This window comes from Mauremys reevesii, linkage group 6 (genome assembly GCF_016161935.1).
Source record: "Mauremys reevesii isolate NIE-2019 linkage group 6, ASM1616193v1, whole genome shotgun sequence".
NCBI classification, from domain to species: domain Eukaryota; kingdom Metazoa; phylum Chordata; order Testudines; family Geoemydidae; genus Mauremys; species Mauremys reevesii.
In genome coordinates this window covers 98,116,192-98,692,907 of record NC_052628.1, presented here as the reverse complement: position 1 = coordinate 98,692,907, position 576,716 = coordinate 98,116,192, and the positions used below count along the sequence as shown (strand labels likewise).

Sequence of the window (576,716 nt, the reverse complement as noted above, 5' to 3'; positions counted from 1 at the left end):
TTTTTTTTTTTTTTTTTTTTTTGCCAGCCTAGACACTGACTAGACCAACCCACAAACAACAAGACTCCACCCCCCACCCCAAAAACCCCTTAGTGTCCCTGTGTGTACACACACATTACTTTGTGTGTTGTGAGGATTCTTCCACAGTCCATAGGTCAGAGCTCTGGTAGGTGAGCCATATGGGAATCAAACCTTCATCTACTAATGCCAGGAGTAATGGAGCAGAGTCTGTCCCAAACAGTAGCTGATCATTACATCATTACTGCTAAGGTCCCTTCCATTACAGGGAATTCTTTATACAATGGTAAAAATCCCTAGTACAGTCTGCCTCTCTGGCAAACTAGAATCAGCTTGTTATTCCTAGTCAGTACACAAAGGGATTTAATTACATTTATTATAATCTATTATTAGTAGAAAGAATGAAGTAGATAAATCTAACAACACTTCCCTAAACTTCACTCCAACAGCAGTTAAGGTGCTCTTCTAAGAGTACATTACACGGTATAGGAATTTCACATGTCTAGACACCACTAATATAAGAATTTCACACATGTAGGGCTCCATAATTCAAATATCCATCAACAGTGTAATAACCAGTATAGTCTTTTTTGTCTGAGACTAGAAACTGGGAATGCAGGTAATTTTATGCAGAGACTGATCACAGAGGAAATGTTTAAGTGTTATTAGGACTTTTTTGTCAGGAATGTGTCAGTAATATTGTCGCCCCATACTTTGTGTTTGTTTGAAATAGATTGTGCTCTCTTCTTGGTAGGAGCTATGTTTTATAAAGCACCATCTTCATTTATGGAAGTATAAAAATAACGTGTATATATTTGTAATTGTACATAATGGTAATGATTTTTAGAAATGGGAATGTGAAGTTAGGATCTTATGTCTTTATTTATGCAACTAAATAAGTGACCTGATTTTCAAAAGTGATGGGCACCTAGAAGTTTCAAATTAAGTCAATTATTGGCATATAGAATTTCCAAGGATGTCCAGGATACACAAACATAAAATTACAATCTGCAAGATCCCAAACTGGTATAAACTAGTGTAGCTCAATTTACACCAATGGAGGATTTTCCCCAATATTTAAAGATATTCTGCTTAGTATGTATATATTTAGGGACATATCTTCAGCCCCAGTGTCCATTTTGGCACCCTCACTTTTATCCAGGCAACTGGTGCATCAGCAGAAGTGGATGGTCACCTGATTCCCTTAGGTGCTGAACTGCAGGTGCTCATCAACATCTCTGAATATCAGGCCAATAGAGATTCATATAAATGATATAAGTGCAATTTTATAATGTGTGATTTGAATGTACAAAGTTTGGATGCACAAAATACAGTAGCTGTATGCTTATTTTTTGTATATGCACATAAACAAGAGACTAGCTGAAAGTGTTACCCTTAAATAAAAAAGAAGTGTCTGTAAATCTCTGACACATGGATAAGCAGTCTGCTAAATCAGAAGCAAATCTGATTTAAACTGGTGTTCGATAAGAACAAATGCCAGAGTTACCTTTTCTCTAGTAACAAATGCCTGCTTATGTTCCCAAATGTGGAGTTTGTGTGGAGAATGGGGGCATGTGGAAACTTTGCAGGCATAACTTGGGCATCCACTTTTGGAAATTTAACCTAAAAAAATCAAATAAAACATCCAATTCTGAAGATGTGTTTGGATGGACAGTGGCATAAATATCGTTGGGCCAAATCCTGCATTTTTTACCCACCCAAAACTTCCACTGTGGATAAACAAGGTGTTCAGATCAAATTTCACCACCATAATCACTGATTGGCAGCAACATTTATCCAGCAGCCCATTTTCTAGTGCTGGAATCTAAACAAGGAGGAAAAGAAAAATTAAAGGCAGCTTTGAACCAGAGAATCCCTAGTTCCAAGCCATTGCCCGTAAACCAATGGTTTACATGAGAAAGGAACTGTGTTCACTGCCGTTAGTTCTCTGTCCCTATGTATAGTCACTTAAGCACAGCAAGGCCTTATGGGGAAAAGCGATCCATCCTGTGGAATTTTCCTGTTGAAAATTCCTGACAGCTCTCTCTTATAGGATTATACAGGAAAGCTACAGAAATAAGGAAGTAGGGACACTGTTTGTCTAGCCTATAACTCCAGTGCTTCTTAAAACTCCAAATTTAAACCATCTGCTACTACTATTGCTTCCCCTTCCATTGGATCCTTTATAGCTATTGTGTCTCTAGACATTCTCTTCTCAGAATAGTCATCCTAAGGTTTTGAGGTTTCAGAATTTGTTTTCATTACACACTGAAAGGAAAACAAAACCTTTCAAATTTTTTTTTGTTGAAATGTTTTGAAAGAACCATATTTTTTGAGCAAAAAGGTCACATTCTCAATTCGGGGCTTTATCTCATCAAAAGTGACCAGCCAGTCCATGCTGGACCTCAGAAACCCCGTCAAAAACTTGGTTGAAATCAATACATCTCTGGAAAACATTTAGGCTTTGGTGAAACAGAGCTTGTAGATGAAACTATATTTTGCCCGAAATGTTCCAGCCAGCTCTAACCAGGCACAGAACAAGTGACTTGCCTGAGGTCTCCCAGGAACTACATGGGAGAGTTATACGTTGAACTCAAATCTCTAAAGAATCAATCCAGTACTTTAGCTATAAGACCAACCATCCTATTCACTTTGCCAAAATGATTTGCAGTATGCCAAATTGTATATAGTTATTTAAAACCCACCAACACTTATCTAAAACATTAATTGCTATCAAAGCATTTCAATAGTTTTTTAAAATAAACATATTCTATTATTCATACACTGCAAGGAACATTCACCCCTATTCAGAGGGGCGGGGCGAGGCCTTTGCACCCATGAATGTCACTTAAACAGTAAGTATGTAAACTTTACCCTGTGTATTTTATCAAGGTCACAAGGGTGTAAAAGGCAGAATTTGATCTTGATTATAGGAACTCAGCCTAAGCTTGAAACAAAAATGTTTCCTTCCTGATCAGTCTAATGAAAGGTGCTTCATAGGGGTGTTGTGATTGTAAAGCACTTTGACATCCTTAGATGAAAAATGTGACAAAAGTGCAAAGTATTATTACTGGACTAACTCAGCGTTTACTCCATTGTAGTGCAAAATACTATTGAAGTGAAAGCTTTGCCTGAGAAGGACTAAGTAGGAACTACAGACCTTGTGATATGGCTAATGAGTAGTAACAATAATTAATGTTTTTCTTCTATTACAGAGGCACATTAGGGATTGTTAGTGCTTCCACTGAAATCAATTGCAAAAGTCCTCTTGACATCAGTAGAAGCAGGATGGAGTCCTTAGTTCGGGACTGTACCTTGCTCCTGCACAGATAAGCAAGGAGCCTCTCCCATCCAGAGAGGCCATGCAAAATAGTAGCCCTTGTGCTCAACTGAATCCAAGACCTGTGACCGCTAGCACTGTAAGCCACTCCAAAGTAAGTGGGAAAGTGGTGGAGCTGCCAGCCACAGTCCGAAGCAACTGCTGCCCCCTCAGAAGGAGTTTCATGGAGCTGTACTCCTGATGCCCCAGGGAGCCCACACAACAGCACTGAACTAATTTTTAAGAAAATAGCCAGTGAACTAAGGGAAGTTTAGATGATTTATTCCTCTCTGGATGGTGCTGTAACAGCCCTGGGGCTCATAAAAATACTAATTAGGGCCACATTATTGGCCTTTGGAATGCCCTGTACCAGACTGCACCAAGGGTTAGGCATTTTCAAATATATTCCCATGGATGGATAGCCTCTAGCTTGCTCCTCCAAGATCTCTATCCCCATCCCTCATTCCAAATCAAGCTGGTTTAAAACTGGGCTATATCATAAATATACTTCAGTGAACTTTCAAGCACAAAATACAAACATTCCCAATTAAATCCACTTTGCAGCAGTTTGTTGGCCAAGTAATGTGTCCTCCTTCCTTGGTTATAAGAAAGCAGCTTTGTTTAAACTGGGAAATAAATGAAGAGATTCTCCAATCTATGGCTGCAAGCGCTGTCTGCATCTCCCATCATTAATCATTGAAGGGGAGAATATTTGTGCGAGTCCCTTGTAAAAATACTGGCAGCACATCAATGATTAATACTATGGGATGGTTTGTTTTTCTTAACTATGTATTTTGACAGCTATGTTAAAGGAGGGAGACTCCAATTCTGACAGCTTTAGACTTACTTATTAAATTACTTCCAATTGTCTAAGAGATGTAAGAGTCCTAACTACTTCTACTTTCTTTGCATGTTGTGACTTATCCTGTATCTTATTCTGGTCCATACCACCAGGGATTTGCTGTAAGAAGCATAATTTAATAGAATAGTCCCATCTATTAAACGTTACTTCGCCAGCCCATCAACAGATCAGTGTACAATCTTTCCTTTCTGTATTACATTATATATACACACATAACCTGCTGTCTTTACTCAGTCAAAGCTCTCACTGAAATCAATGGAGGTTTTGATTGAATAAGGACTGTAATGTTTGGCCCACCATCAGTATCATGAATGGATATCTGAGAAATTTGTTTTTTATTTTTTTCCTTTATCTCCATAATTAGATCAATCTGTATGTTTATTTGTGGCATATGTGCCTTTTATTTTTTCTGTGTACTGTGCCTTTAAATTTCTATGGCATCTGTCTGACTGCAGGGGAAGCTGTCATTAATACAGCCAGTTACAAGAGAGATGCTCCCTATGCTCTTTCATAGAGATTTAGTTTAGATTAAGAGAAATCAAAGCAAAAATAAAAAAAAGGCTGTTCAGAGAAAGTATAGGATTGCTCTTTGTTCACAGAAAAACCTAGCCCTATTTAATTACCTTAAAATAAATTTAACATCTGGAGCTTTTATATTCCAGAAATCTCTTCAGAAGAACAAATTTAACATAGTCCAATAGTCTAACATCTAGGTGAGCAGATAAAGCAGCATTTGGAACTCTCAAGCCTACCTGAAAACTGTAAAATCAGCAACATCCAAAGTGAGCTGAGGGGAAGGTTATGCAAAAGTGGGGAATATTGTCTTGCTTACTCTCTCAAAGAAACTCAGTGCAGATTCTAGGTGTTAGATACATTAAAAATGGGTTTAAAAAACAAAACAAATAAAAAAACCAATATAAATCATTTTTTCATTAGAGATGAGGAACCAGTGTTTGCTTCTGGACCCATATTCAGCTTAAATTTGGATTCGGGGCTTGGATTCAAGGCGAAATCAGAACGAGGTGTTTTCGTGAGATCCTAGCCCAAAATGATGGGCCATCTCAGGTGAGATCTTAGGTTGAAATTTCAGAAGAGCAGCTGTTCTTATGATTTTGACAGTATCAAACCAGGAAAAGTGTTTTTTTCCAGTTTGCGATCTGACCCAGAACCAAAGACAGAGGGATGGGTTCAGATCCAGGGAATCAGAATTTGAATTCCCTTCCAAAATATGAAGAATTTGGATCCAAGGCTCACCATTTGTCATCAATTTAGCTATAAAAATTGGCAATAGGGGTGTAGTCTAATTTTCAGCTCCACATGTGTGCTTGATGCTAGTAGCACTTGCTGATGATCACTATTTCACATACTCTCAAGTTTATACCTAGGAAACACATTACCAGGAACTTTCCTCTGTTCAAAAAATAATATTGCTGGGCTGGGGCAATAGTGAAGACAGCTGTAGTCTATCCTTCCAAGCTGATCCTTCCTTTTGACAACACTATACAGTGCTGCAGTCCCGGTCAGCTATTTACAAAGCATTGTGAGAGCTACTGATTAAAAAAGTGCTATATAAGAAATTACTATTATTAATTTCAGACATGAAATAATAATCACCGTTGGACCTGTGTTTGGCCCAATACTTAGGCAACCCAAAACGGAGCCAGAAGCACAATACTTGGGAATAAAAAAACCTGTACACTTCAATGACATTCATTTTTTAACTGAAAAACTAAAGAATCACATGACTTTCCTTGTAGCCTTTAAGAATAGAAACAGATCTGACTTTGCTTGCCAACCATCAAACTACAAAAGGGAGCTCTGAAAACAGGTATATTTTGCGTGCAGGAAGAACGCTGGCACAGTGCCACCGTGTCTTATTTACGTTTGCTCAGCCTCATACCTGATAAGAGCCAGTGTAAAAATAAACAATGGATTTTGAAGAACTAAATGTTATCTTTTGCTATACAGGTTATTTTTTTCTGCTCAGGAGAAAATACTATCTGCTTTTTGAACCACACTAATTAAAACAATTGCTTACAGGCTTGAGGAAACTTGAGTGTCCAAGCTCTATTTGTGAAAAAGCTGCTTGCAACCAGGTTCCCAGTGCTAAAGGTACTAAAATTATTCCAAGATCTCTAAACACACAGGAGAATTTTGATATTAACACAAGTCTGGATCTTGTCAATCAACTTGTCCCCAGTGAAGAGCAATCTGATGCTGTTTGAATAGATTGGGGATGAGGCAAGAGATTACCTAACAATTGTGACACACATGCCTGCTGCCAAAGTAATGGATTCAGCTTCTTTGATGTCAACCAAAGTTTGATAGAGACAAACTAAGATGTTAGAGGATAAAGTCATACAAAAGTACATGAGCTAAAGTGTGAGTTCAAGGTTTGTATGTGCACTCTCATAAACTGACCATTTTCCTGAATAAAAAATAAAGTTCACATTTTTTCTCAAATGTAATATAATATAGTTTTGTCTAGAACCTTTGATATACTTGTATCATCTTTAAGATTGCACTCCTTTTTGTATACCCAGAAAAATTGAGTCATGAAAGTCATTTATAAACAAGATGTTCAGTGACTGGAGCAAGGATTTCTGCAGATCACTACTTCATTCTCTTACTTTTAAGATACTATTTACAAGACTATTAGAAAAAACTACTTGATATTACATTGTACTATCTGAGAAACAATGTGTGATCATGTACTGCACTCTAATGCATATGCATAAACAAACTAGGGAAATACGACCTAGACGGAGCTACTATAAGATGGATGCCTAACTGGTTGAAAAACTGTTCCCAGAGAATAGTTATCAGTGGTTCATAGTCAAACTGGAAGGGCATAACGAGTGGGGTCCCACAGGGATCAGTTCTGGGTCCTGTTCTGTTCAACATCTTCATCAATGATTTAGATAATAGCATACAGACTACACATATAAAGCTTGCTGATGATACCAAGATGGAAAGGGTTGTAAGTGCTTTGGAGGATAGGAATTAAAATTCAAAATGATCTGAACAAATTGGAGCAATTCAATAAGACCAAATGCAAAGAAATCCACTTAGGAAGGAACAATCAGTTGCACATGTACAGAATGGGAAATGACTGCCTAGGAAGAAGCACTATGGAAATGGATCTGGGAGTCATAGTGGATCAAAAGCTAAATATGAGTCAACAGTATAACACTGATGCAAAAAAAAGTTAAACTTAAGGTTTTTGGTGCAACCTTAAATTGGGCATTTCCTTATGGCTTGGCTCTTTGTTAACTTTCTGCCATCCAGCTCTTTGCATTTGTTGAAACAGCAATGGGCTAAAACTTTTGCCCCTTCTAATTATTGATATGATATTATAACCTCAACTTAATTTTAATGAAATGTGTTCTCCCAGGATTGTTATATGTAACGACAAACAGAAGTGTGATGGTGTTGGTGATGGGTTTCCCCTGGGGTGCCACTTGGAATTGGGGTACCACTGAGCCTGCCTAACCCATCAGCCTGGGCTCCCTTTAACTGTACTGCTGTGACAAGCTACAGACCGGTCCCAGTCTCACATTTTCACCAGCATACATACGGTGGGGACATCCATGCATGGGAAGGCTTCAGCTAAGGAACTGCCCAGATACTCAAGTGCACTGCCCCCCCCTCTGGAGTGCAAACCCAAAATTACACTGTCTTGTGCTGCACAGAGAACTGTACAGCGTTAGCTCATGAAATTCGCTCCCTCCCTCAATGTGGAGATATGCAACAGCTTTTTGCCCCCCAGTTATGAATTCCATACACTGGGTTAAGACAAAACAAAACAAGTTTATTAACTACAAAAGGTAGATTTTAAATGATTATAAGGGACAGCAAATAGATCAGAGTAGATTATCCAGCAAATAAAATAAACACGCAAGCTAAGCTCAATATACTAAAGAAACTAGCAAATTCTCACCCTAAATGTTGTTTTAGGCAGATTGCAGAGGTTCTTGAAGGCAAGCTGCTCTTGCTTGTAGCTTAAAACTCCAGGTTTTTCCTTCATAGGCCAGACACTCTCTAGCCTGGGTTCAGTCCTTTCTTCCCCAGTTCAGTCTTAGGTTTTTACAGCAGTCATCTTGGGTGGGGAGACAGTGGAAAACCAACCACAATTATGTCACTCCCCTGTCTTAAATAGGTTTTACCTATGGCGGGAATCCTTTGTCTTCCAGTGTGATTCCCACCCCGGTCAGTGGAAAAGTACTAATTTTATCATGGAGTCCAGTAACAGGTGACATAATTACATGACCCTGCAACCATAACTCAAAGTCTATTTGCAGCATTCACAGGAAGGCTTTCCAGGAAGGTGGGAGATTAGACCTTCAAAGACTTATTGTTCTTTCTAATGGCCCTTTCCAGACAATGATCTAGATTGATTGCATTGTGTCTAGTGGGCGTTCCCCAGGTGTAAACACATTTGTAATAGCTGCACAGACAATATTCCTAACTTCAGATACAAAAATGATACATGCATAGAAATAGGATAATCCTATTCAGTAAATCATAACCTTCCCAATGATTTCTCACGACCCATCTTGCATGAAATACATATTAGTTATGATATAGTCACATCATAACAATATCTCTATGAAGAATATGGGGGCCTAGTGTCAGTGTTCTAGCAAAAAGGGGAAATAATATGCCAAACACAAAAATATATTTTGAAATTGTTCCCTCTTGCTTGGAACTCTTACTGCTGTTGCTTGTTGAGTGTTACAACAATACAGAGAATCTGAAGTATTTCAATGACGTGAGGTGGGAAAGGCACTGAAGTACAGCAGTGAGAACTAAGATAGTCTATTCATATGGTTGACAGAATCAAAAGGTCCCCAGTAATCATGAAAGTACATTGGAGAGCCTCTGATTACATTTCCATTCCAATGTCCAACTTAAAGAACCAATCCCAAATTTTGCTGCTGCTTCTCTCCCACTGACTTAGACATCACAATATTACCGTTTTAGATTAATAGATTTTAATACCAGAAGGGACCACTTCCACCCTCCAACAACTCTGTTCATCTGATTTCCTTCCTACAGACTTTAAGGGGCTTTACTCCATAATGTGACTGTAAAAATGTCCTTGTGGGGTTCCAGAAATGCAGGTCTCCATGAATTCCAGATCAAATATGCTCAGTTCACAAGGAGGATTTTTTTTTTGTCACTGCCACCCTGGCAAACTCAAACTAGGATCTGGAAGTCAGGCTGGGTTCTTTCCATCCCCATCATTGCCACAATGTTTAAGATATGCAGGTCAAATTAAGCCCTTGGTTGCACTTGTATAACTCCAATTTCTTCCAGTTGTGCTCCTGGGAGCCAGATTGTGAGTCTTTAACTTGCACTGACTAGTATTCCCATTGATTTCATTGGAACAATTTGCGTGAATAACTATGTGAGGAAGAGGTTCACATTCTGGGCTGTAGTGCTAGCTCTGCAATTACCCTTGCATAGGTAAGAACATAAGAACGGCCATACTGGGTCAGACCAAAGATCCATCTAGCCCAGTATCCTGTCTTCTGACAGTGGCCAATGCCAGGTGCTCCAGGGGGAATGAACAGAACAGGTAATCATCAAGTGATCCATCCCCTGTTGCCCATTCCCAAGTTCTGGCAAACAGAGGCTAGGGACACCATCCCTGCCCACCCTGGCTAATAGCCATTATTGGACCTATCCTTCATGAATTTATCCAGTTCTTTTTTTAATTGATTGGCTGTATGATTGGAACTTTGTAAATAATTCTATTGATGATTGATGCAGAAGGAATAGAATCTATATCCCTGTCTCTGAGCTGGGTTGCCTCTGCTGTGCTAAAAGGAGTAAAAGATATTTTAGTCACTGAAGTTAGTATGTCTAACTCTAAGTACACCTGAAATAACACTGTCAAGCAAGAAGGTGCGATTTTTATATAGTCGCTTTTCAGTGCAGACTCAGGCCCATATTTTAACAAGGAGAATGGTCAAACTAATCTCTGGTGTTTGTCCAGTAGCATTAAATTACTTCTAATTTCACCAGAATGAATTCATCCTAGAAACTTATTAATTCAGAGATTCAGATCAAATGAAATTGCGTTTTAGACAAGAATGTTTCAGAATGAGATGGACACTGAAAATTAATTTGCAAAAACGTGGGGAAAAACTGTGAAAGCATTGATGCTGATGTAGGCTTTACTATATTCTAGTAACACAAACGTGACTGAGCTCTTAAAAACAGTTGGGGTGGAATTTCAGATTTTTTTTTTCATTAGTGTTATCACACCCTTTTGTCAGCAATGCAAAGCAGAGTCTCTGCTCCTCAAGGGTGAAATCCTGGCCCCACTGAGGTCAATTGGCTTCTTGCCACTGTCTTTAGTAGGGCCAGGATTTCACTACTGTGTTTGTGTTCTATAACAAATAAAATAACGCCCTGTAAAGTCTGTAAAAAGGAAGCATGGAAGGAAGTCAAAATCATATGGGTGTAGCTATTGGAGGCTGATTCTAGATCCATTCTATCTATCAGAACTTGGACAGCCTGTTCCCTTCCTACAAGATTTATTCCATAACATTTATCTGAAGAAGACATTCAGGGACAGATGCTGTATGTTGTTTCTTGCATACTGATCTCTGTCCCTATTCACGACCCATTGGGTCAACCTGTAGGATCAGGATCTCAATTTCTATAGTCAGCCTGAGTCGACACAGAGAATGTAACTTCTCTTTCTATGATAAATGTGACCCAAACAATAATATAGAGCTGCTTGATGGCATCAACATTTAATATTTTTTCCAAGAGACATTTTTATCCTGATTCTCTAGGGTGTTGTAGCCTGTGTGGTCATTTACACCTGTGCAGCATGACTGCTAAGAGGGTGCAACACACTAGAAAATCACAACAGTAACATTTGGCACCCATTGTAAAAGTGTGAAAATGACCATATGTGGAGCAGCAATTTCATCATTTCTTATATTTAAAATAATGCTATGGCATTCTGTATAGTGGTGTTCCACAACACTACATCTAGCAATTGCAATATTGTGATAATTTCAATAATTAGAGCAGAGTGGTAAGGGTTTGGTTTTGGGGTTTTGTTAATAAGGTTAACTTCATTGAGGGCCACATACAATTTGGCTTTACATTCCACTAATGAAAATGCTCAGTAACACCTGGCAGGTGAGAACACACACTTTTGACTGTGCCCTTTATTTAGGATGCACATTATTTTACTTAATTTAGAAGAAGGGTTATCACACTAGCATAGTCATTTGGGCTCAGTGAAGTCAATGACAAAACTCTTATTGTCTCTTTTAAATTACTTCTGCTGCTTAACCACATACTTTTTTCATTTCTTAGTTTGGCAGAACAATTAAACAGATATTTCATGTTTTGGGCTGTCATTCTTCTAATTATGTTTGGCCTTAGCTGGGGAGAAAAATATTTTTTCTTGATGGTGTCTCTGCCTACAGGGTATATCGTATTTGTAGGGCCTCGGATAAGAAAAGCCATGCTGGACTGATTCCAGTTACTTGAGCTAGAGAGGGGATATCCATTCCCAAAATAGCTTTCATGGTTGTTACTTGCTGATTGACAAGTTAAAAACAGTGTTCATTCAGATTTTTTCTCAAAACTTTCATTTGATGTCCCTGCTATATCCCCCCTCCCCTTTTTTTTAAACTGCAGTGTCTTTCAGGTATGTGAATGGATGGCTACCTTGGCGTCCCACTGCTACAGAAAGCAACATTTTTTTTCTCCCTTAATGCTAATCCCTTCAATTAGCCATTAGCCTGATTCCTCAGAATAAAACCTACAAATTCAAACACATCATCTTAAAGTATTTTACATACATTAATGAATTATCACTTGAAAATGAGCAACCAGCTCACTCACTATTGCACATGATGTGTCAAAAATACCCAAGAATAAATGTTAAATGCAATTAATATACCAGGATGATATGGAATATGGTCTAACGAATGGCATCACAGATGGGGTCAAATTCTAGCCCTGAAATGCATATGCTGAATTCAAAAGAAGACAGTGGAAACCAGGTACATGCACCTGAAGGTAGAATTTGCCTCAAAATGTTTAAGGACCAGTCCTACCCATACTGAGGTCATTGGGAAAACTCTCATTGGCCCAAATGGGAGTAGAAGCAGACTCTACAGGTGTACTCCAGTGAGCTGATAGGAAGAAAGTTTCTGGAAGCTGGTTGAAACAAGGTACATAAATAAAATTTGCAACATGAAGTACTTAATGATGAGCTATAGGACAGTGAAACACAGTAGACTCATTTCAGATGATGTAGAATATAAAAAGTAATGCTTAGAGAGTGTGTATAATAAAATAATGGCAAAGGGTCATCATCAATTATATAGAAACTATATCTCATTTTTACTTTATAAAGAAGACAAAAAGTATATGTTACTTGCATGCATTAAATATAGATATAAGAAAATTCAACCTGTATTTCAGGAGCTTTCCTAGCAAAGCCATTCAGAGTGGAATATTGATAATAAGTGGATCAAAAGTGAATTTTGGACCGTCACAGGCCATTAAACTCAACAGCACATATGATAATGTCAAGGACTTGTTAGAGAGACAAGGTGGGTGAGGTAATATCTTTTATTGGATCAACTTCAGTGGTAAGAGAGAAAAGTTTTTGAGCTTACACAGAGCTCTTCTTCAGGTTGTTGTAAAAAAGCGTGCAGTGGCTTAATCACCAGGGCTGGAGACATTTAGTATTTAGGAGACAATCCGTTACAGTTTAATATGACAGGTACACTTTATCTCTAGCCCCACATGCAAATTACGTTGCAACAGTGGTAACCTGTTCCTTTAATTACATGTTCCTTATTACAATTGGTAAGGGAATAAAAGAAGAATTAAAACACGAAAGAACAAGCTACACCTGACTGCAGTTGTTTCACTAAGCTGTGTTGAAATTGTTCACTGGGCTGGTGGATGCCATCTGAGACATTTGACTGATTATCGTCCATTAAGGTAAATTAATCTAGCTGTTTGGTTAGTGAACAAAATGGTATTAGTTTCCACAGAGGGTTGGAGCTCTGAAATGGCAGCTACACTTAAGGATACAGTAACACAACTGAGTAGTAATGATAGTTGTGCCCATGGCTCAAATGCTGATGGGGGCTGGGGAAAGAGGGGACAAGAAGAAGCCACTGTCTATAATGTGGATAACACAAAGGTATTGTTCTCCTCCCCTCCCCCCCGGGAAGATGAGATTATGCCGAAGACAAGATTATGCCACAAAGCTAAAAAAAACAATATTTTAATCCCCCCCACCCCCAAGAAATATTCTTGGAATGTGGCCTTATACAGGCTTATGCTGGAGGGCCCAGTAAGCACCAACACACGTGGCTGTAGAAAGGCAGGATTGCAGTGCAAATAGATTCCTGGTGTGAGATGCCACAGGAAATGGCTCTACTTACAGTCCCTATCCTGTCATGCCATTGACTACAGTGGGACTACTTGCACGTTTTGTAGGAAGAGAGCCTGAGAGCTTGAGCCTTGTATCAGAGGCCTGGTATGAGGCAGGTCCTGCTCACAGAACTTGGCAACAACAGGGCAGATAGTTCAGAAACACACATTCCTAAGAACTGCTAGTCGTAGAGTGCTCACACAAACACATCCTGATATCAAGTGGTACTAGAACATTCTGATATCAAGGATGGTACAAAACCATTCCCCAATAATAACAGGAACCTAAAAGATAAGGTCAGGATGACACTATGTAATAGAGATGTTTTGATTGAACCAACATGTACAAGATGATGGGTGATAACTAGCAATGCCAGGGGGTGGTAACTAACTATGTCAGAGGGGCAGTACTAACTTGTTTGTATCAGGGTATAAAGATGTATCTCAAAGGGAGTATCTTTGTCTGTCCTAGGGAGGAATGGAAAGTCCTGCCATTCACTGATCTGGTCTATTGTTACAGGCATACATATATTAGAAGTCTGGTAAAGTCTGCAGGATACTAGTACCGTGCTTCGTTGACAATAAACCTGGCTGGGTGCCTTCATCCCTTAATGGATCTTGTGGTCATTGGGCGGTTCACTAGAGGTCTGCCATGCCAGCTGTCTAGGGCTGGGTGGCACACAGAGGGAACACACACATGCAGCTAAACATCTATCAACAGCATGAATGAGTGGTTGCAAAATCAGGGCTTATCTTATGGAGGAAGAGATTTGGGCAGCCAAGTCCCATGCTTGTTACTGCTGGAGACAGGATTGGGGAGAAGAGGCGATGTAGCAAGTGGTTAGAGAAATACAAATCAATGCATAAAAAGGTTAAAAGATATGAAATATTACTGGAATAATACCTCAAATATGTTTTCTCTGATATTTATATAACCTATTGGTGAGTGGCACAGAGGGAACCCTGTAATGCACAATCTACAGAGGCTAGTGGTCTGTTACAGCTGTAGTTAGAGAGCTTTAGCTCACGCCATATCAGTTCAAGCCTTAAAGTATGGGAGCTCCATGGTGCAGCAGCCATGATGACAGCAGTAACATTTACTCAAATAAAATTTTGAATTTGCTTTGGTTATGCCCACAATCTGTTTTCAGTTGCTTTATGTGAATAGCCCCCACCCACCCCTACCCCTACTAGTTTCATCTACCTGTTGCAAGCTGTTAGGGACAGGGAGAGCCTTTTTACTCTGTATCTGTACGGAATGTAGCTAAACAATCTATTCCACCTTGCATTTTGCTGTGACACTGGGACTATAGTTACCAGACCTGAAGAGCAGCTTTGTGCAGCTTGAAAGCTTGTCTCTCTCACCAACAGAAGTTGGTCCAATAATTGATATTAACTCACCCACCATGCCTCTCTACAAGCAGAGTCTATCCTTCAATACAAACTACTATCCTAGTGCAAATCCTCTGTGCCTGTGTAGAGTTCCATCAAAGTGATTGGGACTGCATGTGGAATCAGACATCTGTGTTAATATTTGTCATTACAGGATCTAGGGCTGAAATGAGAGAGGAAGGGATTTTATTTTGTTCTATAATATAGTATGATGGTTCTTTTTTTTTTTTTTTTTTTTTAAAAAGGCATCTTTCATGAGAGACCGAACACCACATATGCCCCGTGTTAGCTCCCTCTTCTAAATTGCTTTGTAGATAGAACACTTTTAACTAACACATGTCAAAATCTACCACCAGAAATGTAAACGTTACAATAATTTTTTATGCCCTTTGCCATCTAGAACAGAAACCCTAAACACTGAAGTGTCAAAATAAGACAGATAATGCAATAAATTTCCTTGAGCAGGAACAGGAAAAACAAACACAGCCTTCTGCTCTACGAATGTCACCTAACTAAGTGTGACCGCCTGGCCTGAAAGCTTATCCTCCTGCACATCTTTTCTGTCACTGTTTATTTGTTCTATTTTAAAACCTCTCTGTGTCAATTTTTCTGTTTTTGTTTGCTTTCTTTAAGCTTTTCAAACAGAAGAGCTAGACGTTTTATCCCAAGTGATGAGCTAGTTAATATTGCAGATGAGTGTCATGAACCGCAAGATCTCAGTAAACTGGAGATCTTTGTAGCTCTTTTTCCTCAATCGCAGTCACAGCCTGGCTGGAATGGTATGAAACGTAAGGCCAAAGCAAAGTGTTCTGCCCAGAAAGCACCATATCCTGGCATCTTCAACTTCAAGAGTCCCAGGAGTCTGTGACCCTGACATGATGTGCAACTTTTACCTGAAAAGATGCACTGTGAACAAGTACAGCCTAAGTCATAGCACACCTTCACTGCTTTGTTCACCACACAAGTAACACAACACCACACAAGTTAACTGGGGATGTAGGGACACCGTTGGCTACTTAAGCTGTGTGTGTCACAAATTTAGGGTCAGATTCTCTCCCCCTACCTCCTGCCTTCTTCATGCTGAGCAGTGTTTTACTCTACAAATACTCCCACTGGGGCCTATTCTGCTGTACTCATTCATACTGAGTAGTCGTTTCAGGACTATTCACATAATAAGGTACTACTATTTGTAAAGTTAACCTGATGGATGAAATTTACGCAAATGTAAGTAATTATGGTAAAAATACTTCAACATTTTAACATATGCTGTGTAAATTAATATCACTTCAACAGATTGACTGGCTTCTCTTTCGTCACCCACAACTCAGCCTTTCAGCACTGTCCACAATCTTTAAACTAAACACCTAGAGATTGATCATGGAATTGGGACCAAATACAGCACTCAGTCGGGAAATGCAGAAAGAGTAATGAAGAGCTAGAAGAAGTTTCTATTTCAGCACCCCATAAATACACCCTTTAAATAAAATAAGGATAACCATTTGCCCCCTTGATTCCACAGTGAAGTAAAATAGACTTTTTGCAGTTGGAGATAGGCTGTGAGCTACTACTGATTTCCATGAAAAAGTCCTTCCAATGCGATCTACAGCAATCATGCAACATGGATTAGAAAAGGGTTACTTTAAGTACATTATACACACCTGGATATTAGAAAGTGTCACTTTTGACCTGTAAAAGGACAATTCTAGATTTCAGCTGGAATGTCGATGGTTCATTGTATGCAGCATGAGCCAGGAGGAAGACAAATGTCATTCTTTCACTTCAAAAAGATTACAACTAGGGTTTTCAAATGAGCCAATGGGATCTGGGCACCAAACTTCCTTGGGCTCTTTTGAAAATCCCACTTTATGTGGGTGTGTTTCAGGTGGACCTGGTCCTTATAAGAGGAAAGTAGTCCAGCCCCCTCCCTAACTAATTAATCGCTGCCTCCTCAGACCTATTGTGGGATAGTTCCCCTAAAGGTCAGCGAGGAAGTGAGGTAAAGTCTGAAGTGTTGCTAACTTTCATGATTTTGTCATGAGTCTCATGATCATTATTGTTTTCCATAAAGCCCCAGCTCCTGGAGTCAAGTAGCATTGTGATGATTTCAGCCTTCATTCTTAAAGAAAAAGTAAGTTTCTAGCCCCCGTAGCTGTGAGGAAAGCTTCAAAATATGACCCCATTGAACCCTTAAGGCTCAAAAAGCAGAAGGCAAATAAAAAAGAACACCAAATCTATTCGTTTTTATATAATCTTATGATTTTAAAGCCAATCTCATGATTTTTGGTGAGCCTGACTCATGATTTTTGAATATTTGGGATTGGCAATCTGGTCTCTGGCTGGAGGCTAGAGTGGGCTGGGGAGAAGGAACTTCAGGAAGAGTGAGGATTTTTGCAAAGGTTCACTGGAAGAGGAGCAAGAACAAGGGTGAAAGACTAATTCAGAGTCCTGAATAAACAGTTGTGAGCCCAAGTGGGCAAAAAACTTTTCTGTTTGTTTTGAGGAGGTGGGTTAAGCAATACAAAGCCCTAGTGGTGCAGACAACATTCTCTATCTAAAAATTCAGATGGAGAGCAAAAAAGGCAAACATTCAGGAAGAAAGGGGCCTGAATCATAACTTGGTTGGGAAGGAGCAGGCTGGTAGCCAAGAAGGGGTGCTCAGGAGACGGTGACCCCCTGACAGTTTGCTACTGCATAATAATAATAATTGCATAGAACATCGGGTCTTGACATACAAGGGTTTTGTTGACACAGTACAGCATGCACACAACATGAAAGTTGTATATATATGGCTATTAGCATTTCCCAGTTTAGTTTTATAGTATTGAAGGATCACACATCCCCCTTCCCCATCAATAAATACAAAGACATTCACACTTTAGCCAGAAACATCAACATACAATGATGACAAACATGGCATTTGAGGGTAAAGCTAAGTTAGTAACCCCAGTGAGAGTCAATATTTCTGGCAGAATAATAAAATATTGTGACTACAGTGGATGCTTGTCAGAATGGCAATGCAATCCCCCCCCCCCCCCACACACACACACACAGCCCATGTGAAATACCTTCTGGGAGTTTTGTATTGTTATGAGAACTGCTGTTCAGAAATATCCAACTGATTTCTCTTACAAATCTCCACTGAAGTGAACAGTGCAGGCTGGAAATAAATATAGCCTCACAGGAATCATTTCATGTGGATGTCTTCATCTGTTTCTCCTAAAGGCCCCGCTTAACTTTGGGTGACACTAAAACTTGGGAGGAGGGGAGAATTGAGCACATAGTAGTTCTGGAGGAGCTTTCCTCAGGGATAAGGAGTTTTAGTAGATGGCCTGTGTCCTGCCTTTTTTGCTATGCAAAATTTGGAGAGGGTATTTCAGTTTGGAGGAGACAAACCTCAACTGCACAAGGGGCTTAGGTTGCTTATCATAAACAGCCTCAACCTGGTTTGTCAGCTGATACATTATATATAATAGAACCTTTCATGTGAAAAAAATATTTACATGCAAGTTACTAACAGAGCCAGATTGTCAACTAGTGTAAACTCTATTGACTTCAGGAGAGCTATGATAATTTATACCAGCTAAGATTCTGGCCCGTATACTGCTTCCTCTTACGTGTAAAACATCAGTCAGCCACAGTGCAGAGTATATTGCATAACAGTGAAAAAGGGGAAATTTTGTGAATGGATAGCAAGGCAACCCCTTCATTCCATGATGTCCTCCATATATAGTGCGTAGGACTTTGCAGTGTGCTCACAGTCCATTATTACAATTGCTTAGTTTGCTAGTTGGAATCTGCAAGGGTAAACCAAACAATTTAGAGATTTATAAACACACCTGTTTTGGGGTTTATCTAATTGACCAAGGAATCAATTGAAGAGTAACTTGCATTGTGTCTTACTCCACTGATTCTCTGGATTTTGAATCTCTCTCTAGATTTTGACGGTGTTTCTTATCTCTCTTTTTATTTTAAGTGAAGTAACAGGTTTCTGTGAGCAAAAATACAGTTCACTGTGTAAGCAGTGCACTTTGCATCTGTTGAGACTGCAGCCAGACAGATTGAAACAAATGCACAAAAAGAAGTGTGAATATTCCCCATTTATCTTAATGGAGTGTTAACCTCAAAACTCAGCTCTGACCATTTAAATCCTACAATATTAAACAACTAGGTAAAATACAAACAAGCAGTGAACCACTGAAACCTCATGAGAAGAGACAGCTGTGTGAAGTTTTGATCTGGAATCTGGCTAGGAAAACAAATACACAAAACAAATACACAAAACAAATCTGGATTTAGCTATCAGACACTGTTCAGTGTATTTAAGTATCTCTCTCTTTTCCCTAATTGCTACCTACAACCCTTGCTGTAAGATTATTAATTTGTATATTTCTCCAGCTGATGCACACTTTAATCTGCTCATATGACCTGACTGAGACCATTTTCAACATGGGCTCCCCATTTTTGACCTGTAGATGTGCACACGCAAGTATCTCTGGGTAAAATTAATGCGACAGGCAAGATGGTGTCATAATATCTTTTATTGGACCAACTTCTGTTAGTGGAAGAGACAAGATTTAGAGCTTTACACAGCTCTTCTTCAGGTCTGGGAAAGGTAACCAGAATATCACAGATAAATACAAGATGGAACAGATTGTTAAGCATAATTAAAATTAATGTCATTAAGAGATCTAGTTACATGACTGCGCCTGCAAATTGGGTGCTTAGATGCCTGGCTCCAGTGACATAATTAAACTGCATCTAAAGGTATTTGCACTGGCAATTTGCCAGCATAAAAAACTCAGTCCCAACGTCTTAAAAAACTATCTGTATTAAATAACTTTAACAAGTGAAAAACATGTAAAGAAATGGTCTGCAGGAAGTCCCTCCCCCAGATTACGACTGATAGGGTTCTTGTTCACCTCACACTAGCCAGCATAATTAAATAAATTGTGGGAAACAGAACAAAATCCAGACTTTGGTGGCTCATGTCAACACTATTACACTTGGCAAGCATATTTATTTACAGCACAAAAACTAAAATACACCAGGTTTAGATGAAACCCTAGTGGCTGCTGATGCCCTGTCTACACTAGCACTTCCACTATAGCTACTTTGGTAGAGCTACATCAGCAGTTATTAACACTGAAAATGTTAGGGAAAATAAGTCTACTGAAGAAAAGGTCTAAAAAATTGGAGCTAGTCAAAAGATAAATTTTAGTGAAAATGTTTTACATTAACATATTTGAAGTTATTTTCATTTTGCAATGTTTGAAAAAGAACTATTTTTTGTTTTTTTCAAAACACTGAGAAATTTCTGATTTACTGAAAACCAGGGTTTTGTATGAACCAAACATTTTGATAAGTATTTTGATAACCCTTTCCATAGTATTTTTGATTTTTAAAAAATCAACTTTATTGGAAAAAGGAAAACTTATCAAAATAGTTAATATATTATGAAAAAATTTATTTAAAAATATCAGTTTTCAACAAGATAAAACCCCAACACTCAAACACACAGATTTTTTCATTAGACAAATTTTCACCAGCTCTAATAAAATTAAGTCATGTTTGACACTTGTGTTGCGAAAAAATATAGTTAAATTATCTTGGTTCAGATAAGTAGCAAAAATGATTTTGTCACTAAACTACATTAGTATGATTTGGAAACCTTACAAATAGAGCTGTCTTGGAAATTATTTTCCTCCCGGTGAAAATATTTGGTTTTAAAATTTTTCCAGTTTTTAAACTGAAAAACTGAATTATTAATATTTTGGCAACCAAAACCCAGAAAAGTTTTAGTTGTTGATATCCAAAACCTGAAACTTTTCCATTTAAAACCAAAAGATTTCCATTTTTGGTTGCTGAAATCTGAAGTTTTAGGGTTTTGACAACAGATTTTTTTCTCTTTTCAAAAACTTCTGTTTAATCAAAAAAACCCATTTTCTGTTGTAAAAACAGTTTGAATGGAAACATTTTTAACCAGCTCTGCGCATAACTGACTAGACACATACATGATGAGCATACACAACGTTCCTTCTCAAACAGGACTGAGGGCACTAGTATAGACAGGCCAAACAATGCTCAGTACCTGACACAGCAAGCACAGCATCTGAACAAGGGGCTGCCCATGTTTTCTTTATTAGACATAGAGACTCAGACTTTACATCAGAGGGGACCAGCATGATCATCTAGTCTGACCTCCTGCATATTGCAGGCCACCCACTCCTGAAATAGATCCTTAACCTCTGGCCGAGTTACTGAAGTCCTCAAATCATGGTTTAAAGACTTCAAGTTACAGAGAATTCACCATTTACACTAGTTTAAGCATGCTTTTGCTCTTACTGCTCCATGGATGAAGAGGAACCTGGGGGACAAATGTTTGATATCAGATATCAAGTATAGCTCAATAACCAGGACTCATGAGGTCTCCCAAACTATTACGAAAACAAAGCACTAATGTTTGCCTCTTATCAGCCCAGTTGACACAATGTAACAGTTTCATTGTTTTCATGCACAATCAGCAAATAATGCAACTAAGTTCTGCAGATACCAGAACTTTCACCTTTGGGCTGGCAGTGTGTAGAAGACTGCACTCACTACTGGAGCACCCCTTATGGTTGGGTGTAGCATAGCATGCGCTCCCTGTTTAGTGCCCCCTGCTGACAGGTGCTGCAGCCCTGCAGTGCTCTGCCTCTTCAATAGCCCTCTAGTCAGATTACATTTAGTAGCACCTCTTCTGGGTTAACAAAGTTCGACAGAAGCACAGGCCCAATCCCTTGGGCCACACTGTCACTCTCGATTCTGAGCCCAGTGGTCAGTATACCCTTTCTTCAGGGCTCTCAAACGTCCTTATTTCCTAATGTCAGGGGCTTCACCCCACCTTCACGGGTGGCTGGTAGTGGAACCCAGACCCACCATCTACACTGGTTTCCAGTCCAGGGATCCCAGGACAGCCATCAAGATTCACTCCACCACACTTCTTTCTGACACTTCTCTGGACTTCTTCCTACCAAGTCTTTCCCTGTGCTTTCTCCTTGCCTGCAAGAGCCTTCCTGTTTCCTACTGCTCTCCTTATTCACTACTACCAGAAGAGTAACTGCATAATTTTTCCCTGAAGCTGCCTTTTGCTCCAAACGTCCCACCTGGGTTTCATCATTAATTACGCCTAGTGGGATAGGCACTCTATCACACTGATACATGCATTAGGAAGAATGTAGCTTGAATTTTAGCTATCAGGCTGATGCTACATTGCCACCAGTTGGGAAAAAATTTCATTTTGATATTCAAGTCACAGAGCAAATAAACGCAGAAGAGCAGGATTTCTTTTTCACATAATTCCTTTTCCACTCCTAACAACATTTTAAGATCTCAGCTTTTGATTTGTTTCAGAGTAGCAGCCATGTTAGTCTGTATTTGCAAAAAGAACAGGAGTACTTGTGGCACCTTGGAGACTAACAAATTTATTTGAGCATAAGCTTTCGTGGGCTACAGCCCACTTCTTCAGATGCATAGAATGGAACATATAGTAGGGAGATATATATACATACAGAACATGAAAAAGTGGAAGTAGCCATATCAACTCTAAGAGGCTAATTAATTAAGATGAGCTACTATCAGCAGGAGAAAAAAAACTTTTGTAGTGATAATCAAGATGGCCCATTTCAGATAGTTGACAAGAGGTGTGAGGATACTTAACACGGGGAAATAGATTCAATCTGTGTAATGACTCAGCCATTCCCAGTCTCTATTCAAGCCTAAGTTAATGGTATCTAGTTTGCATATTAATTCAAGTTCATTAGTTTTTTGCTGGAGTCTGTTTTTGAAGATTTTCTGTTGCCATTTTAAAAGCACGTTGCAGTCACTTGCATGTTGGATAGCTGCCCATAATGCACCACTCCCAATGCCGCTCAAGTGCCACAAATGTGGCCATACCAGTGTGCTTGAAGCTGTCAGTGTGGACAGACTGCAGCACTTTCCCTACTGCGCTCTATGAAGGCGAGTTTAACTCACAGCGCTCTACATCTGCAAGTGTAGCCATGCCCTCAGAGTCAATGTGGATAGTTCTCTGAAAACATCCACTCCGTGTGCAGCAGCAGCCAAAAAAGCCGACAGAATGTTAGGAACCATTAGGGAAGGGATAGATAATAAGATAGTAAATATCATAATGCCACAATATAAATCCGTGGTGCACCCACTCCTTGAATATGGCATGCAGTTCTCATCACCCCATCTCAAAAAAAGATATTAGATTTGGAAAAAGTACAGAAAATGGCAACAAACATGATTAGGGGTATGGAACAGCTTCCAAACCAGGAGAGATTAAAAAGACTGGGTCTGTGCAGCTTGGAAAAGGAAAAACTAAGGGGTGATGTGATAGAGGTCTCTAAAATCATGAATGGGGTGGAGAAAGTGAATCAGGGAGTATTTTTTACCCCTTCACATAACACAAAATCAGGGGCACCCAATGAAATTAATAGATAGCAGGTTGGAAACAAACAAAAAGAAGAACTTCACACAACACATATTCAACCTAAGCCTCTGACTGCCAGAAGCTTGAGTGAACAACAGGGAATGGATCATTCAATAATTTCCCTGTTCTATTAATTCTATCTAAAGTATCTGGCATTGGCCACTATCAGAAGACAGGATACTGGGCTTGATGGACCATTGGTTTGACCCAGTACGGCCGTTTTTATGTTCTTAATAAAGGGTTGAACACTACAGTGGAATGCTTCAAGGGGGTCAGGAATTGGGGTGCATTTGGCATAGCCCAGAGGAGATTGTCTGAGTGGCTAGCAGACTGCAGATGTCAAGGAGCTGCCATCCAGCTAAGGACAAGCAAGTCTTTCTCGCGCTCAAGGCAGCAGGGGTAACCAGGTGTCTCAGTCCTGGGCACCCTGAAAACTGTCACATAGATGACTATCAGTCATTCATTGGCTTGATAATAATCAAGATACTGAAATTGCCTGTGCTTACACTTATTGAGCATGTTCTTGACATAATGACTGATGAACACTCTAGGGTCATGGGCCACAATTTCTTTGAACATTTCCTGATTTCAGATAGTTATTGGTTGTTTTTCTGTTGAAATTTCATTCTCATCAAAACTTTCCAACCAGACAGATAAATAATTAGAGCCGGTCATAAAAGGTATAGAGACATGCACATAACACATATAGCGAAAGCTAGTGACTCATGAAACAGTACCATTATGTTCACAGCACACACACAGAGAAATTAGATAAAAAACCAAATACTCTTACTGCAAGTTTGCAGTGTAACACTGCTTATATCTTAGGATTCAGACCACCGAAAAACAGGGAGAGAGAAAACATGGTGCTCCCTAAGGCAATGAGGCACAATTCACCCCTCCTTGCTTTAAGCTAGTTCTTTCCCAGATGACTCTCCTTGCTTTTTTTTTTTTCCCCTTTTCTTTACACTAAAGAGCCCCCTAGCCTGCAAGCAGGACCAGCAAACCTCCCCTCCCATGCCCATCCCAAATGTTCTTAAAGTGATAGCTTGCAATTCCAAAACAGTCCTCAATAGACCACAAATACAAGTTAGAAATGTCAGGTTTGTGGAAGACTAATGCTTAATTACAACATAGCTGTTTTTCATTTGTCCTGCAAGTAGGGCTGAAGCTGTTCTATTAGTTCAGTAACATCTATCTGTTTAGATTTTAATTCCTTTAAACACAGAGATTTGGGGTGAAATCCTAGCCACCACTAAAGTTAAGGGCTAAAACACCCATCAGCTTCAGTGGGACCAGGATTCTCCCCAGCTGGTTAGTGACAGGAAGAAGAGCGAAGGCTAGATGGCTTTTAAACTGAGGCGCATGTGCTGGAGGCATTCATGTTGGAGATTGTGCTGCACACCTCAGACTGGGGAAAAAAAAAACATTGCTGGCTTTCTCCCATCAGAGAAAAACATAAGTTTTAGAACAAGAAGAAAGGAAAAGTGCCCAGGGTGAAATATTATGATGATCCACTAAATAGCTGAAATATTCTTAACTCAAAGAATGGCCATTGAGGAGGTGGGAATTTTTATATTTGTGAGGGATGGTGTGACACTACTAGGGATGGGGCGGTGGTCTGAGATGATATTCAACTTTTTATGCAACTATGAGTATTCACTGGCTACTGCTATTCAGAGATGGGCATTGGCAAGGTAGTTTGATTAGCCAGAGACTATAATCTGCTTTTAATGTATTCAGCTGATGATCAATTTAATCATAAAGGACTCATGATATGTATGGCTACAAGGTGAAGGAGGCAATCAGTCTCATCTTCTGTCAGAAAGTATTTATCTATTGTATCATGAAATCTAATGGACTCTTGAGTTACTCCTTTTCAGTTTTAAAAGTGCCTGTATTGGGAAATTATATGTACACACCTGGAAGAATGAGCTGTTAAGACACTTGTATCCTTCCAGCTAACACTACATATTTTGCTTTCAGATTTCAAACATGGGCATTAGGGCAGATCAAAAAATGCTATGGATTTTCCTCTGAATGACATTTTTGAAAAAGAGTTTCTCAGAAATTGTTTTGTTTCAACAAAAAAACAACAACAAACATTTTTGGATTTCAGGGTGGTTTTTTTTAGGTTCCTACTCCTTTCCTTCCTTTTTTTCTACTGGAAAAGCACGGGTGCAGGGTTGAGGGGGAAATAGAGAAAAAAAGGGATTTTTTTTAAGTGTTTTATTTTTATTCTAATCAAATCCAAGACATTTTTTAATCTTATCAAAATTTTCCATTTCAGGGAAGACCTGAAAAATATAAAAAAAGATATATAATAAAAACAATTCTGTGCAAAAAGGGTCATATAGTTTTAAAGGCATTTATCTAAAATAAATAATAATAATAATAACCACAACAATAACAACACACATTTCAACTAGCTCCAGAGGGCACGGGTTGGTAAAAAGTGAGCAAGCAGAGAGGCGAGGTGTATGCAATATTTACCACAGAAAATGTTTTCTTTTCACCCCAATTCACTATTACTTGTTCAGACAATTCTGATTCTTTACACCTATCCATCATTATGATTCCCTTCATCCCTGGATCCTTGGGTAATAGATTTACAGTCAAGCCTCTGTTGGGCTGCTGGGAAGTACTTCGCTCCAATTAGTACCAGCTGATTTCCAAGGCACCAAAAGGAGACCGTTGTTACCACCCTCTTTCTTGTGTCAGCATATTCTGAGGCAACTGACATCTAATTTCAGCTCCAAGGAGCAGTCTGCTCCCTGTGCAGTGACAGGTTTTTAATGAGACAAATGCTAGCTGTGTGCCAGCAGCAGCCTTTTAATAGCGAACCATTTTTACACTTATCTGTGTTGCTCACCTGTGCGGAGTGACATTGTATTTCCTTTTGTGGGCTAGTGCCTGTAGCGAAAGCTGAATAGGCTGCAGCACAGTGACGATCGGATGCCTTATGATACCAGGGGAGGAGCTCTCACCACTGCTATGATACTGAACCGCTGCCTCTATTGTACTTACATAATGTCTGACATGCTAAATGCCATCTCAAGACAAACTGGAAAGTCTTTTAATCAGTGAGATACAGCTCAACTGAAAACTGATTTATGCTTATGAGACTTAGGAATTTGTGTAACAAATACCCTTTTCGCTGTGCCACAGATTTACATCAGGATTATTGCAGCGAGGAACAACCACGGTTATCAGAACATAGCAATTCTGGCACACCTGCCATAAAACAGTAATGGAAGTAGCAAGGCTGTGCATCACATTGAAAATTTACCACAAAACAAAACATCAACTTGACTGCGGTCTCAAAGTCCAGTTCAGCAAGACACTAAAGCACACACTTACGATTCTTTGCTGAATCAAGGCCTTATTCACCAATATAGAAATAGCTTAAAATAACCCTGTTTTTAAACGGGCACTCACCAAATGGACTGTCATGAGATATCCCACTTTGTTATTGAATCACAATGGATGAGGAGGTCCAAACAAGCATCTGACATCCTGGTGAAGAAAGGGATTCCCTGATAATCATGAACTAAGACAAAAATTTGCTGCTGAAAATAAGACACATTGACAGCTTATGGGACACTTCCTCCAGAATTGCACATGAAGCAACTGGCATTCAAAGAAGAACATAGAATCAGGATCATGAAGACTAACGCTACTGGAACCAGTCTCATACCTGCTTCATGCTCTTTACTGTTCCCATCTTAATATTTTTGAAAAGAAGCAATATCAAATATAAATCAAACCTTTGAATGCTCAATTGATCTCAGATGCCTAACCCTGAGCCTGGAAGCTTTCTAAGTATTATATTGGATCCTTGCTGTTATGCTAAGAGTTAGAATTTTCTTTAATTAGGTATCCTCAAATCTGAACCAAATTTCAATAAAATAAAAAATGTGCAATAAAATAGTCTCTACCCCACAGCTGGAGAACTAGGACAATGTATGACTAACATATGTCTCTTTCTGAAAAGCCACATTTTCACCAATGGTGCCAACAGGGATGTTCATGTTTTCACTTCTTTTCCCCTTCAATAGCAACAACTTCCCCGAGCCCACCCGGCCCCCTCTCTACACCTTCAGGGAGGACATCATGCTCGTCACCCAGCTGGCCGGGGTGCACCGCCTGCCCAGAGCCCCACATAAGGTACAGGGGTGGGTGTGGGGGTGGTGTTAGAAACCATCCCTACCCTGTTGGGTGGGGTACAGAGAAACTTACCCCAGTGTTGCGGGGAGGAAGGGTTTCAACCTCCCAGTGTCCTGGGCTGGGGATTGTGGCAGCCGAGTGACGCTCCTCCCTGTGCCCGCCGGGGGGCGCCTGCTACCTTGCGGCTCCGGCTGCGCTTGGTTGAGGACTAATCCAGTGTGGGTTTCCCACAGGCAGCAATTCAGCAGTGGGTAATTCAGCACGGCGGGTTCTTCAGACTTCTGGAGCAAGACCTGGGTTTCTTTTTTTTTTTTCATCGCTTCTTTGCAGCAGGTTGTGCCTTTTTTTGTGAATTCACTCTCCCTGCTCTTAGAACCTGGCTACACCACTGTGCTTGACTACCAGGATCTGATTTGGATATGGATAGAGACCTCTTTCATGTTTTTAATGAAGTAAATACTAATGGAAATTGTGTGATCATGAGAGACTTTAACTTCCCAGATATAGATTAGAGGACAAGTGCTAGTAATAATAGGGCTCAGATTTTCCTTCATCAAGCAGTTGCTGAATCAGCAAGAGGGGATGCCATTTTAGATTTGGTTTTAGTGGGTAGTGAAGACCTCATAGAAGAAATAGTTGTAGGGGACAACCTTGGTTCAAGCAATCATGAGATAATTCAGTTAAAACTAAATGGAGGGATAAATAAAAATAGATCTGTTACTAGGATTTTTTATTTCAAAAGGGCTAACTTTAAAAAATTAAGGAAATTAGTTAGGGAAGTAGATTGGACTGAAGAACTTGTGGATCTAAAGGTGGAGGAGACCTGGAATTACTTCAAGTCAAAGTTGCAGAAACTATCAGAAGCCTGCATCCAAGAAAGGGAAAAACAATCATAGGCAGGAGTTGTAGACCAAGCTAGGTGATCAAGCATCTCAGAGAGGTGGCTAAGAAAAAGCAGAAAGCCTACAAGGAGTGGAAGATAGGAGGGATCAGCAAGGAAAGCTACTTTATTGTGGTCAGAATATGTAGGGATAAAGTAAGAAAGGCCAAAAGCCATGTAGAGTTGGACCTTGCAAAGGGAATTAAAATCAATAGTAAAAGGTTCTATAGCCATATAAATAAAAAGAAAACAAAGAAGGAAGAAGTGGGACCGCTAACCACTGAGGATGGAGTGGAGGTTAAGGATAATCTAGGCATGGCCCAATATCTAAACAAATACTTTGCCTCAGTCTTTAATTAGGCTAATGAGGAACTTAGGGATAATGGCAAGATAACAAATGTGAATGAGGATATGGAGCTAGATATTACCACATCCGAGATAGAAGCCAAACTCAAACAGCTTAATGGGACTACATCAGGGCCCCAGATAATGTTCATCCAAGAATATTAAAGGAACTGGCACATGAAATTGCAAGCCCATTAGCAAGAATTTTTAATGAATCTGTAAACTTAGGGGTTGTACCGTATGACTGGAGAATTGCTTACATTAGTTTCTATTTTTAAGAAAGGAAAAAAAAGTGATCCAGGTAACTACAGGCCTGTTAGTTTGACATCTGTAGTATGCAAGGTCTTGGAAAAAAATTTGAAGGAGAAAGTAGTTAAGGACATTGAGGTCAATGGTAATTGGGACAAAATACAAAATGGTTTTACAAAAGATAGATCATGCCAAACCAACCTGATCTTCTTTGAGAAGGTAACAGATTTTTTAGACAAAGGAAATGCAGTGGATCTAATTTACCTCGATTTCAGTAAGGCATTTGATACAGTTCCACATGGGGAATTATTAGTTAAATTGGAAAAGATGGTGATCAATATGAAAATTGAAAGGTGGATAAGGAACTGGTCAAAGGGGAGACTACAATGGGTCATACTGAAAGGTGAACTGTCAGGCTGGAGGGAGGTTACTAGTGGAGTTCCTCAGGGATCGGTTTTGGGACCAATCCTATTTAATCTTTTTATTACTGACCTTGGCACAAAAAGTGGGAGTGTGCTAATAAAGTTTGAGGATAACACAAAGCTGGGAGGTATTGCCAATACAGAGAAGGACCGGGATATCATACAGGAAGATCTGGATGACCTTGTAAACTGGAATAATAGTAATAGGATGAAATCTAATAGTGAAAAGTGCAAGGTCATGCATTTAGGGATTAAGAACAAGAATTTTTGTTATAAGCTGGGGACTCATCAGTTGGAAGGAACAGAGGAGGAGAAGGACCTTGGAGTATTGGTTGATCACAGGATGACTATGAACCGCCCATATGATATTGCCGTGAAAAAAGCTAATGCGGTCTTGGGATGCATCAGGCGAGGTATTTCCAGTAGAGATAAGGAGGTGTTAGTACCATTATACAAGGCACTGGTGAGACCACATCTGGAATATGGTGTGCAGTTCTGCACTCCCATGTTTAAAAAGGATGAATTCAAACTGGAAGAGGTACAGAGAAGGGCTACTAGGATGATCCAAGGAATGGAAAACCTGTCATATGAAAGGCGACTCAAAGAGCTTGGCTTGTTTAGCCTAACCAAAAGAAGGCTGAGGGGAGATATGATTGCTCTCTATAAATATATCAGAGAGATAAATACCCAGGAGGGAGAGGAATTATTTAAGCTCAGTACCAATGTGGACACAAGAACAAATGGGTATAAACCGGCCATCAGGAAGTTTAGACTTGAAATTAGACAAAGGTTTCTAACCATCAGAGGAGTGAAGTTCTGGAACAGCCTTCCAAGGGAAGCAGTGGGGGCAAAAGACATATCTGGCTTCAAGACTAAGCTTGATAAGTTTATGGAGGGGATGGTATGATGGGATAGCCTAATTTTGGCAATTAATTGACCTTTGACTATTAGCGGTAAATAAGTCCAATGGCCTGTGAAGGGATGTTAGATGGGGTGGGATCTGAGTTACTACAGAGAATTCTTTCCTGGGTGTCTGGCTGGTGAGTGTTGCCCACATGCTCAGGGTTTAGCTGATCATCATATTTGGGGTCGGGAAGGAATTTTCCTCCAGGGTAGATTAGCAGAGGCCCTGGGGATTTTTCACCTTCCTCTGCAGCATAGGCCACGGGTCACTTGCTGGAGCATTCTCTGCACCTTGAAGTCCTTAAACCATGATATGAAGACTTCAATGGCTCAGACAGAGGTTAGGGGTTTGTTGCAGGAGAGGGTGGGTGAGATTCTGTGGCCTGTGTTGTGCAGGAGGTCAGACTAGACAATCATAATGGTCCCTTCTGACCTTAAAGTCTATGACTATGATTCTACAGGGGGAGAACTCTATTGTAAAGCCACATTTCTCAAATGGTTAATTTCAGTTTGAGAATATACATTTAATGAGAGAACAAAATATTTTCATGTGTGTCACATACTAGTTTTCCTTGCCTCAGACAAACATGTAGACACTAACCCACCTAAAAGAATGAGGGGGAGGACCTATAAAAAGTGAGAATTGAAGTTGTAACAGGGCGGTGACTTACCCCTGAGGTGCCTCCTGTCGGTCGTCTTGGGAATTAGCTCTTTGACCCAGGAATGCCCTCTGCAGGCCAGTGTCCCACTTCCCACGGGGTCCCAAGTCCCTCTTGGACCCCGGTTCACCTTTCCAACTGGGGTGCTGCCCCCTGCAGTATCCCCCAGTCTCACGGGGTCTCCCCTCCCTGGGAAACCCCCACCCCATCCCCACCTCGCCTCAGTTGTAGGCTACTGCCAGTCACCAACTAGCCCCTGCTCCCTGGGGCAGACTGCAGTATTAGCCACTCATCACAGGCAAGGAGGGGTTTGGATCTGCTGCCTCGGCCTAGCCTTGGGCTGTCCCCTGCAGCCCCAGTACCTATTTGGCCTTATACTAGGCTGCAGCCTGGGTGTTTCCAGGCTGGAGGTCCCCAGCTCCCTGGGCCTTCCCCCAGCCCTGCTCCAGCTCAGGTACCTTATCTAGCTCCCCAGCAGCCAGGCCCGTCTCCCTCTACAGCCAGAGAGGAGACTCTCAGCTCCGCGTTTCACTGGTCTATATAGGGCCAGCTGGACTCTGATTGGGCTGTGGCCCCCAGCTGAGGCTGCTTCCCCAATCAGCCCAGCCCTCTCCAAGGGCTGGCTTTTAACCCTTTCAGGCCAAGAACAGTTGACCACCCCACTACAGAAGTATATAGATTCAAAAAAATGATATCATAGATACTTCTACCTTTGAAACATCAAGAACAATCAATGCAGGATAATAAGACCAGTAAAACAATTAGCTGAGCCTCACTTCTTCTCAGCTTTTATGCTATAAGAATGCAAAACTGCAATCAGGAGCATGCTCATTCTGAATTTCAAAGCTTTCTATCTCCCTTCTCCCCATCGCCAAACTGTTTGGTACAAAGACTCATTTTTCAATGGAATCTTTATATTCTCAGACCCTGAGTATTCTATGAAAGCCAAAACTTCCATAGCAACAATAAAGATGTCATCTATTGTTGTTGAGTAAATCAACAGCCACAGGCTTCAGAATCTTGGCAGAGGGCTAGTGAGTCACCACGCTACAGGGAAAAGTTCCTGGAGCAAAAGTGTCTGGAAAAAACAAAACAAAAAAAAACTCCAGTGTTTTCAATTAATAAATCATAAGAACTTCAGAAATTTTCATTAATGTTGGTTTATGGGGACACCTTAAAAAGAAATGTTAGATCTAGCTCTACCATGAAATCCATTTGACATTATGATTCTTATGGATCGTTTGAACTATCCATTTTGAAAGATCTCATCAAAAGGAGAGCTTTTAGAGGCTTTACATTAAGCGTAGCATGATACTTCCTTTGGATAGCTAACAATGAGCTTGACTACACTCCTGAAGAGTCTGAATGCTGCATAGTTTCCTTAGCACCCAAGGCTAAAGCTTCTTTTATCTGCCCACAGAAAGCCTCTGTAGCATTCAGCTTTAGATGCAACTGATGATGCTCCTAAACTAAGTTTTTCTCTATTTTTCCTGTCCAGTTCTTGGGGCAAAACCAGAAAAAGTCGGGTTCTTTAAAATAATATCACAAAGGGCAATCCTGCTCCAACGAGGGCTCTGCGCATCTCGAGCGGGTTAAGGTCAGAAGAGCCACAGTTTAGAATTGGAGATGGTTACAAAAGGAGAAGTATAAAACTATCTGGGAGGAATTACAGCTTAATTACAGGCCCTGCTGTGCAACAGTGATACAGGTTAATTCATTTCATAGCCACATGATTTCCCATGAGATCTTCTGATAGTTCTCAGCGTCGTGAAACCACAAAATACCCAACACAAGATCTCACGCAGGGAAAGAAATTAACTTAGTGCGTCATCAGTCATCACTATGAGCCCAGTTCTGGTCTCATTTACACCGATGACACTGCTTTAACTCCACTGACTTCACCGCAGTTACTCCTGATTTACAACAGGATGGGATCAGAATCCAACCTTATCTCATTTGAAGCAAGCCTTGATTGATAAATTAATACGACAGAACTGTGGGTAAAACCTTTCTGACTCCTTCCTGATTGCTCTCGGTACCACAGCACCTTTCATATTCTTGGTGATGCTTTTAGAGACCATCCACAGAGACATTCAGGGAACTAGTGATTTGGGGAACTGATTTGTCCCAAATTGCATAGGCAAAATAATTGAAGAATGCTATCTTCCTATTTGTTGCTCAGTACAGTACCTAACTATGTATCCATCGATATCTTGCCAGTATTACAAATGAAGAAATCCTCAATTTTAACTGACTAGCAAGTAAAGGGAAAGAGTGGAAGAGGAAACTTTTTATTTCTCTAGTGATTATACAGTAAGTTACCTGGCTTTTCAGGGGTGTATGCATTGGCTTTCGGATGCCCACTTGGGCCCTCCAGCTGCAAGGCCCAAGATTCAGTGTGCTGATTTTTCTTCCCACAACTGTTCTGTTACACCAGCTGGAAGAGATTCAAAAGGGGACGGGGGAATGTGTGACGTGTCCAAAATTGGTGCGTTTGTCGAAAGAGTGGATGCACATTTCCTGTTAGGCAGGAAAAAATTAAGAACTTGTAATATGTCCCAGGCTAGATCCCCAAAAGGTTTAAATATAACATTTTGAGAAACAGAAAGCCATCTGATCGTGTATGATTTTCTGGAAATATTTGAGCTTAAAAGAAACGTCTCCCTTTGCCGCTCAGCCTATAATCCTACTTTATTCTATAATGAACTTAAAAATACATTTTCAAACAGGGAGTGATGTTCAGTCTAATGAACAAGAGTCTATACCACAACTGTTATCACTGCCAGTAGACTCAAGAGACACCAAAGATTGATTATCATGAAACCTTCTTTTCTAGATATCCCTCCAACAGAGGTTGAGGCTTAACAGCTGGGAAAGTATAGAGAAGGTTGCACTGTGATCTGCCCATACTGTACTTTGCAGTGGATAAATAGAATACTCTAGTCTCCAGGACTGTTCACCAGCAGTAAAGTCACAAACATTTCTGTGAAAAACCCACTTTCTTCCTGAGGTAACCTTGAGAAACAAGAATGAGCTATTTGTCAGGAGAGTAATATAGCACATCTGCATCTCATGGGCACCACCTCATCTTTGGTCACAGCATTGCATAAGATTATTGTCTCTAGTCCCCCCCCCTACTGGGGACTCTTCTTCAGACCTTCAATGGCCATTCTCAGCCTGCATCTTCTTTTGACTCCCCCTGCCATGGGTGTTCAGTTGTTACCTTCCAGTGTAGCACAAACAAGTTGAAATTAAAATCCAATCAGATCTTCAAACTATTGCCCCTTCCATTCCGCTCCACTCAGGCTTCTTATTGGCCCTACCTCAGGGCTTCCACTTCGGGAGCCTAACCTGTTCCTGTAGCATTCTTCCTGAGTTGTTTCCTGTTAGTTAAACCCTATCCCAGAGCTTCTTACTGCCAGAGATACCAGTCCCTACAACTGTAGTCATCTCCACAACTGAGCTCCCTGAGTCTACTTATAAGGCCTAGCACTGCTCCTCTAGCCAGGAGGCAATTATTTAATCACCCCTCCCCAGGTGCACAGCATGACTAATTGGGTTTTTTCCTTTGCCCTGCAGGTAAGCTCCATCACAGGAAGTACAGTGCATCATGGCATGGTATTATATATTCCCATCATCTGTTTCTAGAATACCTGCTTGGTGACAATTGTTTCTTTACAGAAAAGGCATTTAAGGACATTTTCTGTACATCTGATTTGCATAGTAGTTATGTTTTATGGTAGTTTCTTTAACAAGCCAGGATGACATAGGGCCACATTTGTCCAGACATGTCATTAGCTAGCAGAGTGGAAAGGAAACTCTGAGGTTCAATTCAAAGAGTTTTCTATTAATGCGCCCGTTGGTGTTAGAATTTATTTTTCTGCCATCCCCCATCAAGGAAAAAATATGGGTTTCTTAATTCTCTTCACCTTAACCCAAAAATTGACCCAGAATGGTGAAGATTTAGGAGGAGAGGGAGATCTAAAGAAAAGCACTTTTCCTTTTCTCTGTTGCTCCTGAAAGGCACAGGCCCTGTAGTATCTATGTCTCCAGGGGTCCTCCAGCATAGGCTCCAAATCAAGGGAGCTGGAAATCTGCTGTGCCACCAGCGAGGAAGTTCCTTGTGGTCCCTGGGAAGAGCAACATTTGAAAGAGGCAGAACTCCTCCATTTCTAAGGTGCAGGGGCATACAATGATGTGCAAATGAGTGAAGTAAGTTCAGTGCAAAAGGCAAGTGCTCCCATCAGTCTTACCATATATACTCAATCATAAGCCAGTTCGTTTATAAGCCGACCCCCACAAGATGGATAAGTAAAAATGGAAATTTTTTATCACCCGTTCATAAACCGACCCTATAATTCAGGGGTCAGCAAACTTTGGCTCCGGGGCCATCAGGATAAGCTGCTGGCGGGCCGAGATGGTTTGTTTACCTCGAGCGCCCGCAGGCACGTAGGTAAACCTAAGTAAACAAACAAAGTGTCCCGGCGCGCCAGCTGCTTACCCTGGTGGGGGAAATGTTTTTTGTGGGAGAAGCTGGGGATCAAGGGAGTAACCTCTGCAACCACCCCCCACATTACCCCACCCCTAGCCTGGGACCCCCCCACACTCTCCCCATCCCATCCCTTCCCATCTTATCTGGGGAGGGCCAGAGCAGGATGTCTTTGACCTGGCTGGAGCTGCTCCAGCAGACTGGGTAGCGCGGCCGCAGCCTGCTCCAGTGGGCCAGACCAGGCAGCGCGGCTGCAGCATGTTCTAGCAGGCCGGGCCAGGCGGCACGGCTGCATCATGCTCCAGCGGGCTGAGCGGCACGGCCACAGCCTGCTCTGGGGGTTGGGCCGAGCAGCACGGCTGCAGCCTGCCAGCCCCAGAGCTGCAGCTGCTTTGGAGGCTGAGGGGAAAGCAGTGGGGCCAGAAGTGGAGAGACTCTGGCCCCGCCTCTTCCCTTCTGGCTCTGCTGGCTGTGCTGCCTCTCCTTGCCCTCTCTGTTGGGGGGAGGAGCTGTGTCCCACCTCTCCCTCTCTATACCCGTTCATAAGCCGACCCCCATCTCTGGTGCTTCTCTTTTTTACTAAAAAAATTTGGCTTATGAACGAGTATATATGGTAATTAATACAATAGCTTTGTAAATTAAAGCTTTTCTTTAATATAAACACTCATTGCTGGTGGAATTTGATCATTTTATCCAGAAAGCCTCAAGCTGAGCTTTTTTGATGGCAAAATTAAGAGTTTCTAAACTGTAGGAGGGGGATCTAGGAATAGTCAATTTTCAAACATCACAGCCAAACTTGTGCATGTGCCATGCTGAATGACAAAAATTAATACATTTTCACACACAAAAATGGGTCATGGTACCTGGTCACTTGAGCACTAATTTGTGTACAAAATCATTTGTTTTGCAAATTAATCCATGCATAGCAAAGGCTCAGATTTTTGAAACTTTGCCACAGAGAGTTCATATTAGTTTTTGACTTGTTCATTAATTACTGCACAATTTTAAGACTACATTGTGATAAAAAATTATCATATATATATATTATTTAAACAGGTGTTGGTTCTCTCTCTACATTGTAGTTTCACTACATCGAGTGAGTACATATTCCCCTGAAGTTATAATATTATCTGAAAATGGAGAGGATTTAAAAACATTGGTTCTAGCCTTGAATTTCTGCCCATGGGCCAGATTCTGCCCGCCAGATACATCCATGCAACCTCACAGACCTCAATATATTTCAATCTCTTCAAAGAAGCTAGTTAAATGGTCTACTATACAGCAGAAAGCACCTCATCAGTTTATAAAGTGAAAACTGTTGATTATGGAGATCAGGTCTAGCTGAAAAAAAATCAGACTCAGATTTCAAACACCCCAAAGTTAAGGGGTGTTCAGTGCTAGGGTTTTAGGCTGGCCTACTGTAGAGATAGAGCAAAATTCAAATGCAGAATAGGATTATGATTCCAAACTCCCGCAATGTTCAGGGGCATTTGGTTCTGAGTGTTTTGTCCAATGAAATCTCTAGTGATTGTTCCAACAGGTGGACCTGGAACAAGCCTGGGGACTAAGATTGTGGTGGCCATGTTCCGCAGTTCCCTTGGAGCAGGTTTCACTGTATACTACAATATAACAGTCTCTAGAGAGAAAAGAAACCAGAATAAATCAAGCTCGCTGTCAAGTTCCTGCTGTCAAATTGAAACCACCTTCTCTATCAAACTTCTGAGGGTCTAGATTGAAAACTTTGTGATTTATTAATCTACTTCCTACTACAGCACTATAGTGTTTCTTCCATTTGTTTTCAGTCCTAATCCTGGTTTACTGTCTATCTGAAATGAATGAAATACATCAAAGGTAAAAGAGGGGAAGTGAGAGCTGATACCCAGTCACACTGGGAAAAATAAGATCAGGGAAGTCAATTGATGCCCCTAACTACACCACCAAGTAAATAATTAAATTTAAAAACTCTTCAAGGGGAAGAATGTTGCAGAGACTGAAAAATGTTCATGATTGTAATGCATCTTCCAAAGCAACATTAGAGAAAATACATCTCTTAAGGGAACCTGCCTACTTTATCTATTCTTGTATCTTCTCAAGTCATCTCTTGCCTTCTCTCTGCCAACAATGCCAGTGTCAGTTTTGTGTTTGTCAACTGCTTCAATCAGCATCACCAAGCTTCATCTTTTTCAAGAAATGCCTCCCCAGTCTGGTCCATATCCACATGCCACTATCCTGCTCTCCTTCAAATCGCTCCTAAAGACCCATTGTGCCCATGCTACCCATCAGAAAAAAAAGCAACTGACATGGGCTAGACAGCCAACCAGTGGGGAGAGCAGATATGTATTTCATTCATTTACATCCTGTATTTTGGGAAAAAAGTAAAAGCCTTTTGACTCAGAACCATCTAGTAGGACACAGAGTGTTCACATGTTCCTATTGCTGCTATCCTCATTCCCTCTCCTAGCCTCCTCTTTGTTTGTTCTTGTTTTACTTTAGGGCAGGCCCTGATTCAGCAAAGAACTGAAGCAGGTGGTTAACTTAAATCATGTGTTTAGGTCCTATTGAAGTCAATTCTGTCTCCCATTTAAGCATGTGCTAAATGTCAGATCAAGGCCTTATATACTGTAAGCTTTTCTGGGCAATGACTGCCTCTTTCCATATGTTTGTGTGGTGCCTAGTACAATGGGTCCCTGACCCTGTTTAGGGCACTACTCAAATGCAAGCAGTAATAAATACTAATAATGGCCACACTATGACTATGTCTACACTTGGAGCTTGGGGTGATTCCCAGCTTGAGGAGACATATTTGCACTAGTTCTCATTGAATTTGCATAGTAAAAGTAGGGTACATTTATATTTGAGCTGAGAGGTGTTGTTCCCAGGTCAAATAGATATAATGACACTAGCTCTTCTTGAGCTACAGCCTATAAGTAGTGTGCCCATGGTGGCATGCGTGGCTGCTCAGGCTAGCCACCCCACCCCTGGGTACATACTGGGGCAGGTAGCCTGTGCCAGCACAGAAACACTGCTGTTTTCAAGGCACTGGCATGAGCAGAGGTCATGTAAGTACATCTATGCATGCTTGGAATCACACCTCCCAGCTCAAATGTAGATATACACTACAGGAGACTTGGCAGTCTTGTATTACAGAATGAAAATGCAATTGTTTCTACCTGTTTTGAGAGGATCATCCTTTCACAGAGGAAATTGCTTGGGGAGAAAGTAGTGCAGTTCAAGGGAAGGTTCAATGGCATATGGCTGTGTTTTACAGAATAATTGGTAGAGCCAGCCTGAAGCTTATCATGTTCCAAGCTGGTGGGGGTGCCATATTTTTAAGTCATTCTCAGTAACACTTCTTTGGTTTATGAATAAGGACACACCACCAGCCGATTTCAGATTTTCACAGGCTGTGCTATTATCCTTGAAAGCACTGTCCTCAAAGGCAGCACATTTCTACACACAATGGAATGGAATGGTACGGTGTTCAGAGTTACCATTGCTGTAAAAATATCCAGACGCACCACCACAAACATCCAACACTCCTTAATTAAAGGGGTACATCAACCAGACACTGGAGGACTATGGGCTTTTCTACACAAGCATTGCTAGTAAGGAAACTCCTCAGTCCTGTGGCTGGACTTGATGTGTGTGAAAGGTCCTCAGAGAAAAAAATGTGCCTCTGGAGGAGCCTGTAGTGTAGTTGCTCTGATATTTCTTCCCAGCTGGATGTCTTTCTCACTCTACATACATCACAAAAAATTGTCACATTTTCATGAACTTGCTGATATGAAAAGGACTTAAGCATACTTTAAAAAGACCTAATTATGTATGTTGGAGATGGTAGGCCCAGATGTTTCCCATCCCAGGTATGAATACACAGACACTACCAGATGTGGTCCACTGGGCAAAGGGAGGCTAAGCTTGAAGTAGACAGCTGTAGTTGATGAGGTCATCAGCACAATTTGGAGATGGAAGGAGTTCACTGGAAAAAATCATGTCACTTTTCTTTTTTCTTGTTTGAAGTCACTAAGCTTCAGGGTTCAGGGAATTGTTGCTTTGACTTTATTCTTGTGTAGGCGGGTGGCTGGCTGCCAGTGGCAGCTGCATATGGGATCATTTGCATTGCATGCAGAGTCTCTAGTTTAAAGTGAAGCTCATCCTTCCCTCAGATCATCTGCTTCTTTAGAGTCAGGACCACTGCTTCACACAGATTGTATTCTTCCTTTAATCTTTTTTTCCTGCTTACTCCATACAGTTTAACAAGTATCCCAGAGTCCAGTCCAGCAGGCTCATCCTGGTAGCTGAGAAAGCCAACGTATGTACAAAGAAGGAATTCTTTGATATCCTTGTGGGCTGGACACATCAGAGTGGATTTTTACAGAACACATAATGCACTTCTTTCCCAGCCATTCTATAGGCAAGAGACTAAAAGCTGCCAGTGGATGCCCAGGATACACAGTGGCTGTTAGACATGACTTGACATCACTATTTTCTATTTGCACCTCACGCAGACAGTAATGTGCCACACATGTAGTCTGACATCAGTCAAGCAGCTTTCATCTCACCGAGCTATGCAATCTCCTTTCTTTTGCACCTGACAAATCAGGGAAATTCACTATTTTAATGGCTTGGGGGAAGCGGGGGAGGAGTAGAAAAAGGGAGTTCCCTAAAATGAACCTTTAAGAACTTTTGGTAGTAGATTAGTAATTTGGCATTTTCTTTGTCTTCAGACCCTGCACTTGGGAGTGCCTGTAAGTAAAATAAGATTAAGTGACTATGATGCATCTCAGCTGCTCAGTCCATTCTTGCTGGACATTTTCCTTTTTCAAAGCAAATGTAATCATTAGAGACTCCTGTTCCTTTTATTCCAACCCTACTCCATGGTTTTGATTTTATTTGTTGTCCCCAATCCAATTCAGTACAAAGGAAGAGACGTTTTCCCTGTTTGCTGGAGAGGTAAATAGGTTTAAACCTTGCTGCAGATGGTCTCTCCAGCTAAAGCCAGCCTCTGAGCCACAACTAACAAGACAATTCAGATGGCAAAGGCTACTGCTGAGCTGGCATCCTTCCCTAGAAAGTAACCTTTACCCCAAGAGAAAAGAGCAGGGGAAACCCCAATTCAACTGCAATGGGATTTTAATACTAGGCCTTTTCACAAAGCAGAGGAGATGTGGTTTTAATAAGTTCTTTCTTATTCTAATATGCTTTATAATATGCTGAGCAGATGGGTAAGGGAGTGAAGAGAAATAAATCTTTTAAAAAAAAATCTTGTTAACGTCCTCTCCTTTCAATCTTTTTTGCCCCCCAAAAAGTGACAAGCAGAACAAGCATGAAAAATATGCTGGACAGTTTGTGAGTTCACTGTTTCTTTGCTGGAGAGCCACACATCACTGACTGAGTAGAAAGGGTAAAAAAAAAAAAATAGGAAGAGGAAACATGGCCAGGCCTCTAATCTTTGGGAAACCAGCCAGAATTCATTTGTAGCCAGCCAATTCAGATTCGCTGGCTGAGATTCTCTCTTTCTCTGTATGTCTCTAAGCTGGTCCAGACATGGTGGGCAGGGAGCACTGTTGTCTCAGTGAATTGCTGAGAATATCAGGAAGAACAAAGTGCTGGGAGCAGCAGCTGTAGCCCAAACGAATATCAAAGAACTACATTTTTTATCATGATTTGTTCTAAAAGCTACTCCTATGTGCCACCAAAAGAAAGAAGAGGGGAGAAAGCCTGATAACTGCTTGTTTTGTAGCTACTGCTGCTTCTGCTTTTTTCTTTTTTCCTTTCTTTTTCTTTTTTTTTTTTGTTAACACTGGCTTTCTTAAAACCCTGGTGTATAGTAACCGTAGATTCCACTTGGTACATTCCCTTTGAAGTCAGTTTGCTTTTGTTCTTTACCTAACTTGATGCCATTTTTCACAAGCTAATTTGTATGCAGTCCTGGTCAGAGCCTGCCACCCAGAATTCTGTATGGAGTTTACCAGCAGGAAGAATGAATTTGCTGTAGGGCTACAGGAGGATTTTGTGTGATTGTGTGGTGGGGGCTGGGGTGCAGAAAGAGGGCAGAGAAGCAGATAATGAAAAAAAACAACAACCCCGAGTTGCTAGTTTTGCCAGGTTATTCCAGACAAGAGTGAGAGAGAGTTGTACATGATTAAGGAGAGTATAACACTGCTGGACTACTGTATATCACAAGTGTGGAAAACAACCCATGAATAAAATTAGCAGCTAAAATCCCCTTTATTGCTAAGCATTTGGTAATTTTCACATTGGGGAATTTATGCTAAATATATCTAGCTATATTTTCAAGACACTTGGATAATAAAACATAGCAAAACTAAACCAAACCAAAACCACACACGCAGGATCACAGCAGCAATGAGTTTGGAGAAGAAATTCAAACATAAACTGGAATTCTGTCTGCAGCAAAGTTTGCACAAAGCTGGCCAGAGCTGTGCTTGGTGGAACTTGGTTGACTTGCCCAGAGATGCATTTGGCCTACTGTCTATAACCTATATGCACTCAAAACTAACTCACAAAGAAGAATGGAGAAAGTGGAAGAAATTAAGGCAATTGTTTATGTAAATCAGTCAAGAGTTCCCTGTGTAGTTTTGTCAAAAAGGTACAAAATGCTGGAAAGAAATTCATACTAAAGGAATCTGCATGGATTTTGGTATAGAGTCACGTAAACCAGTCATATTTATACTTAAAGTGAGGACATTGGGCATTATAACTAAAGTCAGCCCTGATCCAAGCTGTATCACAAAAAGGCTGAGATGGTGCTGATGCGAGAGGGAAGAACATGAACAGCTCCTCACCTCTATAACATGACTCGTCACTGAAAGCATCCACCTTCAGATACTTCAGATAGTCCAGTCTCAGTGTCCACCTGGGCCCCTCACCACTTTGGGTTCTCCAAAGAGCCGCGAAGATGCCCTTGACCATCTACTGCTGTTGAGAGCACTGCACCCGTTCCTGTTGGATTCACACATTAGCGACTTCCATGACTGATTATTACAGGGCTCCATAACTAGTTATTAAATTGATGACTTTTAAGTTCCAATTGGTTCTAAACACAGCAGCCAGCCCACTCAGCAACACAGGCCATTAAGAATACATCACCCCAAGAGCACATCACCTCTCTTCACTGGCTCCCTGGGGAATACTGGGTCAAATTCAAGGTTTGAGTCCCCCTATTCAAATAACTATACGAGATTGGCCTAGTTTATCTGAAAGCACACCTCACCCTGCCTGATCATGGTCTCCCATCAACAACTCTGCTATGCTGGCACAATTGGAGCAGTCAGTCTCAAGCATGAAATGCACATGCAGGAAACAGAGCCTACATTCCCCCAGAGCTGCTGAAATGTGCTATTGACCCTGTAGCGGAATCACTTCTGGCCATCTTTCACCTGGTGTGGAGAACTGGGACCTTGCCAAGGATGGTATTGTGATCTCACTTTATAAGGGGAAGGGACTGCATAGCAAATGTAAGAACTACAGGCTGATCCCCTTGTTATCCGTGCCAGGGACAGCGTTTGCACATGTTCTGCTAGCACATTTGGAGCCCCTGCAGCATTGGAAGCATTGCCCCCCAACAGTCAGGTTTTATGATGGACAGGTCCAAATTAGACACCATTTTGGCCCTCTGCTTGTTGTTGGAAATACACTGTGAGTTCAAGAAGCCCCTGCAAATGGCATATGTCAAGCTTAAGGCTGCAATTGACTCAGTTGATTGAGCTGCACAATGGAAGGCCTTAAAGGGCAGAGTGTCCCAGCCACTCTGCTGGACTTGATTAGTGGAGCTGCATAATGGAACCACTGTCCCTGTACATCTTGGGAATCAGATATCAGCACCTTTTTAATTAGTATCTGGTGTCAGGTAGGGCTGTGTCTTGGCTCCTGCACTCTTTTGTCAGGCAGTGGATTTCATAATGCAACATTCTGCCAGATTCAACTGCATTAAGATTGGTAATCTCTCACTCTCAGACCTTGACTATGTGGATGACATCATTCTTCTAGTACAGAGCCACGACAGGTTTTTCCAAGGCACTCCAGCAAATGGAGGAGTTGGCTAACGTTGGCCTCCATGCTTCGTGGTCAAAGAGAAAGCTGCAAAATCTAGGACAGGGCCACCCAGGACCCCAAGCTCTTTGAATAATGAAACTGTCACCACAGTCTCCACTTTTGCTATTTGGGTTCTATATTCACCAGTTTCTCCAACTCTCACAGGGACTCTCATCTCTTTCCATCTACCAATTAATACTTTGCACGAAATATGGTACTGTCTTTTATAGTGTGTGGTGTGCATCTCAAAGAATGGGGTTAATAAAGAATTCCCATTTTTTTTCATAGAACAACCTATCTCTTAGAAAGAGAAAGAGAGAAGGAGAACCTTTCTCTTTTTATTATTTTAAAATAAAATATAATTAAATCAACATTAATGCAAACAAGTAAAAAAAATACGAAATAACTGGGACTATAAGGGTAAGCCTCAGTCCCACAAATACTTACTCCCAGGAATAACTTTACTCATGTGGCTTGTACCAGTGACTTCAAAGTAAAATTACTCATATGTATGTTTGGAGAATCGGGCACTTCATTTGTGAATCAAAGATATTTAACAAATCTGCTACTCAGCAAGTCTTGTATGAGCCCATGTAAAACCTTAGCCTCTTGAAATGAAGAACAAGAGCAAAGGTGTAATAAAGCCACAATCCCAAAAATAAAGAAAACAAACAGGTAACCAATTTTTCCTTACCTTAAAGAACATAGTTTTATTATTGTAAGTTTGATTTCAAAATGGTAGGTTTACTCTACGGGCCAGGTCTTGCTCAGACTGAAAGAAAAATGTGAATTTTGCCATTAAATTCAATGGGACCAGGCCCTAAACTGGCACTAATGGATTTTAAAGCCCTTAACGATAATTGATGCCTAGTCATTGATCCAGACACACATGAATATCTGTGCCATTTAAGGATTCTATCACATGCCTTGCCTTCCCCATGAAAATCTTCGAAACCTTTCCCACCGTTCCTAACTTCAGTCGAGCTCCACTGGTATTAGCAGCATTGGAAGCCCTAATGAAGATGGGTCACCAACTTCCATTTGCACTTTTAACACCAGGAATCACTGTATTCATGACAATTTCTCCCTGAGCAAGGTTACTTGACCTGGCATTAAAAATGCCTGGAACAACCAGCACTCTCTCTACAATGGGGCTTCAAATGTTGCTAACATCAGGAAAGCTGAATCAGTGTTAGAGAAAGGTGGACAATTTTTATAATTTTTTTTCTGGGGTCAGCAGGTTTTTGCTGTCATGAGACCTATGGTGTGGGACTCAGCTCCCCCTGAAAAATCTCATTTCATCCTTCCCAACATTTAAAACACATCTTTAAATCTAATCTCCTCCTCCTCCTCACTCTACCCCAACAACAATGGTTTAAGGATGACCACTCTGGCCTTTATATTGATTATATTCCCTTTCAATCTCTGTCTCCCTTTTTTAAATTGGACCCTCCTCTGTTTGGTTTTATAGGCAAGCCAGATGGATGAGTGGACCAGATGACTGCCATCTGAAAATGCAACAGGAAGGGGTGTAGAACTCCACCAGGACTCTTCTGAAATGAAGTGGAGTCCAGGCCTGCTGGTAAGAAAGGCACATTTGGCGAGACTGGGGCTCTCTCTAGTTCAGGTGGTCTGCGCACGGGTTGGATGCATCAGTAGAGTGTAATGAAATGTTTACTTGCAATATATTATTCAGCTGCTAGGTATCTAATGCTGTATAGAGTTCCTGGAACTCTATCATTGGTAAACCAGGGTGGTAAAGCTGGGACTCAAGCTGCATAAAGTCTGTCTGTTGTTGTAGTAATTTTCTTTAATAAAATCTTCCGGCTTAAAGAAGGTTAATGAATCCATATATCATGACATAAAGGGGCCTAAATTACTTGAAATGCTTGTTACAAACATGTTCCACTGTTCTTACAGACTAGATCTCGTACTGCCCAGTATTTTCAAAAGAAGTGTGGCATTGGTAACTTAACTTTGGAGACTCAGAACATTGAGGTGTTTCTGCTCTACAGAATTAAGCACTGTACCCTCATGTTACCTCTGTTCTTTCTGGAATGATGCACTATCAGCAATTGAACAAGGTGAATAATTAATAATTAATAATTTATTCAACATATTTAACTGCCTGGATGTTACAATTTTCTCAATGTGTTCTTTGAAATTATTCAAACATTTTCCTAAAAATAATTATTGGGCTGTATCTTATTTGCAAGCAATTTTTTGCAAGCATTCAAACTTTTTGTTCTTTGGACTGGACACATAGGTCATATGGTATGATTATGAGCTTTGATTGGAGTAGTGTAACTGTTAGAATCTGAAAACTCAATTACACATTCAAAAATCACTTCCCATGTTCTTCCATATATACATTGCTATTTCAACAAACATACCTGCCAGCCAACTCATTCACTAGAACACCAGAGCAAAGCAAAAACAAAAGGGGCCTGGACAGATGTCGCACAGATTGTCTCTCTCTCTCTCTCGAGTGGGTCTCTTCAGCCACATTCGCGGCTGCCATAAAAGCAACTGAGTACATTCTTCACCTCTCAGGGACACCTACCCATGGTCTCCCGAGACTGAAGGATGCCTACTACAATGTAGTTACACTGCGGTTCTGCTTCTTCTTTTAATTGCCACTAAGTCATATAGCCAGAAGGTTACCTACAAGGCAGAGCAATTACAGTGTAAATAAAATATAATGAATGCACCTGGATTCTAAAAAGGTAATGGAACCAATGGGGTAATAATAATTCGGTGACCAAGCTAATCTTGAATTACTAATTATATGAATTATCTCAATGGGAGTTAGGGGCCAAGACACTTTTGAAAATCCTATTAGGTGCATATCTGCATTTTATGCACCTAAATACCTTTACAAATCTGGCCCATAATCACTATTTCTTTAATATCACAAGTGTCCCTCTGCCTTCGTGGGTTTTGCGGAGGTAAGAACTATTTAATCTCCAGCTTGATGTAAAAGAAGAAAATGTTTCTTATGGGTCTTTAAAAATTACAGTCTAAGTTAAAGACATTTGAGGTAGTGTGGCCCAGTGCACAAAGAACTGGATTAGGACTCAGGAGACCTGGGTCCTGTTTTCAACTCTGCCAGTTGCCTGATGGGTGACCGTGGGCAAGTCCTGCAAGGTGAAAGGGTCCGAGCGCTCAGGGTGCAACCTGAGCCCAAATATCCAACCACAATTAATAAGAGCTACTTAAGAGCTAGGTGAGTATTAATTATTATTATTATTTTCAACCATTTAGGATGGAGTAGGATTTTCCAGCTACTGAACTGTTTTGAAAACTCAGAAGAATGTGAAAATGTTAGAATGGACAAGGATGATCAAGAGAGGTATAACAGATAAGCCTAGGACACAAGAAATGATTTCCTTTGAGAAACAAAAAGAAAGAAAGTAAAAATCTAGTGCAGAACTAGCAGGTTGCACCTGGAGGAAGGAACAGACAAAAGAAGGTTCCCTCCATGCTTGGTGCACCATAAAGTGTCCACATATGGATCTCGAGTCAAAAGTACTGCTAGCAAATCAACCACACATCAAATAAGGAAAAAGGCTAAATAGAAAATGATTACTTGAATAAAGGAAATGTAGCAGAAAGCGCTGATTGCTGATGAAAAGAGAACCGAACCTTTTAGATAATAGCACATCAATACATTTTATTAAGAGGTGAGAGCTTAAATAGCCGCAGACAGGGTTATTGGATGCATAGAGGGAAAATAAGGTGCACATAAGCACAAAAAAGGAAGGAACTTTTCCAAGGAATAGTGATAAATATACAGTAATTGTTTCATTCTTTTACTCAACGCTGCTCTGCAGAGGAGGCTCAAGGCCATGGAAAATACATACCTAACTGCTATGACCATATTGTCTTGTGCTGCACAGAAAACTGTACAGCGTAAGCTCATGAAATTCCCTCCCTCCCTCATTGTGGAGGAAGTTGTGCACTAATTTCTCACCCTAAATGTTGTTTTAGGCCTTTCTTTCACAGGTCTGACACCTTTTCCAGCCTGGGCTCAGCTCCATAGACCACAGATTGCCATTCCAGCATATCTCACTGACTACAGAAATGTAGGAGCCAATTTCACAAGGAGAGATGTTCTAGAATTACTCTAACATATTAGGAACAAACAAGGTTTGCTTCAGCATAAGGTATATATAGCCTCCTCTAGGCACATCACTTTCCCCTATGATCCGCTTGCAGTGTTCTCGGGGGCCTGATAAAATAGAAGACCTTGTTGCCAGTGACCAGGACATGGGCAGTCATGCCCAGCAATTGGAGCAGGAGTCAGAAATCAGAGTTCAGGGTCAGAGCCAGCGTCAGAGGCAGCTGCCAGAGCCTAGGGCCAGACCTGAAGTCAGGAGTCAGGAATTGGAGCTCAGAGTCAGAGGTGGAGCCAAAGTCCAGGCACCAGAGCCGAAGTCAAAGGCCAGGCGCAGAGGCCAGGGTCAGAGCCAGAGTCAGCTGAAATCAGGAGTCAGAGCTAAGGCTCAAGACCAGGTTACCTGCTGTGAGGCAAGCGAGGAGCAGGGCTGGGAACAAACAGGCACAGATGTGGGCAAATGCTTTGAGCAGCTGCTGAACTGCTGCTGCTACTGGGCTTAGGAGCCAGTCTGCTGATGCCGCCAACCAACCAGGGACTGTAGCCATTCAGGCAACATACTACAGGCCAGCTGCCCTTGTTAGATTGCCTGGAGACTGACTTTGCAGCAGGCCCTGCTTCAACAGGACTTTATTTTTAAAGTGGAAACCTCTTTACCAAGCTGCTGCTGCTGCACCCTCTGTAACTCTCACACTGCCTCCTTAATTCCTCCCCCTCCTTCCTGTTTCCTGTCCTTTCAGACTCCCAACAGCCAGTGCTCCCAGTTCTAGTAATTACAAGCAACATCTAAACACCACTTTTTGCAGCAGGTCAATTCCTGACATTTGTTCTGCACTTGGGTCTTTATGAAAATGATCCTCCTTAAAAACTCTAATCTTAGCCACATGCAAAGTGTGTAGTTTTATAATTGCTAGAGCTAGTGAATTAATGTAAAACATTATTTCATACCTAATGGAAAAATGTGACAATTGCATTATTATTTAATATCCAGAAGATCCCCAATAAAAACAATAATTGTTTTAATTAATATAGGTACAGATGGACCACAGCATGAATGTTTGGGCAAATTGGGAGACAGATCTAAAGTTTGGGGTTGTTTGGGCCTCGCTCTAGTTATTAGTTTCTTTAAAAACAAATTGTCCTTTGTATTGTGAGTCGCAATCTTACTTTCTTCATTTATGTCTAACGAGGCTAACTCAAGGGTGTGAAAAGCATGTCTCAGAGCCACAGTTTGGAATATTCAAAAAGAAATGAGAGACCAACTCAGATGAAAAAAATGAAGCCGACAGTTCCAAGAAAATGAGTGAGTCTGGCACAGTTTAAAAGGCTCTCCAGTTTATTTGAATTTCCGCTAAAACTCATCCCTTTTATTTCATTTTCCCTTTCCTCTCCTCAGATTGTCTCCTTCCATCCTCCACCTTCTGAGAGGCAACAAAAGGTGCCTCAGCAGGGGCAAGACAGAGACTTGCTCTCCTTTCCAGACTTGCTCCCCATTTTTAGGTCTCTCTGTTCATGCTCAAAGGAGCAGAACAATGAACTCCACTAGTAGGGTAAAAAACCTGAAGGGGAGTCAACAGACAGTCCCAGAGAACAGGAAAGCCACCGAGAAAATTCCTTGGCCTCCTGGCAAGACAGTCTGGTGTGAGTGGAGAAAGCAAGGAGTCCAGGGAACCCTTTGGATGCAGCACCTGCTGGGGAAGGAGGAGCGAAGATCCACACAGCAACCCTCTGCTTCGCATCAGACAGCAAGTTAGGGTAGTAATTTTTTTCCATTTTCACCACTGCTCCCTTCTCATATCATTTCACTGAATTTCTTACAAACCTGCTTAAATCTTTCCAAACCTTCTAATAAAACCTTGTGCTGATTATATTGGAGAGTCAGAACAGTATTAAATCTCTCACTGCAGTGAGTGCTGCTCTGCTGGAGTGTGTATGTCCAAGCTTCTAAGAATCTTCTACCTTTCCTCAACCAAGCACAACCTTACACAGTTTAATGGGTATGTAGCTGTCCACTACTGGGAGAAGGGGCCATGTTAAATAGACTACTAGCTTGAGCAGAAAAAACATCAGGGAGTTAAAGTAGTAACTGAGTTTCAAGAGGGCCTTGATAAAAACTTGCCTCCTATCTCTTAATTATTTGGCCATTCTATGTCATTATTCTGTAAGGAGACTGTAACCTTATTGATGCTTTTAACCTGATATAAAGATAGAGTCACTTTGTTATTATTAACCTATATTGTGTCTAGGAGCCACAAATGTGGAGCAGAAGCTTAATGTGGTAGGCACTGTACAACACAGAACAAAAAGACAGACCCTTCCGCAAAGGACTTACAATCTAAGTTGCTTTTGACTGCTACTCTTGAAGTAAGAATTCCTCTCCCTATAAGTGCATTAGCCAGTAACTACCCTACAGCTAATAAGGCAGGGAACCACATTTTTATGGACACTTTTAGAGTGAGAAAGAGAGACAATGTAAAATAAAAGAGAGTTAAACGCGCGCCTGTACACAGATACTACAGAAAATATCATTGAAAGTTTACCTAGACTTATCACAGGGGAGTGATCGTTTGAGTTCTGTCAGAGAACACAGCAATGCAACAGGCTTCTGAGAGGATGTGTCAGCCCCCGGGGAGTGCATATGTAAGATTTGGTCCCTGCTGCTTAGTTTGAATCCTCCCCTCTTTCATGTGGAGATGACTAAGCCATTAGTGTCATATCTATTTGTTAAAAATAAGACAAAACAATTTGGATATCAGTTCCTGCCATGGGTGGCACGTGACCCCGGCATTACGGGGGGCAGGGCGTGAATGTCAGAAGCTCCTAGAAGGGGGGGACCATCGGTGCCTAGATCATGGCCCTGCCCTTCGCTTTGCCTCAAGGCCTGACCCTGCTTAGCCTTCTCTTATAGCCTTCTCTTAGCCCACGTTATAGTAGGGACTGCGTTAAAATGAATTGCAATTAAAGTAATTGAATTTAGCATCCATGGCCACGACTGCGTTCTATGCGAATTTGCGCTATATAGACACGCATTCTAGCTAGGGTCCAGTGTATTTTTGGTATGTATATATTTCTCTCATTTTATGCTAGAACTACCCAACTTTCCAGCACTCCAGTTCTGAAGGCTGCTTTAAGTTACACCTAACTACAATGGGCCCCAGGGACCATTCCAGCAGCAGGGGAATCCAGAATGCAGCGCTCTTTGCTGGGTTAATTCCCCAGCAGACCAGATCCATTGAGGAAACCTATAGAAACACAGTGTACTGATGTGACATACTGTAGATATAGATATGTGCAATAATCCATACATTGCAAGTATGACATACATCCTTTTAGTTTTTATTACTCCATCTTCCCTGCCCTCTCCCTGCCTGCTCGTTTATATCATCCATCTGTTTTGGTTTGTTTTATAGACTAAGCTTTTTAGGCAAGGGTGACCAGGGTCCCAGTAGGGGCCAGCTATGAACACTCAATTAGGGTGAACTGCAAAGAATGGGGCAGACAATCCCTATAAAACTGTGGATATTCCAATATTTAGATTTACCAAGCCAGCATAAAACAGCTTCTTTATTACCTTACTGGTTACTCAGAAGTCCAAACAACACAGTTCCCTTAAAGTGATCCAGCCTTGGGCCTCCATCCAGGTACCCACGTCAAATATGAAAAATTCTGCAAATCTTATTTCATCATATACAATAAAAGGTTCTACTAATCCCAAAGGATTGGACACATTACCTCTTGGGTTAATGAATGGTTCAGAACTTACCCAAATACACACTACAGCCAATTCTTATTAACTAAACTAAAATTTATTAAAAAACAAAAAGAGAGAGTTTCATTAAAAGATCAATATACATACATGAGTGAACCTCAATGGATTGAAGATTCAAAGCAGAGATGGTGAGCTTTGAAATTGCAAAGAGTTCCTTTAGAATTCAGTTCATAGGTTATAGTCCAATGTCCAAATACGTATTCAGGGTGTACCAACATAAATGGGACCTGAGTCTTGCAACTCAAACTTCCCCTGATGAAGTTTAAGCAGATCTGAGATTAACAGGATCAGGACCCAAGGGTCTTTTTATACAGTGTTCTAGCATCCCCTTGACCACACAGTCCTGGTTAAACAATAGGCTTTTGGTGTAACTGTTTGCTTTCTAAACACCATCAGTAATTATTTACACAAATTAACACAGGGCAATTTATCCATTAGGCAATCTATTACAAACGTCAAAGAGACATATAGACAATGACATTATTTTAACCAAGATTCATCTAAATGTTAATATTCCCTTTTGATCTTTGAATCAATAGTTATAGTGACAAACAGAAACTTTCTGTTTATAGGTAGCCTCTAAGATAGAATAATACTAATTGTATGTAACAATATAGGTTTGCATTTCAAAGTTCTAGCCTATTTAGTATGAATGGCCCTAATTATCATTCGCATATCTTTCTAACATGACTTTAAAGGTGGGCTTTGGGTCATTCAGCCTGCAAGCTGTTTAACCCTTTCTAGCCATGCGTCACAGGAAGGCAGTATAATTATCTTTATACAGGGCCTAGCACAATGAAGCCCAGCCTGGCTGAGGCTTCTAGGCTGTTCCACAATATAAATGTTAAATAGTAATATTGAAATAAAAAAGAGAGAGATTGTGTCCTGCTGCCTTTGCAGAGGTCTTTTGTTTAAGTTTCTGTAAAAAATGGAAAATAAAAAAAGATTTAAATGTTTTGTGAAAAATTCCACCAGATCAAATGTCAATGATCTATTTTTTTATGTGAAATATTTCAACCTTGTGACAGGTTACCCCCCCACTCTGGGGTGCCACCTGATGTAATAGGGCACCACTAAATCCACCTGTTCCACCAGCTTGGGCTCCCTTACACTGTCAGGCTGAGTCAGGCTGAGCCAGGTCCTCAAGCCTCCTCCAGCATACACACAGGTAGGGACACACCCAGCTGTAGAAAGACACAGACACTGAAATCAGCTCTGCCTGGGAAGACTCAGCTAAGGAATGGCCCAGCATTCGAGTGCACTCCCCCTCTGAAGAGTAAACCCAACATTGTATTGTCTTGCGCTGCACAGAAAACGGTACAGCATAAGCTCATGAAATTAGCCTCCTCCCTCAATGTGGAGGAAGATGTGCACTAATTTCTCACCCTAAATGTTGTTTTTGGCATTTCTTTCGCAGGCCTGACACCTTTTCCAGCCTGGGCTCAGCTCTTCTCCCCTGCTTTTGTCTTTGTTTCTTAGATGTTTCCAGCAGTCATCCTGGGCAGGGATTCAATGAAGAATGAACCCTGATTAACTCACTTCCCTGCCTTAAATAGGATTTACATTTGGCGGGAATCCTTCATTTCCTAGTTTGATTCCCCCCCCCACCCCAATTAGTGGAAAAATACTAGTCCAAGATAGAGTCCAATACCAAGTGACATGATCACATGACCTTGCAGTGTCAAAGCAGACATGAGTCAAAGGTTATTTGCAGCATCCAAGGAAGCTTCTCAGGAAGGTGGGAGATTAGCATCTTCAAAGTGCTATTGTTCTCCCTAATGGCCCAGGCTCATTGCATTCTCAAGGTGTAAACCCACTTGTAATTGTTACATAGTCAATATTTCTAACTTCAGATACAGAAATGATGCATGCATACAAATAGTATAATCATATCCAGTAAATTATAACCTTTCCAATGATACCTCACCATGTCCCATCTTGCATAGGACACATCTTAGTTATGCATATGCATATCATAACAATATCTCTATGAAGAATATGGGGCATAGTGTCACAAAACCTGTCCTTATGGTAAATGTTTGTAGGAAAGGATCCTATGTGCCCATTCATATTTCTTACATGGAACTATTTGCACAGGCAGAACTCATATTTGCATTCACAAAACAGTCTAGGGTATGCAAGTCAGGGAGATAGACATACTAGTTTGTACAAATAATTGTGGGTCAGTTTTGTGCACGTAACTGCATGGGAAAATTTAAGCTGGGTAAGAGGCTAGTTTTCAGTGACGCCGACCTCCAAATACAATCCAAGTCAATGGTTGCTGCAGAAGCTCAGCACCTCTGAAAAATTAAGCTTTAAATGTCCAAAAGTAGAGACCCACCTACGTTCACAAGCACATCTTTTTGCATGTGTTTGTGCAAATGCAGGTACTTGCATTCATATACAGTCAAGTCCCCACTTGAAAATACTTGGACCTTAATGTTTACCCCATTTAGAAAAGTTCAAGATACATTATGATGGCCAGAATGATTAGAATATACAAAATATGAATAGTAGGAAAATAATTTAAAGGCTTCCAATAAATATAACAAAAGTAGCTTTGAAAAGCCCTAAGTCTTTCACATTACAACCATGCTCATTGCCAACAAGCCACAGGTGTACACCACATAAGCAGGTGGGAAAATGTGACTGGGGGAGGGTAGGATGACAGTTATGTGTCCATAATAATTTGCCCCCCAAGTGTTTTGGGGCATCTGTTACTCCTTTAACTAATGAATTTGCTTCATCCTCATTGAGAGTTTAATTAGATGTGCATTTATTCCTAAATCATTGTAAGGAGAGCTCCAAAGGGCCATGAACATCATAGGGAGCTGATCTATGGTTTGGGAATGACATTAAATGTTAAGAAATACTCTTCATATCTCCTCCCCCATCATATTAGATTTGGATCAAAAAAGGATGGAGTGTAATTATTCACCCTAGTCCAAAGAAGAATAGCCTGAAATGTAGAGTGATCTCATTTTCTGTACACATACAATATCTCAGTTTGCAGTGTTGCTATGCTGCTACCAAAGGAACAGGCATTTGCCTACAGAATTGGATCACAGTAGCACTGTCCCACCAAAACAAAACAAACTCCTCTTAAAAAACCAACAAGTTGGGCTAATAAATCCCCATTTTTAAAAGGATTTTCTCTTCAGCGGGAAGTTCAGATTCAGCTTACACTGCTCAGGTCCCTCTCTATAAAACGGATCTATACTGAAATAAAAGCTTCAATATCTCTGATTATTTGAGGCACCTGAGATGCAGATCTGGTTCTAAACTTTGTGGCTGTGATGTTCCTTCATTTGATATTTCCTAGCCTTCACTCATTTCCCATAGGTAAAAAATTAGCGTAAGCAGATCTTGAGCCTGAGGTTTTTTGCAGTGCAGAATGATTGCTCTGCATCTGTTCAGAATATTTACCAGACTGTCATAAACAAATGTGATTGTGCTGGGTATGAGAAATCCTGCTCTCCTAGGATATTTTCAGATGTTGCAAACATTATGCAGTACTTCTTTTGGTCTCCTTTTTGGCCATATGTTTGGAGATGTCTCAAGCTGTATCTTTGCTCCACAGTGCCAAATACTGACAAGTGAACAGCCACCAGAAGTGCTGTGTTATATCAAAGGAACCATCCCAAAGCTGCACTCCAAATGGCTAGAGAGGAAACATCCTGGTGCTAATTAAAAACAGTATTTAGAAAAAGGAAAAGTAAACATTATCTAATGTCTCTCTCCATCATCTGCCAAAACACTTACTACTTACTCCATTAATTCTGCTAATTAGGCCCCCACTGTTGAGCCACTGCTGTCAACTAGGCCAATTACTATTAAGACATATATGCAGGTCACATATTTTGCTAAGATGTGTAAGTTTTACATATTTTCAGCCACACAGCATAAGGTACTTTTCCCCTTATAGACTAGGAAGACGGAGCTTTGAAATCCTAATGATAACATCCTTTCAGACTTTCCAGCATACAAAATGTTCATTTCTTTTTTGCTTACCATTAGTTTCCTGAAAAAAGGCCAGAATCTCAGCTGGTGTAACATTAGCATAGCTCCACTGACTTCAGGTGGCCCATGACAATTTATACCAACTGAGGAGCTGTCCCTAATACTTTAAACACTCTCCCACAAATAAACCCCTCTTCTATTATAAAAATATCATCACAAAAGCATTTGCAAGCTTCATTCTGGTGTACAAAATCTTTCCTTTCAGTCTTCAGGAAACATGTGACCTAGAATTTTATATGTTTTTATATATTTTTTTAAAATAAAAACAAGGAAGTCAAGTGGTGCACAAGTTCATAAAAAATACAACACACACAAAACAGCAGCAGCATTGGTGAAATATAAACAAGCAGGTCTGGAGTTTTATTACAGGCCCGGAGGATGGCTTCATGTGGCCTTTAATTTATCCTTTAAAAAAAAAGAAAGAAAGAAAGAAAAAGAAATTCTGAACAAATGAGAGTTTTGTTGTTGTTGGTAGTTTAATGACTTCCCTTTTCGGTGCTCTTTGACTGTTTTCCAGTAGCTCCCCTCCTGGGTCCATTTTTGTGGCACATTGGGCTTGGCCTGATGCCAGTGTGACAATCAACGCCTGAGCAGTCTCTTCTGTCAGAGATTATTTCTTGGGTTTCTTTGTTTTATTGGTGGGTGGGTGGGAAGGAATGGGAGTGATTTCTAAACTGAAACAGGATGTCCTGCTGGTGTCCCAGGCTGTGAAAGGCTCCGTTTCATCGCCTGTGCAGGCAGCACAAGATGGCTTAAGTTAATCCAGTGAGACTAGGCTGCAGATTTCTTCTTTGGCTTTTTCTCTTTCTTTAAGACTCAAAAACCTAAGAAGGATGCCGCTCAACTGGCAGCACAGAGGAGGTAGTTCTTAAGGACAATAAACCAAGAAGAAACTATAATGTTAAAATGTGTAGTTTGAAAATATATCAGTCACACATACAGTTTCTTTTATATTAGTAGGCAGTCATACATGCATATATTATACACACAGAGACACACATTTATATACATATACACATACACCATGTATATTCACATGTATTCATCAGGGATTGGTTTAAATAATGGACAAATAAATATCAACTGCATGGCATCTTTAATACTTGTGATTCAGTAATACCTGTACAGCAAATAATGAGATAGCATAATTAAACTAATAATATTTAGCTTAGTAGTTTTTAGTCTGACAGCATTATCTCCTCTTTTTGAAACTCAGCACATAGCCTCCATATAAAAACATATGGCTGCTACATGCATAATACAAATACATGCTAGAAAGAGAGAGACAGCATGTATTTGTATTAAGTATGTGCATACCAGCCATTTGTTTTTATTATAGAAGAGAAATATTGCACTGCATTAAAATAAATCCTACTTAAAGAGTTACCAGATAATACTCTCTATTACTTAGTATTTAAAAAGTCAAATGTTTTTAAAAAATTGTTTAGGGAAACAAGTTACAATTATTTTGTAGATAGAGGTGGCACGGTGGACGTCCAATGAGGTTTTAGGTACATCTGAAAATTGGGGGGTTTGCTTTCTGCTATAAACTGGGTTTCTTGGTTTTCCCCATTAGCGCCATGTCTCACAAGGTTATTCCAATGTATCTGTCTATATATGGTACTTTGATGGCCCCACATTAACATAGTAACCCAACACCTCACAATCTATAATTACTCATCCTCACAATAGCCCTATGAGGTAGGGGAATACTATTATCCCCATTATACAGATGGGGTACTGAGGCACAGAGGCACTTTCCCAGCATCACACAGGAAAAATATTGCAAAGCAGGGAATTGAACTCTGATTTCCTGAACTCCAAGCCAGCACCACATCCTCTTACAAATACAACTTCCAGACAATACCACACCAAAGTACCACCAACTCACTATTTATTTAGTTAAATGGGGGAGGGGGTTTCAGGAGTTAGATGATGTGATACCAATCATTCATTGTTATATGAAACTGCCTGTCCTAGATTTAAGAAATATTTCATTTCCAAGGTTGAAATGTACTTTTACCGTGGATCCCATCCAAAGCCCACTGAAGTGGGCATTGGATTGGATACTATATTGGAGAGATAGAGAGAGACTGCATTTGCAGTAACATCCAGAATTCAGACTCTTATCTCCCAAAACCATTTGTCAGAGATGTTTGATTGCAAGTAAAAACAAACAAGCATTACTATGGAATTTCATAGAGAAGGTTGCAGATAAGGTACCCTGGCAAGGTCTGTTGTGACCCCTCTATACTCAAATTCCTGAAAAGAAAAAGAAAAAGAAAGAAAGAAGAGGAAGAAGGTTAATAGGTCTCTAAAGCTTTCATGGGTCTAAGTCTTCTATAGTCTTTGGTGCAAAGTGGGTCTGGGCTGAATATTACACATCAGTTTGTGCAAACATTCACTCCAATTCTCGAGTGTTGTTCAGTTGAACAAGGTTTGTTGCCCTCCCTTCATTTGCTAAAATTTATAAGAACTTTTTTTTGCCCACACAAACATTTGGGGAACAGCTGTGCTTTATACTAATAACTATGTTTGTATGCAAACAATACTATGTGTGTGTGAAAAAGGATGTTAATTAGTCACGATTCCTCATTCCCATTTACAGCATTTCACCAGTGCACTTGGTGGTGGTCAGTAAAAATCAGCCTCCCTCCATGATGCTTGTTCGCCTTCTTGTTTTCGGTTGCTCCATCATTTTAGAGACAGCTAAAAAGACATTAAATATTTCACCAGTATTGTTTTTCCAAAGGGGTACATCTCCATGGCAACTATAGCAGTTATAATTATGAAAGAGGAAGAAGGTGATCCACTGATCTGTGAATTTGGGGAGGAGGGGGAATAGTCCATGTGACAGTCCCTCTATTAAGGTGCAGGTCATCTTATGAGCAAGTTTGAAAACCATGATGTCCAGGTGTCTGCACATTACAGCAGGCTCAAAGGTTGCTGGCCAACACCACATGCTGTGATAAGGACCTGACACAGAAGAGCATAGGTGAGAAACGAACTTTCTGTCAGCAATCACTGGCATCAGTAGATGCTGTTACATCTATAGTATTTGAATATTAATCTCTCTTGACTTTCAAATAATAGGGAGGGTTCCAGATAGAAGAGCTGAGTTCTTAATGATCTACTCTCAAGCAGGTATCTACATCAGGAGCAAGGAGCTTAATGATATGATCTCAGTAGGTACCTAATATCAGGACCTCAGTGAAAGTCAAGAGCAGAAGTAGCCACTGTACAGCAGTTTCACTGCTCTCCCTCATTGTCTCATCCACTCTGTCACATATTCAGCTGTTCCAATCTGCCCTTTTAAAAAAAAAAAAACAACCCATGCTCTGTCGCCATTAGATGCAAGCACTATTATCAGGCTTTTCCATATGTCAAGTAGTTAACAATTATACAGCTTAAAGAGAACTTATTTGCTATTTCTACTTGTAATGTTGATGGGGAGTTCAGTCAGTGCAGAGAACATTCATGTTATTTCCACAGTAAACATGGCATGCATTGCATGTGGTAGTGGGTAGCTCAAGATGTAAATATCAATTTACCTTATTCCAGTGTAAGAGAGATCCAGGTGTTTAGGAAGTGTAGGTAAGTAGTAGTGTGAACAATGTGCACATTCCAGCACTATGCCCAGTGAACATGAAATAGTTCCTGGGGAAGAAAGAATGGAATAGGAGAAAAAATGCTCAGGAGGCACAGAGGGCAATGTTCACCTTCCCTAGGACGCAGAACATCTCCTATCCACTTCTGGTTATCAACATTTCATAGCTTGGGCGATACCTTTTATTGGCATTGTGTTCATACAATGATTTAGGGTCGTACTAGCAACTCTGGAGGGCAATCTGCTCCCTTGGTTTGGAAGATTGTTTAATTTCATGGCAAATTATGATAACACCAAGGTTTACATTGACACCCGTTTAAAATTATCAGTGGATATTGCAGAGGTTTTAAAATGTGCAGTGGTACACAAATATGACTTTAGGGTTGGAAGATTTTGCACATTTCTAAAAAAATTAGGCTAAATGATCAGCCAAGGTCAAGGCTTGTATGTAAGAAATGACTGCACCCAAGGAAAGAGGAGTAGGTACCTGTTGTGCAAGTCCTTAGTTCCTATTCAATCCATAGCTTTTCCATTATAATTTTTTTTCAGCATCTTCTAGCATTTCTTAGACAACTATATTCCTGTTATGGAATTCTAGAGGAAGATTTTTTTAAAAGCCTTGGGGAAAGTTCTCACTCTCTATTAAATTCAATGGAGTTTTAGAGCAATTTCATTTTTACCTTATTAAATGTGTAGAATCCTATTGGTCTCATGACTATCGTTTTCAGAATGGCAGTCAGTCGTATATGCAAGTCAGGCAGTTGGCCACCCACTCACTCAAATGGAGTGCACACACATTTATATACGTGGAAGAGACAATGGCCAGCTTGAAAATGTGGCCTTCTAAATCCATAAAAGAATTCAGTGTAAGGGTATGCCTACACTGCATTGTAAACCCAGGCCTTGCAGACTCAGTATTTCCAAGCCTGTACTTGAGCATCCACACAGCATTGTAAACCTGAGCTTAAATTGCTAGACCCAGGTCTCAAAGTCACAGTAATGAGTCCCTACTGCATTACACAGCCCTCCTGATTTAGTTCTGTAGTTTGAACTGGATCCACTCAGCAAAATGACAGGGCTTAGCCCACATCACAGTAGCACTCGAGCTCCAACCATCCCCCCAACCCCACCCCTCCCCTCCCCAGCAAGATCCTAGGACCTGGTTCCTGAGTGCTTGATGACACAAATCAGACTGATGTGTGTGTGTGGATGGAAAGGAGGTTTGGGCTCAAACCTGAGTCAGATCCCGGGCATAGTGCACAGTGTAGACATGCCATAAAAAACCTACACATCAGCTACTGCTTCTGCCTGAGACATGTATTTCCTACCTTTTCAAGGCATGCTGACTACTACTAACATAACTCTGCTGGACAGACAGAAGCACCTGATTCTCCTTACATCCACGTACATCAAGAGTAACTCTGCTGAAGTTAAGTGAGTTACACTGGCATATAGTGGGAAGGGACTCAGGCCCTCTATTTAGCTCAAATAAAATGGAGAGACACTAGAGAGAATATCCCTACTTACAGAAATACAGTAACATTGCACAAAGCAAATAAACAGCACGGCCTTCCATCCCTTTCCTTATGAATAGTGACATTAAAAATTACTTCATGCCCTGTTCGAGCTACACAATCAAAGGACAAAGCAGAAGCCTCTCCATGCAGTATATTACAGGTTTTCTTGCTGGAGTGTTTGTGGATAGACCAGGACAAAATGACATTTTCTGTGCAAGTGCAAAGAAAGGCTGCATTGGGTCTGACTGATGTATGCTGACAAATTGAATAGCGGTGGCTGGGCATTTACTTTTTTTCGCCAAGGTCAGTTTGGAATCTTCTAATTGGGCTCTGAAGCAGTTGGAAGCAATTATTGTTAGTTATATGTTGCTATATGCCCTGATTTTTCAAGTTACCTTGGTAATCCTGGGTATCCACATGTCAGCACTTGTTATAATTTTATTGTGTGGCTTACCTGTTTGTGTGTTTGAAGATTGTTGTGAGTACATTGTACCAGAAACTCTGGGGTAGGGGGAATATTTAATCATAATGTTCAGTTTATTATTTGTCTTCTGTTTTATCCAGGGATGAAACATAGCAACCCATCCAGTCCTGCACTCTTAAGTAACAGTCATATTTAATGAATGGCTCACCAATTCTTGAGTCTTCACCCTCTCCTGAACCCCAGGGAATGGCATCTGGAGTCTCTCCCAGCTTTTTGGATAAGGCCTGGACTTATGGGGACTTATCCCTCCTTGTGCCAGAACTGGAACCACTTTAAAAGTTCAACTCTCCATCTCGTTTATTGTGGTTTACAAAGCATTGCTGAGCTTGTGTGTGTGTGTGTGTGTGTGTGTGTGTGTGTGTGTGTGTGTGTGTGTGTGTGTGTGTGTGTGTGTGTGTGTGTGTGTGTGTGTGTGTGTGTGTGTGTGTGTGTGTGTGTGTGTGTGTGTGTGTGTGTGTAAAAAGAAACCAACGGGGATTCTAAATTTGCTTCAGTGTCTGTTCTAGCTCCATTAAATTATTCCCATTCTAGTGCTTTCTGTATTGGTCTCTGTCCCCAATTTATTTGGACTGTCAGATAGGTGGCAGCAGTAGCATGCTACAACCAAGCCAGGCTGCGTATCACCACTAGTTTTTCTTGGGTCAGCTGGCTTCTTAACCAATACTGGTGCTGTAGATTTGGTGGGAGCAAGGGAAGAGACGATTAAGATGATTTTAAGTACCAAAAGGCATTATTTGCTGCTTTGTGTGTCCTTTCTGCATATTGATACCATACAACACAATATTAAAAAGACCAGATAAGACAACTGTTAGGTTGCACTGATATCAACATAATGTAATGAGCTCACCTCACATGGAAGGTTGTGATGAACGATGCTAATAAACAGACCGTTCCTGTGTTGCAGGGAGGAATATGTTGTGCTGTTTTACTCTGTGTAGCTTTCCACAAGCAGAAAAATCCACATTAACTTCTAATTTTAAGCAACAGTAAGACACCTCTGCTCTCTCAGTGCTGGAGTGGGGCTACCCCTAGCAATAGCAGCTGCAGCATTTCTTCCTGCAGCAATCAGAGTACATTGTGATAAAGAACAATTTGACAAAAGTGAGTGCTGCTTTGAACAGTTAACTTTGAGGAGATTTTACCTGTTTGTGTGTGGCACGTGGGGGCATGAGGCTAGTCACAAAATTTCTGCCTTCCATTTTCTAGATATATTATCCATCCAGTCAGGCAGATGGCAAATGTCTCTTCCCTCCTTTATTAATGCCTTTAAATCTTTTTTTATAGTTATTTTTCTTGTATTGAGATTTCTTCTACCTTCTCTACTTTCTGCTGTGCTTCAGCTGGCTGGGGTGCTTTCAATTAGAACGTGGAGAATACAGCATGAGTGTTTAAACGAGGACCTGGTTTTAAAATAGTTTGCTTTCATGTGTTGTTCTCTTTAAATTTACACCTACCTTCCACGGATAATTTGTAGACCTTGAATTTTTTTTTTAAATCTCTGTAAAGATGCACTGAGCACACGCCGTGTTGTTTCTTCAACAGTGTCATAACAGACTGCAGTCAGTCTGTGTAAATATGTTAAAGTTCTGGGCCAAATTATGCTCTCAGTCAACCCTGGTGTAAATCCAGAGTAACTCCATTGATTTATATGGGTGTGACTGAGATGAACGAGTGGCTTGCTAATTATAAGTGCATTTGCAAAAAATTGTAGCATGAAGAAACAATGTCAGCTATAGTGATCAACATTAAAGAGACAACTTTTGCCGAGGTTCCCTAAACAAAGCTACCTAAGAGACTGCGTTAATTTAACTATAATACAAATCACAGGTATCACTGTTTGGGAAACATGGAAAAATATCTTAACTCCGGTGTATCTCATAGTTGACTTGTGTTTGTTATGCTAACTCATAAATGACATTTGTGATGCTTTCTGGGGTATCCAGAAGTGTGAGGGCACCCTGCTACCACCTGTCCTTCCTGTGCCTGCCAGGTAGGGGTCAGCTCCCCAACTCCACTGGGCATGGGTAACACAAGCACACCTCTCTAGGCCTTGCTGGCTGCACTGTTATTCTACAGGTCGGTGATGGAGAACTCGGGGTTTGGAGTGTGCCTAAGTGTCTCCCTTGAGCATCCAGCCCCATTCCACTGGACACTCGTGGTATTCACAGTTTTGCTGTTTCCAAAGAAACAGTAAGCTCTAGCTTACCAGTTCCACCTCAGAACACCTCCCTGTTTAACACACAACACTTAGATATGTTTATTGTGAAATCAAGTATAAGTATTTAACAAAGCACAGAGATTCAAGTACAGTAACTCCTCACTTAAAGTCATCCCGGTTAACGTTGTTTTGTTGTTACATCGCTGATCAATTAGAGAACATGTTCATTTAAAGTTGCGCAATGCTCCCTTATAACGTTGTTTGGCAGCCACCTGCTTTGTCTACTGCTTGCAGAAAGAGCAGCCCGTTGGAGCTAGCTGGTGGGGGCTTAGAACCAGGGTGCACCAGCAGCCCCCTATCAGCTCCCCGCTCCCCTAAGTTCCCTGTGCAGCAGCCGCCCAGCAGGCTATTAATTGCCACAGTTCAGCTGTCCCTCCCCCCCACTGCCATGTGTGGCTCCTGCCTTGGAGCTGCTCCCAGGACCCTCCTGTTTGCTGTACAAGGAGGCTCCCGGGAGCAGCCTTTTGTCTGGTGAAAAATTTTCCCCTGGAACCTAACCCCACCATTTACATTAATTCTTATGGGGAAATTGGATTCACTTAACATTGTTTTGCTTAAAGTCGCATTTTTCAGGAACATAACTACAACGTTAAGCAAGGAGTTACTGTAATAGCAAGAAGTAGTGTTAGAAACAAATGGTTACATATAAAATAAAATCATAATGCACATTCTAGAACCTAGACTGAAGTAAGTAGATGCTCTTGTGTCTTGTATATAGTGTTCACTGAAAGTCTTGCGGTGTTTTACAGCCAGGCTTGGCTGTGATCATACTTTCATAAGACAGACACATTGTCAGCTTGTCTCCTAGGTGAAGGACCCAGTGTGTTCCTTTGCCTCCCAAGATATTTAAGTCTTATTGTTGCTCTTCTTGCATAAACAGAACACCTCCTTGCTGTTTTGTTTCTTCCTATAGATTTTTTCTCTTGTAGATTTTTCAACCTTTTAAATGACACTTGGTTACATCTGGAAAGCAGCCTCCATTGTGAGGCAGACAATATACATATGTCCAGATAGATTAGTATCTTACCTTCTATTTGAAAGGAGGATGTTCAAGGCATGTCACCTCGTGTTGACCTGCCTTAACTCCAAGACCATAAGAACACAACTTTTAGTATAGATATATAACTTCTTAAATATTATCCAAACATACATTTCTCAATGATTATGATGACCAGTGGGCTACTGGATCTTGGCAGAGATCTTACATGCCATCCTTTGTATGCAATCCTATGCATCCCCTGCGCCCTTTGCTAAGAATTACCAAGAGGTCCCTCAGTCACAGCATTTAATGACGATTTCTATATTTCCTTTAACAAACCACTAGTTTCAATCTAAACATGCTCAGTATATATCTACTGATATGCCACTTTTTTCTGACCCTTTCTGCCCATTCTAAAATACTTCCATGTGCACTCTTACAGATCTAGTCACAGGAAATCCCTTTACTATTTCATGTACAATTTTCACTTCTATGCAAGGATCAAATCTGGGAAAATGTACTTATTTGAAGACATAGGGATTTTGTCTTTTCACCAGCAAAAAAAAAATTTATGCTAATTTTATTCCTGTAGCACTGCTGCAAACTTATTCCATGATTCATGTCTTCCTTCCCTCCTTAAGACTCTTTTCTGGCTTGCTACTGGAATAAGAATGCAGCAATCAGCTTGAATATGGCCCACCAGAGACTCACAAATGACCATTATTGCTGTGACAATGGCATTCTGCTCCAGTTTGCAAGAGACTATGGCAGAATGCAGGATCAGCTCAATGCCTCCACCACATACAACTGTAGCACTTTGCTATGAGACAGAGGCAGGACCAGATGTTTGGAGATAGGCAAACAGACACAGGACTAACCCATATGAACGGCTCAAAAGCATCCTCTCTCAAGCATTGAATCAAACAGTCTGACACCAACCTACCGACTCCAAGTATGAGATGTCAAAGTAAAATAGCCTAGCCTAAAGTGTAGGTCAGCAAAAAGAGGATAGCAGGGATTTATTCACAAAGAATTCCAGAGTTTCTATTTGTAAAGCAGTAGAAAATGATAGATAAAAATTGTCCTGTGTCCTGAACACATTGTTTATTAGGATGAATAAAAGTAGTTTGCAGTCACTGTCCCTAAGTTCCTCTATTACACTTTTACTCTGTCACTTTGTCCCTATTTATATAAATTAGTAAAGAAACCATTCTTAATCTAAGAAAGACAGCATGATCAAGTGGATAAGGCCATGGATTGAGAGTCAGGAGACTTGGATTCTGGTCCTTCTCTGCCATTGATCTCCCCTGTGATCCTAGACAAGTCATTTTATCTCTGTGTCCCAGTTTCCCCAGCTGTAGAATGGGGATAATACTGTTGTGGCAGGAGTCACCACATGGTGCGGTTGCACCTGGTCTTACAAGTTCTTTTTCTTAGCATAAGAAAATGGTTAGTCTTTGAAGAAATGCTGTGTTGTCATTAGTGGTGGGGGGTTTTAATGCAGTAATCTTTTGAGAGAAGTAGTAGCATATAGCAGAGCCTTTTATCTGCTTTATTCTTGCTATATGGAGGAAATTCTTGGGACAGAATAACTTCTTGAGAACTGGGCATAGGTGTATGGGCAGAAATTTCTGGAAGAGGGGATTGCCTGTGTGCTGTTTGTGACAGCCTCCACTCCAGGACAGGTATACACATAACTAAAGCAAGTTACACATAGCACATACCCAGACTCCATATCATTGACATCTCCTCCACTGGGAAGCCAATCTACGAGACCCCCAAATTTCTTACCACTCAACAGAGGTACGACATTGGTGCCAATTGGAACATCGGGGTCAGAAAAAGACACAACCATACTTATTCTATTTTGAAAGATTCTTTGAGATATATGGATGAAGATGATTTAAAGCAAATTTAAACATTTTTTTAAAATTACTATTTAATTACAAAGCTGCTTCTCAGTCACCCTGTGAATTTCTTTGATGATCAGTGTTTAGTTGTTTTTGCCACACAACAGATGCTTGGACAATTAAAGGCCTCCTGTGATTTCAAACTCATTTATATTTGGCCTAGTTTTGCTCTTGTTCTCCAATAGTCCTGTGGTCTAGAAGCCCATTGCTATCTTTCACTTAGTCATCTTAGATGATATAGCCTTAGCAAGGAAATGTTTGAAGTTAATAATGTACAAAAAATATGCAACTGTAATAAATTTCCAAAACAGAAGATAGTTAGAGATAAATAATTGAAAGAAAAACTGCTTTAAAAGAGAATCTCTGAGATGGGGAATGCAGTGTTTTCTGGAAGAGCCTGAATAAAATTTGGGGGAAAACCAAAAATTAGATGTGTTTACCAGTCCAGGGAATTTTTAAAAATCAACAGCATATGTTCCAGATTAATATGAAACCAAGTACACAAGGGATAACCTCTGCAAATTGGTCACGATTTCCATTATTTCCTCTGCTATCAAAGCCTGTAATTCACCTACCTTCCTTGCAGGCATTATGGCAACAAGGAAGGCAGTTTTCTGACACATAAAGGAGAAAAACAAAGTTGCCAGAGGCTCTAACAGAGGTCCTATAAGAGCTGCTAAGCCTGCATTAAAGTTCCTTTGTGGGATCGTCTCTTTAACCAGAATGTGAAGATGAGTGGCTTCTTTCAAGAACCTCATTGCAATGGGACTTAAAAACACTGACTTCCCATGAATGGGTGGGTGAAATGCCAAAATCACTGCCAGGTGAACTCTCAGTGAACTAAGTGCAAGACCAGAAGACTGAAGGTGCAACAGGTACTCCAAGATGGGATGGAGAGGAAGGGCTGAACTGATAACACAAGAAAGGTAGAGAACCAATATTATTTTGGTAATGCTGGAAAAATGAGAATGACCTTGGCACAGTCCAATTTCAGCTTGAGAAGGACTTGTGGTATGATTGAAATTGGAGGAAAAGCATACGAGAGTGCCCCCAGCTCCTAACTAAGACCCTTTCAGGAGCAAAGCAGATGGCATTTCTTGCTGTCTCTCATGGAGAAAAGATTGATTATTGAGATGCCCCAAACTGCAAAAATGGGCCACAGGATGATGGGTTTCAGGGAGAAATTTCTGCTAAGGTGATTCTGGATGCCAGGAAAGTTATCAGCCACAGAAGTAACGTTCTTCCTGATGGGAAGGACATAGGTGCAGCCTGGGATATTGGACTTCCTGTGTGCATGCAGTCATATAGCTTAGTAACCTCAGGTTTGCTCCTGCTGTGGTTGAGGGTTTAGAGACAGTAGTTCCAGACCTAGGTGGCAAATCACTTGGAATTGCTGGTCAGCACACACACACTCGAACTTGGAGAGAGTATAGTTGCTAGAGTGACCATATGGAATCTCACGAATCTGATGTATTTGTTGAGATCACAGAGGTTGAGGATAGGTCTCATCCCTCCCTTGGGCTGGGGAACCAGGAATATCAGGAGTAGATTCCCTGTCCCCAGTGATGCAGGGGGGACAGCTGCTACAGCCCCCAAATCCAGTAGAGACGGAACCTGCTTAAGGAGCAGCATCTCATGAGAGGGGTCCCTGAAGAGGGACTGAGCAAGGGGGTGGGGAGGAGGGATGGAGAGGAACTGCATGGCATAACCCAATCTGATGGTGTTTAGAACCCAGTTGTCCATGTAATCGAGTCCCAAAAACCATAAAAACAAGTCAGCCTGTCCCTGAACAGGGGTGAGGGATTGAGAAGAAGAAGTTGCTACTGGATCACTGTCCTGGATATACAAGCCAAATGGGTGCTTGCTGGATGTTAGGTGGGGGGGATGAGCCAGCTAGTTAAACCCAGAACCAGAGGACCTTCTACTCTGCACTCCGTGGACCTTCCAGGATTAGTCCCTTGGACTTATAAGAAAGGGGGGACTGTCTGAAAAAATGCTGCAAGCAGTATTGCTGCTGTTGCTTCTGACTGCTGCAGTGGTGTCTCTTCACAGCTGGAGTATATATTCCCAAAGGATGTAGAGTAACTTGAGGGTCTTTAAATGAGTGCAGGGTTTTGTCTTTGTTTTCTGAAAACAAAACCCATCCATCAATTGGTAAGTCCTCAATGGTGCACTGCACATTCAGTGCAACACCCCAAATTCTGCAGCCAGAAGGCCTACCTCAAGGTCACAGCCAATGTTATGATTCTTGCCATGGCATATGCCACATCCAGAGCTGACTGCAATGAGGTCTTGGCCACCATACAGCGTTCTACAGTGAATTCCATCAACTCTTCACTGGAGAGTTCTGGCAACTTGTCCACAAACTTATACATGGCAGCCCAATTGACAAAGTCATATTTAGAGAGCAACACCTGCTGTTTCATGATGCACATACAGGGAAGAGGAGGTATAAATCTTCTCCCCATTAAGTCTATCTTCTTGATTCTTTGTCCTTAGGGGTGGACTTAAACTTCCCCTGCCATGCCCTGTCATTTGCTGCAGTTATCACCAGCAAGTTAGGGGCTGGGTGAGAGTAGAAACCCTCAAAACCCTGCATAGGGACTAAGTACTGCTTCTCCAAAAGCTTTGCTGTTGAAGGCAACAAAGCTAGAGTATTCCAGAGAGCCTTTGCAGGCTCCAAGAGATCCTCATTTATTGGGAGGACTACTCTCCCCAGAGTTGATGATTGGAGACTATCCAGCAGCTTATGCATATTCTCCTGCAGGAATTCCGCCTGGATACCCAAGGTAGTGGCCATAGGCCTTAGGAGGTCATGATACACCTTAAAGACCTCATGTCCTGAGGGACAGGAGGATTCCAGCACAGTAGAGTCATTTGGGGAGGCAGTTTGCTGTGCTGACAATGGGTCCTGTTCTTGAACCACAGGATCCAGTCGGAATAGCCTCAGAGGTCCAGGGGGAATGGACCCGGCAGTCATGTGCTGCTGAGAAGGTTTGAGAGTGGGAGCAATCATCAAAACCACTGACCTTACGCTGGAGCAGGATTAGGAGTGGGCCTTTGGGCACTGAGCCACATCTCAAAGATTCAAAGGAAGCCTCTGGGCATACAGGTAAGGCACTGGTGGTGAGTAAGATTCAGGCCAAGAGCCCTTGTCCTGACTGCAGGACAGATGCTGACCTGAGTACCAGTGATGATCTGAGTGCGATTTCTGGCACCTAGCTGATGACAAAGGAGATGATGACCTCAACTTGGATCTTGAGGAGTCACAGAGGTTCTCTGATGACAATGGGGCAGCCAATGCCAATGGGGCAAACAGTCAGACTTATCTGAAGCCCAATACAGGAGTGGAATTGGTGCCAAAGAAAAATGGGAGATCGGGATTATTGGTACCAAATGGAACACACTCCCACCTGGTACTGAGAAAGGAATTGGTACTGAGGCTATGGGTGGTACCGTGCTCAACAAAGGGAGCTGCTGCTAAGACAATGAAGGGGCTGAAGGATACCCCAATGTCGAGGGGACCTTCAGTGCCGGTTGCGATGTTGGTCTGAACTTCACAGTTTGAGGCCCAGGCAGCATGAGCTGTGGTGCTGAAGAAGGTGCCAAGGTCACAATGGAGGATGAAGTGGTAGAAGCCAGGGCACCAGCAAACTCTTGAACCAGTGCAGAATCCAGGACTGAGAGGAAAAGTAGGTCTGATGCCACCTGGTATGCTGCTGGCATGGAGACAGTTGGCGCTGGTGCCAATGTCATCAGTACTGGACTCAACAGATGCCCCATGGTCTGAACCAGAGTTGATGGTATAGGCTCTCGCTGCTCTCGGCAGGGTATCAGGGAGTGATTAGACACACCACCTCCATCCTGCATGCCAGAGGGAGTATGGTGTCAGTCAGCAGGTGCTGCTTCACCTGCAAGTCTCTTGCCACCCACGTCTTCTTTGTGAATGATTTGCAGATGGTGCACAGCTCGTTAATGTGCTCCTCAGAGAGAAAAAACGAGCACCTTGTGTGGATCGCTGTTGGGGATTTCCCATTCCCTCTCTCCTGCCCCACGATGGACAACGTTTGAATCCTGTTGAGGGCATCACACAGGGCAACCAACTATTCTAACTTAACCCAAGGTTTTACTATCTACTATATACAAGAACATTTTCTCAGAAATGGAGACCAAAAGCATGAGGTGAAAAGCACCACACTGAACTCTGACTCTAGCCACAGGCTGTGAGAAGGCACTGAGAGGATTGGGGTGGTAGCACCCTTACATAGCCAGATCAGGGGCCAGGCCACAGAGCGTAGGGGCACAGATACTGCTAAGCAAGTTCTCCAGCTCCGTTGTGCAGGGCACGCATGCATTTAAGTAAAATACATGGCTGCATGTACTTGAACTCTAAAGATACGAGAAATGTGGATTTCTTGTGTGCTGTTCTTCTTAATTACTATTGGGATTTAATACTTTCCTACTGTTCTTCATTTGTAATGTACCTTCTCAGAGAATGTCTCTGGCTGCTTGTCTCTGCCCTCCACATGGAGGTGAGAGGTAACAGAATACACACTCTTTCATCTTCCTAGACAATGGAAACTTAGGTTACCAGGACCACTTAGGCTCCACAGCCCTGTCATGTTTACAGCTCAGGATAGCTCAGTGTGGAAATATAAGACAGAGATAAATTTATTTTCTGGTAGTCTTTGAGTGTGGTGCAGTATAAGACTGAACCCTGATGAGTAACATATAAAACCAGAATTAATACTCTGATGGACCCGATTTCATGACAGGCATGCTAAATGTGATTACAACTGTATAACATTCCCAGCATACCCGTCTGCTACTATGAGGCACACAGCTGTTCCAATTACTTATATACAGTCCCTTGTCTGTTATTTCAAACATAGGATTTAACACATTTTATACATTTCCCTCCTCCCCCCAGATGTATTCTGGGGACGGAGGGGAGTTGGTCATAGCAGAGATTTTAAGGATTAGCCCCTGAAATCTGCACTCCTTTCATTTGTTGAACAGTCTTCACAGGCTTATTAACTTTATGCTGCTGGTCCAGATTACAGGATGACGAGAGGAGCTTAACACGTTAGCAATCAAAATGAATGTCAGATTTTCAAAGCTGTCATAACTGTGCCACCTGGGGCTTATCAAGTCTTTTTCACTGGGTAGACAGGGTCGGGGAAAATGTATCAAGGTCAAATCATTTTACCCACTGCAGGATGCTAAGCGTGCAAAAACACTGGCAGCAAAAGGCCAGAAAGTTTTCTAAAGAAATTAACAGATGGGATGTACAATGTTCTTTACAGTGCTCATGCTATGGCGCAAAGATAGGCCTGGTGGTGAGGGTCCTTTTTCTGAAAGATAAATACACTCATTGACACTATCAAAATGTTTTGAGTTTAAATAAGGGACTATGGGGTTCAAATTCATCTCCTCTGTGCAAATACTTTAACAATAAAGTTGCAGTTGTTTCAGATTTCCTCACTGTAGCAAATGGAATCAACGCCAGACAGTGGGTTTACTTGGCTGTCTGAGTCAACTTTACAACCCTTCTAAAGTACTTCCATGGACCACAAGGTCTGATTGGCTTCAGAGAACAGATTTGCATTCTTCAGCCAATCAAAATACAACCATCAAGTAATAGTGCACAGGAAAACTGAGTTTGCTGCCAGAGAGAGAGATTAGATCTTCATCAGTCAACCTCAGTAAGAAATAATGTCACCAGGCTAGAATGTTCTCACAGGATCAGTGGCTCCACCTTAGAAACATTTATTCACTTCATAATATCTATGCTGCCTAACAAGCATCTTTAAATGTACTGTTCTTGCCCACAGTTAGTTACTCACAAAAGTGGGGTGATTTTCAAAGTTGCTGAGTTCCCATATCTCCTATTAACATTAAGGGGAGTTGTGGGAATTTTCTGAAAATCAGGCCAACTTTATTTAGGTGCTTAACTTTGGTTGAAAGTTTTGCCTTAAGCTTGTACTCATACAAAAAAACCCCACTAAAATTAAAAACATCAAGACTTTTAATCTAAGAAAATATGACTCAGACTTGTCTGAGTTAGTTTGTAGTGACTTTCAAGTCTTGATATTGAACTTCCTGGCTCCTTAGGCCTGGTCTACACTAGGACTTTAATTCGAATTTAGCAGCGTTAATTCGAACTAACCGCTCAACCGTCCACACCAGGAAGCCATTTAATTTGAACTAGAGGGCTCTTTAGTTCGAATTTGGTACTCCACCCCGACAGGTGGAGTAACGCTAAATTCGACATGGCTAGCTCGAATTAGGCTAGGTGTGGATGCTAATCGAACTTAGTAGCTCCGGGAGCTATCCCACACTGCACCAGTCTGTTGACGCTCTGGACAGCAGTCCGAGCTTCGATGCTGTGACCAGCCACACAGGAAACGACCCGGGAAAATTTGAATTCCTTTTCCTGTCTGGGCACTTTGAATCTGATGTCCTGGTTGGACATCGGGGCGAGCTCCGCAGCACCTGCAACGATGCAGAGCTCTCCAGCAGAGGAGTCCGGGCAATCCAAGAATAGAAAGAGGTCCCCAGCATGGACTGACCGGGAAGTCATGGATCTGATCGCTGTGTGGGGCGAGGAGTCTGTGCTCTCGGAGCTGCGCTCCAACAAGCGGAATGCAAAGACCTTCAAGAAGGTCTCCAAAGCCATGATAGACAAAGGATACAGCCGGGATGCGATGCAGTGCCGCGTGAAAGTCAAGGACCTGAGACAAGGTTACCAAAAAGTCAGAGCGGCAAGCGGACGCCCGGAGCACAGCCCCAGACATGCCGCTTCTACGAGGCACTGCATGCCATTCTCGGTGGGTCTGCCACCACTGCCCCACCAGTGACCGTGGACTCTGACGATGGCATAGTGTACCTGGACAGTTCCTCGGCGATGTTCGCCGATGGGGAAGATGAGGAAGGGTTTGTGGAGGACGGCGCAGGCGACAGCGAACACAATACCGCTTGCCCTGACAGCCAGGATCTCTTCATCACCCTCACAGAGATCCCCTACCAACCCTCCCCGCCGTTAACCCGGACTCAGAATCAGGGGAAGGATCAGTCGGTAAGTGCTACAAACAGGGAAACATTTATTTTTTAAAAAACAGGTATATAAAAAATAGAAATACTATATACAAAATTTAAAATCTCAAACTATACAAAAAGTAGGTCCATACATATAGGAATAGAGCAATAATCCTCTTGGGACAGTTCAAAAAAGGTCTCAGAGAGCAGCTCAAAAAGCCTCCGCAGGAGGTTCCTGGGGAGAGGTGCCTTGTTGGGTGCTCCGTGGAAGCACACTCTTCCGCGCCAGGACATCCTAATGTACATAGGAACCATCGCCTCCACCAGCATTGCTGCATATGGTCCTGGTCTGTGCAGGGCTTCCCTTAGCATCCGCTCTCTCTGACTCCGAGTGACCCGCCTCAGGGTGATGTCGTTCTGTACAGGCTGCATCTAAGTAGGGCAATTAGTGTATTGTTACTACTGTTAATGGTTTTAAATTAGGTTGCATAACAACGACCCTCGCTTAACAGCCACGTGCTGGAGGCCACAGAGAACAAGCATACATTGATCTTTCCGTGCACTGGCGGGAGGGGCTGGAAAAGGCTCAGCCTTTCTGCTTTACAGATTGCCTTTAGCAGGAGAGCACAGCTATCCACTAAATGATAAGCATTATCTACTTTAAGGCTTACCAGGACTGTCTGCAAGACAGATTCAGCTGTCTCTCCCCGCTTGTCCGCTCTCCTGTGCAATGGCGCCGCCAATGAGAGCGTATTCCGAAATCTCGAACTTGTCCTGAGATCTCGTGGAACTTGGTGCCCTGTATGGTCTTGTTCAGAGAAACTGACTACACTGTGTTCACTGTTCGCAAACATGTATCTGTTCAAGGAAATCACTTACTGTTTCCCATCACACAGCTTCTGCTCTTTCCCGGACTGCCCGCATCCCACGCAGAGGCTGGCTCAGATTAGGCGGCAAAAGAAAAGACTCGGGACGAGATGTTCGCGGAACTGATGGCCTGCTCCAGAGCCGAGGCGGCCCAGCAGAGCCACTGGAGGGAGACCCTCTCTCAGCAGCAGCGCTCACACAGCGAACGGGAGGACAGGTGGCGGCAGGAAGACCAGCAGGCGACTCAAACGCTGCTTGGGCTACTGAGGGAGCAAACAGACACGCTCCGGCGCCTTGTTGATGTTCTGCAGGACCGCAGGCAGGAGGAGAGAGCCCCCCTGCACTGTATCTGCAACCACCCTCCAACGCCAAGAAGTCCTGTCCCCCCCTCACCAAAAATTACAAGACGGAGGGGTGGTAGGGGCCGTGAGAACTGTCACTGCACCACAGCTGAGCGCTAATGTACCACACACCTCTGACGCTATAACTGTGTAGAAGCGCTTCCCTTACAGGATCACCCAGTCCCAAATCCAAGTTTCATCACCCCACTATGTAGTAGATTAATAAAAGCTGTTTGCTGTTGTTCACTCTTTCTGTCACGTCTTTCGTGTCAGAAGACTGTGTGTATGTTGGGGGGGGCAGGGGATTTATAATTGCACGGGATAGCCTACATTAGTAGGGTACAGAGTATCGGGGGCAGGATCAACTGCAGGGCACACACAGACTGCAGTCAGTAGTCACCAGGGTCACTCTGTGTGGTGTATGCTGCCCCAGGTCATTCTGTGATGTGTACGCTTGTCCACGGTCCTAGCGCCTGCCACCCCCTAATGTTAAGGCATGCTGCCCTTACCATGCACTTCCACCGTAGGCGCGATCCTCTCCGCTGCCCTGAGCCCCAACAAGAGCCCTCATCCACGGACAGATACTCACCCTTCCCCCACACCCATCACCCCTTCCTACGCCCAAACCCACAGCCCAGAGCCTGCATCCAAATCCCTATCCAAAGACGGCCCCACTCGCCCCTTCCAGCAAACCCACCCCTACATGCACAACCACTTGAAACCATCCCCCACCCCAGAGACCTATGTAGGAGCAGGAGGCTGTCCGTCCTGTATTGTACAAGCGGTCTGTACATCAGTGCACACCGTACCCAGCACAGTATGTGTCCATGTTTCAAACCCAGAACAGAAATGCAAACTAAAAGAAAGATTTATTAACAATAACTGTTCCGTTTAATTTGTTTTAAAACGTGTTTGGGAAGTGGGGGAAACTTGGAGAACGGGGTATGTAACTGCAGATCTCACTCAACACATAGAGACACAGGCCCAGGATCAGCTTCTCTTAAAATCAAGTGGAGAGTCATAGGTTACCCTGCTCTCCGAGGAAACTTGCTTTCAAAGCCTCCCGGATACACAGCGCTTCCCGCTGGGATATTCTTTCGGCACGGGTGTCTGGCTGAGTGTAAACAGCAGCCAGGTGATTTGCCTCAACCTCCCATCCGGCCAGAAAGGTCTCGCCCTTGCTCTCACAGACATTGTGGAGCACACAGCAAGCAGCAATAACTACGGGGATATTCTTTTCGCTGATGTCCGAGCGAGTCAGTAAGCTCCGCCACCTCCCCTTGAGACGTCCGAAAGCACACTCCACCACCATTCTGCACTTGCTCAGCCGGTAGTTGAAGAGCTCCTTCTCACTGTCCAAGGCGCCTGTATACGGCTTCATGAGCCAGGGCATTAGCGGGTAGGCCGGGTCCCCGAGGATCACTGTAGGCATCTGCACATCCCCAACCGTTATTTTGTGGTCCGGGAAGAAAGTTCCTGCCTGGAGGCGTCTAAACAGACCAGAGTTCCTGAACACACGCGCGTCATGAACCTTGCCCGCCCACCCGACGAAGATGTTGGTAAAACGTCCCCTATGGTCCACCAGTGCTTGCAGCACCATTGAAAAGTAGCCCTTTCAGTTAATATACTGGCTGGCCTGGTGGGCTGGTGCCAGGATAGGGATGTGAGTCCCATCTATAGCCCCACCGCAGTTTGGGAATCCCATCGCGGCGAAGCCATCTATGACGACCTGGACGTTTCCCAGGATCACCACCTTCGAGAGCAGTAGGTCAACGATTGCGTGGGCTACTTGAATCACAGCAACCCCCACGGTAGATTTGCCCACGCCAAAGTGGTTCGCTACTGACCAGTAGCTGTCTGGCGTGGCAAGTTTCCAGAGGGCTATGGCCACTCGCTTCTGCACACTCAGGGCTGCTCGCATCCGGGTGTCGTGCCGCTTCAGGGCAGGGGCCAACAAGTCACAGAGTTCAAGGAAAGTGCCCTTATGCATCCTGAAGTTTCGCAGCCACTGTGATTCATCCCAGACCTGCAGCACTATGCGATCCCACCAGTCCGTGCTTGTTTCCCGGGCCCAGAATCGCCGTTCCACACCATGAACTTGACCCATTGCCACCATGATCTCCACTGCCCGGCGTACCCTGCTTTCTGAGACGTCTGCGCCACTCTCCTCACCGCGCTGCCGGAGCCTCCTCGCCCGATTTCTCAGCAGCTGACCGTGGAAGAGGTGGACGATAAGGTGCGAGGAGTTGACAATGGCCATAAGTGCAGCGATGATCGCAGCGGGCTCCATGATCGCAGTGCTGTGGCGTCCGCGCTGTCACTGACCAGAAAAGTGCGTGAACAGATTTCCCGCCGGCGCTTTCAGGGAGGGAGGGCATGATTGACGGTTCGATGACGACAGTTACCCAAAACCACCCTCGACACATTTTTTCCCCCAGCAGGCATTGGGAGCTCTACCCAGCATTCCAATGGGCAGCGGGGACTGCGGGAACTGTGGGATAGCTTCCCACAGTGCACCGCTTCCAAAGTCGATGCCGGCCCTGTTAATGTGGATTCAGAAATTCGAATTAGTGTCCTTAGTGTGGATACACAAATTCGACTTCATAAGGTCGAATCCACAAATTCGACTTAAGTAGATTCGAAATAGTCTTGTAGTGTAGACAAGGCCTTAGAGTTGTTTTTTAAGCAGGAGGTCAGGCTTTGATCGCAGTTACCCCAGTATATATGCAAAGTAACTTCAGTGGGGTTCCTCCAAAATTTACACTGATGTAACTGACACCAGAAGCCAGGTGTGTTTTAATATAACTCGTTTTCACTTTTCAACTATTTTGAATGTTTAAAAACATTAATGTGTGTTTTTAACTGGTCCTGGTCCACATCTGTATTTATGCCAAACCTCTTTCTACTTCAAGCATTTTAAGTGACAAATCTCAAAGATAAAGATTTTTTTAAAAAATATCAATTATATTATATTGAAAAATAATTAATATTTGCCAAACCCCAAAGTTAAACAGCAAAACCTTCTCTGTACTCTACAGGGTAGCTTTATAATCTAATATTCTCTACTTGCTCTGAACTCCCAACAGATGTGCTTTGGAACCCCCAGGCACTTAAGGGGAACAGAGTTGAGATTTACTCTATGAATCCAATATCTGAATTTTGCACAGAGTGGACTGACAAAGTTGGAGGCATCAACTTAAATAGTACTGCACATTTTGCTGGAGTTCCATGCTAATCTTTTCCATTCATTGCTCTGTCCTTCTGTACACTATCGTCATTTATCAGTTGGTAGAAAGATGTACAATACGATCTAATTATTTTTAAACTGCCTTAAGAACGTCCCCTTTTTCTAAGGCATGGAAGGCTTCCAAGGTAAATACAAATAAAAGGCCTGCATTACTCAGCATCTGAATACTATCACACTTAGCTCAAAGTGATTTAAGGCAGTGAATAATTTCACCTTCCACTTAAATGCAACTATCTCTGGGGTGGAATACTACACCAGGTGAACAGTACACAGCAGCACAGTAGCTGTGAACAGGAAATGTAGAATGCTCTTTCCAACTGAAACTGTGGCAGGAGATTAGGTAAGCAGAACATAATTACCCAAGAAGGAATTTGGCCACAAGAAGTGCCAAATGAAATCTTTACTTATCACAAGTGGTCAGGGCTTCAGTTTTATTTCATGTCTCAAAGAAAGATTGATAATTTATTGAAAACAATGTATTAACCCAAACAAGACAATATGATAAACTGAGCAGTAAGTAAAGCATCACTTACTTTCAGCAACTCCAGTACATAGTAACTAGCATGGAACGTCCAACTTTACATAGTGGATCACACTGCTGTTTCACCTTTGGTAGCCTTCATCTAGCAGGGGACAACTGAAGACTTCAGAAACTGATGGAAAAAAACTCAAGTGAAATGCATTCTTTCACTGACAATGAAATAAGATGTTTTTGAACCTTTGAATCATGAAAGAACACCAGTTAATTCAGTTCAAGAGTTTACACAATTACATCCCAAGTAGTGCCAAAGAAAGCCTGGTGTGTTGCAGTCACATTAAGGAAATTAACACCTGTTACATTCTTTTATGGGATTGCTTACATCCAATAAACATTGCACGTAAATGGTAGGGGTATTTTCACAATTTCAGATTCATGAGACAACTTTAAAAGTGATGATAATTCAAGAGAATCTCCAACCATTAAATTACAGAATGTTTTATGACCACCAAGCATGGGCTTGTTAGAAATGTCTTTTGCTCCCATCACTTTTCTTCCATAATCATTTATTACTGTTCATTTCTTCACACTATTACAATCTTTATAAAAAAATAAGTATGGGGATGGATCTATAAATTGATGCAATTTTCATAGATCCATGTTAACTATTTACACACTGAATATTTTCAGCACTCTCTTTGCCAGCCATTTCTATCTTGTAAACTATAATAAGTACAGTATAAACAAGGAAGACAAGAGTCAGTCATTTTTATTAGTAGATTATACCACTTTCTATATTGGGCTCAATATAGAAGTAATTGGATAAAATTCTATGGCATGTTTCTACAGAAGGTCAGACTAGATGACCTAAAGATCCCTTCTGGCCTTAAAAATCTATGAATGAATCTATGAATCCTAGGCTGACTAACGACGTTATGCTCAGTTCCCAACAGAGATGTCCAACAACTAGAGGGCAATCTAATGCTGATATTTAGACATTTGTAGATATCTGTAGAGTCATCACCTTTAGGAAGCAAGAATTATTTGAACACATGAAAGATCTGTGTCTGTCTTTATTACAGTCACAACATCCCAGCTAGAAAACAGCTTAGTAAGTATGCAGTAGAGGAAGAAGTACAATTCCTTAATAAGGGCAAGGAGTTCTGTCCAAAGCCTTTAATTAATACCTTAACAATGGTCTGTTATTTATTAAACCTGCCTTCAGGCCTACATTTAGGATCAATGTTGCATTATGAATAGCTGATTGCATTGCAGATAAAAGACATGGAATGTGCTCTTTATTAAATTTGTACTTTCTTCTGCAGCTTGCAGAGTCATCTCTGTAAAACACTAGGGATAAAAACAAATATAAGAGAAAGCAGTCTCTCTTTCTTCACTTGTGCAGAGAAACTCAATAAAGCCAAAATAAATGTCTTAAAAGTAATTGGGGAGAGGGAGAAAAAGATGGGTGATTTTTTTCTCTTCTTCACCCCTCCAATTTCTGTCAGAATTTACCAAAGAGCCATACTGTATAATTGAGCAATAATAAAAATCAAAATGTAGCATGCAACTGGACTGTCATATTCATGCTTCTTGTGCTGTGAGGTATAAGGTCAAAGACACTGCTCCTGTACACAAAATATGCCCACACGGCAGTGTAAACAAAACACACACCTGAGGATATCTTTACAGTGATAAAATTACTTAATTTTTGGCTACTGATTTCTGACCTTGGTTTATCTACCTTATAATTCTTACCTTGGAATCCTCACCCATTCAGATTACTCCCTCATTCCAAGATATCATCTTGGTTTGATTTATCATTTGTAGAAAGGAAATGTGTGAAAAAAATATCTCAGAAGGTCATACGTTATGAGTCATGTGTGTAGTCAACTGTACATTTTAGACAGCACAGTCCAGGATTAATTTCTTACTATACCTGCTAACTAACTATGTGACCATGGGCAAGTCACTTGAGTCTATATTTTCAGAATTGTCTACTAATTTCAAGCCTGCTTTTCAGAGATGCTACAATTTAAGTGGGGCATTCAAAATTAGTGAATATTTTTTGAAAAATGTGGTCCGAACCCTCTGTGTCTGTTTGTACCTTTCTAATTGTGGAAAACAGGGCTTATCCCTTTTTGTAAAAGCACTTTGGGCCTGATCCAAAGCCTATTGAAGTCAATGGAAACACTCTCATTAGCTTCAATGGACTTTGCTTCAGGCCCTTGGAAATCCACTATAGCATGGTAAAAGCCCTATCAGCTTAGAAAGTATTTCTATTAATTCTTCACCTGGTTCTGTGCTTTTTAAGTGACTATTTTCTAGTGTTTCTGAAGTGGGCTTTCCCAGAAACAAGGTCCTTCGGTCACACGCTTCTTGTTTTTTCTAAAAGAAGATGGCCAACTGTACAGTAACTCTTCACTTAAAGTTGTCCTGGTTAACGTTCTTTCATTATGTTGCTGATCAATTAGGGAACACGCTCATTTAAAGTTGTGCAATGCACCCTTCTAATGTCGTTTGGCAGCTGCCTGCTTTGTCCACTGCTTGCAGGAAGAGCAGCCCGGTGGAGCTATCTGGTGGGGGCTTGGAACCATGGTGCACTGACACCCCTCCTATCAGCTCTCTGCTCCCCTAAATTCCCTGTGCTGCAGCCGCACAGCAGGCTAGCAATTGCAGCTGTCTATCCCCCCACTGCCATGTGCTGCTTCTGCCCTCTGCCTTGGAGCTGCTCCCCAAGACTCCTGCTTGCTGTGTGGAGGGGAGGAAGAGGGGGGCTAATGTCAGGGTGTCCCCCTCTCCCATGCTCCTGCACCCCGCTGACCCCATCTTCCATAGAGCAGTGGAGACACACAACAGAGGGAGCTTCCAGGCAGCAGCAGCTGCGGTCCAGTCTCAGCTTGCTGATCTAATTAACAAGGCAGCGTACTTCTGACCCCACTCTTCATACTTAAAAGGGGAAATGTGCATCTCTCTCTCTCTCACACACACACACACACACACACACACACACACACAGGGTGTGTGTCTCTGTGTGCACTCCCTCCTTTCCTGCTGCCTTGTAGAGTGTGAGAATTAACCCTTGAGGGCTCAGTCAATTGCTAGTTCTTCATTTAGCAGTAAGGCATTCCCTGGGAAATATCCCACCCTCTGACTCCTCCAACCTCAACCAAGCTTCATAATCATCATCACTGTGTACCAGTATTATAATGTTTGTTTAAAACTTTATATATAGATATAGATATACACACATACACATACACACACACACACAGTATATATAATATAGTCTTTTGTCTGGTAAAAAAAAATTCCCTGGAACCTAAACCCCTCATTTACATTAATTCTTATGGGGAAATTGGATTCGCTTAACATCGTTTTGCTTAAAGTCACATTTTTCAGGAACATAACTACAACGTTAAGTGAGGAGTTACTGTATCAAATTATTCCTATTGTGTAATAATTTCACAAGATGTACCAAAATCCAAAGTCTCAGCTAAATTTTATTATATGCCCATAAAGTAGTTCCATGGATAAATTTGTTAGTCTTGATTTTTCTGCCCAGCAATTCAGACATACCTCACTCAAATGGTTAGCTTTTTTTTCTATGTGCAAAGCTATCCTGACATAACAAGACAAATCACAAAAAGGACTTGTCAGTTAACCATTGCTCGGCTGGGTCTCCACACTGACAGTCTCTGTGATGCATCTGTGATGCCCCCCCCCCCCAGGGTGCCACTTAGAACTGAGATACTACTGAGCCCACCTGTCCCACCAGCCTGGGTTCCCCTTACTCTGTGCTGCTGTGACAGGCTCTCAAACCCCCTTCCAGCGCGTGCGCGCGCACACACACACACACACACACACACACACACACACACACACCTGCAGCTATATTCACACAGATGCTGAGATCAGCTCTGCATGGGAGAGCTCAGCTAAGGAATTGCCCAGCACTCAAGTTCACTCCCCCTCTGGAGAGTAAAGCCAAAATTGTATTGTCCTGTGCTGCACAGAGAACTGTACAGCCTAAGCTCATGAAATTTGCCCTCTCTCTCAATGTGGAGAGAGAGATGCAAGGCTTTTTGCCACCTCTGTCCCCAATTATGAATGACATAAACTGGGTTTAAAACAAAAACAAGTTTATAAAGTACAAGAGGTAGATTTCTAAGTGATTATAAGAGATAGCCAACAGATCAAAGCAGATTACCTTAGTAAATAAAATGCAAAACACAAACTGAGCTTAACACATTAGGTAGGTAGGAAATCACTCAGGGTAAGAATTTGCAAATTTATAAACAGGCTGGCAGATTCTTAAGGCACAAGTTGCCTTGGCTTTCCCAGGTTTTCATACACAGGCTAAAGGTCCTTCTAGCCTGGGAACATTACTCCCACAGTTCAGTCTTTGTTCCTCAGGTGTTTCCAGGTATGGTGTTGTAGGGACTCGGGAGAGTGAGGACGCCCCCATAATGTAATTTTCCCCCTTTTATATCTTCTCCCCACTTGCTGGAAAGCTCTTTTGCAGTGATCTGGGTCAAACAGTTCCCATTGTGTAGTGCTATCTCTGAGGAGTTTCTATTGTACACAGTTCCTGGGGTAATCCTTGTGCTTATGTGAATTTCCTCAATAAGCCAGTAACCTGGTTTGGCCTTTTTACTGTTGTACCTGAAAGGCTGCTTGTGGGTGTTTTCAACTTCACAACATGTTTCAGTAACACACAGAATCACAGAACTGGAAGGAACCTCAAGAGGTCATCTAGTCCAGTCCCCTGCACTCTAGGCAGGACCAAGTATTATTTAAACCATCCCTGACAGGTGTTTGTCTCTTAAAAATCCCCAATGACGGAGATTTCACAACCTCACTAGGCAACTTATTCCAGTGCTTAACCACTCTGACAGTTAGGAAGTTTTTCCTAATGTCCAACTTAAATTGCCCTTGCTGCAATTTAAGCCCATTGCTTCTTGTCCTAGCCTCAGAGGTTAAGAAAAACAATTTTTGTCCCTCCTCCTTGTAACAACCTTTTATGTATTTGAAAACTGATATGTCCCCTCTCAGTTTTCTCTTCTCCAGACTAAACAAACCCAATTTTTTCAATCTTCGCTCATAGGTCATGTTTTCTAAACCTTTAATCATTTTTGTTGCTCTGCTCTGGACTTTCTCCAATTTGACCACATCTTTCATGCAATGTGGTGCCCAGAACTGGACACAATACTTCAGCTGAGGCCTAATCAGCCCGGAGTAGAGCAGAAGAATTCCTTCTTGTGCCTTGCTTACAATACTCCTGCTAATACATCCCAGAATGATATTTGCTTTTTTTGCAACAGCGTTACACAGTTGACTCATATTTAGCTTGTGATCCACTATGACCCCCAGATCCCTTTCTGCAGTACTCCTTCCTAGTCAGTCATTTCCCATTTTGTATGTGTGCAACTGATTGTTCTTTCCTAAAGGGAGTACTTTGCATTTGTCCTTATTGGATTTCATCCTATTTACTTCAGACCATTTCTCCAGTTTGTCCAGATCATTTTGAATTTTAATCCTATCCTCCAAAGCACTTGCAACCCCTCCCAGCTTGGTATCGTCCGCAAACTTTATAAGTGTATTCTCTATGCCATTATCTAAAACATTGATGAAGATATTGAACAGAACCAGACCCAGAACCAATCCCTGCGGGACCCCACTCATTATGCCCTTCCAGCATGACTGTGAACCACCGATAACTACTCTCTGGGAATGATTTTCCAACCAGTTATGCACCCACCTTATAGTAGCTCCATATAGGTTGTATTTCCCTAGTTTGTTTAGGAGAAGGTCATGCAAGACAGCATCAAAAGCCTTACTAAAGTCAAGATATACCACATCTACCACTTCCCCACTATCTACAAGGCCTGTTACCCTGTCAAAGAAAGTTATCAGGTTGGTTTGACATGATTTGTTCTTGACAAATCCATGTTGACTGTGATTTATCACCTTATTATCTTCTAGGTGTTTGCAAATTGATTGCTTAATTATTTGTTCCATTATCTTTCCGGGTACAGAAGTTAAGCTGACTGGTCTGTATTCCCCGGGTTGTCCTTACTTCCCTTTTTATAGATTGGCACTATATTTGCCCTTTTCCCGTCTTCTGGAATGTTCCCTGTCTTCCATGACTTTTCAATGATAATTGGTAATAGCTCAGATATCTCTTCAGTCAGCTCCTTGAGTATTCTAGGACACATTTCATCAGGCCCTGGTGATTTGAAGACATCTATCTTGTCAAAGTAATTTTTGACTTGTTCTTTCCCTATTTTAGACTCTGATCCTACCTGGCATTCACTGGCATTCACTATGTTTGACGTCCAATTGCCACCAACCTTTTTGGTGAAAACCAAAAATAGGACAAAGAAGTCATTAAGCACTTCTGCCATTTCCACATTTTCTGTTATTGTCTTTCCCACCTCATTGAGTAATGGGCCTACTTTGCCCTTGCTTCTAATGTATTGGTAGAATGTTTTCTTGTTTCCTTTTATGTCCCTAGCCAAAATTAGCTTTTCTAATTTTGTCCCTACAAACTTGTGTTATTTGTTTATATTCATCCTTTGTAATTTGACCGAGTTTCCACTTTTTGTGGGACTCTTTTTTTGAGTTTTAGATCATTAAGATCTCCTGATTAGGCCAGGGTGGGCTCTTGCCATACTTCCTGTCTTTCCTATGCAGTGAGATAGTTTGCTTTTGTGCCCTTAACTGTTGTGTATTTGGTTGTCATGGGTTTTGTTACTATGGCAACTGAGTTAGACTATTAAGGGATAGCTCAGCCGGTTTCAACCGGCTGAGTGAGCTCTCTGTCTCTGTAAATAAAATGGAGGTTTTGGTTAGCTGTCTGCTCTCTGGCCTCAAGTGATTGCTTCCTACACCGGCTGCCCCAAGGATACAACACTGGCAACGAGGATGGGATCCTGGTGCTGCTCCAGTAACAGAAGGAAGTAGAAGTCAAGGTAAAGACCAAACAAAAAAAAAAAAGCTGCTTGTTGCACTGACTGTGAAAGTGAAACTAAAAATCATGGCTACTCTGACCAGGCCCCTGGAGCCTTTTGATGAGAATACAGAGCAGTGGCATGTGTATACTGAGCGTTTTGAGCTTTTTGGTATTGCAAATGACATTACAGAAGCGAAGAAGGTGCCAATATTCTTAACTGTTGTAGGGGCTAAAACCTACTCTCTGCTACGCAGCTTACTACACCCTGTTAAGCCTGAGACTAAATCTTACAGTGACATTGTGGAAATCCTGGGGTCTCATTTCTCCCCAAAACCACTGGTAATTGCTGAAAGATATAGGTTCCACAAAAGAGACCAAAAGGAAGATGAAACAGTTGTACAATTTGTAGCCATTTTAAAAAAGCTAGCAGAACACTGAATTTAAAGAGATGTTAAATGATGCCCTGTGTGACAGGTTAGTGTGTGGCCTCTGCAGTGAAGCTATACAGAAGCGCCTACTGACAGAGGCTCAGCTTACATTACAGAAGGCTGTTGATATTGCTGTCTCCATGGAACTGGCTACAAGGGAGGCACAATACATCGGTGCATCCCCTAGGGTGCAAAAAGTGTCACAAGAACTGACCCACAAAACAGTGCAGAGTCAAGAATGTTACCGCTGTGGTAAGCTGGGTCACCTGGCATCAGAATGCTGGTGTAAGGACCTGGTGTGTCGACACTGTGGCAAAAAGGGACACATTGAGTATGCCTGTAAACAAAAGAAAAAGAGGCCTGTGGTCTGGCCAACAAAAAGAGGAACCTTGCATACCCTAGAGCAGACCCAGGATGATCAAGGTGACACCTCCTCACAAGAGGAAGTGCCACTGCATGTTTTGTCTTTGGCAGCGGGCTCACATGAATACTGGGTAACCCCCTTATTGGAGGGCAAACCTATACGCATGGAACTAGACACCGGTGCAGCTGTCTCGCTAGTTCCGGAGACTGTGTATAAGGAAAAGCTACAGCATCTTCCGCTTAAGGCAACAAAAACTGTTCTGAAGACGTATACAGGTGAAGCTGTGCCCATGTTGGGCACTATTGATGTTAAGGTGGAGCTCAATGGACAGGCGGCTAAATTGCCACTGTTTGTGGTGAGAGGTGACTACCCAACCTTAATGGGTAGGTCTTGGCTTGGGAAGATTCAGCTGAACTGGGCAGAAGTGCACCGGATGACTAAAGAAGAAACCAGTCTAACCCCTATACTAAGGAAACATGCTGCTGTTTTTGGAGATGATTTGGGAAGTATGAAGGGAATCACTGTGACATTGAACATTAAACCTGGCAGTCCACCAAAATATCTGAAAGCCCGAACTGTGCCATATGCCATCAGGCCAAAAGTTGAAGCAGACCTGGAGCGCCTGGTCACCAATGGAGTCCTAATACCAGTTACCCATAGCTCATGGGCCACTCCTATCGTTCCAATAGTGAAGAAAGATGGCTCTCTCCGGATTTGCGGTGATTTTAAAGTCACTGTCAACCCAGTGTTGTGTGCAGAGCAATACCCGCTTCCCCGCATCGATGACCTCTTTGCAGGCCTGGCTGGGGGACAAAAGTTCAGTAAGATTGATCTGAGTCAAGCATATTTACAGATGCACGTAGATGAAAAGTCCCAAGAGCTGTTGACTATTGTGACTCATAAGGGGCTTTATCGATACTGTCGCCTACCCTTCGGAATCACATCAGCTCCCGCCCTGTTCCAGAGGGCTATGGACCAGATCTTGTGTGGCTTGTCAGGAGTTCAGTGCTATCTGGATGATATCCTGGTCACTGGAAGAAATGAAGAGGATCACTTAAAGAATTTAGAGGCTACCCTACAAAGACTGGAAGAGTATGGCCTACGAGTTCGCAAAGACAAGTGTGAATTCTTCAAGCCCTCTGTTGAATATTTGGGACACATCATCGATTCTGCAGGTCTTCATAAGGCCCCTGCAAAAGTTAAAGCTATTGTGGAGGCTCCCCCACCTCGAAATTTAAGCCAGCTACGCTCATTTCTAGGACTATTGAACTATTATGGAAAGTTCATCTCACAGTTAGCCACACTGCTAAAACCACTTCATGAGCTCCTTGGGCAGAACAAGGCCTGGAAGTGGACTGAAGCCTGTGATGTTGCATTTAACAAAGCTAAGGATGCATTGTTAAATTCTGAAGTTCTAACGCACTTTGATCCATCCTTACCCCTGCAATTGGCCTGCGATGCTTCCCCTTATGGAGTGGGAGCGGTCGTGTCACACATTATGCCTTCGGGAGAAGAAAGACCTATTGCTTTTGCTTCACGCACTCTAAGCAAAGCAGAAACTAACTACGCCCAAATCGAACGTGAGGCATTAGGAATTGTTTTTGGAATTAAGAAGTTTCATCAGTACCTGTTTGGGCGAAAGTTTACTCTTCTTACAGACCATCGACCTCTGACATCAATTTTTGGACCCTACACAGGCATTCCCCCATTAGCTGCTAGTCGTATGCAACGTTGGGCATTGATACTTTCTGCACACACATATGAAATCAAATATCGGAAATCCACTCTGCACGGCAATGCAGATGGCCTCTCAAGGTTGCCTTTACCGGTCAAACATCAAGATAGTGCCCAAAAGGAAATCTTCTACTTTGAACAGGTAGAGAATACACCCATCACTGCTGCTCAGATAAAGAAGGCAACCCGCGTTGACCCAGTATTATCCCAAGTTATGGACCTGGTGATGCATGGAAAATCTCGACAAACCTCTCCGGTCTCACCCGACCTTGTTCCCTACATGTCCAGGCGGACGGAGTTATCGGTCCAATCTGGTTGTTTGTTGTGGGGGAGGCGTGTCATTATTCCACCACCCCTGAGATCACAGATGTTAGAACAGCTACATTCCGGTCACTGTGGAATAGTGCACATGAAGGAAATTGCACGAAGCTATTTTTGGTGGCCTAGATTGGACAGTGCTATTGAAGAGAAGGCAAAAGCTTGTATGTCATGTCAGGGTGTAAGAAATGCACCCCAGTGGGCACCCCTACACCCATGGGACTGGCCTGAAAACCAGTGGCAACGTATTCACGTTGACTTTGCTGGCCCCCTTGAAGGAAGCATGTTCTTGGTGGCAGTAGATGCCCATTCTAAATGGCCAGAAGTCTCTATAATGCAGTCCACTACTGCAGAGAGTACTATCCAAAAACTACGAGGACTCTTTAGTCGTTTTGGTCTGCCAGAACAACTTGTGAGCGACAATGGACTGCAGTTCGTCTCTCAGGAGTTTCAAAATTTTATGAAGGCAAATGGGATACACCACATCACGTCAGCACCATATCATCCATCCACCAACGGATTAGCTGAAAGATTTGTGCAGACAATGAAAAACGCTTTGAAATCAGCAAAGGGACAACACTCCATTCAAAAGTGTCTGGATACCTTCTTACTTTCTTATAGAAACACACCTCATGCTACGACCCAGGCTTCCCCAGCCTTTCTAATGATGGGATGACAGCTGCGCACTTGCTTTGATCTGCTGAAACCTTCTGAACCCAGACAAACTGTGCAACATCAGCAGCAATATCAAGTCATCAGACGGGCACCCAGAGCAAAAGACCGAACCTTTAGCCCAGGGCAGCCAGTTTTGGCTCGGAATTATACTTCCAGAGCTAAATGGGTCCCGGCCACAGTCATCACTCAAACAGGACCTGTTTCCTATACAGTCCGGACTGCAGAGAATCTTACCTGGCGGCGATCTATGGATGATAGATCAGCTGTTGCCAGGTCATGCCAGTCTTCAGGACCCATCTGCAGTTGAGGGGTCTGACTTCACCCCTCCTGGTGAGACACCGAATCATGAGTCACCTGTTCCTGACTGTTCTCCTCCATTACTGCCGGCAGCTGAGATACCCCTTTGCCCAGCACGAGCTGATACCACCTCCTCACCTATTCGTGCTGCGGACCCTGAGCCCCTAGTACTTTCGGGTGCAACAACACCAGAAGTTCGCCGTAATCCACCTAGAGACAGAAGGCATCCTCATCGGCTGGATCTTTAGTTAGGGCGAACCCATGGTTATGGGGCAAAATAATCCCCAGGGTTTAGCCGGGAATGGAGGCAGTCTACCCTCCTTCTCTAGTTTAGTGTGTGTTTTATTTAGGGGATGTTCTTATTAGGGGGGGAGGAATATGTTGTGTATTTGGTTGTCATGGGTTTTGTTACTATGGCAACTGAGTTAGACTATTAAGGGATAGCTCAGCCGGTTTCAACCGGCTGAGTGAGCTCTCTGTCTCTGTAAATAAAATGGAGGTTTTGGTTAGCTGTTTGCTCTCTGGCCTCAAGTGATTGCTTCCTACACCGGCTGCCCCAAGGATACAACATTAACAATGTCTCTTTGAAAAACTGCCAACTGTCTTCAATTGTTTTTCCCCCTTAGACTTGCTTCCCAGGGGATTTTACCTACCAACTCCCTGAGTTTGCTTAAGTCTGCCTTCTTGAAATTCATTGTCTTTATTGTGCTGTTCTCCCTCCTACCATTCCTTAGAATCATGATCTCTACCATTTCATGATCACTTTCACCCAAGTTGCCTTCCACTTTCAGATTCTCAACCAGTTCCTTCCTATTTGTCAAAATCAAACCTAGAACAGCCTGTACCCTAGTAGCTTTCTCCACCTTCTGAAATAAAAAATTGTCTCCAATACTTTCCAAGAACTTGTTCGATAATCTGTGGCCTGCTGTGTTATTTTCACAACAGATGTCTGGGTAGTTGAAGTCCCTCATCACCACCTAGTCCTGTGCTTTGGAATGATTTTGTTAGTTGTTTAAAAAAAGCCTCATCCAAATTCACCCTCATCTATACATAGCCAAACTTCATAACTTCACATACAACCCAATGTGATATTACCGTCTAGCAGATCAAGACTTTTAGAATGACACCTCATAAGGCATACTATGTATAAGGCATATCCTAATAACATGACAGTGGGGTGAGCATGTCTACATTTTTTTCAAGCTTTACTTTTCCAATGAAAACGTCCTTTTAAAATGTAACTTTTCAGCTAAAACTTCCCCCTAACATTTTTGTTGATTCTCTACAAAATTCATCTAATTGGACAAGGCATAATCAAAGTCAGTATGACAGAAAAGAGCTTTTAAGGGGAAGGAAAGCTAGTCTTCCAGGATTTTAAATGAAAGTAGATTAGGATAGACTGTTAGGATTTGAGGGGTTGGGGATTTTTTGTTTAATTCTAATTAGCTAAGAGAAATTTCCTGTAAATAATTTTCATGTCTGTGTACCTGCAGTTATGGATGAAAAAAAAAGCAGAGTATAAACATGCTGCATGTTACAATATTTGTGCTCAGTACCAGCATGCATGAAAATGAAGCCATGATGACCTCAATGTATATGTAACTAACCTAATCTCCAATCAGTGACTTTCTTTTATTTACCATGTTTTATCAACATACACAGCTCCCACACACTCCAGTGCTACTTAGCAATAGTCAAAGGAGGAATGAACATTTATCTAAATTACAAGAACATTGAGAGAGAAAACAGTTACTATAAACAAGAAGTTTCAGAAGAGTTATAAAATCTAACACTTCAGTATTTAAGCCACTTTCTCACTATAAATGATTAGGATGAGACCTTCATCATGGTTAGGTTATCACACATGTGCCAGTCCACTGAGCTGTGGACAAGTATATATTTTTCCCTACATCCCAATATATTAAAATTCCTGAGCAGATTTTGCTCAAGCCTCACAAAATATTTATCTCTGAGTGAGACCAAGCATAGATAATTTCACCCATAAGAATTTTGGAATGAGTTATGATTGTGTGAAAATAGGGGCTTTGGTAGAAGTCTGCATGTAACCTATAACTCCCACTATCTATGAACAATGTAACACACACAATACATACATATGAGGTAAACTATCTTGCTTTTAAGACTCCTCTAGCATTCAACTGGTTGCCTGGTTTATTACATCAGACACACAGAGCCCGACTGCAAGGCTGAATCCAATTAGCATAACTTTATCTACATGGAGAACAAAAAACACACCAGAAAATGTTTTGAGCATTGCAAAGGCTGGAAGAACAAGTTTAATTGAATGTGGCCACATTGATCCATTAGTTTGAAGAAATGTAAACAAACTACATTGCTCCATATATCTGATTGTACCTTAGGGAATCCACACTATAAACCCACTTGCACTAAAGGAAATAACACAGGATCATAAGACACTTGCGGGCATAGAATTACTCACACTATTCAAACTGTATATGAGCAGATTAATGCATTTGTGCCATTAACTTCAAAAATCCCAATTCTTCACATATCAAAGAGTGATACAGTATCCATAGCAGAACAGCCCAGTAAAACAAAGCTGGACAATAAAAAAACCCTTGTGAACTGAGGTAACCCTCTTTTATGTCATTGCATATTTATGCCTGGTTTGCTTTTTAAACCAGATTTCATTCTAGAGACCACCTGCCTAGTTGCCTACTGTAAATATATTTACAGTTCCTTTGGAAGGGATTAGCTATAATCATTAGCCAGTGTTGAATATCTACATTCTTGCCAGAGTCATTGGCAGAGTACGAGGAAGAAAGAGGTAAAGTGAGAGCTTTTCCCTCGTCCACACCATTTTGTCTCATCATTTAAAACCAGGTGTTTGCAACTCCTTTTAATGAAGAAAGAGACCTAGGAATGATGGAGCACAGCAAGCTAGCTATGAATTCACCATGGAGTATGGCAGCAAAAACAGACAATACGTTTCTTGAGCTGCCTCCATATGATAAAAGGTATGTCACAGAACAGGGAGTTAGCAATCACTCTCTAAACATTTCTTGGGCAACTGCTCCCACAATGCTGTGTTCATAGTTGTGGGCCTCACGCTATCAGATACTAATAAATTAGAGACAGATAAGAGAACAGCCACAAGTTAGGGGCCTTGAAGTGGTGTCAGTGGATGAAACAGCCTCCAAGACACAGTCTTCTTCCCATTAGAAATGATTAGGTCACGTCAGGGCTTAGGCACATCAGCAGAGCTGAATGAGGAAGGCTGCATTCCAAGCTGCCTATTTTTGTTACCTCAAACAATACAGTCTCCCAGGCTGTGAATTCAATCCTTTTCATGAGCATTAACTTCACAGAATTTCAAAGAAACGTACTAAAACCAATAACCTTACTATGCATTATATCTACAGATTTCACTCACTATGAACAAAACATGTTCCGTAAAAGAGAGACAGCATCAGTGGGTGCATTGACAAAAGCTTCCTCTCCTACCCTCCTGCCAAAAGTACAACTCCCTTCTCCTGCGGGCTTCCGCCTTCTTTTGGACCTGAACCTGGACCTGGGCCTGAGCAGAAAGAAAGAAATGAAAGAAGAGGGAAGAGAAAGAACTATGGTGTTTTTTTTTAATGATGGAAAATACAGTACCTCATTGGTGTCCTTTTAAAAGTCAACATATGTTTAATGTCTTAATTCAAGACAAATCTTTGGGAAAACTGCTTAAGATTCCAAATCAGTAACAAATCTCACGTGTGCATGCAGCTATACCAGTTATATACACATTTATTTATAAGTTGTGTGATAGACCCAGGCCAGTTGGGTACAGCAGAATAGCAGAAGGCAGATATACTGGCCACTGGATTAACAGTTTTCTGTTCCCTGACTGACCAGAGCAGGGGCTGCTCCAGACTAATGAGAACACCTGACTCTAATTAACCTGTAAAGAGTCAGGTGAGGCCATTCAGTTAATGTGACCACCTGACTCTAATTAAGGCCCTGCTGTTACTATAAAAAGGGCTCACTCCAGTCAGGCAGAGGAGCCAGGGAACCAGAGGAGAGGAAGTGTGGCTGAAGGGCTGGTTACTGAAGACACCCTCAAACCATCGTTAAAGGAGCCCTAAGGTAAGGGTGAAGAAGGGAGAAGCAGGAGAGCTGTGGGGAAGTGGCCCAGGGAAATGTAGCAACTCTGGCAGTGAAAGGTTGGCTGCCAACAACTGCTACCATTAGGGTCCCTGGGCTGGAACCCGGAGTAGAGGGCGGGTCCGGGTTCCCCCCAACCCACCACTACAGAAACAGCTCCTGGAAGGGGAAGTCAGGTCCCTGTCAGGACAGGAGGCTGAACAGAGACTGTGGGAGTTCTCTCACCAACCTCCTTGCAGCCTATGAAGAAAAGGGCTCAGTAGACTGTAACCCTGGCCCAAGAGAGAGAAGGGCTACGTGGAGGGCCACAGTGAGCCACTGAGGCTAAGCATAAACCGCCTAGAAGCGCAGGACCCACAGGAGCAAGGTCAGAGCTCTGCCACAACTGTTAAAGACATTTAAATATGATTAAAATGGTTTTTAGACTGCCAAAGTCAGCTCCTCCTTTAATTGCTTGCCAAGGCCTGAGCGTGGCACTTGAAAACTGTACCCAAATGATTGGACCATTAGAATAATTAGCACCAGAGTCATCTGATGAATTTGATCAGTATGCTGTACATCTGTCTGGAAAAGAGGACCATTTTCCCAGAGCATGCTCAAAGTTATATCTGCAAAGTTATTTTTGTTCTAAGCCTGCATCATCAGTCAGGTTGCAATCAATCTCTACACAAGTTAAAAAGGACTCCATGTACACAGAACCTACACTGGTATGATTTGTAGTTATTCTTTTCCTTGGACACAAACATTCTCTATATCCAGAAATACACATTTTAAAAATATGTATGTAGTTTCCTGCATTTGACTGCTCATACATCAATCATGAACTATTCTGAAGGCATACTGAACATAAACAAAAATCCAAGAAACAAAATAATTTACTGAATCAGGACCTTGGTCTGTTAAGCAGCTTACACAAATGCTTAACTTTAAGCATATGCTTCAGTCCTATTTACTTCAATGGGATTGAAGCAAGCGCCATAAATGATTTGCTGCATTGGAGTTTAGGGTCCTCTTCTGAAGACCTGTACTCAGACAAAATGCCCGTTAGTTCCAATAGCAATTATTGGGAGTAATTCAGGGTAAGTACTGCAGGATTTTATCCAGTATCTGCAGTCTTTAAAATTACCCATCTTTTAATTTATTTTTTTTTAAAAAGCCTCATTCATTTGCCTGCTAAGTCCTGAGTTTAAGGTGGTTATTTCTGCAACTCAGTGGTGGTATCCCCACAATCCACAGTTCTTCCTCTTCTCTTTCACACCAAGTGGCTGAGCATAAGATTTTTAGGGACTGTAGGGACAACATGAAGTTCCATGTTTCCACTAGGTGGAACAATGATTAACTTTCCCCAAGCATGTTTGGTTTGAAGGCTCATTTTGTCTTATCCATTATCTATGGCACCCCAATAAATGGAGACCACAGACCTTCCTAAGCACTTATTTTATGAATTTGGTCATGTCTAGGCTAATTAGCTCCACTTGTTTTTAGAGGCTCTCTCATCCAGAACATTCAGTCAGCACCTATATGTCATTAAAGTTCAACTCCAAGTTACAGTTTTTCTTAAATGATAACCCAAAACCCACCTCCATCCTCACCACCAGGTTTAAGAGCCCTAGCTCCAGCCCATGCCGCAATATCTACACAGCTATTTTTAGCACACTAACACAAGCCCCAGTGCACAAATATGTCAATCTGGGCTCGGAGGTGTACTCCCAGATGCAGGGTAGACATACCCATAAGGAGCCGAGGTAACTCAGCTGACAATAGAAATCCCAAGAGGTAGGGAAGTTCCCTCTCCATGAGAAGGGCCAGGGCTCTACTGCAGAGAGGGAGCCCTGAGATAAGGTTTAAACTGGCAGGAAGTCAGGAAGGAGGACCCACAGCATACAGCATAGGCTTCTGTAGGGAAAGCCCTGAGCTAGGGCATACAAGGTTCAAGAAGATTACTAGAGGAAGTTGCCAGAGTCCCTGGGAAAGGGAGGAAGTGAGGGAAAACCTGCTAAGACAAGAACTGTGCAGGAGCAGGTTAGGTTCCTGTGGAGGAGGCCTTGAAGTAGGGTCAGTAAACTCACTTCATTGGAGCCCAAAGGGGCAGAAGAGTTATTAGTTCAGCAGAGAAAGAAGAAGTTGAGAGGACCCCAGCCCCGGGGACAAGCCAGCACAAGGGGGCTTAGAAGTAGGAAATGGCCAAGGGAAACCTCAGCATATCTGAAAGAACAGACCTAGCAGCTTAATACGGGGTCCCTGGGCTGAAACCCAGAGTAGGAGGTGGACCTGGACTGTCCTGCCAGCCCCTGAGGAAGGAGCATTCAAGCCCAATGTAAGAAATATTGAGCCCAGGGTGGGGCTGACCCAAAGGACAGGCTGAGGAGTAGCCCAAGATAGGGGAACTGAAGGATCATTTGAGTTGGAATGTTTTGTGAACTTTCCGTTCGACCTTCTGTATACCCCCAAAGTGGTTTCAATGTGATTTGGCCAAAGGGCTGAGGCATGGAAGACCCCATGAAATGCTGACAGACAGCAGGAGATGCTAGAGAGAAATATAATGGTAAGGTTGCTCCCGGATGTAAGGGGGTGCTCCAAGGCTAAGTGCACCCCCATCACACCCTTTAAGCCCCTGCAGCAAACTGTATCAGCAGCGTGTTCGTCAGTGTGTAATCAGCTGCAGGGGACTGTAGAAAGTTACCAACATTAAAAAGAATTTTGCAAGGGATAATTGATCAAATAAGATGAAGCTGCAAGCACCATAAACACTGTAGGGTTCTGTGTTAACACTTATCTAGGTCACTAAGTAACCTGCACACATCCCCTATAAGCTAAGGAAATATTCCCATTTTACAGCTGGTGAAATGAAACAGTGAGGTTAAGGCCATACAGAGTCACTTTCAGAGATAGGACTATGATCCAGAAATCCTTCTTCCTGTCCACTCGAGCAGTGGTTCTCAATATTTTTAGCTCAGGACCTATATTTAAGTATTTATGGCCTGTTGCAACTCAGTAAATAGTCTGTGGGTAGAGGCCCTGGGGTGTTTTCAGGTGGATCCTGCCCCACACGCTGTGGGGCTGGGTCCTGCCTGGCACTCACCCCATAATGGTGACTCCTGCAGCTCCTGTGCTGTGAGGCTAGCTGGGCTTGACTTTCTGCTTCGAACATTGCAACCTCTGGGGTTGCAGCACCACTCAGATTTGGCCCCGGTCCCCAAATGGACCAAATGTGTGTGAATGGAGTTGTGACGTGGCTCATCGGGTTGCAGTGCTACTCACTCAGATTTGGCCTACTCAGCCAAATTTGGCTGGGCCAAACCTGAGTGGTGCTGGGACCCCAGAGTTTACAGTGCCTGGGGCAGGGAAGTGACCCAGCCAGCCCCGTGGGACAGGAGCTGCCATGTGACACTCTGAAACATTCTGGTGACACAAGTTTGAGTCCCAGCCCACAGGTTGAGAAATCCTGCACTAGAGGATGAGCGTCTACTTGTTATCAGTGCTCATATTGTCTGCTGAAAAGGTTTAGCAACTTGGGCAAGCAACTGGCTAGAATGCAACTCCTCATCTACCATCAGTGGTAGCCAGGATGGCACTAATCACCACAACCTCAAACTGGCCTGGGGCCCTCCCAAAATTATAGTTGCCTTGGATTTCACAGTGCCTAAAAGGTCAGTCCAGGTTGGTTGCAAGGAAATGAGTGACCCTCTTTGGGAAGAAATAACCCCTCAAAAACCACATTTTCCAATGTATCAATTCATTTACATTTTCAAGGATACATTTGCTAAGCATTTTCCCCCTTAAATGAAAGCTCAGAGTAGTAATGATATTTCCAGGTTCCTCAAATTAGAGGACCCATAGTCACAGCTCTAGCTGGGTCTCCTACTCAATTCCTTGGCATCATAGCAAATTAAAGGTAAAAATACAAATGGAAGGAGGTTGCACAGCGTATTCCTATCTTGTATTGGCTAGTTACCAAGAGAAGATTGCAGGAAAGACAAAATGAATTTCTTTATACCGAAATAACTACCACCCCTCCAACTTTTGACATATCAAAATTTACTGATGTTAAACATCTACATAGCAGACCCTTGTAATTATTGTGTTTTTATATTAACACTTCAGGGTAATGTTTGTGATGGCATTACACTGTCTGGACTCTGATCTTGCCTGTCTAGTCTAAGAATCATGAACTAATGGAGACTCATTAAAAGAGAAGAGTATTTGATTCCTTTTTGATCGTTTGAACTATTTGTTTTCAGAACTATAGTACAGTTTGAATAAGTAGACCTGCTGATTTCCCTCGATGTAATAGCGTTTTTAGAACTCACATGTTACCTATGAAACAAAAACAAATCACGTGTTTACAGCTGATTTTATACACCACTAACATATCCCTCCTCAGTTGTCTCTTTTCCAGTTTGAACAGTCCCAGTCTTATTCATCTTTCCTCACATGGAAGTTGCTCCATACTTCTAACCATTTTTATTGCCCTTCTGTTTTTTTTCCCCAATCTAACATATATATTTTTGATGGGGCAACCAGAACTACACACAGAGTTCAAGGTGTGGATGTACCATGGACTTCTATAGTGGCATAATGAGATTTACTGTATTATCTATCCTTTTCTAGTGGTTTCTAGAAATGTTAGCTTTTTTTGAATGCCATTTCACATTGAGAAGATGTTTTCAGAGAGCTATCCACAATGACTCCAAGATGTCTCTTTTGAGTGGTAACAGCTCATTTAGAACCCATCATTTTGTATGTATAGTTGGGATTATGTTTTTCAATGTACATTACTTCGCATTTATCAACATTGAATTTCATCTGCCATTTTGTTGCTCAGTCACCCAGTTTTGTGAGATCCCTTGGTGACTCTTTGGAGTCTGCTTTGTACTTAATAGTTATCTCGAGTAATTTAGTATTGTCTGTAAACTTTGCCACCACACTGTTTACCCCTTTTTTCAGATCAGTTTATAAATATGTTGAACAGCACTGGTCCCAGTACACGTCCTTGGGGCCTCCCACTACCTACCTCTCTCCACCGTAAAAACTGACCATTTATTCCTACCTTCTGTTTCTTATCTTTTAACCAGTTACTGATCCAGGAGAGGCCCTTCCCCCTTATCCCATGTCTGCCTACTTTGCTTAAGAGTCTTTTGTGTGGGACCTTGTCAACATCTTTCTGAAAGTCCAAGTACATTCAATCCAATGGATCACCTTTGTCCTCATGTTTGTTGATCCCTTCAAATAATTCTAATAGTCTTACTCATATCACTAGTTCTATGAAATAAGACATTGGGACTAGATTGCTCAGAGCCTCTCACCTGCAAGTAACTGGTATGATGCACTGACTGGGAGTCATTACCTTTTGATGGTAGTTTGAAGGTCAATATGAAGAGAGTTGGTGGTTTTAATCCACCACTTCATTATGATCATTTAATCTGATCTCCAGCATATTTAGTGGGGTCCTACAGGAGTCAGTTTTGGGTCTGGTTCTGTTCAATATCTTCATCAATGATTTAGATAATGGCACAGAAAGTACACTTATAAAGTTTGTAGATGATACCAAGCTGGGAAGTGTTACAAGTGCTTTGGAGGTTAGGATTAAAACTCAAAATGATCTGGACAAACTGGAGAAATGGTCTGAAGTAAATAAGATGAAATTCAGTAAGGACAAATGCAAAGTACTCCACTTAGGAAGGAACTACCGAATGCACACACACAAAATGGGAAATAACTGCCTAGGAAGGAGTACTGCAGAAAGGGATCTGGAAGGTCACAGTGGATTGCAAGCTAAATATGAGCCAACAGTATAACACTGTTGCAAAAAAAAACAAAAAAAAAAAAACCAAAAAAACCCCCACATCATTCTGGGATGTATTAGCAAGAGTGTTGTAAGCAAGACATGAGAAGTAATTCTTCTGCTTTACTCCACACTGATAAGGCCTCAGCTCGAGTATTGTGTCCAGTTCTGGATGCCACATTTCAGGAAAGACGTGGACAAACTGGAGAATGTCCAGAGGAGAGCAACAAAAATGATTAGAGGTCTAGAAAACATGACCAATGAGGGAGGATTGAAAAAAATTGGGGTTGTTTAGTCTGGAGAAGAGAATGGTGGTAGTCTGAGATGGTGACATAGTAACAGTTTTCAAGTACATAAAAGTTATTACAAGGAGGAAGCAGAAAATTGTTCTTGTTAACCTCTCAGGATAAGACAAGAAGCAACGGGCTTAAATTGCAGCAAGGGAGGTTTAGACTGGACATTAGGAAAAAACTTCCTGCCAGGGTAGTTAAGCACTGGAATAAATTGCCTAGGGAGGTTGTGGAATCTCCATCATTGGAGGTTTTTAAGAACAGGTTAGAGACACACCTATCAGGAATAGTCTAGTTATTACGTAGTCCTGCCTTGAGTGCAGGAGACTGGACTAGATGACTTCTCTAGGTCCCTTACAGTCCTACACTTCTGATTCTATAACAGGGGCTATATCATTCCACCCTGTCATTCCTGCATTTAGACCAACTTGTAGTTGAGCTACAGCCTATTTTTAAAAAGGCATCCATCCTTGATTTACAGGCTACAAGTGATGGAGAATATATTATTTACATTTCCTAAAAGGCAAGTATCTACATCACAAAAATCACTTCCACCTACTGGCCCACTGGCATTCTCAGTAGTGAGGACAGGTCTGAATATACTATAGAGACTACGTTTTTCTCCTGCTGGATGATGTGAGCCCTCCAAAACTGGGCTGAGCCTGTTTTTAGAAGCTTGTGCTGTCAATATTTGTACCAGGTCTGTGCTGTTTATAGAGTATTTCAGTCTTGTCAACCCAGCACTTTTCAAGAACACTCTCATATTTTTGTTGTTTTGAAAATCAGACATTTAAAATCTCATGCATGCAATTAGAAAGATATATTTTTTATTTCTTTTAGGAAATCCTCATGAGTACATGGCCCTTTTGTGCTAGATGTGGTGAATACACATAGTGACAATTCCTTCCCTGAACAGCTTACATTCCAAATAGACAAGAGTGACAAAAGATGGGAGAAAAGTAACACTATTCTCATATTACAGATGGGGGATTGAGGCAGCAGAGGTTAAAATTCTTGTCCAAAGTCACACAGGAAGCCTGTGGCAGAGCTAAGAAAAAATGGTTACTATCCCTATGGTCAATGTGATTCTACAGGATGTGTTGTTCACACGGATTTCACTCTTGCAATGCATACACCACATTGTATGTGAGATTGGATTCTTTTGAGTAGCAGGGTGAGCCAGGGCCATACCTGTGTCCTGGCCGCCCTCTCGCTTCCCACAGAAGAGGGTATGGAGATGGGGTAGTTGCAATCCACACTAGTGTGTTTCCCTGACACACTAGGTATACAAATATCAAAGAAAGACATTCCTTAAACAAGAATCCCGTAAGAGCAGGGGTCTGACTAGCAGGGATTGAGAGTGGGTTGGGGAAGCTGTGTAGATGTAGGGTAGGTAACCAGTCTTCCTTCTTTGAGTAATTTCCCATATAGATTCTATTCTAGTTGACTAACAAGCAGTTGTCCATTTGCTTGGAGGAGGGCTACAGATGTCATACCTGAATAGAGATTGCAGGACTGCCCTACCAAAACTAGCATCAGCTATTGAATCAGGGAATAGCGAGCAGTAAATGTATGGATTGAGCTCCATGTTGCTGCTCTACATCTCTCTGATATGGGAATGCTACACAGACAGGCTGCACAGACCAGTTGAACCCTAGTTGAATGAGCCCTCATGTGTCCAGAGGGATCTTAGCCAAATTGTCACAAACAGTCTAGGTTTCACCTGAATGGACAATGCTCTCATGATATGTTGAATGTGAAGTTTCATTTCAGCCAGGATAAAATGTGGATTAGGGAACAAAACCAGGAAGTGAAGTGACTGATTGTGAATGTTGGCCACCACCTTGGTTAGAAACTTTGGATGAGGTCTTGCAATGACTATCCTCCACCCTGGGACATGACCAGACTGCACGGCCTTGGATGGAAGGATGACTAGCAGAGATTACTGCCAGAAGCTCATTGATTTTAGGGACAATCCTGATTGCTTCAGGGACAGTAAATAGTCCAATATTGCCAAAACTGGAGCTGTCAATGGTGAGAGAAGTTGTTGGACTGACCAGACAGAAAACTTCTTCCATTTGGCCTTGTACATCAGTCTAGTCTAATTATTTTCTGCTTTGTGGCTAAATGTCTGCCCCAAAGATGATGCAGTCAATGCCTTGCTTCAGTTTCCTCAGCACGCTAGGTATCGCAGGTATCAGAGGAAAGGCAATCATCAGAACTGGAGTCACAGAAAGAAAAAGGCATCTGTTAAAGCTTGGGCTCATGTCTCCTTTGGAACAAAAGCTCTGGCAGCTGCAGTGGCATGTCAAAAATGGGACCACTTGTGGAAACCCACATCTCTGAAAGATGCTGTGAAAGAATATGGTCTTAAGGGACCATCCGTGGAGTCTCAACTAAGTCTCTGCTGAGCTGGTCCACCAAGGTATTCTGCATTCCAAGAAGAGGAAGGGCCACCAATGTGATCCGATAACAGATACACCAATCCCAGAGATATATGGCTTCCTGGCAGAATGGAGAAGACCTGGCTCTGCTGAGTGCCTGTTGGTGTAATGCATCACAGTGGTGTTGTCTGTAAGCACTTGTGAGAAAGGGAGATGATGTTGATCAGAAGAGTGATAGTCACCATTGTGTTCCTCCAAAAGTTGAGGTTGGGACAAGACAGAGATTGAAATGGCTGAATCTCTGTCTTGGGTGGGAATCTGGCTTGCGATGCTGTCACAGATGTAGGTTTCCTTGCATATGGATTCACCCCCAGTGGGACCAGTACAGTCACAGCTGATAGGGGTGTCACGGAGTGTGGGGGAGTCAGGGCCCTGCACTCCTCTTCCTGAGATTCACTGTGACTCTCAGCCAGCCAGTAAAGCAGAAGGTTTATTAGATGACAGGAACACAGTCCCAAGCAGAGCGGGTAGATACAACCAGAACCCCTCAATCAAGTCCTTCTGGGTTGTTCAGGTTGCTTAGGCCACAGCTTGGGGTTCCCTGCGTTGCACCACCCAGCCCAAACTGACCCTAAAAATCCCTCCAGCAGCTCTCTCCCCGCTCCCCTCTGCTCCTCCTCTCCTTTGTTCAGTCTCCCGGGCAGAAGGTGTCACTTCTCCCCATCCCCCTCCTGGCTCAGGTTACAGCTCAGATAGCTTCCTTCTCATCCCCAATGTAACTCCCAGGCAACATTCCCAGGTCAAATCCGCCCTGCTCCCTGCTCCGTCACAAGGAGATAGTGTGGAGACAAAACATATAGCTGAGTACTATGTGGGGGATTCCCTGATGGTCTTCTGGTATCCCTCAAGGATTCGTCCCTTGACTCTTTGCCACACTCCCACTGTGCCACCCATGGGGGTGAAGTGGTACATTTCAGGAAGGAAATTCTGTTTTGTCCTTCTGAGGAGGAAAATGAATACACTTCTCCCAGCACAGGTATAGTACTGTCAGGCCTGCATTGCTGTGGGATCAGTGCTGCAGGTGGTTTGATAATGACCTTCCGTAGCCTCTCACTGTGAGTATGGTATTGGCTCCAGTGAAAGGTCTCTGGACACCATGCAATGCATGGGTGTCAACGTAAAGATCCTTCAAACTACCTTGGAGTGCAGTCTTGTCCAGTATCAAGGAGGTGGTTGAATACCAAAGTGCTGGTTCTTGCTACTGAGGTAGTTGGTATCGAAGCTCTTAATGCAGAGGTGGAAGGTGTCACGGTACTCTGTGCCAAAGGCTTTGGTGTCTTACTGTCAATCCCAGAGGCAACACAGTCCTTGTTGTGAGTGAGACTGTTAGTGCTGGTTTGGGTTTTGGTGCAGGACACTATGGTGAAACTCCATCTTCAGGCTTTTAGAAGAGTGAAGTTTAGGGGAGCCTTTCCATCCCTGGGTTCTTGGAGTACAGCAGTGTTCCTTTTGTGGCCCCTTTCTGAGGACATCACTGAGATGAGTGATGAGTGAGGCTTGTGAGATGTCACCTGGGAGCTCAGTGTGGTGTCTTGGCTCACCGGAGCACTTGATACATGGAATGGGCCTGATACCTGGAGCATCTTGGAGAGCTTGGCAGGGGCCGATAAGGGTTGAATGGCCATCTCCAGGAGAAACAGCTTAAATTCTGCCTGCCTTGCTTTTTGACTCCTTTTGGAGAAAGAGTTGCTAATTGAATGCTGCTCCTCCCCAATCACAGGTACCAAGTGAGGCTATTATTTACCATCTACAGCATTACAGGAGGGGCAGATCTTTGAACTCCAACGATTTAAGGTTTGCCATTAAAAAGTTCTTGTATGATGGGAGTGAGTGATGAGGTTTGTATGTGAGGAAGCGAAAAATTACTATCCTTGACAATGAGAGAATGGTCAGGGGGCAGACCTAGCCCCCTGCAGATATGTTAGTCAAAAGAATCCAATCTCATATACATTGGCACCAAGAGTGGAATCTGTGCACAGAATTACTCAAAGTACTGAATCTAGATCAGGGGTTCTCAAACTGGGGATTGTGACCCCTCAAGGAGTTGCAAAGTTATTACTTGGCGGGGTTGCGAGTTGTCAGCCTCCACCCCAAACCCCATTTACCTCCATCATTTATAGAGTGAATTTTTTTTAAAGTGTTTTTAATTTAAAAGGGGGATTGCACTCGTAGGCTTGCTGTTTGAAAGGGATCACCAATACAAAAGTTTGAGAACCACTGATCTAGATGGTGTGAATTGCAATCCAGTGCCTCAAGCACAAGACCAACCTTCTGCTTTACAAAAGAGCTCAACCTGTGTGCTAAAGACACATTTTAATGACATACCCTACTAAACGGTATTCAGGAGTCCTCACTTCTGATATTCTGCAGAGGGCTCTACAAATCATCAGGCTGGGCTTGTCACTGCAGACTGGCATTTGGAGTGGTATTCACACTGGTATCATATGTACTTACAAAGAAGTGTAATTGTAATTCTGCTTTTGTTAATGAATTGTGCTAATAAAGTGTGATCCTATAATGAAAATAGTTTTTTTTCCCATGCTACACTTAAAGTTACACAAGTTTAAAAGGAGACACTACAGACTCAAAATACTGCGAAAATGAATCAGACAGAATAAATAGAAACATTTACTACATTCCATGTTACTAGTTCCCCCCCAAACTACCCACCCAAAAAACCAACCAACGCTAAAACCCCTGCCATGTCATTGATACTGTGCAGAATAGAGACTCCAATATTTAAATGAATACGGAAAGTTACGGCTTAGCCTCTGAGAACAAAGCTAACGGAAAGCGGCTTTATCCTGGAGAGCCTTGGATGACACTGGCTGAGCCTGTCTTGAAGGTCTCCCTCCACTGCTCAAAAACTAAGCCATCTTGCTGTATTTAGCACTTTTTTCTAGACCACCCACTCAGACACAGATACACAAACCACATGTGCTAGGAATGTCTGCTCTGCACTGAAATCAATATCACCATTACGACCTTATTACTTGCACAGCCAGGGCTTTTAGCACAACTCATTTGTTTTATCTTTTCATTTCTTTTCTTAATGGTTAGTGCATATTCCCTTTTCTAACCTTTAGAAACTTTTGGAAATTGTTTAAGGGGAGAAATTGTGGGGAAAAAAGTTAAGTACCGGTACATCTTTTTTTCCCCTTTGGTGGAGATTAGCTTTACTTCTAGGTCTTAACAGAAACATGTAATTGACAACTTAACAAGCCTACAATTTCCTGAATTGGACACAGACCTTGAATTCTGTTTGCATCCAGCAGTAATGATGAAAGGCAATCATTTATGCCATACTCTTATAAGAGATGAGGGCAAAGTTTATTAATGGAAGGACCAGCTTTACAGCACACGTTGGGTGATGGAACATAGGGAAATGCATGACCCATTTGAAGTAACATCCAAGAGTGGGAGATTTCCAGCTTGAGCTATCCCCATCATGATGAAAATGCACCTCCTGTTGTATTCACAGATGAACATTTCACTTTGCTCAGTCTTCATGCTGAAAAAAAATGCAAAGGTATTGCTTTATGGCAGAATGAATCAGCCTGGTGTAGAAAAAGCAAATAGATTAGATATAATACTCACCATGAATATTAATCAGGCATTAGTGTCTCAAATCCATGTCATGATAACTCAGATGTTTGTCCCCTACTACAATCCACTTAACCCTCAGATCCTTAGGGTCAACAACAACCCAGTTATACGAATAATGCACTGAAGAGCCTCCACCCTGAATATTGTGTCCTGCTATCTTAAACAAGATCTAAGTGCTGATCAGGAAACAGTATTCTCTCCATTAATGTAAGGAATTATATTTAGCCACCTAATTTTTTTTTAATCAAAACTGAAAGGGCATTGTTCTCATGGTAATATTTCTCCTTCCTGTCTAGTCACTCTGGCACTTCTTGCTGCTCAAGTAAATGCAGGGCCCTTGTATAATTGTGCTTTGATGTAAATTTGTATGCTCTCTCACTCACAGGGCCAGCCTTGTAAACTTACTTGTTCTAACTGCACTAATGCACTGGTTAAGTCACATGCACACACAAAAACACTTCAGAAATAGGAGCTGTAGTCCCATCATCTACCAGAATTTCTTAATCCTTTCATGCCCTAGAGTAATATTTCCAGGTACAGTATCCAGCACTGGGAAACGGGCACCCATGAACAGTCTGTGCTAAGGACTTATTGTTAAAACAGTGTAAAAACCTTCATGAAGTACAATATATCCGGTTTAACAATTAGGGAAACTGTTGAGGTTCAGAAAAACATCTGTTTTGTACTTGTTAATCTTTAGAATAAGTTTTACGTTATTTATTTTTATAGTGCCTTGTAGCTCCTGCCATGGTTAAGTGCCTGTCAGTATTTCCATCATAAGCCTCTATTTCAGTTTATTGTAGTAAGAGTGCCAAAATACATATTTACACTTTAGACAGTAGCACCTTTGTCTTTCTGATTTAAAATCCACTCTCTCAATGTCCCCTAATGACAGACTGGATGGAGCAGCCACAAGCGACTGAGTAAATAACACGATTTTAAGTGGAGTCTAAGTCAACTCCAGCTTAGCATCAAGCTGCAGAAGTCAATGGACCAATATGCACACACAAAAATACAGATTCAAATATAAGCATGCTGAAAGATACGGTACACACAATTAAAATGCAAGCAAGTGATGGAAGATAGAAAAGTAATCCCGATGGAACAAAGAAATATAACATGAGAGCAAATCAAACATTCTCCTCCAGACACTGCTTGGATGAGATAACGCACATGACAACAAAAAAGGACAAGATTCTCTACAGATATCTAGCTACTTTCCCATCAGCTCTGCAAGCTCCAAGTAATAGGGTTTGAAATTTATGAGGTATTTCAAGAGGTCAGAACACTAATGTAGCTTCTAAGAAATCCAAATTATAATTACACTTTTCACTGACCTGAAACAGACTGTCACATACTTAATTTCATTCTGAAAACTAAAATCTCTTATGAAGTCTTAATAAAATATTATGTTGGATCTTGCCAATCACAAGTACTACGTTTGCTTTACTTTTGAATGTATATAGATTTTCTCTAATAAAAAGGGACAAATTCACAGATGGAAATAACTAAAACACCTCTTACACTTCAAAGACTGTTACCGATACAGCACAAATGTAGTTATTTCATGCTTTACCTTTGATTCTCAATTAATTTTACTTATTTTTTGCTCAACCTCTTTACCACAGCTTGTGCCACCAAATACAGGTGTATTTTGTAAGAAGTTTCCTCTTGTGTTAAGGTGGATTAAGACACCTTTTTAAATGTAGGGGAAGTTGAAGTTTTCAAGTGACCCAAACTTCTACTGTTAAAATGTTATCCCACTTGGATAGCCAATTCCTGAGGTGAACATTTAGTTAGTTTCAAGAATAAAGTTTCAGGGGGGTGGCCGTGTTAGTCTGTACCCACAAAAACAATGAGGAGTTCGGTGGCATCTTAAAGACTAACAGATTTATTTGGGCATAAGCTTTCGTGGGTAAAAAACCCATTTCTTCAGATGCATGTATTCATGCATCTGAAGAAGTGGGTTTTTTACCCACGAAAGCTTATGCCCAAATAAATCTTAGTCTTTAAGAATAAACTTGTGCTTTCCATGATATACAATTGTTACTCTCTAATTACAGTGTTCAACTAGTGATGCAAAAGAGGGTTTTAAAATATTGTTTACTGCTAACCTCTGTCTGGTCAACTTAATCCATTATCCAAATCATTCAGTTAATTTTTTTTAAATAGGTCGGCACTAAAGGAAATCCCAAACCTTTTATTCTCTTGTACTTAAAAGCTAATGTAGCAGTTGTAAGGCTGAACGTATGTGAAAACATTTTAACTGGTCCCAAAGATCAATGCTCATAAACGTGGTGGATTTAGGTAGGGTTTTTATGATTTTTCTTTTAAGAGAAATATGACTATTTGAAATTAATTGAAAAAGGATTTATTTTGTTTCTGCATACAAAATTGGATGAAAATAGCTAATGTAAAACGTTTTTGTTTTTTAAAGAGATCAACGCTTAGTGACTCTTATTCTATCAGAATTTTGTGGAAAACTCACTTTACAGTTAACACACACCAAATGCAGCTGCAGTCTGTTTATTTCCCAATCTTATCAAATTAGAGCACTAAGATTTTATTTAAGGACGATCAAGGATTTATATGAAATTCAGAGGTAAAGTTATATTGTTATTGCAATAGTCTCCCTTTTATATGGGCTTCCCTACCCTTCCACCCCCATTGATATGTACAATAGAAGTTGGCTAGTATTTCTATGGGTAACGCGACTTATTTCACCAGTTATTTAAAACAGCAGGATAGTCAATTCATGCTAGAAGAAATCTTGGGCTCCCTTTCCCTCTTGAAGCTCAAGAGTTTTTACCACAAAATTTAGTTAGAAAAGTCAAAATGGACCAGACTCCACATGTATCTGATTTAACTAAAAAGGTAGTAAGTTGAATGTGCACTATTAGTTCAAAGACTTTTTTAAAGATTGCTTTTAGATTTCAAAACATTTTCATATAAAATGTTGACAAAAATTAACCCCACCCTCCAACATGCCTTCCCCACCCTCCCATCATCATCCAATGTCAAAATGATTTTTAAAGACGTTTCCCCCAACAATTGCACATTGAGACGTGGACTTAACAACATAACGCTTCAAGTATGTTTCATGCCAATCGTCAATAAGAGTCATAACATTACTGAAAAAAGTACACTTTTTCTTTTGGAAGCCTGAAAGAGACTTTCCATGGGAGTATGGTTAAACAACATTTTAAATTTAAAAAACTGAAAAAAAAACCAACTCCAAAATAAAATATACCATTTTCTTTGGACTTAAAGAAACAGTGTTAATAATTCCCATTTGAATATGAAGAAATAACCCCAGCAGGAATCTAGTTTCACTGTACTGCACAAAACCATGTACATGAAACAATAAAACATACAGATACTACCGTTGTTCAACTGTGAATGAATATACTACATCTGGCATGTAAGCATATATGGGAAATATACTGGCCTCTCTGCAAACACGTTTTCTTAAGACTGAACAAACCTTCGGATCCAGAAGTATTTCTTAATTGCATTCTCTTTTCATCAGGATCAAGAGTTTAATTTCCCATAAAGAGGTGATGGTTTCATAATGAAACCATCATAATGAGATCACAGAGCACTTATTTCAAACTATCTGTAAATTCTCTGGATTGCACATGTATGCGAAATATTCCTCATTTTAAGGAAATGTACATGGAAGAACATTTGTTTTCACAGACAAGAAATCCTTCTGGAAACGCAAGTAGATTACTCAACAGGTACTGAAATTTGGAACCTATAAACATATATATATTTATATTTTTATATATATATATATATATATATATATATATATATATATATATATTTATATATATTCCAACACGTCACTGTATAACAACGAAGATATTTTTTCCAAAGAAAGGATTTTAATTTATCAGATGTAAAAAAAATAGTCTAATCAGACCATGTACTGTATGAACAAACAAAAATACTATGCCAACAGTTTTTATGGTAAAGGTGAGTCACACACTGGCAGCAGAAGAGTATTGAAACTCGCAGTAATAAATAGCTCCAAATTAAGAATTTTCTACAACATTTCCTTAGAAAACAGGACCAGTATTCCTCCTTTTATGGTGATCCTGTAGAACACCTTCACTTTTATATATATCTAATATTATAACATTAAAACAGACACAAGAATGTTGATGACAAACAATGCTGGATTCAGGACATTACACAGTAACACTTTTTTGTTACAAGTCCTACTGGTTTATTGACTAAGGCTAGACAGCAAGTCATATGATCCTATTTGGTGCATTTTTTACCATGGTCTAAGATCAATAAATGGATAGAGCCAAGGACCTGTGGTCCAACCCCCTGTGGCAGGACTGGAGACAAATATTAGGGCCGCTTTTTGGTCCCCCGCTTGGTATCTTGTTTCCTGGAACTGCAAAAGTGGAAACAAGACTATAGTGTTTTAAGTGACTAGAGAAAGTCAGCAATAAGTGGCATTTTAACATGAGTAAGGTTACTAGGCTTGTGATGGTGCTGCATCAAAGGAGCATACATGGAACCCGAGTACTTGTAACATCTGGTAGTGTCATTCCCTCAATGACTTTAGAATATATGTATGCAATAATAAATAGATCAGTTATGTAATAAGGCAGTGTGTTGAACATGCATTCGTCCTGTGGACTGGAACACCACAGAGAGATACATGATACCATACACATTCATTAAGAACAAGTTTTTTTGTGGGTTTTTTTGTGTTTTTTGTTTTTTTTTCAAGGCTATCCAGGCTAACTCTTCCAGAGCGTTTCCTTGGTGAGAAGAGCGATCCTCTGAGTCTTTTCACTTTTCCCTCCTTTATCAAGAGATGATGACTGGCTTTAAAGAAAAATAAAGCTGAAGAGGGTTGGTTTATTTTTTTCCATTTTGGTTGCATCACTTTGAATGTTTTATTTAAAAAACAGTTTTTGATGCAGCCAGATGCTGTATCCTCAGGATGTTCCAGATGTTTCCAGGTAACTCTGTAGTTTACGGACTGTGGTTTTGTCCAGTGAGCAAAGGTCAAAGTCAAAGGTTGTGTTTGTGATATGAAAGTGTCCAGTTTCTTCTATAAGGTTTACAATCTGGGAGGAGAAAGAGAAAAAGAATATTTTCACCCATTTCATATTTTTACGATTTACTGTATAATGAATATGAACAAGTCCACAAAACCACAATACCAAAACAACAAATGGAACAAAATCAGAACCTTTTATGTTAATTCCCCTTCCATCCTCCCCTGAAGTTCTAGTAGTTTTGACAAAACAGAATCTTAATTCAAACTACACCTGTTTGTTTCTCCAGAACATAACCAATAAGGGTACCCAAAACTAAGGCCAAACTCCAGATTCAGCTAATTTCCAGCTGGAATTAACACCTAACAATAATTATTAGCACCGAGAAGAGGTTGGGGTTTTTTTTAATCTTAAAAGCCTTTTACAAATTGCTAACTAATTATTTTAAAAAGTCTGAGAGGCGTAGCGATAAAATTTTTGTCTAGCGCATTTATCTGGCTCATAGCTAGGAATTCTGTTATTACAGGACATGACTGGTATTAAACCTTTTGCAAGTATAAACATTTGTAATATGTTTACCTTTAAAGAGGAAAACATGGTCAAAGGGTTTTACAAGACAGAAACTAAGTACCACAGGCTAAGACAAAATGGTAAAAGAGAAGGAAAGAGGCACTGTCATAGCTACGGCAATCAATATACTTACATTAAAACTTATTACGCCTCTACCCCGAAATAACACTGTCCTTGGAGCCAAAAAATCTTACCGTGTTATAGGTGAAACCGCGTTATATCAACTTGCTTTGATCTGCTGGAGTGCGCAGCCCCTCCCCCTGGAGCGCTGCTTTACCACGTTATATCCCAATTCATGTTATATCGGGGTAGAGGTGTATATATCTGTGTATATTTAAATCTACTAATAGTAGATTGTAAACTGTTTGGGACAGAGATGGCATTTTTATGTGTTTGTACAGCACCTAGCATAATGGAGTCATGTCCACCTAGGGGGACCAAATACAAAATAATAATATATCTGTTTATAAAATGTCTTATGTATGTTTGGTGTCTGTTTTCCCATACGTGGGTCTGGTTTACTGGACACTTTGATAATGTTATCAAGCTTATTATGTAATACTTGGCCTTTGATGACTGTTGGTCATAAATTCTTGGAGGAGGGGAACAATCCTTACAAAATAGTTACCAGTTTAAAACAAAACTTCACAAAACCACAAGTTCAGTTACAGTGGAAATCTCAACAGATCTTGCATCAATTGTTAATTCCAGGAATATATGCTACATCTTTTGTATTAACAACTCTACATCAAGTATGATATATTTTAAAGCAAAACAGGTGTTTAAAGTTAAACCACAAACTAATCTCATCAGGTAGACAAGGGGAAACTCCTTTACCTGGTGAGACACACATTGCTCAGATTACCTAGTGTTCATACATGTCCCGTCAGAAAAGGGGTGAGGGGGTCTTGCCAGGAATGGTGAAGGACATAAGCGAGCTAGTTCAGTTCACACTAAGGCTAGGTCTATACTACACAGCTTTTAGCGACATGGCTGTGTCATCACAGCTGTGCTGCTAAAAGTCGTGCAGCGTAGCTGCTGTTTGTCGGCTCTCCTGCCAACAATAAACCTCTACTCCCAATGAGTAGCATTTGCATTGTCGGTAGGAAAGCGCTCCTGCTGACAACATGTTGTTCACACTGGCACTTGTCGCAGCAAAACTTTTGCTTTTCAGGTGGGGGAGGTGGACGGAGAGGGGTTAAACAAAGACAAAGACAAAAGTTTTGTCATTCAATTGCCAGCATAGACATAGCCTGCGTAAATGATCATTTATATCTGAAAGGAGCAGTTATGCTGAAAGCTGATTTTCTATATTTTATTTTTATGATATTTATGATATTTCTAATTTAACTCTGAATAATGTATGCTATAAGGCGTGTATCTAGACAAACTAGTCACACTTAGGAGAGCAATATCATTATTTGTTAAATGTTGACAGTGAGGAAGGGACAAGTGATAGCTCATGGAATCAGACTCCACATGCACCTGCTTTCCATTAGGCAGAACCCCAGGGCACCTCTTTCAGCTGGCACACTGAGGAAGATGTGGTACCACGGCAGCTGCAACCCCAGTGAATCTACAGTCATATGGATTATCTGGAATAAAGTCACAGAGGGAGCAGAGAGGACCACTACTTCTCTCCACATTCTTTCCATCTCTAGCTGTCTGGGAATTTAGAACACACTCATTGTCATGTCCATTCCCAACGTTTAGCCACACCCAAGCTATACACAGCTCATTTAGTTGGGGGAGAGAATTCCTTATCCCAGCCCAAGAATCAAATTATATGGAGCGAATCCTTGCTGCATGGGATTTGTTCCATTGTTTAGAAGATAGCCTCTTTTCAAATAGATTGTTCTTCATTCCCTGACTTCAAACATTACAACTCTAGTTTTTCTGAGTTGGATCTTTTAAAAAGTCAATGCCACTAAGTATAAGAAACTTCTATTTGTCTAAAGAAACTTCGTCTTCCACTTTAGAGTTAATTCTCATGACTCAATTCCTAAACAGTGAGATGACTGATTGGTAATTAACTGTGGTTATGAATTTCCTTGAAAAGAACACACACAATTGTCACGCTTACAAAATGAATTTCTATAGCAGCATTACTGAGGTCAGACAACTCTGTCTTGGCCAACTGGATTGTGCTTGGCAACCCAATAGTGTAATAAATAGCGTTTTATGGATTTTATAGAAAAAAGCCTTCACACTCAGTTTTAGGATGAGAGGAAGCAGAAAAGGAACAAGCAGAAACATATATTTCATTTTCTGAGGAATAGGAAAAATAACCTCTTTATTTAGTATATTGAAAGAAAAAGGTTCAGTTCAAATGTCTATTTCCCCAAGAGTTTCAAATGCATGTGAAACTTCTTGGCACAATATCATTTAACTGCTCTGCAAAAGAAATTGTCAAATATTACAGATGTGAGGAGATTTTGGAACCTACAGCATGAGCAAAGAGTATATAGGCGAATTTAGCTCCCCAATTTACAAGAAAAAACAATGAACTTAACTTAAACTATTTTAAAAAAAACTTAGGTACATTTGACACTATAAAAATATTTAAAACATTGCTTATCTTGGAAATGTGGATATTTGTGTAGAATTTTTTTATATGGGCAACTGTTAAGTAGATTTCTTTAAATCCTGGACAGGTCAAGACTGAAGATATTATGTAAACTTTTTCTTAGACTGTAAGCTCTTATGGGCAAGGGACTCTGCTTTTGTATGCATTTGTAAAGCACATAGAACAATGGGGCCATGATCCTCATTAGAAGCTCTGGCTATTGCTGTAATAAACATTTTCTGCACATGTAGTTCTACTTTTCATTTGATGTTGAATTTTACCAATTTAGTATGAGACTCAGTTAAGTTACTCTTTCTGAATTTTAAATTACAGCCTGTTTAAATTTTCTGCAGACAAATGTCCATCAGTTTCACTAAAACTTTGCATCATCCTGTGCACATTATGCTATGATGTATTACAATATACTTGCACACAATTATGATTGACATACAGCCCAAACATCTATACTGCAATTTTATAGCCCTGCAGCCCAAGCCCCTTGAGCTTGAGTCAACTGATATGGGCCAGCTGGGGGTGTTTCACTGCAGTGTAGAAGAGCTCTTCTATTTCAAACCTGCAAACTTTCATGAGGTTGGATATTAGGAAAAAACGTTTTCACTAGGAGAATGGTGAAGCACTGGAATGGGTTACCTAGGGAGATGGTGGAATCTCCTTCCTTAGAGGTTTTTAAGGTCAGGCTTGACAAAGCCCTGGCTGGGATGATTTAGTTGGTGTTGGTCCTGCTTTGAGCAGGGGATTGGACTAGATGACCTCCTGAGGCCCTTCCAACCCTGAGATTCTATGATTGTATAATAGATAATGGATTCTGACCCATCTCTATATGAAACAATCTGTTGTTACAGATGCCTTATTTTGTTTTTGAGCACATTATCTAACCTGTTGTTCCTTTTCCAAAAGTAAAAGAAAAACACTCTGATTACAAATGATGGATAGAATATAGACTAGAATGACAAATCTGATAAAAATGTAATAGTTGTAGTGCAATGTAAATAACTTATTTTAAAAAAATAAAGCTGTGACTAATCCAAAGATAACATTTGTTTAATTTCTCCCTCTCATTTTTACTCTTTGAACAAATGGTTCTTCCTGCCTGTACCAGAGAGGAAGAGGCTTACTATACTAAGCTAAATGAAATAATGTGCAGTGGGGTTCTAAATTGGAGGACTGGACCGCACCATTTGGAAACAAGGTAAAAGTGACAGACAAGAATGCCTCTTTCAGAATTAAAACTGTGCTTTCTAACTACATAAATTCTTTTTCCCCAGGTGGGGAAAAAAGGTTCAAGTTTGGATTTCAATTAGGTCAGAACTCTGAATACCGAAAATCCAAGTTCAGACACTGCTCCTGAAATTGATTCTGGTTTATCTGCACTTCATTTAAAGCTGTGCCTCTCAGGTTTAGTTTTTTTCACTGTGGGACTTTTAATCTAATACATTCTACTTCATCTATCCATTTGATCATTAACAACCCACCCAACCCCAACCTTTTCCATCTCCTCAGGTCCTGCACTGAAATTAAGAGCAAAATGTTAAATGATGAAACAAAATACTAGATACCAGACAGCAAATAACTATGATATGTGGCAACTTCTCTCTTTTAGAGATAGTCCTCAGTCCTCTCTTATAACAGAAACATGGGAAGAAATCCAATCTCCTTTTGTAAAGTTAGGACTGTAATCCACATCACTAGTGCATCATCTCCAAATACAACAACTATTGTACATATCAAGTTTATGTACATTGGAGAAGGTAACAGGTAGCCCTCCTTTGAAGAATTCTATTTAACATGTTTCTCTGTGATAATGTGCCAGAACAGTATCCTTGGCTAACTTCCCTAACAATATACTTGATTTTTTAAACATAAAAATACTTAAGAGTGTTAAAAGATGCATTTTTAAGAAACGTGTACACTTTAAAAACCCAGATAAAAACCTCTTTTATTGAGCAGTATCTACTTCAGGCTTTTTAAACCCCAGACTAAGTAATATAAACATTTTAACCCTATCCCTCATCCTGGTCTCAAGAAATATATCCACTGTGCCAAGGGCACCTGATAAATCAGAGTGAAATGAACCCCAAAAGTTTTAAGGGAAGTACAAAAATACATCAGGATAGACCCTGAGAGTTCTGTGAAAAGCTTCTAAGATTCTCCCTCCCTCGACTGCCTGCCAACGAGAGTAGTGTTTATGACTTATAATATTAGCACACACATCCTTACGCTATTAAAAAATACTAGAAAAAGAATAAAGGTTTAGATTAGTTGCCAGGAAGCCTGACAGTTATAATGTTAGAAACACAACATTAAAATGTTTTATTCTGAGTATCCAGGCAGCAAAGTCCAAAAAGATCCCATTTGTGAGCTTTGCTTTTCTGCTTTAATGTACAATTCTGTTTACATAACGTCGCTCCGGCTCACTTTTATCACCATCCATCATGCCGCAACAATTTATCTGTCTTAAACAAGAAAATGAGCATGTGTGCATGAGGGGACTAGAGTGCAAATGACGACAAACCCACTTTCAATGTATGGAGCGTTTTAAACCATTTGATAGTTCCCAGATTTGCAAGCTTCCCTCAGATGCCCACATTTTCAAAACTTGGGTGCCGCCTGAAGTTACGCACCTAATTCTATATTTAGATACCTAAATGAATGGCTTGTTTCTCAGTGGTGCTGAGCACTTGCGATTTCCATTGGTCACTCCCCATCCCTAGGCTTCAGAGCCCACGCTCCAGCCCGAGCCACATCATCAAAGCGCTGTCTAAACAGCTATTTCTAGAGCTCAAGCCCCATTAGCCTGAGTCTGTTAACCCATGCTGGGAGGCTTGCTCCCATGGACTGCGTAGACATACCCAATGGTGCTCAATGTTTTGGAAAAGCCCTTGACTTTGACAGAACTATGACAGCTTACATGAGTGTAGGATGTGCCCCCTTGTGCCTAAACGTATGAGGCAAAATCCTGGCCCATTGAATTTGATGAAAAATTCCCAGTGACTTCAATGGGGTCAGGATTTCACCCACGGTGACTAAGTATGGATTCAGGCACCTAACTTCAGGGAACCAAGTTTGAACACATTGGTTGAGACGTAAGCTTGAGTATTGGTAAATGGCTAACTTAATCTGCTGCTGTTTCACTTCTAATTGCATAAAAGCTGTTGCATTATTAGAAGAAGTCTCAATCCCTTCTATTTATCATACATATTCCCTAGAAGAGAAAATGGGGAAGATTATTTTTTAAATGTGATTTTTGTTGCAATTTCTATCTGGTAGCACACCCTTCCCCCCACAAATACTAGTAAATAGATTTCTCATGTGGCTCAGTTCTTGGTCATCTGATCTTTTCCCATCTATATTCTCCCTCTTGGCCAATTCATAAGTACCTTTAATCTTAACTACCACCTTTACATTGATATTACTCAAATATGTATCTTTTGACATCTATAATGTTGTATAATAATACTCCTGTCTGCTCTCCTTGCCTCAAACTTGTGGACTCATCTCAGTTTCCTTCAACTAATTATCTCACAGAGAATTGCTTCTCTTGGGCAAGAGCGGCATCCTCAATCAGCCATATCTTTCTTACTTTTTTCTTCAACGGAGAACTCCTGTTTGCTATCACCATTCATAGACTTGGTGACAACTGAGCCTGCAACTTCTCCTCCTTCCATAGTCCTCAATTCTGCAAGGCTACATCTCTCATCAGATATTCACCATAGCCTACGAGTATCACTGCTTCAACTTTAACCCTGCTAAAGACCTCATTTATGCCTTCATTTCTTCTTCCTCTGACTTGCAACCCCTTTATGTCCCTGCTCTTCAGACTATCACATGCAGAATATTGCTGCCTGCTCTTCTGTATACCAAAAGAGACCATAAACTCCTCCCAAAGAATCTCTCTCCATAGTCCTTCAATTACATCCTAGGTTCCACTTCAAAACTGCCCTCATTTTTAAAACCCTACATGGATAGACTCCAGTTTCTCTCTCCCATATTTCCTCCCTCTGCTCCTCTCTAATATGGATGGATCAAAGGCTTCTTTAAAAGTAAAGTCCTGTTACCAACAATCAAGGCATTAAGAGATTTTTCTATATGAAGTTACTACTATAAATAAGTCCTGGTATCAGAGAGTGTTTGCTAACACAGAAAATGGGTAACTATTCCTGCTCTTTTTTCTAGCTTAACTGGATGGCAGAAGCCTTTTGTGGCCAATATTTTACAACTCCTAGCTACATCAGCAAAATAAAATTTTACCACTGTCTTGGCCTGAATAACCTTCCCATAAATTCAGCTTTCATTGGACCTGTACTAACAGCCTGGGGCACGTTCATAGCTCAGGGACAGGATTTGTAGAACAATGATCTCACAAAGTGCTGGACAGTATTGGTACTTAATAAACCTAACTTTTATAACTGGAGTTCATTAGGTACTAAGCTAGGTTGAGACATGTATTATGGTATCATAATCACACTCTTCACATGCACTACAAAGCAAAGGTCAAAGAATGAGTGCTTTCAATCTTCTGAGAAATTCATTTAGCATAAAACAACATTTGCCCTGGAGAGTCTTGAGGTCAATTTATAATTCATGGGTTTTTGTTTCTACATTTCTTTACTCTTCATAGTCAGAAAGAGATGTTGAGGATCCCCATTTAAATTCTGTCACTCTTCAGAAGGTCTCCATCCTCGTTCTCTAACATGGGAGTGAGGAATCAAAGCAAGTAACCTCTCCAACACTAGCAATGCTCCAACATGAGGCACAAAAGCTGCTTCCATGACTTAAACCATCATCTTTCCACCAATGACAGAAAACTCACTTCCATAAGAAACTTCAACGCCATTAGGCCAAGAAGAGAAACAGTAAAATTACTGACACAACTTGGATTATCCTACCCATTTCCCTACTTTTTTTTGGGCTCACTTCCACCTCTGTCTCCTGTTTGTGGATGGTTTAAAGATAATTTTAAAGATGGTTTAAAAAAATTTTCACTTGCCACTTCCAGCCACCTAGATCCTATGCTCTGCTGAGTTATGCAAGCCCTTCTGGAGTTAGTTTTTCCCACCATTTTGCTTGGTGAGAGAAGCTTCTTCAATTGGCAACGAAGAGCAAATGAACTCTAGCGGCAAAGTGTGATTGGAAACAACAATATGTTAAAGACATACTGAACTTGGACAAGAATATACTTAGAGATTAAATATGACACAGTCAGCTGGGGTCCTGTTTAACTAGAAATATCCAAATCTGAAATCTTCTATGTTATACTGAACTTGCGCTACTTTCTGATGATCAGTTACAAAAGAATGTGTGAGCAAATATGCACTCATGGATTCATGCTGAAGGTCTGCAAAGTATTTTGTTTTTATATGTACTTATGCAAGTGTTGAGAAATTACTGAGTGATTGAAATAAATTGGAAGTGGTAAAAAATCTCAAAGTGCCTATCACTGTGGTATCTAATTGCTGTAAACACAATAAAGCCATCTGTACTACAATTACTTCTGCTTTGTTAATAATGTAAATCATTTCATCTCTACCCATTTGTAATCCAACAGTACCTGACAATGCCGAGATCACTGAATGCAGAGAGAATATAATGCAAGTCATTTCTTACCACTATATAATGCTATCAGATCATTTGAAGCTTTTTTAGTTCTGACTAACTAGTTTACACCAAAGTAATCAATTGTCTCCCATGACTGAGGAAGAGTAAGGAATTAATATACTGTTTTACCATAAAAGTGACATTTGTTTTCATGATCACTCTTCGAAACTGTATTTTATTGCTTTTCACCAAAGATTTCATCATGGTTTTCCAAAAAATAAACAGGATTCTTGCCCAATTGTTCAATATTTCTACTCATTTTGCCCTCCCACAAACCATATTTTATTGCCTGTGTCCAATTTTCATGAATCAGCAACTTGAAAAATGTACTGATCAATATAGTAAATTAGTGACAACATTTAGCTCAAATAAACATTATTTTTATATCTGTCAGTAAATCTGGAAAACTCAAGGGAATCGATTCCAACTCAAAAGCGTGCTCATATGTGGCAATGGAATGAAAAATTTGTGTGATATAGTTCTTTAGGTCATATTAACATTCTGAATAGGCAATATATTATGCAGTCTCAGGCCTGAGAGCTATGAAGTCAGATTATAAAGCTTTAGGTTAAAAGAGGAAGAACAGATTTGGTTTCTTGACTTTGTTGAGCACTCTGATACTGCACAAGAGCTCTCCTCACCTGTTGCAGTACATGCCTTTCCCTCAATGTCATTAATCTTCTGTGGAGCTCTACTAGTTCATCGAGATATGCCTGAAAACAATCCCCCCCCACAACAAAGAACCTGTTAAGGAATAGTTGTGTATTTCCACAAAATCCAGATTTTGTACAGAGTATTTACAACATCATTTGTATTCTCATTGGACTTGTTTTCTTTAGTTTGGCAAGGGAACTAAACATTTAACTCCAACCAACTAATCAGTATGTAATCCAGGCAACCACCAGTTAAACTTTTTTACTTCCTAATGTTGAAAAACTTTAAGGGGCCTTTGAAGTAATTTCACTATATCAGATATTCAAAAGAATTTCACAAAATCCTGTTTGTTCTCCAGTATGATAGAAGATTGCATTCTATCACCAAGGGCCATTTTTGAAATTGATGAACCACTGAATCTTGAAGGGCAAGTTGAATAACGGGCAGGAGGTTTTAAGATGCATGAAGGCATGCGTAAGAAAAAGTGATCCACTTATTCAGAGGGGATCAAACTCCCGCCCACCCCCTTGGAACTTAAACACCAATTCACACCAGGGGCAAATCCTTCCACTCCCTACCACAATAAAACTCATCTACTTCTCATCTCATCTATGGCTGCCCACTAGCATTTATGAAGTAACACATGGGTACCAAACATGCAGGTCACAGCCTCCAAGGGAAAATCTGATCTGAAATGAGGGAGGAAGGGGGCAGAGGGTCATGATTATCCTTCTTTTTATGGTTACTTTTTTTTTCCATTGTAACACATGATCATGGATGGAAAAGACTGAAAACTGCTGGTCTAACAAAGCAGTGCTATGTACTAGGTCATAGACAATCTGGGAATGGGAAACCAAATTAGGAGTCTCAGACTCGTGGTAGCACAACGAGGTTACTACTCGTAAATTCTAAACCATTTTGGGGCTTACACTGGGAGATTACATTATGTTAACTAACACAACATTAAAACCCATGTTAGAACTCACTTAACCGTTCCAGCTGACAAATTTAAACATGATAATCCCTCTGTATGCTGAGTGCTAATGAACGCTTAGCATAATGCTAGTTAACGTGTTATATCACATTTTCATTTCCCAGTGAACACCAGCCCTTGGAAAGGATTCTGTAAATATTTTTATTAATTGCCTGCACTGTATACATAAAACAAACAATAGGTGGTAGACCCCCATCCAGTGAACTTTGCCAAAGCTTTGAGGGGACAATGCTTGCAAAGAAAAAAAGAGAAAAGCATAATGCTGTATTTAAGAAACACTTAGAGCCGAGATATACTAACCAGTGAGTTTTCTGTTTTGTAACAAAAATAATACTGTAAACGGGATGTAGAAGAGAAAATATAACAACTTAATGTGGCTTTCTAAATAGTTTATTGCCATCACATTCATATTTACCTTATCGCATTCACCATTCTTTATTTGTTTATCAGATTTACTTTGCTTTATTGGACTTTTCACTTCTAGAATCTGGAAAAGAAACAGAAAATGCTCCAAGTATTAAGTGCATCTTTGGGCTGTATGTATTTTAAAAAAATTAAGAAAACATTTTAAAAATGCTGTTACATAAAAACACAAAGAATATAAAAATGTCTGGAAGAAACCACAACCAAACCTTGCAAATAACCCTTCACAATCTTTGACCTAATAAACCTACTCAGTCTTCTTTTCTTAGAAGTAACTTACATCACAAAATGCTGAATCACGACGAGATGCTTATATAAAAGAGTAATACTGATGCTAAATAACTTGATTCTATATCATTTTAAAGCTTCCTGGACTGTTTTTTGTATGGTCTTCATTTGAACCTTGGCAGGTTAAGAGGTCTAAATTTTTGAATATATGCATAGCGCTGAGCCAAACTCTACCTCCTTGGTAAAGGTTACATGCATTTAATGTACAGTATGATTGATATGTTTTCTTATTATTTTTATTGTTGTCTACCTTTTCTGAAGGATACAGTTTTTGAAATGTAGCTAATCTAGTGTTTGCATGAGCTGCAATTGTGCAAAAAGAGTGTTTAATCAAAGATAATGATCATGCATTTACATAGCACCTTTCATTCAGTATGATTACACACTACTTTACAAACTTGGGCCTACACAGTGTACAAATTATATACCAGTGTCTCTTCATCAAATGCTGAAATTTAGTCACCTCTAGGTAAAGAATGTGTCAAATAGTCAAGAGTACACAATGCACTATATGACAGTTTTAGGACAGAAGTGAGGAATGAGATTTTTTTCCATTTGAAACTGAGTACGTAATCAGAATGTTACTACCCAATTTGGAGTGTGGCCAGTTGCTGTGAAAAGTATCACAGGCTGCTTACTGGTCACAAATGATCAGGCTTTCTGTTTTACACCTCATCACAAAGAATATATCTCCAGTAGCACAGTTTCCCCTAACAACATCATCATAACACAACACCAACTTCAATATGAAAATTACTCAGTCATTACTCAGGCTTGTTAAAAATGAAGATTTTTTGATACCCTCATATCCAAACATGGGTCTTTCATTAGTTTCCACCAACTCCTAGTATCTCCCCCAACTCCTGTAGTCCCCACAGATCGCACCTAGGTGTTACCTTGGGTGACTGACACCTTATAAATGAGAGAGAGAGAGAAAAAAAACTGTGCAGCTATTTGCCAACACAGACAAGACAACTATAGGTCTGTTTTATCCTAACTGTTTATTTTACAAAGGATGGTACGTGCCCAGAATGCAACGCATGAAGCTCACCTGAAAAAAAAAATCTTAGATTTAACAAGCCCTGGGCTATTGCAGTTTGTGGTGGAGGAAGATAAATTTTTTCTTGACAAAATGTGAATGCTTCTGGGCAAAATGCCAGGCTTTTGAGGTTTTTCTTTGTTTTTTTGTTTTTCTTTTATTTGTTTATTTTTAAAGGGAAAATGCTTTTATCAGTTTACCTAGGAGTGATGAAATTTTGATACACAGTAGCCCTAACATCAGAAATGGTTTTCATATAATTTCACTAGCCTGGAACACAGAGAAAGCTTGAAGGAGTTGCTCACTTATAATCTGCCAAATGTGGCTATTGAAATCCAGTAGCATCCCCACATGCCGTAGGTCATTCTCTCCAATACCCAAAGCACCCTAGTTTGGATGAGATGTGTCACTAAACATGTTAGAGAAAGCTTATGCAAAAGCTCATATTAACTCAGTTTTTGTAACTCTCAAACCTGCCTGAAGCTGATTCCTTCAGTCACTAATCTGTAGAGGGCAGTGTTTTCCCTAATCTGTAACAGTATGGTTCTGTAGTGTGAACTTATTTTGTAACACAGGCCTGTTTACACCAGTCAGGAAAATCATGGCAGTACCTTGCTGGCAAGAACTATGTTTAAATATGGTTCTGACTAACACAATTGGAATTCTAGTGCCGGTAGGCCTGATCGTTCCCCAAAGTATACTTTCTACTTCATCTGTTAAGACAGTGTGCGAATGCTTTAAGATAGTGAGCTGTTCACTTCCAACTGGTATCTCTTTAAATACTCCATGATGTTTGGAGAGACCAAATGAGCACATAGGAGTTTATGGTGCTCATTGGAGTAGACAGGCATGGCAGGTGAGACAGTGGCCAAATGGATCATGCCTAGTGAGAGAGAAAGATACAGTTATGATTTCCCTGCACAAAACCAGGTGAGATTTTCAAAAAGCAACCAGCTTTGGTTATCCCTATGTAGAGATCATTCATTTTCCTTGCACTACAGTATCCAAAGAAAGATTGCCCCGAATTAAGTGATAGCTGAAAGGAAATGGAAATGTCACTTTATGAATGTCTGTAAAAGTGATCTTTCTCCAAAGTTCATGTAGAAATCAATTAAAATATCTAGAGAATTTTTGATTGATCCTGTTAATGCTTACTGACTGTGAAATAACATGGATTTCTTTATCATTATTACAGGTGCTCCTGCTAAACACAGAGCATATCTCCTTTTCTGCAGCATATCCTAATCTAATTGATATAAACAAATTATTCATGTATTGCTGTTAGCATCGATACATTTATGTGTTATTAGAAAAGGAATGGATGGTATATTATTTATGTCAGGAAAGAGAATTAATTTTCCTGAAGGAAGGCAGGGAGTGCTGTCTAGGATCACCTGTAACACCCAAGTTAAAAATTTTTATTAAAACAGTGGATCCATTTTATCCATATTGCCACTATAAACATGTTCTTATTCTCATTTAACTTAGCCCGGCTATATGAGAGTTTAGAGTGCGACCAAGTTTCCTCTGCAGTAGATTTACGTTCTATTTTGTCACCAAACACAAATATATAAATTACTTTAGTTATATATCTTTATACATTGTGAATGTCAATTGCTTTAAAGATAATAGCAAATGAATATATTGCAGTATGCTTATGTGTTATTAAAAACTCCATTAATTTAGAAAGATGTTGTGATCTAACAGATTAGGTATGAGGACCTCCTGCATTCTAATCCTTGTTTGCTACTGACTCATTGTGTAGATTTGGGTCAGTTAACTTATCTTTCAGTTTCTACACCTGCCAGATGGGATAACGCTACTTACCTATCTCAACAGTGCTACAAAGACTATCTACTATTTCTACAGTGCTAAGCATTATTTACTATAAATATAACAAAATGCTTTATCTAATATGGCTGATTAAAACTTTGAGATGCAGACCAAATGAAAAAAAAAATCCTGATTACATGTGAACCGAAAGTAACACCAAGAGTAGGACTGCTATTGTAAAGTCAGGTCATAACAAGTTTACCCTTTACAGTATGACTTAATATACACAAAAGTGTTGTTTTCCATAGAATATTGCCATATACATTGCTCATCTGCTTTACAGAGAATATTTGTTCAGCCAAATATATTTAAGTTTAGGGTAAAAGAAAATTAATTAGTCTGAAAATTAAAGCAATCAAGGACACAAGGCTAGCTCCAAAGCTTTTAGTGCAGATACACCAGTCTTATGTGTAGGGAACCTCACTGTACCTGATTGTTGTTGGTTTTCAATAAAGGTGGTGGAGGTTCATGATGTAGAGGTGAGGAAGCTGAACTGCTGTCACTGTCACTACCGTCACTTAGACTAACCCTGAGGAAAGAGAGAGCCACAGAAATCAGATATAAAAACAAAGGCTGAACACACTGCCACTCCTAGATCACACTTGTAGGTGGGATACTGAGAACATTCTTTGCTACACAAGCTGTCATTAGTTATCGGAACTTTGAAAGTGCAGAAGTTCCTCTTCTCTGCACCCCCCGCCAGTGCTTCCCCCACCGCCAAACAGCTGTTTGGCAGCACTTAGGACTTTCTGGGAGGGAGGTAGAGGAACAGGGAAGGGCCCCATCTCCAGTTCTCCCCATCCCTCCCTCCGAGAAAGTCCTAAGCGCCGCCAAACAGCTATTCGGTAGCGCTTAGGACTTGGGGGGGGGGGGGAAAGGTAGAGGAGCGGGTACGTGAAGAGCTCCAGAGAGGAGGTGGAGTGGGGGTGGGAAGAGGTGGGCCTGGAGTGGAACAGGGAGAGGAAGAGGTGGGCCTCTCCGGGGAAGCTGCTGTGGCGAAGGTGCTTCCAAGCGTCCTTGCCTGCCGTGGGCTGTGCCTGTGTGAGGTAAACCCGGGGCACTTCCCAACCACAGTACAGTACTGTACAGTATATAATGCTTTTTCTATGCGCCAAAACAATTTCCTTGGAACCTAACCCCCCGCATTTACATTAAATCTTATGGGAAAATTGGAGTCGTTTAACATTGTTTTAATTAAAGTTGCATTTTTCAGGACCATAACTACAACGTTAAAGTGAGGAGTTACTGTACATTGCCAAAGAGCCACAGAAATCCTTCAGCAGCCCCCCATCAGCTTCCCCTCCCTGGTCCCAGCGACTCCAACCCACTGGCAGCCCCGCTGATCAGCGCCTCTCCCTCCCTCCCCGCACCTCCTGATCAGCTGTTTCATGGCATGCAGGAGGCTCTGGGGGAGAGGGGGGGGAAGAACAAGAGCATGGCAGGCTCAGGGGAGGGGGTGGGAAGGGGTGGAGGGCAAAGCCAAAGGTTGGGCCTGTGTCAAAGCCAAAGGTTGAGCAGTGAGCACCCCCCGCCAGCAAATTGGAAAGTTGGCACCTGTAGCTCCAGACGCAGAGTCGCTGCCTATACAAGGAGCTGCATATTAATTTCTGAAGAGCCGCATGTGGCTCCAGAGCCACAGCTTGGCCACCCCTGGTCTAGGCTGTAAACACTGCATGGAGGGGAATGTTTACTTGTTTTTTTGTTTTTTTTTTTAAAGTTACCCACTGAGTTTAAAAAAAAGTTTTTTTTAGAAACACCAACACCCCCAAACTAACCCTCTACAGCTGGAGACAGATGGGATCAAAAGTGCCTTATAAATTATATTTAACATTAATATTCCAATTCAGAGGTTCTCAAACTGATATCTGTGGAATGGTGGCTGTTCATAGGGCCTGCTTTTCTCCTTGATTCCAGATGACAAACTGCATTAGAGAGACAGCTAAACTACCTTTAATACTTTCCTAATATTACTCTTCCACATAAGCAATTGCTCAAATTGATACTCAAGTGTTACGTGATCATGAAGGATAGGAAAAGAAGTCCAAAAGAACATCTTTAAGATGAGGTATCTACCCACTATGAAAAAGTTTGAGAGCCCCTGTTCCACCTTGTGCAGGATTTTCAATGACATATGGCAACAGCTTTAGAATGTATGATGAATTTCTCATTTGTTATGTCATACTGAAGTCACAGTCGGGATGCAGAACAGATAATAAAAAATCAGGCCAGAAACCTCATCATTTTTGGGACTAGGGCTTGCAATACATCCGCCATGAACTGAACACTATGTAAATTGCTTAGATAAGTCCCTCTAAAACAATGAACTTTGACAGCTTTATATATGTCAATCACAAGATTTGTGGGTTAACTTGTATCTGGGGTACAGAACACCTTGCACATGGAGGACCTGATTCTGCTCTCACTTACGCCAATGTGAAGCAAAAACAACCTAACAGAGTCACAACAGTGTAAAGCCAATGAAAGTTAGGGGAGAATCAGGCGCAAACTGACCAAATGCTTTTGTGTAGAAGCAGCTCATATCTCGGAGCATCTGATTTGACAGTTTAAAAGTGGCATTGCATATGCATGCTCTTTGTAGAAATTGAATAAATCGCCTTTCTGTTTGTTGAGCTTAAGCTATTCAGCTTTTAAAAAAAAATTAATCTGTCGTAACTACTGCTATCATACTACCTCAGGCTTCAAGTTGTTTGCAGTTACAAGATACTCACCTGCGACCTCTACTTCCTCCACGAGTATTTACAGGTCTCTCCATTTCAGAGTCATTCTCATTCTCATCTGCTTCATCTGATTCATCTTCATTATCATCAGAATGCAGATCTTTCATTATAGACCTCAAGGGACCTGACCAACAGAAATGACAAAACAGGCACAAATCAACAACTGGAATTCAAATTCACTTTGCAATATTCTAGACACATCAGCCTATTATGCAGTTTTACAGAGGAAAAAAAATCCAAAGTGTTAGAGGTGGGGGAAGCCTTAAGCATTAAACAAATGAAGTAATGCACTAGAGGCTTATGCTGCAAACACTTGCACATGAATCATTTACTCACGCAAGCAGTCCTATTGATTCCAATGGGCTTACTCATAACAGTAAAATGACCCATGTGTCTAAGTGTTTACATGACTGGGCCCCCTGGAATGTAGCTGAAGCAAAATATTTTCACACCAAATAGTCCCCATTGCATGTTTTAATTTAAGAAAAAATGAATGTTCTATTTTTTATTATTATAAATGAGATACTTATAAGCTGCTAGCCTTCCCCCCTTCCCTCTTTCTCAAAGGTTATTCTCTATCAATAAAGTTCTACAGAAACATATTGGTAATAGTACATTTGTTAGGTTAATCCATGTATTGAAAAGCAGAGTTTAATAAATCATTCTGATTGTAACTGCCAAGGCAGTCTTTGTCTGCCTGTTTTTGATCTATTTAGATAAAGCTGTTCCTTTTATTTCAAGGTCAATTTCAGGTCAAGCAAGCACTTTGCTAGCATTCTGATGTAAGAAGCATGTCAATCCCATGCAACACTGTCCTATCTTTTCTCTTGAATTAATTTGAGGTGCTCAGCCTGGTTCTCCCTAAGACTCTATAAAATGAATTTAGGATTTAGTTCTTTCATTGTACCTTTTATTTATTTTGCTATCAAAGGTGACTAGACAAAGCTGCATGTTTAACATATCTGCGAAATATAAAAGAGGACAGCTGCTTAAAAGGAGCATGGGGTCAGGGTCAGCTTGGGAGGCTGAAGGAAGTGAATCAGACCACAGAGAGTTTGATTCTCCATCACATCATATTCGAGAACATAGAGGGCATCCAGGAATGGCAGGAGTAGTGGTGGCAATAGTTTATTGTTACATTTCTATACTGGCAATAGTTTATTATTATTACATTTTTATGGTGCCTTCAACACAAGACTCTCAAAGTACTTTTTTATCATTAATAAATTAAGCCTCACAATACTCTTGTAACGTAGTTAAAGTTCAGTCACAGTTTCAGGACCATGCTTTAACAATGAGACTATACTTCCCCTAGGTAGGGGACTGTGATGTAAATTATTTCACTTCTGACAGGGTTTACACCAGAGGCACCCAGAGTATCTTTGTCCAGTGTTAACAGTGCTTCCAGTTTTAAGACCTACATTTAAAATGGTTTACAAGTAAGGCTGTGCAAGGTTTGTTTAAGTTGGCATGGTTTGGGCAAATGGAATTCAGTGGGTTCTGTTCTGTATTTGCATACCCTGAAGTCTGCTTGGAGCCAAGCCCAGAACATGGGGTTGATGGGCATATGCCTACTGCATCAGACATGGGCATAGACCACAGGACAGGCAATTCTAATAGCAACAGACTGCCAGCTGACACTGCAGAGGCCAGCAGTGAGCTGAGGCTGCTAATCAGGAGAGGACTCCCATCCTTGGCTTCTAATAAGTGTATGTGGAGGATAGTGGTGAATTCCTTCCCCTGGCCCTAGCTAGGGAAGAAGATCACCTGCAGTACTACCATGGGGACAGGAAACAGATTGATCAGTTCTGGTCTGCTAGAAGAGATTCCTTTGGCCAAATGCGTTCTTGCCTGTTGCTCTGTGTGGGGAATGAATGGCGGAGGGACAGGACAGCAGAAGAGAATGAGTGAAAGAACTAAAGAAGGGAATTAATGAGAAATTATGAGAAAGAGGCTGCATTTGAAGAGAGAGAGAAAGAAGGAAGGAGAGATTAAGGGGGAGGAGGAAGACAAGAGAAAGACTGGGAAACCAAACAAAAGATCGGATAAGTGGTAGAGGAAGAGAGGGGAAAAAAGGGAAGCATCAAAAACAAAGCAATAATAGACAGACATCGGATGGAAGCTGTTGAAAGGTGGATAAGGAACTGGTTAAATGGGACACAACAACAGGTCAGACTGAAAGGGGAACTGTTAGTCTGGAGGAGGGTTACTAGTGGAGTTCCTCAGGGATTGGTTTTGGGATCAAGTTTATTTAACATTTTAATTACTAACCTTGGCACAAAAAGCAAGTGTGCTCTAATAAAATTTGTGGATGACACAAAGTTGGGAGGTATTGCCAATATGAAGGAGGACCGGAATATCATACAAGAAGATCTGGATGGCGTTGTAAAACTGGAGTAATATAAATGGGGATGAAATTTAATAGTGCAAAGTGCAAGGTCATGCACTTAGGGACTAACAACAAGAATTTTTGCTATAAGCTGGGGATTTATCAGTTGGAAGCCACAGAAGAGGAAACAGATCTGGGTGTATTGGTTGATCATAGGATGACTATGAGCCGTCAATGTGATGCAGCTGTAAAAAAGGTCAATGCAGTCCCAGGATACACCAGGTGAGGTATTTCCAGTAGAGACAGGGAAGTGTTAGTACCATTATACAAGGCACTGGTGAGACCTCATCTGAAATACTGTCTGCACTTCGGGTCTCCCGTGTTTAAGAAAGATGAATTCAAACTGGAACAGGTGCAGAGAAGAGCTACTAGGATGATCTGAGGAATGGAAAACCTACCTTATGAGAGGAGACTAAAAGAGCTTGGCTTGTTTAGCTTAACCAAAAGAAGGCTGAGGGGAGGTATGATTGTTCTCTATAAATACATCAAAGAGATAATACCAGGGAGGGAGAGGAGGTGTTTAAGCTAAGTGACAATGTGAACACAAGAACAAATGGATATAAACTGGCCATCAACAAGTTTAGGCTTGAAATCAGGCAAAGGTTTCTAACCATTAGAGGAGTGAAGTTCTGGAACAGCCTTCCAAGGGGAGCAGTGGGGCAAAAATTTAACTAGCTTCAAGATTGAGCTTGATAAGTTTATGGAGAGGATGGTATAATGGCATATGTCCCATCGGCGACGGCCAGTAGTAAAAATTCCCAGTGGCTGGAGACAGGACACTAGATAGGGAGGGCTCTGAGTTACTACAGAGAATTCTTTCTGCCTGGTGGGCCTTGCCCACATACTCAAGGTCTAACTGATCACCATCATTGGGGTCAGAAAGGAATTTCTTCCCTGGTTAGATTGGCAGATGCTCTTGGGGTTGTTCATCCTCCTCTGCAGCATGGGGCACGGGTTACTTGCAGGTTTAAACTAGTGTAAATGGTGAATTATCTCTAAATCATGATTTGAGGACAGTAACTTAGCCAGAGATTAGGGATCTATTTCAGGAGTGGGTGGATGAGGTTCTGTGGCATGCAATGTGCAGGAGGTCAGACTAGATTATCACAATGGCCCTTTCTGACCTTAGAGTCTATAAGGAGGAGGAAAAGAACAAAGAGGAAGAACAAAAATAAGAGGGGCAACAGTAGGTTAAAATATTGTATTCAAATTTAACAATATAATGTACAAATATTTAATCTCACACATAGGGCAGCATTAAAAATCAACATTTACCAGTTAAAATGCTTGGAGGTACCATAATAATCTCTTATTTTGGCAGAGGACTGTAGGCCACTCTAAACATCTTGCCCCTCCTTTAACCTAATTGGCCTCACTAATCCTTCTTAGAGTTTTATGTTAGTTTGAACCAAAAGTGAAGCAAAAAATGAAACCAGTGAGTTCGCCTCACCTGCCCCACACAGTCTGCTTCCCTAACAAGCCCAAGCTACCCCTTTACCTTTAAGTGTCATCTTCTCTGTACATGCAACTATATATACTCAAGTATGCGCAGCATAGGGGCGTCTTATCTGCTACGTCTCCGGATGTCTTCTGGGGGAAATTAGATGGCCCTCTCTTTGGCCCTTCACAGGGCAGCCAGCAGGCTTACTCCTCTCTCCTATGTAGAAAGCCCTCCCACATCAGACACATAGACATGCATCCACCAGAGGCACAAGACATACTGCCACACCATATCCCATCCTCCATCCCCAATACACAGATGCTTACACAATAGCAGACTGGAAGATGCATTCTCTTAAGAGGAAAGTCCCAGAACAGAGGAACATCTATTGGCACTTACTGCTGTGACCACACACTTAGCAATGTTGGTGGTGGGAGGGGGAGAAAGAAGGGCTGCCACCTATTCTGCAAAAGGTTCAGAATTGGAAAATCTGTGCAATGTCTCACATAAAGATCAGGAGATGGAAGGGGCCAAACTGCTCCCTCTAAAGATATTAGGAGGAGAGGAAAGTGATAGACCACCAGGTTTCCTCATTGAAAATATATAAAAAAGGTAAGGAAAACGTCAACTGCTCTTTGGTGGAGTAATGGGGCAGCCCATATATATCACCACTGAGATTTTCGTGAATACTGGTGGGATTCAGTATAAAAGATTTTGCACAGCCTTAGTTACAAGCCAAGTGCCTGAACCTGGGGATGCAACAGCAGCCTATTTTTTTTCCTTGCTTTCTTGGTCTAAAGATAGTTATAACGCACTGGAAACATTGCTGTCAGAATACAGAGCCAATCAGTAATGGTCACCTTCATAAAACCCTGACAGATATGCATTCTGTTTAGATTTGCTTTTTAAACAGAATCCTCTCTCTGGAGTACTAATCTATTCCATTTTAAAGAAAAAAAATAAATCTGAGGAATATAAATGCATACACTGAAACAAATTCAATTTTAATCAGTCAAAAGCTTCCTGCTTTAAAAAAACCCTGATCAAGAACATATCAGTTGTACAATTTGACAAAGTCAAGGAAAAAAGCCAAACAGGAACTAAGTGGTTTAATAGCTCTTACGAATCTCAATTGATTTATATAAAAACTGGTTTGGCAGGCTCTCCTGGCGGAAACTTACATTTCTTTACTGAGTTCTGAGGGAGCCAAAATTATTAGCCAGAAAAATCTTAATGTGTCCTTAAAGACTAACAATAACGTTCTCTATGTCAGATTATTTTTAAAAGTAAATATATCATTTTGGAAGTTTAAGGGCCTAACTCCTTGAGGTGCTAAGTGCTATCCAACTTTTAATAAATTCACTGTGTGTGTGCATGAGCACACAAGGGCGGCAAAGAGTAGACAGAAATGCTCAGCAACTCATTGGATTGGACTCTAGTCTCATGATTCTTCAAAAGGGATCCACAAATACAGACCCTTATTCCCTACATGAAGTCCGATTAACTCCTGTGGGGCTCCATGCAGGAATAAGGATCTACTGATCCTTCTGCAAAATTATGACTGCAAGATCTTTAGGATCTAGCATCTGTAAAGTAGCTAGCACGTTTCTTGGTGCTATGTAACAAATAAATAACCACCTCTTCTGAATGAAAATATACATTTTTCTCTTTCTGCTTCTTAACATGTTATAATCATGTTCACATACACCTTGAAGAAAAAGGATGAAGCAGAACAGAGGCTAAGTCACTATTTCAGACTGTGAAAAAGACAGAAAAGTGGTAATGAGATGCCATCAATCACGTTACTGGTTGGCCCCTTCATTCCACACTTTTCTCAGTTTCTTTTCCTTGTTTGGTACCTTGTTGTCTGCTGTTCTGAGATGGTGTAAAACTGGAGCTGGAACTTGAGCTTGAACTGGCAGGGCTAGGCTGTTCAGACTTAAAAAAAACAAACACAAACACACAGTAGTAAATACATTTGCTCTAAACTTTAACAACAACAAAAGAGCACAGTTTACTGCTTCATGCACTTCTCTGCAAGGAAAAATGCCACTAAACAGGATGATATTCACAACGATAATTATTTCCTGACCATTTCATGGTGTCAGAGAGCCAGAAGGTGTACAAATTACTATGCATACAAAACATACGCACTGTTACAGGTCATATACAAAAGCTTTGTTTCACAAAACCAATACTCTATACAATAAGCTACCCATGCCCTAATTTGAAAAGTTATACAACACATGGGTTTAAATGACTTTATAATGCAACAGACCTAATGATACAATGCAGGTTTGTCCAACTTTAGTTGCAATGTTTTCCAAATAAATCATGACTAGGACTCTAGGAGGCAGAAGGGACCCAAGTAAAGCAGGCTAGATGACAAACAGAAAAAGCCTAGGACAATTTTTTTTTTTTTTTACCATCACCAAAGGATATATTATATATAAATAAAATATATTTTTCTGCTCCCATTTGAGTTTCTCCTGAGCACACTTTTCCCTTATGGAAAAACCCCACCAACTTTAATAAGGATTGAACTAAAAGGGTTTAATTTTTCTAAAGGTATAGATTTCAATATAACACCTTTCTAAAAAACTGTTAAAACCAACTTTTAGCATTCAATAGAGAATCATAACCTTGCAACAGAATTCTATAGAGAGTATATAATTTTCTATTAATTCTATAAATGACTTAGAATATTTTCTGTAGAACCTTATCAGTTTCATCCATATTAAAATCTATACATTTTTTGCCATAATGGTATACGAGTCTTCTATTGAGTCCTCATGCCTGTTTACCACCATTTTGCAACCACCCCGACGTGACCTCTCCCCCACAACTTTCTATGGCTTCTTCTCTCAATGCCTAAAAATATAAGAGCAAGCAAGCATCTGAAACAAATACAAGACAGCGGAGAAAGCTAAAGGAGAGGCTAAAATCCTCCGACATGAAGAGAAAAATGCCCCACTGGAAGTATGATAACTTGGATTTAGAATTGGAATTTAAAACCCTATTATTAAAAACAAAACCTCCCTAGTCTTTATGTAACTGCATCATTATGATGTGTTACCCAGGTTAAAAGAGAAATCTTCCAACTCTTTTTGGCTATAGACTTTCCCCTCTGATTAATACAGCACTAAATCCTTGTCAAAAATAACAGCAATAATATCTAGTTATTGTAAAGCTCAGTGCTAACTTTCATTTTTCTGCATACAGCTTTCATAAGCCCAACAGTTGTCTTTTTGTCATAAATCAATCTATTGTTGCCCTTCATAATGAGAAGGCAGATTTACAGCCTTTTACCGTCTTTTCTCACAATCAAAAAGATGCCTATTTGGGCAACAGAACATTTTTTTTTCCAATAATGCTTGAGAAAAAAGTAACATCTGTTCCTCTCAAATGAATGACAACTAGAGTTCTCAGACAATTGAAATACAAACTTTGGGCCTGATCCTCCACAAACTTTGAGTAAATCAAGTCAGTGCAGAAGTCTTCGAGAACTAAATGGGACTATTCACACAAGTAGAATTACTCATGCATGGGTAAGCGTTCACATAATCAAACCTGTAGATATAGAGCCTCACACCCACTCCCCCAAAAATAAGAACTGTTGAAATAAGCACTCAGTCACAAAATGGCATTAAAATACTATTTTCCCTTTTTCTAAAATGCCTGGCAAGCCATACAAATATTAAAATGAAGGTCTTTAACTACACAGTATGATCTGACAATACAAACCAAACATTTTGGTCCAAGACTACATCAATAAGGAACAAAAATGGTCAATACAAATGGTAAAGATATCAAGTATCAGGGGATAGCCGTGTTAGTCTGTATCCACAAAAACAACAAGTAGTCCAGTGGCACCTTATAGATTAACATTTATTTGGGCATGAGCTTTCATGTAAAAAAACCCACTTCTTCAGATGATAACATTTTCAAAACGAATTTTAGCCTCTTGCCTAGAGTGGCTTCACAAGTTACTCTAAGGGTTTCCTTTATCTTTCAATTTCTGCTTTTTTACTTGCTGACAACTGGTTTCAACAGGTTGCCATATGTGTTGTATATTTTTGTCAGCTACTATAATTTTCACACAGAAATTGTAACTTATCTAAACTCAACTGCAAATTCTAAGCTTCCATTTTAAATCAGATCCCAGTCACATACCAATATTTGATTTATAATATTTTAAAAATCTGTAAACCATGGCAAAAACGTGTCATGTCCCTTTGGGTGTGTTTAAGGATGCTAAAAGTTCACTGTTTTCATTTTCGGCTAATACCACACTAAAGATTACTTAAAGTAAAAGGCTAACCCTACTAACACTACCAGACATAATGCTTACCACTGCCAACAGTTCCATTGACTTTAATGGAACTGCTTGTAGTGGCAAATACTATTCCCATCAGAAAGTGACTAGCGAATCAGGCCTCAGGAGCAAACAGATGTGTGGTTTGTAAATTCACTTTAATACTCTTCTCATGTTAAGAGATACAATATTACGCTGCTACAATCAAAATTATGCCACATCATAAAATAGTTTTGAGAAATCAAACTGTAGGAACAGGGAAAAGCCACTGAGTACAAGATGTCTTAACACACACTTGTCTTTTCCTTTTAAAGGTTTCTTAATGCCACCTTGAGCTCATTAACATTCTTTGCTTCATTTGCCCTCTCTAGTAACTTATTCCATGAGAGAGAGATTGGCATAAATGTTGAATATTAAGTTCTGGAAACTAAAGTTAGCTTTAAGGGTTCTGAAAAATCCCAGAGGGTCGGGGAGAAAGAGTTGCTTTTAACATAAAAATGAATATTATTTGCAGGAAAAGTTTGCATTGTAGACGAAACTGAAAATATGTTTTCCATGCATGAATATGGATTTGTGTCTAGTGGGTTGACACTTTTTGTTACCAGAGTCTCTCTTTTGTCACTTAAGCAACGCTTTTTTACAGTTTTACAGGCTGTTAGCCCAAGGACCTTGGTATTTATGGCCTTTATTCACTTGGGCTCTCTGTTCTTATCCACTGGTTACTAATCACCAAATAGATTTTTTTTTATGGGTCTGAAATTAGCTTAAAGGATGTCCTTCAACAATGGAAGCCCAGGACAGTACCGGCAAACAGGTTCCCTGATAAGTCCTTTTCCTGTTTTACTAGTTTTCTCTTCCTGCAGACAAACTAATGAGGATTCAGACCCAAACTGTTCATTAGTGCAATGACCCAACATGATTTATTACACGCTTAGCCAGTCTTTCCCCTTCCCCCTCAACTTCTCTCATACTGATACACAGGGGACACTGGCTCCATTATTAAAGGCTGAAAAGCAGTTTTTGCAAAAGATTTTATGAAATGTGTCCCTTTCTTCAACAAGCTCTAAACTTTCTATTTCAGTCAGCAAGTTTTCTTTGTTTAAAAGAAGTACAATATCAATTTATTTCTGATCTACAGAGGACATTTCAGGCAAACTCATCTATTAACATTATACAGCACAGGCTTGTGAAATAAACCACCTTTGAGAATTTTCCGTCAAGGTTTCATTGTTGCATTGGATTTGTAGAAATACTAGTTTAAAGAATACACTATAGATATACAATAAAATCTCTGTTTCTTTACAAGATAGGGAACAATTACAGTTAGTGTTGTTGGGTTTGGGGATTTTTTTGCCTTTGTTTTAGTTTTTATAAAAAGTAGTTTTTGGTTTATGCATAATGATCTAAAAAGATTTGTGTTGTCCTTCTATTATGAATGTTAAAACATGTACCTACTTAAAATAGTGTATAGATTAATATTACTTCCTTGATCATTTCTTTCACAGTTAGCTCAGGTGGGCAAACTATGGCCCATGGGACTTTCCTGCCTGGCGCTTGAGCTCCCGGCCTGGAAGGTTAGCCCCAGGCCCCTCCCCCACTGTCTCTCCTCCCCTGCAGCCACGCAAGCCACACTCTGGGCAGTGGGGTTGCGTTCTCCAGCCGAGCAGCACGGAAACATGTCTGGCTCCAGCTGGGCGGCGCGGCTGCCAGACATGCTGCTCTGAGCGGCTTGGTAAGGGGGCCGAGGGGTTGGATAAGGGGCGGGGGATCCCAAGGGGCAGTCAGGGGACAGGAAGTGGTTGGATGGGGCGGAGGTTCTGGGGGGCGGTCAGGGGACAGGGTATTGGATAAGCGTGGGAGTCCCGGGGGGGCTATCAAGGGGCAAGGGTGTGGATAGGGGTCAGAGCAGTCAAAGGACTGGAAGCAGGGGGGTTGGATAGGGGTGGGGGTCCTGGGAGAGGGCGGTTAGGAGACGAGGGGTAAGGGGGGGTTGGATGGGTCGGGGGTTCTGAGGGGGCAGTCAGGGGGTAGGAATTGGGAGGGGTTCGATAGGGGGCAGGGGCCAGGCTGTTTGGGGAGGCACGGCCTTCCCTACCTGGCCCTCCATACAGTTTTGCAACCCCAATGTGGACCTCAGGCCAAAAGGTTTGCCCACCCCTGAGTTAGCTTCTCAGGAAGACAGTACTTCAAGAAATTGTTTCGGACTTGTCATTTTCCCTTCTGCCAGACTCCTTTAACAAAGGATTTGGGGTGGGAGGGGAGGGGATATTGTTTACTACTTCCTATGGTAAATTGCTATAAATCAGCATTTTTATGTATGTTTTTTCATATTTGCTAACAGTCCTGATGTAGACAGGATAGTCCCATCTTTTTGCTTCTGGATCATCATCACGACAGACAGAATTTTTATCTGTTCTTCTCACTTTTGGCTTCTAAATACCACTGCACATGGGTAACCAACTTCAGCTCTCCTGCTCCTATACTGTCTCTCTCACTGCAGAGAGAGGAAGTGGATGCTTTATTACCTTCCCTGCTAGCAACCAGCCTTCCATTTCAGCCTGGCTCAAGGGGGGAAGCACCAAAGTTGCACACGATGAAAAGAGAGTCAACTCAAGGGGAGAAGGAGTTTGCATCCTAAGTGTGTGTGTGCACGTGCAGTAAGAAGGCCTATATATTGTAAAAGCTCAGATTTCCATGTTACCATATGAATATAAATCTAAATTGAGTTGCCTGTAGATTGCCCAAGCTTGATAACCGTATGTTCCCAAGTAGCAATTGCATCAGAAATAAATCTTAAATTAATATAGATGGGACAGAAATTTTACTAGGTAATAATTTAAAAAAATTAGTCTTTAGATGACCACACCACCAGTGTGAGGTGGGAATTGAAACCATTCAGATAGAAATGGAAATATGTAACTATTGTAACAAAATAATGAGGACTGAAGAATGAAAAACATTACTTTTAGAGCAGCAATTAGTTAAAATTAAGAGTTATCAAGTTATCAAATTAAGTCAGAAAAAACCAATGAGGCATGAAAAAAAAAATCAAACTAAAATAGCAGTTAGTATTTTGCTACAGTAGTTCATGCACAACCCCCAGAAGTCTTATATTGTGAACTACACTATTACTTCTGCATGCTATTGCATTATCCACATGAATAAATGATGCATCTTTCCCCATAATCTACACTGGAAAATTTAAAAAAAACATTATTAATAAAGAAAAATACAATGGGAAAGTTAATTTTATTGCTAATCCAGGACCATATTTTTCTGCCAGAGAATATTACAATAGATGCCAAGAGGTCTGAAAGTGGTTTGTATATTCCCAAACTGAAAAATATGCATTTAATTTTAAAATTGTCTACAGCTGCTGGTACAGTGTCAAGCAGAACTAATGTACGTCTCATGCAATATGCCCTCCACCGTTCCTGCGATAAAAAGGCAGACTAACAATGTTGGATAAAAATCCTGATCACAGTACAAGCATGCTCCTCATCAGCATGCTATTCTACCAATGCAACACTAAATTAAGATCCCTCTTGCAAAGTACACCTCTACCCCACTATAACGCTGTCCTCGGGAGCCAAAAAAAATCTTACTGCGTTATATGTGAAACCGTGTTATATTGAACTTGCTTTGATCCACTGGAGCACACAACCCCGCCCTCCCGGAGCGCTACTTTACCATGTTATATCCAAATTTGTGTTATATCGGGCTGCGTTATATCAGGGTAGAGGTGTATTGTATAACTCCTCAGCTGGTGCTGACGCAAACCACGAGCTTGTAACAAGCGCCTCCTTGTGAAGGGGATAGGTATTGGGAGAAGAGTGACACGGTGACTAGAAAAACCCAATTTAGAAGAGCAGCAGAGTCCCATGCATTAAAACATCATGAGTCAGGCCCCCAAAACATAAGAAGTAATAAACTTTGGGTTGTTTTTATTTGCCTTCTGGTTTCTGAGCCTTTAGGGTGCACTTATGTCAAATTTTCAAGCCTCTTTTATCAGGGCTAAACAATTTTTTTTTTAATGAAAGCTGAAATTCTCTTGCAATCATCTGTCTCCAGAACCTGGAGCTTTAATAAAAACATCAACTGTAATGAGACTCGTGATAAGATCATGAGATTTAGCAACACACCAGTCCTACTCCCACTAAAATAAAAGGGAGATTTGTCACTAAGTTAAATGGGAACAGGATTGGACCCAAAATTCTCTCTCTCTCTCATTGAGTTAACTTTTTCTTAAGAGTTAGACTTTTAGGATTGTAAGCTCTTTGAAGCAGAGGAAGATTTTTCACTATATGCCTGTGCAGGCCCTGGCACGGCAGGATCTATCCCCAATCAGGGCCTCTAGATGAGACTGAAATATAAATAATTATTATAGAGCACATGCTTGAATATTTAGCAACTATAATTTTATGCAAATCAAATTACAGGTAATTTCCTATCACACATATGGTAATTGTATAAAACACTAACCAGAGCCTTCACACCAGCATCAGGGTCCTTATCCTGCAAGACGAACTTGCTTCCATCATGATAAAGACATTGTTAATGTAGTAAGCTGTGACTCAGCACGCAAAATTGGCACATTTAGTAAGAGGCTAATGAAAATAAGGTAATTGCTTCGGTAGTTATGATGTAAAAAATCATTTATGTAAGAAGCCTTGAATACATTATTTCTGAATCCTGACAGGTAAATTAGAAGTTATTAAACTAAACTTTTTAGCCCCCTTGGTGTGAACTGTTTAATGAAGCAGTGTTTAAGAACAGAAGCAGTCCTGCAAAACATGCTTTTTCCATCAGCAAGTTAAACAATGAGAATTACTGCCTGCTAAAGTTAGATTTCTCTGTCCCTTTCTCCAGGTGGAGGAAACAGGTAGGAGGAAGAGTGCAGAAAGGGAAAATTTTATTTATTTTTAGTTTAAAGCAGCTGTCAATGACAGCAAATATATAATCTGGCCTCCCCAATCTATCCACGAAGATCACAAACCCATCAAAAGCAAACATCCTCACAGACTGGTAAAAACCTGGGTTCCATATCTGACATTATTATATATGCATTTATAAACTTACTTTCTTTGTAACAAATCAGACACCGAACATATTACTATCCGCAAGCATCACTGAACTTCAATTCAAATTGCTTCAGTACTTTTTTACAAAGAGAAAATTTTATTTAGAACAAGATTATTCTGGATCTTGAGTAGACCTATGATATTTCATCTTACTTCAGGCATTTTTTTCCCTTGAAATATTTGGTAAAGGAACTCACATTTTCAAGACACAGGATTTGTTTGACTAGATACTGTAAATTGATGGGCTTAGACTGGAGAGTTATACCAAATTAGAAATCATATTCCTGACAACCACATAACTGAACATCATCAGTGAGTGTTCAAAGAACAATACTGTGCTAATTCATGCATCCACTGTATGTTATTATACAGGTCAAGTGCCACCCTCACTTAGATTTAGATATGCTATTGGAAATAAAGGGAAAGTATTATGTACGTGTATAATCTTGTTATACAATTACGAAAAAAAAACAAGTTGAAAGAATGTTAAGGTTACAAAGTCAAAGGCACACAAGTTAGGAAATGCCTGAATTAAGTTTGTCTGTGCAACTTTAATTCACCCCCCACCCCTCGTGTGTATACATTATGATACAGTCTATAATTACATGATTATATAGTATCTTTCCCACAGGACCACTGCTTTATTCAGTGCATGGGATGGACAGGGATCAGGGTTGTGCAGGGAAGAAAACTATTGTCTGTAGAACCCCTTCCTCATTTGATGCATAAAGTTAGAAGGCATGTTGTGAAAGGGGTGAGGGATTGCAAGAAGAGAAAGTCTGGTTTTCAAATTAACTTTTGAATGCTGCCCTAGAGATCTTCCACAGAGATCCTATGGGATGCTGGGCAAATCATACTGTCACAGGTTTCACAAGTGGCCACTGTAGGTACGTCTATGACTGTCCTGGGCCAGCTGACTCAGGTTTGTGGTTCTAAAAATTGCTGTGTAGATGTTTGGGCTCAGGCTGAAGTCCGAGATCTGGGATGCTCCACCCTCTCCACCCTGTGTATTCCTCATTATCTGGGTACCCATCTTCAGACACCTGGAGTGTGAGTTGCAGAAATGCAGCTAGGTCACTGCAACTGGGTTCAACAGAAGCTTTGCTCTTAAGATAAATATGTACTATAAAATATGAAGTACTCTGAAAAGTCAGGCTCTAGGTGGCTTGAATTGGGCACTCAAAATTGACACTTCTGATCATTTTGGTTGTAATCTCTGTGCCTCAATTCCCCATGTGTAAAATGGAGATAATTCCACCTCACAGATTGTTGTGAAGATAACTTTATTAATGTTTGTAAAGATCTAAGATACTATGATAAGAGCATCATAGTAAAGCTCATGAGGAAATTAATAGTTCTGTAATCAGTGCAATAAATCTGTATTGTACCGGCGTGCAGTAAATAATCAATCAGGCCACACAATAAATGAGGAGGATAAAAAGAAATATTGAATAAACTACTCAGTCAGTGAGCACAACCAAGCCTGTGCACTGAATGAGGTGGGGGGCTGTGGAAAAATAGTATGTGATCATGTAATTAAAGAGTATCTGTGCCAGTCTGTACTCACATGATTTAAGGATTGGAAACTGGACAGGAGACTGGAAGGTATGTTGCAAAAGAATGTAGTGTGCACTGGTAAGGAGGAATGAGGCAGAAGTTACAGAATAGGACAGAAGGAAACATGTAGAGAAATGTGAGTGAGGTAGGGACAGGGGCAATAAAGGAAATAGACAGAGAGGGAAAGAAAGGCAGCTTCCCCACCTTAGGAACTAGGAAAAGATTAATAGATGATATATCTTGACTTTAGCAAAGCTTTTGATATGGCCTTGCCAAGAAGTTAAAAAAATATGGATTGGATGAATGGACTAAGGTAGATAGAAAGCTGGCTAGATCGTCGGGCTCAACGAGTAGTGATCAATGGCTCGATGTCTAGTTGGCAGCGGTATCAAGCAGAGTGCCCCAGGGGGTCTGTCCTGGGGCTGGCTTTGTTCAAACTCTTTATTAATGATCTGGATGATGGGATGGATTGCACCCTCAGCAAGTTCACGGATGACACTAAGCTTGGGGGGGAGAGGTAGATACGCTGGAGGGTAGGGATTGGGTCCAGAGTGACCTAGACAAATAGGAGGATTGGGCTAAAAGAAATCTGATGAGGTTCAACAAGGACAGTTGCAGAGTCCTGCACTTAGGACGGAAGAATCTCATGCACTGCTACAGGCTGGGGACCAACTGGCTAAGCAGCAGTTCTGCAGAAAAGGACCTGAGGATTACAGTGGATGAGAAGCTGGATATGAGTCAGTGCGTTCTTGTTGCCAAGAAGGCTAATGGCATATTGAGAGGCATTAGTAGGAGCATTGCCAGCAGATCGGGGGAAGTGATTATTCTCCTCTATTTGACATTGGTGAAGCTGAGGGCAACGAAAATGATTAGGAGGCTGGGACATATGACTTAGGAGGAGAGGCTGAGGGAACTGGGCTTGTTTAGTCTGCAGAAGAGAAGAGTGAGTGGGGATTTAATAGCAGCCTTCGACTTCCTGAAGGAGGAGTTCCAAAGAGGATGGAGCTCAACTGTTCTCAGTGGTGGCAGATGACAGAACAAAGAGCAATGGTCTCAAGCTGCAGGGGGAGAGGTCTAGGTTGGATATTAGGAAAAACTATTTCACTAGGAGGGTGGTGAAGCACTGGAAAGGGTTCCCTAGGGAGGTGGTGGAATCTCTATCCTTAGAGGTTTCTAAGGCCTGGCTTGACAAAGCCCTGGCTGGAATGATTTAATTGGGGTTGGTCCTGCCTTGAGCAGGGGGGTTGGACTAGATGAATTCTTGAGGTCTCCTCCAATCCTAAACTTCTATGATTCCTAAGCAGCCAGTGTGCATTTGTCTGTGTGCCTTCAAGGTTAATCTAGAACATGAAATGATCACACACAAATCTGGGGGATAGGAGTGACTCCCCTAAAGGCTAACAAAGCAGAAGGCAAACAAAAACAAATGTTTAATTTACAATTTTTAAGCCAGTCCAACGAATTTTAGCATCTGTCTCATGCTTTTGAACACTGGGGTTTGACGATACTAGAATTCCAGCCTACTTGTCAATTCTTCGACATTTTCTGCTCTCTTCCCTATGGGCAAATAAGGACTAAATAAAAAAGCTAAGGGCTATAGCAGAGAACTGCAGCAAGAGTTCACTGATTGGAAGCCAGAATGACTCTTGCTGGTCCATAGTTGCCTTTTTTCCTCCTCAAGCAAGCTCCCCATAGTGCCACATTCTGTTCATCCATGCAGAGAGAGCGATACAAGGGATACAAGAAAGAAAGAGGCAGCTTCTCTCCCATACACTGATGAAGCATCACACAGCAATACACGAAGAAGTGAATCTACGATTAGAGGGAACATTAGATTTGGTAGGAGGGTAGTCGTCCTAAACTACCTCAGCTTTGAGGTGTTGATACCCGTAATTAGCATAAGAATACTAAAAATACTTCTAAGATCCATCTGAATGCACATAAAGCCATTACTATGGTTTTTGTTCTAGTCCAGGGGTAGGCAACCTATGGCACACATGCCAAAGGCGGCACAAGAGCTGATTTTCAGTGGCATTCACACTGCCTGGGTCCTGGCCACCGGCCCGGGGTTCTCTGCATTTTAATTTAATTTTAAATGAAGCTTCTTAAACATTTTAGAAACCTTATATAATTAAACTATTGTTGTATGTAAAGTAAATATTATAGACTTATGGAAAGAGACCTTCTAAAAACGTTAAAATGTATTATTGGAACGCGAAACCTTAAATTAGCATGAATAAATGAAGACTCAGCACAGCACTTCTGAAAGGTTGCCGACCCCTGTTCTAGCCTAGTGCGCTTTTGCTTTCTCTCAACTGGGCTTTTGGGCCCACTGGATCCATGGAGCCTAGATCTTGTGGCCCTTCTCAGTTCCCTCTATCTGCTCGCTGTATGGTTTACAGTCACAGAAGAGGGCTCTTCAGTGAGCCCAGGACAGACTAACTGCTAGGCTTCTGTTGTGCACATAACTTTGTGGCTGAGATCTACATCAGGTGAATGACATCCTAAGGGAAAAGCTTTAAAACATGACTCAAGTGTACTTTAAAGGCTCAAAAACTAGAAAACAAAAATTAGAATAATTTTTCCAAATTTCATGATTTTTAAGCCACACATGATTTTTGCAGGGGCCTGACTCATGATTTTTGGATGCTTGCAGTTGGCAATAGTGTACTACACACAGTTTTGTCTTTAGGTATTTCTAACACACCTATCACTGTACTATCTAAACACCTAAGTAAGCATGTGTTCTATGTTAGTACTAATATGTATTTGTGTAATGGTTTTCACCAAAGATTTGCACTTTATATACACACAATTATTCATACAATGTGAACTATGCTTAGTCTTCAAGAAAAAACACAAAACAGATGGCTGTCTCTTCACCACAATTCTTTACCATTCATGGCTCAACAGACATTTTTGTGCTGTAATCTTACCTATTTCACATACCAAACTCAGATTCGTTACTATGAAAAATAATCCTTGTTTGAAAGCTCCCTGTCATTCCATTGCAAATTTAGGATTGCAAGGTATATTTCTTACATTATGAGGTCAGTTTTTTGGTAGCAGAACTTCCTGTGTAGTAAATTAAATCCATTATGTGGCCTCTACACCACAACTAGAAAGTTGCTATCACAAGACTATTTAAACCAAAGAAAATAATTTTCTTTAACAACACAATCCCAGTACTTCTGTTTACATTTAAATTAAGTTGGGCCCAACCCACTATAATTTTGTGCAATACAAATCTAATGTAATTACAGATGTCTGAGGTAATCGTGTTATTACTAAACTAGTAAATTAAGATTTCTTTCCATGTATTATATTCCAGTCAATATCAATCTTGTATTTTATTGTATTCAGAGTATCTGGCACTAATAAATCAAGTAGAGACATCAAATCTACAAAGCATATTCTTTGCCTAAAATTATAAAACTTTACTTGCAAAGTTTTATCTACTTGTAATGATTTACTGCCAAAGCAAAAGTGACTCACCACCACCACTTTGGAGTGTCTATTTCCCTTACCATCCCCCTCCTTGAACTTGTAAAACTCCGAGATCCTATTGTTGCTGTCTAGAATCTTCAGACCATGGGTTTTCATTTAATAATCCTAGCCACTGTAGAGATTTCAGTCCTACCATAGAAGGTGCACATGCATAGGGATCATATTATTTTAATCCAGAGTTACACTACATTAACTGAATTTGCATTAAATCAACTCTGGTAATGAAAAGACTATTTATACAATGAAAAGTAAGAAACTAAAATACTTTCAATCTACATTTATCTTTCCTGTCCTGGTTTACACAATATTTCTGCAGTTGATTATACTAATCATTTAAAAATATATTACTATTATTCCTGATAATGACTAAAATGAGTTCACAGAAAGAAGCAGAGATTTGGGATTTACTTTGGTCCTGAAATCCCATTTCCTACAATCAAAAAAGGGTGAAATGGGGATGGAATTTCCATCAGTCAATGGCTTTCTGATAGAGGTAATGAATGCCAGGACCACTGATTCAGTTACTACAATCCCTGGTATCCATTATCCTTAGATATTTGAAGAATCTTCTCAGATGACAGCAAGGTATTAGAAAAGATATCCTTTCACATCAAAAAAAACCTCAGCTCTTTCCATGATAGTGGGATATGTTATCTGTCTCCTTTAATCATCCTTTTCAGTTGTAGCTCAGAGTGAGAGATAAGTTTTGCAGATCTTTCAAAAGAGACTCAGATGAGAAGTGTAAATTACTATATCCATATCTCCCTACCTCCTAACACTACAGTATGAAACTGACTGCTACAACATGGAATCTAATTTCTGTCAATTTGCCAAATGGTTTATGGCTTAATATGGCAAGCAGCCTCTTCATAAAGATTCTAATATATGCCCCCAAAATTAATAGCATGCAAAAAAATCCTTGATGCAATAAATTACATATAATAATTTCCCCCTAAAGGGATAGTGCTGCTCTGCTACACCTCTGTTCAATAGTTGAAACATTGAGGAGTTCAAAAATAAATCAGCATTAGTTGGCAAATACCATGGCCCTCCAGAGTCTCTCACAAGCAAGCTAGATCAGCAAATCTGTATGAATCTAAATAACAGTTTCAGCTCAAAATAATGTTCTGTAGTATGAGATACCATTAGTTAGACGGGGCATTAAAATCCACATTTGCCTGTGGATTGGCCTCACGACAGATCAGGTTAGCTTAGTGCACAAGCAAGTCAGTAATCACTCCCCGTATCCCCCAGGCCTGTCACAGGTTGTTATCCTACCCTCCTCTAGACCCCACCCAAGCAAGGTGGTTGGGGTTAAGTTGGGGTTGGTCCTGCTTTGAGCAGGGGGTTGCACTAGATCAGGAATGGGCAAACTTTTTGGCCCTAGGGCCACATTGGGTACAGAAATTGTATGGAGGGCCAGGTAGGGAAGGCTGGGGGAAGCTATGCCTCCTCAAACAGGGAGGCATGGCCTGCTCCCCACCCCCTATCCAGCCCCCACTGCTCCCCACCTCTGACTGCCTCCCAGGACTCCCGCATCCTATCCAAACACACCTGCTCTCTGCCTGCTGACCATCCCCCTGGGATGCCCGTCCCCTATCCAATCCTCCCTGCTCCCCATGCCCTGACCACCCCCCTGGAGAATCCCCCCCACCCCCTATCCAACCCTCCCTGCTCTTCCCACCCCATGTGGTGGGGGATCAATCCTTTCCCTGTGCATTTCCCCTGCTCATTTGGCTGCTCTCCCTGGCAACTGGGCAGGGCCCACTCCCTATCTCGGCTTGGCTGCTGAGAGTGGAGGGGGGCCCTGGCTTGCTCTGCCCCTGTCCCTGGCAGCAGGGCCCAGGCCCCTTGACCACGCCCCTGCAACCCGCCCTGCTTCTCGCCCCACCCCCCGAAATTCACCCTGCTCCCTGCCCCCCTGACCGCGCCACCCTGGAGCACCAGGTCTGACGGCGCTATAGCCGTGCCACCCAGCCACAGCTGCAGCTACGCTGCCCAGGCGCTGGGGAAACTGTGAGTGTGAGGGAGGCAGGAAGGGAGGGGAGCAGAAGGGGAGGGGCCAGGGGCTAGCCTCCACCCCGCTGACTGCACTGCTAGGGAGTTGGGTTGGCTCCTCTGCAAGCCCGTCCTGACCCTGCACCCTGGCAGGAGTTTGGGGGGCAGAAGCCAGGGAAGGGTCCTGAGGGCCGGATGTGGCCCACAGGCCGTAGTTTGCCCCCCTCTGGACTAGATAACTTCCTGAGGTCTCTTCCAACCCTAATCTTCTATAATTCTATGATCTTTCAGGGAACAAATGAAAGACACCTGCAATCACTCCATTTTTGAAGGCTATTCAAGTCTCCTGGTGGTCAGATTTACAAAATCTGCTTTCTACAGGGTGAGGTGGTTTTGTTTTTTGTTTTTCTTTGTGAGCCAGCTTTAGCCTTGCTCTGATGCTGCGCGAGGGGAACAAGCCCCGTTTTCCCCACCCCTCAAACGTCCCCCCCCCATGTGCACCTTCCTAGCTCCCTAAAAATATCCACCATGCATTCATCTATCCCCACCATCCAATCCTTCAGTTCAAAATTTGGTCACCCTCATAACCATTCCTACTGTAACATTCCGCGAGGAAAATAAAACACTTTTTTTTACCAATTAGAACAGGGTTCCCCAACATTCCTAAGATACCATATCACATTTAAACAGCTACCACAATACAATCCACCCAGAATGCTGCAGGATTTGTAATGGCACTATCTGATCAGCAGGAAATAACTTATAACTAAGTTAACATGCATGATATTTAAGCATTTGTATTGTGCTTGGGTAATCCTTTCTGTATTCTGTCCATTAAAATGCAACTTGAAGTGATTATTCAGTTTTTAAGTAACATTCAATTAAATTATATGTACACTGTGTTGTGGAAAATTCATTTTAATCATCCGGCTAGATTACAAGCTTCTGAATGGGAAATGTTATGAAAATTAATCTTATGAATATTTGGGGGAGTTTGGCAATGAATCTTCAGGAGAACTGTAGATAAAATGTACAAATCTAGCCAAAGAAAACAACAGTAACTTTGACTGTTCTACATAAAGAGTGAAAGTACATAAAAAAAATCTGGAATATATCAGACTATTTTAGATGCAAGAGGTTATTACTAAAAATGACTGTGTGCTGAAGAGTGGAACAATAATAGTTTAATTATACAAAGCCTTCTACCTGGTCTGCAGCAAAGAGAAAATATATACTAATCCAACATATATGGTGAAATCTGAAAATCACAATCTCATGATCACAGAACTCTGTAGTACGCACATCTATAATTATATCAGCCTGACAAAACTATCATGAATTTACCAGCCCAGACACAAAGTACAATTGTCTGTCCTTTGCTCCAACGGAATGACATAATGAAAACACTGACATTGAATGTACTCATGTAAAATATTTACTTGCTGCAGGCTAACGGGTTAATAGAATTTTATAAGGCTGAAATATAAAAAATAAGGCCCCAATCCAGCAATGCCTTTATGCAGGGGCTTGACTTTATGCACAAGTAATCCCATTGATGTGAATACAATTACACTTCTGAATAAATTTAAGCATCTGTATAAAGTGTTTGCAGCATTCAGGCCTAGAACACTAACTTTATATTATATTGTATTATTTGTTTACCAGTATTTTACATTGAGCAATGTTGAGCAATAATGTAACACATGATTTTGCTGTGAGAATGTCACTGAACTTCCTGATTTTCATGTGATTCAACTTTTAAGCTGGTCACACCAATTTTTTTCAGATATTTTTTAATAGTTTTAAGTTTTTTTCAAATTTGTATAAACCAACAAGGGATTACAGAACAACTACTGTAATAACCACCATCTCTTCTTACATGCAAAGTTACTACCACAGTAGAATCATTACCTACTGAGCTTTTCTCACCTTCCTGGTTCAACAACAATTCATCTTACAACCTACAGAACAGTTTAATGCACAACGGTTAAAATTAAAGTTACTGTAATTAAAGACTGCTGATGCGTAAGTGTCTTTTGGCAAGAACACAAAAATTACTAAGACTGCTGTGGACAGTTCAGAAAGAATATCTAGTAAACATGAAATTATTTGTGAGAAGTCCATTCCAGGAAGGAATTGAAGCAAGGCCTTTAGTAACTGAAAGAGAGAGAGTGTGCGCGCGCGCGCGTGCGTGTGTGTCAGAAGCAACATTAATTGAGGCCTGCAAAGAGGAGTTGTTGTCAAAGCCATCAAATACTAAAATCAGTGAGAGCAGTTATTGCTCTTACAAAAAGGCAGCAACACTAGAGTATCGGGTATTCATAGGCGGTCATCCATCCAGGTCCCAAACTACTTAAAATTTTAGTCTTATTCTTATATTATTTTAATTAATGAGTCTGGTATACTACATCTTTAGGGTCCAATCCTGAAAGGATCTGAGCATCTGATGGGAAGTACTCAACATACTCAACTCCCACTGAATCAAGTGATGCTCAGCAACTTTGCAGGATTGGACCCTGCTTTTTTAAGAGATTTCTTATCAAATTAATATTCCAAGCACACAGCATGTACACTGTAAATTACAGAAAACAGTGGCACAAGAGACAGATTGCTTAGTTAAGTGTGAAATTGTGAAGAATTGGGCTTCATGCATGTGCAAACATGAGTTACTAGTGACCCAATGACCACAGTTTGAGAATTGCTGGTATACGTAAGAGTTCACCCTTTCTTCAAGTGGCAGACAATGAGATACATGTTATTTTGTACTCTTGTATGTTTAATTTTTTTCAGTTATTAAAAAAGGCAGTGCCATGCGCTGTAGATGTCTTACTACAGTAAGTAAGGTTGTTGCGTGCAGCCGGTTTTAGTGAGGACAGACAAAACATTTTTCCATTCATAACAGAAGCTAACAAAATACGCTTTGTATAGCCATATGAAAGGTGTCCATCAGCTTAGTATCCAAGTCCTGATTGCTTCACCCATTCCTCTAGAGGAGCCTCGTTGTTCCCCCACAGAAACACTGACCAAACATAGAGGTGATGTGCTTATATTTCACATGTAGGGCCACCATGTCCACCTATTTGAGCCTAGAGTTTAATACCGTCAGCACAGGAGTACAGTGGGCAAATGACTCCACAACAGTGGCTCCCAGGTACTCGTGTACAATATGCAGCTGGAGCCTTTTACTATTTTTTTTTTTAGTTCATGTGTAAATGCAGAAACTGGGAATAAAATATCAAACAGGAAAGAGATTTTCTCAAGTGTAACTGAGCCACTGGTTGTGGAAGCTGGCTTACTCAGGAGCCAGAGTTCACACAGAGAAAGGTCTCATACAAACACAAGGAGTACAAAACCACAAAGCTCATTGGCTTTTCAATATTTTTGTCTGAAAATTAGCCAGAGTAGTAACACAGTCTAACCTGCAGCAACAAATTAAACCTGTGCTTTAAAAATACTCTCCCCCCTTTTAGCCCCCACAGCGTATTTCAAGTTGAAAATTCCATATGGACGTCTACTTCATTATTGTTATTTCAAACTCTCAACGTTATCTGCTAAAAGATCTTACCTTGGCTCTAAGCCCTGGCAGAAGGTAGGATTTTTCAGCTAATAAGAGCCTGGAAATTTTACAAGACCATGGGGGTTTTAAAAATATTCTTGCACATTCTTAATGGCCAAATTAATAGATCTTATGCCAGATGTAAAGTGGCATTTTATGGTTAACTTTTAAAGGGTACTAATGGGGCAAACTTTTAAGACTACTTTAAGATATGCAAACACTTAATTTAATACAAAACCATATTCACTACTGTACATTCATTGTTTGCAATGGACTTCCTGTAAGGCAGTTTACAATTTTTTTTCCTAAAGAGAAATGTAGTTTAAATAGCTCTCAAGTATTCTGTCTTTTAATAACTGAAGTTCTTCACTATCCTACTGTCTAGGGTTGCTACCACACACAATGCAGTGCATTAAGTGTCATTCCTTCACACTTTTATGGATTAATGCACTTCTGCTGAGTTGGCATTTTCATAGGCTTTAGGATGCCAAAAAACTAATAGTAATAATGTTGTATTAATTGCAGGGATATATACAAAGACACAGAAGGCAAAGAGGATACACAGAATGTGTTGCAAAGTCAGGGGAGCACAACAATCATAGATATCTAACAGAGTTATATGCATTTTCGTGAACATTCAGGGTCAAATTCTGCTCTCACTTTTACTGGCATAAGTGAGGTAAATTTCATGCAAGTCAACGGAGCTGGGATTTAAACAAAAGTTGAATTAGGGACGTTGTCAACTGGAACTCCTAAGCATGTGCTTATTTTTCTGATCTTTGTGACTATAATTCATCTATAATAGTTTCTTTAAAGCCAGACACTACTAGTTTTCTCTGTTATACCTAGTAAACTGGTGACAAATCAATAAGAAGTGCCACAACATCCTCTTCTTCGTTGTTACTCCACTCAGAACAGGCAGCTCTAGCCTGAGGAAACATTTCATATAGATCCAAGACTTCATATTTCCCCATTTCACACAACAGTTAGCAGTTCATGTAAATATTATGAGAATGTCACTATATTTCATGATTCCACAGACAGCGAAAACAAGAAGGTCAAGTACTTTGTTATCGTGCTGCTGCACTATCCCATATAGGAAGCAAGCAGGCAGAATTTTCTTCAACTCAAACATCCTGTCATTGAATTTTTTCTCAAAGTTGTTCTTAAACAAAAAACAAAGATAAAAGAGTCGTTGGAGTTTTCAAGTGGACTGTGCTAGTCTCCCTCTGCCTCAATAAAGCTATAAATCTTATATGTCTTCCTTCTCCTCCCTTCCCTTGATGCCTTGCACTCCTCATACCAAAAGCCAGTAAAACAATTCCCTGGTCCACGTGTGGGATTTCCAACTGTCTGAATATACAAGGGCTTCTGGATAGCTTTGTTAGCTCATATAAATGTTACTAGGTCTTTTAAAAGACCTACAGTATAGTGAACAGAAAGTCTGCTGCTAATGCTAATGTTTAACATATTTTAAAACAATGACACATTTGGAAATTGATGCAGCCAAGAGAGGAGCTCAAAGAAAAATATTTGACTCTTGCCAACAAGCAAGAGTAAGCAAATAGAGAAACAGAACAAAAATGCATCAAATGATGCAGTATATATCACAGCTAACAGAAAAGTCACCACATACATGAACAGTCTATAGGTCATGGGCAGAGAAATAATTCAATGTGTGCAGAGTGCTCATCACCAACCAAAGATGTGCTTGGATCTACTACTCTCCCCCACTCGCCCCCACCCCCAACTGTAATTTTATCATGGTATTTGAAGCTCAAAATGGGGGTTGACCACAGAAAATCAGAGTATAACACTATCTAACTTTCTCAGTCACCTACAAGGCATTGGTAAGCTGCCATGGCTCTGTATTCAAAGATGAAGTTTTAAAGACACCTCAGAGGCTGAATTAGATGTCAGCAGACATAAGTAATGTAGAGGAAACTCCATCTCTGCCCCTCAAATAGGCAGTAGGCAAAAGAACTAAATGTTATGTACAGTAGCACATCACAAGGGATAAGAGGTAAAATCTCAAGTTTGGATGCCTAAAGCTAGGTACCTAAATGCATAGTCTGATTTTTAGAGATAAAGAGCACACACAGCTCTTACTCGCTACATTTACACTACACTCCAATATCAGCGGTGTGTGGGGTAGGCATAGCCACATGCTGTAGCGAAAAGCAAGTTGCGTCCACACTGTGGTGCATAACCACTGGTGTCAGGGAAAGGCTCTGGCAGAGAGAACGCAGCAGGGGAAAGCTTCAGCAGTTTCCCACTGCAGGAGCCTTTCCCTGCTGCCTCCCCATTGCCAGAGTCTTTTCCTGCAGTGGGGAAAGTCTCCAGCAGCAGGGAGGCAGCAGGATGGGAAAAACTCTGCTTGGGTTATGGAAAACTGTGTAAGGTACATACCCACAGGCTTCAGGTCTGCCATTACTGTAGTCACTTAAGCAATGCCTGTCTACAATGCTATTTATACCCATGCTAAGAGGGTATGTACTCTACATGCCACCAAAAGGAGTGTGCAGTGTAGACACATCTATTGCCTTATATACTGATAAGAGATACCATGCCATGCCCCATCCCAGTCCACTGAATGCGGGGCATAAGCAGGGAGGAAAAAACAATGCATAGTATGGCAGAGCACCACTGCTCTCCTGCAATTACCTGCCTGCCAAATCAGCCCCTTGGGGCTATGAACAGCCAGACATAACTTACAGCAACATCAGGAAGCTCTAAAATAGGTTGAGAGACTGGGCTGGTGTCAGGATGGTCAAAATTGATTATTCCATCACTGCTACAAGCCCGAACCAAGAACTTTGCAATTACTGTATGTATTTAATTCCTTTAAACAATGTTAATTCTCACCTTTCTTTTTTCCTTTTTATAAATAAAACTTTAGATTTTAGATACTAATAGATTGGCATCAGCGTGATTTTGGGGTAAGATCTGAGTTATATATTGAGTTGGGTGCCTGGCTGGTTCTTTGGGATCAGAAGAACTTTTATTTGATGAGACTGGTTGTAAAGAACCAATCATCCCTAAAGGCTAGTGTTCTGGGGGGTAATACAGGGACTGGAACACCAAAGGAAACTGCTTTTATGATATCTTGTTAGCCAGCGTGGTGAGACCAAAGTTTACTTAAGTTGCTTGTTTGGTATATCTCATGGGAGAATAACCACCAGTTTTGGGTTGTGTTTGCCCTATTTATCAGCAGTTTGTTCTGAATTTGGCGTTTTCAGTCCTGACTCACAAAGGCACAGTTACACCTTCACAAAATTTCTCAGTTGAATAATTAATATATTGATTACTAATAGTTACTGACACTATTTCACATTGTGTGTGATCTGCAATATTTCACTTAAAGCATTAAAAAAGCATCCAAAACTAGAAAAAATATGTCATTTGGTAACTAACAGATTATAGCTTTACTCAAAAATGTTATTGTTGCTTTGGTGGCCTGACATTTGTATTACTGCAGTTGAATTATAGAAATTGATCTGTAATCTGATTCTAATTCAAGTTGTAAAAAAAAGCCACTTAATGAACAAACATTTAAGTGACTATTGAAAATATATAGTCGATCTTTGTCGTAAAACTGTAAATTGTCTGTGCATCAAACCTAACTACACCACAGAGAGTAAATCAGTTAAAGTTACAGAGGAGAGAAAACATTTGACCAAGACATGTAAAACTAAACCTTATAGTCTAACCATGCCCATTGGAGAAGTATCTTCCTAGCTTCAGGAAGTTACGGATTGGTTCATTTCTTGCAGCATGACCAGAACTGAACACACAGTTCAAGATGAGGGCATATAATCCACTTACGTACGGTAATAGTATTATAATATTTTCATTACTGCTGTTGTCTATTCCTTTAGTACAACCTAACATCTTTTGACCATCACTGTAAATAGTACAAATGCTCTTCACTGAGCTTTTCACAAAGATATCTAGTTCTTTTCCTGAGCATCTACAGTTAGTTTAGAACCCATTAACATATTTGAGTGATTCAAATGGTTTCTTCATGCATAGCGTTCCACTTGCCTACACTGAATTTCATCAGCCATCATGTTGCTCACACACTTGCCTCTGTTCGGGTCTTTTAAAGTTCCTTCCACTCTTCACTAGTTTTGACTAATCTGTATGCCACCTGTAGGTTTTACCACCATCCTGCTCACCCCCCTTTTCCAGATCATTATGGGGCTGTATGGATTGCCAAGGATCCTAGGGACAGAATCCTGTCTTGAACAGGCACTCAGAACAGCCAGCTCTGCTTCTGGAGTTCCTCTTTGAAGGGGCACTACTAGCTGCTATGGGCAGTGAACAAAAGCAGCCTATAGACCTCTAAGTCTGAATTTCAGTAGTATTTTAGTTCAATGTCAAGGTATCCCTCAGGTATTCCACTACAATCACTGACAAGTGATAAACAGCACTGCAAATAGCGCTTGCGTCATGGAATCCTACTTTGTATTAAAAATGAAGGCACTTGTGGATTTTAATTGGGATACTGAAAAAAGTCAGATGCAGTAGGATCACAACAGCCAAGTTACAGAACACACATTCAGAATCATTAAGCACCATAAACTCTAAATGCTCATAATAGTGTCAGAAATCCCCAATTCCCATTTTACATAAATTGGGCTATAGAGCTCCCAAAGTAGCACACATTTCCTTGATTTCTGTAGCTTTACAATCCCAACTAGTGTTGCAGTAACCTTCCTTTTTGCCTTAAATGCTTCTCTCAAGGGGAAAGAGGGAAAACTGACTGGCTGAAGAGTCAAATAATAATACTACATGCCTGAAGTAAAGGCTTATGCCTGCAGAATTTGAACTTTTGAAATGATTTTAGTTTATCTGTGAAGCTCTAGGTAACTGCTAAGTCTTAACAATGCTGAATCTTCTCTTAACATGTTAAAATTAATTCAGCTCAAGACTGACAACAAGCATGAGCAATTTCAGCCTTATGGGTAATTTTTTTCAGAAAGTTATAAAGCCACTGGCAACAAGGATTTAGAATGAAAATGCCATCTCAACCATAGCTGTAACATTGCTAGTCCCATCCTATAAAGAGAATTCTGTTCAGCTATGTACCTTGCAAGTTTTACAGCCTTTGCATGCACATGGGGAACAGTCATTAAAAAGCCACTTTAGAAATAAAATAAAGACCTTCTCTGCTTGTGACAAGCTTCCATCATGTGAAAATCAAAAGCTGATGCCTCCACAGTGGGATATTTATTGCCGGTTCCAGACAGTTTAAACAGGGCTATGAATAGGGTAGGGCAGAGGAGGCATACAACAAGCTAGAAGAAGAGTTAAAATAAAAATTCCACTTGGGTGGTTTGAAGAGTTCCTTTCCACACTAACCAGCATCTCCACCCCTACACATAGTGTCGATATCCACTGAGATTCCTCTACTACCTTTAGAGAGTATTTTAATTCCCTTCTCCCTGCCTCTACCCATCTCCCCATAGAAGATGCTATCACAGACCAAGTCTACTAAGAGAAGTGATTAAAACTCTTATCTCGAGAGCCAAGTAGCATTTAAAAACTGATGAATGTGCAGGCTAGGCAAAAGTTTTCAGAAAAATACCCAATTTTTTTATTTTTTTTTTAGTTAGTCTTAGGTCACTTCACTGTTCTAAATTCATTCTGAAGAGGAATGATCCTTGAAAATAATTCAGGATAGGTTAAGGAACCTTTTCTTTTTTCCTTCCTTTTTTTAAAAAATGTTTTCTGCTTGGATTTTGCAATTAACTCTCATTTCTCCTACTCTAATTACAATTTTATTTCTTCAAATATCTATTTGTATAATTTTTTTCTAATATACTAAGTAGAATTACATAAGAACATAAGAAGGGCCATACTAGGTCAGACCAAAGATCCATTGAGCCCCATTATCTTGTCTTCCGACAGTGGCCAATGCCAGGTGCCCAGAGGGAATGAACAGAACAGATAATCATCAAGTAATCCATTCCTTATCGCCCATTCCCAGCTTCTGGCAAACAAAGGCTAGGGACACCATTCCTTACCCATCCTGGCTAATAGCCATTTATGGACTTAACCACCATGAATTTATCCAGTTCTCTTTTAAATGCTGTTATAGTCCTAGCCTTCACAACCTCCTCAGGTAAGGAGTTCCACAAGTTGACTGTGTGCTGCATGAAGAAGAACTTCCTTTTATTTGTTTTAAACCTGCTGCCTACTAATTTCATTTGGTGACTCCTAGTTCTTATTGGATCACTATATTATACATGTTAGAGGCATACAGAAATGCACATAAGCATTTCAGAAGTGTAAAAACAAAAATAATGTAATGAAAGGGAAAACCGCTAGCACTCAGGGGAGACTGGACTATCTCAAAAACCAAAAGGAATAGTGTTAGAGTAAGGGAGAGTAAAGGGGAAGCTCTTCTTTCTCCTCTCTCTTCTCCTTTCCTCCATTTGCAGAGCTTTTCCCTCTCAGATAGTGAGGTGAAGACAATCCACTATTCAGTCAACCAACCACCTTACAGATAAGTTGTGGGACAACCCACCTGCCACCACCACTCCTGCTGCTGTAGAATAACTACCAGGTGGAAGGATTATTTAAGAGCCTCTATACGATGCTACGGAATGGGTTCAAGAATGGTGGATCAAAGGTTGAAGGATGGATGGCTAGGAGTTTGGGTAGTAGTGGGAGAAAGGACTAATGGATTTTGGCCAAGAATGTGGGACTTGGGTCATATTTTGCCCATGGACGGTAATATATAGCAGCAGTTGACATAGACAGTTTTTGAGGTTGCTCTTTTTTTTGGAGTTTTGACAGCACATCACTAATCTGGTATCAGAAACATACAATATTTTATAAATGCTGGCCTAACTATTTACATGCAGAAATATTGTGGCATTATCTCCTTTCATTGGAAGGCACAAAACAAACTGATTGACTCATACACCTCAAAATGCGTCAGACTACTAGACCTCTTCATTCTCAGTTCATCTGAGCAGTGCTCTCCTGCCCACTCCCCATCAAGAAAGCATGGACACTAAATTTTTATGAAGATCATATATATTAATCATGCTATCCTGGCCACGAGCATTACCAATGAACTCAAGTGTACAGAGTTACCAGGAAACTGCCGTACAATACTCTCAGACACAAATAATTACACTTGCCATTCCCGGACTCTCCTTTTTTTTTTTTTTTTTTTTTTTAATATTCCCATTCACCAAAATACAGCCAACAACAAAAAATAGCTCATACTTTGAGCTGGACAGAACTGCTAAAAGTTTGCTATGATTTACCTGTCTTCCTTCCATTTTGGAGTTTCTAAATATGTTAATGTACAATTCTGGGGATGATGTAAGCTATATGATTGCAAACTCTTTGACAAGCTATAAAGATACCCAAATGCCCATAAACTATCAGTATATAAACCAACTGGCATATCATTTTAAAACAAAGTAACTGGCATAATATATGGCTAACTGTAACAAAAAGCACCCCTTGATTGTGGTGAGCATATCAATCCACTTCACATCTAATACAAATGATTCCATGTAAATAAATCCATGAATTACAACAGCAATTCACATTCATCAGCTTTTAAAAAGCTAAAACACAAGTCACTCACAAAGTTGTTTTTTCACTCCCAATCTGTGTCGCTGTCGCCACATCTCAACTATCTCGCCATTACCTGCTGGATGCCTTCCACTCAACTTCAATTTTGCTTGGCCAAAATGGAACTTCCCTATCTTTCCTCCAGAGCCCTCTTCTGGGTCACTGTTGACAACAGTGTCATTCTTCCCATCTGTCAAGACTGTAAGCTTGGGTCATCTTTGATTCTCTCTCTCTTTCTCACCCCATATATCTAGGCTGTTTCCAAATCTTCCTGCTGCTTCTTCCATAATATCCTTCCTATCCCACCTGCCCACAGCTGAAACTTTTATCTCATGCTTTGATTACTGTAACCTCTTCCTCAACACTCACTTCACATTCTGATCCATCTCAAATGGAGCTACTGAAGATCAGGTTTCCTTGCCAGTCTCTCCAACCACTGCCCTCTTTAAATCCCTCCACTGGCTCTGCTTCTTCCACTATATCAAGTTCAAGTTTCTCTACCTGACCTTCAAGACCCTTCAGACTTTGTCTCTCTGATCTTATCCACTTGTTTTTGTTACTCACAGCCATTCTGTTCAGCCAAAGACACCAACCTTGACCACCCACTTGTCTGCTCATTCCCACAAACATCTTCATCCTTACTTCAACACCACCCGTTACGTGTGGATTGTTCTCCTTGATATGTGATCTGATCATTCCTCCTTTTAATCCCTTCTCCAGGCCAACTTCAGCTGTGACAACTACAAGAAAGTAGCCAATGTTAAATGGCAAAACTCAGGGCAGTTGGAAAATATTGCTATTTGTGTAATTAAAAAAAACTAAAAAAAAATGTTGTAAATATAAATATAGAAATATACCACTATACCGCATATATAAAGTGTATATAATTAATTGTCTCACTCCCTATTACTTCTGTTATTACTATGTAAACTCTTTGGGGCAGAGACTTTGTCTATCTCAACATCTGTACAGCAGAGAGCACAACCTCCGATTCTGACTGTGGTCTCTGGGTGCTGCTGGAATATAAATATTTACTACCAACTTAACATCTAAACAGCTCTCTAGTGGCCCAAGTGCTATAACTCAAGTATCATGTAGAAGTGCAAATAAAAGCTAGCAAGAAGCAATGGATCTGCACTTTTGAAAGCGGTAGAAGGTGAGAAGAGGAGCACTAGTAGTTACCATTCCCTCTACCCCAACCCAGAAATGCTTATTGATACTGAAGTGGCTGTCTCTCTAGTACTATTATATAACTTCTTACAGAAATATCCTTTCAGTGAAATCACAACAATCTTCAGTGGCTCATTATAGAGCTTTTTTTCCCCTATACAGAAAAAAAATCTGTGTTACAAAAAGCTATGCTTAAATCAGGACACGAGTGTTCTCAACATTGTTATTAGTAAGAAGGGAATGTGCATAGATTACTGCACCATACACTTGCCCTCTGCAAACAACATATCGGCAGCTATTATACTTTAACATTTCTTTTATTCACATCTCAGTAACTAATAGAAGTAATATTTTATTCACATTTCAGTAACTAATAGAACTAATAGAACCTACCACAGAGTTTTCTTGACTCTTAATACAAATCCTCATCACAGAGCATGAAAAAACCTTTACAACTCAATCTCTCACAAAAGGTGAAATTGGTTTCTTTGGAAGGGGAATAAATTGATGTCATTGTTAATTCCAGACATTTCCCATAAATCAAGTAAACAATCTATAACTGGGGTCCCCAAGGCGGTGCCTGCGGGCGCCATGGCACCCGCCGGGGCGTCTAAGTGCGCCTGCGTACTGGCCGGGGGATGAGCATCCACCAAAATGCTGCTGAAATTCGGAGGCAAACAGCGTCATTCAGAGGCGCCGCCGCCGAAATGCCACCGAAATTATGTCAACAAGTTGATGAGCCAAGTGAGGTTACAACCAAAACATCTAAACATTTAAATAGCCAATAGTTAACATCCATGATTTTGCATAATTTACAAAAGATTTAAAAGCCCATTTAGAATCCACAGATATAACAAAGTTGCCTGAAAGAAATTAAAAAAAAAAAGGAAGAAAAATATGGAACACAACCCAAAACATGGAAACAAAAACAAGGGACACTTACTTCAGATTTGGAGGACATGTTTTCCTCCATGTCAGAATCATTGGGATCCACAATATCGTCAAATGGTGGTAAAGCAGGCTTTTTCTTCTCCAGTGTCTCACTTTCCATTTTGACCTTCCCCATCTTAAGCTGAGATTTATCCCTTATTTGTTTTTTGTCAGAAGAACAAGTAAGTATCAGGGAGGGAGCACTAGAAAAACTTCGAAATAAAGCCTCCGAACTACTTTTTTTCCTTTTTTTGGCAGTAAGTTCCTCAGAATCTGTAGTAGGGGGCCTTTTTGTAGGGGCTTTCTTTTCTTGCTGCTGTCCACCTGTTATAGTAAGAATGCTATTTTCAGATTTTGGCTCCTTGGACATGGGTTTGGGTTCCTTGAAGGCCATCTTAGGAACTATTTTTTCATCTTTCAGTGGTTTGTTTTCTTTGGGTTTCTTAGAGGATTCTTTGGAAGATTTGTTGTGTTCCCTGGAAGGTTCTTTGAAGGCACTTTTATGTTCTTTTGAGTCTTTAGACGGTTTTTCCTTGTGCTCCTTTGTTAATTTATGGGGCTTTGAAAAACTGTTACTACTGCTGCTGCTGTTTGTGTTTATATTCTTATTGGGGTCCTGCAACAAAGATAAGCACAGAGATTTAAAACAACGACAAAAACAGTATGAACACAAGATTTAACCTAAACTGTAGAATTTGTTCACTCTTAGAATACATTCATAGGTTAAAACAATTCTTCTAGGTTCCCCCTTTTAAAACACTGGCAATCTTTGTCCTTTGAAAAAACTGATCTTACATTAAGAAACACATAGCCGATTTATTTTAAAAGATAAATACAGTACCTCAGTGGTTATAAAAGGTGCACTTTTTCAGCGAGTTGTAGTGTGATAAGAGCATCTAAGACACTGCAGAATGCTCCTCTAAATTGTTTGGCAGGTGGTTAGGGCAATTTTAACTTCTGAACAAAGTTGGGTTTAAGTAGTACAAATGAGAAGAGCACATAAAAAGAAAGTTCAGGAATTTCTAATAAAAAATGTCCAGTGTGAAAAGCAAAACAGTTATGACAACAAGGCAGGTAAGGAACCTGTACTTTACAGCACAACTACAACCATGTGAGGGTCAAAACTCACATTGCCCCCATAACATTTCAAGCAAGATCTTATGTTCTCCCCAACTTTTTCCACAGTTCATTTCTCATACAGAATGATATATCAGTGGATAATTCCTAAAACCCATCTGGCTACCCAGTATTTTAATGACGTCTTCTTCGCTTCAAACTCATGGTAGGGGGAAAAAAAGCTGTGAAGTAGACTGTGCTAGGGGAGGAAAACTTTTACCTGGTTCCACTTTCTCATACTGCTGTTTACTTTTTCCTGTGTTTTGTTTATGTTGGGTATTTCCTTATGTTTTTAATTCCATCGTTGATAATGGCATTAAGCTTTTGAGCCGTTCTTATGTTTAAGTAGTCCTACCAAACAAGCAAATGGCAGATATGGTGTGCAAGGTGCGTCTTTGCCCAAGTTTGCCATTGTAAAAATCTTAAAGGCCAAACATATCGCAGAGCCAGCATCTTTCAAGTAAAAAGCGACAAAGAGTCCTGTGGCACCTTATAGACTAACAGAAGTATAGGAGCATAAGCTTTCATGGGTGAATACCCACTTCAGCATGCATCTGACAAAGTGGGTATTCACCCACGAAAGCTTATGCTCCTATACGTCTGTTAGTCTATAAGGTGCCACAGGACTCTGTCGCTTTTTACAGATCCAGACTAACACAGCTACCCCTCTGATAGTACCACTTGAAAGATGTCAAGTAATAGTAAGTGAACCACATTTTGAACCACTAAAAATGCTATTTCTGGGACTTCTCATTACATATGATCTGACCCCATTGTTTCTGGCCTGATTTTCAAAAGGTGCTGACCTCACCAGCAGCTCACATTGATAGAGAGCTAAGAACCTCTGAGAAATCATTCATTCCAGAGATGTTAACACCTAATGTTTACAGTAGTTATCCTCAGAAACAAGTTTATTTTTACTGAACTAGTAATTCTGAAAGAACAAAACCCATTTTTCCAATGAGTAACATATGCTCAAAGTAAGGCTAATTATTTTCCTATAGGTTGATTACACAATATTATCTTAAAGTAAACATTTTATTCAAGTTTTCCTAAATCTTAAACAGATTTTGATGATGAAATGCATACAATTCAATTGACTGCACACAGTTCTCAAACTGCCAGGGAATTTCCTTTCTCCATGGCAAAAATAAAAGTCTAAATGGTATAGAAATTAAAAAGAATTTTAGAACTCCATGGAACCAAGGGGAGTTTTGGGTGTGCAAACAAACAAACAAAAAAATCTACAAAATACTGTAACTTGGGGGTTATAAAATTATGATGTAAAATAGTGCATACACAGATATTTGTACACAAATAGGATTCATTTACTGACAACACGCACAATCATTCCAACATACTATAGTACTCTTTTCTTCTCCTGCTTAGAAAGCAACAATAGAACCCAGATGACAAGCAGTGAATGAAATCAGTAGGATCATCTAGCTCACAAACAGAAGAATTACTGGAACAGCACAATGGCTCAAATATTGTACTTAAATATACGGTATCAAGCAGTGATCTCCACCAATTTTTTCAGTAAAAGAGGAAAAAACAGAGCACCTTAGCCACTGTGCAACACTACAGAGAGAGAGAGAGAGTGTGTGTGTGTGTGTAGGGTTTCTCTAACTGCCATCTGTCCCAAGGAGTTTTCACATTATAGCATGAGAATTGATCATCCTAATTTTTTTCCCACATGACTAACTGCCAGCACTGATCTTACTAAGCATCTAATCCTTCTTTAAATCTTCCTATGCAAGTTACTTCAACAATATCCAGTAATAGTGAATTTCATAGATCAATCTATGGCAAAATTTGTATTGTGTGATTACCTTAGTTGAATTATGCCAACTAAATTTCTGTGCTTAACCTGTGTGGGGAGCTTGCTCCCGATTATGATTGTCAGATATTTAAGCTTATTGCTATAAAAATATATTTGTAATGCTAATTGTGATGCTGGTAAACCAAGTTCCAGCTTTGGCCCAGGCCGTAGGCGTTAGCTAAAAACTGACAAGCTCATAGCTGGAAACTAAACCAGCTCATATATAGGTTAGTTTTGTACAAAATAGGTATTAGTCATAGAAGAATGTATTTAGTGTTTAGACTCTACCAAACGCCTGTAAGTTGCTGCATGCACTCATCTCATTTGTAATGTCTGTATTCCATGCTATTAAGAAATAGGTACATTTTAGTTTGTAGCTTTGAAAACGGTTTGTTCTGAACTTGTGAACCCAGCCATGAGAATCATCCCCCTCCCCTCCCATCCATCCAGGAGGACTATCAGAAACTAAATGAGCAATTATAAAAGACAAAAGCTGTGTTCATTGCCTCATCTACCCATAGAGAAGTATGTGCAGAGGGCCTCGTCCCATCGGTTTTAATGCTGGAAGATGGAAATAAAAATAGTTGACATGAAGATTTTTCATCTCTTTGCTGTGTGAACTCTCACAGGGCTAGAGAGTCTCAACTGAGGCAGAGCCTGGGTCTGCCCTGAAAGACCTCTTGAATTGACAGATTACCACATCTCTGCCACCTTTGGGAACCAGAGATAACTCACTTGTGTGTATATGCTGGCTCTAATCTGTAAATAAATAATTTATTTCCCCATGTAAATAAACTTTAATTAGTTCATTAGAGAAATGGCAACAGGTGTTCTCTTTGGTCTGTGATCTCAGATACAAATTGATCTGGGGTAAGTGACTGGTCTGTTAGGACTGGAAGCAACCTCAGTATTTGTGATTTTTGGTCTAAGCGACCATTTATCACTAAGTCCACTTGCCTGGGTGAAAGATAGTGTGGTTTGTAATATTGGTTTGGTTTGACTCAGGAATGGAGACCAATGTAGCCACTGATATCTCAGTGAACAAAATATTTAAAAGACATTAAAATCTTCTTGAAATTTTGGAAGTCAAGGAGAGCTTGCTAAATAAGAGCTATGTGTAGAGACTGGTGCATATTTGCCAATTAGAACAGCATAAGTGTTGTAAAGAAAATTTTGTTGCTAAGAATGGGAACTACCACAAAGTTAAAGGGAAAGCTCAGGCTTTGGCCTTAATTTGGTTGAATTAGCATTCACTCAAGCCCCATTCAAGTTGCCAAGCCAATGACGTACCTGCTGTAGAGAACTGGGAAATTTCTGGGGGGTTTTAAATGAAAGAATGAGACACTCAGTTTCTCCCCCTCACATTGTATTGTTATTCACCAGGGTGAAGGAGTTGACGTCTCTCTCTTCTAATGGGAAGAAACAAGAGATCTGAGACCCTAAAAGCATGGAAACTTCAAAGACTATTACATTTGGATATGTCAGATGCTGTGGGGGTACATGGAATATTCAAAGACTTTAGTATCAACAAACGCTCTAGGTCTTTGTCTTTGTCTTCCTGGCTCACTGGATGGTTTTGGGGAACCAGGAATCCCTCAGAGTTTATTAATGCAAAGTCACTGTGCTGGTTATACAGCTACCCAGCCCTTTGAAGCATTGCCTGGTTTTATCTGTTTCAGAACGACTGGGGAAAAAAAAGACGCCTAACTTTATAAAGTGTCAGCCTGAACTGATTCTGTGACCCTCACTTGATCCACAAACTGACATGAGACTTTAACCAAGAGGACAAAACCCTGCTATAAGAGTTTGAAGGATTTTTGAAAGCTACCATGGTCTCCATATGGAAGATGGGCAACGCCTGGTAAGTTTAACATGAATGTAGACCATTTATTGTTTTGTTGTAGGTTTTCTCTGTAATGCTTTTGTCCTAAATAAATGAACTGTGCTTCACGAAAGCTGATTGGTCACTGGTAAACACTGTCAAAGCCCTTGAGAGACATCAGAATAGCAGGCACTAAGGTAAGATCAGACCTGCTGGAATAAACACAACCCTAAAACACTATTCTGGAGGGAGAGGAACACGAGTTCCTGCCCCACACAGTGCTCTTGAGGGGACAGAAGTTCAATTAAACCTGGAACTGATACTCCTACAATTCCCTGATCTTTATATCACATATATAAAAATTATGCATTTAACTATATAACTATGTTGTTTTTCGTCAGTTGGTGTTCATTCACCCTTCTGTACTGATAAGCATCTGGTTTTTTGAGGGGGAGGTTTCCCGGGAGTGGGGGTGGGAACCCTCCTGCCTATCTGTAGCTGTGGTTTATTTGGCTGCCTTACACTGCCACATGTTTACAATGAGGAAGAGGGAAACATTTAACTTTTGTGAACTGCTGTTGAAGTAACCGCAATTCAGAATGTGACAGCAGCAGAACATGAGAAATGCAATGAGCAAACTAGGGTCACAGTAACCCACAACCTATATTGAGGTTGACTAAGTTTAAAAATATAGTTTGTAGAACTGCTCTGAAAACAGAGTTGGCCTTTCAAAGAGAACTTGTGTCAGTTAGATGGGATGTTAGAGCAAGGTACCTGTATTCTGTTGTGCAGCTATACTTGTTATCTAATTAGCAAGATACTGACAGAAAACTCTTCAGGACTTGTCTAATCTAGATGTTTAGGCTGTGCCCATCAGTGTAGGAACTGAGACTATGTCTACACTGCCCCACTGTTTGGACTACAGAGTGTGAACAGAAGTGTGCATCAAAGTGCTGCACTCTAACTCCCCCATGTGGATGCTGCAGGTGTGAACATTAATGTAGTCCTGTTTGAAAATGAACACGTTGACGCAAACTAAGTTATCATTTAATGTGTGCCTGCAGCTTCCACACTGGGAGAGTTACAACGTAGCATTTTGGTGTGCACTGCTATTCATTCCCTCATAGTTTGAACCTGAGGCTGTGTAGATAAGGTGTAATGTCTTACAAATATTAGAACTATGAAATAGCAACCTTTCTCTTCCTCCCCATAGATGTAAAGGGAAGAGGAACAGTTAATTGTTTTGTTTTTAATGTTTGCATTTTTGTTACTTAAAATATTTTATTAGTTTTTTTAAAAATGTCACAAAACTAATCTAGAGCTTTCCTCAAACAATAAGTCAAAAATACAGTAATAGTACATGCATAAACACAGCAGCCACCATAACACCAGAAAATAATCTCCAAAAGCCTAAGAAGAAACTTGGGGATGGGGAACAATAAGAGACTGACCCACAAGACAGACATTTTTCATGGGTATATATTTAAAAACAAAACAAAAAAAACTGGTATTGCCAAGCCTTCAGACCCAGCAGTAAGGAGTCCAAACATTAGAGCTGGTCAAAAAAATTCTGATTAGGAATATTTTTCCACTGGAAAATGCCAATTCCTCAAAATCTAATCAATTTCCTACACAATGGAAAATTTGGCCTCTGCCCAGCTCTACCAACCATAAATAAAATGTGGCTGAGATAGGAAATTCAGTAGTCTAACTGAGAAGACGGTTCTCTATGAATGCATTCTCACTGTGGGTCTAAACCACACTAGTATTTTAAATATATTAGACAGATTTTAAAACTTCCTGATCCAACTATCAAATTATTATGCACTCTACTAATCATAGAACTAGAAGAGGCCTTGAGAGGTCATCTAGTCTAGTCCCCTGCACTCGTGGCAGGACTAAGTATTATCTAGACCATCGCTGTCAGGTGTTTGTCTAACCTGCTCTTAAAAATTTCCAATTATGGAGAGTCCACAACCTCCCTAGGCAATTTATTCCAGTGCCTAGCAACCCTGACAGTTAGGAAGTTTTCCTAATGTCCAACCTAAACCTCCCTTGCTGCAATTTAAGTCCATTGCTTCTTGTCCTGTCCTCAGAGGTTAAGAACAATTTTTCTCCCTCCTCCTTGTCACAACCTTTTATCTACTTGAAGGCATGTACTTGTGGCATACTAATGAAAGATAAGTGCCTTTAAACACTAAGCAGTAAATAAAATCTATTACTCCCCTTAACAATTCTGAGGACATTTGAATGTTTAAAGGTAAGGCACTTCCCCACTTGCCATACCACTAATTAAAACAAAAACATTAATCATTCCTGATTTTAGTCAAGACCATTTTCCTGGAGTTTTGAAGTGTGTGCGCGCGTAAAGCCTAAGTTCTATGTAAAACAAAACCCAAAAGGCAAGATCTAGTGATTAGTGCAGTTTTTATATTTCATGTGGAGGGCCAGAATCTGATTCTTAGTTGTGTTCTTTCATGTCTTGGCCAATCAAGGGCCAGGGTGATGTCCTCAATAGGGGTGTCTGGAAAACAAGAATTCCATTTCATGAAAAAGGTTTCAAAATTTGTCTTTTTTTCTGGTCTGAATCAGAGAGAGCAGGGACTTGAATCTGGATCTCCCACATCTCAGGTGAGTGCCCTAATAACTGAGCTATAGGGTAATTCCTACACTGCACTGTCATCCCAGGATCAGTAGAACTCAAGTTACCAGACCCCGTGTTTATTAACCTAAGGCTTCAGCATCTACACACATTTGTAACTGAAGTTTAGGAATTGTTCAACCCTAGATCCCAACCTGGGTTCCAGCATCTAGGCTGCATTATGTGGGTCTAAGGGCTTGTTTATACTTACCGGGGGATCGACGCATGGTGATCAATGATGCATCAACAGCCAATTTAGCGGATCTAGTGAAGACCTGCTAAATCGACCACAGATCACTCTCCTGTCAACTCCTGTACTCGACCTGAATGAGACACACAAGGGGAGTCGATGGGAGAGCATCTCCTATCGACATAGCGTAGTGTGGACCCCGCAGTTTGTAGATCTAAGTACGTCAACTTCAGCTACATTATTCATGTAGCTGAAGTTGTGTAACTTGGATCGATCTCCCCCCGTAGTAGAGACAAGGCCTGAGTCCAACCAACTATAATCCAGACTTCCTAGCACTCTCCCAAAATGTGGCTGCTCGAGCTCTTTGTTGGTGGTGCAGTGTGGGAAAATTTGACTGTCCACCAAACTTGACTACCCAGAGGACAAATAAAGCCTGTGGGATTGTGGATTACTTTTGGCAGACCGCCAGAGCATGCGTCCTGTGAGGCTGCATCTACACTGCAAAGCAACAGGGCTTGATCCTGAGTCTTTTCTTGACAGCTGTGAAATAGGTCTTGGAGAGTTGAGGGATTCAGTAGTATGGAAACACAGCCCAGCAGCCCTTGCTGGGTTTTTAAAAGAAAAAAGTCCCCAGTTTAAAATTATCTTCTAAAACCAGGAATTTGATGTGCTTTTTGAAACCACGGTATCAACATTATGCTCACCATGGATAAATTTGGCTCCACATTTATGCATGTAAAGAATTACATCAACCACTAGGGCAGCCCCTCACTACAACTCAGATTCACTCTCACCTAAGTGTGATACATTCTTATCAACCACCACCCCTTGTGCAATCACTCTACATGACTCAACGACAGCTGGAAGAAAACAGCATAGGGGAGACAAAATTTCATGGGAAACAATAGTATTTTCATTCATCACATTCAATTAACATATGAGAATTAATTAAATAACTGGGCATACTGGCAGAGATACATGAAAGTTCACCCATACTCTGTGTTGTATATATCATAGTACAAACAAATATATTTTTAAATTTATTTCCTTGTTTTTTTAAAAAACTAACAGTGTTCTGAAGCATTTGATTTTCTCTCCACGCTAAAAAAACACTGCAAACAATAAAAGTGAGTAACAGATTCTGTTGCTGAAAGTGGCACATCAACTAAACCTTTCTTTCAAGTGATGATTGTAACATTTAGATTGTGGATTATAGGCTGATAATGTATTTACATACCACGGCTTACCTTTGCCTATCTGTCAAATATCTAGTTGAAACAACCCAAGTGAATCATTCATACTTTCTTTGGTATCTTGTACGACAAACATCAAAAAGATAATTAATATAGAGATTACATGCTTGTTAAAATACCCAAGTAAATTAAATAAAGGTACACACATTTCTTCAAGAAACATAATCCCCTTGATATAGCAGGAGTAACAGATCTGTAAAAGAAATATTTGGGAGAGCATGATGCAGTCAGGAAGTACTTTTCATAACATAGAGACTGTGGCAGCCAATAAAAGAGAAAGTGCCTAGAGACTTAATCACCACTAGGATTATAAGGCAAAGAGATGGGGGAAATGGAGGATCTAAAACAACTGTCAGTTCCCATGCAAAGGCACATCAATGACTTCATGTTGCAAAATGTAATCTCCCAGTTTGGTTAAATAGATGCCATAGGGCAAGTGCCTTTTTATGAAAATGGTTTCAAAGAACTCAAGTAGCAGATAGACATGATGAAGTTAGTTAGCAATTGAAGCAATTTTGGTTCATTACACTTAATTTAGTCATTAAATTGGCTATATTGGCACTACCAACCTAAACTAGTGCATTCTGTGTTTTGTCTAGAAATTTAAGACAAGTGGTCATAAAACACACATTTTATTTCTAGGTGTAATAAAGTCATTACTTCAAATTTCATAGCTGTCTCCAAATAATCTGGAAACATTAAGGTAAGAACAGAGAGTTAGCCTCACAAATTTGCCTCCTGATCTTAGCGTCGTGGGGGGGGGGCAAAGGATGTCAGGTGCAGGAGTTGCTTAGTTTCAGAAATTTAGGTTAAAAATTACTTCTGCCATTTTGTAATACTGAGCTTTTAATGTAAATATTCCGTTTTTGAATCTTGCTTAGAAGTATTGATCAATTTGGAAAGGCTTTAGTGTACAGCAGAGAGAATGTGCTAACATCATACAGAAGAAGAAAAGAGGGTAGACAATTCCTTCTTAGGATGGATACTTAATATTTTAGTGTCCCCCTGCCCTGTTTTATTCACTACTGTTTGTAGTTTTTTCCCTAAAAAGTGTTTTCCCCTATTGATTGTTCATTTCACAGACCTTACTATCCTCTCTCTCTCCTACAGCTTTCAATGAGGTCTGACCCATCTGGCAGATTGCATTATAGCCACAATGGCAGAAAAATAAAAAAACATTTTGGAGCGGTGTTAGCTCACTGTGACCAAAAAGCCAGCAGGGGGAGCACAAGACACTGTTTTTCTGTAGGCGAGGAATTTAATGGCTACTGTTTTTAGAAAGTACATGGCATTACTCGGTGACTGATTCCAAAGGACTCTCCACATCAGATAATTATAAAATAGATTAAAATGTGGTTGTATAGTACTAGACACTCTCCTTGTGTATTTTGCATATTTAAAAAAATGAAATGAAAAAATTGGTACAACACACTTAAGTAATATAATTATTATAAGTCCTGATTTAACAGGTCATGTGGGATATTTTTATATTCCTAAAGCATCCAGAGTCCTTGAAAATGTCACATTAAAGAATGTTAAAGACAAGAAACTTATTTCTTTACCAAAACCCTTCCATATTCCTAAGAGTCAATCTCATCTTCCAAATCAGAACATTTGACTATATAATGTTTGTCATATTAAATTATGTAAGGTAGGAGATACAGACACCCATGTTGTTGAATCCATATTTCGTAAGGAACATAAGGATGGCCATACTGGGTCAGACGAAAGGTCCATCTAGCCCAGAATCCTGTCTTCCAACAGTGGCCAATGCCAGGTGCCCCAGAGAGAACGAACAGAACAGGCAATCATCAAGTGATCCATCCTGTCGCCCATACCCAGCTTCTGGCAAACAAACGGAGGCTAGGGACATCATCCCTGCCCATCCTGGCTAACAGCCATTGATGGACCTATCCTCCATGAATTTATCTAGTTCTTTTTTGAACGCTGTTATAGTCTTGGCCTTGACAACAAATTCTGGCAAGGAGTTCCACAGGTTGACTGTGCGTTGTGTGAAAAAATACTTCCTTTTGTTTGTTTTAAACCTGCTATTAACTTCATTTGGTGACCTCTAGTTCTTGCGTTACTAGAAGGAGTAAATAACACTTCCTTCTTTACTTTCTCCATACCAGTCGTCCTTTTTCCAAGCTGAAAAGTCCCAGATTTATTAATCTCTCTTCATATGGTAGCCATTCCATACTCCTAAATCACTTTTGTGGCCCTTTTCTGAACCTTCTCCAATTCCAATAATTCTTTTTTGAGATGGGGCAACCACATCTGCATGCAGTAGTCACGATGTGGGTGTACCATGGATTTATACAGAGGTAATATGATATTTTCTGTCTTATTATCTATCCCTTTCTTAATGATTCCCAACATTTTGTTCGCTTTTTTGACTGCCGTTGCACATTGAGTGAATGTTTTCAGAGAACTATCCACAATGACTCCAAGATCTCTTTCTTGAGTGGTAACAGCTAATTTAGACCCCATCATTTTATATGTATTGTTGGGATTATGTTTTCCAATGTGCATTACTTTGCATTTATCAACATTGAATTTCATCTGCCATTTTGTTGCCCAGTCACCCAGTTCTGAGAGATCCTTTTGTAGCTCTTTGCAGTCTGCCTGGGACTTAACTGTCTTGAGTAGTTGTGTATCATCTGCAAATTTTGCCACCTCACGGTTTACCCCTTTTTCCAGATCACTTATGAATATATTGAATAGGACTGGGCCCAGTACAGACCCCTAGAGGACACCACTATTCACCTCTCTCCATTCTGAAAACCGACCATTTATTCCTACCCTGTGTTTCCTATCTTTTAAACGGTTACCAATCCATGAGAGTACCGTCCTTCTTATCCCATGACTGCTTACTTTGCTTAAGAGCCTTTGCTGAGGGAACTTGTCAAAGTCTTTCTGAAAATCTAAATACACTGGATCTCCCTTGTCCACATGCTTGTTGACCCCCCTCAAAGAATTCTAGTAGATTAGTGAGGCATGATTTCCCTTTACAAAAACCATGTTGACTATTCCCCAACAAATTATGTTCATCTATGTGTCTGACAATTTTGTTCTTTACTATAGTTTCAACCAGTTAGCCCGATACTGAAGTCAGGTTTACCGGCCTGTAATTGCCAGGGTCACCTCTGGAGCCCTTTTTAAAAATTGGCGTCACGTTAGCTATCCTCCAGCCATTTGGTACAGAAGCTAATTTAAATGATAGGTTAAAGACTACAGTTAGTAGTCCTGCAATTTCATATTTGAATTCCTTCAGACGATCTCCCTATGCAGCTGTGACACACATTGTCTAGGTATCAAAATACAGCAACATTTGTTGGACTGCATTTCATGGACCTACAGCCCAACAAACAATCTCAGTCCACCAACATCCTTTCAGGCACTATATTACATTTACAGAGGCTTTACTCTTTGTACCCTGGAATTACTACAGTGATGGGCACTTTACTGAAGGGACAGTCAACTTAAACTTGACGGAAGTGAGATTTTTGACACCTATTATTATTATTATATCTGAAAGATGTTCGAGGAAAAACATTTTTAAAAATGTGAAGATTTGATCATAAAACCACAAAATTCTGCAAGAGAACTGAGGGACTTTTGCATACTAAAAATAAACCAGATTTCAAGTTGACCATCTCCATTTAAAGCACTTGATATGACGATTTCAGTGAAGCCAGAACTAAATTGCCAGGGCCACACAACGTGGCAGGAGCTGCACAAACTTCCCTACACAGCTCTGCCAAGGAACTACCATCTTGACCTAAGGCATCTTTGTTATTCAAGTGATTTCAGAAGATTATGTTAGAGTAAGCAAGATGTGATGGTTCTGTATTCCCACTTAGTCCCTTCTGATTTTGGGCAAGTGAACATTTAGCCAAAAATATCCATTTTTTTCTTTGCACTCACAGGGTACTGCCTGTGAGCTGTGCAATTCTTCCTTGAATAAACCTAACTAGGAGTGCTGTATAACAGTCTGAAGTTGGTGAGTGGGAAGCTAACATTCTTGGACTTCTTTGTTTAAATATTTACAGTTAAGACCCATTGTCAATTTCAATAGTACCCTATATCTGTAAATCTAAACTGAAACCTGAAATCACTACCCATGAAATATAGACTAAGAGCCATTCAGTAATATTTAACTGCAGTAATATTTAATATTTAGAGAGTGCTGTAAAAAGTTACATTCGCTCACTTGTACAGTCTGTTCACACCAATAAGGACGCGACACTGAAGTTGATGAAGTTACTCTAATTTATACCAGTTGTGGGTCTTGCCCTAAGTAAATACTACTCCTCAACAAGTTAGGGCTTAAAAATTTCCAAAAAGAAGTGGATTTCAATTTACAGAATGTTACCATAGAAGAATACCCAAGATTTTAATAATAATCAGGCTACGATTTCATTGAGTGTCCATTCTTCCAAACACAAGTGATAAGCCTAAATAAGGCAATGCCTTGGACATATTTTTGCAGATATTTGTGCCTGTTGCCATGAGCGTAGAGTAATACTGCTGTCTATTTTGTATGTGAGGCTGGGAGGAGACAAGCCTGTTTCTGAGGGGAGAAGGCTGAATAATCCTTCCCACTGGCAAGTAATGCAATGTACTGATACAATGACTCTTTCCACCATTAAACATTGCAATGAACATCAGTAAAAACTGAACAGAGAAGAAAGTGATTAATTAGAGGACTATCCCCATACCTCTGGCATGCCACACTCCTTAGTGAGGGTTTATAGTGATAATTTATTGATATTTTATCTCTGGATCTCTGACACAGGAGAAAAGGAATAGCTAGGTACTTATGGCTAAAATCAAAACAATGGTTTAAATCAGACACTATTGCTGTTGCATGCCCTTATTAAGTAATCAGATAACTCAGTCATTCTTTTACAACAGTTTCACAGATATGGAATGCAAACCTCCACTGCTGTATGACTCTATACCTGATCTTGTATCAAACCATTCCACTGCCATGTGTTTAGAAACTCATTGCTGGTAATTACACATCTACCCCAATATAACGCGACTCGATACAACACGAATTCGGATATAACGTGGTAAAGCAGTGCTCCGGGGGGACAGATCAAAGCAAGTTCAATAGAACGCCATTTCACCTATAACACAATAAGAGTTTTTGGCTCCCGAGGACAGCGTTATAATCGGGGTAGAGGTGTATATCAGCAGGGCAATAAGTAAGGTAGAGCTCCTGAAGCAACAACTCAATGAACATGGGCCTTTTCTATTGCCAAGACCCAATCTCCTGCTCCATACCTACCAAAATGGCTAGATACATTTACAGCAGGATAGCAAAGATCAATACAATATAATATACAAGGCAGCATACATGAAGAGACAATTGTACAGATGCACCACCCATGCCAATGCACTTCTGAACAATCACCACATGTAAAAGTTTTAAAAGGGAAAGCATCAATATTTGTGGACCGTGGACTGAAACTTGTGTAATAAATTGTAGAGGTTCAAAACTAGAAAGGGCCTCTTTGTAGTATGGTCATAATAGATTGGAAGATACCTTAAAAAAATATTGATTTAAGGTCTTTGGGAGGAATCAAATCCCTGAATATATTTGCCAGTCAAATCAATTATTTTCTGTAGTAAGACACTGGGTTTTCTTTAATTCCATGACTTACTTTTAGAATAACCTCACAATTACCATTTGTCAAGTGGCTTCCTGCGCTTCCTTTTAACATATTATTAAAAAGCAACCTGTACAGTGAAGCACTGAAGATGCAGATGTAACGGTAACAGACCCCGGTTGTTGGTGGGCGGGATCAAACTGGGGACCTCTGGAACTTAGGGCATGAGCCTCTACCACATGAGCTAAAAGCCTACTGGCTGTTAGCTAAACCTGTAGAGCAGACTCATTTTATCTGGGTTTTTTTAAGTGGTCTTGGTGCTATTAAACGGGACAGAACACCACACCCAAGGAGGTGTCTGGGTTACACAGATACAGAAAAAGAGGAAGGACAGTCCAGTAGTTAGGACTCCATTCAAGACCACATTCAATTCTCTACTTTGGCACTGACCTCCTTTATGACCTTGAGCAAGTTAAATCTCTGAGTCACAGTTCTCCTTCTGTAAAATGGAGATAATAGCACTTCCCTACCTTATAGGGGTGTTGTAGGGTAATTACATTAAAGATAGTGAGGCAATCAAATACTATGGTAATGGGGGCCATATAAGCACAATAGATAGACCACTTGCTTCTGTGTTTCCTTTTTAATTATGATCTATTTTGCATGTTACCAACATGTGCATTTAGCAATACCATCTCTTTGTGTCAGGAACACGTGGGTCAGTGCCTTATTGATACACAGGTATTGGTGCTGGCATTTTACCTAGGGAACAGTGCTGTGCACATTTACATTGTATGTAAATAATAAGCAATAATAGTACTCTTATGGCATACAAAATCAGGTGCCAATAACATCAAAGGAGTGTGCTTTAAAATGGTTTCAAGCAACAAAGGGAACCCAAACCCAAACAATAAAATACTGAACAAAGAAAAGCAATCAGGATAGAGATTTATACATTGATTGTTTCATGAAGCAGGTGGGTGTTTTTTGTTTGTTTGAAAAAATCCTAAAATGCAGTTTATTCCCAATTTACTTAAGTGATCTGAAGAAATTCTCTGCTACTTTGAACATGTTTGAACATGAAGAAATTGGAGAGGGTCCAGAGAAGAGCAACAAGAATGATTAAAGGTCTTGAGAACATGACGTATGAGGGAAGGCTGAAAGAATTGGGTTCGTTTAGTTTGGAAAAGAGAAGACAGAGAGGACATGATAGCAGTTTTCAGGTATCTAAAAGGGTGTCATCAGGAGGAGGGAGAAAACTTGTTCACCTTAGCCTCTAAGGATAGAACAAGAAGCAATGGGCTTAAACTGCAGCAAGGGAGATTTAGGTCGGACATTAGGAAAAAGTTCCTAACTGCCAGGGTGGTTAAACACTGGAATAAATTGCCTAGGGAGGTTGTGGAATCTCCATCTCTGGAGAGATTTAAGAGTAGGTTAGATAAATGTCTATCAGGGATGGTCTAGACAGTATTTGGTCCTGCCTTGAGGGCAGGGGACTGGACTCGATGACCTCTCAAGGTCCCTTCCAGTCCTAGAGTCTATGAATCTATGTTAATTTACATATTTCACATGGATCATTGAAATAATCATGCTTCTAGTACAGGAGGCAAGGTATTACTTTTACTATTTATTAGCTTCGCTTATTCACATTGATGACCTGGAGACTGATGACAGATCTTCAATTGTGAAACAGCAAGTAAAAGAATAAATATAATTCAAAAACCCCAAGGTCAGCACATCACAAGATTCACTTTGCCCATTTATTTTGATGCATGTACATTTATTTTAATTATTTACATTCTTAAATTTAATGATTTGTTTCAGTAATTGAAAGTATGCTAGTAAATGTTCTGTGGTATATTTTGCAAGAGTAATGAGATAGAGTTCTTTCAAATATTGGGAAGAGAAAAAAGCAATACTGTTATTTTTTAAGTGAAATATACAATGTAAATACCTCAACCATTGGTTGTTCTCACAACCATCTGAGTTCTGCACTACTTTTAAAGTAGTAAGTCAGTAAATTCACTTCAGTGAAGTGCCTGTAACATTGCATCTGCTAGGTTATTGTGAAACACCAAGGAATAAATTTTAGAAATTGCTTTCCAGATTTGCTTCACCACCTCAATTTCTCATATCAAAACAGGTCTCACCTTTGGCCCATGAGATGATTTCTTCTTCACTTCAGAAGAAGACAGGGAGTTACTGGGAAGGTTGGGGAGATGAAGGCTCTGTCCCGAAGAGACTGATGTGCCATCTGACATTACCATGATCTGTCATGAGAGAGGGAAATTAATGTACTGGTTAAATATCATAAAATACTATGTAAGGAATTAGCAATCATTTTGGGAGTGGAGATACTGCAAAATCTCCAACATAAACAGCAATCTTGTTTTCCTCTATAGGTGTTGGATTATTTAAAAAAATTCCCATCCTCCATGCCCATATGCAAAACTCTGCACACGCAAAAAAAACCCTTCAAAAACATGCCTAGTTTATTATATTAGAGTGAGTATTTTTTACTTGTAAACCTGATGAAAAAACCTGATGTCTCTTGGTTCGGATTAAAATACAGTTTGTAACCCCAATTCCATGTCCTCTATAACATTCAACACTTTTGAAATAAAGCAGTTTAATCTACTTGAGGCAGAAAGGCCTGCACTTATTGCCATCCCAGTAAGCAATATAAATGTGAGTCAGTCTTTCAGGAGTTTTGGCTATTGAATAAAGCATTGTGATGGAAAATGTATTGATGATGCAACTGATGCTGGTTAAATTTAGTACCTGAAAGAGTTAAGTGCCTTGGTTCTAAAATCCTTTAAGGAAGAGAATCCATCTTCCTAGTCAGACAGGCAAGATGCATCCATGCTGACTACTGAACCTGGCCTGATCTTGGAGGGTATATATTATTGGGTAACATATAATCTATTTGTGAAGCATTATATGCTAAATAGGTAAACCAACCAACCAAACATATGGTAGCATCTTAAGGTACTTTTGCAATGAAGCAACTATGGAGCTAACTGCATTGATGTATCAAAACTAATGGGACATCAATTGATACAAGTGAGGCGTTAAGGGTCAGAACTTTAACTATGGCTAGTTGGAATACCACACCCAGGCAGGGGTTGAAACCTTACAAACATGGTCTTGAACATAGATGGGTAGAAAACACACTTTGCCTCTACTATATAACACACAGTGGAGCTGGTCAGGTCTGCAAAGAACATGGTTAATTCAAGTTCTCTCTCTTGAATCAGAGTCCACATTACAACATTATAAGCAAATATCCTTTCTGGGAAATGTCATTTGTGCTAGCATCAGTTTATCTTCATGAGAGGAAGTAGGCATGAGCTCACTCACTATTACTGAGTTTGACTGTGTTCTACTCCTTGACTGAAAGTGGGATCTGTGCCATTCAGAGCTTGAAAATAAAATATATATATATATATATATACACACACAAAAACAAAAAACCACACAGTGCCAAGGAACTATCATTGGAATGGAAGCCATCAGTTCTTCCCTAAAGGATAACAATTCTGACTCAACCAAAATTCAATGTACTGTGGTTCAGCCACTGCTCAAACCACCATCTCTTGACATTGATGTTTTATCCACTTATCTCCATCTTGAAAACAACTTAAAGGAAGTCAATGTAGAAGGTGATACCCAGCATCTCCAGAGGCATTGGAACAGAGTGGAGGTTTAGACAGAATGAGGAAACATCAACAGGAGCAAAGTTAAAAGTCAGCTGAGAATTGTTACATGCAACAACTGCTTGCTTGATGCTCAGCTTGATGTGAAACAGTATTTTTTTAAAAAAGTTCACAAATCAATCACAGAAAAGGTAAGTACCATGTCTTACTCTGTGACCCATATGATGCTTTTCATGTACTTTTTCTTAATAGAATTAGTACTTTTGAAAATCCTATCCTGACAGCTGGCCTAACTCTGCTCCCATTGAAATTAATGGTAAGACTCCATTACCCTTAGCAGGAGCAGAATTAGCTAATGCTGAACATTTCTGAAAATGCCATGCTTAACGTTTGATTTGGTAGTAAAACACAGAGTTATGTTCAGAGAGGTAACTTGGAACATTTCAGTATTCCACAAAGAAACTGAGCAAATCCAATATTGATTTTGCAAGTAAAATGTAGATTTTCCTAAATGTGAGCAACATGAGGTCAAATTAATACCTAGAGTCCACAGCATGTTATTTCATTATCAACCACCATGAACAGTGGTAGAATTCTGGTCAGTGGGGTGGACAATGTGTGCAGTAGGCCAACTACAACTTAACCTTCTACATAGGCTCTGTAAAACTGACAGTAGCAAAATAAAGTCTCCTATGTACATTTCATTTCTTGGCTACTATAATCAAAAACATTTCCCTACCTGCCCATTCAATTAATGTGAGAAGAGGAATTTTCTGATCCTCAGGCCACTTGTCCTTCTCAGACCCAGAGTTGAAAATAAAAAACAACCCTAGCATCATTTTCATCCTCCAAGTCCCCTTCTATAACATTGGTCTTGCTAGCTAAGACATAACTTTAAGAAAAAGTTTAGGCTGTGAACACTTTCTTTTGAAACTTAGCACATTTCCTTGAAGCTTAAATTAAGGAAGGAGACAGGCCTAGGGTTCAGTTCTCAAAGAGTTCAGCTGATAAAATATGGTGCCCTTTACTTATACGGGAAAACCACTATGCTGCGTTTATGAGCACTTCCTTTTGAAAACACTTTGAAATCCCATAGCCATTGAGGGTATGTCTTCATTGCAGAGTTAGCTCAGGCTGTAGCATGGATGTGGTCCCTAGCTCCCCAGTGTTCACACAGAACATCCTTTGCCCCAGGCTTAAGGGTATTTTAAGCCTGCACTAACATATATAGCTGAGGATATAGGCTTGATATAGGGTTTTGCCTCAACCTGGGCTGGCAATCTGCTTACTTTGCAGTGAGGATGCAGACTAATCAAGGAGTGCTGACACTCCTTCAGTGCCTTCCCACCATTCCACCTGGGTTGTATTTCTTCTCCTCTACCTACTCCCCTCTTCTGCACTGGAACTCACCTACACGTTTATGTTCTTATATGGTGAAATCAGCCTTTAAACCCCATGCATGCCTACTACATTTCTGCTGCACTTTCACACACAGTCTGAGAAATCCTCTTCCCAGCGTGCTGCCAGCTGTCCAGATGCTGACACGAAGGTTCTGATGAACCTCTGGTGTGAGATCACTAAGACCCATGATTTGGGGAAATGTAGCCAAGATCAGCAGTTCTAAGAGGAAATCTCCAAGAATTTGACAGCAGAAGGAATTCAGTGGAAGGCATCTCAGTGCAGGGAGAAACATCAAAACTTTGAAGATTGCATATAGGAAGATCCAGGATCACTACTCCACAACCAGCAAATCACCATAAACATGCCTGTTTTGTTGCCAAAGTTAATGAAAGAAAAGCTGAACAAGGCTCAAACCTTTTAAAACTCCACCCTGGAACCAATAAGCTCATATTTTCAAGTTAAAATAACTTAAGATCAAAAGTACTGAGATAGACTTCATGTTAACTAAAGCGAACAAGAAAAAAAAATGTGCCCCAACATTCAACCACCATTCCTATACATTAAAAACTAAAGGGGAATTAAAGCTCTTGGGTCTTCTAAACTATGTGTTGGACACTAAAGCAAATGCTAATCATATAGTTTAAATAAACAATTCAATTACTTAAATCATGCAGAGCAAAAGATTAAAGATAATCCTTTCCCTAAAGGAACACTATACCTAACATTGGTCCTTGAGAGGCTCCAGCTTCCCCAAGTAGTACATTTTTTTTCATTACAGTAGATTATTTACAGGAGATTCAGAATATATACTTCATGCAGTAGAAGCAATTAAGATTAACTACTTGTTCAACATATAGGGACCTATTGTAATTTCAGATAGCACTAAGTGATAAGTATATGATGAATATTGGCAAACGCTGAACTTTAATGCTGACATCTTTAAGAAATGTCACTTTTCTGACAACTTACAGTTCCCTTGTTTAAAGTACCACTCCCCAAGATGCTCATTTTTATTTCTTCCTTCTATTCATTAGAAGACCAGCTGTCTATCCATGGGCAAGGGGAGAAAGGTTTCTGCCATAGGAGCAACTTGCACTTCTAATATTAGTTCAGAGACAGCAGGACAAAAAGAAAAACATCTGTTTCCAAGAGAATTATTTGCTGCACTGATTAACAGCAACCTACTCCTTGCAACCTCTTGATCTAAAACCTCAAACCACATCATTAATAATCACACATATTTGTAATAATTCTCCCAAAATGTTATAAATTGGACTTTTTGTAAGTTATGATGGCTGCTCTCCAAGGGCAGACTGTATACTGTACTTAAGGGAGGAACTGATGGATTTGAAGTCCCTTTCCAAAAAGTCAAGAGTATTAATTACACAATAGCAAACTGTACAAACATTCATTTATTGTACATATGGCAGACAGGGCTGTATTATATTGCTGTCTTAACATGAACTAAAAATATTTTTCCTGTGTTTTCCTGCAAAACTCACAAGGCAGTTGTTTGTAATGTCATATTGAATCAGGTGGTTTGTCCGAGGAAGACTGGGATTTTCAGGGGCAAAACTCCAATTTAACTGTTACCTATCATTCAGAGTCCTCCAAATTAACTTCTTGCTCCTGACTTAAGAAACAGATGAGATACCACTTCTAATCTTCCCATTAAAAATTGTATTTTTGACAGAAAATAAACAGTGGAATGGAATCAAATGAACCTTCTTTACCACAGAATGAAGGGAAAAGTGAGCCAAACTTTGCACCCAGCTAACTGTTCTCTGTCTAGAATGAGAGGTCTCTGAGAGGTATGCTTAGACTTACCGTTGTCATAACTATTGGCTTTGGGTCAGAAAAAGGTACACATCAGAGTCTTCATTCAAATACAAGAGGAGTTTTCATCAATGGAAACTGTTTTTTTGTCCTCTGGGATTTGATCTAGTCAGGTTGATAAAAGGCACACTGCTTATGTATATAAGGCAAGACCAACTGGTTGTCACTGCTCCCTGCCAATCAATCCTGCCACATCATCATTACTGTACTCTACTTAAGAAAAAACAAGGACAAAGTTTGATGTTGACTTTTTCACTGGAAATTCCTTGTTCTGCGAGTAATGCTACTTGATCTGGGACAGCATCTTTAGAGAAAGAGATGGACTGAATTCCACTGGAGATAGTGAATATTCATGCAAGGATTTGTTAAAACCTGCTCCTGCAAATCCTTTTCCTCTCCATATACATTAAAAAATCCAGAGATTAATTTAATTAAAACTGGAAGATAGAGATGAACAAAGTTATTTCTGAAGGGATTTCTGTGTAGAAAATGTTCTCCTGCAGAAATCCAGCTTTGAGAAAGGACTTGTACAAAGGTCATGTCCAAATTACAATTGTTTGGAACAAATGTTCTCCTTAAGTTTCTTGATTATAGAAAGATCAGTTCCAAGGCCAAATTACACCTTATCTTTTTCACGATAAGGGAGAAAATAATTCTCAGACTGGAAGGGAAATCAGCTACACAGTCAGCTGAATCTTAGGATCCTCTGACTTATAGTGATTTAGGTGTTAGACAGGAGACTACAGTTATTGAAATATGGCATGACTCCAAGTTATTCTAGGTTGGTCTTCTGGGTGGAGTCCAGTATTTTCCAACAGTCTGAAAATAGGCTTAGCAAGTGCAAATAGTTCTCCTCTGTGTTTGTTTCTCAGTCTAAAGAAAAAGCCTCAATTTATGTTCAAAGCATGTGTCCTTGGATAGTGCCTACACAAAGCCTGCCCTTCATCTTTATGATGGCGGGAAGATATACTCTAACTCCCCTCTCTCCCTCACCCCACCTCCTCCCAAGAGAGAAGACAAGCATTTGGAGTCACGCTTATCATTTGGAAGGGAATATTCCAAAATAGGATTTGAACAGTAATTGTTCAGAATCAAGAGGACCATAAAAGGAAGAACAGTATCATTTTCAGGAAAGTGGATGTACTGTAGTAATGTATTTCCCGTCCTGTTTGCACACAGGACACATTAATGCAGGACTTAAGCTTTGGAAAGAAAATAAACATTCTCCATACAACTATTAAAAAAACTAATCAAAAGATTCTCAATTTGGGAGAGTTTTATAGAGTCCATCTTTTACTCCTAAAAAGAAAACATCGCATTTTACATTTAAAGAGCACCATTCATCTTGAAGGAGAATAACTCGACCATGTCTTAAATGTTGCCAACTAGAGACATAAATCACTAGGCATCTAGTTTAGATTTCCTGAAGCAGCTTCATTTGACTTGTGAGAAGCACATGCACCATGGTTTGGGTTTCCACATAAGAGGAAGACAGAAGCTGAAACAATGATGGTGAAAACACTCCTAAATTCATTGCCCTGAAAATGCTCATCTTGATCTGAAGTGTATTACTTGCGTCAGCAGTGCTACATCCTAGATTCAGTCAGTTGTCTATTCAATCACTCTTCAGAATAGAGGGGAGGGGCAGATTTTCAGTGCTCCTACCTCCGTCCCGAAGAGTAAGGAGAATTTACAGTAGTAAAAATAAAATGGGTCTTCCAGTACTGGAGGTCGATGAGGACCTTTAGTCCTTCAGGTGTAATTTAACTACTAAACGGACAAGACCTTACTGCATTTTCTGTACTGAATTGATTAGATATAGGCCACTAGCAAAGAGATAATTAACAGAGGTAAGTATGAAAGACTAGTAGCCTCAGATACAGGTGACTTGTTGACTGCCAGTACATGAGGGAAGTGAGAGGAAAAAAAAGACAATGATGGTTGATTTGTCTTCTCCAAATAGCAAGAGAAAATGATCACAATAAACAGATAGTGATGTATACAGAACAAGAGGAGATAAATGCATTTTGGCACTGCACAAAGTTAAGTCATATATATCAAATGTAAGGTGTTAGACACTTATTGTTATTGTCCAGCTGAAAAACAAATAAATGGTAGCACGATAGTCAACACGATCTGTATGTGTGTGGGTGGGGAGTTAATAATTAAAACTGTTAGAAAGTGTACATTCAGGTTACCTTACAATAGCAGAACTAACTTTTCCAGTGATGCCTGGACTGATATACAATATGCTAAGTATTAAAAAAGGGACTTTTCAAATATTTTTGGCCTTTTATCTGTAAGCACATTTTCAAAAGCCAGAAATAAGCCCACCCAGGGCTGCACTTCTAATTCTAGCAAATGCAAGTTGAAGTTAAATGTAGCTCATCTTTCTATACCCACACAGGGCTACTGTAGCAACAGACATTCTTTTTTCCAGAAACATACCTAGCTCCCTCTTCCAGTTTATGCACACCACTTACTTAATGTTTTATTTTCGAAGATCCTATTAAGCTAAGACATTTTGTCTGAAATACTTATAAAACTAGTCCCCTCTTCAGTTTCAGCCCATGACTACTTGCTTTCTAACTAGTCACTGTCTCAAATCATTTTTCTCCCTTTCTTTTTGTGACTGTATACATTTGTACAAGATCTGTTCTTTTTTCGAAGACCCCCTACATAAGCCAAATAAGAATAATCCTTTTATTTACTTATGAGTACTCAACATATAAACAGAAACCTCTCCCTCATATAAACACACACCAAAACAGTGAGGCACTTTCCTCCAAAGATGTTAACATTCATACATATGATATAAGTTTGTCCCTCTTACGCTAACAGACTGTCTTAGGCCTACTAACACCCATTCAACCGCTATGGAAAGAAGTCTAAAGCTACTTCTACATAGTCCCACAATTTGGACTATGGCATATACCAGCATGCTATGCTGTAACTCCCCCATGTGGATGTTGCTGTTCGTGTTAATGTAGTCCTCTAACGAGGTACCTTTTAGTTAGCACAGGCAGCTTCCACACAAGGGAGTTACAGTGCAGCATGCTAGCAGATGTTGCATTTCACACCCTCAAAGTCTTACCTGCAGGGTCATAGACAAACCCTAACTTGGTATAACATACACCTTCATACATTGTCTTCTGGCTCCTACTGTGTAACTTACACCAACTTTGTCTCTCTTACAAATCAGAAGAGTGAGTATAAGTAGATCGAAAGCAGTCTGAGGGTAAGGGAGTCTAATTCATGCTGCCTTACATACCACTTCTGCACTTGGTCCACTTAATTTTCCAAACACTATAATCACAATTTTTTAAACAAACTTTAACTTTGTGTTATTTGATCTCACCACAGTTTGTATCCTGCATTTCAACTTCAGAGGCTCATATAAAGACATTTCATTCATGAACTTAATTTCCTTATTGCCTTTGCAGAAATAAATGTGAAGACTTTAACCTTAAAGACAGCGAAAGATACCATTAACTAATAGTGTACTTTGTCGTGAGTCAGTCAAAAAAAAAAAAAAAAAAAAGGTCTGCTTACTTGTTCCCCCTCAAACAATCACTCACATACTCCACTTAATTTTACTCTCAAAGCAACTTTTATTACACTCAGTGCACCAGCAATAAGCAGCAAGTTCTTTAATGTGATGACTTTCAACATGGGTGTGGGACTCACCCCTCCGGCCTTCAGCAACTTTCTTCTGAATTCTTCGGTTGGGTTGTTGAATGTGAGCTTTTCGCAGCGGAGGTGGTTTACAGGTGGGTGGCCTTCAAGGTGCAGGAATAAGTCATAGTCAAAGCGGACTTTCTTCGGTTCTTCCTGAGGGTTGAAAATAACCACATAGAAAAAATCTACCACCACAAATAATTAGCTTGAAAACAAGTGCTACATAAAAGAGTTAAATAAAGAAGGTGTCAATTAAAATGAATGTTACGACATTTGTACTGTTCTCTTATATTAAAACTAGTTGCATAAAGCTTGCTGCAAGAGTTCATTTTTAATGTAAGATCCTCTGTAGTAATCTGTGGCTGATTCTTCTTCATCAGCAGTTAAAAAAAAAAAAAAGTTAACCAGAATAAAGCTGTGACAGCCTAGCATACTCCTGTGCCTGGTCTCTGCTCATTTTGTTCCTTGTCACTACTGATGTGACCTCATCACCCAGGACCCAGACTAATCAACTAGATTTCCAAACATACCACCACAAAATAAATACAACATCTTGCTATTGCTAGTGTAGTAAGGAATGACACTTTCAGGTAGTAATTACATATAGCTTTTTTCCATGTTCCCTGTACCAATATAGGGAGTAAAACGGGGGTAAGTCACACACAACATGGAAGGGATCACCAATGCTTTATCACTTGGAAAGCTCCTCTACAAAAAGGTTACTAATATCAATGACTAGACTCCAATCTGTAATACCAGGACAAGGAATCAATTAATCATGTTGTAGGTTTACAACTATCCTTGTATATTTCTCTCCTAGAAGCCCCAAATGGGACAACTGCTCCACAAGAGCAAGTCTTAAGAGAAGACAACAATGGACATCACTCAACTCGCTATGCCTGCCAGTTGTACAACACAAGTTGCCAAACAATGGACACGTGAGACAGAGTACTAATAAGAGAAAAATAAGCTGTTAGATTAATAAGAGAGTCCTTAGCAATCCCAAGTATAACAGTTTCAGCATACATCCAGCATGTCTTTTTGATCATAAGCTACTCAGAGGGAGTGCTGTATTTGGGTCTCGTTTGGTGGCAAGCACACTACGAGTGCTTAAATCGTATCAAAAAAGTATTTACTTTTGACTCTTCAGGATTCCAAGGATGTGGACAGCAGGAAGCTTGAAAATCATAATTACAGTAAAAAAAATCAAAACAAAGATTTTAAACAAAGTCAGGTTAAGTTTTCAAAGCTGCAGTATCTCTGAACTTGAAGTAGTGACCCAGGAAAAGCAGCCTGCAGTAGCTTGTTTTTGAAGACAGACAGACAGAGAACAGTCCCCTTTAGATGAACCAGTAGCTTGATTGACTATATTGAAATGTACCACGGATGAAGACATAGAGAGGCTAATGTATGGTTTCCTGGGAAAAACTTGAGTAAATTATTCCTCAAACTATTTGGGCAGAGCCACACCATTCCCTTGGCCATTCAGTTGGTACCTGCAGGTTTGTTATATAAGCCCAAGTTGTAGAAGTGAACAAACTGGAGTCTTCAGGAAAATTCTTTGAACATTTGATGACCAGAGCCTGTCACTTCAAAGCAGAAATTTACTGTAAGAAGCATCTGTAAAAGCCACAGCCATTATTTAATGGCAGCCCTGACAGGAGGGTGGAACACACTGAAACTCACTTTAATTCCCCTAGTTGGCTCATATACCCATTTTTAAAATGAAAGCTTGGATGTAAAAGCACGTTTTAAGGGACTACTGTACATTTCTCAATTGCTATTAACTGAACCCTCATTGCAGCTGAATATGCCATATGCTTCTTGGCATTCCTGCGATTCCTTAAAGCTTTGAAAAATTTTCTGTCAGAGGGAAGAGCATATTGCTTTTCTACCAATTCCTTTTTAGTCTCAGGAACAGGAATACTGTAATTCTTTGAGTCCAAGGTCCACAGCAGATGGCTTCCTGCACCCCTTTCTTGTCTACATATACCTTGGACACCTTCGGAATCAGAAATGGAAAAGTTGTCTACCTTGAATAAGTGATGATCATCTGTCTCCTCTTCCTCCTCCAATCTATCCCCTCTTTCTCTGTACTGGAATTCCTGTGAAGCAGCTTGGGGGAGGAAGAGTAGCTGAGCCAGGAGAAGGTAATATTTTGGCTGAAGAGACCTTCACGAATTAGAGTTGGCTCTATTTTTGTGTCTTTTCCCCTTTGTGTGCTATTGACCGCAGGAAGGGTTTTGATGCTGCATCTGTGCGAAGAACTGGCTGACCCACAGTCCAGCTGCTGCTTCTTGATTTCCATGGCACCAAAACGGGAGTGAGGGACGTTTGCAAATTCCCAATTCCAAATGTTGCTTGAGAGTGAGGTGAACTGTAATCATTGGAGCCTTGTCCTTGATTTCAGTATATGCCACAATTCCTGCTGGAGAGCTCCTGTGACTTGAAGGCCTCCATATTCAGCAAAGGCAGCCAAAAGTCTGGGTGGAAAACAAAAAAAGAAATGTCGGGCGGGAAGCCTCTGTAGAGATGCTTCAATGAATCACTGTCTTCTGACTTTGAGTCCCCGGTTTTGGGCTGAACTCTGAACGGATGGGGCTTAAAGACCCAGAAAATGGACTGCTTTTCTATAATAAAGTCAGATATCCTGGAATGGACCAAGCTACTCCCTAAAGGAGACAAATGCACCAAAAAGCCAGTTTATCACTAAATCAATTCTATTTCTTTCTCCAGTATCAGGTGAGGCAGCGTAAGCCCTATACTCCACAGATTGATACAGGGAACATTGCAAATCTTATCATTCAACATCTACTGTTCAAAACCAACAACAACCTAAAAGGTACCTGAGCAAATCCTAAAATAGGATGAGCAGAAAAAAAATCATATACTGTATCTTGGCAGGTTTCAGAGTAGCAGCCGTGTTATCTGTTCTGCCTGTATCTTGGCAGAACTTTCCATAGAGAAGAATGGAACATTGTTGTGCCTACTTAAAAGCATTTTGAAACTTGTGTAAACGCACTTATCTAAACCACCTTTTAAGTGAGCAGGTTTCAATGAATACTTTGGCTACGCAAGGGTTTTTTGAGTGCACTAGTCTTATTTAAAATTCTAAAAACATAGAGATGTAACAAAAATATATAAATGTGTGTTTCTGTTTCATGCCACTATGTCAAACTACATTTTAGTGAATTCAATATTACAAGATAAGCTACTAATACCGTTTGCGTGTTTCATTTACAACAGCAGCTCCACCAAATCACATTGAATGGTCATATGTATGCAACTTGAAATACCGTGATACTTTACACTAAAGTACTTTACACTAAATTCAAGAAGCTATGGAACTTTGATTATTCCCCTCCCAAATCCTATTCTTTTTTATCTGAAAAGTTATTAGCTATAGAGTCCCTTTCATGTATTTTATTAAAATCTCAATGTTAACTAGCTTAAGTACCTGCAGAAAACAAAGTATCTATCAGAAATTATACTGGGAGAAACCACAATACTGAAATCTTTGTGGAATGGCAAAAACTCTATTTTTAACTGTGCCCCCCGGTAATGTTGAATTCAAAAGTACCAATATTCACATTACACCAAAACATTTTTTTTCCCAGAGAGGATACGGTATAAAAAGGTTCCCTTTGAAAGACCAAAAAGTAAACTAATGACACAAATTGGCAATATTAATTAGAACAATGGGACCATTGTAAAAACAGCATCAAAATCAGCTTCTTTTTTTAAACTCAAGTACCATTTTAAAAACTTCCTAAAATCCCAGTCAATTTCTGACACAGGCTAGTAATCCTTCTCGGTTTCTCACAGGTAATCCTTATTTCATAGAACAATCTGTACAAATCACTGTGCAAACCTATTCTGTCATTCAAACTAGCCATAATTTTTAGAGTTTGTAGTAACTTTTTATGATGGCATTTAACAAGTTTTTTGTGGTTTGTGAAATAAAATGCAAACTATCAAATAACTTGCATATTAATTTTTTTTTGCAGGAAGTTAAACAGTATCAGATTACATACCTTGTTTTTGAAGTAAACCTCAATTGGCAAAATGAAACCAGCATACCCAGATTCTTCAACTTTGTAAGGTGGATCTTTACACACTGAAACAATAAAAAAGAAGATTTGTTTAATAACAAGGGTCATTAGTAGCTTAAAGAAGATGGCAAGATTAGAACAAGCATTTCATTTAGACGTGTAGGTACAGAGTTGGTCACAGTTTTGTCTTTTACTTCCCTCTGCTGAGTTCAAGGTGCATAAGAATGGATTGATTTTTTGTATTTAAACCAGATTTTTTTATTTTGTAATGTAAATTATAATACATTTTTCTTTTTAAAAATAACCTATTTAAAATTAAAACTGAATTCAATACAAAATATGTTAAGGCCTAAACATATTATCACCTCTTAAAAGATTTACCGGCAACTAAAAATAAATATATTGAATCCATGAGCCTCTTATCAAAAATTTTGAGTTAAAGTCTGCTTTTCTATATAAAGAAAGAGTTAGGAAAAAACAACTAAGTTTTGAGATCAAATTTAAGAAATATGGCACAATAGGTCATGTACTGTGTTAAGTGCTTGATCCAATGGAGGACCCAAAGGCTATGCTTCCGGGTGTAAGAGACTGGCAGAGTAATCAAAGGCATCTGGATCCAGGCTTCGATTCCAGGAGACACCATCATGCATCTTACTAGGATCATCCACTGAGCCCATCTGGGTGGTCTCAGACTCCTATTTTATAGCTTTTCCCTACATGAGCTCTGATTGGCTCAGTTCTCAAATTATGACTATGACTCCACCCACCATGTAAAATTATTCTCCAGCTCATGGAAAAACATTGAAGTTTATGTATCCAAAACATTTAAGATTGTTTTGTTTAATAAAAATATATATGTTATATACTATTTATGTTTAATTAAATTCCAATTACCATCCTAACACAGTTTGACACAAATCATGAGCAAAATATTAATTCTCTAGTACATAAGCAGTATGTCACTCACCATTTTCTAAAATATTTAGATGTACAGTTAATAAATATCTAAATATATTAAGCTCTATAATTGCTTTAAAATAGCTATGGTATATCCATGAATGAGAATGCACCTTTCTTTAAAAAACAGCTGAAGTACAAATGGAAAGTTAATTAAAACAGTTTATTTAAATAATTAATTAAATTGCTTTGATTTAAATCAATCCGCCGTGGTGGAGTTTGTGAAATACCCTTTCAAAGACAGTAGAGCAACTCTCTGTAATTTGTGTATTACTGTATCCCAGTTAAACCAAAATCTGCAACATGCTGAAAAGCCACGATATTCTGGCATACAGTAGGCTTTGGTAGTCTCAGGAAGGGTGAATTATGTTATGGTATTAGAGCAGTACATACAAACCGTACACTGTAGGGTGTGGACTTCTATAATAGGATAAGATTTACAACACCAATATACCTAGATAACATTTCCCCCTATATTGTCGATGTAGTACATGCACTTTTAGTTGTGTGTAACTCCAGCAACTTTAAACGTGAGCCTTGGGACCAAAACTCTCAACTCAAGCCAAACTCTGGCCCTGACCTTTTCAAAAAGTTCAGGAGATTCAGAACCCAGGCCTCTTCTTCCTCCTGTTTAACTGTGCTAAAGCATTGCAAAGTAAATGACATGATACAAGATCACACTAAGCTGAGAGAGCTAGGGAAACCTTAACTCTTCAGAGGTGTTAAACCAGTTCCTTAACATTACTTCAGTGTTTGTACAAGCTAATTTCCTGCGTGCTATCATCTCAGTGACACAATAAGAGATTGCGAGATCCTCTGTGGATGACTGGTGGAACTTATGTGAACACATGACTTCTCTGGACCATCTGGTCTTGTTATATCAGTGTCAGCTGACAGATTGAATCTGTGTATAGTAATTCCCCAGATAAGTTAATATCTGTTGCACTATAAGAGCTCATTTGGTATTGCTAGGAGGTTGCATTGTAAAATGCATGTTATATGAAGTGACCTTATATACTGGGGTGGCCAAACTTACCGACCCTCCAAGCCATATGACGACAATCTTCAGAAGTCTAAGAGCCAGAGCATTCCTGCCGGGGCTTGGGACTTCAGCTTCAGCCACAGGGCAAAAGCCCCGAGAACCTCCTCCTTGCTGGGCACAAGCCCCTACTCTACCTCAGCAGAGATGCCGAGCTCCCCGCACCCAAGTCTGGTAGGTGGAGAATGAGGCGTGGGGGGGAGCTTTGCGAGCCATACTTTAACGGTCAAAGAGCCACACGTGGCTCGTGAGCCACTGTTTGGCCACCCCTGTTATATACATTAAAAGGAAACATTTTTACCACAGATGCTGTACGTACTACTAACAAAAACCAACAACAGTGCACAATGCACTTTACAGACAGATCAGAGAGACAAGTTGCCTGCCCAAAATTAATTATAATCTATAGAGACAAAGTAATACCGTATATGTAAGGTGCTGGCAGGTATTCAGGTGCTACAGAACCTGCCACAACTCTCCAGCTTCCACAGGAAGTGTGGCTGCTACTACACGCTAAAGTGAGTATAGTAGGTGTGTTCCCCCGCTGTGGCCAGGCAAGCTCTGCTGCTCACTGCAGAGTGCCGTGGGGGATAGGGCCATAGCTCCTCCTTCTGGCCCTCCCCTTTGGGATGGCTATAGAGCTGTTAGCCCTGTGCAGCCCTTGGACCAGACTTGGTGCAGAAGCGAGAAAGATTCCATACACTACCACTTCCCTGCATACCAGTGCAGCAGCCTGTCACCATGTAATTTACATCTCATAAACCAAGGATGTAGGAAAGGGAGGCAGGAAAAGCAGCATGAACACACCCTAATGTATCGTATGGCTATGTTCATTACACGTTTTTTCCCCCTTCCAATCATTATTTAAAATGTCTTTCAATTTTCTTGGCAGGAAAGAGGAGGAATTACAGTTAATGAAAGTCTCTTAAAGAAGTGCATTTTAAGAAGGGGTTCGAAGGAGAGGGTTAAGTAAGATCCAGCAAAACAAAAAGGGGAGTTTCAGCCATAGGGCCATTTACAAAAAGAAGGAAAGGTTAAGCAGTAAGATTTACCCAAATGGAAATGATGCAATATAGAAACATTTCATGTATGAGAAGAATAGATTGGCTGGTACTGAAGTCTCTGGCTCCCGTTAAGTGAAATGCACTGAGGTCTCATTTCTCATATATGCCATGTCAGCTTCTTCTTGTGCATCTAAGGGCAGGTCTTCACTACCCGCTTAGATTTACAAAGCAGTTAGCAGTGCTGAAAGGGAAGATACTTACCTTACTGTAACTGGAGTTCTTTGAGATGTGTTGTCCCTGTCTGAATTCCAATGTGGGTGTGCATGTGCTTCACACACCTGAGACTGGAATAATCTTGCAAGCAGTGTCCTTGGTCCATGCCTGCACCCCTGCTCTTCTCAAGCTCTGCACCAAGGATATAAAGGAGGAGCAGACCAATCACCTCTTTGGCTCCCTCTTTACCCCAAATCTTGCCAAGATCTGAAGCAAGGGAGAAGGACAGCAGGTAGTGGAATATAGATAGGAACCACACACCTCAACAAACTCCAGTTACAATAAGCTAAGTAACTCCCATTCTTTTTCAATTGCATAGGTTCTGGAACTAAGGGTGCTACCACACCCCTGGCTTGAAGTAATTTCCATTATATGCAGTGTTTACAGTTTGGTTCAATGGCTCCCAGCACCCCCACTATAAAAATTGTTCCAGCACCCCTGTCCCTATGTGTATTCCACTGTGAGTGACTGACAAGCAGCACTCAGAGGGGAGGGTGTTGCAAGGATGCAGATGGTATAGCTAGTTGTTGAACTACTGCCCCAAAGGATGCATCAGTGGAGGAGTCCTGGACCAAGGCTATTGTCTCGAAAATGTGTGGATGGAATTGCATCTAGCTGCTCTGCAACTGTCAAGAAAGAATACCTAATGCCAGTGAGGCCACTTGTGTCCTTATCCCATATGAGGGAAGAAGCTGTGTGAATTGATAGAGTAAGATACAGACAGATATGCACTTAGAGACACTCTGAGATGGGACAGCTTGACTTCAGACTCATTCTACTATGGCAACAAAATCTAGATGACTGTCTGATCAGTTTTGTTCTTTATAGGTAAAATGCCAATGCTCATTGCGCATTGAAGGAATGAAGTCTCATCTCCTCGCTAAGGACATGGGGCTTTGGAAAAAAAATACAGGTAAGTGAACTGACTGGTTTATGTGAAATTCCACAGCCATCTTAGGAATGAATTTTGGGTGTAGTTGTAGAGTCACTTTATCCTTATGAAATATTGTGAATGGTAGATCAGTCATTAGGGCCCCAAGATCTGGCTGAGGTGATGGCAATGAGGAAGGCAATGTTCAATGACAGGAGAGAGTTCCAGAAGATTTACATGCACTCTAGTCTCTTGGGGTATTCAAGGGCCCTGCACCATGTGATCGTCTATGTGGGCTCCCCAGACTAGCAGGGAGGCATCCATAATTACTGCCTTGTTGAGTGTGAGAGGTGGAACACGCACATAGACTAATCCAAGATCTTTCCACCAAATTAGTGAGGCCCCCATTCTGGTGGGATCTGTCACTGTTCATGCTCAGACATGCCAAACCCGTGAAAAAAAATGCAGAAATTGCCTTGGTTTTGGCTTAATTGGCTTGTGAGTTGCTTGTTGGTTAGTTTTTGGCTTGTAGCTTGTTGCAGTTTGTCTTTTATTTTTTATCAGCTCCCGGCAAGCAGGGGCAAAGGTGGACAAGCGGGGCAAGGAGAGGGAGAGAGTAAGGAGTGCACAGCAGGTTCACCACAGTCCCAGATTGCACGCCGGGGGATCTAGTCATATAGAGTGTTGGGATTCTTAGGGATTGGCTTGTTTTGGCCTTGTTTTGAAATGGGATTAGCTTGATTTTTGACTTATTGTGAAAGTTGGGGTGCTTATTTACCATGTGAAAGTTGGCAACTGTGTTCATGCTGTGCTCACCTGGTACATATGAGTTGGTGTATCAAGTTGCTTATGGCATGAAATCTGTCCATTAGGTGATAAGCCCTCACTCTGACTGAGTCTAGAGTAGCTCCTATAAATTCGATAGTCTGTCTTGGGGTGAAGATAGACTTTTTCATGTTTACACAGACTCCTAGGGATGATAAAAGATGAAGCAGGGACATGGTTAATGCAAGGGCTTCTAAGCGTGGCCTGCCAACGAGAAGCCGATTGCCTAAATATGTGAAGAAAGTGGAGCTGCTCCGTGTGAAATTTCCTGCTGCTACTAGAAACTCTTTGGTGAAGACCAGAGTACAATTACTAGACCAAATGGAAGCACCCTGTATTGATAGTGGTCATGGACCACCATAAACCTGAGGAATTTTCGATGGGCAGGGCAAGTGTCCATGTGAAAATACACATCATTCATATCAAGAGCTGTGAACTTTCTTTTCCAGGAATGGTATTAGCAATGCCAGTGTAACAATATGGAATTTTAGTTTGTGAATAAAAACAAGTCATCACAGGCCAAAAATGGGTCTCCACCCTTCCTTCTTTTGAGGAACTAGGAAATATTTCAAATAGAACCCTTTTCCCTGGATGCTGAATAGGCACTCACTCTATCACTCCCCAGTGGAGGAGAGATTCTATCTCCTGGAGGAGGAACTCCTTGTCAGAATGGCCTCTGAATGGTGACTGGGAAGGGGTTTTTGGAGGACATAGGGAGAGAAACTCAATGGCATTGCCAGAATGGATGATATCCAGCATGCACTTGTCTGTTATTTCTCTTCATTTGTGGAAAAAGATTGCTAGATGGCCACCAAAGGACAGAGGCTTGGGTGCAAATAGCATCAACAGTGTTTCGCAACTCCCAAGTATCACGTCCAAAGTGCCTCTTTCCCGGAGGATGAGATTGGGTTAACATGGAAGGTTTAGGGTATCTTGACTTTTGCACCCTCTGTCTTTTGTGAAGCGGTTCACAGGATTGCTGATGGTAAAATGGTTGAGGCATAGGCCTTGGTTTGTAGGCGTGTTTGTGGTATTTCCTCTTAGGGGCTGGTGTATATGTAGTCAGAGAGCAGAGTCTTTTAGTGAGAGCAAAGACTCAGTCTTTTCATTGAAAAGGTTGGTCTTCTCAAAGAGCAAGTCCCTCCACAGTGTTCTGGACCTCCCTGGGAAACTCCTAAAGAATGTGTCCATGATTCCCAGTGCATGACAATGGCCACTGAGCTCAATGTAGCGTGCAATGACCTCAGATTGCAGTGAAGTTCTGGCCACCAGCTTGCCTTCATCAATAAAGGCCTGAAATGACGCCCTGTCCTGCTGAGATAATTTATCCTTAAAAATCTAGGAATTTTAAATAATTTAGATAAAACTAACAAATTGTGAAATATTTACAGGTTTGAAGATAAGAAGGCTGAAGAGAAAGGAGAATCTGCGGACTCTGGAGGGTCTATCTCAGGCCATGCAGTGATAAACAGGAACTGAAGAGGGGGTTGGCCAGCCCACTCCTTTTGCATGTTTGGTGCAGAGCATGAGGAGAACAGGCTCACAGGAGCAGACCAACAGACACTGTTTTCAAAGAATTCTTCAGGGTCAGGCACATGGACTGCATGCATCCCTATAGTGCAATACACAGAGGGGCCAGTGCTTGAAGAAGAATAGTAACTTGTCAACGTTTCATGTTACAGCTCTGAAAACAAAATCTGCTACACTTACAGGTTTCACTGAAACTTAGGGTGATGGGTTTACAAACACACATTCCATCATAGGATGCTATTTCTGTTTCTCTCCAACCTGGAAGACTGACCTTAAAGTCAAGGAGAATTATACCGGGGAGGGGAGAATGAGAGCTGTGGAACAAAAGGAACAGAACAAGGAAAGTTGCATGACTCTAAACATACAGGGACTAGTATTGCAAGTGAGCTCCTTGAAAGCCACCCTATTTCCCTCCCTGCTCTTGTGGAAGCCATTAATATAGCTGCTGGCACAAGCGTCTCATTTTGTGTTTCAGAGGTTCCCACAGTACTCAGTTCTGCTGCAAGTGCACATGCAGTTTAGGCTGATCAATGCGCAAACCTTACCTAGAACATTCTGGAAAGTTGGAGAATGGGAATGTGGAATTATCAGGGAATGGCAGAAACTTGGAAAGCCACAAAAAACAAGAATGACCAAAAAAGAAAAAAAAAGGGAAAGAAAAGCTCCAAAGGAAAACAAATAGACATAATATGATAGGCAAGAACAGTTAGCAAATACAGACCAAAATAACAAACACAGTGGGAAGTTTGTGGAGGTCTGGCATGAGTGAAAATGGGACAGGGGGGAAAACCACTGTATTGTGGCATAATTATTATTTTTTTTAAAAGCTATTTCTGCAGGGTATTAGAACAGTGCAGTTATTTAAAAAATCAGGAAAGAGTTTCTATGACCAAATTAACACTGCTAAACAGCACATTATCTCATTTATTTTTGGGCATATATTTAAAGAATAGAGATTAACATATCCAGGTATACTATAAGCTATCCAATTAACAAAAAAAAAACAAAGAAAACTATACGTGTGCAATATGTGAAGTAGGCCCAACCAAAATAGGACCCTGTTATGCTATGGGCTGTACAAAGAACTAGTGGGAGTCCATAAACTAAAGAATTTATAATCTAGATTTGAGAAGTTTGGGAAACTTGATCTAAGTATTATACATTTCAAAAAACAAACCAAGGGGGAAAAGTAGGGAGGAAAGAAGAGAGGCTGGAGTGCTAGACAGAGGAGAGGATCCTGGTGGAAAGGCAGCAGTTAGAAGAAAGCTGATTGCCATCGTATCCTGTTTTGAGAAGTGTACATCTGTACACATATGCAGTGCCTCTATACTGAATTAAATACTTTATAACTTGAAATTTTCCATTACACATATTCAGTATGAAATATTCAAAAATCTTTATAAAGCTTTATTGAGCTTTATAAAATCAAGTGCAATCAAACGCATAGTTTTTCAAGCATAAAGCACACATTCCTAGTTAAGGACTATTTACATGTTCTTGTTGTAACCCAATTCGAATAACAAGTGCCTACAATCTCATTTAGAATATAAGAAGAAAACAACTTTTACAACTTATCTGTAAACCAGAAAAGGAATTAAGGGCTTTTCCTCAAATTTAACGCACACAAGTTCACCTATGAGCACATAACAGGCATAGAATTTCAGCCCCAAAGAGGAATTTTTTGGGAAGTTAGCAGCAAATAAAATAAGGGATTGTTATAACAGTAACTGCCCTGCAATCTTTACTGTGGTGTAATTAATTATGCAAAATACAGTGATCACCATTAAAAAGTCAACATCCAGAGTGATCTGAAATATTTCATTCTTCTCTATACTTACCATAGGAAACCACTCCAGTATCTCAGTTACTACTATATTGCAAATGTGGGTTAACACTGATTTTTTAAAATTGTGACAGTCTTATTATATGAAAGCACAACTCAAAGCATGATAAGATAACTCTGGTGAATTTTGGAAGAGTTAAAAAAAAATCAGAATTTGTGTGTTGACTATGCTGGAGAAGTTGGTCCTGAACAGCTTCTCTACTGCACCTATCAGCATTGTAGTTTACATTGTAAATGTTCTTGTAATGCTCTTCAAAGTGAAAGAAAATATAACTCCTGCCAATCAATGCAACATTTTTCCAGTAAATTGCAGTAGGAAAATTATAGTCAACTTGTAAATGAATAAACATCAGATGGCACTTCTACAGCACTTTCCATTTGTAGAAATCTAAGAACTTTAACAAAAGTAAGTGTCATAATAATCATTTTATAGATGAGGAAACTACAGAACAAAGAGGCTTAGACTGGGATTTTGAAGCCCATTTCCAATAGGACTTGAATGCCTAAGTCCCTTAAGTGCCTTTGAAAACCTCAATATAAATGACTCTCCCAAGGTCACACAGCAAGCCAGGACTACAAGCCCTAAAAAAATGGGTTCTGGCCCTCTACCCCTGGGTCCTGTTCATCAGGACCAATGGGCCTCCTATTGCTTATATAAATGTGTTAGGTTTTACTTCTTGGATTTTTCTCTTTCTTTCCTCCAAAACCTGAAAGCCGCTGGAATTCAACTTGAGTTTATACACACTCTTATACACTGCAAAGGACATTAACCTAAACCTGAGAAACTGACTGGAATCAACTAAGAACCTATAGCTTAATGTAGTCTGTTAGCAGTGACTATTAAAAAGTCATGAAGTATAAAGACTGGTAATGGAGCCTTTGGAGATAGAGACAAAGGAAATAAAAACAAAGCAGTTTTGAGTTATTACAGCATGTAGCTACCACTTATAACCATTAATTTTCTAGTTCTAATATGAGATGAATTTTACTTTAGTCATTTCACAATTTTCACACACACACACACACACACACACCATTCTGAATACTAGAAAATGTACTGTTGAACCAGGGCTAAAAAAAGCACCAGAGTTCTTAGGAAAAACATCCCTCTATTATGAATACACAAAAGATACAAAATAAGTTTCAGAGTAAGTATTAATACTAATTAGTGCTCCAAAATAATGTTGAATGGGTTTAGTATCAAGCATGGTCTCTATTACTGTTGACTTTACTCCAGTGCAGACACAGACAGAATTGTTTCCAGACTGTAGTGCCCTATGTCCTGAGAGTTCACAAAAGCATCCCGACACCCACTAAGAGATACATATGTCCTCAACAAGTATCTCAAAAGATCTGTGTAATGTGAGACTCCAGTCTATACTCTTGGAGAGTCCAAGGGCTAATCAAAAGGTTTCTTTCCCCACTGGTGTCCAACAACATTCCATTTACTTGTGTACAGTATTGTTTTCCTTACTCCCCTTATCATTCTAAATTTCATAGCAAAGTCTTGAGTAGCTTGGTCTTCACTAGGGTAACAAGAGTCATATTACACAGGAAAATTTAAAGTTAGGAGAGAAATTTAAAAAAAACCCACGGAAGAAGAGTATTTTACAGCTACATGAACACAACTGATTTGAGAAAAAGACTAATAACTGCAATAGTCTTATACGGACAGATCTTCCTAGCACTTCATGTAATTGAGGTGCTTTGGTTACTGATTAACCCTTCTCCATTTGCTATCTGCATTAAAGGAAACTCCACCAGCAAGAACTGGGATTCACTCCCCAGGGAAGGTTAGCAGTATACATGTGCCCCATCCCATCCCTTTGCCATGAGAGCCCAGCTCTGAGCTTCAAATGGTGCTCCATTGCAGCTCCTTGGCCGTGCTACTCTGTAGCCGACTCTGCTACTTTGGCTTTGGGCCCCTTGGTGAAGTAGATATTTTCTACAGCTTGTATTGCTATATTCTGACCCAGGTGTACCTTCTGCCACTGAGGAAAACTTTATACATTCCCCATGCTCTACCAACCCTTTTCCCATAGGTACTGTATTTCCTCAAATGGAAATTTATTTACATGGTGCTTATAAACAACCCAAAGAGAATTCAGTCATGCCAAAGCATCCTTTCATACAAAAATACTGTGACAATATCATCGCAGCTCTGGTTACAGTGTTTATTAGTTAAATGTTGTTACAAGACCCACAGAAGAAGCAATAAACAAACAATTACTCACTACATTTAAAACCAAACTTATAATTTCAAACAAAATATGGTGTTAATGATTTTGCACAGTTCAGCATACAAGAGTCAGGAAATGCCAATTTAAAACTCATACATGTTTAAAGCTTAGTTCTGTTTTCTTGTGTATACAGATTGCAGTCAACCTTGAATTAGGCAATCATAACTATTTCTCATCTACAATGGCAATTTTCCTACATCCTCAGTGTCACATCTAGTAGCTTGTAACATTTTCATTGTTTTATACATAAACCATTGATTTGGACATTTTATATAGCAAATATTCTGTAAGCTAGTTATGGGTTTTAATGATTGTCAGCTCCCATGTGTTATACATTTTCTTTTAAATAAGCAATACAGCCTCTGTTACAGGCAATTCAGAAGATAAGGAGGGAAACCACAAAGTTAACATAGCTGTGAACTCAGATGGCCTATAAACACCAATTTTAATAGAGCTAATTTTCAGTATTGCTCTATATGGCATACACCCCAATATCTATGTTTTGTAAGTACAGTTTACTGGGTATTTTCTATGTACTTCCACAGACTTTCTGGCATGCTCAAATAATTACTCAGTACTACAAGATGGGTATCTAAGGTTGTAGGGAAATTGTGTGATATTCTATGTATTTTAATGCATACGTATAAAGAGGAAAAGTTAACATTGCAAGGGCAACCTTAACTCTGGCATTTCCTTCCTTCCAGAGCTTAACCCTGCAATCCTAGTTAGGCTATACCTCCACCAAAGAATAGTTCTCATATGTTAGCTATCCTGCTATAAAAATATAGTGGAAAAAAGGCATTGTAGTTTTCAACCATGAGGTAAACTAGGCAAGGCTGACCACAGGTGGGCGTTTATTGTACGGACCCCACCTAGCTACCTCACGGTAAAAACTACAAGTGTCTTGACTCCACTTAATATATTGCAGGGAAATAACGATCATGTTTTTAGTTATCTCACTGGTAAAACACACTTTGTGTCAGTGAAAACAAAACCTCAAGTGTGTTTTTGGTCCTCTCCCTGCTTTAGTTGATGATATCTTCCCTCTCTGACTTCCAGTGACCAAGTGTTTTTGGCACAATACTGTTAGATCCCCATGAAAACAAGGTTTGGAATCGTGTAAGGATCACAGAGTTTGGAAATTTCACATGCAGAAAACATGCCATATGAAAAGAATGGAAAGCTCTCACCCAAAAAGGTAATAACTGTATCACAAGTAGTTTGGAAGTACACAGACTGTATAATAAACCAGTTAGTTGGCTGGCAATTTTTTTATTTTGAGCTTTCCTAAAACTACGGTATTCTGTTTATGAACTTCAGCTTGTGTTATAGGAACCATTAACATGGGAAAAGGAACAAATATACTTAATTTCTGGGTATCAGCACATCTTCACACTTACTCAGAGCTGGCAGAGTAACATGAAGATATGTCATGTCTGGTGTTGCTACATAGTAGTTAGGTATTTTACCCTCTGCATTTTGTTTTTATTGCATCTTCTTAATTATTTGATAATAAATTCTGTTCCTGAAGTAAAAATCAAACATTTAAAAAAAATACATGTATTCCATTTATATCAAAGAGGGCCAACCCAACAAAGCCAGATCTTGGTGCTCTTATTTGGAAGTTTAAATATTATTTAGCAATTCTGTTTTACATTTTTCATGATTTACACAAATCTTCATTTTTATCTGAATCACCAACTGTACTGCATATTTTTTCTGCATGATAAGTTACTGAACATTGCATGACTATTTGTTATTTCTTATCTTTCCAAATTTGGTATGAAGGACTGAGGATTCCAAATGAATATAATTACACTTGTCTCTATTTTTGACTTTATTATATACTATGAAAAGGTTAAACCAAGAACAAGCATCTTCCTTGCTATCTGAGTTACCCTTGTATTCAATGCAACATAATGCTTGTGTCACATTTCATTCTCAGACTCTGCGCCCATGGTTCAAATTTATCCATCACACACTCCATTAATTCTTTAGATAATTTCATTTGATTAAAAGTAAGCAGGGCTGTCAAGCAATTAATCGCACTGTTAAACAGTAACAGAATACCATTTATTTAAATATCTGGGATATTTTCTACATCCTAAAACATCTTGATTCAATTACAACACAGAATACAAAGTGTACAGTGCTCGCTTTATATTTATTTTTTATTACAAGTATTTGCACTGTAAAAAAGCAAAATAAATAGTATTTTTCAATTCACCTAATACAAATACAGTAGTGCAATATCTTTCTCATGAAAGTTGAACTTACAAATGTAGAATTATGTACAAAAAATTGCACTCAAAAGTAAAACAATGTAAAACTTTAGAGCCTACAAGTCCACTCAGTCCTACTTCTTGTTGAGCCAATCACTCAGACAAACAAGTATGCTAAACATTCATATGCTCCTTCATGCTTCATTATCTGAGTCAGATGCCACCAGCAGAAGGTTGATTTTCTTTTTTGGTGGTTTGGGTTCTGTAGTTTCTGCATCGGAGTGTTGCTCTTTTAAGACTTCTGAAAGCATGCTCCACAGCCTGTCCCTCTCAGATTTTGGAAGGATCTTCAGAGTCTTAAACCTTGTGTCGAGCACTGTAGCTATCTTTAGAAATCTTACATTGGTACCTTCTTTGCATTTTGTCAAATCTGCAGTGAAAGTGTTCTTAAAATGATCAACATGTGCTGGGTCATGATCCGAGACTGCTATAACATGAATTATATGGCAGAATGCAGGTAAAACAGACCAGGAGACATACAAATCTTCCCCAAGGAATTCAGTCACAAATTTAATTAACACATTATTTTTTAATGAGTATCATCAGCATGGAAGCATGTCCTCTGGAAGGTGGAATGGTGGCCGAAGCATGAAGGGGTATACGAATGTTTAGAATATCTGGCACATAAATACCTTGCAATGCCAGCTACAAAAGTGCTATGCAAACACCTGTTCTAACTTTCAGGTGACATTGTAAATATTAAACAAGCAGCAGTATCTCTCATAAATGTAATCAAACTTGTTTGTCTTAGTGATTGGTTGAACAAGAAGTAGGACTGAGTGGACTTTAGGCTCTAAAGTTTTACAGTGTTTTGTTTTGGAGTGAAGTTATGTAAAAAAAAAATCTACGTTTGTAAGTTACACCTTCACGATAAAGAGATTGCACTATGGTACAGTAACTCCTCACTTAAAAGTTGTCCCGGTTAATGTTTTGTTGTTGTTAGGTTGCTTATCAATTAGGGAACATGCTTGTTTAAAGTTGTGCAATGCTAATTCTAGTTCTAATGTCGCTTGCAGGAAGAGCAGCCTGTTGCAGCTAGCTGGTGGGGGCTTGGAACCAGTGTGGACCGGCAGCCCTCTTATCAGCTCCCTGCTCCCCTAAGTTCCCTGTGCAGCAGCTACCAGCAGGCTATCAATTTAAGCTATCCCTCCCCCCACTGCCATGTTGCCCTCTGCCTTGGAGCTGCTCCCCGAGCCTCCTGCTTGCTGTGGGGGGGGGGAGGGGCGCTAATGTCAGGGTGTCTCCCTCCCCCGTGCTTCTACACCCCGCTTACCCCTTCTTCTCCATATAGAGCAGGGTGGGGACACAGACGGAGAGAGACAGAAAGAGTCTGGGGCAGCAGCTGCTGGTCTCAACTTCCTGGTCCACTTAAAAAGACAATGCACTTAAGAGTGGGTCAGCTTACTTAAAGGGGCAGTGTGCATCTCTCTCTCTCTCCCACACACACAAGGTGTGTATCTGTCTCTGTCTGCTATGCTGCCTTGTGTGAGAGGCTACATTAACAATGTGTTAACCCTTGAGGGCTCAGCCGAGTGCTAGTTCATCATTTAGCATAGGGGTTCTCAAACTGGGGGTCGCGACCCCTCAGGGGGTCATGAGCAGTGGTGAGCTGGAGCCGGTTGTTAAATTTAGAAACCCTTTTAGAACCGGTTGTTCCAGGAGAACGGATTCTAAAAGGGCCGCCCCCCACCCGGCCCCAGCTCACCGCTGCTTCCTGGGCTCCTCCCCTGAAGGCTCTGCCCCGCCCTTCTCCTCCCCCTTCCCTGCTTGCCGCCAATCAGATGTTAGCGCGGGAAGCCTGGGACAGGGGAGGGTTCAGAAGCAAGAAGCAGCTTGGCAAGGTAAGCTAGGGCGGGGAAGCCAGGAGGGGACGTGAGAGGGGTGGTGCGGCCTACCTCAGTCCTGCTCCTGCCGAATGCCCCGGCTCCGGCCGAGTGGCTCTGGCCCCGCGCCTCCGGCCCCGGCCCCGAGCGCCTCGAGGCCGGGCCGGGGCGCGCCGGGCGGGCGGGCGCCGGGGCGGGACTGGGGCCGGGGTCGGAGGCGCGGCGCTCGGTGCCGGGCGGGCGCGGCGCCGCGGCGAGGCGCCGGAGTCGGGGCGGGGCGGGCGCCGGGGCGAGGCGCTCAGGGCGGGGCGGGCTCCGGCTCCGGCCGCGAGTGCCTCCGGCCCAGTCCGGCTCCAGCCTAGCGCCCCGGGCCTAGCTCCGGCTCTGGCCGCGAGTGCCTCTGGCCCCAGCCCTGAGTGGCTCCGGCCGCGAGCGCCCCGGGCCTGGTTGAGCAGCGCCGGCCCTGGCCCAGAGGATCTGGCCTATGCTCTGGCTGAGCATCTCGGGCCGGGGCCAGAGCCACTCAGCCCAGAGCCAGGGCGAGCCCCGGGGCGCTAGGCTGGAGCAGGACTGGGCTGGGCCGCGACGCACCTCCCAGGAGCCCTCCTCGCTCCCCCACCCCATCTTACCTTGCCAAGCCTGGCTCCGGGTCAGCCCCAGCCTGGTCAGTGCTGGTCCCTGCCAAGTGGCTCTGGGTCAGCCCCAGCCTGGTCCAGCACCCCTAGCCTGGCCTCCAGCGTGGTAAGGGAGCAGGGAGGGGGTGTTGGAAGAGGGCAGGGGAGTTTGGGAGTGGGGGTGGGTGGATAGGGGTCAGGGCAGTGTGAGGGCAGGGAAGAGGGGGATTGAATGAGGGCAAGGGTCCCCGGGGGGCAGTCAGGAAGGATCAGAGGTTGGATGGGGCTGTGGGGGCCAGTCAGGGGCAGGGGTTCTACTTCCAGGGGCAGTCGGGGACAGAGAGAAGGGGTGGTTGGATAGGGCAGGAGTCCCGGGGGGCCATCAGGAATGAGAGGAGGGGTTGGATAGGGTAGGGATCGGGGGGGGTGTCAAAGAATGGGGGGGGGTTGGATAGGGCAGGAGTCCCCGGGGGAGGCACGACCCCCCCGTGGGGTGAGGAGGAGGGAACTGGTTGTTAATTTTTTGGCAGCTCATCACTGGTCATGAGGTTATTACATGGGGGGTCACGAGCTGTCAGCCTCCACCTCAAACCCTGCTTTGCCTCCAGCATTTATAATGGTGGTAAATATATAAAAAAGTATTTTTAATTTATAGGGGGGGGGTTGCACTCAGAGTCTTGCTATGTGAAAGAGGTCAGCAGTACGAAAGTTTGAGAACCACTGATTTAGCAGCAAGGCATTCCCTGGAAAATATCCCACCCTCTAACTTCACCACCTCAACCAAGCTTCACAATCATCATAGCTGTGAACAGTATTAAATTCTTTGTTTAAAACATATTGTGTGTGTGAGTGTGAGTGTGAGAGAAAGAGAGAGATTAGTTTTTTGTCTGGTGAAAAAAAGTTTCCCTGGAACCTAACCCCCCCCATTTACATTCATTCTTATGGAGAAATTGGATTCGCTTAACATCGTTTCGCTTAAAGTCGCATTTTTCAGGAACATAACCACAACGTTAAGTGAGGAGTTATTGTACTTGCATGAGGTGAATTGCAAAATACAATTTCTTTTATCATTTTTTACAGTGCAAATATTTGTCAAAAATAATAATATAAAGTGAGCACTGTACACTTTGTATTCTGTGTTGTAACAGAAATCAATATATTTGAAAAATGTAGAAAAACAAATAATATTTAATAAATGTCAATTGGCATTCTATTGTTTAACAGTGTGATTAATCGTGATTAATTTTTTTTAATCGCAATTAAGTTTTTTGAGTTAATTGTGTGAGTTACCTGCAATTAATCGATACCCCTACTAAAAATATATTCAAGTTGATTTCATGGTAGGCACAGTAATTAAAAGATTTTCCTCACTACATGCTTACACGGAATCATAGAAGATTAGGGTTGGAAGAAACCTCAGAAAGTCATCCAGTCCAACCCCCTACTCAAAGCAATACCAGCACCCAACTAAATCATGCTCCAGGACTCTGGAGCATATTACATGGAAGTATATTATGATGCATCTTTAATACCACCATGTCACCATGCAAAAGAAAATCTTTGTAAAGAACAAAAACTATCTAGTACAAATAGGGGGATTCTGGTCCTAGCTCGTAACCTGCCTTTCTATTAAGTAGACTACCAGCTTGGAGCACAGCTGCTGCAGTTGCTTATTAAGTAGCAGGTAACTCTGTACACTTGCTAGTCACTAAGTCTTACTTCTAGCAGCCATTGCTCAGTCAAAGCTTTTTTAGCCTCAAACACCAATTCAGGACTGATACGTCTGAACAACACAATCAGAGAAACCACACACACGGGTATCCAGACTGGTGGGTTTTCTTTAGAAAAAGGCCATGTATAATAAAGGACCAAAATCTCCTTTTTAACAAGAAGCCTCCAGCCTGGGATCAAGGCTATCCTGGCAGTACCCTATGTGAACCTCAATATTGGCAGTTACTGAGACAAGAGAACTAAGGAGTGCTGCCAGTTATGCTTTTACTGATACCTGTGACATTCTATTGTCAGGTATATAACTATTTCATCTTAGTAAATCATACTGCTGAAGCAAAAGGAATAACAGCTGTAGCTCACTCTGAATTGTGTTGGGTCCACAGGTCTGAAAGGATTAAAAAAACAAACAACTTAAATTGTCACTAAGTCAGCCAATATGCCTGGATACACAAAAACAGATGTTATGAAGGTGCCAGAATAACTTTTCATAGTAAAATCTTATTTTAAGCACTTCTTGCTCTGCTCTCCCTCTTTATTCCTGGGGGAATTCTGCACCACTGCACAATGCAGAATTTTGCAGAAATTAACTTGCGTGCAGGATTTCTTTTCCCCCACAGAAACGGGCTGCAGTGCTGCTATCTGGCACTAGTAGCCACTGGGTCCGGCAGAGCCCAGCTCGCACATAGAAAACACTGCTGGGGGGAGCGGGAGGGAGCTTGTGGGTTCCTGGCAGCTGCCATTCCCAGCATGCCCTTCGGGAAGGAGAGGGCAGTGCACAGGAAACTCTGTACAAGCCTAGGACCAAGCATCAGGCTGTTTCTACCTCTGGATTCCTAGGCTTGGGAGGAGAGGGGGCGGGTGTCTGGGGAAGGGGGGCCCACAACTAGGCTCTAGCCGGGGAGGGAGTGTGGATATCTGGGCCAGGGGGGCCCCATAGTTGGGATCTGGGAGGGATGGGTTGTAAGTGTCTGGCCCCCGAGCGGGGCTCTTGGGCGGGGCAGGAGGAAGGGCAGAGAAACAGGAACTGGGTTGTCATAGGGGTTTCTTTACTCTCTACTCCTCGGGGAATTTTTGTGTCTCTGTATTGTTACAGACATACTTGCTGACAGATATTTTTAAATAAAATTACCAAAATAATTGAAACTGGTGTGATGTAGTGTCATTCTGACAAATAAAATTTACAGAATTTTATAATATTTTGTGCAGAATTTTTTGGCACAAATTTTTATTTTTTTGGCACAGAATGCCCCCCGGAGTACCTCTTGAATGAAGTGTTTCCTAACATTTTAGAGAATCCCAACATTTATTTTGGTTACTGTCTCAACCTCTCTTCAATATATGTGATACAGAAAATCTTTTTAGAGTCTCTAATGATGCTTATTTTATTTTTTGTTGAGAACTGGGCCATAGCCCTTAATCTAAAATATATTTTGCCTCTATAAAATAATTTTAAAAGTTTACTCCAATGAAAGAAGCAAATAAATTAAAAGGGGGCACTGACAACTAAATGTGACTACAAATTTACATTTTGAAAGCATACATTTATACAACCGAAGCATAACAGAAAGGTTTCCAATTAAGCTGAAAAAAATCTTTCAATGTACCTGTATGCAGGTTTCAGAAACCTCCTCTCCCAGCAAGCCACACATTGCTGGAGCCAGAGTAATGAAAATGAAACTACCTTCTTTGGTGCAGCTGAGAGAAATTCAGAAAGTAAATCAAACAACATACATAGTAAAAACAAAACAAACAAAGACAAAACTGGATTTTAAAATTCTTTATATTTTAACAATTTCAGATGGTATTAGTTATATGTATGAAAGAGGTCATATGTTGTAAAAAATATCTTAAGTAAACAGTGCATTTGATATTGATACTGACATTAATACTCATATATTTTCTTTACCTACAGCCTCTGATTCACCTCAATATGTTGTTCTCCCTCTCTCCTCCTTTATGTATTATTAGTTTATCTTTCCCACAATCTACTAACTTATTCAAGGTATCTCCTACCCCTGACATCTACTCCCCCTTCCTCCCACCACCTTTAATATCTTCTCATTTGACTCAGTGAATTTTTTAAACACAAATGAGAGGGTTACTCACCTTGTGCAGTAACTGAGGTTCTTTGAGATGTGTATCCCGGTGCGTGGTCCACTTCAGATGTCCCTGTGGGTGCTCCACTTTAGGTGTTTGAGTGCCCCTGCACTTGTAATTGGAGATTTGTGGTAGCAGTGCCTGGTTAAGTCGCTTATGCACAGTCCCCATCTCATGCTGCTTCAGGTGGTTAACTTGTGCTGTGTGACCAAGCCGCCCTCAGTTCCTTCTCTACTGCAGAGCAATAGTGTGAAAGTCCAAATCAGAGGGGAGGAAGGAGAGTAGTGGAGCACCCAGAGGGATACACATCTCAAAGAACCTCAGTTATTGCACAAGGTGAGTTACCCTCTCTTCCTTCTTCTTCGAGTGATGGCTCCACTTTAGGTGAGTTCAGAGTAGTGCCCTCCAGTGGAAGAGAGGGGCTTCGGAGTTGATGTCATGGCAGAGGATAATAAGGTGAGTCCAAATAACACATCAGATGCTGCATGCTGCTCTAATGCTTAGTGCTGCGTAAATGTATGAGCAGAGGCCCAGGTTGCAGCTCTACATATGTCCGTAATGGGAAAACTGTTCAGAAAAGCTATCAAAGTTGACATTGCCCTGATGGAATGTGTACAAATCCGCATAGGGGGTTGCAGGTTCTGTTGCTGATAACACAGTTTGATGCATTCTGAAATCCATTTGGAGAGCCTCTGTTTGGATACGGCATCTCCTTTTGATCGTTCCATGATTGAAATGAATAATTTCAGGGACCTGCGGAATAACCTTGTTCTATCTATGTAAAAAGTCACGACCCTCAAACATTGAGGGTGTTTGAATTCTCATCTGTTCTTATGTGGTTTAGGACAGAACGTTGCTAAGTAGAGGGGCTGGTTGAGGTGGAATGAGAGGCAACCTTAGGTAAAAACTTGGGATGCGGTCTGAGAGTGATTTTATCTTTGGCAAATAGTGGGTAGGGCAGGGCCGCCCAGAGGATTCCGGGGGCCTGGGGTCTTCGGCGGCGGGGGGGCCCTTCCGTTCCGGGACCCGCCGCCGAAGTGCCCCGAAGACCCGCGGCGGGGACCCCCCCGCCGCCGAATTACCGCCAAAGCAGGACCCGCCGCCGAAGTACAGCCCAGTCTTCGGCGGTAATTCGGCAGCGGGGGGCCCCCCGCCGCAGGTCTTCGGGGCACTTCGGCAGCGGGTCCCGGAACGGAAGGGCCCCCCGCCGCCGAATTACCACCGAAGACCGAGCTGAACTTCGGTGGCAGGTCCCGCTTCGGTGGTAATTCGCCAGTGGGGGGTCCTTCCGCCCCGGAGTGGAAGGACCCCCCGCCGGCGAAGACCGGGAGCGGAAGAAGCTCCTGGGCCCAGCCCCGCAAGAGTTTTCCAGGCCCCCCGGAGCGAGTGAAGGACCCCACTCCAGGGGCCCCGAAAAACTCTCGTGCGGGCCCCTGTGGGGCCCAGGGCCTGGAGCAAATTGCCCCTCTTGCCACCCCCTCTGGGCAGCCCTGGGGTAGGGTGGATCAGCCATGGGGGCCCCTAGTTCCCCGACTTGTCTTGCGGATGTAATGGCGACTAGAAAGACCACCTTCATTGACCGGTGGAGAAGTAAGCGAGTGGCTAATGGTTCGAACGGGTGTCTTATGATGCCCCGGAGAACTAAGCTGAGGTCCCATGGTGGAGTGAGAGTGTGGATTTTGGGGCAAATGTTGAGGCCTTTCAGAAAATGTTTGGTCGTAGGGTGTGCAAAAATTGATACACCATCTATCTTATGGTGGAAAGCTGCTATGGCTGACAGATGTACCCTGACTGAGCTAATAGAGAGGTCTGATCTCTCAAATTCGAGCACTGTAATCCAGAATCAAAGGTAAGAGTATAGATACCAATGTGGTCTCCTTCATGTGACACCAGAAATCAAAACATCTCCATTTGTGTAGGTATGTGTGGTGGATAGTCACTCTGAGGCTATTTAATAAAATGTTCTGTACTTCTTTGGAGCATGTCATTTCAGGTCCTTGGAGCCATAGAGCAACCACGCTTTGAGGCAGAGCGTCTCCAAGTTCGGGTGCAGGGTTCATCCTGAGTCCTGGGACAGGAGACTAGGTAGGAGAGGAAGGGTACGAGGTCTGCACAATGACATTCTGAGAATGTAGGGAAGCCATGTTTGACGAGGCTATGTGGGGGCTATCAGTATTACTGTGGCCTTGTCTGCTTTGATCTATTGAAGCACTCATCCCATTAGGGGAAGAGGGGGTGGGGAGAAGGCATATAGGAAGGGAGCATCCCATTTGATAAGATAGGCATCTCCCAAGGAGTGAAGGCCGATTCCGGCCCTGGAGCAAAACAGTGGGCATTTGGTGTTGTGCTCCGTTGCAAAGAGGTCTACTGTGGAGAATCCCCACTGTTTGAATATGTTGTGGAGAACCCTGATGTCGCGTTCCCACTTGTGGTCCTGAGAAAAGTTCCTGCTGAGTGCATCTGCTGTAGTGTTTTAATATCCGGGCAGGTATGCTGCTACAATGTGAATGTTGTGCTGGATGGGCCAGTGCCAAAGTCATATGGCCTTTGCACACAGGGAGTGTGAGCATGCACCCCCTTGTCTGTTTATGTAGAACATGTATGCCAAATTGTCCGTGAGAATTTGTATGGTCATGTTTCTGATCATAGGTAGGAAGGTGGTGCATGCATTGCAAACAGCTTTTAGTTCTAGCAGATTTATGTGAAACCTGGCTTCTGTGGGAACCAACGGCCCTGAGCAGAGTGAGAGTTCAGATGTGCTCCCCAACCTATGAGGGACTCATCCATTGCAACAGTCAATGTAGGAGGGGTTTGGGTGGAAGACACTCCTAGGCATATGTTGTGTGGTTGCATCCACCAGGATGGCAAGTCTTACTTTGCTTGGCATTGTGAGGTATTTGTTTATACTGTGCCTTCATGGAGAATAAGTTGTGAGGAGCCAAGCGTGTAGGGTTCACATATGTAACCTTGCGTGTTGGACAATGAATGTTGATGAGGCCATGTGGCCCAGTAACTGCAGGCAAGTCCTTCCTGTTACCTGGGGATTGTTCAGTGATGTGGCTATCAGATTTGTTAGAGTTAGAAAATGTTGCCTTGGTAAAGATGCTGTTGCCTCAAGTGTATTGAGGTAAGCCCTGATGAATTCCAGTTCCTGCACTGGTGTGAGGGTCAATTTGTGTGTGTTTATTTGGAGACCTAATTGCGTAAAGTGATCTATTGTTTGTTGGGTAGCCTCTATTGCCGCTGCTCGATTTGCTGCTTTCAATAGGCAGTCGTCCAGATATGGAAATATCATGATTCCTCTCTTGCGGAGGTGTGCAGTGACTCCCGCGAGTGCCTTTGAGAAGACTCGGGGAGCAGTGGACAAACCGAAGGGCAGGACTTGTATTGGAAGTGATCTGGTCTGAGAGCGAATCAGAGAAACCTCCGATGTGATAGGTGAATCATTACGTGGAAGTATGCTTCCTAGAGGTCAAGGACCAAGAGTCAGTCTCCTCTTTCTAACACTAGGATAATGGTGGCCAGTGTCACCATCTTGAAGTGTTGGTTTCTGACAAATGTATTGGGTCATTGGAGATCGTGAATGGGCCTCCATCCTCCTGTATTTTCTCTGTGAGGAAGTAGTTTGACTAGAAATCCATCCCTCTGTATTTTGTTGGTTCCAATTCTACTGCTCCTAGCTGAAAGAGGTGGGTTACCTCCTGAAGCAGTATCCCTGAAGAGGGACGGGGAGAGAGGGTCGGTAGGGGGCTTGGAAGTAAAAGGGATGGAGCATCCAACATCTATTATCTCCAGCACCGATCTGTCTGTAGTGATGGATTGCCAGACTGAGTAATAGGGAGTTAAACAGTCTCCGAATGGCCGGGAGATGGAGTTCTCAGTGTTGAAAGTTGTGGGGGGTCTCAGGCCTCAATCAACATCTCATATTTGCCGCCTGGCAGATGGTTGATGAGATGTGGTAGATTAATTTGATGGTTGTCATTTCCTTGGGGATCATTATTTCCGGGCTTGTGGCTTGTATTGCCTATGTCTCTGTGCGTATGGTGTGGACTGGAATCTCTGTGGGTTGTAATACCTTCCTTCTCTTCTCTTTCTCCTAGGAGTATAGATACCCAGAGACTTCAGAGTCATCCTCAAGTCCTTGAGGGTTTGCAGAGACTTGTCCATTCTGGCTGCGAAGAGTTTGGGCCCTTCAAACAGCAAGTTCTCCACTGTTGCTTGGATTTCTCATTATGATCACAGTGGCTGTAGATCATGCATTATAGGGCAGGGGTCCCCAACCCCCGGTCCGCGGCCCGGTACCGGACCGCGGCCTCTTAGAAACCGGGCCGCGAACCGACCCAGTGGAGCTTCTGCAGGCGTGCCGGCGGGAGGTCCAGCTGAGCCGCGGGACGAGCGCTCCCTCCGCGTGCCTGCGGCGTGCAGCGGACCTCCCGCAGGCACAACTGCGGAGGGAGCGCTCGTCCCGCGGCTCAGCTGGACCTCCCGCAGGCACGCCTGCGGAGGGTCCGGCAAACGAAACCGGTCCCTGGACCTAAAAAGGTTGGGGACCCCTGTTATAGGGCATCTTGCAGTGCTATCCTGGAGATCAATTGGCCCTCGGAAATGAGTGCACCAAATTGTTCTTTTTTCTACTCAAGGAGAAATTCAATAAAATCTGATAGTTTGCCATAATTTGTGTGGTCGTATTTTGCTAACACCACCTCATAACTAGCAATTCTAAGGTGAAGCATCACTGAGAAATAAGTTTTTCAGCCAAAGAGGTCGAGCCTCTTCCAGTCTGTGTCATACGGTGTGTTTCTGGGGTATGACTGTCTGTCTGTTTCATTAACAGCATCCACTACCAGGGAGTTTGGTGTGGGATGTGAAAAAAGAAACTCTATTCCCTGTTCAAGGACATAATATCTCCTGTCTGATTTCTTGCAGGTTGGAGCAATTGTTGCATGGGTCTGCCAGATGTGTTTGACTGGTTCCATGATTGCATCATTCATGGGTAAAGCGATTTTGGACGATGCTGATGTTTTCAGGATGTCAACAAGCTTATGTCGTGTCTCCTACACTTCCTCCAGGGAGATGTCAAGAGAATCTGCAACTCTCCTATAGGCATCCTGGCAATGTCGAAAAAGTCGTCCCCCACATTGGGAGGAAGGGGCATGATGGTGTTGTCTGGGACAGAGGAAGAAAAATGGGTTGTTGGTTCGACATCCTGGTCAGAGATTTCTTCCTGTTCCCAGACAATGGGAGCTGTGGGAAGCAATGTGAGCCGGAGGGACGTGCTGGCCGCCGCGTCCTGCAACTCCCATTGGCTAGGAACAGTGAACCGCAGCCACTGAGAGCTGCGGGTGGCCGTGCAAATGTAAACAAACTGTCTGGCAGCCCGCCAGCGGATTACCCTGATGGGCACCAGGTTACCCACGACTGCCATAAGATCTTGGGGAAGGAAGAATTGATGTGATGCCAGCTGCTGTGGAGCTATTGTCTGTAAGGGTGCACATATCAATTGTGCTATACTGACAGGAGGTGGCAGCATAGGGTGCAGTTGCTTTGATGGACCTGGTGCCAGGTGTCAGGACGGCTCCACTGGTGCTGAGACACGGGGTTGCTGTTTCCCCTTGGTGCCTGCATTGGAGCTAACCCTCAGAGTCTTCAGCTCTCATAGTACCCACAGTACCGGAGGGTCCCGCTATTTCGGCTGTAGAGCCTGTTGGTACCAACGAGATCTCTCGGTTTGAGGAACACCATTTTTGGGTCGGTTCCTAAGCCAGTGGGGACAGCATATGCTTCTTAGCCACCTTTTTAGCAGGGTGGTCTGTTGCATGAGTCACAAACAAAGAAGAGCCCCTGTGAGAGGCTGCAGTTGGTAAACTGTGTCCAGGGGGTGTCCGTGCTTCTGGCTCAGACACCAGGCAGAGAGACTTCTCCATAAGCAGCAGTTTAAGCTGCAAGTCTCTGGCTTTCCTGGTCCGGGCTGTCAGTTTATGACAATGTGGCACTTTTGAGGCATGTGTGCTTCGCCTAAGCGGCCAACACAGTGAGAGTGTCCAACTGAAATCAATATTGAAAGCTTACAGGTGAGGCAGCATTTAAAGCCCAGTGAGCCGGGCATGCCCCTGAGGGGAGTTCTGTATTTCCCTCTCCCCCATGAGGGAACACTACTCTACTGACAGGGCTCGGGCTGTAAGCCCCAGGCATCAGGGCTCCCTATTGTGGCTAGGAAAACTAAAGTTCAGCATTTCATTTCAATCACAGAAAAATGCAGATTTTTATGGTTTTTTAATCAGAGAATTTGGGGGGTTTTAATCATGGAAAACTAGGATCTCTAATCACAAAGCACAAACTCTCTGCCTTTGGAATGCACTGCATATATAGCAGATATTTAAAATGTTTCCAGGACAGGACCACTGCCTCCATGCAGTCCTTCAACGGTGTTTTTCATCTATAAAATTACTCCTCAATTTATAAAACAGGCAAATAGCCAAACAGGAGGTGGTTGATATCACATGGCAAAATATCCACAAAAATGGCTGAACCCCTAAAGTAGAATTTGGCCCCTGGACAGATAAAAAGGACTTATTTCTATTCAAAATTGCCATGGTTTAACTAAAGTTGTGATTTTAAAACAATTTAGTTAATCCAGTGCCAAACAAAGTATGTGCATTCTTAATTCAATTTCAGCCTTGTTATACCAATTTAATTTAATTCAATAAGGAATTTACTTAAGCTAAATCAATATAAGGCTGGTTTAAATTGAATCCAGCATCCACACTATGTTTGGAACTGCTTTTTAACTAAATCAGTTCTTAAACCAATTTCCAGTTAAAAGAGGTGAAACTTTGAATATAGACAAGATCTAAGCAAATATCACTTCTTTAAAATGATACCTGTTGTTGTATTGATACTATACACAAGTATCACTACAAACACTTTAAAGACTTACTAAACTCTTCTGCAGTCTTAATAGGAATCCTTCTGAATATGAATTCATCACCTAATTATTTCCCTATATTAATGTCATCATCTAGTTTCCCCATGTGACCCTTTGCCCCATATTCTTCATAGAGATATGAATATGGCATAACTAAGATATGTTTTATGGAAGATAGGTCATGTGAGGTATCATTGGAAATGTTACAATTTACTGAATATGATTATCCTCTTTGTATGCATGTATCATTTCTGTATCTGAAGGTAGGAATATTGAATATATAACAATTATAACTGTGTTTACACTTGGGGAACACCCACCAGACAGTATGCAATTGGCCTGGATGGGCCAATTAGGAAGGACAATAGGACTTTGAAGACGCTAATCTCCCTCCTTCCTGAGAAGTTTCTTGGGATGCTGCTTTGACACTGCAGGGTCAGGTGATCATGTCACCTGGTACAGGACACCATCTTGGACTTCTAGTGTTTTTCCATTAAGAGGGAGTGGGGGCCAAAGTGGGAAACAAAGGATTCCCATTATATGCAAATCCTATTTAAGGCAGGGAAGTGAGTTAATCTTTAGTCTTCTCCAATACCTCCCTGCCCAAGAAGGAAGACTGCTGAAAACACCTGAAGAAACAAAGGAACTAAGCTGGGGCAGGGTGTGGGGGTGTGTGTGCCAAGGCTGAGCCCAGGTGAGAAAGATCTAGTGGCTAGCCTGTGAAAGGAATATCTGGAGAGCTAAGCTACAGGCAGTGCAGTTTGCTTTCAATAAACTCTGCAACCTGCATAAAACAACACTTAGGGCGACAATTGCTACTATTAACCAATTAATTTAGTGTATTAAGCTTAGTTTGCATGTTTTATTTTATTTGCTCAGTAATCTGCTTTGATCTGTTTGCTATCCCTTATAATCACTTAAAATGTATCCTTTGTAGTTAATAAACTTGTTCAGTTTTCTAAAATCCAGTTGTGCAATTCATAACTGGGGACGGGGGAGGACAAAAGGCTGTGCATATCTTCCCTCACACTGAGGGAGAAAGTGAATTTCATGAGCTTATGCTATACAGTTTTCTGTGCAGCACAAGACAATATAATTTTGGGTTTGCACCCCCAAAGGAGGTGTGCACTTAAGTATTGGGCAACCCCTATCTGAAAGTCTTCCCATGTAGCTGGGTGTACCCCTACCTATGTGTGTGTGCAGCAGGACAGGGTGAGTGAGCCCAGGCGGGCTCAGTGGGACACCAGGAGGCATCCTGGAAGGGAGGGCAACCCATCATACCCCCTCTCTGTATATTTCATCTGGCATCTATTTCCTCTTTTATTTTCTACAGACAGATGGAGGAGTACAAGGAAACAATGAGACAATATTTGTCAGCATATTATCACTCTGAGTTCATCAGCAGCTTAATTACTTAAAATACTATGTAGGAACAAAAATTCTTGCACCTTTCTTCACTTCATCACTTCCTGTTACCAAAATTCAAGCTGAACAACCCAATCAGTTTAAATTCACAAAACTACACACAGCTGGCAATATATCAGTTCAATCTAGCAATACTTTTGAAAAAAAATTAAATCAAAGGAAAATATAACATTTCACCCTAGCATACAGGATGTCCCCAAAAAGTTATATGTGCAGATCTTCAATACCACTGCTGAAGTCCAGTGACTGGACTTCTTATTTCTCCAAACTCTAATTGTAAAACATACAGTAGATCTGTAGCGGTGCTTAGATACACAGACAAATATGCATATAATATTTTACTCCACTTAACAGATTTTTTAAATTAATAAAATTTAGACTCTTCGGGCCAACTTTTGCTCTCATGATCTGAATTTGGACTTCAAATCTGACATGTTTATGCTCTACTTTGAAGCTCTGTAATCTTTTATTTTTTAATGACAATATTTCAGTATCTTGACTTTAAAAAAAAAGTAACAATATTTAATATAGTGGGTAAGACAATAGGCCCATTGGGTAGAAATGTCAAAAGCAGTTTTTAAAAGTATCTATAATATATTCACACATTATAAACATACAGACAAATGTGGGCATCTGAAGTTATGTTCCCTATTATATCTACATCCAAAAGGTTAAAAACTGCCAGCTCATAAATATACTGTGATGTATTTCAATACTAGACTTGAATGTAAGGCATCTCTGATAACCCAACTAATAAAGGTCCCATATCAATGGAAGAAGAGGACACTCAGTGCTTTATAGGAACTGTCCCTAAAGTACTGAAAATAACAATATGCACCTGCCAAAGTATTCTGAAATCCATACATTAAGTTCCTGGCCTAAGGTACTAACGATCCTAGCAGGTATAGTATTGATACAAATACATTTGGGAGAAAGTCTGCTCATAAGAACAGCGTGGATACATTCCAGTACTGAGTTAACAGAGATGCTTTACTAAGCAAGGCTAGCCAAATCAGAGTAAAACTCAAGTCAGGCTTCATGACTCACTCTCTGTTTGCTGGAAGGACAACAATTCTTTCCACCAATCAAAGGTTTTATAAACAAAGTTCTGTTCCAGACACAGTTTGATGCTTGTTTTTAAATTCAAGATGTTCTCATTGACTATTTATTTAAATGAAAACAGATAAGCATCAGGCAAGGCCAAAATAGAAGACTCAAGTTTCTGAGTGTCCAGCTTCTGCATACGCTGGTTTTGTTGGTTTGTTTTTTCATAAGAATGCCTTTCTCTCCAAGCCAAAAATGCTTACTACCCAATGTTTCTGGCAAGTTGCCACTTAGAATCTGATCCTGTTCTTCCCAGACATCCTCTTGTGCCCATGACTAACCTCCATCAGGCTCCTCATTGGCTATGGACCCTATCCTCAAGGAGCAGCTGCAGGACAGAAGACTTAGTTGCTTTAGGACAAACTGCTTTTGAAGGGGAGTGGGGGCAGGGTTGTTACTTTACTTTTTGAAGGAGTTGATGGTTTCACTATAATGTATACTTATATTATTCTGGTGAATTTGGTGGATAGGATAGAGGTCTATAAAATCATGAACGGTGAGGAGAAAGTCAATAAAGAAGTGTTATTTACCCCTTTATACAAACACAAAAACCAGGGGTGACCCAATGAAATTAATAGGCAGCAGGTTTTAAACAAACAAAAGGAAGTACTTCTTCACACAATGCACACACAACATGTAGAACTCATTGCCAAGCCAAAAGTATAACTGGTTTAAAAAAAAGAAAAGATAACTCCATGGAGGGTAGATCCATCAATGGCTATTAAACAAGATGATCAGGGATGCAACCCCATACTCTCTGGGCATCCCTAGCCTCTGACTGACAGAAGCTGGGACCGGATGACAGGGGAAGAATCACTTGATTGCATGTTCTTCTCATTCTCTCTGAAGTATCCATCACAGGCCATGGTTGGAAGACAGGATACTGGGCTAGATGGACCATTGGTCTGACCCAGTATGGCTGTTCTTATATATTTGGAACAAGGGAAGAGTTAAAGCCAGGGCCGGCTCTAGGCATCAGTGTTCCAAGCATGCGCTTGGGGCGGCACTTTTCAAGGGGTGGCCACTCTGTTTGGTTTGTTTTTTGCTTTGGCGGCGGCACTTCGCGCACCCTCCCCTTTTGGGTGGGGGGGCTTGGAGCAGCAAAAAACCTGGAGCCGGCCCTGGTTAAAGCATATATCCCTATTCATAGCAACTAACTGGAGGAGAGTAGAACGCATAAACAAGTTATGCTTGTGTGTGTTTTGGCTCATTACCCCCATTACGTCCCCAATATAAGGACTGCATCATAACCCCAGTTGCCTTCTGAGGGTAATAGAAAACAAAAAAGCCTTCTTACTCCAGTGAGAGACGGTCACTGTGTTAGAAATGTGCCTGCCTTTGGCCTCATGCTGGGCAAGAATTAAAGAAAAAAAACTCCACACATAATCCAATATAAAGTACAAAGAAAATGCTAACAATAATAAAACTGAAGCCATGGAAATCTCAAATATTCAAGCTAAGAAAACTTGAAATGAAACCAATAACACATTCCATTTGGAGTACAACAGAGGGCCTGAAAGCTTAAGGGTTCAGAGAAAGAGAATTATCAACTGGATGGGGGATGGGTTGGGGGGTGTGTGGGAAATGGTCTTAACACTGAATTTCCACTATAGTTTTCATCAAGTCATTTCTGTTAATACTAAAACTTCATTCACATGAGCTAGAAACTCAAAGTAAAATGTTCTCTTGGCTGTATGGCACTGCGCTGTATTTCAGTAATAATTCATATTATTAATTCACATTCATATAAACAATTCATAATACCTAGAAACACAAAAGAGCTGAAATAGTTAGAACAACCAGTTACGTTAAGTCACCTGCAGGTAGAATACTATCCCTGTATATACACAAGAGCTAATTTAAACCATAATAAAAGCCTTTTACTAGAGACTACCTCTAATCACTTCAATTTTTGATTATACTATTACAGAGGGTCAAAAAGTACATATTTAAATAGAAAGTTCCTTAAGGGTGAATTGTAAGTACAAAACAGTAAGAAAGGGAGAAGATACTAGTGGTCTGGTGTTGTCAGTCCAAACATATTTTAAAATACCATGCAAAACTACTGTTCCCAGGCATTCCCATTTTGTAACATTCATTGGATTTATTTTACAATACAGAGATGGTTAGTTAGGTATCTCAAAGATTCCTAACTATTAAATACGCATGTTAATCTTTAAACACTGGTTATGATCAGAAAAGATTATGAAACTGCCATCTTAAACTTCCGCATTTGTGCTACAGTTAGAGCTGGTCAAAAACTTTCAGTGAAAACTTCTCCCCTGACAGAAAATGACTTTTTGACAAATGGGAAATTTTTGCAAGATATTTTTTCACAAAAGCAAAAATTAACTAAGTAAATTAATGTAAAGGACTTTGTTTAAAAAGAAGTTTTTAATAAAAAAATCTTAAAACATTTAATAAACTGTTTTTTCCAAAAAAAAATAATAATAATTTCCTCAACCACCAGTATTTAAGGTAATATCTAGAGACCAAACCAACATCAGGGCCCCATTGTGCAAGGCATAAATACATATTAGTCATAGTCCTTGGCCCAAAGAGCTTAAAATTGAAGGAGAAAAGCTCAGACTGAGCAATAGAAAAGAAACAGAGCATACCTATTTCACAGATGGAGAAGTGAGGCACTGACATTAATAGACTTGCCAAAGATCACACAGGAAGTCTGTGAAAGAGCCAGGAAAGTAAACCGAAATGTCCGGAGTTCTAATCTAGTGCCTTTAACTACAACACCAACCACTCTTTCTTGATAACTTCAGAACCAAAATAAATAGTCATTAGAGAAAACAATTTTAAGGCATCTAGATGAGTATAATGTAGTACAAACAAATCCAGCATTTCTTCTACATGTCTGAATGTACATTAAAGGCACAAACACCAGAACCACCATTTTAAAAAAGAAATTGTATGATTCTTGGAGAACTGACTCATGATTTTTGGATGTTTGGAGTTGGAAATGTTGGAGTTGGGGCTATTCAGTATATCTGTTAATGGTCTGAAAGTAGGGCAAGAGTCAAGTGGCAAAAAAAATTGACAAAACAAAACTACTTAGTCTCAACTAAAAAGGATTCTGAAGAAATCTAGAAGATCTAACAAAACTAAACTGGACAAGGCAACAACAAAAGATAATTCGGAGAGAGAGAGATGTAATACATATTGTAGGAAGAAATAAAAATATAGTACCTTCCATTTAAGAACATATCAATTAGCAGCATAACCTGCTTATGAACATAAAAATAATAAACTTCTGATGTGGATCCAGAAGACTGGATGAGTGGCTACTTTAGTTTTTTATAGATTTTCTGATTTACAATGTAACCTAAATTGCTCTGAATCACTTGACTACTCAGAGTTTTATCAATTCAGTAACACACAAGAATATAACTGAAAAATATTAGAATGAGATTGTGACTCAAACTTCCACTGTAATAGCAACAAACAAAAAATTGTTCATTTAGATTTACATAAAATGACCAAAAGGATCATCCATCCATATGCTCTACATGCCGTTGATATAACTTCAAAGTACATTCTAAAATAAACTGTCCTATATCCCCCCACACAACCTCTAAGCCTTAAAATGACAATTTGTGCCCCTTTTCAAACGCCGTGGGGAAAAAATGGAAGAGCTTTATAACAATATTTAGTAGAGGGTATGCATATTTAAACAGAAATTAATTTGAATTCTTTAGGCTGTGGTACTGAAGAGTCAGTAGGTAGGACCCTTCCCTTGCACTTTATCACAGATATAGAGCATTGTGGGGGAGCACTGGGTTGTTGGAAGGTGCCATCTTCTGGACACAGTCCAATGTAAAATTGGGGTCCAAACCTCTCAGGAACAATAAAGATATGGTGTAGGTAGGAAGAATGATATTATTCACATTAGAATTTGGCTAGACTGCTGTGGCCAACACCCAATACTTGACAAAGTCTCATTTTCAATGTACTTTAACTGTTCACTATTGTTGCTGCCAGTTCCTAGGAATCTGACAGATACTCCACAGAAGTTGCTGGATGCTGAGCTCTTAGGAAGAATCAGCCTATTTTATTTAGGTGCATTGATATGGATTTCAGAGCTTCACTTTACGCACCCGTTTCTTAAAATCTTGGTCACGCATTGGTCTCCATAAGTCAGTCTTTGTTGCTCTTCTGTGAGCCCACTCCAATATGACAATAACCCCAGTAATGAGGTGCCCTAATAATCCAAGTCCAGTTGCACCACAGCCACAGAGAGGGACTTTTCGCCCAACTCAATTCTGCAATTCCTCTTCATGTGTACTCCAAACCTGCAGCAGCTGTTTCTGCTTCTGTATTCACTACAAACTGTCAAATTTGCTAACCTTTATGACCTCCTTTCCCAGTCTTTCAGCATTACACTTTTCTAGGCTTCCTCCTCCAATCAAATCTCTATTTTGTATTATTTATGCATTAGCTTGCATTTATGCAAGCTGAATCTCATTTTGTTATTTTTTGCCAGTGTTTCTTAATCATTCACAGACCCTTTGTGCTGTTTCCTGTGAGTTTACAGCTCCTCCCAATTTAGCATCATTTGCAATTTCATTAGCAAGCTGTTTACTCCTTTTTCTACATTAATGAGGGTGTTAAATAAAACACAACCTAACACAAATCCCCTAGCTACTCCTCTGAACACCTCCCGCTCAACATGATATACTTCCCCATTTACCGTGACACTTTGTGCTTATGGTCCTTCAAGGCAGTTTTCAATCCATGAGTGTGTTCACATCCAATCTGATCAGGATTAATTTTAAGAATTAGATTTCATGAGACTATCAGTTACCTGTAGTAATTACATATGTTTGATAAATTAGATTACTTTCATATTTACATCACTACAGCAAAGAAAATCAAACTGTAACAGCTTTCTTCTGAAGCCACTAGCCTGTGAAATATATTAGCAAGTTCCATAGGTTTCAACTCTGCCTCCTTACTGACTCTTTTTATGAAGGAGGTTTACAGACAGTCTCCTATGTCAGTATACAAGTGAACTGGCAGAGACTTTCATATACAATTTCAGCAAAGATATTTAAACGGATAGTTTTCACTCCTGTATTTGTGAAGTTCTGCAACTACTCCAAGTTGCATCCATTAAGGTTGTTGACAAGTTTTCTACCTAGGTACTGTCGTTTCATGAGTGCATAGGAGCAGCCAGCAATGCCTTCGTAAAACTTCGGTGGCAATCTGGAACGAACACAGCGTCAGACTGAAAACAAAAATTTAGGTTTACTGCACCATCACCACCATTATCACTTCTCTACGGTGGCAATGCATGGACTACTTATCAAAGCCACATAAAACACCAGGACCAATTCCACCTACGATGACTACAGCACATAATGGGAAATAAATGGCAAGATTTGGTTCCAAACATTGATGTCCCCAAGTGCTGCAGAGAAAGGTACAACAAAATCCAACGGCTGGAAGTTGAAACTAAATAAATTTAAAGTGGAGCTGATTTACCCAACATAAGGATGGAGGGAAAAGTGGTGAAACCTGTTAGCTCCTGAGTGGGGAACCCAAGTTTTAAGTAGTGAGAAGAAAGGGTTTCCTTAAGTACTTCAGGTCAACCCTGCTGGTCAAGACCCATATATAGAACTAGATTCCTATCCAATTCATGGTCCATTCTGGTCAATTTCAAGGTCATGAAATTTACTATTTTAAAAATTCTATGATTTCAGATATTTAAATCTGAAATTTCATGATGTTGTAACTGTGTGGGTCCCGAACCAAAAGAGGGTTTGGCGGAGGGGGGTCACAAGATTATTGTAGGGAGGTTACCATATTTCCGCCTTTACTTCTGCGTTGCTGCTGGTGGTGACGCTGCCTTCAGAGTTGGGCAGAAGGAAAGCGGCAGCTGCTGGCCAGGAGCCCAGCTCTGAAGGCAGCGCCACTGCCAGCAGCAATGCAGACGTAACAATGGCATGGTATGGTATTGCTACCCTTACTTCTGTGCTGTTGCCTTCAAAGTTGGGCCCCTGGATGCCCCCTGGACCTGTGAAGGCAGCAATGCAGAAGTAAGGGTGGCATGGCATGGTATTGCCACCCTTACTTCTGCGCTGCAGCTGGCGGGGAGCAGAGTTCAGAACTGGGCACCTGGTCAGCAGCCGCTACTCTCTAGCCACCCAACTCTGAGGGCAGGGCAGAAGTAAGGGTGGCAATACTGTGACCCCACTACGATAACCTTATGGCTGCCCTGCGACTCTCTTGTATTGGAACCCCCAGTTTGAGAAACGCTGGTCTTCCCCCGTGAAGTCTGTATAGTATAGAGTAAAAGTACACAAAAGACCAGATTTCACAGTCCATGACGCATTTTTCACAGCTGTGAATTTGGTAGGGCCCTATATATAACCCTTTACATTGTAATCTAAAGCTCAGTACATTTAGGGCTATGGAATTTGACCTCCTTGTTTTCTTTTCTCATTTTACAGTAAGATTTCTTTTAATAAAGCATTTACAGACAGTCTGATCATTTTGTGAATTATGCTGTGTTTCTTCCTTCACATCAATAAACTACAATTTTCCCCCAGGAGCCCCTAATATGTACCATGTGTGTCAGGATGAAATTCCCAGAGATTAGTAGCTGCCCTGACTTGCCAAAATTTCTTTGGCACCTACATTTTCTTCCTTGGTAGAGTCAGCTGGTGTAATAAATTAACTATTAAGGAAACTGAATGAGACATTAACCTCTTGAGCCTTAAAGTTAGGCTATGATTAAAACAATGTCTCTGTAGAAAGGCACCCGGACACTGAACATATCTGCTCCTCCTATGTTCCCCAAGTGGTTTACTGACAAATAATTTTTAATGCTACTGTCTAATCTGCATAGCCGCAGAAGGGAAAGCTATATTAAGAATATATTAGAACAGACCAATGATCCAATTCAATACACTGTTCCTAATGGCAACAATTCTAGATGCTTTTGTATCTAGAATGGTAACTAGGAGCAGCTGATTTGATTTTTCAGACCAATTTCATACATCTTAATCATCCCTCATCTTTTCAAGCTAAATGGTCCATAGATCTTTATTTCCCCTCAGATACAAGCCTCCCATTCAACTCAGACCCCACTTTTTTTTTGCTTTTACACAGAACTATGTCTAACATGATAGCAAAACTAATAAACTATTAAAAGTGTCAACAAATTTATCAAATTTTTTGTCTTATTCCCCTAATGTTTATTATACCAAGGATGTGTAGTTTACAGCAAAAAAATTAGGGATATGAATATGTGGAATGCTACAATTCTTTAAAAGAAAAAAGTATTTTTGCCTTAAAAAAATTAAACCTCCTGTTGAGCAAAAAAATTAAATTCATTGTGAAGGAGGAAATTCTTGTATAGCACCTTGGAGAACCTGACAGCCTAAAAAGAGATGTCTGCCCAAAATTTCCTGGCAGCAAGCAGAAACTAAACAGAGAGACCGCCTTTAAAAGCCTCCAGGATAGGGTCCAGTGGACAAGCCCCTGACCTAGGCAACAGAAAAGCTGGGTTCTGTTCCTGACTCTGCTGCTGGATGACATTGGACAAGTCACTTCACTTCTCTGTGCCTCTATTTTTCCTCCCACCATCTGTCTTGTCTACAGGGCGGGGCGCGGGGCCGGGGCGGGGGGGGGGCCGGCCGGGGGGGGACCGCCCCGGGCCGCCGCCCAGACCCCCGGCCCCCGCCCGCGCCCGCCCCCGCGCGGGACCCGCCGCGGCGCCCCCGCGGGGGTGGTGGGCCCCGGGGAGCCCCCCCCCCCCCCCCGCCCGGCGGCGCCCGCCGCCGCGCGCGGCGCGGCCGGCGGGCGGCCCCCCCCCGGGCCTGCCTCCCGCCGCCGCCCGCGCGGCCTCGGGCGGCCGCGGCGGCGCCGTCGCGGCCCGAGCAGGGTGGGGGGGCGGGGGGGTGAGGGGAGCAGCGAGCGGCGCGCCCCCGCCCCCCCCCCCCGGCCGGGGGGGGCGGGGGGGGGCTCAGGGCTCCCCCCAGCCCCCCCCCCCCGCCCCGCCACCCGGGGGGGGGGGGGGGGGCGGGGCGTCGCGGCGGGCGCGCGCTGCTGAGGCTCCAGGAGGGAGAGGGGGGGGCGAGCTCTCTTCTCTTGGGGGGGGGCCTGCCGGGGCCGGGGCGGGGCACCCCCCCTTGCCCCCTCTGGGCGGCCCTGCTTGTCTATTGAAATTGTAAGCTCTTTGGGACAGGGATTGTCTCTTACTATGTGTTTATGCCTAGTACGACGGGATCCTGATCTCAGTTGAGGCCACTAGATGCTATCATAGATCAATAATCAAGGAATCTATGAGAAATGGACGTTGTATCTGTTCCATTATAAATGAAACTTCATTTTATATTAGACATAACTGCAGAAGATGCATTCAAACTGGAAACATAGCAGGAGTTAATGGATATTGAATTTTTTTTTTCTGTAAAGAACACCCAGTATTTGTTGAGGTAAAGGAACATAAGTAATCTGACAAAAAGACCAGTAATGTGAACATTTGTGTGTGAAATCTCTTATTTACTTTAATAATTACATTATCCGAATCTCCTGTTTCTCAGACCTCATTTAAGCATGTTCATATTCCAACTACCTTTCTACAACTAATAGCTAATGGTGTTCAATAAAACATTTATAGTTCCGATTGACCTTTTGTGTCTTATTTGTGGTGCCAGGGGGGCGGGGGAAGGCTACAAAATCAGATCACAAAAACACACAATCCAGTTACTACTAAAAAAAAGTTAAGAGCTGCCTACATTGGATTTGGACTCAGAAGCTGTGTGGCTTTCTAATACCTCAATCCTCAATTCAGAGTGATTGAATTTCTTAAATTTGTTTCTTGTTTTAAAAAAAAAATTGTACAATCGTTGTTCTATCTAACTAGCATTCACAATGAAGGCAAGTTTCAGGAGACTGGTAACTCTAACACTTTAGAGTTACCATTATTTTAGCAAGATGGTATACACTTAAAACCAACACAAGGGAAAACAGGTCCCAATTCTATAGACAAATACACGTTTTCAAGTCTACCCAAAAATTGCATCATGAGGAGGAAAGATTATTTTCCATTAAAAAGAACACCACCCAGAAATTATTAAATATTTCTTAAAAGATATCGCAGGGACCAAACTGATTTGTAATTGCAAGACGACGGAGAAAGTTGGTGCATTTCTGTAAAAGGTGCCTTATGAAACAATGCAACATCGAAGTCATGGTTGGAAATAATTACATTTCCAAAAAGATTTAAAATGACTGACCTATTATGACTCTCTGACACCACCTTCTACAGGCCATTACCCTCTGATCCCACTGAGGGTTACCAAAAGAAACTGCACCATCTGCTCAAGAAACTCCCTGAAGAAGCAAAGGAACAAATGCACACAGACACATCCCTAGAGCCCCAACCAGGGGTATCTACCCACCCAAGATCCATAAACCTGGGAATCCTGGATGCCCCAACATCTCAGGCATTGGCACCCTGACAGCAGTATTGTCTGGCTATGTAGACTCTCTCTTCAGGCCCTACGCTACTAGCACTCCCAGCTATCTTTGAGACACCACTGGCTTCCTGAGGAAACTACAATCCATTGGTGATCTTCCAGAAACACCATCCTAGCTATTATGCTTGTAGAAGCTCTCTACACCAACATTCCATGCAAAGATGGACTACAAGCCGTCAGGAACAGTATCCCCAATAATGTCATGGCAAACCTAGTGGCTGAACTTTGGGACTTTGTCCTCACCCACAACTATTTCAGATTTGGGGACAATTTATACCTTCAAGTCAGCAGCACTGCTATAGGTACTCGCATGGCACCACAGTATGCCAACATTTTTATGGCTGACTTAGAACAACACTTCCTCAGCTCTCATCCCCTAGTGCCTCTACTCTACTTGGGCTACATTGAGGACATCTTCGTCATCTGGACCCATGGGAAGGAGGCCCTTGAGGAATTCCACCAGGATTTCAACAATTTCCATCCCACCATCAACCTCAGCCTGGACCAGTCCACACAAGAGATCCACTTCTTAGACACTACAGTGCAAATAAGCAAAGGTCACATAAATACCACCCTATACTGGAAACCCACTGACCACTATACTTACCTACATGCCTCCAGCTTTCATCCAGACCACATCACACGATCCATTGTTTATAACCGCATTTGCTCCAATCCCTCTATCAAGCATATCAAGCATTCTTAAAACTACAATACCCACCTGGTGAACTGAAAAAACAGATTGACAGAGCCAGAAGGGTACCCAGAAATCACCTACTACAGGACAGGCCTAACAAAGAAAGTAACAGAACGCCACTAGCCATCAACTACAGCCCCCAACTAAAACCTCTCCAGCACATCATCAAGGATCTACAACCTATCCTGAAGGAAGATTCCTCACTCTCACAGACCTTGGGAGACAGGCCAGTCCTCACTTACAGACAGTCCCCCACCCTGAAGCAAATACTCACCAGCAACTACACACCACACAACAAAAACACTAACCCAGGAACCAAACCCTGCAACAAACCCTCGTGCCAACTCTGTCCGCATATCTATTAAAGGGATACCATCATAGGACTTAACCACATCAGCCACACCATCAGGGGCTAATTCACCTGCACATCTACCAATGTGATTTATGCCATCATGTGCCAGCAATGCCCCTCTGCCATGTACATTGGCCAAACTGGACAGTCTCTACGCAAAAAATGGACACAAATCTGACATCAAGAATTATAACATTAAAAAAACTAGTAGGAGAACACTTCAATCTCCCTGGATACTCAACAACAGACTTAAAAGTGGCAATTCTTCAACAAAAAAAAACTTCAAAAACAGACTCCAATGAGAAACTGCAGAACTGGAATTAATTTGCAAACGGGACACAATCAAATTAGGCCTGAATAAAGACTGGGAGTGGATTGGTCACTACAAAAACTTATTCCCCCCCCCGCTGACACTCACACTTTCTTGTCAACTGTTTGAAATGGGCCACCTTGATTACACTGAACTCATTAGCACTACAAAAAAACCTGGTTACTCACCTTTCGTAACTGTTGTTCGAGATGCGTTGTTCATGTCAATTCCAATCAGGTGTGTGTGTGCGCACGTGCACGTTGTTCGGAAGATTTTTCCCTTAGCAGCATCCATCAGGTCAGCCTGGGCGTCCTCTGGAGTCGCGCCCTCATGGCGCCTAATATATAGCCCTGCCGACTCGCCACCCCTTCAGTTCCTTTTTGCCAGCTCTTCTGACAGAGGGGTAGGAGGGTGGGTATTGGAATGGACATGAACAACACATCTCGAAAAACAACAGTTACGAAAAGATGAGCAACCATTTTTTTCTTCTTCGAGTGCTTGTTCATGTCAATTCCAATCAGGTTACTCCCAAGCCAAATCTAGAAGGTGGGGTCGGAGCTGTCCACTGATTGGAGTACTGCTTTACCAAAGGCTGCATAATCTCTGGCCTGTCTAATAAATCGCATAAGCGAAAGTGTGTTTGGATGACCACGTCACCGCCCTGCAGATTTCCTGGGTGGAGACTTGAGCTAGGAATGCTGTTGATGAAGCTTGCACCCTTGTAGAGTGTGCCATTATCAGGGGCGCTGGAATCCCTGCTAGACTGTAGCACTCAGCAATGCAGGCCACAATCCATGATGAAATGCGCTGGGTCGAAATAGACTGACCCTGCATCCTGTCCACTACTGCCACAAAGAGCTGTACCAGCTTCCTGAATGGTTTCGTCCTCTCACTGTAAAACGTCAGTGCTCTGCGGACGTCGAGAGTGTAAAGCCTCTGCTCCCTGCTACTCGAATGAGGTTTAGGGTAGAAAACTGGGAGGAAAATGTCCTGGTTGATGTAGAACTGAAACACAGCCTTCGGGAGGAAGGCTGGATGGGGTCTGAGCTGAACCTTGTCCTTAAAAAAAGATGGTGTAGGGAGGCTCTGACATTACAGCCCTGAGCTCAGACACCCCCTGGGCTGAAGTTATCGCCACCAGAAATGCGACCTTATAAGAAAGGTAGAGCAGGGAGCATGGTGCTAAAGGCTCAAAGGGATGCCCCATGAGCCTAGAGGGGACCAAGTTGAGGTCCCAAGTAGGAACCGGTTGGTGGACGTGTGGGTACAACCTGTCAAGGCCCTTCAAGAAGCCACTGACCAGAGGGTTAGTGAAAACTGGACAGCCTTGTACCCCTGGATGGAAAGCCGAGATGGCAGCCAGGTGCATTCTTATAGAAGACAAGGAGAGATCTTCTTGCTTCAAATGGAGAAGATAACCCAAAATCTGGGGCACTGAGGCTAGCGCCGGGGGCAAGTCACACTGTGCTGACCTGACTGAAAATCTATTCAACTTGGCCAGGTATGTGGCCCTAGTGGAGGGCTTCCTACAGCCAAGAAGGACCCGTCTGACTTGTTCTGAACAGGAGAGCTTGAACGTATTCAGACATAGAGCCTCCACACTGTGAAATGCAGTGACTGCAGGTTCGGGTGCTGGAGATGCCCGTAATCCTGAGTAAGGTGGTCTGGGAAGAGCAGCAAGGTAATCGGGGCTCCCATGGACATGTCTAGAAGAGACATGTACCAATGCTGGAAGGGCCAGGCCAGTGCTATGAGGACCTGAGCAGGACCTGGTGGACGAGCGGTATGGGTGGGAAGGTGTATAGAAGCGGTCCCCCCGCAATGAAGGAGGAATGCGTCCGCTGTGAAGTCTGGACTGTGATTCTGGAAGGAGCAGAACTGCTGACACTTCCTGTTGCGTCGCGTGGCAAAGAGGTTGATCAGGGGACAGCCCAATCTCTGGAACACCGAATGTGCGACATCTGGGGGAAGGGACCACTTGTGGCTGTGAAACGACCTGCTGAGGTGGTCCGCCAGCTCGTTCTGGACCCCAGGAAGGTACGACACCTGTAGATCGACTGAGTGTTCTATACAAAAGTCCCAGAGCCTGAAGGATTCCTGGAACAGGGGAGAGGAGCATGCACCCCCCTGTTAGTTGATATAAAACATCGCAGTCGTATTGTCTGTCATGACCGATACAAATCGACCTGCTAGATAAGGGTGGAATGACTGACATGCTAGGCGGACCGCCCTGAGCTCCCTGACATTAATATGAAGACAGAGATCTGTCTGCGACCAGAGGCCCTGAGTCCTGTGGTCCCCCAGATGAGCTCCCCATCCCAAATCTGACGTGTCCATCACCAGCACTAGGTATGGCTGTGGGGTGGCAAAGGGAACTCCTAAGCACACCTGCTGAATGTCCAGGATAGGACGAGGCAGGGTCACAATCCTGTCCAAGCTGCCCCTGGCAGGTCTGTACACTGATGCAAGCCACGACTGAAGCAGCCGAAGCCTGAGTGTGGCGTGTCGTACCACATATGTACATGCTGCCATGTGCCCGAGAAGCTTCAGGCAATTTCTCGCAGTGGTGGTGGGAAACTGCATGAGTCCCTGGATCATGGTGTTGAGGGCCTGGAATCTCGCCTGCAAGAGGAATGCTCTGGCTTGAGTTGAGTCCAGTACCAGCCCTATGAACTCTATCCTCTGGACTGGGGACAGAATCAATTTGGCTTTGTTCAGAAGCAGGCCCAGATTCTCAAAGGTGACTCTGATACATGCCTCCTGAGCTTCCACCTGAGCCCTGGAGGAGCCTTTGATCAGCCAGTCGTCAAGGTATGGAAACACCTGTACCTGGTGTCTCAGCAGAAGGGCGGCAACAACTGCCATGCACTTGGTGAATACTCGAGGTGCTGCTGACAGGCTGAATGGGAATTGGTAATGGGAACCATTGACCACAAACCTGAGGAACTTTCTGTGGTTGTGCGAGATTGCTATGTGAAAATACACGTCCTTCAAGTCGAGGGCGGCATACCAGTCTGCTGGATCCAGTGAAGGAATAATGGAGGTCAGGGAGACCATGCAGAACCTGAGTTTCCTCACAAACTTTGGCCTTCGGTTTTAGGAAATAGCAGGAATAGAAACCCTCGCCCCTGTGCTCCAGTGGAACCTCCTCCACTGCTCCCTAGTGCTAGGAGTGACTGCACCTCCTGAAGGAGAAGTTGCTCGTGAGAAGGGTCCCTGAAGACGGATGGGGAAGGGGGGTGGAAGGGAAAGAGGGCACAGAATTGGATGGAGTATCCCCTCTCTACCATGTGGAGCACCCAGCAGTCCGAGGTTATATGGGTCCAGGCACGGCAGAAGAGGGATAGTCAGGAGGAAAATGTAAGGCAGGGTAGATCCAGTCTCTGATCTGGTGCGCCATCCTCGACTGCACCTTCAAAAGGCCGGTTTAGGGACAGAGGGCAGTTTGGGCTGGCCTTGATTAGCGGAGGGGTGTTGCCCCCTCCTGCTGCTCCTGTTCCTCCTCTGAGAGCTGTCCCGGCAGTTCTGCTGCTGGAACCTTTGAGGAGGTTGCGGGCAGAAACGTCTCCGCTGTGTGTCACGGGTATACAAGGCCAAGGATATGAGGGTGGCTCGGCAGTCTTTTAGGCTGTGGAACTGTTTGTTTGTCTTCTCTGAAAACAGAGTCTCACCCTCAAACGGGAGGTCCTGAATGGCTTGCTGGACATCGTAGGGCAACCCTGAGACTTGCAACCAGGCCCTTCGGTGCATAGCCACCCCTGCCATCATCACTCTTGTGGCAGTGTTTAAAACTGCCTGCAAGGAGGCCCAGGAGACTAATTTCCTTTCTTCCACCAAGGTGGCGAACTCCAACCAAGAATCCAAAGGGAAGAGCTCCACGAACTTTGCCATTGCTGCACAGGTATTATAAGAGTACCTGCTCACAATGGCCTGTTGGTTAGCTATATGGAGCTGCAAACCACCAGTGGAGTAGACCTTTCTACCCACAAAATCTAGGCATTTAGCATCCCTATTCTTTGGGGAAGGACCATGGAAACCCTGTCTCTCCTGCTGGTTAGCCACATTGATCACCAGTGAGTCCGAAGGCGGGTGGGAATACAGATGCTCAAAACCTCTGGAGGGCACAAAATACCACCGCTCGTTGTGTTTGGCAGTAGGTGGCAGGGATGCTGGCATCTGCCACAAGGTCTTAGTGGTGTGCACAACCATCTTCATGAGGGACAATGCTACCCGTGAAGGTCCCAAGGGTGCTAGGATGTCCACCATGGGATCCGCCTCCTCTACCACCTCCTCAGCCTTGATGTCCAGACCTAGGCAGCCCTGCAGAGCAACTGCTGTAGGACTCTGTTGTCCTGTAATGCAGGAGCTATAGCCATCCCTGCCAATGCTTTGTCTGGTGATGAGGAGGAGGAAGCATGTGCTGGTAGTGGAAGCTCCCTACCATCTGCCCCAGAGGGGTCACATGACTCCCGGGGCAGTGCTGGAGGAAGTGGTGCTGATGACAGGGCCGGGGCCATAGGCATTGTAACAGGCATCGGCATTAGTCTCACCAGAGGGAGCTGTATCGGCACGCTCACAGGAGCTGCCGGGGTCAGGGGGCCCAGTGCCGACATCGGTACCGGAGCCATAGTTGCCTGCATCAAAGTCAACAACGGTGCAGACGTGGGAGATGGGTGTATAGACACTGTGAAGGCCGGTGCCAAAGTTGGAGCTGAGCACAGTGCCAGAGGCAAAGGCATCAGGACCGTAGGCATGGAGGGCAGATGTACAGAGGAAGGTGGTACAAACATGACGGAGGCCACCAAAGATGTTGCTAAGCATGGGCCCTGGGTTCCTCCCTGGCCCTAGTGATAAGCCCAGGGGGTCCAGAAGGGCCACTGAGGTGGGTTCTGCCACTGCGGAGGCCACACCTGATGCTCCCTTCTGTCTCTACGCGACCTCACTCTATGACTTCTGCTCCTACCCGAGCGATAGGAGTCAGACTCTGACTCCAAGGTCTCAGACACTGAAGACCACGGTGGAGCCAATCCTCAATGCCTCGAACGCTGAGAGCTCGGGGAGCAGGTAGGCACCAATGGACAAGGAAAAGGGGAGTGTCTTGACATCATAGCCGGATTGCCTTTAGAGTGCACCAGAGGACGCAGCTCCGTCGGTGCTAAGGTTCCTCCCTGGCAGGGAAGAACGGTGCTGTCAGGTGGAGGAGATCTCTGGCGGCCTGATACGCTGCCGGCGTGGACGGGAGCTGCAGCTGCTGCATAGGCGCCAGTGATTGAGATGGGGCTGGACTCAACTGCAGCACCCGGGCAGGAGTTGACACAGCCCCAGAAGGAGATGCCGAGGAGTGGCCCGCCTGAGGTCACACATCTCATGGTTTAGCAAGAGGAGAACGGTTGTTCGGCTTTTTCTTCTTTTGAGGCACCGGCGGTAGGGAGCAGTGCCTACTGTCAGACAGGCCCCATGGGGAGCCATGCCAGTGCTGAGTGTCCCTGGAGGAATCCTTCCTCGGCGCCGAACTCACAGACAGCGCCAGGGCGCTCTGCGTCAAGGACGCTGCCATATGGGTTGGGTCTCTCGAGCCCCGGTCGGCGTGGGAGCATAGAGCTGCCTCCATGAGGATCACCTTGAGCCACTGTTCCCTTTCTTTAAGTGTTCTTGGGCGGACCTCGTAGCAGATCTTACAATGATCTTTCTGATGAGTCTCCCCCAGGCACTGTAGACAGGATCAGTGCGGGTCACTTTTCGTCATGCACTTGGCGCAGGCCACGTAGTTCTTGAAACCCAGGGACCACAGCATGCCACGGCGCCGGGGCCGGAGTGGGGGGAGAATCCCCAACAAACACTATACTATACTAAACTGTTAACTGGAACACTACTAAATAACTAACTATATACAACGGAATAGGGAAGAAACGTGCTGAGCAAGAGCCAAGGGACATTCCAGCCACCGTCACTTGCGGTAAGAAGAAACTGAAAGAGTGGTGAGTCGGCAAAGCTCTATATTAGGTGCTATGAAGGCGCGACTCTAGGGGGCACCCAGGCTGACCCGGCAGATGCCGCTAAGGGAAAAATCTTCTGACCAACGTACACATGGGCGCACACACACCTGATTGGAATGGACATGAACAAGCACTCGAAGAAGTGATTTTTCCTCCCTTCTTGTCAACTGTTGAGAATAGCGCACTTCCACCTTAATTGAATTGGCTCGTTGGCACTAATCCCCCACTTGGTAAGGCAACTCCCATCCTTTCATATGCTTTGTATTTATACCCTACTGTATTTTCCACTCCATGCATCTGATGAAGTGGGTTTTAGCCCACAAAAGCTTATGCTCAAATAAATGTGTTAGTTTCTAAGGTGCCACAAGGACTCCTCATTGTTTTTGCTGATACAGACTAACATGGCTACCACTCTGAAACCTGACCTGTTATAATCTCTGATTGATCAGTCAAATTCATAGTCCAAGACTTGAACTCCAGCTAATCTTAAAAAAAACAAACAAAAAAAACCCTTACATTTTGTAATCAAATAATAAGCAAAAATAGTTTTGAGTCTAAAACTCTTATTCATCTGAGAAAGCTGACCGAAGGAAAAATCTACAGAAGAATATTAACTTTAAGTTACCACTGCATTACATAAAGAGCTGCCATGAGCCTATGTCTAGGCCCCACAGGAACACAATTAGTTTTTAACAACATAAATTTATTATGCAATGTAAAGAAAAGAACAAATAAATGGACTAATACCAACTTTTCCAAAACATATCAATTCCTGAGCATTACAAATTCAACCAACACTTGACTTAAAATATAGACCCTCTTCTGGTGTACTTACCATGCATTGTATAATACTATAGGGAGAAGAGAGATAAGCACAAAAACAATTGACCTATATTTGATAAGGACTTCAGGATACTCCAATATAAAACATCATCCTAAAAGTGGAAAACTATCATACTGATGGCTCAGGTTACCATGAAATGAGAGAGACTACTTCATGCTACTACTATTCAAGACAAGAAAATAATAATAAAATGAAAAAATGTGTAGATCTCAAAGCACCTTACAAAGGGAGGTCAGTATCATTATTCCCATTTTACAGGTGGGAAAAGTGAGGTACGGAGAGTTAATGTGACTTGTCCAAGACAACCCAGTCAGAGCCAGTAGGGAAAAAAACAAGTCTCTTGAGTTTCAGTCCAGTAGTCTATCCACTAAGTCAGTGGTCCCCAACCTTTTTCGTCTGGTAGGAGTCGGACAACAAGCCACCGAGGACCGTGGCTGGTGGACAAGCATCCGCCGAAATGCCGCCAAGAAGCAGCTACGTCAAGAGGCGTCACCGCCGAAATGCTGCCAAAAATCAGCAGCATTTTGGCGGCGACATCTCTTGATGATGATGCTTTTCGGTGGCGACGCCTCTTGATATTGCCACATTTCGGAGGCATTTTGGTGGATGCTTGCCCGCGGGCCAATACGCGGGCTTCATGGCGTCCACGGGCACCGTGTTGGAAACCACTGTACTAGATCATAATACCTCCCAGAGTGGTTCCTCCCAGTCACTTTCACAGTTTCTGAAGTCCTATTATAACACAAAGCAAATGTTAACAAATATATAATTTTTTTCTTTATTGGTTTGTCTGCATTTCAAGGCTTTCAACCAAGCATGGTAAAAACTTTTTTTTAAAATGTAATTTAATGAAATCTCAGGTTCTGGACTAACATTTGGTGATAAATGATACTCAATGTAATATTGATAGCAATCACTGCAACATACTCTTTGATAGAAAATGTTAAGACTAATACATAAAAATATTAACAATGTTCAAAAGTAGACTGTCAGATTTTGCTACAATCTAGTAGTGAATCTATCAATTTTCCAGTCTCAAAAATCAAATGCATTTCCTAGAGAAATAAGAAAGATTAGAACAACGCACACACAAAAAACTCACCCTGCAAAGGGGTCATTTAAAAAATGACAATACCAATCCACCTGAAAATACACAAACTTCATTCTCTAAAAGTAAGTGCTGTAACTTTGGAGAGAAATCACTCTATTATTCATACAGAGGAAAGAAGTTTTGTACCAACTTCAAGGGCTACTTTCAACGCAACCCTAAATATAGAAATAGCACTGCCAACCCGAACTGTTCAAAAATCATGGTTTAGGCCCCCAAAACATTTTTAAAATCTCTCTCTATATATAGATATAGACAGATAGAGGCTTCACTTGCTTCATGTATTCCAGCTTTTCACCCAACATGAGGGCTAGAAATTTAGTTTAAGAAAAGGCAAATAATCACTTGACTCCAGCAACTTGGGCTTTAAGAAAGACATAAAAAATAACAAGAGATGTGCAATCAAATTGTAGAAGATAAAATAGCAACACTGAAAAGTGGCTCTAACACGTATATACATGTGATCACAGAAACTAGATGTGTATGTACACATTTTTATACACCACACCCAGGTCTCAGCATTTTTAGTGCTCTATTCAGAGTGAGATGCCATCTTTACAGCATTTTTAGTGCTCTATTCAGGATGGAATAGTTCTGGAGATTTCTAATGACAATATCCTCTTGCGCTATAGTCACTAGTTTGAATACAGAAATCAGACGATGGCAATTTTGTGCCAATGCAAAACTAGTTACCAGTCTCCGTCCATAGCTCATCTCACAGCTACAAGAGAGTCTTTCTGGCAAACTGTATTTTCCTAAAAGTGAATGAGCTCGTTTAACTTTTGATACATCATATAGTGCTTTACACAGTAGATCAGGAAATTTCAGTTTTTTGTCCTTTATTGTGCAATATTTATATTGCAAAACTGAAATTCAGCCCAGTGGAGAGAATCCACAGAAGGCTCCATACCACATAAAAGCACATGGGGGTCCAATCCTCAGATGGTGTAATCTGTCGTAGTTCCATTGAAGACAATGGAGCTATGACAATTTACAGCAGTTGAGAATCTGACTCAGGGGGCTCAAGTGGCACTTATGGCTTGGTGCTGGCTTTCTCCATTATGGTGAATATCATCCATTTAGAATAAAGTTATCTTGACTTCATTTTAGACTAGGTTTTATACAGCATATGGTAAACAGATGCAGAAAAAAAATATGCAGAAGCAGCCTATAGCCAAAATCTACAAGAAAGCTAATTTGATTAACTGAAAATTAAAGCAGTAGTTAATCACTTTCCATTAAACAAAATCTTTCTTACTTTTTATGAAGAGAATACCTCATACTCAAGAAGCTTGCTTCCTGTAATTCAAAACTAATTGTTTTGTGTAATTGGCAGTAGTTATTTTAATTGTTTTGCACTTGTAAAATGTTTAGAGCATATTAATGAAGCACAGTCATCTGCTACAAAGTATGGTTCAGAATGGCAGGCTGGATAAGTGAGATGTTATGTTTGAAATTTTGCCATCTGTATTCACATGCAATTGTTCACCCAACAACAAGACCCGATTGTATCAATTTAACTGTCGTTTACAGGCTGCATTACAAGGTTCTGACAACAGCACAAGGCAGCAGTGCTCAAAGCCTCAAAAACCAGAACATTCAAAACACAAAGCAAAAAGGTATCACCTTAGGTAACAGTGTAGCAAATGTTTTCCTTTCTGATTTAGCTAGGATCACTGCTGCATTCATAATTCCAGGGATTATGACACACTTTCAGAAATGATCTGGTTTGTAATCGAGACATCAACATTACTACAGGGATGAAATAAGCAGTACAGACAATAGGAGGGTCAAACTGTATCATAAATGCTCCCTACTAAAACCGAATTTCCATCCTGAAATATGTGAGTAGAGCTGACTGATTTGTTGAAATAAGAAAAGCTGCTCTCTCCATGTATCCTAATCTCTTGCTGCTTTCAATCCTACAGTTTATCCTATGTAGTTTTATTCTTTTGTTATATAAAATTAGAAAGTGGTTGTTTCAATACTGTCATTGTTGCTCTGCTCTGGGAGCAAGCTCAGCAGTAGGGATGGGACGTTTAAAGGGCACAGTCCACTTGGGGAAAAAATCATGTTTTTAGAAGTAATTTCCCCACATCAGCTTTGTTACTAACAACATCTTGGAAACTTTGGTGTGGAATTGTTTTTCAAGTGATGTTTGTAACATTCTCAAGCTTTACAATTCATTTTCAGAAGCCAAAGTCCATGCAAATGGAGAGGGTTCACTGGCACATCCTGATACTTGCTACATGCGCGCATGAGCTTAGTGATATCAAGAGGCTCATGCACCGCTCTGGAAGCGTGTGCCCTTCCCCCCATTCACTCTATAGGGCCAGCGTGTGGGGAGCGTAGCAGTACTAGAGAAGTGAATGTGGCTAAAGATGTTAGATATACCACGATCCCATTGTTTTATCTTTTTGGGTATAAAGGGGAAGGGGAGAGTTTCATTGACCACTGGGGGCATCCCAACCCCACAGATTACTATGAGTTTCCTTTTCTTCCTCCACCTCAGAGCATGGGGTCAGTGTGGGAAGCTTCCATCCCAATTACTCCTCTCTGGACTCAAGGAGGGGTGCTTTGAGCCTGATCATCGCTATATTTTCCCTGGCAGCTCCTTCTGTCTTTCTGAGTAAGCCCTACAAGTGGCAGCACCTCCGGCTTGGAGGTTAAGCACCACATGCACATTCTCAGTAGTCTGGGAGTACATGCAATTCTGTGGGCAAGTTAATGATAGAAAGGGAGGGGGAGCGAAAGGAAAGAAGACTCATTGCCCCCCTCGCACCCAGCTCCAGTGCCCTCTGGTTGGTGGAAGTTTTGACAATACAATAGCCAAAAATGGGTCAAGTTGGGAATCATTTGAAAGCCCTTTCTCCCATGAACACAATGGTACCAACCTGATAAACCTATAACAATTATGTAGATGTATATTTGAGAAAATATTTAAATAAAAATCAGTGTTTTTAAATTATACATTAACATAGGCTTGACAAACATGCAGCCATCACAAAGTTAGTTCAAAGCCACAATTTGACAGTGCTGTATTATCAGTTAAAGCGCAGAACATCATACCTGATTTGTTTATAATAGTAATCTGTAACATAAATGGAAGGAGTACTTCAAGCTGATATGCCATCAGTAGCAAAACAGAAGCGGTTCAGTGGTATTGATTATCAGCTTTATTTGTTATGCAAAAAGAGTTGCAATGAGGCACTGGTTAAGATGTTAACATCCAGCCAGAAATTACTAGAATCCATCCACAACAGTATGTGTAGTGCCCTACCAAATTCATGGCCATGAAAAACGTGTCACAGACTGTGAAATCTAGTCTCCAACCATGACATCTGGTCTTTTGTGTGCTTTTAGCCTATACTATACAGATTTCACGGGGGAGACCCGTGTTTCTCAAATTGGGGGTTCTGACCCAAAAGGGATTGCAGGGGAGGTCACAAGGTTATTTTAGGGAGGCCGCGGTATTGCCACCCTTATTTCTGTGCTGCCTTCAGAGCTGTGTGGCCAGAGAGCGGCGGCTGCAGGCCGGGTGCCCAGCTCAGAAGGCAGCGCCTTGCCAGCAGCAGCACAGCAGTAAGGGTGGAAATACCATACCGTGCCACCTTACTTCTGTGCTGCTGCTGTTGGCAGCAGTGCTGCCTTCAGAGCTGGGCTCCCGCCCAGCAGCTGCTGCTGGCCACTCAGCTCTGAAGGCAGCACTGCTGCCAACAGCAACACAGAAGTAAGGATGGCAATACCACAATCCTCACTACAATAATCTTGTGACACCGACACCCCTCCCCCACCCAACTCCTTTTTGGGTCAAGACCACTACAATTACATCATCCTGAAATTTCAAATCTAAATAGCTGAAATCATGAAATCCCCTGACCATGAAATTGACCAAAATGGACTGTGAATTTGGTAGGGCCCTAAGTATGTGCATAGTTATATAACATACATTACATAACATAATTAACTACAATCCCAACATAATTTCATTACAAGATTGTCATTTTTACTTTGGTCTTGATCATTTTTAGGCATCAATGGAAAGACCAAGAATACCACATAGTATCTGAATCTTTGGAGAATAGCACCATGGAGGACCTGGTTAAACACATTGCTCAGTGTCACTTTACATGCTATAAAAGTGTACTCAAACTGAATTTGGCAAGGTTGGACAAGTACGTCAAGCATCAGGAAAAAGTTGAAGATGCCTGGACAAGTGCCTGCTGTGGTCAAGACTTGCTTTATATTAGGTCCAATGGTACGAGAAGAACACCTGCTTCTTTTGCGGTAAGCCAGAAGACATCCATTACGCATAGTCGCAACACACAAGACTAGTGAGAAACTGTAAGAAGTAGTCTCTCGTAGTGAGAATGTTGCATGGAAAGTAAAGTTAAGTGGGTGCATTGACCCAAAAGACACCTACACGTGAGACACTGTGTATCACATTGAGCGCTGCACCAACAACATATGGAAGGGATGATGGAGGCCAGGGATACCCTGCGGAACTTAAACTTCATGAGAGAATTGTTGAGGCCCCGCAGGTCCAGGATGGGTCTGAGCCGCCCTTTTGCCTTTGGGATTAGGAAGTAGCAGGCACAGAATCCTCTTCCTTGTATATGCCAAGGAACCTCCTCCACAGCCCGCAGATGTAGGAGGTTCTCAACCTCCTGAATGAGGAGCTGCTTGTGAGAAGGGGCCCTGAAGAGGGACAGGAAAGGAGAGATGGGAAGGAGGCCAAAAATTGCAGGGTGTAGCCCCGAGCCACTATGTCCAGGACCCAACGGTCTGCAGTAACCCATGATCAGGCCGAGCAGTAAAGGAACAGGCAGTTGAGGAAGTGGCGGGATGGATCTGGGCAGTTGACTGGTGCGTCACTACTGAGTGAACCTGTGACGTTGCACTCCATATCTTTTATGGAAATATGCTAATGAGTGAATATAATGTAACTGGAATATCCTTTATATGCTTTTGTAAGGTATCATTACAAAGCTTATAATCTACTGAGTGTGTTCATCCTATTTGTATGAATGTATCATTCTTGTATCTGAAACTAGGAATATGAAGTATAACTCTGAAGTCCTATTGTAATTATGCGAAGTGTGGGCAATTAATTGTGGTTTGGAAGCTTGATGGCTCCCATTAACTAGGACAATTGGTTGTAAATGGCTCTGTTTACTTACAAACCTTCCTGGGTACATGGCAGCCAGCCCTGGAAGAATGAGGTCTCACAGGACATGTGACCATGTCACAGGATGCTGGAATCCATCTTAAACCTGGTGCCTTTCCATTTAGAAGGAGGGGTGAGGACCCAGAGAGACAAAAAACTACTGCCTTGAGGCCCAATTTAGCCACAACCCTGTAGAGCAGGGAATTTCACTGAAATTGTCCAGTGGGCTATCTCTAGAAGGCCCTGCCACCACCTCATCCAGGGAGGAGAAAGATGAATGGACGACCAGGGGAGGTCTGGAGGTGTCCTCACCCGCCAGGCAGGGTGGCCCTGGGGTGGGTACCGGCTCCTCACTCAAGGCGGTCGCCAGGACATCCTTCACCGAGGTTGGTGCTAAAGGTACTAGGGGTGCTGCCTGTAGTCTGTCTGATGTGGCGACCGAGGGCTGGCGGGAGTGGGGCACGGGCATGACAGGAAATCCCCATGCATTCCAATACAGCCATTGGGTTGGCCACTGGCTCTGCTGCCAGACCGGTGCCGAAGCCACTGACACGCCTTCCAGAGTGCAATCATGCTGTCTGGGTGAGGGGCTGAATTGTGCTTCTGAGCCCGAGAAGTCATTCCCCTCCGGTGACCAGGGCAGGGCTGTGGAGGCTTCAGTCTGACAGCTCACCGCCGCTGCTGGAGACCAGTGATGGGAACGGTCTGACTGGTGACAGGAGTAGGAGGAGCACCGGGGAGCGCCCTCCAGGTCTCGGCGATGGCAACTGACAGCGGGACAAGGACCAGTGCCAGGGAGATCGACGACACCGGGGCAAGCTTTGATGTGACAAGGGGGATCAGAAGCACACTTCTAACAGCTTGTAACAACAGGCCAGAGACCTTGGTCAGTGTGGAGATCAAGAATGTGGTGACGTAGGGCTCCGTCTTGGCTCCGGAGACCTTTGGTGCTTGCCTGACTTGTGCGAGGCTTTGCCAGTGGGCTTGCCCTCATGGGGAAACATAGCTCCTTCCTTTTCTGCATACGGTATTGGATGCGGGGGAATTTTCAGGCCACACCGGCTCTGAAGCTGGGCACAGGGCAACCTGCATCAGGAGTGTCCTGAGGCATATGTCATGCTCTCTTTGTATCCGTGAACAAAAGCTCTGGCAGATGCAACAACACTCCTTTATATTGGTTTCCCCGAGGTACTGTAGACAACTCTTGTGCGGATCACTAACAGGCATAGGCCTGTTACACAACGAGCAGGGCTTCAAACCCAGAGAGAAGGGCATGCCCCGCCATGGTCAAAGTCCCCACTGGGACACTATCTAACTAAACACTTAAGGGGTACTTAATAAGGATTAAAACTATTTACAGGTAAAGCACAAGGCTAAACTAGAGGAGAAACTGCTGACCACTTGCAAAGCAAGAGGCACTCCAACTGACCACCACGGGCCATAAGAAGGAACTGAGAGAGTGGAGGGCCAGCAGTGCCTGATATACCGCTCCATGAGCACAGCACTCCAGAGGGTGCCACAGCCAGTACTACGGGTACCGTTAAGGCAAAAGTTCCCGATGGCCACACACGTGGACACACACACACACACACACACACACACACACACACTCACAACTACAATGGAACCTAGATAAGCAAGCACTCGAAGAAGAAAATACTAGACCTAGGGAAAAGTTCACCTCATGTCTGACATGTATGCAGAGGAATCAATTAAAAATTTTACCGGAAAGAGAGACTCCATGGTTTTGTTCCTGTCCAATAGAAAATCATTAAATGCAAAAACATCTCCAGTGTGACAGTGAAGAAGCTACCATCTCATATGTAGACATAGGATGAGTTAACCACATACTTGCAGTAAAAATGCTCCAGGATCCAAAGAATTGCTTGAAGAATTCTGCAGTCTCATGGCATGATGAAGCTGCTGCCTCATACTGTTCAGTGGAGTTTCTTCGTCATTCCCATGAGGAGTTTGACACTAAAATGATATCCTCAAGAGATGTGTTCTTATCCATCAACTGCACTGCAAGGTTTTCATGCCTTTTCAGGATAACACACTCCTGGAAAGTTGGCTGAAAAGACTACATTATCTTATGGGGAGGAATTTGATTCAGCCTCTGAAGACTCTCTCCTCACTCTGGAAGTATTGTACTAAGAATGGCTGAGACAGTCACTGATAAGGTTACAAATGTACTGGAGGTGTTCATATGCCGAGTTTACCATTTGAAAACCAACATTATGACACTTGCAGAGCTACATTGGTGGATGTTTTCCAAGAAGCAGACAAATGGAGAAAAATTGCCACTGACAAGGGTGCATTTATACAGTAACTCCCCACTTAACATTGTAGTTATGTTCCTGAAAAATGCAACTTTAAGCAAAATGATGTTAAGCAAATCCAATTTCCCCATAAGAATTAATGTAAATAAAGGGGGTTAGGTTCCAGGGAAATTTTTTTCACCAGACAAAAGACTATATATATATATACATACACACACACACATATATTATTTTTATACATACACAGAGTATAAGTTTTAAACAATTTAATACTGGTACACAGCAATGATGATTGTGAAGCTTGGTTGAGGTGGAGGAGTCAGAGGGTGGGATATTTCCCAGGGAATGCCTTACTGCTAAATGATGAACTAGCAATTGGCTGAGCCCTCAAGGGTTCTCTCTCACACTCTACTGTACAAGGCAGCAGGAAAGGAGGGAGGGCAAAGACACACACCCTGTGTGTGTGAGAGAGAGAGATATGCACATTTCCCCTTTAAGTATGAAGAGTGGGGTCAGAAGTACACTGCCTTGTTAATTAGATCAGCAAGCTGAGACCAGACTGCAGCTGCTGCTGCCTGGAAGCTCCCTCTGCCCTGTGTCCCATTCTCTATGGAAGATGGGGTAAGCGGGGTACAGAAGCAGGGGGGAGGGGGACACCCTGACATTAGCCCCCCACTTTCTACCCCCCACTCCAGCAAGCAGGAGTTTTGGGGAGCAGCTCCAAGGCAGAGGGCAGGAGCAGCACATGGCAGTGGGGGGAGGGACAGCTGCAATTGCTTGCCTGCTGGGCAGCTGCTGCACAGGGAACTTAGAGGAGCGGGGAGCTGATGGGGGGCTGTCAGTCCACCCTGGTTCCAAGCCCCCACCAGATAGCTCCACCAGGCTGCTCTTCCTGCAAGCAGTGGACAAAGCAGGTGGCTGCCAAACGACGTTAGAAGGGAGTATTGCACAACTTTAAACGAGCATGTTCCTCAATTGATCAGCAACGAAACAACGTTAACCCGGGATGACTTTAAGTGAGGAGTTACTGTACTTGCTATCAGAAAGGCTAATTATCAAGCAATGGAATGGCTCCAGGATGATCGAGCACATCCAACCCCTCCCCCCTTCCCTAACAGGCATGGCCAGGCCTTGGAAGAGGAGTGATCACACCAGTTGTGTGTGAAATACCATGTGCTCGGTATTCAATCCTTCAGCTAATCAAATGCTCATATGCAAAGACCAGCTGCTCCTTACCCTGCAGATGTTTGGCTAACAGCCTGCCTTGTACGGAAATGTGCGAGTACTGCATGGATGAAGATCAGTATCATATTTAGCAGTGGTGCCTTAGATGGAAGTGACTGGTGAATAAATGTTTTCAGTCATACATATCAAAGTTAACTTCCCTAGGATTAGCCAGGATCAATGTCTTTTTTATGTAAGCAGTGCATCCCTGTGTTAAGAATAGTTTAAAAAAACAAACAAACCACAACACTGACTTTTAAATATTTTACCAAATATATATCTACATACTGGTAATTGTTTTGTATGGTATCGAGTTCGTGGGAGAAAGGGTTTTCAAATGATATCCAACTCAACCCATTTCCAACAACAATGTATCAACATTGCCACCAACTCATGGACCTGGAGCTGGGAGGGCAGCAAGTCCCTCCTGCCATAGCACAGAGGGTGACACCATTGAAATTATGATTCTGTAGATTTTTACAAATCAAATGGTGCCTCCCTTACCTTTCTATGTAATGAGATTTTACTCCCAGACTACAGGTTGTCAATTACAAGTGTCTGAAAAAACACAAGCAAGACAGCACATTTTGGGAGCAAAATGAAAAAAAGTTAGAAGATAGAAAAGTTTTTCATGGGACAGAGTTTTAAAATATACATAATTTTAAAATGGTATATTTCAGTTGGTGTCACTTTAATACTCTCCTCTACTGTAACAGAGGTCATCCACCACAACTGTAAACCTTTGCACTTATAATGTCTGATTCTAAGAGGTGCTGAGCAACTATGCCTCTGACTGAATTCAGTGGGCAATGCGGGTGCTCAGCACCTTTGGAAATCTGGTTCTCAGTATACAGTGTTGTTTATTTCCAAAGTCCAACCTTCAACATCCCTGTGTAGTAGATAATTTCTCTGCCTCTATTTCTCCCAGGGCTTTGGAGCGGAGCCTGGAGCTGGAGCGTGGAGCAGCTCCGGAGCAGTAGAGCTGCAGGTTTTTGCCTGGAGCTGGAGCAGAGCCATAACACAGCTCCAAAGCCCTGAATTTTCTCCATCTGTAAAACTGGAATAATATTTAAGAAATTAACAAACAAATTCCTCCGAGGAACCATAGGGAGGAGTCAGAGCTAGGAATAGGACTCTGGTGATCCTGACTAGATCACACCTCTCTCATCCCTCATCCCATTGATCACCTTTCTCTCTCTTTTCTCTCTTTTTAAGTAATACGTACATTTCAATCCTACCCATCTGTTAAAAGGCTTTAATATTCTGGTTTGGCTCTGAAGTAACTGCAAAATGCCACTGTGGGGTTCTATATCATGTGCCTATAATATGTACATAAAAATTTGTTCAGTATACAAATAAAAATACATTTTTTCTAACTTCCAGTCCTTCATACTCAAACTAGGGTTTCAAAGGCAATATGGGTTCTTTCTGGCTCATGCTTCATCACAAAAACAAAAGAACAATAGTTTTAAACTCCATTTTTTAAACAAATGGGATTTCAAAAGTAGCTTCACGTTCTACAACTTGCCCTGTGGCCCCACCAATGTATGTAGTTTTAGAATCATTTTTTCCAATTTCCCCCCCCTTTCTTTTCACTCTGTTAAAACCCACAGGCACAGAAGAAAATAACTGACTATACAAGAGAAACAGTGAAATTAGCAATATACAAGTTACTGTCAAATTAACATAGTAATAAAACTGAAGAACTACACAAAGATACATTCCCTCCCCGCGAGCCTCTTTCAGTTATAGTAATCTTAGGTGCGACTTGTAAGAACAGTAGATAAAAACTATTCGGAAGCGTGATTTTATGTTTGGCATTCCTTAAAAATACTACAAGCCAAATTCTACTCTCAGTTGCATCCCTATTAGCCATAAGCACAGCTGCATGGTCATAATTAACCCTGCAACATCTTTGTTATTGCTCCTGTTGGGTGAGAAAGAAAACTTTGGCTATGGCTACACTAGAGAGCTTACAGCGGCAGAGCATCTGTTAAGGTTTTCTGTAGATAGGAAACAAAGGGTAGGAAAAAGTGGTAAGTTTCCACAGTAGAGAGGTAAATAGAGAGGTCCCCTAAGGATCTGCAGTGGGACCTGTGCTCTTCAATTATTCATAAATGATCTGGGAAGAGGGATAAACCGTGAGGTCACAAAGTTTGCAGACAGTACTAAATTACTCAAGATCAGCAACCTATGGCACGTGTGCCGAAGGCGGCACACAAGCTGATTTTCAGTGGCACTCACACTGCCCGGGGCCTGGCTACTGGTACAGGGGGCTCTGCATTTTAATTTAAGAAGTTTCATTTAAAATTAAACATTTTAAAAACCTTATTTACTCTACATACAACAATAGTTTAGTTATATATTATAGACTTGTAGAAAGAGACATTTTAACATTTTTAGAAGTATTACTGGCACGCAAAACCTTAAATTAGAGTGAATAAATGAAGACTCGGCACACCACTTCTGAAAGGTTGCCGACCCCTGCTCAAGACAGTTAAACCCAAAGCCAACTGTGAAGAGTTACAAAGGGATTTCACAAAACTGGGTGACTTGGCAACAAAATGGCAGATGAAATTCAATGTTGATAAATGCAAAGTAATGCACATTGGATAACATAATCCCAACTATACATATAAAATGATGGGTTCTAAATGAGCTGTTACCACTCAAGAGAGACATCTTGGAGTCATTGTGGATAGCTCTCTGAAAACATCTGCTCAATGTGCAGCAGCAGTCAAAAAAGCTAACGATATTAGGAACCATTAGGAAAGGGATAGATAAGACAGAAAATATCATGATACTATATAAATCCACGGTACGCCGACACCTTGAATACTGCATGCAGTTCTGGTCACCCCATTTGAAAAAAGATATAATAGAATCAGAGAAAGTATGGGGAAGGGCAATAAAAGTCATTAGGGGTATGGAACAGCATCCATATGAGGAGAAATTTAAAAGACTGGGACTGTTCAGCTTGGAGAAGACACAATTAAGAAGGGATATGATACAGATCTATAAAATTATGAATAGGTGGAGGTTAATAGAGAAGTGTTATTTATCCCTTTAGATAAATACAAGCCCCAGGGGTCACCCAATGAACTTAACAGGCAGCAGATTTAAACAAACAAAAGGAAGTAGTACTTCTTCACACAATGCACAGTCAACCTGTAGAACTCATTGCCAGGGGATATTGTGAAGCTCAAAACTATAATCTGTTCCAAAAAAAATTAGATAAGTTCATGGAGGATAGGTCCATCAATGGCTATTAGCTGAGAAGGTAAGGGACACAACCCCACCTTCTGGGTATGCCTAAACCTCTGACTGCTAGAAGCTGGGACTGGACCAGTCAATAAATCGCCCTGTTCTGTTCATTCCCTCTGACGCATTTGGCACTGGCCATTATCAGAAGACAGGATATTGGGCTAGATAGACCATCGGTCTGACCCAGTAACGTCATTCTCATGTTCTTATGTAACTTAAAGGAATCTCTCCCCGTTTGCAATATCAATGCAAATATCTTTACCCCACGGGTGGGCAAACTTTTTGGCCCGAGAGCAACATCTGGGAATAGAAATTGTATGGTGGGCCATGAATGCTCACAAAGTTTGGGTTGGGGTGCAGGAGCGGGTGAGGGCTCTGGTTGGGGATGCGGGCAGGGTGGGGCCAGAAATGAGTTCAGAGTGTGGGAGGGGGCTCCGGGCTGAGGTGGGGGAGTGGAGTGTGGGGGTGAGGATGAGAAGTTTGGGGTGTAGGAAGGTGCTCTGGGCTGGGACTGAGGGGGTCAGAGGGTGGGAGGGGGATCAGGACTGGGGCAGGGAGTTGGGGCATGGGTAGAGGCTCAGAGAGTGAAGGCTCCAAGCGGCGCTTACCTCAAGTGGCTCCCAGAAACAGCAGCATGTCCCTTCTCTGGCTCCTACACGGAGGTGCAGCCAGGCAGCTCTGCACACTGTCCAATCCACAGACACCACCCCTGCAGCTCCCCTTGGAGCACGTAGGAGCCGGAGCGCGGCCATGTCGCGTCTTCTGGGAGCCGTGTGGTGTAGCCCCCAACCTTGCTCCCTGGCTGGAGCACCAGAGCGTGGCAAGACCCGGACCCTGCTCCTCAGCAGGAGCTCGCGGGCCAGCTTGAAATGGCTCACTAGCCAAATCTGGCCTGCGGGTCATAGTATGCCCACCCCTGCTCTACCCAGGTTGACATACACAGAGCCTGCAGCTGAAAGACTAAGCGTCCCTATTGAAATACACTGCCTCACACCGAAAACACAAAAGGAAATTCTACTTATCCTCAGAGATAGGAGAGAACTTGAACAATAGCAAAAGTGGGAAGTCACCCCTCATTTAGTCCATTCACTTTAATAAAACATGAAATTCAAAGCTAACTGGGAATATTTGTCTTAGTATGAATCAGACAGTTTTCTCATATCTTAAAGAAAAAACAGGATGCAGAAATACTTATGTTAATAAAATTTTAAATTTACACATTTATATAGCCTACAGTGTGGAAATACAAAAAGGGAATGTTCATTTGGCTGCCTTCTATGTATGTAGCACCTTCTAGTCCTGTTTTTCTAGTTAATAGCTTACTATTTGTTTTATAACCTGTTTTATGTCATAAAGGATGTACATGGCTGAGTTAATGCTGCTCTTGGCTCTAACTTGCAACCACAAAGAGCCTGTAAATGTAATTATACAACCTTACACTGCATGAACTTTTTTTTGCAATTATTAAATTATTATAGAATGACAAGAACTATAGAAACATAATGTAAATCTGTTAAAGATTGTCAGTGTTAAGGATAAAGTAGCCCATCCAATTAAATGCAACAATACTTTAGTTGAGGGGTTCTGGTAGAATTCTGTACCATGAGTGGTAGAGTCAAGTACTTGGTCTGATATCATAATCCCAGACAATTGTGAACACAGTGGACAGTATAATATAGTAAATGGTTGAATGGGTATATTATAGAAAATGGCTCTCTCCTCCTCCTCTTCTTGTTATGTGTGTCCACCTTCACCCCAAGTTCTATGTTCGACAGAACATTTGAACTACATATAGATGCATTAGACATGGGTTTAGGTGCAGCTTTAATGCATTCAGGGAAAGTAACAAAAAGCACCCTACTGCTTTCTTGAGTTAAAACAAAAACCAAAAAAAACCACGCACACCAAACAGAACTACTCTGTCACAAAAAGAGTGTTATGCGAGTAGATGAGCAAGTATATAGAAAGTTTGGGTACAAACTCACCATTTTCCATTAATTTGGTTACACAAAACCAAGGTCACTAATTCCAAAACCTGCAGTGGAGCAGGACATTCCAAGAATATCACATGGAAATTGTACATAACATGAAAGAAAATATAGTGGCAGATGCTCTGTCCAGGAAAGTGGATTCTCACCCACTGTCTACAGGTTAGCCAGTGGCTGACCCTCCTGAAGCATTTTAAGAGGGGCAGTGTGACCTTGAGAGCCCTTCCAGGCCAACTGACACACTCACTGCCCCAACACACTGTTGTTGTAACTCAAAGGTTATGTAACGTATCATATGTCAATTGGTGACACACTGATCCTGAAAAATCATTGTGATGTACGTATGGGTTGGGTGCAAAAGAGTTATAGATCTGTGCTGGGAATATGTTCTTTAGAAGTGTTTGGGATGCAGAGGATGAAATGCAACCTGACCTAGACAAAGGAATGTGTACAGTTCTGTCTCATCTTACGCTGGGGTTACGTTCCGCGGTCAGTGCGTAAAGCGAAAACCACGTATAGTCAAAATGACCCTTGAAAATCCCTTAAATCACCCATAAAGTACAATTTTGTGTATACAACCCTGTACAGTACTATGTATTGTATACAGAAATGTACAGTACAGTATATAATAAAGACTACATATGCAAAATATAATTTTACAGTATTTTTAACAGAGAGAGAGAGAAGAATGAAAGAATAAAAAATGAAAACAGTACAGTACTGTAAACCTGAACAGTCACCAGTCTTCCTGGATATTATTGCTAGTCTTTTTCTGTACACACTCCAATGATTAGTCGTCTTCTTCTCCTGACAACACTATTATTGAGTCATCAGGGCTTGATGTCGATCCAGGAGACGATGGGCCAGGCTTGGGTGATGGAGAGCGAGTCGTAGACGAAGTGGTTGGCTCTGGCTCAGCTCGAGAAGTTGATTGTGTAGGCTCTGCTGCTGCTGGTTGTTTTTTCTTTTAAAAAAAAAACCACATGGTGATTGGCAACTGTTGCTGTTGTTTCTTGAGCTCCTCAAACATTTCTTGGTACGGTCTCAAATCATCCGTAATACTACGTATGATTTTGAGGCTTCGTTCCATAGAAGGATCGCATTCAGAAATTAAATCATTCAAGTGTTTTGCTGTTTGGAACACTTCAGAAAATTTATGAAGAATCCAAGTTGCTGGCTCCTCCTGTTCGTCATCATCTTCGTCTTCTGTAGACGATTTTATCAATTCCTCTAACTCTTTATTAGTCAATGTTTCTCTATGGCCCTCAATTAATTCCTCAATTTCTTCCTCGAGGATGTCAACGAAGCCATCACCACCCACTTGCCTGGCCACCTGAACAATGAGTTTCACTTCTTTGTCAATGGTCGGGAAACCCTTAAAATCATTCACACAGTCTTCCCATAGGTTTCGCCAACATGCATTGACTGTTTCAGGCTTGATTGCATCCACTGCCTGTTTAATATAAGTGATGCAATCAGCAATGTTGAAGGACTTCCAGCACTCCATCACTTTAACATTGGGATCAGCATCCATAGCAGTAAGGATCCATGAGAATGTAAACCTCGTGTGCACGGCCTTGAAACAGCTAATGACGCCTTGGTCGAGAAGTTGGAGGATGGAGGTGGTATTGAGGGGGAGAAAGACGACTTCAATGTCGTTATGCGCAAACCGGAGTGCCGCAAGATGGCCAGGAGCATTGTCTATGATCAGCAACACTTTAAAGTCAAGTCCTTTTTCTTCAAGCTACTGCTTGACCTCCGAAATGAAATACTTGTGGAACCAATCCAGAAATAATACTGCCGTCACCCAAGCCTTTTTATTTGATTGCCAGAACACAAGCAGGAGATTTTTGTTCTTGCCTTTTAGGGCACAGGAATTTGCAGCCCTGTAGAGCAAGCCCGGCTTTATTAAATGCCCAGCCGCATTGCCACAAAGCAACACAGTCACACGGTCTTTAGCTGCTTTGAAGCCAGGGGCTTGTCTTTCTGATTTTGAAATGTAAGTGCAGGTGGGCATTTCTTTCCAGAAGAGCCCAGTCTCGTCAGCATTAAAAACTTGTTCTGGAAGATAGCCCCTTTCCTCTATGATTTTCTTTAATTTTTCAGGGTAGGCTTTTGCTGCGTCCTCATTGGCAGATGCAGCTTCACCAATAGTCTGCACGTTTTTGAGGTTGACGCGGTTCCTAAAACTGTTAAGCCAACCTTGGCTGGCTTTGAATTCCTTCTCCTCAGAAGGCTGTCCCTCTTCAGCGGGAGGTTTGAACAGCGCATAGATGCTAAGAGCCTTTTCTCGCAACATGTTGCCATAGATAGGCACGCGTTTACGGTTCATGTTTTCCAGCCATAAGTTTAATGCCTTTTCAGTCTTCACTAAAGTTTTATCATGCACTTGGCTCGTCATCTTAGCAGTTACTGGAGCACTTGATGCCACGGCTTGATGAATTTCTCTCTCTCGAATCTTGATGGCACAGATGCTAGATTTGTTGTGGCCGTATTTTCACGCCACGTTGGCGATGGACATACCGTCTCTCAGTAAGTCCAACATGGCCAGTTTTTCCTCCAGCGTTGGAACAACAGATCACTGTTTCTTCAGTTGCGCATCAGATGAAGTAGGTGCCTTGCGTTTAGGGGCCATGTTATATAGTATGAAAAATATGTACTCTCTCTTTAAACAGTACAGACACAGTAGAATCTCACTCAGCATGGCAAGATGCGCACAGTATGAGAGGCACAGGGGGACTGAGTACTGTAGTGGGAACAGCAGATTCGCTTCTCCCATCTCACACTCACTCCGGGGCAGACACACTATTTAAACTGTTGTTTATTTGTGGGTTTGGTTTTTTTTGTTGCCGATGCTCCAGGGTAATTATAGGAGAAAACCTTATCACGGGCCTAAAGACATGCTGTTGCTGTCAAGTCCCCCCAAAAAAATATTTTAGTGGGAAAATAATAGTCTCGTGCTGGTGGAATTGCCCGCACTTCCCACCCCACCTCAACCGGGCAAAGCTGAAATCGCACATGTTAAATGCACGTAAGATGCGACAGACCTGTATTTACCTGTGTGACTGGCTTGATTACTGGCAAAGGACAATGAAAGTATATTACATATAAGGTAAACAAACCCATCAAGCTAAACAAGCAGAAGAGAAGACCATTTAACAATCAGATTGGGGGACAGAACCTGCACTCCCAGGAAATCTTCCTAACTCTTGAGGCAGAGACAATGGTCTTTGAATAATGTAAGGGGAACAAAAAGACTTCTTAGTTATCCATCACTAAGTGATCAATAAGGTAATAAAGTGATCCCTTTGAACAGTACGGAACCTGGATCCTCTTGCTCTGAAAGGCAAGAGCTGCTAGAAACTTGATATAAGTGAGAAATTGCTTAGGCAAAGATTGTAACTTGCTAAAATTAGATTTTAGTCACTAGAAAGTCTATTTTGTTTTGTTTGTAACCACACCTATCTTTTTTATCCTTGTCTAGTTTTTCTTAAACATTCGTTCTTTGGTAATAACATTATTCTTGTTTTACTACAAAACCATCTCAATGCTGTGTATTAAAGTGAAGCATGAATTCTCAACTAAACCAGCAGACTTGGTGTGTTCTGTCTCTGGGGAACCAGCGAACCTGATCATTTCTGTGAGTGTCACATTGAGAGGGATTGGATGCTGCAGTGAGATGTCTCTGGGGAACTCAGGAGTTGTGGTTCACTGATTGTTTCCTGCAAGACAGGGTTTGGACTGGGAGAGTCTTGAAGAGTGTGCCAGCAAGGCAGACTGGCTCGTATGTCAGGGAGCGAACACACAGTTTAGCAAAAGCTAAACTCTCACTTGCTGAGGTGTGGGGAGGGATGAGGTAACACAGTGACTCACAATTCTGGGAGTCCTGAGCATGATGTCATACATACCCTCAGCTTGTATAAGCTGATTGCCTGCTTTCATGTACCATTACACCACCACTGCTCATAAAACTTGAATAATAAGTATTCTCCAACCTACATATTTTCCAAGAAGAACATCATCAGCTAGTAGTTTAGGGTCAGAATGGAAATCAAGAACACAATACTGTACTAATATTAAGGCTGCTAATTTATCTCTTACCTTATTTTTTTATACAGCATTTCTAGCCGGTATTCTGCCTTCCTGACTACATCATGGTACAACTGAAGATGGCAATTGTGTTAATCAAATTGCATTGCCACAATGCCCTCAACTCTAAGCTGAAAAACTCTGCACTGCTTTTCTACAAAAGTGATATACACTATATGTTACAGACACTGCAATATGTGCACTTACCGCCATTTGCTATATCTGGCCACCTGCATAAGGAGCCAGCAAAATTATCCTAATATCCCTCTCTCTGTCTCTCTCTCACACACACAAATATAGGGGTCTTCGCACTCAGCGGTCATTGAGATCAAAGGGAATTGTGGGTGCTCAGCACCACTCAGGATCAGGTCCTATGTTTGTAAGAGAGAAGAGAGTCTACAGTCATGTTTGATCAAATCCTCTTGTTGGAGTGGGAATTCATTTGCCCTGACAATGCCTTTCTTACAAATATCTCAAAAGCTCTTTACAGAACATATTTTTAAACCAGTGGGGAAAAAGTGGTTGGTTGGGGTCACATATGAAGTGAGAAACATGGATAGGGACGAATCCCAGTCAACCTAAGTTAGATGTACACATTGTGGATACTGAGACATCTCAGAACATTGCTTTCCGTAGAATTAATTTCTTTTAACTTTTGGTTTTAGTTTTGTCTATGTAAATTATTGTGAACAAGGTCCTATGAATGAGTACTCCCTGTTACCTTTACTTTAGGCAATTCTTTATGGAAAGTTACCAAGCTTTTCCATCAGAAGAAAATCCCAGCTGATGCAACCAGTATAAAAACAGTTTTGAACTAAACAAAGCAAGGCCTCCGTCAGGCTACCAACAGAGAGGCAATGTGCTATTAGCTATTGCATTGCTGTCTGTTCTGTCAGTACAGTAGGTATTTTCACGTCACTTTGTAAGAAGATAACCTTTCCTTATCATAAATCAAGGGAGCAGATGGGGGAAGAGGAGGTGCCTGGACATTAAACATTTACAAGTTTGGCAAACAAATGACAAATACAATTTTTGTTGTTAAAAAATGTACAGAAGTTTTAAATGAAAACTAAAGCTCTTGTTTTCATTCCAGCTATCAAATGTAACTGTATCCTTACTACACATGCTTTTTATTTCTCTGGTCTGCAAACCATTCCTGTCAAATCCCTAAAGCAAGCCTGCTCAGTCCCAAGGTCACTAAAAACACATGCTTCTCTCAATCTCTAAATTAGTTTTGGTACATTTCATTTCAAAATCATTTTTGCAGGATTTTTAGACGTTTTAAAGCAACAATAAAAGCTTTCATCCCTTTCAGACTATTATTCAATAGCTCTCACATGCCTTTATTATTCCAGTTAAAATGCTACCCTCCAAAATTCACTTCTGAAAAATTCCTTGTGACCACTTACTATATAATCAAGGCAAGACCTTTGGTATTCTGTTGTGAACTCCAGGGTCTCCCTCTAATCAATTTTGGGCAAGTATTTGTGCTCTTACAAGTAGCATCTGTATTGATACATCTGAGTCCAAAGGTACAAACACAATTCTTAGCTGTACAATCAAAATAGGTACTGTGCACAGAGTTCAGAACCACTGTTATTTCCTTCTTAGGGCTAGTCTACACTTACCAGCCGGGTCGACGCGGTGAGTTCGACTTCTCGGAGTTCGAACTATCGCGTCTAATCTGGACGCGATAGTTCAAACTCCAGAAGCGCCGCGGTCGACTCCGGTACTCCACCACTGCAAACGGCGGTGGCGGAGTCGACCTTGGAGCCGCGGACTTCGATTCCGTGGCGTCTGGACGGGTGAGTAGTTCGAACTAGGGTACTTCAAATTCAGCTACGCTATTCACGTAGCTGAACTTGCGTACCCTAGTTCGACCCCCGCCCTTAGTGTAGACCTGCCCTTATATTCCTATTGCATAAATCCTCATCTTGTATGACAAGCCATGTTTGGCCTTCAATTGGGTGAAAAGCTCATCCTTTTCCCACTCTGCCCCAGTCAACCTCAATCAGTTATCTAAATTAGTGTTGCACATCTACTGACACTCCACAGGATTAGAAATCATCCTGTGGTCACGGCCAAGAGTTTTATCTGCAAGTTTGTCAGAGAGAGTAAGAGAGAATAAAAGACACTCACATAGTTCATCAATATTTGAAGGCCTTTCCTGCTCAATACAGGACAACATTTAGAAAACTCTTCACTCATATTTTTACTTGCTGTTACATGCTCATGCATCAGACAGACGCGTATTACTTCCAGAAATGAGAGTCAAAAGGAGGCAGGATGGCTCACCAACAAAAGGAGACTAGAGGAGCTAAGATGAAGAAGTTTTAGACCTTTAAAGCAGAAGTTCCTTGATTCACTTCAACCAGCCTCTGGTTTTCCCACTGCTTTATGATTCCACCTTAGTTTTATTCCTCTCATCAAGCTGATTTACTGGCTTCTGTTTAGTATTAATTTCTTCTCTGATGATTGTAGCTGCTCCCTCGAGTTTCCTTTCTGAACTACCTTTTCTACCCTTTATGCCTTCAGTTGAGCTTTTCTTCAGATTGCCAGTGAATGAGGGGACAGAAAGGGTTACATTAAAATTGCGGTGTTAGAAATGTGGGCAATAAACCTATGAGAGAGAGAGAGAAAGAGAGAGAGAGAGCGCGCCTGAGTGCATATTATTGATGTTAGAAAACAGAGTTACCAGGCAGTCTTCTCATGTAAACAAAGGAACACTCTGACCATACTTCATAGATGTGTTGCTGCTTGTGTGAGCTCCTCTAGTTCCAAATGAAACTATCAATGCTCATTTGGGTTTATACTGTGAGATTTCATTAATCATCTGCCTTGGATATGTACACATTTTAGCTGAAGAAATTACTTTAGTTATAAGTATTAAAATAAACATGGAACTGAAAAGCAGTATTTGAGTTTTTTGAAACATACAGATCCTTTCTGGTAAGTGGCTCAAAGGAGCACAAATATTGGTCAGGCATAGCCAGTACATTTGGAAGAGGGCAGTTGAGTCTAAGAGGCATCATTCCCCTTCCCCCCACCTCCCACAACCCATCACAAGCCCACAATTGCTTTCCACAGGAATCATGTATGTTCGGGGGCCTGTGCAAATTCAAGGGGAATGGACAAGCTGGGAGGCAACTACTCTATTCTCCATGATCTCTACCCACCTCAAAAAGGGAGTGGTGAGCATGCACCCAAAGGGCAAGTAGCCAACAGTAGCATGGCACCTTTAAGATTTGTGCCGCCAGGAAAAAGAGTAGGATCTGGAGAGATACAGATCATCAGCAAAGATGGCTCAGGATCCATAAAATAACTCTTTGGGATTTCTGCAGATTACAGGGAAATACATTTCCCCCTTTTGCAGATCCACAGATACCTTCTGACAGAGGAAAAACAGATGCAAGTGTTAAGACCAGTGGTTGCCAAGAGAGGAAGATCTTTTAGCTGTAATATTTTATATAGATATAAATATGTATTGCAACATAAAGCAGATTTTTAACATATTTATCTGTGCAGACATGCAAACGGACATTAATATAGTTCATACAAATAGTCTAGTATGGAACACATCTCTCTGAGTCCAATACATCAAACATCTCACTGGCAGCTAAAGGAAAAATAGGTCACCTTCTATCTACAGTATCAGATCTCATGATAGATTGTGACCTCATAACTGTGAAATAAGTGGGGGGAGATATTAAAAATAATCCAAAACATATTATACCAAACACATACACTGTGCAACTAGACAAGAAAGGGGATGCAATGTTACATAGAGTCTACATTACCTCAATGACAAGAGGTACAAGACAGAAAAAGGTCAAAGAACTGTGTAGTTCAAAAACAAAACTGGGTAAAACAAAAAACATACTGTTGCAAAACCTACAGTTTAAGTGGGGAGGGGAAGAGAAGAAAAGTTTTATAAAGGCATTAGTAAGTTAAGCCCATATTCAACAAGATACAGGGATTACTCCCAAGCTTAAAGTTGGTCGTATGTTTAAGAACTTTGCTAAAACCATAGCCTTGTACAGAAATTCACAACATTTCAAAGGAAAAAAAATCAGACTTACCCGGTATGTAGAAATGATGACCTCTCTGAATATCAAAACCCTTATAATATTAGAGATGCAGTATCAGTTCAGCTGTCAAATAGTCATAAATCAGTCGCTTACTAGATTTCTTAGCAGACGTCATTATTGGAGAACAACAACGAATGAACCAGCAACGTTTTGAAGACTATCCCACAACATTAATCTTATTTAACCTTAAAAAAAAAAACATCTAAAACTAGAAAGTGAATAAGGGTGCAGCATCAGAGCCGGAGCTTAGGCCACAAACACTGGATTAATGGTCTCTGGTTTAGTGAGACTGATCAGTAGTCATGACTCAACATCTATCACCTTCCCTCTTTTCTTACCAGGATTTGAGTCGGCAGGTTTTTGGAATTATCCCTTCTTTAAATAAAAAAATACTAACCTTCCTCACTGAGGGAGTCACTCTCCAAGATCTGCTTTTATATCTCTCTTGAAATTAATTCCCAATACTGTTATCAAGGATAAAAATCTGGCAACAGTCCCTTTCTTTTTTGTTATATTTAGAAGTTAGATTGCTTTGTCGTCTTCTTGGATAGCAAATCAGACCAATTTTAAGAGTCTCAAGTCAATTGAAAGAAAACAAGAGGCCTCCAATAACAAAAGCAATGACAAAAAGAAATCCCCACCACAGTGTACCATCAGAAGTCACCAGAGGGTAAAGAAAAAACATAATTAAGAAGAACATCAGCAAGGCTCCATGGTTACGGGAGTAAGCTCCAGGTGTTGCCATGTCCTCCCACTTCCCAGCCTTATTTTAAATGGGGGTGAAGCCACATTTACAGCACTTTAAATATAGCTGTATGCAAATGAATTGAAGTGAGCTGTGTGATGAGCAGCTGAGTTACCGCTGATGTCACAAATCCACCTACACACCCTTTAAAACTCAGTTAGGTATCTTCAAATTAACTTCAGTGTTGTATCTGTACAGAAATACACACACATTATACATCATACACACATACAGACCATATTTTACTATACTTCCCTAGTTAACAGAATCTTACAGAAATAAACATGCAAGAGAAGAGGATTATACTGGGTACCTTGTAATATGAACATGCTGCTCTCCAACCTAGTGGAATTTAATTATAAAATATCAATTTTGGCAACAAAAAAATCAACTTTTTTACATGTGAATTACTGCAATTGTGTATCTTCTGCTTACTTCAGTTCAGCAGCATTCTTTTAAAAATATTTTTGTCTAGACAATATAGAAAAAACACGATAGAAATACAGCAATAAAAGGATTAAATCTACAACAAATATTAAGTAAATCCTTAAAAATAAAATTAAAAAGCAAACCTGGCATTCAAAACAAACTTTGGTCATAGCTAAACGTTTAGAGTACTACATGGTTAGAGATGTTTTACATGGTGGTTAATTCAGAAAGAGCTACAGCATAAGAAGAAATGCTGCATAAGCATATGAAATTTTGGATATTTTGTTAAGTACCTTTCATTTTACAACAAGCATACAAATGTAGACGTGGGTAATATAGTAAATATTTCTTGTGCCTATGTACAGTAAGTCTAACCCACCTCACTTAACCCTCCTTCTAACGCTCTTGCTGTGGAGAAAGTTAGCTTTGATGTTGCTGCTACTGCCTAATATTTTAGTATTGTATCAAGCAGAAGTGCGAAATGAAAAAAAAAAGAAAAAATCCACTACAGAACGTTTTGCAAGAAAGTGAAAGTTCTGAATTTTGGGGACACAATCACCAGCACCACCTAGAATGGAAACATTTTTACACAAAACTTCATTAAATTTCTCTCTTTTATCACAATTCAAGGCCTCAATGTAGAACTCAAGTGGTGTTTTGAAAAGTTCTTTGGCTTCTCTGTCATAATGGAACTGCTAACAGGGACTCAACAGGTGGCAGACTGGAATCATATATGGTTCTAAACCAGCAGAAAAGTTAAAAACAAAAGTAAGGAACGCCCACTCCTGATCATTTCCTATCAGAAAGAAGGCTGGGAAAATAGAGTTAAAATTAATACCGTGGGGAAGAGACACTGAATTTCCGCTCAGGTCAATCGTGAAGGTTAACTACTGGCAACACAGGAGAAGGTGGGATTTCCCTTCTGCAGCTCCAGGACTGACAGATGAGAACTAGCCCCAGTTTCTATACAGAGCAAAGACAGACACATGGACACAATAGGAAGGATAGCCGTCAGATAGAGCTGTACCACAGGAGACTGGGGAACTGAAATGTTGGTGTATGGGAAAAACATAGATGGGATACTAGAAAGAGAGTCCATCCCAAATGGTGCATTTTTTTTCTTTTTGTTCTCATATTCTCACAATGGATCTCCCTTTCCCCTCTAACAGATTACACTGAAAAAACTTGTTACTGCAGACTGTGCACTTAAGTGTAGCAGAGGACTAGAGATAGGCACAGAAATCTAAAATCCAACTTTACGAAAGTCTTTTGGACAGTTTTTTTTTCTTAATCCAATATTGTTTTTAAGAGAGGGTCAAAAATGGAAAAGTAACTTAACAAAAAATAATGCAAATGCTTCTGTTTTGCAGGACTCTATATAGAATTTAGAATTTTCATTAATTCTCCTTCCCCCCCCCAAAAAAAAAAAGATTCACCCACTTTTTACTTTTCCCACTGAAACTTGACCAAAGTTGAGGAATTTCTGAAAAAAAAAGTTACAGTGGAAAAAGGAAAAAAAAACATTCTGATGTATACAATGCCAGAGATAGGAAAAAGTGTGTGTGTGTGGGGGGGGGGACAAAACATTGAAAATGGTTTGGCTTTTGAATAACAAAACGAAAAAACTTTCAATTGGAAATGAAACAAACGTTTTCATTCCATTTAGTAGTTTGTCAGTAAATTACATTTTCTCTCAAAACTTCGGATTAAACTTGTTTTGGCAGAAAAAAAAATTCAATCAAAAAGTTTCAACCAGCTCTAGTGTTTAATGTAGCTTAAAACTTAAAGAGCCAGAAACATTTAGAACAACTTTGTTGAGAAAGATAGCAGCACTTACAAAGACCCTGAAACCCTTACTCTTGCAAAAAAAAAAAAATCCCACTGGGGAAATAAAAAGCTATTTTAGTCTCAAAAAATAAACTGCTTTATTTAAAGCAATGTACTATAACCATGGAGTGAGCTGTATCTTCTGCACTGATACTCCTGCAGTAGACTTAACTGCATTCAGTAAACAGCTTTTAAAAACAAGTCAGTAATTTGCCACATAGTCCCCCCGCCCATACACACATATAAACCAATCACAAAATGAGAAGTCGCTCCATTTAAAGTCTAAAATATTCATAAGAAAAACAATTAACCATCTCGTTCTACTTTTCACTAAGGGTCAAGTCCTCCCACCTCATCCCAAAATAAACCAAAGTAAACTGGTTTGACATAGATGTTCCTACAGCTGGCATGGTGAGACACCAATCCATTGTGGGTTACGGAGCACCCAAAAGGTATTTCTTAACATTGAGCAGATTCCTTAAAATATACATTTTTAACCAGTCTACACATCCATCAAAATCCCCTTCTCCCATTGAGGAGGATGTTAGAAACAAAATTGTTTTGACAATTTAAGAAACATAGCCCTGTACTCTGTGCTATTGTTAACAGCATTCACTTTTGCCTACGCTTTCCCCCACCTCCTTTTGGAAATTCTCTCTAACATTAAAAATAAAAAAAACAAAAACTTATCATCTCACTATAATACTATTTCTAGAATCTGCACATTATGAACTAGAACAGTACATTAAGCTTTTACTCTGAATACTGAAGTGTTTCATTCACATACCTCTATTTTAATTACACAACAAAAAAGAGGGGGACATGGAAGAAGAGAAGATTTAATTAACTTTTAGAGGTGAAAGGTGAACAATTTACGTCCAAGCAGCCAGGGATTATTCCAGTTTGCCATGTAAATCTAACACTTCAGTGTTAGTGGATGGTTGTGTGTAACTCTCTGAACTACACCATCAAAAAGATTTAGTTCTAAAAGTTAAAGAATCAGTGCCATATTTACTTTCTGAAACTTTATGTAGCTCAAGTCATCTTGCTCAAAAATCCTTTCAGCTGAAATTTAAATAATTCTCAGATACTCTTCAATAACTTACTTCTCTAGATTTATTGCACATTTTATATTACAAGCTTCATCATATAAACAGTTTTCCCAGGGAGATGTTTAGACCATTTTGCTTTCTTTAGAATGCGACATTTAATTCCTACCTCACAAGAACCCCCCTCTTCACACTTCCCCTCAGGTACAAGTGCTAGTAGTTTGTTTGAAATTCCACATTTACTTTATTTAATTGGCACTACACTAGTTGCTGAGTAACATTCCTTATATGCCCCTAATTATGGGGACATTAATGACTGCAATCAGCCCAATTCCACTTCCTTGCCCAATGATTTAATTTCCTGTACAGTATTGCTTTCAGGTCTCCTTTGAAAATCTTCTCAGTCGGCATTTCTTTTTAGACCGCTGTTCTCTATTATGTAACAGAGCTCGTACTGGCTGGTGTACAGCCAGCCTACAAGTTGTAACAAATTATGTCACTCACCACAATCCTGCAGAACCTGCTGAAACAGTTGTTGAAACTCAGTTTTAAAATTAGGATGACCAGATGTCCCGATTTTATAGGGACAGTCCCGATTTTGGGGTCTTTTTCTTATATAGACTCCTATTACCACCCCCACGCTCTGTCCTGATTTTTCAGACTTGCTGTCTGGTCACCCTATTTAAAATTCTCATGTCGATAGCACATTACATCTATGACCAGCTCAGTTCTGAACTACATAAGAAGTCTTAAGTAAGTCACCAAAAGAAACAAGCGCTGCCTTAAAAGTGAAACAAAAAAAGGGCATGCAAAGCTTAATGTGGCAGCTCAGAACTTTCTCAAGAGCTATAGTGGAAAAATACAGATAAGTGCCAGACAAAGAATTCCAATCAAATATACACAAGTATAAATTGAAACATACTAGTATATTAGTACCTCTTAGACCACAAGAAGCATGTCTCGTGAATGACATGGATAGTTCTAGTACATATATTGCATACCAAAAGAAAATTAATACCAGAAGCAGCATTCTGGATGTTCTATACATTAATTGCAAATGATTCTAGTTTTACTCTTAAATCTTTTTTTCTACACACTTTATTTTGATTTAAGTATTTGAAAACATTTTGCCTACTACTGCTACAAGAACATCAAAAATTACTATAACTAGAACAGATTAGAGGGTAATAAAAGCTGTTTGGCAGTTTTACCGTGTTGATTCATTTTCACTATTACCTTTGTTTGTATGCACCTTTCACACAGCAACAGAGGAGAGAACATAAAAATTAGGAAACCATTAACTGAATTTTAAAAAAAAGAAGAAGAGGGACACAGTGGTGGGTACAGTACCTAAAAGGAACTTTAAAAAAAAAAACAAAACTTTTTTTTAAAAAATGGAATAGATTTCCAGATCAGTGTCCCTTTAAAGGAAGGGACACTTTTTCTTCCAGGAATAATATAATGGGACACTCCTGATCAAACTGATCTACACTCCTGAGCACTGCGAGACCTTAAAGTGGCAACTAGACGATCTGAGACAAAACTCTAGCTCTACACAACCCGAAAGTTTCAGAAAGTTTGTATCAGCTTTGTGAATTGGGCCTCGCTCTAATTAAAGCACATTTAACACATTCAGACCACATCAAAGAATTAGAGAATTCTCAACTCACTGCTAGTGAATCAGTAATGATGTATAATTCAGGCAAGAACAGTCTTTTGCCATTTCACCCGACTAGTCGCAGTCAATATGGAGCCAAGCTCCCCTACACGTACATGGTGTATAACCTCACATATACCAATGAAGAGTGACAGATTTTCAAGTGCTGTGCACCCAACAGCTCCTATTAAACTCAGTAGAACTATTCACTGTCCATAAAGGTAAATATATCCTTAAATGTTCGCAGCACTGAGGCTGGCCCTACTGTCTTTCTCCCGTGTCCAATAAGACCTGGTAGTGCTGTGGAAACAGCACCCTGATCCAAGAGAGGAAAAAGTACATTGCACAACTCAAACCCCATCCAAATAAGAAGAGACTCAACAGAAATACCGCTAGCATTGACCAAAAGGAATCATGCGTATGAGGTAGAACCACGAAAACAGGGCTTGTAAAAGATGGAGGAAGTTTTAGAACCTCCTCACACAGAAACAGAGGCCTGTAATCCAATGGAAGTAAGCTGATAGCACTGACAAAACTGTACAGGGAAGGGCAAAGCTAGTGAGTTATTTCCACTGTGCCTAGACATAGCAGCTTCACGTGTCCTAAACAGTGGGAACACTCACTCATTATATAAGTAGGCTTGGAAGGATAAGATTTTTTTAAATTAGTAAATGTCAATAAATGTCAACCCCCCCCACCCCCCGCAAAAAAAAAACCAACAAATTTCCATAGATAATAATTGAAATTTACAGATAGGCTAAATAAGAAAAATGCTGCTTGAAAACTTAGGACTTTGATTTAAGGATATTTAATTTATATATTTTCACATGTGACGTTGACAATTTGTGTTTTAATAGCTATAAAGCTTTAATGTTTTTAATCTTAATGTCAACTGTCATTGAATACATTGTCTGACCCCTACATGAATTGTTAAAGTTAAAGTTTAAATAGATGACAATAAAAAAGCTTCAAAATAAAGATTGATATTATCCATCCAAATTATATTAAAAATTTCTGCTAAGCCTTTACATAAATTGCAATAAAAATATAAGGGCAAGCTAATAAGAGAAATTAAGTTTGAATTACCTCTCTAATAGTTATTTTGCCAGTAATGTTGTTTTTAAATAAGCGAATATTTTTATAAAGCCATTCTGAGAATCACACTGTGTTATCTAATAATGGACCAGCAACTATATTATCCCTATTATGCAATGGTGAGCTTCTATTACATTGCTTAGAATTAATCTTACCCAGCAGAATCCAGTTGAAATTATTCAAGTGTCCTATTAATCTGAATGAGATGCTGTACCAGAAAGAATACATAACAAAGAATACAAAAGAAAAGTAGTATTCTAAGTAGGGTGGTTGATTAATTGTAGTTAACTCACACAAATAACTAAATTAAATAATCACGATTAAAAAAATTAATCACGATTAATCACAGTTTTAATCTATGAACTATGCACTATGAAACAACAGAATACCAATTGAAATTTATTGAATTTTTGGATGCTTTTCTACGTTTTCAAATATATTTATTTCAATTAACAACACAGAATATAAAGTGTACACTGCTCACTTTATATTATTTTTATTACAAATATTTGCACTGTAAAATAACATAAATAGTATTTTTCTATTCATCTCATACAAGTACTATAGTGCAATCTCTATCATGAAAGTGCAACTTACAAATGTAGATTTTTTTTTTGGTTACATAACCACACACTCAAAAATAAAACAATATAAAACTTTAGAGCCAACAAATCCACACACTCCTACTTCTTGTTCAGCCAATTGCTAAACAAACAAGTTTGTTTACATTTACGGGAGATAATGCTGTCCACTTCTTGTTTACGTCACCTGAAAGTGAGAATAGATGTTCACATGGCACTTTTGTAGCCAGCATTGCAAGGTATTTATGTGCCAGATATGCTAAACATTCATATGCCCTTTCATGCTTCAACCACCATTCCAGAGGACTTGCTTCCATGCTGATGACACGAGTTAAAAAAATAATGTGTTAACTAAATTTGTGACTCAACTCCTTGGGGGGAGTCTCCTGTTCTGTTTTACCTGCATTCTGCCACATATTTCATGTTATAGCAGTCTTGTATGATAACGCAGGATATGTTGTTCATTTTAAGAACACTTTCATTGGTGATTTGACAAAATGCAAATCAGGTATCAATGTGAGATTTCTAAAGACAACTACAGCACTCAACCCAAGGTTTAAGAATCTGAAGTGCCTTCCAAAATCTGAGAGGGACAGGCTGTGGAGCATGCTTTCAGAAGTCTTAAAAGAGCAACACTCCAATGAGAAAACTAAAGAACCCGAACCATCAAAAAGGAAAATGTACCTTCTGCTGATGGCATCCGACTCAGATAATGAAAAGGAACATGCATCCATCCACATTGCTTTGGATTGTTATCAAGCAGAACCAGTCATCAGCATGGACACATATCCTCTGGAATGGTGGTTGAAGCATGAAGGGACATATGAATCTTTAGCGCATCTGGCACGTAAATATCTTGCAACACTGCTACAACAGTGCCATAAGAACACTTGTTCTCACTTTCAAGTGACATTGTAAGGAGAGGGATAGCTCAGTGGGGGGAGCATTAGCCTGCTAAACCCAGGGTTGAGAGTTCAATCCTTGAGGGGGCCATTTAGGGAATGGGGGTGAAAATCTGTCTGGGGATTGGTCCTGCTTTGAGCAGGGGGTTGGACTAGATGACCTTCTGTGGTCCCTTCCAACCCTGATCTTCTATGATTCTAAGAAGCGGGCAGCATTATCTCCTGCAAATGTAAACAAATTGTATGTCTGAGAGGCTGGCTGAACAAGAAGTAGAACTGAGTGGACTTGTAGGCTCTAAAGTTTTACATTATTTTCTTTTTGAATGCAGTTTTTTTGGTACATAATTCTACATTTGTAAGTTCAACTTTCAACATAAAGAGATTGCACTACAGTACTTGTATTAGGTGAATTGAAAAATACTATTTCTTTTGTTTTTTACAATGCAAATATTTAGAATAAAAAATAAATATAAAGCGAGCACTGTACACTTTTTATTCTGTATTGTAATTGAAATCAATATATTTGAAAATGTAGAAAACATCCCAAAATATTTAAATAACGGTATTCTATTTTAACAGCATGATTAATCGCAAGTGATCATGATAAATTTTTTTAATCATGCAATTAATTGTGATTAATTTTTTTAATTGCTTGACAGCTCTAATTCTAAGTAATTACAGAACAAATCTTTTTTCATACAGGAGGAGCCTGCAGTCAATGATCTTGTAGCACATTAGTATCCCATGTATTTTAGCAGTACAGTGAGATTCTCACGGTACAGAGTCCAAATGTAATAGGAATGTAAGAATACCATCAATTGCTAAACTGGAATTTGCACAGCAGTAATTTGTGACCATAAGTAGTATGTAATCATATTCAGTGAGATCTATCAAATGGTATAATGTGTACCAAAATTCATAGTGATTCACAATTCTTTATACAAAATATTGTATTTGTGTGTGTTGTTTTCCAAATGCACAAGATTCAATCCTATCAGCTCACCAGTATTTAGTGGACAAGACCTCCATGTTCCCTCTGTCAACTTTGCAAAGACTGGCTTAATAAGTTGGTGCTCCCTGTAGCTATAGTGAACACTCTAGAGTAAGAAATCTAAATTTAGATAGATTTAGCTATTAAATATCAATTGCTGTATATAGATTTATCCATTATAGAAACTTCAGCTGAGAACCAAATCAAAAGAACCATGAAACCACCTGCGAAAATGGGGAAAGATTTTTTGATACTCAGTGAGCTTCATTATCCAATTATTCAACTCTGAAAACCTGCACAGAACTTGATCCTTCATCAGGATCTATTAACTTGAACCCCTTGACCCACAAAGAGTTCTATGATACCAGAATGAAGAAATTACCTTCCAAAATAAATGCTTTGTCATGGTTCATATGCAAAGCTCTAAGGGTATGTCTACACTACAGTTAGACACTTGAGCCTAGCCTGGGCCAGCTGACTCAGGCTTGCAGAACTCAGGCTAAGGAGCAGTTTAATTGCAGTGTAGACGTTTGGGCTTGGACCGCAGTCCAAGCTCTGGGACCCTCCCACCTCACAGAGTCCTAGAGCCCAAACCCGAATGTCTACACTGCAATTAAACAGCCCCTTAACCCGAGTCAGCAGGCATGAGCCAGCCATGGGGTTTTAACTACAGCATAGACATACCCTAAGATATGTCATCGGTACTAGTCAGGACTTTCCAGGTTGCATATCAACAGTACAATAACCTCTCCCAAACCTACCTCAGCAACATGTTCTTGTACTTTAAAAGCAGCATGTGTGCGTGCAAGCCCTCATCTAAACAAAACCAACCATCTGAGGAAGATATTTTTAAAACTCAATCAGCCAATAAGGCTGCATCACCAGAGGTGACAAGAGTAAAGCAGTTTAAAAAATATTGAGATTAAGTAGCAATTTAGTGTCTATGTCAACTGGGGAAAATGACCTATTGCTGACAACATGTATAAAGAGAGAATCCATCATTAACAGTTAAAAAAAAAATAAAAAAAAGGTCACAAACCTAGATAGGACTAAATCATTTTCAGCCCCCATTGCAGAAGGTATGCTGGGCATCTCAATTCCATGAGGTCTGGCACATTTTCTAACGGGTCTGCTTTACAAAGAAGAAAGAAGACTTGCAACAGACCGTTCGAGATGCAAATCCATTCTACTTGCCACTACAGCTACATCATAGTCATGCAAATCTGCGGCTGCTGCTTTCTGAACAAAAAGGATGAGTCAGATTCTTAGCTGATGTAAACTCACGCAGTGTTCCGCTGACTTCAGTGGAGTGATGCTGATTTACATCTGCTGAGAATCTCTACTTTTAAGCCTTTCTACACAGAAGAAAAAGGATCTACTGTTGACCGTAATGAGGGTTAAGAATGACACCCCAGAACTCCCTTCATCTGGGTTTTTAAATGGTCAATTGCTAACAAAGATGGGGAAAACCTTGTCTGAACAATTCCACAACAATAAAAATGTTTTATTTCTCTTTGCTTGAAACCTACTTCACACTATTCAACAAACATTTTGAACAGCAATATGGGTTATTAATGCTGTTGGAGGCTGTTTTAAGTGTAATTATTGCCAAGGCACATAGAAGTTATGTGCAGGCATTGTTTTTATTTCAGATTTGACATTAAATAAAATAAATTAATGTACCTCTGCTTGCTCAGAATGGCACTCTGTTCCCCTCTAGTGGTGGCTAGGTCCTCTAGAGATTGATAAGCCTGCTCCAGCCTTCACTATTACATAGGTGTCTTTTAGCTGATGCAGTAGATGAAGCTCATGCATTAAACAAACAAGGGAAATACAGCCTAGATGGAGCTACTATAATATGGGTGCATAACTGGTTGGAAAACTGTTCACAGAGAGTAGTTATCAGTGGCTCACAGTCATGCTGGAAGGGCATAACAAGTGGGGTCCCGCAGAGATCAGTTCTGGGTCTGATTCAATATCTTCATCAGAGATTTAGATAATGGCATAGAGAGTACACTTATAAAGTTTCAGATGATACCAAGATGGGAAGGGTTGCAAGTGATTGGGAGGATAGGATTAAAATTCAAAATAATCTGGACAAACTGGAGAAGTGGTCTGAAGTAAATAGGATGAAATTCAATAAAGACAATTGCAAAGTACTCTATTTAGGAAGGAACAATAAGTTGCACACATACAAAATGTGAAATGACTGCCTAGGAAGGAGTGCAGCAAAAAGTAATCTGGGGGTCATAGTGGATCACAAGCTACATATGAGTCAATAGCGTAACATTATTTTTAAAAAACCAAGCAAACAAAACAAAAAACATATCATTCTGAGATATATTAGTAGGAGTATTGTAAGCAAGACACAAGAAATTATTCATCCACTCTATACCATGCTGATTAGGCCTCAACTGAACTATTGTGTCCAGTTCTGGAAGCCACATTTCAGGAAAAATGTGGACAAATTGGAAAGTCCAGAGAAGAGCAACAAAAATGATTAAAGGTCTAGACAAAAAGGAGGGAAGGTTGAAAAACGGGTTTGTTTAGTCTGGAGAAGAGAAGACTGATGGGAGCCATGGCAACAGTTTTCAAGTACATAAAAGGTTATTACAAAGAGGAGGGTGGTAAATTGTTCTCTTTAACCTATGAGGATAGGACAAGAAACAATGGGCTTAAATTGCAGCAAGGTCGGTTTCGGTTGGACATTAGAAAAAACTTCCTAACTGTCATGGTGGTTAAGCACTGGAATATATTGCGTAGGGAGGTTGTGGAATCTCCATCTTTGGAGATTTTTAAGAACAGGTTAGACAAACACTTGTCAGGGATAGTCTAGATAATACTTATCCTGCCATGAGGGGACTGGACTAGATGACTTCTCGAGGTCCATTCCAGTCCTGTGAGTCTATGATTAAGTTTGAAAAGGTCCCAGTTTTGATCCTCACTGCCGAGGATTGGGTCGGTGTTCCGTTAATTTATGGTATGATCAAGAAAATGACTGTTGTGCAACAGAAAACAAAGTCACTAGATGAAATCAGTCAGTAGATTCCAGGGACAGGCATATCAGTGAGGTTTTTTAATTTGCAGAACTATCCAGTGAATATCCATATAGCAAAAATCAATAGTACAAATACGAAATAGCAACAGAAAGTCAATTCAGGACTAAGACAAGTAACTTTTCTCCTCCATCCTGAAATACACTGCATTAATGGATACAATTATACACTTTTATAAGCTATAGACTTTCCATAGTTTTTCAACCAGACTAAATAAAAGGATGCAAATTTAAGTAATTGACACTGAGAGGAACTAAACAAAGGCTGCTACTTCATGGGTTTCCCCTTATGCTTCAGAAAAAAATATAAAGCTGTTCTGCTCCTATTGCCTGTATTGAGATTAGCCAAAAACAACACAAAAAATTATTTGCAGGTGTAAGATTTTAACTTACTGTGGAGAGGTTATTTGTAAGACTAGTGGTCTGAGTGACCTGCTCCCCTCTATCAGGAAGGAGTAATACAAACATTATTCTAAAGACTAAAGTGATGCAGAGTTTTAACTGAAATAGCCTTTCACCTCTAAAACTCAGATTCAAATCTTTTCATAGATTGCAACTAATAAGTGTCATGGTTCCAAACTCTTAATTCATTATAGACACTGGTCCACATCACACAAGCTTCAAAGTAACATGGACAGTCCTGCATCAGGAATGTAAACAATAAGAGCCATTGCTAGTCAGGACTGAAATCGGCTGGGGAGTCAACATGTTCAGAAGTTGATGGGGCCATCTTGGTCTCATTTCTACCAACCAGGCAACTTTTACCGTCTTAGTCCATATTGAAGGCAGCTACCAATGAAGATGATCCAGGGTGAAATCCTGTCCACATTTAACTCAGTTATTCTATTAGCTTCAATGGGGCAAGGATTTCACCCTAGTTTGTTAATTATCAGATCTTGTTTTCCCAAGTTAATGCTTTTTTCCTGACATCTATGCATTCAATCTATCTATCTATTGGCCAATGCTGATCATCCAGCCACACTATATTACACAAAACATACACACGCAGCTTCGGTGTTCAAGAACATACCGTATATGCCACAGCTATTGAAAATTAAAACAAAAAAAACACAGAACTTGAGACTCTCTTCTGTGCCACTGACTTGCTGTGTGATTGTGCTTCAGTTTCCCCATCTATAAAATAAGCTTTGCCACCTTGCCTAAAATTGAGAACTACGGGTGGAAAGTGCTGTATATGTGCTAAGTATACCTATGCTTTAGGCAGCGTTACAGGCATAAAGACAGCTGTCTGCAGAACACAAGGAAAGCCTGCATGGAAGCAGCAGTGCTGATTCACTTGCATTTGAATTCATCTTCCTCTAGGTTCCATAGTCTCTGGTTCTCAGTCTGTCCCCACACAGCATCTTTGCTTTTGCCAAGTCTAAAAGCCTGCTGAGATGTTTGTTTGTTTTTGTTTTGACATACCTCCACCTAGAACCTTGTATATGTAACTCTAGCCTATAGACAGAGAATAAAGAAAGGCTACAGCTACAGGCTGTACTTGACCTTTATTTAGCAAAGTGGTCTGTTCCACATTCCTTTTCTCTAGTTGCACTAAAGTGCCAATCTCAATGGAGAGTCTTTAAAAAGATCTTTTTTAAATGAAAACTTTGTAACGTAAATTACAAAAAATCAAGCTATTGCCAAAAATAAATAAATAAAACTCCACCCACCCACCACTAACCTTTAGGTCATTTTGAGACTTTTCCACGTTCTTGCTTTGGAGGACAGCTAAAACTATTTTAAACATTATGTCACTTTACATTACTCTCAATACATAGGTGCATAAATATTCTGATCTGAGAGCCTGGGAATATTTTGGTTGCTATCTTTCAACAAATACATTAAAAGGGTAATACATCAGCAAATCCCCTTCTCCAGAACTGCTAGTGATGAAGTAGCTACTACTGTGATTAAAGTTCTGCTCCTGCCACTCATACACCAAACAAAACCTGTTGAGCCAAACAGAAAGATCAAACACCACAAATCAGAAGGAACATGTACAAAAAATTCCTCTATGAGTGGCAAGTAAAACTAAACCCCAAAAGCAAAAACTCATGGGTTCCCTTTAGGGCTGTCAATTAATCGCAGTTAACTCACACGGTTAACGCAAAAAAATTAATCACAATTTAAAAAATTGTGATTAAACGCAGTTTCAATCACACTGTTAAACAATAGAATATCAATTGAAATTTATTAAACAGTTTTGGATGTTTTTCTACATTTTCAAATATATTGATTTTAATTACAATACAGAATACAAAGTGTACACTGCTCACTTTATATTATTTTTATTACAAATATTTGCACTCTAAAAATGAAAAGAAAGTATTTTTCAATTCACCTCATACAAGTACTGTAATGCAATCTTTTTATTGTAAAAATGCAATTTACACATGTAGAATTTTTTGTTACATAACTGCACTCAAAAACAAAAAAATAAAAATCTTTAGAGCCTACAAGTCCACTCAGTCCTACTTCCTGTTCAGCCAATCACCAAGACAAACAAGTTTGTTTACATTAACAGGGAGATAATGCTGCCCACTTCTTATTTAAAATGTCGCCAAAAGGAAAAACAGGCATTCGCATGGCACTTTTGTAGCCAGCCTTTCAAGGTATTTATGTGCCAGATATGCTAACCATTCATATGCCCCTTCATGCTTCAACCATTCCAGAGGACTTGCTTCCATGCTGATGATGCTCGTTAAAAAATAATGCGTTAAGTTTGTGACTGAACTCCTTGGGGGAGAATTGTATGTCTCTGGCTCTGTTTTACCTGCATTCTGCCATATATTTCATGTTATAGCAGTCTCAGATGATGACTCAGCACATGTTGTTCATTTTAACACCTTTGCTGCAGATTTGACAAAATGCAAAGAAGGTACCAATGAGAGATTTATAAAGATAGCTACAGCACTTGACCCAAAGTTTAAGAATCTGAAGTGCCTTCCAAAATCTGAGAGGGACAGGTGTGGAGTATGATTTCAGAAGTTTTAAAAGAGCAACACTCCGATGTGGAAACTAAAGAACCCGAACCACCAAAAAAGAAAAAAGAAAATCAACCTTCTGCTGGTGGCATCTGACTCAGATAATGAAAACGCATATGTTGGTCCACACTGCTTTGGATCATTATTGAGCAGAACTTGTCATCAGCATGGACACACGTCCTCTGTAATGGTGTTGAAACATGAAGGGACATAGGAATCTTTAGCGCATCTGGCACGTAAATATCTTGCGATGCTGGTTACAACAGTGCGATGAGAACGCCTGTTCTCACTTTCAGGTGAGATTATGAACAAGAAGCAGGCATTATCTTTTGCAAATGTAAACAAACTTGTTTGTCTGAGCAATTGGCTGAACAAGAAACAGGATTGACTGGACTTGTAGGCTCTCAAGTTTTACATTGTTTTATTCTGAATGCAGTTATTTTTTGTACATAATTCTACATTTGTAAGTTCAACTTTCATGATAAAGAGATTGCACTACAGTACTTGTATTCGGAGAATTGAAAAATACTAAAAAAAATTTGTTTTTTACAATGCAAATATCTGTAATAAAAAATAAATATAACATGAGCACTGTATAGTTTGTATTGTGTTTTAGAACTGAAATAAATATATTTGAAAATGTAGAAAGCATCCAGAAATATTTAAATAAATGGTATTGTTTTATTGTTTAATCGCATGATTAATTATGATTAATTTTTTTAATTGCTTGACAGCCCTAGTTCCCTTATCTATGATCACCATCTATTTCCTAGGTATTTAGTAAGTTGCCCAGCATTTAGGCCAGCTGGAAAACTAGCCTAGAATGTAACAGTTCCTGGCTTACCATCTCTTCCCTTTCCTGCCTAACGTTTGTTGTTTTACTATTCTATTCTTCCAGAGAAAACTTCACGCCCACTCCAAATACTTCCCCCTTTGTTCAGCCTTGATAATAATATCCAAAAGCTAACAATTAGAGAGACACAGTAATGACACATGGAGCCCATGATTTCTCAAAGTGCCATGACAAATTTATTTGCCTACCAACTGTGTAAGACTAGAGTGCTTCCAGCTTTGCTTCCTAGCTGAATAAAGGCAAGAAAGTAATGCATCAGCGGAGTATAAAACAGACTCCCTTAAGGGAGCAAGAGTTGGTTATCAGTCTTTTTTTTATCCTGATACCAGACATACATTGTAACATGTAAACGTACCACTTTCCGCTATGGATGAAGTGATGTTATCTTTGACATTGTGTTAGTTTCACACAGTCAAACAGCAAACCCCCTTCTCTCCTCCCACCACACTACTAGCCAGAGAGCCAAATCTGCCTTGGCCATCATTCCTATATGGGCTAGAAGCTCGACTGTGATTATATCATTCACCCTCTAGGAGTGGGAAGTCTGACATACAACATTTGAAGAATTCAGAAATCCTGCTTATACCATATCTCCTTTATGCAGACCTCAGGGTATTTATGCATCAAAGTATGAGTGGGATGGGGAGAGGGAAAGTGAAAGAGCTCTGTTCAGCAGCCTCCTTATACACCAGGTATCATATAGCCTGCTCCTCTCCTTTCCTCAGGTCAGTTACCAGATCATGTGACAGCCCAATGAGAATTAAACTCACACAGTGCATCTCCCATTCCTCTGCCCAGTTGGTCTGTGTTGGTACCACGCAGCTGGTTATCAGCAATCAGCTGTCCACCACTTGAAGACCAGTCCTATCCAGCACAGCTCCCAGAATCAGAAAAATGCCTTGGCTTTTTAAATACTTTGTACACTTCAGAACATCCAAATCCTGAACTCATAAATAGATATTTGAGACTTGTGAAACCACCTCAGCTCTCAGAGCCGGATCTAGCAGCTCTAGATAGGCAAATGGCTGCAGAGGAACTTGAAGTTGTAATAAAGAATTTAAATTCAATAAAGTTCCAGGGCTCAATGGGTTATTTTGAGAGTATCAGAGAGCTCTAAAACAAGTGTTGATCCCCATTTTAACCAAATTGTTAAATGGTATATTGCATGGAAACAACATTCCAGATTTACGGAGGGAGGCAAAAATTGTGACCATTCCTGAAGAAAAAGATCTTACCAATTGTTCAGCATACAGACCTATTTTTTAATGACATGGATGCTAAAATTTATGCAAAGGTACTAACAAACAGACTGAGAATCATCTTGCCCAAATATGTTCATCCTGACCAATCTGGGTTCATTGTTACCAGGCATCTATCTCAGGGGTCCTGGCCCCCGGGAGAGCACCCGCCAAAATGCCGCCGAATTTCAGCAGGGATGCCTCTCGATGATGCCGCTTGCCGTCGACAAGTAACGTCATCGAGAGGCATCGCCCCCGAATTTCGGCGGCGACGCCTCACGATGATGTCACTTGTTGACGGCAAGCAGCGTCATTGAGAGGCGTCGCTGCCGAAATGTCGCCAAATTTCGGCGGCATTTCGGCGGGTGCTCCACCGCCGCAGTGGTCCTTCGTCTGGCGCCCACCAGACGAAAAGGTTAGGGACCACTGGTCTATCTGATAATATCAGAAGAACTATGAATTTGATCAATAATGTTCATTCTAATAATTCTTCCGGTGCACTGCTTTATCTGGATGCTGAAAAAGCCTTTGACCAGCAGGAGTGGGAATACCTCAGACAGATTTCGTTAAGGTTTGGCTTTGGAAGTCAGTTTTCTATGGGTATACTGGCCTGTATATTCATTCTTAAGTGTCATCTTGGGTTAATGGCCATCAATCCCCTCCTTTTAATTTGTCTCGGTGTATGAGACAGGGTTGCCCCTTATCCCTGTTTGCTTTGGCAATGGAGCCATTTACAATAAATGTGAGAAACAGCCCCTTGGTAAAGAGGATCAAAACGGCTTACAGATCAGAACACAAAATAGCTTTGTATGCTGGCCATGTCTTATTATAGTTGCAGGATCCAGAAGCCTCATTAAAAATTATAGAACAATTGACTTGGGAATTTGGGCAGGTTTGAGGCTTCAAAATAAACTAAGGGCTTGGCTACACTTGCAGATATGCAGCACTGGGAGTTACAGCTGTCTTCGTACAGCTGTGTAGGGAAAGCGCTGCAGTGTGGCCACACTGACAGCTACCAGCACTGCAGTGTGGCCACATTTGCAGCATTTGCAGCGCTGTTGGGAGTGGTGCATTATGGGCAGCTATCCCACAGAGCACCTTGTCCCATTTGCATCCGAAGAAGTGGGTATTCACCCACGAAAGCTCATGCTGCAAAACTTCTGTTAGTCTATAAGGTGCCACAGGATTCTTTGCTGCTTCTACAGAACCAGACTAACACGGCTACCCCTCTGATACTTGTCCCATTTTGGCGCCGTGGGTTGCGGGAAGGGGACGGAAGGGTGCAGGTCATTCCGCTTTCTGTCCCAATGCCCCGTGATGCATCGCTTCACATCCCAGCAGTCACTGTTTTTCCGTCCACGTTTGGTGCCATTGTGACTCTCCCAACAGTTTCTGTGCAGCGCGATTTCTGTGGGAAATGGAGCCCAAGCTGCTGAGGAATATGCTGATGAGTCTCGCCAGCACATCACGTTTGGCAGTTGAGCTATTCCTTCAGCTCCAAAGTGACAGTGAGGAGTCCGACGATGATCATATCGAGTCGCCTGACGCGTATGACACTAAATTGCTTGTGGCATTCACGGAAATGCTCAGCACCATGGAACGCCACTCGGGAAACAAGCACTGAGTGGTGGGATCACATCGTCATGGAAGTCTGGGATGACGAGCAGTGGCTGCAGAACTTTCGGATGAGAAAAGCCACTTTCATGGGACTGTGTGCTGAGCTCGCCCATACCCTGCGGCGCAAGGACACGAGATTGAGAGTTGCCCTGCCAGTGGAGAAGCGGGTGGCTATTGCAATCTGGAAGCTGGCAACTCCAGACAGCTACCGATCAGTCGGGAACCAGTTTGGAGTGGGAAAGTCGACCGTTGGAATCGTGCTGATGCAAGTTTGCAGGGCCATTAATCGCATCCTGCTAAGAAGAACCGTGACTCTGGGGAACATGCAGGACATTGTGCATGGCTTTGCACAAATGGGTTTCCCTAACTGTGGAGGGGCGATAGATGGGATGCATATTCCTATTCTGGCACCACCCCACCTAGCATCCAAGTACGTTAATCGGAAGGGGTATTTCTCTATGGTTCTCCAGGTACTTGTGGATCACCGTGGGCGTTTCATTGACATTTACACAGGCTGGCCTGGAAAGGTGCATGATGCATGCATCTTTCGGAATAGTGGCCTGCTCAGGAAGATGCAGGCCGGGACTTTTTTCCCAGACCGGAAGATCACAGTAGGGGACGTCGAAATGCCCATTGTGATCCTTGGAGACCCCGCTTACCCGTTAATGCCTTGGCTCATGAAACCCTATACAGGGAAGCTTGACAGGAGCAAAGACCGGTTCAACTACAGGCTGAGCCAGTGCCGAATGACTGTGAGTGTGCTTTTGGCCGTTTAAAAGGGCGCTGGCGATCTCTGTATGGGAAGCTAGACTTGGGGGAAAGCAGCGTCCCTGCAGTTATATCCACGTGCTGTACCCTCCATAATATTTGTGAAGGGAAGGGTGAAACATTCAGTCAGGCATGGACCGCCGAGGTTCAACGCCTGGAGGCTGAATTTGCACAGCCAGAGAGCAGGGCTACTAGAGAGGCCCAGCAAAGGGCTACAAGGATTAGGGATGCCTTGAGGGAGGAATTTGAGGCTGAAAGCCAACAGTAATGTTTGTTGCCTTGCACGGTAGTGAAGTGCAGTGGTTACAATGTTAATAGGAATCTGTTTTTCCTAAAATGATTTGCAGTGCCTGTTTCTTTCCTGGGCTACAGTATCTTTCAATTTCTGCAATAATAAAGACTGTTTTCAAAGCCAAGAATTCATTTATTGAAAAGAAAATAACTTTATTGACAGACACACAACATTTTGGGAATCTAAAAGGGCAGGGGGGTGGGGTGGTGGACTGTACAGTCACAGGTTTGAATATGTCCTGTTTGGAGTGCTGTGCAATGAGTGCTGCACTTCAGGATGAAAATACTGCATGGTGATGGGGGTTGAGTGCAGAGGGTAAGGGTCGTAGTTCTCAGGGCTCGTTGGTGAACATACAGGTGTTGGGGGCAGCTGGTGGTGGTAAGAACCTGGATGCTGGGGAAGGGGGTTTGGAACTGACATTGGGGCACAAGGGAAAGAGCTTTGGGACGGGGGGGGGGGCGGCACGGTAATGCTCTGCCTGCATGGCTACGAGTGACTGGATAGAGTCCGCTTGGCGCGCCAGGATGCTTATCAGCTGCTTTGTGCTTTTCTTCTTAGCTGCTGCGTTTCTCTGGCAGATCCTGCTTTCCCTTTTCCTCCAGTCCTGCAGTTTTTTCCTCCAGTCCTGCACTTTTTTACTCTCTCTGGCAGACTGATCCATAACTGCTTTCAGCATGTCTTCTTTGCTTTTTCGCGGCTTCTTCCTGAGATTTTGTAGCCTCTGAGCAGTCGATGATACGGGCAGTCCAGTAGTCAAGGACACTTTTCGAAAGGCAAAAATGGCAACAGTTAACAGAGGCAGCATTGTTTATAATCTCATCCAGACAGTTATTCCCACACAGTGAAGGAGTTTACAGTCTTCACTTTAGCATACTTTTCCCATACAAAACAGAGCGCACATAACCCACAGGAGCCACGAAATAGTGAGTAAGGGGGACTGATTGCTTCAGGGCTGTGCAGGGGTTTCTGTGCATTGGGGACAGCAAACAGCTACAGGGGGCATCTGCACTGAACACTCTCCCAACATTTTCCACAGGAGTTAATCCTGGAAGATATCTCCCTGCTGCGGGTCACCAGGGAAGAGCGGGAAGGTCTTCTACAGCAATGAGGATTCCGCCCTGGCCCCTATGCAGCTTGCCTGTGTGCAGCAATGGTCCCCCCACCCCTCGTGGCACAGTGGCGCGGATGCGTTAGCCTGACTGGGACAAGGACCACAGTGGCTCTCCCTATAAACTTGTGCAAGTGCATTGCCCACGCTTTGGCTGAAACTTTTGAAGAGATTAATGAGGCCGATTACCGCGACATGATAGACCACATCAATGGGCTATTCCACATCTAGGCATGCATGCATGCAGCCCTAACCCCCCCTCCTCTCCCGAAACATTTCCATCCTGAAAATAAAAGCCACTTACCGGGAACCCGCTCCTCTGCTTGTCCTCCACCAAGTACCGGCTGCTGCGACTGGCTACCTTCCTCCTGGCTTGAGAAGAGCTCCTGGCTGCATGCCTCCTGGGACTTCGGGGTGTCTCCCCCCACCCCAGTACCCTCACTCTCAGTTTCCTCCCCCCCTCCCCCTCCTTCCCCCGCTCTGAAGTGTCCATCGTGGTCGTCGGATTGGCAGTGGGGTCACCCCCAAGTATCGCGTCCAGCTCCTTGTAAAAACGGCAGGTCGTGGGGGCAGCGCCGGAGCGGCGGTTTCCCTCGTGGGCTTTGCAATAGGCACTCCGCAGCTCCTTCACTTTAACCCTGCACTGCACCGCGTCCCGGTCATGGCCCCTTTCCAGCATGGCTTTTGATACCTGGCCAAAGGTATCGTAATTCCTACGGCTGGAACGCAGCTGGGACTGCACAGCTTTCTCCCCCCAAACACTGATGAGGTCCAGCAACTCGCCATTGCTCCATGCTGGGGCTCATTTGGCGCGTGGAGGCATGGTCACCTGGAAGGATTCACTGATTGCACTCCACACCTGGCTGAGCAAACAGGAAGGGGATTTTTAAAATTCCCGAGGCATTTAAAGGGTGGATCACCTGAGGCCAGGGCAGTAGAGTTCGAACTGATGAGCAGAGTGGCTGAACAGGCATTCCGGGATACCTCCGGAGGCCAATAACAGCGCTTTTGGTGGCCACACTGGCGGAGCAGCGCTGCATCACCAGCGCTGCAATAGTTATACCCGAGGCAGAGCAGTACAGCCAGCACTGCAGCCAGGGAGATGCAGCACTGTATGTGCCTTGCAAGTGTGGACGGTGAGTAAGTTGCAGCGCTGTAAACCCACCACCAGCGCTGCAACTCTCCAGTGTAGCCAAGCCCTAAGATAAATCTGAAATTTTAGGAAGTAATATTCCCAAAAAGGTCAAAACAGAATTGTTGTCAGCTAAATAAATGTGAATGGGCAAAGGAATCTTTAAACTTGTTAAGAATAAATATTGTGAAGAAACAAATCTCTAGGTTTTTTGCCGCCCCAAACAAAAACAAAAAAACAAAAACAAAAACCCAAAAAACACACAAACCCCTCCCAGAATGCTGCCCCAAGCATGCGCTTGGTTTGCTGGTGCCCAGAGCTGTCCTGGAATTTACTTAGTTTGCAGCATTTACAATATATGTTTCGTAAGTGACATTATATGAATGCCATTTTAAAGGGCAACATACTCGGCCCTAACTGTAGCATACAGCTTTTTGTCTGAGAATTTTAAATGACTAAGTTAATCATGGTCACATGGGCGTCAATACACTTTTATCTGGAAAATCAGCTCTCTCTTTAAACTAGAAGATTCTCTCTTATTTAAGGCCAAAACCTAGTTACACAGGAGATCGTGGAAGCTTTACCATGAACATAGGAATGGCCATACAGGGTGAGAACAATGGTCCATCTAGCCCAATATCCTGTCTTCTGACAGTGGACAGTGCCAGATGAGGAAATGAACAGAACAGGCAATTAACAAGTGGTCCATCCCTGGTCATCCAGTCTCAGTTTCTGGCAGTCCGAAGCTTAGGAAAACCCAGAGCATGGGGTTGCGTCCCTAACCATGTTGGCTAATAGCCATTGATGGACCAGGAACTTCAATGAAACCAGGATTTAGCTCCCAGAAATTTTTTTTCAATTAACTTGGAGATGAGGGATCAAGGACAGGACAAGACAGTCTCCCAGAAGCCTCCTTTACTCTTTTAAGTTCAGTTATCCCACAAGGTCATTAACATGGAAACCTAAAGAATGAAGAACTCTTCACATTTCAGAAGCCACTAAAAAAGAAAGCTAGCAAGAATGGCAGCAGCTCACTAAGCTCTGTCTTCTTCAAACAAAGCCAAGTTCCATCATCTGTGTCATGGTTTTAGAATACAAACATGTTTTTTAAGGATGTATCTGTTGCCAGTCTTCAAAAATAGAAAAAAAAATAACAGATTTATTTTAAAATACTACCTATAGCCACAGCTGCAAATGATAATCACATCAAAAGAGCCTGGTGAGGGAGAAATCAGGCTTTAGTAAGTATCAAGCTAGCAACCCAAAAATAGTCATCAATGCAAGAGTGGAGATGATGAGTAACAGGAATTCTTACATAAGGCTAAATATTCAGATTATTTCATTAAAATTCAACATCAGAATTCTTTGCACTATTAATGTGAGAACAGTCAGCATTAATAACCGATACTTCTTTCATCATATGCTACTACAAACAGATGCCAAATCTTCCAGATATTTCTTGGCAAGTTTCATATTTATTAAGTTATTTGGCTCCCAAATGGCTAGAAAAGGAAGAGTTAAACATTAAAAACTGACTCTGACCTTTAAAGTGTGCCACTACAACATATCAGACTGGAGCTTATTCATAGATAAACCTCTTTGTAAATCTTACCACACAATTACTATATTGTTTTTCCAGTGAACAAACTCAAAGCAATAAGTAACCAAATTTCGAAGTATCATGATACATTGACAACTCTTGCCTAACACAGTAATAAGAAACTTGTCAATCCTCTAACCATCCCATTCTATACATGTTGAATTTACTGCAAAGCAGCAGATAGTTTATTAATTTTAAGAAAGGATTAAAATAGTATTTCTAGGTTTAATATAGGGAATCCTGCAATTTATTTCCCAAGTCAAATAGGAAAGAATTGTTTAATCCTTTTTGATAGCCTGAATAGATTTGAAACGCTCCTTCTTGCCATACCTTGTAGGAAAACTTGTATTCCACAGAGAGAGAGAGAGAGAGAGAGAGAGAGCGCGTGCTGAAGTGTCTCCATCAGAAACCTTAGTTTACTTCCTCTCTTATAAGGCTGCATCACCAGACATTGAACTGAAGAGGATGATCAGTTCAACTAGACAATTTATGTCAAAAAAGAAAAACTGAGGTAAATCTAGTGTTTCCTTCTCCACTGAAGTTGGTGATTGCCTCTTGTTCAAGCCATTTCTACAGGTCCCCAGGGTTGGATTTAATCACAAGCAGGACAAGCAACTGTTGAAGATGCTTCATCTACAGAAGGCCCTTAATATGGTTTAGTTCCCACATGAGGTTGAATTGCTGAGTCTGCTGTGGAAATCCCCAAAGCAATTCCAGGTCTGATTTACTTTCACTCAAGTATTTTGACTTCATCCATCACAGAGAAGAAGAAAATAGGTCCTGGTGGGAGACATTTTCTTTTCTCGTGTGAGAGAGCACACTTTCAAGGAAGCACTGTCCCCTGGAAAACTGATTTCTGCATCAGGATGCCACAGAAACAAAGAAGTGAGCTGTAGCTCACGAAAGCTCATCCTAAAATAAATTTGTTAGTCTTTAAGGTGCCACAAGTACTCCTGTTCTTTTTGCGGATACAGACTAACACGGCTGCTACTCTGAAACCAGAAACAAAAGGGAGGCCTTGGATTAACTGACTTAAAGTAGGAAAAACAGAGTGGGAAAGATGTCTTATGTATTGTTAAAATGCTACCTCCTGACAGCTATTTTCCAAACACTATCTGGGGAAGGATGTACCCGCTCCGTATATTTAGGATTCAAAACTGACAGCATATTTTGTTTCTTCATTTTTCATCTCCCTGACTCCATTTAATTCCAAGTCAGACTCCAGCTCCCTACCAAAGGATTTCCCCACTGTCCCCCATTTGGGGCCTCTAATCTTCCCTCCCCAATAAGGGTCTCTTCTGTAAACTTTAACAGCAAATACTAACAGTTATGATCTTAACCTGTAAGCATTTCATGGCCCGTAAGTCTAAAATCCTAGACAATCCTGCATAATATCAAGGAGAAGTATGTTCCATGTGATAGATGTTGATGTAAAAAGTGCAGCACTATGTAAATGCACAACTTTGGAATTTATGCATTATTTTAAAGGAGAATTTAATATGTAGGAGTGCCTGACAGCCCAATAGACTGAATTCCTCCATTTATCCATAGAGCAGGTACAACATAGGCTTTCTCCACCAATGTGCCTCAACTCCTGAAAAGGCACCTCTTAGGGAGTTTAGTCTCATACCCATTGAGTCTTTGCACAGCTAGGGCTGCCAATATGGGGGACAGTTATCAATTAGATTTTTGTGACACAGACACTAGGCTGAAACCACTAACTAGTTTCACAGAAGCCATTAGAAATTATCAAAAAATAAATAATGTTAGATCACAACAGATCTGAATCAGATTTTAGCTCTCTGGTTCAAGCCTAAGTCTCTATATCCCTCTTACCTGACCCCTGAGCTATAAATAACTGCATTACACACATTTAATAATATGAGGAGCTGGATGACTATCAAAATCACCTACAAAGGTTAAAAGAATGATATACACTGTACTTTTAAAGTTGCAAAGTGGTCTCATATTTGGCTAGACAAGGAAGTTGAAAACTTTCAAGGATTTCTAACCTGCTAATTAAGTTTCTCAAGGTCAAGCCCAGGAACTGTGCAAGTGGAGACAGACAAGAGGTTTTTTAGATGTCTTCTCTTACATGAGAAAGGCTTGCCAGCTAACAGAATTCTGGTGGTATCTCACTGAACAGTAGACGTAGTAATTTAAAAAAACCTAAAAGCTACAAAAACTAAAATCTTATAGTAGTTTTAACCAATGAGATGAATAATTATTTGTGAAGCAAACAAACAAAAAAAAGTATTTTAGTCCTTCTAAATGAAACTAGCCAGTAGCCCATGCACACCACCAGGGGCGGCTCTAGGCACCAGCAAACCAAGCTGTTGCCTAGGGCGGCCAAATCTAGGGGGCGGCAGGCTGGGCCGGTGGACCTGCCGCAGTCATGCCTGCGGGAGGTCCACCGGAGCCGCGGACGACCGGACCTGCCGCAGGCATGACTGCTTGTCCCGGGGCTCCGGTGGACCTGCCGCGGGAGCTCAACCGGAGCCGCGGGAAGAGGGGACCCGCCGCGGGACCGAGGAAGGGCGGCACAGCACACCGCGCTGCCTGGGGCAGCCTATTTTCTAGAGCCGCCCCTGCACACCACCAGATGTCCCTCTGTTGCCTGTTAACATCTCATTACATCATGGTGGTGGCAATAGTACCAAATAACGGTTTTAAGGTGAATTGTGTGACTGGCACATTTTGAAAGAGTAGGGATATTAGTCTGTTTGTCCTGGGAAAATTCCAGTGCCAATAATTGAAGTTTGCCTATCTAACTTCCATCAGAACTTCAATTTAATACAATACACATCTTTCCTTCTTGTCCTAAACTTGTAACATCTGATGTTTGCGGTGAAACAGTGGATTTCACCAAAAAGACAGTTCAACTTCTTAGTAATTAAATTAATTCCCTGCATCATTTTTGCAATCAGTAAAGTTTGTGAAGGGTTTCATGCTTTTGAATATAAGCACCACATGATCTAGCATCCTTATGTTTCAACAAAAAGCCAGCTATAACAAAAGAAGTAACAGCAAGCTATGATATCCAAAGTTATTCAAATCATCATAAATTATTATTTGTACAGCAGTAGTGCCTGGAAGCCCATGCCCCTTTTCACAAGGTGCTGTACAAAACATAACAAATGATGGTTGCTGTCCCAAAATAGTTTACAGTCCCAAGTACAAAGATGTCAGGCAATAGATGGATATAACCAACACCGGGAACAAAATGCAAGAAGATTATCATAATCACCATGGTAAGCAGCTGTCGCAACACAGTTACAACAATCAAACATGTATCCTTCTGAAACCATGTGCAGAAATTCAAAAGAACCTTCTCACAACACATTCTAATATCACTGTCTAATTTGGTGCAGGAAACTTGGGGGATTGAATGGATTAATTTAGACAGCAGCTCCTGGCTTGTGAGGAACTCTGAAGCATCCTCATCACCAATAAAAAGACAACTACTAACCTTCTCTGTCACTTAGGTTGCCAGATTCTTTGTGATCTAACCATTAACCTTCTGGCCAGACTGCCTTGAAGGAAGCTAAGGATGTATGACAATAGAAAGGTGGCTTGCATCCCCTACTCTATGTCCATCTGCAACCCAACCCTGGAAGACTCTGGCTCTGGAGGTGTTGCTTTTATTTTCGGTTATGAAAAAAAAAGTAAGAAGTGTTTTCTTACAAGAACCTTGTGATATATGTCAGTACTTCCACACACTAGAAGTAGTAACTTACAAAATCTTCACCTGTAAATTGAGTTTCCCTTTATCAGACATCAGTCTAGGCTTTTCCCCCCCACTCACATTGAGAGAACTGTTGTGTCAGTTTACACTAAGACAGAATGGATACTTAACAAGTCAGATGATTCACATGTGACTAGTTATGATACCAAATATTTGACTGACCAACAGTCAAAGAGCATAAACCTTAAACCACAGCTATCCAAATTGGTGCTGTTTATTGGAGAAAAAGGTCTTACCATTTCCACTGATACTTTGTTCTGGCTGATCTAATTTAGGAAAAGGGATCTTTCCAAGTGAAAGGGATCAGATATATTCAGTTGTATATGACAGAGTTTCTCAACCTGTGGGTCATGACCAAAAGTTGAGTTGCTAAAACATAACAATAGGTCTTGTAGTGGCTCTTGCTCCAGGGGGCGGGCTGGGCTCAGCTTCCTGCTCTGGGTGTTGCAATCTGGTGCACAGGGCTGCAGTGCCACTCAGATTTGGCCCAGCTCCCCTCGGTCATGGCAGGGCCAAACCTGAGTGGTGCTGCGACCCCCGAGGTTGGAATGCATGGAGTGGCAAGCCGAGCCCATCCAGTCTCAGGGGACTGGAGCTGCAGGAGCCACTGCTGTAGGGTGAGTGCAGGACATGCTCTGCAACCTTCCACCCCAGGGCCTCCCACCCACTTCCAGTAGGACACAGCCCTCCCCACTGCCCATAAGGCATCCCACCCCATCAGAGGTAGGATTTGATCCTCCCCACCTGGCCTCTCATCCCCCTAGAACTCTACCCCCCTCTCTCCCATACACACCCCTATTTACTGGGTCACCACAAGCAATTAAATGGGTCCTGAAGCCAAAAAGGTCGAGAACCACTGGCATATGGTTTGGCTTTTTGGATATCTGTGAATAAGTATATCAGCTTACAATGAAAAATCCACACTGGCACTTATGTTAAATATTCTTTGAACACAATATACAGAGGTTAGTATGTATATATATTTGTTTCAATGAGGTCTAGTAGTTAGAACACAGAAGTGAGAATTAGGACACCTGGATTCTAGTCCTGGCTTTGCCACACACTTGCTTTATCTTCATTTTTGTAAAATGAAGAAAACAGTTATCTGCCTTTGTAAGGTGGTCTAAGGTCCTTGGATAAAACATACTATTTGAGTTATAAATAACACACACACACACACCCCATATCCCGGCCCCAAATTATACTGGGAAATGGGAAAGCAGGGCAGAAGAATAGCCTTGTGGTATGTGCCTGTTTAAAAGGACTTGATCTTATCCCCACTGCCATGTATTGGCTCTTGAGGACATACTCTAACTGGTTCTCAGAAGCTACCTGCCAAGAAATGGAAAGACGTGCAGAGTGGCTGTTCAACATAAGTAATTATAGCAGGAAAGATCAACCCAGATGTAACTCCCTTCAGCACAGTGCCAAAGACATGAGTAAAAAAAGCCAAGTGATTCTAAAGATTAATCGCGCTGTTGAACTATAATAGGAAACCATTTAAATATTTTGGATGTTTTTCGACATTTTCAAATATATTGATTTCAGTAACAACACAAAATACAAAGTGTACAGTGCTCACTTTATATTATTTTTTATTACAAATATTTGCATTGTAAAAAACAAAAGAACTAGTATTCTTCAATTCATCTCATACAAATACTGTAGTGCAATCTCTTTATCGTGAAAGTGCAAATTACAAATGTAGATTTTTTTGGTTACATAACTGCATTCAAAAATAAAACAATGGAAAACTTTAGAACCTACAAGTCCAGTCAGTCCTACCTCTTGTTCAGCCAACTGCTCAAACAAAAAAGTTTTTTACATTTACGAGAGATAATGCTGTCCGCTTCTTATTTACAATGTCACCTGAAAGTGAGAACATGGCACTTTTGTAGCCAGAATTGCAAGCTATTTACATGCCAGATACGCTAAACATTTGTATGCCTCTTCATGCTTCCACCACCATTCCAGAGGACATGCTTCCATGCTGAATAAGCTTGTTAAAAAAATAATGCATTAATTTAATAGATGACTGAACTCCCTTGGGGAGAACTGTATGTTTCCTGCTGTTTTACCTGCATTCTGCCATAAATTTCATGCAGTCTCAGATGATGACCCAGCACAAGTTCTTAAAATGAACACTTCCATTGGAGATTTGACAAAACGGAAAGAAGGTACCAATGTGAAATTTCTAAAGATAGCTACAGCACTCAACCCAAGGTTTAAAAATCTGAATTGCCTTCCAAAAGCTGAGAGGGACGAGATGTGGTGCATGCTTTCAGAAGTCTTAAAAGAGCAACACTCTGATGCGGAAACTACAGAACCCGAACCACCAAAAAAAGAAAATCAACCTTCTGCTGGTGGCATCTGACTCAGATGATGAAAATGAACATGGGTCGGTCTACACTGCTTTGGTTTGTTATCGAGCAGAACCCATTATCAGCATGGACACATGTCCCCTGGAATGGTGGTTGAAGCATGAAGGGACATACGAATCTTTAGCACATCTGGCACATAAATATCTTGTGACAGCAGCTATAACAGTACCATAAGAACGGCCGTACTGGGTCAGACCAAAGGTCCATCTAGCCCAGTATCCTGTCTACCGACAGTGGCCAATGCCAGGCAGAGCCGCCCAGAGGATTCCGGGGGCCTGGGGTCTTCGGCGCCGGGCCCCTGCTTTTGCGGTAATTCGGCGGCGGGGGGGGGTCCTTCCGCTCTGGGACCTGCAGCTGAAGGACCCCGAAGACCCGCGGCAGGGACCCCCGCCGCCGAATTACCGCCTTCCGCCTCCTGACGTGCCCGGACCCAACAGTGAGGAGGCGCCGGGTCTTTGGGCGGAAGGAAACCCCGCCGCCGAATTACCGCCGAAGAGGGACCCGCCGCCGAAGTGCAGCCCAGTCTTCAGCAGTAATTCGGTGGCGGGGGGTCCCCGCCGCGGGTCTTCGTGGCCCTTCGGCGGCGGGTCCCAGAACTGAAGGACCCCCCGCCGCCGAATTACCGCCGAAGACTGGGCTGCACTTCGGCAGCGAGTCCCACTTCGGCAGTAATTCAGCGGTGGGGGGTCCTTCTTCCCCGGAGCAGAAGGACCCCCCCACGCCGCCGAAGACCTGGAGGGGAAGAAGCTCCGGGGACCCAGGCCCCATGAGAGTTTTCCCGGGCCTCCGGAGCGAGTGAAGGACCCCGCTCCAGGGGCCCCGAAAAACTCTCCTGGGGGCCCCTGCGGGGCCCGGGGCAAATTGCCCCACTTGCCCCCTCCTCTGGGCGGCCCTGATGCCAGGAGCCCCAGAGGGAGTGAACCTAACAGGTAACGATCAAGTGATCTCTCTCCTGCCATCCATCTCCACCCTCTGACAAACAGAGGCTAGGGACACCATCCCTTACCCCATTCTGGCTAATAGCCTCCCTGAATTTATCCAGTTCTCTTTTAAATGCTGTTTTAGTCCTAGCCTTCACAACCTCCTCAGGTAAGGAGTTCCACAAGTTGACTGTGCGCTGTGTGAAGAAGAACTTCCTTTTATTTGCTTTAAACCTGCTGCATATTAATTTCATTTGGTGACCCCTAGTTCTTATATTATGGGAAGAAGTAAATAAGTTTTCCTTATCTACTTTCTCCACACCACTCATGATTTTATATACCTCTATCATATCCCCCCTTAGTCTCCTCTTTGCAAAGCTGAAAAGTTCTAGCCTCTTCAATCTCTCCTTATATGGGACCCATTCCAAACCCCTAATCATTTTAGTTGCCCTTCTCTGAACCTTTTCTAGTGCCAGTATATCTTTTTTGACATGAGACCACATCTGTACGCAGTATTTGAGATGTGGGCGTACCATTGATTTATATAAGGGCAATAATATATTCTCAGTCTTATTCTCTATCCCCTTTTTTATGATTCCTAACATCCTGTTTGTTTTTTTGACTGCTGCTGCACACTGCATGGACGTCTTCAGAGAACTATCCACGATGACTCCAAGATCTTTTTCCTGATTTGTTGTAGCTAAATTAGCCCCCATCATGTTGTATGTATAGTTGGGGTTATTTTTTCCAGTGTGCATTACTTTACATTTATCCACATTAAATTTCATTTGCCATTTTGTTGCCCAATCACTTAGTTTTGTGAGATCTTTTTGAAGTTCTTCACAATCTGCTTTGGCCTTAACTATCTTGAGTAGTTTAGTATCATCTGCAAACTTTGCCACCTCACTGTTTACCCCTTTCTCCAGATCATTTATGAATAAATTGAATAGTATTGGTCCTAGGACTGACCCTTGGGGAACACCACTAGTTACCCCTCTCCATTCTGAGAATTTACCATTAATTCCTACCCTTTGTTCCATGTCTTTTTACCAGTTCTCAATCCATGAAAGGACCTTCCCTCTTATCCCATGACAACTTAATTTACATAAGAGCCTTTGGTGAGGGATCTTGTCAAAGGCTTTCTAGAAATCTAAGTACACTATGTCCACTGGATCCCCCTTGTCCACATGCTTGTTGACCCCTTCAAAGAACTCTAATAGATTAGTAAGACATGATTTCCCTTTACAGAAACCATGTTGACTTTTGCCCAACAATTTATGTTCTTCTAGGTGTCTGACAATTTTATTCTTTACTATTGTTTTGACTAATTTGCCCGGTACTGACGTTAGACCTACCGGTCTGTAATTGCTGGGATCACCTCTAGAGCCCTTTTTAAATATTGGCGTCATATTAGCTATCTTCTAGTCATTGGGTACAGAGGCCGATTTAAAGGACAGGTTAAAAACCATAGTTAATAGTTCCGCAATTTCACATTTGAGTTCTTTGAGAACTCTTGGGTGAATGCCATCCAGTCCCGGTAACGTGTTACTGTTAAGTTTATCAATTAATTCCAAAACCTCCTCTAGTGACACTTCAATCTGTGACAGTTCCTCAGACTTGTCACCTACAAAAGCCGGCTCAGGTTTGGGAATCTCCCTAACATCCTTAGCCGTGGAGACTGAAGCAAAGAATCCATTTAGTTTCTCCGCAATAGCTTTATCGTCTTTAAGCGCTCCTTTTGTATCTCGCTCATCCAGGGGCCCCACTGGTTGTTTAGCAGGCTTCCTGCTACTGCTGTACTTAAACATTTTGTTATTACCTTTTGAGTTTTTGGCTAGCCGTTCTTCAAACTCCTCTTTGGCTTTTCTTATTACATTTTTACACTTAATTTGGCAGTGTTTATGCTCCTTTCTATTTACCTCACTAGGATTTGACTTCCACTTTTTAAAGGAAGTCTTTTTATCTCTCACTGCTTCTTTTACATGGTTGTTAAGCCACGGTGGCTCTGTTTTAGTTCTTTTACTGTGTTTCTTAATTTGGGGTATACATTTAAGTTGAGCCTCTATTATGGTGTCTTTGAAAAGCGCCCATGCAGCTTGCAGGGATTTCACTTTAGTCACTGTACCTTTTAATTTCTGTTTAACTAACCCCCTCATTTTTGCATAGTTCCCCTTTTTGAAACTAAATGCCACAGTGTTGGGCTGTTGAGATGTTCTTCCCACCACAGGGATGTTAAATGTTGTTATATTTTGGTCACTATTTCCAATCGGTCCTGTTATAGTTACCTCTTGGACCAGCTCCTGCTCTCCACTCAGGACTAAATCTAGAGTTGCCTCTCCCCTTGTGGGTTCCTGTACCAGCTGCTCCAAGAAGCAGTCATTTAAAGTATCAAGAAATTTTGTGTCTGCATTTCATCCTGAGTGACATGTTCCCAGTCAATATGGGGATAATTGAAATCCCCCACTATTATTGAGTTCTTAATTTTGATAGCCTCTCTAATTTCCCTTAGCATTTCATCATCATTATCACTGTCCTGGTCAGGTGGTCAATAATAGATCCCTAATGTTATATTCTTATTAGAGCATGAAATTACTATCCATACAGATTCTATGGAACATGTAGATTCTCTTAAGATTTTTACTTCATTTGCTTCTACATTTTCTTTCACATATAGTGCCACTCCCACCTCCCCCTCCCCCTCCTCTGCCCCTGCATGACCTGTTCTGTCCTTCCAATATATTTTGTACCCCGGAATGATTGTGTCCCATTGATTGTCCTCAGTCTACCAGGTTTCTGTGATGCCTATTATATCAATATCCTCCTTTAACACGGGTCACTCTAGTTCACCCATCTTATTATTTAGACTTCTAGCATTTGTGTACAAGCACTTTAAAAAGGTGCCACTGTTTATTTGTCTGCTCTTTTCTAATGTGTCTGATTCTTTATGTGAATGTTTCTTGTCTGATCTGGCCCTTACATTATCCTCTTCCATCCTCTGCTCCCGACTATAACCTAGAGAATCTCTATCAATGGACTCTCCTCTTAGAGAAGTCTCTGTCCGATCCGTGTGCTCCTCTGCAGCAGTCGGCTTTCCCCCATCTCCTAGTTTAAAAACTGCTCTGAAACCTTGTTAATGTTAAGTGCCAGCAGTCTGATTCCACTTTGGTTTAGGTGGAGCCCATCGTTCCTGTATAGGCTCCCCCATCCCAAAAGTTTCCCCAATTCCTAATGAATCTAAACCCCTCCTCTCTACACCATCGTCTCATCCATGCATTGAGACTCTGAAGCTCTGCCTGCCAACCTGGCCCTGTGAGTGGAACTGGGAGCATTTCTGAGAATGCCAACAGAGAGATCCTGGATTTCAGTCTCTTCCCTAGCAGCCTAAATTTGGCCTCCAGGATGTCTCTCCAACCCTTCTCTGTCATTGGTACCTACATGTACCACGACCACCGGCTCCTCCCCAGCACTACACATAAGTCTATCCAGATGCCTCGAGAGATCCGCAACCTTCGCACCAGGCAGGCAAGTCACCATACAGTTCTCCCGGTCATCACAAACCAAGCTATCTATGTTTCTAACGTTCATATGAACACCCGTTTTCACTTTTGGATGACTTGTAAATGAAGAAGTGGGCAGCAGCATCTCCTGCAAATATAAACAGACTTGTTTGTTTGAGTGGTTGGCTGAACAAGAAGTAGGACTGAGTGGACTTGTAGGCTCTAAAGTTTTACATTGTTTTGTTTTTGAACGCAGTTATTGTAACCAACAAAATCTACATCCAAAAATATTTATAATAAACAATAGAATACCTATTGAAATTTAACAGTAAGAAAGAGAACACTTCCACGGTGCTGGGTTCAGAAGCTCCCCTTTTCACAGATCATAACTCCCCACCACCCAAGAGACAAAACACAGACCTTTACAGCTGACACTCATTCTGCAGAGAGCTCAGATTCATTCATTCTCTCTCTCTCTCTCTCTCTCTCTCTCACACACACACACACGGGTTCAGAAGTGCCATGACCATGTAGCACTTACTGTGGCACTGGAATTCATTAAATGTTGTTTTCCCAAGAATAGTCCTATTGTACTTTTTACCTGCAAGAACATTTGAGTCAGACCTCAGTTTGAAACCTAATGCCTAAAACAATATAATCTGAGAGTTTAACACAACTCTGTACAGCTCCTACTGATAAAATATGATGCCTCTTTCTGTGCATTTCTCCACTTGCTAAGCATGTGTTACATTCCTATACACCTATTATATTTCGTTTTGAAATTTAACAGCTTCAAGCATCCAGTTTGTTTTGATTTAAGTTATAATATGTGCATCAGTATGTCAGCAAGTATGTTTAAAATAATTTAATTTTTATTGCTGCTCAGTTCTGTCATCTATACCACAAACCAAGTTTAATACAAGGGTTACCTGTATTATCTTGGCAAAGTATCTTTCATGGAGTCCCAGTAGTTTGTTAATTTTATAAAAATGCACCTAACACATATTAATAGATACAGGATTTGTTTTTTTAATAGTTAGAACATTACAACGACTAATTCACGAATATAAAAATAGGCTAAGTGGCTTAACAGTCAGCCCTCTTGGAAAAAGCCTGAGAAAACAGGCGAAACATGTCCCGTACTCTAAAGTTACATGGTAAAGTGTCCAATATATTTTTCCCATTTTGGGCAGGAGAGAAAACTGTTAATCAAAATTTACACATGGAGGAATTTTATAAAATAAAATGTCTTGCTTGCACTTGTAGACAACTGTGCACTACCGAGACATTATAATAGAAAATACTAAAAATAAACAAAAGTTTTGGAAGCAGGATGCATGGATTTAAATCACTTCATTAAAAACAAATCATTGATTTAAGTCAGTAAAAGCTACTCTGAACATTTGTGCAATTGAAACTTCAAATTAAAATTTATAACGAACTAAACTGTAAGTGGTGTTCGTTTTAAAATACACTACTGGTACAGTAGCGTATTTGAATTTTTTATAAAACTGCTATAGACCCCAAAAAATGAACACCCGGATTCCGCAAATACTTAAGCAGGTATCTAACTTCACTCATGTGTCTTCAAGGAGACTACTCAGGTGCTCAAGCATTTGTGGCATTAAAAATTAAAATTTTACTTTTATAAAATAATTTCCCTCTTGGTGGCATAAACTCTGAGGATTTAAAACAAAATTACTGTGTTAATGATAAATATTTAGACTTTCAATACATTAACAAAGTTATTGTGAACTTTTTTTTTTACATACACAGAGACCATGTTTTTCAAAATAGGAACCTAATATTAGGTTTTTAAGTCCATATTTAACACCTAAGGGTAGGGTTGCCAACTTTCCGATTGCAGAAAACCAAATACCCTTGCCCTGCCACTGCCCCACCACTTCCATCACTCCATCCATCCGTCACTCCCTTTCCCCCCACCCTGGCTCACCTTCACCAGGCTGGGGCAGAGCGTTGGGGTGGGGGTGGGGGAGTGAAGGCTCTGGGGGTGGGGATGGGGATGGGGATGAAGGGTTTGGAGTGCAGGAAGGGACTCTGGGTTGGTGGGGGAGAGGTTTGGAGTAGAGGAGGGGGCTCTAGGCTGGGGTGTGGGAGGGAGTGAAGGCTCCAGGGTGGGGCTGGGGATGAGGGGCTTAGGGTGCAGAAGGGGGCTCTGGGCTCAGGGGGGATGGGATTGAGGCTCTTGGCTGGTGGGGGCCGGCCCGGGGCTGGGGCAGCCGGTTGGGGTGCAGTGGGGGTGATGGCTCTGGCTGGGGATGAGGGGTTTGGCATGGATGAGGGGGTGCTGGCTGTGAGAGGGAGTTTGGGTGCGGGAGGGTGTTCCAAGCTGGGGCAGGGGGTTGGGGTGCAGTATGGCCTGGGATCCAGAATGCGGGTTCTTGGGGGGGGGGGGAGTTTGGGCGCGGGAGGGGGCTCAGGGCTGGGGCAGAGGTTTGGTCGGGGGTGCAGGCTCTGGGTAGTGCTGACCTCAGGTGGCTCCTGGAAGCGAACAGCATGACTCTCTGTGCCTGGGAGCTACGTGGAGCTGGCTGCTGTAGTCAACTGGACTTTTAGCAGCCCAGTCAGTAGTGCTGACCGGAGCCACCAGGGCCCCTTTTTGACACCTGGCAACCCTAACTAAGGGTGAGATTTTCAAAAGCACCCAAGAGACTTCGGGCTTGTCTACTTGAGGCAACGTGCTCTGCAGGGGAGTGAGTTCTAAAGCACACTAATGTGCTGAGCTCTAACCGGTCTATGTAGACCCTGACAGTGCACACAAAACAGTACTATGTTAAAGCACACTAGTGAACTTTTAATGCATTTCAGTAGGATCTACATGGACCAATTAATATGCTTAAGAAATCTCCCCCCCATAGCATGCATTACCCCACCACATAGACACATCTGTAGGGTATGTCTATGCTATGAGTTGGGAGTGCAATTCCCAATTCAAGGAGACATACTCGCACTAAAAACAGAGTGTAGCTGGAGCGGCATGAGTGGTAGAAGCGGCTAGCTGCCCCAAGTACAGGCCTAACATCTCAAATGGGCATATACTGGTGGTGGCTAGCCCCTCTGGCTGCCTACGCAGCTCCAGCTACACTTATGTTTTTAGCACACAAGCTTGATCGGACGTAGTACAAGTATGTCTCCTCATGCTGGGAATCATAGCCCCAGCTCAACGTGTAGACATACTCTTAGGAGAACAAGTCCCACTGATTTCAAATCCTGATGCTGTAATAGCACAGTCAAGGCATTTCAGCACTCTGGACTTGTGGAAGTTCAAGATGTTAGAAGGTAATGTTAATTGCATACATAGCACCAGGGTAGATTGATTCAAATCAGCAAGCAGGAAACCTTGAGTTAAATCACTGATTTTAATTTTGTTTTGCATTTGTACGTTTCAGTTATTTTCCAAAAGAAAAGCAGGTTCTCATTGTTTGATGACAATTAAAACATGTTGATTTGCAACCAGCTATAACCTTTAAACTAAATTTGGTACTACTTGCTAACCTTGAGAATATACTATAACCACACATACACACACATTTATTTGAGCAATTACATAGCATAACTCATTTATTCAGCTTAATATTTACTTTATGTTAAAAAGCAGTGACTGACATTTCATATTTTCTAGATTTTTTTTATTTGTGATTAGCATCAAGATGCATTTGAATGGAAATTGGAATTCAGTTAAAATGCACAAAACAGCATTTTAAAATATTTAAATAAAATTAAAGATGCTGAATATATACAAAGTTTAGCCAAATACATTTTACATTTAAAACTGATTAAACAAAGTATTAGCTATAATTAGTGAACTGAACTGATGATTGGTCACCATGACCTTCAAGAAAGTAGAACTAGCAGATGTCATTGTCTTACCCCTCATTTTTATTCATAGAATGGAAAAGGAAACCAAGCTTCCTGCTTTTTTCAACTCCCAATTGGTTTCTCAGCTTTGAATGAATTAATCATTGAGCTGAACTTGTTGAATAAACTGAAATGAAGAAATATTCTCTCTGCTCCTGCAGAAAAAGGATGCTGCTTTCAAAAGCTGATTTAGCACTCAACACCACACACTGGTTCCAGGTGCTTAGGCAGTGACTTCCACCAATATTTTGACTTTAAGACTTCAGCAGCAAACATACTATAATCTATTCAAATAATTAAAGCAATGTAAGTTTTGGCCTTAATATAATTGGTCGTAATATCAATTTTAATATTTTTAAAAGAAAAAGTGTATTTACGTTTTAAAATCTGATTTTTTTGTCATCAATTTTTATTTATCCTGGATAGCCTGAGGTATTTGTTTTATCTATTTTACATTTGAGTTTGTGTTCTTCTCACTGTAAAGAGAATAATGAGGTCTCGGACTTGACTTTTTCCTGCACAGATGAGTATTTTTAGTATGAAACTTCTTAGTAGAAAAAAAATCTCTATGAAAAAGCCAAAATTCTATTAGCAATTAGGACGCTAAAGAAATAAGTACAAAACATTCACATCAGCAATTTATTATTATAAAAAGGGAAGAAAGTAATTGAAAAATAGTGAGGGGGTTAAATTATTATTTAAAATCAAGACATATCTTAATGTTTTGTTTTTAAATTGTTATTTTTACACCCTGTTTAGACTAGAGATAAACCCAAAAAGCATGTTGGGTTTAAGCCAGCCTCTAACTACTGAGTGTTAAGGAAAAACTTTCTCTGGGGACAGGTTATCCCATAACTAGTTACTGCAGGATTTCTGGCACCCTCCTTTGAAGCAAATGGTATTTAGCTGCTGTCTATGAAAGAGTACTGGACTAGGTGAACCACTAATCTGATCAAACATGGTAATTCCTATGCAGCATTTGTTTCAGACAGACAATCTTGGTCTGGCTAAATATTTAAACTTGGTTTTATTATTTTTATACACATATACATACATACATACACACACACACACACGACTAAGGTTAAATCTGCACTACAAATTGGAACCATGTAGTAGCTAGGCTGGGGGGTGGGAGGGGGGAAAACAGATTTACTGACATGGTAGTAGTTATACACAGGGACTAAGGCAGTGTTTTCCGCAACCTACAAAGACATTTAATGCTGGGAATGTGTTTGGCAACCTACCAGTCAGAAACGCCTCTGGAAAGTCTAGTGTACATCGCTCCTGAAACAATTCATAGAGAGTCAGAGTTTAAGGCCAGACGGAACCAGTACATCATCTACTCTGATTTCCTGTACATAACAGTAAAAATTCTACTATGACGTAGCTTCTTAGACAATGCTTTGCATTCACATTTATATATCTCAAAGCACCTTACTAAGGCAGTCAGTATTATAATCCCTATTTTTTAGATGGGGAAAATAAGGAAGGGTGCAAGATGGCAGGGCAGGCCAGTGAGAGCCAGGAACAGAACCAAGGTCTCCTGTGTTTTATTCCAGTGCTTTAGCTATTAGGCCGTTCCCAGGCAAGGTGGAAAACAGTCTCCTGACTCTAAGACAAAGAATGAATATCAGAGAGAATGAACAGAGCTGAATTTCCATGCAACAACACTTACAGCAATTTAAATTGTGGTGAGCTAATTTTTTTCCCAATGCTCTTGAAAGATAGTATGACATTTCACAGTTTCATACAGAATTTGTATTAGCTCTAGGGAATCCCGTATATGCTGTAACTAGGATTGCTAACTTTGTAATTGCAGAAAACCAAATACCCTTGCCCTGCGCCTTCTCCAAGGCCCTGCCCGGCTTTCTCCATCCCCCCTCCCTGTGTCACTCTCGCTCCCCCACCCTGGCTCACTTTCACCAAGTTGGGGAAGAGGTTCGGACTGTGGGAGGGGGCTCACGGCTGGGGCAGCGGATTGGTGTGTGGGAGCGGGTGAGGACTCGGCTGGGAGTGCGGGCTCTGGGGTGGGGATGGAGTCGGGACTGAGGTGTTCAGAGTGTGGGAGGAGGGGTGGAGTGCAGGCTTCGGGAGGGAGGGGATTCCAAGCTGGGGAAGGAGGTTGGGGTGAAAGCTCCAGGCGGCACTGACCTCACGTGGCTCCATGTCCCTCTGGCTCCTAGGTGGAGGGGCGGCCTTTGCATGCTGCCCCTGCCCGCATGCACTGCTCCCACAGCTCCCATTGACCATGGGAGCCGGGGCTCGTGGCAGCTCCTGCAGGTGGGGGCAGTGCGTAGACCACCCCTCCACCTAGGAGCCAGGGGAACATACGGGCCACTTCCCAGGAGCTGTGCGGAGCCAGACATGGAGCCTGCCTGCCCTGCTGGGGCTGCGGCCAACCGGACTTCTAGTTGCCCAGTCAGCTGTGCTGACTGGAGCCACCGGGGGTCCCTATTCAGCTGGGCATTCTAGTGAAAAACCAGACACCTGGCAATCCGATCTCTCTCTCTTAGTTTGGTATCGTATATGGCATTCCTGTTTGCTTACATCCATTTTATTTATCCCTGAGACTTCACTGTTAGAGTATATTGACAAATGCATCTTATTTTACCCGATCCTTATCACTTATCTTTATTTGTGCCCTCTGACAAAGAATCACAGAAAGTTGCAATTTCTCCAAACACAGAACAAGGAACTTTATTGAAGTAAGGAAAAATAATACAGTAAAAGCTGTTTTATCCAGCACTTCACCAACCAGAAAGCTTTATAAACTGGCATTTCTGATCTTCACTGAAATTCCGGTTTATAGTCCAGTTGGCACAGGGCCGGCAGGGGGTTAGGGTGCAAAGCACAGGCTCTTGGAGGAGTTTGGGTGTGAAAGGGGGCTCAGGGCAGCTGGTTTGGTAGCAGGAGGGAGTGTGGGGTGCTGGATCCGGGGGAGCCTCACCTCAGGCGGCTCCCTGCCAGCAGCAACCTGTCCCAGCTGCTCCAAGGCGGAGGTGCTGCAGGCGGCCAATGGAAGCTGTGGGGGTGGCGCCTGAGGGCAGAGTTGCCTGCCACGCCTCCACCTTGGAGCAGCCGGGACAGGTCGCTGCCTGTGGGGAGCCGCCCAAGGTGAGCACCCCCTGGATCTGGCACCATTTACCCCCTCCTGTGCCCCAACCCACTGCCCCGAGTCCCCTCCTGCACCCAAACTCCCTCCCAGAGCCCGTGCCCCACACCGCCTCCTGTGCCCCAAACCCCAGCCCCGCACCCAAATTCCCTCCCCCTCTTAGTTAACTAGCATTTTTCACTTACCGGCACTTCCCCATCCCTACAACACGCCAGATAAAACAGCTTTTATTGTGTTAATGTTAAACCCACTCAACCACCCACATCTCTACTGCAGAGCTTCCACCTACAATCTTCCTCATCCTCCCTCCACACTGGCTTTCTGTTACAGATAAATACAGTTCACTTTCCCTTAGAAGTGTGAGGGTATATGGAAACATCAGGGACAAGTACTGACCTAGTACTTCCACTGAACTGCTGAATCACCCTTCATAGTTTTAAGGCCACTGTGATCATCTTGTCTGACTTGCTATGTAAACACAGGACTTCCCTGAGACTTCCACAGGATTTCCCCAAATTAATTCCTTTTTTAACTAGATTCTCTCTTTTAGAAAAACTTCCACTTTTGATTGAAAATTTTTTGGTCTTTCTAAGACACGTTTTCTAATCCTTTGCTCATTGTTGTGGCTCTTGTCTGAACCCCCTCCAATTTTTCCAAATTCTTGAATTGTGGACAACAGAAATGGGAACATTATTCCAGCAGCAGTGGCACCAGTGCAAAATAAAGAGGTAATATAACCTCCCTACTCCTACTCAATATTCTCATTTATGCATCCAGGCCATCGTTATCAGTTGCCATAAAAACGTTAAAAAAGAAAGAAAGTCAGTCAAATAAGTTGAAAATCTTAAGTGACTCAAACTGTGCCACAGAATCTCTATGGGCAGACATTCTATGCTTGAGTAAGAAGAATATACCAGTAAGAATATGCTATTGACCACCTGACCAGGACGGAGTCAGTGATTGTGAAATACTAAAGGAGGGTAGAGAGGCTACAAAACCAGAAAAACCCAATAATAATGGGGGATTTCAACTATCCTCATATTGACTGTGTACATTAGGGTGACCAGATAGCAAGTGTGAAAAATTGGGAGGAGGTTGGGGGGGGGGTAATAGGAGCCTATATAAGAAAAAGACCCAAACGTCGGGACTGTCCCTAAACAATCGGGACATCTGGTCACCCTAGTGCAGGGGTGTGGTCAGTTTTATTGGCTCATGCCTGCGGGAGCTCCCTTTGCTTATTTTTCTATATTTGGCCCTCCCCCAAAAAACTTTGGACACCCCTGCCCTAGTGTATATGTCACCTCAGGATGGGATACAGAGATAAAGTTTCTGGACCCCATAAATGACTGTTTTGGGAGCAGCTAATTCTAGACCCCTTCAGGGGAGAGGCAATTTCTGATTTAGTCTTAAGTGCAGCATTCATTAATGTAATTAAATTTAGTGTCCTTGTGAGGGGGAAAATACAAGAAACACAACCCACCACAGTAACATTTAACTTTAAAAGGGAGAACTACACAAGAACAAGGAAACTAGTTAGATGAACATTAAAAAGAGCAGTCATAAGGCTAAAATGCCTGCAAGCAGCTTAGAAACTAATTAAAAACACCTAACAGAGGTTTACCGTAAATGTATACTCAAAATCAAAAAAAAAGACAGTAGGCGGAGCAAATGAATGCCACCAGGACTAAATATCAAGTACTGGAGGCTGTTAGAGGCAAAATGGTATCCTTTAAAATTTGGGACTTAACCCTGCTGAGGAAAATAGAAAGTAGAAGAAACTCTGGCAAGTAAAATGTAAAAATATAAATCATGACAAGAAAAAAAAATTGAGAAGCAACTTGCTAAAGATGCAAAAACTAAACAGTAAAAAAAAATGTTAATTACACAAGATGCAGGAAGCCTACTAAACAGGCAGTAGGGCCACTAGACAATCAAAGGAGCACTCAAGGAAGACATGGCCATTGCAGAAAGCTAAATGAATTATTTGCATCCATCTTCACTGCAGAGATCTGGGAAATACCCACATCAGAGCTATTCTTTTTTGGGTGGCAAATCTGAAGTAATGTCCCAAACTGATGTGTCAACAGAAGAGATTTTTAGAACAAATTGATAAACTAAACAATAGTAAGTCACCAGAACCAGATGGTATTCACCCAAAAGTTCTGAAGGAACTCAAATACGGAAGTGGAGACCATACTAACTGCCGTATGTAACCTGTCACTGAAATATGCTCCCTACCAGGTGACTGGAAAGTAGCTAATGTAACACTGATTTATAAAACAGACTCTAGAGGAGATCCTGGCAATTATAGGCTTGTGAGTCTAACTTTAGTACCAGGCAAATTGTTAGAAATTATAGTAAAGAACAGAATTATAAGACACCTAGATAAACATGATTTGCTGGGAAAGAGAGAGTCAACATGGCATTTGTAAAGGGAAAAGATGCCTCACCAATCTATTATGACTGTTTAAGAGAGTCAACAAGCATTCTGATAAAGGTGATCCAGTTGATATAGCAAAAGCCTGGATTGCCAAAAGCCTTTGACAAGTTTCCTCACCAAATTCTCTTAAGGAAACAAAGTAGCCATAGGATAAGAGGGAAGGTCCTCTTATAGCTTAGTAACTGGTTAACAAATAATGAACAAAAAGGTAGATATAAATGGTTAGTTTTCACAATGGAGAGAGGTGAACAGGAGGGTCCTTCAAGGATCTGTACTGGAACCCATGCTGCACATCATATTCATTAATGATCTGGAAAAGGGGGTGAATAGTGACGTGGCAAAGTCTTCAGACACTACAAAATTACTTGAAGATTGTTAAGTCCAAAGCTGACTGAGAAATCTCACAAAATTAGATGAACTGGGCAACAATATGGCAGATGAAATTCAATGCTGATAAGTGCTAAGTAACGTACATTGGAAAAAATATCCCAACTATACATATACAATGATGGGTTCTAAATTACCTGTTACCACCTAAGAAAGAGCTTGAAGTCATTGTGGATAGCTCTCGGAAAACTTAAGCTCAAGCATGTGGTAGAGGTCTCAAAGAATAATGGTATGTGAGGAACGGAACAGAAAACAAGACAGAAAGTATCATAATGCCATGACATAAATCCATAGTAATCCACAGATACTGAATACTGTGTCCAGTTCTGGTTACCTCATCTCAAAAAAGGATACAGCGGAACTGGAAAAGGTGCAGAGAAAGGCAATAAAGGTGAACAAAGGTATGGAACAGCTTCCAGGAGACAGACTAAAAAGATTAGGACTGTTCAGCTTAGACAAGAGACAACTAAGAGGGGGAGGAGATAATGATAGAGGTCTATAAAATCATGCGTGGTGTGGAAAAAGTGAAGAGAGACATGGTATTGACCTTTCATACAGTTAAAAAACCAGGTATCACCCAAAGAAATTAATGGGCAGCAAGTTTAATACGAACAAAAGAAAGTACTTTTTCACATAATGCACAACTAACCTGTGGAACTCATTGCCACAGGATGTTGTGATGGCCAAAAGTATAACTCCATTCAAAAAGAAGAACAGGATAAGTTCATGGAAGCTAGGTCCATTAATGGCTGTCGATCAAAATAGCTGCAACCCCATGCTCAAGGCAACCCTAAATCTCTGACCACCAGCTGGGAATGGATCACTCCATAATTGCCCAGTTCTGTACACTTCCCCTGAAGCTCTGGTATGGGTCACTGTCAGAAACAGGATATTGGGCAAGATGAACCATGGTCTGACCCACTGTGGCAGCTCTTATGTTCTTACATCATACTGGAAGCTTGTGTTCTGCTGATTATCCATCATGAACCAAGACGTTTTCAGAGCCACAGCAATCCAAAATAGAGTCCCCCGTCCTGCACGTATGACCTACATTGTACATTTTATAATTCTAGACGAGTTTGACCCAAAAGAATTCTATATTAGACTAATCTTGACAGGTAAAGAGGAACTGATCTCAGAACTAAAAATTAATGGTAGCTTAGGTACAAGCGATCAGGATTTGATAACATTCGTGATGTGCAAATAGTTCCACGTCCAAACCAAGAATATATACTTGGTCATTCAAAGGGGCCAATTTTACAAACTGGAAAACAATTATGAGCCAACTGAGCTGAAAGAATGTGAACAAAAAAAATTTGATTGATAACTGGGAACTGTTACAGAGTATTTTAATAGATGCCCAAAGAGCCAAAACTGAGAAAGGAGGCCACCTTGGGTTTTTTTTTAAGCCATCTGGCTTTCCTTCTAGGAGGAAACTGAAAGCAGCTATAAAATAAATATAATAAATGTAAGTTAGGGAAAGTTGATAGTAATGAATCTAATTTAGAAACTATGAATTGTACAAAACAGATAACAGATACAAAAGGGCAGATTTATGGCCAGAGTTAAATGACAATAAGGAGTTTAAGTATTGTATTAGGAACAAAGAATCATAACAATGGTAAGGATATATGACTAGATGGAAATGGTAGGATTACCAACAATAATGCAGAAATGTTCAATAAATATTTCTGTTCTGTATTTCAGGACAAAAAAAAACAAAACAGATGTAGTCACATATGATAAAAAAAGTTTCCATTCTAAAAGTAACTGAAGAGGATGTTAAATAACTGCTAGACGTTTTTAAAAATCAGGAGGGTAGGATAGCCTGCATCTAAAAGTTTTAAACGAGTTGAATGAGGAGCTCTTTGGACCATTAATGTTAATTTTCAAATAAGATTGGAACACTGGAAACATTCCAGAAGGCTGGAAGATAGATAATGTTTTGTGCCAGTATTTAAAAAAAGTGTGAACAAGATAATGACACTGGTCCTGGAAAAAAAAAATAGAACCTTTCTTAACTCATCCAAATCTCTCAAATTCACTGATACTTGTAAGTAGTAAAACATTAAATTTCAGCCACTGAAAGGTTTATGTGAACTAACCAAATCTCCACATCATTTTAATTCTGTAAACCTGTCTATTTCCACTCTCGTATCAGAGGGGTAGCCATGTTTGTTGCTTTTTACAGATCCAGACTAAGAGTCCTGTGGCACCTTATAGACTAACAGACGTATTGGAGCATAAGCTTTCGTGGGTGAATACCCACTCTGTCTCTCTCTTTTGCATTTGAATTCTTATGTTCTGCAGTTTGTCTGAGTATTCTGTAATGTGACATTTGTTATTGGTATTACAACGCTTTGATTTTGGAATGACTGGCCTAACTGATCCACTTTCAATGCTACACTATGTTCTACCAAAACAAGAGTTCTCCATAGTTCTCTAAGAAGATGGTGGTGGCAGCGTATTTTTCATAACCTCTTAGTAAACCATAGTATTACAAATGGATTCTGCTAACAGGGATACATGAATGACAGGAGTCAAAGAAACTCTGAAAGTTATCCTATCAGATACAGGAAACCAGGGGGTCAACAGTTTTAAGTAGTTGACATCAGAGACCATGTTTTGAATGAAAACCATTTTAGAAGAACCTTTCAAAAGACAAACCTTCTGCCTCCATCCCACATTAATATGAGCATGAGATGAAACTTGCAATTTGGCCATTTCGTCTCAGAAACTGTCAGACTGGAACCTTTGAGTTCCTTCTCCTCCCTTAGCTTCCCCAAATAAAAATGTCTGCAGACCCTATATCTTTGCAACACTCTTAACCTTTTCCTTATGTCACCATATCCCTTTCACAGCTCTAGACTCTCCCCTGACAATCACATACTCTCTTCCTGAGGAACTTCAGTACCCTAGACCCATCGTCAGAACAAAGCAGTAGATTGTCCTACCTATCAACACTTAAAGCAGATGGCTGCCATCCTCACTGCAAAGAAAATAGATTGGATAGTAGCAACAGCACAGAGTGACTCAAGATTTTTCACATGCTAGTGAGTCAAAGAAAGATCTTCAAAAGACAAGGAAAAAGGTAATAATGCAAAATAAAGGGAGGTCGGACACTTTATTTATAAGCTAAGATATGGCAATGAGAAACAGAATGACAGGTAAAAGCATTGGCCTTTGTGGACCACGATCATAGCAGAAACAAGACGTCGTCACCTCACTGACTAGGGCTGCAATAGTGACAAACAGGGCAATTATACCTTGTCTGTAAATTGGTTTGCCCATAGCATATACATGTCTAGTCATTAGTCTGGCGACACTGCAGGATTATGCCCGCTCATAAATCACATGGAAGCTGCTCAGCTATAATTTGTTGCTCGCTTCCTTGCCATCTTGTGAAAGTAGCAAAAATGACTCAAAGTTCCCTGGAGACTGTTTCCAGATATGGGAGGGGAGAAAAAAAATTGAAGAGGAAAAGGGCAAGAAGAATCATTCTAAGGAGGGAAGTATGTACAGTATCAATTACACCAATTTATAGAAGAGAAGGTGGGGAAAACCATCCTCATCAAAAGCTCATACATCTACTAACCCAGCAGCCCTACTGGGATATCATACCTGAAGCCAGTTGGGGAAAGAAGAGATTCAAAGAAAAATCCAAGTTAGGCAAGAAGTGATGAGAGGAACAATCTGCAGGACTCAGTATCCCCCACCACCTTCACTTTATCAGAGGGGTAGCCGTGTTAGTCTGGATCTGTAAAACAGGGGCAGCTCTAGACATTTCGCCGCCCCAAGCACGTGTCATGCTGCGGGGGGGCGCTCTGCTGCTCGCTGGTCCCGCGGCTCCGGTGGACCTCCCGCAGGTGCCTGCGGGAGGTCCACCGGAGCCGCGGGACCAGCGGACCCTCCGAAGGCACCCTGCCTGCCGCCCTCCCGGCAACCGGCAGAGCGCCCCCCACGGCATGCCGCCCCAAGCACGAACTTGGGCTGCTGGGGCCTGGAGCCACCCCTGCTGTAAAAGCAGCAAAGAGTCCTGTGGCACCTTATAGACTAACAGACGTTTTGGAGCATGAGCTATCGTGGGTGAATACCCACTTCGTCGGATGCATGCTGACAAAGTGGGTATTCACCCGCGAAAGCTCATGTTCCAAAATGTCTGTTAGTCTATAAGGTGCCACAGGACTCTCTGCTGCACTTTCACTTTGTACTGTTTTAGGAATTAACACAGTATGTAGTCATGTCTGATCTAACAGGTGCACAATATCTGGGTTCTCAGAGCATCAGTTCTGCTGGACTGGGGGCGGGGGAGCCCATTATGAGTTTGGTCTGTGGTTAGCTCGTGTGTATGTTTTGAGTGTGAGATCTGGGTATGGGAACTCTGGTCCCTGGTTCTGAATTTGAGAATCAGGCTCATGCTGCTCAAAGTAGCCTTTATGCAATATAATGTGGATAACGCCTGGGTCCACTCAACGCTACAGCCTCTACTATTGCACCTAGTCATGTTGCTGCACCGGTGGTGAATTACGCATTCCAGTTTATCTAAAGTCCAAGAGGCCTCAATGGGTACCTCTACAAAGCAAAGAAAAACCCGTGACTGGCCTGTGGTGCCAGCTGACTCGGGCCCACAGGGCTCAGGCTGTGGGGCTGTTTCATTGCTGTGCAGACTTCCGGGCTCAGGCTGGAGCCCAAACTCTGGAAGCCTACACAGCAATTAAACAGCCCTGCAGCCAGAACCCCACAAGCCAAAGTTGGCTGGCATGGGCCAGCCGCAGCTTTTTCTTTCCTGTGTAGACATACCCAATGTCTCTGAATTGGAAGACTGAGAAGCATACTAGGATAGTCAATTGCTGCATCTTTTGGTCAAATGAGTTGGCATGGACAACATTTTTTTTTTAAACCTACAGTCAGTTTTACTTTTCACTGGCACAATGCCGGATATTAAACTCAGTATGTATAGCAACAGCCAGAACTTGAAAAGTGGTTTTTACACCCACTATCCAAAGAGCTAACCCGCCTGGCACAGAGGTATATGGGAGTGTCAGGAAGGCCTCCACACTAGCGAAGTCCAGGAACAACATCTCAGTGAACAGCTCAGCTTTCCAGCTGCTAGGATTTCATATCTGGTGCCATCCTGTGACCCTGCGTAGGGTTCCATCTTTTAGTCTGATAAATATGAAGTTCCCTCATCCTAGCTGCTGGGAAGATGAAGAGGCAGCTCTCTTTTTCTGCCAGTCGTCAGGCTGTTGAGAGAGAAAGGAGTGTTTCCATTGCTCTATCCCTCCCCCCAGCTTTCTGTTTAAGTCTCTCTCTGCTGTGAATAATTCCCGTGCCTACTTCAGCTGCAGTTCATAGTTTCGTTCATCAGCAGCATGAGATGGACATGCTCCTGGACAGCGTCACTGGTTCCCAGAAGGGCTCTGAATAACAGCTGTCAAACTGGTCAGTCTTGTAAATTTAACTATGCCTGGCAGGTCTCTAAGCAGCAGCAGAGACACTGAAATCATCTGTCTGCAGACTCAGGAAAATGGCAATTCATCTGTTTATACTCTGTTCACATATGGGAGATTCTCCTCACCACCATACTAGCTAAAAAAATTTTTTTTTAAACAATTGCTTAGATTTGGCAGAGTTTGCTGGTGTAGAACATTCTCCTTACTCAGGAAGAACTTAGAAGTGAGTGGAGTTTTCAAGACTTGTAGTGGTTATGGACTCCCCTTAATTTCAAATCCTACCAAATATGGAATTATAGTAGAAGTTAAGAAGCAAAAAGCAGCAAATGCTAAACTAAACTAGCAATAAAGATAAATGTAAATATTTGTATTCATTTTATGAAATGAGAACTATTCCCAAATTGAGAAGGTTTATAGGAAAGCAAACAGTCAATTTAGCCTTAGTCTGAATTAATTCCTCTGTAAAGAGAGCCAGTGGTGCTCTGTTTAGATACTTCTGGCAGTAAAACATCTGAAGTGGCATGAGTCAGTGTTAGCCTCTTATGTGTAACCTTTGAGACAGACTTTTGAAGAAAGTGTTTAAAGATTTAACAAAACAAAAACCCGACTACAGCTCAACTAAGAATTGAGTTGAGTTCCACTTTCTTATATTTGAATGTGGACATAAGTAATTTGCTAAGACGGTATAGAAAAAGAATTAGTGCTACCATGCTCTCTCTTATCTTATACAAATTCCAATGTCAACGCAGACGTATTTTTGATTTCCTAGTCACTAAGAAACTGCAATACACTCAGCATCGCTTCAGAAAGTGATGCAGATGGTGACCATAGCTATCAATGACCCATTCTGCCAAGTAAAATCTCTGAACTAACTGTTCACCAGTATCAGAAGCATGTTAAAAGAGTCACGACTGTAACTACAACAGTCCATGTCTGTGGGCAAAGAAAAGACAGCCTTTGTCTAGGACAGTAGTGGAAATACTACTAATTTTAAACAAGTACAGCACAAAGACAGACAATGGCAGCCTATTTTTCAAGTAGTTTTTATTCTGTTTAGATAACCCCATTTGAGAACTTTATTAAAAACAAACAAAAAAAAGCCATTACCAACGTATACTTACAAGCAACACTGCAAACCATTGCAAGTGTTGGGCTGAAGACAAGACTGTTGTTGTTGTTGTTGTTGTTGTTAACTCCCTTACATAAAAAGGGGTTAAATTAAGGAGTATTATAGGTTTTGTTTGGAAGAAGAAAAACAAACACAGAATTATATGGATATCATCACAAACAGATATATGAAAAAGTAGGTCAGGTTTTGGGCCAGCCACTCTCAACAGTTTCCCTTTAAACCATCATCATTTAGTTGGACAATCAAGTTTCCTGGAGTGCTGCCACATGCCTTGTTCTAGTAGCCTAGCTGGCAGTTGAAGAGACTTATATTCCTATGATTTGTACAATGCAGAAGAGAAATTAAGTGAGGCAGCTGAAGCTGAAACAGTTGCCAACCTTCTTCAATCTGTGGAGTGAAGAGAACGTTCAGCAGCCAATTTCAGAAAAGACGTTTATCTCATTATCTGGAAATCAAATGCAACGCATCGGAAAATATTACACTCAGTTCCCATTGTACACAGGACAACACATCATGTTTGCTAATGGCTATTTGCTTCAAGTGATAAGCATAACATTTTATTAACAAGAAGTTAAATGTTAAAATGACTTCCCTTTCCTCATCACAAATGTACACACTATTTTAATAAGCAGCTGTAGAAAATTTGATTGCATGCCATGCAAATGCTTGCTCAAACGTCCCTTGTGATTTTTTAATGTTACAGTTATTACTGAGATTTTTGAACCTCTCAAACATGAGACCAGATTCTGCAACCTCCTACTCATGCTCAATAGCACTTATTCAAGAGTGCAATCCCATTGAAGTTAAGTCAAAATCTGGTATGAGTCACTGTTATTCTGTGCAAATAAGGGTTAGAGAATCAGGCCCATAGTAGATAACAGCAATGCCAGTGTGAAACTTCACTCAAATCTGAATGTGTGATAGAGTCTAATAACTGTACATAATGAGTGTAGGAACCCAGTAGTCATGAAGCTTGCCAGAGCTGGACAGCGCTAGAGATCAAAGTAATTAATTAATTATCCACATCTAGACTCATTGGAAGTAACAGAAAAGCTGCCTAGTCAAAGTGCTACAAACCTGTTCTACAGGGTCTTCTGACCCAAAAGTTACAGAAATGGTTATTGTTGCAAAAATCATTCCATCCTCTACAAAAAATAATTTTAAAATGTTTTTACTTAAATAAGAGAAACCACAGTACTTGTTATTCTAACAAAATAGACTGTGTACGTGGTTTGGTGTGTAAGCCCAATCTGGATCTATTTTTGTGGCTTGCAGACTCCCTTTATAAACATTTAAAAGCAATGGAATTTTATTCCACTGTGAATTTCACACAGGAAAGAGAGGCATTTTAACAGCGGCATTGCAACAACATTTTAACAAGTGGCATAAACAAGATATCTAGTAAAGAAAAAGATTTAAATTTTGACCTAACTAAGGTATTATTAAAACAAGACTAAACATAAAAACTGAAACACTGACTGCATCCTTAAGAACTACATCTTGTGTGCAAGTTCAAGATAGTGTATGCTGACAAATGAACACTAACTCCTTCAGCTTCCTTCACAGGTATGTAGAACCCAAGATGCAACAGAAATGCCATGTTTCTGTTGTTTTGGGGGCAGGAGGACCAGAGTGCTACCAAGTGGAAAGTCCATCTTGGTCCTCTGTAGAGGCAAGCTTTCTATGCAGGAATGCAGTGGGGAAAGAGGAGGAGCGACTGTGGTTGGAACAGGGGAGTGGCAGGCATGTGACCTTACGTAGGGAAGTTGTAGGTCAAGTTTGCTACTCTTTTCCATAGTCAGCAGTAAAAGCTGGAGTGGTTCCACACTAGCTAGTAGCTAAGTTGCAACTGCGGGGGGAGAGCGGCATTTTTTGAGTATTGTCCTTTGCTAGGGTTGTACATGTTGTTCCAGGATTTGATTCTTTAATAAATAAGACTGAAATCTTGTACAAGTGGCTTGCTAAAAGCCAGAGTCTCTTGGTCAAGGGGCCTTAGAAAGACCAACAGCCCCCCTTTGTATGCCCCAATGGTCTAGCATAGTCATCTGATCCCTTTTTTACAAGCTCTGATATCATACCTCTAAGAACTCGTGTTCTTCCAAATATGAAGTACTGAAACAGTGATGTAAAATATAACCAAATTAACAAATAGTTTGGGATAGGCAGACAGACAATATATTCTCTCAGACTACTGTGTCTCCATACGAGGGAAACTGTCAGAACTTTAGAGATTATGAAGCTGCAGATGTTAGACTCTCCAGAGATAGAAGTCACAACAAAACAAGTTTATTTGACTGCTTGGATATGATGTTTAGTTGTGGTTTAAGCAGAGCTTTTCAAAGACACATATCAGGAATTGGGTGTTCAACTCCTACTGAAAGTCAATAGGAGCTGGATTCTCAACTCCATGAGGCCCCCTTGAAAAACCCCAGGCTTAGAGCTCAGACTGATCTCAGTGACATCCATTAGATGGTTAGCGAGATATTAGCATTCAGCAGAGATCAGCACTTTAAGAAACAGAGACACCTGAGGGAATAGAAGTCAAAATTGTCTAATCTATAGGAAAAACCTTTAAGGGGGAAAAGTTTGGAGTGGAAAGGAAGGATGATCTTATGGTTAAGGCACTGGTTTAGCGATCTGGGTTCAGTTCCTGGCTCTTCCACGGACTTGTTAGCCATTTCTCTCTGTCTCAGATCTCCATCTGTAAAGTGGGCATAACATCCGGCTGCCTATCCTCTATCCAGTCTATTTTGTCTTTGGAGCAGGGACTATTACTAGATGTATAGTATGTACACCATTTAGCACAGTGGGGTCCTGATCTTGTGTATCTGGGTGCTAATGTGATGCAAATAAATAACTGAAAGCTTTCCATTCTGGATTTAAGATTGTCAATATCTCTGCTGACAGTAGCTGTGTTCCACACCTGCAACTGTTCCATTTCCACCACCACCTTTTAAACACATAACCAGATCTAGCCATGGCTTTTTCCTTTCTACTACTCATAGCTCTGCTATTTCAATTCTTTCTCTAGAAATGCTTTTGGATGAAGAGAATGTGCTCCAACAGCATTGCTGCCACTGCCGTAAGCATCTGATTCAGCATCCCAGTGAATACATTCCGGGCCCTAGCATGACCACACAACTCATTCTTCCATGTTCAAAATATCCAGCACAGCTAGCTGAAAAGCATGGCAAATTCAAATGAGTTATGGTCACCATGGGCTTAGCAGAGCACTCAAGTGCCACACAACACCCACAAACTACATTGTGGGGAACCAATGCATTTTCAAGATGGCTAGAACGAGTCCCTTACCTGGATAATTGCAAAAATATTCCATACATGTGCAAATTTTAGAGTCTAATCACAAGTTAATCATAAATACAAAGTGAACAATAACCCACAATAATTATTGACCCTTTTGCAATCATCTGAAAGGCATCTTGCTGAAACTCTATGGCAAATGTAGAATTCCAGTTCAAAAGTCACTAGAAGTGAAAGCATTCAGATCATGCTACCACAAAAACCAACATAGCAGCAGGTATTTCCCATTCTGACATTCAATACAGATTATTTTAGTTATTAGTACATTTTTGGGCTCTGATAATTTTGTTCTAAAGGAACAAACAATTCTTGTGCAATTTCACAGTGTGAGTACAGTATTAAATATCCTTAGAGCAGACAGGGTCCTTGTTAATTTAGCTTCAATAAAAAAAGTCCTAAACCCTGCTTCCTTTTTGTTCCTTTGAGAAAACAGTGAAGCAATTTGCATTTACAGCTTAGTTCCTGTTTCCAAAATACCCCTTTAACTTTTTCTTTTCTCTTTTTATGGTGGATATAAATGGCACCAAATTGTCAAATCACAGCTATTTTCTGTGCTACCTATACAAATAGGTCTGATTTCTGGCAAGCCGTAAAACAATTAATGCTGAATTCCTGTAGCCCTTTGATATCCCAGCTTGCCTGCAGGGCTTCAAAGCCATCCTCCAGTAGTTGTCTTGGGGCACTGCTAAAAAACTTCAGACAAACAAACAGGGAAGATAAAACGTTCTAATTCCTACACATTCAAACAGAAATAAACCAAAATCTTAACACTGGGGCAATTATGTTTGAAGCAAAAGTAATTTGGCTCTTCTTTTGCTCACAATGCTAAAATCAATACATCATTTTATTCCCCCTGCTCTTGCCTCACCTTAATCAGATAAAAAACAGTATAAGTTTGCTTTTATGGAGAAAGTTCTCTGATTTACTAGACCAGCTTACCTTGCTGCAGCTTCATAGGGCTGAATTGTAGTCTAGCTGCTTTGATACATAGATATCAAAAAATTACTGCTTTTATCCAACTTGTACAAACTTGTTACCGTATGTCATTACCATTAAATAAAAACTAATTTTAGGACACAGAGATAGGAAATAAAAACAAAATACAAGAACAGATTACCACCAGAAACTTGAGGGGGAAAAAATTGGAGTCAACTTGAAATACAGTCAATTTCAAAAATTGGGAGTAAAAATGGTTAGGGTAATCCACCTGCTTCTGTATTTCCGTATCAGTTTTTGTGGTTTTGGAAGCACATTTTCCCCACTTAAGTATCCTTTTCTTCCCAGTCTGTATGAAAGACTAAAGATTCTGTACAGATATAGATACACAGAGAAATACCAAAACTACATACAAAGTCATGTGAAGTGCACAAAGAAAAGATATTGGGGTGGGGGGAAGAGGAAGAGTTTCGCCCCTCTACTCTTTCAGTCATTGTCCTCTTGGTTGTTACTTGTAACAAGAAAGAAACAACAAACAACAACAACCTAAATATCCTCAAGTAAAACTACAGTGAAAGTCAGATGTTGCAGGTATCTACAAGGATCTATATTTTAATCATCGTGCCATTATCTTCCCAGACTTCTGGTGGTCTTTCTTGTTGTTCGAAGACAGGCTACTAGGCTAGATGGACCACTGGTCTGGCCCAGTATGGCCAGTCTTATGTTCTTATCTTGTGCGAGAAAACAAAGATTACTTTGGCAATATTACCACAGTGTCTGATATGCGTATAATGCATTTCAGAGATAGAAGCAGGTAGCGAGCATTTTAATCCTACATAAATACTAAAAATGCTTTTTCCCCAAACATCCATGCATTCATGAAAGATACATATTTGAACAAATTGAGGCATAATTATCTACTTCTCCATAGAAGAAAAATCCACCCCATCAATTAAGACAGACATAATCAGAGTAGCATAACGCATGTTAGTTTAAGGATTAAAGAGAAATCCAAAAGCCTTTAAAACCCTGCTAGTTTCCAGCTAATTAACACACACACACACACACACACACACTCTGGTTCTGTCCCTTTTCCTACCCCAACCTTCTGACAAATTACCCCCTCCACTAGATAAAAAGCTGGACATGTGCTATCAATTTATAATCCAATTAAACAGTTTTGTGTTCACATTGTTAATATTCTATCTTACCCAAAATACCAGTTCAAATACTTGTCCACAATTTCTGTTACTTGAGTGAACAATTCCCCCCAACACAAATGCACCCCGGACTGATAATACAGCTGCCAAATAAAGCTAATGCAAACTTCTTAAGATTAATGCCCCCATAGCAGAATCCTTAATTTTCTTTTTTTAAATGGGCAAAACCTGGAGATTCATTTTAAGGTTTTCTAAATGTAAGACAAAAAAGGAAACAGTAACATTTAATCAATTCTTTTTACTGATTTTATTCTCTTGTGGAACTTTTGAAGTAACTCATCTAAGGATTAGCTAGGCTTTTACATACTTTATCTGGAGCCTACTATTCTTGACTTAGTTTGGTAAGAAAAGAGTTGCAAAAAACTAGAATAATTGTACAGCTGGCTATAGCTGGAAAGTTTTTTAGTACTCATTGTGTCCTTAATTTGCAATAAATCTTTGTGCTCTCATAGTAGCTTTTGGTTTATCATTGAAATTTAGAGACCAGTTATTTTAGATTAATAAAAAAAAGTTACAGAAAATGACCAAAAAGTTTGTTGTTTGAAAGAAAACAAGCTGCTGAAAAAGTATCTTCAGTGCTTGATTACATGACTGTCTTAAACGCCACTAATTTGCTGCAATGTTTTTCCATGCAAGGATATAGATGCCAGTCTTCATTTATAAATAGTATTATTTTCAAACAGAGAATATGCCAAAAATTTTCAGTTGAGTCTGAGTTTAGATTAAATGACTGAAGCCTTGAGGCAAACACACTGATCTAATCACAGCAGGAGATTCCAAAATCACATCTTGTTCAAGCCAAAAAAATTAAACTCTTTTGTTTTTCTAAACTTATTACAATAGGCATGAAAACAATAATATAGTACTAAAATAGCTATGTTTGATATATAGTTTGATTTTAAGTTTTTAATAGTGTATTGTGTGTGTACACACACACACACACACGAAAAGATTAAGTTCAAGGAACAAAAACTAATTTAGATTTGAATCAAGGAATTAGTGTTGTATCTTGATGGCAAAACAGGCCGTAAAGGAAGCAACTAAAACAAGACTTAAAATGACTATTTGTCTAGACATGCAAATTGACAAGTTCCCAGATTTAAGCTATTTATAAAAAATAAGCACAAGTTCTGATATAATTTGAAATGAGTAATATCTGAAAAACTACACAAAAAACAATTCTGTACTTCTGCATTCCAAATTTACTTCCACATATAGATTATGGTATTATAATTCCTGCAGATTTGCAGTTCAAGTATGAAACATGAAAAGAAACACCTATCCCAGCCACTCTCTCTGAAAAACTAGAAATATTATACAAAAACAGTCAAGTTAAACTTTCTTTTGTTATGAACTTGCAGAATCTACAGCAGCAGTTTAACTTTGCCTTTAACTATAAACTTGAGGAAGCGATCTAATGCAGTACTGTTCCACAGAAACCACATCATTTCTATTTAATTGCTAGTCAATGGAACGGACAACAAAAATAAAGTTATTCCATAGCCAGTCTATTTGACAAGCTAATTTTTGTCAAGTATTAACTTTTATTCTCATGTATGGTCTCCAGCGTCATTTACTTTGTCCACAAAAGAGTCCCATAAGTGAAAACCAAATTTTTTCCAGTATGCAATGACCAGACATTCACCAAAAAAGCTTGTCATATAAAATAAAATGTAATGATCACTATATAGATGTTAATGTAAACTTTTTAGGTTTCCTAAAGTATTGCCATTTATACATCATAGCTACAGCAAGCTAACACAAAAGTGAAGCCAGATCACAATTCACTACTTCTGCAAGTTTTTGTTTGCATCAACACAGAACGCTCCAAGAGCCCTGCTATTCTATACTGTGGGTATATTCTTCCCCTTTTATAGAAATCCAATTTACATTCTTAAAAGACTAGTCAACACTTTCAAATTTGGGTGCCTACAGTTCAGCACCCAAATTTGAAAGTTTTTGCCTTTGCTTCTATAGATTTGTTACTAACAGACCTCAGTGGAACTCAGACCATAAGTGCATGTAGAGACCCATTAAGTCACAAGTTTGCTTGTGTGGCTCCAGCTGCAGCATCACATCATCTGGCCCAAACTTTAGTGGACTTACTCCAAGTTTACACTGGCATAAGAGCAGAATCTGCACCATTTTTTAAAATAAGGACTATTCATTCATACTGAAATTTTGCACAGCATTAGTGATAAATAACGAGAGTGACTTAACATATTGTTCCTTGCCCATTAGGAGAAGGGTGTTGGATAGGAGTAGGTAGCAGTGGCATGAGGGAAGTTGATTAATTTGTTATCTTTATGTTGTTGGATTACTTGATCTGATCTGGTGTAACCGACAGGTCTGTTTAGTGTCTTTACACAAGACTGTCAAAGGCTATACTTGGGATAAATAAGAAGATGTAAAACCGGTTATTCCTTTCAGCATATTCTCTATTATCCCAGTCCTGGTAACATGTGCTTTAGTGCATAGTACTTCCTACTGTGAGTAGTCAGAGTAGTAAGTGTTTGTAGGATCAGACTCTAAATTTTCAGAACTGGGGTGAAATCCTGAATCCATTTTGAGTAAGTGGCAGAACTCCCATTGACTTCAGTGGGCCCAGAAATCTCACTCCTGAAGTCTCTCTAAATGTAAAAGGAGTCTGTATGATACTCTAACCATTCTTCTATTTCAATACATGTACAAAAAGAGAGTAAGCATAAGCTTAACACCCTGCCAAAATGATTCTCTTACACTTTAGCTTCCAAAAATGTTTATAACAAGTTTTAACCCTGATGGTATTTTATGACATAGGAAAAACAGTGGTGTCCATCAACTTTAAGAACAACAGCATTAATTATAGTAGAGTAGTAAACCTTAACATATTAAAGGACAATTCAATACTTTGAATGTATGCTATACCGGAAGGCACAGGGAATAAAAAAAAGCTTGCTGGAAACTCTCTTTAAAATAATATTGCTTCTTTAATAAAAATAACTAAAACCCAAGAAAGAAAACAAGTTCTTCTGCTTTACAAATGACAAGTAGTGTTTTCACTCAAAGATACACACATACTTTCCAGGAATGAAACATTATTACTGGACAAACTGTAAATTGTTTCAAATTCCTATCACTAGCTATTTTGAGATGACCAAAGGCTATCTGTAATTTGTTATGAAGTAAATGACATGGATGTTACCTAGTGCATTACTTCTGTACTAGCTTCAAGATAGGAATGCAGCTTTAAGCTTTGCCTACGTTTTTAGTTTTCGAGCACAAAGCGCAACAACCAAGGCCCTTGCAGGACTTCGCTTCCAGGATCTCAGAAATTATTTTAGATTTATGTCTCCACAGCCACTTCTCCCCCTTCCACCACAGATCCTTTGCGGAGAATGGTTCTAAAAGACACACACTGACAAAGATTCCTTCACCTGCTACTGCCCTAGAGCCCCAATCAAGGTGGTGTTCATTGGTGGTGATGAGTCCTCAAGATGTACTAACTTGTAAACAAAATCCCCATGAGATCAGTAGAGAGACAATGCACACAGTGGCATCTGGACCCACCCCATATGCAGATTCTCAACACCAGAGAAGGCCTCTAATTTGCGTGTGCAAAGGGAGAATGTCAATTAGATATGTGGGGGAGAAGAACTATGAAAAATGTTAGACTCCCTTACCTGTGCTACCAGTAACATTTCTCTTAAACTGAAAGAATTTTTAAGTCTAGTTTGCACTTCACTGTTTATCTTTGTATCAGGTTCAGCTTGGATAACGAAAACAAAGATTTGTTAGTTTCCACTTAATTATAGTCACTTTCTAATAAGTTTCACTTTCTGGTTCTCATACAAGCAGGCTTGCCAACACTGGAAGAGCATGTTATCCCTTTAAAAATAAACCACTTTTCCCACTTCATACACAATGTTAAGGAAAACATTTTAGAAGTCTGAATATGGGTGTAATTGATCCGACAGAAGCTCTCTAATGTCTCTGTATGATTCAGAGTACTTTCTCTTGTGTACAATTACATACTGCCCAGTACCAACATTAATATTAAATCATTTTGAATCACTGCTGTACATCCTGAAATAAGGTATTAGTACAGGCCAAAGTCATGCACTGAAATTAACAATGCCCTAAGTGTGAAGTACAGTGCACAGCAAAGATTATGTAAGAATTTTAAATTCTTTACAGAAAACAAATACAAAGTGCAACAAGTATGACTGAACTGACATGGGGTGTGTGTACAACAGGTTATTGCTTCATTTACAGTGAGAGCATTCTGTAAAGAGCCTTACCAAATGCGTCAGTACAATATCTATTTTTAAATTTGCATCAAACTGGGATAAAACATTTGAAGATAACTTTAAAAAAATCAGGTATAATAATGAATCTCAAAATGACTTCAATGAGTTATCTGCATGTTTCTAAAAATAAATTACTTCAAATTCCTAAAACACAACTCTGTGGAGGACAAGCGCTTAAAGGAGGCCTCTCTTTTCTGGAGTAGTGAACATTTTCTTTAAATGTTAAGCTTGCCCTGTTTCCCATGCACTAAAAGAAAACACCATATTTGCTAGCCACCAGCCTACAGAGTCAAATAGTTTTTATTCCTAACCAATTTCAAGATTATTCTTTTGGATCATTTGCCCTCCTGAGTTAGCATAGGAGAGCTAAAGCAAGGTCTCCCCACAAGCATATAAAGAAGATTTGGATTTCCTTTACAAGTCTACAAATGCAGACCACCTTGTCTTTCAGCCCTTGTTTCACAGAGATATACTATGCTCCTACAACTTCTGCTCAAAACAAGAGCATAAACGGATAACTAACTCACTGACTGAACTGAGATTTGTGTGTCAGCCCTTGTATTAGCACAGGGATAGGCAACCTATGGCACGGGTGCCGAAGGCAGCACGCAAGCTGACTTTCAGTGGCACTCACACTGCCCAGGTCCTGACCACCAGTCTAGGGGGCTCTGCATTTTAATTTTAATTTTAAATGAAGCTTCTTAAACATTTTAAAAACCTTATTTACTTTACATACAATAATAGTTTAGTTATATATTATAGACTTATAGAAAGAGACCTTCTAAAAACGTTAAAATGTATTATGGCACGCGGAACCTTAAATTAGAGTGAATAAATGAAAACTCGGCACAGCACTTCCGAAAGGTTGCCGACCCCTGTATTAGCAGATTCAAACAGTGCATTTAGGCTTAATACAAGCTGTTCAGTATCACAACAATGAATGGCAATATCTATCGGTTACCAAGTGACAAAGATTTTTTTGTTCAGTTTTGCACTTCTTGCATGCAATAAAGCTGGTGTTTTCTCCCTTGTGTGTCTACCCTCATAATAATTTGAAAAATCAACACACTTGTCTCACTGTTCTATCCTTATAAGTGTGAGGCTATACAAAAATTCACACTAAAGTAATGCTTGCATAAAATTATAGAGTAAGGAAAATAAGTCAATTCATATGCTTCAATGGCACAAAATAGTTTTCATTAGATACAAGGCAATCACTTACCTGAAACCGTGGAAGTTAAAGATATTTAGGGCCACAGCATGCTATTGATTTTAAAACAGAACACTTCCACCAGCCACCCAGATTTTACTAGGAAATTTGAAGAAACATATCTTAACTCCTTAGTGGAATCAGTGGGGAGTTCTGTTTAAGATCAATAGTAAGATGCAGTTCTTTGTTGGCAAGTAGCGGAAATAGTTAAGCATTAACACTATATGGGGGAATGACATCATACTAGAAATTGCAGTAATGTTTGTAATTGGTAGTAAACAGAATCCCATTGCCCAACACATTAAAAAAATACATCATCAAATGAGGGTAAACGTAAGTAAAGTAAAGGTACTGAAGACACTTTTATATCAAATCAATCTATAGTCAGAATTTTCAATACACTGAAGCTTACATGCCTTTTGAAATTAGTGTACTATATCCTCAAGCCTTTATGACACATACAGGACTATGGGACTGAAATATGACAAAACTTGTTGTCAAATAGATGGCCACATACAGCTAGAAGTAATCATATAAACCACATTTCCATACTCCTCCTTTTCCCTTCTTTAGTCACAATGCATAGTACAGCAAAACACAGCCTTAATTACAACATCAATACATTAGGAAATAGTTTTACAATATATTCAACAAGAACCCAATTACTGTTTTACAAACCAGAAGCACACTTTTTTTTAAATGCAGTCAGTACGTAAAATGCCAAGACTTGAAAAACACCTATATACATTATATTTTCATTTCTCTGTGTTTTACATACTGCTGAATTATTAGAGAGAGGACAAAAAAATGCTTGAACATAAACTAAACATAAATACACCCTATCAACTGAAACACATAAACATTCAACTAACTTCTTTAAATTACTTATAAAATGCGTGTAGCCAAAACTTAGCATCTCACTAATACATTTTGGATTCACACTTCACATATAAGTATGTGTTTTCTCCATCCACTCAGCCATCCCCAAGACATTTTATTTTGTGATAGAAATTGATCAATTTCTTTCTTGTTAGAAGTACAAGTTAAACTTCTATCAGACTTTGCCCATGAATTCCACTAAGATGAGAGAGAGTGCACTGTTTATTCCAACAGCATCCCAGCATCTGAAAATAAAATCTTATTGCACATCATTGTGCCAGTGAACTGATTACCCAAGTCCCAAATAATACCACTGACCACTATTTAAAAACGAAAATGGACTGATGCAGAGAAAAGAAACTAAATAGCCACACAAGATATTATTCTGAGTGCAGGCTACCTAGTTATAGCCTGCATTAGTCAACTTGTGCATTCTGAGATTTCTTTTACATCTAGTAATTTTTCCTGAGGCAATAAAAAATAAAAAAGCCAAAAAAACAAAACAAAAAAAAAAAAAACACCACACCACTAATCATATAATCAATCCACCTGCATGAACACTAAAAAATTTCACTCTCAAACGATTTTTAGAATACTGATAAAGTGTTTTCATAAGTTTAAAGAAGTCAGTCTCACGTGTAATGAACCGAAGTATTTATACCCCTTTAAAGCAAATGAGGTGCAGTATGCCCATTGTCCCATGTATCATACTACCTCAAGTTTGTTTCATTTTCCCTCCTGTTATCACCAGAATATTTACATATCTAGTATAAGCCCAACAAGCTATTTCAAAAGTTATAAGTTTGTGGGTTTTTTTTCCAAGACTGGAAATATTGTATTCACACTGAAATGCTACTCGGCAGGTACAGCACATTTCCATTGAGATTAGTTGGTATGAAATGGACAAGCTAATGACATACCAAGATCTCCCCAAAACTTTCATATAATACATTCTTTTATCTTCAGCCAACATTTTAAAAAATGTCAGTTGAGTATCTAGATTGAATTTGGATTTATCACCAGCAATTTTGACTGGGATCAGATTAACTGTGTAGCAGAAATATGCCATATCCTTTGAATAAACATCTAATCTCAATGGAACATTCTATGCGGAGAAAAAAAAAAACAAAAACATACCATTAGGAAATCATGCCAAAAACCTCACACAAGCCACACTCCACAGTACTACTACCAGAACTTAATCTTTAATATGACTTGCATTGAGGTACTGCAGACAAAACTAGTAACTGAGACATCTTAAGAAAATCTAAGAACAAGGAGCACATTTCAGTCTTGTATTTAAGTTTCTTTATTTCAGTTCACGTTCCACAGTTAATGTACCTTTAACGTAAATCTGTCATCACAGAGCCAGTTTGTTGCCATCAAAGGCACCAGTTATTTCTGCCAGAGGAAACTTCTATGTTACCTAACACATAGAATACTACATTCTGATCAGGTATCGTTTATTGAGTGATGTTCCACTTCAATTTGCACCAATAGCACAGAAATACACTGTTCAATCCTGCAGTTAAAAGCTTAATGGACTGTGTACTTAAGCAAAACTTGGACATTGCTGTGGAATATGAAAACTTAGCCTGAAGTGGCAATGCCAAAAAATTGAAAATGGCTCTTAAAAAATGGTTTTCTGATGTGGATTTATATATACTGTAAAAGAAGAAGATGCAGTTATAATTCACTATAAGCATGAGACATGAAGTTTCAATATGGTGAATTTAATGCAGTAATCTATGAAACTCCACTATAATTTCTAAAAAATGATGCCATCTAACGTACTGAAAGAATGTATAAGATGACAATTTTAGACAGTTTTGTACTCAATGTTATACAGCTATGTCAGGAAAGTGGAAGTGTGTTAATGATTTTTAACCTCAAAATATTCTGGATGACAAATTGAATTGCCCTCTTGACACTAGAGCTGGTCCTTTCGGACTATAGTTGAAATCCTTTGGTGGCCAGTTCTACTGCTGATGCTGTAACTATTCTGCTGATAAAAGGATAATATTTGCTCTGAGGACCACAGGTCTCATATTTTACCAGCACCACTTTTAGAAGAACAACAAGGGAGAAAGAAATCTCCCCTTCAAAAATTACAAAAACCTCCAACATATTTGATGGGTTCAGTTCAGTTATAAGGTGAAAAGATGCAGCCACAATTCACTGGTCCAAGTAGAAGTCGTCCTGCTACATACTGAATAAACTAGCCAGACTCCAAATACTAGTACAGCAAATAAGGTTTCCTAGGTCCCAATCAAGTCATAAGAACTTGCTCCTTTATGTCAACAGGTGTTCTGCCACTAATTTTAAAAGGAGGAGCAGCCTCTGATTTTTTTAATCCCCAGAAGGTAAAAATAATAAAAATAAGAGATTGGTGGGATGGAGATGACACCATGCCTCTAACTTTAAAGTTAGAACGTTTCTGGACAGAACATGTCACACAGCAGCCAAATTCCATAGGACAGTCTTACTCTGTGTTGGAGCCAATACATGCCCATGTAGCAAGTAGGAGGGGGAAAGAGACCCAAATCGTTCATAGCATAAGTTACATGAGTCACACACACACACACACACACTAACAAGAACAAATTTCTACATTTTCAACAGGATTGCGTTTAGTCCACTAAGTTGTTTTATTGATGCTTTTTCTATTTTATACATATTTATAGTGGAAGTTTTAAGAATACAGTAGTGAAGGGAATACTGTCAAGCATTTTTAAAAGGTTCAAACTTAGGTCATTAAAGCGTGTTACAAAATGTAATATTAGATGCGCTTTGATGAAAGATTAAATTAAAACATAACTGGTTACATTGTCATTTTAAACATTCCCTTTAACTGACTGCAACATAAATATTGCTTGAGACAGCATATAAAGGGTGGTCTACACATTGAAATTGCACTGAACTGATCATGTAAATTTAGAAACTGATTTAGTTAAACCAATGCAATTTCTGTGAGCAAAAGAATCCAACAGCAAGAAAGTGACACTAAACCAGTCTGTTTTCCATGTGCATATTAGATGAATGGCAAAGAGCAAGCAGCATGAACAATGACAACTGATATTTAAATTTAAAAAAAAAGTCTTAGTTTTACTAATCCAAAGTAGCATTAGTAACACAGGTAAGAGATAGTTATATTTTTTTTAAAAGTATGATGATTAGCTGGTCATTTAGACTGACCCGAAAACATACTGCCGCCAGGGGTTTCTTGTTTAGCTCACACATGAATTGAGGGACAGCTCTAATGTAATTTGGGACAGAAAATCTACAGCCATGTTACTGAACACTGAAGGTTTAGGGCCAGGATGGATTTCAGTTGTGCAGCATGTGTCATCACATACCATGACTTGTTAGAATTGAAGTCAGCTACTATGTTTGTGCAGACATGCACAACAGCCAGTTCCATAATCAACACCCAGCATGCCCCACATCTCAAAGATTAGTCTTTCGTCCTACATTTCGAATTCTGATTCTGAAAGAACCTTACTTCACTAGGGGTCAAATACTGTACTTTTTACTGAGGCAAAGCCCCCTTTCTAATTAATGGGAGGAGTTTTGCCCAAGTATGAAATAAGGACTGTAGAATTTAGTCCTGCAAGGAAGAAGAAACACAATCAGAACATAAAACTCCCTTGTGATCAGTCACAGTGACTCTCTTAAGGTGACTGTTCATTTAAACAGCTGCTTATCTGGGCTGGGGAAATACAACAGGAAAAAACATGGCATAAAATGGAAGGAAAGCTTCCACTACAATGGAACCCTTTCTTTGTTCAAGAACTCATGTTAATTAAGTATATTTTATAATGCTGTGGTTAAAGTATACAATCAGACAAAGTTTTACACAAAACTAATTGATACCTTGACATAATCAAGCAAAGCTGGGAAAACAGAAATGTTCTAGATGGATTATTTAGAATGTACCACACTGCTTACATGTTAAAACAAATATGGGTATTAAGTTCACCACACTTTTAAGCAGATCTGCCCTATATGTAGACAACCACCTCTTTCAATCACGTTCCTATCATTAATACTTTTATATATTTTAAGTAATGTTGCTTTATTCTTTCCATACATAGCCGTTCACTTTGCTATCTTTTACAACATGAAATATTCCAGTGTGCAAGAAGCCTTATACTCACACAATCTCTCTCCCTCAACCAAAAGAAAGAAAAAAAATCAGCTGGTATAGTTTCTCTCAGGCAAAAACAAAAACACACCACTAGTTAATAAAAAATCCTAGCTGTAAGATAAAAGTTAATTGCCAGAAATATAATGGATTTCTGTTACAATGGAGCTGTGCCTCCCAATTGCCACTAACATACGGGACCATTAGATTCATGCTACTAATGCATTGTTTTTAAACTGTACTTTTATAAAACTCAGCTGAAGCACTCAATACATCTTTTCCCTTCCCCAAGAGAAGTACAGCAAGCCAATATTAGAAAAATTACCAATAATGTAGTGAACCAACATGCAACATTTCATAAATCATTTGGTGTAATAGAAATAGAGCTACCTAATATGATCAGAGGATCAACAGCTTGTCCTTTGTAGATAATCTTGGTATTTATATAGCAACAGGAAACTTGACAAGATTCAGTTCCACTGACATTCTTTTAAATATTGTGCCTCCACATTAACAAGCATCTTCTCATTTATCTGAAGAAAGAAGTGTTATCTGTTTTGTAATTAATCAATAAGTTCTGCACATTACATGGTAGCTCCAAATTATTTCAAAAAAGACAGGCTTTTGGTGTCTTGAAGTATAAATAATCCAAAAACTAATAATTGTATTTATTTGGAGTATTACATTACAAGCCTCTTTCGTGCAAACTGTATCCCAAAACACAAAGTCTGAACTTAGTCTACTCTCCTTAATGACACAAGTAGTTCCATTGCTTTCAATGGGACTACTCATGTGAGTAAAGGGGTCACATCAGGCCATTAAACAGAAAGCAGTATAGAGAGAAAGTCATTGAAAGCGACAGCATAATATATGGTACAATAAATAAATTATTCAATCATAACACCAGTAATAGGAAGAAAAGTTACTGCCAATTTAGGTTTTAAGGGGAGATTTGATTAAAAATGGTGAGGGCATGCCTTTTGAGGTGGAGAGGGGTAGATGTTGTAGATGGCAGCAACTACTGGAAAGCCGATCTCACCCCAACAGCAGTGAGTGTGTGAAAGGACAGCAAGGAGGTCAGTGCTAAAAGGGGGGAAATTGAAAGAAAGATTGATAAGGCAAACTGGAGTGACCCCATTAAATGTTTAAAACAAAAAACAAGAACTACACTATGCTCATAGCTAGATCTTCACATTAATTAAACCAGTGTAACTTCGGGGTACACACATCCCTCTATTTGTACATGCAGCTCCCATTAAAAGGATGTAGATTACGTACATACAACCTGGACACACCTTCATTTTTATAAGTTGCCCAACCCTTACTAGTTATAATATCACCAATGAAGTCAAAGTGTCAAAAGGCAATATGCAGTAATAGAGCTGTACACAGAGCTTTGATAGTTTATCTGTTATAAGATGTTCATGTAAACATACCCTCATCGGTAGAGCGACTTCTAGTTTCAGAAAAGAGTTTTCTTTACAAAGATATTCCTTTTTAGTGCTCCAAGTTAAGCTGCAATAAGTAAAGGTGACCTAGTAGTAGCAACACATTATAAACCAAATGAAACCTATGATAGCATGTCCAATTATTTTTTTCAAAATGATGTGACAGCTCTGCAAATAGTCTTAATGAGTTTAACTTTTGCTACTAGCTACTATCATTCCTGTTAAAGCAGCTGTTTTCAGCATCATTCCATGGAAACAAATATACTAATATCACCTATCAAAAACTAAGGAATAATGTTATAACAGCAAGCCAAAGTAATGACATGTTGCTTTGATTTGTGCTGTACACCTACTTCCCTCCTCCTAATCCCAGGACTTCATTTGTCTGACAAGCTAGCAAATGTTTCTGTTTGATACATTATCTTTAGGCTTGGAACAATTAGGTGTTTTATCCATAAATATTGCTAAACATCATTTCACTACAAACACAGGTCAACTAAATATTTTTTCCATGTTTTTTTGCTTCACAATGTAGTTTGATTTAAGGATATTTATGTTGATATTTTGAAATGCAATGTTGACTGTGTGTTTTAACTGTCATAAAGCCTTAACTTTTTGAATCTCAGCATCTAGTGTCTGATTCCCCCAAAATTCCGCACCACTGTGAATATTTAAAAATTCTTTATTGATTTAAATTAACAAACATCAGTTATATCCATTAAAATTATACAAAGAAAAAAATTCTGCCAAGTTTTTACACAAAATAATCAATAAAAGATTGCAACTTTAAAAACAGCGATAGAGAAAGTGCCTGACATCTGATTGGAAGCAAAAGCATTACAATGACATATTTTGGATATCATAGTAAAGACCATCTGTGGTTAAATCAAACTATTAATATATAAGATCAAAAAGTCAGAACAACTTTTTGCAAAAAAAATTAGCCATCATTATAGATTACAAAAATTAATGTAATACTTTTCCATCCACTAAATCACAAGGGACACATAAAACAAAAACTCTTTTCTAAGGTTTTTACCAGAGTAAATGTTGGGTAGCACAAACAAAGTATCCTTAATAGCCTGACCCTAATCTTCCACACTCTGATTTATAAGATCTGAAATGGCTAGGAGATTTCTGATGTGTCAAAATGAATCCCAGAAGTGAGAGATGTTCAGCATAGACTGAATTTACAACTAACTGTTCCCAATAAACAGAATGGTCTCTCACAATCTGAGTCATGTGTAATTACAATATGACAAGTCCTCTCCGGGGCTATGTAAGCTGGCACTTTTCCCAGCGCTTGTCACATCATGAAAAACACATGCAAATAAAAACACAAAATAAACATTTTAAAACAATGGTTTTAGTAGCTGCATAACATAACTCTGCAGCCCAGTATACTCAACAAAACCACCATACATTTTCCACTTGCAAAGTCCTAAAAATATATTACAGTTAAATTAGCTCTGTACCACACCTAACAACAATCCCCAGGTCTGGGCTACAGAGTCATGTTCCCTCAGGCTGGACAGAAAGTCATTAGCATGGAGAATAAAGGCAGAATGTTTCACAAAACACCACTATGGCGTAGATATAGCTCTAAGATATGAAAAGCACTTTCTACCATTGATTTCAGTATAACGATCTTTTCACAGTATGCAGACAAAGTTACCTAAACTGTTTAGACTCCCTAGACAGCTCTCACTCCTTCACCAAGTTTCTTATGCAAATTAATATTTCTTTAAATAAATTGCCTTTTTGTGCACATCAGTCAGTAATAAATGCAAAAAGAAGATGGGAAACTGCAAGAAAATCCATGTTCTTATCGGGAATTATTTTGCTGACAGTATAGCATAGATGTATGAAAAAAAAATCACTGAAAATTGTATTATGCAGAGTCTCCTGTACAATAGTTAGGACCCGACAGTGCACTGCATGACTGTTTTAGGGATGTGAATATAAATTAGATTGAATGATGGATGAAAGGGAACTGTTAGTTTGCACCTGGGAAGAGAATCATAGCAATCTAAATACTATTTCGTACCAACTCCCAATCCTACAAACTCAGTGTAAAAAGAAGAAATTCATAACTTGATGTTTGATAAGTGAAAAGCATTAACACAAGTATACATGTTAACAAGAGCTTTGCTACAGCTAAACTCGACACTGATTGCTTCCTCTCTTTATTCACTCTCTGTATGTTCAATAATTCCCACGTAGCTCTAAGCAGAATGGATTTATTATGATGTTGTTCTAAGGAACTGCAGGAGTTCTAGATGCCAATAAAGATTACAGATCAAATGGGAGATAACTACTAACCATTGTGTCTACTTAGATAAATAAACCTGCACACAAACAAAGTACCTTATTATATTTGTACTGTTACCTCCACTAATTCAACTAAAACAATCAGACAGCAGCTTTGAGAGCAAAAGAATAAAAACTGAAAAAACAAAAGATTTTAAAATCTCCATTAACAAAAATCAAGTACTACCACCCCCTTTAAAAAAAAAGTCCTATAATATTTAAAAAATAAGAAAGGGGGGGTGGCAATGATTATGCGAACTCTATAACTAAACAAAACCCCAAAAGGTAGCATAACTAGTAAAAACAGAAGTCCATACTAAGAAGTCATATCCATATCAAATTCACCAGCAAGGCATACAGATACTTTCCTCCAGTCCATGTACTTACTACACTAAAGAGAAATGTAGATCTAGAAACAGTATGCAACATGTAGCACAAAATATACCACTCTACACTATCGATTTACTGGGTAGAGGATGAGAGATTCTGAAACCATTCAAAAGTAAAACAAGGCATGAGGATGCTGTCGAAGACAAGACCTCGTGCAAGCTTTGCCCAATACGCAGTCACAGGCGGCAGAGATTAAAGATGATTGCGGCAGCAACTCAGAGTCATTGCAAGACAAGGGGGAAAGGCAGAAATAAATCACCGGGATAAAATAGTGCCCAGATGCCAATCCCTTGACTGTGAGAGAGAGCACAAATGCTGCTTTTGTTTCCCCACCTGAACACGCAACAAATGCATCAGCTGCTTAACTCCCAGCTCAGCCAGAGGGATTAGGGAGTTCTCGTTTCGGGAGAGAAAAATACAGTACACCTGATGGTCCTTTGCATGCAACGATTTCTGAGACGCCAGGAGCCCGGCTGCAGTTCTTTGCAGCAGCAGTCGCCGCCTGCCAGCGCTCAGAGCATACATGTAAAGCAAGACTTGAAAGGCGAGTGTTTCCTTCTCCCCTTCCGCAAACACATTAAATCCATATTTATCAAGCCACTTTTGTATTCGAGCCCTACCTCTTTTTGGCCTAGGGAAGCTTTCATGCAAGTGAAATACGACTTTCTCCACGAAGTGCTGAATGTTGCTGTGCTCGGGTCCTCTAACAAACACCATCCAGTCGTGGGTAAACCCCTCCACGGTGGGTTTCTTCCTAACCTGAGCTCGATGCCCCAGCTCCAGTTTCACCTGAACAGCACACTGGAGAGAAAGAGAAAGGCAACAATGAGCAGGACGGCGAAGGATCACACTCAGCTTTAGGGCAGCACGAATAAGAACGTACACAAAGAAAATAGCCAGAGCACAAGGGGGGTGGGGGAGGGAAGCCACCCCAGACACTTAAACGTGCATTCACACCACAGGAAAGCTCGGGTTGTAACGGAATGCAGCCTCAAAGAAAGCAGACAGAACCCCAACACAAATACAATGGACACACAGGAACACGCGCAAGGGCAGTATTTCCAAGGCAAAGAAAACTGGGGAGGGGGGGGGGGTTATAATAGAAAGAAGTCTCATTTGGAGGTGGATTGCTCCTGAAATTGCATATCCATGGCAAGGAACTAAACTCCAAGGCATTTAAATCCAGATCGCATGGGCATCAAATAAAAAGAATAAGTCAAGATGCGCAAGGGGAACGGAAGGGGGGGGGGGGGAAGAGATCAAACAAAAAAAAACAACTCTCCCCATGCATGAATAAAAACGCCAGCGGCTGCCAGTGCGATAGTCCAGGGGTTCGAGGGGAGAGGAGAGGAGCACGCTAACAGCTGGTTTTGCACACACACATGCATGCACAAAGGTAAAGTTACTGGGGTGCCGCTGGCTGTCAGAGCCACGCCGGAGAGAACGCACCATCCTAAGCGGCGCCTCCTGCGCTGAGTCCCCTGTACTGTACTCACTGCTCCCCTGGCTGCTGCGGCTGCAGAAATATGGCTGGGTTATTATTCGCCTCCACCGTCTCTCTCCCTCTCTCTCTCTCTAGATGTGTGTGCTTCATGCAATTGCAAAGAGAGGAGGGGAGGGAGGGAGAGCGAGCGAGAGGAAAAAGCCACACACTTAAAAAAAAATCCCCAACACACCAACCTTTCTCTAATTGGAAGCACTAAACGGTGTCTGGGCAGCGCAGGGTGGAGGAGGAGGAGAAGGAGGAGAGGAAAGGGAGGGGAGAGAGGGGGATTGTATGTACTTACCGAACTGGCCATGCCTGGGGGCCCTGGGGTTTGCTGGGGTATGTACTTTTGTCCCCCACCCCACCCCCTTAGCTCTAATTCATGAAGAAGCTGCTGTGATTGAGAGTGCGCACAGGAGAGGAGGGTAGATGGCGGACATTCTCTTTCTTTCTTTTTCCCCCTGTCTCTTTCTCTCTCTCTCTCTCTCTTATTAAACTGAGCCCCCAGCAGCAGCTCCAGCGGCTGGGGCTGAGATACTAGAGCATGCGCCCTGCACCTCAAGCCTGACACTGAGACAGACATAACACTGTGCAATGGAGGGAGGGAGGGAGGAAAAGAGAGAGAGTGTGGAGAGAGAGGTAGAAAGAGCCAATCAAACACAGTAACTAAATCACTAACCCCTCCGGCCGGCCGCCCTCACAGTCAGATCATTGCCATCACAACCCAAATGCATTACTTAAAGTAACAGGTTACTGAGGGGAAGGAGGAGGGGGGAACCCACCACCCAACCCCGAGTAAACGACTCAGGTCTGACAATAAAAACCGGATTAAAACTGCTGGAATGTAACCAACGTCTAGAGCCTTAGCCCCCAGCAGTAAAGCAGGGGATGAGGAGGGGGCACTGCGCGACGGAGGGGAGCTGCTTGAGTTTGTCTGGGAATTTTAGAGGGGTCCTTTTTACAAGAAGAGAGAAGAAAGAGGAAATTAAGAAAACCCAAACCTTAACTTTTGTAAAGTATTTTTAAATGAACACAAAAGACGGCATAAAATAACTTGCAATGGCATTTACAAAGCTTGTGTGGAGACACAATGAATGAAGGAGGGTTAAAAATGATGAGTGACTTTTGTTAAGTATCTTAATGAAACACGCAGCTAACTGGAAGGAGTCTTTCAAAAAGAGTGATCCTTAGGACTGAGTGAGGATCTGTCTGCAGCAGTTACTTAAAAGTGTCTCCTAAGTGCCTTAATGATAGAAATTTACTAGAAGTTGTCAGTTTCTAAGAGGTATGAGAGCTGTAAGCGTGTTTACATTTTGTATTTTGAAGTCTGTTGGATTGCATCAGAAGAACTAGTATTAACCCGCTTACAAACACATGATGCAACTAGCAGACTTAAAATAGCAAATAAAGTTAATACTTACTGTAATGTGTATAAATTGGATTACGACCTTTATGCGCTTTAGTAACAGCGAATATAATCCATATAAAAACTAATCTGGTTAAATTCATGAGTGACAAACAACTAGTTGCTCCCCAAGCTCTGCTGACACAAATGTTCAGTTCTAGTTATTATCTGATCGATGTCAGGAGAACCGGCATGGGGGGAGGGCATTATTTCATTTCAAGAAAGAGATCAGATAACCATTACCGCACTGTAGCAGTCAGGAAACACAATAAGCGATTGAGTGGACTAAAAGTAAAACGGTTTATCCCTATTTTGGTGGGATTGAAGAAAGGAGAAAACAGTTTTCTAGAGTTGGCAAAATAACAGCAAAGCTTCCGTAATCTCTAAAGCCCCTTTCCGCCCTTAAAATCAGGGAGACTCGTTGATCTCATTCTGGTTATATGCTTTTTGTCAAACCTGCCCATCCTTACAGTCTTGTAACTTTGACTCCAGTAAACAAGAAAATTTACTCCAATGTCAAACTTTATCAGCCCAACAGCGAGCGCTCTGTTTCTTAACAGGGAAATTACAAGCAAGTATTTTGAAAGATACTCTCCAGTAAAATCTGGGGCAAAATTCAGACGTTACAAAGTTTTAAAAATTAGCTAGAAATGTTTCTGTGGGTTCTTTTTCACTTTTTAAAAAAAACAAAAAAATTAGCACCCATCATGTTCTCCACCTAAACATAGTGTATGACAGCATAGTGTATAAAAAGGAGGAAATGAAATTGACTAGAAAATTACTCTGAACAAAATGGAAACTCACTAGTCCCTTTTCTCTGCCTAAATTGAAAGAAAGGTAAAAAGTAAATAAGCAGCAGAGATAACAAAAAGCAAATTCGTTTAAGTTTAATAATTTCAGTTTTAACAACGTAAGGGTCCTGTCCTTCAAAAACTACACACTTGATTAACTTTATTCAGGCCAATAGCCCTTTTGAAGTCTGGGGCTATTTACCTGAATAAAGGTATTTAGGTGGATACCTGTTTGCTGGATCAGGCCCTACAGTATTATTTGTAATATAGGTATCAAACATGTTGGTTTTAAATATGATTTTTTGAACCTGAGTGTCTCTTTACATTTTGCAAATTACAATATATTAGAGAAAAAAAAAGATGTTCACCTTTTCCATTGATGGGCTGTATAGGCCTCACCCTCTAGAAGAGCTATATGAAAATAAACAAGACAACACACTGTGTTAAATACACCATTAAAAACATAAAAAAGATGGAACTTCCAAAGCCCAAGCTTCCATCCTGGCTATTCAAACAAACTAATATTCCTGGAGAACTATAATTTACAGACTATAAAAGCCCTTTTAGCAAATAAAGCAAGGAAATATGCTAAACATACATTAATTGAGCAAGTATCACTAATGATCATGGGTAGTAAAAAGAACATAGCCTTTAAGTTTATTTAAATACTGTTTGCATCACTACTAACTGGTTTAAAACATTATTTTAAAAAATATAGATCCTTTCTATAGCATATATAATAGAAAATGCTTGCTCAGGGCACAGAAATATGGCAATGAGAAATTAGACACAATTTACAGTGGGCTTCCGGGTCACAGTGCTTTATTCTGTTTGCTGAGTACCTTCTGAAGTCTACAAGAATAATATTTTTGCCACATATAAAGTACTACATTATCCTGTTTGAGTAATAAGAATTGCAACTGATTATGTCAACAATTAAAAAAAAATCAAACCCTTACAGTCTGGTATTTTTAATGAACTGTACTTAAAGCCAGTTTGAAGTATCCTCTTTGGAAATTATAGATATTACCAGTAGATGGCGCAATACGTCCTTGAACAGACGTCCTCACTTGACCTCTTCAAAAAAAACTAAATAATCCCAGACCTTTTGTATTCTCTTCTACATTCGACCTGAGTTACTCACATGCATACCATTAACAATATTTTACAACTAAATCAGCTAAATTTGCCAGTACAATCAACATCATGTTGAAACAAGTAGTTGAATTATATATTTTTAAATCCATTATTTTAAATTGGGGGAGGGTTTTCACCTACATTTTGAAGAAAAAGTAAAAAACACCACTTCATTCTAGCTTCATTCTAAAATGTGCCTATAAGATCGTTTAGCTGTAAAAAATGAAATAGTAAAACCCGTGCTAACTAATCAAGAGTCAAGAAGGAAATATAAATTATTTAAATAGCACAAACCACAATATGGATAATTAAATAACAACATTTACCTATCAACTATACATATATTTTTTGAAAACTGAGCCCTTTGAACTTTAGACTGTCTTATATGTCTATTCTATATTGTCTGTAGGGCTGGATCTAGCAAGCCATCATGAACAGAACTCCCACTGATGTCAGTAGAGTAGCTAATTCTGCATCCTGCATATCATGACAGTAACCCTTACAAGAAGTCCCAGTGAAGACAAAGAGACTACTCACATGAATAATGATTGCTCATATTAGTAAGAATCCCTAGGCCAATTAATTTAATGAGGCTTTACATGAGTACAATGGTCCACCTGAACAGAGCAGTTTGCAGGCTTAGGGTCCTAGAGACTGTAAGATCTTTTGGGACAGGGTCTAAGGCCTGGTCTACGCGTTTAAACCGGTTTTAGGAGCGTAAAACCGATTTAACGCCACAACCGTCCACACTAGGAGGCACCTTATATCGATTTTAATGGCTCTTTAAACCGGTTTCTGTACTCCTCCCTAACGAGAGGAGTAACGCTAATATCGGTATTACCATATCGGATTAGGGTTAGTGTGGCCGCTGATCGATGGCATTGGCCTCCGGGCGGTATCCCACAGTGCACCAGTGACCGCTCTGGACAGCATTCTGAACTCGGATGCAGTGGCCAGGTAGACAGGAAAAGCCCCGCAAACTTTTGAATATTTCCTGTTTGCCCAGCGTGGAGCTCTGATCAGCACGGGTGGTGATGCAGTTAAAAATCAAAATAAAGAAAGAGCTCCAGCATGGATGATGCGGACTTGATCGCTGTAAGGGCAGGCAAATCTGTTCTATCAGCGCTCCATTACAGAAGACATTCAAAATCATTTTTTAAATATCTCCAGACAGATGCCATAGCAGGGACTCAGCGCACTGCTGCGTGACAAGCGTAACGGAAAGCCAAAGAATCAAATGGACGCTCATGGACTGGAGGACTCAAGCTATCCCACAGTTCCTGCAGTCTCTGAAAAGCATTTGCATTCTTGGCTGAGCTCCAAATGCTTCTAGGGTCAAAAACAGTGTCCGCAGTGGGTCAGGGCATAGCTCGGCAATTTACGCACCTCCCCCCACCCCCAGAAGTGAAAGGGAAAACAATCCTCTCTTGACTCTTTTACATGTCACCCTATCTTTACTGAATGCTGCAGATAGACGCGATGGTGCAGCACTCAACACCAACATCCTTGCTCCCTCCACGCTATGGCTGGCTGATGGTACAAAATGACTGGTATCTGTCCTCGTCATCAGCCTATTGGCACATGGGGCAGTGCAAAAGGACTGGCAACCATGATGACCAGCATCTGTTAGGTCAATCAAGAGTGCCTGGTCCTAATTTTTCCTGGTAGATGGTGCAATATGGCTGATAACCATCATTGTCATAGCAACAGGGGGCTGAGCTCCATCAGCCCCCACCCTTCATGTGTAAAGAAAAGATTCAAGTGCCCCTGAACTAGCAGGGGGATGCTGGGCTCCTCTCCTACACACTCCTTACTGTCCTGTCTGGACTATCATAGCAGCTGGAGGCTGCCTTCCACTCATATCTCACTAAAGTCACTGTGTCTTATTCCTGCATTCTTTATTACTTCATCACACAAGTGGGGGGACAATGCTATGGTAGCCCAGGAAGGCTGAGGGAAGAACGGAATCAACAGGTGGGGTTGTTGCAGGAGCACCCCCTGTGAATAGAATACAGCTCATAATTTCTGCAGGATCTGACACAGAGCAGCTGTGCTCTCTGATACAGTGGTTCTCTAGTACACTTGCCCATATTCTAGGCAGGACTGATTCTATTTTTAGATACCAAAAAGGAGGGATTGACTCAGGGAGTCATTCCCAATTTTGGCTTTTGCGCCCCTGACTAAGAGCAGCCAGGGGCACTTATGATAGCAGCAAATGGAACAGTGCAAAAGGACTGGTAGCCACGATCATCTTATTACCAATTTATGGTATGGTAGATGGTACAATATGGCTGATAACCATCTCTGCTATCATGCAAAAGCAAAAGCATGCTGCTGTGTAGCGCTGCTGAATCACCTCTGTGAGCGGCATCTAGTACACATACGGTGACAGTCACAAAAGGCGAAACAGGCTCCATGATTGCCATGCTATGGCATATTCCAGGGCAATCCAGGTAAAAAAAGGCATGAAATGCCTGTCTGCCATTGCTTTCCCAGCAGAAGGAGTGACTGATGACATTTACCCAGAACCACCCGCGACAATGATTTTTGCCGCATCAGGCACTGGGATCTCAACCCGGAAATTCAAAGGGGCGGGGGAGGCTGCGGGAACTATGGGATAGCTACGGAGTAGCTACCCACAGTGCAATGCTCCAGAAATCGACGCTAGCCTCCGACCGTGGACGCACACCACCGATTTAATGTGTTTAATGTGGCCGTGCACACTCGATTTTATACAATCTGTTTTGTTAAACCGGTTTATGTAAATTCGGAATAATCCCGTAGTGTAGACGTACCCTTAGTCTACATGATGTTCAGCATCTCCTCCAAAATGCTAAGTACCTCAATTGTTTTCATGGGAGTTGGAGGCACTTAGCACCTCCCAGAAGACACACAGGGTGGAATCCATGAAGGGATTTAGGAGTCACAATGCTGAGCATCACAATGGCTAACTTTTAGCCACCTAGAAAAATTGCAGGAACACCTTTGCAATCCACAAAGCCAAGTTAGGCAGGCTCCCTGAACAATGAATGGGGAGAGATAGGTGCCTTAGACTGGAATCCACAAAGCCAGCATGCTAGGTGACTCCCTACCTAAACTAGCCAATATGAGATGTCAATGTACTAAGCCCCAACACCCTTCTCAAAGATAGGCACTTAGCTGTGCTAGTGATCCATGATCAGGATCCCCTCTCCTGGCTCAGGCGCCTATGTAATTTCTTGAGTGAATGAGTTAAGTGCCTGCCTCACTCCACACAAAACAGCTCAAAGAGGTGGTGGTGCCCATTTTATAACTTTTAGACCAGAGTGCTCACCATGGATGTGGAAGACCAAGGTTCAATTGTCCCTGTCATAAAACAGTTAGTTAAGGGTTAAGGTCTCTTTTACCTGTAAAGGGTTAACAAGCAGTAACCTGATGAACACCTGACCAGAGGACCAATCAAAGAACAAGATAATTTCAAATCTCTGTGGAGGGAAGTTTTTGTCTGTGTCCTTTGTTTGATTTGCCGTTCTCTCTTTGGATTTAAGAGAGGCCAGACATATTCTTCAAGTTCTTCAAGGTTTCCCGAAGTATTTTCTTCGATTCAGTATAGTGAGTATTAGAAGGCGGTTTAGTCTTATAATTGATTTCTACATTTGCAATTGTGTATTCGCTGAAGAAATATCTTTATTTCTGTTTGCTGTTACTTTGATTATTCTAAGAAAGGAGGTGGGAAGCCTCTCCAGGCTTATAAGTTAGACCCTGTATTTTTTCATCCTGGTAATACAGAGATAGTGTACTTTTTTTTCTTTCTTTAATAAAATCTTTTCTTTTTAGAACTTGATTGATTTCTTCCCTTGTTTGGATTTTCAGGGGAAGGGGAGGGGGGAAAAGTGAATCCCTCTTTGTTTGATTCAATGAGTTTGAATCAAGGTATCTCTCCTAAGGACTAGGAGAGGGAAGGAGGGGAGGGAAATAGATTATTTCCCTTTGTGTTGAGATTCAAGGAGTTTGGATCTGTGTTCCCCAGGGAAAGTTTGGGGGAACAGGGAGTGTGCCAGACACTAAAAACGTGGCTGGTGGCAGCGTACCAGATCTAAACTAGGATTTTAGTTTAGAGGAGCCTATGCAGGTCCCCATCTTGTGAACGCTAAAGTTCAAAGTGGGGAATAAACCTATGACAGCCCCTTCTTTGTCAGAGGGGGAGAAAGGATTTGAACAGGGGGTCTTCCACTCCTCCCAGGAGGGTACTTCAGTCACTGAGCTATGGGATAGTCTGATGTGGGGCTCTCTCCTGTTGAAGCTGTTTCACTGTGGGTAAATAATGAAAGAGTAGGAATGACTCTGTAGTCCAGGGATCGAGCACCCACCTGGTGGGCAAGATACCCATTGTCAAGTTCTCCTGCTCCACTCACTCTTTCACCAAACCCTGTAGGCACTGAGTGAGTTTAGGCACCTACGGGGTTCAACAGGAGTTCTGTGCATTACACTGGGGGGACTTAGGCACCTAAAAATGGGACCCTGGTGCTTAAATCTGGGCTTAGGTGCCTAAGCAGCTTTGTGGATTCCATCCACGGGTCCTTGCAGGTTTGATTCCTATGTCATCTTCTACATTTGTACAGGGCTGAGTACATATTCTACTCTCAATAAATTACAATAATATATGCTGTAATAATACTCTGCATATATAGATTACCTTTCATCCAAGGATCTCAAATGACTTTACAAACATTACAATATCCCTAGGAGATAGGTAGGTGGTATTATACCCATTTTACAATGGGGTGAAGTGAAGCACATAGGTTATGACTTTCTCAAAGCTACACCTTAATACAGTTACAAAGCTGGGAATAGGATTTAGGAGTCTTGGTCAAAATCTTCAAAAGTGATAAATGGGTGCCTCAATTCTTGGATGGTCAATTTGAAACACCTTGGAAGTGCATGATTTTCAGAGAAGGGGCACACAGCTCCTTTATAGAGTGTCTTGAGTTGGACACCCAAAAATTGAGCTGTCCAAATAACCAGTAAAGTTTGAAAATCTTGCTTGACCATTAGTGCTTAGCGTAATGGACTAATAAACTCTACACTAATACGCAGACTGTAGTATTTAAGCAGATTAATAATTTCCCTTTCTTCCCTTTGCTTTACCTCCAATTAGTTACTGAATACACATTACTGGTAAAACTCACTGCAATCTTATGAAAAAATAATTTTCAATAAAGAGAGACTCATACCGCCTCTTGATATCCAAACCCATTCTTAATGCAGTACATGTACCATGTTTTTAACAACCACTGTATGATGAAAAGTTTCATCTTAAATGTCATTACTTTAAAAAAACTTTAAAATGATCAAATTTAATTCATTACCTCTTGAAAGCTTTGTAATAGTGAGAGCATACCTTAACATGGTTAATTAGTAAGGCCACAACTTTGAAACTACATTTAGACACCTAAATTGGTATTTAAGCACCTAAATATGTGGTTTAATTTTCAGAGGTGGTTAGCACCTGAAGTTCCCATTGACATCACTGGGAACACTTAAGAAATGTGCTTAGGTACTGCCCTAAAGAAGGATACTTTTCTGAAGGGACTACTCTCATAAGTTATGGCTGCAGGATGAGGCCATAAGAGTCTAATCTTGCATTCCTTGTGTACCCAAAACTTCAATTAACTTCAGGTATGCAGGACTGAGTGGGCCCTAAAATATGTAGGGGATCATATGTACTGTGTCAAAAGAATACATGAAGTAGAAATGGGCATTATTTTATTAAGTAAACTTACAGGTGAATATTTGCAGCTCAAAATCCCATTATAGTTGAACTTCTGTTCTCAATAAATCTTGCTAGCTAGAAGGTAAATCAATTTACACCATCTTTCTGTATTTCTGGGCAACTCTTCAGAAATCTTGGCTGCCTGTTTGTAGTTTTCTTCCTTGTTTACATATTGTTTGACATCATGAAAAATGTGCTACTCTACAACACCACTGAAGTGATAGTGGGCACCACTCCCTGTATCCCTATAATGTATTTATCATCACTTTTTGGAGAGCATACTGTATAAGGATTAAACAAACAAATTGTTCATGTTATTAGACTAAATAGGAAAAATATATAATAGACATATTTTGTGTGAACCATACTATGTTCTTCTGGCTGGATAGAAAGCATGCAGAAAAACTAAGTAATGAAAAGACGTCATTATTTATTGATATCCTTCTTGCCCACGTCCCCTGGCCTTCTCTCCATCCCCAAAATATCTTAAATTAGTCTCCCCACATTTGTTTTGGAAACCATTATTAATTATTATGATTGTTGCTTTGGGTACATTTAGACTGATGGATTCTCCTTCCACATAAAAGCAAAAGCTGTCTGTAACTATGGATTAAATGGGAGGTCACAGAGGGCCTGATCCTGAGAAGTACAGAGCACATTCAGTATTCATTGACTACAATAAGATATAAGGGGTGAAGATCTGACCGGAGGGCCCCTCAATACTTCTGTTAAGGAGCTGAACACTTTGCAGCATGTGACCTATGATGACTTATTTCTAGACCTAATATATTTGTAAGTATGTAAAGTTATTCATCCATGGTTTTCTCAAAAGACTACAGTGCGAGGTTTTGAGTTTTCCCTTCTCTTTCCCATATTCATTTTCTTAATAGTGAGGGTTCTTGAGGTCTGGCACGATCACAACAAACTTATATTATAAATAAAATAAATTACACAAGGAAAGAGAATTATTTCTGCTCTAAAAAGACTGGTGCCAACACTAGCTGTTTCACTGAAGTTCACTAGGAAGGAGTTCAAGTCACATCTGAATTAGATGGAGTTTTTCCTGAAGGCCATAAAACTATAACCATGTTAATGGTAGTTTTGTCTGCTTCTTGTTTTATGATGCCTTTGGTATTTTTTTGCTTTATTAGACTTAGAATGTAGACTTATACAGCATCTTTTATACGCAAGTCACTTTACAAGATAATTAATTGGATTCTGGTAATGCAGGGACTCTATAGGCAAACAGAATAGCTATTAGGTATTCATCAATAGCTTCCTCACAGTTTGGGATATCTGAACCTGTTTATTGAGAGAGGGAGTGTGGCCAAGACACAGGGGATATCCCCTACCCTTTTTTAAAAGACCCATGGGATCTTTAATTTCCACCTGTAGAAACAACAGTATCTGAGTATAATGTTTCACTTGAAGGGCAGTGATCTTTATTTTCAATGGTTCTGATGTTATGTGTCTTCTGTCAAGATCAGCTTGGGTTGCTGCAGAGAATGAGCTGAAATAAGGGTGTGGGTCATTGGGAAAGCAGTAATTGAAATACCCACTAATTTTTAATTGGTATCAGTGAAATAATTCTCTTTATGAGATCCCTTTAAAAGATACTGTAACAAGGTGGCTTGCCCCAGGGGCTGGAGAGCCTGGAGCTAAGCCAACTGTGATTACAGAATGAATCCCCCTTGAGAGGAATCAGGTGATGCCAGCATAAAAGAAGCAGGAAGTTACACTGAAGGGAGAAAGCACAGAAAATTGCAGCTATGTTTGTAAACACCGTAGGGCTCAGAGTTAGTGGCAGTGAGGGGAGTCACCATCTGAGAAAGCTAGAGGAGAAGGGCAAATTCCAGGCAACAGGTGGAAGAAGGCAAAAAGTCAGCCCCTCCAGGAAGAGGGGTTGTACCCACTTGAAAGTGGGATAAAGACTGTGTGAGTTTGTGTTCTATTTGAAAGACTTTGTTATTTTTGGAATACCTGGAGAGAGAGACTGAATTAGGGTTAGGGCTTAGAGGGCCAGTATGTACCTGACAACTTAAACAATTGGACCTTCAAGAGAGGACTGTTCTGGACTACCTTAGAACTGAGTTCTTAAGGAGCCCTGAAATGCTGTGAAAGAGGGGAGTGCACTACAAAGCTCCTGGTGCCAGGCCCTTAAAAAAATGGTAGTGTAGGTTTTCCCGAGCACATTTCCCCAGGACATCTTCCTCTCTTCCAGTACCTGTTTCTGCCCTTTCTTTGGCCTTTGTCCACTCAAGAAGCCCCAGGAACTTTAAAGGGACACACCATGGTACAGGGCTGACTGACCCATCAATGCCTATTAGCCCACATGGTCTGGGATGCATTCTGGGGTGTCCCTAGCTTCTGATTGCCATAAGATGAGAGAGGACAACAAGGGATGAATCATTCAATGATTGCCTGTTCTGTTCATTCCCTCCAAAGCACCTGGCATTGGCCACTGTCAGAAGACAGGATACAGAGCTAGATAGACCATTCTAACCCAGTGTGGCCATTCTTATGAGCAGGGGCAGCTCTGTTTTTTGCCACCCCAAGAATGGCAGTCAGGCAGCCTTCGGTGGCGTTTCTGCGGGAGGTCCGCCCCGGTCACACGGATTCAGCGGCGGTTCTGCGTACCCGCCGGTGAATTCCCGCTGAAACCGCGGGACCGGCGGACCTCCTGCAGAAACGCCGCCAAAGGCGGCCTGACTGCCACCCTCACAGCAACCGGCAGGCCGCCCCCCCGCAGCTTGCTGCCCCAGGCACTCGTTTGCTGCACTGGTGCCTGGAGCCGCCCCTGCTTATGAGCCCAGTCCTTACTACTCTGCAAGGGGTCAGTCCCCTAGTACAATACAGTAGTTAATTCTGGTACTTAAAGGAAGTGAAATGCCTTTTAAAGATATAATAACGCTGAATTTTTCCATAATTTTAGATCTTTAACTCCTTTATACAGCCTATATTTAAAATCATGTAGTGGTCTTATTGCAAGCCAGATATTTTGATTACAGACCTAAGACACCGGTCTGATTTATGAGCCAAAACACTGAGCCTAAATAGCTGATCATACACATAAAACAAAGAATATCTGTATATTGCTATAAAATGTCACTCTGCCTGCCAGGAAGTAATGGCAAAATATTCTAAGAGGTTTGGCTCTTCCTTGAATTAGCTACATTTACACACACTGATCTAAAGCCAAGTAGCTTGGGCCAGGCTTTGGGCTTGTTTAGAAGTTTTATTGGCTTGTCTGCTTCTAATTACAAGTAAAATAGAAAATGAGCACTTTAGTCGGTAACATTTAAACCACTTGTCAATGGCAAAGACCTTTACAAGTGATGTTTGGATATTTTAGAAAACAATATAAAATGGTTTATAACTCACCACCAACCACTTCACTAGGTGGGAGAAAGGACAACAGATAAATGCAAAAGGAAGTTGTAGCTACGTATGATAACACAGTATGGATGGTAAAAAAATAAAACATTTAGCAGGCTCTAGGGACATATAAGGAAACCTGTTTAGAGTGGAAAGTCTTGTTGAGAGACCTACAAGGAAGTATTTCGTTTTTGGTTTCCTCACGATGCTATAGTCCCTAGAGGAAATATTCTTGTAAAACAAATAAAGGAATGCAGGGTCAAATTCTGCTCTCAGTTTAGCCAGTGAAATATCTGAATCCAAAGGAGTGACTCTGCATTTATACCAGTATAGCTGGGCCTGATTCTGATCACACTTGCACTGGAATTAATCAAGAGTAACTCCATTGAAGTCAATATCCCTGATTCTTTTCTATATGGAAGTCTCCTCAGTGCTAGAGAGAAGAGAGAGCCTGTGAAGGAGCTGGATACAGCTCCCTGATTGTCATCATGAATCTATGCCAGCCAGGGCCGGCTGCAGGCACTAGCCCAGCAAGCAGGTGCTTGGGGCAGCCAACGGAGAGGGGCAGCAAGTCCGGCTCTTCAGCAGCAATTTGGAGGCAGGTCCCTCACTCCCTGTCGGAGGGAAGGACCAGCCACCAAATTGCCGCCGAAGACTGAAACGGTGGCGGTAGAACTGATTGTGATTGCGGCTTTTTCCCTTTTTTTTTTTTTGCTGCTTGGGGCGGCAAAAACCCTGGAGCCGGCCCTGATGCCAGCCCATTTCCTGTCCTGCCCTAGGTTAGAGCTGTCTTGGGGCTTCTCTAAATTTGTGCCAGCTAACACGGTTCCATATGGAACTGTATGCCAGCTGAAGCTAATTGGAGTGCAGTATGCTTTGGTCACAGCCTTTACGTTCCTCCTGTGCCAGGGTTTTGTTGAGGGGACATCACAGGGGCTGGGTACACTGTCTCTCTCCAGGTAAGAGCTCCCCTGTATTGGAGGAATTCTCAGCTGGTCAGCCCCAGGTGCAGCACTAAGGGACTAGAACACAGAGAAGAGTATGACTTTGAAGCATAAAGCCAATCCGTCTTTGAGGCATAAAGCCAACTGGGAAACCAGAATTAGGGCCACAGAAAGTAGAATTTGGCCCTAAAACAAGGAAAAGTCAATGAAACAGGTAGAAACATGTAACAAAAAATAACATGGGAAGGAGAAAAAGATTGGACAATGAACAATTAATAAAAAATATCTGTCAAATGTTGGATTCAAAAACCATTGCAAGAGTTGATGAATATATGTTATGTGTTTGCAGGATCAGGGCCTCAGACTTTAGAAAGGCCCAATTCAGAAATTTAAACATAAATCATCAGAATGGAAAATAGCTGCATTTACACATGAGAAAGCTGTAAAGCAAGGCTGTTCAACATATGGATGTTTGGGAACCAGTTTGGAATCACAGCAGTACAAGAGAGCAGGAGGTAATTTTATGAAGGCACGGAGGGGCGGGGGGGAGAGGCAAAGCAGAATAACGTGGGGTGGAAATACTCTGAAAACTGTTGGAAGGGGAATGGTAGCTCTGCAGCGTACAGATTCCTCCCTGTCCCAGAGATTTCAGCTCTGTGTGGTCCATGGAATCCAGGAGACTTTGGGAGCAGAGCTGCAGAGCAGCTGCACTCAGTTTACACTACTCCTAATGGTATGCACCCTTCAATGCACGCTGGATTTCCTCTCAGAAGACTTTCTGCCACCACATGACTTTAATTCCAGGCACTTTTCCATATATTAATGTATTAAAATAAAACGCTGGAGCTAACGAGATACAAATGTAGCAAGCATGATCTCATTGCTTTTCCATATTATAACTCATTTCCAATACCCCAGTCTCCTTTTCTTTGTCATCCCTCACCATATAACATCAGATTCAGATTTGAAATGGACAGAGCAGGAGCCTATCAATTGTATTTGTCTGTTAAGTGCCACAAATGCCTAACTTACTACATAAATAACAATGGTCATGAGTAATCAGAGCACCATTCATTCCTGTGCTACACCTGCATCCTTCTTGGAGAGAGTGGTTCTGAACGGTGGTGAGGAGAGATGCCAAAAGGGAGCGCTGGTCCTAAGGAATCTGGGATTCCAAAGTGAGGAAAAGGAGGAGCTGGGCAATATTTCTGAGCTGGCAGCTCCCTTGTGGGTACATCTGGGATGTGTGGAATTTGCCTTGGGAGTGCAGACAAACAGACAGGTAGGGTTTAGAGCAGGGGTCGGCAACCTTTCAGAAGCGGTGTGCCAAGTCTTCATTTATTCACTCTAATTTAAGGTTTTGCGTGCCAGTAATACATTTTAACATTTTTAGAAGGTCTGTTTCTATAAGTCTATAATATATAACTAAACTATTGCTGTATGTAAAGTAAATAAGGTTTTTTAAATATTTAAGAAGCTTCATTTAAAATTAAATAAAATGAAGAGCTCCCTGGACCGGTGGCCAGGACCCAGGCAGTGTGAGTGTCATTGAAAATCAGCTCGCGTGCCGCCTTCGGCACGCGTGCCATAGGTTGCCTATCCCTGGTTTAGAGTCATCCCATTCTACCTCTTGCACAGGGCTCCATGAGCTACTCACTAAAGGGAAACATTTAGCAGGAACTTCAGGTGGGCTTTTTTTCAGAAGATGGGAGGGATGGGCCAAAGAAATGCTTTTCATCTCCAAATCTAGTTCAATTTATGTTAGTCCCAGTAATAGAAAGTGATTGAGTCAGTAGTGAATGAAAATATAGAGGCTCCCAGAATGCAAAATTTGAGATTGAGTAAAGAGAACTGTTATTTAAATGTACCACAGAAAAATAAGATGACAGAAATATTGTTCTAAAAGATCTCTGAAGAATATAATTGGAAATAGGAATCTAAGAAGGCCAGAAAGCAGTTGTGACTAAAGAGAAAAATAAAGGCGTGGCAACTAAACTAACCTTAGTGTTATTGAATAGCTTTTCTGAATGAATAAATGGTTTTCAGTAGCAAACTTACTCTTGTGCGTAGTCTTTTCTCACATTATTGGTCTCATTTATGTAAATGGAACTATCTGTATGAGTAAGGACTACACGTGAGTGATGTATTGCAGAATTGGACCCTGAAAGGTACACATACTTTGTAGTTTTAAGACCCACATATAAGTGGTCAAATCCTGTTTACTCAGGTAAACTTTCACTGACTTCAGTGGGAGCTTGAATCATTAAAAATGAAGGCCCCGATCCTGCTAAAACTTATGCATGAGAAACTTTAAACACATAAGTAGCCCCAATGACTTAATTGACACTAATAGCACTATCACGTTTAAAGAACTCATGTACAAAATCTTCGCAGGACTGAGACCTAGGACTTGAACTAATGTCCACTAAAGTCAATGGAGAGAGTCCCATTAACTTCAATGGGTGTGGGAAGAAGTCCTAAATAAAAGGCTCTCCTGCCAGTGCACCCCCTTGATGTGGATGAAATGATAATTCTCACTTGGGCTAATGATGGTGGTGGCTTTTGTGATAAAGACACTTGTTCACTCACATTTCACAGAAGTCACATTTTCTTACTTGTGTCTATTAGTCAAATGCTGCTCCAATCTGCTGGCAAACTCTGTGGGATCTAATTAGGCTGCGTTGTTCCTGGAAGGAAAAGAATCACAAGACATCATTCTGATTCTTGGAATCCTTACACTGTCAGAGACAATGTTTTCCTCCCTTCTGACTGGCCTCTTCATTTGGAATTTACAAAAGTGTAAATATATACTGCTCTGAGATGAGCTGTCAGAGAGTGCAATGTGAGCATCAGGACTGTAAATCTCAGCAGTTCTAACCTCATGTAGCTTGAACTGTGAATTAGGTACCTTTAATTTAAATAGAGGTGAACCTCACAAAGATTTACAAAGCAATTGTAAGAATACCCCCTTTATGTTTTAAAAGGACAATGTCAATATGACATCCCTTTGCTCCTGTGGGGTTGCACAGTGTACGTGGAGGTGGAATTTACCGCCATTTATTATTTTTATTATTATTAATTGTTTTGTGGTAGTGCTGAGGAGCCCCAGTCATGAACCAGGGCCTCAATATGCTAGGCACTCTAAAACACAGAATAAAAAGATGGCCCCTGCCCCAAAGAGCTTGCAATTTACATAATTTGCATTTTACTAAATAAAAATATAGGGCTAGATTGTGATGCTGAGCAGAGCTCTGATCGAGGAGTTGAGCACAAGCTGCAGCAATTCAAGAATAGCCCCAAGGTACATTCTACTCAGAGACACTCCACCCAGGGAAAATTCCTCTCCTACATCCTCCTTGCTCTGGGAGAGCATATCAACTAATAGATATACCTAGAAAGTTAAAGGAAACACAATGAAGCACCAGAAAAAAGGCAGTGTCTGATCAGTAATAATTGGCAGTTACATATATTATATTTGATTACTTGGTGCAACAGGATTTTAGTAAACCTCGTATCTCAATATATCTATCTTAGGTACTTATATGCCCCTCACCATTCCTTTCATGCATTTATCCTCCCAACCCCTCTGTGGTTACAGATGGGGAACAGAGGCACAGAGAGATTAAGTGGTCTGTGATGGAGAAGAGATTTGAACATGGTCTACAAAGGTCTCTGTGAATATGTTAACCACTAGACAATTCTTCCTCTCTTCAAGCAAATATCACTTTATTTACTGTATTTTAATTATTAGTATTATTTGTTTTTGTGCAACATTGGCAATATGCTCATCACTATCAAATAGACAAAAATAAAGACCATTACTGCCCCCAAACCATTGAAATCTAAAGGAAACACCCACAGCAGACAGGCTGCTGGGTCAGCCAGAGGTTTATATTTGTATGTGATTAGATATAAGAGATTAAAGCTACAAAATATTTTGGGTGGGATTTTGAAAGCCATTTTGCGACTGAATTCCCCTATTGAGATTTGGGTGTCCAAATAAAGATATATAGCCTATTTCATAATCATTCTAAACTCACTTCTTGTAGATATCATGGAAGAAATGGATTTTCAGAAGGAGTCAATATCATGCTACTGTCATCATCACGTATTATGAAAAACACCACTGCCAATCAACCTCTACTTTAGAATAAGTAGGTGTATAGAAATTCCAGTATGGAACCTGCATTCTTAATTAAAGGGGTCATTTCCCATTTTTATAGACTTTTTGGCATTTAAATATATGGTGAAAAAGTCTTTTTTTACTTTTAATATTTTGATTAGCAATGTGGTTTTTAAAATCTGAAATGGATGAAGGTACATTGGAAAACTCAGAAACATTACTCAGATTGCTCTTTTGTTTGTGTTCTTAACTGTGAGGTTTAGGATAATAAAAATAAACCTACATGATTATATCCCTATCAGCCTTTTTCAAGGAGGTTTTGCAAATTGTGCTGAAATGGTCATTTGAAAATACAGATTGCAAAAGCAAGGAATGTAAGCAAGTGTTTGTTAAAGAAACTTCACTAGCAGTTGAACGTGCATAATGGAGAGCAGGATTTGGCTTTATAAATACATTTCACAGTATTTCAGAATTCCTAATTTCAGTTTCTTAAACTGGAAGTGGTGAGGTCTGATATGGAGAAGGGAACAGAATGAGAATGGACTCAGGATATGAGGAATGTGGGACGTTTCAATCAGGGGTGAGGAAAGAAATAACAGTGAGAGATTCTGACATGAAATAGCCATAGGAGTAGGAGAGGATAAGTCTTTAATGGTTAGTATTTCAGGAAGGGATCAAAGACTCTTCATTACCCTTCCCTCATCCATCCTGGGATGCCATCAGAGGCAACTATGAAGAAGAGGGAAGATGCCATGAGGCAGGTCCCATGCTTTAAATCATGCCCCTAATGAAGTCAATGGGGTCAAAAATTCATTCAATGAGTCATCCTCTTATGATATAAAAAAATGTAAATTTGAAGCCAGGTATCTGAATTTTGACTGGAATTTGGCTATCCATTGAAACTTGAAATTTAATTCAGTCCAAGTCACAAGGATGCAATACTATGGTACAAACTTTGTAATAGAATATCAGGACATCATTCCTCAACTTCGTGGCTCTCCATAGCTCTCCATAGAAGTGATGATGCTTGAGTGCTAAGGTATTATAACCAAGAGCTGTAGTATTTCTTTACTCATAGCTGCACTCTTCCTCCCTCTTCCTTTTTCCATTTGTTTACTTCCTTTTTTCTTTCCAGTTGCAATGTCCCAGGCAATTTGCTTGTCCTCTGCCTACTTGTAATTTACTTTGGGATCAATGGAGTTAGATTATCATTAATATTTGAAAACTAGCCACTGTATATGTGCAGAAGTTACTTTTCATGCTATTATTACCCACTCTGTGAATTACATCAGTGACATGTTATAGTGACATTGTATTTAGACTGAAGTATCACAGTGTATACTTATTAGCAAAATCAAGGCAATTTTTGATAGAGCTAAAAGGAAAGCTATAATGACTCCAGTAAAATTGTTTTGGGTCCATTGGCCTTTATGACCTAATACATTTTTAGTGGAATTGTCTTAGAGTACATTTTCTTAATAGCGAAATACCAAGTAATAGGATTTTTTCCACTGTGCCATATTCTTAATGGACAAAATATGGCAAGAGGTTCAGAGGCTGAGCTGTAGTAGTGTTGATAGAATTATTCTATTCCAGTTTGTTCACAGAGAACCAAATATAGGCCCTAAGTGTTTCTGGTTTGGACATGAGCCAAAAATGCATTACTGTGAGCCCATATTCAGATAGGCTACAATCCCAATTATTACCCTTCTCTGCAGATTATGTCTGCCAGGTGCAGAAATAATAATGTGTGAGAGGTGGGATAGACAGAGTAGGACAATAATTGCTAAAACATATGGAAAAAATCCCATTGAAATGCCTTTTCTGTAGCTCCAGGCCCTCTGCAGATTTGGGGGCAGTGCAGAATAGACAGAAAGGAGCTGTGTGGCTTCCTGATTTTGCTTATATGCACAATCAGTAGGTTGGATTTGACCCATTATTTTGAATACATCTCCCACCGACATAGCTACTGCTGCTCATTGGGTGTGGTTTAATTATACGGGCAGGAGAGCTCTCTCCCAGCAACATAGAGCAGCTACCGGGGAGACCTTACAGTGGCACAGCTGCAGTGGTACAGCTGTGACTCTGTAAGGTCCATAGTGTAGACACAGCCTTAGTGTTCAACTCCTTAAATCTTTTTTTTTCTAAAAGATCCTTTGGGGCCAAGAGGTTGAACTTCTTTGCAATTTTGGAGAAAATTCTGATGTCATTTGCATTATGTAGCTGTGAAGCACACACACGCTTCCATTTCTAAAACGTCTTCCTCCTGCAAAAAATGTTGTTAATGCTACATGAGAGTTGAAAATTTAAACACAAAAAGTCAGCAAATTCTCAGTTAGATTTCCAACACCAACCCAAGAATATCCAGGGAGGCATGATCTGAGCTCATATCTGAGGGATGAGACCTCCCAAATTTCTAATTCTAGCTTTGTTTTACTGTAGATTCACAATGAGATCTTGGCAAGTTACTTAAGGTCTCTGACTCTGTTTTCTCATCTGTAAAATGTGGATAATAATACTTTAGTTAATGTTTGTAAAAATGCTTCAAAGATAACCACTACATATTATTGTTATCCCTCAGTTCAAGCACCAACTTTAACTGTGCCCTGTTGCTCACAAAAATTAGGACCTAATCTAAGCTTATTAAAGTAAACGGAAAGATTCTCAGATCTTTTAGAACAAGTCCTATAACATGAACACACACAGGTAGTAATATAAAATACCAGCTTTACACATCTAAGGCTAGAGAAAAAGATGTTGGGTCAGATCCTCCATTGACTTCAACTGAACCACCCTGAGTCACACCAGCTGAAGACTTTTCCCACAGTTTTTGTATTATATTACCCAGAATGTTTGACCAGATAATGAAAGCCCTTTATTGTAATTAACGTTGGGAGAACCTAAAAAGGTTGGTTTCAAATAAGAATCCAAATGCTAGGATCCTTAAGCCATGGATATTTAAACTGTGTCACTTGGGGCCCAATTCTTCAGTAATTCTATTCTCAGAACTCCTCCTGAAGTCAGTGGGAGTTTGCGGTGTAGGAACGTGCAAGCCTGATGAGTTTTCAAGGAGAATGCATCTTAGAATAAAGAAAAAAACCCTTGTGATATTAAAACCTTCCTGGGATTCCATTATTTTATACGTAGTCATGGCTCACTGATCCAAATCTATTTGCAATCTCCATTTTTATGTGCTCAAAAATTAAATCATATTAACAGCTCAGTAATGCATAAATGCCATCAGATTGCTTACCCAGTTCCATGGACAAATCAAGCATGGATTAACTATATTCAAGGACAATAAAATCTGCAGGCAAGTAAAATCAACACAGAATGAGTGTATATGAAGTCACTGCCTGGACTTTGCTGTGCAGAATGAAGGATTTAATTTAAACAAACAAAGGGCCTGATTCCATGATGCACTGAATACCCATTAATGTGAATGGGGACTGAAGGTGCTCATCATGTCACAGGCTTAGGTTCAGACAATGTTCAGCCCTTCTGGTTGTGAAGGTAGTTTCTCACTGCTGTCTTGTTGGTTCTTTGTTAAACAAAAACAATATAGCACCAGATATGTGAACACTTTACTCATCTTTAAGTATAATCCTCAAAACAGTTTAGATTACGTAAATGTTTTCACATTTACACCAATTTGTCCAAAACCAAAACACCTATTTCTAGTCATTGTGAGACAAATGCTTCCCTACTGTGGAGAGCCCTGACTCAATGAAACTTGTAATGAGGGGAAGGCAGGATCTGAGGACCTTCTGATGAGGGTCTGCACCCACTACATGATGCAGAGTTTTATGGCACCAGGGTTCCCTGCACTCCAGCATGTGGAGATTAAAAATACTTGAAGGTAAACCATGTGCTGGACTGGTAAATGTGCCTTGATAGCTTCATCAGCCATTCTCCCTCATGGAGTTGGAACACCCCAGATAAAAGAGCTACTGTCTGCTGCTTCTCTGTTTACTTGGAGCAGGGAGGATTCTTTCTCTCTCCAGCCCACATGGTGATCCTGAGCATGCAGCCCAGCCACTTGGACTGTGCTCCTAAAGGCCAAAAGTTCAAAAGACAAGGTTTATTCACCACATTGAGCCCAAATTTTCCATACTGTCCACAGTTGAGGTAATTGCACACCTTTGGGCTGGTTTACCTGTCCCTATTGCTGACAAGCCACATTTGCTAAAATTATTTCTGTTACCAGAATTAAGAGATTTTAAATAAATATTGTTTTTAAACATGGCAGGGTTTACTGCTATTGAATCATGTAATACATTAACTGTGAAGTTCCTTATTCCAGTCATTTTTTTTAAGCTACAATACTTCCTAGTTTAGATGGAACTCTGTTTAAGAAATAAGATATTCTAGCATTTTCAGTGGCTGCTCCCTAATGATTTGCATGTACATAACATCTTTTAACAGAAAAATCTCAAAGCACTTTACGATAGCTGTAAGGAGAAGGTACTAGTAACTGTAGTACTCTGAAATTGTTGCCTCTGCACATTCACACTTGTGGAATAAGCAACTACTCATGCACAAGCTTGGACTCTTCCTAAGAACTGATTGGTCAGAGTCATTAAGCCCTCCTTATCCTCCCCCATGAAACAGAGTTCTCCGGGTACAAAAGTGGGAGTTTTCTTAAAGTAGATTACTCTAGGGTTAACAAAAGCTGTTGTCTCATGTATTGGAGGTTGGTAAACTGATTTGGCAGCCCACTCCACCCTAACAGAATTCAAAGACAACTTCTACTGTTTCAAGTGCATTAGACAGACCAAGTTAAAACCAGTAGAGGACCATCTTGGGTCTACTCCCAGAGTAGTGAATTGGAGTAAATGAAAGTGGATTGCCCAGCAAAGCTTGTAGCTGACTCAGGCTGCTTTAGTGTAGAGCATGAACCATCCCAATTATGGCTTGGCTGTCAGGATTCTAAGGACTCCAGTGGCTTCCTTTTTGCTGAGTAAAAGGGCTTGATTTATTGTGCCCCTTCATGGAACCACAGCCAATACAATCCTGTTCTGAGGACCAGTTTCTGGAAGATCTCCAACCAAGAAGGCCCTGACAATCAAAAGCAAGACCCTTGGTCCCAGAGACCTGAGCTAGCTAAACAGGGCTCCATGCAGAAGAGCTCTCCTTTGACTCAGGCAAGACCTGAGTTTCTGATGCAATCTACAAGCCCTTAATATAAAAGGATCTTCTGGGTTAACTTGCCCCTCTCATTGATGGTGCCATGCCCTTGGCACTGCACCTGGTCAACCCTGAGGAACCAAAGTCTCTTATGCCAGACATAAAACCACTCTGATGAGCAGCCTATGGAAGTGAAATGCCTCTTAGCATAGACTGGGCCAGACCTTCAGCACCAAAACATTACAAAGGGACAAACTCTGACAAACCCAGGACAAAGTCACTTACACCCGGGAGAAAGCCTTCATGGTGTGTGTTCTTTGGAACAGACAGTGCCAGACTTTCAGCACTGGACTCATTTGACTAGAGAGTCTGCAACACGGAGATACTATTTCCTTTGGTTTGTTTTAAAAGGAAAAAATGAAAAACTAACCAATTAATGGGCAGCGTGATGGAGAATACACACCCCTCACCAGCCAGGAAAGGGTTAACAAGCTGCTGTGGGCTCAGCCAGCCCCAATCCATTATACCTGCATTGGGGTCAGGCTGGGAGACGGGGGCCCAAAAGGGGGAGAGCCTACTTCAGTTGGGTGCTGCCTGAGAGGGAGAGCACATCTCCAGCTCTCACTCTGTGAGAGAAGCCTAGCTAGGGTTAGGAATGAACTGCAGCCTGCCACAACCTCCCTGAGGGGAGGAAATCCTGAGCTGTGACCATTGCTCTGACTTGCTACCAGTCACTTGCCTATTGTTGCTGAGCCAGACTGCCCTCCCGAAGAGAGTGACAACCAAATAAAATCCTTTGTCTTCTACACTTGACTGGGGATGCAGCAGCCGGTAGTTGTAAGTCCAGGAGTGAAAATGGTCACAGGTGGGCGGAAAAAAAACAACAATGAAGAAGTTGCAGGGATACCAAGTGAGCCTTGAGCTCACAGCATCGTCAACAGTCACAAGAACCCAGTGGCTGTTGGGGGCCACTCCCCCATTTATACTCCCAGAACCCTAGGTGAAGTGGGAGGGTAAATGGCCCCAACAGACACTGCTTTCTAGAAGATTCTGAGCTGAAGGCAGGCTTGTCCCATTATGCAGAGCAGTATCAGGGGGTAGCCGTTTTAATCTGTATCCACAAAAACAAGGAGTCCGGTGGCACCTTAAAGACTAACAGATTTATTTGAGCATGTGGAGCAGTGGTTCTCAACCAGGCATACTCGTCTAGTCCAGAGTCTTGTCTCTAACAGTGGTCAGTAAGACCCCTCTTTTACAGCACAGAGCCATGCTTGCTGGCAGAGATAGTGGTGCTTCCCCATCCCCTCCTATGATCTCAGTTTTTTAACTGCCCCAGAATTTGATTCCCCCAGAGATCAGATGTTCAAACCCTCCAAATCAACCATGGCCAGTACTGGATGTTCCAGTGGAACCTATAAGAACCCAGCAGTAGGCAGATATGGGATAATCTGCCAACATCAGATTTTATCCTGACCTCTAAGAGAGATTGGTTTACTCCTTGAAAGTTTAATATCCCTTCCAAAATGTTTGTTATATAGGAACAGATCCTTCTGTAAACTTTTGAACCCTACAGAAATTAATGTCAGGGTTGTTTTATTTTGTGAAAATTTTATAAAAATAACTTTTTTTAGTATGTTTTACCTAACGAGGGTCCTGAACCAAAAACCTAGTTCCAAACAATCCGGACTTTGGGAAAGTTTGCATCTAGCTCTGCGCATTGTGGTCAGCTCATATCTCTATAATGGACCAATGCAAAACTGTTAATCCAAATGCTCCCACATTTTGGATCTGGATCCAAATTTAATGGTCAGGCAGAGACTTATCTTTAGATTAGGGCTGGGCTAAATTCTATTCTTGGTAACACCTGTCAAATCCATCAAATCAGTGGGCTTGCAATTGCAAGAGTGTAACAACAGAATTTAGCCCTGTACCTGTACTAAAAACACAAGGCACACCACTGGGGCAAGAGGAAGCACGTGACATGCCGTGTGCTCTGGGCTAGACCAGCTCCTGGTTTTGCTTCCAGCAGCAGCTCAGAAACACAGCCGTGTGCGCTGTCTCTTTGGGGTGGATCAGAGGGTGAGGGCAGCGGCTTCATGGGTGCAAGTGCGCATGTCGGGATCTCTGGCCGGGCTGCCTCGCGCCCAAGGAGCACAATCTCACGCTACAATCTCTCCTTTGCCTTGCAGCAGGGGGGAGGGAACTGACGTTGCTGCGTTACGCTGCGGTGGCACGTGGTCGGGGAACGTAGCTGCAGCTTGCGGGGCGGGAGGCTAAGTCAGGTAAGCGGCGCAGTGGGGTTTCCAGAATGCGGGGGCAACGGCTGCCTGCTCTCTGCCCCTTTGGGGCGTCCGTTGGAGCGCCAGCGGCTGCGGCGTTCCCGCGTAGGCTGGGAGGCTGCCAGGCTGCGATGGGCGGGGCGGGGCGCCTGAAACTGACAAATCGCTCCGCTTTTGTGCCGTGATGCGGGGTGGATCTGGTGCGTCCCCCAGGGTCTGCCCTGGAAAGAGCGCCCCGGAGCCGTAGAAATGGGTGCAGAAGTGCTGGGTGTCGGGGGTATCGGGGTAGCTACTCCCCGGCGGGTCTGACCGCGAGGGGCTGGGGAAAGACAGGTCCCCCTCCCCGCGCTTGTGGGGGCGCCTTTCAAAACATCGAGGTGCAACTGCAGCAGGGCTGTTTTTCTCCTGTTAGGGTTGTGTGTGTATATGCGGGTCTAAAAGCCTCTCGGGATGCGGTCGCAGGATAGATTTTGCTGCGTGTCATCTTCCTCCTTCAGGTGGCCGCATCCTTAGACAAGCAAGGGTGTTGCCTCCAAGTGAGTGCCCTCGCCTGAAAAGTTGCCTTGAGGCCTCAAGTCCTGTTGATTTCAGTGGGAGTTGAGAGTGAGCACCCCATCTCACAGGCCTGGGTTGCAAATCCTGCCTTTGCAAACTGTCTGTAATAGGAATAATGCACATTCAGCCTAGCAAGTAGAAAGTCTTACTACTTCCAGTTACTCTAGAGTTCCCAGCTCCGACTGAAGCTATTCCGGGAGATTTTTTTCCCCAACACAACATAATGTCATTTTCTTTAAATAGCCTATTAAAATGTCCTGGATTGCTTTCAGTAGTCACTGGGAGATGGATACCAATTCCGGGAGACTCCAGGCCAAATCTGGAAGGTTGGCAACCCTACCTGTTCTGCGAGCCCTTTCTGATGCTGTACTCCTTCTCCCTTCCCATCCCGCTTTTCAGGGCAGACTGTCAAAGTCAGGACTATTGTCAATCTAATAGCTGCTGTGGGAAACACAGTGAACCATTAAAAGCATTCTACAAATTTAGAAATAAATCTGACCATTCACAATGTCTTCTGTCTTTTCCTCTCTCTCAGTTTTATATTGCTGTGGACATAGGACCTCTTTGTTTTTTGAAAAATTCACTTGCTCCTGTTACTTATTCTCCATCCTACTCTTGTATTTGTGGTATAGTCATTTCCATAGCAATTCTGACATGTGCAGATTGTGGCTGGAGTGAGGAATGGGTGGCAGGAGCACGTAAACTTCTAACCTCTGTATTCTAAGGGTCTGTCTACACTGCCCAAGTTACAGCATGGCCACGCTGTGATGTGGGCAGTGTAAACACGCTTTATCGCCAGGAGAGAGCTCTTCTGGTGATTAAAAAACACCACCACTCCAAATGAGGGGTGGTAACTTTATCGGTCCCGGTGATAAAGCACTGTCTATACTGGCGCTTTTCAGTGCTAAAACTGTTGTCACTCGGGGGGTGTTTTTGAATGACAAAAGTTTTAGCGCTGAAACTGGCAGTGTAGACACAGCCTAAAAAAATCAACCTGCTGTGGATAAATGGCTCTCAGCTATGAGTCCCATTCAGCTGGAGTTGAAAATGGCTTAACTGAAGTGTAGACAGGACAAAAAATATGTTCAGCACTGTGTGTGCAATAAACCATGATTGAGACTTGGAGCTGGATCCTCCACTGTGATCTGGTTGCTTTGTGTTGCTCTGCTGATAAACCAGTTTAAACCAACTACCTGGGGATTTTCCTAGTGTAAGGAGAATTCCCCCACTGGCATAGAGCTAGCATAGTGTCTCTACACTCCTCACACCCACAGGCCCTTTAGCATAGGGAGTGTTCATACTGAAGAGGGATGTGGCTGGAACACTCTTGCATTGTTGGGGGAATCCCCACTTGCTAATTTTTTTTTAAAGCCATAAACAGAAGGGCACAATTTTGTACAGCCCTTGGCTACCCTTCGGATTGGGGATCAGTAAGAATGCTCTAAAGCCACCTTTGCGCTCCCCTCCCCCACCAGCTGGCCAAGTGCTTCCTCAGCATGTCTAAGGGTGGGATTTTTGGAGTGTGATAGTGTGACTGACTCTAGTTCAGCTGTAGGGTGACCAGACAGCAAGTATGAAAAATCGGGACAGGGGATGGGGAGTCAATAGGAGCTTCTATAAGAAAAAGACCCCAAAATTGGGACTGTCCCTATAAAATCGGGACATCTGGTCACCCTATTCAGCTGTGGCCCTATACCGGGGTAATCAATTATTGTTTGTCAAGGTACAGTCAAGGTCCAAACTCCAGAGAAAATAATACAGAAATAACAACAACAATAATAATAATAAGTAAAAAAATAAAAATAAAAAAAAATAAAGATTTCATGGTCCATTCAAAAGCATCTGGCAGTCTGGATTGGGCCCATAGTCTGCTTAATGACTACTCCTCCCCTATACTGTTAATGGCTAATGGAATGCTGCTTTAGCTCAACAAAGCATGACTCACTTTTTAACAGTGTGTAAAATGATTTTATTCTGCCTATATTGGTAATTAAAGAGGTGTTGTCAATTTACTTTCTTGAAAAAGTGAACCTATTCTTGTTATAAGTATAACCGCAAAGGGTTAGAAAAGATACATTTATCTAATTTTTCTATTATGTTTATTTTGTGCATTTGATAGTATATAGTGTATACAGTCATTTCTCCTGGTTCTTCAATTTTGTATATGTGTGTTTTGGGGGAGTGGGATGTAGTCTTACAGGAAGGGAAGATACAATCACATTTTCCCATTTTTGAAATGTTTTTCTAGGATAGCAAATAGGCTGGAAGAACTCAGGTGCCTATGTAGTATCCAAAACTACTTTAAACTCATTTATTTTTAGATTGACTGACTACTTTTCAAGTTGATGTTTTTGCCACTGACTCAATGGAACAAATCATTGTAATTATTGTAGACTAGACCTATAACAACTTTGGAAGTCAAATTGGACTTCTTGTTGCTAAGAAATGCAGGACTGAACAAAGACCTTGATTCTGATTTCATTCAATTGCTCCCTGTAAGTAGAAAGCAGTATGAGGAGAAGTATGGGAACTACTATCAGAATGATCCAAATAGAATGTTTTCTATGATGTCATTTAGTCTTGTTTAACTTACATACTGTGGTGGGTTTTTTATTTATTTTTCTGCAGACTATCACAATACAAATCCTAGGTCTGGAGGGCAGAATCGTCCTTTCTGTTAGAGTTGACCTAGTCTTGGCCATCCCTCACAGTTTTACCAATGTATTGATGTATTATGTATTGGGATACTTCTCATGCAAGTTGGCTTCATTAGGAAAAACAAACAGGAGTCTTTCCTATAGCTTGTGTTCTTTATTTATTCTTTGCTCTTGTGGGGTTTTTTTTACTCCTGCTCTCTAGCTGCTTGATGTGTGTAAAGTGCCTCTTCACCAGTCATATTAGGAGAAATCTTATTGTCCAGTAGCTGAGGACAAACAAAAACCCAGCCAGGGCAATTGAAATTTAATTACTTACTGCTAACAAGGCAGGGTGCTGACCTACACTTAGGAGGCTTGGGGGTGTATTGACTCATAGACAAACAATTTTGGGTCTAAACTGCTTTCCCTGCTTTTATTTAGTAAATGAATGTCAATTATGCAAAATTACCTAGTATTATAATAGTATTGGGAAGGGGAATAATTGTTTTCCTGTGGAAAATATGATGGCATTTTTGCTTCTATTTTCTGGAGGAAAAGCATGGGGGGAAATAACTTCCAGCTCAGTCTGATGTTTTATTGGGGCTTAGGTGGATTTGTTTTAAGGGACTACTGCTCTATTAACTTTGGCTTTTTATAAAATATTACCTATGCAGGAGTTCAGCATCTGATGTGGTGGGATAGTAAATTACATAGCATTCACGGTATTTTAAAGATTGAAACAACTTGATTATTTCTTACTCGTTTGAGGCCAAATGCTGCCCCAGTGCACAGTCTGAGAACCTGGAATGTGTGTTAGAGCAGTGTTTCATAGTGGTTTGCTAAGTACTTGTTCGTTCATAGAAACCTGACGGCTCACATGGTGCTGGCTCTTTTCCTTGTTTCCACATTAGAAGACAGCTAAAGTATGTTAAATAATTTCTAATACACCTCTGCCCTGATATAACACTGTCCTTGGGAGCCAAAAAATCTTACCGTGTTATAGGTGAAACCGCGTTTATCGAACTTGCTTTGATCCGCAGAAGTGTGCAGCCGCCCCTCCCGGAGCACTGCTTTACTGCGTTATATCCGAATTCGTGTTATATTGGGTTGTGTTATATCGGGGTAGAGGTGTATTACTTGTCCATATAAGCAATTGCTGTAGTTGCCATGTGGATGTTACATTATTGGGAAGGGGGGAGGAAGTGGCCCGTATGCTCCTAAAGGGGAGGGGAGTTAGTCTCTGGGTCAATCTTTCTGTGAAATAAGGTGGACACTATGAAAAGGCTGATGAACCCCTGTGCTAAAGTGATGTGTGAGTGGGAGGAAATCCTTTCCTTAGGCCAGGGGTCGGCAACCTTTCAGAAATGGTGTGCCAAGTCTTCATTTGTTCATTCTAATTTAAGGTTTCGCGTGCCAGTAATAAATGTTAACGTTTTTAGAAGGTCTCTTTCTGTAAGTCTATAATATATAACTAAACTATTGTTGTATGTAAAGTAAATAAGGTTTTTAAAATGTTTAAGAAGCTTAATTTAAAATTAAATTAAAATGCAGAGCCCCCTGGGCCAGTGGCCAGGACCCAGGCAGTGTGAGTGCCACTGAAAATCAGCTCGCGTGCCGCCTTCAGCACGCGTGCCATAGGTTGCCTACCCCTGCCCTAGGCCATGCAGTGGCAGTGCAGCTGTTCTGTAGCTTAAGAACTTGTCATCACCCCGTGGCTGCAATATGCCATCTTGGCTAGCAGGTGAGAATGGAAAATAACTTCTGATGCACATAGTTGCTGCTTAACCACAAAGTACCTCGGGGTTCCCAGTTGGAATGAGGGACAACATTGACTTTGGCATCATAGAGTAAGGCAGTGTTTGGTACAGTACAGTGTATTTTAGTGGCTGTGTTTTTTAAAATTATGTCAACAAGTGACTTTGAATTAAGTATTAAACTAAGGTTGTTTTGTAAACTGAAGTAAAAACAAACACTTGTTTTGACTTCTTTCTGTTTGGCTCAGTTTTGACTCAACAGCTTCAATTTTCATAAAGTAAATGCAATTGGATAAGAAAATGAACTAAGAGAAAAATACTTGAACTCAGCCTTGTGAATGGAGCACGATTTCTTTTTCTCTTTTTTGCACACTAAGGGAAGGGGCTTACTAGGACACTGTATGTATTTTCATGCTCATTGGCCCCTTGAGGTCAATGGTGTAGTTTGAATGATTACAGTATCAGTAGATTACTTATTTTTAAGCAAAAAGCGCATAATAACGTTAGTGATCTATACACAGATCTATGTGTGGGTATTGTATACATTCCATGCCCAGGCATTGCATGAGGGGATGACTGAGGTCAATTGAGAGAGAATTTGCTGGCTCCACTTGCTGCGGTCTGTTATTTATAAATTGTGGCAGAGATTTTCTGCAGTATAAGGTCACCTGCCTTTAGCAGTTAAACTGGTAGAAGCTATGCTTCTGTTCCTAGACTTTGTCTTCACTCTCCTCATAGCATAGGTCCCAGAGAGGTCCATCAAATGATTGTCACAGTGTTTCCACCGTATGTGGCAATACCTATACATGGGAAGCCCAGAAATGGAATAAATTAACATATTTAAAGTCAGGATGTGAATGTGTTGGCTGCATGATTGGAGGTTTGCCTGCATAAGGCTGTGCTTACGCTCGCCTTTTAATGAGCCTTAACTTCAGTGAATATTGTCTGAAACCTCTTCCACTCAACCTCCCCATGAGAGTAAAAGTTTAATAGAATGCCAATAATGCTGTTTATAATAAGTTTTTAAACCAGTTTTTGTTGCATGTTAGGCCTGTAAATGTAAATAAATGCTCCAGTCAACTTAGTGTTCTGGGGATTAATGGTCTTTGTTCTGATGCACTTTGCAGTGGAGGCTGCCTTTCAGCTGTAGGGAGTTGATTGCTGTATTTGTGCAACACAAGGTATCATTGAAATGTAAGATATTATTATACTGTAATCTGGGTGCAGTTGCAGCAAAGTTTCTTTGATCTAGTGCAGTGGAGGGCAAACTGCGGCCTGTCAAGGTAATCCGCAGCTTCCATTGGCCGGGAATGGCAAACCGTGGCCCCTGGGAGCTGCGGGCGGCCGTGCCAATGTAAACAAACTGTCTCACTGCCCGCCAGGGGATTATCCTGACGGGCTGCAGGTTGCCCACCACTGATCTGGTGTCTTGCTAGAACAAAGTTCAAAACTGAATTAATAGATGTATCTGTCCATAACTGGAAAGAACGTTGCTTTCTACTTCATTCTAGTGTGATGTGCAATTTTCCCCTTGCATCATTATTTGTATTCTGATAGTGCCCAGAATGTGCAAAGCACTGTTTACAGACACACTCGAATAAGGAATCTCAGTCCTAATGAGCTTACATTCAGGTCTAAGTCCTTGATTCTGAAAAGCACTTAAGTGCATGCTTATAGTTCACCTTTACTGCTGTAAAAGTTAATGCAGAGTGCATAAGGGGGAAATATTGCTTCCTTTGTTCTCATGACTCCCATTGAAGATGATGGTTGAGCAATTTGACCTAAAATGTATAAATACTTGGCTAGTTCACATGTTGTACATTGAATGTCACTGATCGAGTCATAAAATACTTAACTACAGCAGAAGACATACTACATTGGAGAGCTATTGTAGATAAGGCAATAATTGCTTACGTCAAATAATAGACTTCTGGTTTATCTACAAGCTGGGACATCTGATTCTATTTGTGTATAGAAGATTCAGCACTTTTAATGATCCTGTATTGTTACTTCTTTTTAACGTGAATAATAAAAAGTGGCCTGCTGACAAGTTGTAGTCAGAAATGAATCTCTCTGCAAGATAGAGACCGTATCTATTTCCTCTGTTGATCTCCTGTATGAATGAATATCTGCTTTGTGCAATAAAATAAAATTTATTTTTATACAGTAGGGATTTAATACTGGAAACACTGACATGAATAGTCCTTACTCTCACAATAGTCCCATTGAAGTAAATGGAATTACTCTTGTGAGTAAGTTTGTAGAAATGTAACTCAGAAATACCGGGGGACATGACCCTGATTTAGCTAACGGGGGTTTGGGTTAATTGAGGTTGTAACAATTATCCTGTGATTGGTGATTCTGTGATTGATTCTCCTTCTATTGTGAGTTGCACCAAAAGATGTAACAGGCTCTAATGGTGTGCCTTCAGGACCTGATTCTGTTCCAGTCAAGATCAGTAGAGAAATTCTCATAGCTTTCAGTAGAGGCAGGAATGGGCCATCCATGTGTAGTGAAGGACAGATCTGAAGCATGTGCTTATATTTTTTTGTACGAGTGCTTTTGCACATGTAGAACTATTTTTTAAAATTTCAATCCACACTAGATTTTTTTAAAATTTTTTTCCTTTGTTACAAAGGACATATTACTAAACTGGATCCAAACTTATGGCTTGATATTTATACTGTTTGCACTTCAATTTGAATGGTGAGCCAAGGCAAGTCAGATTCTAATTATTTTTAAGTTCAAGTTCTTGCACACTGGCACAATGTTGCTATTGTGTTTGAGAGCTCAACCTGGAAGGGAGACTTGGTCTATTCAAAAAACAAATCAAAATTATTTTTTAAGATATTATAAACAATTTCTTATGCATTTTAAAAACAAAATCTAAATATAAGTCTAAGCTGAGAAATTATTTGAATTGTTTTTTCTTTTTAAATGTAAAAGATGCTGTGAATAAATAGCCTAAAGTTGGAGGACTCAGAAAGCAAATGTTCAAATAGCTGTGAGTAACTATGGTTGCATCTTAGCAATTTGGTTCATTCTGAGCTGTCCCTTTTTGAAATCAACAGTGCATGGATTGATGATCCTGCAGCCAAACTTATTATTTAAAGAAACATTTGACCTTATGTTGTACTGCTGAGGCACTACATCTTGACTGTAGTAAAGTTTTTGATACTGTCTCACATGACCTTTTCATAAAACAAACTCGGGAAATGTAACCTAGATGGTGGGTGCAAAACTGGTTGGAAAACCATTCCCAGAGAGTAGTTACTAGTGGTTCACAGTCATGCTGGAAGGGCATAATGAGTGGGATCCTGCAGGGATCAGTTCTGGGTCCGGTTCTGTTCAATATCTTCATCAGTGATTTAGATAATGGCATAAAAAGTACACTTATAAAGTTTGCGGACGATACCAAGCTGGGAGGGCTTACTAGTGCTTTGGAGGATAGGATTAAAGTTCAAAATGATCTGGACAAACTGGAGAAATGGTCTGAAGTAAATAGGATGAAATTCAATAAGGACAAATGCAAAGTACTCCACGTAGGAAGGAATAATCAGTTGCACACATACAAAATGGAAAATGACTGCCTAGGAAGAAGTACTGCAGAAATGGGGGCTGTGGGAAGCGGCGCGAGCTGAGGGATGTGCTGGCCGCCCTTCCCGCAGCCCCCATTGGCTTGGAGCAGCGAACCACGGCCAGTGGGAGCTGCGATCGGCCGAACCTGCGGACGCGTCAGGTAAACAAACCAGCGTGGCCCGCCGGGGGCTTTCCCTGAACAAGCGGTGGCCCGACTTTGAGAAGCACTGGTCTAGAAAACATGAACTATGAGGGAAGTTTGAAAAAATGTGTTTTGTTTAGTCTGGAGAAGAGAAGACAGAAGCTACGTATACACTAGAATCTTCAAAGCGCTGCTGTGGGAGCTCAGGAGATGCTCAGGCGTGGTGCAGTCCTGACCCTGCGCCCCAGCCGGAGTCGGGATGAGCAGCGTGGTGCGGCCCCCAACCCAGCGCCCTGGCCGGAGCACTGGAGCGGGGCCAAGACGCATGGTGCGGCTCGTGGACCGGCTTAAAATGGCTCACAGGCTGTAGTTTGCCCACCCCGGTCTAGATAATATTTAGTCCTGCCATGAGTGCAAGGAACTGGATTAGTTGATTTTTACAAAATCATAGGACTGGAAGGGACCTCGAGAGGTCAACTATATATATTTAAAAAGGGGGCAGTAACATTTTCAGTCTATTGGCAGATGTGACTTTGCTACAAGTTATATTTCTGTGTTTGAAAATGAGGCAGGTTGGGACAACAGCCACTTTTTCACAGGATGATTGTTAACATTTGGCACAGATTTAAAAAAAGCTTATGCTGCCTTATGTAATAGTGGCTTTGTCCTCAGATCATTCTTTTTCAAAGATAGCAGCAATGATCTCTTCACAAGTCTCCTTTGACAAGAACTCAACTGTTTTTGGCATCTTTCCTCATGAAAGATGCTAATAAGTTTTAACGACTGTACTGGTGTGGGTGGGGTTTTATCATTCCAGTTCATTCTTTTGACACTAGAATGACAAAACCCCTGGGATGGATTTACATGATAACCAGTCCATAGTAGCTACTTTCTAGGAGGTGAACTCTGATAGAAACTTAGGCTGAAATTTTAGTTGGGTAGCAGGTAATTACTCAAATTAGAATTAGGCCAGGACACTGAGGTTGACAATTCTATATGAATAGGATGTGTCATGGGATCTTGAATGGCCACAGGTGTCCGGCAAGTTTTAAATCTCATTTGAAAAACAAAACCATGCCCTCTTCTGGGATGTTGGCTTAGTACCAAGAAGGAAAAAAGCCGCCAACTGAATCACCAGTACCTCTTCCTGTTGATCTCATATCCCAGTGCTGGGTAGGCCTATCCTTGCTTTAACTGGTGAAATCTGACAGTGATGCTAGGGAACAGTTTGGTGTAACTGTTATCTTCAAAGTATGTAGTGACTGTACTGGGCTGTGTAGACAAGGCCTAATTTTGTTATTTATGTATCTGCAGCTCGGCAGTGACTATAGTGCTGCATTCTTCTGTTGATTTTTCTAGTGTGCCCCTCCTTTCAGTTACTTTCCCTGCTTGGGGTCCTAAGATCACCAATGGGTTTTATTCTTAAATTTTGGAAAAATAATACATTTTTGGCAGTGCAGCTGTAACCCAGTGGTGCCAGTTTCTGTGAACAGGACTACACTGCTCAGGGCTGTTAGTCCAGCGCCTGTCATGACTAATTTTTGTAACTTGACTACCTGAATGGTCCCTTGGTTAAGTCATTAGCCTGGGATTTGAGAGACCTGGGCTCACTTCCCTGATCCACCAGAGACTTATTGTATGACTGTAAGTCACTTAGCCTCTCTCTCTCTCTGCCGCTGTTCCCCATTGGTAAAATGAGGATACAAGATTTCCACCCCTCACAGGGGTATTGTGAAGAAGAATACATTAAAAATTGTAAGGTACAGATACCACAGTAGTCGGAGCCATATAAGTTCCTTCGATAGAAATTCACTTCACCAGCATGGGCCGATTCTGAGAGTTGCTGTGCATCTACACTTCTCATAGTAAGAGTGGTAAGCATTCAGCACTTCTCAGGATCAGTACCTTTGGGGCTTTGCAACATGCAGATGCCTGTGATGATGACACATCAAGGATTAGTCTGCAGGTAACTATATTGTGGTTCATCCAGGGGGTAGGGAACTGGAACATCCTGCCTCAGTTACTCACTCTAGCCATTCATGTGACCTTGGGATACTTACTTAACCTTGTGCTGCTTCTTACCCATGTGTCAAATGAATTCATGGTCCATTGTGGTCAATTTCACGGTCAGAGGCTTTTAAAAAATCACTCTCATGGTTTGAGATATTTACATCTGAAATTTCACAGTGTTATAACCATGAGGATCCTAACCTAAAAGAGGATTGTGCGGGGGCAGGGGAGGGTGTCGCAAAGCTATTGTAGGAGGGTCGTGGTATTACCACTCTTATTTCTGCGCTGCTGCTGATGGAAGCGCTGCCTTCAGAGTTGGGCAACTGGAGAGCAGAAGGCAGTGCAGATGTGAGGGTTTCATGGTGTGGGGGGGTCATTACTTTTGCAGGGGGCAGGGCTGGCCTCATGGGGGAGCAATGGCATGGGTGCCTGAACCTTTGTAGGAGTGGGGGGGGTACCAGTGCCGGAACTGGGGAGGCCAGGGGCTAGGCCCCCCTCTTTTTAACATAGGCAGTTTAGGAGGCAGGGGGCAGCATTTGCCCCTCCGCCAACTGCAAACCTTGGGCAGGTGTGGAGCGGTGCTGACTGGGGCTGCGCTTTGCGGCGGAGGAGCTGATAATGGTGCCCCCCCCCCACAGGGGTGGTATCCCTAGCCTCTGTTTGCCAGAAGCTGGGAATGAGTGACAGGGACAGATCACTTGGTGATTACCTATTCATTTACTCTGGGGCACCTGGCATTGGCCACTGTCGGAAGGCAGGATACTGGGCTAGATGGACCTTTGGTCTGAACAAGTCTGGCTGTTCTTATGACTCCTCCTCCTGTATCTGGGGCATGATGGGCCAAGAAGTGGGGCAGGGTTGCAGAGCTGCCTGCAGCTGAAGGAGGTTGCCAGAGGTTGGTTTGAATTGGCTCCATGAGTGGCCCCTGCAGGGGAAGAGGAAGTCTCATCCCTCCCCAGCCCTGCCAGGACTAGCAGCTGGAGTCCAGCTCATGGTAGGTAGTAGCCCTGGCTGGGGCGTCCCAGCCCTGCCCCTCCTCAGCAGATTTCACAGGGGAGACGAGATTTCACGGTCTGTGATGTGTTTTTCTCGGCCGTGAATTTGATAGGGCCCTGCATGTAAACCACCTTATGGTCGATGCTAGTAATCCTTAGATCTTGCGGTCTGAGTGCAATGTAATAAGTTTTTAGTTGTGTTTATTCCTCATGTGTAATATGCCTTCTTTTCTAGTCCTAAACAGTATATTTTTAATCTATGTTACAGAACCTGAATTAATATCATGTAAAAGAACCAGAAATGTCAGACGATATCAAGAAGCGGCTGGAATTTCCTAACGCGCTTATTCAGTCACAGGTAATTAACTTTTTAATACTAACCTGGTGAATTGTCACATTCAGAACTTTTCATTTTATACACATACCTTTTCCTCTGCATCCCTGCAGTAAAGAGACAAAAATAACATTTCTCCTCCTTTGCCATTATAGGCATAAAATCAAAGGCAGCAGAGCTTTCTGATATAATAAACACTGGCTAATCAGCCTGACTGCACAATCCAAACATCAAATCCAGTCGCTCACCACTGCAAAGAGCTCTCATCTTACTTTGCAGAATAGATCAACTGAATATGACAGGAACTCTCCAAGTCTGCAAACTCTAAATGAGGCTGGATGGCATTAACCACCCAACTGCCTTGACAGACTTTGACCCTTGTGGATGCCTTGTAGCTCTGGAAGTCCTTGGGAATATTTAAGCCACCACCTACTAAAAACAGATCCTTGCTACACCTGGCAAGTTGGAGCCAGTAGAGAACAGCTGCACTCATTAGAGAATGGCTGAGGGTGCTGATTGTTAAAAGTTACATTCTGGTTGGCTGGCTAAGCCTCTCTGATGATGTCACAGCCATAAACCAACTCACAGTGGTAGAGTTGGAATCTCATCACGCAAAATAAAAATATATCCCTACACCCATTATTTTTAATGGGTCAGAGAAATAATAATAGAATATGGTTAAAAATATGTCGTCCCTACACCCATGATTATTTTTAAATAAAATATATATATACTGTTTTTAGCTGCACTTTCCCTTTGCCTTTCTCTTCTTCCTGCTGTTCTGCCTTAAAAATTGAAACGCCATGCAAAACTCGTAATTTTTGTGGCAACTGCTTCCTCAGCAGGACAGGTCACTGTGAACAGTCTGTACATCTCAGAGCCTTTGCATTGCTTCCACATTTAACCCCAGCTACACTGATTTACAGTAATCCTGTCTGTTGGAGATGTATATAAAGCAGCATGACTAGATCCTTGTGTTGTGGGAAGGGGTGGAGTTTCCTAAAAAGCTGGAGGTAGAAGGAACGTATTTTTCATCACTGATGAAACTGGATCACTAAGACTTAATGAGAAGACAAACAGGACCCTGACGCTTTGAACCACCTGATAAACCAGTGTCAGATTCCTTCAGTGGAAAAGGAAAGTATCCTGGTTCTTTATAGCATTTACCCCTTTGAAACAGCAGTGAGATTTGCTATCCGTTGCCCTGGGTGGTTATCTTTTAAGGTCACTAGTATTGTGTTTGGGCTTTGATTACTCCACTAGCTCCCACTTTGCTTCTGTTGCCAGTTCCAGAGTTTTACCCTGATCAGGAGCCAACTTTCAGGACCCAACGGTATAAACGACCTCATCTCTATCTGTGACCCCCACAAGAAAGCTTCACTCTGGGACAATGTGGCTTACAAAGCCCAGGGTAAAGATGTGACGGCCATGTTCTTGGTCAAGGGGGTCTGCCTGTGAAATGATGTCCCAGAGGAGGCTAGGTTGATCCCAGAGTATTACCATTTTTATTGTATACTGCAAAGCCCTCTGTATTGATAAAACTTTCCCACCCTAACCAGAGTGTCTGTAAGGATGGGGTTGTGAATGTGTATCTGAAGCACCGCTGCTTATAACCAGGAAAGAGATGAACAGAAGGCCCACTGAAGTCCACTAGGACAGTGTCATGCAGATCTAACCAGTTAACTCGTGTGGCGCTCTCCATAGAAAATCTTAGATATCTGACTTTGTGCCATTCTCTTTCTTGGTTTACATAATAACAAGACACACAGATAATAACCCATCTATTTTTTTTCTTTTTTTGGTAAAATATGTTAAAATACTTAAAACAGTGCATTGAATAACCTCATTCTTGTAATCTTGGACAGAGTGAACTGGTTATAATTTGCGGTTGCGTGTTCTGGAAATGTGAACTGTTAACTAGAAGTATTATTACTGGTTTACATTTATAAAATCATGGCATGCTATCCACTAGTGTCTGAAGGAAGATGTAATTAAACTATAAAAGGAAGAAGAGGGAGCTTGGAAATGTTTAAAACAATCTACATTCCTGTCCCTTCATCATTTCTTTACACACTAATGAAATAGAGGTGCTATTTTTTCCTTTAGCTGGCATCCCAGTTTTTCCTCTCAGACACTAATGATCTGCCCTAGCCAGTGATGAATAAATTCAGCTTTTCTTTTGGATACAGTAATACCCCTAAGCATCTTTATATTTTTATTGTGAAAGGATCTCTCGCAAAGACTTTCCGTTTAGAGACAGCAACACAAATGAAACAAGAAAGAGCAAAGAATGAGATATGAGCCAAAACTGTGGCTCCAAAAACCTGTACATGTGCAGTTGTTTAAATCTGAGCTGGAATTGAGAATTTCAAGCAGTCTAGGGGACTTTGATACATCTTCCATTAAATTAAAATTCAACCCTCTATCTAAATTTTACTGATGAACCTTATTATTGTAATGGATATAAACAAAACGCCAGATCTGAATAATCCCTGAACTTTGGAGGTTTTTGGAATTCAGATATGAATTTGTTGCATGAGCCCATCTCTATAAAAGATACAACTTAAGTTGAATACAAGGGTTAAAGGTAACTAAGCATATTTGGCATTAACTACTCTGTGCAGTGTGGCATTTAGAAGCAGTGGGCCTCATGTAGGGCTGGAAGTCAGGAGACTGTGGCCCTGTTCCCAGCCTTGCCGCTAATTTGCTGTGTGACTTTGAGCAAGTCACTTAATTGCTCCCTGCCTGAGTTTCCTCACTTGTTCAGTGGGAAGTGTAACGCTGTGTCTGTAAAACACTTTGAGATCTGTGGACAAACATAGCTGTACAAGTGTCTGTTGTAAGAGCTGATGTTCTAAAGCAGGGGTGGGCAAACTTTTTGGCCTGAGGGCCACATCCGGGTATGGAAATTGTATGGTGGGCCATGAATGCTCACGAAATTGGGAGTTGGGGTGCGGAAGGGGGTAAGGGCTCTGGCTGGGGTGTGATCTCTGGGGTGGGGCCAGAAATGAGTTCAGGGTGCTAGAGGGAGCTCCAGGCTGGGGTAGGGGGTTGAGTTGCGGAGTGTGGGGTTAGGGCTCTGACTGGGGGTGCGGGCTCTGGGGTGGGGCTGGGGATGAGGGATTGGGGGTGCAAGAGGGTGCTCTGGGCTGGTACCAAGGGGTTCGGATGTTGGGAGGGGGATCAGAGCTGGGGCAGGGGATTGGGGCACAGGAGGGGGTCAGGGGTGCAGGCTCTGGACGGCGCTTACCTCCCGACCAATGGGAGCAGCGGGGGCGATGTCGGGGGAGCATGCTCAGCCCCCTGGCTGCCTGTACACATAGGAGCTGGAGAGAGGACCTGCTGCTGCTTCTGGGAGCCGTGTGAAGTGGGGCAAGCCCCTGACCCTACTCCCTAGCAGGAGCTTGAGGCCCGGATTGAAACGTCTGGAGGGCCAGATGCGGCCCCCGGGCCATAGTTTGCCCACTCCTCTTCTAAAGTATCAACAACTTCTGATTAGGGTTTAGGTCCTAAACATGAGAGTTGTTCCATGTGGACGGACCCTCATGTCTATGCAGAGCTCTACTGAGGTTAGTTTCTGACAGGATAATAGTGCAAGGTGATATTGCTGCAGACTGGAGATTGGTGGTTCTATGATACATTTCAACTTCTCTTGCAAATTGTTGTTTGGCATCTCTTTTTATCCAGATGTTGCATTAACAAGCTCTTTGGCTTTCCTAGCACTGCAGCTGCAGCTTTGATCTTGGTCCCCTTTCTAAACAATAGTGCAGAGTGCAGCTTTAGCTGCATATTTTAATTATTTCTGTGTCTTTTATAGGCAGTGGGTCATCTTATTGCTGCAGTGCTAAAAGAAAATGTTTTATCCGACAAGATCAGACAGTCTACTAACCAGGTCTGTATTACTTTGTTTTCAATTACTCTCCCACATCAGATTCCAAGCTTCTTCTGTGGTCTCCCATACTCTCTGGTTCATGTTGAATAAAGTTGCAAATGCTGTGTTATGTTTTAGAGCATACAGCTGGAGATTGTAAATCTCTGTGATCTAAAGGGTAACCATTTTTTTCCATTTTGAGACCCAATGGCTAATAGTAACCAACAATAGAGTGATAATGTTTAACTGGCTGCTAGACTTTGGCTGATGACAGTTTTTTGTTTTCTAAAATTTGCATCACTGCAGACAAGAATTTAATTGTGGGATCTGTGATGCTAATGAACTTTTCAAACAGATTATTATGTAATGGCCCTACATACATCATTGCAGTTTGTATATTAAAATCTTGCAAGTTAGACCTCAGAGTTAAAATTGCAGGACATATTTAATTTCAATTCTCTGTAGCTAAATGTTTCCTTTTGTATTAGCAAATTAGGATTCATTTTTCCTTATGAGACAACGTGACTCAAGGCCATAATTTACTTTTCAGTTTGTCCAACCTTTGTTAGTTGAGCGGCATAGAAAATGCCAGTCATGATGAGTGTCACAGAGCACCACAGGAGAGGGCTCAGAGTCAGGGGCGGCTCTAGAGCCCAGCAAGAGCGCAGGCAAGGCCGCGCCCCGCGGGGGCGGGGGGGGGGGGGGGGGGGGGGGCTCTGCCTGCGCTGCCTGCCTGGGCGGAGGTCCAGGCCGGCCCGGGACGGACCCCGAGACCTGCCGCAGGCATAACTGTGGACGTGGGCCCGCCCGCGCGCGGCTGGACCCTCCGCGGCGCGATGACTGGGGCAGCTCGCGAGCCGCCGCCCCGTCCGCAGCTGCGGGAGGCTGAGAGAGCCGCCGAGCGCGGACCTCCGCAGTCATGCCCGCGGGAGGTCCACTGCTCCCACGGCTCGGGGGCGCCTCCCGGGCATGATTGCTTGGAGCGGCCAAATTTGTAGAGCCGCCCCTGCTCAGAGTTGGCATTTCCTTTTCTCTAAAGGTGACCTGTAAAAGGGTAGAGGGAAGGAATGGTTTTGTGGCTTTTTTGTTTGTTTTGGGATAAATAAAGACCTGAAAGATATCATTTACAGAGGTGGGGTTTTATGTGTTTTCCTTTAAGATATCAGGCATGCTAAGTCTTGCTTTTTTTTTTTAAGTTCTTGACTAAAATGTTTTAGATAAATTGGTGTTAAGAAATAGCAAACAAAATCCATAGAGTTTAACAGCTTGAATAAAACTGCCTATCTTCCCCATCCTTCCCCCATGAGATCCTTATTCAGGAAGATACTTAAGCAGTGTGTTTTTGTTGTTTTTGGGGAATATTTTTGTACCATTCTTGATATTGGGATGTTTTGGTACCACTTGATATTGGGTTGTGTTTGTGTGAGAACTGTATGCTTAGCACTTCTTAGGAATGTGTATATATAATTTGTGGATTATACCAAGCTGGGAGGAGTTACAAGCACTTTGGAGGACAGGATTGGAATTCAAAATGGAGAATTCATTTGAAATCAACAAGATGAAATACAGTAAAGACACGTAGGAACGAAAAATCAAATGCCCAACTACAAAAGGTGGGGATAATTGATTAGGCAGTAATACTGGTGAAAAGGATCTGGATTAGAAATTAAATATGAATCAGCAATCTTATGGTGTTGTGAAAATGGCTAATATAATTCTGGGTTTATTAGCAACAGTATCATATGCAAGATATGGGAGGTAATTGTCCCGCTCTGCTCGGCACTGGTGAGACCTTAGCTGGAGTATTGTGTCCATGTTTTATAAAATATGTGGACAAATTTGAGAGGGTCCATAGGAGAGCAGCAGAAGTAACAAAAGGTTTTGAAAACCTGACCCATGAGGAAAGGTTGAAAAAACTGGGCATGTTTAATCTTGAGAAATGAAGACTGAGGAGGGACCTGGTAAGTCTTCAAATATGTTAAGGGCTATTATAGAGGATGGTGATCAGTTGTTCTCCATGTCAGCTGAAGATAGAACAAGAAGCAGTGGATCATCCTCGTCGACGTGACAATTCCATTTGAAAACAGGACCCCGGCCTTCCGTGAGGCCTGAGCCCGCAAGCTCGAAAAATACGCCCCCTTGGCGGACACCCTGCGGTCAAAGGGCTACGAGGTCTGCACCGACGCCCTGATTGTTGGGGCCCTGGGTGCCTGGGACCCTTGCAATGAACGCGTGCTTCGGACCTGTGGGGTGGGCCGTCGCTACGCACGGCTCATGAGACGCCTAATGGTCTCGGACACTATTCGCTGGTCTAGAGACATCTACATGGAGCACATCACCGGCCACCGCCAATACCAGGTGTGAGCGGGTGTGCCCCGTGCACCCGCAGGGGTGAGGAGACTTGTGAACCCTCCCTGCTGGACTCTATTCCCTGAGCCCTAAATCCACCGAACCGAACTCCACCATGTGAAGGTCGTCCCATCCCCATTATCCAGCCCGCTTATTCATGCCTATGACTGTCTGTAACCTGTTTGTATGAGTAATGTACCCCCACTGCCTCCTGACTGTATCTTGATCCCACCCACCATACACCCCACATTGGGGACATGACAGACTGTATATGGTATATGCTGTCCAGTACCAAAACGCTAATATCCCCCTACAACCTGTATGTTACCCCCAATGACACAATAACTGACGCTTCAAACACTTTGTATCATTTATTTTCAAATATTCTCTAATAAACTTTAAATCTGGAGCAAGAGAGATTTAGGTTATCTATTAGGAAAACTTTCTAACTATAAGGATAGTTCTACTTACATCTTCTGTGTTCTCTTTGTAAAGGTTTCAAAGTGTTGACTTGTTAGAGTTTAAAAACATGTATTATCCTTTTACCTCTGCTCACAAACCAAATAGTAAATAGTAAATCAACCAATTAACAGATGTGTAGCATCAAAATAACAAAAAAAGGGCCTGATCCATAACACAGTGAAATCAATGGATTTTGGATCAAGCTTCCCTGTATTCACAACTCCAGGTTAAAAACATATTTTGCTTAAGGTTGAAAGAATTTTAAAGTCACTTCAGTTCTACAGAGGGATTATTGCCCATCTGTAACAAATTCAGACATTTGGAAATGCAGCAGCTCTAAAAGCAATGGTCCACAAACTTTTTCCATCGTCTCCCTCTCCCCTCATCCATAATCGATCCTGTCCGTGCTCCCTCCTCCCCCTGCCCAGGAACCAAACTGAAACTTTTCATGGGAAAATGTTGCTTCCAACAATAAATTTTGAACAGAGATTATTAATTTGAAATTTCTCATGGGAAAACAAACTGCATTGGTAGCAAAAAGTACCTCAGACTTTACTAAAACGTTCAGATTTAGTAATCTAAGGTATTAGTAGCAATGTAAGTAAGGAAAATATTTAAGACATTAACATGACGGTGTTGCTTTGAGGTTTGAAGTTTCTGTGTGTTTATTGACAGAAAGTAAGAGAGATTTTTTATAAATGGCCTACTTTGGCAGCGTCATTGGATAACAGAGGTTTGGTTGGCTTTGTCTTGCTTTTGTGTTTAGTAAATACAGTAATGCCCAAAGAAAGCAGAGAACCTGATCTTAGTTTCACCTACTCTTTACTTTAAGTTGCATCTCTGAGAAGATGTCAGGCAGGGTTTTGTCTAATAGCTTAGAGTGAATAGTATTTAACTTCTGTCAGCATTCTAAATGATTGTTCCCCATTCTTTTGATTTCAGACTCCTGCTTTGAACTTGCTCTGGGAGAAGTGCTGCAGTGAGAATGTGGTTGTGCGAACAGCCTGCTGCGAAGGCCTGGTGACCCTTGTTGCACAGGATTATGCAGAGTTCAGTTATATTCTCAATACCGCTCTCAACCTGATTCCCTCTGCCAGGTAACATTCATTCACAGTATTTGGGGCTTTTTGTTTGTTAGGTATCAGTAAAGTTTTAGGTCCCATCTCTTGTCCTAAACTTAAAATGTAAGCTTTCTGGGCCAGGGACTGTCTTTTCTTCTGTGTTTGTATAGTGCTGAGCACAATGGGGTCCTGGTCTGTGACTGATGTTCTAGGTGCTAGTGTAATACAAACAATAATAGTTGTGCACATGTATTTTATGCACTGCAAGTAGTTCCATGGACTTCATTGGGGCTTTGGTGCATAAAGTTGAGCACATGCTAACACTCTGCAGGTTTGGAGCCTTGCTTATTGATTTAAAAAGACAGATACTGTTTTTAATCACCATCTAATTAAACATAATACACATACGTTCCTCTCCCATTTCAGCTTTTATTAAACTGAATTTCAAATATAGAGACTCAGCATGTCTTCTAGCTTTTTAATAAACAGATCAATTAAAAACAGGAAAAACAGTTGCAAAGACATGGTTTCTTGATGTGGGAACTACATACCAGGATGAGGTCAAGGTAGGTTAGAAAACAATGAAAGGGGTATCTGACAGGTTTTTTCTTAGAGATGTCTAATGCAGCAGTTCTGCAAACAGTAAAGCTCCATGTAGTCCCATTTTATTTCATGTGTGAGAGTAATTTTGCATATATGAATAATCCCACTGGAATGTTTAGGATCTTTTCTGAAAATATTGATGGGGATGCAAGAGAGCTGGTTTCCGGTCCCTGTGCTGCTGCAGATTCACTGTGTAACCAAGGGCAAATCAATTTACCTCACTGTTACACTTCCTCTGTAAAATGGGATTAATAAAACTTAACATCTCTCAAGGGTGTTTTGGGATAAATGTGTTGTATGGTGCATAGATAATATACTGCTGAGCATTATAAAAAGCCTATAAATAAAAACACATGAATGTAGTCAAGTACATGAGTGTAATAATGTTTGAAGATGTATTTTGTTAGTCTCCTTGCAAAGTTCAGTGAGATACTATTCTGTCCACTGACTTATGGCAAGTGTTTGGTTTTTAGCACTAAGCCTTTCTGCATAGAGAACACTAGTATATTTTCTTGCTCAGAGCTACTAATTGATGCTACACCCGTGCTGTATTATGGGATCATGGTAGTGACCCCATAGTCAAGATTGCAGGAACCATACCATTCAAAACATATTTGTAACTAACCCCTTTTAACTTTCACAAAATTAGGTTTAGGCTGAAATTTCTTGTGCTTAACTTCAGCCAAAGGTGATTTTAAGTTTGTGTAAACTCAGCTGAACCATTTCAGCTTACTCTGAAAACTTGCTACAAGGATGTCTGCTTTAGACCAGGTTTACAATATTTTGATTGGAATTCCTGGACAAAAATATTGTAAATATGTATTACAGGAAACTGACTAGTGTGTGCACATGTTGCCTTCTACAGGATAGAAGTAGAACAGTTCAGCTGTGTGTCATAGCTAACAAGTTGTAGGTGTGCTTTTGGAGTATGAGGATCTCAGTCCTATCCCTGCTGCTGCTATGAAGTTTTAATTAGTTGTGGTTAGCAGACTAGTGACAACTGTGAAATTCCTATATGGCTGTGAGTTTGCTACAGTAGCAATAATTTAATAGAATATAATTTTAATCAAATTTTGTACTTTAGAAAATGTGTGTAAACCAGGACATTCAAAGTCAAGGTTAATGTTAAAAACAAATGTGTGAGAATGTTGAGTTAAGATATTTCAAACGACTTTAACTGTACCATCATTTTCACACCACTCTATTCACCCTGCGTGTGAAACAGATCCATGCCTGTGACTGGTATCTCAGATGGTTGATATGTTAACCACTGGCTGTGTTGGCAGTTTACCCATGAAACCCATATAACATATAAAAATCTAGTATATTTTGACATTTTTCCTCTGACTCCAAGAATTCAAACCACATCCACTATGATTTGCAAAACAGTATATGTAGCCGAACCACAAAGGTATATGGGTTTAAAATGTTTTCAACCACAGGGAGTAATGACTGACTAATCTAGCCTTTTCTTCTTGGTTCATTTTAACATTGATCTCTTTTTGACCCTCCCAGGACCTTGGCAAGCTGTTTCTTCATCCTGTTCTCTGCCAGATTTTTATTCAGATTTGTTGTGGGGCTTAGCAACACTGAGTGCACTGTGTCTTTAAAGGCACGTAACTACAAAATTGACTGTCAATGGCAGCCCAGCAGAAAGGTCATAAAAACTGGTGGGCTCCTTCCAGTTCTGTTTAAAGCAGGTGTGTGTTAGAACAGTGGAGAAGACAACTTTCTGCCCTCAGCAACTCTCTGCATCTTCTACAGTGACTTTGGCAGGGGTTTAGCATACCTGCTGGTCTTTCTGCTGTGCTACCTATTTCATATGCCATGAAGGACAGCCTGTATTCTGGGATGGGCACTCCAGAGCTCACATGGTTTGATATTTTGCATGTGACACCTAATCATTTCACATTCAAATTATCATCCTCGCTTCTCCATAAGTTTCCTCCTCAATCAGTTTTAAAGCTCTGCTGATTTCCTCTGATCCTTTCATACTACCTTCCTTACAGAATATTCCTATGGAATTTCATCTCATTGGGTTTTTTAACAGCACTTTTTACATAGAAATCTAAAATGGGCATTTTTTGTTTTTTTTAAGAAAACACTCTTGAGAGATCAATGCTTTATAGAACAATCATTAGGAATTAGGCCCTTTGATATTACATAGTGCTATTTAGAAAAAGATAATATTTACTTAGAGCCTGAATTTCATGGAATGTCTTGAAGTATCTTTAACTTTCCTAAGAATATCACTCTTACAAGGAATATTTGTTATCCCAGGCTTCCATGCCTTGTTTCTCAGCATAAAGACAGTGGAGCAGCTCTTTAACTGGTATAAATTGTCACAGATCCATTGACTTCAGTGGAGTTTCAATAATTTACACCATCTGAGGATCTGCCCCAATAATGGATGAAATTCGATGGCTTGTATAGAGCAGGAGGTCAGACTAGATGATCGTAATGGTCCCTTCTGGCCTTAAAGTCTATGAATCAGTGCCATTATTGTTACATATTTAGGAAATAATTTTAAATAAATACTTGTTTGCGTTCTTTTAAATGATTTTTTCTCACATTAGGATTAATGCACACAGTGAGAACAGAACCCCTCTCTTTGCATTATTTAGTGAGGAGATCTTCTGGCTTAGTTCATAAATTACCTACCGTCCTAACACACACATCCCTCCCCTGATTCCAGGTGGTAGCTAGGACTGGATATTGTTGGTATTTTGTTATAAAAAGTGAGGCCTGCTGTTTTGTTTTGCTCAGTCACCTCATAGTTTATCTTCTGAGATTGAGTGACGTGTGCTAGTAAGTTAACTGTGCCTTGAATTTTCCCTAAGGCTAAACATTCCAAAAATTGACCCTTTCTCCACCCCATCTCTGCCAGCTAGTATACCAACTTCCAGAAGCCTACTGCAGTCATCTTTTTCTGTTGCTTGGCAACAGGAGTGTGAATAAAGCTGTAACTTCTCCTACAGTAAGGTTTTCAATGTTTTGATGCTGAGGAATCATGACAGACTGTAATTTTAGTGATTACAAACATCTTAGAACTGCACCATTTACTTTAAAAAAACAAAAACAAAATACCTAGCAGCAGGATTCTATCAATAATGAACTGCGCAAATGTTTAATAGTGTCTTTTGCAGGAGTGCAGCAGACACATCTGTGGGAAGAGATGGACTACTCACTGTACTTTGTATCCTGGAGATCAGTGTAAATTCTTGGGTGAGGAATCCACTCTGGAGATTCTGAAATCTTTAGAGCCTCATGCCATTGACTCCCACCAATTGTTGTATAAACTTATGCTGAGCATTCATTTTGAAAAGGCTGTTAGTGTTGAGGAAAATAATAAAAGTGTAGCAATCAAGTGATTTTGTGTGTTTCTGATTTCTTCTTAGGAATGACATGGATTTAGGATTATTGCACTGTAGAGATGATGATAGTTTATCCTTAATATAACACCTTTTATGGATGAATCTCAAAGCCTTTGTATATATTAATCAAGCCCCATAAATTCCCTGTAAGATAAGTTGTATTATCCCATCAGTGGAGGCTGATTGTGTTTGAGGCCTTGCCAACATGAGAAAGATGTAAATAGATAGCTATATAAGTTCAACTTCCTTGTGTAGACAAGTCCTGTGGGTGTCAATGAAACTGATGTGCAAAGCCAATTTACAAGAGCAAGTGTAGAGCATAATGTATCTTGTAGAAGTCACTTAATGTTACTGTACCTCAGTTTCCACATCTGTAAAATAAGAACAGTAGTGTTTACTTGCCTTCTTCAAGGCACCTTTGAGATCTGTGCATGAGCATTGTATAAATGTGACGAGAATCAAATTAGCTAAATCTGCCTGATGGTTAGATGTTTCTACTGTTCCTGTTTCACAGATGGGGAAACTGAGATACAGATTAAGTGACTTGCTTAGATATACTGTTCCCAGTAAAAAAAAGGAGAAAGACAGTCATAAAATGTGTGGCTGTCAGTTTTCTTCTCCTGCCCACCCCATTTATTGTTTAAAGGAATTTCTCCCCATGTCTTAACATCATTTTATTCCTTTTCTCTTTCTGTTAGGTTTTTAATTCATGTGATAAGTTGCTATCCTTTCTCTTTCTGCCAGTGGATATTTACTCATTTTGTAATAACTGAAATAAGGTTGGGGCAAAACCCAGTTTGAAGCTTTTAAGATATATTTAGAGCACCCTGAAGTGTTGCTTATTCATTTTTAAAAATAATGGCTTATTTTTTCTCTTCTGCTTTATTTTAACCAAGGACTTAAAATTCATGCTATTTACCTGAGGTGTTCCTAGTATGTTCTGTTTACTTTTTTGTAATTAATATTTTGTTCCAGAGTTTTCAAAACCAGAACACTCAGGATTGTCCCTCTACAGAACTCAGCCAATGGACTATTGAAATCATGGTCTAGCAAAAATTTCTGATTACCCAACCAGTATACTTGTTTTTCCTCTGTCTAGACTGCAGTAGTTTCTGTTAGAGCCTCTCAAGAAGCTTTTTAAGATTATAGGGAATCCTATAAAACTTCCAGAAATCCTATTGCTGCTCAGTAGGTTTTCATGAATAGTAAATGAGGTAAGGTGGGAAGAAGGAGATAAAGCAATTTCATGGAAGGGCCTCTTACTGCTCCAGTCAAAAGTCAGAAGAGCAAACCCGTTGTCCTGAGATTCTCGTAGGAGTTAATTTTCAATGTGGGGGATTTAGATGCATGACACTTGATAATCAGAGTTACATGGTAAAATCTGTGCATACTGTGCTGAATATTTACCTTTTTTATTCTTGCAGTCAGGAACCTGTGTTGGTTTTAAAATGATAAAAATACTGCATTAGATTAAATTATTAACAGTAAATTAGTGCATTTAGAAGGGTTTTCATCTTCAAAGTGCTTCACAGACATGGATTGGTCTGTTAATTCTTGATTATAGGTAAGTAATATCTCTATTTTGCATATAGGTTAAGTGACTTGCCTTAGAGGCAGTAACTTTCAGCTTAGAGAGTAGAACTCAGGAGATCTGAGATCTCAGTTTTGTGCTTGGATAACTAGATCAAACTTCTCATGGAAGGGTCAGTCAATCCACTGTCCTTTAGATGATGATAATGTTATGTATTCATTGTGTTTCAACAGGAATGTACATGGTTTGGTAAAAATTATTGGGAAATTACTACAGATGCAGGCCATTACGGTGGGAAAAAGTGGAGATGAAGCTGTTCGGGATTTGTATGGAATCAGGTGAGCTTCATGTGTGCGGAGTGTGTATGTTTTAATAATCACTATTTTTAAATGACAAAAGCTTGCACATATAAGTGTTTACTAACCCTCTGATACAAAAACAGCCATTCTGCCACTGGAGCCAAAGGAGACTTTACATTAGCTAATGAGTAGTAATCATCCTAAAAGCAAAGGTTTCAACCCTTGGTCAAAATGTTTAAATAACATTAGCCCCTTTCTTTAAATGGAGAAAGCAGAGTAGAAGACTTGACTGATCTTAATGGAAGAAGTGCATAGTAATCCCTGAAAGAATAGGAGGTACTTAAAAGAGGAGACATTGGATGCCTGGGAGGGAAACAGAGAGAAAAACTCATTTTATACTCATTAGTCCACAAAAGATATAGAGCTAGCATCTGTGTGCTGTAGTGCTGCCAAAACTGGGATCTGTAGAGCCCTTGGAATGTGGTCCCACAATAATTATAGTTGCCTGCAGTTACTAGAGCCTTTACCAAGACTCCGCTTTTCTGATACATACATAAAATACTTGCTGCCATTACGGTGTAATAATATGATTGAAGAAAACTGGAAGTTTTGTTATGGTAACTATAGAGCTTTTGCCATTTATTTAAACTCATATACAGTGCTGTTTGTCAGGGTTATGTTATTTTGTTATATTTAATTTTGTAAGTGAAATAATTGTTTTCCAGGCAACATAGTGCACTCTTGATGAGTGTTGCAACCATACTTTACATATATAGAGTCTTTCAGATCCCCAAAGCACTTCCAGTTTGCACCTTTCTCTTGACCAGAGGAAAATTGCCTTTCTTGCCAGCATGTGACAGTTGTAGGATAAGAAGTGAAAAATGCTGTGAAATAGTTGAAATTACCAGGGAGTCTAGGTTGTCAGAATGTAACTATCTGAAGTGGTGATGAATCAGGATCCCAGTGATAATGCCTAGGTAACATAGATATGGGGTACAGAAGAGCCTTATAACCTTTTAAATGTTAGTCATCTGATGACACCGATTCACTGAGACCACATAGATTTTCATCCCTGGACACGAGGGTGGGGAGAGAGAATATGAATGAATGATTTTGAGGGTCCTTCTTACTGCAAGAAAGATGTTTACCCCGTCCATCCAGTTATACCACTGGAAGTTAGATTAGAAAAAAATGGTCAGTATTGCTAAGAAGGAAGTGATGCTGGGTGAAGCAACCAGATGAAGTGTTGGAATTGATATCTTCCCCTCTGTTACCTGCCTTTTATTATTCATGTTTGCAGTCTAGGGGACCTATTGGTTCATCAGCTCTTCCAGATGGTCTAGATAGCAGCAATACTAGAGTGATTTTTGTTGTTGTTTTGCACTTTCATATAGCCAGATTATTGAAATGTTATCACAGTCATACAGTTGTCACTTGCTGGTTGGCCAACTGCATCATGTTTTGTCTGGGTCTGATGGCAGAGGCTAGAAGCTGCATGTGACAGGTTCCCCACAGGATTCCACTTGAAACTGGAGTACCACTGAGCCTGCCTGACCCACCAGTCTGGGCTCCCTTTCCCACTGTGATAAGGTGCTGTGATAATTTGCCAAGCTCTCCAAGCTTGCTCTTTCACCAGCATACACATAGATAGGGACACACCCAGCTACAGCTTCACCCAGATGTTGAGATCAACTCTGCATGGGAAGGCTCAGCTAAGGCATCTCCCAGTTGCTAAGGCATGCACCCCACTCTGGAACCCAAAATTATACCATCTTGCATTGCACAAGAAACTGTATAGCGTAAGCTCATAAAATTCGCCCCCTCCCTCAGTGTGGAGAAAGATATGCAATAGCTTTCTACCCGAAATTATAATTTCCACACACTGATTTTTAGACAAACCAAAAGCAAATTTATTAACTACAAAAGGATAGATTTTAAGTGATTATAAGTGATAGCAAACAGATCAAAGCAGATTCTCTTAGTAAATAAACAAAACTGCAAACTGAGCTTAATACACTAGATAGGTAGGATATGAATTAGCAAATTCTCACCCTGAGTGATAAACAGGCTGGCAAATTCTTAAGGCATAAGCTGCCTTGGCTCTGCAGCTTGGGTTTTCCAGGTTTTCATACACAGGCTAGGAATCCCTCTAGCCTGAGACCATCACTTCCCACAGTTCAGTCCTTGCCCCGCAGGTGTTTCCAGGTGTGTTGTTTTAGAGTGAGGTACCATCATTATGTCATTTTTCCCCTTTTATTTCTTTTTTCCACTTGCTGGAAAGCTCTTTTGCTGTGACCTGGGTCAAACAGTTCCCATTGTGTAGTGCTATCTTTGAGAGGTTTCTGTTGTACACATTTCCTGGGGTAATCCTTATTGTTGTGTGCATTTCCTCAATAAGCCATGAACATTGTTTGGCCTTTTTACTGTTGTACCTGAAAGGCTGCTTGTGGGTGTTTTCAGCCTCACAACATGTTTCAGCAACAGATACATAGCCCAAGTTCATAACTTCACATATGATGATAGCACATACAATCCAATGAGATATTACTGACTAGCAGATCAAGACGTTTAGAGGCATACTTTGTAAAAAACATATCCTAGTTACATGACAGTGGTGAATATTGGGGTCCAAGGGTGTCACACTGCAGTTGATATATTACATAGCATCTCATCTCCTTAGTAGGGCATATAAACAAGTGTATTATTGCAGTGCTTAGCAGTCTTCAGTAGCTCCTAATCTAATTCTGGAACTACTTCAAGGTCTTGGTGATTATATTTTAAAACCTTGAATAAGCTAGAATTGGAATATCTCTCAGCCCATCTCTCTCTCAGTGACATGTCTCAGCTTCACCATCTCTGTTGATTGTAGTTGTTGTGACTAATCTTCTTAGGGGAAACTCCAGTTAACTTGGGACTGGGCATTTTTGATGGAAGCTCCTAGGTCATGGAGTCACTTACACTGGTGATCTGTGACCAAGTCTTGCTGCTTTTAGAATACAGTCCCAAGCCTTCTTTGCACAGGACTGTCCTTAGTAGTAGAACTGAAATGTGGCTGGCCAGGCATTGGGCTCTTGGAAGTCTGTCACCAAACTGATCCCACCTAGGACAACAGATATCAAGAATGCAGTGTGGGGAACGTCTTGATCCTAATTTGTGTGTGTGAATACATTGAGACTCTATTATGCACCTGGGTACTATGATGAGATCCCCTTTAGTGGTGATTACTGAATAGAACCTAGAATGCCTTCCTCCCACTTGTGACACTAAACCACTGGATACAGCTTTGTTTTTTCTGTCAAATTATGTTTCCTTTCTATCTCCTCTTTCTAAATTGGGTGTCACATAAATATAGTTCACGTGTCCCCAAAATTACTACACAGATAGTATAATATAGTATTAGCATAGGGAAATGCTTTAAGATTTCAGCTAGCTCTGTAGTAACACTGAGTAAATGTTGACTTACTAATGGCTACCACTATATCCCCTGTCCCAGACATGGATCTTGGTTTTGTAAAATCCCATAATACTGTGCAAACTCCTTTTTATGACAGAGAAAGCAAGCTGTTGACATAGTAGTTTTCATCAGGAGAGAAGTAATTTGCAGCTTAGTGGTAGTTAGGATTTTTGTGTGCAGATGGAGAACACTTAATTCCCAGTTTCTTTGTCCCTAGCCAGCTCTAGTAGTGTTGTCCAGCTCTGAAACCTCTTTGGCTAAAATTATGATAATGTAAATTAGTGTGGGAAGGGATGGTTAGAGTTGCTACAAGAATGTAGAGCCTCCCTCTCCTCAGGGGAGAGAAGGACTTTCAAAGAATTATAGCTGCTGACAGAAGTGTGGAAGGTGGTGTTTAACAGTAATTATAAAGCTGTTTAAAGTAATTAAGAACTGAAACTAGGCATCATGACAAATCAAGCCTTGTAGATTCAGCCAGCGTCTTGCAGCAGGCTTTTGTTGCTGCTAGTTAATTTCTTGGAGAGCTAGATTCAAATGGAAAAAAATGGATCTAAATTTTGAACAAGCAGGAGTTCAGGGTGTTGAGATTCTGGGTTTTGGCTTAAAGCCCTTCTGTACATTAGGAATGAACACTTTTAAAAAAAAAATTCAAAGACTTGTCAGGTTATGTTTTTAGTTGCACGATTTTATCGACTGCTATACTGTATTTCCAGCTTGTAACTACTATGTTGCACGTGAGGTTTGTGTGAGGCTGTCATAAGACTTTCTTTCCTAAAGAAAAGTGAGAGTATACCCAATAACTCCTGAAGGATAACCTCCTTTTAACAATATTAATGTAGTGTGCTGTCAGGTATGTAAAAATGTTCAATGCAAAAATAATTGGAGAATTGATGAAGCACCAAAATGTGAAATAGACAATCATTGTCATCTTTTCAAAATAATAGTACAAGTTAAATAAACTTTAGGTCTTAGTGCTATTTTCTGTTGACTAAGACCAACTTATTATGGCCTGTCTATTTTGGTAATATCACACTATGAAGAATTTTTAGAAGGAAATTGAAGATCCCTGATGTCTTGCAGTTGCTTTTGGTTTTTGTTTCTTTAATGTTTGACACTCTCACCAATTATTTCTTTGTCTACAATTTTGCCGTCTTTTGAGGAAAATTATTAGGGAGGTTGTGGCAATGTAGCTATGGCTCTCTCAATTCTCTATAGTCTAGTCTGCCTCTATAAACTAATCAGCCTATTTCTTCTGTGAAGGAAAAATGAATGAGATTTTTCTGTTTTTAAGTCATAGAATCCTAAACATGTAGGGTTGGAAGGGACCTCAAGAGGTCATCTAGTCCTCTTTCTCCCCTACCCTGCCCTGTGCTGTGGCAGAATTAGGTATGCTGGACTGTCCTTAACATCTGTATTCTGACAGATGCATATGAGGTGTTGATTTGATCTCCATGATAGTATATAAGTACATAGATTCTTATACCCTACCCTTCCCTCTGGTACTGGAGTTAGGAGTTCTTTGACCCTTTTCAGTATGGTTTTAAACATGAGTATGTAGACTTCACTAGTCTCTTTGATCAATGAAGTCCTTCTGATGATGAATAAAGACCAAAGCAAAGACTTTTTTATTCATTTTTTTTAAAAAGGTGCTTAAAGTTCATAGTCCATATTTAAAATCCTTAAGTACATGTTTTGACTTTAAAATCAATTGGCGCTTCGGGATACTCAGCACTGTTCAACAGTTCATAAATTGGAATCGGCTTTGGCAGTTGAGTTGGATGTCCGAGATTGGCATGTCCATGGTCTGGGCTCAGGCATTACCCATGGAGGGCCTTCAATTCTGGAACAGAGCCTGGTTTTGATGACTTTCACATCGTATTGCAAAACCTGTGTGTTAACTCAGGCCTGAATGGATGAGTTTTAGTGGCTGGTGAGGATTTTTTGGGGCAGCGTTGTAGACGTTGTCAATTTAGATCAGTGGTCTCCAACCTTTTTTACCCCCAAGATCACTTTTTGAATTTAAGGGTAACCCAGGATCTACCCCACTCCTTCCACGAGACCCTGCCCCGCTCACTCCATCTCCCACCCCTGTCGCTCGCTCTCCCCCACCCTCACTCACTTTCACTGTGCTGGGACAGAAAGTTGGGGTTTGGGAGGGGGTGCAGGCTCTGGGCTGGGTCATGGGGTTGCGGTGCAGAAGGGGGTGAGGCGTGCAAGCTCTGGGAGGGAGATTAGGTGCAGGAGGGGACTCTGGGCTGGGGCAGAGTGTTGGGGTGCAGGAGGGGGTACATGGTGCTGGCTCTGAGGGGGGTCAGGGCTGGGGCAGGAGGTATGGGTAAGGAAGGGAGGGGGGTTGGAGTGAGGGCTTCGAGTGAGGGCTTCTGCTGTGTGGCACTTATCTCGGGCAACTCCCGGTCAGCAGTGAAGTGGGGCTAAGGCAGGCTCCCTGCCTGCCCCAGTCCCACGCTGCTCTGGGAAGGGGCAAACGTCCCCCTGTGGCCCTTGGGGGGGGAGGGGAATGGCTCTGTGCACTGCCCTTCTCTGCAGGCACCGCCCCCGCAGCTCCCATTGGCCACAGTTCCCCATTCCCAGCCAATGAGAGTTGCAGGGGCGGTGCTTGCAGACAGGACCAGTGCACTGAGACCTCTGTTCCCCCCTTCCCTGGGGCCATGGGGGCGTGCTGGCCACTTCTGGGTGTGGCGTGGGGCCGGGCCAGGCAGGGGGCCTGCCTTAGCAGCAGCCCCACTGCACCACCAGAGATCGGGATCGACTGGGAGAGTCTCCAGGATCAACCAGTCGATTGCAATGGACTAGTTGGTGACCACTGATTTAGATGGATTCTGATATACATTTGCACTTACAGTGAAACATTCACAAATAAAGATGTAATGGGGCATTAGATACATGGAAAAATATATTTCTCAGATATATATTCTTTGGAATAGCTTACAACAAAATTTTAAGTGTTTCATGTTTTGTTATGGAAATGAACAATTTGTATGTCTGTATTGTTAACCTGTGTGATAAGGCTAGGCTATATAAATGCGTGAAGGGTGTATTTAAGAGTAATTTTATTATTCTTGGGATTGAGAGAACACCTGTGGTGATAACACATTTTGAAAGTATATCAAGCTTTATATATTGTGCATCTCGTATTGCAGCTAGATAGCTCACCGGCCTGAGTTTATATAGCCTATCTTGGATGAATGTATACAGTGTAGTTTTCTGACCACTAAATAAACACAAATAAAATAATTTCTTTTCCATTGTGGGTTTATTGTTTGATTTATTATTTCACCAGATCTCTGCTAAACCTTTTGAGAATGGGAAAAGTGCAGTAATAGTAAGGGTGTTCATAAGGAATATTTTAAAATTAAGTGGAACAGAATTTCAGCGGCAAAGTCAACAGAATAGAGGAAAGAAATTGGCTATAAAATTTTGAGATCAATGTCACTTTTGCAATTTGTCTTAAAAAGCCTGGGGTGGAAACAACAAAAGAGCATATTTATAGTTGTGTGTGTCAGTACTTTCTGATATGTTATTTTTTCTCATTAACCTCCTTAATTTCTTTTCAGTGAATGATTTGACTATTCTGTATTTTCTATAACTATTCACCATTTTAATTTTTATTGTGTTAAAATGTTGAAAAGCTGTTCCCCCACCCTTCCCAAATGTCTCTTTTGCTTCCAATCAGCAGTCTGAAATAAAAATTCAGAGCAGGTAGAAAAATGCTTTTAAAATGCATATTTGATGTAGTAAAGTGCTGTGCCGTGTTTCTGATAGAGTCAGGGTCACAGCTGCATACATGTAAATGCATGGTGAATGCGACATTGTTTCCTCGTACAGAAAAAGCAATCTATCCGTCACTGAATTTATGAAATAAATTGAATTGTAGCTCTCCTATGTTCAGAGATGTAACAAAAAGGTTGAGGTGACCTAAAGGTTACAGATAACTTTTGATTTCATTGTTGCCTACCATAAGACTAATCTTTTTTGATTGCCTTTAGATGGATGTATTTACACTTGGATAGTTGGATCTGGTTGCATGTCTTGCCTTATCCTAGGTTCTTGCCAATAGAATCAAGAACATAGCATTTTCATTTTTCCAGTTAAAGTGCAGATGTTACGGCACAATGTTAGCAAAGCTGAATTTAAGATTGAAAAGAGATTTCTATCCCAAACCCTTCTTTTCTACTATTTATAACTTTTTCCAAGTTGAATTCCTTAGGGCTGAATTTTTTCATGTTTCATTTTAAAATCAGTCTGATTAAAAACAGAATAAAATACTGTGGTCAATTTGATGAAATTTGGTCCAGATGTCTGACCTTTAAGAGCACACAGAATCAGAATCCTTCTAAATTTAAAATGTTTGTTGTGTTCTGACTTGAAACCAGCTTAACTTTAGAACCTGATGCCTGGCATACTATTAGTCTTTGAGGACCCCATTGATTTCAATATAGAAATAAGACCTGGTAGAAGCTAGATCAGGAACTTAATGAAGACTAATTATTTTACCTAATTAGAAGAAAATGTATTTAAAATACCATTGAATATACAGCTGCCTTAGGCCAGAATGTACACAGCCCTGCCTTTTCAGAGGCTCCACATCATATGTAAATCATATACCTAATCTGACAGTGAGAGGGCCATCTCATATTCCCAGGTCTGTGATCCTGTCTGATTAATGCCAGCATAGGGAATTAATTTCCAACTTGCCTTTCACACTACCCTTTGGAAACTTGCATTTCAGTACTATACTTTGCACTCCCAGTCCATGTAAGGAAGTCACTGGGACCAAAGAGCTTCACTAAAACGGAGTGCAGAAAGAAAGGAGTTAGACAGGATGGATGTATTGTGGGTATGCACAGGGATGTGTGCGTATGGGAAACAGTCACAGGCGAGGAAGGGAGAGGGTGGAGTTCTGCCCTTTACTTCTATTAGATCCCTAACAATCGGGGGCCAAACCTGAGCCAGGCATGCACAGTTGGTCATTTTTCATTACATCCATATCAACAGGAATTCTCTGAACATCCTACAAATATCCCATCCCATCACATCAGCCAGCTTGACATTTGGACAGCTGTCATCTTTGGTAGTGAAGAAACTTTGTTTTCCACACTGTTATCTATATTCATGAGAATTGCTTTCAATAGCATAGTAGGGAAACCTATTTTGTTCCCGTTCAGTTGCCTTGAGATTTACAAGAATAGTAGGAGTTTTTTTTTTTTTCCCCTTCTGGTAGAATCTGTATGCATGACAGTTAATGTCCTGGAAGTTGATTGCTTTGCAGTCAGGGATGTAGAAAGATCCTGAGCCCTCCAAACTGTACTGAGCAGACTTATACAAAACCTACAGTAGAGAGATGGAAATGTCACTCATAGTGAACACTGATTACTACCCATGTCCAGCCATAGTGATGTTACTTGATAATAAAACTTTGCATTTACCTAATGCCTGCCATCTGAGGAACAAAACATGCTCAGTCATTACAAACATTGCCTAATCTAGCATCCTGCTAAGTGGGTATTACTTCTGTTTTATAGATGAAGAAACTGAGGCACATAGAGATTTAGTGACTTGGCCATGCCATAAACTTTCTCTGCGATGTTGATCTCCTGATGCAGATCTCCTGACTTTTGGTTCCACATGACTCCTATCTGCTTGTTAAATTTCATTTGTCCTCATGTTTACAAAATTACAAAACTAACAGTAAATCAAATCAAAATAAGTAGTGGATGTGTAAGTACATTCTAAGATGAATTAAGGATGCATGGGTAGCAGCTTTATTTTAAAGTTGTATTGGGTGTTGCAATTAAAGCAGGACTAAAATCCCTCTGTTTTAGTTATTGAGTTTCTCCTCCAAATTTAACACACTAACTGTCATAGTGTGCTGGCTGCAAGTCCTAGTTTGCCTAACACACTGTAGCAATAGAACCTTCGATGTTTTTGGTTTGCTCTCCTGTACACAGTCCAATTCTAGGTTTACTGTACTATTGAGCAAGATGAGAATCTTGAGACCAGGTGGTAGAATTGTCATGGTCTTTTTAACATGAACTTCCTTGCTCCAAAGAGACGTGTCACTGTCGATTATTTCTTGAGCCCACTCTGTTTTTACAGCTGAACTCAGGGCAATAGAACAGCAAAGGATACTGGTATGCAAGGTGTACAGGGTCTGTGCTCTCTGTAAGGCATGTTTTCCAATCCTTTGCTCGTTCTTGTGGCTCTTTTCTGACCCCAATCCAATTTTTCAACATCCTTCGTGAATTGAGAACAGTTGAATGCAATAGTCCAGTAGTGGTTGTACCTGTGCCGCATACTGTATATTTCAGAGTTAAGTGGTATTTAGATAAAGTTTCTGTATATAGAGATAAAATAGCAATAAGTTACTATCTGCAATCCTTATTTTTTCCAGAGAAGCCCATCCTATTTATTTAAAGAGCAAAATGGTCTTTATGTCCAAATATAATGGAGGGTATTGCAGCCTCCTTACACTTTTTTTTTTTTTACATGTCCTCTCAGGCTCAGCTGCCTGGTTCTATCTATCTGCAGAAGCAAGCAAGCACTAACTTTTCAGGGGCACCCTAAAGAATGTTAACAAAATAATTTATGATGATGATAAAATTATTACTCTGACATTTATACAGCTACATCACAAACACTCTTCTATAGCAAATAGTGCTCACAAGTCAAATCAGGATCCATTTTCTTGGCAAGAGACAATACACTGGAACTTGCTTTCACTATAGATGCCACAGAATTTTTATTAAGAGTAGGATATTGCAGATCTTAAAAACCCTGCAGCTATGCAGTCTGAGGTGAACTCCAAGCCTGCAGAGTTCAGTGGGTCATGTTCCACTATAGTCTCTTACTAGAGTAGAGTCAATAATATTTGCAATTTTCTTGGCTGTTAGCTTTCCTCTGACAAGCTCCTAAAGAAACAAGGAACATTAGGTATGAAAGATCGTTCTGCAGTCAGCTTGTGTAACCCGTCAGACATTTCATTTGGATAATGGTGACATTTATTACTCTTTAAGTAAACTGCAATCCAGTCAGTTACCCAGTATTCTAATAAGGTCAGAGAGAATAAAGTACCATAATATGGAGCACCTCCTTTTTGTTTTAAAAAAAAATGTATCTTTTAGTTTATTTTTCAGAAATGTGTTACTGGGCACAGTATTTTTGTATTCAGGGTCATATTTACAGCAGATGGGTATGGTCTCACTAGTTCAATGACAGCCTGAAGGCACTATCATACTATTTAGTCAAACTATGATGTATAATAGAGAAAAGAACTAATAGCTTGTTTTTTCAAAGTGCAGAACTCCTGCAGATACCGTTGACTGCATTTGGAGCTGGGATTACTCAGCACTGCTGAAAATCAGCCCATAAACATTTCTGTGTAATGTGAAATAATGTAAAAATGTCTGAATTTGTTTATATTCTTAGTATTGTACAGTGAGAGACCATCCCAGGCTTGGGCTCTCCTAACAATCTTTATTTAAAAAAAGAATACAGACTCCATCAAATACCCTGGCAACAACAGAAATACAACTTAATTTAAATTTCCTAACAGTGTCTCCATCAGAGCCCACCATGCACTGCTAGCCAGCCTTGCCCATCACTAGTCTCCTTATGGGCCAGAGAGGGAAGATGGGCCTGGCAGCATACCCAGAAGGTTAGAGAAAATGTGGGCTATTATGTGGAAAGGAGGTTGACTAGTGAATTCAAAAGGTATAATGGAACTCCAGGTCAGGCACTCCTACTGACTATGATTATGGCATTATCTCTTGGGCAGAGAGGTGGCCTCTTAGCTTGATAGGTCCCAGGTTATTTAATGCTTTATAGATCAAAACCAGCACTCTGAGAAGAAACACTGTTTAACAATCTGAGGGCAGAATTCTGCACCGGTTGCAAATTTCCAGATTTAAGATATAGTCCCATCAGGACTGCTAAGTGTCATGCATTAGATGTGCATTCCCTGCTTCTTGTTTATTCCTGCAACCCTCTTTAAATCTCATGTATCCAGCAGGACTTTTCCTGTAACTTCCCTTCTTGGTCACTGGGGGGAAAATGGCACCAGGTATCAATACTGAGGTCAGGGAGACTGTCCTGTGCTCTTAATGTGCCCCTTGCTGGCCCCCAGGCATCCTATTGAATGAGGAAGCAATGGCACCAGTCTGTCTTGTTTGCAGAGGGTGAGGAGCAAAATGAGGCCTGGTGAGAGCACGGTGGAAGGAACAAGGGCAGGCAGAGGGAACAAAAACTGGACAGGGCTGGTTAAGAACAGAAGAGACAGGTAGTGGTGAGCAGGGGCAGGATTGGGGAGCTGCACCCCATTTCCAACAACTGTTATAACAGGCTCCCCACCACCAAAATTCCCCAAGTAGGTTTCATGTTTAGGCTCACCCATTCCTTTCCCCTCTCCACAAACAAGCTCCCATGCCACATTTTTCCACCCTCCCTCCAATAATGTTTGTCCCCACTGGCTTATCCAGGCTCCCAGTGCTCACCCAAGCTGGTTTTGATTTTGCTTCTGCAGGGTGCAAGGGATAGGCTTCAATCTCCGATCCCTCCCCCTGTCCACACACCTTTCCACTGCTGAGGGGAACCCTAGGGAGAAATCTGTGACCATTTTTCCCTGGTCAGAAATGTGTCACATGGAGTGGCACAAAACTTACCTGATGTAGATATATCCCGGTGTACTGCAATAGTTTATCCTGGAGGTGGCAGAGGGCTGCATCAGAACGAAACAGTTGCAACCTCTTGGCTGTGTACATGTGGCTTAGTAGCTACACTAGCAATCCAGACTCTGGTATTTTAATGAAATGTAATAACACCTGGCACTCATGTTCCTCTCTTGGTGTCCCCTTCAGCCACTATATGGCAGCTAAGCGGATATCTACCCTGATAGTTGTTACCATACTCGTTTCCTTGTGTTTAGTCTGAGAGAGGGTACAGGAGAACACATACTGCTCATGGTATGCAGGCCCCTCTGCTTGTAGCTGGACTCACTTCTTCATGGAGATGAAAGCAGATTTCTTTGATTCCTAATTCCAAGCTGGTTTAGTGATGTGTGCTGGCCTTGGACCACAATAAAAATCCCTCTTCTTGGTGTGGGGAACACTTCAGTATGCACGGAGCATGTGGAATAAAGAGGAGAGTGTGGAAGTGGGGTAGGATGGTGGTGGTGCATGAATGGCCCCTGGGGAACTGAGTTACTAGAAGCTAGTAATGGGAGGAAGAGAAAGAAGTGGAGCAGAGCAACGACAGAACCAGTGCAGGGGTGACTCCTTACAGACAGCTGCATGAGGAACTACTTCTGTTCCAAACTGACTGGAGACAGAATGTATGCAACCTGTAGTAGGAGAAGACCCACCTCCAAAAAAGCAAACACTTCTGCCAGAGAGTCTTGTCAAGGGCTAGCCACCTTTGGGAAGCTTAGGTTCTTGGGCGGGCTCTGATTTTTTTTTGTTGTTGTTGGGAAAGGGTGGCTGTAAAATCATTTACTCTCCAGCCATCAAAGCTACAACTGACCCTGTCATGGGCTGGAGAATAAAGAAAAGTATTAATACTCCAGTAGTCCTCCGGTTTGGTAATATGTCAAATAGCAAAAGTGGTGGCAAACTTTAAAGACCAGGTTTGAGAAGCTGCAACTTCTGCTTCAGTGGACCAGCCGCTATGGGCAGCCTCTCCCGCTGAAGAGATGTATCTGTGGTTTAAAGACTCCAAAGAGCTGGGTGATGTGCAGATCACAACGTTTGTCTGAGTACTACTTGGATTATTTAAATTATTTAAAGACAACAACAAAAACAGAGGAGAAGAGGTGTAAAGCACATAACCTACACCTATTTGTGTTAAGTGATTTATGTTTTCTTCTTTAATAATTAGTCTTGTCATTTGTAGCTTATTGAGGTACCTGTAGCATTTCAGAGTATTTTGGGCTAGTACCTTAATTTTGGGGAGGCCTCCCCTTAATTGGGTATGTGACATGCTTATTGTTGAGCAGATAATGGCTCCTTTTATGGGTTAATTAGTTGGTGCACTTCTGGTATCCAAGTCCATTGCTTTAAACAGTCTTTATGAATCCCTTAACTATGAAAGGTGCTCTATGACAATAAAGACAAAGAATTTAAAATATGAGATCCTAAAGATAGTACTGTGGAGGGTGACTTTCAAAGACAAGAATCTTGTCTTTCAAAGACACAAAGGGCAGATAAGCATCCAACTCCCACTGAAAATCAATGAGTGTTAGGCACCTACCATACCAGTGTGTTTCTGAAAATCCCCCCCTCTGTCTGTATTTAAATAAATTACCTGATTTTTAGGCACCTATTTATGGGCATATTAATTTAACTATAAGCACTCTGTGGAAATTTTTTTTTGCCTACATCTTTATCTAATAAACACTTCATTTGAATGTTGTTTCCAGGGGATCCGAAAAAACATACTAGTTCGATGTATAGTATCTTGATGAAACTCATGAAGGAAGTTGGTAAAGGCAGGAGTTACATTTTGTACATCTACAGATGTTATCTTGAAGGTAGTTACCTCACATGTTTGCCACCTGCATTACAGATCCAAATATGATTTCTCTGTGTTTCAGGTATCCTCCTCATCCACTAATCACTGTACTTGAAAACAGACCTGATTGCTGGCCAATTCTCTTGCAGCAGATAACAGTATTTTTCAAGCAATGTCCAGAGAGGTAAAAAACAAATATAGTTCAATTGTTTGTTTATATCTGTAGAACTGTGTACTAATTCCACAAAGAAGTGCTTGCTGAAGTGACCGGGTAAAGTATCTGATTGTATGTTTTTGAAAAAGAACAACAAAAACTTTTTAGGGTATGTCTACACAGCAAAGAAAAACCCTGTGGGGTGGAGGATTCCCAGAGCCCAGGCTCCAGCCTGAGGCTGGAATTTTACACAGCAATGAAACAGCCCTGTGAGCCTGAGTTGGCTGGCCTGGGACAGCTGCAGGTTTTTCTTTGCTGTGTAGATTTCTTTGAATAATACATACTGTCAGCTAGAACTGGTTGAAAAATGGTTATTTTTTAGCCAAAAAATCTATTTCTATGTTTTTTGTTTCTGAGTGTTGGAAAATTTCTAAATATCTAAAATTGCTAAATTTTGTAATCAAAATAGTTATTGTAAAAGTTATTCAAAATGCTGTGCAAATGGTATCTGAATTTTTGATAACAATTTTAATGCTTTGGATGATGCCTTCACAAATTTTTCATGAAAAATGTAGTTTCTGTAAAAAGGTCGTTGTTGGATGAAAACTTTGAGTTAAAAAATTTAATTCACTTTTGTTGCAGACCATGTAATAATGGAAACCAAATGTTAAGGATAACTTTGGAAGATTGTCACAGAAATGGTCTAGCCCAGGCAGAAAATCTACCACAGTGAGGATGTTAATGGAAAAACTAATAGTTCGCTAAACCAACCATAAAATTATTTCCTTATGTTAATTGGCCAGTTGGCTTTTGAATGGATACAAAATTTGTATTTAGGAGGATTGGGACTGCTTAGTTTAGAAAGGAGACAAGCGGGCACATCTGTTAAATGAAATAGTGAATGATATAGAGAAGGTAAATCAGATGTTCCTATGTACCTTTCTCATAACACAAGCACAGGAGGATGTTCAGTTCATTCACATTTAAATCTGATAATAGCAATTATATTTTTATTTTACACAACACATAATGAATCTGTGGAACTTGCGGTCTATGACATCATCATTGAGTCCAAGAGTTCAGAAAGACTTAGAAAAAGAGTAGCTATTTACACGGGCAATGAGAAAATCCTCTATATTAGATACCTAAGTAAAAAGTAGAAGTATTAACCCTCAAGCCAACTGCCTAATAGTGAGACATGAATACATATGGGCAGATTAGTCTGTTATTGTCCACGGTGGGTTTCAGGTACTTTTCTTTGAGGCATCTGGTACTGTTGCTGTTAGACAGGATACTGGAATAGATGGCCAGTTGGTGTGTTCTGGTGTGACAATTCATGTGTTTCTAGGAGTTTTCTGCTTTCTTCAGTGCTGATTTTTTTTCTTACTACAACTCTGTTCTTTTGGGAAAGACTATGTTGAACAGAAGGCCGTTTAAAAGTCAACATTTGCAAAGCATTACCACAGAGGTATGAGAGGTGCCTGCTAATATGTGGCTGGGGAAACTGTGTTAATCTCAAATGTTGCTGTGTGATAACTTGGCAATTGCTGACATTTTAATGGCTAACGCTGTATAACAGCACAGTTTGTCCAATGACAAGGTCCATGAATATCTTTTATACAACATGACTTCATTGCAGGTAAAATGGGATCTTTTTTTCTGGTATTGTGCAGCAACCTAGTACCATAGCTATAAGCTATTTTTCCTGTTAAGTTTAAATGATAGTGATTTTAAATGGTGGCTTTTGAAGATGGTTGCTTTTTATTTAAAAAATTGAATTGCAAAGCCGCCTTATAAAAATTGTCTGTTAAAAAACAGATCCATACCATTTACATATACATGAAGAGCTAAAAGGACACTGTCAAATAATCTTGAAAAATGAGTTTAAAGCACTATCAGGTATTATACCAGCCCCAGAGCCACTGGCCATTTTTTGTAGTTTTACAAAACATGTTTCCCTATCTTTTTAAAAATGTCTTTTCTCTGCTGCTTTGTGAAAGACTCTCACAAACAGGGGAACTGACTGTAGAAATACAATGAAACTAACTAAATATATACAGGTCTGTCGCATCTTATGCTGGGGTTACGTTCCGCAGTCAGTGCGTAAAGCGAAAATCGTGTATAGTCAAAATGACCCTTGAAAATCCCTTAAATCACCCATAAAGTACAGTTTTGTGTATACAGCCCTGTACAGTACTATGTATTGTATACAGCAATGTACAGTACAGTATATAATAAAAACTACTTATGCAAAATATAATTTTACAGTATTTTTAATAACATAGCAGAGAGACGGAAGAATGAAAGAATAAAAAATGAATACAGTACTGTAAACCTGAACAGTCACTAGTCATCCTGGATATTCTTGCTAGTCTTGTACTGTACACACTCCAATGATTAGTCTTCCTCTTCCCTTGACAACACTATTATTGAGTCGTCAGGGCTTGATGTCGATCCAGGAGACAATGGGCCAGGCTTGGGTGACGGAGAGGGAGTTGTAGACGAAGTGGTTGGCTCTGGTTCAGCTCGAGAAGTTGATTGTGTATGCTCTGCTGCTGCTGGTTGTTTTTTCTTTAAAAACATGGTGATTGGCAACTGTCGCTGTTGTCTCTTGAGCTCCTCAAACATTTCTTGGTATGGTCTCAAATCATCCGTAATACTACGTGTGATTTTGAGGCTTCATTCCATAGAAGGATCATATTCAGAAATTAAATCATTCAAGTGTTTCGCTGCTTGGAACACTTCAGAAAATTTATGAAGATTCCAAATTGCTGGCTCTTCCTGTTCGTCGTCATCGTTGTCTTCTGTAGGCGATTTTATCAATTCCTCTAACTCTTTGTTAGTCAATGTTTCTTTATGGCCCTCAATTAATTCCTCAATTTCTTCCTCGAGGATGTCAATGAAGCCATCACCACCCACTTGCCTGGCCACCTGAACAATGAGTTTCACTTCTTTGTCAATGGTCGGGAAACCCTTAAAATCATTCACACAGTCTTCCCATAGGTTTCGCCAACATGCATTGACTGTTTCAGGCTTGATTGCATCCACTGCCTGTTTAATATAAGTGATGCAGTCAGCAATGTTGAAGGACTTCCAGCACTCCATCACATTAACATTGGGATCAGCATCCATAGCGGTAAGGATCCGTGAGAGTGTAAGCCTCATGTGCGTGGCCTTGAAACAACTAATGACGCCTTGATTGAGAGGTTGGAGGATGAAGATGGTATTGGGGGGGAGAAAGATGACTTCAACGTCGTTATGTGCAAACCGGAGTGCCGCAGGATGGCCAGGAGCATTGTCTACGATCAGCAACACTTTAAAGTCAAGTCCTTTCTCTTCAAGGTACTGCTCGACCTCCAGAAAGAAACACTTGTGGAACCAATCCGGAAGTAATGCTGCCGTCACCCAAGCCTTTTTATTTGATTGCCAGAACACAGGCAGGAGATTTTTGTTCTTGCCTTTTAGGGCACGGGAATTTGCAGCCCTGTAGAGCAAGCCCGGCTTTATTAAATGCCCAGCCGCATTGCCAAAAAGCAACACAGTCACATGGTCTTTAGCTGCTTTGAAACCAGGGGCTTGTCTTTCTGATTTCGAAATGTAAGTGTGGTTGGGCATTTTTTCCAGAAGAGCCCAGTCTCGTCAGCATTAAAAACTTGTTCTGGAAGACAGCCCCTTTCCTCTATGATTTTCTTTAATTGTTCAGAGTAGGCTTTTGCTGCCTCCTTATTGGCAGATGCAGCTTCACCAGTAGTCTGCAAGTTTTAGAGGTTGACGCGGTTCCTAAAACTGTTAAGCCAACCTTGGCTGGCTTTCAATTCCTTCTTATCAGAAGGCTGTCCCTCTTCGGCGGGAAGTTTGAACAGCGCATAGATGCTAAGAGCCTTTTCTCGCAACATGTTGCCATTGATAGGCACATGTTTACGGTTCATGTCTTCCAGCCATAAGTTTAATGCTTTTTCAGTCTTCACTAAAGTTTTATCATGCACTTGGCTCGTCACCTTAGCAGTTACTGGAGCACTTGATGCCACGGCTTGATGAATTTCTCTCTTTCGAATCTTGATGGCACGGATGCTAGATTCGTTGTGGCTGTATTTACACACCACGTTGGCGATGGACATACTGTCTCTCAGTAAGTCCAACACAGCCAGTCTTTCCTCCAGCGTTGGAACACATCGCTGTTTCTTCGGTTGAGCACCAGATGAAGTAGGTGGCTTGCGTTTAGGGGCCATGTTATACGAAAAATATGTACTGTCTCTTTAAACAGTACAGGTACAGTAGAGTCTCACTCAGCGCGGAGAGATGCGCACAGTATGAGAGGTACAGGGGGACTGAGTACTGTAGTGGGAACAGCAGATTCGCTTCTCCCATCTCACACTCACTCCGGGGCATATGTACTATTTAAACTGTTTTTTTTGTTCTTTGTTTGCCAACCTTCCAGGGTTATTATAGGGGAGAACCTTATCACAGGCCTAAAGACATGCTGTTACTGTCAAGTCCCCCACAAAAATATTTTAGTGGGAACAGCAGATTTGCATCTCATGCTGGTGGAATTGCCTGCATTCCCCTCCCAACCACGTAAAGCTGAAATTGCGCATGTTAAATGCACGTAAGATGCGACAGACCTGTATAGTGCTCTGTTGCAGAAAGTAGACAGCTGGGGTAAGAGAAATATTTTTCAAGATAATATATTTCTCTTTATTGTATAGTGAACTTAGCTGTTACTTGTGATGATAGAAGTTAAGGAATCTTCAAACAGAAGTTTGAGTTTTAAGTTGATGTCAAATTAAAAAGGTAGATTCATTTTAAAACAAAATATTAGAAAGATCCTCCAGTCACCTTAAAATTCTGGAATTCAGTGTTCATAAAGAATCCTGTCATAAGTGGGTGTGATATAATTGTTTGTTGAATGGGCAGCAGAAAAAGTGTGAAACCTTGACCCCATTGAAGTCTATGGCAAAACTCCCATTGACTTCAGTGGGACTAGGATTTCACTCTTAAGGTATAAGGCCTGTCTGTTTCCTTAACCGTGATCTTGCAAACACTTAGGCTTTGGCTACACTTGCATTTCAAAGCGCTGCCGCGGCAGCGCTGCCACGGCAGCGCTTTGAAGCGCTAAGTGTAGTCAAAGCGCCAGCGCTGGGAGAAAACTCTCCCAGCGCTGTCCGTACTCCACCTCCCTGTGGGGAATAACGGACAGCGCTGGGGCTTTGACTACACTGGCGCTTTGTAGCGCCGCAATTTGCAGAGTTGAAGAGGGTGTGTTTTCACACCCTGCTGCAGCGCTGCAAATTTGTAAGTGTAGCCAAGCCCTTACTGAAGTCAGCAGGACTACTCACATATATAAAGTTGAGTGGATGAATAAGAGTTTGCAGAATCAGGGTCTTAGTGTTTTGTTTTAGTTGTATTATTATTATTTTTTTTCCTGATGTGGTGGCCTGATGGTGATGTGGGTGTGACTGGAGGAGATTGTATGGGTGTTTGGGAATATAGTTGATATTGATCTATTAAAATGTTAATGACTTTTGTTATTCCTAGAGCTCAGAAAACAGGGAGGTATTGTGACAATTCTGCATTACATTGTTTCTGTTTTTCATGGAAACGTTTTTATTTGAAATTTTCTGAACTACTGTAATAACACCTAGAGCCAGAGCTAGAGATTTATAATTAATTAAGATAAAAAAATTTGTTTCTTGCAGATAACTACAGGTGATTTTAAAATGTATTTCATTTTTGGCCCAATCTCACAATCTTTACTTAGTCAAAACTCACACTGAAGCCAATGAGTAATGCCTGAGTAATGAATATGTTCTGTCATAATACATGCATTTTCCATTACTGAAATCACAATAGCGTATTTTAAAATGTATGCAGAAGGGGAAAGCCACAGATAGCTTTTCATAACCTGTCAGGGAGTCGAGTCCTGATTCAAAGTCCTTGGAAGTCAGTGGAGAAATTCTGATTAACTTTAGTAGGGTTTAGATTGAATGCAAAATTGTTATGGCCCTGATCCTCCCACTGAAATCAATGACAACATTTGCAGTGATATGGAACGGTGCCAGAAACACTTTCTTTTATATGGTATTTAGTATATATTTAGGTATATAGTAGGTATGTTGTGTGATGAATGGGAGTATGGAGTGACAATGGTTAATTTTTTTTTAACAATAGCTGCATTCTTTAGAAGAACCCACTTGTCCTGTTCTTCCTGCCACTTTTTATCCAAAGGCTTTTATAGCATAAAATCATAGATCTAGAATATAGTGATCTATATGTATTACTGACTTTTTTGAGACACGAATGGGAGAAGATAAAAGGTTTCTGGAGGTACTTAATTTTTTGACAATATCCGGGCATTGTAACCAATATTCTGATTCCGAGTTTTGTGACAGAGTCATAAATGGATCAACAATTGGATTTTTTTTAAATGTATAGTTGTGAGTTTCTAGCAAAGTGAATCCAATGAAACAATACAGTGATACACTCTTCGCTAGGGAGCAACCCTTGTTGAAGTAGTACTTTGTTTTGATCGCTGTTGCTGTGGTAGCTCTCAAACAATGTTCTTTTGTGTTTGATTTATAGTGATGAAAAGTCAGATTTTATAATAGTATTTCTGAACAACATTATCCAGATACCGCATAATTTGGTACAGCAATAGCTATGATGACATATAGCACAGAAAACAGCTTTCTAAATTGTTGAGGAAAAAATCAAATATAAAATGCCATTGCAGTATGTAAGAGTATAACAGGGGTCGGCAACCTCTGGCACGTGGCTCTCCAGCGTAAGCACCTTGGCAGGCCGGGCCACTTTGTTTATCTGCCACGTCGGCAGGTTCAGCCGACCGCGGCTCCCACTGGCAGCAGTTTGCCATCCCAGGAAGCCGCAGCCAGCATATCCCGCAGCCCGCGGTGCTTCCCGCCGCCCGCATTGGCCTGGGACAGCAAGCCGCATCCAGTGGGAGCCGCGATCGGCCGAACCTGCCAACGTGGCAGATAAACAAACTGGCCTGTCCCACCAGGGTGCTTACCCTGGCGAGCCGCGTGCCAGAGGTTGCCGACCCCTGGAGTATAAAGTGAGGTATTATTCATGCATCAGTACAGAGTAAGTATATTGGCAATGCACTTTAATTGCACCTCTATTATTCAAGAGCTCATTATATTGTTCTGTGCAAGTAAATCAAATTGTTTCTGCTTATTGTGAGATTTAGCAATGACTCTCATGGTGTCTTCTCATAATTACTATACATCCTGCACAATGTTGATACCAATAGAGGCTGTGAATGTTATGTTGCTTGGGTTTCACTGTTTGCTGATTTTTACTAGTAAGTGGTCTCAGCAAACTTATTTTTGAACTGCAGGGCACAGAGTTCATGTGTCTGTATAATGACCCCATTTCTAAGATACCTGTATTGTGAACCATCCCAATTGGGGGAGAATGCTGAACTGCGAATGGGTCTACTTAAAATCTTACTTCAGCCACATGGTCCTGAGAACAAAGAGGTACCTTCTGCACTAGAACACCTTATTCTTCAGCTGCTTTGTGACTTGATTCCACATTTTCAGGTAAAAGTTAATTTAATGCTTGGCCCTGCCTTCTGCAAATAAACTTTGTTAAAGCAGCTTTTTTATTGTATTACTCCTTTGTGTGCTCACATGCAATGCTGCATTCCAACTCCCCAAACTAGATTAGATCAGCAGCTTGGAAATCTAGAGCTAAGAAGTCTGGCTTTCTTGGGGAAGGTAATATAATTTTTTTTTAAGTGATCAAATCTGACCATGCAAGTTCTAACTGGAAACAAGTGTTGTGTGATAGTAACTAATGATGCTGATGACCTTATATATAGTTTAAGCTGGGAGAGCAGCATGTGAGAGACAGAATGTTATTGTCCTGAACCAATCACAGTCTGCTGTTCTTCGAGTGCTTGCTCATGTTAATTCCATTCTAGGTGTGTGCATGCCCAAATGCGCGGCCGCCGGAGATTTTCGTTAGTGGTACCCTTAGGGCTGGCTGTGGTGCCCTCTGGAGTGCCGTGCTCATACCACGGTATATCAGGCACCGCCGGCCCTACACCCTCTCAATTCCTGCTTACTGCCCATGGTGGTCGGTCGGAGCACCCTTCTTGCTGAGCAAGAGCTAGCGGTTTCTACTGTTCTGAACTTCGTGCCTCAGGGCCGTTGTACATAGTTCGCATTTGATAGTGTTAAGTAGTTGTTAAGTGTGTGTTAGTAGTTAGGGTCCCAGCGAGACTTTGCCCCTGGCGGGGCATGCCTTGGTCTCTCGGGTTTAAGCCCTGGTCTCCCAGGTTTAATCTCTGCTTGGACTGCAGCAGGCCTTAAGTGCTTGGAGGAGTCACACGTTAAGGAGCGGTGCTGGATCTGCAAAAATTTTCAGCCCTGCACCCAAAAGAAGCAGGATATCCGTCTCAGGGCTCTCCTGATGGAGTCCGCCCTCCACCCGGCTTCAAAGCCGTCCAGACAGGTTGAACCTAGTGCCTCAGCCCCCGTGCGCAGCGCAGCACTGGCACCCAACTGCTAGCATCATTCACCATCGCCGGTGCCAAAGAAGAAGGCCAAGAAGTGCTCCCTGGTACTGAGCAAGAAGGCCCAGGAGTCATCTAGCAAGGGACCTTGGCCTCCCCGCCAGGCTACTCCGGGGCCATGCAATCATGCCTCCCCAGTTGGGGCTCCCAGCCCCCTTAAAGGTCTGCCCCTGACTCCTGGGAGAAGTATGGGACCCACACTCCTGCCTGCACTTTCATCATCCCAGGCTCTCCAGGCACAGAGAGAGCATAGGTCTCCACCTACTCCAATGAAGACCCCGGTGCTGCAGGACCTGGCTAAGGTTCCCCAAGAAGGAAAGCCCACTGTTAAAACCCCCTAGGGAGCAGGGGAACAGCACTGGTCGCCGGACAGAAGACGTCGATCTTCTCCGCTGTGTCTGGAATCCCGGGGCAGATCCCAATTGCGTTGTTGATCGCTCTCACTTACTATTCCCGGCACCACTCACTCTCTTGATGGTCATCCTCTAGGCATCGATCCCAATCACCAGCACAGTGGGAAAGTTCCCCGTCCCGTTCTCCCCAGCATCAGTCTCCCCAGCATCGGTACCACTCTCCACGCTACAGTTACTATTCAGTTACACCTGTGCAATGGTTACTCTATGTCAGCCTGCTGGGTCCTGGACATACCTTGCAGTTCTTGGCCACCCCTCCTTCCTGCCCCTGCCCCCTCATTCCCTCATTTCGCCATCCCTCTTCCGGGGCTCTTGTCAAGAGCAACTCCTCGTTTAGGAGGTCAAGAAGCTCCTGGGCTTGGGGGCTGTGGAGGAGGTTCCTCGGGACGTTGAAGGAAGAGGATTCTACTCCCGCTATTTCCTAATCCCGAAAGCCAAAGGGGGCCTCAGACCCATCCTGGACCTGCATGACCTCAACAAGTCTCTCAAGAAGTTGAAGTTCCACATGTTCTCCCGGGCCTCCATCATTCCTTCCTTGGATCCGGGGAACTGGTAGACTGCTCTCAACTTAAAGGATGCTTCCTTTCATGTCTCCACATTGCCGGGCCACAGGTGTTTCCTGCGTTTCATAGTGGCCGGGTGTCACTTCCAGTTCACGGCACTACCCTTTGGCCTGTCCTCGATACCAAGTGCGGCCACTTGCTTGCTTGCTTGGGGGGGGGGGGGGGTGGGGTGGGGTGGGGTGAGGTGTCCTATGACTGGCAGATCAAGCAGCAGGTTTTGGGCAGGCAGCAAAGTGCAGGCAATCTGGTGCGTCCATCTGCTGCATCTCCATCTGCTGTTATCTGTGTTAATAAGCCATTAACCACCCACAATGCATAGAGTTGCATAGAGTTTATCGGAGCATTTCTCGACTCCATGTGAGCTGGGGCCTTCCTTTCAGAAGTGCAATTCCAGGCCATGTCAGACTTGATCACCCACATAAAGAGCCATCTGCTCACCACAGCCCACACGTGCCTGCAACTAATTGACCACATGGCCATGTGCACGTACATGTGCACGGCCATGCCCGACTTCATCCACAGCCTCTGAAGGCGTGGCTGGCCCTGGTCTATAGCCCCAGCAAGCACGCCCTGGCCCGTGTGGTCACGGTGCTGAGCTACGTGCTCTTGGACTGGTGGCTGGATCCTGAGTTAATGTTGCAGGGGGTTCTCTATGTGACCCCATCTCCGTCTGTTACCCTGGTCTCAGATGCGTCAGGCCTGGGCTGGGGAGCCCATCTGGGCGAGCTCAGCACCCGGGGCCACTGGCCACACAGTGATCTGGCCCTTCATATGAATGTCAGGGAGTTCAGAGTGGTTTTCCTGGCCTACCAGGCGTTCTTGCCCCACTTGGCAGGAAGGTGCAGGTCCTGGCGGACAGTACAGCCGTAATGTATAACTTCAACAGACAGGGCGATGCCAGGTCTTCAGACCTTTGTTGGGAGGCGCTCAGCCTCTGGGACTTTTGTGTGCAACATGGCATTTTTCTGGTGGCCACCCACCTGCCTTGAACCAGGAACGTCCTGGCAGATTGCTTCAGCATGACCTTCTTGTCTCGCCACGAATGGTCGCTTCATCCAGAAGTGGTCTGCTTAATCTTCCGCAGGTGGGGGACTCCCCGGGTGGACCTGTTTACGTCTAGGCAGAAAGTGTCACCTGTTCTGTTCTCTGTGGGGCAGGGACAAGGGCTCCCTGTTGGACGCCTTCCTGATTCTGTCGTCGGAAGCACTGATGTACATCTTCTCCCCAGTACCGTTGATCCACAAGGTACTGCTGAAGGTGAAGCAAGACAGAGCATCTCTTATCCTCATAGCCCAGCGTGGCCTCATCAACACTGGTTCGCTGTGCTGCTGAGTCTCTCAGCAGCCACCCCATTGCAGTTATCTCTTCTGCCGGATCTGCTGTCCCAGAACCACGGTGACCTGCTGCACCCGAACCTGGCATCACTGCACTTGACGGGTTGCCTGCTGCCTGGCTGAGTGTGGATGAACAGGAGTGTTCCGCTGGTGTCCAACAGGTACTCCTGGGCAGCAGAAAACCGACCACCAGGGCTACCTATGTGGTAAAGTGGAAGTGGTTCATGTGTTGGGCTTCAGACTGACGCATTCGTGTGGAAGAGGCCCCACTGCAGGACATTTGGACTATTTATTGCACCTTAAGCTCCAGGGTCTCTCGCCATCTTCAATCAAGGTATACCTGGCGATCATTTTGGTGTTCTACCCTTCGTTTCAAGGCCAGTCGGTCTTTGCCCATCCCATGATGGCACGCTTCTTAAAACGTCTAGAGTGCCTTTACCTGCATGTTCGGGACCTAGTCCCCTCTTGGGACCTGAATCTTGTGCTGTCAAGGCTCACGGGTCCCCCCTTTGAACTCTTGGCTTCCTGCTTCCTCCTGCCTTTCTCCTGGAAGGTCTCCTTCTTGGTCACTATAACTTCGGCCCATAGAAAGATCAGGGTGCTAACAGTGGAGCCACCCAATAGGATCTTCTATAAGGACAAGATCCAGCTGCATCCAAGGTCATCTCCCAGTTCCACACTGGTCAAGACATTTACTTACAAGTCCTTTATCCAAAGCCTAATGTGATGGATGAGGAGTGTGGGCTGTCTACCCTGGATGTCAAACGGGCACTGGTCTTCTACATTGATAAAACAAAGCTGTTCCATAAGTTAATGCAGTTGTTCATTGCCGTCACTGACAGGATGAAAGGTTGCCCAGTGTCAGCCCAGAGAATCTCATCTTGGATCATGGTCTGTATCCGCTTTTGCTATGAGCTGGCAAAGGTGTCCCCACCAGCCATCGTGACAGCTCATTCGACTAGGGTGCAGGCATCATCATCATCAGCCTTCCTGGCACAGGTTCTGATCCAAGAGGTCTTTTGGGCCACGACCTGGTTGTCCGTCCATACATTTGCGTCGCACTACGCAGCAGGGTCAAGACGATGCTGGCTTTGGCAGAGCAGTGATGCAAGTTGTAAGACTGTGAACTCTGAGCCCACCTCCATTGGTTCGGCTTGTGAGTCACTTAGAATGGAATCGACATGAGCAAGTACTCGAAGAAAAAATGGCTACCTACCTTTTGTAACTGTTACTCTTAGAGATGTTGCTCATGTTCATTCAATTAACTGCCCTCCTCCCCTCTGTCAGAGTTGTCGGCAAGAAGGAACATAGAGGGCATAGGGCCGGCAGCGCTTGATATTCCAAGGCATGAGTGCGGTACTCCACAGGGCACCACAGCCAGCCTTACTGGTACTACTAAGGCAAAAATCTCCAACGGCTGCACTCGTGGGCGCGCACACACCTAGAGTGTAATGGACATGAGCAACACATCTTGAAGAATGACAGTTATGAAAGGTAGGTAACCGTTTTTTACAGCCAGCCCCCAACATCATGTGCTATTTTGAGAAAACTCGTAACACTTGAATTTGAATGGGTGGTTTTAAAATGTGAAATGGGCTATACAAAGTTCTTGTGTTTTAATAAGATAACACAAATTCTGTCCTTACGTAAATAAGTGTGACACTCTCTGAAGCCAGTGGGACTGTGTACCGGAAGGCACAACTGTACTCTGTGTAGGCTGGGATTGTCAAAGGGGCCTACTTCTCACTGAAATTCAATGCAAAGTAGGATGCCTAATTGTTTTGGGCCTCTTTCAAAATCTCAGCCATAGCTCATTGAGGAGAAGAGGGGACGAATAGTACAGTGGTTAGGTTGCAAGCCTGAGACTCAGGAGATGCAGAAGGAACTTCCATGCTCCGTCACAGACTTTCTGGGTGAGCTTTCGCAACTCCCTTAGGTCTGATCTATGCTTCATGGTTAGGTCAACATAAGCTGCCTTGCATCGACCTAGCTGTGGAAGTGTCTTCTCATAAATTCGGATCCCACCCATGTAAGTGCCTCTCTGTGCCTATGTAGTAATACCCCACTCTCCGAGTGGTGTAGAGTCAGTGTCAATATAATTGGATTGACATAGTGTCAGTGTAGACAGTGAATTGTTTACGTTGACTGTTACTGGCTTTCAGGAGCCATCCCACAATCCCCACACTGACAATGCAATTGATATAAGTGCTCTTTGTGAGGACACACACCACCAACACAAGGAGCCAAGTGTGTACATACAATAAATTTAATAACTGTGGGGACTTTATGATGACATTAATAATTTTGTAGTGTAGACATGGCCATGGCCTCTTTGTGCCTTTGTTCCCTGTCTGTAAAATGCTAATAGACTTCAAAAGGGACACAGGAAACTTCTCAGAAAAATAGTTATGAACCTGCTTTATTCCCCCAAAACCAAAACACACAACTATAGGAGTGAACTTTGTTTTGCTAGAAATCACTTTTGTTTTCTTAAATGTATACTAAGCTTTACATTCTCTTCACTGTCCCCTTGTCCACAGTATGTCTTTCACTGCAGCTAGGAAAATCTTTGGCCCAAGAACTCATAAGCTTGTTTTCATAACCTGTCCTATCTTCCTCCTCCAATCCCCAAGCCCTTTTTATCCTTTCTTTGTCTTTCCCCTTTTTTACTCCTGCTAACGTGTATTACATAAATGCTAAAACATTTCATAATCATTTTGTTGTCTTATGGTGGCAACCACTGGTGAAAGGTTCAGCTGGTCACCTGCAGACTTTCCTCTTGATGAATTCAGCAGGCACAAGGCGCCTGATTAGAGCAGATGGTTCATTGTTTTTAATCCCTTGGAATAAATGCCAATGTAGATGAGATCAAAACCATATTCATAACAACAGCTCCAGAATTTTGATCAGAACAGCTGGGTTTGGTTGGAATTGGAATTTTCAAGAGCAGAACATCTTTCATATCTAACACATTAACTTATTGAAGCACCCTGCTGTTTGAATCCTCTTCTGCACTGCTTCCAAGCATAGAATGACACTTTTGGTCAAGACACTCAAATGCAATTTTTTTCTGTAGAGAAACTTACATCGTGGTTCAGGGGAATAAGATACTGACCTGCTATCTCTTGAGACTGAAATTGGAATCAAGATTAGATAATAAGAAAAGTGATTTTGTGTGTGTGTGTGTGTGGGGGGCTCAATAATAACATTTCGCATTAGAAAACCTCTACGCCGCTTGTTCCATTTGGCAATCACTAACCCAGAGAAGCTCAGGAATTAAATTGCATGCAGTAGCAAATCAGGAACGAAGGACCCAAAACCAAGGATGTCTGTCTGTCGTCCCTCTTAAGGAAAAGGGCAGTGCTTGTTAATTCCTTAAGTTTTTGTCTGATTTTACTTCTGAGTTTCAAACTGCAGATAGGCTTGTCTGTTTCAACGCTGATCCTGCCATGAGCCATAGAATGTTAGGGTTGGTAGTTTATTTCTGAATGTGTTTCTTGCAAAGTTCTTAGAACAGTTTGCAATAAAAAAGTTATACAACTCTTAGGACCAGCTATAGAAAATGAAATTCTTCCACACATCTTGTAAGGGAGAAGGAAAATAAATAAAAAAAAGTGTGTGTATGTGTTTAAGCTATCTCTTTTTCTCTACAGATAAAGGACTTGCCACAAATAACGGAAGCATTGTTCTTTCTAGAAGAATTATTCCGGAGTCTGCTTCGCTACCCTGTTTTTTGGAAAGTCCAGTTATCCCAGCTTTGTCTGCAGATGTTGTGCTTCTGTGAGATTTGTCTGAACGTGACAGGGGAATGTTCATCTACAATTTGCTTAATAGAGCAAAATGTTGAGTTCTTGCAAGAGGTAAGAATTTGGGAGAAGATACAAAAAGCTACATTAAATGGAAAGATTGTTGCCATTTTAAAGGTGGTCTTTCAAAGTGGATCTATACATGCAGTTATTTTTTCTTGCTAAGAATCTTTGTTTAAAATGATCATCTGTGCTGAAAAAGTCAATCAAAGGTTCTCATTATCCTCACTGTGAGACCAACACAAAGTTAATACAAAATTCATAAGCAAATAGAATGTTCTGTATTTGCAACAAGCATCATCTTCCAATATATTGAACTTCTACAAGTTAAGAAATCTGAAATGTTTTGATCGGGCTGTAATCCTCAATCAGGGTTTGCAGTTTCAAGTCAATGGGACTTGTGCTCCTAAGTTGCATAGGTGCTTTTTAAATCTCAACTTTTGGTGTCTAAATATTGCCGTAGGAGCCTAATGCATTTTTGAAAAAATTGGGCTATAAGTCTAAAACAGTTCACAATAACTTTTAATGTATTGGAAGTCTAAATAACTTTTCATTATTAATGTTGAAGTAGCTTTATTTTGAAGCGACAAAGGTTTTTTGCTACCTAGAGAAAATCACTCCACCCTATTAGAAACATGATCTAGGAGCATAGTTTAACCATTGTAGAGTTCAGGTTGCCACTGTCTGTGAATTTCACTGCTTCAGGCCCAGTATTTTCACAGATATTTGTGTACTATGGATAAAATTGCCCCCTCCCCCCGGCCCCTCTCCAATGGTGGTACCTAAAGTTAGGCTTCTAAATCCATATTAAGGGATCCTTTAAGTAAGCACATATTTTAAAAAAATGCAGATTACCCAGAAGCTCTTACTGACATCAACATAGGATGCTTAGCACTTTAGACATTCAGGTACTTATTTTGGTCCTTAGACTATGGTCTTAGGAGTCTAACTTTAGGCACCCATTTTTGAAGATCTCTAGGCTTATGTAGAGCACATAGACATTGAACTGTTTTATCTAAACTAATAAGGCTTTTACCATAGTGTTTGCTTATGGTAGATATATGAAGCCTGAGTTTAATTTTGTTGTTTTTGTTTCTTCGTTGCAAAACCTAAAAAGCCAGAAAATGTAAAATTATGAAGTCCCCATATATCAGCTACTATGTTTTAGTGCTGACTGGTTAGATTCAATGTAGACTGTAGTGTAGGAGCTGGCCAGTATAGGTTAAACCAAATTATAGAGAAACTAATCAGAATCTTGTGGCTATTTAATAAAAGACTTGAATTGTATTGAAGCTCATGCTTTCCAGATGATTACCTTTATTGAAAGGTTGCTGCTTTTAAATTATGAGGTTTGAACAGCTACGCTGTGTTCAGTATATACTGTGTGCATAAAAAAGACCTGCAGTAGAAATATGTTTATTTCCACACTGCATCTGGCTCAAAACTGAAATATTCAAACAACATTTTTTTTCTACCTCTTCAGGACTTTCCAGTGGAACAGGCCATAATTGGATTAGGTTTACTTCTGCTACAGACTCCAGCATGTCAGCAGAAACCCATCTTAAGCCTAGGTAAAGTTCTACTTGGAATATCCAGTTTCCAAGATCATGGTTTCCTGTTCGTTTTGTTTCCTTAAATTTAAGACTTGGTCTTTTTGTAATCAGTCTTCTTTGAAGTTAGGTGCAGTGATTGGAATGCTCATTGTATTAAGTTGTAATTTTTTGTTAATAAAAAATAAAAGTTTGATATGGTGGAGTCAAAGGCAAAAAGAGATCTTTTCCCCCTCCTGTTTCCTGTCATGGATGTTAGCACCTGCTGGCTTGTCCTGCCTTTGTATAGGGGTTTAAATTTTTCCTGCCAGAGGCAGGATAGCCTTTGCACAGGGTTCAGGCCTACTGAACCTGTTCCTTCTGACAGTTCTTCTGTTTGACAATCTTGAGGGCACAGCGTATAGCTTATTTGTATAGCTTATTTGTTTGGCTGGGCTTTTGACTTACTGTTTTAGTAATAGAGAATAGACTTTTCCTTTTGATACATTAACAAGCAGGGGTTTCTGTTATATTCCATTTCTGTGTTTATTGATGTAAGGTGCTCAGGTGGCTTGGTATAAAGGGCATGAAATGTACATTCGGTGATGTCTTCCTTACCAGGAAAGTAGTTTGCACTGTGGCAGTACAATGTGTATATATATTGCAACTCTTTGGGGGACTATTACTGTGCTTGACCAGAGTGTTTGCTAGAAAATGTGCATGTCATACTGAAAAGCATAACTCTTTTTTCCACCTAATTTTTTTCTCTTGCTCAAATAGCTTGCAAGCTCCTTTCCTGTACAGAAACTCAGAAAATTCCAGCCACAGCCATCATCTTGGTGATGCCTGTGTTGCAGATCTTATCTTCAACAGCAGTTGAGGACTGCATATCGGAGGAAGATTCTGGCCCCACTAGGCAACAGCTGGCTATAAATCTTCTGGAAATGGTACAGCAGGAAAGCATAAAGGATAAAAAGAAATTGGTAAAGATTTAATTCAGGCTCTTCCCTTTTGGGGCAGATTGGGTTGGGGGTGATATAACAGTTTCTCTGCATTGTTACATACAGTAATTTACATTAGAGACTGCCAAAGGTGGTGTGTGTGTGTGTTTAAACTTGACATGGAAACTGTCAAAACATGTATTAAAGATGAGTAAAATGGAAAGTGCTAGGAAGGCATCAAAAACTAATTTTGCGTTTGGGCATTGCTTCTACCTGTGGGTTTTTTTTGTTTGTTTTTTGTTTTTAAACAGCCTTATATCAGCTCAGACAGATTTAAGGGTATAAGTACATCTTCATCCTGTGCTGTTAGCCAAATAGCAGCCCTCAATAGAACGCTCAACTTTTGCCTCCTTCAGACTCTTGCTTATGGTACTCTTATTCATCCCCTTCCTTGTAACAGTAGTCTCATCAACCACCACTCTTTTCTGCTCTTTCCTCTTTGTTGGGGAAAGAGAGGGAGAACAAAGGCAAAGGGGGCATAAAAGTACCACCTTGGAATCTTTTTGTACTTACTGTTGCTCCCCTCTTATTTACTGATGCAGGATCTTGAGCCTGAGAACTCTCTCTCCCTCTGCCACAGAATCATAGAAATGTCGGGCTGGAAGGGACCTTGAGAAGTTAAGTCCAGCCTCCTGCACTGACACAGTACCAAGTAAACCTAGATCGTCCCTGACAAGTATTTGTTCAGCCTGTTCTTAAAAACCTCCAGTGCTGAGGATTTCCACCATCTCCCTTGGAAACCTATTCCAGTGCTTAGCTACTCTTATAGTTAGAACATTTTTCCTGGTATCTAGCCTAAATCTCCCTCCCTGTAGATTAAGCCTATTACTTCTTGTCTTACTTTCAGTGGACGTGGAGGACAACTGACCACCATCCTCTTTATAATAGCTCTTAACATACCTGATGGCTGGTTTCAGGTCCACACTCAGTATTCTTTTGTCAAGACTAAACACGCCCATGTTTTTTAACCTTTCTTCATAGACCAGGTTTTCAAAATCCTTTATCGTTATTGTTGTTCTCCTCTAGACTCCATCTAGGTGTTCATAGAATCATAGGGTTAGAAGGGACCGCAAAGGTCATCTAGTCTAACCCCCTGCTAAGATGCAGGATTTGTTGTCTAAATGATCCAAGACAGATGACTATCCAGACTCCTTTTGAAAACCTCCATCCAAATGTTCTGAGAATAGGTGAGAGCTGCCTACCTTCTCATTTAGATATCCTCAGTACTGTAGAAGTTAGGCTCCATTTGCCTCTTTACAGCTGTTTTCAACTGTTTCTGGAGATTAGTTAAGTTGGTGGTGCATTTGAGACAGCAAAACATACCATTTCCTCTAGTTTCTGCATCTAAGAACCATTTATCTTAGAGGTCCACTCCCAGTTAAAGTTTTCTTCAGAAGTCCATAGATGCCAGCCCAGGTAATGCAGTAATATGTCCTGTCCACAAAAGATAAACATATTGTGTCACAGATGAGTGGGAACTTCTTAGATCAAGACACTATGATGCATTATCAAAGTGTATAATTTTTTAACTTAAATGGTCATCTCTGCACCATGTAGCACTAACTAAATCCTGTCCCAGCAGGCTAAGGATGATGCATGCGGTGAATTGTCTAGTGATGCACTCCTCTTTGGTTGTTCCAGAAACCTAGCCTGGTATCAGTACAGATGTCTTCCGATCACAGGGAATAAAATGCTGTAATTTCAGTTCTCTGTAAAGGGAGCTGTACTGTCTAGTCATTCAAGTGATCTCCCAGGATCCCAAGCTCCAAAAGGCGAAGGCTTTTCTCAAGTTGAGCTAAAGGTTTTAGTTGTTCTGTAGCTTTTAAAATCTTATACTGCTAACTATTTTTAGTCTGGCAAGATCATATTGGTAGTGGATGGCTCCCTAGATCTTCCTGTGGGCCGTACCTGCCTGGCCCCTGAGCTTCTACCCTGGGAGGCTAGCCCCCGGCCCCTCCCCTGCTGTTCCTCCTCCCCTGCAGCCTCAGCTCACTCTGTCGCCAGTGCAATGCTCTGGGTGGCAGGGCTGCCAGCTCCTGGGGCAGCGCAGCTGCAGAGCCGGGGCCTGACCCGGTGCTCTGAGCTGCAGGGCAGCGTGGCTGGCTCTAGCCGGAAAGTTGGCTGCCTGTCCTGGTGCTCTGAGCGGTGCGGCTGTAGCGCCGCCAGCCACCGGTGCTCCAGGCAGCACGGTAAGGGGTCAGGGAGCGAGGGGGGTTGGATAGAGGGCAGAGGAGTTCGGAGTGGTGGGTCGAGGCGGTCAGAGGGCGGTCAGAGGGCAGGGGTTCCCCGGGGGCAGTCAGGAAGGAGGGGGGGTAGATGAGGTGATGGGGGGCAGTCAGGGGCGGGATTCTGGGGGCTGTCAGGGGATAGAGAACAGGGGGGTTGGATGGGGGCGGGGCCAGGCCATTCCCGGCTGTTTGGGGAGGCACAGCCTCCGCTAACCGGCCCTCCATAAAATTTTGGAAACCCGATGCGGCCCTCAGGCCAAAAAGTTTGCCTGCCCCTGTTCTAGGGAAATGTTTTAAGGACTTGTATCCCAGATTTTCTCCTCAAGGCTCCAGAAACCTGGTTACTGTACTGGCTGATGAGCTACGGAGACGTGTGGTAACCTGTAGTTCTTAAAAACATAAGAACGGCCATACTGGGTCAGACCAATGGTCCATCCAGCCCAGTATCCTGTCTTCTGACAGTGGCCAATGCCAGATTCTTCAAAGGGAATGAATAGAATAGTACAATTATTAAGAGATCCATTCCCCCGCAGTCCCAGCCCCTGGCAGTTTGAGGCTTAGGAACATCCAGAGCATAGGGCTGCTGATGGCCGTTGATAGGTCTATCTTCCATGAACTTGTCCAGTTCTTTTTAGAACCCAGTTATAGTTTTTTGGCCTTCACAACATCTCTTGGTAACAAGTTCCATAGGTTGACTGTGTGTTGTGTGCAGAAGTACTATTTTTTTGTTCGTTTTAAAGCTGCTGCCTGTTAATTTCATTGGATGAACCCTGGTTCTTGTGTTATGTCAAGGGGTAAATAACACTTCCTTACTCACTTTCTCCACACTATTCATGATTTTATAGTCCTCTATCATATTCCCCCTTAGTCACCTCTTTCCTAAACTGAACAGTCCAGTCTTTTTAATCTCTTCTCATATGGAAGCTGTTTCATACCCCTAATCATTTTTGTTGCCCTTCTCTTTACCTTTTCCATTTCGACTATATCTTTTTTGAGATGGGGTGACCAGAACTGCTTGTAGTATTCAAGGTGTGGGTGTACTATGGACTTAAATAGTGTCATGATGATATGATATTTCTTAACTTTAGGACCAGGAATGTAGTTCTTTAGTGTTCCCACATGCTTGGTGAATTTGTGCACCAGGGTCAAATCACTAACAGAATATAATCTTTAATGGAATTTCCACGTGTTCTTTTTTGTGCTTTATGCTCTGTTCCTACAGGGAAAACCCTTATCAATGTCGTCTTCATCTCTTGCCTCAACTTTTCTAATTTGCTACGTCTCTGAGCTTCTAATCTCTGTCCTCCAGCCCACCCAGAATACTTCTGTGAATAACATTTTCCCTTCCAGACCACATCACATCCCTTCTTTGATCCTTAACTGGCAACCATCTCCTCTTGTATCAGTGAGGTTCCTAGTACAGGCCCTCAAGGCTTTACTTAACTCTGCTCATGCTTGCTATTCTGCTCTCCCCTTTCTTCCTGTGATTTAACAAGCAGATTGCCCTCGGACTCAGAGATCCCAATAAGAATTAGAACTCCACTGTGGCAGATGCTGTACAAAAATAACAGTCCCTGCCTCCAGGGGCTCACAATCAGAGAATCCCTCTTTGCTCTGCACAACCTTACCAGCTCCCTTCATCTTTCTCTCACTCACCTCTTTGAGTCTTTTTCTGGGCTGTCCTTTCTTCTGGGGACAGGGTTGCTGTTTCTGAACCAGAATCCTCTCTCCATTCATACTCCTATAAATTCTCTCGTTCAGTGAAGCCTCAGTAATGTGCCACCGCAGACACGATTTTTCAGTCAATCAATAATAATAAACATGAAATGAGATCCTTCTTTGCCCACCTTGTATATTGTAACCAGTTTGTGGGCACTTACAACTACTTGACTTCTGCTTTGCTGCTCACAAATTGTAGCAACATGGGGCTACAACTTGAATCCTCCTCCTCTGACAGCACAAGCCTTTACCACTTAAGACAGAAGAATCTCCATTAGTTAGGTCCTTTACTACCAGGACATACAACTGAGCAATTACTTCATTCAGTAAAAGGCACTGGCACATGTATGCTGTGTCTGTCCAAATGAGATTGTAAACCCTTGGGACAGGCATCCTGTCATTGTCTTTTTACAGTGCAACATGGAACACATTGTCAGAGCGCAGTAAACAAATACTGAGCTGCTAAATGTTAATGCTAGCCATGACTAAACTTTCTGGCAAATGTTCTATGAATAAACAATAGTACTCCCAAAAATGTGGAGGGGAAAGGGACATGATTCTCTAGAGGGGAGGAGAATCATGATAACATAAGGGCTTGTATTTTTCCAGCTCCACTGCATATAGTTATTATGTAGAAATTATTACCACCACAGTCATTGTTCATTTCAGTGAAATGCACAAATACAAATGAAATTGTTCCAATTAAATGCTGAGACTCCCTCCCCTCTCTTCCCAAGAGAACAATGTGTCAGAGAGGGAGTAAGTCATTGTGAGAGAATGTTATATGCCTGTGTAGGTTACTACTTTTCCTGCTGTTTAATGGTAAGGAAAACAAACATATCTCCAGAGAACAGTCTCTGAATCACAGGATTCAGTAGAAAACATGCCTGAACTCTGGTTTTGTTTTTTGTTTTTTGTTTTTTTCAAATATTTTGAAAAATGCAACAATAAAACTCATCTGCCTCTGCCAGTAAGGGGGTATATTTTCTGTCAGTGCTTGTACAGTTCTGGTGGAAGTTGCCCAGCTAGATTTCTGTCCATGGCAGACCTCAGATTGGAATGGCAGTGATTATATATTTTTCCTTTCTAAACTCCAAAACACTTAGGGTGTTCCAGCTTTTTTTCAGCATTTATTTTCCTTTATTCAACTTGAGAAATTTGAGGTGTGGGTATAACCACCTATGCCCCTCAATTCTAGTATTGGTTTCAGCTGTGGTGAAATTACATCTTAGGGACTGATCCTGATTTTCAGATGCCTGAGGGAGCTAAGTAAGCCAATATCCTGCTGGATCAGGCCCCTAACAATAGAACCTAAAGATCCTGAACTTTCTCATCAGGCCACATTCTGATCTTAAATCAGCCTCTATGATAGCAGCTGAAGTAAATGAGAGACCCCTGGGTGCATCTGAGGGGAGAATTTGGTTCTAAGTGATCTCATCTGACAAAGGAACAGTGGGTTGCAGGTTGTTGAATTTTTCACATACAATAACTGATGGAATAAATATTGGAGTAAGAGTTAATTCTAATTTAAATGCTATTCTAAAAAGGTTATTTAAAGTACAGGGACATTATAGTTCTCATTAATCAAAATAAATTTACATTACATTAAACAATGTGATTAAAGTTAAGGTGTGAAGATTTATGTAGAACTGCTATGGCTGCTCATACAGAATATCTCTTCCACTTGGAAATTCAAGGGTGAACAAGTCCTGACCCTGACTGAGTCTGAATTATGGGTCAATTTCTAGTTTCCAGCTGGAAACCTCCTTTCAAATTCATTCCTTACTTGCTTCATATATAAAATGTATTGCATCTAAATGCTTCGTCCCCTAAAGCTACCTCTTAGTTGTAATCTATATTTGGATGTGGAAGAACACTTGGAAAACATTTCCTTTTATAAGAGAATCCAGTTTTAATAAAAAATGTCAGGTAGTTTATGTTCTGAATTAGTGTTGTCTTTTAATTAACAATAATATGCATTGAAACTGTTCCATGATTTAAAAAAAGAAATAGCTAACCGATTCTTGTTGGGATTTTTATCTTTCCCTGCTATTTTCAACCCAAATATTACACAACTGCACCTGTGCTGGAACATGGGAACTGAAAAATAACATTGGTTAGTTTAGTAGTATTGTCCAAAGCTGGATGAAATGCAAAAAAGTAAACCAAAAACATAACAGGTCATGAGTAACTTACATTTTCTCTTTCAATTCATAACCTGGCAGTTTAAAGCAACATGACGCAGTTTCCAAAATAGCAGGCACTTTGTCGGACAGGTACAGGTCTGTCGCATCTAAATGCTTTACGCAGTCGGCAAAAACAAAGCAAACGAGAAAAATAACAATTTTAATACTGTACCTGTAGTGCGGGCGATTTCGCCTGCCATTACACTCAATGTAATTTTGACTATACGCGATTTTTGCTTTACGCGCTGACTGCAGAACATAACCCCAGCGTAAGATGGGACAGACCTGTACTTTTAATATACTCCAGCTTCATTGTCTCCACTTCAGTTTGGAAATAGAACCATAATTATCAGCAGGAATAGTGATGATTGCTGCTAAGCAGAGGGGAACTTCAAAACAGTGAATTTGAATCATATTGCTCTTTAGTGACAGAACCCATGGATAAGCAAGTAAAGAAAGAGAGATTGTGATTTAATTTAATTTTTTTCTTTAAGGAATAGGGTATCACAAACAAGTTTAGGTGGGAAAATTTGGATTTGTTACTTTTTTGTTTTTCAAGATTTGGGCTTAATCTTTCATGGTACTAATTTGTTTGTGTTTTCCAGTCATCCTGCAAGGTCATCTTCCCTATAACCAGTACGTACAATTTATTGTATACAACCTGGAGGATCCTAGAGCACATGAAAGAGAAGTCTGCAGTGCTTGCCTGGTTGTCTTCTATTAAATCACTGCTACCTATTATGAATCAAGTCCCCACTCATGTTTTCCTTCTGCTTGCTTACCTCCTGGTTCAAGAAAATGGAGAGAGTCTTCGTGGAGTACTGAGTGCTACTGTGGATATAGCCAAGGCAGATTCCTCTCAGGTAAAATCTGACCATTAATGGATTGCTCTGTTGCGTTTCCACTAGCAGTGTTCATTGAGTGCATATGGGTGATGTGCTTAAAGTGCTCTTTGTGTCTGTGTAAAATTGCTCACTAGCCTTTTTTATTTAATGTTGGTGAAGAGAGAAATCTTTTACCGCTGTGCAGTAACTGAAGAGTTTTTTTAATTTTTCAGGGATGTTTTTTCAGGGTGTGGAATGCAATAAAATTTGGGACATGGTTTTTAAAAAAATAAACCAAAATGAAATGAGTTCTGAGAGTTGTGACTTCTTCATTCTGGTGGCTGCACAGTGGTGACGGTCTTGAATTTGCCCTTTATAAGTAGTGAATCTCTGAAGCTATAAAAGCATTGTTATTAAAGTGTTACTGTGTTGGAAGTGGAATGGAGAATTATGCCCTTTGTTTTCACTAGTTTAATACTTAGAGCATGACATGAGGAAGTGGGAGATATGTCTTCTGTTCCTGGTTCTGTCATCAACTTGCTGTGTGAACTTGGGCCAGTAGAGCTGCAGTTTTTTCAGTCTGTAAAAGGGGGCTAATCTCTCAGGGGAAGTAGTAAGGATTAACTAAAGTTTGTGAAATATTGTGAGACTTTTAATAGGAACTGTTATGGAAGTGCAAAGTAGTGTGTTATGCTTTTAGCGATATGTTTATTTGAATGTTCTGGGGAGTAAGTCCAAAGTGGTGTTGAGCGTATTCTTGTGGTAACTTTTGAAACTTTAATTAGAAAAAGGTTTTCCAAACTATAAGGTGTTTATGCTTTAGCATATTCACCTTTTTGTAATGATCTCCTTTTTAGATTATTTTTCTCTTCTTCTTTTTTTTTTTAGTTGTAAGTTGTGCAAGGTTAGAAAAATGACTTTTATTTGTGGTCTTACCCAATATATATGAAGAATACAATGCAAGAAGATTGAGAAAAGTCTACTAAGCCATTTCTGGCTTCTTATGACCTCATAAATCACAGTCTTCTTGTGGTTACTGTGATGATCTCAGAGTCCCTTGATGTCTGTAGACTTGCATTTCAAAATTACCTGAATAGTCTGTGCTATCTTTTTGTCTGCTTCACTCTCTCTAAATTCAAGTCAGGTTTTTCACAATATCCATATACATATCTGCATAAGTTGAAAGACAGAAATAGATACCAGGCTTTATAATTTATCAATCATAACACCAGATTGTCATGTGTGTGTATTATTTAAGTCGGGGAACTAAACTAAGACAATACAGTAGATCATAAAATATTCATGTTTGTATGTTGAACAACATGGATCACTTCTGCTGTCTTGGCTCAATTCTTACCAGTTCACTTAACCTTGATAGGGAACTTGATGCTAAAATCAGCAAAGCTCAAGTTACCTTTGGCAAACTTACCTCAAGTCTTTGTAACAAGTTGCTAACTCTGAACAAAAAAGTGTCTATCAGGTTTGTGTCCTTAGTACCTTCCTTCACACTTGTGAAATCTTGGTTGCGTATTCCAAGCAGGAGCAGAGATTGAACAGTTTCCACCTCCACTGTCTTTGAAAAATCCTTAGAGTTACTTGGCACCAATGAATCACTAATAATGAGACCCTTGACAGAACTGGCCTACAGTCTGTGCAGACTGTGCTGGACGCTCGCAGGCTTTGGGAGACATGGATCGTCTCCTGAAGGCTGTGCTCTATGAACAACTTAAGAACTGCCCGCGATGCAGAGGAAGGCCAAAACTCTGTTATAATGACAAGGTCAAGCAAGGCCTCAAGAAATTCAGCATTCCTCGTGACAGCTGGGAAAATCCTGCCCACAATAGTTCAGTTTGGAGAAGCCGGGTTTAGACTGGTGCAGTCACTGTGGAGAGCCATCAGAGAGCCCAGGCGGAGGTCCACAGGCGAGCCAGGAAGCAGAGCATTCTTCACCTTCCATCTGAAGAGTGGGAAGGTTTGCCACTCACACATCAGGGTCTTTTCTGATATCATTGCTAAGCACCATTGACAGACCGACTTTGTCACATCTCCTTTCATCTGTCAAGATGTTGGATGGCCATATATGTTGGAAAGCAAGAGAGAGTCCTTTAAAAATTAGAGATGCTCTTGTAACACAAAGACCAGCTTTTTGTCCATTTCTTAAATGAACTTCTGTTTCAAATGTTAGTTTGCACATCCATTAGAGCAGGATTTGGCAACATGTGGTTTGAGGAGTATGGGCTTGTTTCTGTAGGATGCTGGGTGCTGTGGTCCTGATCCATTGAATTGAATGGGACTACATGAGTGCTTACATTTGAGCACATGCTTAAGTGCTTTGCTCAATCAGGGACATCATGCAGTGCCTTCAGAGGTAACTATACCTTTGATACTGGTACTAGCCCTGTGTCACCTATTGAACTCCTATTATTCAACTTCCTCTCTTTTTCTCTTCTCAATGTTCTTTGTGCTTATGTCTTTTGCTTATGTCTTTTTTTTTCTTATTCTTTCTCTGTCAAGTGGAGGGGGCTGCATATGCACATGGGTTTGGAGGGCATATGAATTTTTTTTTGTTGGATATTTTTATTCTTCTGAGTTTGGTATTTTTCTTTTGCGCATATCTTTTTTCCCCCTGTAGCTTTGCATTTGTTTTTGGCCATGGTTTTTGAGATTTTCCTTTGTTTGTAATTTTCCTATAACTTTTTTGAAATATTTTTTTCTTTTTTTAAAAAAACACATCACTTCAAAGGTTTAGACTCCCTCCTCCCCATTTTTCAACATTCCTTTTATTTATATTTTTTGGCAGATTTAAAAGCATTGGACCTCAAATATGCTGGCCAGGTCACATGGAAATATTAGCTGACCCCTTTCATTCTCAGACGTATGACAACAGATACAAAAAAATATGGCTTTCAGTCTGGAAAAGATTGCAAACTCCTGTTCTGGAGTTACTCATCAAGTTTATGAGCATTGTGTGGGCATGGAAGAATCTGTAGAATGTGTTAATTTACATGAACTGCAAGCTCGCTACTGTGAAAAAAGGATAAAATGTATTATGTGTAAACCAACAAAAAGCCCTTTGGATGCATTGCTCTGCAATGCAGTTGAGGTTCCAGGAATTGGATAATGCCCTGAAGTCATTTTACTCATGGTTTCTCTCAGATTACCAAGAGGGAACCCACATGTACAGTGCTTTGAAAAAGATCTATGTGCATATGGTGGGGTAGTTTGCTGCCACTTCTATGTCCATAAGGCTGATTAAGTCTGGAAGTAAACAATGAGTGTAATACATTAGCAAGAGACATGGCAATAAAGAGAAGCAGACAAAATTGCAAAGCAAAGCTACGGGTTACATCCACCTCAGTCTGTCAGCAAACCCATCTAATGTGCATTCCAAACCCCATGTAGCCATCAGTGGAGTGGAAAGAGGTTATCTGGTAATTCACCCTTGTTGTATTTCCATGCATTTGTGTGAATTAAACAGGGAGATGCTGTCTTTTGTTCATTTTATTATTTGAAGTTCTTATGTCGTGCTGTGCACAATTTATGCAGCTATCATTGAGCTAATGTTGGATAAGATATTGTATCATTCCAGAGAGTTCACAGGTAGTTGCAGATTCAAGGTAACACTATTTGCACAGAGACTGGACAGCAATTGGTATTTGCAGAGTTCCCAGAAGAAGCTGTGTAGTCTGCAGGCTAGTTCTGACTGTCCTTTGGACAAGGATTTGATTCTTTGATTTGATTATTATTGTTCAGTGTGCTGTGTGCTATATTGAACAGATATTAGAACACAGGCTGCCCCAAGGAGCTTACAGTCTAAGGCCCCAATCCTGTAAAGATTTATGCATGTTCTTAACTTTCAGCACGAGTAGTCCCATTGAGAGAAAGAGAAACAGAGAAAACAAAGCATCCTTATTTCTTTCCCAGCTATCTTGCTCCACCCTAACTATGGTTGCTTTGTTAATCATTCCTAGTACAGGTCTGTTGCATCTTATGCTGGGGTTATGTTCCGCAGTCAGCGCGTCAAGCGAAAATCGCGTATAGTCAAAATTACATTGAATGTAATGGTGGGCGGAATCGCTCGCGCTACAGGTACAGTATTAAAATTGTTATTTTTCTCTTTCTTTGTTTTTGCTGACCACGTAAGATGTGACAGACCTGTATCTTACTGTAGTTTTGATTCCCATGCATGTCAATGACTCCCTCCCCTTGCACCACAACAGATTCTTAGTCCTTCTCAACTGTTATATCCATTCCTCTCTGCCTTCTAGAGAGCAGCTGCATATCGCAGAGCAAAGACAAAAAGGACATAAGCTAGTCAGAACCTTACACTAGTGGTGTTAGACAGAAGGGGGCTCCTCAGGTTTTTGTGTCAAGAGGGCCTGCTGGAATCTGCCGCCATGTGGCTCCAGACTCCCATTGCTTCCCTCACCTGCACTCTCCAATCCTAAAAGGCATCCTTGTTTAACAGTTCAGTATAAAATACAGTACCCTTGCTTTTTTTTGTTTTTTCAGATAGCACACTTAGATTGTGTAATACCTAGTTGCAAAGACCTTGAGTATATAGAGGAAGGGAAAACAATGACTTGGAAATCCTAGCCCTAGACTTATTTTCCTGATAAGTCTTTTGCACCTGAAAAACATCAACTTGCAACACAAAAGCCTGAAGTGACTCTGACTAGACAACTTTCCAAAATAGTGGTGGTGTTGCTTGGTGGGAATTCCAGTCTGCAGGTGTCTCTTTGAGGAAAGTTTATACTGTATTCATTCAAAACAGAAAAATGTAAACTATTTTGGGGAATTTTTAAAACCTTCCTTCTCAAATGGCTTCACATGTCTTTGCTTGAGGTCTTCAGTTGGGAATAAAAATTGCTTTTGAGGCTGAGTAATGGGAAAATACAAAGATTTGTACTGTAATGTGCACTGTGCCAGTAGCAGTCTGTTATAAATTATTTGCATAGTCATGGATCAGAATACGGGTTAAACCCAGTATCGCATTTGCTGCTATAAAAATGCATTTTGGATTTGAAAAACTCTCAGGTATTTGAATTGTAAAGTGTTTCATTGTTGAATTTATTATTAGCAGAAGGTCTCTGGTTTTTGTCACAGAATCTTTCTTTTAATCTAAAAATGTGAGCTAGAATGGATTCAGAATTTTTATATGAAATACATTATCAGCTAAAATACCTTTATTGATAACTAGGGTTCAGCTGGTTCTTTATCTTCCACGGTCAATTCTTATGCTTGAGAAGCAAACCTCATTCCTCTGTGGCTTGTATGAGCTATCGGTTACAGGAAAGATGGGGCAAACGTTTTTACTTTATTCACACAATAAAACTTTGATGTAGTAACCAGAATCAGGGCACATTTAAAACAAACAAAGTCTAGTGCTTCACTCCAGGAAGCATACATGTGGTTTTAAAACAGGCATGCTAAGAACAGCACAAAAGCACTGACAAATAATATTGGCATAGCATACATTGCATATAAAACTGTAATATAAGTGAGGGGAAAATGGCTGATCAAAATGACAATAGTGGCAGAATGTAAAGCTTATATGCAGCAGAAGGTGGTGGCCAGACACGATATTGTGGTCTCAAGCCAGTGGTGATAGATAAGTTTATAGGACATTATATTTGGGTGTGTTTCTTAATGCAGTTGCATTATTTTGTTTAGCAGAAGAGGGGGTTATATTGCTGACGTCTGCTTCCTTGACATAACTCTCTCTTGGCAACAGTTGTCTAATAAATGGAAATTCATTTCCAAAGTAGGTCTTCAGTTAAATCAGAAATACGTAACCAGATTGGAGGGTCAGGGTAAGCAAAAGCAAACTAAACTTAGAGCAATATTGTGCCTGAAGGTGAAACTGAGCTGATTGAAATACACTACATTCCTCCTTATAGTCATTAACTCTGTTTTCTTCTTGCAAGGAAATTCATGGGTTAAGTTTCAGCATTTAAAACAAACATTAATAGCATATAATCCTCTCTCAGATTGGTACATGTGTTTACTAACAAATTTAAATGTAGGGCACATGACATAGTCTTAGATTGAATGAGATGCTCTGTAGCTGAGCTGTGTGTGAGATAAATAATAGTACATTCCACAGCTTGAAACAGTGAATGTTAATGCCTCACTTCCTAACTTTTTAATATGGTTGTTCAAAATTCAATAAAGAAATAATTTTAAAAAGAAAGAGAGAGAATATTAACCAACAGAAATCTGCAGACTGCAATACCTAGGCAGAATGAGTTGAGTTGAAGACCTATGGACAGATTCTGCTCTCAGTGATACTGGTGTAGCTCTGGAGTAACTTCACTGACTTCAATTTAACAGATTCAGAGATAAATTTAAATGCAAGTCAGTGGAGTTACACCAGATTCATAGAAGTGTGATGGAGCAGAATTTGACCCAGACTGTAACTTCTAGTCTGAAGTGTCTTGCATTGCTTACTGTATGACTAAAACTTAAGGATAGGCTTTTGTGTGCTAATATAGTAAAGATTGACAGAGGCAGCATCAAACATTAGATTAGGTGGTCTGTCTTCACTGTAAGTAGGAGGGTCCTCCTGGCTAGGGGAATAAGCTCTGCTAATATTGTGGAATATTTGGACACAAGTAGCTCCAGTGACCTATCACAATGATGAAATGAAGTTTAAAATTACATTGGCTTTTTTTTCCTAATGACCAGCAGCAGGTGGATCCAAATGGATTGGGAATTACTACATAAAACCTGAAACTCAAACCATAACTATTTGTTGTTCTCTAATTGGGTCACATTTGGTCTGCAAACAGGCACTGTGCAGACAGTGACTTCTTGTTTTAGATAATTGTACATTTTAAAATGCTTTTCTGCAAAGAATGTAAAATATCTTACTTCAAGTATCTTCTTACTAGTACCACATAATAGTATTACAGTTGTCATTCTTGTAGGTAATCTTTTAAAACTTGGAACAAGTAGTATATTGTGGTGTTTAATTTTGTGGGGATGTATCCCCTGTTGGTCTCCAGATGAGTGCTACCAGGGAAATGTGAATGCTTTGTATGGAAGGTTGCATAATAATACCATTGTACATTTATATAGCACTGTTCATCCCAAAAGATCCCAAGGCCTTTTACAAACTATGGGCCAGATTGTTCCATCTGGCTGAGCTATGAAGAGTGCAAGGTTGAGGTGGTGCTAGGGGAATAAAGCAAAGTGGAACTAAACTACCACTGCACCCCCCCCCAGTCCTGGGGCCATCTGCCTCCGGTCCAGTGCCTGGCATAAATTAGAGCAATCCTGAGGCTGCTCTGATTTATGCTGGCTGCTTATTGCTCCAAAGGGACCTGAGGATCACCATGACGAAGGACTATTCTAGCCATACTCCCTTTTCAGTTACCAAGCGCTAGAAGGGGAGACTAGTTAAGAGCTGTTACAGCAGCTTCATGGAAGGGTTCAAAGCAGGTTGACTGGACCAAACAGTCCATCCTATGCATTTACAACACTGGAATCACTTTCCCAGTGTGTTGCTAGTGCTTCTGGGGTGGAGCGTGGAAGCCAGGTAGTCATCTGGTATATAGCAACTAATCCATTTTGCATTCCTAAATAAAATCAGTTCTCCCCATCCATTAACTAGTTTTGCACTCCCAAGTAAAATAATTCCTGAACTTTCATACTACATCAGTTAATCAATTCTACCAGCTCTGCCTTCCAAACATCAAAACCAATTCTGATATGTACACCTCACATAATCTCCCAGTTTGTAAATTCTGGGCTCTTTCCTAGTTAATGAATTCTACCTCCCGCACCCCCAAATGAATTCTGAGCTTTCTTCTGTCCTGCCCAGCTAAATGAATCTTGAGTCCCTATCTCTTTATAAAGGGCTGTGCTTCTTCCACTCATGGTTTCCTGGATGTGTAGGAGATTGGAGCCAATCTGCTCTGTTCAATTATCAGATCCAGCTGGGAAGGGACTAGGTGTTTCCTCCGGAGGGCTAAAACAGCTCAATTGAAGAGGGGCTGCAGAAAGGAACTTTGGCTCCTGTGACTACCCCTGGAGCAGAGTGAAAGGCCCCTAAGTCCTAGCAGCGCTAGCATTAATAGCGCATTTTGTGTTACTTTGGAGTTTTGTTTGAGCTTCTCAAAATGGTGTGCAGGAAGAAGGGCCTGAAAGGCTCTGGGGAATGGCAGTGGGTCCTTAATGGGCTGGGGAGACCAGCACCTCACAGGTGGTGGAGAGAGCAGGAAGGAGATTGGCCCCTGAATGAGGCAGCAGCTAGCCTGAGGCCAGACCACCGAGGCAGTATTTCATTAGTACAGGGCGAAGCTGAAAGCAGCTAAATTTGAATAAGTGGAACTTTATTAAACACTGTGGACTGCTCTGTCCAAGTGGCTGCATTGCTTCCTGCCCACTCCTCACATTCTATGTTTTCCTAGTGTTTCCTCAATAACACTCCCCCTCCCTCACCTGTCCCCCCGGAACATGGACCCTCTGACTCCAGTTCCACTGATCATGATACAGGTGGTACTGCTACAGGAGGAGGCACGACAGTCTGAAAGTTATGAGTGAAAGCAAGAGAGAAAAGCTCTAATACACTAGGGACATTTTCCAAAATTTTGCCACCATTACTAACACTCTTCATCTCCGTTGATGTTAGAAACATTTAGATGATTACTATAGATAGGTGACTGGCGGCTGCTGATGTTCTAGTGTCATTGTAACCCTGATCTGAATAGTCTAAATGAGTAGGGATTCAGTAGGGATAGTGATGGGCGTATAGGTAGAATTGAATGAAGAGATGCAGAATGGAGGAAAGTGGTGGAATACTTTTGACCTAGCAGGGTTTGTGGAGGTGCTCAAATGCCATGGTGATTAATATAGTATAAAAAGCTAGCTAGCAGTAAGAAAAGATCCAGGAGGAATTTTGTGCAGTCCATTTCAGTATTCAAAATAATCAATAGTTCTTCTGCTGATGTAATTCCATTGCTTTGTGGTGCTGATGATTAGTGCAAAGCTAGAGATACTTCATGGTGCAGGTCCAGTCTGTATGTGGCAGAGTGATGTGCTGGATGGAAGAGGGTCAGGGAGAGGCTGTCTGAGTAGAATCCTATCTTTATTGCTTGAATTTAGCTGCATAGACTTTACATCTCTTCCTTAGGTTTAGCATTTATTTTAACTCTACGTCATGACAGTGACTAGGGCTCAAAAACGGATCTTCCATTTCAATCTTGAAAAACCTTTTGACACTGAGACTATAGTGTATATACAGGGGCGGCTCTAACCATTTCGTCGCCCCAAGCATGGCGGCACGCCGCAGGGGGCGCTCTGCCGGTCGCTGGTCCCACGGCTCCGGTGGACCTCCCACAGGCGTGCCTGCGGATGCTCCACTGGAGCCGCCTGCCGCCCTCCCGGTGACTGGCAGAGTGCCCCCCGCGGCATGCCGCCCCAAGCACGCGCTTGGCGTGCTGGGGCCTGGAGCCGCCCCTGTGTATATATAATAAATTAATGGAGCATTGCGGAAATTTTCTTAGTAAAAATGATTGCAATAACCAGTTTTGCACACAGCACCCCTCTTTCCCCCCCTCTCTTTTCATAAAGCCTATAGATAGTTTTTTCTTTACTTTTTCTGTTTTTTCTCCTACCCTAGTACAGAAGCCTGAAAGCCTGTTTTATTGTTCAAGATGAGTGATTATATTTGATCAGTTTTTAGATATCTTACCAGCCGAAAAGTGTTGAAATAATGGTCTGAAACATTCTGGAAGAAAGTCCAGAAATCTTTTTAAAAGGCCAAAGAATGAATAACAGTGCATATATTGTGAGGCTGACTTAAATCAAATCATTACTGAGCTGCACTGACACATGCTGTTCATGAAAGACTTTATACAGTCCTTTTAATCGGATGAATTGTCTTGTTGTGCAAAAACTGTTATTACACTGTGTGTGAAACCAACCATGCTGCAGGGGGAAAAAATTAAATTGTCTGACTGAGAGGTCACTTGTGAATAGTAACACAAGATCTATTACCATTATTAGGGGATTATGAGGCTCTAGAGGACATTCACTCTTTTATGGTTTTCAACTGCTTGAATGAAATATTTTCGTGGTAAATGACACCCTTCTGGGAAATTCATCTGAAGATGCATTATCTCCTGTCTTTCGGAGGGGGAAAAAAGTGGGGGTGGAGGGGGGAAGATGACAAAAAGCAAAATATGTTCTTATTCATCTAGAAGCTATATGTAAAAATCCATTGAACTTGATGTGGGTGTCTGAAAAGTGTCTTAAGTAATACTCGATGGCACTATTCTAAGTCTGCTGCTATTAATACCAGAGAATGGCTTTAGTGGAATTGTGGATAGAATCTTAAAGGGATGTTTGCTACAAGTTTATCAGGATGCTGAAGCACATGCAGTTTTATAGAGCATATGGATCAGATTCTCTGAAGTGCTCAGAACCACAGTTGGGCCCAAATCTTAAAACACCACACTCGTGTGGGCACCCGAATGAAGTGACCAGATTTCCAAGAGTGCTCAGCATTCAGCAGCTCTCACTGTTGTCACTGGAAACTGCTGAACACTTTTGAAAACCGGCCATTTCACTTAGATGTCTAAATGGGAAATGTTGGAGCGTGAACTCTGGAAAGTCTAGTCCTATGAATCCAGTGTTGTAAACTTTTGAAGTAAAACCTAGAAAACTAATTGCAGTTCCATTTGCTTTTTGTTTGTGGTGATGAGAGGATCTTACTCTCTTCAATATTGTCTGATTAACGTAGATGAATTCTCTCATGGGATAATGTATTTAGGTTAAGAAAGCGAGGCGTGAATGAAGAGCCATTGATACAAGATCAATGTTCTACAACCAGGTTGTTAAATTGAGAATTGGATTTTTTAAGTTGTGGAGTGTAATCCTTGTAAAGTGTTGTTCTGTTTGGGTATAATTTTATTATTGAGCTAATCTCACGATAATTTTATTAGCAGCTGTAGCACAGGAGCTGTTTGGGGAAAAAAATCTATTAAAAAAATTCAAACAGGGAGAAAGGGAAGGGGGAATGATGGATTCTGTTTTCCCCCTACTCCCTCTAGTCAATCACAGCATCTGCTTTTAAAGAGACTAATTGTTTTATAGCTTAAAAATAAATCACCAAATTGCAGGGGATGTGTGAATGTGCATATAAATCCTGTTGGTTTGGGGAATAGCAGCTTTTGTTACAGTTAGATCTTTGTGTAGCATATTTAAAGTTATTTTTAAGAGGGGCTGTTGGGATCTTTTTCAAATAGAATAATTAAAGCCAAACTCAGAATAAACAAACAAACAAATAAAACCCTGGAATACCTTTGTTGGGTTGCTAATGAGAGGCTTGACCTAACTGCTCCATCTTTGGGGATGATGAGAGATGTAAAATACACTGTTGCTAGGCAACACATTTGTCTGCTTTCTGAGCATGTTCATATGCACTATGAGCTAATGAATCTTCATGTTGGCTTTTTGAAATGGTTCAACAACTGATGAAGAGTTAATATTTATTTATCTTTGACGGGTACCCAGGCAAGTCTTGTTTATCCATTAAATTGGGGGGGAAGGGGTTGTGATGCTAAAGCGTATTGTTTGTCTAAACTCACAATGTATAGTGAAGTTGTTTTTTAACTGTAAAAAATTCAAAAGGAAATACCAGTAGAGGATTGTGTAACTGATAGCTATATAAGTTTACTAGCAAGTGCTTAATGTTTCCCAGGGAGCTTCAGACAATATTTAAACAGTTATTAACAAAAAAAAATCATTTGCTGTGGGGATCATAATTGTCAGAGAACATCATGCAGTCTTCTGAAATTCAGACTACTGAGATAATGAGCTGATATTGAACACATCAGATAATGAGGTAATACAGACCCTCGATCTCAAAGTCAGCTTCTCCTGACCACTGCAGAGTGAGGATGGGACTGAGGAAACTGACCTTTCAGGACTTGCATACTGCTGTAACCTAATGTCTGGACTTGTATAAACAACTGGATGGTGTTCCAACTTAAATGCAGCAGGTCTGAATAACATCCACTGTAATTATAATTGTGATCCAACTTCCAAGAGAAAAAGGATGGTCCAATGGTTTAGGCACTAGTTTAGGACTTGGGAGGCTTGGGTTAAAGTTCCTGCTCCATCACAGGATTCCTGTGTGACTTTGGACACTTAGCCTCTCCATGCTTCAGTTTCCCAATTGTAAAATGGGAATAATAGCTCTCTCTCTCCCCCAGCGGTGTTGCAGGTAAAATACATGATGGAAGAGTGTAAGGCAATGGGAGTCATACAAGTATGATAGATAGTGTCCGTTCTGCATTTCCTTTTTTCAGTTTTTCATAACTTTCCCAACAAATTCCTCTGAGGCTGAAATTGTCCAGGCCTGGTGTCATCCCAAAAATTATTTCACAAACACTTTCTGTGGCACACCTGAGAGTCAATGGATGAAATCCTGGCCCTATTAAAGTCAAAGGGAGTTTTGCCACTAATGTCAGTGGAGGTAGGATTTTACCCTAAGCTCTGCAGGACTGCAGTTTTCATCAAGATCAAGGCGCTTTCAAGCTCTGTTGTCACAGCTGGTGGATCTTGTAAGCTCTCAAGGCCACAGGACTCAGGATCTTTCTATTTTTTTTCTTAGCAAAACAGGAAAATTAAATGCAAAAAAATCTAGTTTTGATGGAATTTTCTGGTTACAAAATCAAACTGTCAAAAGTCAAGACATTCCAAAAAGTTAACACTGGAAATGTAACTCATCCACACTGTATATGTATGCAATGTCCCTTCTTCCTCATTTCCTTGCTATGTGTAATCTTTAGAGTATCACGTATGTGAAAAGGATAGGATATGTGTCGTGACCCAATTAATAATGTGGAAGCTGTCTAATTTTTGGAGCAACCTATCTTTTCAGTGCTTGTTTTTTCTTATAATTGAGGCAGTAATACATTTGCTGCTTGTAATTTATCATAAAGTTAAAACATTGTAAGACCAAAAAGAAAGAAAGGTCTGGAAGAGAGGCATGACTGGCCTAGAGAATGCTGCATCTTCAAGCAGTGATATATACTAGTCATTAATTTCACTAGAGGGCCAAAACTATGAAAAAAATTATTGTTACAAACCCAGACAAATTTTTGACTTTGGAGAATTTTTCAGACCCCTCCCTCCCCCCCAGAGGAGGAAAAAAAAAGAAAGAAAGATTTGTAGATTGTCTCATCACTAGAAGTGAATATCTTATTATTATTGCCTAGAAAACAGGAGCTGTAAGTATAAGGTGATAAGTGATAAATGGTCCTATTAGAGTAAGGCTTAGTTTATAAACTTCATTTTTCATAGAAATGTGGGACTGGAAGGGACCTCAAGAGGTCATCTGATTCAACCTCCTGCACTGAAACGGGACCAAGTATACTTAGTATACCCTGACAGGTGTCTGTCTAACCTTTACTTTAAAAACCTGCAATAACAGGGATCCCACAACCTCTCTTGGAAACACATTTCAGTGTTTAGCTAGACTTAGAAAGTTTTTCCTAGTATCTAACTTAAATCTCCCATGCTGCAGATTAAGGTCATTATTTCTTGCCCTACCTTCCATGGATGTGGGGAACAATTGATCACTGTCGTCTACATAACAGCCATTAACATATTTGAGGACTTATCAAGTCTCCTCTGCTCCCTCAGTCTTCCTTTCTCAAGACTAAACACGTCCAGTTTTTTAACCTTTCCTCACAGATCAGGTTTTCTTTGATCATTTTTGTAGTTCTCCTCTGGACTCTCTCCAGTTTGTTCAAATCTTTCATAAAGTGTGTTGCTCAAAACTGGACACACCAGTCCAAGTAGAGTGGGACAGTTCCCTCCCATGTCTTGCATATAACATTCTTGTTAAAAAAAACCCACCCAGAATCATATTAGCCTTTTTTGCAACTACATCACTTTATCTCATATTTAATTTGTTGATCCATTATAAACCTCAGATCCTTTTTAGCTGTACTACTGCCTAGCCAAGTATTTCCCCTTTTATATATGTGCATTTTATTTTTCCTTCTAACATGTAGTGCTTTGCACTTGTCTTTCTTGAATTTCATCTTGACCATTTCAGACCAATTCTCCAATTTGTCAAGGGTGTTTTGAGTTCTAATTCTGTTCTCCAAAGTGCTAGCAACCCCTCTGACCTTAGTGTCATTTGCTAATTTAATAAGCACATTGTTCACTTTATTATCCAAGTTATTAATGAAGATATTGAATGGTATCAAACCAAGAAAGACTTCTGCGGGATCCCATTAGATATGTCCTCCCAATTTGACAGCGAACCATTGATACATACTGAGTATGGTTTTTCAACCAATTATGCGATCTTGGAACTGTTAACAATTATTTTCGACAACTCATGGAGGATAGTGAAATCCCAGAGGACTGAAGAAGTTTCAGGTTTTCTTGTTTATACACTCCTAATTTTTTCTTACCTTAAGTTTTGTATTAATAAACTGTGAAAGCCGTTTTGCTAAGAGAGAGCCCTTTATCCAGATAAGTAAAATTTTAGTTCTCAATTTTTTGCCAGTAAAAAGACTATTTTAAGAAATGCTGAGAAAATGAATGAATGGAAGTATGAGTGATGTAAGAAATAATAATGATCTTGATCACATCCAAAATTTGTAGTGGTTTAGAGGAACTGTTCCATCTGTATCCCCACAGAGAAGGGGGGCCAAAACTGCACCCGTAGAGTGATCTCTTGGTGTTCACATGATCTTCATATTTTTGGAGTACATCTGTTGCAGTTTGGTGAGATATATTCTTACAAAGCTGCCAGTAAAAGAGAGAGGCCTGCTAGGCTGGCCAAAGGTCAAGCTTCTTCACTCTCAACCTGCATTGGTCTGTGAGACCTGATATCCCCTGATTTTCTCAAAATGCTTCTAGGAGTGAACTGGATTATACCCTTAAAGATCCAGGTAAATATGGAAGAAGGTGCAATTCTTCCTGGGCACTACAATATCAAGAAGGGCTTCTGCCTCTCCTTCCCCTAGGAAGGAGGAGACCAAGACTACAATAGAGCCATCCTGTTCTCAAAGTATCCTTTTCCCCCCCTCTTTTTTGGTAATCTATTTGGCAGGGATGCCCGATTTTTTTCCCCTCTAAAAATTTGGGGGGGGGGGGAGGGAGAGGGGGGGTTGTGTGCAGGTGTGTGCTTGAGTGTGAACGTTTAAGTTTTGAGTAAATACTGTCCTAAATCACTTTGTGTCACCGTGAGTTATAAAAGAATGTTTCCAGAAACTACTCTGTCCTAAAAAGGGACGTTAGATGTGGTTAATCACTCTGCATTGCAGTTACTAGATACAGCGGGGAGGAGGGGGAGAAGTCAGTCCTAGAAGTCACTTGGTAATAGTGACCTTGAAGGAGTTTAAGTACTGCTTTAGAAGGCTGAGAAGTAGACTTTGCCTCCTTAGGTCTTCAGGTTTAATATGTATAGGCATTGATTACATGTTACGTTAACGTCATGATTTAAGTCTTGATTGGGGTCATCCAATGATTTAGTCAGCTGCAGATTTTATTCCATACTGTCAGCTTGATTTGTTAACTCAATTCCCGTTGTGGTTTTGATTTTATAGTTGTACTGTTTTATCCTTAATTAGTTAGTAAGATTTGTAATGGTTAGTTTTGGCTAGAATATTAATTGATTTTAAGTGTTTCTTTTAATTTGTAATAAATTACACAATAAAAATCATATAGCTGGGTTGTCTTTCAAAATTGCAACAAGGGTCACAAAACTCTTCCCAAGGTCCTGGGTTATTTAGCTGCCTACGAGCTACTTAGCTCTATCCCTAAATTATTACCTATGTCCCTTACAGCGACTATATTTTCATAATAAAAGATTGGGACACTTGCAGCAACATGTTATAAGGTTGTGCACTAATCATATAAAAAGACAAAAGTGCACTTTAAAAATTATATATGTACATATGTAAGTGCTGGTGTTACTATCGCCAGTTTCTGACTCATGCATATTTCTTTATTTTGAACAAAAGAACAGCTTTGATAGTGTCTGCTCATTTGACTTTTCTCTCCAATTTTGTTCATTACACTAAGCACTTGTTCCATGGGACTTTTTATTCCTGGTGTACATGGAGCAAGTTCTGATCACTATAATAATATCCCTTGAACAAACCATTTGTAATTACAAAACCAAAATCAGGGTGTTTCATGGTGATATGAAAAGCCTGGACTATATTGGTAAAGTTGGGATTTATGGTCCCCTTATATAAGGAATAATGAATATTTCATGTGTGAATTAGAAGTGAAATAAATGTGTTCAATGCCTTGGTCTTAATCTGCAAACCTATTAATGCTTCAGGACTGTACTACATCAGATTCCATTTAGGCAGCTGCACTCTTCCAGATCAGTGCAGCTAACTAGGCCTAGGCCAAAGTTTTTTGAGTACTGGAGATAGAGCAATTTTGATTAAGGACTCAACTTTTGGAACAAATATCAAATGAAACCAAAGTCTTGCTGTTTATGGAATGCACTGCAGGTCTTATTTATTTTTCAAAGCTTTTAATCTATAACTGTTAGGGACTGGGACGTGTGCATTTGTGCCTAATGCTTGGAGTGGGAGTCAGGCCTAGTACTCTTAGTAGATGTCAGGAACCCCCAGTCAGAGGCCAGATGCCAAAGCCACGGGTCAAAAGTCAGGAATCTCAACTGGGTTACCTGGAGTGAGGCAAGGCAGGTGCAGGGCTGGAACACAGGGTGGGAGCAAGACTGGGAATGAGCAGGTGCAGGAGCTATCGCAGCCGTGGGCCAATGCTTTGAGCAGCCAGTGCCCTGCTGCTGATCTTAAGAGAAGAGCTGGTAATCCCCTCAACCAGTCAGGTGACTTGGCCAATCAGGAGGCTCAAATGGGGCCCAACTGCACTTGTTAGACTGCCTGGGGTTAAGCTAGCAGATACGCAGGCTAGAAGTTCGTCCTTACTTCTGACAATAACATAACAGGGGATCATTAATCTAGGGAGGGGGCAGGGGATCATTAATATAGGGAGGGGAGAAAAAAAACCTATAACACCTGAGAGAGGCAAAGAGCTGAATCCACTTTGAAGTCTGCCATGCAGATCTAAATTACCTGTTCAGAACCCAGATGCTATGGTGATAAGCACTATAGTAATAATTTAGATAAATAAATTGTCGCCATTGAAACGTTTTAAAAAACAGTATACATTTCTATTGATATCTTTTGTAATGACTAGTTTTATAAATCCTCTGTTTTGGGCTTCACCATCAATCATCACGGGAAATCCCAAAGTGATATAGCCTCCTTGCAGATTGTGCACCACCCAGATCAATCTCTAGTTAGATTGTCAAGGTGGTCTAGCTGGATATTCAAGCTTTTGGTGACCATGTGATTGCCAGCGATCTAGTAGCAAACATGCTTCACGCTTCATTGGCCTTCCATCCTAATATATATCTGTACCAGGAACACCCTGAAACTGAACCAGTGATGATGGAGACAGTTGTTGGGTTAGATTTCAAATATCCTCATTTCTTATCTTGTCCTGCCGTTTGATATGGAGCTGCTGATGAAGATAAGAATCAAAAATGTCATTATGGTGCACTTCAGTTTTCCTCAACACTCCTGTTTCACTGACTTACAATAGAGTTGGTATAACTGTAGGTCTATAGATCCATAGCTTTGTAGCAAGCTTAATGTCATGACATCCCCACTGAAGCTGCTGAAGGGCCCAAAACACAACCCCATTATTTGACAGTTGTCATCTGCTCGATGTCCCATCCAGACAGGTTAATACTGAGTTGGTTGTAATCTGGAGCTGGAGGCTGCTTGGTGGCAATGGCCAGGGACTTAGTTTTATCTGGATTGTAGTGGACCCTCGTTCGCCCATTCGGAGGGAAGCCACTTGTTCTGGTTGCCTTCGGGCTTGTCTGGCCAAGGCACGAAGCTGGAGAACAGTCTAGGGCCCTTGTCTCCACCCGAGGAGGAGCAAGGCCCCCCAGGTCCTCTAGTTCCCAGCCCCACGATAGGGCTGGGCACCTGACAGTCATGGCCAGGCTTCAGCCTGGGCTTGGAGAGGCTCAAGCTGCCAGCAATTAAACACTGGCGACAGGGGGCTGGCTTTGGCCGGGTGGGGCTCCGACTGCCAGCAAGGCAATCACAGTCTATGGAGCTGGTGCAGGCTTGGGCTTGAGGAGGCTCAGGCTGCCAGCAAACAAGCAGTCTCAAGGCTGGCTTTAGCCTGGGTGGGGCTCAGGCAGCCAGCAAAGCAGCAGTCTAAGGGAGCTGGTAAGGGAGGCTCTTTCTTCAGAGCAGGAGCTTCCCTGCACAGTGTAGGGAGTTGGCCACTCCAGGGTAGGGTGGCAGGGGGACGCAGGCCTACCCTACTCCACCGCGTCCTGGCCCTGGCAGAGGCAGGATTGGCTTCCCCTGCGTCGGCGGGGATCCAGTCGAAACACGCCGACTGAGCCGCACCTGGCTCCGCAGCTGGCTGCTCCGTGCCTGCCCCTGGGCCACTTCCTGCTTCCCTGGGCTTTGGTACCTCTCACTTCCAGGGCTCCTCGGGTTCCTTGGGGTACGCTGCAGCCACTCCTCGTTGGGGTCTCCCACTTCTGCAGCTATGGGACAGCCAGGTGTGGGTGTAGTTTTCCTTCCTGGGCACGGCAGTACGGCAGGAGCGTCCATCTCCTGGGCTTCTGCCCCAACTGTGCTGCAGGGCCTTCCTCTTATACTTCTGGTCCCGCCCCGGCACTTCCAGCGAGGTGGGTGGGGGTGGGCAGGATAGGTTCCGCCCACCAAGGGAAGTGTAGTGGATCCTCCCTCTCCTGCTTGGAGGGAGGCTACTCGGCCTCACTACATTGATTAATAACCAGACAGACGTGCTGTTTCTTGCCCAGCCAGATCAGTCACAGTGATTCACCAGCTGAGACGATAAGCCACCTAGCAGCATTTCTTCATATATCCACCCCTCTAATTTTGTAAATGTAGTAGGTCCTATATTGTTTTAAAGGGTTGTGGCCAGTAAGTTGTAAACGAATCCATTACACATTGCTATTTTATTTGCAATTATTTAGTAGGTTCATCTGTATCTTAAAATTTAAAAGGAAAATTAATATTTAAACATTTGGGTAAAAATTAACCTAAGGTACCAGATTTTCAAGATTTAGCCCATGCAAAATCTTGTTTACAGAAGAAATTATCATGCACGTTAAATGGGAGGATGTGAAAATGGGACCTAAAGAATTAGTTTGTCCCAAATCAGCACAGTTCAAGCTTGATATCTGCCTGACTTCCTCCCTCCGCCTGTTCCTTTTTCCTTTCTGGCTTCACTCTTCTCTACCATCCTCTTCCTAGATTAAAACCATTTTTTTTATTAAAAACATAATTCCTATAAAAATGAAGAGCTCTTCAATTTCTTTATTAATTCTACAGAAGATTGAAAGCATAGAACAAGGAGCAAGGAAAAAGGACACTTTCAGATTGACACAGCAAGCAGAAAGAGAACAGTGCATGAAACTTGCATTAAAATTGCCCCTTTGGGTGAGATTCTACTCTAATGTGCATTATCTTAAATTCTCGGACTCCTTTATTGTTTCTGCTACACGATAGTATCACAAACCCTTTGTTACACTCAAGCAGAGCTTTTGTTATCTCTTAACTTAAGAGTTGCTTTCTTTATTGGTGGTGGGTCATCTTCTTGAAAAGTAGGGGGAGAGAAATAATGGTACTTCAGCTAAAAACTGTGTGAGAGAAAAAGCTTAACAAAAGGAACTATTATTGCTAAGGGCTTCTAAATAACTAATTTGAAAACCTACAAGAGATGTTTTTAAATTTAAATTAATTTTTATAAATATTAAGTTTAGGCCCCCAAATGAAAAATTTGGAGCTGGGCTTTAAAATTATTTAAAAATTGCAGAAGTACAGATCTGGGGTTTGGTTTGATCTATTATAAAGATAGCGGCAACTTGCAAAACAAATTGCTGGAGTTTTTGGTTTGGGACCATCTCTAATGATAATACATAGAAATTTGCAACCTGAAGATTATAAAATCCCCAGTGCTCACTTTCTCCCATTGCAAGATCATTGGCTTTCATTTGCTGGGACGGTTCTTTTGTATGCTGTGAGATTTTATCATCTTTTGGCACACTGTGGGATGTAGATAGGTCCCAGGAGAAAACTACTGCAGTAGTCTGCAGTCATAGTACAAAATACTACATGTTGCATGCATAAAGAGTTGGCCAAACCATACTGAATTTTTTTCAGAGAGGTTTGTAATCTGTTTGACTTACTACTACTTTGAGGGATTTAGGGTTAGGGCTGTTCTGTCTTTTATCTGAGCCAATTTTCCCATTGCTAATAAGTATAGGTTTTGGTTTCAGGTTATCCTCATGTTTCCAGCCAACAAAATTGTCCAATCTTGGGGTCATTGAAAAAGTTCTGAGGTTACAGTAATTTAAGGTAACAGAAAAAGTTTGGAACAGTGATCCACTCAAGAAGCAAATACTAAGACTGAAATGGAGAACTCTGTATACTCCAGTGACAGTATAATGCAGGGGTAGGCAACCTATGGCACGCAAGCTGATTTTCAGTGGCACTCACACTGCCTGGGTCCTGGCCACCGGTCCAGGGAGCTCTGCATTTTAGTTTAATTTTAAATGAAGCTTCTTAAACATTTTAAAAACCTTATTTACTTTACATACAACAATAGTTTAGTTATATATTATAGACTTGCAGAAAGAAACCTTCTAAAAACGTTAAAATTTATTACTGGCATGCAAAACCTTAAATTAGAATGAATAAGTGAAGACTTGGCACACCATTTCTGAAAGGTTGCCGACCCCTGGTATAATGAAAATAATTGCTTAAAATCCAAAAGACTTGGAAATAATCAAGTCCACACATTATAAAATACTGAATTTCCTAACATGCCTTACTGCTCTAGGAGAATGATAGGGTCCCCAGGTTGTTTCATGAAAGACTAGCTCCTATGGTTAAATGCAAGACAGTATTTTATGAAAACCAATATCTGAAGGAAGGGGAACTGAGGGTTAAGTAACATTCCTTTTTCTTCATTGTCACTTTGTGGGACCATACTTAGAAGAAGAATGCTGCCATAGATTTAAAAATGCAGTAAATCATGTTCTAAACTCATACATGTTGAGAGTTGTGAAACAAGGTCATGAGAATTCTGGTAGAATGACTGAAAATCAAATTTCAGTTCATTCTTCATTGACATGGTATGTGGATTTTTCTGATGTATCTTCTGTTTCTTTAAATGGAAGTTTGGAATGAAAGTTTCAAACTAAAATGAATTTGTTATGCAATCTAGATAGGAAATTGAGAATTTTTCTATGGGTTCCACTTGATCTGTGCACTCAAGATGTTGAGGCCATTTTATTGTAAGCAAACAATGAAAAGCCTCTAAATCTTCACTTGTGCCCAACAAGACTGAAAATCTGTGTTAATTGTTATGAAAGCAATGAAATATAAACTGGTGACCCCTATGCTTGCTAATTTTGATTTAAATAAATTGCTACCCTTACCTCCGTGTTTTCAGTAGTCCGTATACGTCTATGTTCTGAATATGAAGAATATTTTAAATGCTCTAAGGCAGTGTTTCCCAAACTCGGGACGCTGCTTGTGTAGGGAAAGCCCTGGCGGGCCAGGCTGATTTGTTTACCTGCCGCGTCTGCAGGTCCAGCTGATCGTTTGCTGCTCCAGGCCAATGGGAGCTGCTGGAAGCGGCGCAGGCTGAGGGATGTGCTGGCCGCCGCTTCCAGCAGTTCCCATTGGCCTGGAGCAGCGAACCGCAGCCAGTGGGAGCCGCGATCAGCTGGACCTGCGGACGCGGCAGGTAAACAAACTGGCCCGGCTTGCCAGGGGCTTTCCCTACACAAGCGGTGTCCCATGTTTGGGAAACACTGCTCTAAGGCCTCAGCAGGTTTTCAAGACTGACCTGACCTGACCTGAAGTGTTATACTATGCAGTATAACAGAGGTTATGATATAATTCAACTAAGCTTTGCTTCTGGAAGTGAGGAGGAGCATTGTTGTCCAATGGTTAGAGCATGAGACTGGGAATTGAAACATGGCTTTAGTTCTTGCCATGTGACCTTGAGCATGTAATTTAACCTCTCAGCGATTCAATTTCCCCAGTTGTAAAATGAGGCTAATCTACTACTTATTAACTCATCAACCTTTGTAAGTCTTTCTAAGATCTATGGATGAAAACGGCTGTGTAAGGGTTGCTTGTGATTCTTACTGTTTTTATTATTTTGTCCATATTACTCCATTTCTTCTATTAGCCTAACATTTATTGCCAATAGTTTGATTTATTTTTTTCCCCATAAAGTCAACTGAGGGTACAGGACTTGTAGGTTCCAAGAAGGCAACTAAAAAAAGCTCTAAATGAATCGTATGAAGAGTCAGTCTTTTAATTCCACCCCCACTAATTTTAATGCAGGAAGAGTGTTGGGGTGTATGTTCTCTTGGCTTTATTGTTGGTTATTACATTGGCTGTTAACCACGTCATTGCAATTGGCTTCTTTAATACCAGTGGTGTGTTTGTATGTATTACATATTTTCCATTTATTTTAGGTCCCAAATCTAATCCCAGTTCTGATGTTTAAATTGGGAAGGCCACTGGAGCCTTTTTTGTACCGGGATATTTTATATACTTTGCCTACTCTGGGTGTACACAAGGTCAGTATGAATAGAAATCGTACTTTAGCCCAAAATGATTTTTAATAAAGGAAATATTGTATTAGTAAGTAACTAGTTACACTGAATGAGTGAATGTAGACATGGATATGCATAACTTGCTTAAAATTGTAAGTGATTTGTGAGCTTCTGCATAACTTGTTACTTAATATTTATGATGGGAATATAACAACTAGTTTTAAAGGATGAATTATATATTGTGCTTTAACTATCTATACTGTATTTGTATATCTCATGAAAATGTCCTTTAGGATCATTATGCACCAAAATCTGTTAGAAAATGACTCCCCATTTCTTTTTGATGCTGCCGTGGGCTTTGAGATATTTGACACAAGTGAAGCATCTCCTTGTTCATGGATATTAAAATAACAAATGCATGTGATGAACAATCTCTTTCAGGTCTGCATCGCTCAGATTTTACGTGTGATACAGGTGCTGGGGAGCACGCCAAAACTTAGACCTGTCGCTTTACGCCTGATGACATCTTTATGGGAGAAACAGGTTAGAAAAAATCGTGCAGTCTGTAATGTTTTGGAGATCATCTATACCAATAAAGGGTTCTTTCACTGTCTGCCTTATAAGTTTGGGTGCTTAATGCTATGCTGGATGGTTCAGAGCCTTGACACCAGTAGCCAGCCTGTAAACATAAAGGTCTCACCCTGGCTTCTGCCAGCCTAGTTATTCCTTGCAGGGTGATCTCAACAGCCCATCTGGTCCCAAGTCTCCCCAAATTTATCTACCCCTAGTTCTTAGCTACCAGACACTTGGACTTCCCCCTCTGGTTTGTCCCCCCCCCGCCCCCCGAAGGAGTGAAACCTTTCCCAGTTGTCCGTTCCCTTTGGTACATACACTACACACAGTTTGCACAATAGAGATCTGCTTGGGGTAAAAATAAACAAAATGTTAATTTTATAAAAAATCAGACTCAAAGATGAAATAGCAAGGGAAACAAACACATAGAAAATAAACAAAGATGCAACTTCAAGATTTACACTTCTATTTACACTTCTATATGAGATAAATTCGCCTTTCTAATAAGTGTTACCTATTGCCTTTTAACAGTTTCCCAGTGTGCCCCCTATCATAGAGGGGATCCAGCACTTAAAGAACTGCACCTTGTGTAGATGCTGGCCTTCAGTTTCTGGATGCCAAACCTCCGACACAAGCCTGCTTTAAAAAGGCTTGTTATTTTCTCTCTCATTAGTCAGAGTGGGGGAAACTACTTCCTTTCATACTTTTCCAAGGCTGGGGTTTTCTTTCGGTTTCAATGTCTTTCCATTAATTTTAATGGTCTGTCATTTGCCTTTTCCTGAGTTGTATAATGCTAGGTGCTTGGAACTAATCTTGTCTGGTTGGGGAGGCAGCCCCTCCCTGCCTATTGTGAGGAGGAGCTGAATGTTGCGGCACAAATTATGAGCATAGTTTTTTATCTACACAACTACATAAATTCATTACCACAGTTTGTATACATATCTCATAATGACCATCATGTTCAAAACATTACAAGCTTTCATAAAAGACAGTACCTGACATATTTTATACTCAGTAACATTGTATTCAACCAATTGATTCTATTGTTTATTCCTTGGGGCTTCAATCCTCCTCCCTCCCCCGTTCTCCCGTTGGGATGTTGTCACATTTCAGGGTACAATCCACACCAGTGAGTGGTTGTCACTGCCTGCTCTGCAACCTGGGGTGCCACACAATGTTTTCCTGTTGTAGCTCCAAACCTGGGTGGCTCACAAACAGCCTACCAGCATGCAGGTCACACCCTGAGTGTCTGTGTATAGCTACAGCTCTGGTCCAGCAACTCTTACTCCAGCAGCCTGTCAGCAACACACCAGCCATAGTCTGGCTTCCACCAGCTTTGGTTACTACTTCCAGGGTGACCACAACATACTCCCAGTCCCGAATTGTCCCAAAAACACGTGTTTAGCTCTGTCCAGCCCCCTCCTGGGCAGCTCAGATATTATATGTTCTTTGCCCTTGTAAAGGGTCAATATTCAACAGTCCTGCTACCTTAAGTGGGTTTACCAAGCAGTTCAGTGTAAACACAACACTGGATTAGTTTATATTAACAAAAAAGTTTATTTAACTACAAAGAGAGAGATTTTAAATGAGTACAAGTATAATTAAGTCAGAAATAGTTACAAGAGAAATAACGGTAAAATGCTTTCTGGTAGCTAAAACTTAACAAGCTAGACTTGGTTCAAGGTAAAATTCTTACCACAGTTTCTCAGCAACATTGCTGACCAAGTTCTCAGGTCAGAAGCTCCCCCAAAGTCAAAGGGCTGATTCCTTTGTCATCTTAGGTGAAAGAGGGAGAAATAGGGGGAGAGATTGGGAAAGATGCCTTGGGGTATTTTTGCTCCTCACTTCGATAGTCCACTCGCTCTTTGAAGTGAATTCTTATGAGGTTTACCCCTCAAAGCAAGTTTATTCAAACAATAAAGAAGGCATCATGGAGTCTGGTGATGAAAGTGGCTCCATGCTCTTTCTTCTCCACTATGCTGAAATGCAGATTTGCCTTGTCTCCTGCCATTTGCTCCTCTTGTTGTCTCAAAGACCCAGTTTACTACTTATGTGTAAATTGAGGTAAACACATTCCTTTGTTTAGAATAAACCTTTTTAACAACTTTTGTCTAGTCAGGGCTTTGTGGTTTGAATATATGGTAACATCGTATGGGGGAATTCAGAACTTTACATATAATGTTGCTACATACATTTCATCATGGTATTATTGATTAGTAAGTTACTAGTTTTCAAATGATACCTCACAAGGCATATTTGCATAAAGATTATTGCAGTGGTGGATAGGGTGTGGATAACAGGGGTGTTTTCGTTCACAAGTGTTTGGATCCCGCCTGTCTCACAGTCTCACCAAGATAAACTACAGTGGATATCATTTTACATGCTTTCCCCCGGTAGGGAAAGTACATCATTTTGAATGATTGATTACACTAGTGCCTGATTATTAGTTGTGGAAAGCAAATTGTGTCAGTAATGCGCTTATTAATTCTGATGTATTGAACAGCATCTACAGCTGGTCTTTCGTGGAGCCTGTTCTGCATTTCATTGAGTCTTGGAATGAAATTATGAAATAATTTTCTGAAAGATATCTTTATACTACTTTACTCTGATACTTTCAATGCATTATGCAATGAATGATAATCATTTCTATTTGGTCGCATGTTAGTAGATTACTTTTTAGTTTATGGGGGAAAATATATAGATTCTGTGCAAAGAAGCCACTTAAATCACATCACAGTATTCTTCTCCACTGATGAACCAAAATGCAATGTGATTTGCAATGTAAATGTTCCTTTAGAAGCTAAAGGCTTTAGCTGCATAAAATCATTTCACCAACTTTTATAAACTTAATTATATATTTTAAAAATCAAATGTTTTTCTAGGACCGGGTTTATCCAGAACTGCAGAGGTTCATGGCAATGTCCAATATGCCCTCTTTGTCCATTGGGAAGGATACTCTGTGGGAAAAGGTGATAGCTAAAGCTGCTTCCATCAGAGATATATGCAGGCAGAGGTAAGAATGAGAGTTCATTATCCAACTTAGAGAGGGTGCAGGGTGTTTAAAGGAAAGCTGTGCTGGTCACTTCTGACGAGCCTGTTATCTTAATTGTGGGGCTTATGGTTTTTGATGGCTGTAATAGATACACATTGTCTTAGGCAATACTTCAGAAGCTAGTAAGTATAATGTGTTTACATGCCTTTTAATACAAACAGAATAGGACTATATGAAGGACTGATAGGAAGCACATATAAACAAAACACAGTGCTTCAGAACAGAATTTACAAAGGAATTCTGCTTTCTTGGGCCTTTCTGTGACAGAGTTTAATTGCGACATCCCATTTGTGCAAAATTTACTTGGAGTCCGCAGTGGAAGAGCCAGAATCATACCACTGGCTTCAACTGTGTGTTTTGTCCATCGTTAATATGCTGATATAGAACCATTATTTGAATGTTATTTTAGATATGGAAATGAATGAGCCATGCAGCTAGCTGACACCCCAACTGTCCTCTTGGACATCAGGGGTTATGTCTATACTGCATACTAAGGCCAGGCTCTGTCTCAGATGTGACCCCAGCCCTCCCCGCCCCCTTCCATCCACACACAAATCAGTCTGAGTTGCTAAGATTACTCTGAGGGCCATCACTTCTTCATTTCCAGATTGAGTGGGCAAAATTATAACCCTGACATTATATTAATACACATTTTTTGTATTTAATTTCTGATTTTTTTTCTAAAGAAAAATCCTGTTGTGATTTCACTATGTACTTTAATGTCTGCATAATCAGTGCTGTAAATGGGAGTTACGTACTGAAGAGTGATTGTATTAAAAAGGCTCCTTCTTATTCATTCCTTCTCCATATATAAATTTAGAGAGACAGCTGCTTACTTGACTGACTGAAATAAATTTTTACTACTTTTGATTCTTGGTTGCACTAAAGAGCCAGCACAGCTCTGGAGGGTGAGATGGAGTCTGTTTTGGCTCACACTTGTTAATCAAATAATGAATTAAATTCTGATTGTAGAATCTTTAGCTTAGTGTTTCATCATAAACCAGAGGGATCCCATTTTTACCGCCAGGTTCCAGGTTTTGTTGGCAGGGCTGACAGTTTTTTAACTTGTAAACTGAGACCATTTGATGTAGAGTTATTGAGATACAAACATAGAACCTCCACAATGCCATTTTTATAAAGTCACATTTTAGAGCAGAACCACTTTCTCTGGTCAGATTTTTAAACCATGTGAAATTCAGTCTCCACATTTAAAGTAGCAGAGAAAGGCATAACAAGAACTGATGGCTGGAAACTAAAGCCAGACAAATTCAAAATAGAAATAAGGCAGACTTTTTTAACAGGGAGGGAGATTAACCATTGGAACAAACTACCAAGTGAATTAGTAGGTTTTCTTGTCTCTTGTCTTCAATCCAAGAGCCAGATGCCTTTCTGGAAAATATGCTTTTTTCAAACACAAGTTATTGCGCCCTGTACGGGGTAACTGGGGATATGTCTACTGAGCACAGACCCAGGGAGTTGGTGGGCTTGGACTCAGGTGGCTAGCCCATGCCACTGTCGCATCATTCACGGTGCTGTTTTTAGTGTGCCAGCTTGAGCTGAGCTAGTGCACATCTGTCTATCTGTGGTGGGAATCACACCTCTCAGCTGCAGTGTAGAAATACCCCGGGTCAAATTCTGTGGCCTGTGTTATGCTGGAGATCAGACTAGATGATCTAATAGTTTGTGTCCTTAAAATCCATGAACATTAGTGTTATATAGTTACATTATTCCATAGTCCTATGTTCTCTCTTTTTATTGTCTTTAAACCTAAAGTAGTTTTTCCCTTGTTCATGTAAAACTAGTTTTTTCATTTGTTTAAGTGTTGTGTGGTCTTTTCTCCCACTTCCACTTACCTACCTGGAGACTAGTCTTCTGTGAAGACCACACACCTGGGATGATGCATACCTCTTGTGACATTCAGTACTGTCTGAGTTATGAATGCACAGAAAAAAAACCTTACTGTTTTTATAGTAGAAAATGTGTGATTTATTTTGATCATAGTATATTTCAGTCAAAAGAAATTTTTTGGGGAAGTTACGAGCATCTGAAACCTGGGTTATAAAAAGTCTCAATGTAACTGTAACATTTGCTGCCTAGTGAACACTATTATTAGAGTTGAAAGTTTAAATGGGATTTGTGATAGCACAGTGGAAATGATTTAGAGGCTATAGAAAGAAAACTTAGAAAGCCTAAACATGCTGTATTTACATCATCCAGTCAGATGATTTATTTATCCAAGTTGTTTAAAGAAATAGTCATTAAGTGTTAAATAGGAAGCGGTCCTGTGTAGAAGAATATGTGCTTGGAAATATTTCTCTGCATGTCAAGTATCTTTGAGAGGTGGAACTGAATTTTTTTAAAGTACTTTGCCTTCATGTAATATTGTTTTCCACTAGGCCATATCAACATGGAGCTGATATGTTGGCTGCAATTTCCCAGATATTGAATGAATGCACAAAACCTGATCAAGCCACACCTGCTGCTTTAGTGTTACAAGGTCTTCATGCACTTTGCCAAGCTGAGGTAAGGTTAATTTGGACTGTCCTTTTTTTGAGTACTGCTCTGCATTGCACGTTTCCATTTTCTAGCAGACATTGCTATAGAATAGTACCATGTTTCCTTCTGTTAAATTAAACTTTTATCTTTTCCGATTTATTAATTATTCACTGGGGAATTTAATCTGAGTGTTTCCCTGATCAGTTGCTATGATATCCCTCCAACACGGGGCCACGAATTTTATGTCTCTTCACAGCTCTTTTGTCTATCAACAGGGCAGATGTCCCCTCAAGAATTTTTCCTTCAAATTTTAGATGTGGCTTGGTGCATAGTTCTATTTGGCTAAGAAGTGCACACGTCCTATTATTTTTGTTACCCTGTGTTCTTAACCCTGGTCCCTTTGACTGTCTCATTCACTTTTGTCTTTCATTATGTTATTCACTTGTTATGACTGTAAGCTCTTTTGGACTGAGACTGTCAGTTCCTATGTGCTTGTACTAAGCCTAGCACAATGGAACCCTGATCTGGTTGAAGACTCTAAGGACTACCACAATATGTACATGTTTAATAATAATGTCAGCAGCATGCAATTTAATTAATAAACACCTGTATAAAACAACAGACTCCAGACTACTGCTAAGAACCAACATCTGGTTCAAGAAAATTATCACTGAGTTTTCTTTTAAAGTGGAGTATCACACTTTTTGACCCTATCAATGCGTTTTCGACATTAGCCTCAATTACTATTTAAACAAGCTTGCCCCTTTACTAGCATTTTTAGATCATATTTTCTCTCTTATGATTTGGAGGCAAGAGCTATGGATACTGCTGGGTCATGCAGGATAGAGAGTCTCAAAACAATGCCCAAGCTGCGACTCTGTCTGAGATGTGCTCCCTCCCGCCCCATACAGGCTGTCCCAAAGAGCCGCTTTGGGAAGCAGGAAACACTCCTGATGTTATGTCACTGGTGAGAGATGATAGGCCAAGGTACCACCAGGTACTTGAAAGTGAGCACCTTATTTTCCTGGAAGAAAATAAACATTGTGTGGCACACTAAAATCTTCCTCTCACCACTGTTCTAATTTTGCCTCAGTCCTGACACTTAGGCTATGTTTACGCTACCACTTATGTTGGCAGAACTTACGTCACTCAGTGGTGTGAATAATCTCCCCCCTCCCCCAGTGACATAAGTTACACTGATCTACGCACCAGTGTGGATAGTGCTATGTTGACAGGAGAGCTGCTCCTGCTGACACAGCTGCTGTTGCTCATTGGGGGTGGATTAATTAAGTCGACAGCAGAGCTCTCTCCCATCGGCTTAGAGTGGCTACACTTAGGGTGACCAGATGAGAGGAAGAAAATATTGGGACACATGGGGGGGGTTGGGGGGGGTCGCCAGCGGAGCAAAAAAAAAAAAAAAAAGGGTGGAGTGCTGCCAGCGGATTAGGGAACCAGGCCTGCTATCACATTATTCTGTGCCTTGGGCCTCTCAGAGAGAATTCTTGTATGGGTTAGTGGTATGGACAACCATATATTGGAATGAGGGTAAAATTAGTAAAAATTTCCCCCTAATTAGTATTTAAACATCTCCAGAGCAAGAACTTGAGACACAGTATATTTGGTGGTTAGTCAGAGTTTCTTGGGTCTTCCCTCATTCTGCCACTGACTAAAAGTGTGACCTTGGGCAAGTGACTTAACCTCTCTGTGCCCCGGCTTCTCTATCCATAGCAGTGAGAAAGGTGGAGATTGTGACCTGTCCTGTGCGGTCTTGCAGGGGAGGCATAAGGCACACTCAGAATCTGCTTCCTTGTCTGCATTTGAGCCAATACAATGGCACAACTATGTACACAGGCTTTTGGCCAAAATCATTGATGAGTCCTTAAGAAAGTGGTCTGATATTTAACTAATGTTTGTAAAGCATTTTGAGATGCTCAAATGAAAGTTCCTGTATAAGTGAAATTATAATAAAACTTGCTGTAGTGCTAATATTTGGTCTGAATAGTAGTTTTCAGTTGAGCTGGATATAATAATTGTTTGGTATGCCATGTATACATAAAGTAGGTGCCACTGTACATTAATTTTTTACATCACTAAAAAGCAGCAAAGAATCCTGTGGCACCTTATAGACTAACAGACGTCTGTTAGTCTATAAGGTGCCACAGGATTCTTTGCTGCTTTTACAGAACCAGGCTAACACGGCTACCCCTCTGATACTTTACATCACTTAGAGCATTGGGTTTGCATTTGGGGGATTTATGAAGAAGGCTAAATCTTCCTTTTTTGCTTTTGTGTAACAGAGACCTTTAAATGAAAGTATAGTATGCACTGACTTGCATGTCAAAATTGTAAAATATACAAAGTAGTTCTTGCCAGGCCACATTTACTAATTCTGGGCGAATCTTTTGTTTTTCTGCCAGCATGATTTCAACAGAAGCCAGCATACTTTCTGAGAGGCCATCTATCCTGGTTTCTAATTGATTTCATGTGTAAAGTGTTGTATGCAGGCCAAGAAAGATTCAAGAATGAAAATGCTAAGCATAGTTGTTTTTTTAAAAACCTCTTCCAAGCTGTTTCTGGAAGTGGTTTCTTGTTGTTTGCTCCACAATTCCACATTTATCGTCTGTCTTTGACCAAAAAAGGGAACTGGCAAAGTGGAGCAGTATAGCGAAATAAAAATTATACAGATGACAAATTATGCTAACCAGTGAATTTGATGTTTAGTGGAAATTGCAATGTTGGACAGTCTTAAAACAGTGTGCATTAATAACTTGGCCATTAAAACTAAGGTTAAACATTTTTTACATTTAATACATGGAGAAACTAAGATTGTGGTTTGAATTTTTTCCCCTTGGGTTAAGATTTCCCTTGTATCCTTTATTGAGTCCTGTTGATTCATCACCACCACTCAGGTATTTTTCTTAGCCTTATGTTCCCAGCCACACGAGGCCCTGCATTACTGATGTTTTAGTTAATGTTCAGCTCCTTCAGCCAGGATTACAGATGCTATTCTTTAACTGTCCAGAAGGGTTGCTACTGAGCCTGGTCTACACGGGGGGGAGAGGGGGTCAATCTAAGTTACTTAACTTCAGTTATGTGAATAATGTAGCTGAAGTCGACGTACTTAGATCTACTTACCGTGGCGTCTTCACTGTGGTATGTCGACTGCTGATGCTCCCCCATCGACTTTGCCTGCACCTCTTGCTCCGGAGGAGTACCAGAGTCGACGGGAGAGTGCTCGGCGGTCGATTTATCGCGTCTTCACTGGATCAATTGCCCTGGAGGTAAGTGCAGACATGCCCATAGAGATGCAAGGTGCTTTCTCCTCCTTACCCCAATTTCAGCCCTCCCAGGGCAGTGTGCTCCCTCGACAGCATTCCTGTCACTCTCAGAATGAGTGAACAAGAGTGTGGGACTGGAAATCATACCAGCCTGTGTCTCCCCGACAGTAGTATGGAGAACTTAGATTCATCTGGTTAGTGGGAATATTCACCATCGGAGACGTTTGAAATGTTAAAGATGTGCTTGACAGCCTCCATTCCATATTTGTCTGCTTCTCCCACTAATGTGTCTCTGCTTTGTGCAAGCCCAATACCTTCTCCTCATTCAACTCACATACCAAAAAGAATCTAAAAATGTAGTCATTGAGGTTGCAAAGTCAAGCACTTCAGGTTAGGAATTACCAGAATTAAGTTAGCATGGCCAACCTTAATTCATCTTTGTTCTGTGTACATTATGATACAGTCTCAAATTAATGATCGCAAACTCTTTTCTCCCTAAAATCCCTACTTCTTTCCTTGTTAGGCAACCTAAAGATTTGGTTCGTTGTCACTTCCCCTATGATAGTTTTCACCATGCTTTGCTCTAGCGTTTGTTGAGTAACTACACAGTCTTATTGGTGTAACCCTGTTCTTTTGCCCCATCTATCCTTTCCCTAGCCCTGTTGTTCTGTTACTCTCTTTGTCACATCATATCTGAATTTATTTTGTAATTTCCTCAGGACAGGAACAAAGACTGACCATATCTTCTTTATACTTCAAGGCAGCTAGTACATTTATGGTCTCTGTAATGTAGTAAGTAGTAATAAAACTATAGTTAGCATCAATTTGACTTTTAATTCAACAGTGTGCTTTAAATGGGGAGTCCATTTTTTTAAGTTTATGCAAGTTTTTTTTCCTTAAACTTCATCAGTTCTTGGGCCTAAATTGTTTTCAGAGCAAAGGTTAACCTTAAACTGTATTTCTTTAAATATTACTTGCAACAAACTTGGCTTTTTATTTGGAAAAAGGTTCTATATATTTGTAATTTCCATTCACACAACAGTGTGCTATGTTCTCTATAGGCATATACAGTAAGACAAGTGTTAACAGCCCTTGTAGATTGTAAGAGCTCTTAAGAACTCACCGACTAAATAGAAAACAGTCTAAATAGTCAACAGAGTCTTCTCTGACATGCAAATATAGGACTTTCAGATTATGAGACTAGTGAGGTACCTGCTGTATCATGAAGGCAAGCATAGCCATAAATGGTCTGAAACCCCGTTGTAAGAGACTGATCCTTCCCTACTGTGGCAGTTACTATCAAGTGTGATGTTCTTGCTCACAGAACTTCTGCCTTTGTACTTGAACCTCTTGATGGTTCACCAAAGCCCAAGGTTTTTGGCTTACTTTTGGGCATTGTACAAAGTGTATTTTGTTGATTTTGTTTACTTTATTCTTGCCGCTTGGCTGTCCACAAATTTTATATAGCAGCAGTGATCATTTTTATTATACACAATGCATTTTGAGTTCATATACAATTTTATTTTTTGCAAATAGTTCATAGTTGCTACAGCTGTAAATGCTCTATAAATTACTGAATGAATATCACTTTGAAATGGAGGGCAAGTCTGATGGGTTTTGCTGTAGTTCCCTGCTCTAGAAAAAGTTTTAATAGGAGCTGTAGTTTTAGTGCATTATCTGAACATTTCAGATGATGACTGTGATGGTAGAGCTGCTCTGTAATAACCTATGAATGCTATATGTTGACTTGGTTATTGGGAGGTTTACCATATGAATATGTCGGTTTTGTTTAATAGTAGCTTGTATGGAAAAGCAAGCAGGCAGGGGAGAAGAATAACTTAAGATATGCCATGCCTCAGCAAACACTTGAGGGTTGTTACAGGACAATGGCAGGGCCATAGGCTCCAACGAGTCTGCCTTGACCTCCTGCTGAGCCTACTAGGGCAAAGCCTGGGAACTGTGTCTGGAATAAGAGTCTCTCTCTGTCTCTGTCTTGTTAGGGGAACCAGACTGACTTGGGCTCCTGCTATTGTGTCTGAAGAAGCTAGGCCTTCCTAGCTAACTATCACATGATGGCAGGGCTGTAGGTAAGGTAGATGTGCATATAGACCAGGGTGGGTGGGCCAAATGGGCCTGCCCACCCCACCCCCACCAGCCAATTTAATCCCTGGCCTGGCTCCTGTGTGGCTCTCCCTCTCTGGGGCATGTCCTCCCTCCGGCTCCCTAGCTGCTGGGCAGCACCTGCAGGCAGCACATGTGGTGCAGCGCCGCCGCCGTGCCTGCACAGAGAGCAGAGAGAGAGAGATGATGCTGCTGCTGGGCTGCGCTGCCATCCAGATCCTGCATCCCCCTGTCCCCCCCCCTCCCCCCCCTCCCCCCCTGCCCCAGCCCCCTCCTCCCTCCTCCCCCCTCCCCCCCCCCCCAGCCCAGCCCTGAGCCCCTGCCTCCCCCCCCCCCCCCCCCCCCCCCCCCCCCCCCTGCCCCTCCAGCCAGAGCAGCACCCCCCCCCACCCCCCCCCCCCCAATTTTGTGAGTATTCATGGCCCTGCATGCAATTTCCCCACCCAGATGTGGCCCTCGGGCCAAAAAGTTTGCCCACCCCTGATATAGACTGTTGTTTTAAAATCCTTTTTCTCTTATGCTTCACCTCTACTGTGAGAATAAACAACAGTTTGGTTTAAGAAGGCTGTCTGGTCACTGTATCCATCACTGTATCCAGGCTCCTGAAGGGAAGAACTGCAGGTGCCAAACCCACTTTGTTTAGTTGGTATCTTACCTAAAGCTCTGCCATACATGGTGACCTAGGCAGGCTTAGCATCTTCAGACACCCCAATGGGTGCCTGTGTCAGTCTGGTTTTCCCAAATACCTCCCAAACAACTACCTCCCCTCCCTCCCTTTCTCTTTGGAGAGAGCATGAGAGCAAGTGTGCCCCTTTTAATCCATCCAGAGTCCCTTTGTTTTTGTAAATTCCCAGGCTTTTGCCCATCTTGTCAAAACCATTTTGGTAGGCTAAGCAGGAGGTCAAGGCAGATTCCTCGGCGCCTATGGCTCTGCCATTGTCCTGTAACAACCCTCAAGTGTTTGCTGAGGCATGGGTTATCTTTAGCTATTCTTCTCTCCTTCTTTCTGGATAAGCATAGTTGATATACAGATACTGTGCCATCAGGCCTGGTCTAAGAGTGGAGAGAATTGTGGAATTCCATCTCAGGACATGTAAAGGCATGAGACCAGAGATTGAGGGGGTGCATTCAGAGAAACTGAGAAGGGACAGAGATACAGATAACCCTGCAACTGTTTGTTCTTATAACCACATTACTACTGATAGTGCCAGCTGCCACATGAAGTCTCAATATAAATAGATGCTTTATTTGTCTCAGGGAGTAAATTTACTTAAAATGTCATCCTCTCTTCTCCCATTCCCCTCCCCCCCAGTTCAATACAGAAAGTTTAATTAAAGTATGCTCTCACGGTGCTGCTCCTCTCCTTGAGATCAGGAGATCTTAATAACTAAAACTTTCCTTTCCAGCAAATGTATTTCAAGGCAGTGTTCTGTCCAGCAGCGAGATATGCATTTTAAAACTAAAAAAACCAAAGACAAAGCTGACTTGACCAGAAATCCTGAAAGCCCATAAATTATAAAGGTTGTTAATTTTTCAAGATGGAAATGATCTGTCAATCTAAACAAAAATAGAACCAATGAGTATAAAGACAAAAACAAATGTACAAAGAACTTGCACCAAAAGCCTTAGATTAGAGAGTCTGGATTTATGAACATTCTTTTTCTAATCAGCAACAATTCTGTTGCGGCAAAAATTAATAGACGCCTCGGCATCATGAAGAAAAGCTCTTTCATCTTGCTCAGTTCCTAGAGGGTGTTGTATTTTCAAAGAGAAGCATTGTACAATTGAGCAATAACTATTGAGGCACAGGGCATTTCCTGGGGATTCATGACCGGCAGAGAGAGTTCACCTCAGGCTGTTTATCACAGTCAGCTATTCCTCCGGAAATGCGCCATGCCAAGGTTGTTATTGCTATTATAACCGTTTATTTATTTCCTTTTTAAAAATGAAGTGTTTGGGGGGCAAAGTACCTCTTCCCTCTCTTCTTACCCATCATTGTTTCTTCACAACACTACAGGGTGGATGATTTTCAATTGGGCTGCTGCTGTGTCGGACAGTTCTAGCGAATTATTTCCTTGTAAAAGGAGCCAATCAGAATTCTAGATTTTAACATTTTAAGGGTTATAAAAATAATTTATTATGGAATTTTGATGGCATAGCTGGAAGCCCATAAATGGCTGGCCAGAGAGCACAGCTGTGTACAGTAGGTTTTTTTTAGTAGACTGTAGCTTCTATATTTATTACATTCCAGAGATTTTTTAATAGTGTGGTTAAACAGTGTTACTTTTTTAGATCGGGTCAGATGTTTTATTTGGTGCCACTTCCCAGTCAGAAAATTCACTAGATCATCTTTTCCTCAAACAGAAATCTGGGGCAAGGAGTATTTGTGTACAGACAAGACCTATTGCAAATTCTAGTCTTACTCAAAACAAATCAGTAGTTTGTAAGCTGTGAAGCTGTAAGCTGTGTTCTTCCAATTTACTCTTCTTTTGTAGAACCTGCATGGCTTATTTTCATCAAAGAATTTGCCTCCCTCCATTATTCTTAACTTATATATGGATACAACTTATGTAGGGCTCTAAATTGTCTCCTATTATTTTATTGCATTATTGTGACATACATATTATATTTATTATTATACTCTTGCTAGCAGCAAGAAGTTTAAAACAGGAAAAAAGTGACTTCTTGTAAGTCCTAGAACAATTTGAATTGTGGAAGCAGGCTATTAAGGGTGCATGCATGCAATATGTTGTTTATGTGGGAAGCGTGCAAAGTAGAACGTTTATTTGCCTTGTTTGTCTTTTTATCTTGTTTGTTTTGTTGTGGGAGGAAGAAAAACCATTGTTGCTACAACGATCATTTTTTTAAAAGCACGTCAAGGGAAAATCATATAAAATACCTACAGCAGTAAATGTTTAAGGTTAGTTGTTTTTGATGTCCAGTACATTTATTAGACTGTGTCCTTAAATGTTATAGCTCCTGAAATATTACAATACTACACGAGCTTTGGAAATAGTATCATGATTTTCAGATCCCACCCCACACACACACAGCGCCAGATTTTCAAATGTGTGTATACACGTAGCTCCTGTATTTTGGGCTGTAGAATGGCAAAATGGATAGTTTTCATATTTGAGCTGATATGATTGGTTCAATGGGCTGATAGATTGGTGCCGTATTGGAGCATCTGTTTTAAATTGGAAAACTTTAGTGTGGGTGTCCTGTGTCAGAATACAAGCACTATTCTGGGTAGTGTTGTTGAATTTCTGGATCTCAGTGAAACTCTGAGGGATCTTTAAAAGATCAAATCAGACACTGGGAAGGTTTTAATTTTGTCAGTTAGCAGCGGAGGAGCCTGTCTCAATGGCCACAAAGCATGATAATCTGAATTAACACCACTGGGCTGGAAAGAATAGCATGGCTGAGACTATGATAAGTGTCTGTGCAACTATGCTATTTCAGTGAATAAAGAGTATTTATATAGGTTTATGCCTTCCCTTGGGTTGCCATGTTACTTTGAATTTGGAATGGTGCTTGAATTCAGCACATTGTATGCCCAGACAGAATGGTCATGGGAGCCCTATAACTCTGAGTCATACTTCAAGATAGAGTGTTTTAATTAGTTATTAGATGTGATACCTCTGAGCCTGCCTAAACCAGACGAGTCATCCCTGAGCCAGAGAGTGTGATAAGTATCAGAGGCAATTACCTGCAGGTCTTGTGATAGGCCCCATGCCATTCAACAAGGGTTCAGGCCATCCAGAGGCAGGATCCCATCCACGTGATCACAAGGCAGGTAGTCAGTCTCCTAAGTGAAGCCGTCTCTCCAGTCTGTCCAACATCACTACTTGCCCGGGAACACTCCCATTGCCAGTATTTTCAATGACTGGCCATGGTCTAGCCTACTAAGGCTCCAACTAAACCTTGCTCCAGACTTCTCCTGTTCTAGTTGTGCCTGTTTCCATGCTAGCCAGCCCCTGCTCCAGCCTGCATCTGCTCCTGCCTCAGCTGGCTGCCTGGTGACTCTGGCATAAGAGCAGTATGTGCCTTTCTAATTTGGGAAAACACTGGCAATAGAAAATTCCATTGACATTTAAGGTGAGTTGTTTAGTTGCATACATGACTAGTTAACTGAGCCACTGAAAGGAATCCAGTATTCAGCAGAACTCCCAAGTGCCACATGCTGAGGAAGGGAGACCCTCTCCATCAAAGATAAGAGCATCCTTGTTCTGGCTCTCAAGGATGAGAGCCCTTATGCCACTCAGTCCTGCTGACATTTCTAAATTCAGCGGGACATAAAGCATCTGTCCTGCTGAGCTTGTAAGTTCCATAAGAGTGGAGCTCTCTAGCCAGCAGTCTCTGGGAGTCTAACTGATTTATAACAACTCAGGGATTGGCCCAGTAGCTGGCTGGTACCTCTGTGCCCATTATCCAAATCTTTAATTATCTAAAAGTGATGGGCGTCCCCTCAACTTGCAGGTAGTTGGGGTTGTATTACAGTGGGTTAAAGGAAGCCCCAAGCTCCACTAGCAAAACTGCCTTTAGAGGCTGAGGAATCTTCTTCTGGTTTGTCCCCTAACTCCTTTGTTTCTTTTAAAAATCCTAGGAAATTGAATATAAAAATATTGGTGAATGTGAAGGTAAGTACTCAGAAGACAAATATCACTAAAGCCAAGGTTGAACACAACCTTACCTTGACCCATTTGTCCTAAGCAGTATGATACAGCTTTCAGTCATGTGTTCTTATTTCTCAAACTACTCCTTAATACAACTTTTCTGATGACTCTATATGTGTGTATATGGAGCTGTGGTTGTGCAAGCTGTAACATTCCATTACAATATTCAGTTACATGAAAATTACACACTAAAGCCCTGATTTAGCAAGATACTTAAACTTCTCTCTAATTTTTAGCACGTGAGTAGCCCTATTGACTTCGAGAATAGTTAAGCATTATAAAGCATAAGCTGTCATATGTGAGTTGACAAGTAACATTTTTCAATAACTGTCAGTATCAATGAGGCTCAGTTAATAAAGTACACTATACCTATATAGTGCAATCAGATACTTAGCACCTGGAAACTCAAAGCATTTTTATGTCAGCTTGTGGAAAAATTCAGTTTCCAATTCACTTGTTTCTCTGATGTTAGACATATATCGATATAGTTAAAATTAGTGGTGTACAAATATAAATTCTGTGCACAATATTCTTGTGCAAAACTGAAGATACAGATTCACAGTACTGTAAAGACAGTATAACACTAACATTTGATGAAAGTGAGGACTAAATATCCCTTATAAATTAAACATACATGTGTAGTTGATGATAAAACAATTAAAATACAGAATAGCTCAAGTCAAACAAGGTCAAAGTCAGATGATACTTGGGTATTTATGACAATGAAATTACTGTAGTGTACGAGATCATGTGTCTCAAAAAGTGTAGCAAACACTGCTTGTATTATATTGTATTGTTTGATAAGTGGTTTGTGATCGTGTAATTAAAGATTGTATTATCATGTCATATGTACATGAGGAGGTGCTAGTTTCCTTGGTATCCAAACAACTATTCATTGAGCATGTGTAAGTTTTATGGTTAGGTTGGCTTTCCACATTTGCTTTGCCTGTATTTAGTGGTGTATACTTCTGTTTTACCTTCATTATAAACTGTGCAGCATAGCTTGCATATTTTTGATTAATGGCCGTATTCAGTTGAGCAGAGTCAATTTAGATTTTTGCAGTCTGTGTTGGAGATGCTTACACAATTTAGAAGTTGTGTGGTTGGTATGTGGTTAGAAAACTGTAATAGAATTGAAATAATATGCACTTACAAGTATTTTAAAAAATAGTGTACAAACGTTAATGAAATAATTCCTTTAAGGTCACATTAGGTTTGCAGTAGATGTAACCCTCAACTTCAACCAGAAGAAGGGCTTTTAAAATCTATTTTTCATAATGGGTTGAATACATAGAGCTAATCCAGGAATCAACAATTGATAGGGTTTTTTTTTTTGTTTGTTTTTTAAAAAAGGCAGTAATATCTAATCCATGAAGATAAGTAAAGAATGTTGTGCTACATGGATGCAGAGCACAGGATTCAGAGCTCCAGCAAAACAGTTCTGTGTTAAATTTCTCCTGGGTAATTGCATCGTGTCAAACACAAACTATCATCAGCTGCTATGGAAAACTTTTCAGCCTCAAGCTACTTGTCCCTATGAGCACATTCCTTCAGATATCAGGCCTTCTTTCTTTCTCCGGGTGGAATTTTGCAGATATGCCACTCACGGACTGAGCCCTGAACTATGTACCCTGTGTATCAACCATTATTACACCACAGGTCTGACTGAGTTTGGGCAGCTGTGGTTCTTTCCTTCCAGAGCTTGTGACCAATGGTATACAATGATTGGACAGCTTCCTTAAAACAAAAGTATTATTTTAGCAGTAGAGCAAAGCATGTCTATCTTACCTCAAGGCTGATCACAACCTAGGCAGGGCTAACTTCTTCAGATACATCCATGGGGGTCCTGATGTTTCAGTCTGGTTCCCCTGATCAACCACCATCTCTCTTTATAGTCCCTATTTCTGCAGCTCTTTTGTTCTTCTCTGTTCCTGGGCTTTGTCCTTTCTGTAGGCTCAGCAGGAGACTAAGCCAGAGTCCTCAGGGTCTGTGGTACTGACATTGTCCCTGAACAACTATCAAGTGCTTTCTGAGGGGTGGCTTTTTTTGTGCCCTTCTTTTCCTTCCTGCCTTTTTTTTTTCCAAATGCCATTGTTGAGATAACCCAATAAATTCATCCCCCCCGCCCCAAACCAAGCAAACAAACAATATTGCAAATGGTCACAGGGCAATTCCAAATCAATCATACCACCCATCCTCTATTACATTGTCTTCTGACTCCCCAGTGTGGTCTGGCTTCACTTTCTGGGTGCTGGGCCATTAGCATTCCCTTTTTGTCAGCTATTTGTAAGACTAGAAGCTCACTGGAGTTCAACAAATAAAAATATGCTAATGTTAGCTGCTAACTACTCAAAAATAGTTGCCTTTTTTTCTTAAATACACGTAGACAATGAGCTTTAAAGCTATGGTTGCCAGGTGTCCAGTTTTTGACCGAAATGCCCAGTCAAAAAGAGATCCTGGCAGCTCTGGTCAGCAGCACTGACCGGGCCGTTAAAAGTCCGGTTGGTTGGGCTGGTAGGCTCCCTGCCTCACTCTATGCGGCTCCCAGAAGCAGCGACATGTCCCTCTGGCTCCTAGGCAGAGGGATGGTCAAGGGGGCTCCGCGCACTGCCCCTGCCCTGTGCACTGGCTCCACAGCTCCCATTGGCTGGGAACCACAGCCAGTGGGAGCTGCAGGGGCGGCGCCTGCTGGCAGAGGCAGCACGCACTGCACAGAGCCGCCTGGCCACCCCTATGCCTAGGAGCCAAGGGACATGTTGCTTCTGGGGAGCCCTCTGAGGTAAGCCCACTCCCAGAACCCCCTCCCGTGCCCTGACCCCTTGCCCCAGCTCTGAGCCCCCTCCCGCGTCCCCGCCCTGAGCCCCTCCCAGAACCTGCAGTCCCTCCGGCACCCGTTCCCATATCCCTGCCCCAGCCTGGAGTCCCCTCCCACACCCAAACTCCCTCCCGGAGCCCGCACTCCGCATACCTCCCCCCACACCCCAACCTCCTGCCCCAGCCCAGAGCCCCCTTCTGCACCCTGAACCCTTCATTTCTGACCCCACCCCAGAACCTGCACCCCTAGCCCACAGCCCATACCCGCTCCCAATCCTCAAATCCCTGCCTCAGGCCAGAGCCCCCTCCCACACGCCGAACCTCTCAGCTCCACCCCCCAGCCCAGAGCCCCCTCCTGCACCCATAACCCCTCATTTCTGGCCCCAGACCAGAGCCCTCACCCCCTCCTGCACCCCAACTCTCTGTCCCAGCCCGTATGAGGGTGAGGGAAAGTGAGTGATGGGGAAAGATGGCGTGCGGGGGGGGGCTTGGGACAGGGGAGAGGCCTCTGAAGGAGCAGAGCAGGGGGCGGGGCAATGGTGATAAGTTTTGTGCAATTAGAAAGTTGGCAACCCTATTTAAAGCCAATTAATGGGTGCATCTGCACTAGAAAAATGGTTTGAGGTTAAGTCAGTCTTTGTTGACTAACCCCGACTAAATTACATTTTTGCCAGTGTAGGCACTTTATAACACCTTTTCACTTTAGCAGGTCAAGGTGTATATGAGTTAACACAGCCTGATCTAAGCTTGGGCTTGTCTACATTACAAGAGTGATTCAAAGTGTATCAGCAGTTAACCCCTTCTGTGGATTCCAATCTCAGATATTTTTTTCTAATAAAATTATTGGGGTCAGAGCTTTACATATTTTGCTACAGTAAAAATAGCTGCATAAGTAATTACGTTTGTCCTGGCACGAGTGGTAAACAGAGGTCTGAGGAATAGATTGCAGAGATTCTGCAGAAAGGTGGAAGATACACACAGCAGGAGTTAATGGTACTTATAAGTAATTCAAATTAATCTCCAATGTAGCAAGAGTTTCCTTTTTTCTGCCCTTGAGGATCTCCATTTAGTGGAGATTTGAAACACAACTCAGTCTGTTCTCCAATATAGACAACTTAGTTTGCAAAACTTCAGATTTCTTAATTAAGAACATGGAGATGCCATCCTGCTTCAAGATCTGCATCCTGAATCTCAGTGTCTTGCCGTGTTGTTCTCTGTAATCTGCAGCTTACTTGTTCTCTGGTATGCTAAGATTACCTGCTCAAGACCCAGCCTTCTATGAACTGGAGCCTGCAGACTTCCCTTCCAGATCCCTCACAAGTGGGCTAGATTATATGGATCAATCCTATTTATTCTATGTGCCACTTTTTCCATACAGGATAAAACAGAACCTCTTTGTAAATGAGGGAAAGGAGATATAACTTAACTTTCCTCCTATCTTCAGTCACCAAGAAAACTCAAAACAGAAAAAACATGAACAAAGATTAAAAACAAAACTGAGAAAACTGAACGATACTTGAAAGTATATTTGACTATATGGAGTTCAGAAAACTAGCCATCATTCTGCACGGAACTTCAACCCTTTTATATTATGTTTTTACTGGGGGGAAATGTTCATTATGTTCTGCTATCTCAAGATGTATTTTGGTATTCTGAGAGGGCATTTACTCTAAGCCACTCATTTACCATACTTACAACAAACCATTATGGTCTGTCTTGTAAATCTGTCTTGGGAGAATTTTGGTACAGAAGTATAGTGTTGCCATTAGAGGCCTGTGTGAATCTATACAAATCCTCCTTTGTTTTTGTGATTTTAGTCCTGGCAGAACTGTTCCAAAGGAAATACCAAAAGAGTCATGTTAATCCAAACAGGATTTTCAGTTTGCTTTTAATTCTTATCTTGTTTTCATATTGGTTTCTGGGTTTTACATTATCTTATGAACCCTTGTATCACTGGTACGGGGCATCAGAACACAAGTCAGTATGAAATAAACTGATCCCAGGTAGCATGGTGTGGACCGTATTTTATTAATATTTTTCTAGGAAGCAAGTTAAGCATGCATGGTACTGCTCTGTCTTCTGTAGGATTACTACAATGTAGGGTATTGTTTCACAGCTAATATTGGTATCATGGCTATGCTGTAGAATAAGTGATACTGTAGACCTCAGGCTTCCTGACTAACTTGTATTTCAAAGGCTTTTATGCATGTTTGATGTGACAGCTAGTACAATATGGAGGGCCACAACACACAGTTTCATGTCAACAGCAAAGAAGCAATATATACCCTCAAAAAAAATCCAGTTGGTTGATAGAGGAAGACATTTGTTATATACTGTTGTTCTTTCAGTCTTTGCTGCCTTGTTCTGTCTTGGAGTTCAACACACAACATAAATAACGTGTCTGGTCATTGCATGTGATGTGCCATTGGACATGAATGTGGCTTAATTATGTGCTAAATGGAAGCTGTTTTCAGAGTACTGTCCCTGTTACGGTTTACTGGAGCTGTAGAGCTTAAATGATTCATAAGAAAGTCAACATGAAAGTGTGCTTTGCTGCACTTATTAGTTTTGTACTTTTCCTGAACTACAGTACTTGAGCAGACTCCACAATATATATTTGTTTTATTTAATTTATTTCTCCACATGATAAATCAAGATGCCTCATTTCCTAAATGACCAGCACATAAAAAACTTATACCTCTTCAAATCCTAGAAGACTTCTCTGTCTTTGTGAACACTGAAGTAGTATTGGTCTTTCTAATTCTTGAGAATGATGTTTTTGAAAATGGGGGTAGATGAGTGTCATTTTCACTCAACATGTAGTGAGATTATTTTTCGGTAGCTGTTAACATTAGTTACCATAAAAACGTATTTATGGATATGCCTGTTCCTAAAATGGACTTAATAGGCATTCCTAAAAGCTTCATCTTTACAGATTTGAAATGGTTCTCCAAAGTGTTTTCACAGTCACTGAAATAACTGCTTAATTCAGCAATTACTTCTGAAAAAAACAAATAGTACACTTACCTAACAGACGTGAACAATATTCTCTGTGTGTGCACACATTGGAGAGAGCTGGACATCAAGAATTTTTGGGTTCAGTGGAGCAGTGCCAGTTTTCTCATTTTTATGCCATCACTTGCAGCCTTCAAAGCACATTCTCTGTTTATCTTATTTGTGAAGTGCTATGTCCACTGCACAAACAAAAAATAAATTTGTGCATTTAGCGCTGATAAAATTACATAGCAATAATACGTTTCACTCCTAGAGTGTCTTCCATCTGAAGAGCTCAAATTGCTTTACAAACATTGGCTAAACTGTGCCACACACCTGTGAGGCAGGTAAGTATTACTTCATTTTACAGTTGGGAAAAACTGAAGCATGGAAAGGTTGATTTGCTCAATGTCTCAAATGAGACAGAACCCAGGTGTCTCCTAATTCCCAGACCTGTCCTAAAACCCACAAGATCATCCTTCCTCTTTTAACTGTAAAATTATATGCAAATTAGGTGCAGCCTTCAAGCTCTTGGGCAAGTTATCAAAACAGCCCAGGTTTGCACCACTGACTTTCGTCCTTTAATTGTGAAAGCAGTGTTCTAGCTCTTATTAGGAAAAGATCAGATAACTCTGTTTTCATAGTCCAAAACTTTCATAAAATTCTTCCTTTGTTGGACTGAGCATTGGATGAAATTAAAAAAAAAAAAGAAAAGACCTCTCCTGAATTTCTGGAAGTACCACGACAGTTATTGGCAAATTATTTAGGAAACTGGTTTTCTTTCCCTGTAGGTACAAAACCATACCTACAGCTGTCTGTGAATCAGAGCCAAGGAAACATTCATGGCCTCCTTCTTTAGAAAGTCTGCATTAAATATGCTTTATGAAAGCTGTATGCTCAAATTTTAAATCAACCTCAATACTACACCTTTCTCATTGTTTCCTCTCAGACATGGTGGCATAACATAAAAGTTTTATAAGCATAAGTTTGAGATGCATCTATTAGCTGAACAGATGCCGTTTAAAATCTATTTTTAATTAATTTGATAACTAACAGTGCGTTACAAATCTAAATCTGAAATCTGTTTTAAAACCATCATGCATAATTTTAAGTTTATAAGTTGTCATGTATTCAGTGAAACTACTCACATACTTAAAGTTCAACATAAGCTTAACAGCCTTGTTGAATCCGGGCCTAAATGTTTTTGGAGTGATGTATAAAAAGTTTCAAAGCCAATCTTCCAAACAATTCCTCTGAGATATTTAACAATCTATTGATTTGATAAATTGCGTTAATAATCTCATGTCTAGTAATACAATGGTTGGTCTAAATATATTTTTGAATACACTGAATTCTTGTTTTTATTGGATTTCGTTCTTGCAACCATCAAGAGACATATCTGATAAGGGAAAAAAAATTCAACATTTTCACTTTTGATTATGAAACAGTAAATTTGAGAGTGATGAAAAGTAAAATGAAAATAGCACTTTGGAACTAGTAATACCATTCCAGTGTAAAGAAATATATTGTAAGATAAAGTCATATTATTGTCTCACAGATTACAAAAATCTTGTTTGGGTTCTGGCTATCAGATAGGGATTCTGTGATTCTTGCACTTTCTCATATGTTGGTTGAATTCGTGCTTGTTGGTATACTGTATGTAACGTTTCTCCTTTCAAACTGGCTTTACTTTAAGATCCATATTTAGGGCCTCAGATAAAACTTTTCCTAGTTATTCTCTTGTTTTTTCTTGAGAAATACCTTGGACTCTTATGTCAGGGATCCTAGAAGCAGCCTTTCCTGGTCTCCCACAAAGACTGCTGTGAGGGGAAATCCAATCCCTTGTGCTCTGGATCCCCTGGGGTATGTTAATCTTCTGGAGTCTCAGCAAGCTGCAGAACTGGTTCTGCCATTGGCCTCTCTGGCACATTGCCAGGGCACTAAGTGTCTACCATTTCTTGGAAATGGGGCTCCTCAGCCCACCTGCCCTTGGACTGGGACCAGTGCTGACCCCTGAGATACCTCAGTTACTTAAACACACTCCTGTGCCAGAACTCTGGTTTCAGTATAACTCTTTCAGGGGGTGCAGCAGTTGTGAAGCAATCAATACTCAGACGCTTTGCACAGACTAACACTTTTATGATCTTATACTTAATCATGTAAAGCACAGGAGAGTACAGATCATACAAAACTATAAATGCTAAACACGTGTGATATACCAGGGTATAATCCAGACTAATGAGCAGCTATGTCACCCCTGCCCTGCAACCTTGGGTACCTTACAATGCCTTGCTGAAGTGGTTTCCCCCGGGCTGCTCACAAATAGCCTTCCAGCCTGCCAGCCACACTTGGGTTACACTCTGGCTCTCACCAGCTTTGGTTATACTTCAGGGTGACCCCAACACACTGCCAGTCTGAAATTCTTTCCCCAGAAATGTATGTTCTATACATCCTAGTCTTCTCCTGCACAATACAAGTTATTATGCCATTTTATTATTACAAATAGTTATTCAGATACTTCAGTTTAAATACATGATTAGATAAAATAAGTGTATTAACTGCAAAGAGATTTTAAGTGAGTACAAGTAATGAGGCATAAAAGTCAGTAATGGTTACAAGAAAAATGAAGATACAACACTACTCGTGTCTTATTTAACAAACTATATTAAATTCAAAGCAAAGTTTTCTCACCACATGCTCCGGCAATATTACTGACCAAACTTCTTAGGTCACAATCCCTCCCCCAGTGCAACAGGTACTTCCTTGGTCCAATTAGGTATAGTGAATCGATGGGTAGAGGGAGGTCCTTTGGGTGTCTGTCCCTTCTTATTGTAGTCCTGTCTCCTCTTTGAGAAGCATTTCCAGCTGGGAAGAAGGCGACAGGTAGTGTGTGTGGAAGAGAACTGCATGCTGTTTCTTTGCTATGATGTAGATGTTTGTCCCTCTTTCCTGCCAAAGAATAGCCACTTAGCAGGTAATGGTCCATCAGCCTTGTTTACACCTGGTTACAGTGTCAGTTTATGCTTTGTCTCTGTGGGCCTGGTTTGACCACTCCCCAGACTTTTCTGGAAAACATACTTTTAGTCATGATCTCAGCTTAAGTTTATAATTTCACATTTTCCATGATAATAATGATCAGCAAATTGAGTTTTTAAATGATATCTTACAAGGCATACTTTGTATAAAGATTATTACAGTAATGTGTAGGGTGTGAACACACGGGTGTATTCTATCACAGCATGCCCCCGCCTAAGTTTGCCCACCACTCCAGGACATTCTTTGGGCTGCGGTATGAGTCCCGTGGGTTGCCCAGAGTCCATGAGGCCATCTGGAAAGTGGGCAGAACTCCCCTGCCCCAGGAGGCTGCTACATACTGGGAACCTCTCCCTCCTGGAACTCTTTACACCGCCTCTGTGAGAGAGTTTGTTCTCTCTTGCCCTATGCTTTCTCTTCCTGCCTGGCTCCTGTTCCTGTGTGTTACTTTATTTCAATCTCTCCTGGTCATATGGCCTCTTTCTTTCTACTCCTAGTAAGTTTCCACTGTTCCTACCTTCCCTGTTCCCTTCAGAGGAATCAGCTGCTAAACTGATTTTCTAAAGAGGCAGCTCACCCATTGTGCTGAGATGTTTGCACCTAAATAGGTTCAGTAGCTCCAGAGAAGCATTCTGTTGTATTGTCAGGGCTTCTACAGGGCTTGTCAGCAATGGTGGATCCACATACATATAGGCATTCCTAATACGGCATTTTTTCGTAATACACCTTCGCAGCAACATTCTGAATTTGCAAGTTTTACAGACACGGCCCCAATTCATCACAACATACATTTCAGAATCTAACTTAATTCTCATTAATTTCTGTTTTTCTTTCTGCAGACATTAGATTGGGTCAGGATCCTTTTTGTTAAAGTGTTATCCCCCTCATTGGCTTGTATTTGGTTTTCAGTGATTTCTAATCTCTTTTCAGAAGTGCTGACCTCTGAATCCAGGTGTCCTATCCTGCAAGTTGATGGAAGCTTTCAACTTCCATTTACATTCACTGGGGTTGAGGGGTGCTTGTCACCTTGCCACACTCCCCCTTCCCCCCAAGTTAGTTAACTAAATGGACATGTTTTCTGGTTTATTTTCTGTTCTTTACATGGCACAGAAGCCTGCAGTTTATTCTATTTAGTTAACCATGTTGCCAAATCACAATAGTTGGTGTTTCTCTGAAAGCCACAGTGGTCAGAATCAATAGATTGCATGAAAACCTTTTACCTTTTTTTTTTCTTTAAATTAAATTTTGCAGCCGTGTTGGTTGTAGAGAAAAGTTTTTGAAAAGGTGAAGCAAGTGCATCCGAAGGACTCAGAAGCCAGAAAGCATATGCTCTTCCTCCTCATCCCTCAAATTTATTATTTAAAAGAAATCCCATGATTTTTAAGCCTATTTCAGGGTTTTGGAGTGCTTGACTCTCATGATTTTTGAAAGCTTGCAGTTGGAAATACTCTTGGTATTGTCTCATAAAGCAGAGTTAGTGTTGTTTCACAGGGTTCTGGCCTGCTCTCTATTGCACTGAAGCAAGTTGGTTCTGAGAAGTTTATCTGTAGTGGGGTGTGGCTCAAAAATACTTTTTTATGCTTATTTTGCCATGATACTTTAGGTTTTTGAAAGATTTTAGGCCCCAGCTTTATTTGCCCCCTTCTGTCTGTTCAGTAAACGTCTCAAGATTTGGTTGGCTTTAGTGATTTAAAAGCATTCTGTTGTGCTGAGCTCCGATGGAGTGTGGCTGCTCCTGCTCACAGCCTCCTGCACTCCCACATTCAGCTTGATTTTAAGCTAGCTAAAACAAATGAAGTAGGGTAATTGTGACACATCTTGCAATTAGCTAGTTCATGTGCACAAGCATGATGATTTCTTCCTGCTGGTCCAGGGAGCTCTGGAAACCATAAGTTCTTTTTTGCCTTCCCTCCATAAAGACACCACGTTTCAAACAGCTGAATTATCTGGAGAGATGTTATTTACTGTTGTTACATGACATTGCTTAATGTATTGTGAGACTGTTAATAAGTGAAGTCTTAACATGCTTGCCATATTTATAATGTGTCCTGTATTAATTCCTGTTTCAGCATAGATTGGCAGAAAAGTGCTGAAACGAATATTGTGATATGCAAGTTGAGACCTCCAGTACTAATGATGCATTCATTTCCCTTGCAGGTCGTTTGTATTCGCTCTACGTGGAACGCACTCTCACCAAAGTTGAGCTGTGACACCCGTCCACTCATTGTAAAAACACTGAACGAATTGTTTGGCCTGGTTCCTTCATTAACAGTGAATACAAATGAGTATGAGGTCTGTGTCCCAGATCTAAAGTGTATTTTTTCTCTTAGTGGCAGCTTTAAATGTGTCTGCTCATTTAGGGATGTTCCAAGTCACTCTCCTGACTTATAATTAGTTGTATCTTTACATTTAAATAGCACTTTGTTTTCAAAGGGCTTTAGAAGCATTAGCTACTTAATCCTTAATAAGTACATACCTGTTAACCTCCCACCACTGCAGAGCTGGAGAGGGGCTCCCTTCCCTCAGAATCCTGGACACGTAGTCAACGATGTTCTCTTTGTGGTACAAATAAAGTTTTGGGGCTTTTTTGAAGTAATATTTTCAGTTGCTCCCTCCTCCCCCTTTTTCCCAATGTGACCAATAAATGAATGTGAGGATGGTGGCAGCCATTTCCTCTGGTAATTGAGTGACACAAGGGGTGGTTTTGTCTTATAGCTGCCACAGACTTAGGAATGAATGAAGGGTTGAGCTTTTGTCTAGATGCATGTGTGCCTCTCTGCTCATCCTGATTTTTGTGACAGGGCGTGGAGAAGAACAGGATAGCCATAGAGCTCCACTGAGGATTGAATATGGGGTGTACTATCAACAGCACTTGGATACAAATATGATAGGTGCCCTAGGAATACTTCAGATAGATCAGCATGTTGATGATATACAGTTGTGTACCTCTTGCCCTACAAGAGGATTGTTGGGGATTAGTCCTGCTTTGAGCAGGGGGTTGGACTAGATGACCTCCTGAGGTCCCTTCCAGCCCTGATATTCTGTGATTCTATGAAACCTTGTTAGCTCAGTCTACACCAGAACAGTGCTTTGGTTCTGCCACTGAGCTGTATCCCTTCCACAGCCCTGGGAAAACAGATGTTTCAGTAGTGGGTGTAGCTTGTCTATAAGAGATGGCTCTCATTTCCTTCGTAGAAGTATAATTCCCAGGCAGGTTGCCAGATTAAGCGTTTTGGCATTTTATTTTCAGCCATTCAGCAGTGTATGGAAAGCCACCTGTGCTTTTGTAACTACTCAACCCTCTTAACAAAACTTTTATCAAATCTTTTCCTTTGCTTCTATTTCTTTTCAAATGCAGACGTTCCACCGTTATGCCTTATATTGGCAAGTTACTGTCCTGTTGCTGTTGTGACCTCTAGACAATAGAACTCTCATCCCTTTGATATCTGTTCAATTCTTTCTCTTCCCACTTTTCTTTTTCATATATGTTGTTTTATTTTAACAGCTGTTAGCCATTTCATAGAGAACCTTTCCACTTTTTCTCCTACTTTGGAGTATCCGCTGTGTTTGGCTTTGGTTTTGAGGTTGGAGGGGTGGGGTTTTTTTAAATTATACTATTACTTTCATTGTGTTCGATCATGTTTTTTTCTTGTATTAAGTTTTACATCCCATCAGAACAAGTCTGAGTGCACTTTGAGCATTTAATAGGCCAATACGAGGTGGGCAAACTACGGCCCTGGGCCGCATCCGGCCCTTCAGATTTTTTAATTCAGCCCTCGAGTTCCCATCGGGTAGAGGGGTCTGGAGCTTGCCGTGCTCCAGCCAGGGAGCGAGGTCGGGGGCTTACCCTGCTCTGTGCGTACCGTGGCTCCCAGAAGCTGTGGCATGTCCCCCCTCTGGCTCCTACATGTAGGGGCAGCCAGGGGGTTCCGTATGCTGCCCCTGCCCTAAGCATCACCCCCGCAGCTCCCATTGGCTGGGAACTGAGGCCAGTGGGAGTTGTGGGGGTGGTGCCTGTGGATGGGGCAGTGTGCAGAGCTGCCTGGCCGTGCCTCCACGTAAGAGCCAGACAGGGGACATGCTTGAGGTAAGCGCCACCCGGAGCCTGGACTCTGTCCCCCTCCTATGCTCCAACCCCCTGCCCCAGCCCGGATCCCCCTCCAAACCCGTCAGTCCCAGCCCGGAGAACCCTCTTACACCCCCAACCCCTCATACCCAGCCACATCCCGGAGCCTGCACCCCCAGCTGGAGCCCTCACCCCCCACCCCAACCTCCTGCCCCAGCCTGGAGCCCCTTCCCACACCCTGAACTTATTTCTGGCCTAACCCCAGAGCCCGCACCCCCAGCAGGAGCTCTCACCCAGTCCCACACCTCAGCCCCCAATTTTGTGAGCATTCATGGCCTGCCATACAATTTCTATACCCAGATGTGGCCCACGGGCCAAAAAGTTTGCTCACCCTTGGGCTAATAAATCAAAGGATAGGTGTGAAAATCCACCCTGAGTCTCCTGCAGTGACATTTTTTGCTAAACTATTTTTGCTTGTGCATACACTCTCTTTCTCTGTTTGCTCTTCCATGTAGACAGACTTTAAAAGATGAGAGCCCCCATCCTGCAAATGCAGGCATTGACTTCACGAGACTACATGCATTCTTAAAATTAAGCACATACATAAGTGTTTGCAGGACTGGAGCCTTGGTTTGTATTTTTATAGAATAGTTTCTACCACCTAAAGTATTATAAAGATGGAGATAATCTAAGATACAGTATCTAGGTATTTTTACTGCAGCCATCTCCATGGTATCTAAGTGCCTCACTGTAAAAAATCCATAATGCTGAATGTACAGTACATTTTCAATTGCTGATAACTGCTGATAACTCCTTGCTTCAGTTTTGTCCATATAACTTACTTAAATAGAAACTGAATAGCCCAGTGTGCCTGTCTATAACTAACTATTTTTTAAATTTTATAGAAATTTAAAGCTCAAGTTGTCAGCTCACTTTGGAGCCACACTCAGAGCAAGGTAAGTGAGGTGCCAGGAAAATGTTAATTAAGGTGGGCAGTGGGATACATTAAGGATTCCCCTCGTACCTCTTTGAAGATATTGGTACCAGTGTCATTTATTTATTTATTTTCTGCAATATTTTCTTGCCTGTCAGTGCTGAGTTCTTTCACTGATCTTGGTGTTTGTGAAGGGAGGTAGACTGACAACCTTGGAGACAAATTTTTCTGCTTCTCCTCAGAGCCAGGACAGTGCAGTCAAAACCACTTGAAGCTTCCCCATATTGCCTGCATTTCCCCTATATGTCTTAGCCTTGGTCTGGTGGTGTCCACTCTTAGAGTGAGAGGATTTCCATTAATAATAGATCTCTCTGTTGAGACTACCAACAAGGGTGTTGATTTTGATAGTGGATTTCCCCCAATTGTGCTTTATTGATTGAGTATAGGCTTCACAGGAGACTTCATTACATATAACAAAGACATTCATAAGAGTTCAGCACTCAACTGTTAGTGGATAAACTCTCTTAGTTTAGGGGATAACCAAATGAGTTCTGTCTCCACTATGCAGCAATAATGCCTTCTATGCTTGTGATATTTTTTTTCTAGGATTCCACTGTAGCAATTTCAGCATATAAATCTCTGTCAGAATTTGGTTCTGAAGAACACACCATCCTTCATCTTCCTGAACAGGTAGACATTTTGTACTTTAAAGAGTGAGAGTATGTGCCACTTCTTTAGAAATGAAATGGAAAAGGAAAGAGCAGAACCACAGGAAAGGAGAGGAATACTTGTTCACTAGCCCAGATGAACTAACAAACAGCAGAATCAGAAGCAAAATGACCCACCTTAGCGATGTAGCTGGTTGTTGCTCCTCAGTAAAAGGGACAGTTACCAGAGAGTGCTGGGATAAGCTCCTGAGAGAGGGAGAATGCTAACTGAACAGTTCAGTGATGCCTTTGTGATCAGAGAAAAGGCAAGTTTTATTACTTCATTCATTAGTAAGTGGGGCTACACAGGTGAGAGAGGGTCCTTGATTTGTATCTTTTGTTATTCTGAGAGTGTTTGGGACCAGGCTTTGAATTATAGGGAAGTTGTTAGAGAGACAGACTCTGTTGGAAGTTGTATCAAAGTAATAATCCCTGAGCTCATGCTTAATACCCAGGCCGGCTCCAGCTTTTTTGCTGCCCCAAGCAGCGAAGGAAAAAAAAAAAAACTGATTGAGCCGCCGCCAAAGTGGAAGAGAGGGACTGAAGGACCCGCTGCCGAATTGCCGCCGGAGATCCAGATGTGCTGCCCCAATAATGGACGGAGTGCCGCCCCTTTCTACTGGCCGCCCCAGACACCTGCTTCCTTTGCTGGTGCCTGGAGCCAGCCCTGCTTAATACCTCAGTTTGAGACAAACTTGCCTATTTAGGTAGTAGGTGTTTGTTTTGAATCAAGATAAAATCTTGATCTGTAAAAGCAGCAAAGAGTCCTGTGGCACCTTATAGACTAACAGACGTATTGGAGCATGAGCTTTTGTGGGTGAGTGTCATGCATCCGACGAAGTGGGTATTCACCCATGAAAGCTCATGCTCCAATACGTCTGTTAGTCTATAAGGTGCCACAGGACTCTTTGCTGCTTTTACAGATAAAATCTTGTCTTCCTGTGTTCCATATACTTTTAAGGTACTTTTCCTCCTTTTGGGGGGAGGCAGGTGGAAAGAAAATTATGTTGTTTGTTTCATGGCTTTATGTGTATGTAAAGGACTGTTTCCTCTTACATTTTACCCTGCAAAATTCCTAACTCAATACATGTACACAGTGGAAGAGTACACGGAGACTCTCATGTAAGGTTATCTATATGAGAGTGTAGGAAGTAATGGGTAATCACTACTACTTTATGGTTCTGGTAAATACTTCTGTATGTTTCGATTTCCTACATTATTACATAATTGGCTCCATATGGTGCTATGGCTGTATATCATGAAAATGTAATCAACAGATTTTTTTAAGAGAGACCATACTTTATGGAAACTTGTGAAGAAATGTTCAGTGAATACCTGATGAAGAGCTCTGTGTAAGCTCGAAAGTTTGTCTCTCTCACAAGCAGAAGTTGGTCCTATAAGAGATATTACCTCACCCACCTTGTCTCAGGGGTCGTCTACACTACTGCATTATATTGGCGCAGCTGCCCCATGTCCAGTGAAGACATGTTATACCGAGGGGAGAGCACTCTTCTGTTGGCATAATTACTGCACCTCAATGAGAGGCAGGAGCCTGGTTATCAGGAGAGCATCTCCTGCAGACATAGCGTGGTCTGGACACTGCTTTAAGTTAATGTAATTTATGTCACTCGGGGGTGTCATTTTCACACCCCTTAGCAACATAACTTACATCAACTTAAGTGGTAGTGTAGACAAGCCCTTAGTGAACACCTACAAATGAAAAGGGAAGGCATTTTGTCACAAAAAAAGAAGATACAAATTAAGGACAGATCTCTAAATGCTAGTGCAATAATAATAAATCTCTGTGTGCTGGCACATAGGCAATATCCTGGTAATTGAACCTGGTATAATGTCCCATCAGAAAATGTAGAAGATTAGTAGGTTTGTTTATTTAAAGGCTTAATCAGTTAGAAACATGTTGCAGATTTTAGTGTAATGAAAAGAACTAAAAACACTTTTGTTCCTATTAGAAATGTGCTTTATAGGTTGAATATCAATACGAACATAAAATATTTTCTTTTCCTGAAATGTTACAGAAGGGTCAGACTAAGTCAAATCCAAGGCCCGCTAGTACTACAGATACTTCCATTCAGTCCACAAATGCCTTGATTATTTTTTACCACTAATGATATTTTGGAATTTATATGGCTCACTGCTTTTATAAGCCTATTGTGATCTAGATATTTTGGAATTTATATGGCTCACGGCTTTTATAAGCCTATTGTGATCTATATACACTCTTCAGCCTGGTAGAAGAAAGACATTCAGTTGATCAGTTTCAAGACTTAATTTCATTAACCTGGAGGGCATTCCTTACTGAAATAAAAAAAACAGGAGTACTTGTGGCACCTTAAAGACTAACAAATTTATTTAAGCATGAGCTTTCGTGAGCTACAGCTCACTTCTTCGGATGCATAGAATGGAACACACAGACAGGGGATATTTATACACACAGAGAACATGAAAAGGTGGAAGTATGCATACCAACAGGCAGAGTCTAATCAATTGAGATGAGCTATCGTTAGCAGGAGGAAAAAAACTTTTTGAAGTGATAATTAAGATGGCCCATAGAAGGTGTGAGGAGAACTTAACATAGGGAAATAGATTCAATTGGTGTAATGACCCAACCATTCCCAGTCTTTGTTTAACCCACAGTTAATAGTATCTAGTTGTGAAACAACACTAACTCTGCTTTATGAGACAATACCAAGAGTATTTCCAACTGCAAGCTTTCAAAAATCATGAGAGTCAAGCACTCCAAAACCCTGAAATAGGCTTAAAAATCATGGGATTTCTTTTAAATAATAAATTTGAGGGATGAGGAGGAAGAGCATATGCTTTCTGGCTTCTGAGTCCTTCGGATGCACTTGCTTCACCTTTTCAAAAACTTTTCTCTATAACCAACACGGCTGGAAAATTTAATTTAAAGAAAAAAAAAAAAAAGGTAAAAGGTTTTCATGCAATCTCTTGATTCTGACCACTGTGGCTTTCAGAGAAACACCAACTATTGTGATTTGGCAACATGGTTAACTAAATAGAATAAACTACAGGTTGGGAGGCTGTCTTGGGAGACAAGCCAGTCCTCGCTTATAGACAGCCTCCCAACCTGAAGCAAATACTCACCAGCAACCGCACACCATACAACATAAACACTAACCCAGGAACCTTTCCTTGCAACAAAGCCCGATGCCAGCTCTGTCCACATATCCATTCAAGTGACACCATCATAGGACCTAATCACATCAGACACGCCATCAGGGGCTCATACACCTGCACATCTACCAACGTGATATATGCCATCATGTGCCAGCAATGCCCCTCTGCCATGTACATTGGCCAAACCGGACAGTCTCTACGCAAAAGAATAAATGGACACAAATCTGACATCAGGAATCATAACATTCAAAAACCAGTGGGAAAACACTTCAACCTCTCTAACCACTCAGTGACAGACTTGAAGGTGGCAATTTTGCAACAAAAAAACTTCAAAAACAGACTCCAAAGAGAAACTGCTGAACTTGAATTAATATGCAAACTAGATACTATTAACTGTGGGTTAAACAAAGACTGGGAATGGTTGGGTCATTACACCAATTGAATCTATTTCCCTATGTTAAGTTCTCCTCACACCTTCTATGGGCCATCTTAATTATCACTTCAAAAAGTTTTTTTCCTCCTGCTAACGATAGCTCATCTCAATTGATTAGACTCTGCCTGTTGGTATGCATACTTCCACCTTTTCATGTTCTCTGTGTGTATAAATATCCCCTGTCTGTGTGTTCCATTCTATGCATCCGAAGAAGTGAGCTGTAGCTCACAAAAGCTCATGCTTAAATAAATTTGTTAGTCTTTAAGGTGCCACAAGTACTCCTGTTTTATTTTGCGGATACAGACTAACACGGCTGCTACTCTGAAACCTTACTGAAATAGTGATCCTTATCTTTGTCACACTGGACCTTGAAACTAAACATGGATTAAGAGGCAATGTTCATTTCTATTTTTATTTTTATTTTGTTTTGTTTTATTGCTGCCTTTGTCATCCTTCAGGCAAGACCAGAAGTTGGTCCATCAGAAGAGATGGACATAAATGAAGACGAGGAGAAGGAGGTGGATCTTTCTGTTCCTGGCTCTTCATATATCAAACTGTTGTCGCTAACTCTTCCTTCTGTTTTGCCAGGTAGAGCACTTTCATAAGTGGAAGCTTCTATACAGCTTTAGAATCTGAGTGATGCCATATGGGTATAGAGGTCTACCTGTATGAAGAGACTTGTGGGATTGAGACCTTATTTTGTTTATCTTCCATACAAATTATATCCTAAAACACTTCACCAATTTAAATAATAGTGACATTAAGAGCTCCTGGCAGTGAATAAAGATGTTTTCAAGGATATTACTTAAGAATTCTTGTTGTAAATGCTATTCATTTTTTCTCTTTTCTGTAGTTATATAATTGGTTACAAGTTACTATATTTCAAATACTTGTTAGCTAATTATGATATAGGCCTAACATAGAGAACTGAAGGACAACATTTTAAGGCAATTCTGAATTTTGAACGAAAGTAAAACAGCAGGAAATAGATTTATAAATCCTGTAACTTTGTATTTGCTTCATGTAAGTTATACTCTTTGATATTTTTTCCAGATAATGTATATGTGAAGAGGGTGCATAGTGCTCTGAATAACTTAAAATCAAATCATTAAGTAAAATCAAATATTAAGACATTATGCAGTATAAAACATAGTTAATTAATAAAGGTGTGAATATGAAAAATAAGAGTAACAATAAGCATTAGTGAGACTTAAATAGGTATAAAGAGATACTCCCATGGCTGACAGGTTCATTTTGATATCTGTACAACTGATTCATCTTAAAAATAACTCTTATTTTTAAAATGTTCACTTAATTATAGTGTTAATGCTAGCTATCCACTAGAGTCAGCAGTGCAACAGTCACAGGACTGTAAGCTCCTTAGGACAGGAACCATCTCTTTTTATGTGTTTGTACAGTTCCTAGCACAGTGAGGTCCTAGTATATGAATGTGGTCCCTAGATACTACCTTAGTATAAATAATACATCTTTATGTACTATTTCTTTTATGGGAACTTCTCCCACTTGCATCTGGGGAAGGAGACCATCTTCTGGTCCTCAAGTCCTTTCATTAGGAATCAATTAGGATTGACTGGGACCTGTGTGGACTCTCAAGGAGGTATCAGACTGGAGGATATATGCTGCTTCCATGTGGGGAAGCACTTTCCATACTCTGAATGTAAGGCATTAGTCCGCTTAGGAAACTTTACAGGGAAACCCCAAGTAAGCCATTTAAACTAATGAGAGCAGTCCTTGCTGTCAAAGACACAAAGCTGGGCAAGTACGCCCGGAGTGACGTTGTTTAGCTTAACAGGAGGCCAGGAAAACTGAAAATAAGAATTTTTTAAAAAGGGCTATTTGTAGAAAAGGGCTATTTGTACAATAGTCAGGGCTATTGACATGGATGAACAACTCTAGTGATGGAGTAAGATATTGGGTGCCCAAAACAATGATAGAGATCTCTCAGAGACCACTAAATCTTGTGTACAGATGAGGTTGTGGAACCTGGTCTAATTGAACAGCTGTTAAATGTTACCAAGATCATTTGCAGTTTCCTTGCTGCTGGCTAAGATGGCAACCCATGGGAAGGTATAGACCAGCAATCCCTATTTCCCTGATGTCCTTGCTAATGAGTACCAAGTTGACTGGAGCTTCCAGAGGATGATTTTTACGAGCTCTGGCTGAGACCTCTGTTCTCCTTGGGCTTCTCTGGATGATTCCCTTAACTCAGAACTTTCTCTTCTCACCTTCCCCTCCCCTCTCTTTGTGGGGGAAATTCTTTCCTAGCCTCCATTTGCCACTTCTGGAGGAGATGAATTCTCACTGAGAGAAGAAGAATCATAGATTATTAGGGTTGGAAGGGACCTCAAGAGATCATCTAGTCCAACCCCCTGCTCAAAGCAGGACCAATCTCCAAATCCCTAAATGGCCCCTTCAAGGATTGAACTCACAACCCTGGGTTTAGCAGGCCAATGCTCAAACCACTGGTAACTGGAGCTAAATCCAGAGTTCCAATCAAAAGCCAGTTTCTCTCCTGGACTTCATGTTGAATGTGGGATTGTCTATCCATGAGCCTTCCTCTGCTCTGGAGGGCAAAAATGTCTTTGCTCACAAACAAATCCATTGGGGTTACCTCAGTTACACAGCTGAAAGGAAAAATACTAATAAACCCATAGACTTTTTGCAACAGAATCATACCACACTTCTTATTTACTCTCTTAGCATCTACATTTGTGTGAGCCAACGGAAACAGAAATTGGGAAAACTTCACTTCTCTGAGCTCCTTGGGGCCCAGCAACACTGTCAATTTCAGCTGCTAAGCTGTGTTATCTCTGTACTCCCATTGCTGGCTCTGTTTCTGTGAGGACAGAAAGAGAATCAGCAATGGGAGTAGAGAGATAATACCATCTGCAAACACAAAGCATCCATGTTTTCATTAAACCAATTTAATCCTTGATTGTTATTTGGTGGGTGTCATATGCAGTCTAGAAACTTGTACCTTTTTTAAAAAAAAGTTCATCCCATACAACACAATGTCATGTATGTACATTTTAAAGGACAGCAGTTGAATCCATTTTTTTCTTATTCAGTCAGTGGTAGATGTATAGTGCCTGTTTTTCTTCGGGTTTGTACCAGCCCTTAAAGTATGATTCATTATCATTTGCTTCAGCATCAGGTGGTCTTTCATGAAGTTTAGCTAGGTTTCCCTGTTTGGTTTATGCCTGGCATTCTGGATCGTTAGGTTGCATTTATTTGCTATTGTGATTAGAAATAGCAAACTCATTGATAGGCATTTTGAAAGCAACAAGTTCTTTGTTATAACCAGTTTTAAAAAAAGCTTGGATTTAAAGAAATCTATGATTAGACATTGTAATAATGATTAGCCATGGACAGACACCCAGCTGCCTAGGTACACATTTATCTCTAAAATAAGGATCTCTTTTATGACATTTTGTAGTCTTTTTCTCATTATACTGTTAATAAAACAAATAAGAAATGAAAAAGAAGGAAATGCTGCTAAAATAATGGGTACTGACTGAAAATGACCAAAGTAAGGAAGTTCCAGGATAAGATGTGTCTTTCCATTAACTTGTTCCAAGGTACCTCAGGTATTGCCAGGATCTCAGAAGAGTGGGTAAATGCTCTTTCAACCCATATATGCTCCAATTCTTAGGAAACCAGCATTGCATCTGGTTTGGAAACTTATACACCAGAGTTTCAAGAGTAATGTGAAACAGTTGTTATAAATCCTTTAAAACTTGGTCATATAATGAAAGCAATAACAGACTCTTAAATCTATCGGCATTGCCAGGTGCTGGTCTAATGTTGGCTTCATGTTGGGATGCAGTTACACTGCACGCATCAACCATAAGGGCTACTTTAATCTAACTTCGAAACCAAGCAATAGCATTACTTTACTACTTTACACTGTTGAACCCAGATAAAATATAAAAATCCCAAGTATGAGAGCATACCACCATATAAACAGTACCTACAACTGTGTTCAGAGAAATTATAGTACCAGTTGTTTATTTTTTTATGGTGAAAAAGCCTGTAGGAAAAAAACTCATTTTCAAGGAACATTTTATTTACATTGACAAATGTAAATTTCAGTTTAATTTCTGATTGTCCCAGTTTGTGACTGGGTCATTAGCGTAACAAACAAAGAACACATTGATCAACAGCACTGAGAACAGTTCAGGCTATTTTTCTTCTGAGTTTGAGCATCTGACATCACTTATTCATAGCTTCCTGAGCTGCAGTTTGAGTGGAGGTGAACATAGAGTCAGGAAGACTTGCCAGGAGTTCTAAATCCCTGACCTTGGAGCTTTCATCTGAACGTGTAGTTGCTAGTTTAGTTAAGCATAACTGCCCTGAAGCTGTGGTTTTGGGTTTGTTGGGATTTTTTGGCCTCTCTTCAGCCCGTGACCTTTTTCTTCCATCCACTTCCTCCAGCTTTTGAAGAGTTTGGGGCGTCACTTGTGAAACAGGAGATGTCCAACATGCCCCGCGGAGTGTATCATTCTGCCTTGAGAGGAGGGGCCACGCGCTCTGATCAAGGAAAGACCGTAGCAGGAGTTCCCAACTTCATGCTGAAAATGTATGAGAGGAACAAGCAGCCTGGCCTGAAGCCTGGCCTTGCAGGTGAGCTGCTCCTGTCATTGGTCACATCACTCCCTTGACTAATGTTTCAAAGTGTATGGTAGTTTTCTCTGAATGTGGTGTTGGCCTTGATTCAGAAAAGCTTGTCAGGACATGCTTAAGTCCAAACTTTTTCAGGACAGCATTTTAGCACATGATTAAAGTTGAGCATGTATTTACATATTGTCCTGAATAGCGATGTTTTCCTGAATGAAGATCCTAGAGTGCATCAGTTTATGCAACAATCATGTACTCTACAACACTAATGTTCCCTTTGCCCTTCTCCCTGCCTCTTCCTCAAAGTCTGAACTCATCCTCTAAGTGATGAGTCTTAAAACCCAGCAGCATTGGAAACATGAATCATTAAGTGACTCCAGAATGATTTTCCCCACTGGTCAGTGCCACTTTCATTTTAAAATGTAACTTTAGAAACATTATATGATCTTTCTTAAAATTTGTATTCCGCTGTTGTGCATGAAACTTTTTTTGCTCTATTTAGCAGTATTTTATGTTGATGCACTTATGTTTTTTTTTAAGCTGGCATGTTGTTATGTTATGACCTTCCAATCCACATGGGCAAAGATGGCAAACCTATCAGTCGTTTTCTGGCTAGCAGAGGGCGCAATTTCCAACAGATGTTAATAGCTCTCATTCATGAGGTAAGCATTCTCGGCTTTTCTTCCCTTTTCAGAAATGTTGTGCTGCTTTCTCCTCCCTGCTCCCCACAGAGTCACATTTGCTTATTTTAATTAGGAAATACTAGCTACAAGCGATGTGATGTTTTAATGCACCATAATTAACTAAAGTTGCTGTGAGGGGCAATTAACGTGAATAGAACGTGTAAATACATTTAATAAAATACTCTCTTTGCTGAAATGCTCCCTCTGAAAATCGTTGGCGTAAATTGAAACTGACATTCTCCTTTTGCCCCTCCTCCTCTCAGTAGTGGTGCCTAATCAGGCTACAGTGCTCTAGTATTTTGGTGTGTCTGAACAACAATTATGGGATTCCACCATAGGGAGTGACCGCCGCCTCCTCGTTAGGGTAGTAATAACACAGCATATCTTTTAATTGTTTCCAAGTCCCTGGAATATTATGCTGATGTGGCTGATCCTATGCAGTGAACTTTGGTAAACTGGAGCTGTAACGTTTAAATTTGTGTGGTTTTGGAAAAGGTACAAGAAATGAACATCCAGTTAATCATTACAGAAAATAAGAAAGAGCTTGTTATCAAATCGTACAGGGAGTTTAGAATTATGGCATTACAGTTGATACGAAAACTGATCTTTGGAAACTGCAGAGACTGGGAAAATAAATAAGTAGCTAGACAAGAGCTTGGGAAATGAATGTTTGTTTCCCATTTTTCATGTCAGTTTGAGCATTTACTAGCACAAGTAGACGTGTTAGTCTCTGATTTCAGAGTTCATAAACGAAAGAAGAGTTAATATGATAAATTTTAATTACTGGGGAGACTTCTTATGTGCATCTTAGGGTGAAGATTCTCTTCACAGGTCATAAATGAGAATGTCAGAATTATACAAGTCTATTCTGTCATGTGTTAGACAAGCAGGAGAGCATACATGATTATAAAAATATCTTTTGTAAAAAATCTAAGTCTGGGCCCAGAATAGCTCCTCTAGACATGGTAACAACATAGTGATAGATGTACATTTTAAAAGTGCCTTTAGAACAATGCCAAAAACTATTTCTTTATTCATGCAACAACAACGAAAATGTTCAGAAGACAGAACTGCCATGCTTGTTCCCTCTGTCCCTTGTACTGGAAGTAACCATTCTTCCTCATAAAAATAACTGGAAGTTATAATTATAGGTGAAGTTGGTAGTGCCAGCTATAGTCAAGGTTGAGCAACATGCTCTGTTATAAGAACATGTTTTCGGTTGTTTATAACTTTGCCAAATTTCATCTCTTTGGGCTGAAATTTTCCATGCCAGATGTCTGCGTGAGGCTGATTTTTTTTTTAAAGTTTCAGCGAAACTTGTTTCTAAAGAATGAGATTAGGAATTAGGAAAAAAAAATTGCTCATATTTTAAATAATGCTTAAACCCATTTCTTGAGCAGTTCTAGCTCCTCCATGTTTGGAGGCAGGACTTGCAGTTTGGCCAGGGATGTTGCCAATTTGGTCAGGGATGTGCCATTAAAAATTGACCAAGTTTTAAGGCTCCGAAGAATCTCAGTTCACACGTGCTTCATAGAAACCTGCTAGTCGGCAGCTAATTTCTCCAAGGAATCCATCTGCACTGGCATGCCCCAGCCTGAGTTGCAGGGGCAGAACAGTATTTTGCCTGCAGTTGCTCCTCTTGGCAGCCAGAACTGGCTGTGGTATCAGGCACAGGACCTGAGAGTAAGGAGTCTCTCTCCAGTGCCCTCAGCTTTCTCCCTTCTGGGCACAGGCAGTGTGGAGGAGGAGGAAGCCTAACTGAAATGCAGAGGGCTGGGGAGTTTTGTGGGAGGGTAGAGATTGGGTCAAAGTCTGTGCAGGATAGATTGGGATCTGAAGAGGCAGGGAGGAATAGTAGGACTGGAAGCCAGGGGATGAAACGGGTACTGGGTAGGTGTAGAAGTTGGTATTAGGAGCCGGTGAAGTAGTGAGTGAAGATAGATTGGACAAAGAACTGTTTATGTCGGTGTGGGGAGATTGGGACTGAGTGGGCAAGATAACCAGGCTGAGAAGCCTGGGGGTGAGGAGAGGAAAAGGGGGTCCAAGGTAGGGAGATCGAGAGTTGGAATGGGAGTCAAGTTGGGGGAAAACAGGGATTCTGACAAGGAGCCCAGAGGGAGAGATTGAGACTGGGATGAGGAACCCAGGGCACACTTGGAGATTGGGGCTGGGATGAGGAGCTGGGAGACAAATCTGGGACAAGTGCGGCCAGAAGGGGTCAAGCTTGGCAAGAAAAGGGGCAGAAGGCTCTGTGCCCACTTGAGAACACTCCAGAAGCTGGAATTAAACCCAAGATTTCTGAGTGTCTGTATTCCTTTGCTGTCAGCAAATATCTGTGAAACCCACTGATAAAATTACTTTCAGCATGCTCTAGTGGCTGGTTCACATAGAAGATGACCTACAGCTGCTATCAGTTACTATCAGTTTCTACAGCTGCTATCAGTTACTTCCAACTTACGGCCCACGGGCAATACACAACTCACCAGAGCATTTCGTAAGGGCTGCAGCCTGCTTCAACACAGTATACAATGGCTGATTCATTAGCGTTTTGTCGTCATGTTTACATCATTTTAGTTTACAGAAGTGTGTAAATAAAGAATAGTGTACATAGAAACAACATGTCTAAATACATACAAAACAAGCTGAACTTAAAATATAAATTAATAGTGGTGACTTTAAATCTTATTTTAATAAATAGAATGTGTTTGGGCCACACAAGGTTGTGTTTAGGTTTATGTGGCCCTCCTGTGGGTTGGTCACCACTGAGTTACTTCATTAGCTCAAGTGTCAGACGACTGTTCAGTGAATCTAACTGTTCCAACCCTGCTGATGACCCATGTGGGTGTCTGTGTGATGTCATATGATAGATTTTGGGGTTTTTTCAGTTTGTTTAATTAAAAAACCTTATGAAATCATCCATAAAAAAGTACTTTAAAAGAACATTAAGATTGAAAAATCAAGCACTCAAAAGTTAGGAAATGCCTAATTAAGGTACTTCTTCGAGTGCTGTCTCTGTGGGTTTTCCACTTCAGGCGTTGGTGCATCCCGGAATAGCTGCTCAGAGATTTATGGTAGCAATGACCACGCGGGTCACCTTGCAGTGCTGCATGTAGCACATGCATGACCCAAGCCCTCCAGTTCCTTCTCAACTGTCCTCGGCTGAAGACGGAGCTCTGGGGCAGTGTTAGCACTCTTCCCTAAAACCATTAGAAAAATAGTTTAATTAGATAGTCAGATAGAAAGTTATAGTTGGTGTTAGTGTTACTTTATTGAAAAAAAAAGTTTGATTTCATTAGCTACTTCCCCTCAGGGGATGGTTACCCGTTAAGATGCCTAGTTCTCCAGGCTTCAAACCCTGCGGCTCTTGCCGCGAAGCTATGCCCGTTTCAGATGGGCACTCATTGTGTGTATGCTGTCTGGATGAGAGGCATATCTCCCAAAAATGCCCCCACTGCAACAATTTGAAAGCCAGAGCCTGACGTGACAGGGATCTACAGCTAAAAATTATTTTAATTGAGAAATCCCTCCAACCAGAGTCACACAAGTAGACTGCCTCTCTAGGCACTCCTCCAAATGGGAAAGGAGACAGACCCTCTGAAAGACCAAAAAAGACTTTTTTTCTCCTCAGAGAGCACCACGAAAACAAAGATGGTCTCCTGCCATATCACTACACTTGATGCCGACATATACTCAGGTGAGCACCTATGACGTTCCGAGCACCTCCAGCACTGCTGAGGTCCGAGCAAAGGAGACTGAGTTGAGGCACAGACAAAGACATGCCTCCTCCATGGCATCGAGTTCACTGGAATGGGACTCGGCACCGAGCGTTTCCTCAGGTGCCATGCCTCCGCTCCCAGCACTGACCGCGCAGTCGGCATGGGTGGACAAAAACAAGTCGGCACTGGCTGCACCAACTAAACAGTTGCAGTATCGGTCAGCACCGACGCCGACACTGGCGAGCGCTGACCCTGGGACACCGATGGCCTGGATATCGGCACCGACACAGTCTCTGCTACACCAGAAAGGCTCAATGATATCTTTGACATCGCACTCCCTGATATTTGGTACCAAGGGCTCTCCAACAGGCTACGGAGGAGATCCCAACAGCTCTCATGACATTGCACAATCTTCCAGCAAAGATGAGGAGGACATGCTGGAGCAAAACACCTTCTCATCACACCACTCCTCACCGAAAGCACACCGCACACTGTGGAACCATATGGGACCAAGATACCACCAGACGACTCAACCATGGTGCGGATCACCGTGGATTTACCCCCCTATGGTCTTCCCCAGGCCATGGGCACATTGGGAACCCTGGGTATCTTAAAGGGGTCCACATCCCAGGCCTTCCACAGCGCACAGATGCAAACTGTGCTCTAATCCTGTGTCTCCCACACTGCAGCCCATGGAGGCTCAGAATGTAGGAGAGGACACAGAAACCAGCACAGACAAGAAACTACGTCTCCTGCTCACAATTCTTCCTCCCTAGATGAGGCTATTATGCCCCTACTACCAGCTTCGGCGGATGATTTCAAGCAGTTTCAGGGCTGTTTAAGCAGGTCTCTCACAGCCAGGACATCCTGCTAGAGGAAGTACAGACAAACCAGCACAAGCTGGTACAAATACTACAACCATCATCTACCTTCAAAATCGCTCTTCCTATCAATGATGCCATTTTAGATCCAGCGGAGACCATTTAGCAGACACCGGCCTGAATTCCGCCAGCGTGCAAAAGAGCGGATAGAAAGTACTATGTACCCTCAAAAGGGGCAGACTTTCTCTTTGCACATCCATCCCCCAGCTCCTTAATGGTCAATGCTGCAAATCAACACGGCAAACAACCACAGTTTAAATCAACACCACAGGAGAAAGAGCACAAGAGACTAGACCTGTCTGGGCGTAAAGTGTACTCTTCAGGCACCCTACAATTCAGATTGGCCAATTATTCCGCATTGTTGGCAAAATATTACTATGATAACTACGAGAAACATAGCTTGTTCACAGCAGAGTTCCCAGAGGAGAAACAGTCACAATTTCAAGCCATCATCAATGAGGGTCAACTGATACCCAAACCAGCCCTACTGGCGTCACTAGACACCATGGATATGGCAGCCAGAACCACGGCCACAGTCGTAGTAATGTGCTGGGCATCCTGACTATAGGCCATGGGTATACCCAAGGAACTCCAAACAAAGGTAGAAGACCTACCTTTCAATTGAGAAAAGCTTTTCTCAAAGTAAACTGATGAGGTGTTTCATTCGATGAAGGACTCTCGGGCCACCCTCTGCACTTTGGGGATATATATACCACCTGTGAAGAGAAGAAGGTACCAGTTGTATCAAAGACTTAGAGACTCCTCTAACAGCCGGCAACAACATCAGCCTTACAACAATCAATGGCAATGTTCACAGCGTTGACGAATGCCCCAGTCACAGGCGCCCACTTTCCAATCAGCTCCTCCAAAACCACAATTTTGAAAAGTTGGTCGAGGATTTGAACAACCTTCCTCACAAGACAGCACCTATGCCTGACCCGTCTCCAATTTTTGGTCATTGACTTCATCCTTTTTATCACATCTGGGTCTCAATAACATCGGACCAATGGATTTTAGAAATAGGTCGGGATATACCATCCCTTTACCTCTCGATCACCTAATCTACCCCCTTCAGGGACCCTTCTCATGAGCACCTGTTACGACAAGAAGTCAATCATCTTCTACAACTAGGTGCCATGGATGAGTTCCATCAAAATTCAAAGGGAAGGGATTCTACTCCCCTTATTTCCTGACCCAGAAGAAGAACGGTGGATGGAGACCTATCCTGGACCTAAGGAAGTTCAACAAGTTTGTACACTCCCAAAAGTTCAAAATGGTCACATTAGGCACGATTCTCCCAGCGCTGCAACAGGGAGACTGGTTTTCAGCCCTCAACCTCCAAGATGCTTATTTCCATATCACCATTCATCCCACTCACTGGAAATTTCTGCATTTCATGGTAGGACAGGAACACTTCCAGTACAGAGTACTACCATTTGGCCTATCCACTCCACCAAGAGTTTTCTCCAAAACCCTAGCTCTGGTAGCTAATGAACCCGAAGTCCCCCCATCACTATGAAGGGCACTGCTCTACAGTCACCTGAACTGGAGCACCCACAGGGACAGCACTCGAAGAAGAAGGGAAGGTTACTCACCTTGTGCAGTAACTGAGGTTCTTTGAGATGTGTGTCCCCGTGGGTGCTCTACTACCCGCCCTTCTCCCCTCTACTTCAGAGTTCTCAATAGGTACTCTGCGGTATAAAAGAAACTGGAGGACTCGGGTCATGCGCGCACGAGTTACATGCAGCACCAACGGCACTGCGAGACCCGCGCAGGCACTGCTACATAAATCTCCGATCAGCGGTGCTGGGACACACCGACACCTGAAGTGGAGCAGCCACATGGACATACATCTCGAAGAACCTCTGTTACTGTACAACGTGAGTAACCTTCCCTTGCCTGTGCAAACTCAACAAGGCCCCTTTGTGCATATGCATTCTGATACAGTCTTTAATTAGATTATCAGATACTATTTTTTCTGCAGGACCCCTACCTCATTAACTGCATAGGATGGACCATACCTTAGGGACCAATATATGTAATACATTCACACAATGAAATTGAGGCACCATTTGTCACTTTTCAAAATATAAGCCATATCATTTGTGTGTATGTGCATACTATATTTATTATTTTGTGTGTATTATGGTAGTGCCCAGCGACCAAGCAAGAACAGTACAACCCCAGAGTAATAGACAGTCTCTTCCCTGGAGAGCATACAGCATACACATAGAGCCTTGCATGGATACAAAATTTATATCTGCAGATGTAAAGCGGATATCTGCAAAGCTGCCAGACTCTACCAGGAACGTTATCTGTTTTCTCTACCTCATGTGACTCTCTTATTCAAAATAACTGTAGTATTTTACTAAAGAAAGTGCTTAGAGTCTAACCTATGAAGCATGCTACTCAGCATTGTAACACCTCCAAGGACACAGCCCTTAGCTAACATTAATGAAAAGACCTAAAATCAAAGTTAATTTGGGGGCAGCAAATATTAATTTATTTGATCCTTTATTGAAAAGATCAACCAAATAGTGCTCTGTGGTCATCTAATTGATTAGGGATTAGAGGTTATCAGTGTAATGATAATCACCGTGGCACATTCAGGTTTGTCGTTTTCTAGAGACTTATTCTGGGCTCACCACTGTGAATATTTACTTGGGGAATTGCAGTAACTGTATGTGGAAAATAAGTTGTGTAATTACATTTGTATTTTTGCATGTGGGTTTTTTTTTTTTTTTGAAAACCGAGTTCCAAATTTGTGATGAGAAATGGGGCTTGAGGCCACCAAGTTTGTTGTGAGACTTATCCAATGTAGAGACTAATGAGGTTCTGCTCTGTGTGGGTGCATAGCTGAGCAAAAGGTATAGGTTAGGTATCCGAGGAGGAGGAATATTATGTAAATCGTTCCATGTGCTCAAGTATTTATAAAACAAAAACAAGTAAAAAAAAATAACGATTTTAGCTGCAGTTTAAATGTAACTATAACAATAGCACAGTGGTAATTGCTATTAAATCTTAAGGGACCAGGCTGTTACTGTTTATCTCCTAGATGCTATCCTAGCTGAGGCATTGGATGCAGGTATAATATCTGTCAACAAGAGTAGATTAAGATGCAGGGATATTTTTTTCCCCATGTTATTTGAGCTGGTTTCTCATGGGAAGCAGAACATGCCTTCAATAAACAGTGGTGCGTTTGAAGTATCGTATTGCCCTTTACTGGTCACTAGTGACTTGAAGGAGAAGCTTGTCTCTCCCCCGCAAGTGTTTGAGCACTGTTTTATTGTTTGGTAAAGGAAGCTTGGCAATGTGCCTTTGAAAGAACATTCAAGTTACTGTAGTCACATTGGTCAAAGGTCATTTAAATCATGTGTGTCTACTTTATTATTTTCTAGAGGGCCCACCTCACCATGCATCTGGGCTGGTGTTGTGCAAGAAATCTCTTAAGGTTTATTGCTATCACTTGGGCTAGACTGGCCAATAATTACCTGCTACTGTTTCAGCAGTTTGGAATCATTATCTGTGATGGGCTTACAGGGAATAATCCCTTTTAGGCTTCACTTGTCTTTATTATGAAAATGAATCAGTAGGAATAGTCACATATGTTCACATCATGGCCCATATGTTTTGATGGTTCTGTAAATGTATGCTTTGGGTTAGATGCATTAAAGCTGTTAAGCATTTACTCCACTGCTAATCTTTTATTTCCTTAATGGAGATGAAGTGGACTGTGTTTGTTACATATAAATGGTATCTGAAGCAGTCTTTTGGTACAAAAGTACAGTGGCATTTTAATTCCTGATTGCTGGAGTGTCTTTAAAACAAAGAAGGCCTATTAGAACCAAATTCTTTAGCATTATTATGTATTATTATGATTATTTGTATTGTGATATTGCTATTGAGGTTTGGGGCCCACTTAGATTGTAAATTTTTTGAAGCAGGGACCACCTTTTTGTTGTGTGTGTACAACACCTAGCACAATGGGGTCATGGTCCATGACTGAGGCTCCTAGGTGGAGCCCTGTGTCGGACTAGCATAGAGCCCTGCAGCAGGACTAGGATCCCACAGGTCCTGCAGGACCCACTGCCATAATAGTGGAAATGGGATTTTAAAAAGTCCCACACAGGGCTTTACTCCTAGGCACCATCACAATACAAATACTAGATGATGATGATGCTTAGGCACCATGCACACACACATAATGACAAACAGTCCCTGCTCCAAAGAATTTACAATCTGAGTAAGCTCTTCAGTTGTACCATGATGAAATGTGTCTTTGTGAAACACAGGGAAGATCACCTCATGCTCATTTTTGTGCTGGTTTGGTTTTAGTATAATCACATAATTTAAAGGGTTTATGCAGCCTAATGTCCTGTAACATCAGGAGTTATATTTGGGATATATAAAGTGGGAAAATTCAGAACAATAGCCCAAACTAGTTCTAGTATGCTGTTTTGTGCCTGGACAGTATTATCCTAAGTTCATATTGCGTAAGAAACATACAAAATTAATAGGGTTTATTTTGCTATTCTCATAAAATGTCACATGTGCCCTCTGCTGGCTATGTATCTGCAGTGGATCATAGAATATCAAGGTTAGAAGGAACCTCAGGAGGTCATCTAGTCCAACCCCCTGCTCAAAGCAGGACCAATTCACAACTAAATCATCCCAGCCATGGCTTTGTCAAGCCTGACCTTAAAAACCTCTAAGGAAGGAGATTCCACCACCTCCCTAGGTAACCCATTCCAGTGCTTCACCACTCTCTGAGTGAAAAAGTTTTTCCTAATATCCAATCTAAACCTCCCCCACTGCAACTTGAGACCATTACTCCCTGTTCTGTTCATTCTGGATGAATGAACACTGTCCATAAAGGATGGTCCATAGCAGGGCAAATGCTGAGATAGAAAATTTATCCAAATCCCCTCTCTGGCTTGGGTTTTATTGCATGGCTTCTGGTTTTACCCAAATTGACACCAGTTTTACAGGTGTCTGTAGCTGCATTCTTGCCTCTCACTTTTACAAATAGTTAACTAAAAAAATACAAACCCAGAAAAGTACAAAACCATAGAGGGCAGCTCCTTCTGTATTTTCCCAGAGCTCCCTGCACAACTTCTTTGCTTGTGTCTCATCTGACAGTGAAAACACCCTTATTTTAAGGTGTTAAGCCTAAATAGACTGAGCAGCATGTAGCTGGCTCCCTGCTGGTAGTGTCTACCTGAGCTGCTGCTGAATCTAAGCTGGGAATTCTCCTCAAAACTTCTGGCTGCCTGGCCTGGCAGGACCTGCCTAAGAACACCACTGGAGCAGGGTGTGGCAGAGCTCCATGATCCCTTGCAGAGGGTTCCAAAAGACCTGTCCCATGGTCGAATACCAAAATTACATATTCACAAAGAATTTGCTAGTATTAGGGCGCTAGTTTGATCCAGCATCATCCAAGCCTGTTAGTACTTATAAATCCACAACGTTTCAGAGGTCATCAGGATGGTACATCCAATGTTGAGGGTATTAAATGCACCAGGGCTCTGTATAAAAAGCTGTGGTCATCAAGCAAGCGAAAAGAAATAAAGCCATTTGACTTGAGTGTCCGACTTCTGAGCAATAGTAAAGAACATCAGCCCTGACACTCTTGTCAACAGAGACTGAGAGTTATTCAAAGTAATACACCTCTACCCCGATATAACGCAACCTGATATAACACGAATTTGGATATAACACGGTAAAGCAGCGCTGCGGGAGGGGCTGCGCAGTGCGGTGGATCAAAGCAAGTTCAATATAATGTGGTTTCACCTATAACACAATAAGATTTTTTGGCTCCCAAGGACAGCGTTATATCTGGGTTGAGGTGTAATTATTTAAAAAGAGCCACTAGAGAAGATTGGTGATCCTCTAATGAGGAAGGGATAAGATTAGAGATGTGACAAGACAGGCAAATAGCATCTTTATTAATACTGAGGTAGGGCATTTGGGGGAAGAATGAGGATATGTTTTGGAGGTAAGAGGCTTTTCTGGAGTTTTTCCTTTTTTGTTATCTCCATTTGATGATTTGAAACTGCTGGCTGTTGGAGTTAATTTATTTGTGTTTTAATATTAATTTTGTCAGTGGTTATTGTAAGTCTGATTATTGCAAGAAGCTCAGCTTTTGTGTGGGCATTGTTTTTAATGATCTAAATAAATAAAAATAAAGAAGAACATCCCCTTTTTGTAGTCCATGAGGGAAGTAATGACATAAGACAAGGGAAATGCAAAAGAATCAAGGACAACTTAAGGGACGTGAGAAGATAAGATGTACTTGAACTCAGGTACTTATCTTGGTTATGCTTTCCATGCCAAAGGAAAGGAGAAGACCAGTGGATGTGCCAATAATGTAGAAAGGGTGTGTTTGAGTTCATAGAACTTTGGAATGCTTTCCATGTTGACCAGTGGCTACAGTCTGTGTAACCAGAAAGAGTAGTAATAACCTTCTGGGATTAAGCCTCACAGCATTGTTTACTGTATGTAGGCTTTAGACTAGATATGACATGCGTGGTGTTGGTATGTATAACAGAGAATCTGGCATGTTCTTTTAATTTAAAAATGAAAAGTATAGACCTTAAAAAGTGGATATAGAAATTTATCCCATCTCACCCAGCCTAACATGTTTCCTTTTTCCTTTATTAAAAATGTATTACCTTGTAAATCTCTGATATTAAATAACTTGTTTCCAGTGGACTCCAATGGCTGTCATGACATTTTGTTTTTGTTTTTGGTAAAGGCAGACAGTAAACCTAATTGGACACTAGCAACAACAAAAATTAATTCTTTCTGACCACCATGGAATGTTGTGAGATGTAACAATGCACAGCAGTCATTTAAATTACAGATCTTGCTTTTGTTGTGGGCCTGAAAACACTGCTGTTAAAAAGGGGATGGTGAGGGAACCAAACTGTGATCCTCCATCTTCTTTTAATAAAATGTTGTTATAATTAAGGTGCTAAACAGAGAGAGAAAAGTATTGTACCATTTAGTTTTTAGTATTTTATCTGCTTGTTTAGTAAACTCATTTCTATAAACTTGTAAATTCTAACAAACCAAAATTTCTTTAACGTTGATTTTTATTAAAAATGTCATTCAAAGGAGTCTGTGTCTTGATGATTGGGTATGTAGGGTGGGAAACTGAGTCAGAAGTAAACCCAATTTAGGCTTAATCAGTTTTCGCCTTTATACAATTTCAGACAGAATTATTGTTACTTAGTATCTGGACATAAATTTAAGATAGACAGATAATAACAGACAAGACAGAATAGGTAAATGGGCCCAAGTTACCACATTAAAGGGCACTGAGAAGTCCTTCTGTGATGATTGTCGCCTCCCCTGATCTCCTGTTCTGGTCCTTCAGTCCCATCCTTCAGTTTCTGGTGCAGTGCTTCTCCAGTTTGGGCCCATGTTAACATGGATCCTTATAAATCTTCATATTACAAATTATTTAATCTTTATCCAGTTGGCTTTTAGCATATCACCACTTCATTATTTTTTTTAATGTAACCCATACATTACACATGTCCACAGGGACGTGATGCCAGCCGCTTCAGGGAGTGGCGCGGGGCTCGAGAGGGCAGTTGTAGTTTGCCCACCCCTGGCCTGGAGGTAGGCCGGGGGGGCGGGGGAGCAGGCGTGGGTCACAGGAAATAGCCCTGCGGGCCACGTGTTTGAGACCCCTGCATTACAGTGCAGCTAGCTACTTTCTGGTGCAGTACAACAGCTTTAGTAAACAAACTGTTGTTAAGCTGCACGAATGGTTAATAGAGGCAGGCTCTGCGGAGATGAACAGCCGGATACCAATTTACCAATGGGTAGAAAATGAAGTTGTTGTTATTAAGACCACTTGTCTTGTCTTGATTTCAGCTGTGAAATTTCCAGTCTTGAGTTTTAAGCTAGAATATTTCATAGATGAATTCCTTTGTTTAAAAAAATGCTTGTCTATAAAGATTGAGTCCAAATCGACTCTGTTGCCCGACTGCAGCTATCTTGACTAATAACCCCATCTTCCGTACTCTCCTTAAAACTCACTACTTTGATTAACCTGCCACAACTAATTTCCATTTTTGTTATTTACTTCTGTTCTTGTGTGTAACATAGCACTTCTAAAATAGAACTTGAATTTAAAGAAAAAACAAATGCATTTGGAACTGTCAAGCCAAACCACAATTGCAAATAAAAATGAACTAAATCACTCTCTATTCTGTTGCATCCCTTGTTTGTTATATGTTTAGTTTAGGGCCCAAACCTGCCAGCGCTACTAAGTATAGTTCTTCCTATTGGGAATAATGCACTGACCTCCCTGGGATCAATTTATCAAATCAATAGCATTTGAATATTGAAATAGCATCCATCAGCGTAGTATCTAAGTGCTGCTGTAAACTAATCATAGCAGTGAGTATTGTACTTGGGTGTTTGTAGGATCAGCCCATTAATTTGTAAACTCTTCTGAGCATATGGATATTGTCTTATGCTTGTAAAGCACTGTAACCTGCATGACACTGCAGAAATTGTAATTGAATTCAGTGGCATTTCAATTGTGTGGCTGAAGCAGAGTTTGACCTATTAAACTTAATACTATTCTATTCAAAAACTTTCAAGTACCCCTTCAGTTAGCTAGATTGTCTTTAGCTTTAGTATATTATTTTTCTTTGGACAGTTAAGTACAGTACAAAAAAGATCATTTGTCTTTATTCTTAAAATGCTAGTGATGGATGTAAATCACATTCTTGTTAAATTAATTCTAATATAACTTAAGTCCTGTTCGGTTTGTCATGCAGGTTAGTATCCAGCCTTCTGAATGGCACCGCTCTCTCCTTCTTCCTCAGTGCTGGCTGGGATTTATGACTAGAACATACCATGCAGTTTTACAGGTAATTTGAGTTGTGGGGTGTTTTGTGTATTTTCAGTTTTACCATCAAGGACTTCCCTGCAAATATCAACATTTTTTTAGAAAGACTCTGCATTTCAACTTGAATGCAAGAAAATTAAATAAACATAAGGCAAGTCTTCAGGTTAAAGGTTAATAAGAGTTCAGCCACAGCCAGCGTCTGGTAGAGGCAAATTTTGCACAGGTCTGGTTCCTGCTCAAGAATTGACACTCCTAGCCTTACTCCTGTTCAGAGTCCTACTGGAGTCAATGGTTCAGCCTGTGTATCACTATTAGAATTTGGGCTCTGACCTTGAATTTTAATCAATTATTCATTATTGAAAGGAATTGTATGAAAATACTGGAGAGTGGGACAATGTGGATAGAAAAGAAACTCAGCTCCCTTTCCAAAAAAAAAATGTTTCATATAAGTCTTTTTTCTATCTATCTATATATATATATATATAGATATATATATATATAGATATATATATACACACACACACCTCTTTCTCTTTGTAATCCTTTGTTTCAGTCAGGACTAGAAAGAGAAATGCTGTCGTAGTATGAGAGAGACTGTACTGGCAGTATTTCTGACCCACCCCAAAGCAGGAAGTACTGGAAATTTGACCAGAGAATCTGTTCCAGTGAGATTATGCAGCCTGATTTCCAGACCACAGAGGTTCCAATCTATAAAATTGTAGCAATAAATAGCTTCCCTGTCAAAAGCAATGTATGGTTGGCTTTGTCCTGCTATCGGGGATGATTCATGTTTTCTCCTATGTATGTCACGTGATACTGGACACTTTCATAGTCTGAGCAGCTCAGACTGCTGAGTAAATTCCAAAAGTTTCATGGAAGTATCGTCTTTGGTGAGGTAATGTAACAGAATTTATACATGAATGAGGGACCATTAGAGATACAATTTTCAAAGCAAATCACTTTTTAGTTAGCACCAAATTGTCAGGTTTAAACACAGCCTTGTTTCAAAACAGAACTAGCAAACCTACTTTTTAAATAGTAATTTTAGGTCGTAACTATAGAGAGTAGTACTTGTTGCCTATATTTTGTTATTCTCCTCTTTCATCCGTCTACCTCAAACACTAAGATTTTGTGAAAAGAACAGCTTTTACCAGCTCTGCTTCTGAAATCCTCTCTAGGATTTTGTCATTTACTGGAGCATTGAAGCATACCATTGTGCCTTTGAAGTCTGCTCCCATGTATTTATTTGCTCCTCTTTTCAGAGAACTAGAATAATTATACCTTATGCTTCTGTAGCACTTTTCATCTGATGCTGTAAAAGCACTTTACAAATATAAGTTACCATAGTTAGTTCAAACAAATAAGTAGTTCAGTATGCCTATGAGGAAGTGAGGGAGTTATATACCCATTTTACAGATTGAGGACTGAGGCACAGAGAGCCTAAGGGCTCAGTCCTGCAAGGTGCTGAGCACTCTACACCCAGTCTAGCAAAACACTTAAGTATGTGTTTTGCTTTAAGTACCTGAGAAGTCCCATTGAGAGTATGTACATGCTTAAGTGCCTTGCAGGACTGAGCCTTAAAGGTATGTCTGCTCTGTAGCTGGGAGTGAGCCTTCTAGCCCAGGTAGACAGTCTCGTACTAGCGGACAGGTGTACTAATAATAGCAGTGTGGATGTTGCTGCACTGGCAGAGACTCAGGCTAGCCACCCAAGCTCGGACCCAGGGAGTCAAGTGAGCTTGCACTTGAGTGGCTAGCCTGAGCCTCCATTGGTACAGCAACATCCATTTCACTATTTTTAGTACGTTGGCTCAAGCCCCACTCGAGTCTGTTTATTGGGGCTGGGAGGCATACTCCCAGCTGCAGTGTAGATATACCCACTGTGACTATGGTCATATAGGCCTGAACTTAGCAATGTGCACAAACACATGCTTAGGTGCTTTGTGGAATTGGAATGGACTTAAAAGTTGAGGATGTGTTTAGATGCTCTACTGAATCTGAGAATTAGAGAATCAGTGACAGAGCTGGGAATGGAACGTAGAAGTCCTGACTCCTGGTCCTGTGTCTAACTACTATAATCAGACTTCTTTATTTAGTCTTAGTGCTTGTTTATAAGGAGTTTTAGTGCATAGTAAGACAGAATGTGAATCTACCACAAATGAGCTGGCCATGTGACCTTGTTGCCACACACTGACCGTTCCACAGCGTGCTTGAAATGGAAGTGGGTCAGAACATGTTATGGATTCTGTTGCTGTGCACTAGAAGTTCCATAGTGTGCTTTGATGTACTCCCCTTTTAAGCACACTGTAGAACTTCTAGTGCGCAGCAGCAGCAGGGGCCACGTGGTCAGTTAGTACGTGGCAAGCTAGCTCGCTGAAGATTCACACCGTGGCTTGCCATGCACTAACTCTTTGTGTAGACAAGCCCTGATTCACATTTTGTTAATGACATTTGGATTTTGCAGAGATTACTCTCTTGTGTTCTCAAGTTTTCATGATTATCCCACATAAAGATGTTGAATGTTTGAAAAACAGTGCTTGTGCTCATATATTTTCCATCAAGACTTAATAAAATCAGTGGTTATCTTGGGGGTGGAGGCTAAACCTAGACACCCATTCTCAGTCTCCTACTGAACAGATTTGCTTAACACCTTCTCAGATCACAAAAGCATCCCATAAACCACTGTGGGGAATCCAACAGCACATCCTTTGAGGCACAGCTAGAACTGGCATGAAGGATTGCAAAGAGGACAGTCAGTGAGTAGAAGGTTGAGAAATTCTGGTTTAAATGATGCATTAAGTAAACAATAGGTTTTGCTGTCATTGTACCTTTGGTTTCCAAATCTTCTTCCCTGTGGGATACAAGTTTGTTGATCCTTCTTTGTTACGAGGGAATAAGTTTCCTTCCATCATTAGGAAGCTGGAACCATTTTCTGTCTATAGCAACCACTCCACTCTTCCCAGAATCAAAAATTGCAATTCTTTCACTGAATACATTGTATATTACAATGGATGTAGTATCAAGAACAATTAAGTCCAGTCGTGACATGGATCTCAAGGGAAAGGTTACATCTGTTACACAAGTGTTCCCAGCAGAAATCTCAGGATTATTACCCATGCAAGATCTCCTTCTGATTTATGTTGTGATTCTGCAGGGGAGACAGGCAGAGCTGGAGATGCAGTTAAAACATGGAAAAGAGGATCCTGAAGAGGTGCAGTACAAACAATTTACAGCCTGGCTCTGGTAAGAGAATCACTGTCTGCTCCTCATCACTTGTAACTGCAAGTGAGGGGGGCAAAAGGGTGGGGATACTTCAAAGGCTTTAATGTTGCAAGTTTAATCATCAGTATGAGTGCTAATGAGAAAAAACAGATATGATCTCTAATTTTACAGATATGATCTCTAATTTTAAAAAAGATGGAGAGAAGAGAGTGTAGGAAAGGATGCTTATATTCACAGATAGCTAACCCTTTGCAGTTTATGGAACCTAGTAGTGACAGTAGCTGGAAGGAATTGAAAACTGCAGTTATTTTATATCCTGCTATATGAAAACCTTTTGCTCAGTGCATAATTGAGTAACAGACACAAAAATTATGCTGTCTTTATTGAATGACTTTATATCATGTCAAGGCTTACATTTCTTGTAAAGACAGTCTTGGAGGAGGGAGGTTGGGGGTGCATTCTCAGATACCATGATGATGGGCACAATATAAAACTTGAGAGAGAGAGAGAGAGAGTGTGTGTGTGTGTGTGTGTGTGTTTTTAAAGAAGTGTACTCTCGTCCAGATCTTCAGCTGGTGTAGTTCCATTGAAGTCAGTGGAGCTATGTTGCTTTTACAGCAGATGAGGATTTTGTCATGTGTTTATTATAGATGTCTTTATTTCTCTCTCTGTGTGTATTTTATATGCATGTGTACACATTCACTTACACACAGTCAGGATGGTCCTTACAATAAATTTAAACCGTGAGTTGGTATAAAGCCATAGTCCATAAGGAAAATGTAATTTCTTAGTTATTTTATTCAACTAAGCACTGAGTATATGGTTGGTAAAATAGGCCTAATTCTCTCTTCTCTTGAAGCAGATTTTTGCCAATGGCACTGTATTTGATCCTCTGTATCCCATCAGGTATAGAGAGAAAAATGTATGCTCTCCTAGAACTTCTGAGATAGGATGGAAGTAGAAGACATTCTTGCAAAATTGCTTTTTAGGTCAGGGGACCAACAAAATCTGCCTTAGCCTCCTCTCCCCACTGTTTGTAATTGCTTGACCTAAGCTATTAAATTAAACAGCTTTTTAAAAAGTGATTTAAATTTGTGTAGGTGCAGATGCAAGTGCTAAGTCAGCAAAGGAACTGGGCTCCCAATTGTAACGTTGAGTCTCTCTAGGCCCTTCCTCATGGGCTCAGACCTGTAAGGTGCTGAATACCCTTAATTCTCATTGACTTAAAAAGAGATTTGAGGGTGCTATGCACCTTACAGGATCAGATGAGGGTAAAAGGAGAGGCCAGCACTCAGAGGACCTATTAGGTATTTATCAATATTGCCCACTCTGAAATCTGACCTTGACGTTTGCAACAGTGGAGAAGGCAATACTGAATTTTACTGTTTAATGCATTTTTGCACCATTATATTGGTTGTGCCATTCGGTGTAAATGCTTTCAACTTAGGTGGGGGTTTTTTTAGTGACTGTACAAAAACAAATATTGTGCTTAAAATGAAACATTGATTTTATTCTTTAAAGTATGAGTGACCTATACACTTTGTTTTATAGCTACAATTTCAAACATTTTATTATGTGTTGTAGAAATTTGATTGAAGGATAGGTATCTTTTTGGGTTGGATGACAGTCCTAGTTAAGATTTACTACTTCATATTGTAAATTGTGGTGTATGGGATTTATATATTAAAAAAAACTTGTCAGTATAAAAGATTTATGGCAGCTCATCCTCTGGATATGAATGCAAAACTAAACAAATGAAGTCAAGTAATGTGTTGTAAATTGATCACAGTAACATAGAAAGTATTCTAAGTGACCATATAGCTTTCATTTCAATAAATTTATACTATTGCACCACCTGATAGCTTAACCACACATAGTTGTGTTCTGGACTATAATAAATGTTGGATAAATTGTTATCGTTCTCCATTGTAGAATATTTTCATTTTATTAGGCTGGGGCGTAGAACACTGACCGGGAAAGCTATCTGCAATAGCTAGATGATCAGATTTATGGCTGCTGCATGAACTTGTTTTTTTCACAATGTAGTATAAAATCAGATAAGAGCCTTTTTAGAGGACAGTTTTAATGGATTTAAAGATGTGAAAAATGCAAGATGGTATGTAACAATTTTTACTAGTTTACACTAAGTTTTATAAAATAAGTATTGGATGTGATGTTTGCTAACATAGAGTGGTCAATTGGAGGACTAGAGGAAAAATGCGTCATGGCCAAGTTCATGGTGCAATGTAAAGTATAATGTGCTAACTTTACTTTTTGTCTCTCCTGCAGGGTCAGAGACATGCTGACTGATGTTATCAAGGGTGCTTCAAAGTAAGAATTATTCCTTTATTAGAGGCTAGAGAGTGATTTCCTCTGGATTTTTTTCATTGTGTGTGATGTAAGCCAATATTTCCTATTGATGTGATTTCAACTCATAGCCACAGGTATAAGGATAGGCGCTTTCCCTCCATGTACTGCATTGTATAGTTGGCTAGGTGCATTTTCTGAAGAATTAGGCATAGGCTACTCAAAAGGCAGAATACCACTCTATGCGCTATTGGTCCAATCTTGTATGGCAAAGAATTTTCCTTAAGTCATTCTTTTTATAATTTTATTCCTCTCAGCTGTCTCTGGGGTGGAACATCACCTCTTCAAAGCTAACCCACTGTCTCTCACTCTTAAGTATTCCTGCTTGTGTCCAGACCCCTCTCCCTCCTGAAGGTAGATGCAGATACATGTTTTCAGGCTGTCACTGGCATATTAGCTCATGGCATTGGGTTAGCAGTGAACACTCTGGTTCCACCATCAGTCATCACTGAAAGACTTTAGGAATGGTTGCTAATGGCTTGATTTCTTCCCTGTGTACACGTACTTCATTGATGGACATCACTTCACTGTACTCTGTGATTGGTTAACCTGGATAATAGCTTCTTGTACTTGACCAGATAAGAGCCAAAAGCCGCGAATCTGGATAAAAATAACTCTTAAAATCACGGGCTCTGCCATGGAGATCGCAGCAGCGATAGAACCACATTGCTATTTATCATAGGCTGATTCAGTGGGTGGTACCTGCTGGAGCTGCAGAGAAGATTAGTCTTAAATATATTGGGAAATTCAGAGTTCTGGCCGTTCTAGATATTAAAATTTTCTGTAAAGATTTTGAAGGTTTTTGCCTTTTTAACCACGCAGCTGTTCTTGGAGAATGCTGCTGTTGGAAATGTTCACATCCACATGCTTCCCTGCCAATCTACCTTCAGGTAGTTCACTCCTGGGTAGAGGAGGAGATGAAGAAGAAGAACTGATTAAAATTGAACTCTATATTTTAGCTATTCATTAAATGCCTATGAAAAGTTAGAGAAGTAAAGGTTGAAATCCTTTGTGTAGCTACTATAAAGAGCAACATACAATACAGGGACATAATGGACTCTCAGAATGTCATTTCCTGGCTCTAAGTAACAAGAGCCAATTTACTGAAAAAGAATGTACAAGGTTTTTGTCATGAAAATAGTTCACTGGTCAAATTAGTTGATTAGGTAACTTTTCACTGTTGGTTCCTGGGGTTACACTCTCTTCATGGCTAGCTTCAAGGGATTTCCCATGGACAGACCATGCCGCTGGAGCTTTTGCTATGTTTTGTGTTTTTTCCTAGTCTAACTTCAGTAAATTCCAGGATAGAATGGTCTAGTCTTTGAAACATTTTTGGTTTTTCTCATAGAACCTAGTGGTTTGTGGGTCTGTGGTGTTGTCTTTATGCTGACAGGCTGATATTTTGTTCTATGACAGTAGAATGTTTTTTATGAATTTAAGGCATCCAGGTGAGGGAGGCCAGTTTAAACGTGTCTAACAGTTGAGGCATTTTAGAGTGCAACCACTGTCACTAGCAATAGACATAACAATAAATGACTACATCAATAAATTCAGAAGTGATTTAAGGTAACATAAGAAGAATACTCTGAGAAATGAACTAACCACCTAATCAAAATTATTTTAGCTCTCTGATCCAGAGTGGTCTGGGTTTAGTGTCCCAGAGCTGAAAAGTCAGTGACATTCCATTAAGACACTCATCTGCCTTATCAAAAAACTATTTTCAGATGCAAAAAGAAATCTCTAAAGACAGGAGAATGGGTTTGAGCTTTCAGAGTAGTACATATTTATAGTAGTAGTTGAGCAGTCTTTGTGGATATGCAATACAGTGATGCAGTGTGTAAAAATGGAAACTGAAATGTAGAATACTTCATTTAACCAGTACTGTATATTACATCAGCATCCAGTATGATGGTATTTCACATGTTCTATTCTACATAATACCTAAAAGGTAGACTACAGGATTACAAAGAAGTACTTGGAGCCTATCTTTGCAGTCCTTTTTCTGGACATAATCTGAATACCAATGTCTTTAAAATACCAAAATACTGAGGGATCATACATTTACTCAGCATTGTCAGCAAATCCTATGCACAGCTGTGAGAGTGTTCCAATCTGTGTACCAGGGAAGAGTTCCAAAATGTGCTAGCACATATTGGAACTTTTTCTTTATTACATTTGTATGAAATCTTAATGCTCTGTGGTAAGAATGCCACACAATACTTAGCTGCATAAAGCTTTATAGCCAGGTAAGACTGTGGCTTGTTTTGTGGCACTGTGTGTGTGTATGCGTGCCGCTGCTGCTACTGTAATAAACACCTACCTCTCCAAGTATTGCACGCTTTTGGAAGAGTGTGACTGCTAGACTCAGCCATGTTAATTTTTTTGCAAGATTAGTACCACCATCAGACAAATTATATAGAAAGAATTTTAGATCTTTTCAGCAAAAGCAAAATATATAAATGATGTGAGGCAGACTATTTAGCTTTAACAGACTTTCTTTAGTTGCAGCAATAGTCTCTCTTTCTCTCATATACATATACACACATGTTTGTGTTAGGCTTTGGATGACAAAGAGGCAAAAAGAAAACTATTGAAACAGTAAGCTTAATTTCCTCCCATCTCACTGTGATCTGAGGGTGAGATGTGGGGCACTTCCACTGGGTCAGTGAACCATCTGAGATAGTTGTTAACTTTGAGAATCTCACTGAAAGGTTGGTATTTGTTATACAGAACTCTTGTGGCATGTGCTTTCCCAATTATTAGTGTGTTTCATTATCTCAATCTCTTATGTCTCATTAATTACTGTTTATTCTTTTCAATAGGGACAGCCCAGTGGTGAAAGGAAACTCTATCTTAGCTTTAACTGGCCTTGCTGTTGCTGTGGCAAAATATGAAAATAGCCTTTCTTCAGACACTGAAGTAGGACCAGAGGTGAGTTGAACCTTAGAAACACCGTTTTGTCATCTTAATTTGACTTACAATCAAAACAAAAGCACTGTGACGTTGCATGGCTGAGAGATCTGATAATGGAATGCAGAACCCCTCACTCTCATATCTGTTCATATCCAGTCCTGCTCAGTAGTGACCATCCGCTAGCTCTGCTCTGTGTGAAATCAGCTTGGTGGTCTCAATCTGAGTGTGTCCTCCTCACACAAAACACCACAATTGACACATTTGTTGTCAGTATTGTCAGAGCAGAGAAAGATCCAGTAGATGTTGAGGCTTCCCCCACCTGCTTTCTCCAGATCAGATTTAATAAAATGTTTTGAGAGAGTTTGCAGTGCCACTGCCTGTGCTCTACCTATACTGCATCTCAATAGAGGACTTCACTTTCTGGGACTGGCAATCTGGCACTTGTCATGAGCTCTAAATTCGCACCTGGAAAAGATAATTTGTTTTAGAAATAGATATATCCACAGTATGTATAGGTGTGTGATTTATGTATATAAATAATTACATACACAACTTTTGTCCTTGTGTCCTTTGCCTCAGAATATGGGCACTGGCATTCTTCTTATGTTGACCTCAGATCCTTAACCTTGGTGCATAATTTGGTCAGGCAAGGAGAACACCCATTCTGCTTGAAGATCATTATTAACATGAATCTGTTTTTCAGATAGTAAAGTAATGATGAGTTGCTGGTATTTCCCAGTGTAACGCAGTACAAATTGATAGATAGTTTGGCTCAAGAAGCTGCTTGTAACACTTTTTAAATAATAGAAAATATAACTAGGAGGAGAGAGAAATGTGGATTGTAGCTAAATGTGAAAAGTAGGATTATTATGCCCAACTTTTCAGCGCAATAGAAACACCACAAACTAGGAGTCTGAATCTGTCTTATGTTAATTACCTTCCCACTGGGTCTGTATGGGCTGGAAGAACTGTAAAGGGCCCCAGCAGCTGGGAATGCCACACACTGCTCTGCACTGACCACTCTGTCCGGGTCAGGAACAGTTTCGACAGGCTCTGGAAGGACAATAATTCAGCCTTTTTATTGATGAAAAACATGGTCATGATGCAAAGCCTTAAGGAGATTAAAATGAAAAAAAGTATGTATCTTTAAGACTCAAAGGACTTCATTCAGAGTGAGAGGAATGAAGGTTTACTTGATACATTGTGGTCTCCCAGTATTCTTGCCTCAATGCCAGAAAACTCTGCCTGTTGTCTCCATCATGTAGCTGGTTTTCAACATGTTGACTTCCTGAAGATTCTTCTGAAACCCAGTCTCCATTAGTTTACTGTGGTATCCTGCTACTAGGTCAATCTTTGTCCCAGTTATTTGGACTCACTGTTAATATTTGTTTCATTCTTGCATTTTTAGTGTTTTTACTTTGGTTAATAGCAGCTGTCAGAACAGAGTGGAGCATTTTACAGTAGTGTGTGTTTGAGATTTTGCTTGTCTGGCCAAAGTGTTGAAGACCCTGCCTGTGTAAGCTCCAAAGAAGGCTGGAACTTGAATTTGATTTAAACAACTTATGTTTTCAGAAAGTCAGCCTTATTCTCAGAGGTGTGACATTAGCACTTGTTAGGGAACTGAGGACACAGCTAAAGAGCTACAGAGCCTTTTCACTTATGGGTCACCAGTTTGACTCTAGATCAGCTCAGTTGCCGTTAAAATGGAAGTTTTTGTAGTTTTTGTATGAGAGGTGTGGGGTGTGGCCCATTCCATGTTCCATATCACAAATTCATTCCCATCTCTTTTCACTAGATTTCAAGCTCTTTGGGGCAAGGACAGTCTCTTACGAAAGTGTTTGTGCAGTGCCTAGCACGATGACTGGTTGGATTCTCTAGCAAGAGCTCCTGAAACAGGGACAAAAATTGCATTGTGTGATTAATTTGTAAGAATTGGCAACACTGTTAATTGCCACAGACAGTTATGGGTAGGAAGAGTTCAAAAAATCAGAAAACAGACCCCAAAGCCATGATTTTATCAATTCACAATGTTTGCACTTTTTGGGTTGGCAATACTGAATTTTTGATATGAGTGACCTTCAGGAGCCTTTCCAGTCAGTTCTACTAGGAAAACAAGTAGGGAAGTATTAGTAAATAGCCCCATTAGAGAACTGACTTCTGAATTGTGGGGAAAAACTACATTTATATCTCAGTACGTTTGTTCAACTGTGGTTTTAAACGCACCTTATCAAGCTGATGAGCAAAAAATATAATGACATATGTTCTGTCTACAAGTTCCTGGGTCATGTTAGTGGAAATAGTACTTCTGGGAAATGGAATGAAGTTCTTCTCCATAAGAGGTGCCAGAGAACAAATTCAATCAAGCAAATTCATAAAATATTTGTATCCTGAACACCCACAACTGCTATCCACTTACAGCTACTAAATTAACTTGTTATAACATGGAATATTGAAATAGAGCCATGTGATTTCCTATTCCAAATGATAGGGTTTTTTTTCTTCTTTTCTCAAGTGGAATAATAATCTTTGTTCTGTCCTGGGTTCTATTTCTAGCTCTGTCACAGTCTTTAGGGGACCTTTGGCAAGTCTCAATCTATCTGAGCCCGTTTCTTGAGTTGTAGAGTATCCCAGACGCATTTTAAGGCTGGCTTTGTTCATTTTGTAAAGCACCTTGAGAGACTCGGGTGGAGAGCACTACATAAGCACACAATATTTGTTGTTGTTGTTATTTTGCTAACAATGTTATGACTGATGCACATACTGCTTCCTATTTCTGAGAAAATTGTCTGTTATCCATTTTATTTCTGTCTCGAGGGGAAAAGGTCTTTTTAGGACTGATTTCCAGAAGGGAAATTATAGTCTGTTACTGGGGGCATGGGTCAGGGTACTGCATTGTTAGAGGTACCATCCATACTTGGCACACTTTAATCCATGCATCATTTATTGCATTGGTAAATTGCACTTCCTGTGTCATTGTGACACCTCAGTTTACTGTTTGTTTTCTGTGTGCATGTTCTGTTTATGCGTCTGTTGTTTTAATACATTCTGTTCTTGCTACAGCACAAACGATTAAACAGAATATGCAAAGACGCTGTTTGTCTGAGGCACAAGTTGTGGTCCTGTCTGCCTGTATATAGTGGCTACCCACATAAAATTAAAGATCCCATGTCATTTTTCACGAGGTGAAAAATATTTAACTATAGTGTCCTTGGAGAATATCATGCTGTCCATTCAGCCTGAAAATTTTCAAGTTTTCATACGTGATTTTTGATTCCACATTTAATTTATGCCTGGCTCTAGGAAAATTGATACAGCCAGTTACTTGCTCATATTGAGCCATAACAGTTTAGGGCTGTTTTTTTTCCCCTGTACTGCTGCTAGTTTTGGGCCTGATTCAGTGATATTTGCTGTCATTGAATAATACCTTATTCTGCTAACTTCATGGAATGATTTGTGGGAATAAAATGTGCTACTCGTGAGTAAGAGTGGCAGAATTAGACTCTTGTTGCATAGCTAAATACTTCATAGTTGGCACATCAGCTGCTGAATCTGTCTTCTGTCCTTGAATGTGGCCTGGTTTAAGAATAGAAATGAATGAATATTTGGAAGCTGTTAGTTAATGTTTATTGGCTTATGTCATTTTTTCATTACCTATAGACTGAACCAGATTTTCTTCCCACAAAACACTGGATTTCTATGGTGATAGAAACACTCCTTAGTATTGTGAACAGTCGCTATCGCGCTAAAGGTCAAGTTTTCCCTTGGTTCTACCAGGTACGTCTAGAAGTATAAAAATATATAAAGAAAGAAGGTAAAACAGTAACTATTATGGGAAAGAGAATAGGTATTTGGATTTAGTGATCTTAATGTTGATGATTGTATGAAATAATTGTTTAACCTTGGTTTTACTGATGCTAGAAATTCTTGCAAAAAGATGTGTGGGAGGATGAGAAGGCTTTATTTTATTTTTTAGCAAATTTGCTTCTTATTTTTATATTTTTTCCTCAGATTTTTGCCTTCAACTGTCATTTGAATTTTCTTCTCTATTTGAGTTTCAGCAGTTATTGGTATCTATTTCTTTCTTTCTTTCTTTTTTCAGTTTAAAAAAAACCCAACCCCTAACCTCTATAACATTTCTACCTGCATGTACAAAACTTAACAATAAATCTTTAGCATATCAACCTAAATAGATTCTCACACCACACCACAAATCAAAATTCTGAGTTTGAATAAAAACATGGCTCTTAAATCATGCTCTGTAGGTTGTATAACTCTGACTCTGAATGGGAAGTTATGCAGTTAAGGTCCTTCCCCTGGAAATGCCTTGCTCAACTCTCATATCTAGGGACTATTAGCAGAAACATCCTATCTGATTTCAGACTTATAACTAGAACCTAAACCATGAACCTGAACTCCTTGAATAGCATCTGGAGGTGAACTGGAAGCCAGTGTAGTCTTCAGGAAACAGGTGTCATATGTTCTGTGCAGATACCACTGCTAAGTACACTGCGACTGTGTTCTGCATTAGCTAAAGCTTCCTTTCTAGATTGTCTTCAAAATGGTATCCTTGTGTAGAACACCTTGCAGGAGGAGCCTCCAAGGGCACTGCATAACAGTGAGCCTTATTGAAAAAGGGTGAGCATACTCCTTTCCCAGGGGAAGACACAACTTCTGTCCCTCTCTAAGTTCTTCCATCTACCTAATAATATCATGTCGATCTGAGCTTCAACCACCTTGCCATTATCTATGTTCCTGTCTTGGCCAGTCTACAGGGATAGCAAAGAAACCACACAGCTTGGGTTAGATGAGAGGAACATAGAGTGGGGTGTAAGCCATGTGATGGAACCGCAGCTCCAGTCCTCTCACTATCTCCTTAGTGGCCTCACATAGACTGAACAGAAGGGGGCTTAATAGAATGGTTCCTGAGAGAGGTGCAAGAGGTGGCTCAAGATGAATGAGCATTTGTACAAGAACTCTGTCTACAATCTCTGTGAAAGGAAGGAACTGATTCATAAAGGGTGGTCACATCCAGCCACCTCAACAAAACATCCAGGGCAACAGTACTGAAGACTGATAGATCTAAAAGAGTTCATACCAATCCTAGTCCTTTGTCATCACCGGGGGAGGACCCAGACCACCAAAACCAGTGCAGTTTTAACACCACTTGCAAATATAATGCCAGACTTCCAAGGGCCAAGGAAATCCATGGACTCAGTTGGTACTAGAGTTAATACGTTGCAATCTTCCAAAACACCTGCCTCCAAAAGTGGTACAATTTAAAAATACATTGTATTTTTGAGACAGAGCCCAGGGACTTCATTCACAGCAGTTCCCTCTTCCAAAAATACAATATATTTTAAAATGTTTTTTCTTTCTCAGTCTGTACATTTCAAATGACAAAGCCTCCTGTAGAAATCACCGCTCAACAGGATACCTGGCATTCTGATTTGAATCTTTTTCTTCCCATAATTATATATAAGCTAATACACATATAGTAGGCTATTGCGTATAATCAGCTTTTATTTATAGCTTTGTAAATAGAGGCAGTTACAGGGATTTCAGCTTTTAAAATGGAAAGGAATTTAAAGCCTTTGTGGTGAATAATCTGTTTCCTGGGAAGCTTTTCCACCAAAAAATTTTCAGGATCTGCTGATGTTTTTCCATTCTGGACTTGATGCTTCCCCACCGCTAAAGCAGCATTTTTTTTCTTCCTGATAAATTCCTGGCTTTCTGTAATTACAGAATCGCATGCCTGTTTTTATTTACACATACATGAGTTGGATCATTATACTGAATATTTTAGCAAGAAAGCTGACTATGAAAAGAGAGAAATGTATTTATGCTCAGACCAGCTATTGAATTCCTATTTCCCTCACCCACTTTGTTTTTAATTCCATATTTATTCATTCTATTTTGATTCTAGAAGGTATATTTTCAATTACCATGTTATTAAACTGGTTGTGAGGGGAAAGGAAATGTTGCTGGAGGCAAAGCCATGAAATACTATATGCTCCCAAATAGAAATGCAATTATAGTACTGTATGCTGTATATTTTTACATTCCTAAAATACTGTTTTCCCTCACAAATTGGAAAAAAGAACAAAAAAAATCTTTTTTTTAATGTGTCCTAGAAATCCTATTCTGGTGAAAACACAGCCAGTGCTATTGCTCGCTCCTGTGCAGCCATTGCTTTGTCTCTCTTGGTGCCAGTTTTCATTGTATCCTGCAAGGAGAAGGTTGAGGAAGTCCTGAGTGTACTGACTGCCAGGTTACCTGGGAAACCAAATGCTGATGAGTCTCAAGCTGTTCAAATCCACATAGGCCTTGCTTTGGGGATGTTTATCTCACGTTTGTTTGAAGAAAAAGTAAGGTATGGATTACAGTCTACAGCAGGTGTGTAAATAACTAACTTCTTCCCCTTCCCGTAATGTGGCATTTAAGCTCTGCAGAATAAAGTGTTTACAGTTTGTAGTCTAATGATTCCCAAGGTCTTTTGCAGGATTACTTAAGACATCTTTTTTATTTCTTGATTAATCTCTTCTTCTTCCCCTCCTCTGTTATTGTTGCCATACTGTGCTGGGTGTGCTTGTTTAAATACAGCATCACACCTTCAAGATTAATGATGTGTTTTAGTTTTCATAACTGTGTAGGTGTTAAGATGCTTGTGTGACTCACTTAAGTGATACAGCCACAAAAAGAATGTTAAGGGGATTAGCTACCCTTATTTATAGCATTGTATGGTGGTATTCACAATTGTAAGAACATGATGTGCTGCAGAAGTATGACATATAACAAGAATGTCTGGTTACTTGCACCTGATACTAAACATCTTAGCTGCATCATGAAACACACAACTTTCTAAAAGCTCTGTGTATCCAGTATAACAGACCTTCTTTAAGTGTATCGTTACTCTGTGGGGCGAAGACAGCATTTTCAGGTACTGTTTGGTAGAAGTTATCCTACAGCATATCTGCAAGTTTGAAAGGAGACTCTCCAAGATAATTGCCACAGATTCCTGAATGTTGCCAAGAAATTCAGGCACTCACCTTAGACTGTGGATGTTTTTACTTCATGACTTTTAGGGTTTGCGTTTGCTTACACCTTTAGTAAAATACAGGTACTTGATTTAGGTCTTGCTGGCATAGCTATTATTTTTATCCCTTCAAGCTGATGGTTTCTGAATCATCTCCCTTGGCTAAAATGCATTTTGCATTAATGCGCTACCCTGATACTCAATACTAAGGGGATAAAGGGAAAATAAGATTGCCTTGCTTTTTAAAAACCTACAGCACAGTTTGAGGATATATTGCCTCTTGATAATTAGTCAGTAGTGACAACTGAGCTACAGATAAGCCATAGAAGCCTTCTGAGAAAACAGGATTAGATCATCACACTGTACCCAGGGGACCTGAAAGGAGAATAGCAAGAGAGGGCATTTTTTTTAAATTCCTTACATATTAAGGCAGGTCAGTTTTTGCTTTTTTGCCCCCAAATTTTCTCTGTCATAGATATTCCTTAAATTTAGCTACCAAACTCTGACTTAGGAAACTATTTATGTTGAACGTAGAGATAATTTATACCAAAGCCTTCCTACTCTTTAAGAGGATTTTCAGCACATTCTGTAAGCAAGAAATCCCTTGGGGGTTAGTTCAGGATGTTCAGGCCTCTTTCTCCAAATAAGATCCAAGGATTTTGCTTTTCATTTGTGGTGCTGGTGGTGAGGGAGCAACTTTTCAAGACTGAGCCACAAAATGAAGTCTTAAAACATTAAGCCAGTGAAAAATTAAAGTTGTAGCTGCAGCTAATTTTTATGGAGCATGTAATACTGTGGTTTTCTTCCTTTTTGGTGTTAGCAATAAAGGTCTCAGGCTTCTGTGTGAGTGCTGCCTCACTACAACTGAGACAGTTAGAAACAATGGTGGGTTCTGAAGTGGATTCGTAGACTTCAGCTGTACATGTATTTGTGTGAAAGCACAAAAAATGAACAATCATGCACTTACATAGAATGAGAATCTAATTTTTTTTTAGCAAATAAAAAACAATGTTGAATGGCAGGTTCATTTTTCCCAATATCACAAGCAGCATGAAGAACTGAACAGTGTCTTTTTCTATTTTATTTCTTTTTCGTAGTGATGTTTCTGGCCAACAGATGAATTTACTTCTAATGAAGTCCCTTGATGCATTGGAAGATTGCTGCTTTGACACCAGTCTGGAGTACAAGTAGGTTTATTCCATTACTGATGTCAGTATTTACTGTGATTGATACCATTCGTATAGGCCATTAGGGCTTCAACCCACAAATTCTGAATTTAGGACTACAAACCTGTTGCTATGGGGAGACTGATCCTGTCCTTGGATACTTCTACCTGTCTTGTGTCTTCTAAATCCATTACCATGCTCATTTTAACATAAATGTTAGGATTAAAAATTCAATTATCTTGTTCATTGGAGATGGAGCAGCAGGCAGTGGCAGCAATTTGACGTGGAGCATTGTTGTGTACCTTACCTGCACTTGTTCATTAATTAAAAACACTTTTGAAAGCCCCTCAGTGTTCTTCTATAGCTGCCAAGATGTTCAATGGAGTCTAGTTTCTGCTGCTTCAGAGCCTATTACTGGAATGTGCATGTGTGCACAATATAGTCTGAGCCATAGGAGTGGCTGCCTCGCATGGCTCCTTTATCTGGGAGAGCCAGCCTGTTAAATTAACAGCTGTGGATGGCATGAATAATACGAAGGGAGGCAAATGTATGTCATATGCTGCGGGTGCCTTGAAGAAAGAAGCAGTGTGTCAGCAGGGCAAGAAATCTTTGAAGAATATTCGTAGTTACCAACATAGGCAAGCCCAGAAGTATCCACATACTGAATTATTTCCTGTACATTAGTTGCCATTTAACAATCAACATGCACCACAGAATGGCATCTCAGATATGATAGTTACTTTCTATTGTAGGAACAAAGAAATATCTGCAATATCTCAGGTATCACTGTGAGTAAATGTTAACTTAATAATGATGACCACTTACGTTGATTCTTCTGTTACCAAAGTCAGCAGAGCAACAATTTCTGTTCTTCCCCTCCCCCTTTGTACTTCTTCAAAAGCCCAGGAGGGGTCACAGCTGCACTTCATTGGGCTCTGAACTTGGAAAGCTTAGTTTGGATCCTGATTTGAGTTTCTCTGCCCTTGGCTGGCATAGAATGCACAGGGAGTTGTATCAGCTGCATCACATTGTTGTACCCACTGCTGCTTAAGATAAAAGCTTCACAGTAACAGCCAAAATAGTCCCTCCCCTTCTCCCCCCCCCCACCTGCCAGCAAGAGGCAGACAGAAGAACACAAAACAATCAAGAAGAGGAGAGGAAAGATTAAAGCCTTTTCCCCCCTGTTTGATATAAGTGTAAAGCTGGGAGTGGGGGGGAGGAGGTTAAGCTAGTTATAAAATTGGTGTGCAGTGTGAATCCTTAACTTGAAACTGAGCAAGAAAGTATTTTTAGGCTTTAGTTGGTATTGATTCTTGTCCAGCTAAAACTATATCTATTTTTAAAGTGGGTTACTTTAGTCTTTATATTTTGTGCCGTAGACATTCTTGCCTATGTGACTTCAGTAGTATGTTTATTTCATTTGGACTTCATCTGCTGGAGATTGTCTGAAGATACTCTGGTGTTCTGTTCCATCAAAAATATGCTACAAACTGTCTGCAAATAGATATAATATGTTACATAAATAAGAAAAAGGTTCATTTTTACACCCAAAATATGTTTCCTCTAAATGTGGTTGGAATATAGTTGCTTCAATTTAATATGTTTCTGGGAGAGCTGCTTCTGGTGATATAAGTCACCAAGAGCAAATTCATCATGCTGGCCTGATTTAAAAGGTGTGTAGCTTTTATTAAGAGATCTCTGGCTGCTTGGAGCTGCCATTTGGTTGGAGAGGATATGTCTTATATCTTGCTGCCATCTAGTGGAAAAGACATCACTTACTACCATATTTTTTACTGTTGTACAGTAGATGTTTTGGTTTGTATAATTTTTTTTGCAAACTAGTGGTTCAGTACTGCTTTCTAATACATGATATGCACCATTTAGAAGATGCAGTGAGATGTTCTATGTATCAAAGAGCATTACAGATTTTTTCCTTGTGTGTCTATTTAATATAATATAAAAATGTAGTGCAGTGTGTTACTGCACACACTGGAGTTCACATAACACTGTACACTTTTGACTGAAACGTTGACTGTCTATATTGATAATAGTATTGTTCATACAAGTGCTATGGTTGCTCAGTTGTTTAATTAGAATAATTCTCTTTTGCATTTTTGTTAGTATACTAATTCTTTAATATTTTAAGGGGAAAAACAAAGAGAGCTATTTCAAATAAGCAATAAATATTATAATAAGCAACAAGATTACATGAATATTGTAAAACATCTGTTCAACTAAATCAACAAATGATTGTTTACAATTGTGTACTATTACAGAGCTGCCAAGTCTAGGTAAGTTACAGAAAAATACCGTATTTTCCGCACCATAAGGCGCACCGGATTATAAGGCGCAGTCTCAATTACGGAATCTATTTCTGTACTTAACCCATACATAAGGCGCACCGTATTATAAGGCGCATGCTAAAACATACGGTCTACAAAAATGTTCATAGTAAAAAAACTTTATTCTACTATTTAACAATACACTCACATTATTTTTTAATCGATCTTCTCCCACAAATCCATCAAAGTCCTCATCTTCTGTGTCTGAATTGAACAGCTGGGCAATTTCGCCATCAAACATGCCGGGTTCTCTCTCATCATTGTCGGAGTCAGTCTCGTTGCCAGGTGACTGTTCTGCAATGATGCCAGCTGCTCGGACAACAGTTAAAGCAGATACCTTAGCCCAGGCATCCACAATCCATTCACATATGGTGGCGGGCGCTGCCTCCCAGTGTTAGTAAAGGTGTGTTTGTCATCCATAATTTCACTTTGAACGCCCTGTTTACACCAATGTCCAGCGGTTGGAGTTCTTTTGTTAATCCTCCCGGAATGATGGCAAGCTCCGAATTCATTTGCTTCACTTGGTTTTTCACAGTAGCGGTAAGATGGGAACGCATGGAATCGCAGATCAACAGGGACGGTGATGCGTGGAAAAAACCATCCGGTCTCTTTACATACACCTCTCTCAGCCACTCTCTCATTTTCTCCTCGTCCATCCAGCCCTTTTGATTGGCCTTAACGATGATTCCAGCTGGAAACTTTTCTTTTGGCAGCGTCTTCCTCTTAAAAATGACCATAGGTGGTAGTTTCTGCCCATTACCGTGGCAACCAAGAACAACAGTGAAAGCCGACTTCTCATGCCCCGTGGTGCGTGCTGGTCCCCTTTTTCTCCACAGTATGGTTCACGGGGATGTCAAAAGCGAGGGGGACCTCGTCCATGTTGGTGATGTGGTTGGGCTGGATCTTTTTGTCGGTAATCTTGTTACTGCAGTAGGTGCGGAAGATGGCCAGCTTTTCTTTGTAATCCGCCGCAGTTGCTGCGCCACGGTAGTTCTTGCGGATGGAGAGATGACGCTTTTCATAAAACGAAAGCACCAAGACGGACCTCCTTGAAAGTGTTCGATCTTCATGTCTTGTGCTATCGTTGTTGCCTTCAGTCGAATGGTGACTGTAGAGACGCTTCTCCCGGCTGTTCTTTGTTCAATAATCCATTGTTCAAGTTGGTCTTCTAACTGTGGCCACCTCGATGTGTTCAAACTCTGTTTCGTCTTCTTAACTTGGCGCAGTTCATTTTCTTGCTTCCTCCACTTCGAACCATAGATTCATTGATGTTGAATTCTTTCAGCTGCTCTATTCCCATTTACAAAACTGATAGCCTGTAGTTTGAATTGTGCCTCGTAAGCATGTCTCTTCACTGGTGCCATTTGGGGTCCTTAGACAAACAAATGTCTAAGGAGGAGTGGAGAAGGTAAGTAATGTTCTCTGATTGGTTTATCGCTGCCAGCGTCGTAGTTTACGCCCTGTGTCAGCGAAAAATGGTCCGACAGTCAATCAAGCAAAGCGCTTACCAAAGATTTTGGAACTCAGTGCACACATAAGGCGCACCGGATTATAAGACGCACGGCCAATTTTTGAGAAAATGTAAGGCTCTTAGGTGCGTCTTATAGTGCGGAAAATATGGTACTTAAAATATTGCAAAATCTTTCTCTTCCAATAGGCCACATAAAAATGACACAGTATTGACACTCCCTCTTACCCAAAAACCCTCAAGTAACCAACTAAACATACAAAAAATCCTACCCTGAAACAAATCAGCCTTAAGGGGGAAAAAACCCTATTAACATTTTAGAAAACCAAAAACTTGACCCCTCAAAAAAGGAGACATATCAGAGACTCCAAGCAGTCATCTGGGGACTTTGTTATTGCTTTTGATTTTACATGGAAGGTGCTCAGATGCTACAGTGATGGGTGGTGGTATAAAACCCTAAGATAGAGAATTAAATAAATATTGTTGAGAAACCTATATTCACACACATTACTGTTGAGTATATGTGTAATTGTAAATATATATTAAATGGGGGATTTTGACAAATAATTCAACAATTAAGTCACCAGCAGAGTCGTTAGGCTTCTTTGTTGTGGAAATTACATAATAAAATTTACAAATATTTTTCTCTCTCTCTCTCTCTCTCTCTCTCTCTCTCTCTCAACATTATTGACACACAGAAGGTTCACTATGCATGTGCATTCATCGTTATATAATTCCTTTTAATGTTATTGAGCTAGTTTATATTGAATATATTATCTCTCTAAACAAACTCAATTCTACAAAGATCACAGAGAAAGCAACGTGAAAAGAACCAATCCAAAGAGAACATCTAATTTCATGAAATTGTTACAATTCAATTTGCAGATAGTGAATATATTATACTACATACTTCTTTTATTACGTATTGACTTGGAAATTTTTTTCTTTTTCAACCTAAGAAAAACTGTGTGTTGAAAATGGGGTTGACTGTGACCTCTCTATGGTTTATGTATGCTCCAAATGTTGAAGAATGCCAAGATAAGTCACAAATAAGTGGTAGTATTTGTGGCTTACTAAATATATATTTTCCTTCCTTAGGGTATATTTTTATATAACCTTTCAAATGTTTGGTTACTATATTGATCTATGGTATAGCAGAACTGGACTACAACTACTTGGAGAACAAACATGATAGGACAAAAAAGTATGATTTTTGGCAAAAATGAATGTTGATGCTTATGTGTTCAGTATATGTCCATAATGAGCCTGATACATCTGAAATTTTCAAGGCATTAAATGGCCTCCGTTCAAATAATCATCTAACATTTGTGGACAATAAATTGATTTGCCTCTGCAAAATGCTTAATATGAAATAACTGATTGACAGCAGTACAGGGTAAGTTTCAAACATTTTCAACATGGAACTCGATCATTAAACCTTCTTATAGATTACTGGTCCCACCGTAGTCAATGGCAAAAATTCCCATTAACATCGGTGATTTCAGGATTTAGCCCTTATGCATAATATCAGCCCTTTTAAGTTTTACTTTTGTATTAATTATTTGTGAAGCACTTTGTGGTGTAGTATACTCTACAGTATTATATATGGTTGAATTATTCCACTGAGAAGAGAAGATAGCGTTATTGCCATTATGTCAGAAATATTACAGCAAGAGCCCATAGAGCATGCTGTGGCACTTTCACTGGTATGTTTTTAATAGCCGTATAGACGCAATTTAAAAAGAGAAAAGTAAGAATGATCACTAATAAATTCACTGTTTTCCTCACAAAACTTTATTCCTCCTACACTCCCTTATGAAATGTAAATTATTTTTTAAAGCATTGTTGCACTGGAAATTGTTGTGATTGGAAATCTAACTATATCAAACACTTTTTTCTTTTAGCCAAACTTTGGCTCTAATTTTTGCATATTTTATGATAAATTATAATATAAAATTTATATATGATAACGTGTGATTATTCTAAATGTTTAATTTTCCAATTGTTCTATAGTTCATATATCCCAGTGATATTTAGGAGTATCTGTTGCTGAGGGTTATCTTCATTGTCCTCTGAGGCGTAGATAGAGACTGGGAAAAAATGTCTCCAATCCTTGTAGCCACTTCCAGTTCCTGTTGGAAAGTGTTAAAAGATAAGGCAAAAGTATTTCTTGAAGTTATTTTTATTTAGTTTGAGTACTAGCGGCAATAATTTTAACAGGTTTCAGAGTAGCAGCTGTGTTAGTCTGTATCCGCAAAAAGAACAGGAGTACTTGTGGCACCTTAGAGACTAACAAATTTATTTCAGCATGAACTTCCGTGAGCTACAGCTCACTTCTTCAGATGCATAGAATGGAACACACAGACATGAGATATTATACATACAGAGAACATGAAAAGGTGGAAGTATGCATACCAACAGAGTCTACTTCCACCTTTTCATGTTCTCTGTATATATAATATCTCATGTCTGTGTGTTCCATTCTATGCATCTGAAGAAGTGAGCTGTAGCTCACAAAAGCTCATGCTGAAATAAATTTGTTAGTCTCTAAGGTGCCACAAGTACTCCTGTTAATTTTAACAGGATATCCCAAGTTTTAACAAGAGTCCCCAGAACTCCTGCCCTCCTTGTTTCACACTACATTGACTGTTCACTTTAACAGCTGATATTGCTAGTGACATCAGTATAGTATATCATGTGCATACGGGCTGGGAGTGCTTCATCTCTAGAGACAACGAACTCTTATCTCTGTGTGTGGGTCTGTGAGGAAGAGAGAGAAAGAGCGGTCCTTTAAGAAGACTAGGTATCAGTCATATTAGTAGTATCTATGCAGTTGAAATGCCATATAGGTTCAAATTGAGTTTCTACAGCTCAGTATCCTGAGTAGTATTGAAAAATAGATCCAAAAGGAGCCTAGGCTTCCTTAACTCTTCCTAACCATTTTATGTTTTCTCTTCCTTTTAAGCACTGGATGTATCTTGGGTGTAGGACTTGTTCTTTCATTTCTGAGTCACAGCAGCCAAACAGACTCACGGGTTCATGTCTCTGCCTCTCTGAAGAAACTCTGTAACTACTTGGATGACAGTGAAGAGCAAAGCAGAATGTTCCAGGAGGTAGGACTCTCTTCTTTTTTTTATTATAACTTTCTATCCCCCTCCACTTTTCCTTCGTCCCCCGCCATAACATTGATTTTTACTGAAGACAGCGCCATACATACTATAACTATCAGACTGATGATACACAATTCCAAGGTATCTTCCTTTTATGCATGAATCTTTGACTTATAGTTTTTCTTTTATCATAACATTCTAGCTTTATATGTATCAAACAAAGCTTCTTTACCATAATTATAATTGTGCCAGAACAGCACTGCATGTTTTTAAATACATAAGCCATCAGTATCCTGCATTGCTTGGGACAGGGGTTCTCAGCATTTTACTTTCTGAGGCCCCCCCAACATGCTATAAAAACTTCCTGACCCACCTGGGTTCCTGGCCCTCAACTGTTTTTCTGCATATCCAGTAAATTAAAAACCAGGGCAGGCGTTAGGGAATAGCAAGCAGAGCAGTTGCCTATAGACCCACACAACAGGGCCCCCCGCAAAGCTAAGTTGCTCAGACTTTGGCTTCAGCTCCAGGTGGTGGGGCTCGGGGTCCCGGGGTTCTGCCATACCCGGTGGGGCTTCAACTTTCCACCCTGAGTTCTAGCAAGTCTAATGGCAACCCTGCTTGATGGACCTCCGAAACCTGCTTGTGGCCCCCCAGGGCGGCCCAGACTCCTAGTTGAGAACTGCTCACCCAGGAGATACTTTATAGTATAAGTTCCATTACACAGTATTTATAACATCCCTGGTACATATCATTATCCGTCATTTGGATGAGATCCTAAATCAAAGGTCTTTTACCTGCCTTGTGGTTGTCAAGAGAAAAGTAAAGACCTTATAGTACTTTTCAGGAAGAGTGAGAAAGAATCTGGGTGTCCTGACCAGATTTTCTTTCTCTGCAGTTTCTAGTATTGAAGAGCTGTGAGCTCTGTTGCTGAGTGCATAATGGCTGCTGCCTTGGCCTACACAGGCACTGTACTGTCAGTATCAAGTGCTTTGCTTTGTAAACTTTTTTCTGGACACCTAGAGTATGAAATGGTCCTTATAAACCCATCTCTTATAATCTTATGTAAAGTTTCTGTTCACTACAATGAAGAATTTAGTATTATCTTAAAATGTCACAACACTGTCTCCAAATAAACAACAAATACTAGCATTGTGCTAACACTGAGTTGAATAAAATATACAAAGGCAAAGGAGACCAGAGTTAAGGCAGCAATTACAATTTACTACTTTGGTTTAGATATAGGAATTCATAAACATTTCAAAATACTAGGTACGTCTCTTACTATCTGTAGTACCTGGGCACAAAAGTTTGGGTTGAGGGCATATGTGTAGCTCTTAATATTGGATTTCCTTAGGTTTGGAATATCAGTTAGTCAGTAGTGTAATTCTGATGTTTGATTGTTTGTTTGTTAATGGCCAGATATTGTAAATTAGAGTGTTATCACGATTCTGACATGTAGCATGCAGCAGCATTGGAAACCATGTGGAAAGCTTGTATTGGTCTGGTTATTTTACAGTGAACTTATTCCTATACTGAATGACTGTATCCACATTTTATTTCACTTGTTTTCTAGAATTAGATATCCTTAAATACATTTGGGGTGGGTTACTTATTATCTGGAGTGGGGTGGAGGAACAAGGTGCCTTGGTGTTTGTCTACAGTATTCAATAAAAGCTGTTCCCTGTGTGTTCCCACCCTGGGAAATGTTAACCTGTCTGGTTTTTTTACCTGTATTTTTCCCCTTTCCCTTTATTCAGATCCTTGCCTACTCCATTGCCTGTTCCTGCGTCTCTGCTTTCAGCATGAAAATCATAGAGGCAGTGGAGGCTGAAGAGATCATGAACAAGTTGCGGACGTTAGCAGAAAATAATCAGCAGGTTATATCCACAGTTTGGACCCCTTTCTTTCATTATATTTGTTTGTCTTTTCCTGTGTATCTTTAACGCTGCACCCATGTCAGTGTAAGATGGAAATTCCTTGATCCTTCTTGGATATTTGTTTGAAAGAGTGTGATTTGAGGAGAGTACAATGAAGGCCATCTGTTTATTATGTATATTCCCTGTAACTGTTCATTACCAAAGGGTGAGACAAAAACTGAATTTATATATGCTGACCATGTTTAAGGGAAAAGCTTATATTTTCATTTCAGGGTGTCTCAGCACTTTGAACCTTCTAATTAATATCTTCTTCCTAATTCTGTTCTTGAGACACTCTCTTCCTGGGGAAATAGCCTCTCTTGAATTATAGGTAAGGCAGTAGTTTTGTCACGGAGGCCGAGGAAGTCACAGAATCTGTGACTTCCAAAGACCTCTGTGACTTCAGACCTGGGGACTGGGAGCTGCAGGGTCCTATCACTTTCTGCAGCGTTAGGAAGCTGTAACGTATCTCTTGCCGCCTGAAGCAGCGGGCCTACAAGCTCTCAGCCACCATGGGCAGTAGAGATACCCCACAACTCCCAGCCGCCACTGGTGCTGGGGGTACCCCGAAGCTCCCTGCCAGCCGCAGCAGCCGGGGAATCCCCGGCTGCTGCGGTGGGGCAGGGGGACCTCCAGCAGCTCCCCGCTGCTGCAGGAGGACAGGGGGAGCCCTGCAGCTCCCCTGCTGTCGCAAGGGGGCAGAGGGACTTCTGCAGTGCTCCCTTCCTGCCGCTGGGGAGGGGCGGGGGACCCCCACAGTGCTCCCTTGCTGTCATTGGGGGGCAGGGGAACCCCTGCAGTGCTCCCTGCCAATGGGAAGGGGGTAGGGGGACCATGCAGCTCCCTCTGCCACTGTTGGCAGGGAGACCCTGGAACTCAGAGTCCCCTGGAACTGCCCTGTCCCTTCCCATTTTATCATGGATATTTTTCAGGACAGGACAGGACAGGGCTTTTTTTCTTGTTTTTTTATTGCCTGTGACCTATCCATGACTTTTACTACAAAATATCCATGATAAAATCTTAGCTTTAATTATAGGCAACTGAATTTTTACTCTTTCTGTAGACTCCATACAGCAGATCACAAACACAACCCTAATAGCTTGGTGTCTCAACCACAACTTCCTCTAGGGTGTCCCTTTCCACACAGTCAGCGTTCTAGGACAGCGGTTCTCAAACTGTGGGTCGGGACCCCAAAGTGGCTCACGACCCTGTTTTAATGGGGTTGCCAGGGCTGGCTTAGACTTGCTGGGGCCCGGGGCCAAAGCCCAAGCCCAAGCGCTTCAGCCCTGGGCAGCAGGGCCCTTGGGCTTCGGCTTTGGCCTCCCGGCCTGGGGAGATGGGGCTTTGGCTTTACCCCCATCCACACCCTGGGCTGGAGGGGCTTGGGTGGGCTCAGGCTTTTCTCCCCCTTCCTGGGGTCCTGTAGTAATTTTTGTTGTCAGAAGGGGGTTGCGGTGCAATGAAGTTTGAGCCCCCCCGTTCTAGGATCTCCATCTAACAGCTGACCAAAACAGCACCCTTTTGTTACTTCAGCATCCCTTGACTGCCCTTCTGTCACAGTTTGACTTGCTTTGCTCCAACAGCCTTGTTTCAGCACTGCTTCTTCCTCCTCGTCTAGCCAATCTCTACCAATGGGAAAAGAGAAGAAGTGCTGTCACCGAGAGGAAATGCTAACAGGAGTGTTCACAATCAAAACCAATCTTCACAATAATCAGCAGACTAGTAAATTTATCTGGAAATGGGAGGCAAATCAACATTTACTTTTGTAATCCTTTTTCTTCACATCAGAAAAGAAAGGCTAAAAGAGAGGCTTCTGCACTTTGGTCCCTGGGGCACTTGCTGGTGGTCTGCAGACAGCTAGCTGGTCATATGATACTAGTTCCTTCTTTTTTCCAGCTGCTAAATCACATTAAAGAAGCTAAAAATCCGTTACATTATTTCATAATATCACTGTTCCACATAAGCAATTGCTGCAGTTGCAACAAGGGTGTTGTATAATTGTGAAGTTAGGTATTTTGTGAATGGGAGGGGATTTGGTCGAGGAGACAATGTTGATATTAAAATGTGATCCATACTGAAGAAGGTTGAGAATTCCTTGCCCTAAAGCAGAGACCTTGTCCCACAGAATCAAGGAGTAGAAACTTGCAATGAGAATCCACTGTGATCATGATGAGTGTCTGTACAGCTGCTGATGTCCTAATAGTTGCATTATTAACTCATTTGCATTTCACTAGTTCCTTCCTCATCACCAGGTTAAGGCAAAGGAGGCCTTTATGTTGCCTGGTATAGTTAAAAATATATGTGTTGCAAATAACGCACATACTTACACACATGCTTAACTTTAAGTACATGCGTAATGCCATTGATTTAAGCAGGTGCTTAAGCTTTTGCTGATGGTGGCCTAAATATCTCTCTGAACTACAACACTTGTTCTTCAGCTCTCAAAAAACAGGTATCTATCACTTGACCTAAAGAAGTCCATTAACTGATAGCAGTAGCAGCCTCTATCCTTTTTTCAAGCCAGTCATTAGAGGGCAACATAATTCCCTGATATGTATATGTAAGGGTGCAGACTCACCCCTGCGGCGCCGCTTGCTGGTCGTCCTCAGGAATTAACTCATTTTCCAGCCAGGAGCGCCCTTGGCAGGTCAGGTGTCCTGCCTGTCGTTGACCCCGTGTCCCTCCTGGACCCTGGTGCCCTTGTCTTGGGTGCTGCCCCTCCCCCCCGGCACTACCCCCCTCTCTCTGGGTCTCCCCACCCAGGGGAACCCCCAGCCCCTATCCGCACCAGTCACAGTCTAGCCCCTGCGCCCTGGGGTGAACTGCAGTCTGTCAGCCAATCATTACAGGCAACAAGGAGTTTGGACTGGCTGCCTTTACCCACCCTCAGGCTGCCCCTCTGCAACCCCAATACCTATGTGGGCCTATGACCAGACCTTGCATCCTGGGGAGTTGCTGGCCTAGGGCCTCCCAGCCCCCAAGGCCTTTCCCCAGCCCTGCCTCACTCTAGGTCCCCAGGTGAGTTCCCCAGCAGCCAGGCCTGTCTCTCTCTCCAGTCAGAGTGAGACTGCTTAGCTTCTGGCTGCCCTGGCCTTCTTATAAGGCCTAGTTGCTCAGTTTGGGGCTTGGCCCCAGGTGCAGCCACTTCCGCCAGTCAGCTGGGGTTTTGCTCCCTCCCCCAGCCCCAGCCCTCTGCAGGGCTTTTTCAATGCCTTCAGGGCTGAAGCGGGTGTTCACCCCGCTACAGTATACATAGACACACATCAAACCAGTATGTTACAACATGACAGGGCTCAACATCGTAAAACTGGATGCTTCATATAATTCGATTTCCTGAAATTGATACCTGTAGTTTTGTCTTTGTTTCAGTCAACTATTCATTTTAAAAGCACCTGCTATTTTGAATGATGATGTAGCTTGTGTTATTGAACATATCAGTGGGAAGTACTGCACCTGGAAAATGCAGGATGTTTTTCTTTTGAAAAAGGAATACATGGGCTTTTGTGAAAGCTGTTTTGTAATCTGTGTTTTTGACATCTTGTGTTTCCTGCAGACATCCGGTTTTGCTTTGGCATTGGGTAGCATAGTTCATGGCTTGTCAGTCTGTGGACATGGGAAAGCAGAAGACTTGAGTAACAGACTGCTTCCTGCCTGGATGAAAATTCTTCTTGCAGAGGTAGAGGAGCTGTCTGTCTCTCCTTTTAAAAAAAATTTAATTACTACTGAGCTTATTTAATTAAGGAGAAGAAGATAGTTAAGAATAGTTTGAATTATTTGAGCAGGTGAATAGATTCACATTTAGAAGCAAGACTCTCTGCAGTCTGTTTAAAGAAAAAGCAATATTTTCTTCTTTTCATGCTTGCTCATGTCCATTCCACGGTAGGTGTGCGCGCGCTGTGTGCACAGTCACTGGAGATTTTTCCCACAGTGGTATCCATTGGGCCAGCTCTAGTGCCCTATGGTTTTGTGTGCTCATGCGCCAGTATAAAGAGCGTGCTGGCTCCGCACCCTTTCAGATCCCTCTTACCACCTGTGACGATCACTGGAACAGCTCCTCCTGCGTTGACAAACTCTTACTCACTGCTCTTAGTTTAGTCCTTTTCCCTTTTTTTCCTCTATCCCAGTTCTTTATTTTCTCAGTTTGGACTGCTGTAGATTAGTTGTATATGCTTAGTTGGTGCTTCTCACCCTGTTAGTGGAGTTTCATCCGGTGCTGGGGCATGCCTCGGTCCCCAGGTTCGAAGCCCTGTGCCTCCTGCAGCCAACCCATGCCTGTGAGTGACCCGCACTCCAGTTGTCTGAAGTGCATGGGAGAGACTCATCAGGGACCACTGCCAGATCTGTCAGGATTTCAAGCCCCATACAAAGAAGAACAAGTTGAACTCCCTTCTGATGGAGGCAGCACTTAGTCCCTCATTGGAGCCAAGAAGGTCCCACCTAGTATTTCAGCGTTGGTGTGAAGTCCTCCTCCCACCGAGTGAGTCTCTTGGCACCATTCTCCTTCACCTGTGCCAAAGAAAAAACATAAGATTCAGCTGGCCAAGAGGGGACTCTGAAGAGAGCCAAGTATGGGGAGCACAGTGGTTTGTGGTCTGAGTGAGGCGACTCCTCTGCCCCTGCTCTGAGGGTGGGACCATTGAGTTGGCCTCATATGCAGGCTACATTGAGTCCAGTCCCAGACAATCCCTCGGCATCGAGGGGCAATACGGCACCAGTGGGATCATGGTACTGTCTACTCTGGAGGCATTCATTGTGGTCAGGGACCTGCTGGCACTATCGGTAAGGCTAAGTTTATGTCATGGAGGTCATGGAAGTCACGAGTGACTTTCAGAGATCGCCCTGACATTCTCTGCTTCAGCCCCAGAGCTGGCAGGGTTCCAGTGACAGGTGACAGCAGCAAGAAGAGACGGGGGGGCTCCCTGCAAGTTTCAGGGACAGGTGACAGACTCCTGAGGGGGCCCTTCTCAGTGTTCCAGTGATAGGCAACAGCCTTGCTTGGGGGGCTTGGGTGAGCGGCTCAGGTGTCCCATTTTCTCTTTGGGAAATATGGTCACCCTGCAGATCCCAGCCACCGTCGATAGAGGAGGAACCCCACAGCTCCCAGCCACCACAGTGGTGGGGGAAACCATGGAGCTGCAGCAGCAAAAGTCATAGACAGTTCATGGCTTCCATGAATTTTTGTTTATTGCCCGTGACCTGTCTATGACTTTTTTACTAAAAATAACCATAACAAAATCTTAGCCTTAGCTATCAGTACTGCTTTCGCCAGCAGTACAAGAGTCGGTGGTGTCATTGCTGGGGAGCAGAAGGGAGCACGTGGCCACTACTAGAGCGACTTACCCTGCCAAATGGAAGTGTTTCTCCATGTGGTCCTCCAAATGAGGCCTCTGACCTGCTGGTTCACCTCTCCAGTCTGTGCTGGAGGATCTGCTTCTTCAGAAACAGCCGGGCCTAGCCATTTCATTGATTTAAGGTACACCTAGCAGCCATCTCAGCCTTCCACCCTCCGGTAGATGGTAGGTCGTTTATTTCTCACAAAATGTCCATTTGCTTCTTCAAGGCTTAGAGAGACTATGCCTGCAAATTCGTGAACCCATTCCTCCGTTGGACCTAAACCTGGTCCTATCAAGACTCTCAGGCCCTCCTTTTGAGCTGCTGATATCATGCCTCTTGTCATACCTTTCCTGGAAGGTCACGACCTGGTCGTCGGTGCATACTTTTTCATCCTATATCGCCGTCACCCAGCAGGCTAGTGATGATGCTGGATTTGGTTGAGCAGTGTTGCAATCTGCATGTCCATGAACTCTTAGCCCACCTCCTAAGCTATCGCTTGGGAGGCACCTAATGTGAAATGGACATGAGCAAGCATTCAAAGAAGAAAAAATCGTAACTAACTTTTCTGTAATTGTTGTTCTTCGAGATATGTTGCTCATGTCCATTCCACGACCTACCCTCCTGCCCCTCTGTCGGAGTTAGCTGGCAAGAAGTAACTCAGAGTGTGTGGAACTGGCTGAGCTCCTTATACGAGTGCACCAGAGGGCGCTAGAGCCAGCCCGATGGATACCACTGAGGGAAAAATCTCCAGCAACTGTGCACACAGCGTGCGCATACCTAATGTGGTATGGACATGAGCAAGACATCTTGAAGAACAATAGTTACAGAAAGGTTATTAACCGTTGTTGTTTTATAAGCAACAAAGTAATGTAAGACAGCTGTCTACCAAAAAGATTCCAGATAGTCTGTGAGAGCTCAACTGCATTCTTTATTCACCGTGAGTAGTATCTTAGTCCATGAGTAGTCACACTAAAATTGAGATTACTTATGAAGTATGGTGGTACTTAACAAAAATTAGACTGGCAAAATGGAATTTGTGTTTTGCTGTTCACTGTAAGTTTACCCTAAGTGGATATTTCATTAAGTAAGAAATGGCTCTCGCTCTACTTTTATCAGCCTGTAATTGCCATCTGTATGCCCAGTGCATACAGAAGCTACACTAGCAGCAAAGAATCCTGTGGCACCTTATAAACTAACAGACGTTTTGCAGCATGAGCTTTCGTGGGTGAATACCCACTTCTTCCGATGCAAGTGGTGGAAATTTCCTGGGGCAGGTATATATAAGCAAGCAAGAAGCAAGCTAGAGATAACGAGGTCAGATCAATCAGGGAGGATGAGGCCCTGTTCTAGCAGTTGAAGTGTAAAAACCAAGGGAGGAGAAATTGGTTCTGTAATTGGCAAGCCATTCACAGTCTTTGTTTAGTCCTGAGCTGATGGTGTCAAATTTGTAGATGAACTGGAGCTCAGCAGTTTCTCTTTGAAGTCTGGTCCTAAAGTTTTTTTGCTGTAGGATGGCCACCTTAAGATCTGCTATAGTGTGGCCAGGGAGGTTGAAGTGTTCTCCTACAGGTTTTTGTATATTGAAGCTACACTGTGATGCTTAGATTGCATTTAGTGTAGTAGGTGGAGCTGAACAATTTTAGGCCTACTGAAGGCAACATTAATCACCGTCATTATAACTGAATAGAGAATTGAGTTAAATGTATTCATTTATTATGCTTACAATTCCATAGTAATGATTTATCCCATTGTACCAAAAAATTACATATGAAATGTAATTTTAAAAGCAGATCCTAAATGAATCCCCCAAGATGGGATTTGAAGGTAAATATTATTAACACAAATTTTTGACAGTCTGTATAAAGACTAGATCATATCAGCATGTTCTTATGGATGATGCACTTCAAAGATGTTAGACTGGAACATACTGTACTGGGAGGTGCTATGTCAATGAGAAATATACTATTATTTGAGTTTGCGAAAAGGAGCAAGTCCCTGAAATGCTGTTTATTTCAGAGCCTTGGTAGCATAGTTGGGTCTCACGCTCTGAGGCCAGCATATGAGTTTGTTGGTGGAGAGGTATGTCTGTATAGTTCAGAATTAAAAAGAACATCTTTTCTTGGAGGAAAATGCCTTTGCTGTTCAGTGTTATGCCGCCTTCAACCCCTTTGTCATGTGTTGATTTTGCTTGGATTTATAGGGGTCTCCCACAATGCAGCGTCTGGCTTCTGTCAATGGGCTGGTTGCGCTGGTGGGTTCTGAAGCATCCATGATACAGGTAAAAAGATATAAGCACATGATACCTGTGTTTCCTTTAGAAACAAAGTTAAAGATTCAGGCTGGAAAACCGAATGGCATCACATCTCCATGAGCACCTATAACACCAGGATGGATTTTGGGGGGGAAGGTGGTGGTTAATATATCGAATAATTAAATAACTAGGCTTATTTAATAGCAAAACATTCAGTTTTCTGCAGAGTTTTGAATTAATTGTACAAAAATGTATTTCCTCTGTCAGAATAGTATCTTTGAAAAGAAAATGTGGTCCTTAGGTTGCTTTCAACAATATTTGTTGTGTATGAGAGCTAAACCGGTTCCTCCACCACCAATTATGCATTTCATTGTTTTGCTTTTCCTTCAGATGTTCACCTCCTTTTGTTTGTTTTTTTTCCTGGCAGCTGAAATCTGAGGCTATCCAGTCCTCCCAGTTTCAAAATAAACTTAATGAAATCATCAGAACCCTGACTCAGGTGAGAGGATCATGTCTGTCTCCAATAATGTGTGATGTGCACTGTACTACAGTACCTTGTGTGGAGGATCCAGATTTAATTTTAAAAAAAAAGTACATTTTTTTTGTGTCCAGTGTGCTGTTGCAGCACAGAGTGAAGAGACTATCATTAATGAGACTAGCCTACAAATTCATGTCCAATAATTGCCTTCACAGATAGTCAGTTTTTCTGGGGTGATTGGTCTTCAGACAAATGCAGCTTGGCTTTTAGGACACCTTCATCAATCCAGTTTGTCCTCAACCCAGAACAGAACGTCTGGTAAGATGCTTTTGTTGTTGTTTAAGAATACGTGACAGGCTTTAGAGGGAGGTTCTTATGCTAGAACACTGCACCCATATAAAATGAAAAGACAATCTTTGGCTCTAAAAGCTCCTAATCCAAGGGCACCGAACCTGCAAGTTGTAACATGCAATCAGATCCTTGTATCCGTGCAGAGCCCCATTAAAGTCAGTGGTGTTGAGTGCAAGGGTCTATTCACATGTTTTTGCTTGCAGAATCAGAGTCTAAGAGCTCACAAGCTAAGCTGTTCCAGTCCAATCTGTATTCTCTAGTTTTAAATTTACAACATAGAATAATTCATAATTGTTTTAAAATTAGATTTGTGCAGGAGGACCTTGATCTATGTTTTGTAACTGAAATATTTATACTGTGCTCTGAGAGCTAATTGGATTTCCAGATTTGCTGACTTCTTATTTCTGCATCTTTTTCCCTTAAATATTTTAAACATTTAAAAACCAACCAATACAAAGAAAGGAAAATAAATGAGATTAATTTTTCATAACTGTACTCCTAAGGGTGAGCTATTCTCTGATTAGCTAAAAGGCACAACTAATCTGTCATCTTAAGCAGTCCAGTAAGCTATTCACAAAGGATGAAATTCATCTCTGTGCAGAGGGTCAGCATGAGGGCGATGCATCACTTATGTCCCACTTAAGCCTACAAGAGCGCTTAAGTAAGATTTAAGTGGTACATAGACTCTTTACTGGCCCTCAGTGCAGGTGTGAATTTCACCTAATGGTATGGAGTTACCAACTATAACTGCACCAGTAATCCACCAGGTAAATGATTGCAGGGGAAGATGATTGGTGGGAAATATAATTCAGTAGAGGGAGCTAAGTATAGGCCATTAGTTTCAACCTGACTCAAGTTGTGAATGAGTCAGTAGCATCAAGGAGGAACACATGTGAACACCACAAAAACAACCCTCAATCCTCTTGGCGGCAGTCTTGGCAGAGAGGCCAAGGACTTAGTGGGTGTGGAGGGTAACCTGTGCTATTATCCTTAGCAGTGTTCCCTACAGGTTAGGATAGAGACATATAAACTGAGGTGTGGGGAGAAGTTTACACACCACAATAGCTTTTTAGGGGACAAATGAATGAATCCGTTCTTCATTGCTGGCAGTCCAGCACTTTTCATCAACTCTAAATTCACATGGAAAGAAAGATGGGCTAGGGGGAAGCCAGTGATAACATCTGCATCAGTCTTTTGATCTAATAGAAATAGTCACTATCCGTCTGTTAACCGAGGATCAGTTCATAAATACCTAATTTTGCCTTTTTATTTATAGGGTAGTTGGAAATTATTATTTGTCCTGCCAAGTTGCTGGCTTATTTCATATTTTTTGTCTTCACAGTGCCTCCAGACTTCAGCTACTTGCCTGAAAACAGCTTTATCAGGGCAGCTATTGACTTTGCCATTGAAGGAGGAAAGAAAGGTGAGATGGAGCAAATTCCATAAAGATGTGATAATGTGCTGCTTCTGTAAAATGTGATTTGACCTATGTTTTTACCTGTATAAACTATAAAAAATCACTAATGAATTATATTAAAAATAGAAATTTCAGTCAAAAATATTTTAATATAAGCCATGTCGGAACCTTGTTAAATTTGTGTAGAAAATCAGAGTAGAGATACGACCCAGGTAGTTTTTACTACAGCATAGCTAGTTGAGGCCAGCTCTCAGCTACCTGTGCCTTTACTCCAGTCGGAGTTAGCGATCTTGATGTTTAAAAAAACAATCCACACCTTCTTTGCAGTGAAGACAGAGCCTTCGACTTGGGCTTGGGTAGAAGTCAAATGAGGGCTAGAATTTGGGTTGTAGATGTCTGTTAGATGGAACTAGGGGAACTGGTGGCAGAAAGTTTTGCTCTGTTCCGAATTCTGGTGCCGATTTCCTGTGTGAATATGGATAAATCATGCAATCTCTCTGCATCAGTTTCCCTGCCTGTAAAACGAAGACAATAATTACTCACCTCAGAGAAGTGGTGTAAGGCTTAATTTATTAATGTGTGTAAAGTGCTTTGAGAGTCTTCAATGGGAGTTGCTGTAGAAGTACACATTTTAATTTATTTTTATTCATTTTATTCATTTCATTAATTTTAGATTAGCTCCCCTTCAGCAGAAACAGAAGAACATTTCTTTAGCAGATCATTCTTTGTATAATCCAACAACTGCATTCCAAAAAGTTTGCAGCATATTCAGCCAATTGCAAGCAATACAAATGGCAGAAAAAATTTAGGTGCTTTTATAATGTCTTTGTCTTTCATTACAAATTGTTTTTCACTCCAGTATGTAATATTATAAATTCACGTCTTATGCTTTTATATTCCTTGTTTTGGTTATTTTACTCAATTTGCTCATCATGAAATTCAGATGATAATTGGTTGTTCTGTTGCAGGCCCTGAATCCATTCCCCCTCACTTGGTGAAAGTAGCTTTGGCACCTATAGCTTTAGTTGGAGAAAGCTACCAGTATCCACCTGTGAACTGGGCTTCAGTTCTTTCTCCTTTGATGAGACTAAACTTTGGTAAGTTTAATGATTTTTATGAGTCCTTTGGATCATTTTCATGTGACTTGTGTTCAAAAGATCATACTGTCCAGAGTTTTTTAAAGAGTCTAGATTTAACATACCCTGAAGTATGATTTTTGTGTTTCTGAGCTTATGTTTGCAAACATTCCCTCTTAAATCCGAAGTTCTGGAAATTATGAAACTGTCATTGTGGAAAGCAAAGCCCTTGCCAGATGTAGAAAGATCTGTCAACTCATAGCAGGTTTTGCTGATATTTTTGCCTGATGTTGTGTTCTTTCAATGAATTCTCTTAAGTTATATATAGAGAAATTTGCATGAGCATTTTTCATATTGAACCAAATTGTCCATATTGCTCTCAGTATCTGAATGGTGCTTTGAATGTGGAAATTTCTTTAACACACTGGAAAAATTGTGTTATTATAAACCTCAGAAGTTCCAGAAGAAACAGTGCATCCGTTTAGTTCCTTCATTTTAATTGAATTTAGATGGCATTTGAGACTGCTCGGTCTTTGACAGATAAACTCTTCTCAGTGTACCTGGGTAGCATTATGGAAGTTAAATATATGCATAAAGAAATGAATAGATACCCCCTTTGTATGAGTAGGTGGTTCATGAGCAGTGCTGATGTTGGGCTACAGAAGCAGAAAGCAGAGCAATTGTATTTTAGCCTGACATCCAAACTGGAAATGTGAAACCCTGAAGTAATTTTCAAGAAACATGATCATGAATATTTTTGTGACACATACTGAGTCTAGTCATAATAATAGTTATTCATTAATATTTGGATGACAGATGGGTATTTGTGAATATGGTTATGAATCTTGAAAGTTTCACACATTCTAACATGAATTATTAATTCATCCATAAACTGTTAACAAAAACAGATTATTCTCCTGTTTTAAAAAGTTCAGTGCTGCATTCGTGGAGCAGAAACAATACTATGTGATTTAGGATAGGCATACCTCACAACTACTGAATAACAAATAGCTTGGGTGAACAGTTTGCAAACAATCTATAATCTGTAAATTATTAATCCAAACTATTTGGTGAATGCTTACAAATGACAAATAGTTTGGGTACCAAACAATATGCTAAAGAAAAGGCTAAATTTCTAGGTCAAGAGTCTCAGAATCACAAGCATAATGTTAGGCTCCTAAATCCATATTTAGACATTGAAGTTTATAACCTTATTTCAGAAGTAAAACTACTCAACAGCATCCATTGCAGTCAACTTTAGGCTTCCATTTTTGAAAATATTGGCCCAAATAAATAAGATTAATAACAAATGGTTCCACTTTCAAGTATTCTGGAAATGTATATAAAGCAAAGTTGAATTAAGACTAAGCTTGATAAGTTTATGGAGGGGATGTTATGATGGGACTGCCTACAATGGCATGTGGCCCATCAGCGACTGCCAGTAGCAAAAATTCCCAATGGCTGGAGATGTGACACTAGATGGGGAGGGCTCTGAGTTACTACAGAGAATTCGTTCCCAGGTATCTGCCTGGTGGGTCTTGCCCATATACTCAGGGTCTAACTGATTGCCGTAGTTGTGATCAGGAAGGAATTTTCCCCTGGGTCAGATTGGCAGAGACCCTGTGGCGGGGTTTCGTCCTCCTCTGCAGCATGGGGCACAAGTCACTTTCAGATTTAAACTAGCATAAATGGTGAATTCTCTGTAACTTGAAGTATTAAAAGCATGATTTGAGGACTTTAGTAACTCAGCCAGAGGTTAGGGGTCTATTTCAGGAGTGGGCGGGTGAGATTCTCTGTTCTGCAATGTGCAGGAGGTCAGACTAGATGATCACGATGTTCCCTTCTGACCTTAAATCTATGTCTAACTTTAAATGTCAGTATTAAATTTGAAATCCCTGTCCTTCATGTGCAGCTACAATAGAATGAACTGTTACGAAAGCCATTCCATTGTGCAAAGCAAACTCCTTTCAGATTTTTATCTTTATCAAGGGACAGACAATTTCGGATTTTTGGGGAGCCTAAACAGGACCCACTAATTAGGAATTCAATAACTAATTTAAGAACTCTATTCTTTAGAAAGATCCCCTACACCCAGACCAGAAGAATGTCTGTGCCCATGCTCCAACAGCAATAACAATGATTCACCTGTAGTTCTGCAAAGTTGACATTTACACCGGTGCACAGCATGCTAAATGTAAATGGAGCAGAACAGGCTGAGCTTAGCAAAAAGGAATATCAATCCTTAGTTCCTCTTCAAGGGGTTCTTTAATAGTTTGATTATTCTCTCCATTTAGCAAAGAACATTGATTCTTTTTATTCCCCATGTTCACATTTTAATGCTTTTCTTCTCAATTAAATTTGAGTGAATGCCACATGCTTGGATTCTGGACACATCCAAGGGTAATAAAGAAGTTACATAAATAGAGAGAGAGGTCTGCTCTAAATGTTACCAGTGGTGTCACAAGAAACACAACATATTTCTGCTAGAATAAAAACATTTACCTTCGTTTTTATTTTTTCTGCATTATGGGCTGAGAACAAATTGAAAATTAAAATAATTGCATTGTAAACTGTTCACTTTCCTCCCCTTTAGGTGAAGAGATTCAGCAACTGTGTATTGAACTTGCAGTGACCCAGGCTCAGTCATCTCAGAATGCTGCAATGCTCCTGGGGATGTGGGTCGTACCACCTCTAGTTTACAGTCTTAGCGTATGTATGATATCAGCATTAAGCTCCAGAAGGCTTATGAATCCTCTGTGTGCTCTTTTCTGTGTACAAGTTTCCTTACACAGGACAGCACATCTTAATCCTGCGCACGTACATACTTACTATTCCAGCCCTGCATTTCATCCAAACACAAAGTGACATATGTGCAGAATTTTCTAAAAGTTTTGTTACATCAGCAGATGGCTTTTAGTGGCTCTCTGAAATTACTTATACCAGAGACTTCAAACTCAAGGCAGACTTGAGACCTTCCATCACCTATCTATCTATTTGTCAGTTATTCATCTTGCTTTCCTTCTCTTCTGTAATGTAATCTTTGTTAGCATCAAAATTGGTGATATCCTCAGATGAAAAGTGGGAATCAAGTTGTGGAAATTCAGTACGGGCTCTACAAGGCCCCCGGCAATGCATGAAATTAGTCCTTCAGAAATCCTGCAAAATTCCATATCAGCCTTAGGTAGGGTGAATAATGTAGCTCTGATGTAGCTGTGCTGATCTACATCAGCTGAGAAGTTGGCCCAGAATCATTAGAAGAAAATTAGAAGAAAATCCTGCTAGTTTTAGTCTATGATTGTCCAGTTCTCCATGGTTTAGTGAACTGGTAATCCGTTAGAGTTGGTAAAGATGTTAAAAGTTCTGGGATTTGGTTTGGGTGTTTGTCACCAGTAAGGAGAAGACTTGAGTTTGAGCCTTTCATTTCTCAACAGAGTCTGCAGGCCACAAGGGCAGTGCATTCAGCTCCAGGAAGTGTAAAGTTTAGCATCATCCTGAAAATTAAGAAGCAATCTTGAAGAGGTTTGGAGTACACTGCTTCTGCACCTCTCTGCCAAAGAATTGTACTGGGTTGTGCATTTTGTGTAGAATGGGCCAAGAGTTCTGCTGGAAGGCCACAGTCGTACTCTGCCTGATAAGACACAATCCTCAGTATGTGAAAGAATCTGAGGAAAACGTAACAGATCACAAGTGATTAAATTACTGCTTCAGCTAGTGTTCCTAGGCACTATGGTAATACAAATAATAAATAATAACAATATTAAAGAAGTGAGAGAAGCATCTATAGTTATTTGGGATGAAAAAAATTCAAAAGTGCTTCAAGTCCCAGTGACTTCGGCACTTTTGAAAATTTTACACTTTGTCTATAGCTGAGGGACAATGGAGATTTCAATCTAAAACTAAGAGAAGGTGGAGTGCAATTTTTTTAGCATCGAAGAAGAGAGAAACCGAGTCACTGGTAAATATCTTCTACTTTCTGCTATAAATCATATGGGAAGATTAAGTTCTGTGTACTGTACTCTAGAGCCATTTAAAACTTTCCAATTTTGCCTCTAATATAGTAACTCCTCACTTAAAGTTGTCCCAGTTAACATTGTTTTGTTGTTACATTGCTGATAGGGAACATGCTTGTTTAAAGTTGTGCAATGCTCCCTTATAAAGTTGTTTGGCAGCCACCTGCTTTGTCTACTGCTTGCAGAAAGAGCAGCCGGTTGGAGCTAGCTGGTGGAGGCTTGGAACCAGGGTGGACCAGCAGCCCCCCTATCAGCTCCCTGCTCCCCTAAGTTCCCTGTGTGGCAGCTGGCCAGCAGGCTATCATTTGCCAGCAATTCAGCTGTCCCTCCCCCCACTGCTTTGTGCTGCTCCTGCCCTCTGCCTTGGAGCTGTTCTCGGGAGCCTCCTGTTTGCTGTGCGAGGGGAGGGGGCTAATGTCAGGGTGTCCCCCTCCCCTCTGCTCCTGCACCCCACTTACCCCATCTCCATGTATGGGGAGGGACCACATGACAGGGCTCAGGACGGAGGGAGCTTCCTGGGAGCTGTCTCAACTTGCTGATCTACTTAAAAAGGCAATGTACTTAGAGTGGGGTTAGCCTACTTAAAGGTGCAATGTGCATCTCTCTCACACAGGGTGTGTGTCTCTGTCTCTGTCTGTCATGCTGTCTCCCCTCCCTCCATTCGTCTGCCTTGTAGAGTGTGAGGGTACATTAACAACAATGGGTTAACCCTTGAGGGCTCAGCCAAAAGCTAGTTCATCATTTAGCAGTAAGGCATTCCCTGGGAAATAGCCCACCCTCTGACTTCACCACCTCAACCAAGCTTCACAATCGTCATCACTGTGTAATATAAGAATGGCCGTACCGGGTCAGAGCAAAGGTCCATCTAGCCCAGTATCCTGTCTACCGACAGTGGCCAATGCCAGGTGCCCCAGAGGGAGTGAACCTAACAGGCAATGATCAAGTGATCTCTCTCCTGCCATCCATCTCTGTCCTCTGACGAACAGAGGCTAGGGACACCATTCTTACCCATCCTGGCTAATAGCCATTTATGGACTTAGCCGCCATGAATTTATCCAGTACTAAATTGTTTGTTTAAAACTTATACTGTGTGTGTGTGTATATGTATGTATATATATAAAATATAATCTTTTGTCTGGTGAAAAAAATTTCCCTGGAACCTAGCCCCCTTTATTTACATTAATTCTTATGGGGAAATTGGATTTGCTTAACATCGTTTTGCTTAAAGTAGCATTTTTCAGGAACATAACTACAACGTTAAGCGAGGTGTTACTGTAACTAGTTAATGTTACCTCAATATTAGTAGTATTCCCTATACTTAGTAAAAGGAAGCACCTTAGGAATAGTGAGATAATGGTGTTAATTATCTAAGGTAGGAGGAAATACTTTGAGCACAACCAATGTCCAGTAATGCCCTGTATTTGCCCTTCAGATGAAAACCAGGAAATATCTTTTTATGACTTTGCCCCTATGGATGAAACACGTTGCAGAAGACAAACTGCAGACTTTTACAGAAGTGTTTTTAGTACAGCATTTTGAAACAAAGAAGCACCCAAAAAATCCTGAGCTTTGCCAGAGTATTTTACAGGGACTCAGCCAGGCTATGAAACTTCCAAGCCCTGCCCAATACTGCTGGAATCTTCTGTGCCAGGCTGCAGAGAAAATATTTGAGCTTTTGCCAGAAGAGATTAAGGTAAGAGAAGTAAATATTCACATTCTAGTACAGAATTTTTAAGGGTTTGTTTTTTTAGGGTAGGGAGGGTTTAGGAAGCAAGGCTGGATGGAGGGATAAAAAAGCCACTATAAGATGTTTGCCCGAGTTTTCTGCAGTTGGCAAAATCTTTTTTTTTTCTTTCATGAAATCTGCACTGAGCCATTGGATTTAAAATTTGATACAGGAGTTTTGGGTAAATAATCTAATACCATTCCGGTGAAAAATTTTTCAGATATTCTTTAGAATATGGTAAATTGTAGTGGACTTTGCCTAGCAAATAATTAGGCAATTAAAAAAAAATAGAATTTGTACTGAGGTAAAATAATTGTTGAAATGGAAGCAGAGAATAATCAGGGGAAAAAAACAATTTTAACAGAAAATTTCTCACAGTGACAAATTCCTTGAGGACAACAAACAGAAAATACACCAAAGGAAAAGCACTTTTCTTTAGAAATTTCCAACTTGTTATTTTGTTGAATGTATTTCATTTTACTATTTAAGTCCACCATAAATGCAAAATAAGTGATATATTTTCCAGCTTCATTTTATTTAGAAACTTTATTAAATGATCCAAATGAATAAAAAGGCTCCTAGGTTCTTCATTACTTTAATGATATTAAAATACAGTTATCCATGTATAAACACACACTTTTTTTTCTTTTTCCAGAGAAGTGAAGTGGAGATGTATATTGAGGTAGCAAAATGCCTCTCAGAAATGGCAGATGCAGAGGTTGACCGGATTGCCCAGTTCTCTAAGGTAAACGTGTTTCATTCTAGACTTCTAGAACTCTTCCCAACACTTGTTCATGTGTGGGATGAAGACTCACTGTATCGTTTTACACGTCACATAGAATATTTTAACACCTCTCAAATACTGATTAATGTATCCTCACATCAACCCTGTGTGGTAATGTCATTACCCTCCATTTACAAATGGGAAACTGAGGTAATGGGGAAAAACTCCTATTCACTTCAGTGGGCTTTGAATCAGGCCCTAAATGGCTTCCCCCAAATTCAGACAAGTCTGAAGCTGGGTCAGTAACAGACACTAGGTCTCCTGAATCCCAGTCTAGTATTTTAACCACAAGACCACCTCCCTCTATACATTAGCCATCTGATTCTTTAAACAGACTAAATACAATGTCGTAACCCACTGCGTCTGAGTTCATGAATCCTGGACACTGTTGCAAAATTGAAAAATTGTATTGCAATTTTTTTATTTCACACTTGCCAGTATTATAGATTTTTCACACTGTATTTCAAACGTGTTCAAAATATTTTATGGCGGACAGGATGGCTGAGGAGGATAATGAAATATAAAACTTTCCAACTCCAGATCACTCGCTCAAATAGAGTTGAGATTGCTAATGATCAAAAGTTATGATCTGGTGATGAAGTGACCTCAGTGGAGTGAGTTGGTGATCTCAGATCAAGCCCCCTTATATGCAAGTGTCCATATCACATAACCACCATGGTACCCTTGCTGGCAGACTCTGTTGAGTGCAGTCCAAGAATTTAAACAGGCTTTTGAAACTGAACTATCCTTTCACTATGAGGTTAGTCCCTTGGGGTCAGGATGAAGTCACATTGGAAAAGCAGCGTGAGAAAATCTGCATTGCTGCAGCCCATGTTGTTCCTGTCTTGTGCAAATAAGACTTAAACCAGGGTTGTCACATTGACCCCTTCCATAAGCATTAATCATTGTTTACAAGCATAAGCACAGTCTGATTGTACTGACTTACGTGCATTTCATGTGCTATTATATGACCCCACGTGATATGTATTATATACTATATCCTGTCCAATCCATTTAACCTCCCCCCACTCCCCCAAAAAAGAAAGAAATCAGCTGGCTTAATGATTGAAGGATTCCTCCCATCTCTGTACAGAGACATGTAGTATCTTTTACTGTTGTCACCCAGGAAGAATGTTTTACTTTAATCAAGTTTTTGTTGCTTTTACAGAACAATATAGAAAAGGTCACTTTCATCAAAGTGTATTTAGTTTCTCAAGGCCGACTGTCTTTGTTGAGCTTGAATGATGTGATTGGTATTGCGGTAAGATGCCAGCAGAAAGAAACTGTTGCATGGATGTTGTTTCATAGTTTCTACCATGCCCGAATTGTAAGCCATGAAAACACAGGTAAGGCCACACTGAAGGAAGAAGTGAAAAAGCTTAATGAATCTGCATGAATTATTTTAAATAAAAGTTTTGGTCCAATCAAGTCTTTCTAGGTGCGTTATGTATTATTTTTGAAGTATTATAAATGGATGTGAGGATTTATAGACCAAAAACACAAGGTCACTGCTCTCCAAAATTTAAAGTCCAACTTATACAAATACAAATGGATAGGAGTTTAAATGGAAAGGACTTCAGACGTCATCTGTGTTTGAAGGATTTGCAAAAGTGCTGTATTTGATTGAAATAAGGGAGGTTAATTAGTATGTAAGAAGTGAGATGAATGAAAGAAAATACAAAACTAAGAGTAGCAGGAGATGATAAAAGGAGCAACTGAGAGGCAAGTTAGGAAGGAAGGGAGTACACACCCCCAATACTCACGTTGAAAGTAGTTGGTGTTTTGTTTGGATAAAGAAGGCAGGGATCTGTTTTGAGTTAGCCAGGTCTGATTGATTGATTGATTGCTGAAAGGCATGTGATTGGTCTTGGTAGCTCTTACAAAAACTCAGTGAGGCAGTTACAGGGAAGGAATGTTATCGTTATATTGAATAGTTATATGGTGGTATGCCTTTGGGTACTGGGAGGCTCCTTAAAGCACTGAGACTAGTTGATTAGGCATATAGCTACTGTATTAATTTTATTGATTAAATCTGCACTGGAAGAGGTTTTACACACCACTTCTTATACGCCCCAGATTCTTTCCCAACATGCACTGGACTCAACACAAAGCCTAGATTTATTTGATTGGGGGTGATCTCTTCTGTGTTAGTGTTGGAATGTCATGATCAGGAATCTATATGGGATGCCCACGGAGCAGATCAGTGATATCTGCAGGATGGAATTATTATGAAATATTATTTTTTCATTATCTTTTTCAATGTATTGTTTTTAGTTTGCTAGCTTTAGGGATTGTTATAGCCACATTGTCTGTGTTATAATGTGCATTTCAGCTGTTATTATTAAGGTGCCTATATGCCTTTTGGCATAGGCACACAAAAATTAAATGTTATGATTGTTGCTATTATTCCTCCCGTGGCTTGCTGTTTGATTGCTATGTTGTTTCCTGGCACTTTCTTTTTAAAGAAAAAGGAGTATTTACTATCATTTATGTAAGACAATATTCTTGTTCTTACAGGAGTATTGAAAAGAATGGACTGGCTGTTAGAATTGATGGGCTATATCAGAAATGTTGCTTACAAGTCAATACCTCTACAAAATCTGGATCTTAAAGAGGTACATGCTGTGAAAATATGTAGCTTTCAGAAAAAAATGGTTTCTAATGTAATTTATGTCCTTTCCAAGGAACAAGTATTCTTCTTCGAGTGTTTGCTCATATCCATTCCATGTAGGTGTGTGCACGCCGCGTGCACATTCATCGGAGACTTTTACCCTAGCAACTCAGTGGGTCGGCTGGGCGCCCCCTGGAGTGGCGCCACTATGGCCGCGGATATATACCCCAGCCGACCCACCCACTCCTCAGTTCCTTCTTAACGCCCGTGTCGGTCGTTGGAACTGTGGAGTGCAGCGTAGCTGACCTCCACCTCCCTAGCATTCTCTCAATTTTCTATTCTATTTGTGTATATAGTTCTCTAAGTTGTTAATTTAGATAGTGTAGTTAGTTCTAGTTGATTAGTTAGAGTTTAGTTAGTTAGTCGGGTTCTGGGCTTAGGCCCTTCCCGCCCCGGGGCCGGAGCTCATGCCCGGCTCCCCGGGATTCAAGCCGTGCTCGGCTTGCCATCCCCCGATGCCGACGGGGGATCCACATTCCTCCTGCTTGAAGTGCAGCTAAGGCCGCATCCCGCTTTTCTGCCTAAAGTGGTTTCGGCCTTTCATGCTAATCAGGACATCTTCTGCCCAAAGCCTCACGCATCTCCACGAGAGCAGCGCTTACATTCCTTAGATATCCGCAGGGCACTTGCCTTCTACATCGATCGCACCAGGCCCTTTCGTAAGTCCCCTCAGCTCTTTGTGGCAGTAGCGGATCGTATGAAAGGCCTCCCTATCTCCACTCAGAGGATTTCTTCGTGGCTCACAACCTGTATCCACACGTGCTATGACTTGGCCCATGTTCCGGCGGGCCACCTCACTGCCCATTCCACGAGAGCTCAGGCTTCCTCGGCCGCCTTCCTGGTGCACATACCGATCCAGGAGATCTGCAGAGCAGCAACCTGGTCCTCGGTGCACACGTTTACCTCGCACTATGCTTTGGTGCAGCAGTCTAGAGACGATGCCGCCTTCGGTTCGGCAGTTTTGCACTCAGCCACGTCTCACTCCGACCCCACCGCCTAGGTAAGGCTTGGGAATCACCTACATGGAATGGATATGAGCAAGCACTCGAAGAAGAAAAGACGGTTACTCACCGTTGTAACTGTTGTTCTTCGAGATGTGTTGCTCATATCCATTCCACACCCACCCTCCTTCCCCACTGTCGGAGTAGCCGGCAAGAAGGAACTGAGGAGTGGGTGGGTCGGCTGGCGTATATATCCGCGGCCACAGTGGCGCCACTCCAGGGGGTGCCCAGCCGACCCACTGAGTTGCTAGGGTAAAAGTCTCCGACGAATGTGCACGCGGCGCGCACACACCTACATGGAATGGATATGAGCAACACATCTCAAAGAACAACAGTTACAACGGTGAGTAACCGTCTTTTCCCTCACTTTTTATCTTTTAGAATAATCTCCATTTATCTCCATAAGGAAAATCACTGATTGTTCTCAAAAGGTTTTTAAAATGTACATATATTTAATGTCTCTTAAGTAAGTCTAGCACCTAACCTATGAGAACAATGACAGAGAATGAAAGAAAACTGTATCATGTAGAACTCTATACACTTGGAACTGTTAAAAGGAAAAGCTCCTTTATAGTATGTTAATTCATCTGTGACATTCATTGTCCCAGTAGGTCAGAGTACTGCAGCGGCATTTTTTTTTTTTACAAGGGTTGAACAGTTCAGGGCTACCGATATTATTTGTAGTTATGCTTGCTGAGATACTTAAATCTCATGCTTTGGGGGCATCATTTGATTGCTGCAGACATCAGAAAGGAGCCTCCTCCCTTGCTATATAGCATAGCACTATTAGCCATGTGCAGTATGGAGGTGAGCAAGTGGCTAATCTGCATGGAACAGGATGCCGGGCTTGCTGAAATGCCTGTCCATAAGCATTATTTTCCAGTGTAGATAAAAAAATGAATAAGTGCATTGCTAAAGAAGTCTGGTTCCGAATTGTTTCCATTTGCTTCCCTTGCTTTAAGGATTGTAGTTTTAAAATACTGTTGTACTACTTTAAAGTACAAAAGCCAGACCATTAAACTGCCTTTAGTCTTTCTCTCTCAAAGTTTGAGTATTCAGTTGCCTAGGATTTATCCTGGAGAATGAGATGTCATAACATTTTTTCTTCTTTATTATTTAACTAATGAACCAAACTTGTCTGTTTCCTGTTTAGGCTGTAGACTTCCTGTTGTGGATATTTGCAGCTTCTGTGGTTGCCTGGGCTGACCATGCTACTCCACTACTGCTTGGCCTCAGTGCCAGCTGGTCGTCATGGAAACACAAAGAAGTATTGCCAGAATTGTCTGCAGATGATTTTGGCAAGCATCCAATTGAAAAGCTCTCTGTGCAGGAGACTCTTACTCTCCTTCCAAACAGTGTGCAGCTTTTGCTGGCTAAAGAGCCTTGGAAAGAACAAACACAAAAGGTAAAGCTGCACATAATTTACTTTCTAAAGGCCTGATCATGCAAGATGCTAAGCTCAGTTCTCAGTGGAGTCAGCTTGGGTCTTATGTGAGGCAGCTGTTATTTCCTCTATATCTACTGCATCTGACTTGAGCTCTCATTTTTCTTTATCGCAGTCAGATAGGACTTACTTAAAAACATGCCCTTAAATAAAGTAAGATGCAAGTTGATAAAGAACACTTAAGGGTTGGGTGTTTAACATTAAGTAGGTTTACTTGGGGGGGAGGGGTGTGTGCATGTGCATACTTGCTCCTTCATATGGCTAGTTCGGCATGCAAACATTTAGGGGCAGATCCTCTACCAGTGGACGATCTCTCCTCCCTCCCCCCCACCTCAGTTTATTGTGCACATCATTTACTTGCAAGCCTAATTTAGGTATGCATAAGCGTGTTTGTGTGATTGTATGTGCCTAACTTGGCAAATCTGGCTTGAGTTTCCTGTAATGTATATAAATGGTGACCTCTGTACGTTGACATTTAATTATTTTAAACAAACATGTATGTATTAAGGACTGGATCTTGTCTTCTTTGCATGCACAAAACTCCCACTGAAGTGAGAGTTTGGAGGGTGTGAAGAATGCAGAACTAGGCCATTAATGTTCAAATTTTTAATTAGGTTTTAATAAAGCATTTGAGTCTGTGCCTTGAAAAAATAAACTATCCAGATACATCTGAAATATTGTATTCTCGTCTAGGCAACATACATTACCAGAAAGACAACAAAAATTGGAGGAAAGTCAGAAAAAAAGTGATTAAAAATTATCTGGGTGCTGAGGGCATTGACTTTGGGAAGTCTGGCTAAGGCAGGGGTCGGCAACCTTTCAGAAGTGCTGTGCCGAGTCTTCATTTATTCACCCTAATTTAAGGTTTTGCGTGCCAGTCATACATGTTAACGTTTTTAGAAGGTCTCTTTCTATAAGTCTATAATATATAACTAAACTATTGTTGTATGTAAAGTAAATAAGGTTTTTAAAATGTTTAAGAAGCTTCATTGTCATAAACAGTTAGTTAAGGGTTAAGGGTTTTTTCTACCTGTAAAGGGTTAACAAGCAGTACCTGTGGACACCTGACCAGAGGACCAATCAGGGATAAGATATTTTCAAATCCCTGTGGAGGGAAGTTTTTTTTCTGTTCTTTGTTTTTAGAGAGTCTCTCTTGGGAGTTAAGGGAGTCCAGACATCTTAATCAAGTCCTCCATAGCTTAACAATGATTTTTGAAAAAAATATAAACCTAGCGACTCTCATTTTCTATTTGATTTTTTTCTCTGCACCAATTCTGAGTTACTACTTTATAGATTTAATAGTAAGACACTGAATATTATATGTCCACATTAGGAATGAACAGCAATATTCACCAGCCACCAAATAAATGATGTGTTGGGAATTCACTGATCAAAGACCAGTATCATAATAGAAATAGGCAATAGTGTGGGCTTGCCTCATTTTCATACTGCAAAAAAATAACTTTGATAATCACTCAGATAATTCCTGTACTGTTGTGTTAAATTAAATACTAATGGATTGTTGTAATGCAGTGAAGGGCAAACTCTAACTTGGGTGGATTTGCCATTCAGTCCAAATATACTGTAGCTAAACTTGAGTAGGGTGCATGTCTTAAGCCAGTTTGGTCAGAGAGAATTTGTGGTGTTCTGATATGGACATTCTTTTAATTTACAACTGCTATTCATTTTAATCTTAGTTTGTTGACTGGCTGTTTAATATAATGGAGAGCCCTAAAGAAGTGCTATCTGAATCCTCCAGAGACATGTTGAAAGGTAATGTATTTCTGATATTGTTTATTCCTGTATTTCCTTCAGCACAGGAAAACAGCATTAGTCTGTTAGGCAAAATGTTTGTAGGTTAACATATGTTGATGACAGAACTACATATTGGCTTTAAGATAACCTCCACAAGCAAATAAACATTCTTCTCTTTTAAAATCCTTTTTTAGATTGTTTGATCCCTCATTTTATCTCCCACTCACCAGATAGAATGTGTTGCTCTCAGTTTTAGCATAAAATAGCATCAAACACCAAAAGCTTTGTTAATGTCCAGTTAAGGTTACTGGCATATATCAGTGGCTTGAGTACATGTTGTTTTTAAGGAAAGTTAGAATTAAAAAAATATATATTTTAAAAAACTTCAAGTGTTAGTGCAAGCTTTGTTCTGCATTTCCTAGTGTGTCATTGTTCTGGGAAGACCAGTAATCCAATCAGTTAATGTGGCCTTTAATCTTTGACAGCCAGTTCAAAATTATTTAACCCTGTGTAACCTGGCTAATCCTAAAGAGTGTAAAACTGCTTCAAGACTAACCGTTTTCCTGAAGTTTTTTCAGTGTGCACCCGGGGATGCTTTTGCAGGGACGGGGAAGTGTTTGTAGTGGCCACAAACAGGTTGGGTCCCATGGGAGGAGCAAATTGTGATATGACCAACCTGCCCTTGCTAGAAATGAGACACACTTCCTTAGCTAATCCCTTTCATAGTGTCCTGCCATTCATATGGAAGCAACAGGGGGCTTGGGGAGTAACAGGGACGAGCAGGGAATGAGGTGGGATTATTAGCAAGAGGAGAAGGAGATGGAAGAAAAGTTAATTATTATTATTTTGTATTGTGCTTGTACCTGGAGACCCTGGCTCAAATACCATCCCACTTGTACTAGTTTCTGCAGAACCCTGAAAACAACCAATGAAAATAATATAGAAATAATTGTGATACAGGTGATTCTTGTATCTTACTATACAGTGTGTACATAATCATGTGACCTGTCCTTGTTTTCTCAGCTACACTTCTGGCTTTGAGGTTTCTACCAGAGTTCAAGAAGAAAGCAGTATGGACTAAGGCTTATGGTTGGTAGCCATAAGACAACATCATTGTCGTATCTGACGGCCCTTAATACTGAGAGAAAAATGCATAGCAGAAATGTTCAGTCATCTATAAGTGTCATTCCAAAGAAATTTTATACTATGAAGTATTATGGGATTTTCTTCCCAGGGATTCAGAGAGTAGAAAAGTCATTTGATTTGACTGGTCAGTAGGGCTGGCTCCTATCCTGAGCTGTCTTGGCCTGGTATGAGGACAAACTTTGGGCTACATTTTGAATGTGAGTTAGAAATCTGAATTTCAGAGGTATTTAAATAGTATAGTGAAAGCTGCAGACAGCAGAAAGCCGCCTTTCTGTAATAGGTGGAACCTTTATATGAATAAGTGAAAAAATTAAAAACAAATCTTGCAAAACTGTTGTTTGATGTGGTGTATTTATTAGAAGGCACAACATTTATTTTTTCTGGCTTTTTAATTAGCTTTCATTTCAACTGACAAAATTTCTGTTAACATGATTCCTTCATATTATAATATTCATCATCTAATGTTGTTGTTATACCATGAACAACGCTATTTTTGTGATAGTAGCATAGTTGCCAACCTTGTAACAATTTTACCAGGGACACTTATCCTGGTAAGTGTGGGATCTGGGCATTGCTAGGTACATTTTGATGAATTTCAGGTTAATTTAATCATGAATATTCCAATTCAGGGCCTCAGAAAATTAGGATCTGGATAATTTTCCAGAAGCTTGGATGCTTTTCAAAACCTATGAAGACCCCATCTTCCTTACACACAGTGTTCCATCTCCTCAAATTTCCCACTCCAATAAGATCCTTCTCCTACCTCCATAGATGCCTTCAACTTGCGGGGGGAACGCTGGGAGGACAGCGGGTCTTTTCTACCTTTGCCATGTTAAAAAGAAGATGGCAGGTCTGTTCTCTCCTCAGCATCTTAGTGTCAATGAGAGGACATAGGACTTCTCTCTGTCCTTCTCTTCTTCCCAGCAAGTATATGGAGCTACTCTTATTGGGGAGCCCATTTTCTCACCTCCCTCTAAGCTCCTTCATTTCTCCTGCTATTGAAATCTTATCTCTCTCTCCCTTTTTTCTAATGTTACCTTCCTGGCTTTGTGCCCTCCCATTTATAAGTCCCCTTTCTGAATCTTAATTTTGGCCTGGTCCCTCTTCTTACCTTTAACCCATTTGTGTGTCTCACAATTTAGCTCCCTATGTCTCCAACTTAAATAGGGAAATTATACCCCAACAAGGGTCCACACAAGATGGAGATTAAAGAGAAGCGTAATTGGTGCTAATTGAAGATGCCCCCTCTGCACTGGGGTAAATGTCACCTGTAACTAACTGAGTAAGTAATCCCATAGTGGTCCCTAGTGTCTACTGCAGTGACCTCAATCTGAGCAGTGTGTAATTTAGCTATCCTAGATATGGTAGTTTTCTCGGTTAAGTATTCATCTTCATAGTATGCCACAGTAGTATCTTTATTTTCTTATTACTATTCCCAGTTTAGTATTCTTAACAGCGGAAGTGAATGAATAAATCTTCTATGTCTGCTATTTACTTCTCTTAACCAAGACCCTTCAACCAGTGAGAATCTGGTATGGTACTTGTGTATGCTTTATATTGCAGTAGACCTATGCATTCTCAAGACATGTGTTTTCATTTTGGCTGTGCCTATACTTTGAGCTAGGGGTGTGATTCCCAGCTCAAGTACACAAACTCACATGAGGTCTCATCGAGCTAGTGCGAGTATAAATAGTAGTGTAGCTTTGGCAGCGCAAGCAATGGTGGCATGGCTCCACTATACTGTGTACATGTACCTGTGGGTTTCAGGTGGCCTTGTACTCAGTATGGCTAAGCCATGCTGCCGTTCTCATTCTTATCACTGAGCTAGTGCAAGTTCATGTACATGAGCTGGGAATCACACCCCTAGGTCACAGTGTAGATGTAGCCTTTGTATTATCATTAGCGTGCCAGTAGTAATTCTTAAGAACCATCTAGACCAGTGGTTCTCGACCTGTTGACAGTTGTGGGCCACATATATAGCTCTGTGTTGTGGGCCGCATCCGCACAATATATATACTGCCCATATGGCCCTGAGGATGTCATAGGGGTTGCAGTTGTGTGCTGATTGGGCCACAAGCAGGCCACGGCTGGAGAACCACTGATCTAGATCATGAGTGCATGATTCATCAAATCAGCCTGTTAATTCTTTGTGTAGTTTGAGATTAACTGAACACATTTTTTTGCAGCTGCAAGTGTATCTGCGTTTTGAACACCTGGCCCATGACATCTTGCACCTTGGTAGTGCAGAATCAATGTTGACTGATATACACACTGTAAAACTGAAAGCCATTTACATGCTCCAGGTGCCCATGTGCAGATAAATCAGGTTTGGTAGTTACTTCCCTATTTTCAACCAAAGATTTTTTTAAAATAGGTTTGCTATCATTCAAAATTAAAATAAGTAAATAAATTGCACAGATTAAAAATAATGTTCACTAAGTAAATATGAATTTATCAAATTGAAATACAATATTAGTGGTGGGATTTTACATGTATGTGTGGTTCAGTGTAAAAACAGTGAATTAAATGGTAAACCTAATTGCCAGCACCAGCAACTACAGTAGGTCTGTGGATCAGTAACTTTCTACGCCAACAAACTTCAGCAAACAATTTCATTTTTGAATGCCAAAAGTTGGCTTAAGTTCAGATTTAGGCTCCTATATAAGAATGGCTTGATTCTCAAAAGCAGTCAATACCTTCAACTCCCTCTTCATTTGGTGGAGTGTGTCTAAAGTTCATCTGAAAAGTAAGCCACTTGTTAGGGTGCCGAAACATAGACTTAAGGCATCTTACTTTAGCAACTTGAGTTTGAAAATTTTGACCAGACTACCCTATGAACAGAATGGAAAATATCAGCATTTTCCAACAAATGTTAGAGATCCACCATCATTTTACTCTTTCAGGATATGCTTTATAAGGTGAGATTCTGGGCTGTGCTTCTAAGAGATGCAGCACAGAGCTCCCAGCCTGTGGAATGGGTTGGCAGGGGTGTACTAAGTTCAGTTTGACCCACCTTTTCTGCCCTTGTGAATCTGGGCTGCTAAAGTGGCCTCAGGTGGGCTGTCTGCATTACAGCAGCATGTCCCCAGCTAGCTGTGCTGTCTGGAATCTCTGCTGGGTAACATGCTGCAGCCCTGCCTCTGATACTCCCGTCCCACACCAGGCACAGCTGCTACCCCAGGATTCTTAAGTGGGTCCTCCGTCTTCCTCAGATCCTGCACTGAGGGAATTCTCCCCTGCCCAGATCCCATAAATCCCTCCTTCAACAGACAGTATGATCATTGTTAAAAACATCACATTTGCTTTTGTAACTAAATAACATTACAACAATATTTGCTCTATTTCCTAAATACAGGCAATACTATAATAGTTACCTCTTTTGTAAAGCGCTTTGAGATTTACTGACCAAAAGTGCTATATGTTAGCATGCACACCACAATAATACCTGGATGCAAAAGCAAAGTGTTTAATGGTACCCACTCTAGTGTACTGTTCCCAGGTAACGTACAAATATACCTGTCTAAGGCTATGTCTACAGTACGAGCTAGGAGTGTGATTCCTTTCTTCATGTACATGTACTCAAGCTAGTTCCAGCATAAATAGCAGTGTAGCTGTGGTAGCACAGGTACAGCTGAGCTGCCTGGCTGTGGACTTGTCCTAGAGCTACTAAATCATCAATTTGGGATGCCCTTCCCTCATTGGTTAGTCAAATGTTGGCTTAAGACAAAGGCATACTTAGGTTTCACTTTTTCAGAGTCTTAAATAGGTAAGAGAATTTTCATGACCCGAAGTGTTTTCATTTCACTCTTTAATCCGCTTCATTTTTCCTGTCTTTTATTCAAGCCCAAAGGGTGGTGGGGAACAAGTTAAGGTATGGTTATTTTGGAGTAGCTTGTGCAGTCAGAGAAGTAATTTGTCCCCCAGGAAAGCGTATCCTATTTTCTTGCTTCTTCACATATAAGTAGTTCCCCACCTCATAGGACCAAATCCTAATTACTTTTGTTGCATAAGTAACCTCACTGACATCAGTGGGACAGTTCTCATGTGTGAGACAATCTGGATTTGGCCCACAGTTTATACAATCCATTATCTTATTTTTAAAGGCAGAGTATTTCTTGGACTGACTATATCGCACTTCAATGAGTTAAGAAAGAGTGAGTGTCTGTCTGTCTGGTTTCTTCAGTTCCAAGATAATCTGGATGTCACAGTTAAGAAAAACAGATCCTTCAATAGTGTCTACTGGAAATATATTAGAATTATGACTTCTACTTCTGTACGTTAAATGCCCTCTAGGACTTGTAGTGAATAGACACTGTAACTGCATTTGTCACTTACATGTACTTTAAGAAGCTGGGTGAGGGGGAAGTGGAGGAGGATGGGTTTTCTGTGAACAGTTTTACCTATTGGTATTTGTGTGAATGTGGCAAAATGCAGAACCACCAGCTTCTGCTTCATAATCTATTGCAGTTCCAGCAAATATGATAGTCGTACATCTGAGTTACATAGTCTAACAGGTGAGATGATAAAATACCATTGACATTTTACTCTGATATAAAATGCAGAATCCATGCTACTGCTGCGACAGGAACCCATTATTAAAATACAGGAAATGCTGATATGATTGACATTTTTGTCACATTTTGTAACCTGTCATTTTATGTTAGAAAAAGATAGAGTAACCTCTGAGGCCAAGACTTTAAAAAGTGATGGGAGATTTGAGGTGCGTATGTCTGAGTGCCCAATGTGAGATGCCTTAAAGGGACTCATTTTCAGAAAGTATGGAGCACCTGCCCTTGTAAATTGGGAACCTCTAAGGCACTCCCAGTTGGGTGCATAAGGTCACTAAGCACTTCTGAAAATCTTGGTCTAAATTATTTCCACATAATGTGTTAGCATAGCATGTTCTACAGCATTTTCCTCATTACACGACAAGGTATCAACTTAGCTCCTTTTCTCTTTGATGTAGCTGGCTCCTAGATGAGCTTTCCTTTCTGAGCAGAGGTATGTTGTGCTGAAGTACATACCTAAATTGAAACATAAAATGTAAGTGCAGGGAAGCAGACTCCAAAAGGCCCAGCATTTACCTAGAAAGTACAGGTGGACCTGGACCTGCACCTGAAAACCCTAATGAGCTGAAAACCACAATTGACCCAAATGGTCCTGTGGGTGGTCCCATTAAACCCACAGGAGTAAGGCTTTTCAGAGAGGTTCTATATTTTTAAGTATCTGTCATTATATGAGATATAATACCAGGATTGGGCAAGGTCTCTGTGCAGCCAACCAGTGTTGCTGGGGCTTTCGTGACAGCCCTTTGTGCAGCTGTGGCGCAAGGGAGACGATGCACATTTTGATGAATGTCTGCTGACTAGTTTCAGCGGTGGCCTACAACTGTATCATGCCACTGAAGATGCCATTGCTTGGCTAGACGACTATGCACACGCTAAATACATTATATGAGACCTCAGTAAGTAAATCTAGCCAATGCAGGTCCTGAGACATTTTCCTGGAACCTTTCAAGCACACCTGCTATATATAGGGTCATTATAATACTGCCGTTATTGCCATTACATTGATGCATAAGTACACAGATATTTTTCCAGATTAGCAGGTCCACCCCACAGCCACCGTCATGACTAGTGTCCTCATTTTACTGGTCGAGGATTAAACAAGAATCCCTTATAAACCAGCCAACACTGTACTTCATCTAAAAGGATCAATGAGTTTTTTTAAAAACAGATGGGCCCATGCTAGAAAAATTAGCACCCTTTACCCCAAATGTGAGGGGGTTCAGATGGGGTCAGCCAGAAAGTTAGATGCAGACCCAAACGTCTCCAAACTGCAGGCCTGTTTGGATCCAGGATTTTGCTGTAACGCACGGTAACCGTACATGGTGGGGCAAGCTATGAATTTTGGATTTAGCTCCAAATCTCCTCAAGGCTGGACGAGTTCTGGTACACGATGTCAGACCTAGTTTAAAAGAACAAAAATTGCGGGCCTGATCTAATGCCCACTGGAAATCCGTGGAAAGGTTTCCATTGACTACAAATGGCAGCAGAATCAAGACCTGACTCAGGACTTTCTGTTGAATTAACGTCTATAATGATGAAGGTGTCTCAAACACATGATATTCATTTTCCATCCACTTTTTTTCTTAATAGTTCTTTTCCCCACACTCCCTCTCTCTAGAAACAGATAATTCACTTCCAAATGGGATGCTGGAATTCAGACCAGCCAACTCCTGAGCAACATGAACTCCCCCTTACCACACAGCTGTCAATGCAGGAACTGCTTAGGAGAAGGCACAGCTTACAAAGAATTTTCATTGAATTGATTTTTGCCTCCTCAGGCTTGTGAATTCCAGCACAGTGACATTAAGATCCTGCTCACAAGAGATGAAAATCTTACCTACAAACAGCATTGCCAGGTACAGTTTTAGTATGTACGGGAAGTAGATCGATAAGGCAACTGGAAATGGTAGCTTGATGGAATATGTGCCGAAGGATTCAAAATAAGGAAGTGATTCATAGATGGCAAATGCTGCAAAATAATGTTTTGATGTTTTTTAAAGCTGGAGTTATAGTAAAAGACTTAAGTGAAAGACCATCTCTAAGAAAACTACATTTAAGGCATGAAAATGGGTCTTGGTCTACTGCCTTATCTTGTGAAATGTAATCTGTATGAAACAGCATACTTGGCATTCATGCATGGCTTTACTTTTAATTCATTTTCTTGGGACTGAAGTTGTAATCATTTTGATAACTAGGATTAGCAAATATTTACTTAGTCCTCGTCTCTGCTGGGGTTTTCAGCCACAGGGATAGTGCGCACAAACTGCTATAAGCCACAATGGTTTCATGCATAAGCTGGTTTCAAGTAGGGGCCAGCTGCACCAGTGCATTTGCCAGCTTTGTCTGCGCTTTGCACTGGGTGCCTAGAATTAAGCTACACCAACGACTGCAGAAAAGTGTCTGCATCCTAGGTTGATGTTCTGTGGCTTTTGTTGTGCTAACAAATTGCTAATTTTCCAGGAGAAAGGAACTGTCCTGTAAAAACCAAGAAAGAAACAGAGAAAGGGGAAAGATAGATGAAAGTGTGTAGATAAGAGTAAAGGGGTTTAAACGTGTCTTATTTCTCAAAAACACTCATCAAAATGATCAAACTCTACTGGGTGAGATTCAGAAAACAAGTAATTTGCCTCATGCCTACTCCCTCCCTTTTACCTTTAGCCAGAATTGACAGGGGATATACTGGAATCCATAGTGTGTAGTTCAGCCATGTCAAAGCTCCATAGTATGTTCCTGACACTGATAACATGCAGTAAGTGTATCTAGAATTTAAAAAAAAAGACGGGGAACGTGTGTTTATTTTTCAAATTCAGATAAAATAAGAATGAATAAACATCTTACTCCTTAAAACAGTCACCTATACTGAGAAATCTGTGGATTCCACATTCCTGTACTCTAATTGTTTGAGCCACTCGGATGGAATGCTCGACATGTGTTAGAGAAAAATTGCACCCATTTTATTTAGTGTCAAACTCTCATCGGAACCCGGAGACAGCCAACTTGCTGAAGCGTTCTTTTATTTGTGACTCTGGCATATGGTGGGGAGATGAAAATAACAATAATATGGTGCATTCTATATTGCACTTCTCATCATGAAGGTTCTCATGAAAACCAGTTTCCAATGTGCTTTCATATTGGTTTGTCAGAAAATAAGCTTCAGCTATGCATGTAACGTCAATGAGAGGCTCATACATGTCACAGACACTAGAATATAGTCTTTTAGAGTTGTTTTTATATCAAATATAAACATTATTGCTAAATTATTATTGAAGCAGGCTAGAAGTTGGATTACTGCCATGGTTACAAATGGCACTACTGTTCAGTAAGAGGGCAGCCCCCCATCCTGGGGCCCAGAAATGCACGTTGGAATATTTCCCTTATCTTCACTGTGCAAAAAACTGAGGGTCAGAGTAAGTAACCACACAAGATGGGTGTCATTCTAAAAAGTTCTGAGGTGGCTATAGGGACCCAGGAGAACACCAAGGAACCTAGCAGCCCTCTCAGAAACGGCCCATCAATAAGTCCCATATCCCTTTTATGTGCACACTTGAATCCTCAGATGATTTAGTAGGAGGTTACAAAAAGCCCACAAAGCCCCTTGTGTGAAGAAATGAAGGCTAATGCTTCTTAGAGGCAGAACTCTAAGAATGTTTTGTTGCTCACGCTGTGTTTCCATTCAGCATGTCTCCCTCTCTCTATAGGGTCTGGGAGTAGGATTTGGCCATCTCAGAAAAGTAAAATGGCTTATGTGTACTGCACAAGAATTCCAGAACGTTGGTAGATTGTCAGCTAAGTGGAATTCCTGCTGCGTCATAATGGGGACTTCTTTCCTAGGGCTATATGGCAATTAGCAATCTCCTCAGAAATTGAAGTCATAATGGGACTCCAGAACTCCAAGTTGTTCTCTATGAGATTTGTTTTTTAGACTCCTGAGGTGGTCTAATTCTTACCAGCTCATTTGAACTGAGTGACCAGTAACTTTCTGAAGATTTGAGAGACTGGTTTGATCACATTTTTGGTCGGTTGAAAGGCCCTACACTTGCTGTAGATCTCTTAAAAAAAAAAAGAAAGAAAAAAAAGTGTGTTTAAGCCACCATTAGCTGGGACTGTTTCTGGCAGATAACAGAGCCCTAAGCAAACTTCCTGGTGGCCCCAGTATTGGTAACTTTGTGAAATCCTGGATGGTACACCCGAGGGAAAAGTTAATAGGTTAGGGAAAACTGTGCTGTACATTCTCCTCTCTTCCTTGATTTTTCAAATATTTTTTAAAGCAAACTTGCAATATAATACAAATAGCAGATTGTGCACTTGGTAATAAGCAAGAAAGATCAGATTTGTAGGAACAGGCAGAATTCACCCTCCCTGTGTCATTAAGCCTAACGCTCAGAAAACTTTGTATCTATTAAGAATGTATCTAGAACTGGTTGTTAGGGTATGAAAGAAGAGCCTCCTTCTGACTCTATACCACCAAAGCATCCCCTTTTACTAGTGTGATCTTCGACACCATGCACAGTGGATCTACTAGTGCTGTGGCACAACGCCACTGTACCACACTAGAAGATCTGCCCCAAAATATGGAACTGACTATCTAAGCCTTGACAAAACAGAATTCTGTAATTTCAAATAATAATGCTCTCTCAGATGCTCAATCATAACCAGTAATTAAAGACAATATTTGCATTCCCTAGAGAGTGGGAAACATTGAAAATAATTTAAATTTGATCTTTGCAGAGTTGTTTTCCTGGGGTTTGGCTCTAGTGAAATTTCTGTTATGTTTTCAAATATAGTTGAAGGAAATTCTCTTAAGGAGTAGGTACTTCTCCTAAAAAATACTTACACTTTCCTTGAGGAATGATTATTATTAATTTACACTATATACTCAAACAGTCCTAGTCCTTGATCTTCAGTTCATAAGAAAGACATCATTCCTAGTAAACTCAGATAGTCACTATTGTTCTAGTGTTACACTAGGAGTGGTTTCCTGGACTTGCCCAGCTTGCTTAAGTCTTCTGTTCCGCAGACATAAAAGTTACAATACATCCTAATATTTGTTCGTTATTTTGCAATATACGCAAAGTTTTTGTTTTGGGCTAAAGTGTGCCCAGTTGCTCTGCAATAGGCAAAGGAGGATGTGCAAGAAGCTCCCTCCCCTTATGCCCCTGTACATCAGTTGAGTACAATTGCATTCCGTTGGAACTCAGACTGCTCCATCTATACACCCCAAAACACTGGTGAGGATGTTGTGGCCCAGCATCCTTTACATACCAGCCCAAGGGAGCTGGTTGGGCGCAGAGGAGAGAGACGGCTGAACTACCAGAATTCTGACACATCACCCCACACACAGGAAGTTGTCTCTCAAAGGCATAATAGAACATTTAATGAGTCCAACACAATCAAGCAGACAGGGCTAATTTATCCATTACTGATTATGATTGTATGTGATGCAAATCAGATTGAGTCGTGTGTGTGTGTATATATATACACACACACACACACACACACACACACACAGTAAACAAATGAAGGAAAGGGAACTAGATAAAAGATATGTTCTCCATAGATATGAAGGAGGACTCCATAGAACTATAAAGTAAACTAGATTCAAAATATTTCTAAATCAATACTAGCAACATTTTACATTATCATTTGAACCATACATTTATGCTGGAGACAATACTATTATGTATGAGGTCTCATCCACTGACACATTCTATGGTTGCCATTATTTTGACCATAATAGTTGTCTTTAAGGATTACAGTTAATAATTACATATTGACAATTCTATGCTGGAGTTTTGCATTGCTGATGTTTTCTTCCTTTTTCGCTTTAGCTGAAGAGTGCATTTTCATTGGGTTTTATTTTTACCTTTGAATCTTTAAAAATTAAAAAAAAATGGGGGGGGAGAGGCATATGAATAATTAAAAAAAAAAAAAAAAGCTTAGAACCCAAACAAAAATCTTCTTGATCCCTTATGCCATTCATTTTCCTTCTCCAGCTCTCTCTTCATACCATACTTTTCAGCTACCTCTCCAATGCTGATCCTGGCAGCAAGGTCATCTCAGTACAAATAAATGAATTTTAAATATGCAATTAACAACGCATTCAAGGTGAAATTCATCCCTTTGCAGAGGACTGGCACAAGGGCTATGTGCTGCTTAAGTGCCACTTAAGCCTAGAGGTCTTCCTTGATGTAAGTAAAGAAACTGAAATCCACAGGCACTTAAGTGGCACTCAAGCAGCGCATAGTTCTTGCACTGGACTTCTGCACCGGGGTGAGTTTTATGTCCAATGCAAAAACTAATAGGGTGGGATTGTAAGTGACTTAAGAACACACATTCCATTGGAAGTCACCTGTAACTTCATACTGTGCAAATCTTTCTTCTATTCCCATGCTCTTTGCCTACTGTTATTTCTCCGTGTCATTTATATGCCCCATCTAGCCTAAACTTTCAGGTCACGGGGGCAAGAACTAGAAATTTTCCACTTAATGCATAATAATCAAAATCTTAATGAATGCCCTGCAGTTGTGAGTTACTGTACTACAAGTCTTGTATCTAAGGCTATGTCTACACTACAAGCTAGGGCGTGATTTTCCCCCTGTTCTCTCACACACACTCTTGCACTAACTCATTGATCTGGCACGAGTATAAATAGTAGTGTATCCACAGTAGCATGGGCAGCAGCAACAGAGGCATGGCTGACTCATACACAGTATAAACCTGCCTGAAACTGGGGGGTGCAGCTCTGCTGCTGCTACCTGTGCTACAGTGGCTATGCTGCTGTTTCTACTCATGCTAGCCCAGTGACAGCAACTGTATGTGTACATGAGCAAGGGAATCACACCCTAGCGTGTAGTGTAGATGTGGCCTAAATGAGCTGTAAAAAGGAGATACCTTTGCTTTGATGTATAAAAGCAGTATTAGAGATAGTGTTAGGGAATGCCCTTCCTTAAAAAATAGCTGTGCTGCTGTTCTTAACTGGTGTTAGGTCAAATCTTTTGAAATAGAACACTTTAATGCAGTGGCTTACTCTTGTAATAAGGTAATAGGTTTTTGTTTTGTCTAACTGATATACCAATTATTCTAGAAACCACAGTGTGCTTTATCAAATCCAAACATTTGCTTACAATGTAAAACTATGTTTCTGCCGAGGTCAAAATAATGAAAATCAGATGGCACGCACTGTATTTGGAGAGTTCCATTTGACAGAAGTGCTTACTTTACTTTTATGAAGTTACTTTGATTTCTTACCTGACCACATCCAGTAAATTCCAAAGGAAAAATAAAACGCACACAATATATTTCCCTTGAACTTCTTCTTGACTGGTGATGACAACAAATAAAATGATGATTCTTTCAGTTATCTGACAAGAAGAAAATAATTACAGTAATAATGATCTTCTACTCATATGTATGGTTTGTGTATCTCTGATTTCTGCATTACTTCAGCAACAAGGATGCCATGATACTCTAGTGTATATTACACTAAGTCCAGTATCCCCTCTTTCCTTTAGCTTAGGTCCCCAGGCTGCATTCATGCCTGTAGCAGTACCAAAAAAATCCTGAAGGCCTGTGTAATGCTTCCAAAAACCTGATGTTAATCCACTCTGGATTATACTTGCACTGAAAGTGTTTAAAATATAGGGACAAATTCTCAGCTGGTGTAAACCAAGATAGCTACACTGACATCATACCAGCTGAGCAACTGACCCACACAATCTGTTCTGTTAACTCTTATAGATTTAAATTATTTAATGGGCAAAGTATCTACCCACTATGAAGTCATGAAATGAACACTGCGTAACTAGAATATAATGAAGTTGTCTGTATAGCACTTTCTATATCTTATTTACCAGTTCCTGTGTGGAACTCTGGGCACAGACTATAAGTTTAACAAACAACAAAGCTCTTCCACATCTGTCAGATAAAGCAAAATGTTCACACATCAGCTTATTCTTCTTCAAACTCATGCGAGGACACATTTCCTATTGCCAGCCCCTAGTCATCTAGAAACAGAACACAGTTCTCCCTGATGGATCCAGTTCCTCATCTTGAAAATTTTTAAAATATACCACAAATTTTAATCTTTGCTCTCTGGCCATATCTTCCCCTTCAGATGTTAACACTGGAAGTAAATTCTTAGAGGGGAATGAATCAGACTCCAGTCTCAGCCAGTGAGCAAAGATTAAAGGGATTAACAGAGCAGTCTTCAGAAATTATTAAACTGGAAAGCTGCCAGCAACAACCCTGCTTAAGTCAATGGGGTTCCTCACAGGCTCTCAGGGATCTGTCAACACAGAGCAACTGGCAGGGTTAGTACCTTAGTAAATTGGGAAGGAAGTAGGGTGGGTTTTTTTTATTTAAAAAAAAAAGAAAAAAAACCTTGTGTTTCTTTTTGTGTAAATGAGAGTTTGCATGTGGCTTCTTGTTCTCTCTCTGCCTGTCTGGTTTTACAATTCCTAATTGACTATGGTAAAGTATTTGCCCCGATACTCTTAAAAAAAAATCCATTAGAAACCATGTCTTTTCATGTCCTTAAAAAGGGGAAAGGAAGCACGTGCAGTCATTTCACAAAACGTAAACAGCCTGGTTTCGTTTTTCATTCGTCTTCATTCAGTACATGAAGATCAAAGTGGAATTTCCTTTCACTGCTACCCTATCACAGCATCCACTCAGTTCTGTACATGACTCATGTTTCCACAGTATAATTTGACCATTTTAAGAGTGAGCAAGACAGCAATAAATCAAATTCATTTAGGACAAAATAGATTTTACAGGGAGGGATTGTGCACATTTTAGAGCCACAATGTTCGTCCTTCAAATCTCTCCTTAAAATTCATCTCGACTGTGCTGTCTACATAACAGTGCACCATGGCCAGGCAACCAGTATGCTGTGATCACTGCTTGTTACACTTACCATAATCATATTAACGGTTACCTTGTGCTCCCCCATCCATCTGTTATATACACTTGTCTTTCATCTTATATGTAAGCTCTTTGGTACAGGGACCATGTCTGTGTACATGAACAGTACCCTGGAGGAGACCTCTAAGTGTATGTCCCTAGGCACAGAGTTAGCCTGGGTAATCAGTGCCCAGGCTTAGCCTAACTCGGGTGTGAGCAGTCCCACTACACCGCCACACTTGAGTTACTGCATCTTCACTGGTGCTGCACTCACCCAGGAGTAGTGCTAGGACTTCCGGCAACATATCCCATGGTTCTTTGTGATCCACTCTGATTCTTTCAGAGTGAATTGGAGAATAATTTGTCTGTCCTTCTGGGCACATGAGGGAAACTATTGAAGGACTGTATCAACACTTGAGTGATTTAGCCTGTATCTTTACTGCAAAGTGGGCAGATTACCAGCTTGAGTGAAAGCAGAACCCAGGTTCTAACCCATACCCGCAACTGTGCCAGCTTGCCTGGGTTGAAACCAGGGGCGGCTCCAGACCCCAGCACGCCAAGCGCATGCCTGGGGCGGCATGCTGCGGGGGTCGCTCTGCCGGTCGCCGGGAGGGCGGCAGGCAGGGTGCCTTCAGCGGCATGCCTGTGGAGGGTCCGTTGGTCTCGCGGCTTTGGTGGACCTCCTGCAGGCGTGCCTGCAGAGGGTCCGCTGGTCCCGCGGCTCCACCGGAGCCGCAGGACCGGCGAGCAGCAGAGCGCCCCCTGCGGCATGACGCCGTGCTTGGGGCAGCAAAATGTCTAGAGCCGTCCCTGGTTGAAACTAACCCCAAGTGAGCTGTTTTTTTTTTGTTTGTTTTTTGTAGGGACAGGAGGAAGGAGCCTGGACTACTCTGCAATGAAGACAGAACCTAAGTGCAACTGTAATATAAATAATACCTGCTCATATCCTCAATCCTGCCCAATATTCACCTGTTAAGGAATAGGAGGTGGGGAGTTCTTGGTCTTACAGTTCCTAGAGAAGAAGACTAAAAACTCTCAAGTTTAAGTTAACTCCAAAGCAGAGAACAAGAGAGTTCCTGGGAGACCGTAACAAAATTCTCTCGTGTCTGTTCCCTCTTTCTTTACTCCCACAACGAAAGGTATGCACTTAAATCCCTATAAAATGTCACAATGCCTGGAGCCTTTTGTAAGTTGATTACATCATGTCTGGATTGTGCTAACTTTGACCTTTAATCAAAGAATAGAACTGCTCTTTTCTTCCTGCCCAGCCATCTCCTTTCCTCTCTCCCTGCCCGCCCCTCTCTACAAGAGATCCTCCCCCTCAATGAGCACCTGCAAACCATGCCTTCTTCAGGCAGCTGGAGCCTGTTGAACTGCTGGGAAGGGTTTCTCAACCACCGCTTTGCATTCTAGTTGCTGTTCCTCCTTCACATGTGGTTGGGCATGTGGTGCCTCCCCATTGCTCATTCCTGCCTTAGGGAACTGGTTAGGAACTGGCAGCTGAGGGAAGTGGGGAGAATTCAACCCTCAGGATTAGCCAGTCTCCTACTGACTATAAACTCTGCTCCAGGAAGCACACTCAATTGCCCATGGAGGGAATCTTCCCTTCATTCTCCTCTACTGGTCACCCAGTAGATTACGTTTTGTTTGTTTTTCTCTTTTCCATTATACATTTGGGGATTCTGATACTCAGCATGCTAGTCTGGTGATGAGCATACACTTAAGTATAGGGAAGGGGCAAGGAAGTGAGTTTGAGTTGCTGGAAGTTACATTAGGAATTATACTGGGGCATTCTGTCCTGTAAGTATCTCCTGGGCACCAACTGCAGCTCAGATTAAATCTGTATGTCAAATCAGAAAAAGCCAGAGATTCTTTGGTACAGTATAACTTAACTTACCTGTAAAAACCTTGGGAGAAAACGGTTTTCTTCAATGCCAACTAGAATGTGCAGGAGCTCTAATATGGACAACGACTGACACAGGCGCATTACGAGTCCTATAGAATAGAAGGTATCAGCCAAAGAATCTACAACCGCAGGGGAGAAGAAAACACAGTGCCATTAGTTACATCTCTGAACCCTTTCCATGCCAAGCCTCAGATATAACCACCCAGGTGTCAAAAAGTCAAGTTCACATGCCACTGACCTTTTGAAACAGAGACAAGCACAGAAAGGATGGCTGGGGAGTAGTATACATAGTGGGGAAGCTAAGGAGGGCATAGAATAGTCTACATCTGACATACCTTTTTTTAGTTAAGTGACCGTAATGAGCACTGAATAAATCTGTGTAGGACCTGGATATTTGGTTTCAGAAACATTCCTTTGCAATAGAGGACGGTTTGATGTTTCATAAAATATCTGCTACCTGGACTTTATAGTTTGTGTAAACCACTGTCCTTTGTATTCCCACCATCTGTCATTTCTTTTTAACTCTGAAGTCAGTCATTTTCTATTATATCCCTGAACTTCAGTCAGTCACTATAGGGCCAAATATAGCTCTTATCTTCCAAAATATTACAGTAAGTCAGATCAAATACTGTGGAATATTAATGGTCCTTAGCAGAAAAGGAAGCATAGCAGCAAGAACTATAAAAATAGTGCAGATGTATTGGTATTGTTTTGTTCAACTAATCCAATGCTCATCTGCATTGAATGATGCAGTATTCTATCAGTTTAACTGAAATTATAACTTGACACCGTAACGCAAAGAGAGTCCTACAAAGTTTGTTATGTCCAGTTTAGGGATTTTAAAGTAAAATGATAAAGCAATGTAAAATGAATGAGAGTCTTACCTTTCCCAAATGACAAGAACCTGATGATCATATTTGTAAATATCCAGGAGTGTCCACAGAATTGGATTAAATAATAGATGAAGAGATAAGTGTTCATTGTACAGCTGTAAAGGCAGGAACGGTAAAGTAAATAAGCAAACCCAAAATGCATTACTTTGTATTATGTTATGATTTGTGCCTGTGCCCCAAAGCAAATTATACCCCCCACTCAGAATATGTCTACCACTGCCAGGAAAAGGAGCTGAAACTTTAAATAAGTGTGTCTATGTCAATAGCCAGAAAATCATGCTTCTTCCTTGTGGACTTACATAAATCAGTCTAAGGTGCTTTTAAAGCTGCCATCACTTCTGTATCTGAGTGCCTCACAATCTTTCAGGTATTTATCCTCACAGCACCCTAGTGAGGTAGGGAAATTTTTATTCCCATTTTACATAAGGGGACTTGAGAGATTAAGGCTATGTCTACACTGCAGCTGCGCCGCTGTAAAGTCTCCGGCGTAGCTGCTCTATGTCGGCAGGAGAGAGCTCTGCTGCCTGCATAATTAAACCACCCTCAGGAGTGGCAGGAGTTATGTCGGCAGGAGAGCATCTCCCACCGACATAGCGCTGGCCACACTTTTTTCAGTGAAACTTGTATTTTTTCACACCCTTGACCAACAAAAGTTTTATCAGCAAAAGTGCGAGTGTAGACATAGTCTTGATATTTACCTAAGGTCACACATGGTCCATGGGAAAGCAGGGTCTTAAAGTAGGTCTCCCCCATCCTAAGCTAGTGCACTAACTACTGGACCATCCATTATCTGGCATGGTGATAAACGTATTCAAGACCTCCACGTTTGATTATTGCAACTCATATCTAGGAATTAACCCTCGCAGCCTGACTAAAGCTCCAACTGGTATACAATGAATCAGCCCAACAGGCCAACATAAAAATATCGTTCCAGTGTCCGTGTTATTTGCCCACTGACTATGGAGTCCAACTCAGGCTCTCCCTCCAGATATACATGGGATTGGCCCTGGTTGCCTGGAAGATCTCCTCTCCCATCACCAGGGCCTTCCACAATGGTTATGTTTTATGGAAAGCATGTAAATGTCAACTAACAGTGGGAGTTTTGTGAGCATGGGAGACCAAACTCTCACAGGAGCTGGAGCTAGACTGTGGAATTTGCTCCTGCAAGGTCTAAGGGTGACCCAGACACTGAATGACCTAAATCAGAATTAAATGCAAACTTGTCTCTTTGACATGACTATCCCTTCGTAATGTCTGTCTTCCTTTCTCACACATAACAACCAATCAAGCTATTTTCTACAAGCCAGGAACGAAGAAAGATTACTGGAAAATAGAAATAATATCAATTTCTCTGAGGTGCTCCAGTGTTACAACAAGAAGTGTCTTTGAGGAGTTCCAAGAGGAATCTTATCCAGCCCTCTTCACCCATGGAAGGTCCCTACCATGCAGTGCTTTTGAGGGAAGAGGGGAAAGCTGTTGAGGAAGAAAGATGATTTAAATGTAATGAAAAATAATATAGCAGAACAAAGACTTTCTACTTTGATATTTCCTATATGTGAGTTGCAGCATCTTTTATGTCTGAGGAGCAAAATAAATGTTCTGAGAGGGAGCCGGTTACACAGGTCTGATGCAAAACTCCACTGTCATCTGTTTCCACTTAAAGGGTCAATATCAAAAGGTGGTTGGGCTTTAATTAGATTTCCTACCTTTTTTGGTGTCATAGCAGGAATCCCTCCACATTTACATTGGCTTGCCTAATCCTGCAGCATTCTTAGAGATAGAGCATGGGCTACTGGATAAAGCACAGGACGGGACGTCTGGAGATAGCTGTTCTATTCCTACATCTGTCGCACAGACTCACTGTGCCTTTGTTTCACCATCTGTAAAATGGGGGTGACATACTTCTCTACTTCACAGGGGTGATCTAAGAAAACATCCCTTAATATTGTCAAGTGCTTTTAAAATCCTTTAGATGAAAGGTTCAATAGAAATATTATGCATTTCAATACCCTGCCTGTTTTGAGAATTGAATGGAGAGAGAGAGAGAGAGAGAGATATGCATCACTGCAAACAAACCCAGCCCACTGAATTTATTATGGATAGTGCTTTAGTTGTAATTCTTATAATGTTATAACTATTAATTTGCATAAATACATTGAAACCTCTATGATGCCGTGACCCAGTGGTGAATCCCAACTTGTTCAGAAGAAAAACTTGGCTTTTTCTTGCACACCCACAGGTCTGGGAAAGTGAGAGACTGCATTAGATATTGGATCTCAGTTTTCCCTCAGCATGCATAACTTGCAAAACAGGGGTGTCCTATTTCCTCCTAAAATATACAGGCAGATAGCATAGACCTGCTTATGCTTTAGTTGTCCAGCCGAGAATATGAGATTGTAACAGCATTATAGCTTTAGTTTGGAAAGTCAGCTATTTTTCAGGAATAGGAGGATTACAGAACTACATATTACTACTATTTGTATTATTTAATAGAATTGTGTTTCAGTGGGGACTGTCACCATTAGTACCTGGGTGTCTGCATTTGACAGTGGGCTTGTAAACCTCCATCATACCCTCTTAAGGCTTCTCTCCATTATGATAGTAAATAGTACATCCAAAGGCCAGAGATCATGATGACCTGGGTAGGTCTGGTGTGGGCACAGACTGCAGCCAGGGTCACTTCCTCCTCCAAGGGAGGAATCTCCCAGAACAGCTTAAAGAGCTAAACAGTACCCCCTATTAGTAGCTATACAGTTCCAACCGCCCCCAAGGGAACACCTGCTACCTCATGAAATAGACACTGATGAAGCAACAGCTCTTGGAAACCGAAGAACGAGGGTTTTAAAAAAATAAAATAAAAAATGAGAAGCTGGCAGAAAACCCCCTCTGCTGCCCTGGTTTCCTTTGTCATACTGGTCTGAGCTCCTAGTTTAACACTCCCTTTCCTTCCCTCCTCCTCCTCCTCCTCCCCAAGCTTTACAGCTTAGGTTGGGACAGGGAAGGACAAAACTGAAAAACAGCACAAAAAGCATGTTTCCTCCTGCACGCATATCCCTCCCCCGCTTCTCTGCAGTTGCATGGGTTGGATTGCTTGTTTTACCTTTGCTCAAGAGTTACTAGTTGGTGCGGAGATGGGTCACTGCTGCGTCTGTCTCTCTCCCTCTCTGGTCACAGCTGCAACAGCTGTTTGCTAGGAGGTTACCCCTCCTTCCTTCTCCCCCAGCGTCACTGAAAGCAGCACTACAGCAAAGTAGACACTTTCCTAGTAAAAAGGAAGGAACCACTAACTTAAGGGATCTTCGTTCATTTTATCATTTTTCTACAGGCACTAGTTCAGGCATGTTTCTTGCCTTATTACAAATAGTTCCTCTGGACTCAGTTCCACTAGTTTTTGCGGTTAGTCAGAAGGGGTATTTTCAAAGGCCAGTTGAGAGTACGCATGCAAAATTAAACGCACACTATTCTGGAGAAGACTGTAGGGTGATACAGAAGCCAGTTAAACAAGTATCCATAAATAGAAAAGATAACGTGATGGTATTTAATTTTCATCAGACTGTAAGTGACCCCAAAGCAAATAAATATGCTACATAACGCTGTTTCTGTTACTTCGCTGGAAATGGAGACTGCACTTTTTATGCCTATAGTTTGGAAATGTGCAAATGTTTGATCGCATCTGACCCTGTATATACAAGATTTGCTGGGTACCTGTTTGATTTATTTGATCCAGATGTTTGCATTTTAAATAATTTAGAATATATTAAATAACTAGACATGACAAAATATATCAAAGTAGCATTGTCAGTAACAAGAATACACATAATGAGACACAGGACAAAGCAATCTACACTGTCACTGATGGAGTAGATTAAGGGAATGAATGTGTGTCCCATTAGACTATATTACTTATCACTTTAGAGGCCATCCAGAGGCATTGCAGAAGTTATGATACCCATATTTTATTGTTTGATATAATTTAATTTGTAGCTTATTACAATGCTTTATCCTGAATTTTTGTACTGTTTTAGCTGATTTATCCACTTCTAAATATTGCAGAATTAGAGCCAGATAAGCAAGAGGTAACAGGAGTGTTTGGGGCATGGAAATACTCACAGATGTAGAGAGATTGTAAAGACTGAAACAGGAGACAAATCAGAGGGGAAACGTGACCAAAATATATAAAATAATTAATGGCCTACAGATGGTAAGGAAGGAACATCTGTTCCCCTGCCTCATAGGGCAAGAGCAAGAGGATATTCAGTGACATTGTGACTCAAAATGTGGGGGAAGAGAACACAGCTACTCCCTTGCCATTGCCCACAGAGTAGATAATGAGGAAGTGAAGGGTGGAGAGTGGGAGGAACTGTGGCTCATTTCCCCCATCCCCAGTGAGAGTGGCTGGCTGGCTGCAGAGCAAAGAGTGAGCTGGTGGAGAAAAAGGGGTGAAGTAACTTAGCTGCTCCCCACAGCAAGAGAGGAATTGTGACTCATTTTCTTGGCTGCTCCTGGAGCCATGCAGCTGTGCATTCTCCCTCACACAGGAAAAGTTATAAGGTTACAGTCTAGCCCAGGGGCGGGCAAACTTTTTGGCTTGAGGGCCGCACCGAGTTTCCAAAATCGTATGAAGGGCCAGTTAGCAGAGGCTGTGCTTCCCCAAACAGCCAGGTGTGGCCAGGCCCCACTCCCATCTGACTCCTTGCTTCTTGCCCCGACAGCCCCCGACTCCTGCCCCATCCAATCTCCCTGTCCCCTGACAACCCCTGCCACTGACTGCCCCCCACCGCCCCCATCCAACCCCTCCTCTCATTCCTGACTGCCCCCAGGACCCCTGCCCCATCCAACCCCCCTGTTCCTTGCCTCTGACTGCCCTGCCCCCTATCCATACCCCCGCTCCCTGACCACCACCCTGAACTTCCCTGCTCCCTGCCCAACCCCCCCTGCTCCCTGCCCCCTTACCACGCTGCCTGGAGCAACCAGTGGCTGGCGGTGCTACAGCCATGCCGCTCGGCTGGAGCCAGCCACGCCATCACGCAGTACAGAGCACCAGGTCAGGCCTGCCCAGGAGCTCACAGCCCCACCACCCAGAGCAGTGCACCTGCGGCAGAGCGAGCTGAGGCTGCAGGGGAGGGGGAACAGTAGGGGAGGAGCCAGGGGCTAGCCTCCCAGGCCAGAAGCTCAGGGGCCGGGCAGGAGGGTCCTGTGGGCTGTAGTTTGCCCACCTCTGGTCTAGCCCAAAAGGAAGAGACATGGATCTCTACGTTGTGGTTTTTAATGCACTGCACAAACAATAACCACATCCTTAAAGCCTAAGAGCTGTGAGCAAAGTAGGGCAAAGTAGTTGTTTAAAAATAAACTCTTTCCAAACTTTTGTTTGACAAGTACTTTTGAATCTCAAATACCTTCTATTTGAGGGCCTTACTCTTTTAATCTTTGTGAGAGTGATTATTTCAACCTGACATTGTACTAAGAAAGATAAAATTGACATAGAGGAACAGGGAATAGAAAAAAGTTAACTGGAATATTTAAAAGGTTTCTCTTGCTCTGGTCTTCTCTGCTTCTGCAGTTCCAGAGCTTGGTGGCTGGAGTCTAAAAACATGGCTGTCATAAATCAGGGCAAAACAAATTACTATGGGCCAGATTGCGAGTCTGATACTTACGGTAGTGAGCAGTTACATGAGTAGTGCCACTTGATTTCTGTGGAACTACTCATGTGAGTAATTGCTTACCAGTGTGGGCAAGAGGCTCACAGTTTAGTCCTAAACATTAAGAGCCTAATCTGGCAAGGTGCTGAGTGCTACTCCCCAAGTCCTACGTGCCTTCAACTCTCATTGACTTCTAACCATGGCAGGGAGACTCTCAGCACTTTCCAGGATCTGGCCCTAAATTAAAATGTTCACCATCTTAAAGCAAACTTTTTGATTCTTTATGCTGGGCTGAAAGCTGCTAACAGCTACCATGAAGGGAATCTTGGATCCAAAGACAATTATAGACCTCATTAAAGCCAATGGATGTGCCAAACTGCTCTGTTACAGGCTCAATAGGAGTTGCAAATAATAATAATAAATAAAAATGGGGGCTACTGCCCCAGGAAATACTCTATATTTCAGATATCAGAGGGGTAGCCGTGTTTGCTGCTTTTACAGATCCAGACTAAGAGTCCTGTGGCACCTTATAGACTAACAGACATTTTGGAGCATAAGCTTCCATGGGTGAATACCCACTTTGTCGGATGCATGTCTGTTAGTCTATATTTCAGGTGAGAGCTAAACCCTGTGGACTGAGCTGTTTCCCTGGCTGCAAAAGCAGAGGCTACGATATTGGTTGGCATGCTGTGTTTGAGGCAGAGGAAAGCCAGGAGAAGAAGAAGCAGAGACACAGAGCTTCTACAGCAAAGAGCTCACTAAAGCAGTGATTGTGAGGATCTGATTTCTGAGCAAAGGAACTGCCTGCTGTTATGTTTCTACTGTGTTCAGGAAAACAAGACTGTGTTCACTTTTTTAGTAAATAAAAAAATTACGCTGAGAACATCCCTGACTCTCACAATCAATTTCTTATCCTAATGGAAACAACCCTGCAAACCTAAACACCTGGGTGAAAGGGACAACACTTACATCTAGAAGTGGTGGCTGATGGAAGAGTCCTTGACTGTACAGCTCAAGTGGAGCAGAGTTGCCAGAAAGCTAGAGGAAGTTCAGGGGACCTGAAGCGAGTGAAGAGATTCTGGGAGCCAAACTCAAAGGAATGATCTAGAGAAAACTCTCTGAGGGGAACCTCATTGAGTTAAGGTTAACTACCCTCTCCTGTAGCTCTTTTTATGCAAGGAGGTGATTTGACCTATACATTGCACTTTGGTACTCACCCTCTTACACATAAATGCAAACACACTTTTATTCATTGTGTAGGCATATGTGGATTTGGGGAAACATTATCATCTCAGATATTAATTCACAAACTTAACACCATATAGCCAAGTACTCCTACCATAGAATAAAAACTCATTTTTTCAATAATGGATCTTAATCCATTTATAATTTATAAAAATCAGAGCTGCACAGAAGAAACTTGAGTTTATGATGTAATAAAGAACTGCTATCATTTGAGTTGATCACTTTATATTATTTATATTGCTGTTTAAGAAGCTGAATTTTTAAATCAATGAAAAATGTCAATTTGTATTTTTAAAAAATTCAGCTTTTTTTTTAAATCCAGTGTCTAACAGAGGACCCTTTAAATAATATCCTCTAATTATTATGTTTTAAAATTCCTTAACTCTTACCAGGGCTCTTTTGCTTCCTAGATGATGCCTAGAAAAGTCTTTTTCACCACAGCAAACCCTCTTTGAATGGGTGTGTGAAGCTGCAACAGGACTCATTCTCATCACTAAGGCAATAGTGTAAATTCTATGATGGAGCAGCAAAAGTTTATTTAAGAAATTCAGAATAATAATTTAAAAAAAAATCTGCAAAAGAGCCAGTGGGATTTTTGTCCAGATAAGGAATTCAGGGCTGTACTCAATGGTGGTGGTGGCCAAATGGAAAACATTGTGTGTTAGGAAAGCAAATAATACAAAACAAGGTGCACGGTATTATTTTGACAGCGAACCACTGGAAAGGATTCTAGGTATTTTTAGCAGTTGAAGAAACGTTTTTGTTTTATACAAGTAAATTTTCCAGATATTTCTTATCGAGGAAGACAAACTATAAAGTCAGTATTCCAGCTATAGTACAAAGGAAGCTACTAAGGCTCTGGCCTGCCAAGATAAGAAACCTTAGTACTATAGCTGATAGTAAGAGCAAAAGCAAGTGACTCAGAAACCAGGCTAGATTTTTCTTAAGTAATTGGCAGTATGAAGAAAACATTTAACAAAGACAGAGGATCAGAGAAAGTATTGGAGGGGAGAAGAGGATAATTGAATGACACTGATAATGAAAATGTATGACCTGATTTTTCAGAGGTGCTGCGTGTTTACCATGTCCTGTGGCTCTTTCAATAGGCGAGGGTGATCTGGTCCCTAGATTGCACTTTGAGTCTCACCATCTGACACATAAATGCAAAAAATATGCTCCATTCATGTTTAGGCATGTAGATGATTGGAATAAATTGCCCCTGAAATATTATCCTCTCCCACCACAGGATATTTATCGACCAACCACCTCACTGACTTCAGTAGTAGCTGCAAGTGCTCAGCCCTTCTGGAACTCAAACCTTTATTGCGTTAGAGGATTCAGGTTGCTAATTACTTGGCCAATTACACTGTTAAATTCAGCAGGAACAGGGTTTTTTGTTTGCTTGTTTTCTAAAATGGTTCCATCTCCCACTCCGCTCATGTGTAAATATCCCATAGGAAACAGCCACCCACACCCCAAAGAGAGAGACCTAAAAATAAACTTTCCAAATCTCACCCAATACCCCACTAACTCCTTGTATTGCCCCTATCAAGCAACCACTAATATCTTCCAATCAGAAAGGGGAGGGGAAGACCACCACCTTTCGAACCTGAAATTGGGACTCAAACTCCGTATTTAGGAAAGGAGCCTGATTTTCAGAACGGCCGAGCACCTACAACTATAAATGACGTCAATAGGAACGGAGGGTGTAAAAAGTCCGGTTACTTTTATTTTTTATTAACTTTTACTTTTAAATATGAATCTAGGAGCCTAACTTTAGGCGCTCATGTTTGAAGATCAGCCTGAGCACACAAATTAGCTTTGCTGCAAATCCCGAAGGTCGATGCATTCAGGTTCTAGCAAACAGGCAGGAATTGAATTCTACAGATGCTTTGCAGCCCCCTCTGCAAAAGCCCCTTGCTGCAGCCCCCTCCGTCCCCCCGCAATTAAACCCGGAGGCTATTAGCTCACATGTCTGATGATCTCTGCTATCGCAGTAACCCCCAGGCAGAAGAAAGGTGATTTCTGAGCTCTTGCAGCCTCACTCTCTTTATAGTCTTAAATTGCACCCGGAAACAAAGTAAAATCCAGCATGCGCCGTTTTGGGGAAGGAAATCCAGCGTCCACATGAGTACAGCGTTAATGCTCAGTGCAGAGCTTTCCTCACAGCGCCAGCGCGGAACTAACCCGCAAAACCGAGCCTAGCAGAGCTGGTTTTAAACCGGACAAATCTTTACATCCCGCCCCCTACCCCAAAGGCGTGTCAAGGCCAATAAGCGTTCTTCTTTGGAGCTGTGTGCGCACACAAGCAGCAACGTTATTACACCCGACCCCGGTAGAGTGTACGGTCATTTTGGTTGCATTATGTTCACATTCAAAACCCAGCTGGGCACCTCTATGTCCAGCGACATGAAGGAGGTCTTGCTTTCAGAGAGCTTGCGGAATCCGCAGGCATCTTACTGCCAGGGCTATTTCTGGATTATCGCTTCTGGCCATTTTCTGCAATAGCCTTTTCATGATTATCATTAGGTCTTCTTGGCTGTCTCTGGGAGGGTATTTGTCTTGTCTCTCTTACACTGTGAACACCCAGCGGTCCTCCAGCAGCCCCTTTTGCTTTTGTTTGGCTTCAGCACCAGCCTTTGGCTCGGAGCTTGCCTTGCTCTGGGGCAATGCCCCCGGGAGACTGCCTCGAAGCAGCGATGACTAGTTCAGTTCAACCAGCGGGTGCCCTAATGTAGACGAGGCTCCTGCGTACGGACCTGTCCGGACCGCGGTTGCTTGCTTTCAGCGGGGTGAGCGGTAGAAATCAGCTTCCCCGCCCCAGAAAGGGTGACCGCCCCCAGCGGGCTATTCGGAGGAGGTGCTCAGAACATTGAACCGCCTAAGGCGGCTTCAAAACGCTGGTTTCTTTTTAAGCAGCTGGACCTACGCGACGTACACTCAGCCCCTAGCGCAAGCCGCGCAATGAGGGGAGCTCCCAGCCCTTCCCCTCCCCGTGCACCAAGCAAGGCTCTTGCGCGTTTACACCGTCCCCCCACCAGGGGCCGCTGCGCCCATTGTGCCCCCCCGAGAGAGGGCAGCCGGCTGAGGGGCTGGGGCCGCCAGAGGCACCGCGCACTGCCCCGGGGCCAGGTGAGGAGACCCGGGATATGGGGACGGAGAGAGCGGGGCACAGGCACTGGGCTGGTGGGGGAAGACGAGGCTGGGCACAGGAGCTAGCAGGGTGCTGGAAAAATGTGTATCTGGGATGCTGAGAGCCACTGAACCAAACTGTAAACCCTGTCCCGGTCCCACAGAAATCCCTTCAAGCCAGGGGTGCTGCAGCAACCCAGCACCCCGTGTTCCAGCACCTCTGGGAGCTAGTGGGGTGACAACATTGAGCCAGGGGCTAAATGGGAGTGAGGGGTGCAGGGCCATATGGGGACTGGCGGGGGGGGGGTGTAGGGAGGCATGAGGCAGATGTGCCTGACTGAATGGGAGAGGCTAGGGGTCAGTCAGGGTCTGCTCTGCATGAGGGAGGCTCCCCAAAAATCTCACCCCCCAAAAAAACCCCAAACTGTTCCAGACTTCTCTCACCCACACTCAACAAACCCCCAGGTTCACTCCCATGTACTTTCCCAACAATTACTTCCTCTTCCCTCAGCTTCTCCAACACCCCGGAGTCCTCCCAAGCCTTTGCCCTGCTTCTCAGGGGTGCCAGAAATTTCTCTCTCTCTCACATACATACACACAGTCTCCCCTCCCCCCCGCCACATCTGTGAGGAAATTGCTGACTCCTTCTTATTGGAGTGAAAGTTAATCTGGGGAGCCTCCCCGTTGTTGAAGTCTTATGGCACCTACTATCGGTGCGCCCAAGCTGCGAACGCTTATGCCTGTAAGTAGTTCTGTTATTGGCAATGGGGCAACTCAGGTGTGTACGGTTAGTCACAGGCATGAGGGTTTGCAGGATTGGACCTAAAATTTAGAGATTTTAGAAAACACGATGGCACAATAGGCTAAATTCTAAAACTCTTGGTCTTGTCTGCACAGGGAAATTGACTGGAATAGGTAAAGCAAAATAAACTCCCTCCTATTCCCCTACAATTCTTACTGCTTTAAAGGCACTGTACGATTTTACTGTGGCATTTTAGCTATAATCTCACTTTGCCCTCTAGTGCCCAATGTAGCAGTATGTTCTGCATTGCAAAGTATACCTTTGATTGAAATACATTTCCATACATTTGTAGTCAGCGGTGCTGCAGAGTTTACATTGCATGGTGCAAAAAATAAGAGCGGTTGAGTAGGAACTGAAAAGAGAAGCTTAATGAGCTGAGAGTTTATGGGATGATTAGATGACACTGTGCTAACATTGTCACTTCTCATCAGCAGAGAAAGGTTGAATTGAATTGAGGCTTGAATGGAAAATCCTCGGTACAACCTCAGAGCTTTATAACATGATATTCATGATGTCATAGATAACACTTCTATCTGAGGGCTCATTCCTATGAATTCCTATTGATTTCAAAAGCAATTTTGCCTGCTTAAGAACTACAAAATCAAGCTCCTGTACTAAGAACATGCACAGCAGGATGCTGGGAAGTACTGTGGTGTGCATGGTTCATTAAAGATCCTATGAGTCCTTTCCTGAGACTAAATGTGTTAATAGACAAATTAATTTTGAAGTAATTCTTTTCAGCTTTCCAAAATCTCCCCCAGTTTCAGTTGGATATTTACCGTATTCTTCACTTCCTTTCTTAAACTGTTGTATAGTTTTACCATATGTTCTTTAATAATTACTGTGAGTTCTAACATTCAATACAATTTGCCATTTAGATTTCAACATATTATGTTGCAGCAGCATCATGCTAGTGTATCAGAAGCAGAAAGTGAAACTGACAAACTGCATTTTCATAGTATAGGCTTCAAAAAGTGCACAAAGGAGTCAAACAATAGAAATAACCATACATTTGTGTTTAAACATTCTTGCAGTTGTAATATTTAAGTGTGGTGTTAATAACATGAGCAAAGAAAGTTAATTTTATAAACCATATTATTTTGACTAGTGTCTCATTAAAAAGAGAGTGGGTTCAGTCTTCACTTAGTTTCTTCCATCTTTCTTTTTTGTTGTCCCAGATCCTGATTCCTTCTGTACTTGATTGCGTTTGTGATGTTTCTGTTTCAGATCTGCTGTCCTTGGACCTTAGTCTTTTTAGCTGATTCTTGATTTTTTTTTTTTTTTTTGCTTTTATCCACAACTAGATATCAGGGAGAAAAGTTAGTAGGTACATCCTGCAAAGAGATCTCTGACACCTATACTGTCTTAATGGCTGTGGAATATCATTGTCTTCATTGTTATTCTTGATCTTTTATCAGATTGAATTTTACCATTACAACTTTGCATCCTGGTTTCTTGCACTGCTGAAGATGTGCTTTCCCCTGAATAACACACATCAGGTTACTAGGGGAAAACTATGAGCTGAAGCTGATTGAATTATCAATGAATATTTACACAAGGGTACATTCTGGACCCATATAAGTCAATGGCAGATTTGTCATTGAGTTCAACAGAGCCCCAGATTTCACCCCTAGTAAATGAGTTCCTCAAAATGCTAAACTTACTTTGTAATTATTACGTTCAGGACCATGTGGCTTTTATGTAAAATATGTTGGAATACTAAGGGCTAACTCTACCCACTTCCAAACAAAGGGTAAGGGACAGAAAATTTTAAGTAGTAATAAAATAGTGTGAGTCGTGGTGTGTGAGATTTCAACAGACAGCTTGAAGACACACACAGAGCTCTAAGAGGTGTCGTTGGCTAGCGTGGCCTTAAGGTGTGTCTGCACAGGGAAAATAAGGCAAGGTATGAATTTAAAACATAATAGGTATTCTGGACTAGCTCCCTGTATGGACACACATATGCTGGAATAAGAATGTCTGCATGGGGAGCTATTGCAGAATAGTTTATTCTGCAATAGCTGCTTTGGTCAGTTTCCCTCTGTAGACAAACCCTTAGAGGATAACTTGAACTGCTCGAACAAAGCAAACATTGGAATTAATCAGACACAATATCAGATACATGACTGGAAATAGCATATCTTGAAAGAGTGATGAATTATTTTAAACAAAAACATAATTTAAAAATATATAGCAGAAAAATACCATTATTTTATTTTTAGTCCAAATAATTGATTTACATGATTCGTGGAAAGGTCATGGCTTGTTGGTTCCTTCAGAATTAAGAGATCTTGTGTAGGTAGGTGAAATGGGAACCACAATAAATAGCACACTTTTCTCAGAAGGGAACGCTACGGCAATAATGTTAATTGCCACAAAATTACCACTGTCCTATGCAGTCATACTTATTGAAAATTATGTGGGTTATTTTGTGGTCAGTGTGCAATTATTTGTATAATAAAGTTTTATTGT

The 576,716-nt window shown here is 41.2% G+C and overlaps 3 protein-coding genes and 4 long non-coding RNA genes across 24 annotated transcripts; 2 read left to right on the top strand and 5 right to left on the bottom strand.

The window, feature by feature from the left end:
- Positions 1–31,975: 31,975 nt before the first annotated feature.
- Positions 31,976–34,523, bottom strand: LOC120408558. Its single transcript, XR_005600779.1, has 3 exons — positions 34,467–34,523; positions 33,438–33,552; positions 31,976–32,193 (listed from the first exon to the last, which is right to left on the bottom strand). It is a non-coding gene; the product is annotated as an uncharacterized LOC120408558 (long non-coding RNA).
- A 23,603-nt stretch (positions 34,524–58,126) lies between these two features.
- Positions 58,127–59,967, bottom strand: LOC120408557. Its single transcript, XR_005600778.1, has 3 exons — positions 59,856–59,967; positions 59,120–59,225; positions 58,127–58,277 (listed from the first exon to the last, which is right to left on the bottom strand). It is a non-coding gene; the product is annotated as an uncharacterized LOC120408557 (long non-coding RNA).
- A 49,191-nt stretch (positions 59,968–109,158) lies between these two features.
- Positions 109,159–355,305, bottom strand: MLLT3 (MLLT3 super elongation complex subunit). Of its 6 annotated transcripts, XM_039545641.1 has the most exons (13): positions 355,045–355,305; positions 334,216–334,258; positions 330,786–330,966; positions 189,640–189,722; positions 185,615–185,758; positions 177,185–177,304; positions 160,586–161,188; positions 132,719–132,797; positions 127,021–127,153; positions 124,721–124,820; positions 121,124–121,195; positions 119,702–119,773; positions 110,246–110,377 (listed from the first exon to the last, which is right to left on the bottom strand). In XM_039545641.1, exons 2-13 carry the CDS (start codon positions 334,222–334,224, stop codon positions 110,246–110,248), a joined length of 1,728 nt encoding a protein of 575 aa, XP_039401575.1. In that variant the 5' UTR covers positions 334,225–334,258; positions 355,045–355,305. The 6 variants fall into 6 exon arrangements, with proteins under 6 accessions (XP_039401574.1, XP_039401575.1, XP_039401577.1 ...); XM_039545640.1 differs by lacking the exons at positions 334,216–334,258; positions 355,045–355,305 and adding an exon at positions 331,953–331,964 and having other exon boundaries at positions 109,159–110,377; XM_039545643.1 differs by lacking the exons at positions 334,216–334,258; positions 355,045–355,305 and adding an exon at positions 331,846–331,881.
- Positions 341,407–349,317, top strand: LOC120408564. Its single transcript, XR_005600783.1, has 4 exons — positions 341,407–341,528; positions 345,405–345,570; positions 348,654–348,729; positions 349,105–349,317. It is a non-coding gene; the product is annotated as an uncharacterized LOC120408564 (long non-coding RNA).
- Positions 355,306–356,450: 1,145 nt separating the features above from the next.
- FOCAD (focadhesin) lies at positions 356,451–547,489 on the top strand. Of its 3 annotated transcripts, none has more exons than XM_039544825.1 (44): positions 356,451–356,587; positions 368,524–368,613; positions 372,407–372,481; positions 376,214–376,368; positions 382,074–382,178; positions 396,197–396,298; positions 403,626–403,830; positions 410,771–410,977; positions 412,407–412,494; positions 413,233–413,435; positions 420,192–420,449; positions 442,978–443,082; positions 443,500–443,601; positions 446,514–446,644; positions 449,080–449,206; positions 470,253–470,387; positions 473,067–473,117; positions 473,702–473,785; positions 477,850–477,979; positions 481,847–482,035; positions 482,570–482,691; positions 496,108–496,200; positions 499,332–499,420; positions 501,689–501,730; positions 504,589–504,697; positions 508,337–508,453; positions 510,811–511,049; positions 512,810–512,899; positions 519,654–519,801; positions 521,556–521,675; positions 525,268–525,390; positions 529,249–529,326; positions 529,727–529,798; positions 529,993–530,095; positions 531,471–531,551; positions 532,514–532,642; positions 535,215–535,330; positions 538,064–538,324; positions 539,013–539,102; positions 540,310–540,487; positions 541,659–541,756; positions 543,967–544,218; positions 545,955–546,030; positions 547,036–547,489. In XM_039544825.1, exons 2-44 carry the CDS (start codon positions 368,557–368,559, stop codon positions 547,107–547,109), a joined length of 5,409 nt encoding a protein of 1,802 aa, XP_039400759.1. In that variant the 5' UTR covers positions 356,451–356,587; positions 368,524–368,556; the 3' UTR covers positions 547,110–547,489. The 3 variants fall into 3 exon arrangements, with proteins under 3 accessions (XP_039400759.1, XP_039400761.1, XP_039400760.1); XM_039544826.1 differs by lacking the exon at positions 356,451–356,587 and adding an exon at positions 356,643–356,784; XM_039544827.1 differs by lacking the exons at positions 545,955–546,030; positions 547,036–547,489 and adding an exon at positions 544,955–545,112 and having other exon boundaries at positions 543,967–544,219.
- LOC120408185 lies at positions 419,614–431,766 on the bottom strand. Its single transcript, XR_005600490.1, has 3 exons — positions 431,718–431,766; positions 421,500–421,580; positions 419,614–419,700 (listed from the first exon to the last, which is right to left on the bottom strand). It is a non-coding gene; the product is annotated as an uncharacterized LOC120408185 (long non-coding RNA).
- A 2,051-nt stretch (positions 547,490–549,540) lies between the features above and the next one.
- Positions 549,541–574,526, bottom strand: HACD4 (3-hydroxyacyl-CoA dehydratase 4). Of its 11 annotated transcripts, XM_039544831.1 has the most exons (10): positions 572,282–573,277; positions 571,364–571,460; positions 566,527–566,688; positions 565,133–565,306; positions 563,418–563,521; positions 562,525–562,652; positions 558,975–559,087; positions 554,379–554,485; positions 553,564–553,695; positions 549,541–552,182 (listed from the first exon to the last, which is right to left on the bottom strand). In XM_039544831.1, the coding sequence occupies exons 5-10, from the start codon at positions 563,512–563,514 to the stop codon at positions 552,100–552,102; spliced, it is 660 nt and encodes a 219-aa protein (XP_039400765.1). In that variant the 5' UTR covers positions 563,515–563,521; positions 565,133–565,306; positions 566,527–566,688; positions 571,364–571,460; positions 572,282–573,277; the 3' UTR covers positions 549,541–552,099. The 11 variants fall into 11 exon arrangements, with proteins under 11 accessions (XP_039400765.1, XP_039400764.1, XP_039400770.1 ...); XM_039544830.1 differs by lacking the exon at positions 565,133–565,306 and having other exon boundaries at positions 572,282–573,276; XM_039544836.1 differs by lacking the exon at positions 565,133–565,306 and having other exon boundaries at positions 571,393–571,460; positions 572,282–573,276.
- Positions 574,527–576,716: the final 2,190 nt, after the last annotated feature.

Coding starts and splice junctions, on each gene's coding strand:
- MLLT3 (XM_039545640.1), bottom strand. Junction 177,305..185,614: donor AGTTGCTGAAGGCCGGAGGG/GTGAGTCCCACA, acceptor CTCTCATGACAG/ATCATGGTAATGTCAGATGG. Junction 132,798..160,585: donor ACATGTCCTCCAAATCTGAA/GTAAGTGTCCCT, acceptor GTTTTTTTTAAG/TCTGAACAGCCTAGCCCTGC.
- FOCAD (XM_039544825.1), top strand. CDS start 368,557: ATGTCAGACGATATCAAGAAGCGGCTGGAATTTCCTAACGCGCTTATT. Junction 482,036..482,569: donor CCTGAAGCCTGGCCTTGCAG/GTGAGCTGCTCC, acceptor TTTTTTTTTAAG/CTGGCATGTTGTTATGTTAT. Junction 530,096..531,470: donor AACCCAGAACAGAACGTCTG/GTAAGATGCTTT, acceptor TTGTCTTCACAG/TGCCTCCAGACTTCAGCTAC.
- HACD4 (XM_039544829.1), bottom strand. CDS start 574,526: ATGGAAATGTATTTCAATCAAAG. Junction 563,522..574,503: donor GAAATGTATTTCAATCAAAG/GTATACTTTGCA, acceptor CTGCCTTTACAG/CTGTACAATGAACACTTATC. Junction 562,653..563,417: donor GTTCTTGTCATTTGGGAAAG/GTAAGACTCTCA, acceptor CTGCGGTTGTAG/ATTCTTTGGCTGATACCTTC.